The following is a 576716-nucleotide window of genomic DNA, read 5'->3' on the forward strand; positions in this document are numbered from 1 at the left end:
GTTTATAATTATTAATAGAGAATGTATTAGGACAAAATGTGTTTCCTAATTATTTTTTTAAAATTTGCATTTCCACTGTCTGGAAATATTTATGTCCAATTTCCACTTCTGGAACCAATCCTGCTGTGAAATTGCAGACTTCGGAAGCATTTGGCAACTCAGAAACCTAGCTATGAAATTTTGCTCATCATTACAATTTTCTCTTTTCCAATTTTACACTTAATTATAGACCATTAAATCAGTCCCCAGTAAATGTGTAAGATTGTCAGTCTTATGCAGAGCAGTTCTTTATTTACCATCATTGACAGAATGTTGGAACACTCAGAATGAATTCCTTTGTACATTTACTTGTCATACCACTTACTGTAGAAAATGCAGAAATCCCTAAAATAGCTTTACAGTCACAATGCTTGGCAGTAACACTTAATTCAAATTTCCCAAGTCACCCGTATTTGATGCAGGTCTTCTTCAGTCCCATATAAAGCACTTTTCTTTCCCTTTTCTTCACCCCTCTACCCCCCACCTTTTCAACATAAAAGGTCTCTGTATTCATGTTAATAAGTTTCTTTTTTCTTTTTTCCAGAAATCTCTCAAATCACTGAGCTTGGGAGCTATGGTTCACTGCTAGAACTACAACCCTTACTGTGGTTTCAGTCAAGATGAAAAAGAAATGGATGAGAAACAGAAACATAAGAACAAGATAGGAAAAAAAATCCCATTTCCTGTCCCTATTAAAGTACAGGAGAGAGACTTTAAAATTGCTGTTCTCTCTAATGTTCTAATAATTCTCAGGCAAACATTTCTTCATTGTAACCCAGAGACAATGCAGAGAGCCTTAGCCTGGCAAGCATACTGGGAGCATACTAAATCACACAAACAGCACTAAATCCATCCAGAAGCACAACACCTTGCCTTTACCATTCAGAAACAATATAGAGAGGTACCTATTTCTGTGGGTAATCCATTCACCAGCATGAGGGAATTCAAATCTATGTCCCCTATTTCCCATGGGAAAGTGGGTCTATACCAGTGAGCTAGAGAGTACTCTGAATAGAAGTGCCTTTCCTCATTCTATTTAAATGGTACCAGGATGCCAATAACACACAAACTATTGTATCAGCATAAACTTTTAAATTTAGTGATCAGGTTATTCAACAACAGACCAGGGCAACATATTTGGACAGGAGTTCCAGCTACCACATCTTTTTATGTTTTTGGAATGAGACATTGATTTGATAAAACACAGAAATAATGGTTAAGGGACTTTTTTTTTTAGAGAGACAAGCTTATCCTATTTCGGTATCTCAATCAAAATCCATTTATCTCTACAGGAATATATTAGCAAGATCAAAGATTTGAACCCAAGTTCAGGAATGTTTCTGAATACATGTTTAATTTTAAGCAAAATGGTACCCCTGAAGATTATGTTGGTTAAAGTTAATACATACTAAAATGTGGCCAACATAACATATACCTTATTTACTTTGGGAATCAGATTCCCTGATTTTAAGAGAGAAAAGCAAATCTTTACTTGATCTTATTTCTATTAACACGACCACTGTAGTACCCAACAGGCACAGTAAAGTGGACTTTCTTCCAACTTGACTTTCATCAGAGGGACAGGTGGTGTGCCTAGATCACCACTCTAGACCCAGTATCTGCAACACCACTTGTAACACAAGAGATAGGTAGTGACACAATATATGAAGATGATGGGATGGCATATGATTCACCAGAAGCATCGCTGTAGTTACAGAGATTTGTTATGTGCTAATAAGCAAAGACAAAAGACCAGCTTAAACTTCCAGCTCCAACTTCCAATCATATTAAATAGATCAGGACAGAGGGAAAAAAGACTTAATTTTTTTTGAAATGAGCATGGTGGAGGCTGTTGAGAGAATGTACGTCTAAACCTCACAGAAGACCTATTCCAAAGACTTTTACAGAGCGGTGGTTCAGTTAATGATGCAGAATATATGGAGAAAAAAATGACACATTGTAACGGAACAGTAATGCCCTCGCTGCATAATGCGAAGCTATCCCTATGATACAGAATAGGTAGAATCAGTCACCTGAATCACAGTCTCACCTCCACTGTGCTGAGAAAGCAATAACAATGGCTGAGGAGCGTGAGTATGTAGGGTAACTGTGGAAGAAAAAGAAAAAAAAAACAGGAAATACACTTTTTTGTCTTTCACCATTACCAGACCACTGGACTAGAAAGCCTATCCTTCAATAGTGATGGTTACACTTCTGTTTAGGAGATGGTGCTGCTTATAGTGACTCAAAGCCAGAATTCCCACACCCAGACAGCCAGGATTTCAATAACTCAGAGAATGGCAGTACTGGATGGTATTGGACAGTGTTGGATCACCATTTTCACTAAGTGCTGGGTGGTGCTCCAAACAATTGTTAAGGCAGCATACCTAGTTCCCTACATTCTCTAGTGGGAATGGAGATACTTTACATAACAGATGGTGCCAAAAGACAACTGGTTTTCATCCTCTTGTATTTTACATATGAATTATTTTTTGTCTTTTTCTTTTTTTAAAACTATTGTTTTGTCATCCAGGAAACAATTTGTCTCTATTTTAAATAACTTCTCAAGAGGACATTCAAGAGGAGATTGCTTAATTGGTGTTTCCTGCGGTTTCTTTTCTTCTAGTTATGGCATTATCAAACTCCTGCTTCCCACAGTTGTAGGCTGTAGCTGAATTAACCGCTCAACATTTATGATTAGTTGCTCAAAAGAATACCTATATATCACTGCTCATAAAATTCTCGGACAATTAAGATCGTTAGTCTGCTTCAGTGCTGGGATTTTTCATATTATATTTTTATGAAAAATAATCCTATCTTAAATGTTTTCAATTGGGAAAAAAATTCTCATAAAATTAAAAAATGTTTCTTCCATAGCTACAAACTCTCTTAATGTTACACAATGGAACATCAATCAATAAACATCAAGGTACAGCATTGCACATTCTAAGAAAAATACGAACCTAAAGATTTCATCTTGATAATTTTCATTCTATTGTTTTGTTTATTTGTGAGAAAATCTGACACCCGGTACTTTATTTTCCAATAAGACATTTTGATAGTCTTGTAATTATTATCAAAGAAACATACAGTACAGCCTCGAAAGTGCAGGCTTTGATAGTCTAGTAGGCAAGGAACCAGACTGAAAGATTTTGTTCTCAGATATCCAGAAAATATTTCCTGTGATACTGAGCAAACTTTTGTGCCTTTGTATTTCATCTGTAAGAAAGAAATTCCCATACTTCTTTTATTTTCACATTCCACTTTGCCTACACAGTGCTACCCAGTTTGTGTAATAAAAATAACTCCTCCATTCACTTTTTGGTGAAGTTCCTCTCAGTGGTCAGAGAGGTAACCTGGCCAATAAGGAGAAGAAATAGGTAACTCATTCAATATTTTAATCTTTTAAAGGTCCCACTAGAGCATATCCTGCAGATGTAAATTTATAAACGTGTGTGTGTGTATATATATATAAAAATAAAATAAAAACTCATTAATTTAATTCCTATAATCACCATCATCAGTGCTGATTACAACAGTAAATCTAATAACATTTTCTCAGAATACCTCATTTTCATTAAAAAGAATTTTCATCCCTCAAATGGGAGAGTTTCAGATCCAAGCAGGAATCCACTGTTACAGCTTTTGTGTAAACTGAAAAGTGACAAAAAGCTAAAAAACCCCTAATTTTCCAAGTTTAGAGAGGCTAGAGCTACAACCCCAAAAAGCGCTTGTGAAGGTCATGATAGCTTATAGTTATCAAAACTAGAGACAGTATTTTAACTTAAAGACAACCAGTTTTAAAAGTGAGGGAACATAGCTGATCTGTGAATTACATCTCACTGAATATCAGGAGCATTGATTAAAAATAATCATTAAAAGCAGAAAGATTTCTAAATGAACATGGTGTAACAGGAACAACCAGCCTGGCTTCTGAAATGAAAAATCCTGCTTCTTTGATAAATCATTATTCTTATAGGTATCAAAAAAGATACAGGGGGAATTGCTTGAACTTTCATTTATTACTTCTTTGAACTTTCAGTTAATTATTGGCAATATTCCTCACTGTTAAAGAAAATGAATAGGTTAAGAATTCTTGTGTGTAACAAATTGTTTCCAGGACTGAAAGAAAGTATCAGGAAAACCTAGTCAAATACTAACAGCAAGAGGAGGGGATAACAAGGTTCTGTATTAGCACCAATGCCATATTTAATACTTGCCTGAAAACTGTAACTTGTCCTCTGTCTTTCCTCTCAAATTTTAAGTACTGATAAAACGTTCACCTGCTGAACAATAGTAAGGTTGGTTGTTTGTCCTTTATTTGAGGAAGAGCTTTTACACATAAATGAATGGACTAATTTTAAGAAAAAAACCAGTTCTTGAATCTTTGCACTATTAATGATATCTTAGATTGTCTATACAGGATTTCCTTTATCTTCCCTAAGAAGAGCACAAGCAAATGCTACTTTTCTTCAGAGTCAGAGAAAAGATTTACAGATAAAGTCTAATCTTACTTCACAAATACTGATTGAAATAAAGATAATTTTAATTTTCTTTAGCTGCTTTTTTTTTTTTTTTCCAGGAAAGACTATGTCCCCTCCCTCATCTTCCCCTTCTCACCACCTCCCCTCAAAAGAAGACATTTAAAGTACTGAAGCACACTTCTAACATAGGAAAAGCTCATTAGCAAAGTATAGAATAAAATATCAGAGCATTTCTAAGAGAAATATACTTTCTGGTGTAAAGAAAGGCACAAGTATTTCACAAAATAAAAATCACAAGTATAATGTTCCTAGCTCTTTCTAGCCCTAGTGAGTATCTTTTTACAGAGGAACTGGATCACTCTCTATCAGCATATCGCGCTATTTCAAAGTGCTTTAAAGTTAAGTGCCACATGCACTAGTTTTCTAACTGACCAAATACAACCCATGCTATTAAATAAATGTTCTTTCTACCTTACTTCCACTCAGTGGCTCCCAATGTTTTGTTTTCTCAGAGGTCTCATGAGAAACCAAAGAGGTTTATAGATGCCTGTGCCCTGAGCTGTGATGTTAAATGATTCTTACTATTTTTTCTAATATACCCATCCCTCAATATGTCCCCAGGGAAGTTGCAGAGTAGCATTCAATCCTTGTCAGCAGTTACTTGTGATGTGACTCCTAGCAGCTGAACAGTTTTGTGATATCTTTGGAAAACAAACCAAGAACAAAACCAAAACCTTACAGCCACAAAAACTCCAGGTTAAAGAAACCCAAAACAAACTAACAAAAAAACAAAAAAAAACAAAAACAAAACAAACCTCTGGGAAGATAGACAGGATGAGAAATAAGACTAGAATTGTTCTATGGTTTTTTGAACCAGATTGACAGCAAATGCAATTACGAAGACTTGGTGTCTTCAGAAAAAATCCTTCTTAGGAGAAAAGTTCTCCAGTTTCTGCCTAGCGTGACATAACTCTAAATATTGTTTTAGCTCAGATCAGAAGTGAGCTTTTTCAATCTAATCTCCAAATTGTCCCCACTTATTGTTCAGGTAAACTTCAGTCTTCTCAGATGAAACAAAACTGGAAGGTCCATTTCAGGAATGCTGCTCTGCTCCTGTCATTAAGAGGCATACTGGCTCAGATGAGAGCTCATCAAAACCGAAATCCCCAAAGTGGGGCTTGAGTACTTAACACCTGATGTTTCATTGTCCAGTTCCTCTCCTGTACTCACCAGCCAGTCTGCTGCCCACCTTACAGTCCACACACCCAAACTATATTTCACAAATTTGGCTGTGAAGATGCCTTGGGAGACCACACCAAAAATACTTTGTCAGAAATCAATTACATTAGTCAGGCAAATTTTCTCATGGTGAAAATATGCTGGCCATTCCCAAACATCCTCTTGGGACATCAGGCACCTCTTCTGATCACTATAGCTTTAAAGTAAAAATAAATATAAAAATTAAATGTATTAAAATGGTAAAATATAGCAAATGGTTCAATTAGGGAGGTATAGAAACTGCAAATTACAATGTCTGAGCAGGTATAAATACTATGTTCAGAATACTCCGGTAGAAACAGCTGGAAACATCTGGAAGGAAACTGAAGAGATACAAAAAATTAACTGTAATCTGGAAAGAAGTATGGACTTATTCTAGCCAAAGAAAAAGTTATCCACATTTTTCAATAGAGGAAAATTGTTAGCATTTTCCTAGAAAGCCCTTAATAGGAAAATCATGAACAATAAAACTCTATAATTAATGGAGGCAAGAGCGGTGCATAATGACCCTTTTTGTAATGCTGGCATTCTGGTGACAATGAATTCTACATAAATAATCTTAGCACTGTACGAAAGAGCACCAGAAGGAAACAGCATATGTGTGACTATCATCAGATCTCTGGGACTGGGCTGCAGTAAGAACTGTAGAGACCAAATAGAAAAAACTGAGTTTCTATTCAAGGTCAGGATATATATCCAGGGGATTTACACATGGCCAAAGTATCTAAGTGCCCATTAGAGTTGAAGAATATCTAGTCAATATAGTCAGTGGTGCCTAAAGAGCACTTGGCTGATCAGCAACTGGGTATATACTGGAGGACGAGCTGGTGGCTCTCAGCCCAGGGGGTAAGTTGCCATGAGGTGGCACTGGTGAAGTACAGCTGTGCGGCATTGGCTCAGCCTTACTAAGAAAAAAATGTTGCAAACGTGTGAGAAAGTATGTGAACTGCAACTCTGCAAGACAGGATAAGTGAAAATACGGAGGGTAATTGCTGAGATGGTAAAAGCTGATTTAGAATCCAAGAGGAAAAATACTGATGTGAAGAGGGATAAATTCCTGGAGGAATAAAAAAGGCGTAAAAGAAGAAAGAAACCCAGCGGCATCAACCAGCCTGTTCCAAGGAGCAAAGCAGACCTACCTGTGCCCACATGGCTGACAACTGCCCTACCAGCAAAGACCCACTGTGTGCTTTGGGCAGCGAGCATGCTCCTGCTGAGTCTGGTACACCACAAGTCCCAGCTACATGTTGCCCATGTTAGCAAATAAATAACTGCTTTGTATTCCTGTCTATATTCTGCTTCCAAAGTGATTTGGGGTATGGTAAAAGGCACCCAAACACCAGTAACACAGTGAGGGAAGGTTACCAGCTCAATGACTATGAGAGGAACTTAAATATTCTGTGCATGTCGGCCACTGAGCAAGATCGAGTTGCCTCAGCATGTTTATCAGTTTTCATTTTAAGAGGTATATCTTACCCAGCCTGGCCTCCAGCTGCCGTTCCAGAGGCGTGACTGCGTTTGGGTTTTAGTGTGGTAGGACATACCTTTCTCTCCTGATGCCCTCAGTACAACCTCACAAACTAGCAGGTGCAGACTGGACTGCTCTGGAAGTGGGCTCTTCTCATTTGACAAATAAATAACAAAAATAGTAAAACTGTGAAAAATCTGTTTTGCATCTTCATATCTTAATTATCTTCCCTGGTTGCTCTTTCTCAACTTAAAATAAACTTTTTCTTAGCTTTGTCAGAGAAGTTGGTTACTGTGTTGTCCTTTACCCTTTTTCCAGCGGAATGGGGGCCGTATAAAGGAATGACCCTCTCTATGTGTTTGTAAACAAAAAGATCTACTCTTACTTTTCTCTCATGAAAGCTTATTTTCTCACTCCCTATGCTTGTGCATTGTAATGCAATATAGTAAAGCAGAGGACAATCCAGAAAGTTTTCTTCTCTTTAAGTAACTATTCTGTGTCTTTACTAGCACCATTCCTGGCTTCCGCTTCTTGCTATAGCTTACTAAAGATGCAAAAGTAGAAGTTCATTTTGAGAGCTATTTTTAGATTAATAACTATAGGTTTTGTGTGAGCATCCACATATTGACCAAATCTAATGCCACAGAAAGATTCATTTCCTACTGTCTGCAATAACTTGCTTTTAGGAACATCTGCCAGGGGATCCAGTCGTGCCTCCTTCATGGGCTAAGCTTGCTGCATTTGTCGTAGACATAGATTAACAGTCCTTACCACTACCACCATCCTGGTTTTTTATTCAGACACCTGCAAGTCTTTCAGGATATTACACTGTTGTTGCCTGTGAAATGCAATGACTTACTGTGATAATATCATCTTCGCATTTAGATTTTTGTAAATCATGAAAACTGAAGGTTTCCAAATGTTGAAAACGTACACGCCTACGTGGTGCATGCATTTTCTTGAAAAACAAAACAACACAGCATGTTTTCCGCATTTTTTGATCTGTTGCTCAAATTCCAGAAGTCTGTTTCAGACTGCTAAAATTGGAAACATTGTTAAATTTGGACAAAACTATCAAAGCCTCATAGTACATCTTCTGGAATTTCTGGCATTTTCTGGGAAGGGCAGACTGAGATCAGGAATTGAGAAAGCATTTCTTCGGCTAAGATCTAAGCCAAATAAGTATAGTACTTTCTTAGGTTTGATTAGGTCTCTGCTGACAGCAGAAATATTCCTGGCAGCCAAAAAAAATGATAGTTTCCTTTAAACTGGCCCAAAAATAGACCAAATTACTATAATAAAAAGAAAATTAAAGGATTGATCCATTAAATAAGTTTGGCTCATGAGCAGAGTCTTGAACTAAGTAATTCTGAATTGGCATTTATAGAAATATATTACTAAATTGATTTGCTTGAGTAGCAAGCAGGAAGATGGGTTGTGAGGATAATAGTATAACTATATATAAAATAATTGCTGGCAGCATCTAACGTGAAGAAAGGGCAGAATTAGGAGGAATAAGGTTACCTTATTCATTGCCAATATCTAAGTTCAAGATTACTGCATTTCAGATAAAGTATAGGTCAATGAAAAAGCAGTCAGAAAAAGAAGAGTTTCTGATTTGAAAGTGTTTGAAGCAACTTCATCTTAAAAAACAGATGTGAAGGAGCATATTGTTGAAGTCTGAATACTTGTATGAAGACGAATCTGAACAAGTAGTTAACAGTTATTACTGATTATAGAGCTTGCAGAAAGAAACCAGCCTACAAAAAATAAAATAAAAAAAATCTGCCCTTGAAGACTGGAAAACCAGCACACTGTGTAATGATAGATAATGTATTAAACAGGTAAAGTTAGATGAAATACGGCAAGACTCCTGAAAAAATTCTATGTCTATTCAGCTCATTTTTCTATATATGGCTAGAAAACCAGTGAGCTGAATCTCATAAGTTTCCTGACTGAGCCACTCTTCAAAACTATGTTTAAACATTTGCTTAGCTTTATACACATCTACAGATTTCATTATATTGTGTGACTTAAGCATGTGCTTAAGAGTCTGAATAGGGATTGCTTTAAATGTGTGCTGTGTCTGGCTAAATTGGACAGTAAATATATCTGGTGCTTTCCTCAGTGGGAAACAGAGAACTTGGCAAGATTGTTAATTAAGGTCTAAATTAAACTAGTCATCTATGTTTCCTTGTCAATGAGGAGATGATTGCTCTCCAGAGGTGATTTTTTTTCTCTGCACAGAACCGTTATGTCCAGGTGACAAGTTTAGACAGATACGTAACATTTAGCTGGCTCCCATGAAGATAGTGCAGAGCCAGGCCTTCTTTAAATGGGATACCTCAAGGTCCAGCAGGAGACTGGCAATATCCACGTGGTTAATGTCCCTGCTTCTCATGTCACGCTGTTTCTGCTTCTTCAGAAAGACTAGGAATGTCTTCCATCTCCTTGCATACTCTAAAATCCAAGCAGAACAATATCATCACCCCTTCCAAAAATATACGTTCTTAATTGCTTTTTTTAGCATAGACTGATTATTTGAAATATTTTTTTAAAAAGAAGACATCAGGCAGCAGTTCATGACTGGAAAGAAGCTGGAAAGAAGCAATGACCACGGCATCCGAATACAAAAAGGAGCAAGATTTGGGATTCATCTTCATCCTCAGCAGACTGCATGCTCAGTCTGCCACTTTTCACGGAACCCAGTCTGAAACATAAATTTTCTACCCATCTGTTGTTTAGGAAACCTAACAGTTCAATCCAGGTGTGGATTACAGTGCTGAGAGAAGCAACCTAAAAGTTAGCCACAGCAGCGCCTAAATGAGATGTCAGTGTTGCACTGATGAAACAGTTGTGACAGTGGCAGAACCCAGAACCAGCGAGTAGCAGACTATCTATCTCACAGAAAATACTAACTTTCTACGTTTTGGCTGAACCCTGAATTAGATAAATGTCAAAACGTACCTTATAGTTCTTCAGAATGGAGGGGCAGATAAAGATATTTCAAGATTAGAAGATTAGGATTTTGTGAGAGCATATTATGTAGAGATTGGAGCTAACAGTGAGAAAGACAACATGCTCTCCCCTCTACGCAGTGCTGGTGATGCCAGACCTGGAATATTGTGTCCAGTTATGGGCTCCCCAACACAAGAGAGACATGGACACACTGGAAAGAGTCCAGTAAAGGCATGCTGAAGTGATTAAGGGACTGGAACATCTCTCCTATAAGGAAAGGCTGACAGAGCTGCAACTGTTTCTTCAGCCTGGAAAAGAGAAGGCTCAGGGGGAGCTCATCAATGTATAAAAATACCTGAAGTAGGAGTGCAAAGAAGATGGAGCCAGGCTCTTTTCAGTGGTGCCCAGTGATAGGACCAGAGGCACAAACTGAAACTCAGGAGGGTCCATCTGAACATCAAGAAACACTTTTTCACTGTGAGGGTGACCGAGGATTGGTACAGGTTGCCCGGGAGGGTGGGGGGGTGGAGTCTCCATCCTTGGATATATTCAAAAGCCATCTAGACATGGTCCTGAGCAAATGGCTTTAGGTGGCCCTACTTGAACAGGGGGGTTGGGCAAGATGACCTTCAGAGGTCCCTTCCAACCTCACCCATTCTGTGATTTGGTGATTCTCTCTCTTACATGGTTTGTACATTAAAGAGCTTGTGGTTGTCTGGGGGTCTGAGCAGTGACTTCAACTATATCTGCACTAGCAAATAACATGTGTGATGGTCTGTTCATCCTGAGACTAAGCAGTACAGTTTAGTTAATTCTATACAGCTCAACTCCCTTCTTCCTAAAATAACGTGGCTTCATCCAAACTATCTTTTAGGAATGGTCCCTGACTTATACTAACCCCAAAAATGGCATTGTTTGGGCTAGTGCTAATCAGCAAAACCCACAAATGTGCCAAGGAGTGCACTAATGATTAAACAGTATGAGCAACCCCGTGCCAATTCTGGGCCAATGTCCTGGCCTTGTTCAGCTTAATGGTATAGATGTAGCTTTTATATTTATAACAAAATAAAAGAATGCATAAAATATAGCTTTAATTTTACTGTATTAATGTTTAGCATTAATTTCCTTAGCAACACCATATTCAGGTCTAAAGCCCCTAATGATGCCCTGGGTTTGGTACCTAACTAGTATTTCCATTTATTATGTAAGATTGTTGGCTTCTTACTCTGTCTTTGGTGTGAGAGGCCTGCAATACAATCAAGGAAAATTAGAAAAAATGTATAGTTTTTGTCATTATAGTAATCAGTTTTGCATCTCTAAATGCACATAGGACAGAAATCTCTCAAGCTTTATGTTACTTTTATGGATTTTTTTTCATACATTAAATTTAAGGATTTAATAGCTTTCTATTCTGCTTTTGAGGCCTACTATTAAAAATTGAAAGTACTATTAACAAAGATATAACTATTTTTGCTTGAATTCTATATATATTTATATCATCAAAGCCTGAAGAGTTTGTTTTACAGGAAGAAGTTTTGCATGCATTTCAATAAGGATGCCTGAAAAGCACATTTATGAACATGACAAAATAAGTTATGCATCACTGGTTAAAGGGAAATAAATGTTATAATTAGGTATGAGCAATAGCAGAAATGCTGGGCAAAGAACAAGGACAGAAAGTTTTGTATAGTTTAAGGCAGAGATTTGTAATTCTCACATTCACCAAAATAAATTAGTCATCTCAATTTTATGTTTTAGTCTGCAAACGTATTATAATTCTTTGCTTTCCTTCTGGCTGCACTGCTATGAAGTTTAAGGATCCATGTTCTTACAATATTGGTCATGGTTTTGACAAACCTAGTCTCTTATTTCTCAGTGTCAAGCAATGGTACAAGTTCTTCAAATACTCCAATAAGTGGATAATTACAATTTCTTAAAATATAATTTTATATATGCGATTCTTGTTTTGTAATATGGACAATGTAGGATACAAAATTATAATTCAAAAATATGTTGATTACACTTTCAATTCCCATAGTCTCAGAAAGACTGATGTGTCATTCTTTGAAGTGCCTCTGTTTTTCTAGGAACTAATGTATGTAAGCCTTTTCTCAGATGTAGCAAATTGTCCTTTAAGACAATAATCATGCTACTGGAAAAGGATACTTTCATTTCAGCTGTAGAGTAAGTATCATTTAATTGTTATTTCTTTTATTGCATCCTGATTAGTTTATTTAAGTTGATGTTGAGCAAATGAGTTATGGTTTGGCTTTTGCGTGAGCAGGAATTTGTATTTGAAACTATATAGGGTAGCTATAAATTGTTCTTTTTAACAACTTGCTGTTATGTTTTACAGGTTTTAGCCTTTAAGCCAGGAAAGAACCTCAAAATACAATTAATAGATTCTACCCTGCAATTCTTGTTCAACTCCAAGCCTTCACTTCTCCCTTCTTCATCTGCCTCTAGTTGTTTCAGTACAAATATTGAATTTGCAAGGAACATAAAATTTTATCCTATTTGTACAGTCTACATGTCTTTGAAAATAAGAAAGCATAGTCCAAGGTATAGATCACTGGAGTGGAAAGCTGGATTCTCATCCCAGCATTGTCTTGACAGTTTGTGAAATCTGTGTAGGATTCATTGCAGCTTATTTTCTGCAGGTATAAAAGGAAGAAAAATAACACCTATTATTTTCTCAAGTGCTTTTGGGATTTAGAAATGTGAAATGGAATGTTAGACTGTGAAATCCACAAAAATAATCTTGATGTTTTTGTAATCTCTGTAGATACACTTAATACGAAGTTACTTGTTACGAACAAGTATCAACAGACCAGAAACACCTTATATTATATGCATGTGTCTTAACAAAGCCAATAACATACCATCCTGATAAATACTGAAATAATTTAAAAATTGGAGTTATCTTTAAATTGGGACTCCTCCACTAACCAGAAAGTCTGAATTTCTTTTGTCACTAATTGAAATGAAAAAACATTTTTTTTCTAGATTTTAGCTCGCTGTGATGCTTTCATTCTGGCATAGACCTCCTGGTTACACACCAGACCACTGCAGGCTGGTAGACACCCTGTCATAAGTCACCTTGTTCATCCTAGTGTGTTGATTAAACAGATAATTATCTCAAATGTTCATGTCAAACTCCAGATCTTTTATTTTTTAAAACATTGGAAAAGAAAGGTAGTATGCCTGAAAAATTCACTCCCCAATCTGTGCTCTGTGTACCGCAAACAGTCCTTCTAATTCTCCTAAACTATGACAGCTGCCATTTAGATAGACCATCTTTCCATAAGAATATGTCAACGTTCTCTAAGTGGGAGGTGATTCTTCTCCAAACTGTGAGAAAACCCAAGAAAACTCCATCCAACACTCATTTCTGCTCTTTTCTATGTCCTCTCTTTCTCACTTGAGCACTCCATTCACTGGAAGTTCTCTACCCTGTAGCTGCCCCAGGAAGAGCCCAGTATTTACCTAGAGTCAACAGGCACTGGGCTGAGGATGTGAGTAGGGACAAAAGCAGCTCTGATTCATCGCTGGCTCCTCCACCCACCCTCTGCCATGGTGAGATGACAAGACATCAGAAAGGTTACTTTTCCTTTTCTGGTGTAAGCAGTCCAGGCACACTGGTTAGAGGAAAACAGTTTTGGGGCAAGACTCTAAGAGGCTGCAGGAATTAGGAGAATTGCTGGAAACGGGGATGCAGAGGAGGGAGGCAATGGTTGGAGCAAAGTGTCGGTCCTTTCCAAACCTGGACTGGACATGTTATGGAAGAAGCTTGTGTGGGAGAGCAGAAAGTAACGTAATCTGTGGGAAAATACAGGGAAATGTTGGAAGTTGGACTGTGATATTTGTAAGGGGAGTGTACTGCACTGAAGCCACTGCCAGCTTTGCTGAAGCTCAGGCACAGGTCAGTTCTGCGAGGGAACGGGGAGCAGTGGATTTCACTCCAGAGAAGGCTGGGTGTCAACACAGCAGCGGTGCTGGGGGCTCACAGAGCAGCAGCAGCAGCTGGGAGGATGACCCAGGTAACAACATAAAAAAGGGGCCCAACAGTAGCATTTGAGAACAATAGCTCCTAGAGATGTTAAGTTATAGCTGAAGCTACCCTGTCAGAAAGATTCATTAATATCCATTACAAATTATTCATTTAGCCCTGAATTTAATCAGTAACCTTTTACTTTGCCACAATGTGGATACAGTATTGTTTCAATTCTGCTATGAAGTCATATTCTGGTGTGGTCCTAACCAAAGTAGACTGGATATTTAGACATATCACTGAATAAATGTTCGCAGGTATTTTAAGATCTATGTCTTTAACAGCTGACACTCATTTAAAAAAAAAACCAACTATATTTCGCTTTTGAAAGAGATAAAAGCATTAAAGAAAGTGTTGATTTCATATTCATTCAAACAGTTTGTTAATAGGTTTTCTTGTACTTCTTGTCCAAAGTTTGTTAGGTACTAAGATAGCACTTTCAAGACGTCAAGCTACCTCTCTCTGCGTCATATAATCAAAACTTTACGTCCTCCTCCTCTGGCTTACAATGGGAAATCATAGGCTTCTGTTTATAACACCATAAAGGCAGTTACATGACAAAAATTGGAGCCACTAGTAATGATACTGTTTGTTATAAAATTGTAAAACATTCAAGTGTATGTGGAATTGACTTTAATTAAAGCTTGTCAAAAGAATAAATTTTCAAAGCACAAAGCCCACAGCATGCAGGACAATGCAGTTGTACTCTTCTAAACAAAGGCACTTCATGTCAAATTAATTTCCTCTTAAATAGATTAATAACTCTCCCTGCTGTACCTCATTATATTTTCCAAACCAAGCCTTGGGGGAAAAAAAAAAGGGGGGGGGGGGGGGGGGGGCGAAGAGAGCGCGAACAAGACTAACCAAATACTCTCATAAAAATTAATGATTATAAAAACTGAACGAAACTCACGTTATGCTACAAGACGGCTATAATATCAGGAGATTAATGGGACATGAACCCTTTCTCTGAAATCTCTGTTTCAGAGCTAGGCCGTCTCAAAAGCAACTAAAAATCTTTATTAAAAATATCCGATTACTTAGGCAAGTAAGGTTGAAGTCTCAGTTAATTCCCTAATGGACTTGTAACCCATGTAGAAAATATGTGTGAAAAATCAGGTGAAATTCTCTCATCCAAAAGCACATCTCATACCTCTTTAAATTTGTGCTTTTCAAAGAGATCCTCTTCTTCCATCAGCATCTTACTGTGCTCGATTTCATTCTTTCACATAGTTACAGGTGAAGTGTGTCAAACCCAAAGCTAGATTGTTTATTAGACACAGAAATATTTATCTTATGATTCACACAAGGTCCCCAATTTGCTGTTCTTTTACACTGTACAAAAGACAGAAAAAAATATTCAAGCCCCAGAGCCGTGCAACCTAAAGGCAAAGAAATACAAGGCGTAAGTAGGGTGAAGACTTTCTGTATCCCAGGTGCACTATGCGGTTTTCTTTTCTGGGAATAGGGTAAATAAGCAAAGAAGCAGGAAAGAAAAATGTGTTTCACTTTGGGGAAGACCTACACAAGTCCCAGAGAAGTCTACAACGACTGTCAAAGGTAACTCATCAATCCCTTGTACATTAATGTCCCCTGCACAGACTTCTTACTGTACACAGTTATTTTTTTTGCTTATGAGTATATGCTTGTTTACATACCTAAAATTAATGTTAATGAAAATCAATTGTTTGGGTTCTCAAGTGAGTAAAAAACAAATGTCACATTCATATTAGCCTGCACAATCTCAGTTCTTTCCCTTTGCATTTTTGTTCTTTTCATTGAGCGAGGCAGGCATTCTGTAGGGAAAAAAAACCCTCATAAGTGTGTATTTAGAGTCAATAACACACTGTATATGCACAGAGCTTCTGACTTGGGAAATGGCTAAATAGATATGTTAATTTTCTAATTTTTGACTATTTGACTTCACAGTTTACACATCTTCAATCTGTGGCAAGGAGATTATTAACCTGAAGAGAGGATGTGGTTCTGGTTCCAGATATAATTAGCAGAACCTGATCCAATTTCAAGGAGTTTCTCCTATGATGAAGAACATCGTTCCCATACACAACCTCCAGAAAAGAAGCTCGAGCTATATATGAACTTCAGGAACAGATTCATGAAGGCAGACTGGCCCACCTGGTTTTCACCTTGTCCCCTCCAAACTCAGCCCCATGCCAGCTGTTCTGACAAGTCCCAGGGCAGTAATTTTTGTTACTACTGCTTTTGCAGCGTTGTATTTCAGGCGTATAAATGTTATCTTTGCTTCACTATTGTTTCATGAGACTGCTAAATCTTTCCTAGGAAGTGCAACTGAGGATGGAAGCACCAATTTTTAAAGGTGCATAACTGAAAGCAAAGCAATGAAAATACATATGACAAAAAGTATAGAATAAAGCATGAGAGCTCTCTCCCTTACAAATGTCAAAAGTTCAAATAATTACTTAACAGATGAAAGGTTCTAGAGAGTCACCAATGTATATACAGGAAATATAAATAAAATGCACAGAAACCTAACGTAAATTGTTAAATAAAAAACAGAGGTAAGTATTAAGTTTCTTTTTTCTGCTCCAGAGATTCAAATTAGATTAAACTTCAAAACAGAGTTCAATTTCATTATGAAAATCAGGTTGTCTGCCTCACATAATGATTGATTGCATTGCCTGTGATGAGGTGCTGAGCAGCTGTATCTTCCACAGATAGCAAAAAAAAAAAAAAGAAAAATCTGATCACCATCTACAAAAGCTTTATGGACATGTTAAGGATATGTAAAGGCATAGAAGAGAACCAGGACTGAGAGTCTTCATCTTTCTTCATTATGGACCCATAAAAAAAGAAAATATACTAAAACCATTCCAGTTCTTTTTAACAAAAAAAACCCTACAACATTCTGTTGTAACCTATATTTAATTCAAATAGGCAGAAAAATAATGTCTTATTCATAGTCTCAGTTGCAATAGATAATGGAACCAAGGTCTGTAGCCATACTGAGGATCAGTACAAAGGGCTAGTAAGGGTATATCCGTGGGCAAACGAGCACATGTGAAATGTTCTACAGAATGTGCTTTGACTCTTTTAACAGATAGATCCTTCTTATCCCATCAAATGTGTGCCATGTATCGTTTATTTTTTTTAATTTTGTGCTGTATTTCGTCCATCCTGCATTCTTCATATTTCATTTACTCCCTGTGCTCCTGAAGCAGTAAAAACTTTCTGAAGTCAGAAAAATACTAAGTAACAGAAACATTTACTTTCTCTGAAGATAATATTAAGCCATAGGTTATTTCCAGCCTACAAGGAGCTGATAAAAAAAATACTGTATTAGGGAAGATAGCCGGATATAAGCAATGACCCTGGAATTTAAAGTCCAGGAATAGACTAGAAACAAGTCAACCACCTGCTGCCTTGTATGCAGCAAATGAGCATTTTCAAAACCCAGCTTGTTATTCAGCTAAAGTAAATCATTGACTTTGACCAAGAAACATATTCTAATTAGGAACTATCACGTGGGATTTTACAGCCACTTTGTAAATTTTTTTTCAATATTACTCATAAAACCAATAGATTAAAAAAAATAAAAGATTAAACATTTTTAAGGAAAGACCATACCCACAGCTATTGCTATCTTGTCTTTTCTATGGGCAAATATGGAATGAAAATTGGCCAATGCCGAAAGTCACGTTCTGCCTGTAATGAAGCCATGCAATTCATATATACTCAGCAAATATTCAAGTTATGCTTCCCACAGAAAACACAATCTATCAAATGCACAGACTTTAGTAAAAATGGTGCAAAAATGGATCTCAAAAACTATTCTAAGGTGACAGGTCTCAGATGTTTTCTCTTATTAAAGGATTCAGTAGCAGGGAATCTACAATGTTCCCAGGAGATTTATTCCAGTACTACATTATGCTTACAGTTCAAATATTTTTTCAAATGTGTAGACTGAATTTTTCTTGCTGCAACTCAAACAGATTACTTCTTGTCTTATCTGCCCTGAACCTGTAGGAAAGGTCACCTATTCTTCTTTACAACAAAATTGTCTAACTCTGGGCAGTAATCGCGTCCCTATTTAATATCTCTTAAGTTCAGTAAACATTCACAGTCTCAATCATTTTTTTATATGTCATGTTGTCTCAACCATCTCTTGTTGGTCGGTATCTTTCCTGAAGTTCATTCAGTGCCCAGAAGAGAACACAGCATTCCTGTGAAAGGCTTTCCAGTACTAGACAGTGCAGGCATATCACTTTACAGATCCATATCTGTAGAGTCGGTTGTTCCCACTAAATTACAGTACCTTGTGTTGTCTTGAAGAGCTTTGTATTATATTCATATCTCTGATCTGTTAAGACATGCTGAATTCTAATCCTTCCTCCAAAATATTTTAATTCTCTCCTGGTTTCAGATAGTCTGAAACAGCAATAATTCAAGTGGTTAATAAAATTTTTTAATAACACAAGATCCAGATGCCTTACATTTCCATTTTGAAAAAAATCAGTGAAAACTACTCTCTCTGTATACTTGTGCAACCACTTTTGCACCCATGGTATAGTACTTTTCTCAAAAACATGACTCAATAGCTTACTTACATATAAGCTGGGTGAAACAGTGCCATATACATGAAGCTAATATATATGATATGTATGACTTATTTCTGTAGCGAGCTCTCTCACCTTCCAGAATTATTGAGGAAAATTGAAGATAAATGTCTAGTTTATTATCACTATCTCCTTTTTTCTTTTCTACCTCTTCAAAGATGGGGAACGAATTTGCCTTTTTTTTTAGCCCTCTAGTATTTCTTATACTTTTTAGAAATTATCAGTGAGAACTTTTCTGAAATTGCCTCAGACAGTGCTTTACAAATCCTAAGATGAAAGAGATCTCCAAGATCCTAACTATTTTGTTATGGTCAATATGAGAAATTACACTTAAAAAAGTCTATGCCCCAGTTGTGCATCAATAAATTCCAGGACAGGTGGGGTTAATTTCTACTTTGTGACAGAGTTGGGTACTGATCACAGTAGCATCTCAGGACTACAGCAACTCATTTAGAAATGTCCACATGCAATTCGGGCTACGTAGAAAATATGATGCAAGACAGGAAAGACTCAGGGAAAAAAAATGTATTAAATGGTATGTTGCATTCATGAAATTGTATCCTGTTCTATTCCAAACCTGATAGCAGAACTGAATAAGCACATTTTTAAACCATATTGTTCCGTTTTCAATATTTCACTTTCTGTTCATTTGAATCACAGAGTTTGCTCTGTGAAAGAAATAGTTCCATGATCACAGGAGTTGATGAAATCTGTTTTGTCTGGATTCATGCCTGTTGTTGACTGATGCTGTGATTGTACCTTTTCTCAAAACTAGGAATACTTAAAAGGGCTGTCTCGCATGTGAATTCTCTACTGCCCACCATCAAAGAAGCCCTCTGCAGAGGACAGGATTCTTTGGCATTTGTCCTCCTCCTGTCCACAGTTTTCACATTATCTTTATGACTTCAAGAATTCTTTTCCTGCTAAAATTCTAAATCAGATCATCTTGCTCCAATAACGAAAAAGAGAATCCTGCAATAAAACATCTTAAGTCAGGTGAGATGATCTCACCTTTAGAATATACTTATAATGGACCTAGGTAGTTTAATATTTTTCTGAACTACCCTTAGCTTTTCTCCCTTAATCATCAAGTGCAATTTAATAGTAAAAGTCTTCCTGACACAAAACTTGAAGATGGTTAAAAAGTAAAAATATCACATCCTAGCAGAGATTTTTTTTCTTGCCCTAGCTTTCACCTTCAGTGTCAGGAAACACAAAGAGATAAAGAAAAGACATGGACACCTGAGGATTTGTCAGCTCAAAATCTTCAAACTAAATTCGATCAGTTCCTTCTGTGAGTTAATAACATGGACTGTGGGAATACCAGGAACAAAGTTTTGCAGACAGAGGTAACCCTGGGATAACACAGCAGTGAGTTAGCACAGCAAGACAGGACATTCAGCAGATTTTGTTAGTGAGTACAAGATTCAGAAATGCAAGGCAGAGGGTTAGAAAATCAGCCAGCAGCTCACAAATGTTTGCAGGATACCATGTGTGGAAGGAAAACTCAGATTTGTATTCATGGGAAATAAGATCTCTGCTTGATTATCCCAGAAACAGGAACTCAGCAGAAAAGTACATGCATAATCAAAATGAGGAACTGACATGGAATCCAATTTTTGCTGAGTTTTAAAAAAAAAAAAGAAAAGAAAAAAAGAAAATTCACAATTAAGTAGTAAAACACAGAATTTTTGCTGCCTACAAGACAAATCTACAGTGGTTATGGATTATCGCTACTGATTGGACCTTCTTATCAAAACATCCCAATTAAAAAGTAAATTTTCTTATTCTTTTTAACTGGCTAATAAAACAGCCTTTTTACATTTAGGAAAATGATTCTTGGCTTTTACCTGTTACAGGCATGTCTTAACGTAACAGTTCTTTTGCAGCAATTTGGAATGTGATTTTTAGAGCAGAGTCGCTATGCTGCACTACTTCCTCCTGCAAACACATCGGACACCTAAAAGTCTTTTTACGAAGTATATTAGTTTACTTTAAAAGTGGAGGAAGCTAGCTCACATTTAGTGCAGATTGAGAACATACATATACACAAGGAAATAAAAAAAAAAAAGCCTCCATTCTTATGCTCTGAGGATGGCAGGGTAGAGGTGAACCTGTTCCCACCCAAATGAGGGGGCCACACACAGACTGTCAATGGGAATCACCCCTCACCTCTGCAAACTGCTAAATCGTGACCACACATTGTTTGGGACATTTCTGATTGATGCTGGCCAAAAACATACTAGGGACCACACTAACAATTTACCAGTATGATCACACACCAGTGCTCAAGGTCTGTCCCCTGATAATGCTTGGTTTACTGCTACAGAGCCAGGCAGAGCCTGACGGGGAGTTAATGCAAACTAGCTGGATACTGTGATTGCATAGCCTACCTTATTGTACACTAATTTCTCTTTTAAACAAGCTTCAGCCAGGGAATGAGGACCAAAATCTGTTTTACAGGAGATAAGTAAAACCAGCAAATTTTCTGACTAAGAATCTGTGATAAAATTGACTAAAGACACAGAACAAAACCTGAGTGTTACATTCAAAACTGACAAAGCTTGAAATCAAAACCTTGCTTTGGCATGTCTTTGTTCTGACTAGGTCTGAAGGCTTTAATAATTTACTCATGTAAAATGGCTTTATTAATATTTAAGCCCAAAGATGGGTAGGCATGGAGAAAATAACATTAAAGCCATGGGTTGTTCTTTTTTTCCTTTATTTCCTCTTTAGTCATGTTTTACAGCTATAAGTATGAATGGAGACATACTACGCTTTATAGTTATATCCTGACTGGCATACTGGAGAAAACCCTAAATGACATCATCTACATGTTATATCATATAAACAACTGTTGGTTGCTCTTAAAATGCGACTGCTCAAATCTGTGTGCGTACACACATGCACAGACATAGGATTGATATTTCCTTATCACACACACATGAATTTTATCTATATGCAATATCAAGCGAAATTCTACAAATTCCTTGACATCTGAAATGAGATGTGTTTATTCTCTAGCTTAATTATAAACTAGGGAAAGATTTTTTTTTTCCTCAAGAGGTAATTTAAAACCAAAAGCATTCAAAAAAGCTAATTAGTGTCTCTCTCACTGATTTCTACCTCTTGGTTCAGACATACATGCAATTCCCAATCACAGGCACTCTCTTTGCATCAGCCTCTGCAGGACTGGCTTTCAATCACATAGACAGCTAGGCAACAGAGGTAGATTTTTTTTTCCCCAAAGTCTAATTCAGAAACACACATAGCTGTCCTTTTCCTTGAGACTATGAAGAAGGCAGTCACACTGAACTTAAATGTGCCTGTTAGCTGAAGTCACTCTGAAGTGGACTAACTGGCAAAGGCAACTGTTAAGCACTGCTACAAATCTGTTGTTTCTGCAGACTGGCTGGTAATAGGTTCTTGGGTTTTTTGTGGCAAGAGGGGAAGGGTTGGGGGCTGGGTTTTTTTAATAAAATAAAAGGGAGGAAGACAAACTATGCTGAGAAAATGTTATTACTAAAACTTTTATGTATTTGAGCCTTAATCTAGGACTGAATCAATAGAATTTTTATTACATGACATCTTAAAATGAAAACAGAGTATTTGGGGTGAGATGTGTGTGATCATCCAAATTAGCCACATCTGTTCTAGGAAATAAAAGGGTAAGGACACAGGGCCAAGCACTGGCATGCAATTATCCATATTGTTTGACATTTAGTGAACTCCATGTCACAACATTAGTGCAGGCTTCCCCCCAGTGCCTGGGCATAGTTTGGGGGTTAGCTGAACCCCAACAGACACATTTTATGCAGTCATCCCATTTCAGGGGTGTAAGAGAATCCAACTGGAGGGCTATGATCTGTGTTGTGCCAGTTGGCCTCAGGCCAGAGAAGAGCCCCTGTATCATTTCATTTATCAGTCAGGCTAGAGCTGTTAGTTTGTAGAGGAAAACACGTGAGAAAATGTGATTGATAGTGGGATTCCTTCATGTTTCTTCCCTGGGACACAGAAAAGGCTTGATTTCCTCAATAGAGGTAAACAAACCTAGAAGTAGACCTAAGAGAAGCCTCTTTGGGAAAGTCAGGACCATCGAGCCATGTGCTTTATAGGTTAGACCACAGCACACAACTAAAGTTTTCCTTTTAGATCATCACATCCCATATGCACTATCTCAAAAGCACTTCACCTTTCTGTTTACTTCACACTCAGGAAACAGGCATGAAACTGCATTTAATCTTAAATCAGTTGAGTGTTACCTTGAAAGTTTCTTTCCTGACACAGCCTGACAAATCCAAAGAAATTCAAATGTTCATACCACCGCAAAAGGCATGGAGAGGATGAAGTTTTTCATCTGAGCCACTGAACTCACAGGGGTGCAAAGGCAATTTGCTGTATTCTATAAAGATATTGCCATAGCAGTAATACTGTAGAACTCCTACCAGCCCTTAAAAAAGCAAAAGAACAGCTCATCTACCCATGAGCGAGGTACTAAACCAATGCTCCTAATTGCAGAGTAAGACAGGGATGGGCATTTGGAGGAGAAAGCGCCGCCCTCCACCAGAGCTGGGCCGGCAGGATCAGGCCCCGCGCCCGGGCGGTCAGCGGGCGCACGGAGCTGTCCGGCTGCCACCTGCAGCCGAGCAGACGGCATGACAAAGCCTGCAGCTACTGCCAGAGGTACTAAGAGCTCTGCAAAAACGTGTAGGAGCTGTATCCAGGGGACCAGAACTTACTGACATGTGAATGGCCCCAGCATTTTCTCGGCGGAGGAAAAGCGCAGGCGATGAAGAGCAGAAGGGTCAAGAATCAGTTGAATCTGGAGATTCATTTTTATATAGGCTTTTATGTCAAGGTCACCAGCTCAAATCCAGCTAACAGCAGGTCATTGGTTTACAGAAGCTCTTGTAGGTACTCGTGAGAGGTGAGGCTTCCCCAGTTCCGACTGGTGAAATACCTAATACTGATATTCCTAAAGTGAAACACACTTTGCTATCCTTTTACAGACCCCGTGGGCTTTAAGGGTGACGTCGTGAAGTACATGTTTGTGTACAAATGCATAGGAGGTTTTTTTTTAATTTTATTTTTTTACACAGCTGACATCAAAGAGCTTATATACTCAATTATATACTCAATTTGCCTTAAAAACAAAAAATAAGAAAGCTTAAGTAAAGCCCACCCTGGGCAACAGTAACTTGGAAGCTGAGCATAGGCAGTTTAAACTGCGATAGCAAAGCTTCATGATGGAAGTCCACAAGGAAATAGGAGATATGCAAACACGGTGGTGTGTGCACTGTTGCGGAAGATGAGAATTACACAGCCTTAAGCTGCACGTGAAATTTGTCCTGAACTGCAGAAGGGCCCTTTTATGAACTTGCACAGTGAAATGCTTAATAAGGTTTGTAATTTTAGACTCTTGTGGTGGGTTGACCCTGGCTGGACACCGGGTGCCCACCAGCCGCTCTATCACTCCCCTCCTCAGCTGGACAGGAGAGACAAAATATAATGAAAGGCTTGTGGGTCGAGATAAGGACAGGGAGATCACTCGGCAATTACCGTCACAGGGGAAACAGACTCAACTTTGGTAATAAATTAAACTAATTTCCCCATCAAATCAGAGCAGCATAATGAGAAATAAAACCAAATCTTAAAATCACCTCCCCCCACCCCTCCCTTCTTCCTGGGCTCAACTTCACTCCCAACTTTTTCTACCTCCTTCCCCCCAGTGCCTCAGGGGGATGCAGTCAGTTCATCACATGTTGTCTCTGCTCTGGGGCCCCCAGCATAAGAAGGACATGGACCTGTTGGAGTGAGGCCAGAGGAGGGCCACAAAGACTATCAGAGGGCTGGAGCACCTCTCCTATGAAGGCAGGCTGAGAGAGTTGGGGTTGTTCAGCCTGGAGAAGAGAAGGCTCTGGCGACACCTTATAGCAACTTTCTAGTACTTGAATGGGGCCTACAAGAAAGCTGAAGAGGGACTTCTTACAAGGGCGTGTAGCGATAGGACAAAGCGTAATGGCTTTAAAATGAAAGAGGATCAATTTAGATGAGATATTAGAAAGAAATTCTTCACCCTGAGGGTGGTGAGGCACTGGAACAGGTTGCCCAGAGAAGTTGTGGATGCCCCAACCCTGGAAGTGTTCAAGGCCAGGTTGGATGGGACTTCGAGCAACCTGGTCTAGTGGAAGGTCTCCCTGCCTATGGCAGGTGGATTGGAACTAGATGATCTTTAAGGTCCCTTCCAACCCAAACCATTCTGTGATTCTATGATTCCCCCTCACACTCTTCCCCTGCTTCAGCATGGGGTCGCACACATGGGAAACAGTCCTCCACAAACTTCTCCAAAGTGGGTCCTTCCCACAGGTTACAGGTCTTCCACATGTCCTTTCCACAGGGTGCAGTCCTTCAGGAACAGACTGCTCCAGCGTGGGTCCCCCGTGGGGTCACAAGCCCTGCCAGCAAACCTGCTCCAGCATGGGCTCCTCTCTCTACAGGTCCTGCCAGGAGCCTGCTCTAGCACAGGCTTCCCACAGGGTTATGGTCTCTTTCAGGTGCATCCACCTGCTCCGGCATGGGGTCCTCCATGGGCTGCAGGTGGATATCTGCTCCACCGTGGACCTCCATGGGCTGCAGGGGCACAGCCTGCCTCACCATGGTCTTCACCAGGGGCTGCAGGGGAACCTCTGCTCTGCCACCTGGAGCACCTCCTCCCCTCCTCCTTCACTGACCTTGGTGTCTGCAGGGTTGTTTCTGTCACGTATTCTCACTCCTCTCTTCTCCGACTGCTGTTGTGCAGTTATTTTTCCCCTTTCTTAAATACATTATTCCGGAGGTGCTACCACCGTCGCTAATGGGCTCGGCCTTGGCCAGCGGCAGGTCTGTCTTGGAGCCATCTGACATTGGCTCTATCAGACATAGGGGAAGCTTCTAGCAGCTTCTCACAGAAGCCACCCCTGTAGCCCCCCCCTCTACCAAAACCTTGCCATGTAAACCCAATGCAACTCCATATGCGAGGTTAGGTCAAATCTTATGGGTTGATAAAGTGTATGCAACTGTAACTAAATCAATGTACAGTAAGCCAGAAGGATGCAGTAAATTACAGAAGAAAACTGCCGCCAAATTTTCTTCAATCTTTAGACCTAAGACCGTTGGTGATTTTTTTTAAGTCTGATTTGTTTAATAATGTACACACAGTAATAGAAGAGATAGCTCTCTCCTTAAGAAAAGTAACTGTATTTTTGGATAGCAAATTATTATCTGGCTAAAAATTAGTAATAGAAATGCTTCAAAAAAAATTGTTTGAATGGAAAAAGGGTATAATTTATAATTGTATTTATATAATGTAATTTTTTTATAATTTAAATGAAGATCTTCTATTGAGTTTCTAGTGAAGACTACACATAAATTATTATTAGATGGAAATTTTACAAAATATGGCCAAGGAGCCAATGCCACTAAAAGTCAGACCCAAAACCCAGAGCTCCAACAATACAATTTTTTGTTAGTTCTAGTTAGCATGGTTTTCATTACGCGTAAGTGAAACATTACCTGACTATCTAAGTTTCATTCACTGCTGAATCACCTGGTGGCAAAACCAAGGCAAAGACATTCAAAAATACCAGACAGAGGTGAAGCTGCTTCTCAATCATCTCCCTCAAAGTGATAGAAATTTTTAAAAGTTGTTTCCTAAGTATCCAGCTGCCACTTAACAGATTTTACTATCAATAACCATGGGAATCTTCACCATCAATAAACATAACATGCTTCTACACGCTACAGCCATTCTTATTTCAGATATGTCTCTTCATCATCTCTCCTCTCCTGGTATACTGCTCTGGACTGAAAAAAATACATCCTAAAAACAAAGGAAAGCCTAGTGTCTGAAATTTCTTACTTTCTATGTAAGGTTTTTGTCAGGGAATAGTGAAATTAAAGGTACAAAATAATAAAAAGATTATAAAAATACTACAGTCCTCTTCAGAAGAACTGATGAGCACCTATTGTTCTGTTTAATATATTAATGTACCTGCTTTTACATTACACAAAAAAGGTAAATGAAGAGTGTATCTAATGTATCAAGCACTGATAAAAACAAAAAAAAAATTAAATGTCTTTAAATCTTGTTTACAGTCAGTAAAGATTTGGCTAGGAAGTCACTTAGCCTCCAAAGATAAATTCACTAAGTTTATGCTAGAATTGACAAGTATAATAATTTAATACCAAATTCATATTGAAAAATATATCAATTTTTAACAGCTTAGGCAGTTATTTTAACATTGTCACTTTCTATTATGTGGCAAAAAAATTAATGATCCATAATAAAGTTTAAAAAAATATTTAGATGGAGAATCAAGGTTATGGTATTTCATATGGAAAACAATACCAAAACTGCTTTCTTTTTCCTATTGTTTCCTTTAAAATTGGAATTGTTCTATTTTAAGCCAAATCTATCTCTAGTTCTTTCTGCTTCACAATTTACTCATATTCCATTTTCCATTTCTATAACTGAGAGACAAAACAAGAAATTGAGTTTATGAAAAACTCTGTCTTTTTAAGTTAGAGTATGGAAAGTCTCGTCATCTGTGTATTTTCATAAACCTCATTTTGTAACTCTATTTCCAATATTTTTCTCTATCTTACCATCACTGGCTGACTGCTAAATCCAAATTATCATGAACAGAGTCTGCCTTTTATTTCTCTTCTGAGCTGCACAGAGGTGCTTGGCTGTACAAACTCCAAGTACATTCCTTACAGGAACTACAAAGTGTGGTGCTACAGATCTAGTGAAAAACTGTAACAGAGACTGGCCAGGAAGAAAGTCAAACAGTACCATCTTATGCCTCCAGTAGCACTTTTACTTAACGCTGCAGCAGGAGCAGGGAGGCACATCTCCCATTTTAGCCAAAATGTTTGGATTATAATATGCCATGCTGCATGAACATTTATATTTCTCAGATTTGGCAGAATCACAATTTCAAAGTCACATATTTAAAGAATGTCAACGCTACACTCTTTGTACTTATATTTTAAAATTACCTGACTGTATTTTAAAGCACTTCTCATTTGTTATAGAACGTGCTACAAAAAGTGAAACCATCTGCTTATGAAATCAAGTATACATCTATTTTATGATTCATTGTGACAAGAACAAACAACTCTTATTTTTCTCCATTTAATCTTCTTTCTGGCATTGTTCCCCAGCTCGCTTTCTCCTTCTCCTCACATTCTCCCACCTTCAGCTTTTATAACTTCAGTTTTCAAGTCCACGTACTCTCTGGCTAGTTAGTCATCCACTTCTTCACTCTTTACCTCCACTTTTGATTATAAATCTGGGAACTGATCTCCCATATACCAAAACAACAGACAGCCTGAGCACTTTCTTTAGCAAGGTATCTATCTCCACTGCTTACCTCTCTGTTGTGTTCTTTCTTTGAAGGAAAAGGTACAGGACATGGCAAGATGACTTAATTCAGCAGAGAGAGCAAAAAAGGAGTCAGGAGACATCAGTGGACTGGAAATCAAGAAAGAGGCTTTGACAAATACAGTCAAAATGTGTATTAGAACAGGCCATAGTCCAGTTTTGAGGTAAATTTACAGTCCCATAACATTTAAAAACCCTAATCCTAGGCTACAGTTCCTCCTAGTCTGGATTCTGAAATTCCTGAATAACCCTAAATCAGAGATCAAAATTTATCTCAAGCCACCTCTAAAATACAGCTTAAAGTTAAGGCAACATTTTTCACAATGAGAGTGGCTGAGCACTGGGATACGATTTCTCTAAAGGCTGTGGAATCAATGTTTTTGGAAATATTCATATCTCCGCTGGAGAAGGCCCCAAACAAGCTGACCCAGTTTGAGGAATGGCTCTGCTTTGAGCAGTGGGTTGAACTAGACGACCTCTGAAGGCATCCTCAAACCTAAATTATGTTGTAATTCTTTTATACCTGAGAGATGGTTAGGGAAGTGACCGCAGGCATGTCTTTATTCTTATCTGGTTCTGCTCAAGACAAGGCAAGGAAGATTGAATGAATATTGCAAGGCTGTGGATTCTAAGTACCCAACTTCTAAAATGGATTGAGGACTACTTTTACTTCATCTGCCAAGAAGCAGGACAATACTTAACATGAGCTGTTGGAGCATGAAAGTGTCTTCATTCCTGGAGCAGCAGTAAAGTCAAACCAGAAACCCCAAACTTGATTACTTATATCACAGATGGCTTTAGCCCCTGAGGACTATAGGGACTTGGCAGCCTTTCTGTCTGAGACAGAACACACAAACTCTGAAGAGCCCAAACCAAGTTAAATGCAACACCTCTTACAAAAATATGCCGTTAATTTCATGAAGGCCTAGTTTCATAGCAGATAAAGACCAAGTCAACAACGGTGTGAACAACTGAAGCTCTCTGAACTGCAGTTGTACTAGTTTGAATATTTAGTTGTTGAAGCCAACGTATGGGGCACAGTAAGATCAGTTGTTTTATTTGCTTACTTGAAAGTGCATATAAGATGGTCAGTTATAAAAAAGTATCTTCTTTTTCCAAAGAGTTTTGGTCTTCCTCTTGTAAAGTTTCACTTGTAGAAGCCCATATTCAAATATTGCTTGAGAAAAAAAAGGTAGTGAAACAAAGTATACTAGCTCTGAAATGTCACTTTAGGAATTAGATTATCAGAGCCTGCTTACTGAGATATCTTTTGTGATTATGGTTTATGCTGACAGTTTTAAATTAGAGGGTGAAGTTGATTGAAATTAACTAATTCAATTTACAAATGCAGATTGCAGGAAAGAAATAGCTTTTTTCAGGTCCAAAATGCATTTTATTCTACCTTAATTAGGAGAATATGTAAAGCAAATGTGCCGAACATAGCTTCCAATTTACTGTAAAAAGTAAAACCAGTAGTTTATAAGATCAGTCTTTAAAACAAAAAATAGACAATATGAGAGTATTGTTCATTATTCAATACATATGTTTCTACATGTATCATGCAAATTCTCTGAAATTAGACTCAGAAGCATCTGTTTTCAACTGCTTGAGCAGCAGAAAAAAAGGCTAAATTAAGGGCACTGTACATGATGTGGGCAGGAATTAGTTCTTTACAGTTTAATATTGATCTTTCAGGCAAATATTAATCCTCTTGGCAAAAACCAGCCTGGTGGATTATTTCTCAGCAAGTAGTAAAAATCTTGCAGAGAAAAGAAATACTAGGCCCTTTTAAATATTAGTAAACGACATTGTTTATGGGATGATTGCCTGCTTCACTGACATACGAGTCTTGGAAAGCAAAGAACATGAGCAGTCCGAGCTAACAAATCAGGCTGTACATGCAGAATACGTAAAAGAGTTATATCCTCTGTGATGGGAAGAAGAAGGACATATTTCATATATACTAACTTGCGAATTACACTCAGTCCTTGCCATGACTGTTGTAATAGATTCAACCTCCATCAACATATCTGTGACCAGAAGGAGATCTATGTACACTAATAGGAATAAAGCAGATGCTAGCTTGAAACAGCAGATTATGTTCTAGAAGCAACATTAAGTTAAACTATGTCATACTTTCAATTTCTTTCCTATTTCACTACAGCCCATCTAGAGGAATACTATTAAACTGGGCTAATTCCTTAAAGTCTCATGGCAGTGGGAACTGCGCTGTACTTGAGCCAAATCCTTTGACTGTTGAAGGTTTTGTTTAGTAGCAGACATTTTATTTCATTTCAATTGAAACAACATCACAAATATAAAAAGGGAACAGCTATCCTAGTTTCATGAAGAAAATTCTTAACTGAATTTGTAAAGTAAGAGAAAGTAATACTAAATAGAGTCTTGTTCCACTGAGGGGTGGGGAGTGTGTTTTTGTTTTGGAAACCGTTCCTTTCCTTTTCTGCTGTCTGAATTTACTCCTGGATATTTTCAGCCAAGGTGTATTTATTTTTTGTTCTTTTAGTCAAATTGGTTTGCCTTAATATTCTATAGCAAAAGTGTCTTTAAAAGGTACAAAACTAATGAAGCCCACTGTTGATTGCTAAACATACAATTTAGCAGCATCTTCCATTTAAAGTTTTTAATTTCCAGGGTTTTTTTCAGAATTTGTCTGACAGAATCCATTTTATCCATTTTTAGTCAGCATCTCAGGAAGCTTAGGAAGAACAAAAGGGAAGATGATCTAACTAGCTTGTTAGCATAAGATGAAAATAGAGTTCTCATGCACATCCTGAAGAGGAAAAAAAAAAAAAAAAAAGACTGTCCCTCAGAGTTTATAGACTAAACCAACTTGGCCAACATAACCTATCGAATTAAAGTTCCCTATACGCACAAGAGAGAAAACTCTCTCAATGGCCTTGACAGACTTTCTCTGTCCTGTACCCACAGAAGACAAATCTCTACAATGCAAGCATGAGAGGACAGAGTTATGATTTGAGTATGGGTGCAGCGATATGCAAAGTAACACTCTAAACTGCTTTTTGAGGGACCTCTTCCCACCCTGATGCAGCAGCTGTTGAGACCTCAGGCTGCATCAGGAGCTGGGTAAGGCCATGCCTCCAGCCCAGGAAGGGGAGTTATTCCCTTCCATCAGCCTGGCGTAGGTGGTACATAGTATTAAATAGTAGAACAGATTTCCGAAAATAAAAATATATATGATGCGAAATTAAGTCTTTGAAGAGGATTAAGAAATGACAGTGACCCTGAATTGCCATAGTCAGGCATTTCTATTTCAAACCATGCTGCCTGGAAGCCCTTCCCTTTCTCCAGTGAGCTGAGTCACCTTTACTGGTTTGGTTCACTTTGCCCTGATGCTGCTAGAAGTGAGGAGCAGCCAAGCTGAGGTTCACAAGAAAAACTGAATAAATGCAAAAAACCATAGATTCTGAAAATATTCAGCTCTTTCTACCAGAGTTCAATGCTGAAAACCATACTTTGTGCTGGTATTACTAATGGCTTTGTGACCTCCTTGGAAGTAGTTTGTGATTTGGTTATGGCATTCTGGGGCCAGAGGCAACTGGAAGTCTATGGCCAAAGAAAGTAAAAAATATAACTGTTCTGTATCATTTCTATGTTATCTTCAGCAGATTTTTTTTCCATTGAATATTATTTTTTGTTCAAAGCAATAGCAGGGATGAATAACCTACATGTGTGCACACATCTCATTGACAAAGGAAACACCTTGCTCTTGAAGACCAAAACTTTCTCAGCACATAGAAATTAAGACAATAAAATGATTTTTAAAAATAAAATTACAAGCAACGACCATAGCTACTAAATAATTACTACAGGCAGATAGATGATAGCCATGAGAATAAGGAAGCATTCCAATTATCCTAGCTTTTCATAGGAGAAATAACAATCTCAGAAGTAATGCAGACTATGCTAGATTAAAAATTATGGTGCCTGCCTGCCATTATTATCAAGAAATGCAAAGTATATAGCATTTACCAACAGCCAGAGGTTATCAGAAGCCTGCTAAATTACAAAAACCCTCTGGAATTCACACCTTCTCCCCCTGTCTTAAAGAAAACACATATCACGACTTCCAGAACAAGAGGTAAGGCTGCTCCTCTTTCCCCAGGGATGCTGGGAAGGAAGCTGAAGAGGTCCCAGAAAGAACAGAGCAGGAGAAAGTTAATTTTGCACATTCTGGGACTTCACAATGGCAATATATGTTATTATAAATATACATTTCAAAAATGCACCTGGGTCTGCTTTATAACACAGTAAAAGCAGGACCAAAGCCAGCCAGCAGCAATGCCTGAATGAAGCAAGCACATGACATATGGAGCCCTGAGAAGGAGGTACACAGAGCTGAGACCTATCTCAGAAATTTGTGCTCGTTGTCGCGAATGGGAGTGAGAGCGCACTTCACTTGTAAGAGAGAAGCAACAATATACTTTATTGATATAAAACATTGAGTTATCAAAGTTCAATGGTAAATGCAACAGTGGTTTAACAAGATTCGATGGCAAGGTACACTTGGATTATTTACTGCATAGAGGACAGGGTCAGCCAAAACTGTCAGGGAGACCCTCCCATTGAGTCGTGAGGTTCAGAGAGGACCTCCCTTGTGTTCTAAACTCCTTCTGAGAGAGTAGTCTAGGTCTGGCTGGATCCAGACTTGGTCAACTGTTTATGTCTAAAGGATTATATATGTACAATCAAAACTTTACATCACTTAGCTAAGGTTTCAAAGTTTCAGAATGCTATTAGTCACTTACCAAGAATCCGTGGTGGCAAGGAATCTCTTAACCTCAAGGAGTAACCTTGAGAGCTGTCCTCTCTCAAGAGGAGTTCCCATCTTGCAGCCCACTGCCATGCAGGAGAGCTCAAAGGGCTCTTGGGTTGCTCACTATTTATGAGGGTAAGACGATTGACTCATAGCCATATTTGCATACAGACCACAGATTTTACATTGACCAGCACTATGGTTAGGTGGACAGATTGTTCAAATTAGCACCTGGTATTGTGTTGTTATCTGTCTTGTCCGAATCCACTTTGGGTGGGGTGCAGCTATTATGACCACCACCTGTAGTTGCTGCTTGATAAAGGTCAGGTGTGCCCAGGAAGCACATCATCACACTCATGGCTTAGGAAAGATGAGGAAGGAGTGCACCTTGCTGGGGCTCTGCAGCACCTCTCTGGAAGTATAGGGCTTGCTTGCATTTCTTTGTGCTCGCAGTTCTCAAAATTCACGTTTTTCACACACAGTGCAGTCCGTGGCTGTTACATGAGTGGATATATCTGTCATCGTGTCTGCTGAGCACAGTTAAATGTGCCATTTTCCATTATGTTGTCATCTTCAGGTAGGTTCAGGTCAACTAACACAATCGCAATCCACAGGTTTGTGTGGGAAGACAAAAGTGTACTCTGAGACCACCGAACTGCAAAAAAACAAGAATAAGGAACTGTCCTTTTCAAACACTTTTAGCAGCCATGAATCACTAGTTTTGCCCTATGATGACACTAAAAAAAAAAAAACAAACCCAAAACACATGCTTGGGAAGGTGCATGAATTGGCAGTCATAGATTTTACCCAGCTCCAAGGTCTTGGCTTCCCTGCTCCTCTTCCAGGGAAATGGGTAATGTATCGACAGACGGAGTACAGCTTCGAGCATCTGGGGAAGTTCAACAACATTGCTCTGGAGTGTGCTTTTACAGCAGTTGCAGTCTTCTCCTGTAGTAATCATCTGTCCCATTTTATTTGTTTTATATCCTTCCATTTGAGATTAAAGACAGAAATAAACCCACGAAATTTACCTCTGAAACAGGTAAGCTGAAGGCATAGCTCCATTACCCATGGTTCTTTAACTTATCCTCACATTATCAGCGAGTTTAGTTTTATTCGTTGATATTATTCTTGCTACAACAAGAACAGAACCAAAATAGAAATAAGCATTGCAAAGGATATATGAGACAAGAAGATAGCCACTATTCTGCCATCACATTGATTCCTTTGAATAAAATCTTTAATGATGTGTGTGTATAAGCTATAATAAAGAACTACTTTAATGCAAGATTACCTAGTACAACACAGGTTTCAATTTGTACAAGTCCTGCCATCACAGAATGATGCCATTATTTGCAGTATGAATTCTTTACTTCTGAAATGCTCAGCATGAAATATTTCAGATTCCTGGCTAGTTAACATTTTGGGAAAACACCTGCTAATATTTTCTATTTCCGCTGGCGATCTTCCTTTATTTTAGTAATTTATGACAATATTAGAGGTTTAAGATTTCTACCTGTTCTTCTCCAGCTGATTCAGCTATAAGGATCTGGCTCTGCTGCATTTTGCAGATGAAGTGGAACCCGTTTCATTCTAAAAAAGTACAAAACCTCCCCAAGTGTTTCCAGTGGAACACGTTCTGGAACTAAAAACCCACAACAGTATTAAGACTGTGTGCTTAACGGTTTAGGCAACCAGGTAACGGGAAACTGCACTTATAATAATCTCTTTGAGTACTGGTTCCAATTAAAAAGAAAAAAAATTATTGGCTTAATTTTTTATATCCTTGCATCATTGGTATTGATTTGATATGCTAACCTAGCTAATATCTGTAGCAAGGGCAAGTTGGTAGGAGAGAACACTTGAGAAAGCAATTTTGTTTCCAAAAAAGGGAAAATAAAATATCCAGGAAGATTCAAAATATTTATGTCATATTAAGAATAAAAAAGCTCACCACTTCCTGCAGAATCCTTAAAAACATGGGGTTTTTTTAGAAATTTGCAGATTAAGAATTATTAACAGAAATTATTGAATACTCATTTGCAAACAAATTGAAATTAACTGCAAAGTAGAATTAATTGGCTACAGTATTTAATAAGTAGTGTTTCAAGTCTATCCTAAGCAAAAGTTTAAAGATGAAACGTAAATAATTACAATAAAAATACTTAGATCTTACAGTACTTCTCATCCACAGTTCTTAAAGTATTTGAAAAGATGCTTTTTAAAAGCTTCAATTTACCAAGCAACTTGCTAGAACCTAGACCTTGAATTTAATTCACTTGAGTCTAAATAATGCCTACACACATATGCTCCCACACATTTGATATACACTATATTGTTTATTATTGATCCACAAAATTTAATATAGTCATTTTACGAGGGAGCCAATATTATTGTTATTAATTATATGGAACACAACAGCGCTAGACAAGCAAAGGGGAGGAGGACAGCAACCGCTTTTCCTTCCAAACTCTGATCTCATCTGATGCTGCATTTTAAACACCATCTCCTCTGTCATTTTTCAAATACTGCCAAAAATATTTTCTTTAACATGAAAAGACTTTGCTTGAATCCAAATAAAATCATAATAGTCACACTAACTAGCTTTACTGAAGTGCTTTTCATACAGAAAAAGGACATTCTATTTCATATTCAGGAGGATCATACGGATTTGGTCAAGTACATATGCAATGGATAATACGATTTCCTTCCAGCCACAGAATAAACTTCCAAAAGCGGAATCCTCATGTTTTTCTTTCTTATTTTTTTTTCTATAATGCTTCTTTTAAATGCTTCTTTTTAAAAATCTTCTAAGGTTTTTAAAATCATACCACTAGTTTTGAAGGTACTGTGAAGAGGTTTCTTATCTCAGAAATTAACAAATGGCACACACAGGTAGCAAAGATCCATCACACAACTGATATTACCATTAGAGGTTAAAACACAGACCAAGAAGATCAAGTGATTATCTATTCTGGTAGGTCTATATCTTCCCTCTGCCTGAGCTCCAACCATTTCCTAGACCTGCTTCAGGCAGCAGGGCATAGCACCATGATCAGGTTAAAATGCCCCGCTAAGAGACTGATACATTACCAAAGGAACTGCACCATGCAGAAATGATCAAAGTGCTTGCAAACCCAAACTGAAAGGGAGTCTGGCCAGCCTGGAGTACGAGCTGGCCAATTCAATGTCTGTCTGCACCCGGGTAAGAATGCATGTGCCTGCAGATATGATTGTGACAGTATTGCCCTTGGTAGCTATATAATAGATGAAAGATGTCAGCAAGACGACAGAAAATGATTGTATATACCTAGGTCTCATCACTGAATCACAGAATGGTTGAGGTTGGAAGGGACCTCTGGAGGTCATCTTGCCCAACCCCCTGCTCGAGGAGGATCACTTAAAGCCAGCTGTCCAGGACCATGTCCAGATGGCCTTTGAATATCTCCAAGGATGGAAACTCCACCACCTCCCTGGGCAACCTGTGCTCAGTCACCCTCACAGTGAAAAAGTGTTTCCTGATGTTCAGATGGACCCTCCTCTGTTTCAGTTTTTGCCCATCGGCTCTTGTTCTGTCACTGGGCACCACTGAAAAGAGCCTGGCTCCATCTTCTTTGAACTCTTACTTGGGGTGTTTATACACATGGAAAAGATCCCCCTGAGCCTTCTCTTTGTTGCCTTTCGTTGGACTCTCACCAGTATGTCCTTATCTCTTTTGTACTGGGGAGCCCATAACTGGACACAGTGCTTCAGGTGTGGTCTCACCAGTGCTGAGAGAGGAGAAGGGTCACCTCCCTCAGCCTACTGGCAGCACTCCTCCTAATGCAGCCCAGGATACCAGTTACCTACTTTACTGCAAGGGCTTATTGCTGGCTCGTGTTCAACCTGGTGTCCACCAGTACCCCCAGGTCCTTTTCTGCAAAGTTGCTTTCCAGATGGTCAGCCTCCATGCTGACATGCAGTGAATGGCAATTCCCAGTTCTCATTTCTAGGAGTTCCTACTTAAAAATAAATAAAACAGAAAAGGAGGAGATTATCTGTACGTGCTGTCTTCTGGATTTTGCAAAAGGGTATTTAAATACTTAGGAAAGGCAAAGGAGAGAAAATGACAACACAAACATCACAGCAAACTGGAAATCCAAAATAATTCAAGAGAAAAATTAATCATACAATATTGACCACTTCAGACCAAGTCCACCTCTTATTCCTGGTATTGTTTACTGACATAACAATATGGATTTCCTCAACACAGTTTGTTACCCTAAAGAGGACGTCCCTGTGAAATCTACCCCAGCCTAAATAATCACAATGTTGGTGCTTGGTAAGAGGGCCAAACCAGGAGAAGTGTTCGAGGATTCAGACCCTGATGCAGATGGGTCTGCTGCTGTGCTCCGTCAGCCGTCTTGGTTTCAGTCTGCTGTGCCTCCTTGCACAGAAGCCCAGCAACAGTTTTAATTCTTTTAGAAGGCATGAAATTACCTACAACATTCACACACTGAATGCCACAAAAAGCAGCTTTCTAGGTAGACTCCTCTTTCTTTTGAAACAACCTTTATCTTTCTTGACTGCAAGCTCTTCCCTCCAAGGCTCCTGCCTTACTAGGCAGGCACGTTTAAGCAAACTAGCTGGGTTTTAAAAGCTTTTCCCAACATGTTTATAACTATTACAGCTCTCTCACCTTTACAACACAGCTATCTTTAACAGAAATAGACCCAAATATTATAAACCAGACATGCAAATCAAACTGGTCATACCTTCTCACTCCCATACAGAGCAGAGGAAAGGCAGCACCCCTCCTCTGTCAGGCTTCAGAGCAGGTGAATCATTTAATCTCTCCTTGAAGTTACATCTTTCTTCTCCTTTCTCTTGTCTACTTAACCTCTGGATCAATGATTGCTTTTTGTGACTTACAGACACACGTTACACAATGTGCCTGGACCTCAAGCATGTGAAAGGAACGGAGTCAGGGCTTTCATTGTTCCTCCCTGCTCACTTTCTCAGGGATGACTTATGATGCTTACAACCCTGCTCTGCCGTTATAGTCAGAGTTTTTCCTCCAGAATTGTCTTACTGGGTGACTGCAGGGTCACAGCTGTGAAGAACAAAACAGAATTCAGCCTCAAGGGACAGAAAAGCCTTTTCTAAATAGCCGTCCAATATGGGGGGTTTCCATGGCCAGATATAACGGCATTAGTTTGACACTACAGGATTCCTGCATTATCAAAAAAAGGGCTATTTCTACTAAATATTAACAAATGCACTTCTTGAAGTTATGGTGGTAATAGTCTTTTTCTGTGGCTTAGCTCACATTCCAAAGTAAATCTTATATTCTGGACCTCTCTCACTTATAAAACTGCAATAACAGAGCCTGATTTTAGTAAGCACTGAAATCTCTAAATGGAAACAAGTATGTAAATAAATCACATGAGTACAGGTAACATAACCTGAAAGCATGATGGTTTTTATTTAAGCTGATAAAAATCATAGCAAGTAGAAAAAAAAATTCAAAAAGTAGCTTTGAAAACTGTCCATATAAATTAAGATAGGAGAGATATTGTGCTTGAACAATTAATACCTTCTACCTGGCTTTTCATGTGAGTAACAGTGCCTGGTAGTGCAGAATGAAGCCTAGTGCCTAGATCTACACCTACGCACAGAAAGGCACTGAGTCTAAGATGGCATTAAATTTGATTTAGGATCTGGAGGAAGTAATTTTGGAAATCAGCTCATCTGACAGGATGTTACTGGTTACTCCCTGCATTTACTGAAGAAACTTGTATCTGAGTTTTACTAAAGGTTTGTCTTCTGAGAGAGAGAAGACCAATAAAAGTATTAAAAGGTTGAAGAAATCATATTTTTCTAAATATTTGTTCAAGTGGTTAATTAAATCTACTGTTAAAAACAAAATCTATGTGACTAAGCCAAACCCTTTGAAGTATTGATATTTCTACCCTTCTCTACAAAAATAAAACCTCTTCAGCACTCCCTGTTCTCTACTGGGAAGAGTCGTATCCCCAACAATCAAATCATCTCATACTCTTCTTTTACAGAACCTTCAGCTGCTTAAGTCTCTCACCATATGACATTTTTATAGCTATGAATCAGTTCTATGTTCTCACAAATTTTATTGTATTATTTGTGAAGAAGTGACAAATCCATTGACTCAGCAATGCCAGACAAAAGTTACCTTCTTATCCTACTCACTACTATCCTTATCCAGCACCCAAGGATTAAGTTAGCCTTTTCCACCACAGCATATTGCACTGCAAGGTCCTGCCAATATGCTAACAAACTGCTTTCTAAGAACATAATCTTTTAGCGTGACCTTATAGGTGTGATGTAGCTCTAGGTTATGACACCCAAACATTGCTCTCTACATAGAGATTTATATACGCAAGCTAGAATCATGATTCAGTTCAAGATTAAGATATCTACGTTCAGATGCCAGCACACAGATGTGCACAAGAAAGTTTATTCAGCAAGTATCACATTTACTGAGATACATAAGTCAGATTCTCAAAAGACTTTTAAAATTCAAGACAATGTTTTCAAATACTTTTGTCTGGAAAGAGAAATGCAGCACTGGATTTACCAAAAAAAATCCCTTAAAACAAATGACTGATGATGGAGATGACTTGCATTTAAAACTTTTTAAAGATATTATTCAAAGTAGTCTGTGGTAAAACATTTTTAACAACCTAGAAATAGGAAGGCACTAATTCCACCAGCTGACTGCACCAGCCACAGGTGACAGATACTGTCACCACTTCACTGTTGGATGAAGGTTGGGGAGAATCTCTGTTTTGTGAATCAAACCCTTCATTTCAATAGAAGTGCCTGAGAAAAACTGGAAACACTTCATCTAGTGAAAAATTGGACATTTTTTGTGACAAAACATATTATTAGAAACTTGAAATATGGAAGAATTCTAAGTATATTTCAGGTTTTTTATATCCATTACAAATATATATTCTATGTAGAAGAAAACACTGCTGCCTTGCTTGACTTTATTGCATGTAATCAACTCCTTAGCCCTGGAAACAGGAACTTTCAGCCAAATGATTCTTTGTTCAACTTACTCATGGAAGACTGCGTTTGTCTAACACTTACTTTGTTTCCTTTCATGCTGCTATTTTAAGACACTTGTGGCTGTCCCAGATAGTTGCTGGCTGACAGAATTAATGCCCTCAAGGGAAGATGAACAATTCCAATTTTACAACCATTTTTGGCTGAAGCACCAGACCAGGGCACTGCTTTTTTTCAGAAACAAGACTTTTAGTTTTAAATCATTCACATAACCGCTGGCTTGGCTCCAGGGTTTTCTTTTCTTCACCTTCTTTGATTTGTGAGAAATTACGGATCACCAAGAGAATCCCCTGGATATTCCTTTTGCAAGATCCCTGAAGTCATGTAATTAGTTCCAGCGTAAGATTTTTTTTCTCGCTACAGATGGCAACTTGAGCTTACAAAGGTCCCTTGCACAATTTCATTTGCACTACACTTAAGACAAATGTGCAATACAACAGCGAATCAGATTCTTGCTACATACTTTTCCACTGGGTTCTTTTTATAGGGAATAGACTTTCTCTCCTTGCTCTTCCAAGAGAATCTTTACTTAGGTATGTCTGTGCCCGGTCCACCTTACAGAAATACCAGGGATGTTTTTTAGGCAGACTCAACAGTAGTTTGGAATGGTGTCAGAGGTTTAGGGGATTTTATTATTATGCATCTATTGCGCATTCAAAATATGAGCAGTGCGAAATTTGCTATGTCATATACCATTTGTGGTAAAGTAATGCTGACCTTCTATTGAAGAGCAATGTGTTTAGTGGCAATTAAATCCATTTTAAGTCTTGAGGCCCAGATTATGTCACTGGATCTTATTACACTTAAAATGGGCCCATTCCCACCCTGAGTGTGTTGAGGGTGTTGCCCCACCCCTCTCCTGCCAACTTCGTTTATCAGCCAAGCACATTGGGTGCTATCGCAAGTAAATACAAAAAAGGAGTAAACGGTACATGTGCAGTGCACACCTCTGATTGCATTTTTTTTTCTCCCGCAAAAGAATCCTTGGTACTGACTTCCCTTCACTGTCTCGCCTGCCTTCCTTGAATTATTTTCTCGTGGCACAGACAGCAATAGATGACATATTTGTGCATAAAGCCAGTCTAATGGACCTTCAGGCTCCGCTGGGATCTCCCACTACAGCCACAGTCATGTAATTAATAAGAAGTCCCTGCAAGCCTGTCTTACGTGGTAGAACTGAAGGGGAGTTTTTGGGCAGCACAGCTTCATTTACATGTAGTTTATGCTTCATTTTAAAAGAAGAAATCTGATTCTCTTAAACCTTTCTGAACTGGTAAATTTAAACTCCTGACAGCAAACATAATTGCTATATGTAGATTAAACCTAACTGTTTGTAAAGTTCAACTCCATTTCCCAGCTCCATTTTCCACAAAGTAAGCATTCCTGCAGATCTACATTTTGCTGCACAGATGGTATTTCCAGAGAACACAACCACAAAAACTACGCATTGTTATACGTTTCTGGTGCCAAGACATACAGAAGGTTTATATGCCACTATGGAAAGGTAAGACTCTGAAGTAAGTCTGTTTCTCAGGTAATAAAACCATCTTTTATTTCACCTTCTCTTTCACAAGGGTAGCTGTTAGCCTGAATCTCACTAGGTGTTCAATGGACAATAAAAAGAAACTTTCTTTTCAGAAGCATCAGCAGTTTTAACTAGTTTGTTAAGCTAAACACGTTTCTCACAACCATTGTGGACTTCCCTAACAACCTGTCCAAATTCGTGTAAATCACGGCCACAGCAATCTGATGAGAAAGGTAGCTGCTAGCTCTGTATTCAGAAGAGCCAAGACAGGTTATTCCTCTGCATGGGACGTAGCCCTGTGCTCGGGGACAGGCAGGCTCTAGTCTCAGATATTAAAAGCTCTGGTTTTAAAAGCGCTCCTGTCAAGACAGCACATACTTTTATAAATCTAATCCTCATCCAAGTCTGAAATCATGGTGAGTAGCTCCTGCTTAATGCAACACTCCTATCTACTGGGACAGACAAGTTGTCCCAGCAAGTCTGAAGAGTTTTTGTGATTGTTAACGGACTTGTGTTATAACCAAGACTGGGGAGATGTTTCAGAAAGTGCTTTCTGTGCGCCCATAGCTAAGTCATGCAAACCTCTTGTCTCTACCAGGACAGCCTCTGTGAGCATGGACGTTCACTACGCAGCTATCCTCTTCATTAATATTTGCACCCCTGCTGAAAGTTTTTGAAAGTGCTTACCATCGAAGGGACGCAAAGCCAAACTAGCTGTTGTGCTGAAGTGCCCAGCTGATGGGAGAGAAAAGCTGGAGGGTGCCACTTCAAGGTGACAGATAGCTATGGCCAGCTGAAGTCACTGCCTCCTTACCCTCAGCTACATACACATCGCTACCTGCCTCTCAGCGTGCTATTCAGTGTTTCCTTCCTATTTCACCAAACCAATTAACTTGTATCTGCTTTTGTTCTTCTCACATCACACGTATGGTTCTACAACTATTCCACAATGCTCAGTGTGTCCCTGGGGTTTTCTTTAGTCTGTTTGATGGTTCTGACAGGGCCTGCCTGTGACAAGACCCATCAACACATTGGCCACACAATCTCTCCATATTGCCTGAAGTGTGTGCATGGCATACAGAGCATCATTCCCCCCTTGGCAGATGAGTCCGATGCTCTGTACATGCAGCAGGTGGCACGTATGGCAGCATAAATTAAAAAAAAATAGCCACAGAAAACTTTGTAGTACAGGTGAGTTCAGAGTGCAGGCAGAGATGCGGTGGCATCAAACAGTCACAAAGATCCCCAAAGATGCCAGTGGCCTTTTTTAGCTGCTTTCTTCTCTAACAATGTCAGGACCAAAGTCCTTCTTGACACCTTTTTCTATCCTTCCACTCACACATACTTTAAAAAAAAAAAATCTGTAGAAGTATGTTCATATAAAGCAGTAGCGTGACTATTTCAGAGCCTGCTTTGTCAGCTTGAAACTATTATTTCTCTGATTTCCAGCAGAAGGCCTGAATTCTGCAAGCGCTGTCAATATCATCCCTTTCCATTTAACAATAAAAATTCACCAGTAAGAAGCCAAATGCTGAACTGCAACTTCTTTGCCACACAAATTATAATTGCTTCTGCCTGGAAGAGGTAATTCATTCACCACCAACAGCAGGCTGACATTGCAGGGGGCAGCAGGGGAGAAGGTGGTGTTTTACGGATGGTTGATCCACACCGGTCTTCTCTGTCTTCTGTCACTCTTTCCAATCTGATGGCAGACAAAAAAAAAAAAAAAAAAAAGGCATGCCCCTCCCGCAATATCTGCTAATCTATTGTTTATGGGTTTTGAGGATGCAAAAGGGGATATTCAACACACGTACTCTTTTTTTCTTGCAAGTGCTGAACTTTTGAATCCTGTATTTACCACATTGTGTGGAGTTGCTCTGATAGATAAACCATGGTGCTCCACATAGGAATATATACACAAATCACTACTCTCCACAATTAGTAAGGGGTTCAGATTGGCCTCAAAAAGGTTCACTAACATTAACTAAATGGTTTTCATTACAATCCAGCTGTACTGTTTTGTACTGGGGCAGTAATAGAGGCAATGCACTAAAACTTGCAGAGCTTTTCCTTTGTAAAGCAAGAATTAGAATTCATTTTAGAATAATTAATTAAATTACTTGTGCAGGCCTGTGTCCACTCTACTGGACAATCCTTTAAAGAAAAAAAGATGATGTTGAAGCAGAGAAAGTTCTAGTGGATGCAAGCTGACCCTGTTTAGCACTGTTGCCAGAGGGGAAGCAAATCACACACTACATCTTTCTGAAAACAAAATTAATTTCAGTGAATAAATATTGACTCAAAAAGCAGCCAGATAGATCCATCCAGTCAGGAAAACACACAGCTTCAACTTTCTACTCAAAATGGAGTTCACAGGAATAGCGAGGCAATCCTGGGAAACACAGATCCAGCAAGGTGTATCTGTGCCTTAAATATCACTCTTTCTCTCCTCCGTCCTGTGATCACTCTTTCCTGGGCAACGGACACCCATAGTTAGCTGCAGAGCTCCGTGCACCCTGTGAGCCACGCTATGCTCACATCCTCCGCCTTGGCTACAGCCGTCCAACCTGACCAACGTGTTCAGCCTTCAGGAAAAAACACACACTAAGCCTACTGAGACACTGACTTTTGCAGCAGACACCTCCCAAAAATCACAGGCAGGCTTTTGCAGTAGTCTCGGAATGCCAAGAAAACCCTGACTTGTCAAAAATTGGGTTTATGGACCTCTAATTCTATTGTAAATGTGCATATAGGTACATATACAAAACACAGAATAAAGATTTCCAATCATCCATATATCTCAGTTGCATACCCAAAACATAGAAAACTCCTATATTGGCCATATTTTGTAGACAGTTTCAGGTTTTCTTTTTTAAATTCCTCTCCACAAAAAAGTTCATAGGATATCTTTAGTAAGACTTGTTCAGAACACTTTTTTTTCTGTTGGGTTACACTGATACACAGGTATACCTGAGGAGTCATTTGAAGAGACTATGACTACAAAACCGCATCTCTGGGGCAGGAAACACACACCCGAAATGGTAAAAACACACAGTATTGTGTGCTTGCGGTGCTGAATCTTTTTACAGGTCACCAGGAAACATGAGAGGGGAATCAAGCTGGGCTTGCAGATCCCAGGTTGGTTTGTGGGTTAGAAGAGAGCAGAAACATTTTTTCTATTTGCTCAGTGAGAGCTTCTGAGTCAGAAACTGGAGAGACATTTGCCCTCGCACAACTTTACAGCATCTGTAAAAACTGAGTGGTGCTGAAGCTGTTAAGACCACCTACATTTTAGCCAGTTCGAGCCTTTTGTTTCAATGTTTGCAGAATACAGAAATATACGTTACTATAAATAGCAACTAACTACACACTGAATGTTCAGAGACACCAGAGATTATCTCTGAAGTCAGTGGATGCGAAGGATTTTTTCAACTGGAAGCCTGTAGGCATGATGAATATAAAATGAAATGCATGGGCAATATTAGAGAACAAATCTTAATGATTTTATCTGACCTAATAAAAACCACTTTACTGTGTTAAAAGCCATTAAGAATCTCACTAAAAACACGAAGGGAAAAATCCTTAATTCAAAATCATATCATCGTTCCAGCAGGTGGAGAACAGCAAACTGGAAAATACCTAATACTTTACTGGTACCTTCACATTAAGAATGACGGAAATGGATCATTCGGACTCCCCCACTTTTTTTTTTAGATTACTCAAAATATAATTTCTTTACATAAAATACAAATTAAATCCATCTATTTTACAGTTTATAAGAGAAAAAAAAAAAAATCTACAAATTCATAAACATATCCAAAAACAGGAGACTAGAGTTCTGCCCTATCACAAATAATTTTGTGGAGCTGAGCAGAAACAAATTCTAACGAAAACAAAACAGAAATTGTAATAAAGTTGTTCATATCGTTGATAATATCTCATTTGAATAATTCTTATAATTTAATGTTGACATAAAAGTAACCAAAGTAATTAATTTTGTAAAGTCATTTTGAAATAAAGCTTATATTTATTTTTACACTATTTTAAAAGATGATTTGAAAGAGTCATCCAAACAACCCTTTTCAATGAAAAGTTTCTATTTCAATGAATTAGTATTTCATGCTAAGGCAAAGATGTGGTTCAGCTAGCTAGCTTTATCTGGCATCTGTCTGGATTTCAAAAAACTTCTACCAAGCCATCTTAAAATTCCCAATTTCCCAGACCTTTCCTCTCTGTTGCTTTCTCTTATAACGTGATTCTTCAAAGTTTGACACCAGGGTTTTTATGGTGTGGGTTTTTTTAACTTTTTGTTTGACTGGCAAAATATGCCTTTTCTAGCTATAACCTACCCTTCGTGTTACTGGTACTTCAAATTGTGCGTGCATTTGTATGTTTGCTTGGCCGCATAATTTCATATACCTCATTCTATGAGATTACAAGATTAGGTACAAATAAAACAGAATAGGTTACTTACATTTTTCATTGTGTCAGCGTTTATTTTGTATTTAGTTTTGTGGTAATAATAAAACAAGTAAGCATAGCCAAATCGACACCATTGTCATTGCAATACCATAGGTTTTATCAGCAATAATACAACGGGTGTCAATCCACTGGACTTTTACCAGTAGAAACTAGGCAGAGCCTAAGTAAAAGAAGATCAATTTTCTCCTTGAATCCTCACTGATCATTACTCTTCATTAGACATTCAGATTCCACTGTGATGAGGGGCATAAAACTAAGACAGTTTTGTAGAGAGAAAGATCACTATATTATTTCAATACAATCTCTGCTCAAAACCCCATCTCGAAGCAAGATGGACTTTGCTTCCAGGGACAAGATGGAGGTATTTTCGTGAAGGTACTTAAGTGGTTTGACAGCCCAGCTTCTACTTGTCTCCAGTAAGTTGTTTAAACATTGTCTTTAAAAGAATGCAGTTATTTTTCAGGTTTCCTGAAAGACAGAGGAAGAACCAGAGAAATCTGAATATGCTTAGATCCTAAGAAATAATTGGACTGAGTATGAGCTATCAACTTCATCATGTAATTGCAAAGATAACAAGAAAGCACAACTAATGAGACGAGATTATTAAATAGTCATAGCTGACTTATGTTCTCATCCCAGGCAAAGGGACTGGACTTGAAACCAGACAAGCAGTTTCAACGTAATTAAACGCTTGTGATACCAGCTGCAAGGTTGCCTCTCCAAACCAACGGCATTTTTACTAGCATCCAGCAAACCTCAAATAAGAACCAGGAATGAAACAGCTGGGGGCTGCAGAGCCGTGTTGCCATGGAAACCATTGCAGGTGCGTGGCCCAAGGAATAATAAACCCCAGATTTTTAGAGTTTATAAAAAAAAAATAAGGAAGAAAGGAAAAGAAGACACAGAGTAAAATAAATATCACAAACCAAGGGCATTGCAAACACTTTTGCAAGGAGGATAGAATAGTACTGTTAAATGTGATCTGTCAGAAAGAACACTGCAGAGGACAAAGGGATTTAGCTGAAAGATATCTCAGTGTATAAGTATGCCAGAAAAAGGAAGAAGAAAACAGAACTAAACAAGAGAAAAATAGAAACACCAGAGGGCACTGAAACAGAAATAAAATCTGCTACAGGTCACTGAGTTCAGAAGAAACAACAGAAGAAAAAGAACAGTTCAGAAACTGATGTGGGAATCGGGACCTCTTGGATTGCCTAATACAGTTCTAGTTCTCTTGTGCCAAAAATGATTTGAACATCAAGTCTCCCACTCATATAACACACGGACTAGCCTTCCCCAGAATAAGAGCTCGTTCATCTATGTACAGCACAATGTAAGTCTGATGGATTTGATTTTCAAAGGTATTTAGAGTCCTGAAACTGTAGCTGGTGGGATTTGCTCAGCTCCCGAACAGGCTGAGCACTTAATTGATATTCACCTCAGTAGAACTGAGGTACCTCATGCTCACCTTTCCTATCTGGGGACTACTGGTACGTTAAATTTTCTCTACAGTCAAGTGAGGCGGATTTGTAGCTCTAAGACTGACTGAACCAACCGAAATTTTAATTGGTTTCTCTCTCTCAAGTGACTCGACACTATGCATTATCAATGACATTTTTATTAAGACTGTATTTATCTATGCAGCTTCCTATTTGTAGAGTTTATGAGTAAAAGGAAGAATGCTGTCTAGAGATGTTGTAGAGTGATCTCACTCCAGGCTCACAATACTCACGCAAAAGAGGAGGAGAAGTCTCAGAAGATCATGACACTTACAATCCCGTACATGGCGATGGCTTCTCCACACGATGGCCACATACTGTCCTGCAGTACATTTACCTTCACAGATCAAGGAGAGGTAGGTTATAGACGTGGAAGATTCAGTTTTCAAGAACACCGATGACAAGGTTTGTGATACTGTGAAGAGCCTTCTGGTGACTTTTCTGACTGGGGGAAGAAAAAAGCAGTTTTATAAAGCACCTTACGAGGAAATCCAGGGACAAAAAACCAGTTATGGTACACTGACATGCCCATGACCTAGAGAATGGTGAGAGAGATGTTCTGGAGGCAAAATGCAAGTTACTGCACGGGGCACTAAAGACCAGGAACTTCCTAACAGCATCCCCTGATTTTACCCCTTAGTGGAAAAGCGGACAGAAGGCTAAATCATAATGCAAAGCTGAAAAATTAGATGAAGTCATAAAACCTGTGTACCTTCAAATAAAGAACAGAACAGAGGATGGCAAAACTCAAACAGGAAAGTATTTTGGCCAGACTTGAACAAAGACAGTACCCTTTCAGAATCACAGAATCACTAAGGTTGGAAAAGACCTGTAAGATCATCAAGTCCAACCTAAAAACAAACAAACAAACAAAACCAAACAAACAAACAAAAAACAAAAAACAAACCAAACCAACCCACCCAACACCACACAGCACCATGCCCATCAAGCTACATCCCACAATGCCACATCCACACGCTCCTTGAATACCTCCAGGGAGGGTGACTCTACCACCTCCCTGGGCAGTCTATTCCAATGTTTCACTACTCTCGCAGTAAAGAACTTTTTCCTAATATCTAGCCTGAACCTCCCCTGGCGCAACTTGAGGCCATTTCCTCTAGTCCTGTCACTCGTCACTTGGGAGAAGAGACCAACACCCACCTCTCTGCAACCCCCTTTCAGGTAGTTGTAGAGAGCGATAAGGTCTCCCCTCAGTCTCCTCTTCTCCAGGCTAAACAACCCCAGTTCCCTCAGCCACTCCTCATCAGACTTGTGCTCCAGACCCCTCACCAGCTTCATCGCCCTTCTCTGGATACGCTCCAGCACCTCAATGTCCTTCTTGTAGTGAGGGGCCCAAAACTGAACACAGGATTCGAGGTGCGGCCTCACCAGAGCTGAGTACAGGGGCACGATCACCTCCCTACTCCTGCTGGCCACACTCTTTCTGATACAGGCCAGGATGGCGTTGGCCTTCTTGGCCACCTGGGCACACTGCTGGCTCATCTTCAGCCGGCTGTCAATCAACATCCCCAGGTCCTTTTCTGCGGGGCAGCTTTCCAGCCACTCGTCCCCAAGCCTGTAGCATTGCATGGGGTTGTTGTGGCAAAAGTGTAGAACCCAGCACTTGGCCTTATTGAACTTCATCCGGTTGGCCTCAGCCCATCGATCCAGCCTGTCCAGATCCCTCTGCAGAGCCTTCCTACCCTCCAGCAGATCAACACTCCCTCCCAACTTGGTGTCGTCTGCAAACTTGCTGAGGGAGCACTCTATCCCCTCATCCAGATCATCAATGAAGACATTAAACAAGACCGGTCCCAAAACTGAGCCCTGGGGGACTCCGCCTGTGACCGGCCGCCAGCTGGATTTCACCCCATTCACCACAACTCTCTGGGCTCGGCCATCCAGCCAGTTTTTTACCCAGCAAAGAGTGTACCTGTCTAAACCACGGGCTGCCAGCTTCTCCAGGAGAATATTGTGGGAGACAGTGTCAAAGGCTTTACTAAAGTCCAGACAGACAACATCCACAGCCTTTCCCTCACCCACTAGGCGGGTCACCTGGTCATAGAAGGAGATCAGGTTGGTCAAGCAGGACCTGCCTTTCATGAACCCGTGCTGGCTGGGCCTGATCTCTTGGTTGTCCTGCACGTGCCCTATGAGCGCCCTCAAGATGAACCTTTCCATAATCTTCCCCGGCACCGAGGTCAGGCTGACAGGCCTGTAGTTCCCCGGATCCTCCTTCCGACCCTTCTTGTAGATGGGCGTCACGTTGGCAAGCCTCCAGTCGTCAGCACCTGAAAATTTGGGAAATTGGGTGAAGTATACACATACAACTACAAGGAGATTCGAAAACTTAAAAAAACCCAAACCAAACCAAGAACAAACGAAACCCAAAACAACAACAACAACAACAACAAAACCACCAAAACAAAAACCACAGCTATATTAGCCAGCATGCTTAGTTTTCAGACATGCATTCACTTAATCAGCATATTAAAAAAATACAACCTCTTCTCCCCCAAATCCATTATGAACTGGTTCAGCTCAAAAGGGACACTGCATAAAAATAAGAAAGCTTGTTATTTTCAGATTACAAATGAAAGCCAGAAGATTAAAATTTTGTAGCTACAACAGATATTGTTTAAACACACCATCCTAAAGGTTGAAAAGATAATATCTGTTTGAGGAATGGTAGGTTAAGACTAGGCAGCTGTCAGGGATGAAACATAAGGTTAGGGAAGATGCTAGAAATAAGACGGTGTTTAGATACCTCTACTTCTTCCAAACAAGGAAGTAGAAAAGAACAAACCCTGGAACAAAATTTAAAGCAAACAAAAAACAGTTGAGGAAAATGTTTCTTAAGGCATAAAACCAAATAGTAACTACTCTTTCAAACAAGTAGAAAGCCAACAGAAAGCATGACAAGAGTCTCTCTAGGGCTGCTAGACAATCAAGGTGTCAAAGAAGTACTCAGAAAAGATGCAGCTGTAGCAGAAATGCTACACAAGTTCCTTGTAACTGTGCTCATCACAAAGGAAATCAGGGAGGAGACAGAAGTTTCAAGGAACAACAGACCAGTAAGGCTAGTGTTTGTATCACACAAATTGTACAATCAAAACTGTTAAAAATAATGTACATAATAGACATACAGATAAATATCAGATAAATATCAAGTATTGGTATTTATTCAGATACTGTGATCTTTCCCAGAGTTTTACTTATATTGTTAAATTGAATTACACCCCAAGATTGTTTGTTTTTCTCTGTGGAAGAACAGGATTATTTCTTTTCATGTAGATATCTGCGCAGTAGATGTCTAATCTTAGGTGCCACAAATACTCCATGAAGAGAGGCCTTGCCTCAAAAAACTGTTAAATCTCTTTGCAAGAGTCAAAAAGCATATGAACACAGAGATTTGGCTGATGAAATCAATTCAGATTCCAGAAAAAAAAAGTTATATGAATTGTCTTATCAATTAGATAGCAAGAGGGGAGGGAAATTAAAAAAAAAAAAAAAAAAGGGGGCATGAGTAAGTGGTCATTTATGTCAATATAAGGGTTGATCTTTGCAGTCTAGGAACTTACGTTAGGATCTTTATTGTACCCTGAATGATCTAGGTAAGATCATCGTAACACAGCAGACTTTTCAGAGTACTAAAATCCTGAATGTGAAAAGCTGCAGGAGAATCTTGTAATACTGAGCAACAGGTAATATAATGGCAAGAAAAACTGAGTTCTGAGAAATATGAATCAATGTATCTATTCATAGTGATGGACTGTGAATTAGATATTACTAATCAGGAAGAAGATTCCATTAGGGAAGAAAAAAAAATGGCAATTTGCTTTAACAAAGCTGGACAAAAGAAAAAAAAAAAGAAAAAGAAAAAAGAAAATCAGAGATAGCCCACATGCAGAGCTGCAGATTTCTATGCGTGACAGAGGCAAAAAGAAAATTGCTGTGGTAGGAAAGAGGAAAGAGGGGAGCAAAACCAAGCAAGAAACATAATAGACACTTAATTTTATAAGAGAAAAAACCCCAACAAATATAGCATTTATTAGCAAAGGAAAGTAAATAACAGATGATGAGAAGAACTGAAATATTCAGTGGCTTTTTGCTCCAATTTTCCTGAGAAATTTTCCTAAGTGTGACTAGATATCCAACACAATTATCATTTGTAACTGGCAATAGTAAAACAAGCCAAAACAATGGAAGACTGTGTTAAAGATAAGTGAGATACAGTCAAGGCAGCTAAGCTTCATGAAAATTTACACTATGTATTTAAAAAACAAGCTAAAGCAACATCCAAAACATTAATGATTATCTTCAAGAGCTCAAGGAAGGTAAGAGATATTCCAGAGTAAAAAAGTACCTACCTGTCATGGTTAAACTCCACCCAGCAACTAAGCACCACACAGCCGCTCGCTCACTGCCCCTCCTGCAGTGGGATGGGGGACAGAATCGGGAGAGTAAAAGTGAGAAAGCTCGTGGGTTGAGTTAAGAACACTTTAATAAATAAAATAAAATGAAACAATAATAATGATAATAATAAATTGTAATGAAAAGGAAAAAAACAAACAAAAAAAAGATAAATAAAACCCAAGAAAGACAAATGATGCAAATGGAAACAATTGCTTACCACCCTCCGACCGATGCCCAGCCTGTCCCCAAGCAGCGTTCTCCCAGGCAGCTTTCCCCCTAGTTTATATATTGAGCATGACATCGTATGGTATGGAATATCCCTTTGGTCAGTTGGGGTCAGCTGTCCCGGCTGTGTCCCCTCCCAACTTCTTGTGCACCCCCAGCCCACTCACTGGTGGGGTGGGGTGAGAAGCAGAAAAGGCCTTGACTCTGTGTGAGCCCTGCTCAGCAATAACTAAAACGTCCCTGTGCTATCAACACTGTTTCCAGCTCAAATCCAAAACACAGCCCCATACTAGCTACTATGAAGAAAATTAACTCTATCCCAGCCAAAACCAGCACACTACCTTTAAACGAAAAGAAATAAAAATAGATCAGTCACTAGGGAACTGAAGATCAAACTCTGATATCTGAAATAAAGTAGAAAAAATATGAAACAATTATTTCATAAGCTAGTAGATGATATTAACGTGAAAAGAAATATAAAAATGGATTGTCTAAAATACTAGGTGTCATTCAAAAATGAAATACACTTCCCTGACAGGGCTATCAGACTAGGGGGAAGAAGTTTAACATATGCATCTTGCCTTCATTAAAGCTTCTGTCATTTGACATTTACATAGGAAAATTAAGGATATATCAATTAGGTGATGTTAATATTAAATGCCTGCACAACCAATTGAAAATAGTAAGAAAACAACATGTTCATAGAATAGTTATTAATAGTTACTTTCAGCCTGGAAAGGTGGGAAAGGAAATGGAAGATCTGTCAGAGGTTTTGAATTATATTCTGAATTTCCAGAAGTGATATGGTTGATAGAGCAGAAACAATTTGTGGATGCTGCAAATGCCTTAAAGATGCTCAAGGACATGGTTGAAGCCTCTTATCAAAGAAATGCCATGAAATTTAACCAAAAAGATGGTACAAAAAATGATAACTGTTTACATGGTGCAACTGCAGAAACGTAGCTGGGGTTACAGTAAACCACAAACAAAATGAGTTGAGAACATGAGTACAAAGCAAAAGTAATTCTGGACTGAAGGTAGAGGAGCATTGCATGAAGGTCATGAAAAGCAGCTATTCCATCCTGCAAAGTATTGACAAGGCTATAACTATGGCACAATATTTCAAATAAAATATGACAAATCAAGGAGAAACCAAAGGAGGTGTTCTAAAAAGTAAGGGGGGCAAAAAAAAAAAGAAGATAGAAACAAAACAAAGAGCAAATTCTATTTGTTTAAACTAGAGAATATTTTTTTAAAATCCTTTCAAAATACAAAAGGTCATTATAATGAAGGAGGCAACACTGAGGTATTCTCCAGGATGCTAACAGTCAATTTGAGAAAAGGATATTTTTCTATTACACTTTTATGAAAACTAAACAAAACAAAGCTTTTCAACATGATGAGTTAAGTACTAGGACTAATTATCTGTGGAGAGGACCTAGCACAGCTTCAAATTTAGCCTCTATTATGGTCAAATCACTGCTTAAAACAGAGTGGCAGGGTGAATACCCAGTAATGGGGAGCCTAGTTTCTGTCTGTTGTCACTGGGTTGCCTTTCTCAGTGTTGAAGATGTTTGACCTGGTTTCTCTTTGGGTAACGACTGGGATGAAAAAGGACTGATCTCTACAGGGAATTTAGTTGTGCTATATATTTGCAATTGCTTGCTTAGAAGAGGCTGTGAGAGATATTTTGAAAATAATGAACTTTAAGAATTGTCTGTTTGCTAAATGCATCAGACTGAGTTCTTCCCAATGTATGGGCTCACCCGGCTAAACCGGTTTCGGGACACAAAGGCGAGATGCAGGGAGTTATGATTCGACTCAGCTTTGTCTCACCTTGACAGATCCTTATTTATGCAGAGATGACTTGGGGGGAGCTGTGAAACGGCTCAGCGCAGGGTTGCCTGAACAACCGAAACCGGAATGGAGCTGTGAGTGACCCCTTAACGAACAAATCGCCCTGAGTACCATTCCACCACTGTTCAGTAACTTTGTGTGCTAGGCATCACTAAATTAGCCCTACAGACTAAGGAGCCATCAAGGCACCAGAGATAAACATTCACGCATAATCCTGCCCCCACCCATCAAATCAGGGAATAAAAACCGTAAGGTTTGGGCAGAAAAGTGGGGAGCCTTTTTCCAAGGATACAGCTGGCCTGTACGAGATTCTTTCCCCCTTGCTCAGGACACTGTACAAGATAACTTCCCGGGGATTAAGAGGCCTTACCCGAGAGAGAGGGTAAGTGATTCAGAAACACCCACGTTAACTCTGAAAATAGCACAGCAGCAGAGTGGTAGTAGATACAGCGTGCCACTTCCTCCAGAGTTAAAAAGGGCATTGTTTTTCCAAGGTTTTGCATTCTAGAGAGCAGATTTCATAACCTCAACTAAGCATTTTGCACTCTTATGTCAAATAAGATACCAGAATACCTCTGAAAACTTGGATTTGAAGTCAGAGGAAATAATATCTCAAAGTCCAGGTATAGCTATGAGGAAAAGGCTCAATTAGCAGAGGCAGATGCATCTTAGAGTTCATGATGCATAAGGATAAAGTGATACTTGACAAAACTTAGATTGAGCTAGAATTTTTTAAAGGTATAGGAAAAGGTTTTTCTGATATTTTGACAAGCAAACGAGGGAAAACAAAGAGAACTGCTTTGCACTGGAAATTGGGCTACAGAGTTTCTAGCAAGATGATGATGATGAATATGGGGAGGGGGGAAGGTAGGATAGCTAACAGGATTACAGAAATGGGAATGTACACATCTGAAGCAGGGCAAAACCCCAGGGAACTCCCTGCCCGCAGGTCAAAGGGCTTCACATTCTGCATTGCAGCAATAGGACAGGACTACAACGCAGACTTGTATGTTCAGTATCAAGGCTTTTCAAGAAACCTCTCCCACATAAATTTATTCCCTGTTAGGGATAAGCCTTTATATTAGGTACCTACAAAAAGTGAATTTTTCTTTTTTTTTTACAAAAAAAAAAAAAACCAAACCAGGCCTGTCTATTTTGGCTTTCATAATGTGCAGGACTTTAGAATATTTTATAATGGGGCACAATCTGACACTGGGTGCCCTTCTCGCTGCATTTTGGGAAACAAAACAGGCTGGAGCTGTCTAATCATAATAGCATGGCACTAAGCTTGAAAGGACATTAACCAGTAAACCACATCAGTGGCCTGAAAGAAAAATCTAAACCTAAAGCATGGCCTGATCCTCTGTCCAAGGACCCCCGACATTGGCCCAGCTGAAAAGTCCCGGGGGAGAAATCTCACAGCAGCCAACAGGTGCTTTGAAAGCCCCCTGGAGCCCCACTACAATGGGAGCTCTAGGCTTTGTCTCTCTTCTAACCCTGCTCTTGACCACCAGTGTACCCAAGGGCCTGGCTGAGCCTCAGCCATGGATCCTCAGGTGGTCCAAATGAAAATGTTCTCCGCGAAGAACTCTGTCTGCTGCCTACCTCTTCCCTGGGCAGCCTCCCTCGGCTCCCCTCCAGCCACAGCTCCAGGCTCAAGGTGAAAGAAGGAAATCGGTATTTCAGTGCTGCACCGCTGGGCTACACACTTTGGGAGCCGAGCCTCTCTCCCTCTTGCTGAGGCTCAGCTCTCTGCTTAGGACCATTCAGACCGGTGACTTCAGTCTTACAGAAATTACCAGATCTAGGTGGGAAAGGACAAGTCAGGACAGTGTTTTGTTAATCTGTACCTATCCACAGGAACAGCAGACACTATGCGCACCCTTTAAAAGATGAGCTTTAACTCACCTTTTCATTGACAACCTACATACAGAAGGTTGGACAAGCCCTATCACTTCAAACAGGTTAAGAAAAAGCACCATATGGAGTTAGTTCCAGGCCAGACACAAATCATTGCCGAATCAAAGCACAGAGCTAATGCATCTGTGTAAAATTATCTAATTATTGGCAGATAGATTATTTCACAGTAGTCTCCCAGGCCGAGTCATAAAGGATTCACAAACATGCTTTAGGATACAAGCCGTGAATTCAAAGCATTGGTGTCTGAAGCTCTTTTCATTTTATTCTAAACACCTGTAAAGGAGATTTTTGCTGCTATACATAGGGATACCTAAGGCATTTACATATCACAGATTCTGATGCACTTCTATAACCACCTTGTCTCCCTCTTGCAAAAAATTAAAACAGCTTTAGTTGAGTAATCCAGGAGCAAAACAATAGCATGCTTTGGGCTTTTAAATCCTTTTAACTAAACGAATAGATTAATTAAAAATACTAGAAGCTCAGAAAAGTAACAGGTTTTGGTAAGCAGTCTGAGAATAAAACTTGTGTAAAAACAGCCACTGGAATATTCAAAATAAGAAAAATCAGTAGAAATCTAAGCATGTCTGGAAGTAACTCAAACAGGAAAACCAGGCTACATTTGTCCATTTAATTTTCCATCAAAAATGGCTGGAATAGCTCTAAAAAGATCTACTTACTTCCGTTCTTTCAGGCTTATAATGCCTGAAGTCCTCATATGGTTTACATTGATGCTATGGTCAAAAGGCAAATGAGAACAACTGGGATAGGCACCCATAAATGAAGTAACCACACAATCATTCAGAAATTAAAAGTAATGTTTACACAAAAATAATTTTCCTGTCTCTAATCCATCTGCTCTCCACCTTATGCTCTGACTTCTTAAAAAGAGGTAAAAAAAGATGAGCGAAAGGGCCTGTTCTTTCTTCTGGGGCATCTCTGGAGGGAGCATCCAGGATCTGGCTGCTCTAAAAGAAAGGAGCAGGCTGGCCAAGCAGCAAAGTCTCTGAACACCTCTGGACAACGCCTTCTTTTCACTCATAAACTCTAGGAAGCTACATACGTAAGTGTAGTCTTAGTAAAATGTCATCGACAAGGCATCCTATAAAGTCACTGAAAAGAGAGAACATGATTCAAATCTTGGTTGGTTCAGTCAATCTTAGAGCTACATATCCTCTTCATTAGGCTGCAGGATTAAGTCCCTCCTAAGAGGATGTTTCCAAAAGTGCCTACCAAAAATATGTTAATAAGCTTACAGTTACAGTTTTGATACAAAGAGTTTGGCTTACTTCAGATTGCTTAATTTTTGGTAATGTCAGAAGCTGTGACTGTACATCCCTGAGGCTATAGAATTAGTAACAACTGTTAAAATTCTCCAGGCCAATGAGGAAAAATCTTGGCAGATTACAAGAGAACAAGCAACCACAAAGTCCTCCTTCCTCTGCCCCACAGTTAGCTTTTTATAGCTCACCGTGCAAACCACTAACTGCAAAGAACAGGCAAGGGAAATTTCATCCTGTAAGGTCAACATCTCAAAGTTATAAATGTATTAAGCAATGCAAACTGATCTGCAGCTCTTAGGAGCTGGAAAAGCTGCCAGCTCCAAGAACTGAAAGCTAACACTCTTAACATCAAACACCCCAAAACCGTTATTTTCCACAGCAATGCTAAATACTATTCTTTAATGGAGGGGAGAGCTCTTAGGCCCAAGGTTAAGCCAATCTCATCAGTAAAGTAGGGCTTTGCGATATTGGCTGTCAACCACCACCTCCCACAGAGTTGTGCTACGCTTCTCAGTAATCTTCAGTGGCAGCTCTGTAAACACTGGAGGTTGTGTTATTCAAACTTTTCCCAGGGATGCCAGGAATTATATGACGCTTTTCCCCGCAATCACGATGCTGCTTTGCCTGTGGATATGCCCCTGGTTAAGCCCTTGTAGATTTGAAATTTGGTGGAGCATAGAGGTGTTTTGGGATTACAAAATCCAGCTTGCTGATTTCTGTTCACCTGCAGATTTAATCCTTAATTATTGAACTGTGACTAAAACCAGAAGCTGAAACCAGCAGCTGCAGTAAGTGACACAGTAATGAAAGGAGATCTTCCCAAAGAAGTTGTTGTTGGTACCAATTGGTTTTCTCTCGGGACAGATTACATCCATAGGACAGTAGATCGGACTGGTATTGCAAGCCAGGAAGAACATTTACTCCATACCATTGGAGGCCTCTCTCAACAGCATAGAACAGCATTAAACCCTTAATAAAAATCTCAAATGAGATAAAATGCCATGAAAAACAAACAAGAAAGATGCAGAACTTTGCCAGTGTCTTTGGTCACAGCAATAGCAGGGAATTTAACAGAGAGGTGATTCTGCTCCCCCTTTTGCTCCTCTGTTGATAATCCCAAGGACCTTGAGCCTTTTCCGATATATGTTGGATACATTGAAATCAGTGAGCATCTGAGCAAACAAGGAAACACTTTAGAAGGTGCTTCCTGCATTTCAGGTCTGAAGTTTAACAGACTGAGCTGCAGCTACTTGTACTTTGCTGTGTATATAAGTCTTTCAATTTTCAGGGGCATTACTCTACAATAAATCCAAAACTAAGACATTGGCATAAGCACCACCTGTGCTCTCTTTCCTTACATCTCTGACTTTTCAGCTTACAGGATGGAAAAAACAACTTTTTAAGTCAATAATAACTCACCACATTTAATGCAGGATCTTGCAGTACAGAGAAGTTATCAAAAATATCAACTATTTTTAGAGGCCTCATGTGGGCAACTGAAAAGTATTTTATTGGCATTTGTGAAATTAGATGTAAATGTGTTACAAAGCTCCTGCAGCTAGTAAAGTGCAAAGTGCAAAAGCTGTTTTTCCTTTACCCTTTCTTTTTTCAATACTGCCGATTTTATACATAAATATGATTATAGAATGATAAGAAAAAGAAGGAACTACTCTTTCTGGCTTCCAAGAGGACTGATGGCTTTACTATGATTTCTGCAAACTAATCTTACGTGTCAAAACCAAGTCTTTTCCTCTGTTTTCGCTCCTAAAATATTGCTTAATGTTTACTGAAATCTGAAGAAATACCCTATTTTCCACATCCTCTCCTGAAAGTCACTGAGAAAAGAAGTTCCAAAAGAACTTCCTGTTCATTTCTAAAAAGAGATGCTCTTAAAGCTGTCACTGATATTCCTTCATTTTCTTCGAAAGAAAGAGAGTCAGATTGCCCAGATCCAGGGTGTAACAGAGCACTGACATTTAACCAGAGGTGGTGTATCCTTCCTAGCCTGTAGTATTTTTCCCTGCTAATTGGCACATAAGATCAAACTTTTGTTTGAGATGAGAATCATTAGATAAAGGTGGTGAAAGAAATAAACTCAATTTTGTGAACAGAATGAAAAAGACATCTTCAACCTGATATGGTTTATGTTGGTAAGGCCAAGCAGATGTTGAGCAGAATCTATGCAAAGATCATGTTATCGCAATGTCTTTGCTGCTTATTTTCTCTAAACACATCATCTTTAACACATAGTGTAACTATTCTGTTGCAGGGTCATCCAGGTGCAGTGCTTTCACAGTATGAGTCTTTACTGGGGCCCCCCAGGGACTACCATCATAATAAATACTGCCCTCTAAAAGCAAAATGATCTGAAGGAATCAACAGCTAATTAAAAAACCTAGGGCTCTAATTACAAATGGTGGCTTGTAGTCCCCTTCATTCATTTACCTTTGCTCATTGCTCATCTCTATAAGCAAGATACACTACGTTCATTCCTCTCCAGACCAAGACCCTCAAACTCCTGAATTGTATGTGTTAAATAAAATATTTTAGAAAATCCCACAATTAATCTGAACTGTTTGGTGTGGTGATGGCCATTGTTTTTCCATCATTATGGACAAGAGGAAAAAAAAAAAAAACAGACCACACCACTTAAATATTTTACCTAGGAGTTTCCTTCCTCTGGAGATCTATCAAGTCATTGAAGAGATATAGATTATACCTGGATATGAAGCCATCAACAACCTGAAACTTAAATCTTTAAAAATCTTGAATCATGAAACATTTCAAACTGGACCTTACTTCATATGGGAAGCCATATCTCACAATCACTTTTAGCTTTTCATCCACTTCGTCCAGCAATTTTGAACAACTTAAGAAAGGGCCAAAGACTGAAAAAAAAAAAAAAAAAAAAAATCACATTTTAGGAATATTTTTGTTACAAACAGCTGTACCATTTATAGCTCCAAAGTCCAAAATGGCCTAAGCTAGTTTTTGCTCCACTTTTCTCTGCAATGTCTTTACCAGAAATAACATTTAAAGCAGCACTATGACAAACATTCATTAAGTGTTTAAATTAATGGAAGAGGTCACAAAAGAAAGACTTCCAGGACTGGACCTTAAATTGCATTACCACTCCCTTTTTGAGATTATATAGGTTACTGCCTATATATATTTCACATACATATTATTGAAAGTTGCATTCAGAGACTGCTGTATCTTTTTTCTTCTATAGCCAGAACCAGTGCAGATGGTCCTATCAGATTAATTAAAATCACCCCCCCCAGTTTCACTCGCAGTTTGTGTTCTGTATTGTTCTCCCATTTTGACTAAACTCCTTCTGCTTATTTGTTTTCAAGCATTACTTTATTTTTAAACAGCATACATCTGCTTTGCTCATTAGAATAAATATTTTACATGCACATTACGTAGATAATAAAGATTCTCACAGAAAAAGGCTGTCATGCACTTTTCTGTATCTGGGTTGCAAAGGACATTGGACTATAAATCAGAGCTCTGCATGAAGCTGGTTTCCCTGTTACCATGCCTTGCAAGCAAGGGAAGCCTAGGAGGGCAGACTAAGAGGGCAGTGACAGGGTGTCAGCACAGCTTGGCAGAAGATGCTGATTTCAGAGAGAGAGGAATACACGTTAAATAGACAATTCAGTTTTAATGGTAATCATATTTTTTATGTTAAGGTTTATATATACTGACTTTCACCATTAAGTCTTATTTCCCTTGGAGATTACCACTAATTGTTTCCCTCTTTTTCCTCATAAATAGTGCACCAGGTCTAGTATTTTATTACCTTTGTGCCTTGAGAAATGAGGCTGATTTGCACAAACTGCTATCAGGAAATGTTTCAGCATTTCGTATCTTCAGAAGAATGAATCCCTGTTTAATACTCAGCTTTGCTGGCATTAGGCATGCTGACCAGTGACTAAATCAGATATTTCAGCTTCTACAGCTATTTCAGTTAGAACCACATATAAATTGATTATACATAAAAAATTTCTACTAACTGTCACGTATCTGGTGTTGGTAAGCGATACAGGAAGCTGGGGTTTGGTAATGACATAGCTGTCCAACAGGGAAGCTGCTGGGGTCTCTGCCATCTGCTCCCAGGCAGCTTCAGAAAGCAAAGTCTCTATTTTTAGGTAGAAATGCTGACCAGGTTGTCAGATCTAGCTGTGACTGAGCTGGATGTAACCTCAGACTTCAACTTCTGTTTGTACAGCTTAGTGTATCCTATGAAGGTTCAGTCAACATGATAAAGTACCCCGCTTTGTTCAAATAGCATAGTCATTAGCATGAGCACCGAGCTGTCCCCTTTGTTAGCCAATCCCAAAGCAAGCGAAGAAAAATGACAGATGAAATTTATCACTATAAGAAGAAATCAAAGTAAATAAGATTTTCATGTTTCTGAGTGTCATGGTAGTCAGAGAGGTTTAGAGAAGGATTTTTTTTTTTTTCCTATAGTCTTCACTGTTGTAATTACCTACTGAAAATACTTGTTGTAGTTAAAAAACAACTCTCCTAAGCACTAAGGAAAGATGAGGCTCTGTACTTGTGTTGCTGAAGTCTTCCTGCTCTATGATGGGATGCTCATTCACTCTGGAAACTCAGTACTCCATCACCATCTAGTGCAACAGAGCATCACTGAGGACAAACAGAGGAAAGTTTAAGTCACTGAGCTCTGGTGGAGAATGGAACCATGTCAGCAGCTGACTTAACCAAGCTAAGAGAGTCTTTTTCTGACCATCTGTAGGACCTTTATCTACTCTTCTGCTTTTATGTATGTCCCGCATCTTCAGCAAAATGAGCTAGCTGTTTTCAAGTGCAGGCAGTTGATAAAGAGGCTCAAGTTTACTATTTTCTGTGTCTACAAAACGGGACCAATAGCAAAGGTGTCAAAGAGTGCTGATGAAGACAAGTTTTTGAGGAAGAATGAGGGCTGGATGAAAAACTGTTGAAAGTATCTGTGAAACATACTGTCTGGGTGATCTACTAGTAAATAAACTTCAATCTGTAACTACAATGATGTACATGAGAAAAATAATCTTAAAATAAACTGTAAAAAAACATATAAAGTAATGTAATCTCAGATGACTGCTACCAATGTGGAAAGAGCTCAGGGTCAAACCAAATAATGCAAACACTACCTCAAGTGCTCAGTAACAGTTAAACAATCAAACTGAAAAACATTTTTATGCCACCAGATGAACCTTTGGTGCGTCTGCAACATTTGATACAAGGCATGGCTCTGCTCCTCCCTTCCACGTCTCAAAAAAATATACTGAAAAAGATAGAGAGATAAATAAAGAGGATGACCAAAGGTTATAGAGAAGTAACTAAGTACGCAAGGACTCAACAGGTTGGAAAAGACACAACTGAGTATATTAGAAGTCCATAAAAACAGAGAGGTAGAACAGTGACATAGTTTTTCAGTTTTTTTTGATATAAGAAGCAGGGACATAATTTGAAACAAATGAAAAATGAAAACACATAAATAATGGAAGTGGCTCTTCTGATAGACAAGTTGGGCATACAGAACAAGTCATACAACCTTGGAAGTGAGACCAGTCTCAGGGCTTTACCGAAAAAGTGTACTCTTAAAAATTTGCAGGTTCCTAAATTCTAGTATCTTTAAGTAGGAAAAGTGGCAGACATGGTGGGCAATGCTACAGTAATAAATCCATTTTGATGGTGGAACACTTCTAGTTTTGTGTTCATTCCCTTCCTTCAGAATCTCTCAGTCTATGATCAATCAATACAATAAACCAGCAAGGTGTCAGATTTTACTTGCTGCGTGTTTTGCAGTGAAACATAACCCTAGCAAAATCCTTGCCTTGGCCCCCTTCTTCACTTACTTCAATTGCTGTGGCTGTTTTGATGTTGCCCTGCCCTTGATCTGCTCTCCAGCTAGAGCTTTCTTGTTTGATACTCACCTGCTGACAGATGAAATGTAAAATCTTCAGTTCCCATGTGGCCTGCAGACATCCCGTGCTTCTGCATAAGCAATACATTCTTTGGCAGAAGAGCTGGCTGGGTGGTAACACACCATCGTTCTCGGGAGAAAATGGCCCAAAGTTTCACCTAGCATCCCTCGATTTGTGGGTAACAGGCACAGTGACTGCGTACTGCTTCATGAAATCTGACCTTGCACAGAATACTTGCCCAGTTTGCTGGGTTTTGAAGGGAAAGTAGAAGTAAATAAAACAAACTTTAAAAATTATTGGTTTTGCAAGTGTAGGAATTCTTACCCCTATGATGAAGGCATCCATATTCTATGGCCATCCTCTCAAAGCACCTTTTCACAGTGCAGAATGTCAAAAGTAGTAAGAATCATTATACAAGGAAAAAAATCTGAATCATATGCAGCCACCCCACTCATTGAACCACACTGTTTTGTTTATAAATACAGAAGTGTCTACCCTGCATCTGTTTGCAGTGACATACTGTCTCCACGTCCAATTTCCAGCAGAGAAAGAAATTGTGAGTTATGATCTTTCTTCCCTAATCTCTGGTTCTACTAATCCAAAAGAAAGGTGATACATTTTGCTGCTTTGGTACATCCACCAGTCTGCAAAAAGCTCCTCAAAGATGTAAACACTATCAGTGTTTCTCAGGCAAAAGAGGATTAATTGCCCTAGGAAGCATTGCTCCTGGAGTCACAAATGAACTATTTATTCACCTGCTTTGGGGCGCACAAGCATCTCCAGAGCATGGACTTGTTTTGGGTAAAAAAAAGTCTGCTGATGCTGTATTCTGAACAGATCCCAACTGCAAATCAAACAAACTGACAAAACTGAACTGTCTCAAGTGCCAGTTCAGCATCTTCTTAATACCAAGGTGAGTTTCTTAACCTTAAAAAAACCCCAAACAAACAAAACCAAAAAAAAAAACCACCACCAAAAAGCAAACCCAAAACCAAATCCAAAACCAATACAACAGCGTTTGCTAGCGTCTCTTGGTCACTCCCACAGCCTCAAATGTTATTTTGCCATACAGAAGATACTGGAAGGCTGGCACTGGGATACACATATCCTTGTGATGTGCCTCTTCCTTCTTTTTTCCCTTAGATTTTATTTTATTTGGAACGTACACTAATGTAGGCTGATCATTTTGGATGTATATACTAAAACTGTTTATACAGATGAAAGTTTTGAATACAGAATAAATCAGGAGTAGTCCTGGCTGCAAGGAAAACATTTATCATGGATTTGTAATGCCAGCAAAACAGAAAATACAGAAGACCAGTAACACTCAGAGCTTTATCTACAGCTCAGCTCTAAATTGACACTAAACACAAACTTTTCATGATCCTGAATAAGAATGGTCAGACAATGTAGCACTAACTTACTAACCTGAGAACAAAACATGCAGACAGACCATAATGCTTCATTGTAAAGTACAGAAGTATCTTCTACAGAATAATCCAAGGTTTTCCAGCTGGAGGTATGCCTTGTGGTTTGCCTGCATCTACTGATTACCAGTTACATTACCTTTTTTACATTTTTCCTTCCTTCTCTCTGCAATTCCAATATACCTTGCTTTACTAGTCTGGGGCTTTTGGGACTGCTGACATAAGAAAAGAGAATTAAGGCAATATAGCTGAATGATGTATATTTGAATATGATAACAGATACATGGATGAGATAACCTTACATAAAACACTGAAGGACAGCCGGGACCAGTAAGTACAAAAAATAAGTTAACAATCTGAAGAATTAAAGCATTGTTAAAAATCTTGTTAAGAATCCTATGTAAGGTGGGAAGTAAGGCTAACATCTGAACAATTTTCACAGTCAGTAAAAGCTGATACAAAGCAGCAGATCTCAAGTCAAAGACGATGCTACTAAAGAGTCAGTTTTGGTTCCACAAATGTCATCACCCATTTCTAAACACTGAAGTCTGGGAAAGAACTCAGTAATACAAATTTGTAATGAAATAGCTACTTCAAGCTTTTAACCCACTCTTCTTCCTTCTTTATGATTTAGGCTGACATTTAGGAAGAAGGGTTTTAGAAACTACTGTCTCAATAATAGTCAGCTTCTTACTATGTTGCATAAAGAAGGGGCTGGCTATCCCAAATAGCAGAAAGCTCAGATAAGAGCGTTACTACTCACGCACAGAGCAACCACACCTGAACTGGATCCTTCTGTTGCCAAATTCTGACTGAATGTTAGCAGTGTTAATGGAATCCATTGCCAGTGTCTGTACTGTAGGCATGGTACAGACAGTTAAATCACCTGTGAACTGCAGTCACTGCACTAGAATTATTTTCGTGTTCTTCTTTTGGGTTTTGTTTGTTTTGAGGAGGGAAGGCTATGGGGGACCCAAGACCTACAAGAAGGTTATCAAGATGATGGAGCCAGGCTCTTTGCAGAGTGCAGTGTGGGAGGATGAGACCACTGGAAGAAACTGAAATGAGACAGGTTCAAACAAGAGGACATGCGTAAAAAGGTTTTCAACATGGGGACAGCCAAGCAGTGGGACATCCATCCTTGAGGTTTTCAGGACCCAACTGAATACAGCCCTGAGCAACCTGTTCCAACATTAAAGGAACTCTGCCTTGAGAGGGAGGTTGGACTACATTATTTCTACAGATCGCTTCAAACCTGTATTATCGTATGATCCTATCAAGTGTACTGTTTCTGCACATTATTTAATCAAAATTAGATCTGAACAGAAGATTAGGCCTAAGATTTACAGATTAATTTTAACAACAAATTCCTATAAACACATGGAAACACTAAAACCTTCTGGTAATGCAGTGTAATAAACAGACAGTCCCTTGTTAAAAAAAAAAACTCAGAAAACAATCAGAAATACTTTGCCTTATTAAGACAGAAAGGCATCTGGAAATAAACACACCTATTTCATTTTTCAGAACTCAGGAAAAATATAAGTAAAATACTTTGAAAGTGCATTCACAAAAGGTATCAACAAATGTTTAGGATTTCAGATGGGGCTTCCCAAATTGCAGAGAAAAATACCTCAAAGACTAGAACTGTCTGCAAGGATAGAAAAGTTCAGCTTGTCCTTATGAATAAACATCACTGAGGAAAGACAGCAATTTCAGAAAAAGTGGCTGAAGAAAGAAAATATTTTTCTTATTTGTCTGAAAGGAAGAAAAAAGAGACTACAATAAATGCAAAATATTTTACTTATTGCAAACAAAAGCTGTGGTAACAACACATAACACATAATACCAAATTTCAAGGTTTTAAAATTTTCAGAAATTACTCTTCATTGTGATTTTTTTTTCCTCCATATAACTTTATAATTGTATTTTTACATCAGTTTTACATTATGACAAGAGTAAATTACTTACAGAAATTAGGACAAATTGTATATAACCTGCCAGCTTACTACTATTTCATTTATACGTCACAGAGTGTAATCATTTAACACTTTTCTCTGATCTGAAAAGGATTATCAGATTCAATGCTTTGCTAGTCATATAACAGAATGACACGGTCCGCACCAATAATCTTTTTAAATTATTAGAAGTATATGGGAATTCACTGTAAGTGTGCTGTTTGTATTTTCAGCAAAACATAGGCAATAACTAACTTTGTTACTTCACTAGAACAACAATTTCTCCCTTTTGTGCAAGATCTCCAGCAAAAGGCAGACAAATGCATAAATCCAACATTTTTAGATCCAATGCTGAATAGCCTGGAGGGCAGTAGTGAAAGTCCTGAGTGCAGGATGAGTCCCTCGATGAGACATCAAGAGGGACCCGGCCTCTGCATTGAACCCTGCTTCTTTAAGTTGTTTTGCTGTTTCCTCTACATCCCAGCCTCCTTCTCCCTGGTTAGCCAGTAAGTGGTCAATAAGGCGAGGATAGAAGGCAGTAGGCACGCACTTCACCACTAACTTGGCATTGAGGAGCAAGGAAAGTATTTCAGCATCACAACTGGAATCATCAACCTATGACGAAAGAAAAATCCAAAATAATTAAAAATTAATTACCAGATACATCCATGAACTAGAACATGTCATGACTGTTCTAACTGCACAGCATGACCTTGAAAGCGAGATGAGTATTCTATATGGATTAACAATAGTGATACCCACTTTGCCTATGTCAGAATGTGTAACGGTATGCCTTTAGCAGTCTCTATCACATTAATATAAATATTTGAGGCAGGTTATATAAATATTTGACCTGCACAAAGTTAAGGAATAAGGATGCTTAACAACCTGGCTACGATTACATGAACAGCTTTATAGACTTTTCACAGGTTCTCAGTACAGAACAGACCACACCATTTCTCTCTGTATCAAGGATGACACCCTGAGGAAGGTCACAGCAGAGTATATTAAATTTTGGTCACTTTTATATTAATATGTTACATTCCACATATTAATATGATAGGCAACATTCACAGACTCAATCAAATTTTCCGGAGTTGCTACCCTGGATGCCTCAGAAAAATGCGGTTACTTGATAAATGAGAGCAGATATTCTCTTGAAAAACTTGTCTATAGGTTTACAAATTACACTACAGAATACTTGAAATTATTTCAGTTGATTTTGACATGTCTTTCCTGGGTTCCTTGAAATGCAGTTTTGTTTTAATCAGCTTAGGTGTCTTACTGCTTTGAGAAGTGCCATAAAACATAGAACCAAAAAAAAAAAAGGGCCAAAGAACAGGTAGACAATAGTCAGTTTGCAATGACTGCATCTTACCAAGTTACAAATAAACTATTCAAATTAGGCTACATTTACAAAACAACCTCTCAGTTTAAAAAGAAATAAATCTGTTTGGTTAGCCTCTGTTTCATTTTCTGTCAAACTGGTGTACTATCTTACATGGTTGGTACCAGGATACCAGCAAGTACCAGTAATTTGGTACCCCTGAAGACCAATTCAGCTGCTACACAGGACCACAGGACGTGACTACCGTATACTGAGAGATTTGGCACTGACACTTGACAGTTGAAATGAAGCAATTTTTAATCTAATTAGCATCATAAAACTTTTAACTCCGATTCTTTTCAGGACAGCATTTAAAGTTTCCTTGTCTCTGTTTCAGTTCAAGCTACAACACTGCAGAGCTTTGCTTCTGCATGTTCAAGTGCAAGGAATGGGCTGCATCCATCCCTGGCCCCACTGTTTGTCCCGATAAGTACACTGCAACAGGCACTTCTTGCTTATAACTCAATCCTCTGTCGCATTAAGTTTCCATAACCATTTCTTCGTAACATGTAACAGTGTCAATTTGCAGTTGCGAAGGTTTTTAATTTTTTTTTTCCCGAAAGATTGAACAGATGTATTAGTTGATTGAAATGATCTATTAGTCCAGAAAACCAAATGTACTGGTAAAAACATCTTACCTACTCAGACACACACACTGCGAGAGATCATGCGCACCATTTAACATGGACCATCTGCTGTGGGAGACTACTCTCTCCAATTTCCCTATACAGGTAGTCAAACCAGAAACAGGACCCTCAAAGCATAAATCAGAACAAGTACATAATTTTCTCTTCAATGCATGGAATTGAAAGACTCCCAAGCTTTGACATCTTATTTGGAGGAATCAATATTACACTTGCATGTAGAGAAACACAGACAGTAGCTCCTTGCATTGAAGTGGATGAGAAATCCGCAGCTAGCTTCAGAAGAAATTCCTTTGAAGCAGCAACAAATTCTTTTAGAAGAAAGTTCTTCATTGTATCTAGTTTTAGACTAATGAATGTAAGTTTCACTTCTGTGAAAGAGCTGAAAAGTCAGCATGATGACTAAAAGCATGTATGTGATAAGCAACAGAAATAGAATAATTTGTTACTCTATTTTGGAAAAGATGTGCTCTACACAACATAAAATATAATTAAAAAAGGAAAAAGACAAAACATGAAATATTGTAGCATGAAAAGCGCTTATACCTCTTTTTATGACCTTCAATTTACCGTTAATAAGACATGATCATTACTTTCAATCTACCATTTTCACTTCCTTTGGAACTTCAGAAGCTTTCAAGAAAAACAGAATGTCTTTATCATGTTAACCAGGAAGAAACTTTGCTGTTTCACCCTCATGCTACTTCTTCCATTACTTCATTTAGACACTTGTGGTTTTCTTTTCACTGAAATCTTAAAAATAAACTTGATTTCTTCCATGTTTTTCAGCATTTTTGCAATTAATTACATAAACCTCTTACAGATTACAAAGCTAACGCAATAGTGTATAGCAGTTATAGGTCCAGTTTACAAAACAGTTCTAAGAATGATAGGGATGTCCAATCTTTAAGTCTCCCACTTTAAGTCTTTAGATTATTTAATAATTCCTCAAAATTGTCATATGTTAATTACTGACATGTTTTTCTGTTGAAGACAGGCTGATCATGAAATAAAATTCCTAGTGTGGGCATCTTGTAGCATAACACGCAGCACACTAAGCCATTATCCAAACAGCTCTCATCTTTTCTGAAATGGGTTTCTGCCCCACCTCTGAGCTGTGTGCTCTATTCTTGACCTGTATGTGGGATGCAACTTTGCACAGAATGCAAACAGTAACTACAGTAATGAGATTACAGCAGATGGGAAGTCTGATTTAAACTAGTTTTTTAGGCTATTAGTCACTTAACGAAAAGTCCTGTAGATTAGTGCAATTACATACGTCAAAAACCTACAAATTGGAGAGACAAGTCTGAAAGTAGATGACCTTTTCCAGCATAGAACCATTAAACAACTGAGCTACACTATGGGGATGAAGATGCCCGCATGCAACACAGAAGCAGAGCAACTCATGCATAAATGAGATCATTGTGTCCCTACACATAACAAAAGAGCACACAAAAGGCTCTTGGGTTGTGTCTGACAGCTCATCCTTAAGCTCAAATAGTCCAGTAGGTTTAAATTTATTAACAGTTCCCGTTTTCTGACTCCAAGGCTGTCCAAAAACCTGGTCAGAAAGAGGAAAACTTTGTAATGTAATTGTTTCCAGGCAGCGGGATGGGGACACAAGATGGACACGAGACCCTGAACGCATTTCACGTGGCTAAGGCCACTGTCTATTTCTGCAAGCAGAATCTGACAGGTGTGGGATGAACACAGAAAAGCCAAGGTTTAATGAGAAATCTGTATAAAAATAGGCACCTGAGAAAACTAGGTTAACTATTTACCAGTTTTGCAACTCCAGATCATGCCAGTATTTTAGGTATCAGTTGCATATTAAGAGACAGTCAATAGTTTAAATAAAAACAAACGCACACACTGAAATTCCTTACCAACACCTATAAAAATTGTCAATAAATTAAGGTATATTTTTAAAACTTAATTAAAATAGCTTATACACTGAGCAGCAATGCTTAAATAAACTATAAGATTTTTTTTAAATTAAATCAATTTAAATGTACCTTAAGACTACATCCATTTAAAATTAATTTTAAATTAGAACAACAAGCATCAAAGCAAAAAATTACACACAGCATATAGTTAAAAGTAAAAATACACCACAGAGAGTATAATATGGTGTCTGTGCAGGAAACGACTCTGCAAAACTAGGACTCCCCAATTTAGAAAAGAGGGAGTTTAAAGGGTATAGAGCAGATAACAACATCATTAGAGTGTACAGGGATTGATTAAACACATTCCCTCATTAAAAAAAAAGAATTATGAAGCATCAAATGAATCTAGTAGGATCAGATTCACAGTAAATAAAATAGTTGGGTTTTTTACACTGTTGAACTCTTTGGCAAATGGTACTGCAGAATGTAAAAGCTCAACCAAGTTTAAAGAGAAATAGGACAAAACTGAGAAAGAAAACCACTGCCAGTTACTCAGTACACAAATACATACAGCTGAAAATACCCGGAAGTTGAGAGAGTAGTGTCTTGGGAAAAGAGTCTATACATTTTCCTTATTCTTACTCTTTGATAGACTTGTAATTCTTCCCTCTTTTGGAGCGAGGATACTGTTCCAGATGGAATTTTGATCCTCTAATTTTACTGTTTAAAAAAATACGAATTCAAAACAACCTTAAGGGTTAATTTTGTTCGTCAATGATTTCAGTCATGTTTGAAATGTTGTTTAAATTAGCACAGATTGGCTTCAAGTATATACTTCTAGCATGCATACCAAATATTAGCCTACAGTAGACATAGACTCTCTAAATGGCACTACATTTTCTTTTTTAAAATCACTCTTTTGGCAAGACTTGTAAACAAGAAAGTAAAACACAATTAAGACAATAACTGAAAAGCAACCTTACCGTCCCAGTGTTCGAAAAGCTGCTGCTTCTGGGCAGACAGCAGAGTTAGGATCTTATTAATGAGTCACTTCTGATCTGCCTACATATGCAGAGCCCTTACTATCCCAAGATCCTAAGTCTTAAAACACTGGTTCCAGCAAAGTTTATCACTGATCCCAGAAACACTGTGCCAGTGAAATGGGATGCAGCTGACTGCAGTTTAAGCAAGTCTCAGAGGTGCAGGTAGGTATCTTATGCACAAATGAATACACAACCACTTTCCATATTGTGTGAACATGTGAATACACTATAAACCACGATAATGACAAACTCAAAGTATATATGATGGAGAAAAATCATTATGCCTATATAGACTTCCATGTTGAGGGTGGTAAATTTTTCATTAGTGTAAAACCTGTTACTTCTGGAAGGCTTAAATGGGAGAATACTTCTTCCTATCTGTCTTTCCTTCAGTAGGATTGACAGTCCAGATTTAGTGTGGTGCCCACACACAACGTGCACGTATACAAGTAAAGGAACTAATGGGGATAATTATGCTAAAGAAAAGAAAACCTGACTTTTTTCCTTGACTTACATACCTATTTAGGTATTGGCTGAAATCTACTTTCAAGACGTAGGCATTCAAGTGGTATCTCTGATGACTAGCTTACTCCTTTAGACTGTGATGATCAATACCCCTCCTTGCTAGAGACATGCATATTCCTCTAAAAAGTGAGACAGAATAGAAACAGAATTGCAACAGATGCACTCATAATTTCCACTAAAGCAGTGCTACAGCACTCTGCTTCAAACAGGGCTTTTGCTTTTAACCAAATATCTCTTTAATGCAGAATTTATAAACGGATGTGCACCTACAGATGGAAACCCACATCTCAGCAAGGTTCCCCTCAACAGGTACAGAAGTGAGGACCCACTTGTACTCTGTCTCCACGAGCCCCGAATTCTTTCTGCACATCTTCAGCAGGATGGGTAGGAGCCTTATCCCAGACTACTGAGTGCTGCTCTTAGAGGACACGGGACTCAAGCTGTTTCCCTAACGCCCTTGGCAAATGACCCAAACAGGGAGCCGTAGTACAACCTGTATTCACCCCTACGCTGACTGCTGTATTTCTGAATCAGAATGGCAGTTTGTGTCTTACACTGAACTCAGTGCTGTCAGTGCATAATTAGTAAGGGTTAAGCATGCCTGCCTGAGGCTTTGCCATCAGCACACTAATGTTACAAACTGCAAATGGGCTCAGGCTTGAGGCACTCAGCTCTACCAAGGCAGTGGGTCCCCTGGGCAAGCAGAGACAGGGAGCCTGCAAGTTTTAAGAAAGCTTTTGTGTGAAATATGTGGGTGAAGATCAGCTTTGCCACAGGGGGCACCTCTTCTGATGTACTCAGAAGAGAAACTTGAGGCATCTAGAAGGCTTTACCGATAAATCACTGAGGCCTTCACAAATACATGCAACCGTAAATGCAAGAACTTTGTGGATCCGCTCTCCAAGACCAAGGACACATCTTATATCAGCATCCAGTATTTTTTCTGGTTGCTAACACAGCCTGCATGGACACTGTACCTGTACTTGCTATGATGCTATGTATCTGGAAAAAAAAAAAAACAACTCATAGTAGTAGTAATTCTCTTCTGTAGTGAGAATTTCAGATAAGCAAGAGCAGGTGGTTTCTTTTGCCTAACTAGAGGGCAAGTCACGGTCTGGGCAATTCCCTGTCAGTGTTGTTTGTGCAGGTGTCTAGAGGTTCTGATATTAGCAAAAGGCAATATTTCATCCATAACTTATGCATTATAAAATCCATGCATTATGAAATATGGATACTAATGGAAAGATAAGAGCTGCTGCTGATGTAACAGTATAAAAGAACTGAACCTGCTATTTCCCAGAGTATTAGCTCTCCACTACTACTGGAGGTAAAAATGCTTTTCATTTTATTCTTGAATGGAGTCTATAGCTATAGGACAAATAAATAAGGGGAAAAGAAGACAAAGAGATATTAAAAATCCCTAGAAAACTAAACTAGAGAGATTTTGCCATAATCACCGTTAGCTTATATACACATAATTTAATACGATTTCTTTTAAAAAGTAAGCCACACCAAGTGAGTAGCCATAAATGGCATAAGACACTGGAGACAACTGGAAATTCCATTATTTCACACATTCTTTATGATTTTTCATATTACATTTTTCAATAAATCATCTTGCAAAGGTAGTCTCAGTACTTCATCATTAAAAGTATAGTATGTAAACTGAGCTAAGGTATTATTTTAGATTAACTAAAAACAGTTTCTAGTTCTAGTTTCTATTAAAGCCTTGGTTGAAGGAGTATTTGCACCTATTATATTAACTCCCATTTGTTGACTGTTTAAACAATGTAACTACCAACAGGTAATAGAACATTTACTTGCTCTGTCAGAAGTATAAAAATCTGTCTTAATCTTTGAAAGATAACCAAGTGAACAGACAACACTGAAACCATTCTCAAAAACAGCCTGAACTCTTAAGGGCAAACTTTGAGCCCTATTGGCAGTAGTAAGCTTATTTAAGTGAACTGATTTTTAAAATTATTCACACAACACAGAGGAAGAACAGTTATTTCTGTTATCCAAAAAAAGACAAGTGGCAGTTTACAAAAAGATACACGATAAAAAGAGAGGTCTGCAATTTCAAAAAAAGCTTACACAAAATCTTGGTTGTTTTATTACAGGCAAAAGCTATACAATTCCTAGTATCAGCACTTCAGCATCTTCCTTAACTGTAAACATCCATAAAGCTGTCAGCAACATACAACAAATGGCTAACTAACACATCGTATCAGCAAGCAAGTGCTGTATTTTTCTCACAGCCATGTTTGTGAGCTGTGTTAGCACTATGTCAGCGAATCAATAGCTATGATTTCCCTTTGCCAGATGTTATTTGTCCTTTTCCTCTTTAATGTAAGCAGAAATGGGCTTCCTATGAAAAATTCATTAAGAATTCTACAAAAAGCATTAACAGTCCGAATACTGTTTTCAAAAAGCAAAAAGTACGCATACAAAACTATACTGAATAAACAACATTGACAGAGCTAAGCAATATATGCACTTTTAGTACAACACAACTAATGTAATCATAAGAGATGCATATAAAATAAGGAGTAAGAGACACTTTCTAAACAATATAAGAACAGCTTTTAAATTTAGCATGGCACTCTTCTGTACTAGTTGCTTTTCTAACACTGGTAGTGGAATGTCACATTCAAGGTACTGAATAAACTCTACGCCTGATGTAATGAAGTAAATAGTTAAATTTTCATTGACTTAAGATGAAACACTAGACCAAAGCTAAATGCTTTGAAAATTCTAGGTTATGCAGCACTTTTACAGAACTATGTGCTCAAATGAATACTGAATTTAGAAGGAAAGATTAGAAACAGCTTATCAAGCTGCCTCCTGCATAAGAAGGCCAAAAAGAGTATTATTTTAGGCATACACAGGTGTACAAAGTGCTTTGTATTAGTAAGAAGATAATATGGTTCCTGGCCCTAAAACTTCAATATCATGTAATCAACCTAGAGGTAGAAAATTGAAAGCCATAGCACACTAGAAAGAAAAGGCCAGTTAAGAGAGCAATACAATTAGCAGCCATTCAGAAAGTGCTACTGCACAACGTTGTGCTTTAAAAATACTTAAATAAAATGTACTCAGACACAAATTCCTGCTGGCAAGCTTCACTTACACAGCAGCTTTCATCTGTTAATAAAAAAGTCAATTTTAAAAGGTTAACAAGAACATATAGATGAGAAAGTGCATGCATAGATCAGATCCCCGATTGCTTTTCTATGAGATCATCATGTTCAAAAACATTTACAAAAAAGCCTTACTTTGCAGACACAAAATCTAAAATTACAGGTGATAAACGAAAACTATCAATATAGTAAAGATAATCTACTATTGTTTTAGTGGTTAATATTTAGAAAATTACGTTTTGTGGAAATTTCAGAAAATGTGTGGTTTATTTGTCTAAGGAAAAGGGAATAGGAACACCTTCAGAAAAACCTGTGCTTCTTTGCTTAGTATGCCAAACTCAACCAGGAAATACTACTCCAAATTCATACTGGATGCTAACTATGACATTGGAATTTTGATACAAGCAGGATGTGTATTACATATCATATGTCCTGCTACCTTCCATGCAAGCATCTTAAATGCTCAATAGAGAACAGGTTAAAAAAGCTGGTGCTTCGTCCATTTTGGTAACTAAGTTCTTCTGAAGGAAAATTAGCAACAGCTGAGATGGAGCCTATGCTTCCAGATCTATTGCTTCTCTGACTGGTCTTCACCGCTGTGTTCTGGAGTCCTCCTGAAGGGGAAGGAGAGGAATCCTTTCTCAAGCTATCTAATAGATGCAAAAAGAGAAAGCTTCTGGAATACAATGTGCAGCATAAGAAGGAAAGACACAGCACATGAGGAGGAGTAAGTGAGGAGGAGAGACTTAAAGGAGAAACCTGGGAAAAGCAGGATGCAGAACATCTTTCCTAGGGAACAAAGGATGGTGTGAAAGTAGGGAATAGGATTTGCACCGTTTGTTGCAACCAAGGAACCTGAAAAAATTGTTGCAATTAATATAACTAGAGCAGAGGGCCTGCCCTAGAAGGCTGCTGCAGAAATGGGGGAATGTTTGCCTACTTTGTGTGTCTCCGAAAAAAAAGTTGTAATTTCAATTTAAATACCTACAAATCACATTTTTAAAGCTTTTGTGTTTTGTGGATGCTTATTTTAAAAAGATATACACAGTTCCATTTCTGTTTCCATACGGGCAGTTTCATTTTGAAGTGGCATACGGGAAATTTACCATCAATTATTATTTTATATTGTAATACACAACCAAGAGCTCCCTAAGATACGGTGCAGAATTCGGAAATATCAGAGATGTGGTTTTCCTACCTAAATATTATCATTCTGGAAACGTTCAATGCAGTTAATTCAGCCAGACAGGAAAGCCATTCCCCTTAATATAAAGTTCTGAGACAAGACCTCCTTTCTGTTTTGTGGCAGAGTGCTAGATCGTAGACCATAGCTAACATAAAATCCAAGAAAGTCAGGTTGTACATGCACAAGTTCAATTAAGAGCTTGAAGAAGTTTTAAACCCACCTCAGTTTTCAGAAAAAAAAAGATAAAAAATAACATAATGCTTTTGTCTAGGAGACTAGCTTTCGTCTTTTTAGGTGTTCCTTCTTAACTGAAAAGCAAATACACGGGGCGGGGGGGGGGGGGGGCAGGGGCGGGGAGTAATGTAACTTTATATAACAATTGAAAAATACACCTTAATGTCTTTCAGTTCTTGCCCAAAGAAAAAAAGACAGTATTTAGATTTTTTTCTCCAGAAACTTTGCTGCAGTATCGAACAAAACCTGTTCAGAATTGCGTGAAAGTCCTCAAACATACCATCTTGCATTTTAACCTTTCTACAACAAAGCCAGTGATGTAACAGCTCTCCACGTGTACACAAACAGACTGCCAAGTTTGTCAGAAACAAGCTAACTCATTTGATGTACTATTATAACTTAAAAAAAAAACCCAAAGTGCTACAATATGAACACAGAGATAAAAATCTACTTTTTATAGCAGAACAGTTTCTGTTCCACCACACTGACTTAAAATAGCATCCTAGATAATTTAAAGAAAGTGCTACGAGTTTTAATCACCTCAAGTATATATAAAAGATCTTTCTAGCCCCGTGTTACTGCTCACTATGGACACAATAGCTGTGGAAAATCTTAATAATGATAAGCATCTCAATAGTCTCTGCTTACTATATGAAGATAAAAGAGCTAATTTATTACCTCAAACTCTGAAAGGTGGTTAATTCAACTGCTCATACCTTAGCAACAGCTGTTATCTGCTCCAGTGCCACAGCATGAAGATCTTGATCTTCGCTTTCTACCAACAGTTTCAGGGATGGCAGCAGGAGGGACTGGTTAAGCAGCAGCAAACATAATTCTTTTATACACTGAAAATAAACGTAAACTCATTTGGTGAGATCTCTGGAGATACTAACATCATCATTCACACTAAAATTTATGAAAATTCTATGTCAAATGCAAAATGAAAACAAACTTTTAAAACAAATTAACTCCCTGTTGGAAATAACTCTTCAGAAACTTGAAAGGACAAATTTTAAAAAAATGTAGAATACAGGGTTAGAAGTGTAACATTTGTTATATTAAGACAAGGCAGGTACTGAATCACCATTACAACCTGGAGTTTTACTGAAAGAACAACAGAGCAGACAGCTCTCTGTGGGAGTAATATATTTGTGCTTACTGAAATACTGCAAAGCACCGGAAGAAACTTAACAGACACCTGTGACATTTCTGTAACTCAATTATGCAATCATAATAGTGGAACAAAATAAAGAGGATATAATAGTATGTACCAGAGTCCAACATCATAAAGCTCTGTTGCAAAATCTTTTCATATTTTATACAAATTTTTATGCGCAACTAAAGCTTAGCAAATTGATTTTGCCTCATTCATCTAACTTCTCATATTTTATGATGTAGCACAAATTTAGCATCATAAATCATCTGCAAGAAGAAACTGGCCAGAGAAATATCTTTAAAACAAACAAACAACAAACCTACTGTGCATTTCCAAAGCTTTACCTTGGCCCTTTCTTAAAAATAAATAAATAAACAAATAAATAAATAATCATCTCCTACATGTAACTTGTGGTTTTGTTTTTCCTCAACATTGCAGTTATTCATTGATACATCAAAAAGTATTTCAACTAATGAAATTTGTTATAAATCAAATTATAACCCACCTTTCCCTTTTTGTCATTTCCAAGAATTTTGGTCATTTCTCACAACCACTTCCTAATGAGGCTCACCAGAGATGTCCCATATTCCAGGACAACTTACACTAAGTTCTCTGGGTATTGTATGATAGTCACCTTGAAAATGGTATCCAACTCTTAGAGGTGCTCTCTGTTTCACTCAAACATTTAGAGAGCAATTGTTGAAGGAGCTCATCAGGTAAATACTAAGTTGGGAGAAAGTATTACAGGTCTTTTCCAACCTTAGTGATTCTGTGATTTTTTTTTTTTATTTTTTATTTTTTAACATCTTTGGAAGCTTAGTGACAAGTGTAACAATTTCATGACCAAAATGCAACTATACTTTTAGCAGCAGCAAGATTTTAGTAACTGTGAACCTAAAAACCTAAAAATTATTTGAAGATGAAGAGATGTTAAGTGCTTCAACTGTAACGTACTGCAGAGACACCTGGCCTTGCCTGGCACAGGGAGCTATCTGGCTGCGTGTTGCTCAGTCTTTTCTCAATTTATACCTTCAAGAAACACTATCTAGAAGGATATATTCTATTGCACCGAGCTCTGAGTCCCTGAGGCAAAGCTTGTTCTCTTACCCGGATTTGTTCCTCTAAACTTGTATTCTGTACTGCTACTGATGATGTTTTCAGTGAAGAATATGATATAGGATCAAGGAATAAGAAGATTAAATAAATACATTAAGCTTTGTCTGATCAGTCATATGCTTATTAAACTTCCAATAATTTCGTATTCCACTGTATTTCTTTTAAGCAGTATGCCTGCCATACCAGCAAACTTAGAATGCAATGTTAGAGATCCACACTACATGTCTCATTTTCTTGAAAAGGTGTATCCACAGCAATAAATGACTTACGATCAGAGAAATAAATTCTGAGAGTCGTAAGATACATAACCTGAACTGAACAGCGATTTTACTAGGCTTGGTAACTTTTTCTGTCTGAAAGCCTCTCAAAACTAAGCGGAGAAGCAGTGCCATAAGAATAACCCATAACTATAAAAAGGCTCTCTAAAAGAACCCCAAATCATAGTTTGGGGTTCTGGGAAGAAGAAAAGGAAACTGCAAAATATACCTACGTACTGTACATTTTTAAAGCAACAGGGTAGGGAGTCAAAGATGCAGGTGTTGAATCAGAGTTTGCTGTCTCAATGAGTCACTTTAAAATAAGGAAAAATTTTATCTCTCAGCAAGCAAATGCAGTAATACAGATACTAACATTGCTATTTTCAAAGCAATAACATTTAACTCGGATGATATGCCAGCATTTTGTTTTCTTCTTAGATGCTTCATAATTATGCTCTAGTACTGGTTACACATTCTAATGGGACGTGTTCTAACACAATCTGCTTTGTTCACCACAGAGGCATAAAGGACTCCACATAACAAAACACATGCTTAGCTATCCAATTAACTTCTGTTTATCTTACACTAGCACATTTTTAAGCCAAAGGTCATTAGATTTCAGGTAGGTACCAGTCAGATGACTTGAGTAACTTTGTGCCTGATAACATGTCTAGCAGACTTATCCAGTCTCATCTACAAAATCTATCATCTCTCTTGGAGGAGAAGTACACATTCCAACAATTAATTTTACTTACTGTTAAAATAGCATGCCTTATGCTAAAATTTTAAATGTTATAAATTAATCTCAATTGGTTCTTGTTACACCTTTCTTTGTAAATCAAGAGAGTTTTATTAGCTTCTGTTCCATTTAAAAATATCTGCAGAATAAAATCAGTCACCTCTTGATCTCTGAGAAGCTAATACACTGCACTCCTTCAGTCTTCCACTTCAAGGTATTTTCATCCGTGCACTAATTTTTGCAGGTTTTCTCTTTGCCTCTCATTTTTCAGTGTCCTCTTAAAACACAGCTACACTTAGAGGGTGTTTTATTTTAATGCGAGTCTCACTAGTGGTTTATGGAGAACAGTACTTATCCACTCTTCTTCACTTGATATCTCTTATTAGGTAAGGCTGTACTGCCTCTGTTTTCCTGGTACACTTCTGATACAACATCATGATTAATGACATACTAATATGAAAAAGTCACTAACAAAAAGCCAAGAAAAGCAAAGTGTTAAGTATCTTTTTTGCTTCAATTCTTATTAAAAGATCTCAGGCAAATGAACAATTAACAGTTGACAATAATAATAGTGAGACTTCAGCATTGAAAATTCACTCTCAAATAAAAAAAAAAAAAGATGTTTCTGGGGCTGAAAAGTTCACTCCAGAACACCTAGAGAAATAATAAATCAAGTTAAGAGACATCACCCTTGAGAACACGACAGGTCACAGAAGACTGGAAAAGAGAAATAGTCTGTCTTTCAGATATGGAAGAAAGCAAGCATGCAAGGGGAAAAGTATTATGGACCTTTCAGATGTTCCCTGTCCATGAAAACCATCAAAACATACAATGAAAAAAACAAACAAAAACATTGTACGGAAATATGTTCTTAAAGGCCCCTGCAACAGGTTCTGTAGTTAAGAATAAGGCCATCACTATCGCATATTTTAAGTTTAGCAACACTTTGAAAATGTGACATGAAACACTGTCAGAGGCACCAGGGAACTAAGGTGTAGGACAGTGTGGTCCAACTTGCAAACCCTTGGAGTGGCCTCCATCCCTTTTCCCACAGGAAGGGACTAGACAACTTGCCAAGCAAACCATCCAAATAGTACAAACACCTCCTTGTATGTCTGCCACAAATGACTGCACTGCTGCTCTGAACAGCAACTGGAAATCCAACCGTAAGCAGCAAGCCACCACTCACAGCACTTCTCAGAGCAACATGTTCTTTTCTACAATAAGCACTCGAAGCATTTGAGTGTCTGCCTCCCTGCAGTGAGAGGCTGTGCTTAGAGGGGGTATGATGTTACCTGTGAGAAGGACAAGGGAAGTCCTAAATTTAGCTGAAAGTTTTGTAAGATAACTTTTGACTTCTAGTTATGCAGCTATCAATGGTTCACTGTAACACCAGTGAGGCATATAAAATGGATTTCATAGGAGTCTATTTTGGGTCCAGTATTATTCAGTATTTTCATGGATGGCTTGAAGAGCTGGATAATGAGTACAAACAGTATTGTGTCTGGAGAGGCTCAAAGCAGACCAAAGGGCAGCATTTAAATTCAAAATTATCTGAATACAACGGTCAGAGACAACTGTGAACGAAGAAAAACATACAATGTAAACTCATATGTAAAAACCAGGAACAACTAGCTACAGAAACAGAAAAAAGGAGACCAACTGGCTGCCATGTTATTCTGGGAGATAAGCACCTTATGGCCACTAGGACCGGAGGGTGATTACAGATAAGAGACTAGATGCATTCTCCCATTTAGGTGTTTATGTTAACTTACACATGACCCACAGGTTGATAGAAAAACATGAGCTATTCAGAGGAGTCACACTTTAACACTTACTGGGGGGAGAAGGATTTGTCCCTTTCTAAAGAGATTAATGAGGCAGTGCAGGAGATGTCAGACAGTCCAAACACATGTGCATTCCAAGCAAATAAAACAATGCTTATTTCAACTAAGAGGAATGGAAAAATCTATCGACTGAACAATGCAAACACCCCCTCCCCAAACACAGATACAAAGATTAAAGCTATGCAACTCCTGAAAAGACACTAAAAAAAGAACTTGGCTGTAAAAACCTAGAAAGACCAGCAGAAGCTGGAATAAAGGAAGAGAGAAACCTTTCTGATAACATCCAAAGAAACAGTTTTTTCTAACTCCTAGACCATTGTGACATGAAGTTAAATGTTTTTTCCACCACAGCCTTTGGACTTCAGAATGGCAAATGTTCATGGTGATAAATCAATCTCTCAGGTTTTAGAATTCCATCATTCTAGGTCTGTCTTCTTAATCAGTGTATGTATTGAAATGTGAAGTCATCTAAACAGGTTAATTGTCAGTAATCAGATTTTCATATTATTCAGCCACATGATCTCAGCTCTCTAATTTGTGCACTTAAGTACCGTAGCCATGCATACAAATAAGTTACTTAAATTTATCCATGTCATTCCCCCTCTTCCCAAGTACACACTTAAAGCAATATAGCCTGTGTTTGTAAGTAACTGCACAATTACACATTTTAGTGCAATTCCTGTTGCTGTACAGCACTCTAGTCATAAAAAAGGTTTTTTACATTGGTAAAGCTATTTTATGTTTGAGGACCAGAATATCTTCATACCATATCTATATATATATATATTCACACCTACACACGAGGGCTCTTCCAACATCCTGTACCATTGAAAAAGGCAGGCACCTCCAACCAAAGCTGCCAACCAATACCAAAACTGTGTATAAATAAGGACTTGTTATGAAATTAAAGAAAAAGTTCACTGAATTAAGAGAATTGAGCAAACCATGACCCATTCTTGAGCAGAACTCGGTGAAGTGACTGCTGTACGACAGTGACCCTCAGTGGGACTTTGTCCTGGTTCACTGAGGTGAGTTAGAAGACTCTACTTTGACAAAGTGTGACTACTCCTGTGAATGAGTAAGTTCATGAGTTTACAAGCTATGATGCACCATTCAACGCCTTGTAAAGAAAAGCTACATATGCTTACGCCAGTCCCAGGGATAGGGAGACCTGCCTTCCACCAAAATTTTTGGTGTAATGAATGAATTAATATACGTAATCATTTCAGCTTACTGACACCTACTGGAATCATGTTTTACATAGATTTTGAACTTGACTTAAATCAGTATGACTATTTAAAAAAAAAAAAACACACTCCCACTGCCTGTATTTTAAACTGAACGTGTTGTTTCTATTCTGCTTCTAGTCTTAACATCAGCTTTTTTCTGTAACAGACTGTGATTGCATGAAGATGATTACAAGGGATTCATCAGCCTACTGAAAATATGCACATGACTACTCTAAAGTTGTGTGAAGTTTTTTAAGCATTTCTCAAATCTGTCTTCATTCGTATGCAATGTTTACATACAAAACACTTCAATAATTTTATACTTGAGATGCTTGTATTGAAGTACACATACATAGTTAAGTAAGACAGAACACCATGATTATTACAAAGCAATTACTTGTACATTAGGTTTTTTCATCACCAACACCAACACATTTTTCATGGATTCCTCACTAAACCTTTATGCATTTATTAGTGAGAAAATTACTAATTATTTAATTAACAGCTTTTGCCACACTAACGTCAATGACAATGCACTACAGGCCCAATGACAACGCCCTTCTATAAATACTTCAAAGAATAATTTACACTGGAACAGACCTCTAAAGGTCAGCTAATCCAACTAGCCCCCACTCAAAGCAAGTCCAACAAGATCAACTTGCCCACGATGTGATCCAGTCAAGTTCTGAATACCTCCAAGGACGGAGACTCCATGTATCTTCTAGGCATCCACCTACTCTAATGTTTCACCACTTTAATGGTGAAAAACATTTTCCTTGTATGTAACGAGAGTTTTTGATGATGTAACTTGTCTCTATTGTCTCTTGTCCTATCACTAAGCATCTCTGAGAAGAGGCTGGGTCTATCTCCTCTACATGTTTCCTCATCTGCCTATTTAAAGACAGCAATATGATCTCCCTCAGCCATCTCTTCTTAAGACAGAATTAACCCAATTCTCTCAGCCTCTCTGCATTTATTGTACTCCAGACCCCTAATCACCTTGTTAGCTCTCCATCGGACTTGATCCAGTATAGCAACATCTTTCTTGTAGTTGGGACCCCAAAACAAGACTCATATCCATGATACCCAAAGTTAAAACTTACCTTGACAGGGAGCATGTGCTTTGTCTCATACAAAGAACGGCAGATTTTCAAAATTTCATTTCCTGTGTTCTCCTTTTCCTCAGGTGGGCATCTCTGTAGCATAACAGTCCCCAGTTTCACCCAGGGATTATCATCTGTGCATGATCTGCCCAGAAAAAACAGAGATGTATATAGAATATAAATATACACCCCCCACCATTTTCTGTAGGTGGTGGAGTTTTTATTTTTTGTTTTGGTTTGGGTTTTTTTTTTTTTTTGTGAAGTAAAGTACAATCTTATGAAAGAGAGAGGAAAAAGTTTTGAGACAAGTTGCTATCCTGATGCCATCATTCTTTCAATGCAACAAAGAAGCTTAAAGTATTTTGAATTATGACGTGCTATTATAATCCCGGAGGAATCATACACCAGATAAAGACTGATCAAATTCGAATAGCATAGAAACAGCTTCTCCTGGCTTTACACCAGCTAATTTGCCAAGCAGAATGATATTGAGGGAAGGGTGACAGGAATCCAGCATTCCTAATTTTGTTTGCTTTGATCACATTCTAACAGCATCTGTCTCTCGCTTCTGAGTGGAGAAAATATTTCCAAGATTCATATTTTAATTTTCAGGTCCAACAAGTACAAACAAAAATAAACTTTTTTTATAGCCCATCCAAACAGGGTAGGAGAGTGAAAGTACATGCATCTGTACTTGTCTGTTAGTAGATATGGATCCACATACAACTGTTTTACATACTTAAAATGTTCTTTTCATTCCACACAGAACTTCATGCAGTGTCACCACTACACAGTCAGACTGTTCAGACTGCAGACAGTAGATACAAGTAAATTTTATCACACATGATGGGAAAGCCAATGTTTACTACAAAGTTTTGTTGCTGGAACATTTCTTGGCCTACAGCTGCTATTTGCTAGATCATGGAGATGCTTGGCTACTTTTGTTAGTCACCGGGGTACTTTCTAGGACTGGATGTACTGACAGAAATGGGTAGCAGAACGGAGGTTTTAAATGATAGCATGAAGTGTAACACTAGAACGCATCCACACTGCCATTTTCCTAATGTGAATTAAGTTAATACATTTCAATTCCCATCTACAATGGGCTAAAATCATGCACAATCACAGCTTAGATCATGATCATATTAAGCCACGGTAATGCAACCACTATGTTCATCTGTGCATAAACTTAGGAAAGCGCAAAAGGTGGTTTAAAAATCACCCCATCAATCTCTTTGGCCATTAATCAGCATCCCAAAGATATGGGAAACTTTTCATTTTAGTCTGAAGGAAAAGAAGAAAAAAAAAAAAAAATCACAGCAAGACCAAATCTGGCAGGTTGGTCTTACAATTTAGCATAAATTAAGATACTCATCCAGCACATATGAGAAGGAGCAGTAAAGTGCTATCAAAGCGCTGCTTTTCAAATACATTATTTAGCAGCAATTGTTGAAAGTAACACATTACTATCATTGTAAATGGAGTCCGTTAAGAGAGTCTGTTGGATTGACATATACCAAGGAATAGGTCTGACAACTCTGGAGAGGACAACCACCAATATCTACTATTTCATATATAAAACCTCTCTCCTGTTCATCTTCTACTTCCAAAAGTACATACTGTAACCAAGTAAAACCAGCTCCACATGAAGCTAACATTACATCCTAACATGAAAACCAGAGATGCTAGGAATGGGTAACTTTGAATGCAAACTAAAGAGAAGTCATTATCTTCATTCCTTCTGACAACTTAACTGAGCCTTTCCATCAGTCACAGTCCCTGAGCACAGAGGTGTCACAAGTCTGGCTGGGAACAGCAGAGCTCCTCCTCTCCTCTCTTCTCCTTCCAACCTGATGGGTTGAACCCAAAGATGCCAGCTTGTTCAACGAGCAGAACATGATGCGCTTCATCTATGAACCCCCAGTAAGATTAGGAGAAAAAAAACCCTGCAACTCCATCTTTGCCACTGGTTAAACTGATAGCTCCAGCTATGTGATCCACCTCTTGCTTAGAGGCACGGAGAGTCATAATGAATTTCCTTTTTTATAGCTGCTGCCTCCAGAGTACATTAAGAAAACCTTTAAGAATTTCCTATTAGAAAAAGAAAACAAAAAATCACACTACAAAACAGAGAAGTTAGAAATAATCAGAAAGATGCAAGGCCACAAGGCTTGCCATGTGCAGGTTTATTTATTTAAGTAAAGTATCAGATATATACTTCATATATATAAAGCTTTTCTCAACACAATTCCATATAATTATGTCAAATATTTGTGGGATCTATTAAGAAATATCTATTATTTGCCATCTCTAAATAAAAACAAGATTCAGTTAACCAAAAATCTGAAACCTGCAAGCAGAATTCAGTTTTCTTCTCTCCTGAATTTTACCTTAGTTCAACGATGGTTAAAAAAAAAAAGTTATTTCTCAACATGAAAAAAGTAATTATTTCAAAAACTCAACATAAACACATTTTTTTTTGCCCAGAACCAAAAGAGGGAAATTTTGGATTAAGTTAAAAAAAGAAAGGTGAACTAAGGTATTGAGTCACTACAAGCTGGTCTTTTTGAGTTCCAAAACACCTTATCAATATTTAAAATAAATAGAAAAAATGCCTTTTGAACATAGGCAGTAAATTACAAAGGACTACAGAGCTTCAGGTACTGTCAATCATATTTTTAAAAAACATCTTTATGAAGTGCTTAAAATGACATCTGAATATGAGACACCTAGACAGAAAAGCATGCATGAATAACAAGGGTGTGAGAAAAAAATTTAAGAAATATATGGTTTTGAGTGCTGACTGAAACAACCAAGATACCTCCTTTGTTTCCTCACAGTCAACGTGGCATATTATGATATGAAGAGAATCATATTTGCAGGTGAATAATGAGCATTATTCTAGCTGGAGTCTTTTAAAATACAAGAACTCAAAAAAAATTAAAAAGCACAGACTTATCATTAACACAGAGGTCATGAAAATTCTTTTTTTAAAAAAAAAAAAGCGCTACTAAAAACCCCAAACTTTAGTTCTTTTACTTCTCCTTCCTTTTGAGCCTTTATAGAATGTAAATTGTATTTTTGAGCTTTATATTCAATTATAAGTATTAGGTGTTTACTGTTAGGCTGAAAACCCAAATTCTAAGTATTCAGATGATTCAGACTTAAATTCCCCAGATCTTGCACATATCATTACACTGGCAGTAAACAATCAGTTAGCAACAACGACCTTTTTCTGAAGCAGAGGAGGAAAAATAAGTAAATATTAAACAAAAATCTTAATACATACAGCTAAACAGTTGGCTTAACTGCTCGCAGTTTTCCTCTTTGCTCAAGAATTTCTTAATATAACTTGCTTTAAAATGAGATTGTTGCAAACCTCACTAACAAACAGTTTTTGCTTCTTACTCCAACCCAGCCATCAAGGTAGGTTTTTCAGAAACACAATTTCAGGAACATATATATAAAAAAACCCCTAGGCTGGTAAGCATAATTGAATGCTGTTAACATGGAAGTATGCAACAGAGGCACAAGAGGGAAGAATAAGCAATGCAAGAAGAGGAGAAGACCCCAGAGCAGAGCACAGCATGCTTACAGTAGCCTTCCCAAAGATGCAGAGATGGGCATATGATAGCAACTGTCAATGACAACGAGGAGAGAAAGGAGACAAGGTTCAGATAAAGAAGGCAGAAAGTACCGAAGTTGTTTTCATTGTTGCTGCGCCTCCTACTTACAGCACAGCCTCTGCCTCAGGGCTGGCATGAATAATTCCAGGATTTACAAAGTCAAATAATACAAATTAATAAAATTCAAAATAATAAAAAAGAAATGTAAACTATTCCCAGCACACTATAAGAAGAGGCAGTTGGAAAAAAAAATCATCTACCTACTTGACAAGAGTTTTTGAAATTAATCCTGTCTCGTATCAACGACTACTAAAGAGAGCTGTACCTGACTTTTTAAAACCAATCATATTTGAGGTGGTGGGATTGAGGGTGAAATGAGGACAGAACTTCAGTTCAGGAGTGCTATTAGCTGTTAAGACAGATGGTTTTAGATTACTCAAATTCATTTTAATGACAGCACACTGATTATAACAGTCAAAATTTGAGAACATTTCTGCACACCAAATATTACTTCAGTAGACAAAAGTAAGAAATACACATTTTAGTTTTATATAAAATGTGTAATTACATGGCCTAGATTTAAATTTAGGTTAAGCCCTTATAACACGTACTTAATGTTTGTCTTTTAGACTTGTTGAAAAACAGAACAAAAAACCAAAACATCGCCAAAAAAACCCCAAGAACTCCAAAACACATTTAAGTGACCCAAAACAACGAAGTGCGGGAAAAGATAATTTACAGAAAGGACTCATAACTATGATCATGCTGTCTACTATTAAAATATCATGTATGTTTTTTGATAGCACTAGAAATGAGGTACAAAGAAGGACTTTGAAGCCACCACGAGTATTCCTGCTGACACAGGATTTATAAAGTACTTAGTCTTGCAAGCATTGCTAGTAACGGAAACAAAAGTGATAATCACAGAATCATTTCGGTTGGAAAGGACCTTTAAGATCAAGTCCAACCGTAAACCTAACCCTGCTAAGTCTGCCAAGAAACCATGTCCCTAAGCGCCTCATCCACACATCCTTTAAATACCTCCAGGGATGGTGACTCAACCACCTCCCTGGGCAGCCTGTTCCAGTGTCTGACAACCCTTTCAATGAAGAAATTTTTCCTAATATCCAGCCTAAACCTCCCCTGGCACAACTTGAGGCCATTTCCTCTTGTCCTATCTCTTGTCACTTGGGAGAAGAGACCAACACCCACCTCTCTGCAACCCCCTTTCAGGTAGTTGTAGAGAGCGATAAGGTCTCCCCTCAGCCTCCTCTTCTCCAGGCTAAACAACCCCAGTTCCCTCAGCTGCTCCTCATAAGACCTGTGCTCCAGACCCCTCACCAGCTTCGTCGCCCTTCTCTGGACACGATCCAGCACCTCAATGTCCTTCTTGTAGTGAGGGGCCCAAAACTGAACACAGTATTTGAGGTGTGGCCTCACTGATGTTGAGTACAGGGGCACAATCACTTCCCTACTCCTGCTGGCCACACTGTTTCTAATACAAGCCAGGATGCCATTGGCCTGCTGGCCTACGGCATAGATAAAATAAATAAAAGGAAAGCAATGGGAATATAAATATAGAAAGACCCCAGGCAGAATAAATAATGAAAGAAACCAGGGATGCAACATTCCTACTGAGCAAAGAACCAAGAATAAAGGAGGGAAGGAGACAGAAGGAGAACTACATCTCTGTCACTTCTCTCAAGATGCAGCCTCAACTGTCTTCTCCCCAAGCAAAACACTGCTAAGGCAGGGAAGAGAACAGACTAGGTGGTTTTTCCCGCCCTTCAAGCTAGCGGAGAGAATTGAAGAATGAAACGACAGTGGCAACCATGCCCTGTGCACACCACTCTAGAAAAAAAAAAAAAGCCAAAAACTAAAACAAAATATTGTTTCCTACACTGTGAACACAATTGCTTGCTCCACTAATTAACTTTTCTTTTTTTCATTTTTTGGTTGTCTAGAGTTTCAGACAAACAAAAAAATCTGGCAATTCTGAACTACTCTATTTCCCTGGAGATAATGAATGTCAATTTAGTGCTGAGCTTCAGAAAACTAGTTGGGAGTCTGCACTGTAGATCACATTTGGGAAGCCAAAGAGTCAGAGGCTCTCCATGAAACCAGTATAAGTGGCTATTATTAGTGAAAGAGAAGGGGGCAATTTTCTCCTGAAGGCTTTCCAAAGCCTCCTGGCAAGTCAAAGCAACGAAGAGAGACACTGAAATCTTAGTACTAACAGAAATTACGAAATAAATAACTTTAGGAAAAAAGCTAATCACAGGATAAAATTTGCTGTTTATTCTTAGCATAAAGTCTCAAGACGCGGGCTGGTCAGCCTCACCTCAGTTCCTGGGAAGATGAAGCAAACCCTCCTAGAAACACTTCCAAGCAAACGAAGGACAAGTAGACTGGGAGTAGTCAGCATGGACTTAAAAAGAGGAAATTGTGCCTCACCAACCTGATACCCTTCTATGATAAAATCACTGACTTGGTGGATGATGGCTGATATTACGTACCTTGAATTCATTCAGCAAGGCTTTTGACACTGTCTCCCACAACATCCTCATTGACAAACTGATGAAGTATGGGCTAGATAAGTGGACAGTGTAGCAGGATGAAAATTGGTTGAACTGCCACACTCAAATGGTTGTGATCAGTGGCACAAAGTCCAGCTGGAGACCGGTGACCACTGGTGGACCCCAGGAGTCTATACTGAGGCCAATACTCTAACATCTTCATTGAGGACCAGGATGAACATCAGACAGAGTGCGCTTTCAGGAAGTTTGCAGATCATACAAAACTGAGAGACAGTGGCTGTTACACCAGATGGTTGTACTGCCATTCAATGGCACCTGAAGAGGCTGGAGGGATGGACAGAGATCAACCACATGACACTCAGCAAAGGGAAATCCAAAGTCCACCCTCTACCTGGGAAGGAATAACCATCAGTACAGGCTGAGAGCCCACCAGCTGGAAAGGAGCTTGGCAGAGAAGGACCTGGGGTCCTGGTAGACAACAAGGTGACCATGAGTAAGCAATGTACCCTTGTAGCAAAGAAAGGCAATAGCATCCTGTATTGCATCAGGAAGAGTGTTGCCAGCAGGGTGAGGGAGGTGATCCTTCCCCTCTACTCAGCAGTGGTGAGACACCTGGAGCGCTGAATCCAGTTCTGGGCCCCCCAGCACAAAAGTGACATGGGCATACTGAAGTGAGTCCAGGAAAGTGCCACAAAGATGAATGGAGTATCTGTCCCATGAACAGAAGCTGAGAGAGATGAGAGAGTTGGACTAGTTCAGCCTGGAAAAGAGAAGGCTTGGGGGAATTTTACCAATTGTATAAATACCTGATGGGGAAAGCAAAGAAGAGGGAGCATGACTCTTCTCAGTGATGCCCAATGATAGCACAAGAGGCAATGGGCACAAATAGAAACAGTACATTTTACTAAAATGCAAGAAAAACCTCTTTGTTGTAGTTACTGTAGAATCTCCAGTCTTGGAGATATTAAAAACTCAAGGCAATGGCCTTGAGCAGCCTGGTTGAGCTGACCCTGCTTTGAGCAGGGGGAGTGGAGTAGACATCTCCAGAGATCCTTTCTGACCTCAACTATTGCTGACTACATGAAAATCACAGAATCATATATAAGGTTGTGAATTAATTTACCCTGTTCTCTTATCTCAGCCAAACTGATTTCTTTATGTCAAAATTGTGACTATGTAAATGCCTAGGAGCTATACTAACTACTTTAGACCCTAAATGAGTTATGATACAGGTGATCTAAATATTTTGCGCAAATTTTCAGACTTTACCGATCTTGGAACTAAGAGGTATCCCACCTCTGAAATTTAATCCACTGGTAGTTGTGACTACAAATCATATTTAATCGTCGTTTTGTTTTCTCTTCTTCATTTTAGGAAGTCAGCCTGAAGGAACAGAACACCAAGTGGGAAATAAAATTAAATAATTTTTTATTTCCTCTGTTACAGAGCAGTAGACAAGAACTGTCTATATACAAGTGTTCTGCTTTCACAAAATTTTTAGTCTTTCTGTTCAACCCAAGAAAAAAGAATGTTGCTAATTGCAGCAATATTCCACTTGATCCTCTTTTCCATGAGTTTAAAACTTTTTTTTTTTTAATCTAAACACTACCTTAAACAAAGTTTGACAGTTCCCACATTGTGAGCCTCCAATTTTCAATTCCAATTAAAGCAAAACTAAAAAGGAAAGTTCAGTATGAAATTGTGACAGATCACACTGCAGTCCTTGTACTTAATGCACTGAAAACAATTTTTGGCTCATAAAACTGTCATAAAGAATTTAGGTTAATGCTCATCCAGAAATTGCAAACAAACTGCAGGCTTGAAGGTAAATAACCCTTACGGATCACCTTCTAATGGACCAGTTCTCTACAAGTACACAAAAGAGTTACTTTTCATAAAAAGATAAGCCTTAACTTTTCTGAAAAATCAATGCACATCAACACTTTGGGGACTGTAGTCCTCAAGTTAAGACAGGTTGTAATCGATACCTCAAAGTAATCCAATGGAAGCATCATTTAATGTCCCTAACCTAACTACTATCAGATAAAACATGGCACATTGTACTCGCTAGTCAAAAAATTATTAATATTATAGCTTTCCTTGAAAGATATGTGACTTTTGCCTCATAACATAAGTTTGTCTGACTCCTTATACGTTAGAAGTGATCATCAGTTATAGAACAGAACAGCTCAAATTTTTACCTTCAACTGTGTTCAGAAAGTCACAGACAAAATCCAAAGATTTGGTAAAAAATAACGTACTTAAGATGTCCCAAATTAACACTTTCAATAAATACCTATTCTGATTGGTGCAATGCTGAAGTTTTAAATAATTGTTTTCATTTTAAATTGTTGGGCTAGGATATGTCTGCCCTAGTATATATCCTTTACTTTTGGATACTTTATTCGGAGAAGGAAATAATAGGTAGTGGATCTAGTAAAGAGAAGCACCATTGATTGGTACCATTACCCTCACAGACCTCCTGCAGACTGCCTGCCACAGCCATCTGAACATTGACTTTCAAAGGTTTTTCTGCAAAGTGTGATTTTGAATGGAAAAACCAGTCAGAACTTTCTATTCTTTTTTATGGATTTTGTACAGACTACCAAAACCGAGAGCAAAATACATAACTTAAGTAGATAGAAAACCTTCCTGTGCAACAGTTCAGGCAATAAAATGGTTTTCTGCCTCCTCCATAATGCATACTACATACGTATATAAAGTTTTTACAAGAAACTGATTGATTCAATTCCGCTTTAAATAAACCATTTATTTTCCCAGTATGACCCTTTCCAAAGGTCATACTCCTCTTAGCCATGTTTGAATTCATTGACTGAAAACTACATGATATCAAGCAAGAAGACTTAGAACTCTCTTGTTACACGATTGTTTGAAGAAACGCTCACCCATTGTTGATGTCCATTGGTGGCCAAGCTTGAAGGAGTAAAACCAAGTGTTGAAACTCAGATGGACTGCAACTAGAATCCAGAAGTCCCAGGAAGAGATCATACCTTTTTTCTTCATTTTCAACATCTGTTATCTCTACCTGAGAAAAAAAAATAAAAAAAACCAACAGTTTGGCTTTTTTTTTTTTTTTAAGAAATCAATGATTTAAAAGCCATCAACAAACTATTTGTGAAGGATATCACTCTTGTAAAACAATGCAGGAACACAGTAAATATAATTTTCCCATTTTCTTACTTCTCATTTTCAATTACATGCAAATAAAACAGGAGAGCACACAGATGTTGGGGAATGACTTAGGTGTACGTTCCTAAATCAATGTAACCCCACACAAGCACATTAATTGATTAGTTAAGAGGATCTTATCTCTGTGTTCTTCAAACAATCAAAAATTCCCTAAATTTCTTTTTCTCGATATATAGACATATACACACACATATATTTTTAAAGAATGGGTATGTATAGTGCTTCCCTAATATATATTACTCTCACTCACCTACAAAAATTCAATAGTTTTATCTGAATTTACAGCATCTAATCTCTTCTCCCACAGGAAAGAACCCTGAAAGATGAATCTAAATTAATTTACCCAATGAAGAACATTTGTGCCAAGTACTGTAATACTTCTCTGTATAGGCGTTTGAACCTAAGAAAAACAAAACCCCCCACCCCATCAGCGAGCCACCAGACACCTCTATCTTGGGAAAAGTGTCCATCTAAGTTTAAAACCTGCAGCTTCTGCCAGGACTTGAATTCACTTCAGTTGATGACAAGCTCTTTTACAGATAATTACTGCTTGCAGTTTGCATGGTAAAAAAGTACAAGGTAAAAGGTCTGACTGTTGCAGGAAGGTTGCCATAAATGAGAACCAACTTGCTACTAAATGAGAAGCAGCTTCTGTTTAAAAGTTTGCTTATCACACTAGGAGGGCTTTCACAAATGGAATAGCTATTCACTGTCTACCTGACATACAAAAGTTCCTGGAGTTTAAAAATAATTTGTTACAATAACAAGGTAGCTTCCTCTGCATCATTAACATATTCTAACACTGAACCTTTCTTCCAAACTTTGAAAAGTTCCAGGATATCAAACACTTGAGTTTCATCTTATAATTCTGCTGAAGATACACAACATTAACTGTTAACTTTTCTGTTTCAGCCCAAGCAGTTCTAAGACATCAAACATGGACAAAGCTTTCCTTAGTTCTACAGCTACTCTAAAAGATTAAAGATCGCATTCCTATCTTTTCAAAGTGACTCTGATATATCAAGGGCAAATTTTTCAAAAGAGGTTGGAAAACAAAGATTACTGATGCATTTATTGAGTTGCCTACATAATTTGTGACTTTAAAATATTTAGTGTTGAAAAACCGTTCGCTTCTGTCTCCAGGGTACCTCTGAAAGCACCGTAACCTGAAAGCACCTATTTCAGACAGTGAAGATATGTTTCTGAGATCTGTCCACTTAAAATACTTTTCTGTACTGCAAATGTCACATAGCAGACATCTGTTACCCATCTGTTCCTAAATTCCTAAATTCCATCTATACTTGTTAATATAAAATACTACAATCTTCTATATTTAAATCACAAGGCTGAAAAGAGAACAAGAACAGGAAAGGGTAAAAGGGACATACGACATGCTAACAACTAAGGATCAAAAATATTTAGCAATTTAGCAAATTATGTACTATCTAGACAACAGAAGCTCTCACGTTGCTTCTTCTGTCCCCAAACTCCTTTTAAAGACAACTAGCTCTTTAAATATTTAAACCAAGTAAGTAGCATTCTGGATGGTCCATTGAGTACATTTTAGTATATTTGCACAAACGGCATGTTACTTCGAAACGCAGACTAAATGTTCAGATCTCCCTAACGACAACTGTGAAAATGACAAGATATGGCACAGATAATATTAATAGATGAGAAAAACTGTCACAGAAATTGAGCCATTAGTAGCAGAGAGTAGATGAGACATCCTATTCAACATGAACTGAATTCCAATAATTCTGCCTAATAATGCAGTTTTAGAGACTTGGGTTTACAATTTTTTATGAGGTTAATTAATCTAACATTATAATGCTGTCTTTTGGACAGCTGGATCCTTGCAACATGATTGCTCATAACAAAACACCTATTAATACGATCAAAGTAAATCAGAAGAATTAACTTTCTATTCTTAAACATGGTGTGCATTTCTGCAACATTTCTTTCTACAACGGCCTTTTTCAAGTCACATTTCCCACTAAGAGTAATAAAAATAAAGTGAACTTTCTACAGTGTTAGTTATTTATAGTTTTTAAGAAAACTATTGAAAATTCACTTTTTATATGGCATTTTAAATTCATGTCATTTCCATTTACTGTGAAACAGGTGAGATTAGAAAGTAGCAAAATAGTTTATAAGCATGCATACCTTTAAGAGTGCATGGGGTGATCTAAAATTGCAGCACTAAGGACAGAGGAAATGGAAGGTTAATGAAAGAGAAACAAATGGAAAATACCTAAGTATTGATGGGTAGATGACAAGTATGAGTACTTTCCAAAAAAAAAAAAAAAAAAAAAAATTACTAGTGTTGTCACCGCTCCATCTTTTAAGTCTTAGCTATTTTCCCCTCCTCAATGTAACTTACGCTGCTGCTGCACCCATCAGTCGCCCCTATACTCCACATACATCTGCGTTTCAAGTATGTTTTAAGCATTATTTCACAACATAGTTATTAAAATAACTTTTTTTTGAAACGGAAAAGCCGAGATTCAAATGTAAACCCATGCTTTAACACAGAGAATGCCTGACTGTGTGTGACAATGGTCACACAGTCAACTGTATCAGGTATATTTTTCAGAAGTATTCCTGAGTTGAAAGCATCATCAAATACATGATGATTCTGCAAAGACTGTGTCCACATTTCACATTACATGTTGATAAGCAGTCCCACTGGTTTAAGTAAGATTGCACAATGTCTAAAATTGTACCTTCTGAGAAGTAGCTATATTTAACTTGTGTGTATGTGTTTACACAATCCGGATGACTGAAATCTAAGCATGATTTGCCCACTAGCATCACTAGAAAAATCCTAACGAGCAGATCAACACTATGTACCAGAAACACAGCCAACAACACAACATTTAAAAATCTTCATTTCAAGGTATTATTATTCCTATTCCTATAAAAAAGACTGTTTAAAATTAAATATCAGTAAAGCATCAATGTTATCTGCTATGAAGTAAATCAAGGCACTTGCCTTAAATAGCTTCCGCACTGCTCTATAGTTTGAATGACAAGATACCTTGCCCTCTCTCTAATTTTTTCTCCAGAAATAGAAGTTACAATCAAACCACAAAATAAGTGATAGCTTCTTGCTACAAGAAAGCAATACCTTGAAGCAGCATACTGTAATGAGGGGTTTTTAGATTTATATTTACTGTAATATATATACACACACACACAGAACATAGGTTTTCTTCCGTATTGTTTCCTCTTTCCAAGGCTGAGGGAGATCATGGTGAAGAAGCAGCCACCTCACACAGCAGAAACAGAGCATGTTCTGTGTTAAAAGGTAGAAATTTCATTTTAATAGAGGTGAAAACTAGCTGCGATGAAGTTACCATGGTTAGCAAACCTGTTGTTTTGTTGTAATAACACAGCAAAAAGATTAAAAATTCCACTTTTAACTGAACACTCTCATTATAGTGACTCTGGATGATCTATTCAGATGACTCTGAATGTTGTAAAGCAACACGGCACTGCATTTTTACCAGTGTGATCATCTTTAAACTATGATAATGGGATACTATAACTTTGCTCCTCCCCCCACCCCTTTTTAAAAAAAAAAAAAACACAAAAAACAAAAAACATCCTTCTAAAATACTCAAAGGCTATGCAAAGATAACCTGCCATGAGCAGCTCAGAGCCCTGATAGCACAAATGCCTGTAAAGAAGAATCCATCACTAAACAGAATAATGAGGCCTATAGCAAAGTAGTAAGGAGTATGCTTGTACTTCAGACGATCCCAAAGGAATACGAAAAAAGAAAAAAAAACAAAAGCAAGGAAAAGGAAAGCAAGGACAGTTTTAACAACAGATTTGCTCAATTCTGTCTTGACTTTCCCTAGTTTCATGCCTTCTCTTTGGCAGTAGAACACAGCTGGCTTCATGTTTTTCATTAAAATAAAAGGCTGCACAAATATTTACCACAATGGGAAAGTCAATTAGGGGAATTAATTTTAGAAATTACACTCATGATAGATTACAAAATGAAATACAAATTAAGTAAAACCAAACCTCATGTTAAACTGTTAAAATAGACATTTCATTATCAACGAGGGACTACATATGTTTAAAATAAAGAATATGCAAACATCTGCATATGCTAATGTTCCTTAAAAGAAAAAATATAGGAAATTAATAAAGCAAAATACAGGCTGCACAAACAGCACTGAGTGTTGCTTAAAACCGCATTAGATAATACCAGCTGTCTGAACCACTGTGAACTCCTCTTAAGAGTATGTTCTCCTCCTGAGCACTCAGCTTTTAGATCTTTTCCCAGTTTGTCCTGTTATTAATGAACAGTGGTTAGGATGGTCCATAAAGGAGTTCTGACTCATCCCATATTATCGCTGCTTAATAAAGGCAAAAATCAGTCCACCTTTCTCAAATATTGACCAAAACAGAAAATGAACCACATTTCTGAACGGGAGTGCAAACTGCAACTACAGCCTGTAGCAGCTATAGTATGTGAGAAGACAAAAGTCAGATTTGCTTTTTATCTGAGAATATATTGTTTTGTGCGCCTTTGAGCATGGCCACACAATACACCTCATTGAGTTACATGATTCTAGCCATCAAAACAGCTATTTTCCCTCAAGTAGTTATGGTCTGCTTACCAGTAGCAGAGACTTGACATAGCATATATTCAATCACCCATCCTCTCACAGGGACAGTTGTGAACTTGCTGTAACTTTCAAATCTTAAGAAGACTAAAACACTGCTGAAAAATTTATTGCTGGAGTCCACTTATTTATCAAACAATTGGCCAAAATACATCAGTTCTGACATCATTTTGCTAGAGGAAGTTACACCAGACAAGATTCCTACAAGCTTTTTAAAACATTTTGTTTTATATGAAAAATGTGAACTATATGGGGATGGGTGCTTTTACTGCTGAAGTATAACCAATAACAATCTGGCAGTTGGTTGAGATACTGGTAATCTCTTCAACAGTACGTTATCTGAGCACAAACATACCCTTTATCTGACTTCAGCCATCCTGAGCAAACTTGGAAGGCATGTTCTTTATATCCAGTGCTGAAATAAAAACTTAATGCACTTACAATCCCTCCTCAAATAAAACTCCAAACTGTTCTGTCTGATGATAAAATCTTTCAAAGATTTATACAGTTCTCTTCCCTCAAAGATTAGATCCTATTAGATGCCCAAAATGTTGAAACCGCTCAACATGCTTTATCTACTTTCAATGCACAAAGCTTTGACTCATCATCCGGTTCCATAGATTTGTTATTGCTTTATAGATACTCATCACATGTGACACACATAAGGAGTCCAAATATGAAAAGTTCCCTCAAAAGTTTGTTCTATAGCTTTTAGAAACCTAGCATTTTATAAAAACTGTAAGATGATACACTTGAAGAACGGTAAGGTTAAATAAAGCTGTAGACATCATACATGACTGATAAAGAAAACCTTCGGCATGGCAGTCCACAGGATCAGTTGTTTAGTTCAGTACGTTATCTCACTCTTGAAATTGAAGTTAGTTTAAAAGCACTATTGACAGCGACAGTGGAATGCTTATGTATCTAAATTGTGTCCCTGAGGCACAGATATCCACTATATAATGTTCTCCTAATCCAAAAGGACAGAGACATCTGATAGAGTTGTAAATGCTTTATTGCTAAAGCTATATAATTTGAGAATCTGGTGCTGACCAACTCGTCTGATAACCTAGAGAGAGTTTTGTTTAAGAAATGGAAATGCCAAAAAAAGATCCAGCCAATCCAATCCTCTCCTTCCCCTGAGATAAAATACAAAACGCTGCCTATTTACATATGAGAACGGTGAGCAGGAAAAGTAATGCAGACAGACCTCTACCTCCTTCTGCCCAGTGAAATCTGTTCTGCAAATTACATTTTTATTCCCTGCGAGCATGGCAGAGCCATGGTTTTCATCAACAGATTTTGTTCAGTACCAATGGTCTAAGGAAATAATTGATAAGAGTGTTTGTAGCCAAAGAATCAAGATGTAGAAATCAGAAAAATATTTTCCTTCATTATAATCGCTTGTTTATTGAGAAAAGCTATATCCATGCTTAAAAACAACTCCCTATATTATAAGGCAGAGACATTTGTTGTTTCCAAGAGCTGCAACCAAAAACCTACTGATTTACATGATTATAAAACTAATTTTATTACGTCCACCAGATTGTAAATGTAAATATTTCAAAATATGTTCATGTTCCTCACTGCAGCATAAATTTGAATTAATATGGCATTGAAAATAGAAACACTAAGCAGGTATTTGAGTAGTCCCTTGTTCCTACGATACATTCTCAGCTCGTCAGGACTCCCTTGTAAAACACACTACGTTTTTATTTCTCTTCCCCAACCCCCCAAACCCCCCAAGCTCTAGTGGTAGAGAATTCATCTATGCTGCATTTTAAAACAATAGGCAGATCTGACATGAAAGACTTTATTCAGATTCAAGATAGGGAATGCTGATGCTAAAACTTGCTTCCACCTCATTAGACAGGGCTTAACATGGTTTATAATCAATGACTGAAAGGATTGACTACAACCTGATAGAATTTCTGTAATTGCCATCTTGGTGTGCTGTTCACAGCACCAAAATACAACAGGTTTGTCTTAAGGAGTTTACAGTCTGATCAGGTAAATCAGCAAAGAAAATACTGCCCCTCCTATACAAACAGGCCAGACAGGGTTGGTCACTGAAGAATTTAATCTTCCCACCTTCTGGGTCAACCTGTAGTCCATTGTTCCCTACTCTGCTGGTATCTGTGTGGGTGCTGAAAAGTCTGCACAAACATAAGTTACTGAAACCTACTTCCAGTACAAGGCTGCTACAACGGACATACAAAATTACAAAGTAAGTTAAATGGGTATTTAAAAGTTAATTACAATATGAACACAAATGTGAAAAATCACCAGTAAAAAGAAGCTGCAAAAGTGTACAACTGTTTCTGAAAATGTATAGCTAGTGACTCTGCAAAGGTAAGATTAGGAGCTTTTAAAGGTTCTTATGTATTTCATTCTCTTCAAACTTTTTCAAATGCTAGACATCCCATCAACCTTGATGTTAGACACATTAGATACTTCTGAAACAAAGCAAAACCACAAGCACATATTGAAGTATCTTACGGAGGAGGCCACTATTGATAAGCTACATATATCTATGCACAATTTCATGCAATAATTTTGCACTAAAATTGTAACTTCTGTTTGAGCTAGAATACTTCCCAATAGACTTAATTTTTTTACTTATGTAAACAAGTTTAAGGTGTAAACAAATAAACATATTTAAAATCTTTCTGGTAAATTAGTCCCACCTATCACTCAAAAGGTAACTCTTCTAATCTGACTTTATCAAGACTCCACTTACTAGATTTTGCCATGGTAATACTTGAATTTACAGCTTGTCTACACAGAGTTGTTGCCAGCTCCTATTCCTAATTAAACGCCTCTGACTACTCAGAGATGAGGACAATACCAGAGTAAATTTCATATATATATTTTCCTTTTCCTATTCCTCCTTCCACGTCTCTTTTTTGGTCATTGTTGGACACAGAATACTGGGCTGGATTGGTCCTTGATCTGAACCAGCATTGAGATCTTTATGTACTCACATACTAATTAAAATTTACATTATGAAAACATAGTGGGCCCACAATATTTTGTTATATGCAGTTTCCAAGTGGAATTGAGGGGACACAGGGACCCAAGAAAGCTTACCATTTTCAATATGTGAAACGTGTACTCTCACAAGGTAGCTGAACCTTGTCAATGGTCATTGACCTTGAGGTCAATGAGGTCAAGTGAAAGGTGCTTCTCAAAGATACATTTTCTTCACCTCAAACTTAGTATCTTAAAAGTTCTTTCCCCAGTATTTATTGAAATTTTGAAGTTTAAACAATAATGTGATATAGTGCCTTTCACTCTATGTCCTAGCACCTTATTGCCATGTACAGAGTAAAAGGCAATTAAGAAATAGAATTTAAAGAACACATTTATACAGCACTAGGTTTTATATACTTTAAATATTCACACTGTTTTAGAATTAAATTCAAAAGATTTCCTAGAAAAAGGAATACTGCCAAATGACTGCTGCAAGGCACTGACATATACTGCTTCAGCCTCCTCACTCAGCATTCAGTCTTAGTACTGCCCTTACTTCCTATTTTTTGGAAAGCCGATAAGAACTTTTACTTTTGAGAAAAACCATGGAAAGCTGTGGTTTAGGTTATAAAAGTATTAGCTTACTCACACTACTGTTGGAATATGAAAAATGCAATTTGAAGAGCACATACATACAACTAAACTGTAAACCTGCCAAGTTCAAAGATTTCCTGTGAACTAAGTTACATTTAAAAAATTTTGTATGCCAATGTGTGTCATTTGAGACGTCCATCTTTTCTTTAGCACAAATGAGTTTTACGTTCTCAGAAATATATTCCAAATATATTCCCCTCATGGCAGAGGAACCTGTCAGTTTTAAATGAGACTTTTTCATCTTACTTCTTCCATCTGCCCAAGTTCACATGTGGATAATCCTACTTTCAATCAATTTTGGATCTTGGTAAATGGAAATATATTACATAGTAGTAAGTCAAAGCTGAGAGATGGTAACTTTTTAAAAACTCTTCTACTGGGCTCACAAATGCCCCAGTACAATGATAGAATTTAATTTTGCTTTATGAAAAAACACTGTAGGAAAAAACACAATCTGGTTTGGAGCCTGGACTAATGTTGCAGATTAAATTCCCTTGCTTGAAAGAAGCATTTTTGAAGCTATGCCTATCGAGTTATTCTAAATAATAAAAAGGAACAACTTTATTAAGGAATATCAGTAAATCTGTATGTTATGATGCAGTTCAGCCCACGTTCTCCACTTGAAAAAAAACAGCAACAAACCAAAACCAACAAAAACAAAAAAAACCCCACCACATTCAAAATACTGTTGATTTCCATTATTACTAGGGGGAATATAACAGACGACACCAAGTTGGGTGGGAGTGTTGATCTGCTGGAGGGTCGGAAGGCTCTGCAGAGGGATCTGGACAGGCTGCATCGATGGGCCCAGGCCAATTGTATGAGGTTCAACAAGGCCAAGTGCCGGGTCCTGCCCTTGGGTACAACAACCCCATGCAACAATACAGGCTTGGGGACGAGTGGCTGGAAAACTCCCCTGCAGAAAAGGACCTGGGGGTGTTGGTCGACAGCCTGCTGAAGATGAGCCAGCAGTGTGCCCAGGTGGCCAAGAAGGCCAACGCCATCCTGGCCTGTATCAGAAATAGTGTGGCCAGGAGGAGCAGGGAGGTGATCGTGCCCCTGTACTCGGCTCTGGTGAGGCCGCACCTCGAATACTGTGTTCAGTTTTGGGCCCCTCACTACAAGAAGGACATTGAGGTGCTGGAGTGTGTCCAGAGAAGGGCAACAAAGCTGGTGAGGGGTCTGGAGCACAAGTCTGATGAGGAGTGGCTGAGGTAACTGGGGTTGTTCAGTCTGGAGAAGAGGAGGCTCAGGGGAGACCTCATCGCTCTCTACAACTACCTGAAAGGGGGTTGCAGAGAGGTGGGTGTTGGTCTCTTCTCCCAAGTGACTAGCATCAGGACAAGAGGAAATGGCCTCAAGTTGCGCCAGGGGAGGTTTAGGCTGGATGTTAGGAAAAATTTCTTTACTGAGAGAGTAGTGCGACACTGGAATAAGCTGCCCAGGGAAGCGGTGGAGTCACCCTCACTGGAGGTGTTCAAGGAACATGTGGATGTGGCATTGTGGGACATGGTTTAATGGGCATGGTGGTGTTAGTTGATGGTTGGGCTTGATGATCTTACAGGTCTTTTCCAACCTTAATGATTCTGTGATAACCTGAGACAGCAATGAAAGGCCTACCTCACATCTCCCCTCCATCTTAGTTTAAGACCAACAAGCAAACAGGAATTCTTGGTGGAGCATATTCCAAGTCCTGAACTCACAAAGAGAACGTGGGCTGCTAAGAGCTAGACTTTGGAAAAACAGCCACAGAAGTGTCTGCGATCAAAACAACAATCTTAGAGCAATCAATACAAAATTAAAACTGAAGTCAAGAGTTTTGCATGATAAACTGTGTTCACAACCAATACCTTCTACCCCAAAGGAGGGAGAACTCTGAGGTCAGGCTTTCTTGCACTTTCCCCCAAAGCTGGGCTTCATATATTAAAAATTATTACAAATATGAGTACTGACTACATATGAAAGCCTGCTGCACGCAGATACTAAAGAGATCTCACAGATCAAATCCTACTCAAACTGAAGCCAGTGAACAGGATAAGCAAGTTATGGGATTCAAGTTTTAAAACAAATCAACCAGAAGCCTACTGGTGATGAATTAAACAAAGGCTCAGCCACGTGTTGAATTGCCTGTCTTGTAGACATACTCAAGAACTTTTTTCTTCTGAACTGATTTATACATTGTTTAATTCCTTATCTGCTTGATATGCAGCTCACTAACACTAAGAAATGCTTATAGATTCAGTAAACAAAAATGCATTGCCTAATGCATAAAAATGCGTAACTCGTGCAGAAAATAAAATCCATTCATTTGTATTCTGCAGGAGACTATGTCCTAATCTGCAAATATATTTCAGCACAGAGAAAACCTCTGAAGATTGTACATAGATGTTGATAGAGAGGTACAGGCAAATAAAGAAAAAAATATGCATTTGAAAGTTTTATATATCTAGCTAGCTAAAACTGAAATTTAAATCATATACATGTAATTTAAAATGTATATTGACCAGGTGTCAGTTAATGGGTAAAAATTTGGATCTATGTAAATCATGGCTAAAACTAACACCTGTGCAACACAAGGGACTTAAAAACACGTAAGTCATTTTACTTGTATGTGCCAGCTACTAATTACTGTTTCATATTTCATAATCTATGTATAATATAGATACTCTACATTTAGAACAGAGAAGAGTGTTGGCAGATGCAGCCTGGAAATGACAAGATCTTAAATCCTTAAATATTACTTTTAACTTTAAACTGTTAAATTAGCATCAGCCATTTCCCCCCATACCTTGCGCGAGTGGCTCTTCAATTTACCTTTTCTGATCATCGCTACCATCAAGAAGCAGTGCATGCACAAGCTCCCAGTATTCAACTGTACATACAACTGGTGTCTTGATAATCAAAGTCTGCAATTCTTGCTAATAGAGGAAAAATAATTCTAAAAGCTGTTTTCATGTAAATGAAAACTTGTCAAAATTAATCTTTCCAAAATGTCATCCTGCAGATAGGCTAAACTGACAAAGTTAAAGATGCATTTTTAAAGAGAACATCCCACAACAAACTAAGATACCCTCTTTTAGGAACAACAGGTTGTTGATGTTGACTCCAGTTTTAAGTAATATTTCAGTACTACTATTTTCAGTAAAAAAAGACAGACTTAAATTTTTAATGCAAAATTCCTCTATTGTTTATCTGTATGTATGTATGACTTAGACCAGCAGCACTTAAGGTACCAAGTGGATGGATACCACAAAATTATTTAAGCTGTAAAAACTGAAATAAATGAGCAGCATTGTTGCAGCCATAAAAATAATCAGAAGGCAGGGCAGTATCATGCAACTGTCATACTAAATGGCATTACGTAAGCACTGCAATTGGTGGTTTTCTTTTTGATCTGATGTAGAGAAAGTCCTAACGATCACAGTCATCATAGCTGAGCCCCTATGTAATAATAGCAACAATATGGAAAAAAACCCCTCACTCTCTCAACCAACGCGAACTATCAGAAATTACTATGAAGTAAAAACTATTTTAAGAATACCTGAGAGGGGGTCCTCAGATGATACAGAGTTTACAGACCTCTAAATAAAAAGTGTCACCTAGCAAGATAGTTGATGGCATAAGATAAGACTGAAAAAAAGCATGGCATCAACTGAACATCACCGTTATGAATACAAAATACTAATTTAAGATATTAACAAAATAATGCCTAAAGAAAAACAGTTTTACAATTTACTTGTATCTTCCAAAGGCTTTTAACAACATCCCTGACTAGAAACCACTGAAGAACTTGATCTGCTAACAGGAACAAAAACAAAACACACAAACAAAAAAACAGTTTATGATCAAATGGTAAAACTAAAAAGTAGAATTTATTATATGATTTCATGACTGCTTCTTTGCTTATATAAATTAAATGATGCTTTTGGAGGACTGCAAGCAGTGAACAGATAATATTGCACACAAATGAGCTAGCTTATGTTCATCAAGGACACCTCCAATTGGAGGTTTCTTTCCAATTAAAAAAAACTAGGGTAAGTAAATGACCATACGATGGCAAATAAAACGCAACAATGGTAAAGCCATCACATTTTAAAATATGCTGAATTAGCCTCACCAAGTCAAAACAGGAACCTGAGCCTCACTGAATGAAATTCAGAGACCTCTGGTTAATATACAGCTGAAGTCAAGAGAGCAATCAAGGTGTTGGGATGCATAAGCACGGACTGTTAATTTCTACAAGGACATCACATTCACTTCTCCAATTAACTCCTTTCAGGAGGTATAATGCATATGACAGTAGGCTCTGAGACAGAGGGGAGAATAGTTACAGACACAGAAAACAGTGTGGATGAGGTAACATAACTGGAATTGTTTACTTAAATTGAGTAAACAACAGAGTAAGGAAAAAAGTGATGAAGTACATAAAACAGAGCAGGGACTTGATTTTCTGGATTTTGCTATCCTATAAAACATAGAACAACACCACATACCAAATCACATAGAGGTTAAAAAAAAAAATCATTCTACAAAGTTTCAGCATGTTTTGCATTCAATGCTGTATGGTGTACCAATGCCAAGCATTTAGCAACAGACACCCAAGGCTGAATCACAGTTCATCCACCGATTTCTTTGCAACATAATAATAGAACACTAAATTCATCACTAATGAGCTCTTAATTTTTCTGAAACTGAGATAAAAGCAGAATATGCAACGTTTAAACAATTCTCCACTTTTACTTTCATTACAAAAGATTTATTACAGAAAGCGAAATAACCCCCATGAATCCACTCCAGAGCACTCTTATCTTCCTCTGAAGCAACTGCTGCTAGCCACAGAATACCGTAGTACCCAGGACTCGCATCTGAAACCATCATGTTCACTCAAGCTATAATGCTTTTCTCTCCACTTTGTCTTATCCATTTTACTTGTGTAGTTAATGGAAAATATTTCATTTGCATCGTAAAGTATTTAATTAATCATACACGCTACAATTTATGTTCCCAGGAAAAATACATTGCACGTGTTCTCATATGGATAAATTGCATCTTCAAGGAACGGAAATTAGTGTTTTAAAATATTAATTAAAACTGAAATTAAATTTCTTAAACTTAATTTTTATGCATTAACATTAGAGAAACAATGTCTCTAGAATTATAAACAACATCATAAGAAATTTACTCCAAGTTGATAGGACCATAAATCTTTCTTCTAATTAAGTATTTTTCACAAATAAAAGATGGCTGAGGATTAAACAGATACAGCTCCTTCACTTGTATTTTGCCAGATCAAGCTAAATACAGGTCATTGTTACCTGATAAATGACTTCAGCGAAATGACTTCGGAATTCTTAAATCTCACTGTGTTTAAATCTCTCTGACACAAGTAGAGGCAATGGAAAAAAGCTGAAAATCACTGGACATTGACCTATTCTCATTGAGACCTTTTTTTATGAAGTCATATGAAGAAACATCATGTAAACAGACATACATTTTTCATATACTGGGGGAAGAGGGATAAAAGAGCAATGGAGGCTTGACAGCCATACCCAAGTTCTCAGAAAGTACTTATGTTAATGCAGACATTACTAAGGCTGCTGAGACACATAAAACTTGCATATGGCATACATAAATTGCCTATATGAAGGAAGGGCAAATGCACGTGGTATGTGCGCAACACAGATACAAATTAATCTGGCAATTTGTCAAAGCTAAACTTTAGGGGAAAAAAACCCAGATAAAATAAGAAAGGTACCTAAAGTTACAATCTTAAGTTCATATTGGATATCCCTTCCAATTTTCAAAAATGCTTAGCCCTCAGCAGCTCTGTATACCCCAAGATCATGAAAAAAACATGATAAAACAATGAGGGGAAAGGCTAAATGAGATTACCTTCTCTAAATGCAAATAGCTTTGTCATTTAAGTGGCATGCAAATAGTAATTACATTTTGTATTTGCATAATAATTAAACAATCCTTTTAAGACAAGGTGTGTCTTATAGAAGCTTCACAATTATTAGCTTCTTATCTTAAACTAACCTTTGGTTTACCTACAGAAGCTTTGTTAGTGCCTCTGTAACTTCCTGGGGCAAACCCCTAACTTATTACTGTAACTTATGCCTTGTAACTGGTCACTGAACTGAATGACTACATACACACACATATCCTGTTAGCTGATACCTTACATATGTTAGACAGTGCTGTGAGTCATTACAGACTGTATTTTTATATATTATATGAAAACAAATGGATTTCCATCTAAGATGGAAAAGCTAAAATTTGATATGAACATTCTAAACCATGTTTTTCGCACCCCCCAACTTTTTTTTTATATATATAAAAAAGTCAGTATTTTGACCCATATTTTTCATGCACCAGTTAACTAGAAAATTACAGAACCTGAAGGGCTCAGATAAAACTCATCAAGGGGATTAAAACAACGCATGCCTCTTCCCTCCAGTAGTGTGGGATGCTACTGGAATGTGAATTAAAGACTCTCAAGCCTTTGAAAAATGAGGACCCCTGAATTTTTAATTTTGTTAACTAATCATTAGAGAACTGGAAATTGCTGTGTTTCTGACTATTTGATAGGTAGCTTCTTACATAAAGTACATTTTTAATTTTGTAAGAGCTGGCCTGTTTCCCAGCAGCGCATTGAATTTTGGGACCACTACTTAGAGCACCTAGAGCATAATTAAATATTAAGTCCCTCCTTGATGTATGCAAAGTCTGACTAAGAGGATTAGTAGACACACTGAGGGTGGCTTTCACACATTTTCTGGTAATTGAACACTGCAATATCATTAAACTTATCTTTACTCAATAGAAATCCACATTCATCCTTTACAATACCTGCTGTCCCTTTTTGTACCAAGGAACAGTAAAGGAAAAGAGGGAACCCTTAAAAACACGTAAGAAATGTCAAGCAAGAAAGGATAAAACAATCTGGAAGTAAGATAATGAATACATTTTAAAAATATTTACAATATTAAGTTCATTAAAAAAACCCCACAAATCCAAAACAAACCTTTAAATGCATTCCTCTACAAGCTAAAAATAGCATCTGACCCACCCACACCCCTCTTTTTTTTTTTTTTTAAATATGATCAAGGGTTTTGTTACTTCACTGGATGAGAAAGGATGATCCAATTAATGAAGGTGTAGTGATGTTAGAAGAACTGATACCTAGACAAGGCAGACAGACAGACACAGCAGTCTGAGCACACATTTGAAAGATGTAATCCCTCATGTTTACTTTTTAACTCTGCTTCACCCAGGGTCTGATAAAACTTGTAAATTGTGCTTCAAGATCCCCTTCTGTAGAATGGGGTTGCTTTTGAAGGTCTTTGCACCTGAAACATTAACTTGCACGAAAAACTTGCTTAACTAATGCTTTGCTAAAAGCTCATATACAAATCTCTCCCTTTGCTTTTCAGCAGCCATGTAACTACTGAATTCTGCAGCATTCTTTTTTCACTAACATACCACGAAGGATTGTGAAATGTACAGAGTTTTCAATGTGCTATTTTATTATACTATTTTCCCTGTTTGTTAATACACAAGATAAGAAAACTTAATCATCAAATAAAGCCATCACTTGCTTTTTCTAACACTGGCTTGTAAACTAGCATTTGACATCAGCTGACTAGAAGAGAAAAAAAAAGAAAAAAATAGTCTAAGTAGTGGATCACTCATTTGTTTTCTTGGACATTTGTGAAGAACTCTGAATTTCAATGACTGGTACCTAACAGACAAACCAATACGACTCTTCTGACCAAATCATACATTAGTTACCTAGCACAAAATATGAACAACAAATAAATACAAATATTGAAAACAAAGGGTTCTCATCTATCACATTTAGCTTGAACTGAGATGAAAATTATAGTAATTTTTAAATATGTTCCAACATGACTCTTAAAATTCATATGTTTTCCTGCTAGAAACTAGGAGTATTCTAAAAATCCACCACATCAGGAAACAGAAATTATTAACAGATTATATGGAGAGAGCTAAACAGGTTGGAAAACTGGACCAACAAGAATCACACGAGGTTTAACAGCAATGCTGCACCCAGGACAGCACAGGCGGGGACAGCCAGGCTGGGGAGCAGCTCTGCTGAGAGGGCCTTGGGGGTCCTGGTGGGCAGTGATTTACACGTGAGCCAGCAGCATATGCAATGCATTCAATTAATTCCTAAAATGTCATGAGAGAAAAGCAAATGGATGCAAGTTTCATGTAGTTATATACATTTTGACTTACCAGATCTTATCTTACATATTTCTCAAACAAGTTCAATGAGTCTCACAAGGTTTCTGTCAAATACAGGTTCTTTTTCTGTCTTCTACAGACATTACTGAAAGCTATTATATACCTGTAGCTGTATTCTTAAAACATATTCTAGTTGAATCTTTCAGACTTGAAATGCTTTTGGATTGGAAAGCGGGTCACAGGCAACACAAATATTGACAAAGGACTGAGCTGAAGATGAAGAATCCAATCATAGACAGACACCTGAAGAGCAGTTAGAGTTAAGTGCTGGTATTATTGTAAAGGCAAGAGAAAAGTAATTTCCAAAGAAAGCAAGAGATAAGCATTTTCTTTTTCTTTTAAGATTTTTATTATGATTATTCCCTTGGATGATCTTAGCACAGTGAGTCAAAATGGAGATATTGCTTTTGGTTTATATGAATATAAAACGGTTTTGTGCATAGATTTTTGGAGGAACTATTAGAAATATTCTATTTTAGTACCATAAGGTCTTGGCATGGGGGGGAGGCATTTAGAAAATGGATGAAAAGTAACTCTGCTTCTGAACAATTCTGCATGCAGCAAGTGATACTCAACTGATTTTAAAACAGCACAAGCTTCAAAGACAAGACTACTTCTTCCTGTTAAGCCTTTAGAATATTTTCATTGTACTTAGAAATGTAGAACCTCTAAAAATACGTACATTGATAGTAAGCACTTCACCAAAATGAGTCATGAAATAAAGTAGTGAAAATATTAATGAATAACCAACAAGAGCCTTTTTGTATATATGGAATTTTTAATACTCTACTTGACAAACTCGAGCGTTTTCACTCCTGAGAACATTCACTAGATGATCTTTATATGTTTTAGATCAACTTTTACATATACTTAAAAAATGAAAGCTAGGCATTTTGTAACCCTTTATTTAAGAAGGAAAGTTAATCTGTTTTAGACTTGAAAACTTTAGAAGCATTCTGTCTCTTAGTTGGAAACAAATAAATACAGCTAAGAGTAACTTCTTTCAGCAACGATTTTACCTTTTTTCCTCCCCTGACTTTACACTGAAAAAGACTTAAAATTATCACTTGGGCAGTTAAAGGTATGAACATTTTTTAAGCAACTACTCTCTTTCAATTGTCAGGTGCTGCCTCTTCAGAGACAAAAGCACACTAACTATGACCAAATGCATTCCCTATCAGTTAAGTCTTTCCATTTGAAAAGAAAGAATATACAAAAACTTCAAAGTCAATGCTTGACATGGAGGAAAATCATTAGTGTTTAATCAAGTTTGGTATTATGTACTCCTGATCCCAAACAAAAGCTGAGTTGTCCATTAACTTTACATAACTTTGTTTTTCAAAGAATTATAATGTATTAGAAACCTGATTCAAAAGGAAGGTAGGATCAGTTCCCATACCAACAGGATGCATTGCAACCATATATTGCGAAACAGCATTTCATCATATAATCTGTGTATAAAACTAGTCTTATGCTATCATTTATAGCAATAAATATTAATACCTTTATATCAGGCCAGCAAGCTCTGAGAACAGCTTGTGTCCTGAAGTACACAAGTAGCTTGCTATCCTCATCACTGAGATGGAAGGCTTGCTCCAGAATTTGCAACACTCTGATGCGAGGCTTCACTGCTAAAGAGTCATCACCACAGAAAGGTCTCAACCACTCCAGAAGGTCATCTGAAGAAACTACTTTCTCCCTGTAATTAAACAATATTGTGTTAAACAGTCTTTGGTAATCCTAATGAAAGTGCTACATGTCTTCTCAAAGCTGTGAACAAGTATATTCGATACATAACAAATACATAACACAGGAAATGGAAGAGCTCACCTCTGTGAGGCTGCAGAGAAACTAGCCCTTGTAAATCAGGTGCTTAAAGCTAAGTGGTGTAAGAACTTCTTTTGAACTTCAAATAATCATGTAATACCATAGAAATCCATCTATACAGTTACATATTTTCCCACATACTACCTTGACTGCCAATTGTATTGTACTGGTGCTGGATTTTAGCACCTGAAAATCCAAGCCTTTTTATGGTGTCTGGTCCTGACTGATGCCTGTACATACACCCCATCTGACTTTAGAGAAAACCAGCTTGACTGCTTGCATTTTAAGTGTGACATTTTTATATCTGATATTTACTCATATTGTCCTATATTCTCTTTCTTTCCTTACAAATCCCTTCTTTACACTCCACATACACAAAATAGTTTCTCCTGATTGTAGCTCTAGCCATTTCTTTTTTTTTCTGTACCATCTCTAGCAAGCTTGATTATTGTACGTTCTAATATGATAATGATTACATAACGCCCATAATTCCTAGAAAGAAAAAAACATATGTTAAAAAACTGAAGTTTTGGGGTTTTCCTGACTTGGCTAATTTGAAAAACTGTTAAAGCATTGATTCAAAAAGTGTATTCTATTGAATACATTCTAACTGTGTGAAAGCATTTACAGTACACAGAATACCATGAACTCAACCAACGAGCTAGCAGTTGCAGACAGAATAAACTGTTATATCCCTTAGAGGCTATAAACTAGCATGTAACAAATCACTAAATGCTATTCTGCTATCTTTCAGCAGTATTTTAAACTAAAGCTAATTTTTTTCCCTTTTAAAAAAAAAAAAAAAAAATCAAGAAAGTGGTTCCAGGTGGAGTGTGACTTATAATTAATATTCCCTTATTTGTCTTAACAAGACAGACGGGAAAGTAATATCAGACAGAAAACACTAATTTAACCTTTCTTGCAGCTCTGAAATAATAAACATTGACAGCTTAGGTTTTCATATTACAAGGATTTCAATTTTACTTAAGCTTTATATTGTCGGAATGATGCTGTAAGCTCAGAATTTCAGCTAAATTAGACATGCCTCTGTTGAACAGGTGGCATTCAAACTGTAAATCAGAAGTTTGGGAATTAAGAGGACCTGCTGGAATATTTCAAGAGTTTTGTAGAGCTCACACCTGATGTTTATATATGTTTTGCTGAAGGAAAGATTTATATTTTGTAAATTGAATATCTGAGGTTTAAAGAGATAAATAAGAACAAGTATTTAAATGAATGTAAAGAATTTCCTGTAATCACAATGACTTTCACTCCAGCTTATTGTTTCAGCAGTTACATGTTGATGAAGTATACAAATAAAAGACTCCAGAAAGTGCATCTCAGAGTAAAATAGTACTGACTGTCCCATTCAACCTTATAATATTGCAAATGAGATTTATTGTAGATTCTGACATCAATTCAGTCTACTTCAGTATCCAGTATTTAACTAATTTAATGTCAGTGGAGAAGCCTCTGTGCAATAGTGTAATTGGTTTTGTTGGCTACCAGAGAGTATGGAGTTTTATTATTATTATCATACATGAGTTCTTGGTTTGTACATCTGGAAATAAAACTGTTTGTGGGTTGGTTTTTTTTTTTTTCCTTGTCTTTACTAGAAATGCAATGGAAAATGTCAGTGAGACATACAGACCATTATGTGACCTGAAATAACGACATCCCCAAAAGAGGAGAAAAAAATGTGGTAAAGCATTATCCAGCATTTGTGAAATTGCTTCTGCACTATACCCTACAAATATTGACAAATATAGATATCTGTATTCAGATATTTGAAAGTGAGTCATTATTATTTGTAATTTATCTACTTAACTGAAACAAAAGCAGTGAAGTACTCCTGGTAGATATACAATCTGCAGTAGTCACAGCAGAAAACCCATTTTCTCAAAGCACCATAATACATAGTTATCTAAATTTTTGGTTCAGTGACTTGCTTTCTTCCAAATGATCAAGTAAAGGCTTCTGTCAGGACTCAGATTTTGAACCTGACAAATGATAGCCTGTTCCAGGATAAAGTTTTAGAAAATTTAGTGCAAACCCATTATATATATCCATGAAGAAAAATCATCTATATTCAGTATCGTATCTTCAATGCTTTCACAAGAAGTATCTTTCAGTCTTAACCAAAGAATCCATACAGTAAGTTCTTACCCTTTCTCAACACTTGCATGCACTGCAGAAACGATGCCTTCAAGGATTCCAAGTGGATCTTCCACTGATATAGATGAGCCACCATTTCCACTGTTAAGGGAAGACATAAAATTACCATAAAACTGATCCTTAATATCATATCTAATTCTATTCACCTGTAGGATTTACATTAATTGTTCAATAATATAGCTATTTTCCACTTTCCCTGCTTAACTAGTACCTTTATTTTTTATGTCAAAAGTAATGCAAGAAGCAACAAGAAAAGAGCGGGAGAGAGAAATACTAAAATACTTAATTGAAACTTGAAAAAAAAAATTTTAGCACTTCTAACACAGATTAGGTCAGCAAAATATCCACATGTAATCTCATTACCTTAAAGATGTCATCAATATCAACTAAACAGATTAAAAGTTACACGTAAATGTCACCATCTTTTCAAATAACATCTTGCAGTGTCACTATTGGTTTAAACAAACTTGACTGTAACCTGATTCGAGTCCTATCTGCTGATTCAGCAGATTTCTTTTCCCACCCCCTCTGAGATTCCTGTTCAGTTGGATCAACCAGGTTGATGCTTACCAGAACGCAACAAAATTACAAAGGAGGGAACATGTGGTCCAGAACACTATGTGGGAAAGGGGAGGATTAAGCCACCCATCAAATGACATCCGCTATGCATGTGAAGGAATAGAAAAATATGAATCATGCTGCCCGTCAGATTTTCCACTTACACAATAACATTCTTCAGCAGGTCAAAAGGTAGTAAATAATTTAAAAAAAAAAACCAAAACCAATCACTCTGGTAGGGAAAAAAGCTTCACTCCTAATGCAATGAAGATGACATTTTCTGCTAAGATTTTCAGCAAAACAGACCTAAGATGTGACTGTGACGATGAAAAAGGGAGGGATTTTGCACTGGTACTCCAATAAAGCACACAGTGTCTCTTCATGGAAACCACTGCAGTGGCAATGATGCCCGGATGAACAAGAAAAAACAACAGTTTTGCCTATTTTAAGAGTTTGTCAATGCTGCATTAAAAGGAAGAGAAAGAAAGGCAAATAGGACCAAAGGTAGTTTAAAGATGACTCAAAAACCCAGAGATAAAGTGTATTTTCTTTATAGTTCATCAGCATATCAAAGATCATCTGCCACTAAAAACATCAGCCTCTTCCTAGATGATCTCTTAATAAAAATGAACACATGTCCAGACTACCCTGACTGTTCTAATGCCAAAATACACTGCATATCTGATTGTAATGCGTAAAAATAATAAATGCGTAAAAATGCGTAGTATTTCACAAATTTTTGTCAAGAGTTATGAGAGCGCTTATAATTTTGTCATTTATTACTTCAGTAAGATAAATATATTGCCTAAAAAATTATTATACTATACCCCATAGAGACCTGAATTTTTACAACCGTTGATGTCTTCCTGTATTCAGAACTTTCATTTTTTCTATTTTTATCTTTATAAGTGACCAGCACTTCAGTGAACAACACTATATTTAAAACCAACATGTGACTCCATTCAGAACAGATGCAAGATAATTTGTTGCGTGATGTAATCTCCCTTTACCTTAGTATACACATTTTGTATTGCTATACTGCACTCATAAGTTCGAAGTAGGAGTAGAAAGCTTGTAACACTGGTCCTTTTCTCAAAAAATACTGTTACATATGACTATGACAGAAATGCCATTGTTAATACCAATACTATTATATGGCAGCTAAATAAATTTTAGATGAGCAAAGTTTAAACCTAGATATTTTCCTAAACATCTTCAGAATATTTGGAAACAATCAAATTATAATTTATAGTACAAAAATATCCAGGACTTTAGACTCCCAAAGAGAGATAATGCCTTCCAAAAGATAAAATCTATTTTCACCAAGAAACACATCAAAAATTTCAGCCTCAGAAAAAAAAGAAAGTGTCTTTTTCACAGAAAAGGAGACACAACAGAACTAAATGGTCTGTTAAGGAAAAAAAAGAAAAAAAAAAGATTACATTTAGATTACACCACTAATGCAGAAGTGTGGAAATGGCAAAAAGAGCAGCAGTATTAAAGTAATCATTTTATGCAAGCAGCTACATGCATTAGGTGATGGTTTCAAATTTGTTTTAAAATAAAAAAACTAAGTAAATTTAAGATATGTTCCCAGAGTGAAGCCAGATATAAGCTTCTTCATTAATGTTCTGTTTACAGGCCAGATTTAAATTTTCCTGTATTATTATGCTTTTTGTGTTTTTTCAATTAAGTTTGTAATACGAAGACATCAAAGGGCATTAACATAGTATATCTAAAGAAAACTAGAAGAACACGTATAAAGCTTACAGACTAAGAAGAGAACGATGATTGTTTGAAACAGAAAAGAATAGGACATGGACTACAGGAATGGAGACTTTAGTAGCTCTACTTACCCTGAATTATCTTTAATGTACATAAGCAACTTCTATATTAGAGGAGAATGACCAGCAAACCTTAGATTTTGGGTACCCTCGATTTTGGAGATTGGTTCTGAACAGTTCTAGCACTTGCTCTTCAAAACCCCTTAATCTCCCTAATTAGAAATGAAAGTCTTTAGCTCCTATCACAACCAGGCTCTGCGCACCTCAGAAAACTCAGGTCAAAAGAAACATATACCCAAAAGTTAATAGCCATTTCCAAAAACAGAAAACCACTGTTTCAGATAATGCATCTGTGAAGCGAGTTCTCAAGTACAATAGATGTATGAACATTTACAGAAAGCTTTGAGTTCATGATACACAGACAGGTACTATTCTACTAAGCACGGTAGGAAAGGGGAAAAAAAGGTGAATCTAAGCAGTAGGTTATAGTTATCCAGAATAAGAAAATATTTTAAAAAGAAATCTAGAAAGATAGCATTTTTTTTAAGCTTAATATTGCTTCTACTGCCTAATGGTTAGAGAAACTAAAAAGAGATTACAGCTCATGAGACAAAGTAATTGTGTCAAGTTTTCACAGATTGTTGCCTTGTTCTTTTCTTAATAATTAATGATTAAAAATAAGCAGCTACTAACAGAAACAAATATAATTAATGAAGGATTAGTCTTCCACACAGATTATATGCTATTTTACGCATGTTTTAAACAACAGAACAGGATTCAATGTTCACCTCAAATCTCCTAGGCATGAGTCTGGTGTAATTACACTGATAAAGGCTTATTTTGATTTTAGTTCAGCTTCAGAAAAAGTGATGCATATTTAATCAAGTTCCTCAAACACAATAAAGTACAAAGAATGCTTGAAAGGAGAATAAATTAACTTCATTTAAATCTTTTAAACTAATTATAGTATTCATTGGAAATACTTGATATCGTCTTACTTCTCCAGCCTTATTTTCCGCTGTTTGTTGCTTCCTCTAAATATCAGGAGAATAAGAAAATAATATATTGTTGGTGTGATCAAAGCTGAGAAAAAGAATCATAATACCAAACCATTGTTTCCATCAGAAATACCATGAAATTATGATAACCAAGTTACAAAATTACTCTGTATGACCCCTGCTCAAGTGAGACGAGATAGAAGGAACAAAAAACAAACAGGTTTTTTACTAAGTTAGCTACTCAGTCTAATAAAGCTGGTGTTACCTTCCTCATGGAACACTGGCCATTAAACAAGAACTCAAAATTTCACCAAACCTTTTCTACTGGAGAGGCAACTGATTTTTATTCATACTAGCTGTTTCCATAGGCAAACAAGGAAGTGACCAATACATATGTCGTATAAAGTATGCAGGTATGCTCTGCTGGAGAGATTTTATACATACCAATGTAAGAGTTTCTACTTTGAATTTTGGATGCCAGAACTAGAGAGTCAAGGGAGATAAAAGTAGTTTACAGAACTGGACAATACTGCTCTTGAAATTACAATATAGGTACCTAATATTAAGCAAATAACTGTATGTTGTATTTAACAAGAAGTCTGTTTCTGGGAAGGTATGAGAAATTTTAAGCCTGCGATATTGTGTGCTGTTGAAAAACTAAGCCAAAAACTTAATTAAACTTTCATAAAGGCAATACTTTTTAGAAAGTTCTTCCACAATAGTCAGTAAATATACTAATAACAAAAGATACTGTGTTTGGTTTGTGTTGTTTTACTGTGTTTGAAGGGGGGTTGTAGTTATGAAACTGAAAAAAAGGAAGCCTATTTTCAATCACAGAAGTGGTGGATTGATGCTTAACTTTCAGGCAAATCACCGACACTACCATAATTTTTCACATCCATTCAGGCCTGTTTCACTTATGGTTACAATACCTTAATTATATCCCATGTCACCACAGATACAGAAAATCCAAGTTCAGTGTTATCACCTTACAAGTGCTACTTTGAAGGTTAATTGTCAAAGAAGGAATTTTCCAACATGATCTCTTCCAAAACTACTGCATAACATAACCACACTGTATAACACATCAAAGCTCCAATAAATAAACCTGAAGAGTTTTCCCTTGAAATGTTACATTTATTGACTAGTAGTTTGTCATTCCAGGTACATGGCAAGACTACCCCTTTAATTGTAGGTTTTGACGATTAACCCTGAAATGCAAGTATTACACAAAATGTGCTTAATGTTTTATTTTGTGTTATGGTCTAGCTTGAAAGCTAACATCTGAGCATAGGATAGCGACGCATCCGGTTTTATTCACAACATTAATACCAGCAGGCTTCAGAGATGCCAAGCAACAACCTTTCTTTTAATTGCTCCCTACATTTAGAGTGATGTTACTTTATAATATTATCCTCTTACTGAATTTCATAATAGGGAGGATATTATTTCAAGTATTTTCTATTTTAATTTATGCTAGATTTTCACTTCATGCTCTTAATCATTGTAGTAGACAAACTTGCCATAGGTCACTATCTGTTCATTTGTCATGAATGATATGAAATGATCTTCCCCACAGAGGGGGAAAAAAAAAACCAACCACATATATTTCTACTGATCACATAAGGTCACATCACAGACCAAATGAGTGAATTTCTGAGTTTATGTGAAGTCTCCAACTAATTCTCCCATCTTTGCCACTACAATTTTCTCTACCGGAGAGACAGGCATTCCCTTCTTTACAGTGAAGTGCTGCATAGGAATTACTGGTCATGGTCTCTGCCCCAGAACTTTAAATCAGCTTGCAGACATTCCAGCCTCGCAATGCATATAAAGAACAAATAATTCAAGTTCACAGAAAATTGTTGATAAGAAGCAGAGTAGAAAGGAGAATTTTGATAGGTTTCTCATACTCCGCATATTAACAAGACTCACTGCAGTTGAAATAACTGGACTTTGTGAGCTTTATATCCAGATGCAACACACTGCTATATTCCAGTCAGAAACAGCAGGACAGTGATTATCTAAAGCTGAATTATTCTTCATCAAATGGACAAACCCAGACCAGAAAGACAGTATTATTTATGTTGCTGTGCAAAAGCTCTACCATCATTGAGGATGCTATGAACACTCTTAAACTGAGTGACAGGAGAAATCAATTTTCTGCCAAAGAGGACTGCAGACAGGCTGCCTTCTTTTCATCTGTGGCACTTCAATCTGCTGTAATGTACACATACATGCTGAAGAAAAGGTAGGGCCATAGATTATTTTCCATGCTAGACTTGTTTCTCTATTTCTGGTATGCGCATTCAGATCATCCTGCTCACATAATTTTTCTGCATGCAGAAGAACAAGACAAATTCTCAAAGTTTCATCTAGCTGAATTGGTCTTAGAAGTGATAAACAGTGTCTAGCAGCATCTAATAGCAGAATAGCCTTTTGCACTTGTTGCATGTATCTCTTTGGAACAGAAATACTTCAGAAGAGAGTTTTGTGTGAATAGTTAAAAAAAGCCGGGGCGGGGGGTGGGGGGGTGGGAAAGAAGAAAACATTTCTTCTGAAACCACTAGGTTACACATACAGTAGTATTTTATTTGGAATATTCAGTACATCAAAGACCCAGCCATGAAGAGGCAACAGGTAGCACTCAGCAACACGAAATCCAAGAGAGCTTCCTCAAATGAAAAAAAAACCCTGATGAATTAATTTCACCTGACTGCAGAAAAAAAGCCAAAGTGAGTACTTTTATGCTGCTCTGAAGGAGAAAGAGCATCACGGACAAAAGGATTCTTAAGAGCTCATTGATATTCTGTCAACAATGATGGCAAAAAAAAAAATAAATCTCAGGCTGTCTTCATCCTGGGAACACAAATACTGACACTGATGTAGATGTAAAATCCCAGAACTTAATTCTCTGCTTGCTGTCTTGAGAATTTCACATCTCAGCTCTAATCCAACAGCAATGGGGACTGAGTGTGCTCTTTGGTTAAGTTGTTCTACAGAGAACATCAAGACAGACACACGGATTCCATCGCACTAAGGCATGGGTCACAACGCTGCTAATTCCTTGGTAGGAAAGACTACAGGTTGCACTTATCTAGCTACAAAAATTCATGGACTTCCACATATCCTAAACCTTGTTAAAGAACAACGGCACATTCACAGAATCATTCAACCCTAACTAATAATTTTCAACGTACACTTGCCTCATCGATTGTCATTTGAGCCCCCAATCCACATCCCCTATCATTTTGCCACCCTAACAAATATCTTCAGTTTCCCTGTGGCAGGAAAAAGGCTGAACCTTAAAGGACACGCTGAAGTCTCAGATTACATGGCAAATGAATTTTATAGTCACTAAGGCTACAAAAGCAGTCAAATCTCTTACCAAGTCTTAACAGAGTATGTTACGAATGGCAAGCTGAGCTAGAACTAAGCATCACACAAAATCAAGGAAAAGCACCTTATTTCACTAAAAGGCTTTTCAAACAGTGTGCTTAGCTTTCCCTCACCTCTGTCCACATCGTCACCATGTCTGTAAACATGTCCATAAGCAGGTATTTTTAACAGTCCTATATTCCCAGAGATTACTACGTTCTCCCAAATGCTAGACTAACTAAAACAGTTTCAGCCTCAAACTTGTGAAGAAAAGCCATCTCCCTTCTGGGCTATAAGACACGAAGTACAGAGGCTGCAGCTAACCAAACAGGCAGTACTTTAGTGCAGGACTCTTCTCTCCTCCTTTGCCCAAGACATGGCTAGTACTGAAGAAACGCACCATGACTACAGTGGTTTTAGACTGTTTCTCACAAGTAATTGTGAGAACTGTAATTTGGAAGCAAGACTAAAAGAATATATTCAACTAGAACATCATCATATTCAAGTTCTCTCAGATTCTTCTCAGTTCTCTCAGATAAGGTCTCTCAGGAGAGACCTTATTGCTCTCTACAACTACCTGAAAGGAGGTTGTAGGGAGGTGGTTGCGAGTCTCTCCTCCCAAGTGACAAGTGATAGAATGACGACAGGAAATGGCCTCAAGTTGCACCAGGGCAGGTTTAGATTGGATATTAGGAAAAATTTCTTCACTGAAAAGGTTATCAAGCATTGGAACAGGCTGCCCAGGGAGGTGGTGGAGTCACCATCCCTGGAGGTATTTAAAAGATGTGTAGATGTGGCATTTAGGGACATGGTTTAGTGGTGAACTTAGCAGGGTTAGGTTTACAGCTGGACTTGATGATCTTAAAGGTCTTTTCCAACCTAAATGAGTCTATGATTCTAAGTTAATGCAACTTCAAACTCACTATTAACAAGATTAAGATGGTCAGCATCAACTGTATTGCATGTTCCTTTGTACCATCCAGGTCTTGCCCAGATCTCAACGGAATTATTCAGGAATGTTTAAGTATAAACTGTGTGGAAGCTAGTTATTTTGCATTTTCTATTCTCCTAGCCTATTTCTCTATAATTTTAAAATAAGAGATGACTCAGTTTGCTGGGGTTGCATGAACAGGTTGGTTATTTGGTTTGTGTCATGCCATGGAAAAGTCAATTGCTGAGGTTTGGGGCTGTGAATCCCAGAAAAAGATGGAGGCGAAGCCTTGCTTCTGGTACAGTGTGTGGGATTGCTCATAGTATGATGGCACTAATAACAGCAAGAAGCAGCAGCAATGACAGCACTGAATGAGTTGAGCAAAACAATCCCATTCCTCACATTAGAATCCTGTTTCTCTTCAAGAAGTTAGCAGGTTGGGGTTTTGTTAGGGTATTATTGTTGCTTTTTAGTGCTGTAGGAAGCATAAAGCACTCACACTTGCTGTTTAATTTGGAGGTAGGGTGGGACACAAAGGGGGATGGAAGAAGAAGAGCAAAAACTCTAAGAAGCATTCTTTATGAGAACAAAGAAGAAAAATGTATAGCCTATTTTAATGACAAACACAGATTTCAAAACCTTGCAAATGAAAAAAAAACCAAACCAAAACCAAAAACAAACCAACCCAAAAAACAGCTCCCAGAAATACCCCAGCAAGTTATTCCAAAGACAAAAATTATATTTATTCCTGTAGGACTAGCTGTTGTGGCAACAGCCATTGCTAGGCCTCTACTGCCCAAATACCTGCATGAGCTCTTTTTGTACCCATCATTTCCCACAAACATGCCTTTTGACTCTGTTTAAGAGGGAAGAATTATGTGCAATTGTAAATTTGCCAAAAATTCACAACTGCACACACACATAACGGAACAATATTGTAAAGACAAGGTTTTTAACTGAAAAGCACCCTCCAGTGAACAGATGAGTTCTGTGGCTTGCTGTGTTCAGATTGCCCAGGCTTCCCAAACTCAGAAAAATATAACTGTCTTGAAATTATAGGTAAACAAGAGCATAAACGATCCAAGAACTCATTTCCTGCTACCGCCCAATTTTCTGCAAAATACAGACATTCAAAGCAAACAAGCACTCACTACAAAAAAACCAATCAATCATTGCACAAACAAAAAACCCAACCTAAACCAACCAACCGACTGAGAAAAAAAAAAACAAACCAAACCAACCAACCAACAAAAACCAGAAGAAAGGTTTTGGGGCTTAATTGTGGCAGTGTACTTACCTTAATGTACATACAATTTTTTTAATAGCACATTGGACAATATCCTTGGGAGAAAGACCTAGATCTCCAACAGCCACTTGTAACAACTGTTGTATCATGTCCAGAGGTTGACCGTCTATACACATAGCTACTGCTTGTTCATGGATTTTTTCTTTCTCTGACCTTGACAAATCATATAAATAGCCATACTTCTGCAGTGTATCCTGAGAACAGATAATTTTTGAACATGAATCAGTGTACTCTTTATTTACACGGATGTATCATTCAGAGTCTTTCTTTCTACCAAGATTTAACATATACTACAAAAAGATTGATGGAAGTGAATTTTCAAAAACCAGATCAACAAAGGTACAAAACATGAATAAAATATGACAGAAGATTGATGTCCATCACTGCTAGTCATGGTAACACTCAAAAGAAGCATCTGATCAGTCATCATTACCTGTTCGCTGTTTTTCAAGTAAGCGATAAAACTATGAGTGAGTGTTTCCAGATGAGCAAGAGACTGCTGCAAGTGATTCAGAGTATCTTCATAACCCACAGATGGATTTTCAGCATCTTCCATGTCACTCTCAGAAGTTTTTTTTCTTGATTTCTCAGAAAAATGTTTGACTGCCTTAATAGCGTTCTTAGTCACTTCTATTCTGGCTTCAACTGGCAGCTGAAAAAGATTACTCGATATTTAATCATTCATCATCTATACACTACTATTTGTATTACAGCAGTGGCTAGGGGTCAGGTAGCTCCACTGTTGTACAGCACAGCATAAAACTGAAGTATTTTATGAGAAATAACTTTATTTCTTACTAGTAATTTATTTAAAAAAATATCAGTATTCCATTACTTTCTTCTGTTGTCCTTTTTTTTATTGATGTTGAGTCTGGCACATTTTAAACCATATGAAACTTCTTTTCCCTAATAATATTTGTGATTTTGGTAGACTGCCACCTTATAATCTTCGTGTTTTAATTCTGCATTGAGAGATGCTTTGGGCTCATTTTACAAGATTAACTGAATATCCCAAATGCTGAAAATTAAGGTTAGTTTTGTCAGGTTTACATCACTGTTTAAAATATATCCCTAAGACCATAAATGTAAGCCAAAAAACAGTAGGATATCCACAGCTTTTAAATCAATCTATTTAAAGCATAAGTTATACAAAACAGCAAGTTACAATTTTGAAAGACCTGTACAACTAGATGTATCTAACCATTAAACTGAAACAAGAAAGTCTGGGGTTTTTTTTCCCATTACACTTCTCAGAGTTTGAATTTTTAAGTAGAGTCATAAAATCACTGAAAGAAGCTTTCCCCTACTGCTCCATCTAGCATGAAAGGGTCATTCCAGTGCGTCAGAATGGAATTTAGGACTTCAGAATGGAGCCTGGGCAACGATCACAGATTCCCAAGCTTCCAGAAACCAAGAGTATGTTGGAAAAGGATATAGATGGAAATACTCTACACATATACAGTACTTGCAGCAAACTGTTGTGCTTTTAAGTCAGGAAAGACACAGCTTCAGCTTTAAGTCCAAAACAAAGTCTGAAATATTATTTTAAAAATTCATGTATAATTTGTTAGTTTATAACTTCAAGCACAGTTTTAAGGATGCTTGCAATATACTTTCCAATGGATGGGGGGTATCCTCTGTCTAAACCCACAGCATTAGGTACTTTTAACATCAGGTGTTTTAGTTACTGGAATATTGGACAAAGACGTACAAACAATTTTAAGTTGAAATACACAAGAAATAGAAAAAAAGCTTGAATATGGAATGGAATAGGAAAGAGACTGAATTACCACAGAAAGAGGAAAATTAAACTGCTATAGCATTCTTCATAAGAAAGTCAAACTGATGTTTATATAATGAATTAAGCTATCTACTTGTAAAGACACAAAAAGCTTGATAAGGATCAGTTAGTGGGAAGTTTTACAGCTTGTATATTTAAATTATCTCCTCCCACCCCCCCGCCCCCCCCCCCCCCAAAAAAAAAAAAAAAACAACCCACAGAGTGAAAGAGGTAGGGGTTACTCCTGTTTTTAGTGCTGTTGCTGTGAACCACAGTAATGGCGTACGGGACATTTTTCATGATAAACGCAAAATGAGTGGACGTTATCGTAAGAGGTAAGAAAAATTGCCAGTATTAACAGGGTAAATACAAAGGGTATTTTACCATTCAGTTCCAAACTCAACTCAGTTCCATTCCCACCAAAAGAAATTAAGTATGATTTTGTTACTTTGAACAAGGTTTCAGTATCAGATTTTACTATAAGCAGGGAAAAGGTGATACACTTCATATCACATTAAAATTTAATGACCACAGATGGATTTCTATATCCATTTTGTAAACCTGATAAAAGATGAAAACAGCAATGTATTTCATTTTTCTCCTTCTACTGTACATTCTATGTTCAAAATGCAATTAAGAGAGACACAAAAGGCAAACAATTTAAGTATTTCATCTAACTGTTATATCCTAGAGAACAGTTGTGAATATACTGCCAGTTTAGAAGTCATGATGCCATAAGCCTATATAGAATAGAGCATTAAAATAATAAATAAATACAGATTCTTCCCAAGACTATTTTAATGCAGCACTACCAACATATAATCTCTCTGATTATTTTATCCCAACACATGAATGGCTATCTTCTGTACTTCTAGTCAGCTTCAGTAATGAGATTTGGTATCATACCCAGTGATGAAAAAAGTAGCTTAGGGACTAGTTCAATCTTTGTTTGCATGTGAAGCGAAGTTTTCTTTTTAAAAAGCTTCTACAGTTTAAAAAGATTTTTAATTCTATAGGGTATAATGTGTAATGAAAAATCCTAAAAATCTGTTTTCTTTCATTTTCAAATTAAGGAACTTCACATACAAATTCAGCTCAACAGACTTCACTCCTCAGGGTAAAAACTCATCTCAGAAGCCCATTTCCTTCAGAATATGTAAGTATTTCTTAATAAAGTGTCACACAAGTAACATTCACTTACACATGAAGACATTGACCCTGCCATTCTTATTGCCAGTGATTAGTATGCAACTTCGAGATGATGGAAAATCTCCCCTCCTTTTAATGCCACAGGAACCTGGGATCCTAGCAACATTGAAACACAAAATGGTTGCAGTTGGAAGGGACCTCTGGAGGGCATCTGGTCCAAACCTCCTGCTCAAGCAGGGCCACCTAGAGCCAGTTGCCTAGGACCATGTCCAGGTGGCTTTTGAACGTCTCCAACGTGGGAGACTCCACAACCTTCCTGGGCAATCTGTGTCAGTGATCCGTCACCCTCATAACGACAAATGTTTCCTGCTGTTCAGATGGAACAGTTTGGTCCAGTTCTTGTCTTTGCCACTGAATCCCAGCTTTGCATAGTCCACCAACCAAACGTCATGTAGCTACAAGACAACCAGATATACCAGAATGGAAAGCAAATCACGAGTTAATTCAGAAGTAGGCTAAACAGTTATGGAATAACAAAAGCTGGTTCCCCATTCCTGCAGGGGGAGAGAAAAAGAAGAGCAAAAGCAAGAGGACTTGTGGATCAAGATAAAGATAGCTTAATAAATGAAGGAGAGAGGAGAAAAAAATTAACAAACTAAAACTAAGTGATGCAAAGGCAATCACTCACCACCTCCCACAAGCAGACCGATGCCCAGTCAATCTCCACCCAACAACTGTCTCTGAAGACACCTTCCAACCCCCTGTTTGTTACTGCTGATCATGACATTATATGGCACAGAACACCCCTTTGGCCAGCCTGGGTCAGCTGTCCTGGCTGTGTCCCCTCCCCACTTTTTGCCTACCTGCAGCCTACTCAGGGCTGGGGTGTTGAGAAAAAGAGAAAGCTTTGACACTGTGAAAAGTGCTCAGCAATAGCCAAAACACTGGTGTGTTATCAACACTGTTTTAGTCACAAAGCCAAAGCACAGCCCCATAGGGGTTGCTATGAAGAAAGTTAACTCCATCCCTGCCAGACCCAGTACAGTTCATCTGGAGATCAGTGTAAAAGTTCTAATGCATGTAACAAACTAGTTAAAGAAAAGACTTTATTCAGGAAGTTTCTATTATGCAGTCTTGAGCAGATTTACTTAAAAAAAACTATACTAATGGCAAGCCCCAAGAAAGTATCTAAAAATGTACTGATATCAGAAAAAGACGTACTGTCAATACTCATGAAGAAAACAAGGTCATATAAGACAAACCGACTGAACTGGAGCACAGTCATAACAAGTGATAAAAAGAAGCCAAGTAATTCAAAAGGTAACATCAAAATGCAGTCATGCTATGTAGAACACTATTAACACATTTCTTGTACATCTTCAGGCATTGTCATGCCTTTCTTTTTCCTTCTCATTTTATACAGTGTTAAGAGTCAATCGGCAGACAAAAAGTACTGAACATTACCTGGAGCTTTATTTTTTAAAATGAGCTTTTTATACAATTATTAAAAATGGCATTTAAATCATTAACATTGAAAGCCAAAATGATTCAGGTTAATATCCAGCCGTAACAGGTTCCCGTTCCACACTCATTTGTTGTGTGGTCAAAATGTGGACATCATATCCCTGCTTAAGCAAGAAGAAAATGGTCAAAAAAGTATTACTGGCTCAGAGAAAGTAAGAGTCAACCTTTCAATTAAAAACATTAAGTTGCAAGCAAAGGTCTTCCTTTGCATCAGAAGTTGGAAAAGAAGTTATTAAGGATGGAATTGTAATCAAAAAATATCATCAGCCATAGTTTGCATTAATGTGGCCAAGCCTATGGAAGGCTGCAAGGAAGAGCCTGTGTAAAGAAAATTTCAACTTCTCTTTCTCTGTAGAAGACCCAACTGATGATACCACTGCCTTTTATTCTACTCTTGCTGTCTAAAGCTGTAGCCTTTTCTTCCTAATCTACATATTATGCCCATCCCCATTTGTAGTGTGCAATAATAATGAAAACACAGCATTTAAAAAAGTAATTATTTTCAGTTGTGGTTTTATTTTTTGGTTTTGTTGTGTTGGGCTTCTTTTTCAGTGTACTGTTAATCAACAAATATCAGGGCAATGACCTATGAGCTCCAAAACAGATGGTTCTGTAAAGACATAACCAACCATCTAGCACAATGAACAAAATGCTGGCAACAAAGGAATACAAAAAAAATCCCCAAATTACCTAAAATGTTTGACACAGATCACACAAAGGGGAATAAATGGGAAATCATCAAGCTAAAAAAGTTGATATGATCGTTACTACAATTAAGAATCTATGAAGTCAGCATTATTTAAAATCAAACAGAGCTGCTGGAAGAAAAGAGGACAGACTCAAAATGCATGCAAAAATATAAGCAGTAGTTCCACTGAATATTTGGAATATCTCCCTTTTCGGGAGAAATCTGTTCTGTGCATGCAAATAGCTTACGCTTACCACTCTGGAGGTGAACTAAATTATTATTTAGTCAGAAAAACTTGAACAGTTATTCAGAATTAAAAGCATTTCTGAGTAGAAGTGCCACAAGCAGGAACCCTCTCACTGCGTGCAGCAGTGAGCTGCTGTGGTCAAAGGATCAATACTTCAGTCCTTCAATGTGTGAGGAGGGTACTGATGAAGAGTAACGGACTTCACCTATTTCATCTACCCCAAACACAACAGGAATATTGCATCAATCTCCACCTTCTTCAATTGAAGATGGATGTTGACATACTGGATCCAAAGAAGAGTTGTGATAATAATGGTAGAGCTGAGGAAAAAAGAAAACAAAACATGCCCCCACCTAAAAAACCCCAAAAACCAACAAACATACAACACAAACTAAAAAAAAAAACCCAAACACTACACACACACACAAAAAAAAAAAAAGAGCCAAAAACTGCCTAAGGTCAGTCCATTCAGTTTATCAAAGTCAAGTTTAAGTGTCATCCATTGAATGTCTGACTGTGGAAGCAAACTTTGATGACTACCTCTTTAGTATAGCAGAAAAAAGGTCTATTTTGTCTCAAAACTAGATAAATTCAGTTTAGAAAAGAAAGCCATTTTTAAAAAATAAACAGTGCATAATTAGCCACTAGAGCAATCGAGGACTGGATTCAAAAGTCACCCTTAACCCATCAAAAATTGTAAAACATCTCCTACAGGATATGCTGCAGATCAAACAATATTAAATTTTGGGAAGCAGCCTGATCTGTCTCATACAGAATATCCAGTATATTAACCATGTTACTTTGGGCCTATGATTTATTAAATTCCCACTAGGATGCACCTCTGCTCATAAAGTTCCCACCACCCAATGTCACCACTTCTCTGAACCCTTAAGGTTGGGGAACTGAATTTCATCTTCCAGGTGGTAACTAATTTCTGCTGATTGCAGGAAACATGGGAGGAAACAACCTCTGAGCTCTTAGAGCCAAGAGCACCTAAAACCTTGTCACACCCTAAACTACATCTCAGCGTAACAATGTCAGTTGCCCTTTCACAAGTGCAAACTCCCCATCCATTTCTCCAATTCAGACATTCTCTCAACTCTTTTGCCCAGTCAAGCACTGCTCAGTCATCCACCTCTCCATTCAGTCACTGCTGGCCCAGCTCATCAGAAAGTTAATTATCCTTCAATTTTCAGTACTACCTCTTTCTTCTCAGACATCCATTTACTAGTAGCACAGAAGGAGCAACCATGCACTTAGCAGCTCCAGCATCCTCACACAATGTAAATACAAACTATTTTCCTGTGTAACCAGAAGGAAGATTCTGTAATAAATCAGACCTCCAGCTGCCATCTCTTCTTTACCCATGTATGCTCCATGCTGTAATTATTGCGACGTTACACATAAATGGAGTGTCTCATGCTAAAACATGTTTCTTAAAAAAATAAAGTAAAAAGAAGAATGAGTAGAAAGGGACAGGTGAAGAAGAGGGCCCTCTGCCAAAGCCCAGCACCTTCCTGTCTTTCTCACTAAGAATGAGAAGTTGCCAAAGTCAGCACTAAACCCCTGTGCTTTCATTCCCTTCTGTACAATTACTCATTCTGCTCCCAGGTTCTCTGTCATATCAGGGGACACACACAAGTAGAAGCAGCTTCCTATTGCTTTGCTGGCCCGTCACCTGCCTCTCCTTACTACTGTTGATATATTGAAACAGTGAGGGATATTCTGATGTCTGCTTCCTAAGTTCCCACATGGTGACAACAGCAATGGTACCCTTTCAGTTCAACTCATGTAGCCTACACTGCTATGTAGCCTACCTCCCGTCACCCCTCATCACTCAAGACTTCTCTTGATCATTTCTGACCAAGAGGGGCTTTTAGATGGAGATGCTGTTCCAAAAGAATAATGATGGAGTGCATTTCGTCACCTCCCTGGACTACTCTCTCTCTCTCTCTCCTTCCCGCCCGGCCCCTTGAAATTTTGAGGGGCTGGGACAGGGGTGGTGTGTGTGCGTGCAGCAGTTGCTTTTTTTTTTTCTTTTTATGTGCAAAGGGGGAAGGAGCCAATTCATCTCTCAACACTCCTAAATAAAAAAACTACTTACATTATCTCACTTTAAGCTTCCTCTCAAGGTCCACTTAAAAGAACCCCGAAAATCACAAATTTTCTATATGTGAGAAAACTCATCTGTCTCGGTGAGAGCACAGATTATTTAATGGTAATGACCATGGGTTTTTTCAGTCCTTTATGTATATTAAATATCAGTGCTTCCATGAAATACAGAAATGTACATTTGTTATGGGAATAGCAAACTGATACAATAAAATCCTTGGCCATAGAACTGGGCTGGGAAGAAAGTGCTGAATGAGAGATTAAAAGGGAGATCGCATGACCAGTGCAGCCTCAAAACAAGATAAAATTTTAAGTAAAAGGTGAAAGTTTTTATGTATGAAGCATTTTTCAGATCAAAGTTAGAGGCAAGAGATCTCTAAGAAATAAGTTTTGAGGTTCTACAACGATAACTTTTCATTGTACGCTTCCACTTGAAAATTGGGTGGGATCCTGAGGCAAAACTAGTTGCAAGCTGGTTAAACAGCTGTTTCATTCCCCAACCCAGTGCAGGGGACACACACTAAATCAGCTGATTTGACCATCTGTTTCAAACACTTCTTGAGTACCTTCCATGGCCAAAAAGCTAACAGATTTCTGCTACGAAGTTCTGCTTGACCATCAACCACAATAATCCTGCCATGAGTATTTCCTTCCTGCTACTCCTACTCATCTTCAGGCACTAGAGAAACTGCATTAGACTCCTGAACAGAAATCAACAAATGAAAATAAACAATATGTTTCAAAACAGATACACAGTGGAGGCTATCTGTCCTTTCCCTGCATCATTCATCTGGAATAAATGAGAAATAATCTTGAAACGCCTGGGATATATCAACAGCAAGAGTGTCCAGTAGTCACTAGCAGTGATCATATGTGAAGACAGTATTTCCTTCTCATTAGACGACAGTCATCCCCTGGCTACCTCAGTCCAGGGTCAAGTCTGGCAACTGAGATCTAAGGATGAGTTTCAGTCTTCCCTGAAAAGCATGAAACACTCAGTACGTTTATGTGATAGAAAGGATCAAAACACCTAAACAAGACAGTGGTTCTGCTAAACAGGCTTAAGAGACAGCTGATGGGACTAGTGATAACTAGTGTTGGTCTATTAGTAGCATGACAGACAGATCAAAGCATAAATTTGGTGCTGACAAAGCTTTTCATTTTCCCAGGATTTCACTGAATAGCAAATATTTTTCAACAAATTCTGGCATTAGAACCCATCTAACCTGTATCTATAAATTTATACTAATATTGTGGGAACACTAAAACAATATCCAGAGAGAGAACAAACGACACCTCATTGAACACAGTGAATAAACCCCCCTGGAAAATGAGCACAATCCAGAATAGAGAAGATAAAGACACAAAACACCTCACAAGGTATCTCCTCTTTATCATCTTTTCATTTCAGAATAAGTTAGTGAAGTGAAGACATCTCAAGATCTTTTAATACAGAAATATCTAAAGAAACCTCATCTGTTTTTGTGCTTGGCAGTAAAAATACTTAAGAAAGCATGGGTAAAACTTTATGTTAGAAATATCCTTATAAGTAGGTTTCACTGGGCAAAAAGAAATTACAAATCTGGTAATGTATGTTACGGACATGAAAGCACGTTCTTTCAATAACAGGCTTTCAGCCAGTTGGAGATTACAACACAGTTTATAATTTATATTATTACACTGCCTAGAAACCGTATACGTTGGCCCAGAACGCTTCTCTGTGGAGCATCCTATTCAGAATGCAAAAGCCTGGTACTAAACACAAGCCTGCAGCATAATGAATTTTAGGATGAGCACAAGTAAAATAAATACACAAGAAGAATATCTTATTCTCTGCTGAACCAGAATACAGGGACTTTAGGGTTCCATCAAAAACCCTCTTATCCACAGAGCTAACTCCCCTAACTGAATAAAAATGTTTTTTTATACTGGCAGTCATAAAAAGAAGAGCTAGGCAGAGGAAGGTAGGTTTATTAATTTATCTTTAAAAACTGTAAAATGAAAAATGTAAAAACTTGCTAGGACTTTCTCCTTGATACTATATTCAACTGTGCCTCACCTGAGGCCTGAAATTCTTCAAATATATCTGCTTACCTTTGTGACAGCTTTTGAAGAAAAGGTAATTTCATCAATAAAAATGACAATATCGTCTGGATCAAGTCTATCCAAGTACTTTGAACACATATGATATGCATATAGCCACTCATCCATAGTTTCTGGTATTTTTTTAATGAGATGGTGATCACCATGCCAAAAAAGTTTTTGTAACCAGACAGCATAAATAGAACTTGGTGACAGCATGCTGCCATCTTTTTTAGGAATTTTGGGAGCCAGTTTGGAAATAGATAAGATATTTTGACTTGTAAGGATGGGCTCCAGTGTTTCCAGAGGGTTTTCATTTTCATCTGTTAGCTTTTTGTAATTAAGACCTATTGACAGAAGGAGAAAAAGGCAAAGAAAATAAGTTATTCATACTTAAATCTACTCAAACTCTACATTTGTGTGCAAAACAACCAGTAATAAACCAGTATCTGCAGAACTAGAAAGACTCTACTCCATCTCCTTTTACAATCATATATACGGACAAGACTGGCAAGGAAGACAGGTTTGTAGACAGGTAACACGGGGATTTTATGATGTCCTGAGACTTCACATGCATCACAATCCCTGGAACATATTTTAACATTACATATCGATAAAATCTAAAAAAGCAGATTCTTAAAGAAGCAAGAATATATATAATCATACATAGAATCGTGCTACGATTTTTTAAAACAAATCCTAGAAAACCTCATGCACTCACCTCTTTAGTTAAGTCTTCATTGATTAAAAAAAGATGTATTCTGATCATGTAACAATTGGCACTTACTACCCATCTCCACAAAAAGGCAAGGCACTAACCACAGGTAAACTAAGTAAGGTCAACTAGAGACAGGACATGTGGACCCATTTACATATATACCTATATAACACGAGTCTTGTTACTACTTTGGCTCCTACAGGAAGAAAATTCTTGCAAATTATTCTAGCAACGACAAAATATTTCTAGAAACAGCAAAATATTTCTAGCAACAATACTACTTTATTCTCTATGCATATAATTCCAAAGACAGCTGACTTCTACTGCCATGCATTTCTTCATATACTTAGCACCTGTAACATCTACAAACACTTTGATCTTGTTCCTTGCCTACTATCTATAAATTATGCTGAACAATGAGAATTTTAATTAAGGGTGTAATACAATAGATTTTTTTACCATACAAAGTGACTAATTTATGTCTGACAAATGGTCCTAAGACTTTTTTGAGCAATATTTAAAAATAACTTTGAAGGCAAACAATAACTTCTTGACAGATTTTTCTTCGACAAGCACCGTAGAACTTGAGGGTTTAAACACATCAGTAAGAACTGAAGGTAATCTCTTCCCCCCAAAAAATTATTGCCTTTTTTTCTTCCTGCAATATATGAATTCATATGTACAATCTCTCCAAATTCTGCAGCAAATTTAGTGTCTGACACACGCGAGGTTCCAACTGAACAATTAATTCATCCCCACAGCAGGTAATTCCATACAGTGCGTGTTTTTCATTCTGAAACTGGATTTGGAGTTATTCAACTGAAATTCAAGATACTGCTAATACTTGACTAACAAGCAAACTTAAACTAGTATTCAAAATTTCAGAGTGCTTTCCAGCAGCTCACTTTTATAGGCACTGTCTGATAATGCAGGAGGTCAAATAATGTAGTTCTACAAAAGCAAAAGGTAACATCAAGGATAAAACAGAAAATAAAATTATCCTCTTTAAAACAAATGGACAAAAAATGCTTAAAGTTCCTTATATATTATGTAATTCAGACTTTTGAAAGGTAAACTGTCTTAAGTTCTTTGAGAATATTCATGCTAAACTTGCAGTGTTAAGAATTATGCTCTAGGAGGTCTGTATTTTTTCTTGAAAAATTCACTATGAACCACTGCCAATAATTTTAACTTGCATCACCAACAGAAACCTGTTTTCAAATTTTTTTTTGCTTGCTGTGATAGAGTAAACTAAACTTCCATTAATACAAAGAGAAGAAACTTACTCCTATAAGACATGACTAACCTACTAAATTACTTGCATTCATCCGATGTGCCCACTGAAAAACAATTACCTGGAGAGTATAAACTAGATAAGCATAATCATGTCAACACTCACATAACAGAATAATAAATACAGCTATGAAGAAAAGAAACAGGAACTCTCTTACCTGGTGCAACTGCTTTGAATTTTTTCAGGAGTCGGATGTGAGTTTCAGGTTTAACAGCATGCTTCACCACTTCTGAGCAACCACAATTTTCAAGGAGTGTAAAATAATAAAGCAACCGCTGGTGATCTCTACCTTCAATACTTGGGTAAACATATTTAACCATGTGTTCATGTAAGGTTTCAGGATTGGTTTTCAAAGTCTCAAAGAGACCAAGAGTTTGCGCTCTTTCTTCTATTTCCACTGTTGATAACCTGCATTTAAAAAGAATTTTGGCATTAAAGGCCTGGACGTGCCATGAGGGATAATTCAGCTGCACACCTGGGAGACAGGACAATACTTTTCTTTATTTAAGCAGTAAAGTTCAACTTTGTAAGACATTTTGAGAGAGTAAATACTCTCTCATAAATATTTAGATAGCTGTTATCCTCCATAAACATAAGCTAAGGAGCTCTTCTACTTCCTGATCTTGTTGCCTGTTGACTTGGACACGCAGATTACGTGTCATGAATCGTGAAGTGGGATTCAAAGCTGCATTTCACATCTCTAATTATAGCTATTGTAAAAGTGGACATATGTCCAAAGCTTTTTGTACAGGAGGCCTTTAAAAAAAAAAAAAAAAAAAATCAAACAAACAAAAAAACCCCCAAAAACAAACCCCACAACCTTGTGGCTGAGAGATGCTAGAAAATCCTACTCCCCAATTAGAAGCTCTCCCAGTCTATTACGTTCTGTTTTCTGTAGTAGATGAGCACCTGTGCATGCTTTGAGAGGTATTATCACCAAAAATTGGCTCTTGCACACTAGTTAATCTATTGGACACTATTATTCATGCTCAGCATATTTCATTTGACAGTTTTATCAAGTTGCCTCTCAAATTGTCATGCATGAGAATTTATGAAAATATCAGTAAGTCTTGAGTTGACCTCAGCCAGTCTCACTGCTTCATTAATTTTTTTTCTTGACCCTTTTGAAAAGAATACATTAGCTTTTTCATAGCATGAATTCAGACACCTCCAGCTGACTACATAAAAGATAGCTGAATGCAATCACTCCTTTTTTCCCCACCTGGGATAAAAATGGGTGCATATCAAGGAAGTCTCATCTTAAGTTTATACCTTTCTCAACTGAAAGTTTTACCTAAAATCTGAGAAAAAAGTCACCTATGGATGACTACCACCCTGACTCTCCCCAGAGTCCAATCACACACCATGTTAGGTAGTACGTTTCACTTGGAAATCTGACATCTTCTAATCCCATTTGAATCTCTTAAACTTTAAAATTGATTAAATTAGAATTTCAATGTGAATTTCTCCTACATATAAATGCCACACATAAGTTAGTGTTTCTCTTTGATATCTAAGTAAAATATGTCTCAGTTTCATTCCTAAAGATGATTTTCTTGCAATAAATACCACAAACACAGCCTTCTCTCAGTTTAAAATGAATCTCCGATTTCTGGGGGAGAACAAGTTATTTTGAGTTATTTTTACATCTAGAACCTACCCCAGCTGGGTTGTTAACCTTGTAAGCATTATTTTAAGTCTCTAAATTCTTGCTGTTTGTTAAGCGTTCTACTATATTAATGGAAATAAGTACGATATTAATGGAAATAAAGCATCATTCACTCTTTATATAAAACAAAACAGACACTTGGGACTGATGTATTTCAAGAGGGTGATCTGAATACATTTTTCTGTCCACACCCACAGGTCAAACTAAAGGCTAGGTGGACATTAAATTATATTGACAGAATCTACAGAGGTTTGTCGTGTGTTTTGGGGATTTGGGGGTGGAGAAGGTGGAACGGTTCATTATGCTGTTCAGAAAGATTCTGGAATAATAGATTCTGTGACAGGCAAACATAACATTTCCTGTCACTGAAGTAATAAAATATATTTTATAGATTTTTGGCAATCGAATTTGATCATATTCTTCAAAAGAAACAATTAAATTTCCAGTGAATTAAAAAAGAAATTAATTCTAAACCATTTTCATCAGACTCAATATCACAGCATAACAGAAAAACGTGATGTTTATTTGTCATGAAGTAATCAAAGAAACAGTTAATACACACTATGTAAGTGCTTCTTTTGAGCTTCTCCCTATATAAAGTGGCTTATAGAAATACTGCATATTTGGTTAAAGAGATTAAGCCTTAGAATAAACTTCTTTTCAGTTCAGAATGAATGCATAACAAGGCATGCATTATTAATGCCATAATCCCAAGACTAAAATATACTGTAATGGCCATATGCTGTCAATCAACTTTAAAATGAGATTATGATACAACAAAAACATGCTCAGTAGCATATTATGCCATTATACATGAATTTTCAAGACTTTTTTGAATTTCATTAGGAAAAAGGTTGTTACTTTGTACTTCAGTGATTTCAGAATTCTATGAATACTAACTCATGGAGGACAAGAACAAAGAAAATGATAAAAAACTGTTGCAAAATACCTTAGGTAATATTCTAGTCCCAGAGAAGTCAGCTGGCTCTTTCACATTCACCCCAGTGTTGCCATGTTTATACCCTGACTGCCTATTTTGTTTAAAGCACTAAATAATTTAGCAGCATCAAAATTTAGAGGGTACGACTTCTCTGTTTTCTGGAGCAAGCAAAAATAAAAAAAAAAAAAATCTCAGAATGTTATTTCATTTTCTCAGATCTTGCACCAACACCTATCAGGCTTTGGTTTTTTAATGCCTCATGTTCTATAAAACATTTTAATGCTTTTTAATTAATAGTTAATGTCAAGAGAGGTACAAACACTGCTGCAAGCTAAAGCTGCTTTCACAATTTAAAATTTGAAACAAACTAGACTAATTTGATCATGTCTGTCAGAACAGTAGATAAGAGTTGTTGTATCAGGGGGCTCTACATCACTGACATCCAAGTGCACTACTCAGGCAAGTAGCTTAGTCTTTCATTGAATGGGTTTATTCATCTTTCAGTGGGTAAAAAGTACTTGTCTGACTGACAAGATGTCAAAGTTTTTTTTGTTGTGTTGTTTTGGTTTTGGTTTTGGTTTTTTTTGTTTTTGTTTTTTTTTAAAAAGGCACTGGAACCAACTCTGGAATAGAAAAGAAAGGCATCCCTCCCCCCATTAGCCCCAGCCAATGCCAGGTCTGGTCAGCCATAATCTTGTAGGCTAGAACAGTTCCAAAGAAATATTATAAAGAAAAGTGGTTCTATAGAAAACTGAAACTGAGATGAACAGAAGAATGGGAAGCTCCAATATATTTATTTCCATTGCTATTATGTAGAAGAGAGATCAATAAATGGCAAAACTTTATTTTTAAATAAATAATTAAATAAAAACTATCAAGCTTCAGGACATATTCCAAGGGACTGTAAAAATAACTACAGGATAAGTTGCTATCGGAAGAGAGCACTAAGCATTCAAAGTTGTGGAAACCTAAACACTGAAACAAAAGTCCCAGGGTAGTTAGAAGAACAATAAGACACATACGGACTTTTATCCTTGCTTCTAAGACCTATTTTTGTGGCTGATTACAAAAGCATCACATGGAAAAGACAAAAATTCCCAAACTATTACAACACAAGAAATATGAAAAAACAAACCAAAGTCTGCCCCCCAATATACTTAAATTTTCTCATAGGTTAGCACATATTTTTGTGTAACAGAATCATGTGTGTATTTGCAGGGGAGACTACTTACCCACTGTCAGTGAATAAAAATTCCAGATGCGTCATATAAACTTCCCAAAGTGGAACATTGTATCGCTGAGCCAAAGAAACAGCAATCTTGTAGACATTTTCTTCAAGTGTTCTTATAGAGGAGAGACATGAAAGAAAACAAGGAAATGTTACACTAAGCCCCTAGAGCCATGATATGAAATTAAATATTTACATTAGAAAATTAATGATTTCTTTTTAAATTTTTTTCATAATCCAAGAAACTAGAATCACTGTTAAATAAAAAAATAGATGAAGTGTGTCTTCTTGCATTTGCTTACACACAGGGCTCCATTTGGGAAAAAAAAATAGAAAAAAAATAATCAAACTACAGAGATATTCCGAAGACAGGCACCTACTCCACATACACTTTGGTTCTCAATGACAGTTTCCACTTAACCTTTGTGCTAAAGCAAAAACCTCGGCTTTCATTTCAATTACAAAGTGATAAAGGATGTAATGTGTCACAGTTATCATTTATTTGATTTAGTTGCAACACCTACAATGTTTTAGCACAACTGGTATGAAGGTCCTCAAAGCTCTTCCTACAAGTCCACAGATAGAAACACTCTTAGTATTTGCAGACTAAAGGAAGGTGTAGAGATGTCCAGCTCCACTCTGTAAATGTCCTAGAAATATTAAAAACTGTTTTTCTGGTTTTGTATATCCCTTTAACAAAACAATAGATGGACAATCTGTTAAAGTGATCAAAGCCTGACATTAACTTCATATTAATTTTTACTAATCCACTGAAGTTAGTACAGTTCAAATAGACGCACATGGTTCTTGTTTTTAGGCTGGTATAGGAGCAATACTATTAAGGCTACTGTTGGGTTTTTTGGGTTTTGGTTTGGTTTTGTGGTTTGGTGGTTTTTTTTTTTTTTATTGGGATAATTCCAAGAAAAATACTATCTGTTTGTAATTACATCCTAATAGACCTGTCATGAAAAACTTTTTAAAAAATCTATTTCATGTGAATACCGCTGACCATTTGTTTTAGACTCTTTAATTAAAAAGTCATGTGGGACTAAGGACAAAAGCCTTATACAACATGAACTATTAAAAAAGACAATTGCTACTGTCAGTAAATTAGTTTAAAAAATTACATTAATATAAGACTCATGTTAACTCCATAAACTTGAGTGACCTTATCATATTATGTTTAACAGCTTCCTTAGATTCTTTACATCGTTTTCTACAGTCCTGGGGGGAGGGTAGGACGCAGACTTTGCGGAGCAACAATAACTTTTAGTACATTTTCTACACCATCATCATGATCCTTCTATGACAGCAAAAGGAAAGCAGAAAAAAACCCCTAGAGATTAGAGAGCATATCCTCCCAGTTCTTTTTTTTTTTGTTTGTTTGTCATTTACACATGTAGATCTATACCGTATCTTGATCTATGCTAAACAAGGCTTACAGCTGGAGCCTATGACTTTCTCGGCACCCTAGGTGACCAGCTGATACATCCATACACCTTAATTCTGATTTTTAGATGCTCAATCCAACATATCATTACATTCCACCGTGATAGTTGCTACAGATATTGTAGAATTAAAATAAGGTATACGATGCAGAGCAGAAAAGCAAAATGCCAAGAAAGTACATAATGCTGAAAAATCTTCACAACCAGCTATCAGAATAGCCTTTGCATTATAACTATTGCTCTGAGAGTGGGGAGAAAAAAAAAACCAAACCGCACACACACAAATAAAAAAAAAAATCCCCCAAAAAAGCAAAAAAACCATAACCCTCTTACAATGACTCTTAGTTATGACAAGCCCTGAAAAATACTAGGCACTTTACGCTGAATAACATGTATGCAAAGTAAAGGAGGCAGAACAGAAGCATTAGAAATAAAAGAAAGAAATATATTTTAAGATAAATAAAAGTATTCATTGAAGTACATTTAAGAAAAGACCAAAAAAAGAAAAAAAATATCCCCCACACTATCCTGTCTCTTCTGTTCCAATGGCCATGGCACCTTCCCTCTGATTTTCCAGCACAGCAAGGCTTCCTGTACCCAGTCTCTTGCAACTAGACTCAATACTTCAATACAAACAGAAGAACACTTTTTAACCCAGCAAGCAATGTTGTGTGTATAAGAAGATGATGATCTAAACTTTTTCAAAAATACTCAGTAAGAGTCATCTAATCTTTTAGAGGCAGATGCTCTATCCTATTTTTCGACATTAAGAAGTACCATGACAACACTACATTGTAAATTCCACATTAGTAGCCACAGTTTGTGCATGTTGTCATTCAGTACATAAAAGCAGATCTTTTTTTATCCAGGGATACACAACAGCTGTTGCCAAATCACAACACATGTAAACTTACATGCCTTTGCATTTTCCAGAAATCATGTGATGTACTGCCAACAAGAGTATTACAGGATAAAAGTGAAGGTGAAGACTGATACAAGAACTGCACAGTGAGTATGCCACTGGCTAAGGAGAAGATAACAGGATATTCGGGAAAAGGTACACTGGAGTTGATGAGGTTAACGGCAGTATTCTGCAAGCTAGTCCTCAACGCTGATCTCAATACTTTCATCAATCAAAAAAAGTGTACAATATATTACTTTCCTTGTATCATCAATTCAGATACACAGTATCTTGACAGAAGGAAAATACGATCTTTAGGAATGAGCTAATAACCCTCTGCTTAAAAAGTAAATACTACAACAACTTCTGAAATGAACTGAGCAGTTCTAAAATGAACAATGGAGCTACTGAACAGAGTCCACTGAAGGGCCACAAAGATGATAAAAGGACTGGAACATCTCTCCTATGATGAAAAGCTAAGAGAGGTGGGACTGTACAGCCTGGAGAAGAGAAAGCTCAGGGGGATCTCATCAATGTATATAAATACCTGAAGGGAGGGTGCAAGGAGGATGGGGCCAGGCTCTTTTCAGTGGTGCCCAGTGACAGATAAAGAGCCGATGGGCAAAAACTGAAACACGGGAGTTCCATCTGAACATCAGGAAATGCTTTTGCACTGTGAGGATGACTGAACACTGGAACAGGTTGCTCAGGGAGGCTATGGAGTCTCCATCCTTGGAGATATACAAAAGCTGCCTGGACATGGTCCCTGGCAACTGGCTCTAGGTGGCCCTTCTTGAGCAGGGGGGTTGGGCAAGATGACCTCCAGAAGTACCTTCCAACCTCAACCATTCTGTGATTCTCTGATTTCAGTGAAAGAGGAAGATGACACGAATGCTTTAGTTGCACAATAACTCAGTCAACCATACAAATCAGGAGTGGCTTTTAGAGCTAGTGGGATCCACTCTCCGTAGCATTTTATAAATCTTACTAAAATCCTGTCTTTCTGTCTTAAGAATGGCATGCAGTGGCAGCATAAGGCAATGGAAGTTTAAGGAAATTATATTGTACAAACGAAAAACAGTAACAAGCTACTCATTGTCAAGATAACACTGACAAGACAAGAACAAATAGTTGTTACACAATGAAAAGCTGAAAAAATGGTCATTACCTTGTAAAGGACCTTTTAACTTGCTTTTATACACCCCCAGTGCCCAGCTGTAACTGCCTGTCTCTGTGAGCTTGAGGCCTGCCAGAGAAATCCCCACTGAAGGGTCTGGTGCAGGCACAGTTTGGATGTATGGTCTGTGTGTTGTTGCATCAAGAGTGGTGCAAAAACAAAGTCAGAAGCAGTTCTAGGGGATGGTTCTTAGCCACCCTGCCTGTGTGCTAGCACACATTTCCAAAGTATCAAAAAATATGCCTGTGCAAGTATTAAAAAATATGCCTGTGCAGTAGCATTCAGCTGGGATTTTACTGACTATCTTCAAGCTCACAAACATAAACATTTGGCAGCTCAGAGCAGCATTTTGGGTTTTTTTCTATCTTGTTCTCCAAAATCTCTGTTGTATCATACATGTGCATGTGTTTGCTCACAACCACTGTCTTCAACATTTTTTGTTGGCATCAATCAGCTACAAAGCCTTAAAACCACCACTGGATTCCATCATAATAAAAGGAAATGAGATCTACTTTTCCAGTTGCCCGTCCTCAAAAAAATGTTAAAAAAAAATATCCAACTTGGAGAAATGAAATGAAGATTTAAGCCAAAAGCCTTTAGTTTCCTCTCATGTTTGAAGCAGGACAATGAGATGGAAGGCTACGGCTGCTTGTTAAGTTCTGCAGCAGCAATGCATCAGGGAGAAAAGGCTGCGTCTCCACTGACAACGGAGCAGAGCAGTAGAGCAAAAGCATACACAATGGTTTAGAAGCTAATGTCACTAGTAAGAGCTGAAGTACATTCAAAGTGGTTTTATACAGGACTTTCTGGTTTAGGCTTCTGGAAAGGGACCTAGTTCATGTGCACCAAAATCATTCCGAGAACCCAATAAGCACAACCTAAGTTATGAAATTCAGATTGCTTCATAATTGCACAATTTTTCTAAAAATCTAAAATAAGTATTCAGATCAGTGACATAAGACAAGGAAGAAATTGGTATTAGATCATTAAAATCAACTTTTGATCTCTACATTTTAAGAGAAGCAGTGAAGGACTGAAGACCTCAGAGCAGGTGAATGAAAAAAAAAAAAAAAAAGCCACCCAAAAGCTGGCCTCAAGTAAAAGACTAATTTAGAAAACTTATACACCACAGTTGGCCTGAAGCTACATGAGACTTCACCTCAAGACTTCACTCAAGAATTTCCTCAGTCTTGCTCTAGTTTCCCTAATTCCTCTCCACATACATTCTGGCTCTATTTTGCCCCAATAAATTGTTAGCTGCTTGAGAACAAACTTTGATTAGTCTGTGAGGCACCCACACCTTTAAATATTTGATAAATAATGCATTATAAGCTCTATTGACAATACACCAAATATGGAAGATAAAATTGACAACTATTTGTTAAGCAGTTTTAGCAAATGGCTCATTCTAGTACAAAGCTGTTTTGTAAATAAGATACAATCTCTTCCAGGTGTTGTTCCCACAAACAGCACTTCATAAAAGATTAAAAACATGAGGCACTTAATGATAATGCAAAAATAAGAAAAAATATGCCACACAATTATATTGAAATGGCACATTGTTTTCATTGGAAAATGTAGATTAACAGTCAACTGAGAAGAGTAAAGCAAGGAAGCTGCAAGCTAAACAAGTAATTAATTGGATCTCTGCAACTGCCTAATAATGGAACTACCATGCTCATCCACATGCTGTGAAGCCTTATTTTTACCAGCCATTTCATACTGCGTTTCAATCTCTACTTACTCTAAGGAACTTTCCCTTCATATTTACTTCATTTTTTACGGAAGAGTGTCTAAAGGACCCTTAGATGATAATAAAAGTAAACATGCTGCATCCAAAATAAATATCTGTAATAACAGAAGGATTTTTGTATTCAAGTTACTGTAGATAATCATCAAAATGTAACATTCACCTAGTGACATATTACTGATATGATATGTATTCAGTGAACAATATATACAAAACAGGTAACTCCAATGCAAACATTAAAAGATGCTTACAAGTTCTTTTTATGAATGCTGTGCCAAAATCTATGCAGGTATAGATTTTATAGATGCAAAGCAGCAGCTTAGTTAGTGTTCAAAACCTGAGATTATACTACTATTCTTATCCAGCATTTCATATCAACAGTTTTTTTTACTAACAAATTTCTATTGGAATTGCAGCTATGAGTAGCTATGAGGTGGAAGGCTGTAAACATCTAAATACGCTCTTCAAAAGCTTTATGCACAGAGTAGTTTAAAACGAGGTTAAAAATTATATTAAAAGCTTCTTACTGAACAGAACTCTTCCTTTGACAGTCTAGCAGCTATTCAACTGTGATTATCTTCAAAATATATAGAGTTCAAATATATATTCATGACTTGTTCACAGCTTAAAGTACCTGCACGCAGATGTTAATTAAAGGTATTTTTAAAATGAAAAAGACAGTATTGTCCTATATCTTTCCTTTTTTTCTATTCTGGGTAACTAAAAGGTGAGACAAAAGCATTCTAAATATCAGAACATGTGCAGTGAAGGCTTCACTACTTCCAAATGACTACAGAGGAAAAATATTGTAATATACAGTAGCTTTAACTAAATCATTAAAAATAAAAAACCGTTTATTAACTTTTTTTTAAACTATAGTTCATTACAAACTTTGATGCTTGGGCATACCCTAATAGATTTCTGGGACAGCTTTACAGGAGATGAAAGGATGAGATCAGACCTCCACCTATGCTCTGATTTCATTCATCACTGATTAATATTAGCAGTTAAAAAACAAAGAGTTACAGCTTCCATTAAAAGTTATCAATCCATTTATGTGAGCAACATTTCATTTAAATGTAGTAGCCAAACAGAAGAGGCTCCAATTGTAGCAGCATTACAGTGTAAATATCTAAAGCAACTGGTAACTTATCCCTTCCAAAGGTCAGCACTACTTTCAATTTACTTTCCTGATTTAAAGCTTAAAGTAATTCCATTTTAAAATAAAGAAAACAAACATAATAGACATTACTTACTCTGCCAATCCTAGTATTGTTTCTCGCTTATACTGTCCATCTGCTGTAAACCTCTGCACATCCACTCCTTTGCCAAGTCCTTGCAGAATCTGAGCTTGAGTGAAATCCAGTAGTCGTTCATTATAGTAATGCAGCTGATTTATCAAAGTTGCAATTTCTTCAGGCCAGTCTGTATAACCATACTGAGTAACATGCTTTGTGACCATCTGAATCAGCTCTTTTGGATCAGCCTGTAAAAATAATTGAATACAAACTAAAAAAAGGCAAGGCACTGTAAATACCTGTCAAAAATTTACCATTTTGTAATTGATCACTGTGTTCAGAACTGAAATACTGAAAATACAACAAAAACTGAAATAGTTTTAAGTACAACAGAATTCCAAATTTTCTGTAAACGCTATTCACGACGACTTCAAAATTTGTCCTTTTGGAAAGTTTTACCCTATTCCATATGCCACAAAAGTTCACACAAGCTTACCTAACCAAATTAATACTAACAAGTACTTCACTGTGACTGAATTTATTTGTTTTTTAATTAAAAACTAGTTTTCTGCATTAGAAATTATGCATCAAGTGCCTATTTCATCAACCACTAACTTCTGTAGTCAAAAACCCACATAGCAAAGCAACAATTTGGAACATGAAAAAATACAGTCTGTGTGTTTGAAATGAAAAGGGAATGCCTGTACTATAGAGAATTCCCAGTTATCTCAAAATCTGGACAGTGACTATGTCTAGGCACCTCCACTCGAACACAGCTGTGTGCAGTATGTAATCACTCAGCACACTCAATACCTTGATTTCTCTCTTGCATGAAGGAGGAGGCCACCAGCAGCACAATGCCCACAAGGAAGCACCATGACTTGTGTGTAGCACCCACCGAGGAAGGAGTGCTGCCAAAAGAGCCACCAAAAAATACCCAGGGATGCCTACTGTAACTGAAATATTTTCTAAAAGAAACAGATGATTTAACCGCTGTGATCTCAAGAATGTTGAATGTACTGGACAAATTTACTTTGTTTTTATTTCAGAATGATTCTGCTAAATTAGAAGCTAAACTTATGAACATTAACTAGAGTGCACAGCAGGGTAAAACATGCACCAAATGTCTGAACCTTGAGGCATGCTTGAATTTTTCTATGACTTGCTGGTCACTCTAAATTGATTTTTTTTTCTATTTTTTTTTTCTTGTCAAGTCTTAGCTGATAGGCTGCTCACCAAGTAGTATTAAAAGCCACAGGGCATGCTTTTTCCTCTCCACATGATATTTTTCTGAAGCCCTCTAACCATTGCAAACTCATTGATTTTATAAACAACATCAGTAGTTCTTTCAAGGTTGCTTAGGAGATTGGTAACAGAACAATAAAATCTCAGAAAAGAGATAGGCAAGCAGAGCAGTGCCTCTACAATACAATTATATCAGCTGGAAACCAATCCACTGCTTATTATGTACCCTGGTATCTCATTTTATGTGATACACTAGAATGTGAGCATGGAGACACGGAAAGTAAGAGCAAAATGAGGAAACCTGTTTAACATAATTGCTTAAATCCTCTGTTACAGTCCACTGAGAAAGGCAGGTCCCCCTGAAAACCTATGAGGCTAAGTTTGCTCTCTTTTGCTAGGTTTCCCCTCTCTCCATTAAGAAGAGTAGGACCAATGTCAGCATTCTTCTTCCAGTGCACAGCCCACCAGATTGTTCATAAAGTACGCAAAGACAGTCTTGAAAGTATTTTCAAACAAATACGCCAGAACTCTTCCTTCAGAAATGGCTTCTGAAGCTGAAAAGACAACAATTTTAATAAGTTTCCTGAATAGGACATAACTTTTCACCTTGAGGTAGAACTGAACTTGAGTATTTACAACAGTAACTTAAAATAAAACTAATTATTAAGACAGGTAGATTAAAACCATTTTATTTTTGGACAACCCTTGTCTTCAATACATTGGCCAATCATTGTCTTTAAACTTGAAATTCCTTTTTAAAAAAAAAAAAAAAAAAACAAACCTGCCACTTTACTTCCAATCATAATATTCTGACCAAGTTGTGACCCTCTCAAATGACTTCTATCACTAGTGCCAAACTTTACTCCCCGCTTGTTACATTTCCCTAAGGGCATCTGTGTGCAGTCTTCCATGCTGCCTGTTCGTGCTTCAAAAGAACACCTTAAGGCTATCTAAATCAGCTTCATCTTTTTCCTGCTAATGCTTTTGCCAAATGATATCTACAAAGATGTAGTAAGTCTGCAGTTCTGCCCGGACTGCTCTCTATCAAACTGGTCAGTACTGTTTCGCTGTTTTTCTTATCTGAACCTCTTCTACCTCTTGTTTCAATACCAGGTTGTAATAAAACTAAAATAAAAAACCTGGATCAAGGACCACTGTGTGATACAGCAGTACCACAACAAATAATGATGACAAACTGTTACAAGGAGGGAAGGAGAAGGACGTGGAAGATAATCTGATGTACACGTTGTTTAAATGATCAATGTGATTCTTGGATGTACATGAGGAACGAGAAACAAAAAAATTAGAGAAATACCACAGCCAGCTTCATGCAAGAGCCTATACTGGTATCTGACATGAGACTTTCTAGGTTTTTTTATTCTATAAAAAACCATCTTTACTGTTGTTTGCAAAACTCATTCACTGGAAACACACAGAGTTTTCCTTCTCTCAGATTTGTCATCCTTTTACAGATTTAAAATGTTTTCTTAAATAACAATGTTGTTTGCACAGTATTTACTAGGCATTCAACACAAGCTCAATGAGAAAATAAAGACCTAAACTGTTTGGTATCAAGCTGCGTAGAACTTGTATTTCATAATTTTAAGTATTTATTCTTTCACATCTTCACATTTTTAATAATACATCTTTTTGAAAAGACAAGCACATATATTTCTACATCTAGTTCAATTAGACATGATGCCTGTTCTAACAAACACTAATATGGAAAGATCATTATAGTTGTATTGCCACTATTCAAAAAAGTCTTGAAGTTTTTAACTGAAAAGACCATAATAACTAGCTAGTAATAGTAGCTGGTCATAAAGGAAATAAAAAAATTGGTAGAGGCTGACTCTTACTGCAGCATAGGGTTTACAAATTCTTTGACTTTCTTAAAATTGTAACAGGCACTTAAAAAAAAAAATCTCTACAGCAATTTGTGTAAATACAAATTAAGTTTGACAGGTAAGATAAGAAGTCATATTCTACTTGTTTTCCTTCTAACATTATCTGTCAAAAAACAAACAAGCAAAAACCAAACCTCTACTACACTGTTACCTCTGTTGGCTTTTCAGAGTCTTTCAGATACTTAGAAATTGCACCTAGGTGTCCAACTCCCCACTTTGTCAGGTGTATCTCCTTCAGTACTTCTAGACAGACATCTGAACAACACGGCTTCCCCTCCCTGATCACTCAGGAAGGGTATTTTACATACGAACACAGCAGGAAACATAGTGTGAGTTTCCAGAGAAGCCACAAGAGCTGACGCAAATGTACTACACCCTTAACTCATAAGCCTCCCTAGCACTGCCAAGGGAAATCCCTCATGAACCACCTGCCAATGCATTTTACTCATCTACTGGAGTAGCACTACATTTTGTGCTGTAACAGTATTGTCTTGGCAATAGTGAAGTGATCTGGCATAGGCTTTGCTTGGGAATTAAAAAAAAAAAAAAAAAAAGAGAGAGAGAAAAAAGCAGCCATCACTTCAGCATAAAGCTAATTTAATTTCATACTATTAGATGTGATTTACTCAGCACAGATCAGGACAAGTTACTGTCAATACTGCACCACCAGCCATTCCCAGTAAGCCTCAGCTGGGGATCAAGGTCCACCTGACCAGATGTTTTAAAGCAGTATTTCTCTTTGACCATCCTCTGGGAGGTAGACCTGTGAAGCCCTTCAGAATCTGTATGTCACTGTAATATTATAAAAGCCACAGTAGTTTTAAAAAGAGATGAGGTTTTGATTTTGGAATCTCTTCACCTTGATACCTAAAACAATCTTGAATTTGATTTTTTTTTTTCTCCTGGCAAATCGTTATTTCTTTTTTCTTTCAAATCTCCAGAATAATTTATTCAGCCATACACATCGGTCACATGAGTCAGTTTTTCTCCTGTTCCTCTCCTGCTCAGTAAGTGGCAACAATTCTACAGCTATGGTAAGAGATAAATAGTAAAAAGCTCTAATGTAAACAGGTCATTGAGATAACATTAGATCATTGTAAGGCTATTTAGCTTGTTTACTTATTTTAAGACCAAGAATATTTCAAAATGTTCTAAAAAGGAATAGTTTTCTTTTGGTTTTGTTTTTAATGTAAATGATCTTCAGACTGCAATACAGAAATTACTAGGAACACTGATGAGAAAAGCTGCTCAGATCATCGAGGCTAATCTGCTCATAATCACCCTGAATACATAAATGATGTTGTGGACCTTTCTGGATTAAAGATGCAAAATATTTCCATCACCTTTTGAACTGTAATCTTTTGGTAATGGTCAAAAACTGCAACCACAGTGAGCCACAGGAATCCGAATGGGAAGGCAAGAGGCCACGTCAGTTGTGCCCAGATCCTCATAACACCAGATTTGTTCTAAATAATTTTAAGTGATCCTAAGAAACAGATCATGCTACAGAGAAAGACACATACACCAAGCAAAAACCTAATGGTTAGCAAAACTAGGAGATGACAGCACATGAGCAAAGCAAGAGACACCAGGGAGCAGGGTGTAAAATTCCTCCTGCAGACACAGCTGCACTTTGATAACTATCCCGTCTCTAGTTGTTGTCCATCTCCAGTACTTCTAAGGGAAGCAAACTACACCTCTGGAAAGCACTTACATTTCAGGGAGAAGAGGAGAGCTCTCCCTAATCCTTGCAGCAACTGTCACAGGCCCTGTAGCAAGAGATTCAATGTGCTATAAATTTGATGAGGGGGCGGGGGGGGAAGAGAAGCACCTATAGGTGACACTTTTCCTCACAGACCGGAGCAAGAAAACACATTTACAGGAAAGAAATAGTTCACTCAAGAAGTAAAATCCTGAACGTGCCTGTTCACTCAAGTAGCAAAATCCATCCCTCTATAGGACACCTTTTGATTCATTAAATCAATGACACTTGTCCTCAACTGAGTCTGTTGTCACACTGTGAGTCAAGATTACATTAACAGTGCTGTACGAATCTGGGGTGGCCTACCTTTCAGATCACAGCTGCCTCATGTCCGATTTGCTCAAAGCCAAAGATAAAGCATATGGCTGAGATGAAAGACCAGAACATCTCGGAAATAAAACCTGTACTGTCACATCATTGAAGTGCAAGGATACCTCAGTTTCCTTTGTCCTTCCGCTGCTGCAGCTATGTATACTGTTGGGTGACAACACTGATTTGTTCAGGGTCAGCTTTCATAACCATTTTTTGAATGGATGCAGGAAGCAGCAAATCACATCACTCACCAGTGAAATCACACCAAGTCAACTTATAAGGATACCTACTAGAATACCATTTATAAGCTACAAGATGCATCAGAATAAAGTTGCACAAACTAAAAAAAAAAAAAGTAGGGATGAGCTGAGCAATAAATCCTCAGTTATCAAACCTATAGGTAGGTCTTATACATTCAGACAACATTAAAACAATCTTCTAGTTCAGATTTATAATCTTAAATGATCCATCAGAAGTTTTTGTAACATACTCTAATGTCTCAGGTATATTTAACAATTTTAAAGCCTGTTCATACTCTTAAAAAATGCTTGTCACCACCGTACTGTACATGGGTGATGCAAACAAGAAATTTCATACTGTACTCAAAAACGTAGATCTGGATTTTGTACATTGGGGAATGCAGCTGTGGACTTCAATTCCCTAGCTTTCCTTCTCACCTTCACCACAGGTTTCATCCAGATTTCTTTTTCCCAAGAGCTGAAACTGGATGTTTTAAAATTTCATTCCAGATGAGTGGCTGTATAAAACAAATGTTCCTGGATCACAATTTAAAAGCCAGTACCATTAACTCTCACTTAAAGTGTACAAGTTTAAAACACTCCCAAACTTATATGTTATATAGACACAACATACAACATGTTATACAAAATGCAGATTACACAGGTGACTGGGGGGCTTCACAGTCCTAATCTGTTTAGGGGTTTAAGGCTAGTACTAACTTAAAAGGGTTATTTGAATTTCCAGGGAAATTAGTGAAAATATGCACATTTGCAGTGAAATTAGAATAAACTCATTAATGAAAAAAAACAGCCAAAACCAAAAGATTTGGGGAATTATGAGAGGAACATGAAAACACAGGTAAACAGTTTGTAAATAAGCACTCGCAGTTTCAATGAAATTGAAACTAATTAATTTTATTTCCAAAGTCCTGCTTTCTTCCACTATCAGGCAATAAGGACTTCTGATAAAAATTCAAACTGCAAACATATGATCATAAATGACATTTCATGCAATCATGCTTTGTTGCTTTATGAGCAGAAATAGGTTGGTAATACAAAGTCTACAAAAGACTGGAAAATTATAATATTTCAAAACTGGAGTCTAAAAAGAACAAACCAGCTCTTTGTGTTGTTTTTTGTTGTTGTTTTGTTTTTTAATATAAGGAACTTTGTATGTTTTGAATAAGCAATGCTGAAATGTAATGGTTGAAAACTGAAACACTTGGACAGGAAGGCAGCAAACACCACTGTTGCTTCAAGATCATTATGCTGGAAACTAACTGAATCTCATAAGGACAAAAGGTTGCCCAAGATGCTGGTATGATTAAAGGTATGACATAAGTGGAATCCCAGGAATATTTTCTGCCAACAAAGACCCCAGAAGAGACTGATTAAGAAAGGATTGAGAGTTAAGCTGTTAGTTTTGAATTATGAATCAGATGTTGCTAGCACACAAGCTTAAAATAATATTACTTGTTGTTTTTATTTCTGCTTCAGAAATTACACTAAAGATGATATTAGAATTGGGCTAAGCAGTGTACAGCACCTATTATACAAAACCACGTTCTGCGGGATTTTTTTTTAACTCTATTTGAAGAGGTACCACAATCACTGAATTATCAGAATACTCAAAACCATGAAGAAAATACAGTTAACAAATTTGATTTAATCTATACATTTTGTTTTAAGGTCAAACACCCACCCATCACAAAATTAAATCATATAGTCAGCCATGATATCTGCAGTATTTATAGACTATTAAAGCTAATATCTGCATGTTATTCTAGAAATTGCCTTGAATTTTTACTGAAGATATTTTAAGAAAAATTCCTAAGAGATGAAACGTGGTTACGAAAGTAACACATGATCTTTTGATAGCCAGCAGCAGAAGAAACAATGACAATAAAGTGACTTTAAGCCCAAACAAAACCACCAGGTATAAGTTAAATCAACGTAGCTTCCAATACAGAAGCCAGTACTGCTGCAGGAAAAAAAAATAATGCAAGAGGCTGCTGTTAAGTAATAAAACATAAAAATAATTTGAAAAGTTGTCCAGGAAGTTGTTTCTACAGTTATGTTAAATGACTTGCGTCTGAAGAGTTGAACAAATTGCTCTAGTGCTCCGTTTTAAATGCTCTTCTGCTTTGTTTTCAATCAGCTATTCCAGCAAGAGTGAGCAATAATTTGTCCCAAGAGAAAATGTTTTCATAGTTTCTTTTCTACTTTGTGTTCTCTTACAGACTCTCTCTTCATGGGTAAGACATTGACAAGTCAGGTTTAGGTGGAAAAATCTCATCTCATCATTTCACCTGAAAGCTGGTTTAGTGGAACTAACACATGATATATAAAAGGTTAAAAAGTCAACTGAAAGAACACCTCTGAAAATAGAAAATTATTCCATAGTTTTGAGTGAAGTGCCTACTAAATTCATAGTATATAATTAATTTCCCATTTGCATTCTGTATTACTCTCAGTAAATAATATCACAGTTTAGGTAATTATCCTAACCTTCTATGTCCCTTTTCTTTAAAAAAATCATTGTGCTTTCTTTTTGAATGAATTATGTTATTGCATATTCTTTTAGAGTATGTCTTTAATCTTGATCTGTATGGCAGCAGCTGTAGTCATATACAGAATTTGGGACAAGCATACACTCCTACTGTAAAACTTCATCACAATATGATACAGTTTTAGTTTAAATACAATATGGTATCCTTTTAATTTGTACAGATACTTGACTGGATACATGCAAATATTTCTATATCTCAGTAATTTAAAACTTGAAAACTCAATATTCTATGAGCTACATGACAAAACAAAACACATAATTTTCTCTTCCCTGACAGTTATTAGTATGCCAGAATTCAATTTTTTCATCCTAATCCAGGAGCACTGCTAACACTTCTGATTAGAAGCATGAATTTCTCAGTGACCACCTATGCTTACTGTGATGTATATTTTCATGAATAGCTTCTTAGGCTAAACTTACAGAGGCCAATCTAGCATTTGTCCTCAACTTTCCAAGATTAAAAAAAAAAAAAACAAAACCAAAACCAAACAAAAAAAAGCACCACCAAACAACCAGAAAACAAAGAGATGGAGGAGCCAGCTCTCTCACTTGATGGGAATTCAGCGTTGTCTGAAAAGTTACCTATATTGCCAACCCAGATGAATAAAATTTTGCTAAAATATTTTGTGTTCTAAAATGAATAGAAAATTTCAGTCAGGCTGCTTGCAAAATTAATGATGCTCACTGACTGGAGAAAATAGTCACAGAAGCACAGAAAAGCAAAGTAGAAGAGAAGATAACGCCAATTGACTAGGGGAAGACTGCTTCAAAAAGCTGTTGGTCACCTTTATACTGTTTTCCAGAGAGGAACATAACCCCTTGCAAGAAGGAAAGCATTAATACTTATCCCAACTACCTCCCTTGCATGAAAAGCCACAAATGCGTCTCCAGAGGAACACAGGCAAGCAAGACCTCAAACCTCTGCTGAAATGAAAGGCTGGTTTGAAGATCCTCTTTTCTTAAAGACTATTTCCGAACAGCTGGGTCAAGAACAACACTCGTTCTGCTTTCAGAAGTAGGATTTAACAGAATAGCTTATATAACCCTTGAGAAATAAAGTAAGCAACACTGTAACCATCTCTTTTTCTTAAGTACAATCTATCTTGAAGAACTGAAAACGGGGGGGAGGGGAGGGGACAGGACACGGACGACCCACAAAAAACAAACAAACATTTAACAATAGCTTTTTTTCTAAGTGACCTAAATATTATTTGGTCCCCACTAAGAATAGCGATGCTCTGTAGTATTGTGTGCTTAACAAAGACATATGAGCATCTGCGAGACAGTGGCTTATCTATATCAAACACACCTCAACCAAAAGAACATAGCTGTCACAACCTGACTGCAATGTCACTAATTGCTGGATTACTATTTCAGGGATCACACTGGAAGATGTTCAAAAACGTCCACAATGACTGCTAGTTCAGGGAAGCTTATCTGAGCTTTAAGCCTTTCAACACAGTAGTGTTTAGTGAGCTCTCAATTTTTGTTAGCTTAGATATTAATTAATGTTAAAAAAAACGTGTGTTTATTTGTTGAGACATCACTGAGGGAAACTCACAACATGTGATAGGCCAAAGAGGAAATTAAAAGGGCTAAAAAAGTGCCTGGAAAGTGTCTTACAAAGAACAGTAAACCTGACAGCAAAAAGTTCTGAAAAGTCACTCAAAATCGGGAAGCCAGCTAGAGAAGTGGTAGGATCACTTGGTGAAAAGGTGTGAAAGGGGCACTCATGGGTAAGTCCATATCAGGAAATCAATGAGATCTTTGTGTCAGCCCCCACTGCTGAAGGTGTGGGGGAGAGAGCTCAGAAGAGCTAGATGAGTTAGAAGAAAACATCAGGAAGCGTCAGGCCAATTAGGTAAGTTATGTGCTTGCACACCACCATGACCAGATGACTTTCACCCCTCAGTTCCCAAGGAACACCAACGTGAAGTTACGTTAAATGGCAGGCTAAGGTGCATCAACGAACATTATAAAAAAAAAAAACAAAAAAACCACCACTGTGCCAGAGTGCAAGTCCCATCTAAAAAACGGATCTCAAGGGGATCCTCACAGGGACCACAGACCAGCAAGCCTGATTTCTATCCCTGGTAAGATAGCAGACTATGACAAAGAATAAGACCACTAAGGACATGCACTAACAGAGCTTGGTGGGAAAGAGTCAGCATGGCCTCTGTAAAGGGAAATCCACTTGTTGGCTTGCTGGAGAGCTATGAGGGTGTCAATGAGCACATGCACAAAAGGAATCCTGTGGCAAAATATATACAGATCTTCCAAAGTTCTTTGACAAGTTTCCCCACCAAAGTCCAGTCAGGAAACTTAAGTTGCCAAGGAACTGGAAGAAAAGTCTTTTTATGAACTGAAACCTGGTAAAAGGAGAGGTGAGAGCTTAGTGATCACTTCTCAGATAGGGGAGAGCCAGCAGCAAGTCCTCTAGGGGAAGATTTGGAGACAACTTTTAATTCAGAATCTCTTATCAATGACCTTATCATCTACAAGATCCGGGAGGTGGCGAACGGCCTGTGCCTGGAAGTGGAGGGGAAGATGGTCACCAGGACAGAGGGTCAAATTGATGACTCTCTAATTGGTGGCAATGCCTCTGCTGAAGGTCCTGAGGGAGATGGAACAGAAGCCACGGTCATAACTGGTGTTGATATAGTAATAAACCACCACCTTCAGGAAACCAGCTTTACAAAAGAGTCCTACAAGAAGTACATCAAGGACTACATGAAAGCAATCAAAGCCAGACTGGAGGAACACAAGCCAGAGAGAGTAAAGCGTTTCATGACAGGGGCTGCAGAACAAATCAAACACATCCTTGCTAACTTCAAAAACTACCAGTTCTTTGTAGGAGAGAACATGAATCCAGATGGTATGGTGGCTCTCCTGGATTTCCGTGAGGATGGTGTGACCCCATATATGATTTTTTTTAAGGACGGCTTAGAAATCGAGAAATGTTAACAAATCAAACAGTATGGTTTTGGATCACCTGTCTTCATAGCTGGCTGCTGTTTCTTCTTCATCGGCACACCACCAGGAATCGGCAATGTCTAACAACTGGACAGATGTCATCTTGAGCTTTATTCACTTATTTTGACCCTGATTTGGAGTGGAGGCATTGTTTTAAAAATTTTCTCTGATCTCCTTCTATGACCAGGTGACCCGCCTAGTGGATGAGGGGAAGGCTGTTGATGTTGTCTACCTGGACTTCAGCAAAGCCTTTGACACTGTTCCCCACAGTATTCTCCTGGAGAAGCTGGCGGCCCGTGGTTTAGACAGGTACACTCTTCGCTGGGTAAAAAACTGGCTGGATGGCCGAGCCCAGAGTTGTAGTGAATGGGGTGAAATCCAGCTGGTGGCCAGTCACAAGCGGAGTCCCCCAGGGCTCAGTTTTGGGACCAGTCCTGTTTAATGTCTTTATTGATGATCTGGATGAGGGGATAGAGTGCTCCCTCAGCAAGTTTCCAGATGACACCAAGTTGGGAGGGAGTGTTGGTCTGCTTGAGGGTAGGAAGGCTCTGCAGAGGGATCTAGACAGGCTGGATGGATGGGCTGAGGCCAACCGGATGAAGTTCAATAAGGCCAAGTGCCGGGTTCTACACTTTGGCCACAACAACCCCAGGCAACGCTACAGGCTTGGGGATGAGTGGCTGGAAAGCTCCCCCGCAGAAAAGGACCTGGGGATGTTGATCGACAGCCGGCTGAATATGAGCCAGCAGTGTGCCCAGGTGGCCAAGAAGGCCAACGGCATCCTGGCCTGTATCAGAAAGAGTGTGGCCAGCAGGAGCAGGGAGGTGATCATGCCTCTGTACTCGGCTCTGGTGAGGCCGCACCTCGAATACTGTGTTCAGTTTTGGGCCCCTCACTACACGAAAGACATCGAGGTGCTGGAGTGTGTCCAGAGAAGGGTGACAAAGCTGGTGAGGGGTCTGGAGCACAAGTCTTATGAGGAGCGGCTGAGGGAGCTGGGGTTGTTTAGCCTGGAGAAGAGGAGGCTGAGGGGAGACCTCATCGCTCTCTACAACTACCTGAAAGGGGGTTGCAGAGAGGTGGGTGCTGGTCTCTTCTCCCAAGTGACTAGTGACAGGACTAGAGGAAATGGCCTCAAGTTGCGCCAGGGGAGGTTCAGGCTAGATATTAGGAAAAAGTTCTTTACTGAGAGAGTAGTGAAACATTGGAATAGGCTGCCCAGGGAGGTGGTAGAGTCACCCTCCCTGGAGGTATTCAAGGAGCGTGTGGATGTGGCATTGTGGGATGTAGCTTGATGGGCATGGTGCTGTGTGGTGTTGGGTGGGTTGGTTTTTGGTGTGTTGTGGTTTGTTGTTGTTGTGTGGTGTGGTTGTTTTTTTTTTGTTGGTGGGTTTTTTTTTTTTTTGGTTGGACTTGATGATCTTACAGGTCTTTTCCAACCTTAGTGATTCTGTGATTCTGTGATTCTGTGACCTGGAGAAAGGATAAGCAATAAATATTTACATTTTCTGATGATACTAAGCTCTTGGAATTATTCAAATGTCATGCTACATATCAAGACTACAGTGTCTGGCCTACTTTAGTATTTTAAAAAAAGAAAAAAAAAATCCCAAAGAAAACCTCTTCCAAGATCAGTTTTTAGTCTGCCAGTTAATGTCTCATTCATGGCACCTTCCCCCACTGCCCTCCCTTCTCCCTGGTTCTCCTCTCAGTCACAGACTCCACACACATGCAGGAAGGTCAAAGGAAGAGAGAACAGCGCAGCACAGATTCAAGGAGTTATACTGTCATCTCTCCCAATTTTCCTTTTGGAACCATCAGATATGTACCGGACTTAGAAATATAAGCATATACCAAATGAGATAGATTCCCCTCCACCAGGTATTAATGAATAATAGTATCTGAACATGTATAAGCAAACAGCCTGGTATATAAAAATATAGTAAGCAGCATAAGCAGCAGCATGAAAAGCAAGTGGAACAACCTGAAGACCAGCAAAGAAACTTGAACTTGATGCAGAACATACAACAGAAAAGTCAAACAGTGAAGCAAAGGGGAGAAATTACACTGTCAAAGGAAATTTGCTAGTTTTCAGGATCACTAAGCAAACAGAAAGAAGGGCCAAAGAGGAGCCAATAGCTTGAATCAGGACTCAAAATAGTAATAAAAGTAAAGAAGGTCATGTTTTAAGTCCATCATAAGCCAACAATAACGAGCACTACCATTTTACCATCTACAACAGACTTAGTGCTAGCCATTGAGTTTATGGATAAAGTTGAATGTTGAGACAGAATGAAACAAGACTGACACAGTTTGTCAGTATTGCAGTCAATGTTAATAGACTCCAGTAAAACTTCACGTACACAAATCCAATTTGAGATTTAAAATGTGTGTATTATTTCTAGTGAGTTAAGTCCATAGTTTAGAAATGTGACAGGATATTATTATTAAACACAAACCAACATGCAACCATTTAAGGAGCATTTGACTTCTAATGAGAGATTACCTCATGTATATAGACCTAACTTCAAGCTGCACTACAGTGCCATGTAATAAGGTTAAAGTCATTAGACCTCATACAACATGGGTAATACATCTGGCAGCCCATAAGATCTGCCTCTCTCCCTCCTCCTGCATACAGCCTTCTTATACAGTATTTCTTTCCAGTTCAAATGAAGTCTTTATTTTCAACACCCTACATTCAGAATATTACCTAAAGCTGTAGCATAAGGACCATGGTTGAGAGTTCTGCTTCTCTGGCTTAATATAACTGTATTTATAATTAAGGTCAACCTTATACAAATAAGCAACAGAATTGCCTTGGGAGCCAGGTCAAGCCTGCAGAATGAAATCCTGTAAGATCAACACAAACTTCTACATATTCAGTCCCAAGTTCAAAGCATTCTTCTTTTGACCTTGCTTTCATTAATGCAAAAAAAGATAAACACATATCAGCATGCAACAATCTAAAAACTGTTCCATGTGCTGGTTTTCCCCTATGGGAAAGGAGATGAGAAAGAATAAGACATACATGACATATTTGTTACAGCCACTTAATGCACTTAAAGCCTACAGATGCCACTGCAGTGAGGACAGTATAGAGTCTAAATACAGTCCTGTGAAGGAAGATATGAATAGACAGAAACAATGGTCTAACAATGACACGTATAAAGAGAAACAGCACAGGAACTAAAAGACACAACAGTTGTGATACAAACAGAGAGAGAAAACAAAAACAAAACCAGAAGAAAAAAAAAAACCTACATTGTAGACAGTGAATTTATGTGAGGTGAAAGCAGACCTAGTTCTGCCTCTTACAGAGAGACTGATAGAGGCTTCCCTAAGCAGGAAGCAATAGAAAACAGAAGCAGGTTAAGTGCACAGAGCACAAGTTCACTGTATAAATGCACCCTTTCACATAGTGACTCAAAAGCCAGTTATATCAGGCTGTTTAACTCTGTGGAACTGAACTCCCAGCTTCTTCACCAACTCTAGGCTGCATCAAAAGCATGACTAAGAAGAATCTCTGAGGTTACCATTTCAACATATCGCCAGTTGCAACGCACGAAAGGACAGGAATCAAATTCATTTTCTTGAATGAAAGTAACAGGTAAGGAATAAAAACCTAAGAATTTTCTGCTAATAGCAACTTTCCTCATCTGCTATTAATTGCAAAATTCCCACTCCCCTCTGCAACTTAGTAGTATTTGTTAAAACTGTTGCTTGATGCCCCAATAAAAAGCTTGCCCCCCAGCTAAGTTCAGTAAAATACTTCTCTCCAAAACCACAGAAACACCTCAGCATTACATTATTAGCATGAGGACAGGAACATAACATATTAATTAACCTTAGGATAATTAAACTTTTCACTCCTTTCTAGAGTAAACAATCCCCCAGATATATTATTCTGGTCACTTATCATATCACCAGGATAAGACAAATAAGTAGATAAGCTGTTAACAGTAAAAATTATCCAGCAAATTTCTTGCTCAGCTGTACAGCTTTTCTTATCATTCATCAAGACTGAGAAGTAGTGAGCAGTGAATCAGAGTGACAGTGGGAAGAGCACCTTGATGGTGTGCAAGCAGGGTTCAGCAACAGCCAAAACACTGGTGTTACCAACACTTCTAGTCACAAATGCAAAGCATAGCAGCATAGGAGCTGCTATGAAGGAAGTTAACCCCATCCCTGCCAGGCCCAGTACAGACCTAAACCAAAAATAAATATAGCTTCTCCGAGGGTAACAAAGTCTCCTCACACCAATGCTTTCCACAGACAGTCCATTTCTGGAAATTTTGTTCTCTTTTTCTGCCTGGCATTATTCTTACAGACCTTTATCTGTGGTTTTATTTGGTTGTAGAGCTCCTTTAACATCTTCCTCAGGATAAGAAACTAATATAGCTCAGATGCCCTAAAGTATAACTATTATGTTTATATTATTATAACAACTAACATTCAAAATTGTCTTGGGTACAAAACTAAACCAGTACTTTACACCAAATCCCTTTATTTCTCCTTAAAGCAAAAGTAAAAACTTCATCAGAAATAGAAATTATCAAACTGATTTCCTTTTGGACATCAGCACAAAAAACATTAATAAGAATTTCTGGCAATTTATGATTCTGTTTTGATGTGCAGATATTAGCTGTCAGTATTTCATGTCACAGTAAAAAATAAAAATAAAAAAAATCAAGCCTTCATCCAACACTCAATCATTCCTTCAAAATGTCTTTCTTGACTAACTAGCAAGTCCTAAAAGTCTGTCTTAGCCAGTGGAAGAGGAACTTTCCCTCCCTACTCCCCATTATCCTTATAACATGTCTGTCATTTTCATTCTGAGAACATTTCTCCCATTATGATCAGAAGGCTGCGTGTTGAGAGTGGTAACACAGTGGAATAGACTGCCCAGGGAGGTGGTGGAGTCACCCTCACTGGAGGTATTAAGGAGCGTGTGGATGTGGCATTGTGGGACGTGGCTTGATGGGCACGGTACTGTGTGGTGTGGGTGGGTTGTTTTGGTGGGGTTTTTTTTGTTTTGTTTTGGTTTTTTTGTAATGGTTGGACTTGATGATCTTACAGGTCTTTTCCAACCTTAGTGATTCTGTGATTATGCCAGAGGTACTCATGTACTGTTTTGAAAGATTTATACAAAGTTATTTTAAAGTAGACATACGAAGTGTAGACTTCTCCATGCTTCTATACAGCTTCTTATAAATTCAGCTAGTGTCTTCAGATAGGATACTTGATTCAATGGACTAGAAAAAAAAAAAATCACACCTACTATGATTCAGATGCCATTAAACAGAAATATATGCTCTATGATCTTGAGGAGCCACCTTCTAAGCATGTGGTTGAGGCACCAGATTCAGATCTTTACTGAATGTGTAAAGGTTTAGAACAGGGGGAAAAAAAGGATTGGTTATTCACCCATAAAAACGCACTCAGTTATCTTCTAAGAATAATGCACAGCTTTGAATTATACAGTTAAAGGACCTGGGGACGCATTTCTGTTTTGAAAACCAGTCAGAAGATAAAGGTGATGCAAGACACTGGTGGCATGAGCTGGAAGACAATCTACTATAGAATGACATCTACAACTGAGTTTATCACCTTCATAAAAGTTTGTACCATAAAAGTTCAAGATCAGTTGTGTACCATCCCCCTCCCCTGCCCCGAGCTCTCAGGAAAAACAAAAATAAAAACCATGCCTATATCTATTCCCATGGAGAGCAACTGGTATGGCATTGAGGAAAGCAACTTGGAAGCAGAGCCATCCTTTATTACCAGCATCTAAGATACACATTTAAACAAATGGCTGGTTTGCAGTGGAAACTGAGCATTTAAGTCTGGGGGTTTTTTTGGTGGTTTTATGTTTTGGGTTGTTTTTTTTTTTTTTGGGGGGGGGGAGGAGGAAGGGGGAGAAGAGTACTTATTTTGCCTAAAAGCATCTGTTTCTATTCTCCTTTTCTACTTTAGTGACACTCCCTCACTGAATACCTTTGGAATTAGTAACAATTAATATATATTCTCCTATGTCATTTACTTACTGGGCATTCAGGCCTTTTTTTTTTTTTTTTTCTTTTTTTTTTTTCTTTTTCTTGGTGTGCTGTTCACTCAGGATCTTCTCATACAGTTGTTTTCAAAAACTACTGTTTCAGAGCAGCACTTAAACATAGCACATATTCTTTTTAGCAAACAACTTAAAATCCACTCCTTATTACAGTCACATACAGTATTTTACCGAGATGGAACAAAAGATTTAGCCAAAGATCATATCAGTAAGATATAAACTACATGGTGCTATTGATAAGACTTTGCTTATTAAACAGCAATTGGAGTAGAAACAGTTCCATCTTTAACATCTCTGTCCTCTTTCTTACAACTTACTCTTTCAAAAGGCTTCATAGCTCTTTCTATAAAATAAGACTGTCTAAAAAAGCTAAACTAAAAAAAAATCTTTTTTTCAAAGGTGTCTTGCAGCAGGTGGAGCTAGGCTCAAACAAAGCTATTTAACAAACATTAATTCCTCACATATTTAGCAAGCCCCACAAATTTCAGTCGCAGGCTAAGTTTTCCTTTAGCTTCTAAACAGAAGATAGCAGAATGCAAATCTCAGCAAGAACATGAAAGGCTGCCTAAATGCAGAACTGGGCAAATATCAAAACAGGCTTTCCTCTGTAAATCAGGAGTCATTCTGAACATGAAAAAAAATTTCCTCTCATGCCACAGTGGCGATTAGTGGTCTCTCTTTTCAGAAAACTTGTGACCAGAAGTGTTCTTTTAGCTATAATGCAAAGCTAGGCTGAAAACAACTGATAAAAATTCAGAAAGGCTCTGTTGGAGTGGCAAAGAAGAGTTTTTACTCAGGTATCTTAGCAGGAATGGCAATTGGTGCCTTACTAAACTTTGGTATGTCACCTCTTCAACTTAGTTCATGTAACTGGCAATGAATAAGAAGCGAAGCTGTGCCATTTCAAAAAGAAACACTTGTCAAAGGAAATAAAAAAATTCATCAATAAATGAGGATAAATTTTCGAAATGCTACAGGTAAACTAAAATAAAAAACAACATACCTCAAGAAAGGCTATGGAAACTTTTTGAATAGCACCATTCTTGTTTAAATGGAAACTTGTCTCTTCCTAGGAAGTACTATCAGTATTGCAAGATCACAGCATAGGCTATGCTCATTATTGCTCAGTGTTTATAAGCTACTTTGAAGACTGATAGTGCTATTACCTATAAATGACACTTGATATTGTGCTTCAAAAACTGTTCCACAAATTGTGAAGTACTTGTCTGTTTACAGCACTGCAGAAGAATAATTATGCGTAACTTAACAGGCTGCTCAAGTGTAAGTCAGGTCAGCTCCTTAACAGGCTTAACTCATGTACTGGCTTTTTTAGAATAGCTTTAATGCTGCACATTAATGAATATGGTTTTAAAAAGAAAAGTGTACTAACCCTGTAGAGAGGGTGGCATTTGTCCTTGAAACATGGTGCCAAACGAGCATAGATCTGCAGGCTATAGTAATAACTTGCCAGCTGGAGAGATAATGCAGAGTGCAATTGCTTTTCAAAGCATTTGTTGGCATCTACCACCTAGGAGAAAAAGAGCATTAATTTACATGAAAGAATTAGCAAGCATACAACATTAAGTGCACAAACTTTCTAAAAAGCTACTGCTGTGATTTAGAAATAGCTCTGACTATGTTTTTCAGGCACAGAAATAAATCAGTAAACTCCACACACACACACAAAGATAATTCTACATTATGATGTTTTTCCCCCCTTACACAAACACCCAACCAAAACGATTTTCCAGCTACAGTTTTGCTGCTTCTATACCACAAAGTTGTTATACATGTTTCCGAGCTATATTAGAACTGTCAGTCAGGTGGCCCAACTACTATTTTAAGTAATAAAATGTGTATTTTTGCCAGTGTCATGCTCAAAAGCCAGTCCAATGGCATTTGTTGAGAGTTTCCTTTAAATGCACCAGCCCAATCTATAAAAACATGTATTTAAATTAATTCAAAGACTTAGATTTTAAAACCCTAAGGAAATTACATTTTCTTACGGAATTTTGAAATGCTATGAATAGTGTGTCCTGGCAAAAACATACAAACAAAATCACTATCAACATACCTGCGGCAGTGCAAGTAGATAGGCAAGAGACAAGGCCGTATCATTTGGTAAAGCATCACTTGCCAGTTGTAGCAGAACTGCAACATATAGGGAGTGGAAATAAAGCTTTGATGACTGACCCATCTAGCCTTGACAGTTAGCAAATGAAATGTTTTCAGTGTAACCGTATTTTATTAGACATTAGCTTGAAGCACTCTATACATACTTAATTAAACACTTATCAGTGCAATCCAGAAACTGATAACATGTAATTAAACTGTAGCACAGCTTTACCTTGACTTCCAGGCAAAGCGTTTGATGCATTAACCAAACAAGAATGAGACTATGGAGTAACGGATGCTAAACAAAGCCACTAAAATATCACCTGTACTGATTTACGACAAGTAAATCTTTTGCTTGTAAAATCAAGGCAGCAATATAATGTTGTCTGAAGATACCAACCAGAGGAACAGTACAAAATGTCTCCTCTTCAAGCCTGAGCTCTAATTCACTTACCACTGAACCCAACAAACTATATTACAAACTTCTGTCTTAATTAAAAAAAAGAAAAAGAAAAAAAAAGCTGCATGTGTCATATGAATTTTAAATAAGATCAGTGAAACACCAAAACCAGGTCCTGCCACATACTGCAAACAGAAATATCAGCAATTGCAAACAGAAATATCAGCACGACATAGTCAAAATTAACGCATTGAAGAATAATTATTCCAATTCTAAAAAGATATGCTTCCAGTAAAACTGACAGAAAGATTACCTGCTTTTCCTACATTATAGATACCAAACTTTTTTTTTGTTTAAAAAAACCCCACTATATTTTACATTATGCAAATAGGAGAACCAATACACAGACCCAACGTGAGCACCCAAGAATTGTTAATTAGTAACAGGATCTCTCCTTCACGCAGTTATCTCCTTCTGTACTAAAGTCAAGCATCACTGTGGTTGCTACAAAAGTTCCAACAAACAATTACAGAATAACGATTCTCGTGATACACTTAATATTCTGGTTTGGGCGTAGAGAATATAAATTACTAGTTCCAGGGACAACTTAAAAAAATCTTACAAAACCTGGACCAGAAATTGCATAAGGAATTTTAAGTATACCAGGAAAATAACATTACGGTTTCCCATTATTATTATTCCAATCAGTAGAAGCCATCTTCCAGCAACTTAGCTCTCTATTTATTTTAAGGAAGTCTCAAATACCTACATTCCCACATTACACAAACTGCTCTTAAGGGCATGCTGGCAAGAAACCTGATTACTTTACACACACAGTCCCCCAGTGAATTCTTTCTTCCAAAGAATGATTTATAAAAGGCTTGAATGACCAATTACAATTTTCACATTATCATTAATTGGCCATCAGCCTGAAGTGGATTTACATGCTGGCCCTCAGCCAGATACAAAAATCAAATTTCTCTGTGACAAGTCATCACAGAGGCTGTCTACATGGCAATACGTCACAGTTACTGCAAATACAAGGCTGTCCAACAGCACCTATGCTCTATGCTTCAAGTAGCTTTTACCAACAGTTTCTTGCTGCTGACAGCTTGTTTCTGCTACATTCAAAATAACCTGTATGCTGTCCAAGCAAAGATAATAGGACTCTAGATATATCTAATATTAAAATCTTGATGAATTAGTTTGCAAAATTGGTATTTCCTACTCTGAGCACAAAGTTACTTTATATATTCTTACAAGCACCTTTAGTTGAACAGAAAAAACTGGGAGGAGGGAAAGAAGAATATGGGCTCTGCCCTCTTCTCCCTTTCTCTGGAAAATTAATGATTGCAAAGCCTCAGGAATACATAACAGATTGTGGGTTCTCTTCCAACTTAACATCCCCAACATGACAACTGCCACACTAGCAAAAAATTATCTTCACCCTTCAGATAGCAATCATGACAAAGAACACAGCATGAACACAAGGCCAGAAAACAACATGATTTTATTCATAGTCTTGCATGAAGCTCAATACAGAATATACATACAGAATGTACTTAAGAAGACCTGCCTCCATTGTCATCTGTTCTGAGAAAAAAAATCCCCTGTACTGATTCAATAAAGACAAATTTTCTGTATGCTTATGTGCAGATATGTGTTCATGTGTCCATATATAGACCCCTACTTTACATATACGCAAATACGTGTATACACAAAGACTAATTTCATACAGTTTGCCATCTCCCAGTGAAGTTCTACAGGAATCCTCTAACGTCTAACACGGCTGAGTTCAAATCGCAGGCTATGGACATTACCAGGATGCCGTTCTGTCCTCTCAAACTTCTTCCCAAAATTTATAGGAACTTAGCATCATTTCAGACCACTGCCAAACTTGAAATCTGCCAAAGGGATTAAACATTACAGGGTTGGCAAACTAGGGAGGACAAGCAGTGACAAACAAAGAGCCGATGCTGCTGTTGCACAAGCAATATTCCCTTAGGAAAACACACACAAAAAAAGTTTATTTTATGAATAATTTTTATTCCCTGTGCAGGTCTTTACTTTATGCCACAAGCCTGTTTGGAAGGCAAGATAGGGAAGAAAATAATTTATTTGTGAAAAGTGGAATTTATCAATATCTAGTAAGTTTCAACTCTTTTTCCTTTTTCTCTGAAAAAAATGCAAAAACCGCTTCAAGTCTTCAATTGTTCATTTAGCATGTGATAAAAATCTCACTAAACTTAGAAGTATATATTGCAGTTACACAGCCATATCTGCAAGCAATTACAAAATCATGGAAAACGTTAAGCTATACTTTGTTCTAAAACTCCTGAGGATTAATGGATATGACCAACTTCCTTGGGTTTACTTCAAGTTTAGTACCTAATCTGGTTACAACAAAATGCAGCCATCAATTGGAGAAACTTCCCATTCAGATCTCATCTTCCACTTCCCCATCAAATCCCTAAGGGTTATAGAGAAAGACAACTACAATTAAAGAGAGATGCGCAACACTGCCTTGGTCACGCTAAGTCTAGATGCACTATCATGGCACAACTGAGAAAAGACTGACTGGACCCAAAGTGATGGGTCTTACCACCTAACTCAAAAATGCTCGGTCTACCACCTACATCTAGATAGAAAGGACAAGAAAATTCAAAGTCCAAGGCTTGTGACCTTACCAAATCCACAAAAGAAGCAGCAAACATTATCTTGAATTTTATCATGCACACTGCATCTGGGGAAAGTGTTTAGCCATTCTCTCACACCTGGAGCATGACACCGCTATAGTAACAGAGTTTGATGCACACTTCAACTTCTCCTAAGACAATGTGCTAATGACAACTACAGTTTCTTTGCTAAACTGCATCTTCTTCCAGGTTCGTTGATTCTTCTAACGCAGCTGAAACCTGCTGCTGTAGATGTCCTAGAAGACAGCTATTAGGAAACAAATGGGATTCAAACTTGCTAGCAAAATCAAATGAAATCTGTTATGTTTGTTAGTTACTAGTATAGTGGCTAATAATTCATATTAACATTTAAGTTTCATATAGCAAAATCCTCCCAAAACCTTAGAGTAAGCCTGAAAATATGGGAGAAGCACAGAATAATAAATGGGTTCATATCTGAATGATTTTTTTAATCTTAAATTTTGGCAGTGTGCTATTAATATGCACATTTTCAAGCTCCACAATCCTGAAAGTGTTAACACATCATGAAGACTTTCATGGAAACTGATAAAGCAAAGTGGTAAGGGGAAGAGGTGGGATCCAATACCGTTAATCCAGGGCTAAATGCATTAAAATTAGAAAATTACCAATCCATTCATTTACAGAAAGCTACATTACACTTACGTGTAAGAACACTATCGACTACCAAAAGGTAGTCATACAGCAGGACTGCTGAGTACAGAATAAATATAGCTCACTTTTCCAGAGGAAAACACAGAACTCTCAGTTCCATAGCATAATTGGAGAGACTTGTAACTGAAATTCAGATTGACTATAGAGTAAGAGAGGTGGATGAGAACAGAAGTATTAAAATGGTAAAAACAGTAGTCTGCACACTGAAGAGGAGGAAGATAGAGGCTCAGAAAGTAAAGCTGGAATCTAAAATTTCTTTTCTTCAAGCATAAGTCCGCAAAACTGAAATTTCCATCTCAAAGGCAGCCACTGAATTGTAAACAACCAGTTCCAATAACTCAAGTTGGAACAGGAAGTATTACCAAAGATCTGCCAACTAACATCATATGCCCTCAGAAAGCAATGAATACTTTTTAATCCTTGCCTCCCTCTCCTTTAAGACACAGGCATCAGACCTAGAAAGCCTACGGGCTTTCAGCATAAAGAAAAGAGATCATAAGTACTGATTTAAAACTATTTTTGCATTGAGAGAGCATGGAAGAAGCAAAATGTGAATACATCCCCATTTATACAAGCTGTCGCTGACCTTCCCCTATTCACAATGTTATTATACTACAACTGTACAGGTTATCTGTAGAAGTATCACGTATCTCAAACTACTGAATCATATACTTGCAAGACACACATGCTGGTTTTCACTAAACAGTTGAAACAAAACTGTGTGGCTTATGAAGAAAGACTCACTAGAAACTTTTCTCATATTGCAAGTGATTTAATATACTCCTTTTTCATGGCAGAACTTACCACAGAGTAAAACGTAATACCGGTATCTTCCTTCAAGACACTAACAGCATGTAAATATTTAAACAGTTCATTTCTTAAACCAGCATGAGACAGCCAAAAGGAAAGACAAACAAGCATAGGTGGTTTTGTGTGGTTTGTTGTTGTGTGTGGTTTTTTTAAAGTAAAACTTTCAGTTAACAAATTATTAAGTATAAGCTAGAAAATGTAGAAATTTCAGAAGACAACAAAAAGCTCTAATGATTCCAGAAGCCGCAGTTAAGCATTCATTAGCAAATAAAATACTGTAATGACCCTGCAGTACTGAAAGCTGTATATACAATGGCACAAAATCAGAACAAGTGAATACACAGGCATACATACAAATAACTTTTAACGGAAATTTGCAACCCAGTGTTAAAGTTATCTGTACATGGTAGTAATCATGACACCTTCAACAATTTTTCCCCCCACAAAGTTCATATCTTTGTCAGCCCCTGAATACCAGTTTCTGCTTATTTAAAGCCAGCTTTCAGATTTCTAGTCTTTACTGAGCAACTACTTTTAAAAATACCACTTCTCTTGAAAACTCTGCAGCTACTTCTAATCAAGGCTACTTACCAACGTAAGATGTCGAACTGGATCACAATTCATACAAAATACCCAGACAATACTTCAAATCGTTGTGTGCAATTCTCCATATTTAAACTCATCCATAGATTCTATATATAGTAAATACAGGAGTGAATATATGCATACCCATACCTTCTGTAGTTGGAAGTAAGTCTTTTCCTTTGCTCTTTGTTTCTGTCAGTTTCTCTGTTCTTAGCAATACTTCTGCAAAGCTTTCCAAAGAATTGTTCTGGTATGTTCCATAGCTGATTTCAGACTAGAAGTAAAATAAGATAATTGACACATGCGCATTACACCCTGCAGTTGTATTTAGCGCACCTGCATCAGATGCAATTATCTACCTTTGTTCCCGCATTTACTTTCCTTTCTGTTTAATTCTAGATTTTTTCCTACTATTGCACAAAATCTCAAGTCACACGAATAATCCAAAAAACATATTATTACTTAATTGCAAGATCTCAACAAAAAACTAACACTTCAGAATTCTGTAACAGAAACTTACTTCTGCAACATATGGATCAGCAATCAGAGACTCATAAAATGGATGACAGCCTTGTTTTTCCACAGTGGCATTTTCTCCAGGCCCACTTTTTAATACATCTCCAAATTCTTGGCCCTGGGAAAAGTAAGTATAGTTGAGCCTTGTCATAAAAAAAAAAAAAACAAACCACCTCATTAAAAAGTCTGTAACTGCTGTTCAGAAGGGAAGCAACTGTAAATGAAAATGTCATTGAATTCAGTGGGGAGAAAGATAGGAGTCATTTTATATAAACCAATGCTGAATGAGGTCCAGTATTCTTCAAAAAAAGAAAGAGAATCATGCTCAAAAGTAGTATCAGAGAAACTAGTATCATAAACGTTATAGAAAATCCACTCAAGTAGAAAAGGTAGAAAAGAGAAACTGAAAAGGAACAGCTTTAAGTATAAAATGACAGTATTTAAAGAGTGGACTTCACTGTGCTTTCTTCGCCAAAGTTCTGAAGTTCTGCCAAATTTCAACCATGCTTTCTCACACTATGCTAAAAAAGCAGGAGAAAACAGACCAGAAAAAAAGAAAAGGAAACAGCTTTAGACCCCTTCTTTCATTGGGATTTGCTTGCAAACAATCCCGTGATGTCTCTAGTTCATTTATCGATTTGAGGTCTTCAGTTATCAGATACCTATAAAGAAGCCCAACTTTTATACTAATGCATCAGTAAATGTGTAAACATCTGCAGACACATCAGCAATCCCTTACATGTAATGGTCGAAGATAAGTTAATGATCTCTTCCACCACTGTCCATCACTGACAGCATGCAGCATGGCTTTTGTAGTCATAGTTGTGTTAGACAACACCTTCATGGTTTTTGATGTCGTCCAGTACAACAAATCAGCAGACTGGCTAGAGGAGGCATCGGTTTCATCCTGTGAGCATATCCAACACACAATGGCAAGTGTTAGACTCATGCTTTAATTAGGCTAATGACCTAAAGCCAAATGCATTAGAGATCAGGCACACTATGTTAATAACATTTTAATGATCATTAATTTAAGCAACAGCTGTCGTAAAAACAAACAAAAGGCAAGTTAAAAGTGATTTAGAAGTTTCAATCTGAAGTGAGTAACATGATCAGTAGAAGATTTTGCCCCTTATTCAACTATAATCTTTTGTTTCCACAGACACCAGCTGTTCTTAATTCCAAAGTTTATAATGGCAATGTTCTACATAATTGTTGAATGCTTCTGTTAAAATAATGATCTCTCTACAAATGAGGAGATTGAGCATGCTAAAATTAATCTTCAATAATTCAAGAAAGCTGATAGTAGAGACAATCTTGTATTTGTACAGAGGTAGCATTAATTAAGTTGAATTTTCAGTGGGGGAAATGGTGAAGAGATGTAAACATTCATCTCCATATCAAGTGAGAAAGTATCATCGAGATTTGAAATTCTGCAGTCGGCACTTACAAGGTACCAAATAAAACAAACCTAAAAGATTGCAAAAAAAGAATCGAGACCCCAGCCTATTCTCGATCCCAAACTGCTTCTGCAATATGTGCACGTATACCTCTACACATTATCCTGAAAAACATCTTCACTCAGTCTCAGTAAACTCACACGTAAGTTAATTCTTAAGAGTAGAAGACATGTTCCACAAACGGAGCTTTCTGTACCAGCTCTTCCTCGTCTAAAGCATTTCAGTAATACCCAGAACATCCATTTTGGCTGATCTGTGCTATTCCTGTCCTGAAAGGTTTCTGTTAATTGCATGCTTTACAAAGCTTACACATTAGACATAAATATATAATTAGCGTATGTGGTGGTGCATTCCTTCCCCCTCCTCTCCTCTGTCATCTCAGAAATTCCAGCTAGGCCTTGGCCTTTGTGTAGTGAGTTGGGCTGTTAAGTGTCCCTTGACCGTACCAGGAATTCTTGCATAGCTAAGGTAGGGAACAGCACTGACCATACCAGGCGCTCCTGTTACCTGACCAAGGCAACAAGAGCCGTAATAACAGAATAATCAGTCATTCTCTGACAGCCCTGGAACATTCCTTATCTGGATCATAGCCCAAGCGGAACAACACCACGGCTACCGAAATTCCATCATTTTGCTAATGACTAAAGCCAATCATCTTGCGAACCTATAAACAGCAGTCCCAAGTGAGGCTTTTGAGCTCTCCTGGACCACAATGGGCTGCAACCAGCATCTCCCTCTCAAGTGGGGTGCCTCTCAAGAATTCACAAACTCTCTAGTTAGCGAAATTTGGAGGACCACCGCCAAAAGCTGGCAACGGGGCCTGGGCTGAAACCCTCTCCTCCTCGAGGTTCAACCCTTGCCCGTTGAGAAATGCTGAGACATTTGAAGTGAATATTTTCACGGAACTTGAGGGGAATTTTTAACAGGTACCTTTGTACATATATCTGTATTTTTGTGTCTGTGTACATGCGTGTGTAAATCATTCTGTAATCAAGCTACTGTTGTGATTGTAGTAAATTCTATTAACTCACTTTGCAAATCTTAAACTAAACCATGATTAAGTCTTGCTAAAATCTTGCGATCTATCTTAAACTGTAAATGAACCTTAGATCGCTGCTAAATACATATAATCCTTTAGATAAAACCCATTGACCAAGTCTGAGACTAAGACTGGACCTAGCCACACCTAGACTCCTCTCGGAGAAGGAGTTTAGAAAGCAAGGGGGTCTATTCTGAACCTCATGACTCAACAGAAGGGTTTTCCCTACTCTTTGTACTTCTGCCATTAGACATAAACCATTGTTCAAGTCTGGGACTAGGCGTGGACCCAGCCAGTCTTCTCTGAACCTCAAGATTCAATGGGAGGATTTCTTTGTTCCTTATATTCCTTTCCTTTAGACATGAACCATTGACCAAATCTGAGACTAAGTCTGGATTCAGCTGCACCTGAACTCCTCTTTGAGAGGTTTAGAAGCAAGGGGGTCCATTCTGAACCTCATGACACAACAGGAGGGTCTTCCCTACTCTTTACCCCTTTGTTTCTCTGGTCTGTCTGTCTAAATCATTCCAATTAGATGCTAATTCAATTTTTTTTTTATGTTTTAGTAAGTAATAGAGTGAACCTTGCCATCAAATTCTGTTAGGTCGCATTTTATAAACTTCTATTAAAATTGCTTTTGCCAATATCCTTGACCGTGATTCTTTAAGTGGCCTAAACCACTCATTTGCAACAGCATGCTAATGTAAACACACTGTCTTCAGCAATATAAAAATATAAATATTTTCCTCCATACACCAAATTTCAACAGCTTTATATCCAATGCTTCTCCCTAACAACTCTATTATTAATTTCCCCATACGCTGAAGTGTATTGAAATAAAAAAATTCTACCTGTATAACTTAATGTGAAGTACTAGTTTACAATTTACTAACTCATGACAAAATTTCAGACATCAGAGCAAAAGGATGCCAAGTTATGCTCAAGTGAATTATGTCCCACCATAACTCCAGTGACAAAACATGTTAGCTTATAATAATGCAGAATTTCACCATAGACTAATTTATTTTCAGTACCTTTTACTGTAGTATGCAGTAAACCACTGCCTCAAGCTGACCACTGAAGTAGCAGGTCCATCTTAAGTCCTTCTTTCCATTAAGGCTCCATAATTTTTTTCAGTCTTTTCGGAAATTATAGTCTGCATTTCACAGATGCACCACTAACGAACTGACTGGCTAAACCGGAAATTTCAGCTCTCACTTCACCAAATTAAGAAAGAGCATGTCAAGTACAACATGCCAGAATTTTTACTCCTCTGAAAAGTAAAAAGCAACAAAATCCTAGGTCTGGTGGCTTAGGGGGTGGGGGGGGGGGGGAGGAGAATTTCTTTTTTGTGTGTTTTTTAAATATACCACTCTTGGTACTTAGTACAGAAGTTTTTTTAATTTATTTTAGATGTTATATACAGAATAATAGTTTCTCTCTCCACCTCCACTTTCAAGTAGATGCTGCAGGACACCTAACTGATTGTTTATGGGGAAAAATAAAACAAAAAAAAACAAACAAAAAAATTTCCCCCATCCAAGTTCTCAACTGCATTTGAGCAAAACACATTTTTTAAAATAAACCTCCTTCAGCAGTGTGAAACCTAATGGGCTAACTTGTATGCTGCTGTGTATATAGCTCTATAGCTCTACCACTATCAGATAAACTATTGATTTTTTCTAAAAAGAATTTCAACTCTTAGCAAGTAATTACAGTCTTTTCTGCACAAATAAGAATTCTGTTTTCTTAAAAGCCATTCCTCTATGTACCCGGAACAGCAACACTATCAGGCTGTAACTTTTTGCTATCCTGAATCAATCTCTCATAAAAAAATTATTTCTTAAAGATTGTTGGAGATCCCTTTTTAAGAAGACAACTTTAACTGTATCCTTTAATTGTATCTTCAGGAGGAAGTTATAGTTTGGGGGTTTTGAGGGGTGTTTGGGGGAAATTATTTTCTTACATTATTTCTTCCTGATATATTTTGAAAAAGTAGGCACTCTGATTCAAAACAAAAAAAAAAAAACAACTTATTAATTCTAAATTAGCAGCTTAAAAATCTATATAATCTAAATTGGTGTAAGAAAGGTCAGCCAACAAATTCTGAATTATCAATATACTCTAAAATAATAGCTAAAATATTTATATATATATACACACATACACACACACACATATGCCCATACATACACATATATGTAATTCCAAACAGTCTAATGCAAGGAAAACACAGCTCCAGTTAATCTCAAAATGAAAAAATAAAATTAAAAAAACCCAATCACAACTATTTGAAACAGCAGCTGGAACATTATTTTTGCCCTGAGGTTCCAAAGATTCCAGGTGGAAGAGTTCCCAGTGCATGCCACAGAAATACAACATTCCCTAATCATTTCTAACCAGCAGTGATAAAAATGCATGACATACCAATCTAATGTATGCAAATGTTTTAAAAGATCCTGTCTTTTCCCAGATCGTTTGGGAAAAATGCAAAAGCAAAGAAGATGCTAATGCTCTGCTAAATGGAAATTTTCTTTTCTTTAGGCAACATTTAAGAAAATCTTTCCTATAATTTGAAGAAACTCTCATCTAGAAATTATGTCTGGTCTCCTATCAAAAAGTTCTTTTCAAGGAAACTTGAAGCTGTAAATTTCTCTGGTGCTGATATGCCACTTTACAGTAATTAAGTTTTCACATTCATATAAATAAAATCATTATCTTTTACATATAACAGACATAATGCATGTTTTAAGTATTACGCAGATTTAATATTAAACTCAGAGCTCATTTACAAGGCAATTGGTTATTGTTTCTACTGTTTCTACACAAAGCATCTTGTGACTAAGCGTTGTATTTTAATCTAATACTGTTAGAAATAATATTCTGAAATGCTTTTCATGAATCAAGACCTTAATTTTCTCACTGAGATATTTCGTTTCAGAAGCACAAGATTAGTTGTTGAGGCATCTGTAGCATACAACAAAGAGAAAAAAGGGTGGAGATTGGGGAAACTTAACATTTGGCTTAAAAATAATCTGCTATGTTAGAATCATTGTAGCTACCAGAGGATAATTTCTCCAACGGATCGCATGAGTTCATTCAACAGTGACAAGTGGCACTAAGATAATAAAGTACATTCTTATGTGAATGTGTTAGCTCCTACAGATGCATGTAATTATTCTTTATCATAGCTATCAGGAATTTCCTTCAGAGTAGGAACCACCAAAAACTTGGAGAAAAGTTATACTGAAGTCAATATGACAGCAATGTTAAATGACACATTTCTATGCAATCTGTGAAGATATGTAGCCAGCTGCTATCAAGGTTTCTGCAAGTTTCATGGTGAAAAAAGTTTCAGAGGAAAAACTTAAAATAACAAAAATGAAATGAATTTAAGACATTTCTAGAAAGGAGTTCATCAAGAGAAGAACAACTGACAAGTATGACCAGCTGGTGATGTAGGTTGGTATAATGAAAAAAAATGGTAGTGGCAACTAATGATTCAATACTAGATAAAGGTTAGAAGAGATAGAAGGAAGTCACTAAATCTTTGAAAGGAAAAATTGGTGTACTTACAGAAGGGTCTTTTTAATGCAACAGAGAAAGGGATGCCCGAACACATGAATGCTAGAAGAAGCTTAGTCAAGTCAAGATACGGAAATTACATTTAGAGCACCAATTTGAAAAGGTATCAGTAAGTGAGAAAGAATAACATTTGTCACCTCCTTGAGAAAAGGATGCTGTAAGTTAATCAGGACTTAAGTGAAAAAGAAAGGACTAAAAAACAGGAAAAAAAAAATCTTATCGTTTGATTCTTCTTTGAAGAAACTGAAATTCTGGGCAAGACAATGAAGGTGAAGCATGAGGAATTAGCTGAAGTGGAACGATGGGGATTGCAGTTATGGGATTCAGTTAAGTCAGAGAAACTGAGTTATTGAATATATTGCTTTTCTAACATTTCAGATGTCTGTAACAAAGGAAGGGTTATACAGTGACTAAACTCTTGGCTATATTTCCTCCTGTGTCATTGCAAGAAATGAAAGAAGCTATAAATCCCTATTAAGTCAACTGGGAGAGAAGAAAAAGACAGAATTAGCAAATATACAGAACTCATTTCACAGTCTAACAGTCTGAAATACAACATGCCAAGAAGCTGTATTAAAACAGAAAGAAAAAAAACTCAATGCAGCAACATACAAACTTGCCAGGTCAACTGTCTGCCCACTTCCAATTCTAAAAAAACAATCACAACTAAGGGGAAAAAAAAATGAAAGATATATTGGAAAAAAGAAGAGTGGATAATTTTCTGAATGCAAATTCCCCAGCATAATGAAAATCGCTTCAGATATCCAAACTGAATTGATAATGAAGTTAATTAGTGAGTTTACTCAACTCTGATAAACCCTTGAATAAGTTTCTAAATAATTAATATGCACATATAATTGTTCGGTCACAACATAGTCAATAGTACTACAGCATATGAAAGAGGATCCCTGACAAATTTGTTACATACATAAAAATATTGTAAACATACGGATCCATACCCACATCAGAAGGTTCCACAATTTTATTAACATCTAGTTAATAATCTTCCTCTCAGAGAGATTCATTTACCGATTTCCAGAAAATAAAAAGCATTCATGCCAGTGAGCAGACCTGTTCTTCATATCAATGATTCTAGCAGATACATAGTGTTTAGCACTCTTCCTCTGAGTATTATTTTCAGTGCTATTTTACTTTCCTGCCCATTTGTTTTATATATATGCAAATATGTATATGTATGTTTACATATGCATATGTGTATACAAAGTATGCATGTATGCCTATGCATATATAAAAAACATACACAAAATATAGACATTATCTCTTCCCATTCTAATAACATGAAGGAGAGGTGTGGTTTAAGCCACATGGTGTTAAATATATCAAAGGCAAAGACTAGTGTGTTCCATCTACAGCTGTGATTGGTAAAAATTCCCCAAGGGTATAATAACATTAAGGAGGCTGCAACTCAGTTGCTTTTTGAGAAAAGCCAGACAATGCAACATGAACTACCTTTTTTCTTTCTTTCTCTATTCTTTCTTGCATTTCTTTAAGGTTTTTGCCCTCCCCACCCCACCACGATCTGTTTAACATCTACAGAAAAACTTAATTAAACAGAAAACAGAGAAAAAAATAAATTAAATGTAGAATTTTCCATTCTGAAGAGGAATGAAAAAGACATTCCTTTATTTCATAAACAGGTAGTTATTCTTCTTTCAAGAAAGAAATGTACTTGCAAATGTACATGTACAAACTTAAATTTGTTAAAATAATAAACATGAAAAGTAGAAACTAGACTTTTTTCTTGCTGCCCTGCCTCTATTTCCCACAAAACACTCAATGTTCCTTCTGATCCGACACATAAAAATAATTTCACATGCAATATATGAAAGTTACAAAATGGCAAAAAAGCCATAAACTTCAGGATACACAGAACAAAGGGGAAAAATAAGTTTAATTGAAGACATTTGTTGACTAAATATGTAACTTAGGTTTATTTTTTTCAAATGTTTTGCTTTGCAATTGGGACAGATCAAAAAAATCAAACCAACATTAATGTATATTATTGTGTTAAATTTTGTTGTACTTTCTTCTTCTCCTGCCTCTGGGTTTATATTTTTTCCTATGGTGCTAAGACTGTGTAGGAAGAAGCAACAACAAAAAAAAAAAAAAAATCAGAACAGACTAAATATTAGTATGTAAGCAAAACCTTGAACTTAAAACAATCCGAGAACAGAAATTAGGAGATGTCTTTAATGTTGTACATTTTCTCTAGTAAACAGGTAGACGTTGCTAAAAACTCAAATTCAGCTCTTCAGCATAATGCAGAACAAAATCAACATTACTTTAAAAGCTCTCTTTAAAGCTTACCTCTGTATCCTTAGGGATCAATGAAGAAGGTCCTGATATGTTTACATTCTCACCTCCTTCTGAAGGAAGAAACTGGTAATTCACAGCCTGATAAAGAATCTATAAACACAAAATAAACATAATCTCTTACCAGTCAAATAATCAAATATAAATATTGTGACTGATGTCATAGGAAACCTAAGAAATTCTGATGTAAAAGCTTCCATGACAGAAAAACAAGGGGGCAGGGGAAGACGAGGAGAACACCACATCGGTATCTTTGACACCCTCTCACTATTGTAGACCCTAGACAAAATGACCTTCCCTTCTCTGTGATTTTTGTGCAACATTTTTCACACAATGTAAGATTTTTATTTTTTTAAACTATATGCACCCTGCTGTACTATGTAGACTAAAGAACTTCCATGAAAAACATCCATTATCTGAACCGTGTCTCTGAGGTGCTAGGCAACTCCGAAGAGGCAAGTGTTACACAAGATAATAGCTTTGTGAGCAGAATTTCCAGAGACCATAGAACTGATGAAGGTCTGCAAAGAACACTTAGAGCTGTTTAATATCATCTGGTCAGCATGACCTTCTGATAAAGATTTTTTGCATATATCTATCTATCTACATACATAGATAGAGTGCTTGGACAGAACATGTAGGACCATTAATGAACAGAGCTGAAAAGCTTATGCTTAGTTTATGGAGAAAGTAATTGCAGAAGAAACTGATTAAACGTGCTTTGACAGAAATCATGACTTGGGTTTGGCTTTCTGGGGCAAATATCAAATTAATCATCACTGCACTTTTGCTACAAATGATATTGCACTAACAAAGAAACCTGACCAACAAATTCAGTCTCAAGTTTTTTGAATGGAGAAGACAGAGAATCATTTCCCTTTGAGAAGTGGGATGCAAGAGGGTAATAACCAGTGGCTGAGCAGCTGCACTGCACTACAACTCACACGACATGAAGCCTTTAGAAGGAAGAAGACGGTGATATAGAGGCAGTGAACAAGTCTAACAAATTCTGGCTTACGCAGTGCCAGAAGTTTGTTTGACTTCAAGTTCTAATTCCAGGTATAGGCACATACGAGGGGAAACAAGTTTGTATTTCTATACTCTACAGGTATCAATTCTGCAAAGATTCCACTTGCGTTTAAGCTTGTAACTGTACCTACCTCTCTCAAATTTGAGTGCTTTCATGACAAAAAAAAAAAAGTAAATAGCTTGCAGGAGCTAGACTGTATTTCAAACCCTTTGTAGCATTTTATTCTGATGTTATCCTATTACTGAAACAGCAGAGACAGCCTTCATATGTTGCCTGTGTTTCTCATACACATTGCTATACAAGCAATTTTGTAAAGAAAAAGGCTACGCACTTGCAGCTGCCTTAATTAGGCTGCATATGTACTGTAGCTCTTGCTCCCTTCTCCCCCATTCTTCAGACAGAATGCAAGCCCTCTAAGATGTTTTTATTACACAAAGATAAATCTATGAACATTGTGAACTCTTAGACAACTAAGACAAATATGAACTCTTAAAGGCCAAGCCACAATTAAACTGAACAGAAATTTAACACTTTGACAACCTAAGTTACTGCACTGCAGTTACAAATAAAACTTTTCAAAAGCTTTGCTATGTCGTCTTGCCATAACTTGTATTTAAATGCCACAAGTACGTCTTCTTACATATGTAATATGATCAGCTGAACACCTAAGATCTGATTCTAGTAAGAAGTCAGTCATTACAGAGTTAATAAAGACTGCACACATATAAAGCCTGTTGTAGCTGTTAAAACCATTGCATGGTTGAAACCAGTGAGATAAGAATTTCATTGCCTATTGGGCAGAGATCATAAAAATGTAAGAATAAACATTTAATAGATATTTATGTGGGCATTTAATGAAGTTGCATTACAAGGTGTAAACAGGTGTCAACCAGGAAAACATTGAAAAAAATTATTTAACTGCGTTTGCAAATAAAATGTTTAAATCAGGCAATAAATGAAGAAATTAAAAGTACCAAAGATTGAGAATACAATTGCACTTCCACTTGAGAAGTCAACTCACCATATAAAAATGCTTATAAAGAGATCTCATTTGTTGAAATATTAACAGTGAAAGTAGAAAAATGCAGTAGAACAAATAGAAACTTGTTGGGGGGTAGAACTTAAAGGAACAAACTTAAAAATGAGCACAAGTTCATTTGGTAAGCCTTGAACTTGCATGAAAGAAGATTCAGAAACACCTACCTGGGTTTGCAACAAACTGCTCACTCCCAGCAACGCCTCTATGGCACCTGGGGGACAGTGTGTCAGAGCAAAAGCCATGAGTTCCTGACGCATACCCAAATCATGGTAGCCTTCTGATTGCCCAAGCTGACTGCATACTTCCCAGCTTTTAGAATAACCTACAAGGGAACACAAAACATACTTCTGAGGTTGGTAAGCTTCACAAGTGATAGGAGGATGCTGCATAATTCTTACTGAATGAGATAAGGGAGGGCACATGGCATTCCTGCCAACACCTAACATCCCCTGAGAAAGGAACCATAAAGACTCCATAAAACAGAGATGTGACTCAACTTTAGATTGACCAAATGCATAGAAAATTCATTATTATGATATTGTAGATATCAGTAAAATAGGCATCTGTAAGCCTACACACTGTATTTTACATACTGCAATAAGAAAATCGTAATTTACTTTAGAGCATGATATTAAACACCTTACTGGGGTGGCTGCAAAAAGAAAACCCCCAAAAAAAACCCCCATCACTTTATATAGTTAAAAGAACCTCAATTCATCTCAGATTTTCCCCCTCAATCTCAAGGCAGAAAAAAGAGCCAAAGAAACAAATCCCATCTTCCTTAGTATCTTAACACATATGTGTCAACTACCTGCACTCATACCCTCACAGATACAAATTACATAAATACCACAAATATTTTGAGAGTTTTGATAGAAAGGTAGACATCTAAAAGACCTGCACATTCCTACTAGCTGCAGTCATGTATTTTTACCTGTTTGAAAGGAGTACAGTGTAGAAAGAATGAGAAATTGTGGTTCCCAGAGGCACACAGAAAAGCTCCCTAAGGTTACATGCCTAACAGTTCGATAACTATCTTTTCACATACAGCATTTGCTATGTACATCTCCATTCCACGTATTTGTGCATTACATATGGTAAAAACATTTCCATGTTTTTGTCTTGCAAAAGAAATATCACAAACAGCTAAGATCCGCTCTTCCTGCATTAGGAGGAGATTACAGGACTCTGGCTGTCACCTGGTCTCATCAGCTCCTATATATCACACGCAACTTTTGTCAGAAAGCCAAGAAATTAAGTTTGGAGATATTCAAATGGACCTGGCAAATGTCTCTCCAAAAGCATAGGTCCAGTTTAAAAATCCCTGAACTGTCTTTTATAATGTGCACACAACTAAGTAAGAAACAAAATTCAGCACTTATTACTATAGCCTATAATATTGTTTTCAGATTGTAAACTAAATACAAGACCCCTACCCAGCTGGCTAACAAAATTTTATTTCTTTTCATTATTTCCAGAGATGAACAAGTGGGATAGCAATTGCAGAGAAAAATTTTACACTATGTGAAAAAACTTTTGCAAACTGCAACACATCTTAAGAAAGATACTGAAATATGTTTCCATAAAGAATTTTACAGAGAAGAAACATGACTATGTAGAAATGATAATGAATGTGTGTGGACCAACATATATGTTTAATCTCAACAGTGCTACACATGAACATCCATTAACAAAAACATAATACCAAAATATAGTAAATGGGTTTTAAATAACACAACAAATTAAATTTTTTTCCTTTGCTTTCTTACAAGAAAAAAATGTACTGAGGACACAATTAAAAATGGAATCCCTAATGGGATATATTTTGAGCTTCTGACGCAAAAATAAAGGATTATCTGAATGACAGTACACATCAGTTTAGAGATCTCAGTGAACTAAACTGATTTAGAAAAAGACCAACATTGCTCCAGAAGTCACTGTGGCTTAAGTATTTTTAAGTTCCACGACTATGTGGAGTTCCTCCTCCATGACAACAGGATTTGTCATATTTCATACCTGCCTTCTACATTTGACATGCTGATGTCAGTTGACATCCATAAACAAAACGTAACTGACTTCTGAATGAAATGGACCAATCTGAAGTACCATACTTCACAGTAAGCCGAGAGTCGGAACTCTGATTTCCACTATCATCACCCCATGCCACCCCCATTTATTTACTTCACCTGTGGCCATGAGTTCCTGGCAATGCATACTAGCTGCTTTGTAGTCCCGGAAACTGAGAGCTTGTTCCACTAAAAGTATTAGAACTTGACCTTTTCTCTCCATCTGATCATCTCCTGTAAGAAAAATTCAACATTTTTGTTAGTTAATTGGAATTAATGGTCGGTTTAAGCTTGCTACTTTATTTCTTAATAAAACTATATGCCACAACATGAAAAGCCTGTCTTGAAATTGAAGCAGAAATAAAATTATCTGCTTTTTCCTGAAGGGAACAAATAAAAAACAGTTATGTATGTGATTCTGTGATTTTAAAAAACATTGGCATCATAGCCAGCTAAAAAAAAAAACCTAGACAGCATGTTATGTCTAGGTTAAAAAAAAAAAAGCGTTTAGATCAAAACTTATGTTTAAGGTAAGTGACATCTAAATCAAAATTCTGACATCGCAAAGAACTTATGTGAACTGTAATAGAAGAATTTTGAAATTTTTAATTGTTTTGTTACAGTATACAAAGCCCCAGTTTAAACTCCCACTTCATGGAGCCAAATAATTCATGAGATGTGGAAGACACAGGTATTTAAAAATCCTTACTCTCATAAACTGAGCAAGTAGAATGGAAACTATTTTTTCACACCATACACGAATCTTGGTCACCAGACCTTCTGGACAATGCCTCTTCCCCCAGTTATGAATCAAAAGTAACACTTGAGATACTGCTGATCTCATGAAAGTTATTTACTTTACTGACACCAGTTGGTCCAGTCTTGGGCTCAAAATAGTATGTATGTCCCTGCAATATACGAGAGGTGACTAAACATACACAGGAAAAATAATCTAAATTAAAATGAATAGTGTGAGGAAAGAAGAATGGCAAGAAAGAACAAATGAATAGGATGGCAAGAAGGTAATAAAAATTAGTGGATTTTTTTTCAGTACAAGCTTCTTGCTCATGTTTCTCCCCTATTATTAAAAGCGTTTTTATGCAGTCACTGCTGTAACAGTCATTTGAAAAGGGCACTGGTTTATGAAATTGTATTACTACAACTTGTGAAATGCAAATATTTCAGAAGGTTAAACAGATCCAGTTCCAAAAACCATTTAAAGAGTACATGTTCTTAAATTGCAAAGCTGTTATTTTTAACTCTACCTTGCAAGTCCATCAACGCAGGCAAAGCAAATTTCTTTTTAAAGCTTTGTCAAAAGAAAAAATGTAGCAGTTGCACTAGAATAACATTCAGGGAAGTGAAGTTACCCTAATTATTGAACTCAATCAAGATTCCCCTAATCCCAGCATATCATTACTAACTCAGCTGGGAGAACAGGTTGGCTTCCCATCATTTTACCTTTTGGCCTCTTGCTCTATATACTGCCAACACACGATGTTGCAAATTAATCACATCCAAGGCTCTTCTGTTGCAAAATTTTGCCCTCTGGAACCTGGGAACTTCTCATCCGGGCAAAAGCAATTACAGATGACAAAGAAGTGCTTCTATCTACACATGCTAAATGTGAACTGTCATTTCTATAAGCAAGAGATCCATACTTGCCACTCACCTTCCAATGCTCACTTCACCCTGACAGTTTTACTGCTTACAGAGAGATTTGATTAAGTAGCAGACACAAATAACAGCAAAGAGAAATAATCAAACTATTGTCCCTCAGATTTCAACTAGACAAAATAATCACTGCTATTTATTACTACTTAAAAATCAGTGTGATGGGAAGGAAGAGAGGAGGAACACTTGGAGCAAGGAACAGTTTTCTTAACTGTGCTTGAGCAGTCATATGCTGACAAGTCCCCTATCCCCAATGTTTTAGGTAATTAGTTTTGATGCAGTAGGATACATCTCTGCATGTTTTACAACAGTGCAAGCATAAAACATAAGGATCGTTTTCCTTCCAATCCATGGCTATACTTGTTCATCTTATCTCCCCTGTTCACTCATTTAAACTTCCATTATCTTGACACACGCTGTTATGCCACCGAACAACCATTGGCTCCGACATGACTAGTGAATCCCCTGCAATGCACAGTCTGAGCCCTTTTTCACGCGGCTTTCATTACCTCAACAGTGCAGTCACTTAAAATACAACCCGCTACAGATTAGCAGCACAGTCTTGTTCTTCTACTCAAACATGAAAAAAATTCACTGCTTCAGCTTTGTGACGCCTCATTTAAAGGCATTTTTAATAATAAAGTCCTATAGAAGTGGAAGTTTTGAATTCTAAATTGTTCCCCTTGCCATTCTGACAGACATCCAAGATTTAAAACCAAGAAAGGTTCAATGAGAAAAAACATTGAAATGGTGACCTTACTATGTTATATAGTAATTCTGCATTAAACCTTAATGTTAATGTCTGACATCCAGACTCAAACAAATTAAGTTGTGAAACTGGAAAGGGTATCTTAGCTTTGATTTCCCTTTTATTATTTCTGAAAGTTTGTGCGTGTTCAGCTCCTTCAGACTATTGCCTCCTTACATCATAAGAAAAATAGATTCATATTCTAAGGGTTACTCCACTCAGTAAGTTTTAAGTCTCCAAAGTTCTTTCTGTATCCTCTTGTTAGGATGTTTAGCATTCAGATAGAAGTTGATACAAGCAGATATGGCATTATACCTGAATGGAGGCTGTAGCAAGTTGCGTGTCAGTCTCTTCTCCCAAGTAGCAAGTGACAGGACAAGAGGAAACTGCCTCAAGTTGCACCAGAGGAGGTTTAGATCAGATATTAGGAAAAATTTCTTCACTGAAAGGGTTTTCAAGCACTGGAACAGGCTGCCCAGGGAAGTGGTTGAGTCACCATCCCTGAAGATATTTAAAAGACCTGTAAACCTGGGGCTTAGGGACATGGTTTAGTGGTGGACTTGGCAGTGTTAACAGCTGGACTCAATCTTAAAGGTCTTTTTCAACCTAAATGACACTATTACAAATGATGAGAGGAAAAATATGGAAGCTCAGAAATAATAGAAAATCATTTTTTTCTTGAAAAATAAAGGATGTTCAAATACTTTTTTAAGATTTGGATCCAATTTGGGTCACACAAAGAAAAAAGCAAACTTATTGAAACACTTTGAGTAAGATGCATGCTGTGTTGGTGATTGGATGAAACAACATTATCCTGTGTGAAACCCTGTCATAAACACTTAAAAGTCAAATGGTACCAACATTGTATGTATACTCCAGAAATTCCATATCACCTACATTTAGGAAATCAGAAACCATCTGTATGGTTACTTCCACACGTGTTAAGCAAGAAAGTCAGTGCTGAGAAAGGTGGATTTCAAAAATAAGCTTTGACTTAGTAATGTGAGCCAAGCTTAAAGTTACTAGAATTAGCTTATGGATATTAAAATTAACTAAATTACAACAGAAAGTTGTGAGAAAAGAGAATAACGAACAGAAAACATTTCTAGAGAGCCTGACTCAAGAAATAAAAGGCAATGCTCACTAGATCTTTTTGATACGAAGTAGCAGTAGAGACTCTTTGCTGGGTAAGAAACTGGCTGAATGGCCGGGCCCAAAGGGTTGTGGTGAATGGAGTTAAATCCAGTTGGTGGCCGGTCACAAGTGGTGTTCCCCAGGGCTCGGTACTGGGACCAGTCTTGTTTAATATCTTTATCAATGATCTGGATGAGGGGATCGAGTGCACCCTCAGTAAGTTTGTGGATGACACCAAGTTGGGCGGGTGTGTTGATCTGCTCGAGGGTCGGAAGGCTCTGCAGAGGGATCTGGACAGGCTGGATCGATGGGCCGAGGCCAATTGTATGAGGTTCAACAAGGCCAAGTGCCGGGTCCTGCACTTGGGTCACAACAACCCCAGGCAACAATACAGGCTTGGGGAAGAGTGGCTGGAAAGCTGCCCCACAGAAAAGGACCTGGGGGTGTTGGTTGACAGCCGGCTGAAGATGAGCCAGCAGTGTGCCCAGGTGGCCAAGAAGGCCAATGGCATCCTGGCCTGTATCAGAAAGAGTGTGGCCAACAGGAGTAGGGAGGTGATCGTGCCCCTGTACTCGGCACTGGTGAGGCCGCACCTCAACTACTGTGTTCAGTTTTGGGCCCCTCACTACCAGAAGGACATTGAGGTGCTGGAGCGTGTCCAGAGAAGGGCGATGAAGCTGGTGAGGGGTCTGGAGCACAAGTCTGATGATGAGCAGCTGAGGGAACTGGGGTTGTTCAGTCTGGAGAAGAGGAGGCTGAGGGGAGACCTCATCGCTCTCTACAACTACCTGAAAGGGGGTTGCAGAGAGGTGGGTGTTGGTCTCTTCTCCCAAGTGACAAATGTTAGGATGAGAGAAAATGGCCTCAAATTGCACCAGGGGAGGTTTAGACTGGGTATTAGGAAAAACTTCTCCACTGAAAGAGTTGTCTGATACTGGAACAAGCTGTCCAGGGAGGTGGTTGAGTCACCATCCCTGGAGGTATTTAGAAGACCTGTAGACCTGGGGTTTAGGGACATGGTTTAGTGGTGGACTTCGCAGGGTTAGGTTTACAGTTGGACTTGATGATCTTAAAGGTCTTTTCCAACCTAAATGATTCTATGATTCTAAGATGCTCTTATAATTTCTGATACATAACCATTTTTTACTCTTTTTTTGCTCCTCTGTTTAGTAAGCAAATAATTACATTCTTTCACACCCTTTCTTAACCGAGAGTGTGGATTAAGTGAGCTTCGTGAGATGTAGAGCAGCTCCAGCTCCCTGAGCAGGTGCAGGTTTTCTGGCTGTCATGCTGAGCCCATTCTCCTTCAGTCACTTTGTCCATCTATGAAATTAAGATAACACTTCTATGCTTCCTTTACAGAGGTAGTGATATGAGGCTTAAGTAGAGTTTACCGTCATTAATCAAATACTTTAAAGAAATTAGGAAGCTAGCTGATATGTCATTATCTAACCAATATTTTAGCTTTGATAAGTACAAATATAAATTCTATTACTCACTCTCACTGCTGCTCTCTAAATAAACTGTATTCAGAGAACACAGCTTCTGAAGCTCCTTGAGGATGACCATGTGCACTCTACCCTTGTGTGCATAGCAAATGCATTCTTTCAGTATTAAAATTAATATATGCTCATAGTATTTTATAGGCTATGTATTATATATAGTATAACATACCATATACTATATACTGTATATATACACATATGTATAAAATTAATATAAGTACGGATAGATGTAGCAAACAGGTCTTTCACAATCAGTAATCATACTGGGTGGGGTGGCAGGGGGAGCAAAGAGGGGGAAATGCTGAAACAAATTCCTCCCGTTAGCAGCTAAAGCACAAGAAAGCACTCTATTGGTAGATACACACAGCGGATTGGGAACGGAAGGGACTGAAAATTTGAGCATGCATAACCAATACCGGTAAGTATGTTCCACAAGACAAAATCAGAACTTCTTTCACAGCAAAGGTGGCTCATTAATCAGGATAATTGTATAAGTAGTGAAAACCAATTAGGGACGAAAACCAATTCTTTCTTCCAGCAGCGCTTTCTCTAATTCTTCATTAAGCAAGTCCATAAAGTTCAATCCCTAGATTCTTTTTCAATATCCAGATTCATCCCAATATATCTCCATAAAACTATCCCCTTTCATTGTAAGCCGTTAGAAATCAAGTTACCCTTTCCCAGTAGTTTTAAACCTGCTAACAAAGACTATCTGTGCTAAAACTGTAAGGAAGGTTTTCCTTTTCTAATATTCAGTTTAAAATAAAATATACTTATACACAAATCTTAAAATCTGTATACATGAGCTGCCCCTTTGGCTACAAACTAATTTGTGGAATATTAACGTTTGTTATCATTTTTATGAGTACCAACTCCTAAAAGAACTCTTCATCATGTTAATAATTAATTGTAACTCAATAACTTAAATTATGGGTCAAAAGATGTAGAAATACCATTTCTACATGTCTTGTTTTAATTTTTTTTTTTATACCTACTATTAAATTTTACAAGACTTTTCATTTACAGACTATGATTAAGGCTATGCCAGCATTCCACTTAAAATTTGTTTTTGAAGGTATTATTAACCTGGCTATTAAAACCATACGCAACTTTAAATTCAGTGTAAGGTTACCTATTCCAGCACTCACTGGAAGTACATACAGCAGTAATTGAGGACTAAAGAGTGAAGCTCTACAGACTTTCTTTAATCAGTTGGAAAAATATTGTATTTGCATGCATGACTTAAAATAGCGATGACAATCATGTTTCCTTTGTATGCTTTTGGATACTCTTCTGGATACTTTTCAATGGGATGGACTGTCAGGCACAAAAAATCTGCAGTAATAGTGCTATGCTGTTTACAGCTTTCAGGTCCAGAAAAACTAAAAATTATTAAAGAAATACTGAGTTCCTTAAAATGAAAGAAACCTGTTTTCCATAGCCCATCTCCTACAACAAACAAGTTTAGATAAAATTCACAACTACGGCATTCTCATACTTAATCCATATCTTGCTTATAAATGAATATCCTGTACAGAAAATAGTATTTCTATTTAAGTAATATGACTAGTCATCCCTCAGTGACAGTGAAATGAGTTTTAATCACAAAAGCTTAAAACTACTTATTTAAATTAAAACAAAAACACAAATAAACCCCACCACATCCACATCTGCCACCACAGGAAGTCACTACTGAAAATGTTTTCTTGCTATTCCTTCCTTTCAAATAGATGTTATTCTATCACCAAACGATAACTTTGAAAGTGACTGAGTTATTTGTTTATTTAGCATAAGAGACAAGAAAAATCAAGTGTTTAAGTAGTGTATTCTTTACCAAGATTCATTCTTGAAATATACTTTCACTACTGAAACTCCATACTTATCACAGGAACAACCATTACCGTTATTTCCAAGGTTAACCATTAAAATCAGAGAGCCCAACACTCTTAGAATAAATACATAATTTGTAGTGTAAGTACTAGCTTTTAAACCATTCAGCTGCTTCAAAATTAACCAGCTCACACATTCATCTTCTGGTTTTCTCCAGCCAAGTAGTCACATGGAAGAGAAAAATCAAGAGGCTATTTCATCATCTAGCTTTAAATACCTCTTTTAAATCTCTCTTTTCAGTGGTGTCTCAGGAAGTGCCACTGTGATTATAACACCAGCACACAGACATTACCGTATCAATGAGCTCTATATGAATTACCCAAAGTTCTCTACCTAATACACGTTGCCTCTCATCTTTCTGTCTCTGGAGATAGGAGCCAGGAGTTTGTTCCCTGTTCAAAGGTATGTACCAGGGCACTGTAAATGCTGATCCACAACTAAGGCACTAGGATAACACTATTGGACAAAATACTTGGTGTTTTTAACCTTCATATAGTCACTGTGGATTTTGCTTTTCCTTCTCTCATACTAAGAGAACCATTTAGATTCAAAAAGAAGGTAAAACAAAAATCAGCACCATTAGCCTAAAGAACCCAGAATATTAAGAAAAAATGACAAATCTTAATTTGATGTGAGAGAAAGCAGAGAGGAGAGGGAAAGAGCTGTACAGCAATCTTGTTTTATGAACAAACATGGAGATACTCTTTTCCAAAAGTCTTGCAAGCAAAGAAAAAAAAGAGTAGTTACGACTGTCATTCTAGTTTTTCTACAGAACAGGAGATTACATGTGAAATGAACAAAATATATAGACTGGATCCAGCTACCTAACATGGTGCCACCCCCTCCCCTCTGCCATTTTTCAAGTAGCAGCACTATGTAACAGGAGCACTGAGCTTACTAGAGTCACGACATTTCCAGTGATTTCTTTCTTTAGGACCTAGGCATCTAAGGAGGTTAACAACCTAACTTCTGTACCTCTGTTCATAACCTTACTCAACCCCCTCAAATACCTCCCTCCCTCCATATACTACTATGCAAAAATTGCCAATACTAGACTTCCTGAAAACATAAAAAAAAAATTTCTTACATGATTTAACAAATAGAGAGAGAAAGGAACTAGCCAGGCATGCATCAGTGACAAAGCCAGAATGCATTGATTTTATATACCATGCTGCATGAAATAGAAATTTATATTTTATTTTTCTATATTCTATTTCTACATCATAAAAATATAGCAGTACTGTATTAGCAGTTGCATCAATGAAGTATTTTTCAAAAATCAAAAGGTCTGCCAGACACTTTAGGTAGGTTACCTAAAAAAAAAAAAAGTCTAATACCCTTAGGATTCAATTACTGAAGGTGTTCAGCTCCTCAAATGAATACTCAACCTAACACATTATTTTTAGTGCACAAAGGAGATACACAAAGCATAGACAAAAGTCTAACAGCTGAAGTTTATGCATTACAGATTACTTTTTTCCCCTCTAACTTAAATGGGACTATTATTAAATCAAACTACAGACAGAGACAGTAAGATTTACTGGAATTTTAGTACTACCAATTAACTGTAAGATAAAATATTCTCAGCCACAACTCCTCCAATCTGAAATGAGCTTTTACTCAAAATCCAGATTAGACAAGGCTGTTTTTATTTTAGGTATTAGTGGAATGTCAGAGCAGCTGACAATATCAGCTGTTTTACAGATAAAATATTTCATTCATGTAAAGTATTTCATTCCTCCCCAATGACTACTCTTCCAGATGACTTTTTAGTGATATCCTTGAACACACATTCTAATGATCAACACAAATGTCCTAAAGCATAACACAAATGCATATGCATTGCAATTCAGTGTCTTATTAACACAGCTTACCTGCAACCCTTAGCAAATTTGCAAGTCCCAGGAGCTTAGCAGACTGCTTATAGTTTGTTGGCAACTGAGCAAGACAGTCCTTGATGAGACTAAGTCGATCCGAACATAAACGCACTGTTGAAAGAACTGGTATTAGAGGCTGTCCAAATGAACCTTACTGCTGTATTTCTGGTTAAACAACGTAGGTGCAGAAAGAGCACTAGGGAGTATAAGAATGCAAACGCAATCTGAAAACCAGCCCAAAGTTACTTGCATACAGAACCTCAATCATACCTATAAACAGAAAGTTAAAAATAACACAACAATATATCAGCCCAAATCACTAGCAAGTCAGGCTGGGAAGGGAGGAAGAAGAGGGAGACTGACCTGAATGAAAACTTTTTTTTGTTTCAGGTTTTCAGACTCAATGTTTTTAAATTTATATGACTAACCATATGCCTTTCTACAATTTTTTTTAAATATCATTTGTGCAACATTCTCAGAAAGACTGCCAAAACAGACATTAACTTTCATTCAGAATGTTGTAAATAACTAATATTTCATGCTACATCTTATTTTAGGGTGGACAGGATACATCACACAGACTGAAAGAACTGTCATAGGCAAAATCTTCAGGCTGTTTCAATTTAATTTACATAAATATTTTCTGAGCAAGTGGAGGGATAGCCTGCAGATCACCAGGTTATGTTAACCATACCCTGAAAAGCTTATAACTAGTACTGTGTTTCAAAAAATATTTTACTAAGAATTAAACAGTTACCTTAATAGTATAATTTAGTATCATGAACCTATTTCAGCGCTCTTTTTAGCTGAATAGTGGTTGGCTTAATAGTATATATATTGGCCTTAATAGTATATATTAGCTAACTTAAGTCTGCAGCTTTAAAAACATGTTTTCATACCATGCAAGTTCTCAGAACACAGAGGTCAAGCATGCAAATCTTCCACTTAACGCTCAGTGAGACATTAATATCTGCATGAGGGATAAACTCTGCAATAGCATATTGGGCTTAAAACATATGATACCATTAGGCTTCCCAATAAGACCAAACAAGCACATGCATAATGAAAACTCTGTTAGTAAATTCTGGAAATCAAATTAGACTAAAACAAATTAAGAATGGAGGAACAGGAAACAATTACACTTTTAGTTTCATTTTTAATATTCTATCACACGCATATATTAGTATACAGCAGTAAAACGTTTTCATTCACTGATTGTATAAGCAAGACTTCTTGTAGTATCTAACATAACTGAAAGTAACCTGAAATAATACCATGGGTCAAACACTTTAATTAAAGATGGACTTTTCGTCACCTTTTACATTAATAAGGAGTCTCCAAACCAGATTTTATTGAAATACATCGTAATAGTAGTTCGCAACCTTAACTGCTGAGTTTGCTAAAAATACAAGTCAGCGGGGAAGCTCTACAGAAAACTAAACATAAAAGTGCAAATAAAAGTCTATTGCTAATTCTTACTGTGGGAATAACCGATCTTTAATGTTATTTTAATGACATTCTATCAAAGTAACTGGCCATTTAAAGGCTTTCATTACAACTTTAAAACATAATTTTAATCTTATTAATTTGATTTACATGAAAGATAGTGAAGAAAGGATAAGCCAGGATCATTAATGAAATTACAGACATGATTTCACATATTCTAATTAATGTAGATCAGTTGTATTACACATACTGTTAATGCAGTATTATGTTGCCAATTTTTTTAAAATTATACATTCATGTCCACACCGAAAAAGATCAAGAAAATATACGTGTACTTTTCCACAGCCTGAACGAACTGACTAAAAAATAATTCCGCTCTAGAAGTCAACAGCGCAATATTGCAAGATCTAGAAACCAGACTTATTCTCAGTTCAGAAATGGTAAGATTTCTGAATATACCATATGAAGCATCAGCTCACTGTGAAGGAATACTTGGTAAAAAAAGAGTACAAAAAGAACACCAAAGTTAAGTAACAACAGCCACTAAGAATACCCGCTTCATTTTCCACAGATCCACAAGTGCTTTCCATAAATCCCAGTATTTCCCTGCAGAGTGCCAGAAGTAAAACACTACCATCAGCACATTTCATTGGTACTCAGTGCTCTTCTCAGTCAGGTCTTTTAAAGTGCTTTCAATTCCAGCGTTAATGCAGTTTTACATAGTTGCCCACATAACGTACATTCAAGTGCCACTGAAAGCCAGGTAGATGAGCTCTCTTGCATTTCTTTCACTTAACGTGGGGGGTTTGCTAATATTGGGTCTGTGAGGCAAGGGTTTGGGGGGGGGGGGGGCGGAGGCGGCTACAAGGGTGGCTTCTGTTAGAAGCTGCTAGAAGCTTCCACTGTGATAGAGCCAGTATCAGCCGGCTCCAAGACAAACCCATAGTTAGCCAAGGCCAGGCCCATCAGCAACAGTGGTAGCACCTCTCGGATAACATATTTAAAAAGGGGGGAAAAAGAAGCTGCGCTACTGCAGCCCAAGACAGGAGTGAGAATATGTAAGAGAAACAACTCTGCAGACACCCAAGTCAGTGAAGAAGGAGGGGGAGGAGAGGCTCCAGATGCCAGAGCAGAGGTTCCCCTGCAGCCCCTGGTGAAGACCATGGTGAGGCAGGCTGTGCCCCTGCAGCCCATGGAGGTCCACGGTGGAGCAGATATCCACCTGCAGCCCGTGGAGGACCCCACGCCGGAGCAGGTAGATGCACCCAAGGAAGGCTGTGACCCCATGGGAATCCCGCGCTGGAGCAGGGTCCCAGCAGGACCTGTGGACCCGTGGAGAGAGAAGCCCACACTGGAGCACGTTTTCTGGCACCTGGTGGGCACCTGGCATCCAGCCAGGGTCAACCCACCACATAAAGCAATGAATTTTGTTAGTCTGGCACAATCTATAAGCAATAAAATATACTGCAATATATTCCATCTTCCCCTTTACCTCATTGTCCATAATCATCCTTTCTTTCCCACTTCTGTCCAACAGCTTTCCATACCATTGGAGTCAGAGCTCCAAAACAGATTTTAAAAGTTTTAAAAAAGTCATCAGAAGAAATACCTTGTAGAAGTTCACTTCCTTTGTCATTGGGTTTTATATACTTCGAAATGAAACAGCCAAGTGAAGACAGAAAGTACCTCTCTCCCACCCATTATTTTAAAGCTCATCAGCACATGAGCAAGTGCAGATTATTTTCCAAATAAAAGGTGAGCTCAAACTATTTCTGCTGAAGTCACTAGGAGCTTCAGATAGTCAGTACTCTAACTATTAAAAAGTCCTGCTAAAAATAAGTTCCAAAACACAGATCCAAAACACATATGTTCCAAAACACATATGCAGACATCTTTCTTATCTCACATCAACTGAAAAATGCTTTCAAAAAAGTAATTTTTTGGTATATGCCTGTAAGCTGTTTGGAGGCAAGGAAGGGACCCTTTAGTTTACTCACGCAACACTCATGCAATAGTAAATTATTTGTCATACATATTTATGCCTGTGATTCAAGTAATCATATAAAGAATAAAAATATGCAGTACCTTGTAACGGTAATATTTTCACACCAAATTCTTCAAGGTAGCCGAGAGCACGAATGAGATCTAGCTCCTCCTGAATAGCACTCGGACAATCTACAATAAGTTGTAGACAGCACCTAAATAGGAAGGAAACAAATTTTTCCAAAAAAAGCTGAATAAATTCAAAGTTAAATTCCTGGGAAAAGTTCACCTGGGAGTAAAAAAAAAAAAAAAAAAAATCAAACAAAAAAACACCACACCAAACACCCAACGTACAAACTGGAAGGTTGCAATAAGGTCTCCCTGGAGCCCTCCCTTCTCCAGGCTGAAGAAGCCCAACTCTCTCAGCCTTTCCTCAGGCAGAATCACCTCCCTTGACCTGCTGGCCACGCTTCTTTTGATGCAGCCCAGGATATGGTTGGCCTCCTGGGCTGTGATTGCGCATCGCTGGCTCACATCCAGCTTTTCATCCACCAGTACCCCCAAGTCCTTCTACTCAGGGCTGCTCTCAATCCCTTCAGCCCTGTAGAATAATTGCTGGAGGTAATTTAGGAATTAAATTTATATTAAAGATACAGCATTGAAGAAATCTTCAGGGTGGAGTGTGGCGAATATGCAAGGAATCCATCCCACAGAAGTTCCCTAGGCAACCTTAGATGTTGGCAACACCAGGGGAGCTTGGTGTGCTGACTCTAAGAGAAACTACACGGAGGGTGGAGCGGAGTGGAGACACCGTGGCCAGGCTCTGTGATAAGACGGGAACTTGAAGGTACTATGGAACTGACAAGCTGCATATTTACTACCCTGAGCTGCATATTTACCACCCTGAGCCAACAGTCTGTCATTTTTTGACAAAATACTATCCTTTGGGTGAACTTTGCTCATTATAATCTCATTATAATACCAGAAAACACACCTCCATCCCAAGGCTCCCCACCTCCAAGGTGCGACCACCCCTCACTGAGCTTGCGCTCTGAATTTTTCTTAGTCTATACCTTTAAAAGTAAACGAGAAACTTTTACACCAATTACAATAGAGGTATGTATGACCTGTAAGGACAAATAATATAAAATGGCTTAAGAGAGGAAGGATGCCAGGGAAGATACCATCGCAGACCACCTCTGACACCTGGGATCAGTTGACGGGCTGAGCCTCTCTTCCCCCCCACAGGGATGCCTTTGGGTAAGATTCAAACACTTGGTTATACAGAGTGCTTCCCCGGGAAACTTAGAAATCTCTATAGAGTTGCTTTATAACTTAACGCGTTTGTAGCCAGGATATATTACTCGTATTCTTGGTATTTGCACATGCTTTGCAAGCAGTAATTTTATCACCGGCAATCCAAAAGAACTTGTGTATCTGTTGCTTCAATAAACTGCACTATTCACTAATCTAGGCATGAGAGTTCTCATTGAACGCCACCAAATCCCTTAAGTGTGGCCGTGCTAGTTCATGGAACGCGACTAGACTGAAAGTGTACAGCGTTACGAGTGTATCCGTAATCGTGAGAGTTCTATACATTGAAGGCGACCGGGCTTGTAACATCCTGACGGTGTTACGAGTGTATCCGTAATCGTGAGAGTTCAATACATTGAACGCGACCGGACTTGTAACACAGAAAAATTGGGCATCACTCAGAATCTAAGCCTAGCCACCCCCAGCCCCTCTGATATCTGAGGACAAGCTGGAACACAAGGGGGTTTATTTTCTGCCAAATTGCCTTGCCCTTTAACGCGACAATCCCTCAGCTTGTATTGATACTGGGGGTTGCCCTGACCCAGATGCAGGACCTTGCACTTGGCCTTGTTGAACCTCATGAGGTTCACAAGGGCCCACTTCTCAAGCTTGTCCAGGTCCCTCTGGATGGCATCCTGTCCCTCAGGCATGTCAACCACACCACTCAGCCTGGCGTCATCCGCAAACTTGCTGAGGGTGCACTCGACCCCACTGTCTATGTCACTGATGAAAATATTAAACAGTACTGGTCCCAGTACAGACCCCTGAGGGACACCACTTGTCACCGATCTCCATCTGGACATTGAGACGTTGACCACTACCCTCTGGATGCAACCATCCAACCAATTCCTCATCCACCAAACAGTCCACCCATCAAATCCATATATCTCCAATTTAGAGAGAGGGATGTTGAGGGGAACCATGTCAAAGGCCTTACAGAAGTCTAGAGAGATGACATCAGTAGCTCGTCCCTCATCCACTGATGTAGTCACTCCATCATAGAAGGCCGCTAGGTTGGTCAGGCAGGACTTGCCCTTGGTGAAGCCATGCTGGCTGTCTCCAGTCACCTCCCTGTCCTCCATGTGCCTTAGCATAGCTTCTAGGAGGATCTGTTCCATGGCCTCCCCAGGCACAGAGGTGAGGCTACATCATATTACAGTGCCACATGCAACAGCAAAGGACTGGACTGCTGAACCAAAAGGTCTGTTCCAAATAACTGTATTTTGTTCCTGCTGCTCCAAAATGAAGCCAATCACCTGTGAAAACCAAACAACCTCTCTGCCTCCTGGCTTAGCCCAGAGGAGGTCTTCGCTCCTATGCATAGAGGAAATCCCACCACTACAGTATCCTCTCCCCATACAATTAGGTAGCAAATAGAGAGATTTTTATCTGGGCCAATTATATGCATACAGATAAAATTCAATTGTAATTTGGATATTATAACCGTGTATGCACCTGCTTCATTGTGATGGCAACTTTTGCACAGTGTATCTAGTAGCACTGGTGTCCAAAATGTAAAAAGGCTCAATTGATTTAAAAAAAAACCCAATAAATTATATTCATATAAATACTCATATATTTAAAATAAAGTTATATTTAAAAAAGCCAGTGACTCTCGGGCCTTTTAGGCCTCCAAAGCAAGTATTTACCTAGAGTGCTTATAAGCAGTAATGACAAGTCAATAAACTGTGTTTTAAATAAAAAGGCAGAAATAGAGCTAGCATTATATAATTAATACTGTAAAAATGACTGTTTTCCAACTTTGACCTAAGGCAATAATGCAAAAACAAACAACAAAACCCCACAAAAATAATGAAAAAATCCCTCATCATATATATTTGTGTGCGTGTGGATTTGGGATGGGAGCGAGGAACAAGCTGTGAATGATTAGGGAGAAAAAAACCAATGCTTTTTTAGTCATTTTCTAGTTAAGTTATGGAGAATGTAACCATATCTCAAGGCAAACTGCAAAAATTTTTCCTTTAATCCCTAAAGGAAAATATATGATTTGTAAATCCATAAAACTTTATAGTAACAATATCTTATTGAGGAAAACTTCTGAACTTGAAGAATAACTAATGACTGTATTACTATAGTCAGTACTCAAAAACACCTGGTAACATGTATGTACATACCATTATGGGTCAAGATGAATTTGTATATTGAGGGGAAGAAAAATAATTTAATCTTTTTATTGTGATTAGTAGGTAAGTGTACTCATGTCCAAGTGAAAGTAGTACTTTATAAAGACATATCTTCCTTTGTAGTTGAAACAAGTTTTTTTGTTTGGTTATGGGATTTTGTTTTGGTTTTTTGTCATTTGGTTTGTGGTTTGGTTTTTGTTTTAATAAGTGCCTTAAGGAAAAAGGAAAACTCATTTAGAGTAACACATAACAACAATACCAATGAAACAGCAAATTCTTAGAATAAAAGGGAAAGGCTAGAAATAAAGACATGCCTCTATTTTAAATATTCAAGGTAAGCCAAGGCATCAAACTTCTACATAGGTAATACTCAATTGTTTTACCTATCTGCATCTAAACGGTGAAAGAAAATACTTCCATACCTAAATCTATACAAGAACGAACACCCACACTGCAACCTCCAAGGCTGCTCTATGGCTGAATTCCTTTCTGAAGAATTATTTGGCTTATTTCCTAATGTAGCAGAGAGACAGGTGGCCTCAAATGAACTCTCAGAATTGGGAACTACCAAAGTAAGAAATGAAATGAAATGAAAGAATCAGCAAAATGCTATTTTCTATTGTGATAGTAACTGGGGGCCACAATTGTGGTTCAATGCTACGACATGGAAAAGGTTCAAATGACACACACACGAAGCTTCTTATCCCCAGAGAAAGACTTGCATGTTTCTTCTTCCTCTTCAGCCTGAGTTCTGTAACAGATCATTCCCGCAACCAGGGACCGCAGCGGTGTAACCACACACAAAGCAAGGCGAGGGGGGAAAAATACAAAAAACAAACAAACAAAAAAATCTTACAGAAGCCAAAGATATTGTTTCCATTTACCACGTAATTTTACATAAAGAGAAATAAACGCACGTAAGATTTCCCCCCTCTAAAGGGAAAACAAAATTCAAGTTTCAATTAAAAGAGCAATATATATTTAATTATATGATAATTGTAAATATACCTGGCCAAATCCATACAACTATCGGTCAAACTCGTTGAAGAATTGAAATATTCTCTGCCAGCAGCCAAAACCAGTTCGATACTTTTTGCATAGCTGACTCGGTACTGTGGCTTCCCTTTTGATGAACTTGGCAGATCCACTGACCAAACACTGCAATGCATCATTTGCCCAGCCAAGTGGATATTGTCTATACTGCTTGAGCATAAAAGACTTTCTGTGAATATCTGAAAGAAAGAACAATAATTTAATAATCTGCAGCAGCAGTTTCCAGTAACCTTATCTGCACTGTATGGAACCAACCCCTTTGAATAAAAGGATCTTTGAAGTCAAAAAACTATATTCAGCAGAAAATGTAACTTCTACCAAGAAGAGTATTCCCACAATTTATTTAAGTAATAGAATTTTCAGAGTGCTTGTATTGGGTTTACATGGCAAGGTTTTGGTAGCGGGGGGGCTACAAGGCTGGCTTCTGTGAGAAGCTGCTAGAAGCTTCCCCTGTGTCCGATAGAGCCAATGCCAGCCAGCTCCAAGACAAACCCGTGGCTAGCCAAGGCTGAGCCCATCAGCAACGGTGGTAGTGCCTCTGGGATAACGTAATTAAGAAGGGATGAAAAAGGCTGCGCTACTGCAGCCGAAGACAGGAGTGAGAATACATGAGAGAAACAACTCTGCAGACAGCAAGGTCAGTGAAGAAGGAGGGGGAGGAGGCGCTCCAGGCACGGGAGCAAAGATTCCCCTGCAGCCCCTGGTGAAGAGCAGGCTGTGCCCCTGCAGCCCATGGAGGACCCCACACCGGAGCAGGTGGATGCACCCAAAGAAGGCTGTGACCCCATGGGAAGCCTGCACTGGAGCAGGCTCCTGGCAGGACCTGTGGAGAGAGGAGCCCACACTGGTGCAAGTTTGCTGGCAGGACTTGTGACCTCGCGGGGGACACACGCTGAAGCAGTCTGTTCTTTAAGAATTGCATCCCATGGAAAGGGTCCACGCTGGAGCAGTTCATGAAGAACTGCAGCCCGTGGGAAGGACCCACGTTGGAGAAGTTCATGGAGGACTGTCTCCCATGGGAGGGACCCCACGCTGGAGCAGGGGAAGAGCGTGAGGAGTACTCCCCCTGAGGAGGAAGGAGCGGCAGAAACAGCGTGTGATGAACTGACAGCAATCCCCATTCCTTGTCCCCCTGTGCCGCTCGAGGGGAAGGGGTAGAGAAAATCAGGAGTGAAGTTGAGCCCAGAAGAAGGGAGCGGTGAGGTGTTTTTAAGATTTGGTTTTATTTTCCCATTATTGTACTCTGAATTGATTGATAATAAATTAAGCTAATTTCCCTGCGTCAAGTCTGTTTTGCCCTTTACAGTAATGAGCGAGGGATCTCCCTGTCCTTATCTCAAGCTGTGAGTGTTTCATTGTATTTCCTCTCCCCTGTCCATCTGAGGAGGTGAGTGAGAGAGTGGCTTTGGTGGGCACCTGGCATCCAGCTAGGGTCAACCCACCACAGTACTCCGGTACTATAACTTTTTTAAATGTAGTTTGAAAAAAAAAAAATCCAAGTACACTAAGCCTTAGCCTATCACAAAACCATCATCATTAAATACATAGCAGTTCTTTTTGAGCTACTTCAAACTGTACAACTATAGAGAAAGAGTGACTTTTTTATGTATAAGTTGAATAGCATTGCTTTTTCCCTTCAGGTTTTTTTTTTTTTCTAACTTGCTTTCAAAACTTCTCCCAAGAGCTAATCAGATTGGTAGCCATAAGCCATTAAATCTTCAAACTGTACTAAGACACTCTTAAGCTTTTAAAAGATGTGACTATTTAAACACTAATTATAGTGGACACAGAACTGTTTCTGTAATATACTGCAGTATATTGAAGTGAAAATCTAGATAAACAATACACGTCACAGCAAATTCTACACCAGTGTAATAGCTGTCCTTGGCAAATATTAATGCCATAGATTTGGGCTTTATGCACATGCAGGGGTTTTTTATCCTTCAATGAAATCAGATTTCTCATCTCACATTATTTTACTTCAACTGCAAGCAGTAGAAAGTCCATAATCCTATAATGATCTTGGATAATATTATCAAACCAGAACTTCATATTTAAGAAATGCTTGGCTGAAGATAACATTTAGCTAAAGGATTTTTTATTGTCATTAGTTTTAAGTGTTTATTACTACACACATTTGTACACAGAATTATGAGGTCTCAAGAAGTTGACTCAATTTAAAAAAAAGTTGAATTCTAGTAAATGATATACAGGATATTTATTAGAGGGCTTTTGATGAAATTAATTAACCCAGGAAGTTTCTGGTTTGAATGATAATACCGTAAAAGAGCCAGTAGACAACCAAGTAACATAACACATGAAAATGTATTTACATTTGTGAGCAACAATACGAAATGAGAATTTGTAGCTTACTTGGCACATAAATCAGTAAGGAAACATAAAACTCACCTCATAGCAAGTATCTGAATGTAAGCATGTATATACTTTCTGCTGCATGCCTAACATATCCTGGAGCAATTCCTTCCAGCGTGTCTCACTGACTGATGGTTGCCTACAAACATTTTTAAAATTAAATATTCTCTTCCTCAACCAATTTAAAGAAAAGCAGTAGATAACACTACAGTTCCATCACCAAAAAGATGAGTTCTCTCAAACGCTATTTCAATCTTTAATTGGACTTTTAACCAGAAGTGATTTAAAAACAGAATGCTTTTAATATTAATTGACATTAAAGCAGTGTCTGTGGGATAAAAATTGTTTGACAACAATGCAGTACCCAAAGTGGTTTTCCTGTTTGTTTTCTGTGGGATAAGACAGGGATTTAAGCAATCTTTATCAAGATCCCCCAAGGAGGTTTTGATAACTTCCGATAGTACATCAGAAAGTTGGAAGTGCTATCTTCCTGCTGATCCAAGAACAGCTGGGTAAAAACAAGTTTGTAACAGCAACTGAGGATCATTAAAATGCTATTCATTGTAGGCAATCTCAAAGGACTAATCAATTGCATGGAATCACAGGCGAATAGAGCTGCAAGTTTACTCTGTTCCTTAAATTGGAATAGTATTCAGATTCTTGACCCTCTGGATCCATGGATCTCTGTTTACCCATAAAGCTTCCTATACAACTTCAGGTGCTCTATCAAGACTTTTGTTAGTAAAAACACTATGAAGGTTTTTTGACATTATATTGAGCCTTTCAGATTAAAAAAGACTTTAAGCTACACAAGCTAGTCCAGCTAATAGTGATTTTCTCATGTCGTAACATTAGCTTTCATTTTGGCAAAAGCAAAGGGTCTCTACAAAAAGTGAAAAATCAACATTTTTCCTACAGAGGCATTGACCTGATCTTTCTAAAGAAAGGTTTTTAGAAGTCAAAAAGCTTTCAGCATGTCCAAGCAAAATACTATCCTACCATCACCAATAAACTGTTGTGCATGTTTACTCTAAATAAGAAAAAAAACAACCCGCAGTGATGGCTGTTTTTCCCAGGGTTCAATCATTTATCTGCTTATGCCAAGAGCTGTGTAATAATTCATCTACAGTTGGAAGGCAAATTAAATGAAGTAGTTCTTAAATAGAAAAATCGAAAAATTATACCGGAAATATAAGAGGTAGAATCAATATGTAAAAGCAATAAATTACCCTATTACAAGAGCTCCTAAGAAAACATGCCAAAAAGAAAAGAAAGCATTATTTTACAAATCCTACACTCTCAATAAAATTAAATAGGTCTTAAAGGACCTCGTTTACAATATGTTAACTTTTACTGTTCATCATCTTGCAGTATTTTGCAGCCAGTAGGCCTTTTAGGCTTGTTTACTTGAACACAAACATACTGAAACAGGTTTGAAGCAAGACAAAGTTGTTTGAATGTGGAGAATGCAACCAAAACACTAATCATGTTAATTATCAGTTTAACAGACATGGTTTTATGTACACTGTGTTCAGTTTGAACACTACGGTTCCCTACTACAACAAAACAGGCAGGCACGCTCTCTGACAATAAGTACTATTAACTTATTGTCCTTTCCCCCTCATCTCCCATTCCCCTTTGAATACTAACTTGCGACTTGTGTGCCTCGTCAGCCTAATCATCAGTTTCCGTGCCTCCTCCGCATTGTCCTTTGTGTCTTTCACAAAGGAAACAGGTTTCTGAAGTCCATGTTTCTCCAACAGCTCTGACACACTGTAAATGAATAGTCAACATTTTTTAATTCTGCACAGTTGTACAAGTACCTCTGCTACAGCAGTCTTAAAGATGTCTCAGACAACGTACTGCAAATGCAAACAGTCTCCATAAAGTCTATAACAGTATGGATTAGCCAGAGTAACATTATTTACTCAAAAAAAAAAAATTAATACTGTAGGGTAAATGCATATCACCAATAACCTGACGACATATCTTCACAGCTTTTAGTTTTTGATCACCCAAAGCGTTACAGAGTATCAAGATCAAAACAAATTCCCTGGATATTTCAGAAGTAACCTTCTTCCCTCTCAGAAAAAAAAACCAAAACAAACAAACAAACCAAAAAACACCACCCACAAACCACCACACCACCAAAACCCACCACATACCAAAAAAAACCCCAAAAAACCAAAACACTTTCATTCCAAGGAAAATATCTTGCTGATATTTTACAGATTATCTTGGTTTTAGTGCTATTTACAAGACAAATATTCTTGCTGCTTTCTTGTCATAAAAAAGTTCTTGACTATGCCTAGTGACTTCTTTAAGAATACATTACTTATTTTAGCAAAATTAAATACCTAAGAATTTGTTCCAGTTCATCTACTTCATCATGAAGAGTGTTAGTTTTATCTGTTTCAGGCCTGCAAAGATATTATACAATTAATACTAAATATATATCTCCATACTTCTTGCAATGTCTTCATATAATTCATATTACACAAAGATAAGCAGTTTGAAAGCAGTTGGATGAAAATCAAATATATGTTGCTTGAAAAGATCAAAACTGTTCGCCTCTTACTGGAAGGATAGCTAAAATTGAGAGGGTCCCTCAGTCTCCCAAGAACAGAGCTTTTCCTTCTTCCTCACACTTTTCTCAGGCTCTCTCCTTCCGACATGTAAAAGATATTGGGAGAATAGTTTACATCTCCTCCTCATGCTTTCACTTTCGAGAATTACTTGTCCTTCATATAGGTCTTCCATATAGAGACCTTTGTGGGACATGGTTTCATAGGCATGGTGGTGTTAGTTGATGGCTGGACTTTATGATCTTACAGGTCTTTTCCAACCTTAGTGATTCTGTGATTCTGTCTCACAAGGCCATATTGCTGCTTATAAGCTAAGTGCAAGACACCAGTAACTGTAACAAGACCAACAAGACCAGTGAGATAGCACTGACACTTGGTGTCAATTCACCAGGATATATAGAACTCTAAGAAACTAATGCAGAAGCCCCGGTCTAGGCTGCTACTTTAAATCATGTTTTGTTGCATTATTTGGTAGAGTACATATACAGCACAAGCGCATATATACAGCACAAGCGTACATATGACCACAGCAACTCAGATAGGAACAGAATATTCCAGTAATATTACCTACCCTTTAGTGACTTAACAACCATTTTTAAAGCATTAATTTACAACTATATTTAACATATCTAAAATATTTACAAATAACTAGCTGAAAATGTTTACCCATATCCTCTTTGTGGAAGGCATTCCAAAATATCGTAACAGAGAGAGAGCTGGTCATCTCGTTCACAACTATAAATACATTCCAATGCCGTAATCATAAGCTGGTCTTGGTCAGGAATAATTTTTTGCTGACACTAACAAGAAAAGAAAGCACATAATTTTTAGTTTTCTGTTTCTAATTCAACAGTTAAGTTTCTTCTGAATTTTAAAAAGATGTGTACTCCAAGTAAATAAATTGTCTTTAGCTGTAATTACAAGTTCTCTTGCTAACAACTTAGTGAAGTACCTTTTGAATTTACAACCTGAAACATAACTCAGATAGTTTCCTACACCGCAGACACTGGAAAGAACAGTGCTACGCCATTATAGCCTTTCTAAGAAATTGAGAGGTGGAGAGGGTGCAGGGCAGAGGAAGGCAACTGCTGCAAACATTTGTCAGATTTATTTAATATGTACAACAGTATCAATATATATAAAGTAGCTGTGTTTTTCCTTAACTGGTTGATTTCTGTCCCTACACTTATAACATTCAATACTACGCAAAAATGTGCTTATGTGTCCTAGAATAATTATTTAAACTGTAGAAGGAGCCTGAAATACTCACATGCAAGGTAACTTCAACCCTTACTCATTGAACTTTTGGCTCCATCCCAATGGCGCCCATTTTATTCTTTACACTTGTTGTGTAAAGGGCGGGGGGGATACCCCTATCTTTTTTGAATTTTGAAATCTACTGCTAGTAAATTCCTCAGGAAACAAATATTGGTGAGATCAAACTCTTTCATATCCATTTTTTAAAAAGCAAATATGCCAGGAATTCACCTTAAACATGTCACCATAAAATTAATTCAAAGAAGAATCTTTACAATAATTTTTGTTTTACTAGGTCAAGATCATAATTACATTAGTTTGATAATCTCATCAAGGACAGTTTAGCTGCATCATAACTTATGCTATAATACCTTTTAATTAATGTTTTCTAAAATATAACAAATTCTGGGTCCAAGAAGAAGGGAAAGATCAGAGGCAATCTGATTTAGAAGATGAACTAACCCTATTTAAGATTTCACCTCTTCAAGACAAGAATTTCCAAAGAAACCAGTAGAATCATCAGGGCTTTATACTTACAGCAGGTTTTGAATTCTGAAATATCTTCAGAGGTAGAGTCAGGTCTGTCTTTGCTAATGTTACTAAATATTCTTTAAAAAGTGAATTTGCAAGACCAGGGGACTGATTTTCACAGCGGTGGAGAAATGGGATCATCCACTGATAAACATTCTTCACATATTTTTCATCAGAGGACTGGAAAGCGCCATGAGTTACAGAGAGGAAAAAAAGAACAAGTTCAGCTTCATTGTCCAAAACAAACACGAAAACCAAAAACCAAAAAGAACATATTTTGATCAATATAAAAGAAACAGTATCTTCACCTATCACAAACAACAGCTGAAGCCTGATATTCACCACTACTGCACGGATCAGTACATCAGGAAGCACTGAAACAATCCATCATCTTTCTGCTACCCAATGGCTTGGGGAAACCAGGCAGTACAACAGTAAAGCCCATTACATGAGGAAAACCTAGCTGTCTTCCTCCTGCAATTTCAGAATGTGTGAAAGATCAGCTTGCATTCATGTCCGAGTAGCATTACTTTCAGTATGCAAGAATGCAAAACAGAAAAAAAAAATGATGAGTTGTTACATAAACCCTAGCAAAATTTTTGAAAATTCTGAGGAGCTTCAAGTGCATGAGTATTCTCCTCTGGTGCTTACCTATTCTTCGACTGAGCCCTGTTCAATCTCTAGGTATTTTTCAACCTTTCCAAAACGTCTTTTTCTATTCTGAAATGCCATGCACAGGCTAAACACAGAGAAGATGAAAAACACACATATGCCAGAGGGGCTAATATTAAGATTTTTTGCCAATATTTAAAGTCACCAAAAAAAATCCAAGGAAAACATTCAATGTTGTTGTATCTCCAGCATCATCAACAGCTACACTGAAGATCCTTTAGAAAGGGTCAGTGAAAAAGCAATTTACAGCTTTCGAAAGACGGGATTTATTAAAGCTTAGTCCTGAGCCTAGGACAAAGAAACAGGTCTTTGAGAAAACTGAGCCATTTTAGCTTTTGTTAAAAACAAATAAAGAAAGAAAAAAACCCACCACAACAAAAAAGGAACAGTAAAATTGTTGAATTCTTTTTGAATTAAAGGTGGAGGTTCATCAGAAAAATGTCAGCCACTACCAGCATTTCTACATGCATAGGATCTAGGGTAACCTGAATTACTGGAAATCAAGGTATACTTACTGATTTATTCAAAATACTTACATTCTTCATCAACAGTCTCAGCTTTTCAATGTCTTTCATCTCTACAAGTTCCTTCAAAGTTAAGGTTCGATCACCATCGGTCTCATAAACTACTGTCTCAAGAGTGATCAGATTGTCACAAAGCACCTGCAGGCCAGGAATATTCCTCTCCATGCCAAGACGAACAAGGGACAGAGCACAGTCCACCTGAAAAATAATTAAAAATCCCTGCTGTACAACTGTTTGCCAAAAAACAACTTCAAGTCCAATCTGCGTCCTGTTTGTGTGTCTATTTTCTTCCCCTGTTCCTTTTGCTTAATAGGCAATTCTAAGTTCCTAGAAGTTTTTGTGGATTGTATATTCCTAAATGTATTGCTCTTCTCAACTTTATAATATAATGCTATCAAATAATGCTATAAAATGCTTAATCTTAGTGGATAATGTCATTATAGGCTTTGACCCAGATGCATCCTACTGATAGATGCAAATTAAGAGAATACTATTTCCTTCCGGAGATCACACACAGAGATGCGTCACCTCATCTCACTGCATGGAATACGAAGGATTGTTTTAAGCTAAGATAATCAGTTAACTGACTGAAGTTATGCATACCTCTGCATGTAACATGACTTTCTAGCTGACCATGAATTAATAGTTTTAATTGTTGCATTTTATTTCATGGAAGATAATGACAGTCTTTTTCCCTGGTGACTGAAAATACCTTTATATGAAAGATTCTGTTTCGATTTCAAAGTACACAATATTGGCTGTACATACTCAGTAAGCAGACATAAGTCTGGAAGAGCAGAACGCAATTTAATTTATATGCTAGTAATTTAATTGATCCTTGGAAGTTGCTTTTATTTCCATACCTACTGATAGGCTGTTAAGATCACAGGGAACTATGATTAAAGAGCCTTGGAGAACTGCAAAGTTGAAGAATAAAACAACTCGCCCATCAAAACTAACTCATAGTGATACTTCCAGCCTTTTCATGCAGCTAAATTGGCTTGAGAAGCAATAAAATACTGGAGCATGTCAGTGATGAGCTCTATTCTTACTTGCAATGCTTATCTTTACCACATAGAGCTTCAAACATTTTTAAAATATGAAGAAAAGAAACCAAAAATAAGCTGCATGGTAGTCCCACAGACACACAATAAACCTGCCAGGAAGAAACCATGACAGTACTACATATTGGTATACCAGTGACATGTGTGACTGCCACATCTCGATATATATGGCACAGTATTATATGACAGATAATAAAACATGTTTCCTGATACCCTGTGCACAACATTCCCTCCCTCAGTTACAAACATAAAACGCAATGGTAAACATTTTTCATGGACTACGAAAGTGATACTATCTGCTATGGTAAGCGAAGTAAACAGGAGTCTACTGGCTTCCTGTTCATTCTTATGGATCAATTATTTGGCTGAGTAAACTTCAGAGCAAGTGTAAGTACACTGCAAAAGAAAAAACGAGTACTTCAAAAGCCATAATGAAGATTGAGACACAGTGTATATTACTGAGGGAAAAGCGTCCCATCAATACACATTAAGACAGGATTCTGTCAAAGAAGGCTGATCAGCCCAAGACAGCCGTCATCATTTCCTCACTGCTATTCTTACCTGCATTGCATATTTTTCAATTTCCTGTGCTCTGCTCAAATACCAATCGGTAACAAGATCTACTGAAAGGTCAGTAGTCCTATACTTCAGTAACTCAGGTTGCGTTTCATACAGAAATTCGCCTTCATCTTGTAAAGCTGGTTCAACAATCATCCTTTTGAAGGAAAAAAAAAAAGTAAGTATATGTTTAAGTATACATTTGCTTACTTTTTTTCACATCAGTCTTTTTCCTAAAACTTCTGGTTGTTCTGAAAGAACATGATACAATCAACCTACCATTACACCAATAATTTGAAGAGACTCAAATGCTAATTGCAGGAAGTGTTAATTTTTGTCAGCAAAGTAACTAGTAAGAGATTCCAAACATGAGATAGATCATGAAAGAAAGAATCCTGTCTACTAAAGACACAGGTATGCTTTCCATCTGTTCCTCACACAGCGAAAGGCAGCTTTGTGATCCATTAATGCTTCTACGATAATGTCATGGTTGACAAGTAACAGAGCAGAAGGAAAAAACAAACCACAAATACATCAGGATTCCCACCAGTAACCTCCCCCCTGCTCACATGCACTTGCAAAAGTTACTCATCTCATAGTCACACTGAACATAATGCTGTAACAGGAAAGAGTGGTTTGCTCAGTCAGTCTCACTAAGAAAGCTGAAAACACAAATTAGTGTGCACAAAAATAAGAAGTGAGTCTTACTGGGTGAGAACATTTTAAGAACTAATAAGTAAATTCTTTATCTGAGATGTACATAAATATAGAAAAAACATTTTGCTTTTTCTGTGTACTTACCTGCATTCTGCTTTTTCACACCAGTCTTCTTCACGATGTTTCTGCTCATTCCAAGGAAGAATTTTCAATGTCCCCTGCTTGTAACTGGTTTAACAGAAAAGGGGAAACTTTACACAATGTTGGTTTGTTTTGTTTTTTTTAAATTGTGGTGGCATTCAATTAATGGAATACAACTTATATGCAAGCATTTCAGTGAATTCATAATAAGCACATAATTCAATTACAGTATCAATTCTTGATCACTTCCTTAATGAAGCTATACAAGTGTGATTTTGCCTGTATGATATCTGTAGAAACACAACCTATACTATTGAACATCCACTAAAAATAAAAAATTATTTTCTTACTGACCTGCCTTTAAAAAAAAAAAAGCCACAGTAAGTATTCTGACTTCATATGCCATCATGGAAGACTGAAATAAGCAAAAACCTCTGATCTTCACAGCTTAAAGAAAAAAATAATTCTTCAAATTTTAGCGCAAATCCTTGTACTGAACCGAAACAAGATATGCCCTGCTGTACTGATCTTCTCAATTAAATTTAATGTGGTTTTCTCACTACAAGCTTCCACAGTGAAACATTCTCTAAATATTGAGGGTGAAGGAAAAAAAAACAGCATCTGTTTAAAATGCAGTTTAAGAACACTACAGGTTATTACTAGAATGATTACTTATGGCTCACTGTTGTAGACTAGTTGTTTAAGCAGCATAAAACTTGAGAAAACCAGGTCAAACTATGAAGAACATAAACTAAAGGGGAAGAGAAGAGCCATATAGGTTCTAGCATTTGTAGAAATAAGAAACAAACCATGTACAAAGTAAAGACATTAAAGTTTCAGCATACTGAAGCAATAAGCTATTTTAAATCTCATTGATTTTCTCCTGAGCCTGATAATAAACAGCAACAGCAATACTACATGGACAATCCCTATCTATAAATTAACAACTGACACAATCTTCGCATCCCTTGAAGAGCAGCACCATAACTCAGTAGCTTAAAAAGAAACACAATTCCAACAAACAGGTCAATTTCACAATATAGTAAGAGTGAAAATAACAAACTAAAAATCAGTAACTCCATCTCATTTAGCAACAGCCATTAAATACACTTAACAAAGCAAGGTATGTCCATACTAACTGCCCTGCCCTGTACGCACACTCATTTCTCCCAGAAGGTCAGCCACTCTTTCTTTCCCTCCTCTATGCACTAACAATAATGCCCTGTGTTTTATCTGTAGTAATTCCAACCCTCCAAATGAAACATGCAGTAGAAATCCAGCAATAAACTGGCAGAGACAGATTTGCAGGCTATAAAAGTCATAAGAAAGGAGGGGAGAAGATGGAAAACTGATTAATTCCTGTGTCTCAGCTATAGTAACATCGGCATTCAGTTCCAGTTCAGTTGGACAAAACGCTCCACAATTATTTTTATAATTAGGCACCATGTAGCAACATCACTGAAAAATAACTAATAAAGAAAACTCCAAATTAACATTTATGGTATAAAGCACCGGGAATAAAGTCACTTTCTGATTCTGGAAAGATTCATCATCAGTCCATGTTTTTTGGGGATTGGGAGGGGCTGTTGTTTAAGTCTTAGATAACAATTTATCAAATAATTTTAAATATTCATGTTTAAAACTGGGTTCATAAACTAAATTAATAAGGTTATATTTCAAATGTCATACATGAGAATGTTCTTATGAAAGGCCCAGTTTGTAGTGAAAAAGCTCTCTTTATCAGTTGAAATGTCAAATAACAGAAAAGCCGAAGTGTGATTAAGACTCCCCTCCAAAATATACAATCAAGACAGTATAAGCAGGTCTTTATGTTACAATCAATAATGCTCTCCTTTTCTATATTTTATTAAACATAAAAGAAAACTGGACAAAATTTTATTGCTCAAGACAATTTCTTTTCATAGTAAAATTTCCCCGTTCACTTCCCAGTAGGCTTAGATGACATTTCAGGGGGGATTGGTTGGTTTGTTTGGGTTTTGTTTTGTTAAAAAGAGAAAACAAGAGCTTTTATACAGCAGAGGACAGACAAGGGTTTCATTTTAGAAGCTGTTTCAAATCATGTCTGCAAAATTGTAGCAGAACTACCACAAGAGAGTAACAGTAAGAGGATATTTTCAGGTAACAACTCCGACTTCACATTACAGACAGCTTTTTTCCCCCCAACATTAGCTACACATACCAATACCTTATCTAGTGTTCTGCCTCCGAGAATGGTAATGCTAAGATTTTGTTATTTTACTGTATTATAAAAAATAAAAAAAAATCTCAGATATAGTGTGGGCCTGTAAGACTTGACTACACCAAATCAAATCATTTTAATCTTTTATTCATAAACGTCAGGTGTAAAAAAAGATTTAGTCATTGGCAAGGACCAGTTAGCAGTGGAAGCTCTCAAAGGAGCCTGAGGACTTGGGCAGTTTCAGAAGCAGAAGAATCACAAAGCCAAGCTGAGAGGAGCTCTCACACCACATCTTGCCCTTCCCTTAGTCTCCTTCCCATAGCTCCACTAAGAATAGCATGAATAGTACTGGGCAACCTGTAAAACAAAGTCACCCCTTCTCTGTCAGTGTCTCTCTCACCCACCCCTTATTAAGACAACATATTGGTTGAGCCACCATCCCTGGAGGTATTTAAAAGTTGTGTAGACCTGGCGCTTAGGGACAAGGCTTAATGGTGGACTTGGCAGTGTTAGGTTTACAGCTGGACTCTGTGATCTTTTCCAACCTAAATGATTCTATGATTCTATTAAAGAGAACACAAACTGTGCCCCTACCCCCCTCTTCCAAATACTGGCTTTTGCATGAGTCTCTGAAACACTTAACTGATGGAGGAGCAACAGGGGGGACACATGACAAGTAAATAATTACATCAAGCTCCATTAGAGAACTGCAGCAGACACCGTTTATTGTATTTACTCTGAAAGCAAATTCCTGTTCCAGGTAGTCACTTGCAGACGGTTCACAGCTCTTTCAAGTAAGAGCATTCCATCCGCCTAAGTCTTCCCATATAATCTCAGAGCCCCAGGAGAAACTTAAGAAAGTTGCTTTGGTTTGGCTGTTGTTTCACTGGTTGCTTTTGTTGTTACTGAGATAAAGAAGTTATGCAAAATAGTAAGGAAAGAGGTGCACACATTTAATAGATATTTAAATTTCAAAATTTTCCTCTTTTGGCTAACAAGTTATTAAAAAAGAAAATCACTAGAAATAAGCAAAAGACAGAAGTTTAGAACACAAATTTAAAGCTACCCATGCATAAATACGGGATCAGACTGACAAGGAACCAAGACATTCCAAAACTCACATGCACGCTCCTAATGCTACTATCCCTCAGTACGAGGCCTGAAGGAAAAAAAAAAAAAAAAAAATTACTGATCCAAGCCTGTACTGCCAAACACTACAGTGAACACATTCTTAATTAAGCTGCCACATCCTGCATACTTGCCATAGACGTGGCAAAGTTACATTCTGGGATCACAGCTCCAGTTAAGAAATTGTAGCACAAAAGGTTTGTAAATGAAATTGGCAAAATTTGCAAATTTTCTTAACTGACCTGAATATCAGGATGAATTGTATGTTTCTTCCCTTCAATTATTCTTAACATAGTTGAGTCACTTTCCTGACCCTGATAAACAATATTAGAGACCAGACAGTTTAATTTTCATGCAAGCAAGAGTTATCCACCCAGCCTAAAATCAAAAGTTACTAGAAAACACTTCTCACAGACTGATGCAATCGCCTATCCGGCCCTTCTCCCCAACTCATTTCAGAAAATAATCTGTATTTCCCTCTCCCCATCTAAAAGTAAGTATTTTCTTCCCTATTCCTGTAACACAAAACGCACCTGGGTTCACCTTTAAATTCCAACGGATTCAAATATTTTTTAAAAATACATTTTAAAATAGAATCCTTTCCAATTAACAGAAGTAATGGGTTAAGTACAGACTCCATTCAAAATAACTTCTCCAACACTCCACTATGGCTTATAGTTTCAACTAAAGTTGAAAGCTTATTGCTTAAAAAAAATGCTTGCTGAGAAAGATCTCACTCGATTCGAGTTCTCAGACTTTGCTCTCTGTGTTTGACAATTGCTTTACTTCCCTTTCCCCTCACCTCCAAAATCCATCAAATGAGGAAGCAATGTGCAACTCTGCCTCCCTTTCCCTACCTTACTCAACAGGGTACAATAGAACAAAGTTGGAAAGTACAGAGACAAACAATGTGAATGACCAAAGGTAATAAGTGTGTGATCATCCCTTCTGTGAAAGCCAGAGCAGACTGAAGAATCCTAGAAGAAAGAAAACAACCAATATGCTAAGACTGATATAACATTGTTCATTTTTTCATCTCACTTAAACAGGAAATGATATTTTGCTGGGTTTACTTCTTACAACACTGTAAGCACTGATAAGACTAGCAGGGTCTCATTTAAAATAAACAACAGCAGATACTGTTTTACACCACATGCAGCTAAGCTGTTAACTACTCACTGCATAACACAGAAGATAAAGCACCGTGTATTTGGGTTCAAAAATAGAAAGAATTCTTATAATTAAGTATCCTGAAAGTCTACTATGTCTAGAAAATATCTAGTTCAGGAATATTTCAGCCACGTATTATAGACACTTGAGAAACATCAGCTAAATGTTGCCATGTGCTTGCCTGTACCTGTTTTTTTTCCCCTTGGCAACTGTTGTGGGTCATTTGCCTTCTGGCCAAATCTACCAAGACCAATCTCATGTTTCAGCACAAGGTTTTGCAGGAATGAAACCTACAGTTGTCCAGACACATCAATTCAAGAAGTACTATAAGCATACTTCAAGAGTTTTTTCTGAAAAGTTTATTAACAGACCTCACCATGAAATACTAAAGAGGAGAAGACTTTTCAGTTCATGGGAAAGAACTGTCATGCAGTGCAATCTTGACTGGAAAACATCTACTCCATCTTTTTTCCCTTCTCACAGCAGAGAAAGTTAGAGTTAAATACTTTAAGTTAGGTTTATGAATAAGCCATGGAAAATTCTTTTAAAAGTATTTTCTGCTCTGGGTCAATTTGCCATTTTAAAAGTATTCAGGTTTACCATCGGAATAAGTTGGAAAAGGAATTTTAGATTTTTAAAGCTCTCGGCAAGAGTCAAGCAGCACTCAGTAACTATCTCCTCTAAATGCTTAAAGAGAACAACTGCAAAATATCTCATCCTAGTAGAAATCAGCAACTATGGAAAGTCAGTTTTAACAGATACGTTTCTTGCTGAGCTAAGTTCACAAAAAAAACCACAGCAAAACCCACACCACTCAGAGCTGACTGCTAACTTCATTCACCTTCTCAACAACCCTAAAAAAAATAAAATCCGTAACTTCCTCCTGCCCCCTACATGACTACATCCAACTGTCCTTACTTTCTCTCCTCATTCTGAAGAGTTTAGAAAAACTCTTCATATTTGAATTCAAACACAAGGAATGGAATAAAACAGTCTCGGCACTAGCAAAGAATGGGAAATCCCTGTACCCGATTCCTTTATAAAGGCAAAGAAATTATTAAAACGCTGTGTTTATTTCAACATTTATCACAAGGTTTTTTCTTAACTGATAGTTATGTTTTAGCACAGATTTTTTTTCCCCTCATATTTCCATTATCAGTAACTCCAGTGACTCATGCATAAACAGAGAGCAACAAAACTCTGTTAAAATTGAAGCAAGTCAGCTGCAAAAGATTTCAGGCATCAAAACACCACTGCAGTCTGAAAACTCAAAAACATAAATGTAGATGAGACAGAGAAGAAAAAAGAGATACAGACATGAACACATATATGCAAAGAGGTAGGGCTTCCGTTCTTCTACCATGCTTTTGCTTACAACACATGTGCAGCAAATCCAGCTGAACTGGGGCACATCAGAACCACCGTGTACACCCTGTGCACATTACATACGCCTAACTGGGCTGGAAGTGGTAAATGTAGCATGCACAGGTAGCTTGCCGTATGTGCAACATACACTGTCTGCTACTGCATCCAGAATTCATTAGTGTCTCTGCTTATGCTACGCAGTTTTGCAGTTTTGTTCTAGACACTGAAATCCCAGAGGTCAGAGACATGGGCAGGTTCCTATTTGGAGGGCACTCAGCCGAAATTCCAGATATGGGGACAGATCACTGTAGTCACTAAGGCAGGTGGCCTTCTTTTCCAAATAAAAAAAAAAAACAAAACCACTATCAGCTGTGCCAGACCATAACTCTACACAAATATTAGCATGGGGTTTTTATTTTTTTTCTGAGCCACTGCTTGCCCCTCACCCTTTACCCTTCTCTCTTTTCTTTTCAACAGTAGAATAAATATGATTGGAGCCCAGTAAACTGACAGATTACAGAGGTATTCAACTCTATTTCTTCAAAAAGAGCTGACTTTACCTGTATTGCTCTTTTCACTCTATTGTTTACATTGGCTTGGCAAGTCTTCCCATTCTTCTCTTTCGCAAAAGTCCATGCTATTGTAGTTTCTGTATCCTACCAACTGCATTTATTCAAACCTGCAGATTATTTTCTCTCCAAGGACAGGCTTTCAAAAGAGGAGGGTCTAATTCAGTTTTAAGGTCAGAGTCCAATTCTTTCTATTGCCAATAGCAACTGTGCAGTTTTTTTTTTTCCCCTTCAAGCATTTCATACAGCAGGCCTGTCTCCGAGACTCATCTAGTTGAGGATTACAAGGGAAAAGATTTTAAAAAAAATTTCTCAACTTGTGCGTATCGAATCCAGATTCCAAGGCAAAAGGCAATTCACTCCAACACATTTATAAAACAATATCTTTCTGCTGAAAGACATGCACATTTTTAAGAGTAGGTTTGGGGTTTTTTCTAAAAAATATTTTGGGAGTAGATTAATCTTTGCTTTTTCTTTTCTTTGTTTTTTTTAAATCGTGTCTCATTGTCTGAAAAAATAATGTTATAAATACTAATCCTGCATTTCAAAGCCTGTATGTTACATACTGGAATAGTTCTGAACATAATGCATTTAAGTAAGAAACCCAGTATTGACCTGCTAGACGTGAGAAAGCTATATATGAAAGATACTGAACTATAAAAATAAGGCAGTGTTTCCATCAAATGATTTTGTTATCCACTCAAAACGTTTTTAAGAATTGTGCTTGATTCAGATTTTATTGTATTTATTTTTTAAATTATCTCAGATTTATGTTTTGTGATAAAAGTAATGTAAAATCCTGAAACTTCAAATACTCTTTTCCCCCTGCTGACACTTGTACACTTACCAGAATTTTTGTTTTCCATATTTTTTACTGTAGGTACACTGTAAATTATTTTAGACTTCACATTCAAATTAGCACTTCCATAATCCCCCCTACATACAGATACGGAAGCATTAGAAGGAGGCTATATATAATATAGTTGTACATAATGCAGGATCTGCAAGGGAAGTTTTATAAAATATTCTTTTTTAATTTAATTCAGAAGCTCATTTGTCTAAAGCCTGTATCTTCGCAGACAGCAATGGGGAAATCAATGACAGTTTCTGTTGCTCTGCAATTCTTATGGCTCTGAAACAGTTTTATTATGTCACAATTATTCTATAACCAAGATTGAAATATGAGAAGAAATGCATCCCAGATATATAGCCTTAAACAGCTATGATATGTATGGCATTTTTCATATTGTATGAAAACATTCTTTTCTACCATTATAGTAGTTTAGTAGTGAATTTGTAATTGCAACTATATAACTGATTACATGTATTTTTAGGTTTCCAACTATTCAACATACTATGTGATACAGAAGTGGTTGGCAGAGAGAGCAGCTCTTCATTTTCCAGGAATATCCACAGGACATGACAAATTTATCAAGACTGAAGTACAGCTGGTGCCTAAAACAGAGTGCCAGAAACACCACACATTTTGGGAAAACTAATCCACATGAACTAGTGGAAAAGGTATCCCAGCTGCTTTTGGCTGCCACAGTTAACTACCGGTCAGAATTCCTGCCGTGCACATTGCAATGATAGGTCTTTCGAAGCAACTCTGCCACCAGAGGACAGAAGTTATATCTGATTTTGTATAAACAAATCAAGCTATGTTTTAGTGATGTGGGGAGAGGGGAACTTCTTTTTTTCCCCTCCCAGAACAACCTAGACTGAATAATTTAAACATCAAAAGAGTCAACCAACACTACATAACTGCAGTTTAGAAGCTCACTGTGTTTTTTTCCTCGATGTATACAACTAAAATTGTGAGGCAATAGCTTTCACAAATATCAAGATGGGCTATTTTAAAGACACAGCTGAACTTCAAGTAAGATCAAAGCTGTCTGCCACCATATAGTGAAAATACTCCTTCAGAACTGTGCATTGATAAAGCATAGTGAATGTTCATGGAATAAATTTTGTTCTAAACCCTGTAAAAAGGTGACAAACAGGTAAGAGAATGGCAGCAATATACTTTCATCAAAAGACTGGGGAAGGCAAGCCAAGGTACAGTTCAGGACTACACACACAGAAGACACACATGGTGGATGAAAACAGGACAAGTCAGGGTTGAACAAGCCACAAATAAAAGAAAACTCTGTTAATGCTGTGTGGATAAACAGCACAGGCAGAGCCCAGCTCACAAGCTAGAGGAAGGTATGCAAAGGCTGCTACTGGCCCACCTGAAACCTTCTCCATGCTGCACACAAGGACCTCTCTCAGCCTTCAAGTGCTCCAGTCCCCAGTCACCTTGGTGGCCCTCTGCTGAGCTTGCTCCAGTTTACTGATGTCTCTCCTGTACTGGCGGCCAGTATTCTAGATGCAGTTGAACGAGCGCGGTAGTCTGATTGCTCAGTCTCCTGGCTGTGCTTCTGTTGATGCAGCACAGCATGCTGCTGGCCTGTGTCTTGCCTGTGCCATCAGGACCTCCAGGTCCTTTTCAGCAGAGCTGCTTCCCAGACAGTCAGTCTCCAGCCTTTATTGTTGCAAGAGTTTCTTCAGCTGCAGGAACGGAACTTAGCATTCATCCTTCTTGAACTCCCCAAGGCTCTTGCTGGCCCATTCCTCCAGCCTGTCTAGGTCCCTCTGAATGGCAGCTCAGCTCCAGCATAGCAGTTCCTGTGAAATTTCCCTCCTTCCTTGGTGACAGCTCATGCTCTCCACGGCTCCCTCATAGTACCTATGGTACTTTTGCCAGCTGACTTTCTGCAGCAGCCTTCTGGCTGCAGTGAGCTGCTCCTGCTGCTTTCCCAGATCCCCACATAGGCCAGTTTGCAGAAGAGCTTCTCTTCCTCCAAACCACTGCTGTAACTTTTACATGGACCACAAGAACCTTCCCCATTCCTACCAGAAGTCAATCCAGACAGGAACAGGAGTGCCATCATGACAAGTTCATCTTTCCCTCAACAGTTACTTTTTCTACTTCATAGGGGATGGTAAGATCTGAGATTTTTTTTTTTTAAAATATATTTTCTGTTCCAAACACATCCTTGAAATAGTATTAACTACATCGATCCCTCTACCTCTAAACTCTTTTTCTCCTTTCCTGTAGTGCAAAGGAAAAGAAGAGCATATAAAACTTATGCCCTTCTTATTTATTTCACTGTAGCACTATACAAATGAATTCAAACAAACAGAACTGTTCATGGGATTAATTCTTTTAACATGAACACTTCTGAACTACACTAAAAACAAAAGCAGTTCAGCTTCAGAAGAGAAGAAAAACTAACATGCAAAAACGAGGACCGTGTATTAGACAGTTCTGCAGACATTCAGTCAGTCATCAAACCTATTTACATACACATACTAAGGAGAGATGAAGCTGTAAGAGCTTTATCAAAACTGCAGTGTCGCAGGCAATAACTAAAAACCTAGTTCAGGAGAAGATATCATTATGGAAAGGCAAAGTTAACTGCTTATGAACCTCTTAGTTTAATTGTGTAGTATTTATCTATTTATAGATGAGAGTCTAGTATGTGGAAATTTTCAGATTTTAAAAGCTTCACTAAGTTTTTAGAAGATATTTCCACTCCTACCCTAGTTCATCAGGCAAATGGAGTTCATCCAGTAAAAATTCACTTTAAGCCACAACTGAAAACCAGTATTTGAGGAAGTTAAGGAGTAAAAAAAAGCAGAAACATGCAAAAAGTTGCTATCTTAGAGGGAAGATTTTTACTAGTAGTGTAATGTGCAATATAGCAGACTTATGGCTGTTGAGGGAACCATAAATTTCAATTTCCCAACTTCTGTGAGTTTAAAATGTGAGCGGTAATGTTGTAATATAGCAGTTAAATGTAGTAAAAAGCATAAGAGAATTAAAAGAAAAGGAAAAATACTGTGTTTATGTATTTATAATGGTGGTAAAGTATTATTTTCCTCTGAGATCACCTTTAAAAACCTGAGGGCAACAGTCTTAACTATAGACTAAGAATGCTAGCTGTAGCTATTAAAATAGAGATTAGAAAGAGCTATCATCTCCTTTGAATACCTAAAAACTTCTACCACCTGCACTTTAGTTGTCTTAACAGATGAAGTCTGTGCATCTGATGGATCTTTGAGAAGGAGTATGAATCCCAATGAGTAAGAGACAGCAGAGATTCAGGAGCCATCATTATAAAAGAAGCTGAGAAACAATACAAAAAGAAGTAGGAAAACATTACAATCACAATTCTGCAAAAACACATTACTGAGTAATGTCAGTCTATCACAATACCAATTTGAAGCCAACAGGCACGTAGAGCCCCCAATGTGTCTTAGTATTTCAGATTCCTTCTCAACTCCAGAAGCTGTTGAGCTTATACAACTCACAGTCCTTTTCAAGAGTCTCATGAAGACATAAATCCTCTGTTCAGACATTACAAGCCTCCTCCTGAACAGTTCTGACAGCAACCCCTAAAGATGCTAAGCTACAAAACATGTGCCAAAAACAAGAAACAAAAGGATATCTACCACTTGAGACTTTTTACAAGTAGATACAGAAAAAAACATATGCATATACTTCCTAACAACTTGGCCCAGAAGACAGAAAAAATGAAATTATTCTAACTTTTTTCCCCCCATTTGTTATGCCAACTCTTCCTGGACTGTTAAGACCTTAAAATTTTTGTGACAACAGCCTCTAAATGCCATACTAATGTAAATGACATGTGCCGGTAACAAGAAAAACAACTGCTTTATGCCTATAAAATGCACTAGCAAAACAAGCCTTTCTTTCACTAAGTACGTAGAATTTACTACTTGCAGCTGAACTGGAAGCTCCAGATGAAAGGAAATGGCAGTTATAATGCAACCTTTACAAAAATATTTCTCATAGGTAATGAAATTCTTCAGAGATAGCATTTCTATGTGCATCCAATGTTGATGGTGGTGTACAGCAAGCAATTTTGTTTCAATGCTTTTCCCTTGGCAATGGCTAGAGGTGATTATTTGTCCCACCTCACCCGTTTCATGCACAAACAAGGCAGCACCTGCTATACAATCTCAAGTTTTTCCTCAGCCACATTCTCCTATAGCTGGAGGAACAAAGGGAACACAGAGCAATATGGTGAATTTCCATAAGGATAGATACCACCTCAGAGAGCTCCAGCTGGGAACCAACCCTTTTATTGTTTAAAGTGCTCCATATACACAGACACAATATGGTTAATTCACAGCAGTACCTCATCCTACACACACAGAGGGCCATATATGAAGACCTAGAAGACAAACTACAGTATTTTTTTCTTCCACGAAGATCTTCTCTGCCTCCTGAGCTGCACACTGCAGGAGGCTGAGCAGCGAAGCCATCAGCAAGGCAAGAACAAGGCATTCTTTAAGCAAGGCCACCAGGGCAGGCTGCATTTTTAACATGGGCACTATCATGCAGTTGTTCCATGTTAGTGGTCTCATGACATGCATCACAGCAACCAATTACCCTATTGGAATCTCTTGGTACAGACAGTTATGGCCTTGACTTTTCAGAAAAACAATGAGCTAAAAGAAATCACAAGACAGATCTGTCTTTTTTGCAGCTGAAAGTAGAAAATCCTTCTGATATCCAGCATACACCCTATTTCATAACTGCAACAGAGTGAAATTTAAAGAGGAAAACCAGACTTAAGTTATTTCCTGACTCAGAATTCTTTAAAAGATTTGTTTAAAGTAGAAGTTCATGAGGACAGATTGAATCACTCTCACCCTTCATCCCAAGGCCACTGTAATTACAAGCCGCAGAAGCTGAAGAGACAGTAAGTCGTGATGCTACAGGCATTTTTTCTACCAATTAAAACATTGGGGGTTATATTTTTGCAATGTTTTCCTTTTGTTCAGAAGTTTATTAATTACAGTCAGTACTTGCAACTTTTTACTATTATGTGGCAATGAAATAGTTCCGTAAGTTGTATCATAATCTTGTTCAATCATTTAAGGCAAATTATGTCTACATGCTGTGTTCTATAGAGAAGTAAACTAGATAGCACATTCATTTAAACTGGATTTCATAACAACAGCTATGTACCTACAGAATGCCAGCAATTCTATTCATACTAATAACTCATTTAAAAAATATATGTTAGATGTGAAAGGCCCAATAAACTCACTTTAAATGACCAAGAAGTTCAATTCTCTTTGACTCACATGAAACAAGAATTGCCAGAAGCTGAAGCTATTTGGACTAGGGGGGGGGAGAGACTCATCCCATTTAAAAAAAAAAAAAAAAAACACACAACTACTTTGTACAGCTTAAGACTATTTCATTCTTATATTGTTCTCATTAATAGATATTTTCATCAACACATATTTAATTCTATTACATTAATAAAATAGAGTTCTAGGGAGTGTATTTAGCAATACTATGTGAGTAATCAATTTTGTAACAGGGAAACAGTTTTAGAAAAAGCTTAGATCAAATATACTGTATATTTTAAGTATATGGGATTTGTGTATATAGGATTTGCTCTCATCCCCATTTTGTAGTTGTCCAAAGACAAACATTCCAAAGACATACAGTATTATCTGCTTTGCAACCTGGGGAAAAAAAAAAAAGGTGTGAAACTGCACCTGCCTGATCGTAGCACTGGAAAGTTCTGTCTGCAACGGGAATAAAGATTCAAACTCTATATTTCCATTTTTCAACAGCAGACAAAACTAAGTTCTTAACCCTTAACTTCACATCTTTACTACTAGATCACTGGTGAAATGTTTTATTTTAACTGTCATTTTGCCTCTTGGCACACAAGTCAGTTTCTTAAACAAACCAACCAACCACAACAACAAAATAAAAAAACAAAACCAAGAACAAACAACCCTTCAGAAAAAAGGGGAACCTGTTTATGAACACCAACATATTATAACCACATTTAAGACGACCCTTTTTCCCTCCCTCTCACATTATAAATCTTATCAAAACAAAAGAGAAAAATTGGAATATATTTTACCAATTTTATAAACACTGCAATAATTTCTCTTCATGGTCCTAACCGTTACCTTAAAGAAAAGGATAAAAACCAAGTGTTTTCACACCATAACTAAATAACTACATGTGTTCCTAATACTACCAACACAATAAAAAAGGCACTGGGGTAAGTATCAGATATCATGAAATAAAGACTAACTTCTACTCAGAAAGGATAAAAGTGGTAAGTATTATAAGCTAGGAAAAATGTCAGGGGAATAACTCGAATTAAAAAAACCTCTTCTACGTGGAGAATTATCCAAATGGGACTGTTAAAACTTTGAAGGAAAAAACTTAACTATCATGCTGGAAGACTACAAAAAAAAGAAAAAAATTATTAGCTACTCCAAAAACTATCCCTCTGAAGTAAGGCTTCAAAGTCCTATTGTAAAATATTAAATAATGAAATCTCCCTATTTCTTTATGGGCACTGAACAATATGCTTCAAAACTAATTTCTTAACTGAAGTGTTTGAAAGAAACACTATAGAAGCAAAAAATTCTTTTAATTAATACACAGAACATTATTATGATGTTCAAGGAAGACTCTTATGAAAACGTATCTGAAATTGGCAGCAAACTAACTTTTTACACTGAAATGAAAGAGTAGGAAAGTCTGTATTTAAAGCTTTTCATAATTCTACCTTAGCAAGCTGCGTAAGACTCAGTAACAAGAGATTAATGATTTTGAAGTTACTGACTGCTAAAGTGTTAAATTACATTTCCAAACAAATCCATAAAAACATAATTGCTTCCAGGGAGCTAAACACTTGTATTATTAATTACCTAATGCTGGCTGTTATTACAAACCAATTACAGACTTGTATTTACACCTGTGAAAATCTGGGCAGTTTCAGGTCAGAAAAGGCCCTGCAAGGCCATGCTTCCTCTTACGTGTAGCAGAGGCAAGAAGATTTAAAGTCCCTACTTTCCTGATCATAACCAAAAGAGACCAAAAAGCTTCCATGAATGGCACAAAGTAAAGCAGAAAATGAAGACTGGTCAAGTACATAAAGGCAAAGCCGCTCTCTTGATTCCAGGTAATAACCAACAGCAGATTGCCATATATGGAAAAAAAATTAAGTATTAACCTAAAAATCTTTTTTTTAGTTGATATCTATTGATGCATCCTTACCAAGCTTCAGGCAACAAGAAAGCATATTCATGTGGTGAAGTAGTCTCTGGAAAATTGGAGAGAATCGCCTGTCTGTGTGGAAGTAAAGCTGATCCATGGAAAGTGAACAAAATTTCCAGGGCTCTGACATTGCTTTCCTAAAGACCAAAACATTAAGTTGCAAAACTAGCCTAAGACTGATTTAGACTGAAAATGAGCAAAGAATGTAAGCTTAGGTCATGCAACAAACATTTAATTTAAAAATCTTCTTTAGCAATAAAGAAAATCAGCTCAGGGTCACTGCATATATTTATTTACAATCAAACAAACACCCCCCCCACCTCTTAAATTCCCACTGAGACACAAGCAAGTTCAAAGGGGGGAAAAGAATGCACTTAAGAGAAAACAGCAATACCAAAACAAAATTACATTCTAGCAAAATAAATATTAATACCCGAGCATAAGTTCTTGCTGAAAGTACAATATTCTGATTTCTGAACTTCTTGAAGAATTCGCCATCGTAGTGCTGTTCAGCTGCATGAGGCCCTCCAAGGATTTCCTTTAAAAAAAAAAAAAAACACACTTATAAAAGATTGGGTTTTATGCAAGATCTACAAAAGCATCAAAAAGCCTACAAGTTTCTTTATCTTAGGATGAGTAAGTATGAGATATATGTGGAAAAGCATGCTGTTGTTTTTTATTTGTTTCCAAATGAAAAAAAAAAAGAAGCATTTTTGATTGATAAGCTAAGACAATTCTCTGTCATATTTTAATTAGGGTTTAGACAACATTAGTTACAAAGAGATGTGGTAAGTCATTACATGACTAGTGAGTGCCAACTGCAAAGATAAAAAAACTAAGCAAAATACATCCTGACATTCCAAAAACTTTCACTTCAGTAAGCTCATGGAAGAAAAAGATTCATCAGAGAATCTGACTAGAATTTGCTAATTAGACTGACAGAGGGAAATAATAGTATTCCTGCACCAACTCCACATCCCGTGTTGTTGCATAGCTTAACTCCCTGCAGACACAGTATGTTCAAAGCAGGCTTCTGCCCAACTAGAAGCCGGCCACGTGCAACAGTGAAGCAGGAGAAACACGGTAGCTTGAGCAGAAAACACCTTACTTTTCTCAAGTGAGAGACAGTAGCATTTCAAGAAGACTACAAACATAAATACTACAATATATTAACAAAAAAGATATGATGATGTGACAAATAAGTTACAGGAATACCTATGGAATGAGAACTCAAAAGAACTGTAGCCAGTTACCAAGTGTCCTCACCTCATAGGTTTCAAGGCGATCAAGATAAGTTAACAGCTTCAGCCTGCTACGGCACAGTTCTTTTTGTTCCAGTGTCAGCCTGTGTTCAAAACAGGAATTTTTATGCTTGCAATTGATATTGTACATCACGTGCATATGAAGACAACGGTTACACATTTTAATGACTTTATGCACTGGAATACATCAAGAAACTAAGTAAACCAAGAACTTTGACACAACATAATGCCAATTAAAATTTAAACCACTTTCCTATTAGGAATAACGTATATGTGAGTAATTAAGTTATTGCAACTGTGTAGTTATAACAAACCTATTACTCTGAATAAAACATGGCCTAACATTTCATTTACTTGGAGAAGTTTACTGATAAGAGCAGTTCTTGAAGCTTCTTGGCCTCTTTTTCGTTTCTAGTATCCACTTCTTCATCTGGTGACAAAAAGTCTTCATAGGGAATTTCAATGTCCACCTCCCCTGGTAAGATAAATCTGGAAGACAAAACCAACAATGTAATCAATGTTGATTAAAAAAACAACAAAAAGATATGACAAACTAATTTTTGAATAAACATACTAACACAGCTTTCTATTTATGTCTTGACTAAAATCAAAACTTTTGTAGAAAACTGTAATACTGAGTTTTGCTGTTGTAACAGCAGCAGGCACTCACCACAAGCCAACAAGAGGAATCATCTCTTGTTTCCACCCCCTCCCTAAAACAAACCGAAAAAACCAAACCACCAACCACACAGCTATGATGGTTGATAAAAGTTTCTAAATTCCATAGGTAGCACTGGGATTGGCAGCAGCTCTACAGCACACAATGGTAAGAGATGACTACACGAAGAAAGAACAGCCTTTTCTATTTCTACCACCAGGAACTAAACAGTGAAGAGAATTGTCTCTGCACATATTTCCCCACTGACCCACTGTGTTTTTCTTTGTTCCCCTCCCCACCTGAACAACAGAAGATCATTATAACAATTAAGACATACAACAAAACACATTTATACAGGTAGTGGCAGCTTCCAGAAGATGCAACAGAAACAGATTCTCATAGAAAAATAGTGACATCAGAAGTTCTCTATGATGAAGAAAATAAAAGGGCATCCAGAGAAGGTGGAAAATGCAGTACCAAATCAACAGTGATTTTACCTTTGTAAAAAGTAAAATGAGAATAGGTACCTTGTGGATATCTTTAGAATAGTTTGATTCAAAGCATTACCTTTCTTTATGTCCTGCAAAAGCATCTTAACATTTTCATTAGTGGTTGATAAAGTTGTACCAAATCATTAGAAAAGACTTCATACACCATTCTTTAAAAAGAAAACAAACAAAAAGAAACACTCTTCCCAAACCTGCCGCCATCTTCTCCTCTTCCTATGGCCACAAAAGCCTCCAAGTCTGTGCCTTTCAAGCCATACTGAAGCAGCTTCTTAGCAGCATCCACATTATCTGGAACTCTTTCCAAGCACTCGTGAAGAACCCATGCGCGCTTCTTAATTTTGCTCTGTCCAAGAACAAGAGCACAGATGCAATGTTATATGCTTCAATTCAAAGCAATGAAACTGGAGATGTTAAAATCTTCTAATGTGTTTCTTCCGCTTAAAAAAATGTTAACTTAACCTCAAGACTGACAATGTGAACGAACAAACAAGGTGAGAACGAAAAAAAATACAATTCCCTCAGAGTATATGTGGCAGAAAAGGGCACAGAAATGCCAAATGATTTAGCAGAACTTTCACAACAACTGGAACAGAAGTTATTACGTGTATTCCCTAATTAGTACCACTCCTCCTTATGCTAAAAAAAAAAAAAATATATATTTTGGGCTAAAATGTAGTTGCTATAAACCAAGTGTATTCCACAATAGCACTGGAGTCATTTTGAGTATCAACCTCTTCACATGCCAATAGGATTCTGTGACAGGAAGGACACACCAGGATCACAAAATACTATTGGCCTTATCTGCTGATCTTCAGTTGAGATTACATAGCACATGGAGAATGTCTACTTGTAAAAAATCTTATTTTGACATTCAATTAATATCTGACTTGAAAAAAACAAAAAAATTATATTTTTCTAAATCCTTTGGAAGACCATTAGATTGTGCATCTTTGACAATGTTTGTCTGCTGAGTTTGAAGTCTTTCTTCCAAGCCAAACAACCCCATGTTGGATTCTACTGAAAAGCTCCAGTTAGAGGTAGCAGAGTTCACTGTAAATTTTGTTATTCAAACTTTGCTATATAGCTACTGATACCAACTTCACCTCATTTAATTTTCTAAAATACTCGGAAGTTATTTAAATGCTTTATATTTCCAATTATTATTATTCATTTGCCAGGCAGCAATCCACTTCTGCATGTGGGGGAGAGATTATACCAGAGAAAGCAAGCTGCTATTAACAGAAATTAGAAGCACTTGAAATGAAAGATTTCCATTAACTTCCAGGGTCTCCGGATCAGGCCTTTAGTTAATTTAACAAGATCACTCTCTTCCACATGACATGAAATGGAATTTGCAGAACAGCTCTCCAAACTGCCACCAATTTATGTTGTATAAATTAGAACACAATTGAGAATTCAATTTCTATAAAGATAATGCAGGCATTCTGATAAGAAAGCCTAAAAGTCACAAAAGCCAAACCCACCAAGTAGTCTTGAATTGAAGCAACATTAACAGCTGACTTCCTCCACTGTCTTTGATACACAAGATCAGAATCAAGACCATATGCTTGAGCCAAAGACAAAGCTTCCCCATATTCTTCATTATCAATCTAAAAAGCAAACACATGAAAATGGAAGTCATCTGATTGCCATATTAAACAATGGATTATTAATTCCATGTGTCAAAACAGGTAGTGTGATAATTACTGTGGGTATGCTTAAGCAGGTAGTAAACAGAATGGCTCAAGATACAGATTAGTAAGACTCAGATCTGATGGACACCTCTAGAAAAAGGAAGAAGTTATTTAGGTAACCAATATGACATCAGCACTCCCTGGAAACTCTAACAGCTATAGAGTGGGCCGGTTTACCATCAGAACAATTGAAATGGCCTAGACAAAGTACTGCCTAGACTAGGCATGTAAAAATGAAGTATCTGTTCTTCAGCAAGAATGAGTCACAGGCCTAATTTGTATGTATGCCTAAAAAAACCATGCAAGTAAATTACATTCACATCAGAGTATAAGTTAACCCATTCCCTGGCCAATAACAAGCTCAAATTATTTCATTCAATATATTTGCCAGGTCTTTCATTATTTGTAAACACTCACATGAGTACACTTACAAGTCTGGCCAAGCTAATGATGCACAGTGTCTCCTCAGTGACCTGCAAACATAATCTCATTTCAATTATTATAATGCTAGTTTTAAACAACGATCCCTTCGATTAGGTAACACAGTACACTGTCAACTAGGAGACCCTTAGAAATATGTGCCTAAATCCTTCTGTTAACGTAGCAAGAATTAAAAGAAAAATAAAAAGTTTTTTCTAAATAAAACTGATAATGAGAGATAGGACCTTTCTTTCTATACTTACTTTTCTCTGGTACAGTTCCTCTGGAGTCGTGGATCTCAAACTGACAAGGCGGAAATTCTTTGTAATAGTACGTGGACGTTTCCGTGGAGGAGCAAATCGTTCCATTTCTGTCACAAAGTACAGGCCTTGCTTTAGGTAGCTGAAGTATCTGTCCTTAGCAGAAGTTTCATCATCTGAGTCAGAGTCATCTTCTCCCTCATCTTCATCACCAGGCCTGCTCTCCAAGCGTAATCTTTTTGGAACGAGTTTTATCTCACACTGCACAGAAAACAATTCTTAAGGGTAGAATACGAAGCATCCACCTATTACATTTCAACTAGTTTGGTGAGGATTGAGTACATGTCCACTGCAGCACTTCAAATTTCAGAACCAACATCCTTCCTCCCCTTCCCCTTTAAACCCTTTATTTCTCTGCTTGCTTAATATATTCCACGAACCCTGACTGGGTCTGTCTCCTAGATCTGAGGCTTCATCCCTTACCTACTGAAACAAGGGTGAAGGCTTCTTAATAGCAACCCACTATCACACTAAATGTCCTACACCACCCTGGACAACACAGAACTATAGAGACATCTTAGTACAATGTCATATAGCTTAGTGCAGTATACAGCAATGTTTTCAACTCCTAGCTATCCAAAGCAAGGTTTTCTGTATGCCAGCCACTAGCTAGATCTGATTTCCAGAATACAAATCACTCCAAAAAACATACATGCAAGCTTTGGTACATATTGAGATATTCTGATATTATTTTAAACTTCTGTTTAAAGTATTTAAGACCTATTTCAGTCTAAGCCTTAGGAAACAATAATTTTCTTCGTTTCAAAGAAAATTCCTGGTTAACTTCTTAACCAAAATTATGTTCTACTCCTTCCTGGAATCCTATTAAAGATGAACAAAAATAGGTCTCTTACATGGCTTGGTCTTAATTTGAATGCATTCCTCATTTTCTTAAGTATACTCCTTCTGTAAGAGGCATCTGTTTCAAAATGGGAGAAGGGATGCTTACAGTATTCTTCAAATGCACTAACCTACAAAGCAGTGAAAACTGTCGACACACACTGTTTCCTGCAGCAAGATTCCTCTCATTAAGACTCAGACTTCTAGGAGTTTTGCACCTACTCTCTAGAAGTTATTTGACAATTAAGTTTTTATTAAGACAGTTGAATTGCAGCAAGTTCAGAACTTCCCTGCCATACATACCTAGAGGTAAGGAAACAGAACCACTTTTCCTATTAGTAATAATAATTTATGGTTTTTTAAACCATACGACACACACACACACACATGTAACACCCTTAGGATTACATATAGAAAAGCCAACTGTTTCTGCAGCATTCCAGAATGATATCTGCCTGTGCACATTCCTCACCTCCAGACTTAGAAATCCTCCATCATGAGCTGAAGTGACCTGAGGAGAACTCTCAAACCATTCACATGACTTTCCCAGCAAGTTCCTTAACGTCTTGACTGATGACACAGTCAATGCACCAGAGCAGCGAGCCAGGATGACAGAATTATCTGCCCACCAATTTACATCTATCAATGGGTAATAGGATTCTTTATCTAAAATAAATACAAAAGAAAGCACCATACAAAGAAATATAACTTTAAACACCAGATAAGAACAAAAGTGACTTCAATTATTAAGAGATTTTATCTGATGGCCCAATTTAACAAACATTTATTATTGTATATGCATCTTTGGTTCACTAAGTTTGTATTTTAGATCAATTATGTTTTACTAAATCAGTTCTGCATTAACTAAAGCTGTTGAGGGGAAAAACACTTAATTTTAGACTTAATTTTTTTTTAATATTATTTGGTAAAAGAATTCGTAGTATACAAATATACTATATACAAATATACAAGTATATACAAATTTTAGGTATTTGATAAAAATCTGCTTCAATACTTCCCAGGCCATCCTTAAGCAAGTCTCCCTGGCTACCAAACATAATAGTGACAAAAATCAGAAAAGGTTACACTGCTTTTGAGGACAAGCGACAACCATGAACAAAGCTTCTGAAACAGCCTACAAGATGAGATTGTTAAGAAGATTAAACAAAAAAAAAAAAGTCACTGCAACTGAAGATGGTAGCTCTGTCATTTCTAAGATTATTTTGATTACGGTAACTGGATCTTGGGGCAAAACGTTCACCAGAGGATTAGCTCACTTTGTTCATGACACTGTCATTTACCACCTCTGTGATGAAAGCTACCTTTCCCCAAACAGCACTGAGAAACAGATCAGCTTATTACTTTTCTGCCACTTCAGTGCTTAGTCAGCACCTATGAAGGTCAGATGCGTTAACCCAAAGACAGAATCACAAGAAAAACAGTACAAAGAAACAGGGATTTTTTAACAATATAGATGTATACAAGCAGTAGTGAATGGATCATGGAACAGCTATTGATCTCTACACTGATGGAAGAGCCATGCAATAACCAGGTGACAAATGGCCAATGGCATCCTGGCTTATATCAGAAACAGTGTGGCCAGCAGGAGTAGGGAAGTGACTGTCCCCCTGTACTCAACACTAGTGAGGCCACACCTCAAATTCTGTGTTCAGTTTTGGCACCCTCACTGCAAGAAGGACATTGAGGTTCCGGAGCGTGTCCAGAGAAGGGCGACAAAGCTGGTGAGGGGTCTGGACCATAAGTCCTAGGAGGAGCGGTTGAGAGCTGGGGTTGTTTAGCCTGGAGAAGAGCTGGAGGCTCAGGGGAGACCTTATCACTCTCTACGACTACCTGAAAGGGGGTTGCAGAGAGGTGGGTCTCTCCTCCCAGGTGACAAGAGATAGGACAAGAGGAAATGACCTCAAGATGTGCCAGGGGAGGTTTAGATTGGATATTAGGAAAAATTTCTTCACTGAAAGGGTTGTCAGACACTGGAACAGGCTGCCCAGGGAGGTGGTTGAGTCACCATCCCTGGAGGTATTTAAAAGACTTGTGGATGAGGCGCTTAGGGACATGGTTTCGTGGTGGACTTGGCAGTGTTAGGTTTATCGTTGGACTTGATGATCTTAAAGGTCTTTTCCAACCTAAATGATTCTATGATTCTACTATGAAGAAAATTAACTCTATCCCAGCCAAAACCAGTACAGATGCCTTAACCCAAACACAGAATCACAAGAAAAATAGTACAACGAAACAGGGATTTTTTAACAATATAGATGTATACAAGCAGTAGCGAATGGATCGAGGAACAGCTATTGGTCTCTGCACTCTTCGAAGAGCGATGCAATAACCAGGTGATAAATGGCTGCGTGTGGTGGCCTGAATTTTGGGAAAAGAATGGAGAGACTGACATGAGGCAAAACCAGTCAGAGGAAAGAAAGCCCTTTTGTTTCAGAATTTTAACCTAATCTCTTAAAAGTACATTAGCTTTCAGTATTTACTAGACATTCACAGAAAGAAAAGTTCAGTTTTTTAGACTGTGGACTCTAATAATGTGTTACCTACAATATTATGATATAGCAGCTTCTGATACAAGCTGAGACGTCTGCTGAATATTCAACATTCCACAGAGTCATAGCCGTATGATTAATAATAAATGAAGTCCTGTACTAACTGAAATATCCTCTTATTTATGGTTATGGCTACAAAAGAATTCCTGAGAGAGGATTTAAAAAAAAAAAAAACCCAAAACCACAACACAAACCTATTGTTACACTCATTTAGCTATGCCATGCTACAAATTCAAATCATACATACAATTTTGGCAACTATTCCGAGATTTAATGAAGCCACTTCAGATCTTCGTATATTTGTGTAAATACTTTTAACTACAAAGTGATATAAAATAATGATTTAACTGAACGACATACCTTTTATTTTCTTTCTTTTTTCACTAGAGAGTCTCCAGTCTGGGTTGATCTCATCATAACCTGGCTAAAAAAAAAAAAAAAATAGCGCAAGAGGAATAAAAGGATTCTATGCAAGTAAGTCTTTGCAACACAGACAATCTGTGTATTTACTCTATTGCTGACCCACTCATTTGTCAGTGAAAATGCTCCCACACAAATTCAAACTTTTCCTGAACATAAAACATACAACTGCTGTATTAACATTGTACTCTTCTCTAAATAGTTAAATTAAAACAAAAACATAGCAAAATAAACTGCTGGATTCCTAAAACACCGTATTAGAAAACAAGAATACCATCAGACCTGGCCTAGTCAGCATTAAACAAATTCCTGAAATAAAGGCTCTCCAGCACTCAGAATCCCACCAAGTATTTGTTTTTCATGTCTATACATAGGACTGCAAACACATACAAGAAGAATCTCCAAAACAGTCCTCCTGTTTGCTCTGTGTAGTGCTCCTGAGCACCAGCCTAATACACTGCTATATGTATTTACTCTGGTTATTTTCATAAATATAAAGCCCCTTTCAAGACTAGTGCAGCAAGGGAACCAGCATCATTTAATGATGCACTGCAGCATTTAGAATTAGTAAACTGTTGCTGTGGTGTTTTTTTAAACTTTATTTGGTAACGTTAGAATACACTGGAACTACACAAACATAGATGACAGCAATTCTGCCACTAGCTGCAGGTAAGATTATACAGCTCAGACAAGCAAAGCAGTTTTGGGTCATACAAAAGGTGATTTTCAGGCTTAATTTTTTTAGTAGAAAGAGAGGAGTCTACTAATTAAAAGTAAACATGAGGCCACTTTAACTTAATAAATATGTCTGGGTGACAGTCAAGTAGGAACTGCACATGTTATTAAGATATCCATTTTACTTGAACACCAATTTCACCTATAAAAATCATTTTGAGAACAGTCAAGTACTGTAATACTCCTTTGTATCACCCTCCCTTTCAGGATAAAGTCCTGAAAACTGCTTCAGAATATATCTTCACTATCGTTAAAAACAAAGAAAAAATAAAACAATTCACCATAAACATTGAGCAAAATCTGTATTCTCACAAAAATCTGAAATGTATGTTAAAAATACAGATATATATGGAGATGGATATAGACGGATATGCATATATACACACATATACAAACATATATACACACAACACTTTTGCCAACACTGGAGCCGGATTTTTTGTTTGTTTTTTAAAACTACTTTGCTAAATAAACTTGGAACTACGTTTCTGTGATGGTTTGACCCCAGCCAACAGCTAAGCACCACACAGCCACTTGCTAATTCCCCTCCCTAGTGGGACAGGGGAGAGTGTAGGAAGAGCAAAAGCAGAACAATCATGAATCAAGATACAGATAGTTTAATAAGCAAAGGAGAGCCAAATAAAAAAACCCCACAAGTGATGCAAAGGCAATCATTCACCACCTCCCACAAGCAGATGGATGCCCACCCAGTCTCTGAGCCATGCCTACCTCCCTAAAACCTCCCCCTGCTCCATTTTTATTGCTGAGCATGGCATTACATGGCATCGAAAATCCCTTTGGTCAGCTGGGGTCAGCTGTCCAGGCTGTGTCCCCTCCCAGATTGCTGTGCACCCCCAAACTACTCATTGGGGGACGACAGTGAGAAACAGAGAAAGCTTTGAAGCTGTGGAAACACTGTCGAGCAATAGCTGAAACACTGAGGTGTCATCAACATTGTTTTCGTCACAAATCCAAAACCTAACACCATACAGGCTGCTATGAAGAAAGTGAACTCCATCCCTGCCAGACCCAGTACAATTTCAGAGTCGATACAGCCTAACCAGATCTGACTGCTTACCTGTCAGAACCAAGAACCAACCTCAAGAACCAAAACTTACACTACACAACAACACAGCCACATTTCCAAGTCTTGCAGTCAGAACAAAAAGGTAACAGCAAACCAGCGGTGTTCAGGATGGCAACATACCATTATCTCTACAAGTATTTATTGACTTGTCTTTACTATAGTAAAAGATTTTGGCCTATCTTTTTCTGTAATTTTTCCAGAAAACATTCATTTAACCTCATTGTCATTATGATACCCAAAGGAAGATGTCTGCCTTCATTTTGTCCTCTTCCTCATTATAGAAACCTGTGCCCATATGTAATGTCAGGTAGTGTTTCGTTGTGGACCTTATGCTGCCTACTGTGCAATGCATAGACCGAGGAGAAGTTTATTACAGTGTGGGGAAAAAGCTGTCTGTGTTTCATATGAATACATAAACTTGAATTTAAAACATGCTACAAAAATGGGAAGAAATATTTTTGTATTGGAATTTCTAAAGCAATCAATACACTGTACAAAGATTTACCATGCAAAAGGAAACTACAGAGAAGAATCAGAAACTGCAAGTATTTCTTGAGAACATATGAATTTATTAATCAGCACATGCACTAAAAAATTAATTGTTTAGTAGTAAACAGCAAATGTTTTATCCTACAATAATTTTCTAATAAGAAACACACTTATGTACAACAAAACCACCTGAGATCAATACTGTGTAGGAAATACTGGTGGTAAATTGTGCCATCTATGTCTAGTGACCAAAGATCCGATTTGACTGGTTATCCTGTTTGCACTTGATGTCAGTTCATGTATTCTAAGTTTACAACATAACATGGTACTTCAGGTGAAAAGCCTTTCCACGACTATTAGTCAAGAAATTCATGGGAGTAAAACCTGGATACTTCACACATTAGTGTGCATCATTTCAGATTCGTCACTTTTCAAAATGTAGATATATTTTCCTCATTAAAATGAAGTGTAATCTTTATCCAGACAGTGTATTAGTTATTTGGATTTTTTTTTTTAAACTAATTGGTTTTCAATTCCCAGTGTTTAAATTTACACTAGTCATGTAATAGTTTGCCAGTGTCTGGGCCATTCCTAACTTACATTCCCCTACTCAGTTTTGCAAACAATTCCTGTAGAAAGCATGTGACTTACTAATACCAATCTGATGAACAAACTTTTCTGGAGTGCTATCTGGCAGAAGGTAAGGTAAATTTTGAGGGAGGAACAGAAGAGCACATGAAACATCCAGCAGAATTTTGTTTCAACCATTCAAAGTAAGTTATGTGTGTTGGCCTCCACTTATATTTTAAAATAGCATTTCAGTCTACCCTCTACCAGTGTTATCCACCTGGCACCAAAATGCCTCATTTTTCAATTTTTCCATTACCACACAACTGGTTCTTTTACTTAATTTTTAAAGTTTAAGGGTTATAGTTAAAACACAGAAAGGCTATTGTAAAAGTAAATATAGGGCTCTTGAAAAATAAGGACTTGGCTTGGAAAACAGTATGTAGCTAAAGCACAGTTATCTGAACTACTCTCATCTCCTAGGAAAACATGTCTCCAGAGGATTAAAACATACACTGCAAATTTCTAAACATCTACATCCTTCTTACCTGATTAGTTTGGTCCCATTCTCCTTGTTGTCTGAGAGATGGAATAGACCAGATTGACAGTTTTCCTGAGAAATGAATAGCTGCCAGAAGAGCTCCATCAGGAGAAAGATTCATCTTGAAAACTCCATCCTGCCAAATATGTCACCAAAGTAAAAAAAAAAACCAAACAAATCTCCACACACATCAAGGCATAACAAAAAGACCTCCCAAAAAAGCCCAAACTATTTTTTATATTTTAGGAAAAAAGAAAATTGTACAATCTTCCATCCAGAAAATTTAACATGCTTTAAATTTAAAAAAAAAAACAAAACAAACACTACAAAAGAGAGAGAGAGAGAGAAAACCACTATGCTAAAAGTCAGAATAAAGGTAAAATCTCAATTGTAGCACAGAAGAATAAAAGCAACCTGTATAAAGAACACTTAGAATAACACTAAAAAAATCTTTAGGAATGTCAACTTCTGTATCACATTGTCACACAGCAAATAAAATCTAGAAGTGTGGCATTCCTAGGAGAAGGCCACAGACAGCAATACAGAGCTACTTGTATGAAAAACTGCAGGTTCTTCTCAAATCATCTGTTCCGAGAAAACATTGAGCAACCTCAGTTTTCTACTGTCATGCCTCTCAGGCCCACCCAAGGAAGACTGTTACCCAAACACAGCTCAGTATGGCTCTTCCTCCCTGGGAGCAAACTTTTGGGTGAGCATTATTACAATTAAAAAAAAAAAATTTAAAGGGGGGGGGGCAGGGATGATACAAGAGATACATAGATGAAAAGATCTTAGACAAGCACATTGTTCATTTCAGGACACTGAATCTGAATTTAAGAATCTCTCGGGTAACAATAGACTAAGCAGCAATATAGCAAACATCAGATTAAGTACATACAGATGAAATAATTCAACATCTGTAAGTGAACTTCATCAAGGCTACAAAAATTCTCCTGAATTAAGTTTTCCTTCAGCTCTGGATATCTTAAGAGGCAAAATATACTTCAAACAAAATATCTCCTTAAGGATTCAGAAAATCCCACGCAATTACAACCAGATCTATACACTATTTCCATGAGACAAGAGCCTCTAAATATACACTTAAAAATTTAAGTCAAACTTAGTGCCACTAGCAATGCATAACAATTTCTGAAAATCCAATTTACATTTATTCCCCCTGCCCCCAACACAACTACCATGTTCGCAGAAAGATCATTAGTTTCTCAGAAAGTCTAGTCTTCACTGAAAGACAGCAGAATGTAGATTCCCAATATTTATACTGTTTGTAAAATCCCATTTTGTTAGTGCAGTTCACTTTTTAAAAACTTCCTAATAAAGATTCATACTACAGTAATGTTAGAACTGTCCAAGTGTGCAGCTAATCAATTTTTAAGCCAGCGCCCCCCCTCTTGGCAAACACCCCAACATAAATGAAGTACAGACAAGTTATTAGACATCCATACGACTAAGAAGTTTTAACGGCGTTTCTACAGCACATTAGTGGTAAGTATCATTTGAAGATAAGAATATTCTTTTAGGGTTGGTTTGTTTGTTTGGGTTTATTGTGTTTATTTTATTTCTTCTGTTTTAAGTTCCAGCTACACCACAGAAACAACGATGATCAAGTAATCTGCTCACTGTTGCAGAGTGTTTTGCAGCTGTTGAAAGCACTGCTTAAATCCAAGCTTAAAATGTGTTTTTAATTAAAAAGGAGAGCATTATTAACGTTTTTTTAAATGATGATTTTTTTCTAATATAAATAATTCTTAAGTATTCTCTGATTATATTCATAAGCAGCTAGAGTACTGCAACTTCTACTATAGTTTGCCAAGGAATTCTACATACCTACTAATGGCAATTCTCACTTTACAAATCAAGTTGCATGCACAGAGGACAAAGAACAAAAGACTCTTAAAGGACTTAGAAACGTATAGCTAAAACATATAGCCCATTAAGATAAATGGTCTGTGGTATACATCACAGATCTTAACAAGGGTTAAACATTTACTCAGTAGTCAGTAATAATTCTGTTGCTGTTAAATTTAGATGTTGGGTGGCCATTAACACATTCAAGTTTACCAACTGAGCGCTGTTATATCTAGAGATTAATCAGTCCTTTGGCAAAGCAAGCAATGCTGCCTCAGTAAACAGCTTGTCAACTTAAGGGAACTGCAGAAGAAGATACTGAAAACCTCAACAGGTTGGCACTTCACATTTTATAAGTAACATCTAAGTTAGCAACAGTAAGAATCAAATCCCAACATAGCTAGTTCTAATACAGAAGTCCTCTAGCTGCTGTGTCTGTCATACCTTAACACTGTTGCCAATTCCCCACTAAGAATCTAAACTATACTTAATCTATACCTTACATATTTAAACCATAATCTCTGAAATTGGATTAAAACATTCAAGGATGAATAACAATCTCTGCTTTTCTTTGTGAATTTAGTACTGGCAAGTGCAATGAAATTGAAGTTTACTACAGGTACACTCAGTACTAGCCTTCCAGTTAAAAATGTCTACTTCAGCCTTCTCTTATGTTTTCAGTGAAGGAAATAAAAACTCTCCATTCCACCCTTGAGAGAGTTTCAGAAAGATTTATTTTCCCCTTCCAATTAAGCATGGAATTTCTTCTTTTAACCAGTATCCTAAACATCCCAAAAATCTATTAAGGTAATTTCAAAGGCCCATATAACTTCAGACCAGCCTTTCTTCCTCTCAGGAGGACACAGTGAGGTTGGTAGACACATTCTTTACCGTTCTTTCCTTGTAAAGCAAAAAAAAGGGAAAACAAATTTTTCACAAGGAGAGGAAGAAGGATAAAAAAAGGACTCAAAGGCTACACACAACTAGTAGACAAGAGACAGTGGTGCAGTACTGCATGGGTAGCTCTTAAGACATGTAGAAGAAAGCCACGAGCACTGGGTGCAAAGCCTTATAAATATAGAAAGCACACACCTACACCTCAGCATGTCAGAATGGAGTTAAACCCAGTTGGCGGCCGGTCACAAGTGGTGTTCCCCAGGGCTCGGTACCAGGACCAGTCTTGTTTAATATCTTTACCGCTGATCTGGATGAGGGGATTGAGTGCACCCTCAGTAAGTTTGCAGATGACACCAAGTTGGGTGGAGTGTTGATCTGCTCGAGGGTAGGAAGGCTCTGCAGAGGGATCTGGACAGGCCGAGGCCAACTGCATGAGGTTCAACAAGGCCAAGTGCCGGGTCCTGCACTTGGGTCACAACAAACCCATGCAACAACACAGGCTTGGGGACAAGTGGCTGGAAAGCTGCCCTGCAGAAAAGGACCTGGGGGTGTTGATCGACACCCGGCTGAATATGAGCCAGCAGTGTGCCCAGGTGGCCAAGGCCAACGACATCCTGATTTGCATCAGAAACAGTGTGGCCAGCAGGAGTAGGGAAGTGACTGTCCCCCTGTACTCAACACTAGTGAGGCCACACCTCAAATACTGTGTTCAGTTTTGGGCCCCTCACTGGAAGAAGGACATTGAGGTGCTGGAGCATGTCCAGAGAAGGACAACGAAGCTGGTGAGGGGTCTGGAGCACAAGTCCTAGGAGGAGTGGCTGAGGGATCTGGGGTTGTTTAGCCTGGAGAACAGGAGGCCCAGGGGAGACCTTATCACTCTCTATGACTACCGGAAAGGAGGTTGCAGAGAGGTGGGTGCTGGTCTCTTCTCCCAAGTGACAAGTGATAGGACAAGAGGAAATGACCACAAGCTGCACCACGGGAGGTTTAGACTGGATATTAGGAAAAATTTCTTCACTGAAAGGGTTGTCAGACACTGGAACAGGCTGCCCAGGGAGGTGGTTGAGTCACCATCCCTGGAGAGGTATTTAGAAGACATGTGGATGAGGTGCTTAGGGATATGGTTTAGTGGTGGGCTGAGCAGGGTTAGGTTTACGGTTGGACTTTGTGATCTTAAAGGTCTTTTCCAACCTAAATGATTCTATGACACTCAAAATTTAACACTCACTCATTCATAGGAGAGGCGAGTACAAGACCCATACCCAGTATTTTTTAAGAACAAGTTGATTCTGATCAGCAGTTTCATTAGGTTTACATGTGTCCTGGTAGTAGAAGTTTGACCCATAATAAAGCTTTGAAGACTATAAAGTCTTTATGTCTACCCTATTTAAGCCATGACTGATTAGTTTGAATCCACTCATTTTCTTTCTTCTCTGCATTGTATGAAAATTTCAGGCTATATGGTGATGGGTTTTTTGTTTGTTTTCTAGTGTGAGTGGGGTAGTGCAGAAGGCTGTGTTTTGGAGTTCCTCTTTTGTCTCTCTCCAGCGTATACTTGACAAATATTGTCACAATCTACTCTCTTCTTGTAGAATATATAACAAACCTAACATGCTATGATCATTACACTCATTAACAAATAACTAGGTGGCTTTTTACTCGTTCCTTTTTGAATATGAGTTCACATTTAATATTGAACTCTACACCTCCAGACCTGTTCCTATCAGTATGCTGAAAACCCAAGATTCAAGCTTCAGCAGATGAACTAATTGGATTTTTAAAAAAGCCAAATAAATGGCAAGCTACTCCATTTAACGCTAAAAGCTTATTACTTTTGATAAGAATTAACTTTTATAGAAAACTTAAGTTGCAGAAATTAAAAACTACTTTCCATCAGTCTCTCAGACAGTCATTAATGGACAATTATGTCAGTAAAATACACTTCCGAGGTAGACCTAGACCTTAATACCTGTTCTGTTCCCCGCCTGCTGTAAAATCTTATATTCATAATCCTTAATAATCCTCTTCTCTGTGCCTGTAAGAACAGAAACATATCATACAATGAAAGACAATCTCATACATTGTTTTATGCACCAAAAACTGTCAGATCTAAAGTACTAAAACAACTCTGCGGGATTCTTTAAACTTCCCTAGGACTGCCTATTTTAAGATAACGCAAGGATAATACAAAGCAATTTGTGTAACTTGGCCCATTTCATTAGTTATATATCATGCCACAGAAAAGCAGTACTCATTTGCAATGAAATTAACAGCTTGCTTTTAATATGAAGCAATACCTATGTAAGAGTAAATACTGGAATTTATCCTAGTATACTGTAAATTGATTTCAGTATATCCACACAGTAGTTGTTACCAAATCAAACATTTATTTCTACTAGAAGCAAAAGAAATCAAGAGTCAGACTTAGTCTGAAACATTTGTTTCTGGTATCCTGCCTTTTGTTATGAAGTAATAAAAAGACAAAAATAACTGGAATTTTTCCAGCAAAGACAGGTAACATATCCCAGTACACAACTAAGGAGTTTGTATATGTTCATGCTACATTTTTTTGTCGTTGTTGTTTCTCATTGTTTTGGGGTTGTTTTGTGTGTTTTTTTTAAACCACAAGTGATAATCAAGAACTTAAAAGTTCAAATCATACTACAGAAAAAGCAAAAATAGACAGACCCTGGGGGGAAGAGATAACTTATTAGAAGTTCACATCACAGCTTACAAAATAGAAAAACACTGCATTAAATTCTTCTTTCAAAAAGTGATTCATATTGAACTTCCAGCTAGATAATTCTGCCGGTGACAATATTCATCCAATAAAATGAGGAAACATACTTACTGTTCTAATGTCATCTTCGTAACTAGTGACCTGTTTATAATGGGGAGAGCCTGACAGGACTCTCCAAGCAGATATCCCACAACCAGTTGCTTTAGATACTCCATCTTCATCTGTTTCACAGCCTCCTACAAGGAGAAGCCTGTAAAATATATAAAGGCTTATTATGGTTTCACATACTGCCACATAAATGGTTTCTTTAGTTGTCTTAAGTCAAAACTATAGCAGTTCGCTTGCAGTAACAAAAAGATTAAGTGTATTAAGACACCTAACAGCCCAAATAAACTTTAAATTTCAGTGTTTATTCACAGAAAAGGACTTAAATATTACTTGAATAACATCTGTTATTTGTGGCATTTATCCCTATCCATTGTCATCTGTAGCTTTCCAAATAAGGCGTAATTCCCAACATTTAAAAGAAAACATGTCTGGCTACAATTGAATTTCTCCCCTACCCTCAAAGAATTATAATAATTTCATAAGCTTAAGCCTATGAAAAGTTCTGGTCATTCTGTTTAAGTATTAGGTTTCCATTTATTCAGATGTGGTACAAAAGCCACTTCACTTTTATTGAGGAACTGAATGCGTCAAGGTTTTTCAATTTTGTCTTCTAAAGCCACTCTACCAATTATAAACAGGCATGCAATAATTTCATTACACAGTGGATGATATTTTTAAAACTTTGAGGGAATTCTTACAGTTATTGCTGATTACCACTAAAACGTATCAAAATATTTTCCCTTGAAGCCCTTTCACCTTATTAACAAGCAGTTTTATATTTAACTGATGATTACTTTGATAAAAACTTTGAGAACAAATGTCTAAACTTGTTTGGAAGCATCATTTTAGTGAACAACCCATCAAAAAGTAAAGTATCGGCAAAAAAGGCACAGATTGGAAAAGTCAGTTCAGCCCTGAGAACACTCCTTTACCAATTTTCAAAGTCTGCATTACACTTGAAATGCTCTACCACCTAGTGGCTGACGCTCATGTAACACTCAAATCACAGCTGAGAGCATTTCAAAACATGTCTTGCAAGAGTCAACCAAAAGAAAAAAGAAGGGGAGGAAAAAAAAATTTCCTTCCCTGTTTAATCCTCTTTAAGAGGTCAGTAAAATTTACTTAACATTCCCAGGTCCCATGCTATTCACAAACATACAGCAAGCTGACTTCTACCATGGATGCTTACAGTCTGTTAAGGTTCTTAAGAGTTTTAGTTATTTTGTGGTATAAAGAGTTGCTTAAGACAGCAAAACAGAAATCACTTCCACCATTTTCCACAAAAACAGCAATAAAAGACTTCCAGTCTACCATCATAATTAAGAGGAAAACGGGTAATTTTGCACTGTTCTTATGATCAGAAAGTAAAGCACAGTACAGCTAAAAGGAATTACTTCTCCCTTAAGGAGGTGCTGTTTAACTTTAGAATATGTAAAGTTTCTGACTGAGCATCCACGATGCAGTGGTTTCTTGCTGCAGTATACCAAGAAGAAACCATGTTATCATTTAAGGAACAAACAGATTCCTATCAGAGCCAAGAAAGTCTAGCATGAGTAGCAAAGATCATATTTCAGACTCCTTAAAACTAGTAACCTGAATAGCATGTGGAAACAAACATACTTCTTGAGTAACTAGCATACATTTTTTGTAGCAATAACATAGGAAAAAAGCAGACATAAAATTCACTTATCATAGCTTTCCTGTAGATACTTAGCAAAGCAATTGGGTTATGAAGATGACAACAATTAGCAAAGCATGGTATCAGACAACCCGTGAGAGAACCCCAACACAGACAGCAGCAAGGGAGGACTGTACTTCAGCATTATGTAGATCACAGAAGAAACTTCACCATAAATACTACTTGTTAAACAGAGAATATGACTGTTGCTCAGTGAACACAGCAATCCCAGTGTTGAAATACCGAAGAACTCCTACAGTGCATTCCTCTTTTCTGAACAAGCTAGTAATGTAAGACTGCATTAGGCCTTTTGTGCAACAAACTACATCTTAAATGAACCCAAGTTGCTTTACGTTTTAACAGTTTCAAATCAACACCAACTGTTTGGTTTTGATACTGGTTGTTCATTCTGGTCAATTGGTTAGAGTGTTTTCAAGTAAATACTTGGACAGGAACTCAAGAGGAACTTACCAAGACACCACTTTAACCCAAAACACTAGTAAGAGTACTTTGTTCTGTAAGTCATGCTAAGCACGAGCTCTATCTGAGGACGTCTCTGATACCAGGACTCTCAAAGACGATACGGGTTGGTTAAAAATAACAATAATGAAAGGCAGACATTGAAAACCAGAATATTTAAGCAATTACATACTAAAGCAACTGAGGAAATCAGAAGCAATGAGCAGGGCAACACAGCAAGTTTAATTTCATTTGACTTTGGGACATCAAATACTAGAAACTACTTGAACAGTTTGTTATTCTGTCATGAAGAAAGTGACTTAAACTGAGGAAGGCTTGGAGAGAAGAACATCAGTCCTTCAGGAACATGGAAAACAATAACACATGAGGTACAGCCACCGATACACAACACAGTTCTCAAAACTACACAAAATATTTTAATATTAAACTTTCTACTGATTACTGAGGAAAAGTGCACTTCGGAAGAGAAAAATTTCACAGATTAAATGTCATACACTTAATAATCCATTTGTTTGTTTCCTTTCTGCATATTTTTTCATCTCCTTCTCCTGGATGTTTCCATTCTGCAACTTTCCTCTGCCTACGATTGCTCTATCGGAGAAGCTTGAGATGCTGCCACTGATCAAAGAACATACCTAAGAGCTGCCCCCAATTCATACAAAAGCCATCTTTCAGACACGTTACATAGTTCTTCTGAGGAACTTCATTTAAAAACAAGGATGTAACAAGTTTTCAAATATCTTGCAGCACATACCTCTACCAAACAAATGAGCTTTCAGCAGAGACATAGCACACCACATCAAATTCCTTGTAACAGCTCAAGTAGGTTTAGAGCAAAATACTTACCTATCCTGTTGCACATGATGCAGTTTATGTCCATTTTAGCTAGTCAAGAACAAACATGTTAGGGTACTCACATCTGAGCACACAGCCTTATATCAGTGAACATGAAATCGCATCTTAAAATTCTGAAAGATGTCAGCAAGGTTAACCATTATGCTGAATTTCCTAACTTTTTTCCATTATGATGAATTTCCTAACCTTTTTTTAGCACAGAAAGCAAGTTTCACATGTGTCTCTTTCACAGCCTGACCACAAGGAAAGCTTTAAAAATATAAAATTAAAAACCAGTAAACAAGAACTTCATTAAATCGGTACAACGCAGCTGTCAGTTCCTAATAATCAAGAGACAGCAGGCATAATCTTCCAGAAGATTAATTCATCTATAGTCTGTTCCCTCCATAGGCACCTAAATTCTTCCATAAGCTCCAGCTTCCATTGCAACATGCCACTGAGTTAAAAATTTCAACAGCAGCAGTGACTAGAACTCTATTACAATTGACTGCACTGTGCCAGGGGTGACAAAGAGACAAATAGAAATCATAGAGTATCTCAAGTTGGAAGGGACCCATAAGGAACATCGAGTCCAACTCCCTGCTCCACACAAAGACCAAGAAAAGAATCGTCAATAACAGTGACAGCAGTAGCTTCAAAACTGCCTAAATGAGTGCTCAAAAACTCCATCAAGATAAATATTTTCAAAGAAATTTTGGAAAACTGTCACATACAGTGCAACATATTTGTAATTCAGAAGTATCTTTTAGGATAAATGAAATTCAATGACAGCTGGAATGAAGACATCATTTCAGTTTAGACACACACAAAACACACAACCTCAAGACAAAAAGCCTTCTCCGAGGACTGCAGAGAAATTCATCATGGCAGCATGTACTTAAAATTTTAAAAAGCTTTTCAGAGACCAAAATGCAACAGCAAGAACAGAAACTATTAAAATAAATAACACAACCGGCATCAAAAGAAAATGAAAGGTACTCCTGAGAGCCTCAGCAAAGATCTGGCCTTGTTTACCAATTATTTTTTCAGGACTAGACAGGAGATGACTCCAAAATAGCAAGCTGACAGGTAGACTGGGAACAGCAACAGGAGAGACTTTTTTCCTGTTTACTATTTTTTTTAAGTTAGTCTCAGTCTGAAGAAGAAGATACCATGCCAACAACTTTTTTTGTCCCAGTAATGTTAAAAACTACTTTTCCTGGTCAAATACTTGGGTTCTTAAACGACATCATATAAGCTGTAGTTTTATGCCACACCGGATGGGTCACAAAGCAATGTTAACTTAATGTATGACACTTAATAGTAACTGCCTAAAAGGGAAAGTTTTGTCTATCATGCTGTTATGGACATCAAGATCAATGCAACATCCTTTAGTACTTAAAATGTTAAAGTCTTAAAAAATGTTTATTTTTGCATGTGTTTTCTACACAGAGCACAGCTAGCACGCAGCAGTTTGTGCAGCAGTTTCTGGCCTCCATGTCTAGTTCTTCTTAATCAACTACATACTTCTGGGATCATCAAAGGACTCCTGGGAAGCCTTGGAGGAACTTCACAATGCTTGCCATCACAAGGAAGAGCTAGCTAGCAAGCTCTAGAAGCTTTTAACAAGGACTGCCAGCTGTTCCTCATCAAAGGGTGCCTTGAGCTTTTGTTCCAGCTGACTCCTCATTACTGAAAGGGTTCCTGACCCCTACTAAGTCCTAGAAAAAGACCTATGTAAGTGCCAGGCCTAGAGCATAGCCAACAGATGCAGCATTTTGTGCAGCAGTTTGCACAAAATGATGGCCAGAAACGCTCTTTGTACATGTTCTCAGCAATTGTGGTGATGCACCGCCAGGCTCGATCCCCAGCACCCACTGGAGCCTTGGCATCGGAGGCCTTGACTCAGATCACGCTCCTAAGGGAGGAGGTCTTGGACTGCAGGGACATGGCTCCAAGCAACCTGCTCCAGTTGACCCTGCAGTGAAGGAGAATGGATTAGATGATCTCCAGAGGTTCATCCAGTCTCAAGAAAGTGGCTGCCGTTGCAGTTCCTCAACTGTACTCTATTTCAAAGGTTTCTACAAAGTTGGGCTGAAGATAGCTAGTATAATACCAGTCTCAAGAACAGGAACTTCAATTGAGGCATCCAAGAAGAACCTTGAGACTTTTCTGCAATTCTTCACTCATCAATTTTGGTATACAACAAGCAAATTCCAACTGAATCTAAAACGCTTCATCTCCTATAGCCATCACAGATTTCGACTACAGTCAACTAAAGTGCACCGTAAATTCTGTCATAGATGAAGACTGGATCACATGAGAACACCAACATTAGGCATCTAAAATAAAGGCATACAACACTTTTCAACAGCAGTGAAACTCATTATTAGACTTTCCCAAAGCTATTGTTTCAAGTTTTCCTAGAGATTCACATAGATTCCCTACTGAAATATTCTCTTTGCAATTATCATACATCTAGTTGGAAAAATTGAGCATATTAAGTTCTTAAGCACTATTTAATTGCACTGTAATAGGTAACGAGCAAATACACAGCAATACTGAGTGTAGTAAGTCAAGGCTTAAGCGTGGAAATAGACTAGTATTCACCATCTGAAACTAAATGAAATGCAAGAAAGCACAAAGAGACAAAGTTGAACTTATGTTAAGTGATCAAAGTTCACATTATATAGTCTACCTAAACTTTAGCAAAGCCTTTGACACCGTTTCCCACAGCATTCTGCTGGAGAAACTGGCAGCTCATGGCTTGGATGGGCACATTCTTGGCTCGGTAAAAAAGTGGCTAGATGGCCGGGCCCAAAGGTTTGTGGTAAATGGAGTTAAACCCAGTTGGCGGCCGGTCACAAGTGGTGTTCCCCAGGGCTCGGTACCAGGACCAGTCTTGTTTAATATCTTTATCGCTGATCTGGATGAGGGGATAGAGTGCTCCCTCAGTAAGTTTGCAGACAACACCAAGTTGGGAGGGAGTGTTGATCTGCTCGAGGGTCGGAAGGCTCTGCAGAGGGATCTGGACAGGCTGGATCGATGGGCTGAGGCCAACCGGATGAAGTTCAATAAGGCCAAGTGCCGGGTCCTGCACTTTGGCCACAACAAACCCATGCAACAACACAGGCTTGGGGATGAGTGACCGGAAAGCTCCCCTGCAGAAAAGGACCTGGGGTTGTTGATTGACAGCTGGCTGAATATGTGCCAGCAGTGTGCCCAGGTGGCCAAGAAGGCCAACGGCATCCTGGCTTGCATCAGAAATAGTGTGGCCAGCAGGAGTAGGGAAGTGACTGTCCCCCTGTACTCAACATCAGTGAGGCCACACCTCAAATTCTGTGTTCAGTTTTGGCACCCTCACTGCAAGAAGGACATTGAGGTGCCGGAGCGTGTCCAGAGAAGGGCGACAAAGCTGGTGAGGCATCTGGACCATAAGTCCTAGGAGGAGCGGTTGAGAGAGCTGGGGTTGTTTAGCCTGGAGAAGAGCTGGAGGCTCAGGGGAGACCTTATCACTCTCTACGACTACCTGAAAGGGGGTTGCAGAGAGGTGGGTGCTGATCTCTTCTCCCAAGTGACAAGTGATAGGACAAGAGGAAATGACCACAAGCTGCGCCACGGGAGGTTTAGACTGGATATTAGGAAAAATTTCTTCACTGAAAGGGTTGTCAGACACTGGAACAGGCTGCCCAGGGAGGTGGTTGAGTCACCATCCCTGGAGGTATTTAGAAGACATGTGGATGAGGTGCTTAGGGATATGGTTTAGTGGTGGGCTTAGCAGGGTTAGGTTTACAGTTGGACTTTGTGATCTTAAAGGTCTTTTCCAACCTAAATGATTCTATGATTCTATGAATTTTGAAAGTGAAAACTTTGAAGTGTTCATATGTATCTACACTTTTTTTTAAATGAATAATTTAAGAAAATTACCTCATTTCAACTCCTTCTGGATTTTTTTTGGATAACAAGACAATTTCCGCAGGAGACTCTGGTTATGGATTTAGAGTTCTTTGATGTCAAATTTAGTAGTTTTCTACCACAGAGTAAATTCAAAACAGAAGAGAAAAGACTTGCCTACATGAAAGGCAAAACATCCTTTTTTTTTTTTTGCTTTCCACTCATTCCATCCAGTATCAATTTTTCAACTTTACTAAGCAAGCCAACAGACTGCACATAGCAGGAGACACTACAATCACAGGAGAGTCCACCTGACTATTTTTATTTTCGTGGAAGGAATCAAAATACTTCATGGTAAAAACAAGTGATTCCTGAATGTGTATGCCACACGCATTACACAAACTTATTACTTCAGCAGCACATCTTTTCATGTAAGTAAAGGATATTTCTCTTCCTAGAAAGTATGTAATACAGACAACAACAGCAAAAAAAAAAGAAAAAATATGCCAGCCATAAGCTTCCATAAAAAATAACTTTAATTACTAATATTCTGAATAAACTGTTCTAAGCACAAAACCAGCATTGTCTCCTGCTCTTTTACTTCACACTAATATCAAGTTTTAAAAACATTAACCTAAGACCTTATAAGAATAGCAGGAACGTCAAAGCTATTACTTCTCTTAGAGGTAGAAGGAAAGAAGGAAAACAAAACTTGAAATTTTTGCCTTCTTTTTCCCCCCCTTCTCTTTTAAACCTCCATGGCAATAAGTTGCCATTAACACATATAAAGCAACACCCATACTATTTGGTTGACAACTACTCTAGCTTATTTCCTATGTATTTTCTTACTAATGGGTTCATCCACTGTAAGAGTTTAACAGCTCTGACATCATTTGCTCAGAAGACACCAAAAATTAAAAGCAAGCACATCCGTCTATTATAATTGTCAGAATAATTATTTGACCATACTTTGACTATTAGCCGATATTCTTTGCAACACTCACTATTATAAACAATCTACTTCCTAATATTAGAAGAAAAGGTAACTTTGGAAACAAGTGTCAAGAACCATTAGCCCTGGTCTGATCAAAGAAAGATTGAGTAGGTTCTGTTGTGTGGTAAGATAGCACTACCAAAGCTCCATAACCCACACTTATTACCTCAAAACTCAAAATTTAGTATGCCGAGTATTAATTATGTGGAATTACTAGATATGAACTAGGTAGAAAGAAGAAACCATACTCAAAATTAATCTCTCAAAGTAATAAGCTAGAAGAACATTACTTCTCATTAATAACCTTTTTTTTTCCTAAGATAGATAGGAGACAGCTCACTTAACATTGAAGAATGAGAACAAGTTTTTAAACAGTGAGTTTCTTCTGGTATTCTATAGCCAAGCCTAATTGTCATTTAAAACAATACAGTGATACAATGTATTGCACTGACAAATTCAATGGAAGAAAAATATCTAGAAGGAAGTTTAGTTCCTACAACTGAAGAGAAATAGAAAAATAAGTCGCCGAGTTTACCTTGCTATATAACAATTAGATATTAAAAAGGCAGACACATTTTTAACATAAGTCATTGCTAACCAGCACCTATTCCAGCTACATCTAGTTCAAGAACAGGTAGTCAGTTAGTCCTTCTTTCAAGTCTGGTACCTATACCCAACACGTTACCAATAGAGAAAACGTATCACAAGACAACTCCAAATACCAAAGCCTGGCAGTTCCAGTCAGAACACTAAGGAAAATGGGCTGGCCAATGAGTCCAGCAATCAAATCCAGGCAGAAAAAAAAAAAAAAAAAAACAAAAAAAACAAACTATACCCCAGCTCTTACCCCCATCAAATTCAGAAACGACCTTTAAAACTATTCCTAACATTCTAAAAAAATGTTGCTTATGCAAGGTACTCAAACAGGAAAGGACATTACTGATCAGTTAATCAAAATCAGGTTGAGATCACCAACTAGGGCTTCTTTCATCGGTACAATGATATATGACTTGTTATTACCAATTCACTAAATACCAGTATTAAAATAGATTTTTTTTTTTTCTCCCTCTCTGGGTGCAATACACGTCAATGTTTATTTTGCCACTTTTGTTCATCACTTCCATATTATTGGCAGGTAGCAAACAGAACACTTACCTGTGACCAGGATGATAAATGGCAGTAGTTATTCCATGGGGATAATGGCTGCTAAAACTGAAACTATGACTTTCTTGAAAGCTTTGATTTGTTCCAACACTAAGTATAGGGGGAAAAAAATACATATATTATTTCAGATTTCTTTTTTTTTTTTGAAGAGTAGAAAGAATTCCTTTAAAGTTCACGGTGCCTTCTCAAAGCAAGTCAAAATTTATGCTTACCTTACAAGGTAACTTCTCAGTTCTCCACGATAATTAACAACAAGCAGTTCAGCTGACCATTGAGCACTTGCTTTGTATTCTAGAAAGATCAATCCAGCAATAGCATAACTCAGATCTCCTGGAAAACTTGCTGTCTTTACCCAAAAATGCAGACGGACATTGAGAGAGAAATGGGATTAAAAATAAAAAAATTAAAATAAAGGGAGAGAGTGTCTTGGTTACTGAAAGAACTAGAAAATTAAATTTACTTTATTGTATAAAAATGTATTCAAACAATAAAGTTTCATAGTTTGTATTATAACAAAATACACTTCCTTTTATCTTGATTTTAAAGAAATCTTACTAAAGTCTAAAAAGACAGTATGCTAAGGAAACACACTTGAGCCACCTCCCCAAATTAGTTTCATACAACCTTTGAATATGCAAAATATAAAATACATTGTGTGGGGTAAGCCAACAGCAATTATCTGTTCTCATACCAAAAACCAAAAAATCCTCATATTGCTCTTTCAGCAATATTTCTTGATTTGTAAGTGACTCTGCATATAAACTGCAGATTTGTAATCTACTACTACAAATTTTAACTATTTGCACACAAACTAAGTAGGTGATTCTTTACTTTCACAAGCTGATGTACCTGCAGATCTACGACAGTTTTAAGAAAAAGAAAAGAAAGATGAAGTTTCTGACTGGATACAACAGCAAAAAAAAAAAATTCTTTGCATGTGCTATACATGACTTAAGTTTAACTATAATATACCTATCATATGATAAACAATTCATGGTACATTTGTGCATGGTATTCATACTGTAAGCCTTTATACCAAAGTAAGCCGTGATTAGAAAAAGGCCAAAGAGTGGAAATTACTGTTTATCCTTACAAAAGGTTCTACTACATTCATATTTAATCTAAGAGAGCACTTACCGGTGAAATGACCAAAAGCTCGCTACCCATTAGGTCAAACACTCTCACTGTTCCAGCGCTTTCAGCGTAAGCAAGTAACGTACAATCATGACTCCATGCCACTCGCCTCCACTGGGGGTTAGGATCCTTTGGCACTATGAAAAAGGAATAAAGTACTTAATAAGTGAGATATAAATATAAACCCTTAAACAAAACACAAAGTCATCTGCATCAAAAAATATGCAGGGTGCCTACTATCATTACAAGCTTATCTCGGAGGAGAAAAAAAACCCCACCACTTCCAACACCTGCTATGTCTCCTAAACCCATTAACTTTAACTATCGTGTCATTTCACATTCAGGATTCATATGTTAATCATCATGAAAAGAAGAGGGGGGAGGGAGGGTAATGAAGCTATTCACAAAGCAAAATTATGAAGGGATTCTTCCCAATGCTTTTAAGAAGTTACAACATCATCTTTAAAGTAAACCAACACCAGCACTTAGCAATGCATGAATAATAAACAATGATGACACTAAGTAATGATGTAGAGTTGCCATATTGTATACCTTGACATTTTCCAACTATGGATCCAAAGTCATCTTTTGCAGACCTGCAGAAAAAGACTCATATGGATTTAAATAAGAAAAAAAACACTATTCAATTTTCCAGAATAAACAGAACACTATAAAAATACTCTAAATGCACAATTCAAAGACCTGCATGTATTTAACTACTTGTTCAAGAAGACAGATAGTAGCCTTCACCCTTAGGCAGCTACAGTAACTAACTAATTATTTTAGAAACCCTCTTCCCAACACATAAATACTAATATCCCTTATTTAGTAGTAATGCTGTTCAAAATAGGATAGCAGCATTTCAGAACTTCAGCACGTAACTTTAGAAAAAAAAACTAGTCAGTATTCTCTAGGTTACAATTTTAGAAACAATGCAAGAATATAGTTACATTAATACAGTCAAAACACAAGATTTATTTTATAGTCTATAAGCTGACATTTATGGTGTTCACACCACTTCTGATTGAACAATTTTCATACACTAGCTTCTTTTACATATAAATAGAAGGTCTGACCTTCTGGTAAATGGATTTTTGTGAAGCAAGTAAACATACTCAATCAAGATCCGTTCTACAGCTAAATGTGTTCTTGAACTGGCAAAGTAGAGCTTATTGTTAGAGAGCAGAAGAAAAAGGGAAAGCATCAGTCTTTACGGCAATCTACATTACTTGTAAAATAAGGTGAAGTATCATACACACCAACTACTCTACAGAGAAGCAGAATACTAGCTCCTTGTCCCATTTATTAGGAGAGAATTTCTATTCTCTCATGATGACTTCCAAGGAGAACAGAAAGGCAAAGGTTAGAAAGACCATGATTTGGGTTTAGTATTTTGAAGCATCTTGATTTTTTTCTTTCACATCTTGAAACAAGAGAGAGATACAGATAGATATTTATATAGATTTATTGATAACATTAATAAATGGGGGGGGGGGGGTGGGTGTTATGTGGGGAATGGCCAAGAAATAAGAAGAAACAGAAGGCTTCTGCTTCATAGTGATAATATATTTTAAGATTATTCCATAGATTACTTTCACAATATTTAACATTCCCCCAAAAAAAAAAAAACAGGAAAAACTTTAAAAGAAAGGTTAGTAACTGACTAGAAACACTTTCTCAGAACTCCACAAATGTGGTCATGAAGCAATAGATAATATTAAGTTACCTGATTTCTACACATTGGTCTTGAACAATTGCCAACAATTTACCATTGCTGAAAGAGAAAAACAAAAGGTGTGAAAGTTCATTTAAAGTCCAGTCCTTATGGAATGTGCGTCAGAGCTCTAGGTGCTTTTCTGCAAGGGTAGCTACAAATTTCCTCTTTCATAAATCAAAACAAATAGGGAAATATCAATTTTTATACAAAAAAAAAAAATCAGTGCTATAATAAGATTCCCTTCACGTTGCTGAAATGTATCTGTCATTCTTTTCTAGTAGCACTAAGAAAACAGAAACAATGTCTAAAATCTTGCTGCAGGGAAGGTCAGAATCAGATGTTGCTTATGGATAATTTTATAACAGCAATATCTAAAACTATGTATTGCTTTAGCTGGAATAAACAACTATCATACTTAAGCAAGTTAAGTCATCTCCTTAGGAGCAGGTCTCCTGTCTTTGTACCTAACATAGAACATTGTAACTGGCATGTTATGCATCAAAAGGGATCATCACTTCCCTCAAAGAATCACCATCTCTCTCAACAGACAGAGCTCTTGCTGAACCACTGATCATATTCAGCGATAATACATAATGAACTAAACCATTCCATACTACCTTCATGTCATTGAACCATTTTTCTGTACATATTTATTTTTAAAAACCAGTGATCTCACTGATGCTGTTAAAATTACTGCAGAACAGCTGGTTCTAGCCTTGGAACTCTCACTTCTCCTCTATACATACAATAGCAGGCAAGTCTTCAGGGTTGCATTCACTTTCCGCTAATTTTAAAATAAGCAATTTATATTACATATCCTGCCAAGTTATAGGTCTTTAACTGATCAAACTCAAGTCCTGAATATGATCGCAATAGAAAGACTGCACTGTAAGCCACTTTGCCTCAAAAGCTAGGATGTTCAGACCTGAGTGAGAGATGCATTACATGAAGGGAAGCAGTGTGGAAGCCCCTAGGTACCAGACTGACCTTTCTTTCCCAAGACTACCTGTGAAAGCCTCCAGTATTTCTCTTGACCAAAAAGAGTAACATGACTTTAGGACAATATTAACTCAGCATTGTTACCAATGGGGACGGTGGGGGGAGGAGAGGAAGCATTAATACATTCACTGCTGCCAAAAATGGAAAAGCATGTAAGCTGGTTACCTTGCCAGTACTAGGTGCCAGTTGATCTGCTTACTAACTAGACGAACCAGTCCAGTGGGCAGAGAAAACTTTGCAGGGCTGCAATAACAAAAACATTTGGCTGAATCAGAACATACATCTAACAAAAGGAACACCTGAGATACACATGCCAGACAACTTAGCTTTAAGGCAACCATCAATCACCTGGGAGGTTTTAGCAACTAAACATGAATCAACACTGCACCCTGCCAATGATGAAGGCTAACAACATCCTTGTTTGTATTAAAAGAATCATATCCACATATTAAGGGAACTGATTATTTACTCATCACTCTCTATACTCAGGTCTGCAGTCAGTTTTGAGCCCCACTATTACAAAAACAACACCAATAAACCACAGGGCCACCAAGATGGTCAGGGGACTGGACTGCTTGCCCTACAGGGAGGCAAGGCTTCAGGAGGACCAAACAGTAGTTCACTGACACCTAGGCTGTTACCAAGAAGATGGGAGACACTGAGGTGCATGGCAGGAGCACAAGAAACTGTGATCAATCTAAAAAAGAGGAGGTTCCAAGCTGACATAAGGAAGAGAATTCTTCACCGTGAAGACAGTCAGGCACTGAAACAGGCTGCCCAGAGAGGCTTTCGGATCTGCATCCTTGAAGGTTTTCAAGACCCAGCTGGACAGAGCCCTGAGGAACCTAGTCCAAATTCAATGTTCTCCCTGCTTGTAGCAGGACTTTAAACTAGAGGCCTCTGAGCTCACTCCCAACCACTTTTATTAAATAGGTTAAAATAGCAACTAGAATCAATTATAAAAGCTAGAAATCAGACTTTAAATATGACTACTGGGTGGCGGAATAAGTTAATTCTGTCTGCAACTGAATCCTTACAACCAGACTTATATGACAGTATGAAGCCCACAAACGCCACTCAAAAAAAAAAAAAAAAAAAGGAGGGGAGCAAAATAAAGTAGAACACCAGCAACAGGGAAAACAGCATTGCTTGAATTCAAGTACAGTATTGTTTCACAGCGAGCCACATTAATGTGCCTTTCCATATATCTCAGGAACAACAGAATACCCCTAAAAAGGGAGAACCGGTATCTTCAAATCTGTCAAGGGCATCAACAGAGTAGTATAACCATAGAGCTGAAATTCTCCAGGAATACTGTCCCCAATACGTATCTGGGACCATTTAAGTGCCTTTTGAATCAGAAGTTATAAATTTATAAGTGGCATGAGTGTTGCTCAAGTAGTTATCAAGCTTTTTGTATGACCGTTTGAATACTCAAAAAAAAAAAAATTCGAAATTATTACTCCAAAGGAATCAAATCCTGACATGCCATCATACTTGTCACTGAGGCTTAAATTAAAACCAGCTTCACTTGCAATATCTCAGCTGGGAGTGGGGAGGACAAATATGTGTTTTGAGAAAGATGATGTTCCAACTGCAAGTTTACTTAAGATTCTGATAAAAGTGAAAAGACAAACTAGTATATACCAGCTCATTCTAGATAAATTTCAGCTGCAACTCAAGTGGTTACAACTTAAACTTATGAAAAGAGAATATTCTAAGCATTGCTTGGACAATATTCTAAACAAGTGTTCAATTTTACTGTCATTAAAAAATAACTTTCCATCAAATCAAAAAGGTATAAAAATATTACCACGTAAAAAGATTAAGCACTATTTTCATCAAACCTACCTGTACCAGATGTACCGAAGCAAAAACAATGCAGGACCTACAACAGAAAAAGAGGAAAAAACACATCTCTAGCAGTTCTAAAACATACTCCAGCTTGCTGCACACAGAATCTCAGAAATTCTCACAAAAGAAAAAGGTATTAAGGGAAAAACTCTCTATCCTTGGCCAATGAATTCTTACATTAGAGTAAATGCAAATAGCAGATCAAAAAAAAAAAATCACTACACATCTCTGGAAATTCTAAGAGAAATTCCTACTGGATGAAAATGCAATTCAGTTATTGTGTAAACCAAGTGCTGAATGGCAATGTAATATGACCACAATGTAAAGCTTCCTTGTAGAACTCTCTAACTAGCAAAGAGACCAATGCAAGAGCTGCTAGAGAAAAAGAAAACCTCAACATTTCCCAAAATACAACAGGGCTTCTAAACTTCTTAGATGTATGGTTTATTAGTTTGTCCCAATAAGCTAGTAGAGGCAAGAAAGCTCATAAAAATGACATAAAAATAACACAGTGATATTGATAATCAGAAAACATCTTCCTGAAAACACATCCTGCACTCTATTTCCATTACACTAGCCACCCTAAAAAGCAGAAATTGTAAATTTTACAAGCAATCCACACATCATTATTCTGAGTCATGAACATCATAAGAACAAGTCATATTTACCTGTAATTGCTCTAGTGATGATAAATGATGCACCATGTTTTCTGTTGCCTCTTGGCTGCAATTACAATAATGGTCAAACACTATGTTATACATTTTAACTTAAATTTAACATTCATATATATACTCACTGATTAAACTTAAGTTGCCGTCTAGCCTATGAGTTCTTTATGTATTTTCTATTACTTGCAACTTCTTATAGCAAGTAATTTAACTGCATAAGCTAAAACAGGCTATACCAAGCTGTAATAAACAAAACATACTACAGATTGTCTATTGATTCACCTTTGCCTTGATCTTTGGGTAGTAACAAAAGACATTGGCTTCTGACTGTGTTCTCCTGTAAGGTATTATAAATCATTCTTTCCATGCCAAATGAATGCCAGATTGAACTGCAATGCCCAGAAGTGGAAGCAATTAGTGTTCAACATATTACACTAATATATAACTGCTAAGCTACATAAAGACTGCTCATGAAAGTTTCAGAAATATTAAAAATAAACAAAAAATTTCTGAAGTAAAATTCTTTTTATGTCAATTTGTACTAGGTAACACAGCCATTCAGATCACCCAACCTCTACTCTTACAGCCTTTCCAGCAGTCCTGCTCTACTTAAGGGTGGGGCGGGGGGAGGGTGAAATACTACACTCACTATATAAATGAAAGCACTCTCCAAACACAGAAAAAAGAAATACAAAACAACATAGGATGTATATTGTTAGCTATAAGAAGAGGTAAAATTATTTGCCAATTTGCCAACAAGGAAGTAGGAAAAAGGGATTAAATTGAGAAGACAAGAAAGATAACTAATAAGGAAGGCATCACAAATCTTCAAAATAAACAGTCATGCTTATACTTTTCTAGTGACAATGTTAGAGCACCACAAACTGAGAGCATTAGAGTAGGTAGGGAATTTCCTCTTCTCTTCACATAGAGCAGATAATTACTTGTTAACTGAAATATTCAGACGTCTCACTCCAAGTTATAGAGCAGCAAATACTGAAAGATACGCAAATGGATCAAAATTCCAGAGTATGTCCATGTTTAAAAAAAAAACCCCCACACTATTTGGGCTCCCAAATTTAAGTTATTGAAGTAAAGATTAGCAGCTTTCTATGCAGAGTTTGCAATCCAGAAACAGTCTTTCGAATAATCAGGCTGTCTTCTCACAGCATGTAAGAAGCCAACACAGCGGTACTAACAGATAACATTCCAAATTCAGGTTGATCAATCAGGAAATAACAAGGCATTACAGTAATATAAGTGAGAGGATAAATTATTTCTTACAGCTATCACCGTACCTCGGGGAGAGCTGCAACTTCCTAGAAAGGTTAAAAGCAGAGCCTGATAAAGTTTTTGGATTAAGAGAAGTTACCAATAAAATAATTTCCAAAAATTGGTTATACCTCTTTAGAATATTCTTAGTGTCCACTCCTGAGCCTAAACTACAGGCTCCTATTCCACACATCTTAAACCCTTCACAAAGCTGATTTACTATTATACTCTGAAGACCTGAATTTTACTTTTTATGATAATATATTCCTATCACCTCAGCAACAGCAATGGCTACAAGATCTGCTATATTTCTTTTTTGATTCATTCGCATTTGGAAAAACAAGTTCTCCCTCACTGGAGCATTCCAGAAATAAAACCTAAGCAACTTCCACACTGGTAAGACATCCACTTAAGTTTTGGATTTTGTTGCACACCCAGCAAGCTTACGGGGGGAGGGGCGGGGGAAGATGTTAGGAAAACCTCAGAACATTAAATGGCAATGAAAAAAAAACCCCACAGAATCAAGAGATACATTAGATACAGTTCAGAAGACAGACAGCACTTGTTTACTGGAGAAAAGGAAAAGTTCAGTCTACCTGTATTTCCACAAATAATTCCAGAAGTCCTCCCCTGCAACCTCCTCCACAACCACTACCTCGTTCACTATTTTCACTGATCAGCTACTCAGTAATTCCTTTTATTCTCATTGTATACTCCGGGCTTCCCAAACAGTGCAATATATATAATCACATCACTACACTGAATACCAACTGCTCAACTTCCACACCACTGTCTTCTCTGGCATTGTCAGTTCCTTGCATGTATCCTTTACAAAAAAATCTGTTCTTTCCCCCCCAAAAAAATTATTCTTGGGAAATTCAATACAGGTGAATGAGAATACTAACAAGAAAAAAAATTAAAGCTAATTTGGGGTTCTAACTCAAGAAATCCATGCCAGTTTTTTCAGGACTTTACGTGTTCTTCACAGGATTCATCTTCCAACAGTCATAATTACAGTTGTAAGTGCTCAGCACCCTGCAATGAAAAATGAATCATCCCAAACGAGGTAACAGAAAAATAAAACAACAACAGTAGAGACCTGTGGAAAGTTTGCTTTAAGGCCTTGCTTTGTATCCTAGATGACTGCATAGGAAGACATTTAATTTGATTTCCCAGTGCAGCATTCAACTATCTTCCCCTTTCTCCTGTCCCTCACCTCACTCATTCCAAACCATTCAGGTCTACAAGAAGTCAGGCAGGGAGCGTTTTGTGACCTTTTTCTGAAAAGTGTGAATAAACCAGGACTAAAAAAGACAGATATTCCAAAGGAAAAGTCGTAACCACCTAAATGATATCACTGTTAGGGTAACTTAAGGGAAAAACTGAATCATGCTGACAAAATAATTTGTTTGCCTATGTATGTCAGTGTAAAACCAATTTCCCACTAAAACTGCAGAAAGAATACCAGAAGTGTCCTTGGCTACTGACAGTCTTCAAGAAGGATATAAATCCAAACAAACTACATAGCATAATATTTTCAAGCCCTTCTATTTCTGCCTTTCAAAAAGGGAATTATCTTGAAAATGAAGTATATAGGCAAGAAATACCAAGTTTAAAATAGCCTGCACCATTTGCTGAAGTTGACAAGCAGAATTCTACAATGCTTAGAAATTGTGACAATCAGAGTGGATGAGGCCCCTCAGAGTGTGGTTCCACGATCACTTTAAATTGGCATACCCACACACTGCCATTAAAGGGAGGTCTCATACTTCACTCAGCCTTGGTACCTACAAGAGTACTGGGGTGACCACCCAACAAAAAAAGATGAAACAACACAATTGTTTCTCAGACTAATCAGTTCTTTAATCAATCAAGAGTACTGGGGTAACCACCCAAAAAAAAAAGATGAAACAACACGATTGTTTCTCAGACTAATCAGTTCTTTAATCAATTTACCGTACCACTTCAAGAATACTAACAGCAGCAGAAGAGAAGGGATACTTGTCAGAAGCATGCCCCCTTAAGACAATTGTAGAACCACAGTCTCACATGCCACCACACCTAAGTCCTCCTGACGGTTTGCAGGCGTGTAAATCACTTTCATGTGTCACTAGAAACAAACACTATTTACCATCTCTTAAAACACAAACAAAAATGGGTGCAACTGTCTACTCACCTATACGAACAATCCATAAAGTTATCAATTGGTAACACTGCAATCATATTTTTCAAACACCCATACCTGTTGCTGCAACTGAGGATTTACAGGTCAAGAGAAACAAATAAAAATGTCTTTCTGGCAAACAAAAATCTATTTTTATGAGAATGGCTTTAGTAATTATGAATAGATACACTCTTCCACTTGTGATGTTTTTACATCTTCTCTGTTCAGAGGTTCCCATTAGGAATAAAACCTTGTTCAAATACCTGCATAAACTAATTCTAGTGAGAAATGCATTAACAACTGCAGTGGACTTAAAAGCCTAATACAAGAAACAAACAGAAGCACATTGCTTGCATCTTCTCTGTCTAAATCAGACAATAGCAGAGACAGAGGCAACTAGCTCAGCACATTGCAGGGGAAAAGATGAAAAAAGCAAAGGTGAAAGAGCATCTCAGCTTTTCTACTGACCCATGGAGAAGAACAGACAGAATGCAAGCAAAAACTTGTATTACAAGAACAATGTTTTCCCATCTTTTAAGCTTTGACATCTATTTGTGTGCCTTGCAGACACAAAGTGACATAATTCTCCCTTTTCACCCACTCCTGAAAATGCAGATGCAACCATTCTGATATAGAAGTCTAGGGAGGGAGCCAGCTTGCCTCAGGCAAGGTAAGCTCAATAAAGGCCTCCTTTTCACCAGGACAGCTTCCATTGCTCTCCTCACAGCTGTTTCTGGAGATGAGACCTGAAGTTCACCACAGCTTCCCTCAAATCTGCTCAACAGTAAAACCTGGTAGACATTCTTCACAGGTAAAGAGCAAGAAAGACTTCAAGGCATCCCAGGCAGCACACGCAAGAGTAACAACGCCGAAATTAAGTGACCATGACAGGGGCAGGATGACCGCAGGGACACGTTTTGTGCTTGTCCCTGCTGACCTCCCCGCTCTTGTTTCCGTCAGGAACGCGGCGGGCAGCCCGGTGAGCCTCCCTGGAAGCAACAGCCCGTCCCCACGGCCCTCAGGGCCGGCGGCCTCCCCCCGCCCCGGGCCGCCCAGCCCCCGGGGCAGCGCGGCGCATCCCCGCTCGCGCCTACGTGGCCGGTCCCCTCCCCCGCGCCCGCACCCCGGCCATGCCGCGGCCACACGCACCTGCACCTCCGTCTCCGGAGGCCACTCGGTGTTAACCAGCAGGTCGTACAGGATATTCTCCTCCCCATCCCCCTCCTCGCCGGCACCGGCCATCCCCTCCTCTCTCAGCGGCGGTTCGCCGCCCTCCCCGCCGACAGCGGCCATGCTCGCCCCGCCCACCTACCCACCGCCACAGCAGCGACGACGGTGCCCGGCACAGGCCAAAGCAGTAACGCCCGGCAGCTGCGCGGAGCGGGCGGCCTTCAATTCCTTCAGCGCTACCGCCGGCCGAGCCCGCCGGGCGCCGCGCCCCGCTCCTCGCCTCGCCGCGGGGCAAAGAGGCCGTTGCCTTCCCTGCCCGAGGGGCTTTGGAGCCCTGAAAGGGCATCTGCTCCGGGGGAAGCTCGAAGCTGAGGGCAAAGGAGCGAGACCCCCTCACTGCCTCAGCGGCTCCTTTAAAAGGCGGCAGCTGCAGCTTCGGAAGATCGCAACCTTCGTACCTCTAAGCCATGAGGCGTGGGATGCACTTTTGGGGCAAGAAACGAGGAGACAGCTACCCAATATATCATACGATGTCCACCTATAGAGAGTATATATAAGTGAGCCTGCCTGTCTGCTGCTCCAGGGATCCCTGGAGGCCTTTGATCCAGCACCACCACCACCAAGGTGACACCGTCAGGGCTGCCCCACTAGCAAGACATTCCCAACGGGACTGTCCAGGGAAATACGTGCAGCTACAGCCTGGTGTTGGCTGTCCAGAAAGCTGATAGTGAGAACATTTAGGGTAAGGAACACCTAATGTAGGCAAAGCCTGAGTGTATTAATTAAACTCTTACTGAATAGGAAAAAAAACAGAAAAAAGCAAAAGTCATCTATTGCTCACAAATTATTCTTCCAACTTTAATGATGCTATGTAGAACTTCTAAATATTTCATTACTACAAACATTTTCACTCATAGGGTTCAGCTCTCTCAAGCACATAAAAATGAGCCTGCTTATAAATTCTGAAAGGACAGGTTTCAGCCTCTTTTCCTGTGACTTCGTAAAGCATTCGTAAAATTGAAAGAAAACTACCTCACACTCTGCCACTTCTGCTCCTATACTCTAATTTTAGCTTGTATTTAGTAGCCTCTTAGTCTTGTAGGCAAATGTGCAGCATAGAATTAGGTTAAACTAAGAAGTAAATTCTGAAACTAGGGATTCAGGGCAATATAAAAGCTGTGTTGGATACTTGGGAAACACTTCAGGAAGAAGCAACTACGGAGAAAAAAATGCTTTCTGTCTGTCTCTTTACTTAATAACATTTCTTTAGCTGTAGTTGACAAGGTAGCTTGTAAAGCAATAACAAATAGTATAACATTATTTTCAAAGAATTGTGGGAGATTTATAGTAAATTACACTCTGGGTTCCACGCCAACAAGCAGCACTACGTATTGATATCGAGGTTGGCCTACATACACGTTTTCTCAGAATCATGATTGAATCAACAGATTATTCAAATCATAGAATCATAGAATCATAGAATAGTTTGGGTCGGAAGGGAGCTCCAAAGGGCATCTAGTCCAACCCCCCTGCAATGAGCAGGGACATCTTCAACTAGATCAGGTTGCTCAGAGCCCCGTCCAACCTGACCTTGAATGTTTCCAGGGATGGGGCATCTACCACCTCTCTGGGCAACCTGCTCCAGTGTTACCTCATTGTAAAACATTTCTTCCTTATACCCAGTTTAAATCTACCCTCTTTTAGTTTAAAACCATTACCCCTTGTCTTATTGCAACAGGCCCTAGAAAAAAGTTTTACTCCATCTTTCTTATAAGCCCCCTTTAAGTACTGAAAGGCCACAATAAGGTCTTCCCAGAGCCTTCTCTTCTCCAGGCTGAACAACCCCAACTCTCTCAGCCTTTCTTCCCAGAAGAGGTGTTCAGCCCTCTGATCATTTTTGTGGCCCTCCTTTGGACCCACTCCAACAGGTCCATGTCTTTCCTGTGCCGCTGACCCCAGAGCTGGACGCAGTACTGCAGGTGGGGTCTCACCAGAGCAGAGCAGAGGGGCAGAATCACCTCCCTGGACCTGCTGGCCACACTTCTTTTGATGCAGCCCAGGATATGGTTGGCCTTCTGGGCTCTGACTGCACATTGCTGGCTCATGTCCAGCTTTTCATCCACCAGTACCCCCAAGTCCTTCTGCTCAGGGCTGCTCTCAATCACTTCATCCCTCAGCTTGTATTGATACTGGGGGTTGCCCTGACCCAGATGCAGGACCTTGCACTTGGCCTTGTTGAACCTCATGAGGTTCACAAGGGCCCACTTCTCAAGCTTGTCCAGGTCCCTCTGGATGGCATCTTGTCCCTCAGGCGTGTCAACCACACCGCTCAGCCTGGTGTCGTCCGCAAACTTGCTGAGGGTGCACTCGACCCCACTGTCTATGTCACTGATGAAAATATTAAACAGTACTGGTCCCAGTACAGACCCCTGAGGGACACCACTTGTCACCGATCTCCATCTGGACATTGAGACGTTGACCACTACCCTCTGGATGCAACCATCCAACCAATTCCTCATCCACCAAACAGTCCACCCATCAAATCCATATATCTCCAATTTAGAGAGAGGGATGTTGAGGGGAACCATGTCAAAGGCCTTACAGAAGTCTAGAGAGATGACATCAGTAGCTCGTCCCTCATCCACTGATGTAGTCACTCCATCATAGAAGGCCGCTAGGTTGGTCAGGCAGGACTTGCCCTTGGTGAAGCCATGCTGGCTGTCTTGAATCACCTCCTGTCCTCCATGTGCCTTAGCATAGCTTCTAGGAGGATCTGTTCCATGATCTTGCCAAGTACAGACAGGTCGGTAGTTCCCAGAGTCCTCCTTTCTACCCTTTTGAAAAATGGGTGCAATGTTTCCCTTTTTCCAGTCACCAGGGCCTTCACCTGACTGCCATGACTTTTCAAATTTCATGGAGAGTGGCTTGGCAACTCCATCAGTCAATTCCCTCAGGACTCAGGGATGCATCTCATCAGGTCCCGTAGACTTATGTATGTTCAGGTTCCTCAGGTTGTCACAAACCTCATCTTCTCTTACAGTGGGAGGGACTTTGCTCCCCCCATCCCTGTCTTGGAGTCCATTCACTTGAGAGGTGTGGGAAGAGAGTTTGCCAGTGAAGACCAAGGCAAAAAAGTTGTTGAGTACCTCAGCCTTCTCCTCATCTGTTGTTACCAGTTTGACAGTCATGTTCATCAGGCAGGTGCGCTTTCTTTGACTTTCCTTTTCGGGCTGACATACTTACAGAAGCCCTTTTCATTATTTTTTGCGTCCCTTACCAAGTTAAGCTCCAGCCGCGCCTTGGCCTTCCTGACCCCATCCCTACACAACTGTGCAACGTCCCTATTCTCTTCCCAGGATACCTGTCCCTGCTTCCACTGCCTGTCCATTTCCTTCTTACCCTTTAGTTTGACCAGCAGGTCTCGACTCAGCCATGCCAGTCTCTTGCCGTCCTCTCCTGATTTCTTACACCTGGGGATCAAGAGCTCTTGCAGTCTATGGAAAGTGTTCTTAAAGATCTATGCCAGCTCTATATCTATGTCTTTAAAAATAATTGGATTAATCATTTATCCAAAAGCAATCAAAATGATGATTGACAGATACAGTGAATCATAGTGAAAGAAAGGAAGCATATCAAATGAAGATACTCCCAAAGGAATTATTAATATATGAGAAGCCATCATGATGCAAACAGTCTGGTACTAAAGATATAAAATACCTGCTGTATTTTTCTCTACACGACACCTGGTTTCTACAGCATAAGTTAACAGTCGGTAGGGCTCAGTGACTGTTTTAAAAAAGGTCCTCAAATAGACCTCCAGGACAAAACAGGTACTCCAGTTGCAACACAGTAGTCAAGAGAACTACATTGTCAGAGACGCTGCCCTTTATTTGGCTTTTGAACCAGATGTGCCTATATCTGAGGTCTGCCTTGGAAAAAATTGAAGTGTTTCACGATTGAAAATGGTAGGTAGTATTTTATGCTCTGCATCCACTTAGTGGACAAATGCCCCAGTGATTTGTGGTGTAACTGTAGAAGCTGCGTTTTTTCATTTGCAATCTAATTTTTTTTTTATAATAACACCCCAGAGATTCTTGCCTTTATCTTCACTAGAAGTTATCCTGGAAAGAGATTGTGCAGAATTTGGGGAAACTTCTGTAAAAACTGGAAAAGAATGTATCCCCATTAACGTACGTCAAAAAATAAATTTGTGTGAAGGTACTTTTGTTCAAATAAAACCCAGATTACTTTCTGCCAAGCAGGTTTCTTGTAGAAAACTATGCAAACATGAATTACACCAACGAAATGAAAAGATTACCGTGCTGTATGCAATGTGAAGCAGATTCTCATTGTAAACACACACTTTATGTTTAAAACGTAAGTTACTCCGGGTGTAAACCAGACTGTCAGTTCTTGAGACTTTACCATCCCCGTGAAGCTGCAGCTATGACGCCCGGCACCCGAGCTTTGATTTGCAGGGGAACAAAACACACCGGGCTTCCAGGAAAGTGGGAAAATCGTGAGCAGGTGACCTGAGTGTACCCTAAAAATCCGCAAGCAAAACAAAAACAATTCCCCCTCCGACTTTGCCCTTGGTGCGTTACCCCTAGGTCCCCGTCTGAACCCGCCTCCCTGGGCCCGAAGGGGGCACGAGCGGGCCGAGGCCGGGGCCGGAACGTGCGGCGCGGCGCCTCCCGCCTCCCACCCGGCGCCGTAAAGCCGCGGACGGGCTGAGCGCCTGCGCCCTGTGGCTGGCGGCGGTTGGCCGTGTTTGTGGTGCGAAGATGGCGGCCTTTTCGGGTACGTGGTGCTGGGGCGGGTGGGGGTGTCGGCTGTGCCGCTGGCAGCAAGGCACTGGGAGAGCCTCTCGCCTCCGGACCTGCCGGCGCCTTGTGAGGCTGGCGGCTGCCGCTCTCGCCGCGGCGGACGGGCCCTGTCGGCGCCGGGCCTGCCCTGGGTGCGGGCCGCCTGCAGCGTGTGACTTGCCGCGTAGCAGGCTTAAGGTTGAGAGGCCTGTGGGGATGTAGGTGCCCTTCCCGGCTCGTGGGGCTTTTGCAGGCCTTAAGAAGTAGTTATCAAAATGGGTTTGTTGCTTTTGGTGCATATGTGGTATGCATGCATCCGACAGCTGGGGGTGCATAGAAGTCAGACGCGTTCCTCAGGCTGACTGGTTTTTATAACAGGAGGCTTGTCATAACTGTTCAGTGTATTGCAGTGGATAATAACTGTTTTTTATACGAGTAGCTCTCTTCTGTGACATGGATTAACATGTGTCTGTAAACTGTAATCTAAAAACTTACTGTTGAAAGGCATCATTGTTGTCGTGGATGTTCCCCCCCCCCATACATATACACACATGGGCAACCAGTCAACATTAGGGTACTGTAAAATTTTAATGTATTTGAGATTTTTAATTGTTTTCTTTTAACTGTCTTTGTATCTCATCACGAGGGAGAATGCTGAAGCTTTTTCAGTAGATCTAGAGACGAGTTTAGATGCTAGACAGCAGGATTATTTTGGTGGTATAGTTGAGGAGAATTTCATAGTGTCATTGTTAGTTCTTTTAATGTAGTATACAGTACATGAGCTGAAAGTATATTAAAAATAGGGAAAATAATTTAGGGATTTATGTATAATTTGTAATCAATAGCTAGGAAAAAGCTCTTTGCTTATGTGGATTGTCTAAGTTTGTAGGAGTGCAGGCTAATACTTGCAAACATTAAATCTTTCTGAAATCATGTTACAAATAAAACATGTTTCTTATAGTGTATTTATTATAACAAATGGAAGAATAATTTTTGGCTGCATACATCCATGTATGTCAACTCTTTCAGCACTCTCTATGTGTGTACATGTGTGGTATATGTGAAACCCAGCATGTGACAGAGTAAAGGCTATCATGTAAAAGCTTCCTTTAGAAAGGTGCGTATTTATACTTAAATTGATTTAGAGTGACCCTATACACCTGAAAAGATAACCAGCAGTTAAATTGTTATTTTGATGGTGTAATACCATCGTACGGGTTAGTTAAGATCTGCTTTCCTCGTGGCCTTATTGAATAGCTGCAGGTCTCATTTTTTTGTCTTTTTCAAATAGAGAGATTTTGTTTGTCAACATACAAATGTTATTATATGGTTTCGTATTTAACTTGTCTGACGTATGACCATCAGATCTTGATATGAGTTTGCCAGAAGGGATATCTAAGTAAAAAAAAAAAACTTTCAAAGCTGGCTGTGATTAGTAACTGTATGAAAATCAAAGTATTGTCTAGTTAATATACTTGCTGTAAGTGTGTATGGCAAGATCTGGCAAAAAGAAACTTCAGCATCTCAAATTTGAGTCCTTACGTGATACAGGTTTTTTCTTTTTTTGAAAACTTTGCCTCTCAGTTGTAGAGAGAGTCACAATATTAGTGATTGACAAAAGTCTTCCCTGTTTTTTGCGTAGGCAGTTTTCCTAAATATGCAAAGATAAGTACCTTGCCCTTGAAGTGGTACTCAGTTCCCAGTGTGTTTGCTTTGCTGCTGTATCAGCACCTGCCCCTGTGCCTAGTATATACCTGACTTACTCCAATAAAAGTGGGGACAACTGTCAAAACTGTATGTGGGGAAGGGAGGATATTTCTCATTTATCACTTGAGTTCTATACAGAAGGCTGCACGTGCTGTTGCCAAAAAGAATGCTTTTTTATTTTTGTCTGCAGTTGGAAGTGTTGACACTTGGAAGTCTTTTGAGCTATGTTGACGTAAATAACACTGCTTGTTCCTTTTTTCTTGTCTAACAGAAATGGGTGTTATGCCTGAGATAGCTCAAGCAGTGGAGGAGATGGACTGGCTGTAAGTAGGAATGTGCTTAGGCCTGGCAAAATCTAATTTGCCTTTCAGTGACATGTGATATACTTCCTAAAATACCTCTGCTGTCACATTAAAACAAAGAAGTTACGTGTTTTGCTTTAACTGTCATTGCATCTCATGTACTTTTTAGTATGAATGACTGAAGAACACAAATCGTGACTGCAGTTGGTAAATTTAAAACTTGAACAAGCGAAGCATGACAGCTTATACTTCAGTGTCATTTGTTTGATAAAAGCCTCTGTGCTCCTGGTTTGTTTGTTACGTCTTGTGGGATTATTAGATGAAATACTGTCACATAATTGATGCTAGTTTAGTAAATGTTTTCCAGGCTGTGGTCTGAATTTGTGTCCTTCATAGTTGACGCTTGTGTGTCAGTCTTCTATGAAAGTTATTCTTCCCGGTTTTGGTTACTTGTTTGGGTAAAATATTTTACTTCAGAGCTTGTTTTGAATTGTCATTCAGAGTATTATCAGTCTGGACAAACACTGTATGTAATTCTTCTTTTCTTATATGCATGGTATTAATTAGCTGTGATTGTCTGAAAATGCTGGTTACATTTAGTTATCTTTACTTTCTTTTCCAGTTTTGAGTAGGAATCTTGTAAACGAGGGCTATGTAGGTGGCTTTAAAAGTGAACCTCACTTGAAGAAGGGAAAACAGGGAATGTATAATTAACCTGTTTCTTTTGTAGTTTAGCATAGTGATGTGAGATGAAGCCCTCTTGTCCGGGTGCAGCTGAATCCACTGCATCCACTAGTCACTTCCTGTCAAGGTACATCTTCTCTTGCAAGCTCTCCTTGTAAATGGAAGCTTTTTTACTTCCTTAGCTGCAAGCCAGGAAGAATAACATTTACCTGCTATTTCCCATCTTGCAGATGACTGTGGTTTCTGTGAGTTCCTGTATAAGCAAAAATCCTTTTTTATTCTCATAATGTCAATTTGTGTTCATGTGTTCTTTCCTGTAGTCTTCCTACAGATATCCAAGCAGAATCCATCCCACTGATCCTGGGAGGTGGTGATGTACTTATGGTATGTATGCAGAATAGCCCTATTCCAAGAAAGCCTATGTTTTTTAATTGTTGTTTGTGCAGTAAATTCCCTTCGTTCCAGAAGTGTCCATAGGTTTCCTGTCCTTCTTCAACAAAAAGTATATTCTTCAGCTAAAAACCTCGTTGAGTTCCTGCTGTGTTTCCAACTGTTCTTGCAGATGGGATTAATTCTTTTTATGCTTTATTTTTTGACTACTTGAGAGATGCTGCCACATGAATGAGAGCTACCAGATTTCATCTACTCTTTTTGTTATAAATACCTGACACAGATCTGCATGGAACATGACTGATACTGCCTTAACAAATGCTTCAGTATCGATAATCTTGAAGATACCAGATTAGCATGTCTTGTTCATCATGCCTTTTGTGGATCTCTGTGTTCTTGATTCCATAATCAAAGTAATGGCTTTCTATAATCTGTAGCGCCTCCCAAAATCGGACATACATAGATAGTTTTTCTGGTGGACTCTGGGCGCTTTTGTTCTTTTTGTTTTAAGTCTATTGTAAAGGTTTGCCATTTTTGTATTCTCATCTAATTTGTGTGCAGCAGTGGCATTACTCTCTACGATTTTCTGAATTATTGCAGAAGTAAAAGTAAACTTAGTTTATAGTTTATTAAAATAGAACTGTAAAACAATCCTTACAGTGTAAGTTGCAATTCTGGTTAAACTCTTAAATTTTTCTTCTTATAGGCCGCTGAAACGGGGAGTGGAAAAACTGGTGTAAGTAATCGGATTTAAATTAGCAGAAAGTAAAAGTCTTTAAGTGGTGAGAGGTGGTCTGTGTGTGTTTCTGTGTATGGTTATATACAAAGAGAACGTGTATATGTTTGTGTATGTATTTAAGCAGTATTATTAATAGTCTTTAAAAACATATGTGTAGGCATGTTTTAAAGTGTTTCTAGCCCTGGGCATTGCACCTGAAAACTAGGCTGACTGTATATCTGGAAATATCTGTATAAATTGTGGAATGAAAACAACTTTCCGTTTTAGGCTTTTAGTATTCCAGTTATCCAGATTGTTTATGAAACGCTGAAGGACCAGATGGAAGGCAAGAAAGGGAAAGCAACTATTAAAACCGGTGGGGCAGGTAAGTTTTTATGTCACACTCTTCAAGTTTGGAACACTGTTAATTCATGTTGATTCCATCACCTCCCAAAGTAAAGTTAACCTAACTTGCCATTAGGTAAGTATTTTTTCCTTAATTTGGGATAACGTGAATAGAATATCATCAGCCCAGATTTTATAAAACAGTGAATATAAATTTACTGGTGGACGTATGGAGAGAACTGAAGTGTGTTTGACTGCAGTCTTTTGGTAATGCTCATTGTCTTCAGCTTAAGGCTGGCTGATCCATACCATGCTCTTCAGTGTTCTTCTGAAAGCCATACTAGTTTAGTGCCTTGCAAGATGTGAAGTGGTAGTAGTGTCCAGCTTAAAGAAGTTTAAAAAAAATCTTCAAATTGCAGGGATAGATGAGACATCAGCAGTGATACCACACAGTTGATTTGGGCCTCTTAAGTGAGCTTGAGCAGAAAGCTCTTTTAGGCTCAGACTGATTTTTTGTGTGTCTGGGGTAGCACTGTAGTGTGTCATTCAGTTCTGCTGTGCTGCATAAAGCTGTTGCATTCCTTTTGGCACCTAGTTAGATGTGAAAGCTGAGTAATAACACCTTGAGTTGCTGCAGGTTTGAACTAGTAAATGTTGAACTGAGTAGAAAATGCACAGAGCCAGAACCCACTGATATAGAATGGATTGTAACCATGAGAATATCCTCACAGTGTTTGAGGGTCTATTATACATCCATTTAAATAAGCTTGCAACTTGAAAGCTGGTAACCATGTCCAGTCTGTGGTGTTTATAGGTGCAGATTTATGTAAGAGACAGTAGCTGTAGAGGCAACACCCTGAAGATATTAAAGGACTGCTCATCTATCAGCTTCATGGTAACTGCTGCTACAGTGGTGACAGTACAGTCAACTTTTTTTTAAAAAAAAAACCTACTTGAAGAATGTAACGTGAATACACCCAGTAATCCTAATTGAAATGGCATCTAGTTTTACAAAAAAAATGCTTATATTGTGGAACTTCTAGACTTTATTGCAACATGTTATTTGGCGTATGAAAAATGAAGTTGGAAATTTTATGTGCTTATGTGCATGTATGTGCTCTTCAGTAATGGCATTTTAACTGATACCCTGAAAAATACCTTTATGTAACCTTGGAACAGAAATAGCAAATACATTTCAAATTTATTGCTCTTAATGTAGTTTTGGATATTTTCTATATTAATTTAATTGTGATTATGTGGACTTCTGGTTTATTTTATAAATGTCTTCATTGCTTTCAGTTGTATTTTTAAGTAGCTTAATCTGTGCTCTCCTTAATGGAATAATCTAAACTTTCATAGAATACCTTTGCATTATGCATCTGTGCCCCTCCTTCAAGTTGCAGGCCTTCATTTTGACCTCGCACTATGAATTACATTGAAACAAATCTGTCTCCACAGAAAATTAAGCCAGACACTGTAGAACCAATGTGAACTTTTAATTTGAGTTTTCCAGGCTTAACTTATGGTTTAATGCTTTTTCTGTTGCTGTCTTTCAAACCTAGTGCTCAATAAATGGCAGATGAACCCGTATGATAGAGGATCAGCTTTTGGTGAGTTGTCATAATGCTGCTTTAAATGTTCACTCAGTGAAAAAAAGAATTAACTAGGAGAAAGCATACACGAAAATGTCTTTTAAAAGCAGTTAGAGAGGCAATTTTTTTAACTAAAATTGTCTTGTAATTTTCAGCAATTGGATCAGACGGTTTGTGTTGTCAAAGCAGAGAGGTAAAAGAATGGCATGGATGCAGAGCAACTAGAGGCGTGACTAAAGGTAGATATAAAATTATGTATTTTGGAGACTCTTCTAAAAGTTTCAACTGAAATGCCTGCTTGTCACCTGTTGTTAATGTCAATGGTTGCATTTGAAACTTATCCATCTGAGCAAATGTGCTGTTACTCAGTTTACTGCTAGCTGGAATGAGAAATACCTCTGTTTTGCTCTCCTTGTGTTGTAAATTACTTTTTCCCTGATTGGGGATTGAGTCGGAGGAGACAGAGTCATAACTAATATTCATTAGAACACATTTTATTAAGATGTTATTAATAGGAAATAGCTACTCACACAGCACTTTCAGTTGTTTCCTCACACACTTCAAACATACATGCATGCACAAATTTCATGGTTGTGTGGTTGGAGCAACAGTTGATAGGCCAACCCCAACTCTTTACTCAGAAGCAGAGTCACACTGATACTTCAGTGGTTCTCGGTGGGTGTACCGAAAGACCCTCAATCTGATTTCATCAGGTGTGCAGGTAATCCTGTAGTCTGTCTGTACATAGCAGCCAGTTGGATGTGGTTCAAGTTACACAAGTTGTTGATGCTAGTGCATGCTGGTGGTCTTGTACTGATTGGGCAGACCCCTGGTGTTTTTTGTTCATCAGTTTTTGTGGATTCAATAGAACCACTGGTCTTTCTAGCTTACCACTCCTTTGGAGCCTTTCACACAATACCTCTCAGCAAGTACTTTTTCTCTCTTTTGCCTGCTGTTTCTGATAGTCTTTCTTCATTACATACATGGGTACCTACAGAACCTTTTCACACTAACACAGTAGGGGATTTTGTGATGCTTTCAGCAGCGGTGGAAATGTTAGACTTGGAAGCAGCCAAACTGAACCACCTTGATGAAATTTAAATTTAGGTGTTGTTTTCAATCCTTTCTTTCTCTTTTAAAGGGAAATACTACTACGAAGTTTCCTGTCATGACCAAGGCTTGTGCAGAGTTGGTTGGTCAACTATGCAGGCTTCGCTAGATTTGGGTGAGTTTCCTTGAAAAAGAATCCCGTAGACAGTTGTCACATTCACATGGAATGGGCTCCTTGGGAAAGCTAGCAGTATTGGGGAGTTTAAAACTTTTTGTACAAATGTTGCTCTTCCTGTAAGAGGAAATCTGCTTACCTGGTGGGAACGTTTCTTGTCTCTGGTGACTTTTTGCCTTCTATTTCAATTTTTTAATGAGGATGACTGGAGACTAGTAAAATCAATAAATGTACTGGTACAAAAGTACTAGTTCAGCATATATCAAACCTAGAAGCCTTTAATTAGCACTGTGTATTATTTCTTTACATGTGTCATGGTTTAAGCCCAGCCGGACTAATCACCACACAGCCGCTCACTCACTCCCCTTCCTCAGCTGGACAGGAGAGAGAAAATATGAGGAAAAGGCTCGTAGGTCAAGATAAGGACATAGGGAGATCACTCACCAACTGCCATCATGGGCAAAACAGACTTGACTTGGGGAAATTAGTTTAATTTATTACCAATCAAAATCAGAGTAGGATAATGAGAAGTAAAACCAAATCTTAAAAACACAACACCTTCCCCCCACCCCTCCCTTCTTCCCGGGCTCAACTTCACTCCCGATTTTTCTACCTCTTCCCCCTGAGCGGCGCAGGGGGACGGGGAATGGGGGTTGCGGTCAGTTCATTACACGTTGTTTCTGCCGTTCCTTCCTCCTCACACTCTTCCCCTGCTCCAGCATGGGGTCCCTCCCACAGGAAAACAGTTCTCCACGAACTTCTCCAACGTGGGTCCTTCCCATGGGCTGCAGTTCTTCACGAACTGCTCCAGCATGGGTCCTTTCCACAGGGTGCAGTCCTTCAGGAACAGACTGCTCCAGTGTGGGTCCCCCGTGGGATCGCAAGTCCTGCCAGCAAACTTGCTCCAGCGTGGGCTCCTCTCTCCACGGGTCCTCAGGTCCTGCCAGGAGCCTGCTCCAGCGTGGGCTTCCCACAGGATCACAGCCTCCTTTGGGCATCTACCTGCTCCAGCGTGGGGTCCTCCATGGGCTGCAGGTGGATATCTGCTCCACCGTGGGCCTCCATGGCTGCAAGGGGACAGCCTGCCTCACCATGGTCTTCACCAGGGGCTGCAGGGGAACCTCTGCTCTGGCACCTGGAGCACTTCCTCCCCCCTCCTTCACTGACCTTGGTGTCTGCAGGGTTGTTTCTCTCACATATTCTCACTCCTCTCTTCTCCGGCTGCCGTTTCCCAGTTTTTCCCCCCCTTCTTAAATATGTTATCACAGAGGCGCTACCGCTGTTGCTGATTAGCTCGGCCTTAGCCAGTGGCAGGTCTGTCTTCGAGCTGGCTGGCATTGGCTCTATCAGACATAGGGGAAGCTTCTAGCAGCTTCTCACAGAAGCCACCCCTGTAGCCCCCCCTGCTACCAAAGCGCTGCCACGCAAACCCAATACAACATGGTAGTGTTAGAGGTTTCAGTTGCTGATACAAAGGAAAAACCATAACCTGTCAACCAAAAGATAAAAAGCTATACTTTGTCTTGTCTTCAGGCACTGATAAATTTGGGTTTGGCTTTGGTGGCACTGGTAAGAAATCTCACAACAAGCAATTTGACAGCTATGGTGAGGTAAGCTTGAATTGCTTATTGGTAGAAACATTATCAAGAAGTTTTGCATGTTGGTTCTGTGCTGTAACAATCAATTTACTTTTGTAATAGTTCTGACTTCCTAAGGGAAAGTCAGTGGGCAAAAGTACCATGAAACATTGAAGCATTTTTGGATAAAAGCATATTAACAGATTTAACAAAAGCAGTTATCAGCTTGAGGCTTATGATTGTGGCTAGACTGCAAATATATTGACTCTTATTTAGAAGATAAACCTCTCCTGTGTGTTACACGTTAGAAGTTAGCTCATGTCTTGCATTTATTTCTTGACTTATTTCAGTCTTAGCATGAATAACACCAACCTGTCTGTATACCTTGGTGAATGTCTAAGTGAGGGCATCGTATCCTCTTCACTAGTAGTTAAAGTAGAAGTAATCACACAAGTCTAATATGTCACAACACATACTTAAATGCTAATAAGATGTAGTTAGTCATGCTCTATTTCTGGCTATTGAGTTGGGTTTGCCATTAGAACTGTTACCTTAATGTACACTTCTGAAAGTGTTTACCAGGAATATCTGTGGTGGTTTTTGTGTAGTGTGCCAGTCAAGGGTTCAGCTGTTCAAGCATTATTTACATAAGTATGAATGATACAGCAGAAACTTACGTCTTTTTGTGGTATTGGTGAACTCTAAATGCCGTAAAACTTGCAACTTTTATAACTATTGTATTGTAGCTTTTTTTATAGTAGTGACTTCTGAGCTGTTGAATTAGGAGCACTTTATAATATACAGATTTTATTGAATACCTTTACAATGAACAGATTTCAAGATATTTAAAGGAAATAGTTAAGTATACATAACATGCGTATAGTACCTCCTGCAAGAGTTAGTCTTTTTATATAGTTAAAATACAGGTTTCTGTTATCTGGTGCTCTAAGCTTAGATTTACATTGGCTAATAAATGCATGATTAATGCATTATTCTGTAACGCAGAATACTTCCAGGTAAATTACTTAAATTTATCATTGTCAAAGTGTTCAGTTTTAAAGTAAATTTAAAACAGCAATAAATGTTTAAACATCTAAGATAAATTGGGCAGTTCACTGAAGATTTGTAATCAAATAAAAATATGCCTGCTATTTACAGTGGTATTATTGGAATAAAAATTGAACTTGTCTCTCTCAAAAATGAGCATTTAGTAGGGAGAAGAGGGAAAACTGTGAAAGTTGACAGAATGTAAGCACTATGTTTTCTTAATGCACTGAACGCTAAAATCTCTTAGCTTCGCAAACTTCTTTTTGTTACAGGAATTCACTATGCATGATACAATTGGGTGTTATCTAGACATAGATAAAGGACAAATAAAATTTTCCAAAAATGGTAAGTTTTATTCACTTTCTTCTTTGGAATTTTATTGGGATGCTTGTATTGGGGGAGGGGCAGGGAAAGAAACGCACACACATTTGCGAGTCTGACTGAACAAACCCTGCTTTCAGGGAAGGACCTTGGCCTTGCGTTTGAAATCCCACCACACATAAGGAACCAAGCACTTTTTGCAGCTTGTGTACTGAAGGTAACTTAGGAATATCACAGATGTGTAAGATCATTAAAATTGTTCTAGTTTTGGTAACTACGTATGTATAAAATTTGTGTAGCCACCTACAATTACTGTAGTTGTGCACTCTCAGTTTCCTTTAGTCTACTAGTATTTCACTAATGGAATGGTCACCACAGTGTGTTAGCTTTGACAAGTACCATTCAAGTTAAAATATCGAATGTTTAAATTTGAATTTAAATACTTAAACTTGAATATAAGGGAAGAACAGCATGGATAACTAGTTTCTAATACCAGTGCTATCTTGCTTGTATTAAACTTCAATATATTATGATTCGACAGATACAAGCAAGTAACTTGAAAGTGCCAGAATTCCTGTTTTGTTTATTCCCAACTCTTAACATTACAGTAGTGTAGTAGTATGTCTTTCTGAAGTTAGTCTGTCTGGGATGGTCTCTTACCGAGTAAAGGTTTTAGCAAAATGTTTTGGTGGTCAGAGAAATGTACAAGTCCAAAAAAATGTGGTTTGGTTTTGTTTTTTTAAAATTGTGGTTTGTCATTGCAAATGAATGCAACATAAAAGTTCAAAAAAGGTTTCTGTGCATCTGTAAATGTGTCAATATTTTGATGCAGAAGAAAAGCCTTTCAAGAGCTAGAACCATGCACAAAATGTCTGGCCTTGGGGAAGGGGAACATGTAGATGGGAGAAAACCACCTTCCCCTCATCATCTAGCTGGTTTCTCATGGGGAAATTAATTATGGAATTGTTTCTCATTTTACGTGGTCTCTTGAATCTTGTTTGTATGACGCATTTTGAAATCTAGAATGCTGAATTGAAATTCAATTTTGGTGAAGATGACTTCAAGTTTCCACCAAAAGATGGCTATATTGGTCTTTGCAAGGCTCCTGATGGTAATGTTGTAAAATCACAACACTCAGGTAGGTTAGATTTTTAAACATCTCTCAGTTCTATATTCAGATTGTGTGACAGAGCATCCTTTTATCACTAATTGCTTCATTAATGCTGTATTCAAGGTTGTACAGTGATCTTACTGGTAGCGATATTAGTGGGTTTTTTAAAGTATTCTAAATTTTCTTCATCTTAAACCATGAGTAGTCTAACATTTTGAATTTAGAAATGCATCAGATAAAAAGAGAAGTTCAGTAAGTTGCTCAACAGTGTCATCTTAAAAATAAGTGTGTGTGTTTAAGCTCTGCAATAAAATTAATTATGCTGCATGCCCAGTATACCCAGTATCATGGCAAGATTAACTTGTAATCTCTATTCATAATTAAGTGAGCAATAACCTCACCCTTTAATGGAGCATTTAGAATCATGAGGTTTTAGATTATTAGTAGAAAATCCAAGTTTGTTTCCAGTAAAAAATTCCAGGATAGGAATGTAGTTTGTCTTAATGGCGTATTTTTTTTTCATTTAGGAAATGCACAAGTGGTTCAAACACAGAACCTTCCGAATGCTCCAAAAGCATTGATTGTAGAACCATCAAGAGAGCTTGCAGAACAAACTTTGAACAATGTGAAGCAGTTCAAAAAATATGTTGATAATCCCAAATTAAGGTAACAGTGCATCTATTATAATTGCATTTGTGGTATTGTCTGTGGATGTTACTTCGTGGGGGAGATGAGGGGTATTCCACTTCATAGCTAAGTGGAGCTTAATCTGCAGTGCTACTGATAAGAGCCTCAGTACTACCTGTTGCCAACCAACATTGTGACTTTTCAGCTACAGTCAGAGCACTTAAGTGTTTTTTGATGTGTTTTATCTATGTACTACTTCCTCCTGGTATGACAAATCTATTTTTTTTTTCTTCAGATTACCAAAGTTGTATGGTACTTAATATTTTTAATGAAGAAAAGCACATCTGCTTACTGCCCTTCTTTTTTGAGCACTTTCCTGTGTCCCCCCATCCCCCCCCATTTTGTTTGTTTTTCCTGTCCAACAAATAGTTACATACAAGGTCTGCTCTGTTTACATTAGTGTGCTCGCAGGACAAATGTTGCAGTAATTAGCACGGGGATGCAATTCTGAAAAATGAATCATCTACAAGCTGCTTTGGTCTGAAGTTTACTGTGCTTATAAAACTTGAACAAGTGTCTCCATATTCTAAACTGCAGTCAATTTACAAGAGTGCTTTTACTAGAATTGTAGGGGAGTAGCAATGGGGAGAGGCAAGCTATGATGTAAAATTCATCTAGTTTAATGTTATTTGCATTTCTAGCTTTCAAGAACCCAGGAAACTTACTAAATTAACTTATACTTGAGATTTTTAAGGAACAGATTCTTTTTTAAGATTAAATTGTTTAAGGTGTTAATGTGTTTAATACAACAGCGGTAAGTAATCAAATACAACTCAGTAACAAAACTTTCACTTCTCAAATTAAAATACAGTACGCTACATATGAAGGGACGAATTTTAAAATTAATTTTTTTCCTGTTCTTAAAATTACTGTTCAGAGCTGTTAATCGTCAACTACTAATAAAAAAAATCAATCTTTAGCCAGGTGTTTAACGTATCTTCTGAATATAATAAATTAGCAAATGTCAAAATACGTTGATGTAATTTTAGGGAACTGTTGATTATTGGTGGTGTTGCTGCAAGAGATCAACTCTCTGTACTGGAACAAGGAGTAAGTTGTATTTTTGTTCATATGATTTAATAGTTTGCGTTCTGAATAACTCATGATGTTGCTGGAGAATAGTAATGGTGCTTCTTGTAACTCCTGTAAACCTGATTACAAGAAATTGTGCAGTTGATAGCAAGTTCATGTTGCACTGGTCTAGCATTTGTTGCTTTACTTCCATGGCAGTTTTCGATACAAATAGTACTTGGTCAAATTCTGTTGAAGCCTGATTAAAATAAAGGTGTATTTTTTGCCATTTGTGCTTAACTAACAAGACAGACAGTTTTCCTATTAAGTTCTGTTTCACATTTGTGTGAATAAAACTGGTCTGCAATTATCAGGGTCAATCTACACCACAAACCAGTCCTATGTAGAAGGAACTGGTCTAGCTTTAGCAGCAAGGGATGTACAATCAATTCATTCATGCTGTAGGGATAGCATAGCCTTTTTTTTTTATTTAAGACCATGTCACTATTGATGAGTTTTTCAGTGATTCTAGCTGCCAAAATACAAATTTTCTCCTAAGCAGGCTTGAACTGGAAGATTGCTAGACTTTCATGTGAATGCAAAACTCGTGACAGTGAACCCTTCATTCTAGCAAAATCTTAAGTGTTTTTTTTTTATAGTTGATAGACTTCATATGTGTACTTTCACCGTGAGAAAAGTTGAAGTTTTTTTATCGCCATTGACAAAAAAAACCCTGTTTGTTGGCTTCAGATAACAAAGTTACACAGCTCGGGGGGTGGGGCAGGTGGTGTAGGGGAGAAGGGAGCAGAGGCACAACACTTCCCAAAATAAGGGAAGGCTTCCTGCATAAGGCAGATTCTGCTAATGAAATGGCTGTATAACCCAAATGCAGGTTGCCCAGAGAGGTTGTGGGATCTGTCCGCTTGAAGTTACTGAAATTTTATTGGGCAACTACCTAAAGCAACTTGGAAATTGTCCTTGATTTGCATGTGATGGTGGGTGTGGAGACCAGATGACCTCAAGAGGTCCGTCCAACCCAAATTACTCTAGGATTCTATGAAGTTATAATTAATAGAAAATAGGGCATCATACTGATGATTGTCTCCAGTCTTAAATTTAGACAAAGTTGGTAACATCTCTAGTTATGGGATCAATTCATACTCTTGTGTATTTCATAGGTGGATATTGTCGTTGGAACTCCTGGAAGACTGGATGACCTGGTCTCAACGGGAAAGCTTAATTTATCTCAAGTTAGATTCCTGGTTCTGGATGAAGCTGTATGTAGAGAACTAAGTGATACTTAAGTTCTGTTCTTAAATGCAATATGACATTTCCTAAAAGAGTCAGTGAAACATCATTGTTCTATAGCATTTGGTACTTCAGTGGAACAACAATTAGCTACCTATAGGCTATTCCAGGTTAATATTGTTGTTTGCAACGATAGTAACCTACATATGTTTTTCCCCGTGTAGCCTCACTGGTAAAGCTGTTTGAATTTTTTCTGGCAGAAAAATGTATTTCAGGGTGTAATCACAAGGTAGTGAAGTCTGTTGCTGTCACTGTATAGGGAACTTGAAAGGACAAAGATGAAATAAGCATTTTTGACTACCTAGCAGGTCTTGAAGCCAATGAATGTTGTAGTTAATATGCTGTGAAATGAGTGTTTGTCTCTCTGATCTGTTATAGTACAACTGAATATTCACAAAGATGGAATGCCTTGGGGTATTAGCTAGGAGAAGCTGCTGAGGCAGATGTTCAATTTCTTGTGAAGCACAGCACCTCTCCTTGTAAATAATCCAAAATTTACTTTTTTTTCCTCTTTAGTAATAATATCCCAGCCAAGCATTGACCTATCCAGCTAATTAAAAGGGAGAACTTCTGAGACTGCAAGTGTGTTGCTTATTTAACTCAAGTGTGTAGGCTGAGAAATGAGAAATAAGAACTGCAGCTTTATTTCTTTTATTTTATTCCCATATAGGATGGCCTCCTTCTCCAAGGTTATTCAGATTTCATAAACAGGATCCACAGTCAAATCCCTCAGATAACTTCAGATGGAAAGAGACTTCAGGTATAAAATTTGTTCGTGGTTTTGGGGTTTTTTGTGGTGGTTTTGGCTTTGTTTTTTGTTTGTTTGGGGTTTCTTTTGTGATGTGCGCTGCTTTCAGTTGTTGACTATTACGTGGCATGGACCATGCTTCTTTGAAGGTAGAGTTTGTTATACCTCTTGTCCAAAACTAACACTTGTTCATTGGGTTCAGTAATTGCCTGTGAATATGTGTCTTTAGGATCCTAGATCTTGAATCCCAGTGTTTAGCAGTATTTGAGTTATTTTATATATAAACGTATCTGAAAAATAGTGGCTACATGCATTATGGTTTCTAATGCTCTAATAATCTTGATCGATTGGCTCTCAGTAATTCTGCTTTCTTCTCTTAAATGGTTGGGGGGGTTGTAAAAAAAAAAAAAGTTAAGTAACTTATTTTGTGTCTTGATTCTCATCAGCTGGGTGATTCCTGTGATGACAAGAGTCAGTCAGGGATTCTCTGTTGTGCTACATTATGCTGTTCGACTACATAACATTCTTCCAGTTCTACTCTGACCTTTTTTTGCTGGGGGAGTCTGAACTTGTGGTATCTATATGACTTTTTTCTTCTCAGGTGATTGTGTGCTCTGCAACACTGCATTCTTTTGATGTGAAAAAACTATCTGAAAAGATCATGCATTTTCCCACCTGGGTTGATTTGAAAGGAGAAGATTCTGTCCCTGAAACTGTACACCATGTAGTTGTGCCTGTAAATCCAAAAGCTGACAAACTCTGGGAAAGGCTTGGCAAGAATCATATCAGAGTAAGTGATCTATAAGTGAAAATTAAAATTATTTGCCCATGTTTGTTTGTTTAACCTTCAGAATTGGGGCCTAATGTTGTAGGATCTTTGCCAGCTGTTGAAACAGCTTAGTGTATCTGAAATGGTTTGTTCCATGGTAGTCAGCATCATGATATTCGTGATGTCGTAACACTGTTTCTGAACAGCTCAGTCTTACAAACATGACTGAGGAAGATATTGATTGAGTAACATTCTGATTTGTACTTGTGAAAAAGCAGTGCAGTGCCATTGTTCTCTTATTTCACAGCTAATGATCTGTGGCCTAACTGTTAGTACCTGTCTTTTCTGATTGATCAGGAGGAAGTAAACCTTCCAACATCATTCTGTAAAGTAGTTTTGTCTCTAACCTATGTGAGACGAGCAATTTCTAGAGGAATGGATTTCATCTCAGGCTACATTTGAGACTAGTTTAAATTCTATGTTAACCTGACACCTGTTCATCTGAGAAGGTGGTGGTTGTTGTTGTTCAATTCTTTAGTACTTGAGTTCTGAATAACTTGAGACTGTATTTCATTCTCAGCAACTCTTACGCAGTTACAATCAATAGTTTTTCTTAATCCCTTGTTACCTCTGGAACCTCCCTTTATTAGGTCTGTTTAGAGCCTTTTCATTAGGTTTTGGCATGAATTTATTTCTCTTGGGTTTTAGGTTTATATCTGATTCAGCCTAGCATAGGGAAAAAAGAAGCAACAACTATGTTTGTATGATTTAGCTATGTTTATACTACATTGTTTTCAGGTTTGGTGGTTGGTTTTTTTTTTAATTCATCACTTTGTTCAAAGGTGGTTTCTATCCAGTGTCTACATAAATAATTTATTGTCCTTTTTTTATGAACAAGTTTTGTGTGCTTACTCGCAAGACTTTTCTTCAGCTAAAGGTAGATTATCTTGTCTGGTGGGAGAACAGAATGCTAAGATTACTTTTAAACTTTATTTAACTTCCTGCTGATTGTAAGTTAATGGAGTTAAATATTTCCTCTTTGAACTATGGACTAATGGCTTGAGGAATTTATTTGTTTTTTTTCTAGACTGATGAAGTACATGCAAAAGACAATACGCGACCTGGTGCTAACACTCCAGGTAATTGGCAACACTAGTTAAGTCTTAGCTTGTGAAATAATCCTTTGTAAATGTTATGAAGTTAAGCTAAATTGTAGTAGATACCGGCCTTGAGTCATGTTCCACCAAGTTTTTATTTCTACATTTTTGTAGTTGTGAAGAGAAATGTGTTTCTGTAATTAGGGGGGAGAGAAAAAGATTTGAATATGTATTTTGCAGGTATGCTGACAACAAGTGTTTGGTGTGTATAAGTAACCTGAAACTCCTGAGTAGTTTTGTTCTTTCTGTATTATATTACCATAGAGCAGGGGAGCGTGGGGAGAGAAGAAAAAACTGAAGGTCTAGCTCACTTGCTCTGCTAATAAAAATGTAACTGTCTGCTGAAAGCCTCGGAAAAAACTTTATGCTGTTCAAAGGCTTTTCATATTTTTAAACAATTTGAGTGAAATAACTTCTTTACTTCTACTTAGAAATGTGGTCTGAAGCTATTAAAATTCTAAAAGGAGAATACACCGTTCGGGCAATCAAAGAGCACAAGATGGACCAAGCCATTATTTTCTGCAGGACTAAAATAGATTGTGATAATATGGAGCAGTACTTCATCCAACAGGGCGGAGGTAATATTTTTCATGAAAACCTTATTCTGCTCACTTTCCTGTTTATTTCAAAGCCAAAATTGCATGATAGAGGTCACCAATATTCGGACACCACACAAATAAAATTGTGCTTAAGTTTTTTGACACACTGACAGGGCATGAAAGTCAGGGTTTGGTAGCAGGGAGCTGCAGGGCTGCCCTTTGTGGGAGGAGGCAGTGAACTGCCCTGTACCTGTTCCAGACAGCTCTGAAATGGCTGGAAACAACCCATCGTGCACCAAAATTTGAACCAATGAGAAGAGTGTATGGCGCCTCTGAAAAGTATGTAAGAAAAAGTGATAGTTGCTAGGGGCAGGAGCCATGAGAAGAAACGTGTGTGTACAGAAGTACACGCATAGGGAGACATAGAAGGAGAAATGTGAGAGAAAACATAGGGACACTGAAAGGGGACATGTGAGGAGAAAGGTCAAGACACACATTTGAAGAAACAAGGGAAGTTTAGCCTAGGAAGGAGTCAGGAGACATGCCTGCACAGGCCTCCTCTGGAGATGGGGGAGGAAGGGTGTTTGTTTAATTGTCTTGTTTTTCCCTAATGCCTGTATCAGTAATTAGAAGTTCGTGTTAATTGGTAATAAATTAAGTGACATTCCCCTGAGTCGAGACTTTTGCCCACAAAATCTACTCTCTTTCCAGTTCTGTATGGTGTTGTGTCATAACTTTTACATATGATGTTATTAATGCACAGCAACTCTTTCAGGCCCTGATAGGAAAGGACATCAGTTCTCATGTGTCTGTCTGCATGGTGACAGAAAACCTCAAGAAAGAAAGCAAAACCTGGAAAGATTTAAGGTGATGCTGCAGATTCTTGAAGGCTTTTTCCCTCACTTCCCGATACCTGAAATCACGTTAATTTGTGTTGCTAGTTCTCCATTTAAATTAAATTGTGTTCAAATGTTCTACGGCCCACTTTCTAAAATTCTGTGAGGCAACAATTTCTGTAGGTGGAAATCTATATTGTCAGTCAATAATGACCTTTGTGAGTTCTCATTGAGAGGATAGGTGGGCTTTTAAATAAAACCTAAATTTAAGCTCTGTAATGGATTACATTGTTTTTTAAAGTCTTTGGTTCTTAAATATTTAAAAAAAAGTTTATTTAAGTATTAGACAGTTTGATTTTAAGCCATTCATCGATATAAACTTGCCTTACGCTGTTGTCGAAAGAAATAAGGATGTAAATTGACCAAGCTATTCATGTTCAAAAAGCACTGTTACACTGTGGAAGAGCTTTATTTGATGTGTTCCTAAATGTACAGAGACACTTCAGGGTGAGGTAAATGCAAATGACTACTGTTTCACTGCCTGGAATTTTGTTTGCACAACACTTCTTTACAACTATGTTTTCATAGAGAGGAGATGTCCGTTTCTTGATCTGCACAGATGTTGCTGCTAGAGGAATTGATATTCATGGTGTTCCATATGGTAAGACATAACTTTTAAACTAAGCTATTGAATTGCATACAGCTTCAGTATATTTGCAGTCCTGTCAACTAGTTAAGACAGGTATATGACTTACAGCTTCATTTTAAAACATTGTAGATGTTAAAGGCTTGAACTAGGCAACTTTTAATTTGATTCACTGTACTTGCTCAAATACCTGATGATGTTCTGCATTGCTGGGGATTCTTCGTTTGTTTTTCCACTCTTGTCAAAAAGTAATCATGGAGAAGGTTTTATAGTGGAAGCCTTAAGTGTAGGTATTGCAGGTAATGACACCCGTAACTGCTGTAATAGAACAAGTATGTATGTGGGCTAAGGAGAGGGATTGCAGCAATCAAATCTGTATTTATTTTAGGTGTCTGGTCTGTGACTTTAGCTCATATATTTAAAAAAAAATCTTGTATTCTCTGTGGATTGTGTGTATCTTATACAGTTATCAACGTCACACTCCCTGATGAAAAACAGAACTATGTTCATCGAATTGGGAGAGTAGGCAGAGCTGAGAGGTATGTATGTGTCCAGAGTAGTTGCTATGTTTTCTTGATGGTTTTTTGTTGTTGTTTCCTAAGTTGACAATAGTTATTGAAATACCTTTTTCTCTCTCCCTTCTCCCCTACTATTTCAGGATGGGTTTGGCAATCTCCCTTGTGGCAAAAGAGAAAGAAAAGGTAATTACACTCCAAAGCAAAATTGAACAGACATTATTTACTAAAGTTCTAGCCACAGCTGATGTCTGACTTTAATATGCTGCATTGGAAAGCTGCTTGTTTGTTCTTGCTTAATTGAAAGGGAATTTAAATAGATATCTGAATTGTTTTTCATGCTGTAATTAATCAAAATTAATGTACTAAACTATTTCACAAAGTTTAGAAGTTGTTTTCCTGTATTTCTAGGTTTGGTATCATGTATGCAGTAGTCGTGGAAAAGGGTGTTACAATACTAGACTGAAGGAAGAAGGAGGTTGTACCATATGGTACAATGAGATGCAGGTAAACATTTTGCTTAACCAGAATGTTTTAATGCCTCTGAAAGACTGTGGGATATAGTTCTTGTTTTAGCTGCGTAGTTGAAGTACAAAGCTAGTTTTGGGGTGCTTATAACCTTTGATTCCATTTGAAGAAGAAATTGGAAAACTTTGCAAGTTGTATTTTCTATAAGTTATTTCTTTAATTGTAAAAGCTTATTTTAATATTCCCAGTCAATTCTGTTGGAGTCTTATTTTCAGCTTCTCTATAGTCTTCCTAATCAAATGCTGTTAAGAGTTACAGGATGTTAGTTACACATTTTTGTTTACATCGTTTGTTGCAAAACGGTACGTAACTTAAAACTTCCTTTAACCTGGAAATAGTGTGTCACAAGTACATTTTCATTGGGATTGGTATATGAAGTGTGAATGCTTGTTAAATTCACAGTGCTTCCCTTCTTTGTACATTAAAGAAGGGTGAATGATCTATCATCTGTGGTAAAATAAGCTCAGACTGTGAGCTCTTTATTGTAAAGTAGTTCCACGCACATAAGCAGTGTAGTATGTAAAATAAAGGTTTCTAGGTAGGATAAAAACATACTGAGATTGGAAATAAGCTTGCATAGTCCATTTGAGCAAAAAATGTGTTAGTCTTTGGTGTCTGTGACCAAATTGTTTTCTGCATACAGTTCCTGTTCTGAACAGTCACATTCAAGTAGTTTCAACACTAGTTTGACTGAAGTCTTGGACCATAAGAGTACTTCAAGACCTTTTTTTTCAGTTGCTGGGGGAGATTGAAGAACACTTAAACTGCACTATTGCCCAAGTTGAACCAGACATAAAAGTACCAGTAGATGACTTTGATGGGAAAGTTACATATGGACAGAAAAGAGCTCTGGGTGGTAAGCAATGAACTACTCTTGAGTTTCTTGGTTGTCTGCTGTGTAACTACAGAATGATAGATTAAAAACACCTGCTAGTTCTTTGCTGTCTTCCGCATTTGTTACATGCGGTCTATGGATTACAGGTGACCAAAGTGTGTGTATGCCTGTATTTTTTTTGTTCGTGCTTTTTTTTTTTTTGACAAGTTAACAAAGTTACTTTAACTTTCTGAATGACTGTGGTTAAGCATTATTAGTTCTGCTGAAAAATGGCTTTGAACACATCATTTAGATTGGGTCTCTTTTGGCAGGTGGGCTGTATAAAGGCCATGTGGATATTCTGGCACCTACAGTCCAAGAGTTGGCTGCCCTTGAAAAGGAGGCTCAGACGTCTTTCTTGCATCTTGGCTATCTTCCTAACCAGCTGTTCAGAACATTCTGATTGTGCCACACTTGAGACAAGGCTTGAGTTAATAAATGCTCTACCCTGAAAACACAAAAATCCTGTACTGTCTCTGAGTAGCAGTAGTTAGAAAAGGATTAAAATTAAATATACTTCTTGCATGATGAACAGCGTGTTCAGTGTTGTTAACTCTGTTAGCTGTTGTCTTGATAAAATAAAACAAGTCAAAGATGAAATGGTCTCTTTTGCTCTTCTTTTGCCTTGCCTTGAGGATTAATTTGCAGAATCATTCTCTGCATAGCTTTTTGATTTATTGAAAATACAAGTATAGTTAAACAAGTCTGGAAGAAGGGGAGTTTAATTCTTTTCTTTGCAGACTGTATGTTAAAATTATTTAACTAGCTGTGTACTGTGATTAATTAATGCTGGGCTTTTTAAAGATGCATCCGTATTCAGACAGGTGCTTATATTTAAGAAAATGAAGAAGAAAAAATAACCTTCCTGAAGTATGTATTTGAAGCTCTTGGTTTTCCTGAAATCCTAAATCTAGGCTGATAACTGTTTTGATTCTGTAATACTAGACTTCTCAAAGTTAATGTGTCTGAAATTTCTAAAATTTATCTTATACAAAGAATTCTACAATACTCTGAGTTCATGGGAAATTAACATGCTAATACCAATGCAGTTCATAAATCTTCAGTAAAAGCTTTTTCATGCACCATTATAGGTTGAAGTACTTTATGCTTCTTGTGCTGCTTTCAGGCAGGTTGAATTCGTTCAGATGAAGTTACTGTAGTCGGATTTGGATTTTTTAGCTTCCTTTTTTCTTTAGCAACTCCTCTAATGATGCTTAAAAATTTCAGTGACTTTGCCTGCAAATTGTCAACTAGATATCACAGGTCATTGTGAATGCATAACAACCCAGAATGAAAGTAACCTTTTGCCTTTCTTACGAAGACTTCTAGTCACAAAATACTCAGTCGCCTTTCAGAAAACCGTGAAAACCAGATTAAACTCAGGTTGAGCGGAGAAATTTTTTTGTGTAGTGTTACCTGGAGAGGGCAGTCTGAGAGTCCTAGCTATTATAATAAAATACATAAATTTCTCATTAAGTTAAACAAATCTTAAGTATCAAACTTACTGTGGCTATGTGGTGTTACCTGATTCTAAGCTGGTCATCGTGGAATCCTTCCTTTAATACCTTTTATATACTTTAAAACAGGGGGGAGGAAGGGGAGGACACATGGGATGCTTACCATTAGAACTTGGGAAGAAAAGTTCTACCATTTGTTCTATTGGTCTTCTCTTGTCAGACGAATTACGAAATCTACTGACCATAAGTCAATCAAAATTAATTTATTGTAGTGCCTAAAATAACTTCAGATTGAAACTGAGAGTGAAAACAATTTCATCTAATTTAAAGTAGGCATGTTATGTATTTCATCGGGGATCACTTTTAAATGGGGGAAAATGGTGGGTACATGGAATCAAAATCTTACCAACACTGATCTTTTTGTTAGAGCGTAGCATTATTCTAAATCTGCTACAAGTTCAAAGTGCTGATATCTTTCAAGACTAGCTATCAGGTATCCAAACTGCAGTGAATGATTACAAATTACGACTATATAGAATGGCTTTTTTCAGTCTTAAAAGTGAAAATTGCTTTAGGTATGTAACCTTAGGCCAATACTTACTTAAAATTTGTATCTCTTTGGTGTAGGAGCTGAAATGACTAAAATGGCCTCATGTATACTTGTTTTCAGGAGGGTTTTGCTAATGTGCCTTCAAATGCTGCAGCATGAGGGAGGTACAGGGGGAAAGAGTTTCTGGTTGAAAAGCTTTAAAGGTTGACTGAGATGTCAGGGACTTAACTGTATCTTGTGCTAAACAACAGAAAATCCCCACTGCCCTAATGAGTAATCTCTAGGAGAAGTATGTAAATGAGATGGCACATAAACTATTTTCAATTGTTTTGAGGGGTTTTTATATTACTTCTGGGTTTTTTATATTACTTCCAGTTACTGCTGTCACTAAAAAGATGAACTTTCTGGAAAGCATCGCATGTCTTCGCAAAGCAAGTAAGGTTATTTAAAAAAAAATCCTAAAAAAAAATATGCTAAATGGAATTATACCAAATTAAGTTCAGACAGTTGTCCATGACATGAAGTCCCTGGATGTTCGCTTTTACTATTTTTTATTTCAGAATGCACATGCCTTTACACTTAAGTGATAAGCCGTATGTAGCTAGAGAGGCATGATTCCAGTTAAAAGCATTAACTACCCTTCTTGAACCAAGCGCTGGCTTGCTTTCACATCCACAGTCAAGATATGAAGATGTTTTCACATTGAAAGTTAGTCAACAGATGTGTAAGAACAGAATTTCTTAGGATCAGGTGATGTTGTACATCTTGTCATTGGGAATATTCTAAGTGATACACAAAAAAAAATCATTTTCCCGTTGAAATTAAGTACCTAACTATATGTCTTTTATACATACAAGTGTAGGCTGTTCTGCCTATGTATGCTACATGTGTATGATTGGGGGGTGGATGTTCCCAAATGTGCTTTTTGCTACATTTTATTAGATGACTAACCATTGACTGCCTCTTGGTGGTGCTGATGTTTCATGTATGGCTAGAGAGGCTGTTAGCATACCAGCCTGCTGCTTCCAACTGGGTCAATTATATTCTCCCTATTCGTTTTTTCTCCTTAGAAACAAACAAACTCCTAAACAAAAAAGAACTTAAAGCTGTTTGAACTGTTTGTGTGGAGCACAAACTCACAATGAAGGGCCCTTGCTTCACTGGCTGACTTCTTGTTGCAGCTTGAATAAACATGCAGTTTAAGTGGTTAGGATGGTTAATCCACTAACTTATGTTTTAAATGGCTTGTTCCTTGTCTGGATACAATGCTAATTCTTGCTACTGTACACATCAAAACTGTGTTTATTTTTCTTCTCAGTGTTGATTTCTAGGGCTGGCTAACTGAAAACAGCACGAAAAAAATAGGCTTTCATAAGTGCCCCTGGCAGTATTTGTTGTGATTTACTGGCTTTAGAACTCTGTAAGCAAATCGCACAGCAAGCATGCCTACATGGTTCAGCTTTTCTAGCCAAAAGGGGAAAATATGGGAAATTCAAGATTAGCCTAAGTAAAATGAGCAAAATAAAAATTCTAGTTTTAAGCTGCTATTCTAGTTATATTTTAATAATAGCTGTAAAGTTAGAGTAGGGAGAGATTTCTGTTTGGCTTTTTGAGTTTATCGCTTGCTTATTGGAGCACCCTTGTTCAATAGCTTTGTATTTTTGACTAATTTGCTTTAGTACAATGTCTTGAGAGAATTCACATTCTTATTGGATGATTAACTATTCATTTGAGTATTTTTAACTACTGGTAGTAATCTTTCTTTGTTTTCCTTTACACTCCTATAAAGGTTCCTTTTATGGAAGGGAAAAGGATACAGATGGTGTTTGCCACTCAGCGTCCAAACTGCTGAGCTGGGGCCCCCTTTAGTATACTCCAAAGGCATGAGTTCTCTGGTCTCTTGTGCTTTAAGTATGGTTCTGTTTTGCTACTGTGAAAGCAGACAAAATTGCTGCTGGCAACACAAACTTATACTCCAGTCTTCTCATGTTTATGGAATCACATATACAAATAAATGCGCCTAGTCTATTTGAAGAGGTAATTGGCCTGTGGTCACTTCCATATGTGAATATCTGTATAATGCAATACGCTGGGCTTCTACTTAAGCCAGTTAGCAAAATAACTGCATCTCAAGTAGATTAGATATATGTAAGAAAGGGGAAAAACAGGGTGGTGAGTTCAAAGGGTGAACTTTACTGAGGAGTGTGTATCCTTCTGCCTTGCACCTCTGTTTATAGGTAGGGAAAAGTGTAAAAGCTAGAGACGCTTAAAGAAACCCTTTATAATTGCAATTACACCAACACTTGCCAATAGACAAAATGAAGATATGCAAGGGGTGAGGGAGAGAGGAACCTATGGCTTGTGTAAGGAAACCTCTTAACAATAATAATTCTTTGACAAGTTGCTCGGAAGCCAAGTTACTACTTCGCAGAGTTGCTACTAGTTGCAGGCATAAACACATTCTGGGAATGATGAGCGAGCTCTTAATCACTTCTTAGCATCTTGCAGTGCTTTTTGTCTATAGTTCCTGGTTTCTTACAAATGTGGCTGGATCCACGGATGGAGAAACTGAGGTAAAGAGATGCAGTAATCTGCTGAATGTCAGCCAAGACTGGCAAGAACTTTCATAATTTCTTTGCAGCAATATTAAGGGCTGTTTCATGATACTCAGCACGTGAACGAAATAGTCTTTCATAATGGTCGTTATTATTGGAGGACATAAAAGGTACATTCATAAAGCATATCCTACGTCTGCTGAGCACTGCTGCTTACTGGAGTGCCTGAGGCGTATAGCAGAATATTTCTCTTGTCCTGAAGGGGTTTGCTTGATCTAGTATTTGGCAGAAAAATCAAAAGGACAAACAGCTAACTGATATATGGAGAACACATTCCTGGAATTCAGTTGATTCTAGTTAATATTGAGCTAATACCATTGCAGGTGACAGGATACGCTGCCACTCCAAAAAGACACAGGTCTCCCTCCTGTAGGTGCTATGTTGTACCTGCCAGTACTGTACAGAAAATTCAGGTAGCCTGAAGCATCTAAACAGCATCAAGAGTTTATGTTTAGGCAACGTGAACCCTCCAATGTACGTAAGTTTAATTCAAAAATTCTAACATGTATGGAAATGTCGTATTACCCTTATTTCATAAACTGTGTTGCCCCTGCAGCCTCACTTTGATTGCTATCTTCTGACCCAGTAAAAGCACTGAAGTGTTGCAGAATTGTCCAGTGGGGACTTTCTTCTGTTAGCTGCTGATTGTTGCATCACACACAACTCAAAATGGGTGATTTGGACAGTGTCAGTTAAAGCCATCCTCTACAGAGCTGTGTTTGAGAACCAGCATCCTTTTAACTGCAGCTTTGATTGTGTTAAAATTAGTTCAAATTATTGTATGAGTTATGAAGTATAAGATGAAGGATAATAAAAAACAATAGAAATTATATCCAAATTGCTTTTGTTGGCATTTGTGACTATCTGGTATATTATCAGTATTATGTATGGCTATCTGTTATTTAGGTTTCAAGCAACATGTTCTATTGTAATAGTTTTTGTGAGTTTTTTGGTTATAACATTTAGTTTCTCTGAATAATGTATTTTTTAAATTAAGTGCTTTAAAATAGGAAGTAGGGAATTTGTTAGCATGCAGTAATATACAATTATGCTTTAAGCAGCCCTGTACCAAATGCAATAAGAGGTTTGGGATTTTTTAATTGAGTTTTAACCTTTTTTGAAAAAACATGTAAATTGCTCTTCACTCCCTTATAACAAGAGTTTAAGCAGTGTTTGGCTGAAAAGAGTAAAAACAGGAAGTTTTACAAAAAGAAAGTCTATTCACCTGGAAGCAGTGATCTTTGGTGATATTTCTAATGTCCTAAAACAATGAGAAGATAATTTAAATTTAGTAAAAAAGTTTGTAAAATTATCTTCAGTCATCTGAAGTTTTCTGTCAGCAGCCCAAACTCTGGTTAGGAGTTTTGCCAACAGCTATTGTTGCTAGGTGGTGCTTTTACACTAGTGTCTTCATTTAGTCTGAGTTTCTAAAACACAGTAATTCTTAGTATATGGTAAATACACCTAATTGTTCTGTAGTTTCTTACTAAGCTTTAACTTTTCTGGTATTTATGTACAAACAACTTTTCCTGGTGGCTTAAAAATAGTCTTTATAGCTAAAGAAGGAAGAAGTTTGTTAATCTTTCCCTATTAAAATACTCTTTTTTTCAGTATAATGCCTATGGTATCAGAGGCTTCCTCCATGTATTTTACTTACCTCACTTAATCGCGTAGGTAACTTATGTAAACGCTGTGCTCCAGGATGCGGTCTCCTTAATAAAGCAGGAAATCCCTGGGAAACTGTCCAAATAAACACTGCACAGGCTACCGAAACAATCAGAAATAACAGGTTTGTGTATGAAATGTTTTCATCAAGCCTATATAATACCCCCTTAAAAGCCACCTTTTTTTCTGATAAGGCACCCAATAAAGTGACCTTTCTACTTGTCAGACCATGTGTATATCTAGTTGCCTATCCTGTTACCCTACTGATGAAAAGTGAGTTAACTTTTACTCCTGTATCAACAGAATTGTTTGCATGGTGGCTTTCAGTTTACAGCTCTTGAAAATCAACCAGAGGCAGGGGGAAATGTGTCAGGGTAAGACTTGGAAGAAATGTAAGCTCCCTAAAATTAAAGAAGGAATGCAAATCAAATCCTGAGACCTTAATTGCCAATTTGAAAATAATCTTCTAAATAAGTGTTTCTGTAAGTGACATGATTTGGGGTAATTAAGTTTGTGATGCCCGAATAACCTGTGGTTTTAAGGTTGCGAGCTTCAGAGATTGGTGTCTTAAAATCTTAAACGTATGTCATAATCTTGACTATGCAAATCGATATGCAACAAATATAAATTCTCTTTACTTTCTTGCATACTACTATTGTCTAGAGCAAATGAAAATAATGTAGTTTGATATGCCATGATGACAAATACTCTCACTGATGCATCTGTATATCAGCAAGATGTCAATCACTGCAGCTCATTCAGAAATCCCAACCTCAGCTATGCTCTGGTTCAGCTTAGACTTGTACTGAACAAAATGAAGTGTAACAAAAGTAAGCAGGAAGCGATTCTGCCCCCCCCCCCCCCCCCCCCCCCCCGAAGCTGTTCCAGTTTTTCTAAGTGTTTAGTAAGAATCTTAACACACTGCAAACTCAGGTAGACCTTGTGGTATGTTATCATTGCTTCTTTAATATAGTGATGCTCTGTTGTGCAAAGTGTTAAATCCAACAGCCATGCTTTCTCAGGTACTATTTACCAAATTCAAGTATCCAACTCATTTATTTGAAGAAGAAATCCCCAACTCCACTAGACTATTTCCTGCATTAAACTAATTAACCTTCACAGAGAAATTAGGTCTTGCAAAGGTGGTTATGCTTCCTAAGAGAGCAGCCGCAGCACTCCCAACAAGTGTTTGATGTGGAGAAAGAAGGTTTTTAAGATGAATGAGTTAATTTCCAAAGCTGCTGTTGCTATGAGGAACAATTTCCAGTATTACATGCGTTCCTTGCTTCACTATAGTGAGATGCTTTTTGTTGTATCAGCAGCATGCACTCATGTTACATTTGCCAGAAAGACTTTAAAAGGTTTTATTCTGCAAAGGTTTTATAGCAAAAGATATTATGTGTCAGGTAACCCCCAGATTCAGTACAGACTGGGGGATGAAGGGATTGAGAGCTTGGGGGTACTGGTGGATGAAAAACTGGACGTGAGCCAGCAATGTGCAATCATAGCCCAGGAGGCCAACCGCATCCTGGGCTACACCAAAAGAAGCGTGGCCAGCAGGTTGAGGGAGGTGATTCTGCCCCTCTGCTCTGCTCTGGTGAGACCCCACCTGCAGTACTGCGTCCAGCTCTGGGGTCCCCAGCACAAGAAAGACATGGACCTGTTGGAGTGGGTCCAAAGGAGGGCCACAAAAATCATCAGAGGGCTGAACACCTCTTCTGTGAAGAAAGGCTGAGAGAGTTGGGGTTGTTCAGCCTGGAGAAGAGACGGCTCTGGGAAGACCTTATTGCTGCCTTCCAGTACTTAAAGGGGGCTTATAAGAAAGATGGAGTAAAACTTTTTACTAGGGCCTGTTGCAATAAGACAAGGGGTAATGGTTTTAAACTAAAAGAGGGTAGATTTAAACTGGGTATAAGGAAGAAATGTTTTACAATGAGGTAACACTGGAGCAGGTTGCCCAGAGAGGTGGTAGATGCCCCATCCCTGGAAACATTCAGGGTCAGGTTGGACGGGGCTCTGAGCAACCTGATCTAGTTGAAGATGTCCCTGCTCATTGCAGGGGGGTTGGACCAGATGCCCTTTGGAGCTCCCTTCCGACCCAAACTATTCTATGATTATTCATGTATCATTTTATGGAACTAATATCAGGAATTGGCTTTAGTTTTAATAATTTAATCAGTTCCCTTAAGAAAAAAAAAATAAAGGGGGAGATGGGGCACAGCAGTGGGCAAGGGTAGCCCAGCTAGGGCTTACTCTAAGGCAGTGATGTGAAATAGTTTTCACCTGGAGTGCTGTTTGCACAGTCTGTGTGGTATGTGTAAGCAGTCCCTTTGCCTCCAATGTTAGCCTATGGAGTTACCCTATTTCATCCTCCCCTTTGGATAACAGCTTGTATTTCCTCGCTGTTGGTTCATCTGCACGTGCCAGGTGCTGTGCTGTTGCTCTCCCTTTCCTGTGGCATAGCGGATGTGTGCCAGGGAGGAGGGAAGGTGTCCGGGAGCTGGTGCAGCGGGGTACGGCAGGACAGCATTCCTCTGAGGACACTTGCTAACGTGAGACCTAATAAAGGGGCAAAATTAAGAGCAGCAGCAGGCTACTGTAAATCACTCTGGATTTGATGAGGGCAGAAAAACTGGGGAATCACGTGGCACAGTCTGCTTTCTTCTTTTAAATTCTTGTATTGCCACTGTGGTGGGTGAGCGCTTTCCTGAAGCGAAGTGATGCCTTCTGATACCAGTCAAGAGTGGCTCCTTTTCCTCTCTGCCTCTCCAAGGGGAGAATTATATGAGCTCTTAGGCTCAAAAATGTTCTTTTAAGTGAACAACCAGGAAGGTTGAGGTAGGCGATTAGTGAGCTTAATGAAAAAAGAAATGAACTTAAGATTTCTCTAAGCAGCCACTCTATCCACCACAAAACCTGTTTCCAATGCCAGTGGAAATTACTCTTTTGTGTGAGAAAGTTCTGCTGTGTCAAAAGGAGAGATATTTTTTTTCTTTCTGTGCCAAACAAACTGTCCTTTAGGTACACTGGTATTTTTGAGAAACCGCGGAGTGGATCAAGACAGTTTTTCATGGAGTGCTTCATGTAACGAACGAGATCATTATGGCTGAATGAACCCACGTAGCTGAGCAAACACGCTGAACTCTGAATTTGTTGGAAGTGAGTTTAAACAGATTTCATGCCCTGAGAGGTAATTCCTGAATGGTGGCAAAGATGTGTAATTATTGCTAAATTTACCAGCATAATTGAAGTCCTGTAGGCAATTATAGGTGACAACACTAGTTGTGCACACTGACAAGAACTTACGGGAATACCTGAATTGTGGGTTAGTTGGCTGGCTGTGCGTGTGGCTGCAGCTGATGGAGGTTACACTGTGTTTGGGAGACTCACTAAATTCCCTCTTGTGCTAAGGAGTGGTCTGCCACACAGCCAAGGACTAATGCAAGGACTGTATTTTGTTTTATGCTTTCTCTCACAGCAAAGGTCAGATTTGCACAGTTTGGGTCTCGAACAAAGTTGCAAGGTTGATCTACTTATTTATTTTTTTATTTCCTTCTCCAAATAACTTGTGTTCCGAGGTGCATAAGTTTGAGAGTTAACACACAACTGGTAAGGGATGTTATTTTGAAATGTGTTCACACTTGAATTTTTTTGAGACCTTATGACTTTTTTTTTTTTTAATGGATGATCATGGTGTTGGTAGAAATCTTTTTCTTTTCCTGTTCCTTTCCTCTTTGACGAAGGCTTAATTATAATGTGCAGGTGTCATGAAAGAAGTGCACATATAAGTACCAAGGAAAATAATATTTTCAAGGTCAAACTCCAAATAAAATTTTCAAGAACAACTTTGATTCATGAGATGCTTTAGCCATGAACTGAAGCTCGTTACAGTTCAAGTGCTGAAGCAGAGATCAAAACAAGAAGCTGCAGGCAACTGCATTCAGAACCTGATTGCTTTGACTCATGTTCTTGAAGGTATTACCATTCTAGTAAATATTATCTCTGACACTGTTTTCCACACTTTCCCTTGGTCTCTGTTTCAAAAGGAACAGCTGAGGACAGAGTGAGCAAGGGGTGTTTTATTGCGTATCCAGACTGATCAGGAACAAGAGATCAGCCTGGATGGGTCCGAACCCTATCGATCATGCTTCATGCCAAATAAAAAATCTCCCGGACAGGTGGGGTAAAATTGAAGGAATGCTGATTTTTATTAACTAAATGCATATTGATATGTCCTTAAAGAAGAGTGGGAGGATGTAGCTTGTTTGTATTGCCACTAAGACTCCCAGACAGATTACATGCTTGACTGCTACCATATGTTAGCTGGGAATGACATTGCAGCCTGTCTGGGAGAGGGACCCTCATGAAGAATTATAGCCACTGCTCTTCTTTAGGCACCATTTTCTGCTGTTGTACTGGATTTGACTTTTAATTATAGCCATATATATTTGCAAGTTTTCAAAATGGCAAATTTCAAAAATTGCCTTTGGACAGTTTAGTTGACCTCAACATTACCTTGCTGTCACTTTATTTGAGTGAAATTATTCCTTAGTTAAGGACTTGCAGCCAAACAAAACCCTTCTCTTGCTGATGTGCTGAGGGAAAGCAGTAAAGCAACACAAATTCAGTTGCATTTTACATAAGCACTGGAGACAAACATAGGAATAACTCTTCAAAGATTTACTTCAAATGGTAAGACCCAACCTGCATGATCACTTTTTTAAAAAGTCATTGCATGCTACTGTACTTCATACATGGGTGGCATTTGGATCATGGAGGTACCCCAAAAGGGCTGTGTAATACTGGTGATTTGTATTGTTCTTCTACAAATACAGGAGAATTTTTTTAATGATGCTAATGACAATCAACTTTCAATGCTTGTGTCTTTAGCAGTGTATTTTTTAGTGCAAGGTTTAAGTCACAGAAGACTAGAAGATACTAATATGCTGATGACCAAAAGTGGTCATTCTTTAACTCAGATTGCTTGCTGTGTTGCTAAACAGCTATCTAAAAAGCTTTATTCCTTAACATGCACTACAACTTTCTGAAACAGCACAGAAAAATATGAACTCTCAGGTTTAAAAATTAAATTATAACAATTAAAAAAAACCCCCAAACTCCCGGAAGCAATACTCTCTAATGCTCTCCATCTTGAAATTTAATTTGCAAAGGTGATACTAGGACGACACATACCTCGTGTTTCTATGTGAAGCTCCTATGAATTTGTAACTGGATAAGGGATTTTCCCTATCTATAAATTTGGTCTCTCCGTGAAATGTGAGTTCATAGAATACAGAAAAATTCAATTCATACATATGAACCCTCCTGTATGTCAAAGAAGCTATTACTTTCATATGCTTTTATGCTTCTCACAGTGTAGGATAATGATGCTCTATATATTAAAACTTGAATATTTTATAGATGCAATCAAAAAAAAATTTAAATAAAGTTAAGGGTCTGACTAAAATGTAAAAGCAAAGAAATTTACAGCTCAGATAGGAAATTCTGGTCTATATTGTATTCTTCAGGATATTCAAGACCACTATTGAGCACTACTGAGTAGGCTGCTTTGTCTGATCTTGCAATGGCCTAGAAATAACCATATGTAAGTTCCATTTGTGCAGTTCAATTTTTTTTTAAGAGACAAGTGGAAATTAAGATTTAAAATTTGCATTTTGAAATTTACAGGAAGCTGCCTATCAGATATAAGTGTATTTATGTAATGAGGCAAAATTATAGATCATTGTATTAATGTGCATTTATTTTATTATATGGTGTTTTTTTGAAAATCATATGCCTATCAGAGAAGACAATGTTCAAATCTGTATGAAAAAAACATGGTTTTATTTTATTGAATTTCTTTGCTTCCAAGTATACTTCTGAATTGATTACAAGGTAAGAATTGCACCTATGACAGAGCATAAGGGATTCTGGACTAGATCTAGAACAGCAGTGAAGTGCAGGTTAAAATTTAAATTAAGTTCCTGATGTCCTGAAAAATATTTTTCAGTTGATGACTAAGTCCAAGGTCGCCTCAGTTCTGCAAATAATTTCCATACTGAACTGCAAGGTTTCCAGGAGCCTGAAGTCTTCCTTCAGTGAGTAACCAAAAGCGGATCAACAGGAGAAGCTGGAGACTGTTCAGTGCATATTCAAGATCTATAAACTAAATATTTCTTCTTTCTCCATCTAAATTACCTGCAGATGCTCTTAGAAAATAGCCGATAGCGATATTCTTGGAGAACTGTATTCCACATCGAATATAGCAGCACGCTTTGCTTTCTTTTCAAAAAGTGGCATCACCAATGATAGCTTTTGCCCTATAGCTGTGAGTGGTTAGAGCATTAGCCAAGGTATAGGAGAATGAAAGGCACACCCTTCCTTCTGAGTAGAGGCTCAAAATCCTTATCTCATATGTCCCAAGAGACTACACCACCTGATCAGCTTTAGGCTAGTGAGAACATATTCACCTCCCTGTGCAGTTGTGCAGAATAGAGTTCAAGATTCCTTGATCTGAGGGAGATGCCAGAGAGAAAAGGAAGGTCTCTATCAACAATAAGTTACTTGAAGTTATTTTTTCAGTTTTAGCTTATTGCTAGTCTAACGTTTCCAACTTAAGCTCATAGAAATGGGAGCCTGTTAAATCTTCATCTGGACTGAAAAGCCCTCTATTATTCAATTTTGTTCCTTAAATAAATACCTAAAGAATATGGTATGGTTATGTCTTCGCTTTCTTTGCCATAAATCATTTAACTAAGCTCTCAACCACCTCAAAAAGAAGTAAGTTTTCTAATCCTCGCATCATTCTCGTGACTTCTATTCAAACTCTTAATTCCTGAGGATGGTTCTTTACCTCTGGGTACCAGCACTGGGCAGTGCTCTGAATTCAGTAGCACAATTTCCAAGCACAGAGTTAATGCAACCTCCTTTTCTATTTGAACATACTCTTTCTGTACCTAGTGATTGTATCTGCCCTTTCGAGTAGAGAATCGTACCGGAAGCTTCAGCTCAGCTGATAATTCACTGGTACTTCTCTCTCTCTTTCTCTTTCTCTCTCCCCTCTGTTTCTTTTTTCTTTCAGAGACTGTTTGAGGTTGTAACCTATAAGTAGTGATTATTCTCAGAGGTACTACTATACATGTGGCCATATTTAGGATCAAAGTGCTTGTTTATGGTTAGGTCATGAGGTGGCTTGTACCACTTTGACATTCTCTTCATTAGTTACTAACCCTGATGGGTTCATATACTCATGTGAGTACAGGTATACGTTTATAGAAAAAGGGTTTTTTCCAGGTTTTTGACACAAATAACTTGTGGGGATCCAAAAAAACCCCTACGTTCTCCATTTGCAGTTATGTTTGGAGACCTGTCAGTCACATAGTTTACTGATATGTGCTATGCTGTATTTGTGTCACCATAGTTTCTTAGCTAATAAGTAAATAAATCAGGGAGTGCCTAATCAATGCCATAAAGAGGTCTAAATATATGAATTCTCCATTATTCCCTTTTTAACTAAACTTGTAATTTCATCATAAAAGATACCAGTTTAGCTTTGACGCAAACCCATGTTGATTGGCATTAATTATATTACCCTCCTTTAATTTATTAATCAAGTCCTGTATCAGCCAGCTATTTTGCTTAGGATCAATGTCAGTGTGACAGGCCTATAATTACCTGGGTCATCTTATTTGCCCTTTTAAAATATTGGCACAACGTTCAGCTCTCTGCCACATCTCTAGTGTTCCACGCTGTATTGAAAATCAACAGTAATGGTCCAGAGAGTTCCTTCACAAGCTGTCTCTAAAATCATTAAATATAAGTTATTTGGACACACTGTTGCCTGCTTTTAGGAGTTACTTTTTAATATCTTCCTGAGCTACTATTAAAATGGAAACTATTTTGTCATCATCAGCAGCTGCATATACTGGGAGGCTTTTTTCATTAATGTATTTTGGAAACATTTGGGAAACACTTCTGCCTTTTCACTGCTGTTACTGATCTTTTTTTCTGTTACAGATCTTTATCTTAGTCTTTTGATAAAGGTTTTCTGATTCCCAGTCTCGCTTGCTCGCAGGATGAAGCAAAACCTTGTTCCTGTGTTTGACATCCATTTGCCATGGAAATCACTGTAACATCCCAGGCTTAGCACTAGAGCTGCAGTGTCAGAGGACAAGAGTGAAAGAGGATGAAGTTTTGAGGTAAATATTATATTTATGGTGCTATAGGCTCACCTGGAGGCCACAAACAAGACTTAAGTCTCTGTATGGTTTCAGCACTGGGTAACATGCAGTCAAAGTATAAGATAAGGGACACCTAACAGAGCTGAAAAGGGGACACGAAGAGCCCAGTGACACAACAGTTTTAGTTAGTGTAATGGGAAGGACAAATGTGTTTGACAGCCTGCACTGAAGCATTGGATAAGCCTTGTAGCATAGTTTTAAGACAAATGCAACCCGTGAACTCTTGGACCCACTGATGTCTGTCAAACCTTATGGTCATTTGCTGAATAAGAAAAATATCAGAAAAGCAAATATTTCAGCTAAATTCTCTGGGAGAAAAAAGCCTCTTTAAAACTGAGTAATGAGCAATAAACATGATAGAGGGGATGCTTGATGGGCTCGCAGCCTTAGTGCCGTGAACAGCTCCATTGTCAATTGTACCCATTTCTCTTAACACCACTTCTGGTGCTCCGGAGCTGCGGGTCTCCTCTCCGGTGGGCTCCTGCAATGCATAAACACCATCAAGCTGCCGCTCAGTAGTGGTACAATCAGGGAAGGCTTCCCGCGCTGCTGCTGCGGCTGATGGCCTGGAAAAGGAATGCTTTTGAAATGGGCTGCGGCATTCGCTGCTTCACTTGATTGTTTCCATCTCTGCATCAATCCCCATTTCAACAGCGTGAGCTGGCTGTGGGTGAAGGTGGGCGTCCGTCTGAAAAACAGTGAAAGCAAAATCTTATACCATCCTTTATACAAAATGGATGCTGTCTTTATTTTAATTTCCAAAGCAAAAGCCCAGGCTGAGTGCACCTAGCTTTACACAGAAGGTTACGTCCGTCCTTTATCTCTTTGTGGCATTAACTTTCTCTCTCTGTTGGCTACGCCTGCCCAGCTGGACTAACAGCTTTTTTTTTTTTTTTTCAGTCTTTTCCCCGGTCCCTTTTTGTTAAGACTGTGGAGTCACATTCAGTTAAAGGTAAACCTTGGAAGCCAATGCATCCTATTGCTCATCTTCCAAAAGTAATCCTTGTATAAACCACTATAAAATGTTCGGTTAAAACAAGGTAACAAAAGGTTCAGATTTTGCCAGAAATATATACCATTCAGTATCTGACTTTGGTAACTTCATAATGAAAATAATCCCCATTATTTCATGACAATGTACTTTCTGTTTCCTAAGGGGCTAGATCCAAAGCCTGCTACAGCTGGGAGAGGTCAAAGGATGCATTCCTTATTCTGGCCATAAAGTCTCCAAAGACATGATAGTTACATAGCTTCTGTTCACTTTTATCATCACAGAAAGCTCAATTTCAGTACAGGAAACCAACAGACAAACAAATACTGTTTATACAGTGCTTTTCATGAAGTCAGAGCACATTATAAAGCATAGAGAAATGAACATGATCAGGGAAAGACCCTATGAGGGAAAATACACTCCTTTTACAAAACTGTTAAAATAACTTTTTAAGACTTTAAGCTCCCAGTGCTTGCATGCCTTTCAATCTCACACAAATCTGTAAAAGAGGTATAAATTAAATACAGAAATTATATATCACAACCTTTTTCTTTCCGTGTCTTCTAACACAGGAATAAAATTACTTTCACCGAAAATGAAGTGAACTTACATCCTGTCATTCTGTCCTACTAAAGGTTAAAGCCTCTGGTCCCAGGCAGTGTGCTGGTCCAGAACAGAGAGTCAGCCCCAGGTACACAGAGTTTTGATGTAACTATGATATAAGATGACAGATAATATGTAAGACAGATAAAAGTCAGAGGAACAGTGGCAGCACGTTAGCAGTTTTAATTGTGCAGGGGCATTCTAGCTGTTGCTGCTGACATTGTGGAACTCATCACCACAGGAAATAGAGGAAAATTCAAGATATCATAAAGAGTATATGGATATATAGGATATCTGTATATGGATAATAAACATACATCCAGAGATTTATTGTTAACAGTATTGAAAACAGTGATTGTTAACAGTAATGAAAACATTACAATGGATACAAAATTTTCTGTATTTTATTGGATTAGGAGCATCTCTAACTTGATCATATAAGGCAGTAGCTGTGCTCATATCCTTGCCATCATGGAATAGAGACTGCTCATTTTGTGAAACTGATGATAGGACTGTTGTATGCTTCTTGCAAAAGCTGAAAAGATAAAGGTAATGAAAGGTAAAGGAAATAAAGAAACAATTCAGCAGGAAAAGCATCTTACTACCAATAAAATTCTGTATACAGTTAAGGTTGCTGCTTTTTATCCATGAAACCCTAAATCTAGTCTTTCCCTCCAGCAGTCTCTCTCTCTTGTGTGTTATCACCACATTTGCAAATGCCAGCGAGGCTTGAATTGTAACCTTAATATGAAAGAGAGTAAATTTCCAAAACTTTGTACTAAATAGTCTGTTAACGTTTAAATAGCAGGGCATGTTTCAGAGCACATCTGTTTTTCTGGACATCTGGGAGGTGGGGGGTGAGAGAGTATCGGGTGGGCAGAGTCTGAGATACGGTGAGCTATTGGTATTCATTAATAGCAGGTAAATATTTAAACATTCAAAGATTATGACAGCTTGTATAGAAGGTAGCATGAGACCTTTGTGTTTTGTTATTGAAATAAATATTAATAACCGTTGCCAAATTTTTCCATCTTGTTGTCGTAGTTACAACTAATAAGCCCACACCGTTCCTCTGTTAACTTTCTCCACATATTTACCCAAAATTACTCATACTTGTCTATTTTCTTCCAAGTTCTTGAGTCCAATAAGAAACTAGCAATTTTCACATGCTTTCATCAGTTTATAAACTGTAAAACTACAGTGAGCACTTCACTGGTTTGCAATCAGTAATTTGGTTTCTAAGGATATCGTGAAGTACTACCAGTATACCCCTGTTCTGTAAACTGCGGAGACACAGTGCGCTGTGCTGTCATGGGGAGTCATTGCTTCAACTCTGGTTATTCTGTTCCAGAACCATATGCCACTAGTATCTCAAAATTTCCTGTTGATAACAATAATAGTCATATTGTTATAGGATTCTGACTTTGTTCTTTAACTTTGTTTTATAACATTAGCAACCATTTGACTTGATCAGATTCCTCCCTCCCCCTCCAAACAGACAAACAGGTGATAGTAAGCAGAGACCCATTAATCTGTTATATTTAAAAAGTGCAACTGCTTGGCCTGTATTCCCTATCTCAGTAAACTGGATTGTAATAGCCAAGTTTTCGTGGCTCATGGTTGGATGTTTGATGTGTTCTTTGATTACCAATGTACTTCATGCTGCCAGAATTCACATATTGTGATCAGTGTTTTTGAATGGCTTAAATTATAACCCTGAATTCTGTTTTCTACACTGGCTAAAAAAAAAAAAATAAAATCAAGGAAATAGGAAGTAAATTCTCTCTAACAGCATGATTGGTGTTTCCTGAACTGGGAAATAATGATACCAATTAACGGAATCTTTTTTTTTTTTTTTTTCCCCTTTTTTCCCCCTCTTTAAAGTATCCAAATGCATGAACAGGAGTCATGCCAGGTTAACTGATTGGCTGTTAATGAAACCTCCCGTGTGAAGACCCTCCCTAATCTACTCAACCCTCCAGAGATCAAACAGAGAATTAACAGAGCAGAGCAGGTTATATGTGATGGATGTGTGTGTATAAATCACTTCCTCAAAGCTAAAGTGTTCCAATTCACTCAGTGGCAACAAACTGCAAAGGTTCTCACAGACATGTAACACTCCCTCCTCCTCCTCGGTAAGGATTATTGGCTGAGAGTTAGAAAACTCCTGGGAATCCAGGTAATAGAGTAACAGGGTGGAAAGCAGCAAGACAAGTAGGGAATAAAGGCAAGCATGTAAAAGAAATAATCGTGATTTTTGTTGTCTGATAAGCATTTTGTTGGCCCTGAGGAAATCCTTCCTGTTGCTCCAACCTGTGGTGTTGCGCAGATAGTTTTGCTTAGATGTTCTTAAAGAAGGTGACATTAAAAGAGACATAATGACAAAAGGAGTGAAAGGCTCAGACTCTTACCCTTGTTCTGTATTTTAAGTTTATTACTCACACTAAAGCCAATGAAGCTGAATATGCACATTTCAAGACCACAGTCATAGATCCAAAGGTGGTAAGTTCTGTCTTTGTCCAGAGACAGAATATTTGGAGATGAGATAAAAGAAGAATAAGTTCCTTGACTATTAAAAGAAAAGTCATTAACAATGGAAAAAAAATCCTAAACAGGTCATTACTTGGATAAAAAAAGTACCTTCAGAGCATTAGACTTCAAGTGATTCCAGTCGACCATACTGATGGGAGTGAAATTAATCTCACCTCACTTTAGATGACTACAACTTGATCACCTTTAATTCCCTTCTTGCAGGTACTCTGCTAAATCATGCCACAGGCACCTATCTCACTCTATAGTTGATGGTTTTGGGTTAAAATGAATCACATCTCTTTTCTTGTTTGGTTATGTAGGGCACGTGATTAATTGAAATACTGACATCTACATATGGACATCTACATAAACCTACAATAGAGACATCTACATACATCTATATTGATGTATAGACATATATATTTGGTCAGATAAATCCTGCTCAAAGCAATATGTTCAGCAGCCCCACTTTTTTCCCTAAAGCCCCCTACATGTGCGTTTCTAAAGACATTCAAAGTATAAGGTTTCAATTTCTGAGTGGCATGTACAAGCAGACAAGCTTTGAGACTTCAGTCAAATATCATTTGTAACAGCTGAGCTTAGCAACAAAAAAGCCCCAGTCCTGTTTTTATAATGGACATACTGACAAATCCTCTGTGTTATAATAAGCGTGTGGATGAATACAATAAATTACAACTGAAAGCCAACCGATATCACTTCCTTCCCTACATTGTGGAAAATATAAGTGTGCCTTTGTACGAGACAAGAGTTGGTTTGGCTCAATTAATGTGCGGGTAAATCCAAATCTTTAATCAAATTCCTGCTTAGTCTTAATGCCAACTTTTGCTCCTAACTTTGAAGATTTCATTCCAGGGGTTCAGACAAGTCAGTCCAGAGAGCTACGCACTTCTCACACTTGATCAGCTGGGTCATCTATATCTAGGGGGAAGGGGGGTGGGGGTGGTGGGAAGTCAAACAACAGTGCAAAATAATTGCTCTTTCTCTTTTTATATAGAAAAAAGGAATTTTGTTGAAATGGCTAAGTCTTCAAAAGGCCATTTTGCAAAACAGAAATACACTTAAAAGCATATAATCTTTAGCTGGAGGCCAGACTGAGTATGTTTCTGATTATGCTGGTGACCCTCACCCTAAAATCCCTTTGTAGAAATGCCTTTATTCTAGACAACATACTGACTAGCAAATGATCTAACAGATTTCACAGCACATAAATTAAGACCTAATAAATTATTTCAAATTCAGACTCCCTAATTACAGAATCAGTGAAGCATTCCATTTACGATTGCAATTATCTAAACAATTAATAAATACAACTAAAACAAGGCATCACAGAAAAATATTTGATAGCGATTTACTATGGAAAAGACAACCTAAATTTTTAAGCACTGGCTAAAATTGTTGAGGGAGGACTGGTTAAAACCTGTTATTCATGGTCAGTCTAGATACCAGAATAGGAACTTTTCATTATGTTAGCTTAGCTGAGTGTAAATGCTCAGATATTAACCTCTGTTACTGATTAATTTTTATACTTACTTAGAAATGTTCAGTTCTTCTGCTACTTTTACAGCATAGTAGTGTACTCACTTTAGCAGGAAAGGTTTTGAAATACAGAATATATATTCTATATATTAAATATATAATTCCAAGATATTTCTTGGCATTTATAGCTATGGAAAGAACAATTGTACACTTAGGAAATATACTTTGTTTATAGGTATGGCTATGGCTGTATGTGGATGGCTCCAACACGTATCAATGTAAAGGATATACATTTATATTCTCTCCTCTCCTATATAAACCTAATAGTGGGAAGGCATATCACCTGTAAAATGTAGAACAGCTGTCCCTTTGCACATAATGGTGTTTCCAAAATACTCTCCTTTTGTCTGTTTTTTTTCCCCATGCCCAGTAGCAAAGATCAAATGGAGCAAAAAATGAAGGAAAATGTCAGTTGCTGCTATCAATTAATTTATTTTGGATATTGGGATATCTGTAATGAGAAAATTAAGACAGACTATCAACAAATGACAAAGGAATCTATATTGCATGTAGGTATAAGGTGCTTCTGTCCCAGTACTTTGTATTGTAATAGCACTGCTGCGCCAGAAATCTGTGTCTCTGTGATTTCTTAGGTTTTCATTGCATCCAGTGCAGTGGGACTTCATTTCTGCACTGCCATCAGAACAAAACACGTGAAGGTGTTGAATTGTGGTACTGAGCTTGTAGGAGAGGTCTCTGCTGCTCACCTGTGACCCCAAGCAGCAGAAAGTTGTTCTTCAGAGATGGAACTCAAATGCTGCCATCTTCTGAATGGCCATGTCAAAAAAAAAGGGAAAGCGGAAACAAGAATATAACTGCTGTTGTTTATTGGCTGCCACATGTCTTCCAAGACAGATGATGCATCAATTTGAGATGTTGGGACCTAGAAACTGTGGGGCTAGTTGTTTTGCTATCAGATATGGTGAGGACTCATTTCAGAGTGCTTAGGAGCTTTCAAGAGTTCAGTGGCTTCTGCTTAAATAATGGACTCAAGCTCTGTCAGGGAACTAACCCATCTAGACCACTGAAATCATCATCTAATGGCTCTGAATTATTTCTTAAGAGAAAGTTTTTCAATTCTGTTAATTTTTTTGGCTGAGGGGAAAAGTCGGAAGCTATGGCTTAACATGAGATAACATGAGATAACATGTTGGCACTGTGAGTCAGTTATGAGCTTGCTACAGAGTTTCAGGGTCCAGTTAAGGAACTGGGACTGGTGAGGAAGGTTCTGGTTTCCTTTGCAACTGCTGCATGTTGGGCTAAAGGAGCTCTTGCCATTGTTCTTTCCCAGACTCTTGGGATTTTTCTGAGATCATGGACTTCTGGTAGAAAAGTGATAAAATAATCCATTCAGCTGAACAAAATAGTGAAAATTAATCTCTCTCTTAAGTTGGTGGTGGTCCAGCAGAGTATTCTTCCATATCTGAAATATGGCATTCTTGTTCATGCAAAGTCTGTACGATTTTGTAGGCACAGATCGCTCCATACAAAACCTGAAATAACAAATTGTCTTTTTACCATAAATAACTTATTAAACTTTGCACATTCATCCTTGACATGGTCCCTAACTATGTTAAGCCTTTTTGTTATGAACCAGTCACATCTGAAATATTCCATAGGAATATAAGAAATCTCATGCTGTTCAGACTAATGACCAACATGACTTCGTACTCTGCCTCTGACAGTGGCAATAGGACACTGAACATCAGCTGTGCCCACCCATCTTCTCTTCATCAGCCACCCCAGATTCCCTCCCTCCCTCCCACTTTTCTTTTGTAACAGTAGGTGGTAGGTTTTTCTTGGGGGTGAGTTTAGCACTGCTTGTGACAAGGGCAGGAAAAGTTCTACAAAGCATTTATTGGAAAAGGACTTAGAAATGTGAATTTTGCAGCACAACACCCTTCTGATGGAAAAAACCTTCCACTGAATTAACATCAGTGCTTCCTTGAAGACCATATTGACTTCAAAGTTCACTTAATTCAACGCATTTAAGTAGTGCTTTCCCTCATGTAGCTGTATATGTTTTTCATTCCACATAATAGCAAATCCTAACCATATCATCTCTTTCTAGAGTCAAATCCTGTGATCCTTACTCAGTCAAAGCTTCATCCTGAAGTGGATGGAAGTTTAGCCTCAGTAATAACAGAGTAGTTCTGAGGTTTGTCCCTTTGTAAAGTGATTTGTAGCTTTTCACATATTGCTGTAATACACATTCATTTCTCTTTTACCCTTAGCCTACACTGGAAGCCGTTTATGTATTTTATGGAATGCCAAGAAAACAATCACAAATCATCTATTAGCAATTGGATTACACAGTCTTCTGAAGCTGGTTACATTTTCTTTGCCAAATATATTCTACTCCTTTTATCCAGCTTGCTAGGAAAAAACCCCATCAAGCTGCTATACATATTTCCTTTTCATTTTAATTGCTGGCATTTTATAAGGAATGTACACAGGTCCTAATTTGCACAAAGAACTTACTGTACATTCATTTGCAATATCAAATTCCATGTCTTGGTGGAAATTATATTTGCAATAATGCTTTATGTCATAAAACTGCAGCATATTATTTATGATACAGTCTTAATCTTATTACATTCAGTTGTTGAACTCGGTTTTAGCAGACTGAAACAGCAAGAGAAGCATTCATGTTAAAAGTCAAGGAGAATCAGGGTTGTTAGGCAGGGATAATTCACTGCTTATTTAAGTCATAAGTGGAAGGTGGACACCCTCCTGAGCTGCACGTGAGGAAAGGGAACAAAAAGCCTCATCTTTGATTGAATCCAAAAAGACTTTCTTGAATAAACTAATATCAGTAGGGACAGCAACTCTTCAGCACCTCTGAAAATGGGTTCTTCCAAGCCTCCAGTTGTGAATGCAATATGGAGGCACAAAAAAATCGGTTGCCAGATCTGGCAGTCTAGGCCTTTGGGAGTAATTTGTGCTGTGTGGATACTTCTGTCAATGGATAGCTGAAACAGGTAGAGTTGCAAGAGAAACTTCTCATTTGGGAGTCAGCAATTTCTCTGGAAGACTGATCATCGCTATTTTAATTGATGATCATTTGTAAAAGGGTAACAAAGATGCTATGGCTTTCATTCTTCTTGTTAGAAAACTGTTGAGTAGTACAAGTTATTAGTGGCTCTTTTATACCAATTAAAAGCTTAAGAGTTGTTCCTGCTACAGCACCTGCTCATTTCCTCCTAGGAGCATAATTTGGTTTTCAGCAAACACCCAGAAACGCTGTTAAAAAAGAGGAAATCAAAATCAATCTCAAGAGACTCTTCTGCCTGAATTACTAAGTAGTCTAGTACACTGTTTGAGTAAGAAAATGGAACAATGAACCTAAAAGCCAAACTCCTGACCTCAGCTCCTCTGAATTTTCTGTGTTACAGAATCTTTGCTTGAATTTTGCGTCTCAGTTTTGTTCCAGTAGCCTGCACTATGAACCAGATACTCTCTCTGAACCCAAAGCATTTGTAGGGAAGATGATGGGAGCTATTTATAAACAAGTTTAACCAAGCACACGAACAGACTAACGTGTAAAATGCGGAGCTATATTTGTTTTGAAAAAGTAACAGATAAATCGGCTTTGCCACTCTCATATAAAAATGTAGTTGAGCAGTAAAGTTTGCCCATTAAAAAACAACACCTCCACTGGAAAAATTGTATGTCCTTAGATTGACTATGCCTCTAACTGCCTATGACTGATGGAGTGTGTTTCCTTGTTTTAAAATGGCATTCACAGACGTGTTTATAATTTTGATTTTAAGGATCCGATTGTACATTCCTCACATGTCTGAAATGCCCAACGAAAACAGCAAGAGCTTTGTATTTGCAAGGAAGGCAGGAAACAAGACTTTGTAGTTATTGCTCTTCCTTTTCTTTTTTTTAAATATTTAAAATGTGTACTAATAGGGTTGCTTTACCATCAGCTGACTTTATGATTTATACGTATTCTTTTTCATTGAAAGCATCTGTACCAGAATAATAAGAATGCTCACATAAATACATTCTCTGCATTAACTTCACTATCCCTAACAGAGTTAAACAAGGAAGAAAACTGCATATAGATTTTCTCTATAATCAGACTTTAGACTGGTGTAACTGTAGAAAACAAAAGCAATCCTAAACTCCTAAAAACTGCCAGAAATATCTAACACACAATTTGATCTTCTGCTTATGCCATTTTGCTTCAATTCACAATAAAGTAACATTTCTGCTTCATTAGCACCTGCTGTGTATCACTGCAAATGATTACATATAGCAGCAGAGGTGCCTTGAGAAAAGGAGAATATACTGTTCGGAATATACAAACAACTATATTTGAATTTATTACTATCGTAATTCCTTCTGAAAAATGTGAACTGTTTAAACAAATAATCCTTTTGTGCTTATTCTAGAAAACCATATTTTCTTTCCCAGAAAATCACATGCAGCAATGGCTGACGACACAGGTGATTTGTCAGCCATGGCATTCAAAGAGATGAGAGCTTTGGGTTTTTGTATAGAAACTGGAAATAAAGAGGCTCTGGTACCTAACTAGAGAGTGCTTGTGAAAACAATCTGAAAAGAAAATAAACAAATACCTACTGCAGTGCATAGTTTAAGGTTAACCTGATACTCACTTAAACTGTTGCACGTGATGTTTGTCTCCAGTCACTCTTTTGTCAAGACACCAGGAACAGACAGTTTCATATCTACATTTGGACACTTGAGTAGCTCAGTACCCCAGAAGCGCTGTGCATAAAATCTATGAAGAAAGAGGTTCTCCTGCAGCCCGCTGTGCTGCTGGGAGCCCCCATCCCTGTGGTGTGAGTGTGAGAACCTGCTGCAGACTGGAGTGATGGCTGGGACACATCACAGCCAGGCTCTATGCAAAGAAAAGGAATTTGCTGAAGCCACAGGTTCTCCAAAGTCCTGTCCGTACAGCCATTATTGTTTATTGCTTATTACCCAGTTTGCCTTACAGATGTCTTGTGAAGGAAAATAACCTTTGCCTTTGAGAAAGAAAAGAGATAGCGAGTGTTCAACCGAAGAATATCCTCCCAAAACCCCCACAGGCATGCCATTGCCTATTGCTGCCACTCCTGACGTCTTGGTGCTTGCTCCCAGAGTACAATTCAGCAACCTCACTTAGACATCATAGTCCAAAGTGTGGTGAACAGGAGGAGATAGATAGGTTTCAACACCCAGCACATCCAACTGGACAGTGTCCCATGAAATAGCTGTTCTGCTGGCAGTGGAATTATTGACAACTTAAAGTGTCTAAGAAATGTGAAAAAGGGAGATGCCTATGAAGTTTGGTGTTTCATCTTGGGCTTAGATGCCTACCTGCAGCCTTGACTTAGATGCCTCTGAAGGCTAAATTCAAAAAACCAACCTAAGTCTTACAATAAGACATCTCTTAGAGTACAGGCAGCTATTTCGTATGTATTTTAAGGCACAGCCAGAGGAAGCAAAGCTGCGTGCCTTTCACACAAGAGCTTAATGGCTACAGAGCTTGCTGAGGATCTGAGATGGCTGGCTTTTATATCTTATGGAACTAGGGAGAGGAAGCAAGAGCTGGGTTAGCTTTGCAGACGAATTATTAGGTTGCTTTGCTGAGGGAAGAAAGTTTTTGGGTTCCAGTCATTCCCTTAGTATTTCTGGTTTTATCCAAAGCTTGCTTAATCTGGAATATATAAACAGCTAAGGTACCCTGCAAGTTCCTATGTGATTAAGTGGTTATGTGGGGGTTTTGTGGATCACTCACCTAAACTGCTGTTTTCAGGTTTCACACTTTGTGCCTGAAAGAAATCTCTTGTAGTGTACATCTGGCTCCAACTTACTGCACATAATTACAATAAGACCTTCATAGCACTTCTCTATGGGATATTTAGCTCATAGAAGTACTACCAGTAATTTTAGGTGTGATTGCAATAATCTACAAACAACCCCAAAACTAAATGCACTATTATGACCATTTTTTTCCCTGCTGTCTGTCCTAGCAGGGCTTTCCTGGGCTGTTAGCACTAGCCCGGTGTAAAGACAGAAGGGCTACTTACACTGTTACCATGACTTGAGATAAGCAGGGGATTCTGTTGCATCAGCCTGCCATAGGCGTTGCCTGTGGGCGACCATCTCTTGAGAGGGAGGAGATTCATTTCTCTTACTCCCTAGGCTCTCATGAGATTTCATGGAAACACGGTCTGTTGTTCCACGCTCCAAGCAAGATTCATGACACCTTTAGAAGTCCATGATACAGATGGTTACCTCTGGGCTACCCACTCTGGCTCTTTTTATAGTCCACAGAGACAGGCATTCCCAGCAAGCAATTCATTGCTTTCTAATCTTTGAGTGAATCACACCCTGTTTTATTACCTGACTAGCTCAGGTGCAAATGTCTGTGTTTGGCCAGAGGGTTCCCACCCTTTTGTGCCTACGCTGAAGTGACAACTTCAAATGACTGCCGAGCAAGAGCAAACGACTGCTATCACCCCGTGCACATTTAAAGGGAGAGGTGGTAAAAACAAGGGGTTGTGCACCCTTTCCTCTCCATCAACACCCTCAGATGCTACATGTATGCTCAGGATCATTTGAAAACAGTAAAGGCTGTGCTGCCCTCCCAGACAGATACCAGCAAGATCCACATCGTTACATTTGCAACTATTATGTCATGTGAAAAATATGCAGAATACTTTTTTTTTTTAGATGCTTTGATGCCATCTGCATCATTATAACTCTGATGCTCACTGATCACCTTTCACAGCTCTAGCTTATTCTGTATCCAGTTCCAGGAGTTTTTTGTGTGTATCAAGAATCTGTGATGGCTAAAAAGGTGGCAAATTTTGCCAAAAAAGAAAATTGAAGAGAAAATCAAAGAAGACCTTTCCGAGACACCTTCTCCCAATGGTTCCAAAGTTTTCTCTAAATGTGTTATTCTGTTCTGCAGTATTGAAATAACTTTAAAATGCAAAGAAATATCTTGTCCAATACCAGCTGGTGTCTGTAGTGCTTCTGGTATACTCATACGTGTAAAATATTGAAATGGTTCTGGAATGGCATCAGTTAAAATGTTCACCTGGTTTCTCTATTTACCTGTTTCTTTTTGAGTGCAGTGCAATATTGATGCTGTCAGTTAATACAGAAACTCACATCAGTAGCTGGATAAGAGTTGATCACAAATAATGGCACTGTTTAAAAGAGGGACCCTTAAAATCTACATAGATTGTTTTCTGCTGTGATATATTTTTATTGCAAAACCAAATAATTTTCCCTCAGCATTTGTTAAACAATAGATTACTCCTAATGTAAAATTACCACAAGGCAACTATTTATGTATTGCCACTCTTTAAAATCACATAACTAATGGTTACAACTGCAACTTTATACTGACCTTTTTCTTTTTTCCAAGTAAAACCATCATAATTACATAATTTGAAGCACTTTCTTTAAATTGCAGCTTGTTACCTATCTTCTGCAATAACATGTTTTTAAATTATAATAATTCAGTGCTTTTAAATCTGATAGTTTCCACCCTGCTAGCACAAGGGCTCCATGCTAGATGTCAGTGGCATTCCACATAGGCACAGGAACCTCCACTAATGAACCTGAAGCAGATGAGGGTCATCGTTAATGTTTGACTGTGTATTTACAGAGGGTGGTTTGATGGGGAGTATGGGCAAAAGTAATAGATCTCCCACCTTGCTTCCTTAGCCATAAATACTGCTTGAGAACAAGTGGCTTGTGTTTAGGTATACACTTAGACGGATTTCAGTCAAACCAATGACCAAATAACACTGAATTTCCACAGGCACATGAAATTTAATTATTTTTTTTTCTTTTTTTTCCTGAATAGTGTTTTGTTTGAACCTGATGCAACACAAAGTGGATCACAAGCATGTCCTTCACTGGCAGCAGGAAAGGAGTACTTTTCACAGGCTGGTAAATTAGAGGGCAAATTGACATGAGTTCTGCAGGAGAGAGGGTGAGCACTGAGCAGCCACCCCAGTGAGGAGACACCTGATTGTAAAACTACCACACCACCATCTCAAATATGTACCCGCACCACCTAGTTTCAAAGGGCAGGGAATTAAGCAGGGAACCAGCCCATTGACTTCAGCTGGCTTTAGATCAATGCCACCTCTCTGCTACAAATCCATGAAACCACTGTGAGAGGCTTTAAAATGTATTGCTGGATATCCCATTCCCACATCTTGCAGAAGGGCAATTATTTGGCAAAGCAATTGTCAGTTTAGTATTGCTTCTGTAAAACACAGTTCTCCTTAGCTTTGGTGCCCTTTATTATCTGCCTTATAACATTTCTGTAATAAGGGTGGTGCAAAAATATTCACTGGAACTGCTGCTGAAGCTACTGGCAGTATGCCACTTCTAAAGACACTAGAAGATTTGTATTTTTTTCCTGCTAAATATTATTGCTTCTGAAATTAGACCTTTTTTATGCTGGATAAAATCAAACATGCCATGGAGCACAGGGATGGACAACAAGGTGTGGTAAATATGCTTGAATCCCACCTATGTTTTATTTTTCATCATGAGTGCCAGCAGTCAAGTCGGGTGATGGAGAACTGCATCAGCGCAGACAGTGGCACAGGCAGTTCACAAATAAATGCTGTTGGTTTCACGTGGCGGTGGTGAGCACTGAGCTGGGGGCGAGGGGGGAGAACATGACTGTGTGTGTTCATGGGGTTGGAAGGGCCATCATGTTTCACAGATTCCCAACAACAAATTCTGACAAGTGAAAAATGTTTGATTTTGAAAAGACACACAGCTCGCCTTTTTTAAACACTTTCAGTATTTATTTAACCTAGTAAATAGGTTTATTAGCAAGGTTCCATTCTTTGTAGTTTAGGTAATGGATTTACCATATGTTTATGCTTTAAGGACTTGTGTAAGACTGCTAACACCTATTTCTCCACCTCCTGTCTCAGGGGTTAAGACCTTGGTATGTTGCCAGTTTACTGCTGTGGTCCCTTCCCCTTGTATAATTACAGTCATTCCCAGAGTGAAGGAAATTCCCTGAGCTTTTGCTCTAACTAGCCACAATGTTTCACTACAAAAAGGCACTTCTTTAAAAGAAGAAAAGTAATAAAACTTTCACATTATTAACTTTTTCCCTTTTAAAAGAGGCTGAAAAATGCCATTGTACCACATTAAAGACCTTTACGTAAGACTCACCATTGGCTAATGAGCCTTGTTGTACAATCTACCACATGCAACTGCCTTCAAGTGCTGCTTTTAACTTAACCTTGATGTAGTGCCAGGAATGTGCAAAGGATATACTTTGATGGTGGGGGCAGTCTGCTTCCCCCCCACCTCCTTTTCCATACTGATGCACTTCAAAATATCTGTAAGATTTAAATTTTATGGTTGTTTAACAGAGCAACTAGTTTATACCCCATAAAGAAGGAATGAGTAATTATCTGTCCTATAGAAATAAGCAAGTAGATCGGTTATTTATAATAGAAACGATAAGAAGTTGTTGATACTTTGTACTGGCGCAGTGACTTTCTTCCTGCAGATAAAAAGCACTTCATAAGCATTTTCACAACTGCCCTGCGAAGAAAGTATCATAATCTCTGCTTTATCATTAATAAAACTAGTTCAGTGGCTTTCCAGAAGATGACACAGAGTATCAGTATCAGACACAGGATCTGAAGAATTTTTACTTGCAGTTGCCTCTTTGATTATGAGTCATTTCCTCCCATCACTGGAGTGAATTATTGTGGTAGCAGTGCTACTGGAATTTGTTTAAATTTCATGTTATGGCCAGATGTGTTCTCCATAGAAACACATATTTGATTTATATAATATTTATAACACAGGTAATATTCTGAAAATATTTTGGAGGCACTTTTCTGACATTACTCTGTCCTTGAATAAAATGTCTATGAATTATATTGAAATTGAATCCTAAACTTTCCATGAAGATTATTTATAGAAATGTTAATTTCCTTGAGATTTATAAAGTTGATTGACTTAATTTTTCTATGTTTTTTTCCTTGATTGCATACTTAAAACATGTAGGAGCTATTATCTAAATGTTTTAATTTTTCATCATCTGAGAATTTTGTGAATGAAAAGAGTTGAATAAAACAGGACATGAAAGGTCATTCATAAAGGGCATATTCAAGGGTGAAATGGATGACAGGGCATGGGAAAATGAATAGCACAGGGCCAACAATAAGTTTTGCTAAATGCATCCCAAAAGTCAAGACGAAAAATATTCTCTTGACTCAGATATGAAAAGCTTGGAAAGTCTCCATGAGACAATTCAGAGTCTGGTGGAAGTGGAAACTGAAATTCCTTTTATTTTCTGCCGTGCTTCCTGCATCCATTGTGCGTGCCAGGCAATTTACCATTTTTTTTAGATTTGAACACAAAAAACCCAGGGTAATATTTTGAGTAGGTGAGGTCTTAACAAAGGCAAAATTGGGACCATGTTGTAGCTTCTGAAAATACCACCCTCAATGTACAAAAGTGATCAAGAATATCTGGGAAGCTGTGGGGTTGTCCAGAAAATTTAATCAGTATCTTCTATGAATTTTCAAGTTAAAAGGACAGGATGACTAATAAAATTATTAAAACTGAGTATGAATTGCCTCCTTTAAGTAAAGACTGAACTAAATCTTTCAAAAAATGTAAAGGTGATTAAAAATGAGGCTTCCTTCCATTCCATCCTCTTCAAAGTCAGGAAGGAAAGTATTTTCCACATGCCAGTTTCTGACATAGTGGGAGGAGAACTGGTGCTCAATTTTGCAAATTACCAGGTGGTATGAGTGCAATAACACAGCTGAAGCAAAGTGAAAACCAAAAGATTGCAAAAGGACATTTGTATCTTTTTTTTCCTTTTTATTACTGCATATTAACCACTCACTGTCATTGTCTTCAGCTTTTGTTAATCCAGTTCTCTCTCTGTCTTTCTAGAACAGCCTTCTAAAGGAGCAAATTTCATTTTCCAAATGTAATTTTAATTTCTTCTTTAAAATATTGCCAGTAATTATGAGCAATTTTGACCACTTCAGTATATGGAGGACTGACTAGAACTGGTTGAGATAGGTTAAGATTTTTTTTCAACAAATATGTTTGAGTAGTTTTCATTTCTTAATTTGAAAAGAAGTATTATTTCAAGTTTTGAAGGTATTTATGAAATGTTTTCTGAAAGATTTAAGGTATGCCTTTTTAATGAAAATCATGTGGTTACGGTTTTATTCCCTGGTCAATCAAACCTTTTGCTCCCTTTTAAAAAGAAAAAATGATGAAAAAAAGACACACATTTAAGAAAAAGGGTCAGTTTTTGCAAAAATGCTGTGGTTTGTTTCACTGAAGGAAAAAAACCCCTATCAGCTTTAAAATATCAAAAAGCCCTGCTATGTGATAACTTCAGACTTAAAATGGGGATTCTCTGAACAATGGATAATGATAGTGTATGTAAGGTGAAAGTTAAGATGGTGGTAGAGGCATGAGAGAAGCACTTACAGGTTGAAGGGAGAGCTGGAGGAGTAAAGGTAAAAAACCAAGAAGCTTGAGACAGATGGGGCAGCACTTAAAAAGTGTAAAATGAACAGTTTCCCTGACCAATTTGTCTTCACCCTACATCAAACTTCTTATAGTTATTATAAACATCAGGACAGTTTGGATAATTACAGAGAAGAGTTATGCTGAAACCAAACAACTTGATGTTATTAGAAGCAGAAACCCTTAAAAGAAATATATAAATATGTCAGAGAACACAGCATTGTTATTTCCTGAAAAATTACCTGTATGTGTGTGAAATGTGATTTTTGATGGGGGTTTGAATAAGAATCCTTATGAGCTCTGCCTGTATTGCATACAGTCTGCTTACACAGGCAGAATTGTTTTATTTTCTCTGTTAGTCCCCAAGTGTTAGAAAATCCCTGTTACCATTCTTCCCTGCACCGTGTGTGCTAATTAACTCTTCAAGCACTGGCATGTGTTAGAGATCAGCCAAACATGATTTGTTCTGTTAATATCTTTATGGAGAAGGGATAAGGTATTTCCATGTAATCAAGTTATCTTTTTGAGACAGAATTTCATGTCATTCACTTTATGATATACTTAAAATAAAGATATTTTCTTACTGGCTGAGGAATTCTGGGATTTCCCAGAATCCTGTGATTTCCATGGCCTTCATTTAAATAACAGATTTGTTGACCTTGCTTTGCAAGGCACAACTTTGCACTCAGAAATTGATGGTCTTGCTTTGCAAGGAAAAAAGACGTACAAATGACTGCTGTTCTTCCCTCCACCTAGAGGAACAGAAACCTCCACTGAAGTGTGACCAGACACTTTATTTGACACATAGATATAAGTGGTTGGATGTGCACGAGGAGAATCCTATACAGTTGTCAGCCAGTTACTATTTCTGTGAGAAAAAAAAAAATGTATTTAGTTACTATCTAATAGCTGATGTGGGTATCATCCTCCAGCCAACCAGGCTTGTGAATTTATGAGTTAAGTGCACTTTAAAAAAATCTAGATTGTCCAATGTTTTGGCTTACTGGGGTTTGTAGGAGTGGCCGTAACTCCACAGGTTGCTGCAGCTCTCAGTTCGGTATTAAGGCCTTGAAGCTATGTTGTTCTGAACTTGTTGAAGTTGCTTCAGTGAAGAACTATGATGTAGTAAATAATTTGCCTGGAAAGCATGTTGCTGCTAAATGGATGGAAACTCTGGAGACTGGTGAATAATTAATAGCAACATTTTTTCTTTTTTTAGAGGATGCTGTCCTTGTATAAAGACTGTCAGGCTGAAAAGATGGAGAAAAGTAAGAAGGAACTTGGATATTACAGATTTTTCTGGATTTCAACTTCCAAAACTAGTTGGTTGCTTCACTAAAAATATTTTCTTTTATCCGTAAATTTCTTACTTATAAACCCCTCCTTCCATAATTCTATTAAAACAAGACATGAAAAATGACACAACTTTATGTTCTGCACTGGTGTCTGGTGTCCTGCTACCACTGTAGTGCATCGCTTTGTAAGTATAATCCTGAACAGACTGTCTCACTTTTGCACTGTACTATAAAGTATCTTCATAGTGCACTGAATGGTAACTGTGACCGTAAATGGTAAAGTGAAAAACTGGAAATTAGCTGAAGCCTCTGATATGCAGTTTAAACATCATGATGGGTAGTGTAGGAGGGACCTAAAAAGAATTGAAGTTAGAACGGACTTCTCGAGATCATCATGTCCAAGCTCCTCACTCAAAACAGAGTCAGCTAGAGCAGTTTGCTGAGAGCCATGTCCAGTTCGCTTCTGCATATGTCCAAGAATTGAGACTTTACAACCTCTCTCAGCAACCTGTTCCAGTGTTTGACCGCTCACATCGTAAAAATGTTTTTTCTCATGTTTAAACATAGGTAACAGTTTGTGCCCATTGTTGCTTGTCCTTTCACTGGGCACCACTGAGAAGAGTCTGGCTCTTTCTTCTTACTCCCCCCATCAGGTATTCATACACTTCAATGAGATGCCCCCCTGAGCCTTCTCTTCTCCCGGCTGAACAGTCCCATCTCTCTCAGCCTTTCCTCACAGGATAGATGCTCCAGTCCCTTAATCATCTTAGTGGCCTTCTAGTGGATTCTCTTCAGTATGTCCATGTCTCTCTTGCACTGTGGAGCCCTGAACTGGACCCAGCACTCTAGGTAGGTCTCACCAGGAGAAGGATCGCCTCCCTTAACCTGCTGGCAATGCTTTTCCTCATGCAGCCCAGGATGCTGTTGGCCGCCTTTGCTGCAAGGGCACATTGCTGGATCGTGTTCAACTTGCTGTCTGCCAGGACCCCCAGGTCCTTCTCTGCAAATCTACCTTCCATCCAGTCAGCCCCACCTTGGTGAATGTGGTTATTCCTCCACAGGTGGAGAACTCGGCACTTCCCTGTGTTGAACTCCATGATATTCCTGTTTGCCTGTTTCTCCAGCCTGCCAAGATGGACACGGTGTATCAGCCACTCATCCCAGTTCTGTATCATCTGCAAACTCTGTCCCACCCTCCAGGTCATTAATGAGGATATTAAGCAATATTGGGCCCCGTATTGTCCCCTGGGGTACACCACTGGTGACTGGTCCCCAGCTCGACATTGCGCTACTGACCACCTTAAACAGTATTGGAAACATGCACTGTAAATACCAAATTTGAAAGAAAGGATCCTTGTACAATGGGCACAGAGAAAAAAAGGGAGAGAGATGACCTTGAAATGCCAGCCATCCTACCTGCAATGACAGTCTGATGCTGAAATATTTGACAGCCTCCTGAAAGTATCTTCACAATCTACAGGCAATCACAGAAATCTTTGGAGTTAATGGGTGTGCTTACCACACTAGGTGGGAATAAATCATAGAACAATTAAATATGCTTTGGATGTTAAGGGAACTAGTGATTGGGGAAAAACTAAGAGAGGACAGAAGGGATGTCCTTGATTGCTTCACTGACCTGGACATGTATTGGTGGAGTGGTGTATAATCACATGTGACAGAAGGATGTGACCAGAGCCATGGGTCACAGGAGAAGGTGGACAGTCACAGCATAACAGGACAGTGTACCTGGAACTACAAGGAATCCAAGAATGAAAGAGGCATTTTCCTGGGGAGAAGCAGGTAGGCGGGAGCATGATTATCAGGAAAGCAAGTGTGGGTTTTTGAATGAGGAAATTGGATAATGCTAATTGCTTCTGTTGTATTCAGGGATTCAAGAATGGTCTATTTTTCCCTAAATAAGTTTGCCACCAATATTATGATCCGGTCTTAGACAGAAATGGCAACTCTATTCTTACTTGCAGTGCACTGTTCACTGTCACTCTGTTGTACAGACTGACTGACAGAATGCAGTCCTTGCCAAATGAAGTGTAAACCCACACACTCCCTTTTACCAAGAAGTTCCTTGGTCTCACCAGTTGGTTGCAGTTATATCTCTAGTATTGGTTCATCTGGAAAAAATATTCGAAAATCAGTGCAACAATGAACGTCTGGTGTCTTCTAAAACCTATCTTTACTCATGTCTTTGTATTACCTCATAGAGAAACCCAGTAGAGGTGGAGCAAATACCGTGCAGAAAAGGGGTCATGAACTGGAATTTTACTCAGTGTCTTTGGCAATTTCACCAATTGCTTGCACTGTCAAGGGCCACCTCTGGCCAGAACAGAGGGATGGCATCATCTTTGCAGTCATACAGATACACTGTACATAATCTCACTGGATTTTGCCTCCTCCTGTCTTGGCAATCTTCAGGTTTTAGCACAAGCAAGGATCATTCACTGCTGGCAGAAAGTCACCAGCTCTCAGAGGAAAATGAGGTTCAGCCTATGGACTCAAAACTGGAACAGAGCACAAAGGCAGGCAGGATCTGTCTTTCATAGTGTGTTTTACGACTAAGGAAAAACTACTGAGAGCTACTGAACATCCACCAATCCTTACAGCCCTTGGAGATGAGAATCCACATTAAAAACTGTATCACTGCAGTGTCTGCTATGTCAGGATTACTTCAATACTTCATGTCTTTACACTCTGTATCATGTTATAAAAAATTTAAAAAAGCTATTTAATCCCATGTTTACCTTTTGCTTTAGCTTTTTCCTTTTGTCATCATTCTGTGGATTAATGCTCACACAGTTGTGTGCACAAGCTCCCCAGATTTTCTATTATACACAAGGATAACATGTTTACACAGAGTTTTCCAATTCACTTTTACACCATGTCAACAGATTGAGTTGTGATCTCTTGGCTCATGCCAGCAGAATGGGAATTTAATTATCAGACGAAAGGTAAAGGTGCAGTGATTTTGTATCTCTTTGCTTTTGGGGCCACCAAGGAGGATGAAAAAGATTCCACACACCTTTTCAGTTCCCCAGACTGTCTGCTCAAATGTGATTTTACAGATAATGACAGTAATAGCTCACACAGCACATTTGTATCCATGTTTAAGAGCTATGTAAAGCAGTTTGAGCTGTTACGCAACGCCAAATGCTCTCCTTAACCCAGAGTTTCTCCCATCATAATCTAAGCTCTTCAGGTTCTTGCAGTAACAGGGTAAAAAAGACTGTGACTAGGGAGGGATCGGTGCAGCAGGGATTGCTCTCTTACATTGTGAAGATGAATTAGGCAGAGAAATTCTATTCTCTTGGGTTTTATTGTTGTCTAAATCTCAGACTTTGCAACTGTTGTCAGCCAGGTAACCTTGGGATTTGTGTATCACTTTGCAAATCACTGGAGAACGATGTTCAGTATAAGGCATTCAGCCCTGCTCCTGCCTTTCCCCATAGCTCTCCCTTGCACAGAGCACTTTGCACTCTGTGTGATATAGATGTAATTTCTGTCTTGGTACTTTAGTTTATAATGTCAGATAGCAGCAGACCTTTTAAGATTCATGACGATAAGACAGTCTCTGAAATCTTGAACACCGTGATTCCTGGTAGCTCACTGAAGAGCAAAGCATGCTTGAGAAATTTTGAAATTCTCTTCAAAAATGGATTTTTGTGGGAAAACTGCTTTGCAAGATCTACTCCTGCCTTACATAATGGGTACATAATGGGTCTTGTAGCTGAGTCCTATTTCTTCTTTGTAATCTACAAGACTCAAACTCCATTTTATATGAAAGTGCAGTCCTATAAAGCAGATGGTGGGAGACAGAATTAGTGCATGGGAATTTTGAAAGGGATTGTACTTCAGGGGGTCATACCTCTCTCTCAGCTCACTGAGGGATTTGAAATCATCCTGTAGGTATAATATTAATAGTAGGCATTGTTCATATGGATTTTGATGTTCTACTTCATGCTTTCTAGCTATTGTGCTACTTAAGGCATTATGGGTGAACAGCAGTTTGAAATACTTCAAATAACAGCTATTTCATACCATTTTCAACTGACAGTCAAAGAAAAACATCTTGCAAAAGTATCCTGGCAACAGGGCTTATAGCATCAACGTAATTCTTGTACATGTATTAGCATGCTATGGAACATCACTGTGTTCAGAGAGGAGAGCTGCAAATACATTTTTTGTCCTAAAGTGGAGGTTTTCCTGAACTATAGCAGTAATGGTTAATTAACCATCCAAACCAGGGTATTTGTGTGGAAAAGACAATAAAAGTCAAATAAAATCAGGTTGCATAAGCCCTTTGTAGGACTTTACCATTATTTGCATTAAAAAGCTCTCCCCTATTTTAGAATCAGCAATCCTCAGCCACGGGGCTGTTAATCTGAACCCTTCATATGATGCTACAGATCTTTAAAATGCTTATGAGTGATTTAGAAGTACTTATAGGAAACGTTCAGAGGTGAAACCTGCAACTTTGTGAAGGAGGTGGTAATTTTCACAAAGCCCTTCCATTGGGAAAGAACAATAGTTTGAGCCCAACCCACGGTGCTTATTTAGTCACAGGCAAAGTAAAGAGTAGCCTACAATGACAGACTGCCTGAGATGGCAGATGAGGACATGCAGTGCATTGCTTGAATAGCCAGTCTCTGCCTCCTACCTGCACAACCTTCTGCTCTTTTGGTGCTGTCACTGAGCAAGGGATCGTGTTTTTGCAGCAACAAGAGAGAAGTAGGGGGAGTAGGAAGCTTAAATTGCCTGGCTTCTTCCCAGCTTTCTGGCCTGGCCCTGCTCCTTCCCCTCCAAAGCGCCTTGTCCTCATTTCTGCAGTCAAAATGCCAGTTTTGTGTACACTGTCAGGAAGCCTTGAAACCAAGGAAGAAAGTGCCCCAAGTGACTCCAAGTGTGTAATCAGTTCCAAAAAGCAGAGTGCCAGCGAATGCCACGGGGTCTGCTGAGGACTCTACTGCTTTTTAAGTAAAAGAGGTTCAACTGCAATGGCAATAGGCAGTGATATGAAGCATAAAAAGACATTGGATATATTCAAGCGTCTCTTAAATGTTCCTGTAGGCAGTCAAACTTCAATGACAAATTTATGACATAATTCAGAACAGAAGGGGGTGAAAAAAGCAAAAAAAGGATGTGATATGCAACTGCTGTAACTATGTGAAATATTTGAAATAGAAGCTCTAGAAGTGTTGAACAAAACAAACAATTTATTTTGTGTGTGTGTGTGTGGATACTGTTCCAGCAGAATTAATCCCAGGTCAAGTACATTCTACATGTGCTCCTTATTTCAGCCATGACAGGTATCACCTGTTTTCACATACCCAACATAAAACCAATATAAACATTATGTCATATATATTGAATAATTCAGCAGGGGTGTGATTCTGTGATGATGTATGATTCAAGCTGAATTTGTGCTGCAGGTGATTTGGTAATGCTTGGACCCAGTATTAAGAGATGTAGGACCACACAGACCACACAGTCAGAAAACTTGAGCTGTATGGGCTACTTGATTAAAACCGGAGATTCCTGGGGCAGGGTGAGTGAACTTGCACAGAGTGAATCTTCCATGAAGTGCTTCATTGGTTTAACTAATCACTCAAAAACTCACTTCCTACCTGCACAGAAGTATCTGTTGATAGAAACTTCTTTGTGCCTTTGTATCTGTAGCTACAACAGATGTTATGCTAAGGAAGATTATGGACTGTGCAAAAGCTCAGAAACTTTAGTTAAGCTTTTAGTTTTTGACTGATGTTTTGTGTGGCTTGAGCATATCTCTGAATATCCCTTCTCCCTCAGTAAAATAGGGATAATCATATGTCATGTATGAAGCATTTGAACATGATGGCATCCAGGAATGTATAGGTACGCAGAGAGCATCTGAACTGGATACGTTCTTTGCATCTTCACCCAATGTAAGAATAACAGAATTTACTGAGCAAAAAATAATTTATATAGGGCTAATTGACTGCTGTTGGTGCAACCAACAAGATGAAAACTCTGAGCTCTCATCGTTAATTAGCCCTGAGCATTTTATTGGTAATAAACTTGGAAAGTTTCAGATGGGGTAAATACGTCCTAGCTCTTTAAAATCCCTCTAAGTACGGTTGGTTAAAAAGTTCTTCTTCCCACTCTGCCCTATAATAATATGTAATTTTGAGTAGCTGCAGCACAGTGTACTGCAGGTGGTGACAGTATTTCAATGGCAGATAAACTTCTTCCTACCGAACTGGATTCTCAGGTGAAAAAGAGCTTTTGATGACTTGAGGCTTTTGGAGCTTTGAGTCCCACTGCATTTTGGCAGGATCCTTGTATGTGACAAGTACTTGAAGAAGAAACAGACAGCAAAAAGTAGACTATGCGGCTTTTTGCATTAATTCATGAGGCATTTCTATACTGCAGCTGCAAATGAGAAATGGAAATAATACTGTAGGTTTGAGGATCTAGTGTCAATGATCTTTAACATGTCTCCTGATGTAGAGCAGTAGCATTAATTTCATATACCATAGTGGCTTGGTTTAGTCACATGTTTACTTGTTCTAATTTAAAAAAAAAAAGCTACAAGTTGCCTTTTATATAAAAATTAAGATGATTAAAACCAGTTCTGTCTTGTTCAATCTAATGTTAAAAGCAGAAAGTAAAGACATCTGGGGCAAAAATGATAGGCAACGGGATTTAGGTGTACGAGTACACATCTGTATTTTTGAACATATTTGTTTTTCTGTTTTCTTTATCAGTAAAGAACTAATCTAGATAATAGTCTTAATAACATAAGGAAAACAGTGCTTAGCAAGCTGAGCAATTCTACTGCCACCCCACGTCCGCCTGCCGTGTTACTGTGATGACACAGTGAAAAGGGACAAAAGAAGCTGTCAACAGAGAGAAGTATTCCCACTAAACACCTGAAACACTTTTTATGGAAGACAAAGACAGATGAAAGATTGAGACAGGTAAGGAAGAAGGCTAGGAAGAGAGCTTTGCTGAAACCCTGCTTAAAATAGGATGAAGTGTGTGAGAAAGAAGGATCAGAGGGCAAGATGGAAAATGAGAACTGTCATCAGCAGGTCGACTTGCTGCAAGACCTTTCGTATTCCAAAGTCAACCACAGGAAATTTCTTGAGGGCAGAGGTAGCAAAATATTGAAAGGCAATTATAGCTGTTTTAAGTGGACAGAGCTCCTCCAGCCCTACACAAATCACATCCTTGAGTCTGAAGAGGAAGCAGTGAGGGAAGAAATAGGAAAAACCTTGGCAAGAGTTTTGAAATCTTGCCAAGGATGGCAGTGACCCCAGAGAAAGGGACAGATGGCTAACTCAATTCCTGACACTAAGAAATTACTAGAAGCAACATGCCCATAAAGTTGACTTCTGCTATGAGGAAGATTTTGGTATAATCAGCAAGGTTTTTCAATCATTTTCATCACTGTTGTGTACATATTCTTCTGCTTCCTAGAAAACAGGATGGACTAGGCGATCTCTTGGCATCTTCTGAAGTCTTGAATTTTTAATTTCTCTGATTTAAAATAGCTTGGCAATGTCAGCTGTACTGTGAGAAGAAAATTAATACGAAAATAAAGAGAATTTTCCTTCATCCTGCTATAGATACAGACCTATATAACAACTCCTTTAGGGGGAAAAAAATCTGACAAAGACAATATGAAATATGTGAGTTATTATGCTGTATATAGCAAAGACAAGATAATAGTATATTTGAAGTCATTCAGATGGACTCTGAAGCATGGTGGGAGGGTGGAAGGCAGAGAGGATGAGTAGTCTAACATTTTCTACACATTCCCCTCTTAACTGTTGCTTCCTTTATGTTTCTGTTTTGAAACACATCTAACAAGGTACTTAACTCCTACAGAAATCATTACTTCCTCAGACCCAGCTGAAAATACAGCTTAGTTTATATTCTGGTATTTAGCATCACTAAACTGAATAATATTCAGAATAGGGTAGGAGAACTTTGCAAAAACCTCTTCTTGTCAAAGGAATTGCTCTCAACTATCAATTAAGATTCCTTTCATTTAATTGAATGGAATATTCCATTCATTGTGCCTGACAAATCATCCTGCAAAAGCTGCTTCTGAAGATTGTGTTTGATCACTTTATCTCATGTTTCCTCTCTGATGAAAGAGGAAATGGACTTAAAAAAGAAAGACTAGCGGGTAAAGATGTACTACAGAAAACCCCAGCTTTTATTGACTGGACAAGCATAAATGCTACAACTCACAAATGCTTACATTTCTCAAAATACCTTTACATGTACAGTCTCTCAGTTCAGTTATGGACTATTGATTTTCAGTAAATATTTTTGAAAGGCTTAGTAGTAATGTTCTCACAAAGATGAGGAAGCAGGAAAACATACTGAACTTTATCCTCCTGCATCAATATACAGGGCAGGTTATTTACTGCTAGAAGACAATAAAAGTTCTTTGCAGGAGAGAAAGTGATACCTCACAACTGGGATTTTTTTTTTACATATTTTCTTTTTTTTATGACATCATGTCATAGCAATGTTGTTGCATCAATGCTAAATACGTTTATTTCCAGATTTTTTCTTCATTTTCTAAGGGAAAAAAGCCTGCTAAACTTACCTTCTTTCCTGGACAAAGGCCTATCTTCACCAAGAGAGTTGCAGAATATTGTTTCTACCCAGTAAATTGTTAGAATAACTGTTCCTTTCTAGGAGGAAACTGCCTACTGAGGTGGAAACTATAAATTTAAAACTTCTCAGACTGAGAAGAACAGAATCTGCCTCTTGCACTTCCTCTTGTCTGAATACTGTAATCACCTTTTTGTTACAGAAAAACTAGGTAGCAACACCTCTTCTGGTCATGTTTTAAAGGGCAAGCTATAGCTGTGATCAGTTACTTTAGATGGTACCTGGAATTTCTCTGGAGATAATCCTTGTCTTTGGTTTCAGATACGTGGAGAGGTCTCTTGGAGTGCGCCTAAAGAGCTCAAAGCAGGCTGGAATTTCAGAAACTGGGATTTCTAAGTAGCTTCTTGCTCAGTGTGTGAGGTTTCTCACTGCCTTTCTGAGGTGTGTGACTCTTCTCAGTCATCATATAAAGAAGCGAAGGAATCTAATCCCGTGTCCTTAATTCAACAAATTAGATGGTGCAATACCTATTTTGTATCATTCTAAGTTTCTTTTATTCCAATTACTCTTTAGCTGTGGAAAGAAGTACATGAAATCATCTGTGAATAAAAACTTTATGAAGCTGATTATCTCATATTAATGAGATAATCAGTACTCTGTGCTTTGCAATACTCCAGGCTTTGTAATTCTGACAGCAGTCTGTCTATGTCCATCAGTCTTCCTTGTAACTGTTCTCTAAGTATAGAACTAGCAGGGACTTTGCTTTTCTTTGCCTTCTCATGCTTCCATCTTTGTAAGATTTTTGTTTGCTTCATTGCATATATTTATGCATAAAGTCTGACTGATAGGCAATAAAATTACCCACTGGAAATAAATATAAAACCCAGATCCCAGAAAAAAAGCTGTTGAAATCTTAGTGGAATCACTGGTGCAAAGTTAGTACATTAACATCATCTCTCCCTTGAAAATAAGCGAAGGTTGAACGCATTCATCATTCAGATTCTTTATCTGGCACTTGCAACCTTGAGATCATTTGCCTGTTCCTGACTAGACAGAATTCAAATCCAATTTGTAACAATAAACTATGACTTTAAATGGATCAATCACAGTTGGTTCTCTTTGTTGCTTTAATTGAACCACCTTGTAATTACTGAAGTATTTATTTTTAATTATCAGTTCTCATTTGTACTGAATGACTGTATTCTGCTTCATTCCTCCAAGAACAATTTAGAAATATAATATGGAAACCTCAATAGGTTCCATTGTGGAAAAATAATAATGAATTTAAGACGTGAATAAAGGATAATGATCATCCCAGAGATGTAGCTGTTAAAATATCAGGGAAAATTATATTTCCAAAGTAAAGCACTACTTTTCACCCTTTAGTAAAAGAAGTGTCACTATCACATCATGAATATCCCTAATGGTATTAATCCGCCAAGGCTCTCCCTCAGCTTTGTCTGTCCTTCTGAGCTTAGACAGTCAAATGCACCGCTCTATTCCTAACCTGACATCAAACCTCTCTTATTCCTCTGAGTATATAGGTCAGCAACTATTCCAGAAATGAGTTAGTTACCTATTTAGTTTAAGTTCCCCTGACATTTTTACTGTTAGTTTAATGAAAAGAGAGAAATAGACTGGTTGGGCACTGCAGTAAAATTCCAAGTATGAGCTTAGCTAAATTTACAGTATGGAAAACTTGTCTTGGCTTTTACCACAACTCAGAATATGTTCCTGACTAACCACGTTTGAAGCAAAGAAAGAAGTCTGTCTAGAAGAAGCAACCTTTCCCAAAGGTGAATGTAGGGATATACGCACCTCCTCTACTTCCACTTTTGTAGAAATGCCTGTCACCAGACGGAATACTTCATTCATCTGAAAGGTGTTCACAATGAATAGATGAACATAAATATTTTCAGATGTTCTGTGCTGAGCAGTGCCTTTTCCATGATCATCGGAGAGGCTATCGTCTGCGTCAGAGCATCCGGTTTCCCAAAGGTGTATGCTGATGTCCATTAGCTGCTTGGTTACACTGATAACATGGGTAATGCAGTACTGGGGGAGGCATGGGCACCAGCAGTTGCAGTGCTCTGGCTGTTCAAGTGTGTCTACTTGTCACTGGTTTACATGAGACATCACAAGTCACCATATGAAATGTTAGAAGGACCAGTATGGGAGGGAAAAATGCTGCTGTGTTGTTCTGTCATCCAATTTTCTACCTGTGGAAATGGCCAGAACACCTCTCTGAAGTTTTGATATCTCACACTTAACTGTTCCACTGCTTTCATCAAAACGATAGAACAGTAAACTTGTGACTGGTGGGTGTTGGTCTCTTCTCCCAAGTGACTAGTGACAGGACAAGAGGAAATGGCCTCAAGTTGCGCCAGGGGAGGTTCAGGCTGGATATTAGGAAAAAGCTCTTTACTGAGAGAGTAGTGAAACATTGGAATAGGCTGCCCAGGGAGGTGGTAGAGTCACCCTCCCTGGAGGTATTGAAGGAGCGTGTGGATGTGGCATTGTGGGATGTGGCTTGATGGGCATGGTGCTGTGTGGTGTGGGTGGGTTGTTTTTGGTGTGGGTTGTGGTGTGTTTTTGTGGTTTGTGGGTGGTTTTGGTTTTTTGTGGGTGTGTGGTTTTTGGGTTTTTTTGGGGTTTTTTTGTTTTGTTTTTGTTTTTTTTTACAGTTGGACTTGATGATCTTACAGGTCTTTTCCAACCTTAGTGATTCTGTGATTCTGTGATTCTGTGACTCAGTACTCATCCATGGTATTTTTTTGCTTATTTGGGATTTTTGGAGACAACGCACTTTACAACATACATTCTTGCATTACAAGACTGTCTTCTTTATTTTTGATTTGTTTTCACAGGGACATAAATTAAAGAAAAGCTGTGGTTTTTGTAATGCTCCAAAGTTCCTCATTGTGGCCACTCCGAAATAGGCTGACCTGTAGGGAGGTAATTCTCATTCTGGGAGAATCTTGATGATCCCTATGGGTCCCTTCCAACTCAAGATATTCTATGAGTCTCTGTTCACTTAGTACTACCTCTTTGATTTCTTGATGTCACAGTTAAGTGCACAAATAACTCTCCATGTATTTGCTGAGCTGAGGAAGCACTTCTCTTTCTGGTAAAGTTGCACATCAGGAAAATATTTCTTGACAGTCATGGTAATTAGTTGCCAATGATAAGGCTCTGAAGACATTCGATTTGCTGTCACTAAAGGTCTCCAAGAGTAGATTATGTACAAAGAATGAGATACAATCCCTTTCCTGCAGAGGGCAGAGAGAGATGATCCAAGTCCATCAGGTCTTTCCCATTGCTATTATGTACAATTAATTCAGGAAAATAATTTTCCTCCCCTCTACAGCTAACTTGTTTTCTGGGGGCCTTGTGTTTCCCTTTCTCTTGCTTAGATCATTAACTGTTTGTTTTCCTTTCCCTATGTACACGTTTAAATTCCATTGATGCTAATGGAAAATACATGTGCAGGGGATAATAAACATCTAAATATTTGGATTCTGTTAACAGTCCTCCCTAGGGCATAACAGTAAAAATGTTATAGGAAAATACATTTGTGCAGAAGCACGAGAAGCACAGAAGGAACAAATTTGACATGTCTCCTTTTTCCCACTACAGTGAGATAAAGAAGCAGTAGAAAGTGTCTTTTGGTTCTCTTTAGATAAATCTGTTCACATAAAAAGAAACAGAAATTTTAGTATTACTCCAACTACTGTGTTTGAGGAACATGGCTTAGTTCTGCCTAGCAGGGCTAGATGTGACATTGGTGTATTTGCTAGCTTCTTGGAAGGAGGGAAAGGCTCTTCATGAGAAGCCTGGCAGAACTAGCATGCAGAAAGATGTGAATGCAAGCACCTTACTGAGACAACTAGATTAAGAGCATGGCCACTTTTTGCTTCATCTGCAATCAGTGATGAACTTCAGGGCCACTGAGGTCACAGGTGAGATGAATCCTGTTTGGGGGGGCGGGTGTCTTAAAAGCTATTAACAAACGTATGGCTTGCTGTTTCTCTATATAGCATAATTCTGCTACTGTACCACAACACTTAAATGGTATCACTAATATTTCAAATGTTGGCCCTGTTTTTCTACTTTTATTGCACTAGGACTGGAAGGGGCCATCTATGTCAGCAAGTCCAGACCTTAACAACTATAGGAAACCATGCATGAGATGGCTTAGTTAGGAAGATCTTATTCTGTATGTCTCTGCAAACCCCTCTCCAGCACCCTATGGCAGATGCTGAAGATCTGTAGTATGAAAGCAAAAGCTGCAATGACAACGTGGCACAGAAAGTGGAGACTGGGTGGAGACTGCCACTGCCTGAGAAGGTGCTGGGACTCATTAAACCCTGTAGATGATCCTAGACAGGAAACCATGACCCATGCTGCAGAGAGGTAAAAACCAAGCACAAAACCATCCTTGCTAATATGACCCAGGGAATCAAATACCCAGCTAAATCTGGTGATCTGAGTGTAAGAAAGCTACACAAATTTTGCTGTACACCTTAACCACTGGAGAGATTGCAATGTTCCAGGGACACCAGAGCAACCTGCCTAGCCCTGGCCAATTTTCTGCATCTTGGGAGAAGTTGAGTATGTCCTCACACCCCTCACCACTATCTCTGAAGCCAAATCAGGGGATCAGCAGAGCCCAGAAGTATGGGAATAGGAGAGTATAAATAAAGTGACAGCAAGCCAATCTGTTTTCAGACTCCTGTGTATACAGCAAAACACCAGATAGATAACCCAGGTTTCATTAGGGGAGCCAACCCAAAGGCAGATGCTTTCCTGCCCTGTGTGCTGCTTGGGAAAAGGGTCTGTATATGTGTGTCAGGGGAGTGAAGGGGGTTTGTCAGGACGGGGAGGCATACGGCGACGTTCTGCCACACTAATCTCCCGATGGGGTGGTGGCCATTAAGGAGCCTACACCGCTCAGATCCATCTGGCAGCTGCTCCTGGGTGCCCTCGGGCCCTCCCGTCCACACCAGCCGACAGAGCCCTGCGGAGCGAGCGTTCGGCACTGCCATCCCACTGCCTGCACCGGGCCATGCTCGGGAAGGAAGAGGAGGGGAGCCCAGCCCTCCATCCCTTGCCGTGTACAGCGGAAGAGCAATCATTATTTTTTTTAGAAATCTTGTAGGACTGCATTTTTTTGCTGGGGAAATTCAAGCTAGCATGAATGTAAAGATTTGTAGCAGCATGTAACACATTTGTTTTGTATCCACTGAAGCCTCTGGGGTACCTGGCTGAGTGAGGAACAAGCACTTTTCTTTAAATCCAGGGATCTCTTACATGGCCAAAGCTCTAACTACCAATACGCCTGTCTCCCCTAGGGCTAGCTACTGGCAGCGAAGCTATAAAAACAGGGTAACTTTTCACTCCCTTTTATCATTTCCCTAACCCCACCCTCCTGCAAGCCAGCCAGTGGGGAAAGTCCTGACACTCCTTTTCCTGAAGGGACAAAAACAGTAGGAAATAGCTGAGCAACTTTGTGCCCCTTTGGCGACTGTAATTCCCCAGAATACAGACAGTTGTTATAGTGATGATTAGCAAGCTACAAATGTTCACGTTTCATATTTTTATTTTTTATTAAATTTGTAGATATTTTCTTCCCCCTTGGAAAGTGAGAGGTGTGAAATTCGGAACAAACTGACTGAAAACTGTAGAACACTTTTATCGGCAAGGACATTCAGGCAGCTACAGAAATGATAAATAGCTTTCTGGACAACATTATTTAAATCCCTTTGGCAGCGTACCATCGCTCTTGAAGAAGGGTCACAGGACTCCTTGAGTGCGCTGAAGTACTATTGCAACTATCATTACTGTGATGAACTTGCATGCTTTCAAAACATTCTCAGTGGCATTTAAAGTGTATCCCACGTAATCTAAGACATAGTCAACCTTAAGGAAATGATAAATAGTAGTGAATGCAATTCCAAAGCAAGAAAAAAGTCAGGGGAAAAAGAGCATATTTGAATATTCATGGTCAGACTCCTAATGATTAAAAAGGGGTCATTTCCCATTTTCTCTCCAGCGGTCTCTTCAGTCTGTGTTTTAAAGAACAATATACTTTTAAAAATGAAACAACAGCTTGACAGAAGCTGTGCCTTGTTTTCTTGAAATAAAAGCTCAGTATTTTACGGGGTAAGAACTAGAGGCAAACAGGAAGCCTGTATACAATCTACTTGACCCAGTACGTCCATAAAGACTGAAGATATAGCCGGTTATTTATTTCTCCTGAAAAAGTTCACTGCTAAAGCAAGCAAATTAGAAACACTATGTGTCAGTATTTTCTAGTAAAAAAAACAATACCTGTTCCACATCCTTCCACAAAACCTTTACTTTTTTTTGACAAAGTCACTTCTTAGTTGTGGGAGAGGCAATTAAGAAGGTAGGAAAAGATTGGCAAAAGGTAAATAAAAATCAGATAAATTGGGTATTTTTTACATAGAAACCAAGATTTTGTTGAAATATTTCCCTTCTTCCCCAAATCACTTCTATGACAAGTTTGGAGCCTTCCCAGTTATAATACATACACAATGACAAACTGCTTGTGCATATGGATCCCTCTTCCAAGTTGCTCTTGTTGGTTAGTGTAATTCTTTCTGGCTTTTAGCAAGCATAATCTCCTTTAATTGTGAGCCTTCCTTGATGAAAACTATTCTCAAAACTGTCATTTAAAATAAGTCATTAATTGTTTTCCACCCCCCATTAAATATAATAGGAAGCTATACCATTATTTTTATCACTGCTAAATCCCCACATTGCCAGATGCTGAAGCAGAATGGGACTATGGATTACAAAACATATGGATTTATTTACACTAGGTAACTTCTTTATTAAAATATCTTAACACAGTCATTACAGAGACTTCTTTCCCAAGCCCCTGCTGTCACACTCTGCTCTGCTCAGGAACACACACTACATCTGCTTTTCACATATGCTTTCCAGCCCCAGTCCGCCCACATGGGCCCCATTTGCAGCAGTGTGTGCTCCTCCTCCTGAGCCTCAGATGCAGAGACACAATGGGGCTGTAGCACTAACAGAAGTACAGTGGGTTCAAATCGGCCTTGGCTGGCTTGGAGAATATTCCTAGACTGTCCCTGTTCCGGCTTAGCTGGTCTTCAGCGATAAACTCTCCAGCTCACGCCAACTATGCAGGGCCTTCCGTGATAGCAGCGCTCCCCAGAAGCAATGCAGCTTATCCAGCATAAAACCACTGAAGCAGATTTTTCACTGGTGATCCCATGACTAGGGGTTTCTAACCCATTAAAAAAAATTAAAAAAACAATCCCACACCTTCCTCTCTCCTTTCCTTTAAGCCAAAAGTGCCCGAACTCTAGACTGAAGCTAAAGACAGCCCCTTGCTACTGGGGAGTAAGAAAAGAGAAAGACCTTGGGATGAACTGCCTGTTTCTCTTTCCTTGAAAAGTGCTCAGGCACTTTTCTGAGCAGTGTAAGGAAGATGCCTGCTGGAACAAACAGGTGAATTATTCTGAACCTTTCAGTTTGTGTTTGTTTTGCATAGGTCTGATTTTCCAGCTGCAAGAGCAGGTGTGCCCTTCCCCTCCCTATGTAGTTTGTTCTAATTCTGCAAATAGATAACCAATAAAAAGTGGAAATTATTCTAAAAATGTAGACTCTTTTTTTCCTACCTGTGTCTTCTTTCCTTAGTTACAGACTGTCTTTTCCCTATGGGCAGTATGCTTTTGCCTGACTTCCTAATTCTCCACCCCTTCAGTGATTCTTTTTTTTTTCTTTCTGGGTTATCATCTTTGAGCCAAAAATGTGTGACCTTTTTTTTTATTAGCAGAAAACACATATTCTAACAAAGGACTTTTGAAACTGCCTCCATAGCAACCAAGGATTCTTTATAAAAGAGGATGTTTAAGATCTCATCGCTTAACAATGTGTTGCAAACCACAGCCCCCAGTTACATTTACAGTGCACACCTCACTCCCATCACCCCCACATTAAAATGCTAAAGATGTAAAGTAATGCACTCTAAAATTAGGAAAGAGAAACTCAGACTTTTTACTAAGGCCATTCTATTTTGTCTCCCCACCTTAACCCTCTTCTCAGTGGCACCATGTTCCTAGTACCAGCCCCATCTTCATATCTGAGCTGTCTGTATGAATTGCTTCTCCCTAGTGCACCTCTTTTGAATCCCTTTAGTCCAGCCATTTCCGCAGGTTCAGCATACATCCATTCTCAATTTCTGTTCAGGTACTCTCCGCTTAACTTCACCCCAGTCCCCAAGTCTTCTCTCACCTGGTGCCCAGCCCTGCCTAGGATTCAAGCCAGGTTCTATTCCTTCCTCCACTCCCAGTCTAGTCTCTTACCTTGCCCCTCATCTAACTCCTTTTTTAACTCCTTGTTCAGTCTTAATTTCCTTAATTTTTTTCCTTTCTTAATTTACCACATCTTGGCAGAGTTGAGCACCGAACATACATGTAAACAGTGATGGTGTGCTTCAAATGGGAACATTTAAGAGAATCAAAGGGGGCTTAAACAAGAAAGTAGGTATTAATGATGTGGGTCTTTACAAACCCTACCAACATGACAAAATAAGTGGAAGTAATACTAATGAATTATTACAAAATAAATGTGCTTTGCATACATCAAAACAAAGCTTTGCAGAACACACAGGTAATATCAATAAATTGCCAACAGTAGCAGTGTCCAAAAATATTGACTGAGAATTAGAATTAACATCTAACACAGACCAGATGTTAGCCCACAAGAGCATTGGACATATTAACTTCAATAGGCTTCCGCATGGAACAGTAACCATTTTTCATTAACAACAAAGTAAGTTGTCACTGAGCTGTGCTTATGGTGCTAACTGATACTTCCACGTTGGGCCTTCTTCATAGGGGGTTAAAGCAGGATACAGGATACAACAGATTTCCAGAGGAAATTAATTAATTCAAACCATTTACAGCATGTTGACGAGGTTAGGTTTACAATGTGGTCACTCAGCTTAGATAAAAGCACACACAGGTTTGGCTGATCCCAGGATTTAGGAAGGGAGGGAGGAAAAATAGTAATTAAAGACCTTCTAATGCCAAGAGTTTTCCTTTTTTTTTTTTTTTCATAGCAAATAAACACATTGTTCTTCTCCATGCACACATAGAGCACAAGTCTGATGAGGAGCAGCTGAGGGAGCTGGGGTTGTTCATTCTGGAGAAGAGGAGGCTGAGGGGAGACCTTATCACTCTCTTACAACTACCTGAAAGGAGGTTGCAGAGAGGTGGGTGTTGGTCTCTTCTCCCAAGTGACAAGTGATAGAACAAGAGGAAATGGCCCCAAGTTGCAGCAGGGGAGGTTTAGGATGGATATTAGGAAAAAATCCTTCACTGAGAGAGTAGTGAAGCATTGGAACAGGCTGCCCAGGGAGGTGGTGGAGTCAGCATCGCTGGAGGTTTTCAAGGAACGTGGGGACGTGGAGTTGCAGGACATGGTTTAGTGGGCATGGTGGTGTTGGGTTAATGCTTGAACTTGATGATCTTACGGGTCTTTTCCAGTCTTAATGATTCTGTGATAGTGGAATATTACCAAGTTTTAGAGTAGCTTTTGCAAATCTTCTTGAGAACACTAGGCTCAAAATGTCCCAAATTACACTGTGAGGAAACAACAGGTACTTATATAATTCCAAAAAGATTTAAATCCTCAAATTTTGAAGATGATTATCTTTGAATCCTGCTTCCTGCAATTTGATTTCTTAAGCAAACTTCAATGAAAACAATCTCATGTCATATGTAAAGTCATTTCAGCTGATGGAAAGAAGATAGCACTAGCTGTACCAGCATGTGATCTTTTCCAGATTAAGATAGCTAATGAGAGTGCTGTAAGGATGGAAGTGGATTTTTCGTTTCAGTATCTTAGAGATTTTTCAAAGGGATGTTTTGGCATTTTTTGATGGCGGAAACAGAAATTAACAACATTCTCTGAATGCTACATGCTGCCTGAACAGCCATCAGTCCCTCTAAAAAGAAACCACATGTACAGGTAGGTGCCCATTCAGGCATTTTGATTCTGTGAAAGACGTCTTTGGTATGTCTTCTTTCAGTCCAGTATCACACATATCTAGGACATCACCTGAGCAGAGGCTACAAAGTCACACTGGCACAGTTAAAAACTATCGTTTCTTCTCTCATTTTGTCGGTGAGAGCTTTGGACTAGATTTACTCAGATTTACTCACGGTAACAAAGCTTTTAACTTCTTTTCCTCTCCACTCTTTTTTGTCACATCATACTCTTTATTTCTGTCTTTGTGTCTGTCTAAACAACCAACTATAAATCTATGCATCCATATAGCTGAGTTGTTTTCATTACATTGGCACTTAAACAATTATCAATAGTGGAATAATTACTGAAGTTTTTAGAGACCATGTTCAAACTGGAGAAACGGACTTTTGGGTGAGGGAAAACTCATGAATGAGGAATTTTTCTGAGTGTCAAGTAAAAGCTGTTAAGAAGCGAAGTTTTGTGACATATTCTGAGCTCGTAATCTCCCAGCCAAAACAGAGGTGTGTTTATTCACAGAAATCACTTCCTTCTTCCTAGAATTCTGCTGCTGGGGTACGTGGAGCAAAGAACTGATCCACTCTGAGGCCCAAGGCCATCATTTTGCTGTGAAACCTGGGAACTGGTGAGCTTGAATGAATTTGTAGCAGCTGAGTCATGAAAAAAAACAGACCGCTGTTTAAAGCTGCAAGACTCGATTCATTGTTTCTGCAATGAGATTTAGAGACCAGGAGGTGCAGTACACCAGTCTGGATGGATATAATGCAATCACTGACTGTCAGATCTAATTAGAAGAAACATGGTTCCCTAGGAAGCTATAGGGGATGGAAAAGAAAAGAGGAAAGGATTTTTTGAAGCTGACTACAGCTGGTTGCTCTTTAGAGTCTGACGGTCTTTAAGGCAGAGGGTCTACCTCCATGCAGTGTCCTGCTGCAATCTGGTACTAGCATGCTGTCCTGAGAGTGAGTGAAGAATAATTCCAGTAGTGAAGGAGCAAGAGGTCATGAGATGCAGTGCAGAACTCCAAAGAGGAAATGAAAGACAGAATTATTTAGTAGTTGGGTCCTGAGAGAATTGAAATGATCCGTGTGGTTACTGGACTTGACATCCCATGAGATATATACTCTGCCAGCACTCGAAATCCAAGGTGGTATGGAAAGCTTGCTGAGGCTCGTCTGTCTCACTGGCTACTACTTCATGCTACTGCTCATCCATGTAGGAACTCATGATAGTGCCAGGAATAATGCTGAGTAGATGAGAAGTCATCATCTACCTCTGGGAAGAGGAAAGGGGAAAGAGCTGCTGGACTCAGATGGTATTTCGGTTAGATCTTCTGGGAGAGGGTAAAAGTCTAGGGAGAGCACAGATGTATCCTGAAGATGAAGCCACTGCTGAACATATGGTGTCATTGGGAGGGTTTCAGACTTCTTACAGTTATGTCTAACTCGTGATGAATGGGGAAAGTGGTGAAGCTACTATTACATGGCAATCACTACACCTGATGAGTATTTTAGCAATGGTTCATAGTCAATCTGGAAGAATATATTCAGTTTTGGACCAAAAGGTCTGTTCTGGATTAGAAACCATGCAAAGTTTTTGTGATAATTGGAAGGAAATAATACAGCAATTTTATTAAAGTTGCAAATGTCACAAGCTGAGAAAGCTTTAAATACAATGTAGAAGATAATTCAAATTTAAAATTACCTCAGAAAATAAGAGATTCATAGAATTATTCAAACTGAAAGGGGTTTAAGGAGGTCACCTGTCCAGCCTCTGGCTCATTGGGGGGTTAACTATAACATTAGATAAAGCTGATCAGGGCTTTTCAAAATCTACATAGAGAAAAAAGATGCAGTTCTACAAGGACACACACAAAATTATTCTCTGCAAGTACAAACTGAAAAATGCCTGGCTAAACAAAAAGATCTGAGAGTTACTGTGGCTCACAAGCTGGACAAGAGTCAAGAATGTTATGCTTTTCTGAAAAAAGTAAATAGGAGTGTTATCTCTAATTCAGCTGAAATATTTGCTGTATTTGGCACTAGTAAGGTGTCAGCTGGAGTGCTAATGTCTGATTTTGTGTTCAGTTCGAGAGGGATGTGGACCAATTGAATAATGTATTGTGATTTTCTAATTAGCACAAGGGAGATTAGATCAGATGACAGGAAAAACCTCCTAACAGAAAGGTTACTGCGGCACTGGAATGCATTGCCTGGGCAGGTTGTGAAGTTTCTGTCACTGGAGGTTATTGAAAAACAAGTTGGACAAGAACCTGTCAGGAATGACATAGAAATATCTGATCTTCTCTTTGGGCATAGGAAGGGAAGAGATGAACTGTTCAGGTCTCCTCCAGGCCTCCTCCAATCTGTAATTTCTAAATTTGTCATTCAGATTTAGTAAAGAATTAAGCTCGGTGACACAGCATTGTTTAGCTGTACCCCTTGGAGACAACAACCAGGTTATTTATTTCTGATCTGGATAGAGTTGCTGCTCATATGTGGGTGGTGCCTGCCCTGCTTAAGTCCTAATGAGCTGGATGTGCCAAGGTCCATTACCCAAAATACTTCAGCTCACTGCCCCTTACTTTAGAAGATACAAAGTGCTCATGTGAGCACCTCTGCAAGCAAATTAAAGTGGGGGTAATAATGTCTGTAAAAGGGGCAGTAATGACCAGCTGGATGTGGGCTAGTATGTGGCAACCTTTTTTATGGGCATACCTGTCTGAGTAATGCACATCTGTACACACTCTTAGTGATTGCTTGCAGCTTTTATGTACACTTCAGCACACTGGTACAAAGTAACCTGGTATCCTGTAATGAAAAAAGTACTCATCCTCCTCCAACAGTGGCCACTTTTTGCTTTGGTAAAAATTAAAACATCAGTAACATTCAGTGCATAAAAACTAGATTTAGACCTGAAATACACAAACAATGAAGCACACACTTTCTCAGGTTTACAAGACAAAGTAAAGTTTTTCTTTCTGGAATTTGGAATCTCGGGTTCCTTTTCTTGCTTACTTTCCTTTAAATAAACTTTGTATGATGAAACAATGCTTCCCAGTAGCTGGCATGGTCCTTTGAGAGCTGGGAATTCAGGGTTCTCTTCTAAGGGCAGTAGTTGACTTAATCTGGGATTTGGGCCAAGTGACCTAATATCTTTTTGCCTTTTCTACAGCTTTTAAATCTTCAATACACTTTATTCTTTCAGAGAAAGGATGATGGGAGTTATCTGAGAAAGCAGATGTCGCTTGTGCTGTTTTCCAGTTCAAATGTAGCAGCAAGCACCACTGCTTACTAAAATCTTAATTGTAGTTAGTGCCATCCACCATCTCCAGCCATACTGCTAGCCCCATCTCCTAGATCACTGCTAAAGCAATTTTGTTATTTGTTTAGGACCTTGTCCTCAATGAGGTGAATATAAATGAAATTCATATTCATTCCACTGATTTCAGCTTTTTCACCGTTCAGTTTCTGTGACCTCAAGCCACCTGTATGTATAGACTGAATTTGGAATATACTTGGAGAAACAAAGGATAACTGGAAAAAAAAAAAACAACAGAAAATCAGTGTAGGAGGCAGTGATAGAAATGAGACTGTGCTAATTACTATTTTTTTTTGTTTTATTATATTATCTTCATTGATATCGAAATTATTAATAACACTTCATGGTTATTACTCTTAACACCTGTAACCAGACCTGCAAAACATACTGTCTGACAGTAGCAATGAAAGAACCTTTACTTCTGTTTTATTGAAGTGACTCTTTGTTAAAAGTTAGTCTTAAAAAAGTTTCTACAGTAATAAATAACCGACATGAGTTTCCTGAGTTTATTCATTTTTATAAAAAGTAACTTTAATCCTCATTAAACATAAATAAGCAAAACAATGTTGACAAAAATTATCTTAAACAAAACTCATAGAATCAATTACATGACATACTGCAGACGTTTAAAACTTACAACATAATCTATTAAACTTTAAAGAGGTTGAGTACTACTTTTCTCAGAAACAGAGATGGAACATCATCATCCAGTGAATAGAACTGTGTTTCAACAAACAGAAATATGGGACAAGTCAAAAAGCAAACAGACAAAACCAACCTAAGCACCTCTTCCTTCTCTGTTGTAATATAGTGGTATGTAAATACGAAGAAGCTGCACCCGACATCCAAGTCCACTACAGTCCAACCATAAATGAAAAACAGTACTTTTACTGTTACAATGAAAAGTAATGCTAAAGTATATTAACAGATTTTCAGAATAACAGTGACCAATGAATGCACGCATTTAATATAATGGAAGTAAACATACTACCAGTGCTCATACTCACGAAAGTTTCCTGAAAACTTCCCACTTACATGAACAAGAAGAATTTCTTTTGCCAATGCCTTCTGTGTCTTTGGGCATAAGGCTGAAAAACTTGCTGGGTTATAAAGCCCTGTTCCGTGTTGTTATGGGCAACTGAATCTTGTTTATAAATGTTGCAAGACTCATTATAAAATGGGCTGAGATTTCTCACCCCCCTGTTTCTGCTTGAAAGCTGTTCCTGATATTAGAAATCTCCTAACTTCCAGTTTAAAAGTATTCATGACCAATCTGCACCTTTTTATTACTATGCCAACAGTATCTTTTAGCTTAATAGCTCTTTTTACTCCCTGATGGCTTTCACCATATTCTTACAGATATTTATGATTTTTCATATATATTATCTCCACTTTTATTTTACAGATCTGGATAGAGGTTATTCTCCAAGTTTGTTCTAGTTTAAATTCGCAGTTCTTGAACATGGACTGGATCCAGTATTTCAGAGGAGAATTTTCTAGCACCTTATATAATGGCATCAACACGTCTCTATTTCTATCACTTTGCCTGAAGTGTGCTAGGATTATTTTTGCCTGCTTATAGTCACATGACACTACTTGATTGAATAAGGGTATTCAGGTTGTTTTTACCTTCTATTTCAAGTTGATGAAAACTTATTTTATAGAAGAATTCTTTTTAGATCCTAACTTTTGATGATAAAATTATGTCCCATCTCTTGTTCTGCTCTGGGCCTGTTGAGGTGCCTGACAAAAATGACAGAGGTGATGGATGGACATTAAGTGATGGCCCTTACTCATATGCCTGAAGTAATCCAGGTAACCAATGTGCCCTAAGTGATGGTGGTGCCTTAGATAACTGAGCTGACCCACGTGACACAGATTTCCTCCTTGCTGTGTCATGAAGAGCCATCTAGTACAAAAATCTGTGGTTTACATAGGTAGGCGCAGTTAGTGTATTAGTCATGTATACAAGCTATTTTCATATGCAATAAATAAAATTAGGCCCAGAATGGGACCGTGAGAAATTGTGTTACAAATCTCATTTCATCCGAAAAGTTTTAACGAGTAGTACTTCTTTCTCTCTCAGCCAGTCCAGCTTTGTTCACCTTCAATTCTTCTAATAACGTCCGTGTTCTGTTCTCCCGCGATAACTTCATGTATTACGCCATACAGAAGGCTTGTTTCCTCATCTTAGATGTATCCTGAAAACTGGGTTCTTTTATTTGCTTGACTACAAGGGTAATTGTTTGAGATCTCTGGTGTGGGAGACACAGCAGCTAGTTTTAGTTATAGGATGTAGACATTTATGTCTTACGTCTCAGCTAGTCATCTTTACTCCCTTTATAGTCACTGGGAAGAAATTGACACACTTGCTGTGTTTAATCTCAGTGTAAACTAGACTTTAAAATAAACCAGATGACTCATACCCTTACATCTCTCCAATGACTAGCTCAAAAAAAAATTACTAGCTCAGGTGTAGGTGTCTCCATTTTATGTTTAAAGCTAGTGGAGATAACTCTTACTCTACACATTTAGGATTTCTCAGTCATGTAAACAGGCAGAGTTTTCCCAAACTGCTTGTCTGAACAGTTTCCTAAATTCCTACAAAACAATAACTTAAAGATAGTTTTATAATACTGGGTAATGGTGCTATTGGAAACAATGATTAAGAGGAAAATCTTGGAGAAATTCAAGGTGATCATGGATTACAAAATTATTTCCACAGTTAATTCAATCCTTGGTTTAAGGGTAGAATAGACTGCCCTTGCACGCAACTCTGACTTTATACTCAGCTGACATATTAATAATATATAGGTTTATATGTGCAAGTATATAAAACAAGAGAGTATTTGTTGATATCTCCCAATCAATGAAGATGAAATAGATGAAGATAGAGCCTCAATCTTATATGAATTTCATAACTCTCCTGAAATCGACAGATTTCCATTAACATAAAATGGGGGTAGTAGATCAGATTAGCTCTTCTGTCAATAATAGCATGTTACGTGATGATTATCAAATAATTTATCATCAGGTTGTACTCTGTAGCTGCAAGTAAATAAAAGGAAGTTCAGGAATTATGAAGAACAATTAAGGATTTGTATACAAAAATGCTGTGGTTTTTCAAAGGTTGTAGAATGAATTCAATAATAAATAATTATAAATTGAATTTTGCAAATATATCAAATTAAGCTAAGACCTTCTTAGATACTGATCTCACAGCTTTTAGAACTTATTCTGGCTGATATTCGGAGATGTATTTTTGCATGTTCTTATAGAATGACAAGACAATACAGAAAATGGACTGAAAGAGATATACACAAGAATGCACATACAGCTGTGAGTACAGAGCATGGGAATATTGTAAGATATGTTCCATTACGTTTGTAGGTACTAGTTGGTAACTGATCCGTTTTTCAGTCATTATTGAAATGGCTGATACTGTATTCACTAGAGCTCCATCTGTTCTACATTTCTGTGTTCTAAGAAAATTACCTTTTCCACTTCCCATAACAAGTTTCAGCTTTGTGAGCTAACCATACCATATCTTTTGGTGCTGAAGCGATGAATAAATTTTTAAATTATTATTTTCATTGATCTTACCTTGAATTTGCCAATAAACTGGGTGAAGTTCTTAAAGTATTCTTTGCATGGGAACATTTTCATGGCAGAAATATTTTATTTCTTTGACACAGTGCATCTCTTATGCAACATGGTATTAATATTCTTAATTCTGCCTGATTTTTTGTTAAAGAGGAACTGCTTTTTGGAACAGTATAACTACTGTTGCATTCTTTTACACCAGTGTAGAAAAATGCCATGTACATGATGCCATAGATTAAATGAGTGTTATCCATCCCCAGCCACAGAATAGAGAGATGATAACTTTTACTGACTTTAGAAGTTTGCATCTGAGACCTGGCTTTTCTTTGAAGCAGGAAAAAACCCCTAAGAAACAGTTAAAAAACTATATAACACTCAGTTTCCAGCCCTTGCTTGCTACTAAGTACATGAAGTTACAGGAAGCAGATAAAACCCCTTCTTCAAACAGACTTTTAAAAGCAAATTTTAAATTCTAAATTATCTTATAATTTGGGAATCGGTGCTGACCTAGCAGGTAGGAAGGATTTAGGCATCACTGGAATGCTGAAGATGAAACTTTCCAGACATGCTACTGTCAGGTAGATTAGTATTTGACCCAAACCCTTCACAGAGCTCATTTCACTTCCTGCAAACCCCGTAGTATCAGTGATTATGCTGAGATAGCTTAACCTGAGAAGTCAGTGGCTGATCTGTTGAAGTGAAAGCTCCCTGGGAAAAAAAACCCGACGACTCCCTTTTCAAAGCACCTAGTGTGTCTGGCCTGGAAAACAGATTTAGGGAAGGAAATGAAATAATTTATCTTGAAAATAGGTCTTGATAGCTACCTTAGAGTGAGCATGGAAAACTTAGACATCATCAGAGATATAATGAACTCTGGCCTTCCATAGTGTTTACTGCTTCACAAGAGTTTGCTCAGGAAACATAGCAGAAACACTAAAATTTGTTCAATACATAGGAAACTCAGGCTCTGTTGAACTTACTTAGAAAGGGGAAAAAGCCTGCATATGCCCTGTTTCTTCTTCTGTGGAGTAGAACTAAACTATATTGAGAGGTTTGCTCTTTTTTCTTTCTATCTATCTTAAGCATTTATCACATTCTCAAGGGGTATTCTTGTTTCATAAAGCCAAAATTCAACACTGTATGTGGGAATACCTTGTATTTCATTTCACATAATGAAGTATGTAAAATCTATAAAGGATGTCACATTAAGAGCCTATTATACTATGGTTGTACTTACTAACGACACTTCTGTTCAGCCTTCTTGGACTGAGGAAGTTATGCCTTTACATGTGATAAAGCATTTTGTATAATCACAGTGGGGTCACAACGAATGTAGGGACTAAATGAATATAACAACAGTCTAATCTCTTCCTGCATTATGTTACTGTCATTTAATGGAGACAGTGGAATGGTCTTTTTCTCCAGGAAGATGTATTTGACCTTTCTGTCAAGAATGAAAGCAACTCTACTTTAACAAAGATGTTATATTGAAGCAAATTCAGTTTGCCAGCAAAGCGGTCATTCCGGATTAAATTTTCTTTTTTTTTTGTCATTTTTTACTTGGGATATTCAATTAAACAAAACAGAAAGCTGCAATGCAAAATAGGACGTGTTGATAACTGAAAGCTAGTCCAAAATATACTTTTGGTATCCTGCATTAAGTACTTAATTTTGATGCTTTATCACTTTCTTAATAGAAAAGTCGCAGTCTATTCAACTGGTCGTCCAGCCATTTTACAAGAATGGCCATATATTTGAGTTATATATGTATATCTCTCCATATATATGGACCCAGAAACTACATCTACTGAAAGTAGTCAAATAAACAGCTCTAGGGCCCATTCTCTGGACTGAGGCCAGCTGGCATAGTCTGGTCATGTCCATGCTGTTGAACTCTTTTTGCTTTTAGAGCAGGGTAGCTTCATCCAAAGTGCTTATCAGGAGTGATCCTTATCATGTGGCAACCCCAAACTGTGCCTGGGAATCATTTGGAAGAGTTTCAGCTGACCAAAACCATGCAAGGGTCTATTCTAGCAATAAAGAAAATACAGATGACTGAGTCTCAGTGTCTGTGCCTGTGCTCTGACACTGCTTAGCGGGGAAATGTAGCTAAAAGGAAAGATATTTGTGAGAACAGCTTTCGAATGTAACAGAGATTTCATTTAGAGATTTTCAGACTTTCAACAAGGATGAGAAAGGGACTCTCCCTGCGGTGAGAGCTGTGACTCTCCAGAATTAGTTTCACCAAGTCAGGAACAAAATAATATCTGCTATTGTATAAAGATTTTTAAAATTGTAGCTGATATGTCAGCACACATTACAGCTGCCCCTAAGAATTGCTGCATGACATTCCAAGTAGTGGAGCAGATTTACTTGAGGAGTCAGATTTTAAATATTTTCTTGTTAGCATGAAACTATTCCTTTTCAGCGGGCCATGCAATTTATATCCTCCAAACAGGATATAATTATGATGTAAATAGTAGATAGGCTTTATTCCAGCCTTTTGAGCAAGGACAAGAGTTACCTGCATTAAAAAAAAAAAAAAAAAGAAAAAAGGAACAGAATTTCCTGTATGCAAAGCAGTGATCCCTCATTTCTTCTGATAAAAGTCCAAAAGAGTAGAGTCGACTGACTACAATTAAAACTGGTTAGCTGCAGGGGCAAAGTCAACAGCTACCAACTGCTAGAACACATCTAACTCTTAAAACCTGTCAGATGAGGAAAAAGGGGTCTAGTTATCTTGAACTGAATAAAGAGTGAGGTGATGGGGAACCCCAGAGCTTGTAGCACCGCCTCCTAGACCAGTCTGGTTTGTTGTTTGTCCTCAGGTTCAAGCGACATGGTAGCGACCATTGCAGATGGGCAGTCTCTCCCTCTTCTCTCTCCACCACTTCACCCCTTTCTACATTTGTGCCTACCTCCTTTTTTGCTTAAAATGAATGCCACCACCTTTTATTCAAACTAAATAAAATGATTCAGGCCCACGCATTTTCCTTCATTGAGTGACAGAGAATTAAATATTCGCTGGTGGGAACAGTCCTGTTCTTAAATGTACAACAAAGGAGGTCTGACTATCTAGTGTGCGACTTACAGAAGAGGAATATGGAATAACAGCATCCAGCAAGTGGTAAAATATATTATTTTGGATACAGAACGTACTGTATAAGACTGAAGAAAAATATCATAGTAAATAATCCTGATTTGGCAAGGGGACAAACACAGAAGTCCAGTAGCAGGCTTTCTCTTTACCAGCCATCATTTCATTTAAATTGTTTTCTGAATTTTTCAACATTGGGTCCCTAAATACAAATAGCACACCCACTTAGAAAGAAAAGGCAGTCTTAAAATTTATCTCCCATAGCAATATTAAAAATAACTGTGTTTAATCTCTCCTGGAAATACTATGCTGACTTTTACCTTTCTTTATGTCACAGTTCTTCCTTGCTCCACTGAATTGGTAATGGGGAGAAAAAGCTGAAATTTTCTTACACAGTTGATCTATAAAAATCTCTTGGGATGAGAGCTCTTTGCTACACAATGTTCAGGGAAAGAATTCAATTTCTGGTTTGTTGGGTTTTTTTTTAATAATAAAAATAATAAATCATTGTACTGCATGCACAGACAAATAACTACACACAGATCTTTTGGCAACATCCAGAAGAAATTTCTGATGACATCAAATATTTCTCATTTTTGCCTCAGTGGAAGAAAAACAATCTTATTGGCTGTAGCATATATAGGGTAGGAAATAGTATATCTGAAAATCAGGCAATGACTTTGGGTTAAATTTGAGGGTTTAAATTTTGGCTACTGAGATTTGACAATAGGGGATCTGTAAGTCTCTTTTTATCAGTTCCTCCTAGAAAGCCAGGACCAAATGTGCAGGTTGCCCATGTGCATAAGCAATAGAAAGGAAAGAAAATAACCACATGCAAAGAATGACAAATCTCACAAGTGGTAAAACTGTAATCTGTATTCAATTTTATTCATGATTCAGCTAAGTGACTTAGTGTGGCATGTACTACAGGTTAGAACCATCTGCCTGCACCAGCCTGTCTAATAAACGATAGGACACAAAGAGCTGAAGACCAAAATAAAACAATTCATAAGCTTCATGGGACTCTGTTACTTAATTAACCATGCACATACTTTTGACTACCTCTCCTTTTATGCAATATAAGATTACATATTTGTTCTTCTCTCTCTCCCTCTCATTTTACACACACAAACATGAATACAGTGTGAGCCAAGGCACATGAAAGTTGTCTAGGCAATTGCAAAGGCTTTTTCAGATTAAATTACTTTATTCCTAGTTCAATGTGATTTTGCTTATGGATCCCTTTTACATTGACTTTTTAATATTCTTTTATTAATTGAATGATGGCACAGGCCAATGGAGCGACCTTTGTGTGTGAAATTGCTCAAGTGAAGCAATGCAAAGAAGAAAAATAGTAACTAAGGAGGAACCAAAGTTCCTAATCATGAACTAGCACTCTGATGTACAGCTTTGGGGACTGAATGGAACTCACGTTGGAAAACAATTGTGGTTATAAACTGAGAAAAGGATTTTTAAATCAAATTGTAAGTGGATAAAACTCTGTAAAAAGGTATTCGTGCAGTCCCTATGAATAATTTTGCCTAATCCAAGAATGACCCTAAACAGAAATTCCAGTGAAAATTCGTGATACTCAAGAAAGGAATTACTGGGAAAGAAGTCTTTCCACGCAAAATGGACATTTATTATTCTGTCATTGGAAGTCTGTGATCCTAGCAGCAGTATATCAAGGCTCAGGCAGATTGTCCCAATGTGGAGAAGCAGAGGACCTCTAATCACCCAGCCTTCAATCCCCCTGCCCCGCCTCCTTCCGACTGCAGTTTAATGAACTTAATGCCACCTGTGAGGGGCTGTTAGCAACAAGCATTCAATGTGCAGTGGCAGCAAGTTGCGATCTAGGCTCATCCCACTGCTGCGCTACCGCTCCCTGGCACCCATAGGGATCTTTTTGGCCATGATAAAGGATCTGACCCCCTCGAACAGTATTCTGTGGTATTCATCCAGTTAAAGATACTAAAATAATAATATATACAGGTTCAGTTCCTGAGCTCAGGTGAGACTACAGGGTGGGGTTTTTTATTCACTGTGAGTTTTGAGATTCAAGGGAAAGTGCAAAGTTTTGTTCAAGTTTGTTCACCTTTGTTCAAGTGCAAAGTTCAAGTAGAGGATTGGCTTTTGATTCTATGTCAGCCTCGGAAAATTTTTACCTTTCTGCTTTGTCCCCCAAAAGAGAGGATAAAAACATTTGAATCCTTCACATGTATAATAATCATCCATAGTTTTTAAGCTTCTTTGGATTTATGTTTGTTAAGTATGCCAGCCTTCTGCAGAGACATAAAATTTAAATGAAGTAAAAAAATACTGGAAAGAATTTAACATTTTTATCTGCAGAATGGTAGTGCAGATGAAATCAATGCAGTCAAAGAGAATTGTTAATGTCACTCTTTTGCTTTGCATATGTTGCAAGCACATAGGAATGACTATGCTGGGACATGGGAAATACCACTGCCAGGCAAGTTATGTACCTAGTTCAACAATATGTCTCCCAAATAGCTAGTGCTAAAAAACCTCAGCTCATCAAGGAAACTACTAAGTAGTTCAGTGTAAGATAATCTGTCTCCTTATATCAGTCCCATAGTTCTCAATGGGTTTAAATGGGGAAGCAAAAGATTTCAAATCATACCTGCACACTGCCATCTTCTCATTTATGCTTTAGTCTACTACATCAAATAAAATGAGATGTTATTACCATGATATAAAGCACTGTTTGGTATCCACATAAAATTAAAATTATCGTCAGCCCTGTCCCTAATAAGCGGAAGTCTGTATTACATATCTTACCCTAGAATTAGATTCGTTGCTGGACAAAGGCTTTTAGATATGGAAACTGCAATATACTCAATCTCCTAAATGTGGCTAGGACACAAAAAATGTGCAGAGGATTATCATGAGAGGCACTAGCTTTAGATGCACAGTGAACTCCTCTTACAAGGTTGTTGTTTGGCACCTTTCATGAAAAACAGATTTATACAAAGCTACATTAAAAGGATCAGGCACATAAAAAATATCTGAGGCCTTATAATGAAAATTCCCAATAGCCTCAGCAATCACCCTTCAAATTCTGTAATAAAATTTTCTAATTATTCACTTTAAAAAGTGGCTGGAACTTATCCATTCTAAGATTCATATTTCAAAAGAAAAAGTAATTAAATTTTAAAATAAAGTATAATAGATGTAGCATAACATAGGCAAGGGAAGACAAAAAGCCTGGATTTTAAAGTCATACATTGGCCAAAAATGATATCAGAAATCTCCATAATAGTTTATTTTTGCAGAGAAAATTATTTTCAGACTTTGTTTATTGATTTCCACAGACAAAAGGTGTCAAAAATCTTAGATGGAAAGATACCAGATTGGTGTCTGGGGTGGGGGAATAATCAGAGTCTTCTGAATTGCTGCCCAAAAAAATTGCTAAAAGATGTCAAAATGGTCCCAAAACTAAAAACACAGCCTTTCAGCTGCTGCTCCACAAGTTTTACACGTGCCATATTGGCTAGGAAACAAAACACAGTTTCTCAGCTGTTGTTCCAATTTTCCATACTGAGCACATACAAATGAAGTGTAAATAATATTTTTATTTTTTCAGAATCAGCAGAGCTGAATCGGTGCAAATGAGGAAAAACCACTTGGGACCAAAAGTGCAAAGACCTGGAAGAAAGTGGGCACAATGGTAAGAGGAGCCCTATGGAAGCGTATGTTCCATTGTAGACTGGGTATGGCAAAGATTATTTACAAACTTTGAGCAGTGGCTGTTTCTGTTGTACTTAGGAACTAACACAGTTGATAGAACTAGAGGGATCAGAAAGATTCAGAAGAGAAGAGTGAAGACACTCAGTGCTCCAGATTGAAATGAGCTGTGCCACTGTGAGAATAGGGGAGATGAGGAGGACGTGCTCTGGTTCCTGCCACAATCACTCCCCACCTCGTCTCCTGGGCTCAGCATTTTCAGAAGAGATGTAAATTTAGAAGAAAACATAAATAAAACATAAGGACACTGGACTTTAGAGAATGGCCTAATAGAACCTCTGGGAAGAACCACTGTTCCCTGTGCAACCTCAGTCTGTGTTTTCATGAACACTTGTGTGGCCCTAATGGAGTGTACTTCCCAAAAGGGTAGGGCTGTCATTCACTTCTCCCTCTCAGATGTTTCCCCCCCTTCTTCCCAGCTCCAGGAATCAAAACCCCATGCTCTTCCTTGTGTTGGTCAAGACACTTTTTGAACTCTTCTGTAAACAGTTCGATTTCATAGTCCAATAGAAAATTATCCACCTTTTTTCTGGTTTGGGTTTTTTTTGGTAGGTTGTTTGGGGCTTTTTTGTGGGTTGGTGAGTTATTTTAGCTCAGAACTGGCACCAAATGGGACTGTGTGGCCAGGACCTGGCAGAAGAGGAGAAAGGAAGACAAAAGCTTGAACTCATTTCAGAGAACATGAGCTGTTAGATCAGATCACTGCAACTGTTGAAAGCCACAGCCTCAGTACTTCGCAGCGACACTGACATAACAGGGTTCAGTTCAAGTAAATCCTTACATTTCCAGACAGAGGAAACACTGACAGCAGGTCTGTGTACCGGCTTGGAGTCCGTTTCGTGTACTTACCACCTAAAGCATGGGCTATGATAGTTTGTCTTTCCGGTGATTACAGATAGCTTTGAGCTATTGCCTTCTGCTTACTTTACTTATAGGCTGGTCTCCAAAAGCATCAAATAGGAAGTTTAGTAACAAATAGTTGGAATGTGAATTTAAAGTCTAATCTGTACTATATGTCTATAAGAACGCTGTATTTTACAGAAAAAATATCAGTACGAATAGGTTATATTATGTATGTTAACCTGTATGTTATTCAAGGGCATTAGCATATAAAATAAAAGTCTTCTTGCAGGATACTGATACTGATAGCTGTTCAATAACAATAAATCTGTTTTGAATACCGTGGTCAAAGTGAAATGAAGAGAAATTGTCAAAAGATTTAACATGCTTTGCTAGAGAATAAGAAAACATTTCATGCATGTAGGTATTGGTATGAAAAGTCCAAAGTTTGACTATTTTCCAAATGTATCGGGTGATATTATCTCTCCTGACAAACCTTGCCTAAGTATTCTGGCCCTCCAGAAACCTTGCCTAAATATTCTTCCTCATTTTGAGGCAATCCTCAATAACGTTATGAAGAACAGAACTATGCTCTGTGCATCAACAAATAATTAAACTTAGAGGCAGCAAGTTGGGACAGCACATTAAAAATTATGCATTGTATTACCTCAGCATCTCTTTGACCTGATGGACCGTAAGAGGTGAGCTTCCCTCTGTGTTTTAGTTGGGACATCACTTGTTTTAAGGAAAAGATGATGGAGACATTCCAGTGAACTAGCAATCTTGGAAATACCTTTGCTTGGCAATGAAAGACTGGAATGAAAGACATTTTATCAGATTAGGAGGAATTTAAATGTATTACTCTGCTGTGTTTGAGACTCAATGTGTTCTCCCCAACCTCCATTTTAAACACAGCATAAAGTAAAGGAGTATCGTCTAAGGCCCCGGGGAATAGTAAGTTGTAGAGGAGAGATTAATTGGTGTCAGGTAGGGACTAGTAAAGGATCAGCTGATGCTAGAAGAATTAGGCTGCAGGAAACATTTTATAGTTGTCCCTCCCACTGAAAGCATGGTATTGTTGTTCAACAGTCTCGTGCCTTTCCTTCTGTCAGCCTCTGTGAAGCTTTTAGCTGGGGAAGAAAGTGGATAATTAGCATTCCATTTGGACGCCTGCAGACCAGCAGTCTAGAATATTAAATAGCTTTGCAAAACAGGGATCGTTTGAAGTGATTCACATTTCTTTATCTAAGGTGTCTGAAATGCAGGTTTATATATTTCTTTTTAAAGGAAAAAAAAAAAAGTTTTGCTCATAACCCCACATCTGCTTTTGACGTTTGAAACTAATCCCCTTGATATTTGACAAGAAATTCCTAAACTGGAGGTGTGGAGGGAGGAGATGATAAAAGTGCTTCTGCACATGTTATAACAAGTATTCCATGTCACTTGGGATCTCTGAGCACTGTGCTGAAGGTATGGAAATACAGGATATTAGTAATTGTGGTGATTTAACCCTGGTAGGCAGCTCAGCCCCACACAGCCGCTTGCTCACTCCTGCCACCAGTGGGAATGGGGGAGAGAATTGGAAGGGTAAAAGTGAGAAAACTCATGGGTTGAGATAAACATGGTTTAATAGGTAAAGCAAAAGCCGTGCAGGCAAGCAAAGCAAAACAAGGAATTCATTCACTACTTCCCATCAGCAGGCAGGTGTTCAGCCATCTCCAGGAAAGCAGGGCTCCATCACGCCTAACGGTTACTTGGGAAGACAAACGCCATCACTCTGCATGTCCCCCCTTCCTTCTTCTTCCCCCTAGTTTATTTGCTGAGCATGACATCATATGGTGTGGAATATCCCTTTGGTCAGTTGGGGTCAGCTGTCCCGGCTGTGTCCCCTCCCAACTTCTTGTGCACCCCCAGACTACTCGCTGGTGGGGTGGTGTGAGAAGCAGAAAAGGCCTTGACTCTGTGTAAGCACTGCTCAGCAGTAACTAAAACATCCCTGTATTATCAAGACTGTTTTCAGCACAAATCCAAAACATAGCACCATACAAGCTACTATGCAGAAATTTAACTCTATCTGAGCCAAAACCAGTATAGTTATGCCAAGAATCAAAGTTATGTTGACAATAGCAGATTTCCTTTTCTGATTCTATGTTTTATGGCTGGGCACAATGCTCCCTTTAGAGAATTCATCATTCTATTTAAAGATCTTTTTTTCTAACTATTTTTCTTGCCTCATCCTGAAGGCATGGAAGGCATAGGCATTTGCTTACTTATTCTTGTGGTTTTCTGGTATCTCCTGCATCAAAAACGTTATTTCTATATCAAGCAGTGAATTCTACCGGCCATGCAAAAATATACAGCCTGTCTTGGAAGCATTGCTCTCTGAAAGCAGAAAGGTCAGGAAATGGATCTAAAGGACAAATTAAGCAAACAGCTGCCTAGAGTGCTTAGTTCAAGGTGCTTGTGAGAAAAACGTTGTGGAAACTGTTAACAGAGGCTTCTTTATACCTGCTTTGCAGAACTGCATCACAAGTGGCGAATAAAAAAAAAAGATGTGGAAACTAGAATGACCATTTTCTTTGCTTTTCTTCCTGACGTGCATGCATGCATCAAAAGCATGGTGATCTGGTTGGCTGTTTGGGGGGCAGCTGGGAAGCACACAGCTCGCTCTGTGACTCTCCTCGCTGTCCACCCAGGTTGTGGAGGGATCCATTGCAGCAGGACCAGGTGAGGGGCCAAAACCTCCACGGCAGGGTGGCTTAGCAGATACAAATGAGCGTCACAGGCAGAAGAGGATCATGCCTTCCATGGTTTTCTAAACCTCAGTTCCAGTACAGAAATTACTTTGATCTGCAAAATATACCCAACCTTCTCTCCTAGACAGCACTCAAAAAGTTGATTCTCATTCTCTCCCTTTCTGTTACCTTATATAGCTGGGATTTCCTCTTCTGGTCATGACTTTACCTCCAAATCTTGGAGCCTGTGCAGATACCTCTCATCCTTCCTTTTGTCAGGGTCCTGAGGGCACCACCAGCCTCCCCAGGGCTCCCCGCATCTGCCCATGACCCAGGACCCCATGTCAGCCCCCGGGGCCATCAACCCATGCCCCAGTGATGCTGCAGCAGGGCTGGTCTCCAGCTCTCCACAGCCCAGCCCTGCCCAGCTGTGGGCCCTGCGAAGCCAGGCCCACCCATGGGCCCATGTCCCAGTCCATCCCCATCCCCAGGGAGGTGCCCAATGCCCTGGGCTGGAGCTGGGCAAGAGACATGATGAAACTGGATGAAACATATCCTCCTGGGAGCCATGTCCAGGACAAGAAAACTGGGAACAGCCAGCATGGATTTACAAATCATGCCTGACCAGTCTAATTGGCTTCTCTAATGAGACAGATGGCTCTGTAGATGAGGTGAGAACAACAGGTATTTTCTGTGGCTGAGGGTAAGATACAGTCGGGGTATTTGAACTTGTGAGTGCATGGAAAATTACCTGGACGACCAGTCTCAAAGAATTTTGATCAATGCTATGAATTCCAAGCAGCAACCAGTTTCCTCAGGGGTCAATACTGACTCCGGTACTTTTGAACATCTTCATTAGTGACCTGGGCAATGGGATGGAGCACACCCTCAGCAAGATCAGTGATGTGGGAGGAACAGTCAATATTCTGGAGAGTAGAGCTGCGATTCAGAGAAACCCTAGAAGCTGGAGAAATGGGATGATGTGAACCTCATGAAGTTCAAGCAAGATAACTGCAAAGTCCTGCATCTGGGATAGAGTAATCCCATGCAACAGTAGAGGCTGGAAACCAGCTGACTAGAAAGTAACTTTGAAGAAAAGGACTGAATGAGCACTTTGCCCTATTCACTACTTGTGAAAGGGTGTCTGGAGTACTGTGACAAGTGTTTGCCATTAAACTAGTCAAAAACTTCAGAAGTCCTCAGTGTGTTTATGTCTAAGCCAGTCAACCTGTGCCCCCTGTATAGGAAAAAAACTAAAAAAAAGAAGAAAAAAAGTATTTTTAAAGCATGATTCAGCTGACCTGTTAGGGACATCTAATTGAAGAGGAACTAAACTGTGCTATAAGAAATGCCTATTTTTCTCCACTGATAATGAAGAAGTCTAGACAACTGTAGACATCTAGGACCCAGAAGCTGGTATTTGATCAAGTGCCTCATGTGACGGAAAACAGCTTCTCTGTGCATATGATACTGGCATGGCTGTGGTTTGAATAGCCTGAGCCACAGCCCTGCAATACTTGCGAAATGGCTGGTATCTGCTTTGTCCATCCCATCAGTAGCCATAGTCTTCCCTAGGCTTCCCCAATTCAACTCTGCTGCCTCTGCTCTCAGACTCACTGAGACTACCAGCTTTGGATGACTCAAAATCTCCCTCTATGGTCTCTGGATGTTAGAACTTATCACAAATATCCTGCACCTGTTTTTTAAGACAAACAGTGAAATCCATCTACTTTCTCTGGCTCTTAGAGGAGGACAGAAACTAGAGCAAGAGGGAAGGGGTGGGGGTTTTTTATTGTTTAGCTTCTGTCTGGAAATTGTTAGCATTTTAGATGAACCGAAAGGAATTGTGTATTATAATAATTGGTTACAAAAATACTGTCACATGTGCCTACAGCCATGGACCTGCCTTTTCCAGTCGTCTTTTGTATATAAATGAAAATAAATGAAGATGAATAAGTTTTAAAGAGGGAAGTGAGATGCTAGAGGGCCTGTCTCATTCAAGGATTGTAAACAGACTTTATGCTGCCTAGACAAGTAGAAAATGTATATTCACCTTTCCTTTTTCCTGCTCTAACATCCATGTTTGGAGAGGGACATCCTGACTTTTTTTTTCCTAAGTGAAACATGAAAACACTACACAGATCTTTTTGAAAGAGGCTAGAAACAGGCTTTTTATCATTCAGAGCTCCCGAAAGGACCATTTGAACACAGTCTTCCTGTCCAGAAAGGAAATAGCCATGTCTGTGACTCAAATGGACTCTGATTTCCAATAATTTTCCAGTGGTAAACTATGATTCAGTTTCCATTTATAAAGTGAAATGAGTGCTTAAATAATCAACAGCAAAGAGCCAGAAGTAGGAAATGAGCCATCCTTCAAAACAATTCTGCTCTGTTTAGTTTGGACTTCATTCCATTGTTAAAGGATTTCCTTATGTGCAAGGTGTTAGAGACTGGCAAGCTGAAGCCATTCTAGGCACAATTGTTTCATTTTATACTGTGTGTGGATATACGATAACTATTGGTATAACCTTAAAAGCTATCTGCCACAGATACTTGCTCTTCCAGTGCTTTAGAGGAGGACTAATTTCAGGGCCAGTGGAAGGCCTTTACTAATCAACATGAATAGAGCATCTCTTAAATTGCTCTAGTTTTCATGAAGTGCAAAAGCAGCCTGGCTTATACAGCTTTCTTTAGATGAGGGTAAATTTGAAACTTATTGCTTACTGGATGATATAACCTCAGCAAATACTATTATCTACTTATTCGTCAATTGCAAGGGTAGGTGAGGCTCAAGAAGGTGGTATGAATGCTGGAAGCTCTGTCTCTAAAGGATATTCTGCACTTTACATGGGTCAGGTAGAACAGAAACACATCCTTTGGGGTTAAAGTTAGAAATCCAGTCACAAGAAAGGGGGGAGTGGGGAGCAAAAAAAGTACACTTAGACACATTGCCTAAAAGCTGGCTCATCATGTTTCCAGAGGAATAGCTTTGATACCTCTTGTCGTGGTTTAGTCCCAGCCGGCAACTAAAGCACCACACAGCCGCTCGCTCACTCCCCCCAGGTGGGATGGGAGAGAGAATTGGAAGAGTAAAAGTGAGAAAACTCGTGGGTTGAGATAAACATGGTTTAATAGGTAAAGCAAAAGCCATGCAGGCAAGCAAAGCAAAACAAGGAATTCATTCACCACTTCCCATCGGCAGGCAGGTGTTCAGCCATCTCCAGGAAAGCAGGGCTCCATCACGCATAACGGTTACTTGGGAAGACAAACGCCATCACTCCGAATGTTCCCCCCCTTCCTCCTTCTTCCCCCAGCTTTATATGCTGAGCATGACGTCATATGGTATGGAATGTTGGTCAGTTGGGGTCAGCTGTCCCAGCTGTGTCCCCTCCCAACTTCTTGTGCACCCCCAGTCTACTCACTGGTGGGGTGGTGTGAGAAGCAGAAAAGGCCTTGACTCTGTGTAAGCACTGCTCAGCAGTAACTAAAACATCCCTGCTTTATCAACACTGTTTCCAGCACAAATCCAAAACACAGCCCCATACAAGCTGCTATAAAGAAAGTTAACTCTATCCCAGCCAAAACCAGCACATCTCTTCTCAGCAATCTCTATGTACAACAGATTGTTGTCGGCTGCTGAAGAAAATGGCTGATAGAAAACTTTTCAGTGTATATGCGGTGAAAGCATTGAGTTTGCTTCCTTGTCCCCCCACTCTCCCACTCGGTCTTATTTGTACATCAACACAAATTAATGGTTAGTGCAGAGAAAATCTTGGATCTGGAAACCTTCAAATCTAGAATCTGAACCAGGACACAAATTCAAATTTATGAGCTAGCTCATATTTCTTTAAAATTCAATACAATAACTTCCACCTGATCTCCCCCAGGTTACTGAAGTGTCCCGGATGTGAAGTCACACACAGAATCACGCAGAATCATGAAGGTTGGAAAAAACCTGTAAGATCATCAAGCCCAACCATCAACCCAACACCACCATGCTCACCAAACCATGTCCCACAATGCCACATCTATATGTTTTTTGAACACCTCCAGTGATGGTGACTCCACCACCTCCCTGGGCAGCCTGTTCCAATGCTTCACCACTCTCTCAGTGAAGAAATTTTTCCTAATATCCATCCTAAACCTCCCCTGCTGCAACTTGAGGCCATTTCCTCTTGTCCTATCACTTGTCACTGGGGAGAAGAGACCAACACCCACCTCTCTGCAACCCCCTTTCAGGTAGTTGTAGAGAGCGATGAGGTCTCCCCTCAGCCTCCTCTTCTCCAGACTGAACAACCCCAGTTCCCTCAGCCGTTCCTCATCAGACTTGTGCTCCAGACACCTCACCAGCTTCGTCGCCCTTCTCTGGACACGATCCAGCACCTCAATGTCCTTCTTGTAGTGAGGGGCCCAAAACTGAACACAGCATTCGAGGTGCGGCCTCACCAGCGCCGAGTACAGGGGCATGATCACCTCCCTACTACTGCTGGCCACACTCTTTCTGATCCAGGCCAGGATGCTGTTGGCCTTCTTGGCCACCTGGGCACACTGCTGGCTCATATTCAGCCAGCTGTCAACCAGCACCCCCAGATCCTTTTCCACCAGGCAGCTTTCCAGCCACTCATCCCCAAGCCTGTAGCATTGCATGGGGTTGTTGTGACCCAAGTGCAGGACCCGGCACTTGGCCTTGTTGAACCTCATACAATTGGCCTGGGCCCATCGATCCAGCCTGTCCAGATCCCTCTGCAGAGCCTTCCTACCCTTGAGCAGACCAAGACTCCCACCCAACCCAGTGTCGTCTGCAAACTTACTGAGGGAGCACTCAATCCCTCATCCAGATCATCGATAAGTATATTAAACAAGACCAGCTCCAAAACTGAGCCCTGGGGGGACTCCACTTGTGACCAGCCACCAACTGGATTTAACTCCATTCACCACAACTCTCTGGGCTTGGCTGTCCAGCCAGTTTTTTACCCAGCGAAGAGTGCACCTGTCTAAGCCACGAGTCGACACCTTCTCCAGGAGAATACTGTGGGAGACAGTGTCGAAGGCTTTACTAAAGTCCAGACAGACAACATCCACAGCCTTTCCCTCATAGAAGGAGATCAGGTTGGTCAAGCAGGACCTGCCTTTCATGAACCCGTGCTGGCTTGGCCTGATCCCTTGGTTGTCCTGCACGTGCCCTGTGAGCGCCCTCAAGATGAACCTCTCCATAACCTTCCCCAGCACTGAGGTCAGGCTGACAGGCTTGTAGTTCCCCTGATCCTCCTTCCGGCCCTTCTTGGAGATGGGCATCACGTTGGAAGCCTCCAGTCGTCCAGGACCTCCCCTGTTAACCAGGACTGTTGATAAATGATGGAGAGTGCCTTGGCAAGCTCCTCCACCAGCTCCCTCAGCACCCTTGGGTGGATGCCATCAGGCCCCATAGACTTGTGGGTGTCCAGGTGGCATAGCAGGTTGTTAACTGCTTCCTCCTGGATCATGGGGAGTTTATTTTGCTCTCCATCCTTGTCTTCCAGCTCAGGGAGCTGGATTCCCTGAAGATACCTGGTCTGGCTATTAAAGACTGAGGCAAAGAAGGCATTAAGTGCCTCATCCTTTTCCTCATCCTTCATGACAATGTTCCCCGATGCATCCAGTAAAGGATGGAGATTCTCCTTGGCTCTCTTTTTGTTGTTAATCTATTTGAAAAAACATTTTTTGTTATCCCTTACGACCATGGCCAGATTGAGCTCTAGCTGGGCTTTTGCCTTTCTAATTCCCTCTCTGCATGACCTAAGGAGGTGCTTGTACTCTTCTTCAGTTGCCTGCCCCTTCTTCCAAAGGTGATAAACTCTCCTCTCTTTTCCTGAGTCCCAGCAAAAGCTCCCCGTTCAGCCAGGCCAGTTGTCTTCCCCGACGGCTCTTCTTATCGCACATGGGGACTGCCTGTTCCTGCTCCTTTAAGATTTCCTTCTTGAAGAATGTCCAGCCTTGCTGGACCCCTTTGCCCTTCAGGACCATCTACGAAGGGACCCTCTCAACCAGTGTCCTGAACAGGCTGAAGTCTGCCCTCTGGAACACCATGGTAGTGGTTTTGCTGACCCCCCTCCTTACTTGACCAAGAATTGAGAATTCTATCATTTCATGGCCGCTAAGCCCGAGATGGCCTCTGAACGTCACTTCTCCCACCAGTCCTTCTCTGTTCGTAAATAGTAGGTCAAGCAGGGCACCTCCTCTGGTAGGCTCACTTACATTGTCAAATTGATAAGCAAGGTTCAGAAAATGATGAATTTGTCCTAAAAATCATTCAAGGTTGGTTTTGTTTGGGTTGGGGGGGGTGGGGGGTGGGTTTTGTTTTGTTTTGTTTTTTAACAGAGGTTGCATTTTTTTCTCTTTCCTTCCTGGTTTCTGAGTAATTTGCATTGCTTATTTCACAATTTCAGGCTATTCACCCTCTAAGGTGTCTCAAACATCTCTTTAAACAAAAGTTTAAATTATTCTACTTTCTCTTGATTTTAGCAGCTGGGGTTTTAAGAAAAATAACAAATATTCTGACAGTTTGGCAAGTCTAAATTGGAAATGGAATTTTGACATTCAGCCTCATTTTTCTGTGAGTATTTGTTCCACAAACTTATTTGCAAAGCCAATATTATTTTACATCATACCCTGAAACCTGGATGAAAGACAAGCTGAGTGTTTTATAAGGCAGACCATATATAAAAGATGGATATGAACTGACAGTTCTTTCCAGTCACACTGAAAATTAACTTCTAGAATATCCCATCTTTTTAAATATCTATCCAATGTGTCACTTTATTTAAAGAATATTAGCCAATTATGATATATTCAGGAGCATTAGCAGAAAGACTGTGTCCTTCACAGATGTGAATGAACTATGCTGTGTCAAACGAATTTCTGTCCAGGTGGACAGAATATTTCAGATAATTTCTGAACTTCTTTCCAATCTAGTTGGCTATGGATTCAGTGATAATGATTCTTACAGTAAACAGTGATGTTCAGAGTGTTCATTAAGTTCCATTTTCTGTTTCTTCTCTAGGCAGTTATTTACCTTCATTCACAATAAGCAATTTTCCATCAAGATGAGCTCTCTTAATTTGATTGGCTGTGTCAGGCTACTTTTCTGTGATTTTTCTTTTTTGGCAAAAGTTTTTCCAGCTTGTTCTTTAACTGTCATTTGCCTTCTCCTGTATTTTAAATCTATCATGCTTCATGACAGACAGACTTGTAATTTGGACTCTAATCATTTCTGATTCTCATGTTTTGACAGACACAGACTTGTCTTTCTGCACCTCCTTCCACACTTTCCCCCTTTATTCTGCATTTGCTTGTGGCACACAATACTCTCTACTTAACCCTTTCCTTTTCATCTTCTACTTTTATACAACACATATACTGTAAGTAGATACGTTTTAAATTATGAACGCGTTGCAGAGACTTCCAGAAATTACTCTATAGAACTGAAAATGATGGTGTTGAAACTATGTACAAGCATATATATTTCATGCTCTAAGGTTCCAGCTGACTCAGTTTGGAAGGGCTTTAAGTAGAGATGGTTTAGTTATCTAAAGCCCTTCCTTCTTTCTCTCTTTTTACCTTGATTTTTTTGATATTAAATTCCATTTTTCAGAAAGTCTCTTCTGCTTTTGTAAATCTCCTTAAGACCACAATGCCATTACCTTGGTAACAGAGGGCTTTGAGTTAGAATCCAGTTGTTTAGTTCCACCTACAAATAACAAGACCAAGCTAGCTGCACTGAGCTATAAGGCTGTCTGCTGCTGGGAAAGTGAGGTTCCCTTCCAGGGGAGAAACCACGCAAGGACTGTTGTCTCTGTTTCCAGGGGAAAGCCCATGCTATAACATCAGCTGTGCTTCTTTGAAGAGGTGAAAAGATGTTTTTTCTTGGATTCAAAGACATTTTGTTCTGTGCCAGTGCTCAAAACCATGATCATATTTTTACCACATCATAGCTGTGACTTTGTGGAAATCTTCCCATTGGCAGCTTGTGCTTGGAATGGTACCTGCCTATCACATCTAGCCTGGGCAGAGGTGAAGATTTCCTGAGTATCCTGTCCTCATCCTTCCTATCAAGACAGTCCACATAAAGTGATTTTTCAAATGCGATACATATTTTTAACTTGAGTTTTTAGTATTTACTGCACCTTTGTACATCTCAATATATCACAGGATTGCAGAATGATAGGGGTTGGAAGGGACCTCTGGAGATCATCTAGCCCTACCCCCCCACCAGAGCAGGTTCACCTAGAGCAGGTTGCACAGGAATGCATCCAGGCAAGTTTTGAATATCACCAGAGAAGGAGACTCCACAACCTCTCTGGGCAGCTTGTTCCAGGACTCTGCCACCCTCAAAGTAAAGAAGTTCCTCCTCATGTTTAGATGGAACTTCCTATCACCATGTTTGTGCCCATTACCTCTCATCCTGTCACTGGGCACCACTGAAAAAAGACTGGCCCCATCCTCCTGGCACCCACCCCTTAAGGATTTATAAGCATTAACAAGATCCCCCCTCAGTCTTCTCTTCTCCAGACTAAAAAGACCCAAGTCCCTCAGCCTTTCCTCATAAGAAAGATGTTCCAGTCCCCTCATCATCTTTGTAGCCCTTTGCTATACCCTCTCCAGCAGTTCCCTGTCCTTTTTGAATCGGGGAGCCCAGAACTGGACCCAGTACTCCAGATGCGGCCTCAGCAGGGCAGAGTAGAAGGGGAGGATAACCTGCCTCGACCTGCTAGCCACACTCTTCTTGATGCACCCCAGGATGCCATTGGCCTTCTTGGCCCCAAGGGCACATTGCTGGCTCATGGTCATCCTGTTGTCCCCCAGGACCCCCAGGTCCCTTTCCACAGAGCTGCTCTCCAGCCAGTCAGCCCCTAACCTGTACTGATGCATGGGGTTATTCTGCCCCAGGTGCAGTACCCTACACTTGCCTTTGCTCAATTTCATCAGGTTCCTCTCTGCCCAACTCTCCAGCCTGTCCAGGTCACGCCGAATGGCAGCGCAGCCTTCCAGTGTGTCCGCCACTCCTTCCAGTTTTGTGTCATCAGCAAACTTGCTGAGGGTACATGCTATCCCTTCATCCAGGTCATCGATGAATAGATCAAACAGGACTGGACCCAGTACTGACCACTGGGGAACTCCACTTGTTACAGACCTCCAACTAGACTCTGTGCCACCAATCACAACCCTCTGAGCTCTATCATTCAGCCAGTTTTCAATCCACCCTGCTGCCCATTCATCTAACCCACAATTCCTAAGCTTGTCTATGAGGATGGTGCGGGAGACGGTGTCGAAAGCCTTGCTGAAGTCAAGGTAGACAACATCTACTGCCCTCCCCTCATCTATCCATCCAGTCATGCCATCGTAGAAGGCTATCAGATTGGTCAGACATGACTTCCCCTTGGTGAATCCATGTTGACTACTTCTAATAACCTTGTTTTCCTCCAGATGCTTTGAGATGATGCCCAGAACGAGCTGTTCCATCATCTTTCCAGGGATGGAGGTGAGGGTGACTGGCTTGTAGTTTCCTGGGTCTTCCTTGCTCTTTTTGAAGACTGGAGTGACAGTGGCTTTACTCCAGTCCTCAGGCACCTATCCTGTTCTCCAGAACCTTTCAAATATGATGGAGACTGGCCCAGGAATGACTTCTGCCAGCTCCCTCAGCACTCGCAGGTGCATCCCATCAGGACCCATGGACTTGTGGATGTCCAGTTTACTTAATATATTTTAAATATGCACATATATACACACACACACAAATAAGTGCATGATCTCTTAACTAACTTTTCATATCTAACTAATCCAATAGCTTTGTACAATGAGATAACTGGCTTGGAGAATGAGAGAAGAGCAGTGGATGTTGCTCGTCTTAACTTTAGTAAGACTTTTTACACTGTCTTCGAGAAGATCCTCATAAACAAACTGATGAAGCAGGACTAGACAGGAGGACAGTGAGGTACAGTGAAAGCTATGGGCCTGATGTGCTAGGCTCAAAGGTTATGATCAATGGCACAACATCCAGCTGGGGGCCAGTTACCAGTGGCGTGCCCTGGGGGCTGATACTGGGACCAATATTGTTTAACCTCTTCATTAATGACCTGGATGATGGGACAGAATGCACTATCAGCAGGTTTGCAGATGATGTAAAACTGGGAGGAGTGCTTGATATACCCAGGTGGGTGTGCTGCCATTCAGACAGCATTGACAGGCTTGCGAAACATGCTGACAGGAATCTCATGAAGTTCAACAAAGGGAAATGCAAAGTCCTGTATCAGGAGAGGAGTAACTCCATGCACCCGGATAGGCTGGAAGCTGTTTAGCTGGAAAGCAAGTTTGCAGAGAAGGACCTTGAGGTGCTGGTGGACAAGAAGATGAGTGTAAGCCAACAACGTGCGCTTGCAGCATCCTGGCCTGACAACAGCACCCTGGGTTGCATGAGAAAAACAGGTCAAGGCAGGTAATCTTTCCCTTCTCTTCCACACAGACACATCTGGAGTGCTGGCTGCAGTTCTGGGCTCCCCAGGACAAGATGGACATGGACTTGCTGGAGCAAGTTCTGTGCAGGACCACAAAGATGATGAAGGGTCTGAAGCATTTTTCATATGAGGAGAGGCTGAGAGAGCTGGGACTGTTCAGCCTGGAGAAGACTCAGGGGGATCTTATCAAAGTGTATAAATAGCTGATGGAAAGGTGTAAAAAAGATGAGGCCAGCCTTTGAGGCAATTGAAATACACTAAATTCTATTTAAATACAACAAACCCCCTTCTTTTTCCTATGAGGGTGGTCAGACACTGGAACAGATTGCTCAGAGAGGTAGTGAAGTCTCCATCTGTGGAGATACTAAAAACCTGACTATACACAGTCCTGGGTAACTTGCTGTAGGTGACTGTGCTTTGAGCATGGGGATTGGAGTAGACAATATCCAGAAGTCCCTTCTGACCTCAACTATTCTGTGATTCTGACTCCTACTTCTGTTTCATTTTACCACATCTTTTTTTAAGGACTGATTCTACAAACACAGTTAGGCAATCTCTGCAAGGCCTCTTTACATGTGCACGGTTTAGCAATGTGCAAAATGTTCTTGCAGCATGGGGGCTTGACACTGGACTTACATAAACTTTTCTCTGTTTTTTATCTATATAACTGAAGTGGTGTGAAGACCTTTTCCTGTCGTGGCAAGCTTGAAAGAAAGTATTCTGTAGACATACTGGCTAAGCTATAGAGGCTGACTGAAACTGTTCCCTATTGTCCCAGGCTGATCATCATCTTTTTGCGTTATAATTTCCCAGGTTGAGTTTAGAAATCAGCATTGCAGAGTACACTGTGTGCAAGGAAGACAAGGTTGAGCAGAGACAATATTAGAGTGAAAAAAGAACAAAATTATTGAGCTGATGATACACTCTTCGCAGAAGAAGAGTGAACAGGAAGAAAAAATTTCATTACTGCTTCATGAGGCACATCATCAACTCAACCCTACAGAAGAGTATAGTACATCAGAACTACAATGGCCTGTTTGGCATGTAAGTTCAAGGGAAAAGAGATGACAGCAGAAGCTACAGCAGGGAATGTGCAATTTGCCAAAACATTGTGAAGAAGGAGGAGAAGAAGGAAAAAGACTGAGATGTCTCTGCCTTCAATGGAGACAAATACTTATCCTTAACCACCTTCAGGGTCTGTAGATAATGCTGTCCATTTAAAGGTTCTCTTCCTACATTGTTCATTGTTAGCAGCACAACAAATGTTAGCAAGTGTACATATGGGAAGAAAAGCCTTTTTTTCTTTCTATTCCAATAAATGTTTTTATGGCTGTATAAACCCAATATGGCATACCTGTCTCTGATAACAATGGATGTGCATATCATCTCTAGACACTTAGCAGATAAAATCTAAAGCAATAAAAGAATATTTAGTAGATTCCCAATACTATGTCTGAACTGTGGGACATGGGAATAATGCCCAACACCCAGGTCTGCATGGACATCTGATCTGTCTCCTGGCCCTGTTGAATCCAAAGCAATTCTGTTGAAGGAGAGACATGGAGTGTCTTGGCCTGAGCCACCAAACCCCAGGAGGTATCATGACATATACCTGTAGTGCAGCCTAGGTGTCACTAGAGAGTCTCCAGTATTTTTCTTTTCTGTGGGAACAAGATTTTCCTTGAGAAAGAAGGCTTTTGTTTTTCATTTTAGCAATTTCCTTTTTTTTATTAGCTGTTAGAGATTTAGGGATAGGTGGGGGTTGGGGTATGATTCAGTAGTACTGTGTTTCCCTGCTCATAACCTGCAGGTTATCTGTAAAAAGATCTGCAGGTTATCAGCAGGGCAGGTTATTTACATGAGAAAGTATTATGAGGGGAAGCTTGCTGCAAAATTCCTTCTCTTTCTCTAGCTGACTTGCTTTTTGCAGTAACTTCAGGTCTGGATGGAGGCTGTGGGCAGTGAGTTTCTTTTTCTTAGTAACCCATGGTTCTGCAGACCAGAAGTTGAAAAATCACTCAACCTCAGTACTTACTGTCCCTGTTTCCCCACTGATTTTGCCTGTTTTATCTGAAGGGATGGGGGCACTCATTTCCAAGGCACAATTTGAAATGGAAGCAGGTTGTTTGGGTTATAGCCAAATTGTTAGATACATAAAAAGTATGCTGACCATGTTTAGCCAGGCACAATTCTGCTGAAAATAGAGCATTTATTTTCTCACGCTTTGCCTTTGCTTTATAGGATACTAGGTTTGCATGTGAATTATGTATACATATGTTTACATCACAAAAATGATATACAAGTACTTTGAGTTTAATTGTCCCTGTCAGTCTAACATAATGCCTCTAGAATAACTCCAACAATTAAATTTCCGTCTGTGAAAAGTTGGGCAAATCTTTGATTCCTAGATCTGAGTACAAACTATTGAAACTTGGAGGACATAATCCTCACAGTGCTGTCTCCAGATACGATAACCTTCTTAAAGCTTGGGGTAAAGAGCATTGGCTGCAGGAAGGAAGATTTTGGAGAAACATCCTTAAGGCAAGTGTGACACTGTACAAATGCCTCACTTGAAGAAGGAGCAGCTATGTGTATTTTTCATTTTTGTAAAAAGCTAGTTTAATAAGAAATGAATTATTTCCTGCTTTCATCCAGCCCATGGTACATTAAACACTTCAAGTCTTTAGTTTTGTTCTTCCCTGTTTTGTGATTTTCTCAGTTTAAAATAAATTTTAGTTAAAGACTTTCTGTTCTATTTCTGCCTGTTAGGAAATGTAACAATAGATGCCATAAAATTACTATAATTAAATAATGAGCAATTGGAAAAGTATGGGACAGTAAGAAGAATAGTTCCTGATATTTTCTTGAGGAAATGCACTTTTCCATCTTGTCCTTTAGGAGGTTCAGTTTCTTTTTAAACTTTTAAACTGTTCCTTTTTTTCTTTTCCCCCTTTTTTTTTTTCTCTTTTCTCACTTAGTGCCACACTCAGAGACCAGCTGCCAAACATACATGATGGATAAAATCTATTCTGGGGAATGTGCTGTTGTAGTTACTTGCTTTACTGGTCATTCTTATTTTAGTGTTTTGCATGCAGTATTTTAAACAACATCTGCCTTACCCGAGAACATAATTCGGAAACCATGTAACAACCTTTGTAGCAGTTGGCCACATTCCCGGTTTGAGTTCCTCAAAAGCCTTGGCTATGGGCCGCAGATGAAAGGAAAGCAAAAGCAACAAGATGGTTTAAAAAGTGGTCTACTCTCAAATGCGGCAAAGTAACAAAGGCACTTATTCCTCCAGATCTGCTCCCTGTGTGCGTTCCTTTTGACACCTGGTTGCTTATGTGACTAAACAATTTTTTACTCCATAATTCTCCCGTTAGCTTGGTGGAGCCAGTGCCGATACTAGAGCTAGGTTATGTTTTGCTTTGTGTTGCATTTGCAGCTTTATGTTCGAAGCGGTAAGTGGTAGCACCAAGGCAAGCCCTTTGAAAGAGTTGGACATATGTTCACGGTTTAGGTGGCATACCTGACCTCTTCAACACTTTTTCTCCCAGTGTCTCATTGTTGTAATGGCTATGGCTGCTTCCTAGTTGATAGTGGCAAAGAACAAACCAAGGAGGAAATGCAGGTTTTTTGCACAGTATTATTATCCCAGTGGAAAGGACTATGAGAATTTGAGCAAGCAGGAGTGACACTTTAATCCATTGGCTCTCTCATATAATGAGTGGTGTTTTTTTTACTTAGGACAGATTATCTGGCTCAGAAATACATGAGCAGTGACAATGTCCTCTTCATTTGAGAAAGATTCAAAATGTGTTATACAACATAGAATATTTTCCTTGAAACAGCAGAAATTATTGCAGAGATCGCACTGGGTGTCTTCTTTCAGTGAAAGTTAAAGTAATAGAGAAGATAGATAGAAATAGCTCTTTAAGGACTTTCTGTAGGTATCAGTGGTGATCAGCATGTGACAATACTTACAGAAAGAGAATCCAGGCTTGGAAGAATTTCATTGGTATGGCCCTCTGCTTTAGTGATACTAGAGACTAAGAGCAATCATTTGTGTAGAACATCTGGCCTTGGACAAACACTTTTGTTGATTTAGGAGAGGAAACCAAAACAATTCCTTTATGTTTCATGCAATGTTATGTATGCTTATAATGAATGAAGAGCTGATTAAGAAGTAGATTGATAATGCGGAACATGCTGGAAACAGAGAAGATACAGAAAGTCAGTTAATTGAGAATACTTTTTGGCTGGTAATTAGACTAAAAAAGGTTAGGACTATGCTAAGTGTTTTAGAGGTCTAAGTATTACATGTGTGTTATGCTTGAATGTGGCTCAGTTCAGCTTTGATAAACAAAGCATGTGGATATGTGCTTAACTTTAAGCACACAAATAATCTCAAAATGGGACACACATATTTAAAGCTAAACATATGCTTAAGTGTTTAACTAGGTCAGGATCTGAGTACTTAGTTTGAGGCTATGGTATTGGTTACCTCTTCTTTCCATCTGGTTTAAAGGTTTTTATTGATGATCCAAAGGAAAATATGGAATGAATCAAACACAATCTTTCATCAAACATTTTCTCCAAAAATATCTTAAAAGAACCTAGAGAATAATGCAAATGTGTACTCTGAACACAATTGATACAAAAGAATACCCTGTCCACTCATTGCATTTGCTATTGAATAATGCTGTACTTACACTGCATTTTTCCCCATTTCCCTTCAACCCTTCCTGTTGTATTAAGTAATATTCTTGGCACTAACAGCCTAGATAAAGGATGTTGTTTCTGATGTGTAATCGGAGTGGTGTAATTCATCATTTAGCACTTCATTTACATTCACATTCACACTGCATGGCTTATTATCAGCTGCAACAGAATACGTCTGTAAACCAAAATTATGTAATGCTGTATAACAAAGGCTGGCTGTTTATTTTGATTTTACATTTTTATGATATAGAGTCTTCCTTTCAACTTATTTAAGTAATTTCTAAAGATACTTCCAGGTACATGAAATGTTTGACAATTTTAATGTGGTTATTTTATTTTCTGTGGAATTTATCAGCTGATGTTCTCAGAGCACTTTAAAAATGCTAATTGATTTGATTTCAGATCCAGGTGAGTCAGATAGAAATTCTCTCTAGTTCTAATGAGACACAGAGAATGAGAAACTGCAAATTGTGCTGAGCTCAGTCCCAGGTGTTTAGGCATTGCTGATCCACCATTGCACAGCTTAAAGCTTCAAGATCCTTGAAGGCAGTCAGTCAGCATTGTAGATACCTCTAAGTGACTCTTCAAAGTTACCCTTGTCTATCAGTTAAAATGTGAAGGGTTTCCTTAAGAAGGTATGATATTCAGGTCCCCTAATCACAAAAAAAAAAAAAAAAAGAAAAACAAAAAACCCAAACCCAAAAGGGGGGGGGGGTTACACTAAAAAAAGGCTTTTTTTTTAGACACACTGTTCTATTTCAGTGTTGGCTAGGAACTTTTCGGCTGAAAATGCCCTCCCCTCCTACTCTTTGTAATAGGGATTCCTGATACAGGGTATCAAAGTATCAAAGAATTGACCAGAATGTAGCACTTCTGGGTATTTTTGATTGGGTTTTTGTTTTGCTTTGCTTTGCTTTGGGTTTTGTGTTTGGTTTTTTTTTTTTTTTTTGGTACAAGTTTGTTTTAGTCTTTAAAAAAGCAAAAAACATTAAATCAATTAAAATTTCTGAACAACACCCACCTTTTTGGGTGGTGTCAACATTTGATTTCAATTTCATTATATAAGTTGTTCTTTTTTATACTTCCTTTAATTTTTTTACTTTTTTTTTTTCTGACCAGGCCTCTAATCCTAAATATAAAAGCAGAAAAAATATTATTTCTTGGACAGTAAGAACTGATGCAATTTAGGTCCAGAAAAGAGGGATAAAGAATTTCAACTTAACTGCAATAGAAAAGATTAGTTTACTCCATTTCAGGATCCTAACTGAATTTTTGAAACATTTGTGTTGCTTATAAAACAATGAATTATGTTTGTAGATCGATAAATAGATGATACATTTTCATGAAAAGTATTATTTCATTCATTCAACCTTGTTTAACTTCCTGTAAATGAAAGACTGCTAATGAGTTCTTGTTGGCAATGACTATAAAGTGTTAAATGAAGTCACAATGTACTTGCTTACCTAAGACTGAGAGCAAAGCTGTTTAATATCTATTAAAACTTCATCTTTTGGTATTTTAGTATTAGGAACATCTTCTTTACATTCTCCTTCATGTTATTTTAAAATCATATTTGATAAATGGTGGTAACTTCTTTCAAAATTGACAATTGATGAAAGGTGTTTTTATTTGAGATCTTAGGGAAAAAATTGAAACCCTAAATAGCAGACGAGTGTGATCTATGGATTACATCAGAAAGAAGATACATGGAAATATTGCATTTTGTAGCTACTGTAAATAAACATTTCATGCTGGATTGAGGTGGACGATTGTGTGGATATCATATTAGAAACACAATATACGCCAATTTCAACTCTCCTTTGCAGTAACCATTAATTTCTTTGCAAATTCTCAAAATCATCTTGCTTCAGGACACTGAGTAATTCAAGCAGCCAGCCTCATTTTTTTTGGTTGTAACTTACATTAACTTGTTGTAGACTACTGATAGAACAAAAAAGCCTGCACACTGGATTTTATCCCAGGGTTAAACTTCTTGGATATTCTCTGAATTTGACAAGAGAGCAGAGCATATATAGGAAAGACTACATGTAAGAATGATTTAGCATGAAATCTTTAAGTGAGAGCTTTCCCTTTCACTGAGCTTTTTTCTAACTACAGAGAGTCCTGTTGCCTATTTGAAGTTAGCTTAGCTATTTCTATGGCTACTTTGTAGACCTCTAGATCTGTAAGTTGGTAAATGAAATTGGGATATTTATGTTAACACACCTCACAGCAAAATAACTCAGCATGACTTAAATAATGGGTAATAGACATTGGAGATAATTTTTTTCTCTAGAGCAGTAAGGAGTGTATGATATGGGCTCTAAAATATGAGAAAGCTGTAAACAAACAAAGGAAGATCAAAGAGGAAAAGTATAAACAGCTGTGCAGATGAAAGTGTTATTTCAGATGGAAGGCTCTTACAAGTGGAATATAGCTGCTTGGTTACAGAAAACTAAAATGGTATTTGCTAGCTCTACATAAATATTTGAGGAGTAGATACTGAAGAGAACACTAAATAGTAAGAATATCCAAAGAGAATAACACAATGGAAATGGAAAAAGGCAAATCTTGGATGAATTTGGAAAAAGGCTATTCTAATAGCAAAGATTAATTGGCTATACAATGATGAGGTAACCCTGCAGTGCTGCACCTTAGGATAGGTTCTTACAGAGTAATTCAAGCACATGACACTGCCTACCTCTCATCATGTGATAGAAATATCACTTTATTTAACAATATGTAATAAATTGAAGAAATTTGAGTCCTGTGAGACACATGGTCAATCATATGTTGTGGTGTGCAGATAATATCTAGGTCAGATATACTAATGATATACTAATGACCAGATTTCCATCTATGTTTTGATATGGAAAACCTACATTTTGTCATAAAATAAAAACACTTCCATGACAGGGGAGACTAGAGTGATTCACTGGGAATCAAGGAATGGCCATTGGCTGTATGAATTGTTGGAAGCATGCTGCGTGTCTCTAAGGTATGTGGAGGACAATCTGGCTTCACGTGGTTCATTTAAATCCAGATTTGAAAATAATTGTTGGAATAATCTTACCAGCCAAGTTAACCTAATAGATCATATTTATCCTAATTCGAATGATTTTGTGGAAAACAAAAGCAATTTGCATTTCTTATTTCTTTCCTAAAAGGTATTGAACTATTTTACCAGTTTGACTACAGAACACATGTTCAATTAACTTTTTGCATTCTCATTCCTAAATTTTACACAGTAGCTCTCACAACAAGTTATTTCAAATGATAGTATCCATTTAAAGATGAAGGCAGTAACTTTCAATAATTATCTACTATAACAGATGAAGAATAGACAAAATTTACCTTGTAAATTTCAGGTTTCAGGAAGCTTGATTTTTTTCTCTTGACTTACCTATTAATTATTCCATCAATAATGAGTGATTAATTAGATATTGCATTTGTTTTTCTGTTACAGTGCCTTAGAGTGGCCACTAAAAACTTTCAAATGACTATACGTATATGCTAGAATGTTATTCCAGCAATTGTAATACATCAGGTATTTTCCATAGCGAATACAGAAGAATATAAAGAAATTCTGCAGATTAAATGCATGCATTTCAAAGCATGAACAATGTGTTATTAGAAAACAAGAACTCTTCTTGAATCTGAACAACATGCATCTCAGACTAATATTTTAGGCAGATCTGAGCTGAGATGTCAAAACTATAGAAGTTTCATTATTGAGCTAGAGCTTAAAAGTTATGACCCACAAAAGCTGAAGCCCAGGAAAACCTTTAAGATCTTCTCCTGATCACTTTTGTCTCTAGCTCTTCCTTAACAGCCCACTACTTGGACTCAGAATTAACAACTCTGAGTTGTTAGAAATCAGAATTCCAACCTAGATTGGAAGTGTAAAAACTTTGGAAAAGATGGGATACCCTGCATTATCAAGACAAATTCCCTGCCACTGACAAAATTACTACATAATCCTGTTTATTAACGTTATTTAGTTCACAGTTTCTGCTTAACAGCATCTGTAACACTGCTAAAGATGATGTCCTTGTTTTTGCCAATTATAAGAATATATCCCTCATACACTTAGTAGTTTAACATGCCCAAATTAACGCACATTACTGTAATAGTTGCATTGAATTTTAATTACTGTATTCAAGGCTCTGTTCCTCAGAAAGCTATGATTGCCGGCCAAGAGTTAAGAGCAAAGATTCCACTTCCTCTCATGCCAAAAGCTATAATAAAAGGAAATGGAACAACATCAATCTACTTTTCCTGACAGAGATTGTTAAGAGACTGGGAAATGCAGCACCATAGTCTTGCTTCAGTTTCAAGATTATAATCTCAAAGAAATGAATTGCTGGGAAGAGCTTTTTACCTGTAGACTGGTGACTCAAACACAACCAAGATCAGCAGAGATAGAAGTCATGGCTGATCAAGTAAGCGTTCCTCTGACAAAAGCCTCAGCTGATACAGCTTTTGTGGAGAAAGCTATCTGTGGAAAATTACTTGCACTTTCCACCCCCCGACCTTACCATCATTGGAAAAGGCAGTGGAAGAACCGTCTGAGAACATGGACAGCCCTTCTCTTAATGGATAATATCTAATGTCTTTGATGATGTCTTTATGAGACAAACTAATACAATGATCCGCAGGAAATTATACCTCTGCTGCTTATGATATACTCCTTTATGTTCTAATCTAGTACATTTTGTCAATAAAACATTCACAAGACAATTTCAGATCTTTTAGTCAAATTACTAGTGCAGTCTGCACATTCCTTTGAGGTGCATAAAAAAGGAACCACACTTACAGAGATGTTTTTCACACACTGGCATCAATGGAAAAGTCATTCCTACACTCCCTGCCCCAGCACGTTTGCAAAAACACTTCAACATCTTCCTTCAAGCCCTTCCCTCATTTCTGCAGCAACAGTCTTGACTGTGTAAAAGCTGCTGGTGATCTGTAATGGTTCTACGTGGCTCATAGTGACCAGATCTAACTGGGAATTCCTTTATTATTATTAATTATTAATTATTTATTATTTATTATTATTTAACTCTCAGTTATGCGTTGTAGTGTCCATTAACTTATTATAAGATTGTAAAGACTCTACTTGTACACATGTAGGATAAGTAGGATGACACAATGTACATGGTACAAGAATGTAAATAATAATACCGTGGCACAGTTCAGAGTCAGACTGAAGTTAACAAACCATTTCCAGTCATTTGAGTGAAATTCATCTGACCTCTGCTAGTCATCTACATAAAGATGAGATGCACCCCAGACAAGTACCTTTGGTCAGATAAATCCTTGATGACCTGCTTTTCTGTTTACTTAAACAATTTTAATAGAGGCAAGATACTGTAAGTCCTTTCAAATTTCTGAAATCCTGGTATGCAAGACTCATGCATCAGGTCTCACAAAGATGATGAGCCTCCAGCCGTACGATGAACTGTTTTGTGTGATAGGCATAAACAGATATGCCATAGCATGTGCTCCAAGGCAGGGTATTCTGGCTACATGATGGGGGAAAGTGCTTGATGCAAGGCTGCTTATGGGAAATATGCTCATTGACTGTCACTTCCTTCTGGATACTTTGCTGCTGCTTTCCTCCTGCTCCAGAAGCTCATGTGACCAAGCTGTGGTGGTCATGTCAAGTCCTGGAGCAGGAGAGAAGCACTATTACTGCACTGTACAGCTGTTTCAGGCTAGAAGAAACCACTCACCCAGGTTGAAAAAGCAGATTTCATACCCAATACCAGTCATGCCATGGTTTTCTGCATGTGGCTTATGTGCAGAGCTTGGCATCTTCCCCTTAATTGATAGCTTCTTATCTCAAAAACAAAATGAGCTTTAATCAAATAGTGGGTAGGTAAAAATGTCCAAAGATTGCCTCAAAATTGAAGAATATTTCTTTCCCCACATGAGATTTCTATAGTTACTCCCCTTTATAACCTGAGTAGCTGTTTCTAGTTTATATTGTAAAGATAATATAAATACTCTGACTAATACTTCCTATTCCATGTTTGCTATTTCTCCTGAATACTCCTAAGGAAAGCAAGTATCACTTTTTCTTCCTCTATCAAAAGGTTGTATCTTCCTGTCTGTTTTTTTTTCTTGTACTGCTAACATGCATCTAATTGGTGATTTTTTTTCCAAGTGTTCCATACAGTTTCTCTTTATAATAAAAAGGAACAGCTTCAAGTTTCCAAAAGTGTTCATAACATTGGTAACCCTATCATGAACCCACTTGGGCAAAAAGCAGTCAAGCCATTTTTCCTCCTCAAAACACCAACATGTCCTAATTGTTAAAAACTATGATAAAATTAGTAACATTGATATTTTCTTTCCAGTACTTGCATTCTAGTATTTGAATTTTTAGCATTCCTTTTCAGTAACTCTTATCCATAGCCAAAAAAGACAGAACATTTTTTTTTTGTTTCATAAATAATGAAAAATGAAGTTCCTTAATATTCATTTTGCTTTGTGGGCAGGAACAATAAGTAAACCACACATTATTTCAAGGCTGAGGTTAGAATCCTGAGGATACAGAGTACTGTTGTCACTTTACTATTTGTAGTTTGTATTTTTTTACCATAAACAGTATATCTCTGATCTCTCAGTTTTATAGCTCCATCCATAACCTCAGAATAATATTTTCCAGACACACAGAATAGCTGTATACAATATGGTTATCATCAATTTTATTTTAGATTGAGGAAAACCAAACCAAAACAAATATGCATTTTATAAAATGTTACAAATAGTATCTCTCCTGCCTATGATGAAAGAAAGTAAAGGTGCAGAACACAGAAGAGAAAGACATAACATTGACAAAGACAATTCTTCCCACATACTGTAATCCAACATATTTGTTCCTATATTATTTATTCTTACTCCTGTGTAGACTTTAGCACTCTCTTCATCTATTATCTTAAATCTCACACCATTTTTGTAGAACAGCATAACTTTATAGCTGATTTCAAATTTTGTATTAAATTCACCATTGAGAAGTAAAAACCAGCCCTTTAGAAACAATGCATTTTAAGCATTGCTGTCCCTATCTCAGGGACTAATATGGAAGTAAAGAAAATTAACTTCAAAAATTGAATGCTATATATAGGATTCGTTTTTATTCCTGCCTTTCTGTTGGCAAGTTGTGGTCACAACAGGCTTAAGAACTCCAGCAGGATATATTTTTTTCCTTCCTAAGCCTTTGGAGCACTATCTATTTGTAGGTATCATATATTACCTCTGTGTGGGGCCTGCAGATGAAATCTATTCCAGGAGTAGTCCTTGTTGGTAGATTTCCAGAAAGCCATCTGTTCCCAATGGGGCATCTTGTCTGCCTTCCCTAGCAATTAGAAAACAGCAGATGAAGATGCAAGGCATAAAAAGGGAGAAGGACATGAAAGAAGAGAAAATTATATAAGAAAATCTTGTTTGTTTGAAGAAATGGGGTAATAAACTGTTAAAAACATAGAGGCTGTAACTACCTGAACAAAAGGATTTTTTTTGCAAACTCTCTGGAATAAAACACAGTTCCTGTAACACACACTCCCCACCAGTCATCACTGTTTGGTTAAAAGTTGCTCACTGCCATAAGTTTCTGATGAATCAAAATGAAAAAAATAGACACGCGTATTGTACTTTATGGAGAAAACAATGGCTGTCACACAAGTGTTTCCTCATGAAAGAAAGACATCTGGATTTATCACCAGAAAAATATATTTCATTTTGGAGTTTTAGTCCTTTTGACTCTCTGATTCTGACACAATTATGCTTTATCTGAAAAATGGGGGAATTAATTGTAATACTAACATACATATGATTCCAATCAGTAACCTGTGATAGGTCACTGTGGATTACAGTCTTAAAACATAATTTATGATACAAACCCACCATTTTTTTTGTGAATATATGAGAACACAAAGGAAGAAATTGTTGAAATATTTTTCACTCTAAAAGACATGGTTGTGATCTAATCCTGATCACTTGGGCTCCCTCTACACTTAGCAGACAGAAATCAACATCTCCAGAAAGTTTCAACCTTATTATGTTTGATGTTTTTCTTAGGAGGAATACTTTCTAGAATTGTCTACAGCTCAAGGAGCAAAGATAACTATCTGAGACTATCCAACTTGCATTTAGACTGTTATTGTCAGATAAGTTGAATATTACCCCAACTGATTTAAAAATTAATTTTAACATTTAATAATTATTTCTTTTATCTTTCTGAAAATTAAATTTAAAATGTAAAGGGAAGTCTTAAAAAAAAATCTGGCATTTTAACTTTACACATAATCTTATCTCAAGTCTGTGATGCAGAAGGGAATGACATTCAATCACCTCTGTGTAGAGTTTGTTCATTCCTTATTGTTTTACCCAGGGAACCTGACGATGTCAGTGTTTTTAATATGATGGATTTTCTGGTATTATTAAATGGCAAAGTTAGGCAGACCTGTAGAGGAGATGAAAGCCCTTTATTTATCCTTCTGAATACATTTGCCATAACTAGTCATAGGAATTACCATCACCATTGTTCAGTTAAAACTAGTAAATTTGAAAGTAAGACATGCAACACAAAGGACATGGTGACTTAAATCTATATTAATTCTGCTAAACTCTGGTGGAAGTGTATGCTGCATCTGCATTAAATGATGAATTAATTATTATCACTATTACAGTGACTACTGTAAAGTGATGTGGTTTTTTTTTCTTCTGAAGTCAAAAAAGTTTGGTTTATTTATCAGAGAAATAAGCTGGAATTGTACCCAGCACCAGAAAATGAACACATATATGCACCTTTATCTGTACATATGTTTAAGAGAGAGAAACTGAAAGTGAGAGAAAAAGCTCTCACTGTAGGACTGCACAGAATCTACATAGAATATTGGCAATCTTTCAGTCCTTAGAAACATGGTATGCAATTGTATGATTTAAAGCTTTAGCAGTATGCAGAGTTTGCATATGTGGATGGTAGATCTTTACTTGATAAATGTTTGTCTTAATGCTTTGTTAATGTCATGAGTTTCAGTGTAAAGCTTCCCAAATTCTTAACTTCCCAAAATAATAATAATAATAAAAATAATAATAATAATAATAATAAATATTCTATCAAGAGATTTAAACTGGATGTCACATGGTTCATCAGCTGGCAGGTTGTCATCCTGCATGTGGGCCAGCCAGTGGAGAGCACTCCTCTTCAGTGAGTTTGAAAGATATTTGCTCACAACAGAGGAACACAGAAGCACAGGAATCCAAGGTTTCTGTTTAGTCCCATCACCCCAGTGCCTCTTCATTTCCTTCAAACTATATTTACACCAGTCCCAAGCTACGTATCTTCTCTCCTTCTCATAATTCCAGTCACATCTTCCTAGCACATCTTTTAAGTCCTGTTTTTTCCTCTCTGATCAGTCTGTTTATCTCTTAGTGCCACAATCCTCTCTCACCTTCAGATTCATGGTCCATTTTGCCCATCCCACTCCATTTCCATACCACCAAGGCTGTTCCAGTGCTTTCCTTCTCCTCCAAATGCCTTTCATGTCCTCCCCTTTGCAGCCAGCCTGCCTCTCCCCTCAACAGCCCAAGCTGCTCTGAATTTCCAAAGATAAATTTATTTGTTGGCCTGTCTGTATTGTGTGTTAGGGACACAGGAGGACAGTCTTGGAGATGGGCAACAGGCATCATCCCATTGACCAAGCCATGACAAAAATTTTCATGATGAGCAAAAGCATGCTAGATGATTACCAGAATATTGATTGGAAGAGAAAAGAAAGTGTTGATACTTCTAGGAACTGCAGTCTGATAGTCAACAGTCAGTTTAAAGACTCACTAAGGAGAATGAAATATAAAAGAAATGGAAATATTCCCCTATTAAAGCAAGGAGTCTGGGCAATAAGATGGTGGTGTCTAGATAATAAAATTATTATTACAAGGATTTCAAAAACATTGTGAAATATCTTCCTTAATTAAATATACTCAAGGGCACTGAAAAGTGTAATTTCTTCAGGTAGGACAGAAATAAAGTTAAAAGTAGTGGATTGGCATTCTATCTCAATGAAGCAATATAGCTAAAAAAGGACTCACAGGCATTTAATTTGGATTAAAATTGCTTTAAATGTTCTCTAAAACAGGTTCTCTAGAGGTGGTACTAAGAACCTGCTATAGATTCCAGGATCAAAATTGGATATGGATGTAGAAATGTCTTGAAATTGTTACAGTGATTAATACTACTGGGAATTGTGTCATTGTGGGAAAACTTCCCAGTTATAAAACGAGTAACAAATGAGTAATTTCTCAGCAACTCAACTAACTCAAAAACTTGAGTAACTAATCTTGGTAGAACTCAGTTATTCCTGGATGTATTAGTAGATAGTTTTACATTTTACTGGTTTCATGACTGTATAGGGAATAAATCTATTTCTGAATCTGCTTTGGTAAACCAAGGATGTTATAGAAGACGTGGCCATAGAAAAAAACTTGAATTAAGTTACATCAAGATTATTCCAATTAAATTACATTACGGAATGTATAGAAAACAGATCAAGGTTCCTATCTGAGAGGACAAATATGAGAAATTAAGAGACCTAACTAGTGAAGCCAACAGATATGCAGAGATTAGGAACTTAAATGTGAAGCTGACTGAAATTTCTTTCAATCAGTCTAAACTATCAGGAATTTTTAAGGATAAGAGGAATTTTAAATAAGATTAGAAAGGCTCCATTTATAATTGAATGAATAATCACATAAGAAGTATTTAGGAATAATAAGACTCTATAAGGAGTGGAAAAATCATGAAAGCTACATCTTGGAGAACAGGAGATTTAAGAATAAAGTCCAAAACTCTTGCCAGAGGTCTAATTCAGCTTGTCATTGCAAAGGAAGTTAAAACAAATACTACAAAGCTTCTCAGCCATATGAATAGAAAAAAGAAGTAAACTTTCTATGAAGTGGGGAAAGAAACGAGGTTCAAATGAAAATACAGATTTTTGTTCTCGTTTTTTAGACCAAGATGATTGATTGATATAAAGGTATGGACATGCATGTGATCAGACTACATGGATTGTCTTGCTTGTAGCAGGGTGGATATTCCCAGTACAGATAAGGAAGCTATAATACCCTTGCATAAGGCACTGGTATGATTTCATACAGAAAGCACCAATCATCTCTCATGTTTGATAGGGAGCAAGAGCAGAAGATGATGACTGAGGAGGCAGAAAACCTGTTTTAAAGAAGACAGTAAAGACCTTGAATTTATCTTCAAAAATAAGGGAAGACTGAGAAAGTCAAAGGGACACTGGGAATCCCAAGTCTTCTCCTATCTTTACTTAGCACTAGCACTAGTTATTTTCCTTCTTTCTTGCTCTCTTCAACCCAAGATTCTTGAATACATGTCTATACAAAGGGAGTTTAAGAAGGAGGATGAGAGAGGGCTGGTGTGTGTTTGTGCCCAGGATATGGCATCATCTAGTGGCTGATGCATGAACCTGGAGCATAGGCTCTGTCCTTCTCAAGACTGCAGGATGCCCTATACTCAGTTTGTCTGCACTCTGGGTGAGTAATTTGTCAACTAGTCTATGTGAAAGGTAGCATTAGACTGGATTTTGACAGGTCTGTAGGTGTGGCGTAGGTATACCCAACTGGGACGTGCCCTTCTGGCCATGCAGATGTGACTAAAGTTAAGCACCCAAGGAACTTTCCTGATAAATCAAAATAATTTTTAGCATTAGGTGGAAAGTTAAAAACTTAATTGCTGTTTGAGACTTATGTTTTAAACATAGGATTTAAGCAGGCTGGATCTCACTCCTGTATAGTTGGAAAGCTTCAGAAAGATTTTTGTAGAGGAAAGTCAATGAACATATGAAGAAGCTGACACAGTATGCTTGAAATTCCTAAAAGATTTTGACAGGGACCATCACTGAAGACTCTCAAGGAAATTTAAGCTGTCATGGGATCAGAGGAAAGGTCTTCTTGCAGAATTATTAACTGGTTAACAATTAGGAAACAAAAGGTAGGAATAAATCGAGGGAGATTATCAAGTGAGTCTCCCAGCATCTCTGCTATGATATGTACTGTTCAACATATTCATAAATGATCTGAAAATTATGTTGAATAATGAAGTGATAAAGTTTCCTTATGAAACAAAATTATTCAGGGTACTCAAAGCTAAACCTGACTGTGAAGGGTTGCAGAAGGATCTCATGATGCTGAGTGATTGAACAACAAAAAAGCATATGAAATTAATTGTCGATAAAGACAAAGTAAGGCACACAGCCCCTCTCCCCCGACAGTTATATATACAGAATATCAGAATCTAAGGTAGCCATTGCTATGCAGGAAAGAGATCTTAATAACAGTGTATGTAGATGGTTCCCTGATAACTTCTGCTCAGTAGCTTGTGACCCAGAAAAAATGTTAGGATTATTAAGAAAAGACAAGACCGAAACTGGATAAATACCCATTTCACAGAGATGGGGGTTATAGTAATCTGTTTTCAGTCCTGTGTGTAGTTACAGCAATCCCACCTGTAAGTGGGTTAAACTTACTTTGCCATCTATATAAGGGAAAACTAGAACCAATCAGCTTTGAAAAGAAACGCTTGAAAATGGGGTCTATCCCACTGTCTATCTGTCTATACATTGGCGTCTATCTACTGACTATAGACTAGGGTCTATCTATTTGATTGGCATCTATCAAATTGGAAAAGATATGGAAAATGTTTCTAGGGAATGACTGTCCACTGTTACTTTATGAGAAGAGCTAGGGGTGACCAGGACCTTAAAAACAAACAAAAGAAGTACTTTTCTTTACAGTGCATAATTACTTTGTGGAATTCATTGCCACAGGATGTTGTGGAAGCTAAAATTATCACTGGATTCACAAAGGATTCAACAGATTCATAGCAGAGGGGCTATTAATCACAGTGGTCTGTATGCTGCTTCCAACTCAAACTTAAAATGCTGGTTGCCAGAAACTGAGAAATATTTGATAAGCAGGATCAGTCTGTACTTGTCCCTCATATTCTCTCTCCACACACCCTCTCTCTGTGTGTCTTTTGTTCATCTTGTCACAAAGGAGATATTTTCTGTATCTCTTTCTTTAGACCAGTGTGAACGTTTCCAGGTTTTTATACTTCGGTAGGTTAAACAGTGTGAAGAAAGAAGAGGTACAAAGCCAAGGGTTAGCTGATTCTGCAAGAAGTGAGCAGGACTGGTCATAAAGTACGTTTAAGCAGGATAACAGGAGAAAACTGAAGAATGAGCAGAGAAATGCGGTTCTAGGGTGCCTTTCAGAGTGGAATAGTGGGAGACAATTTCTAAACTTCGTTTGAAATGAAGAAGTAAAGTATTTATGAATAGTCTGTAAGCAACATGTTTGCCTGTGATGGTGGAGATTCACTGCAAGGTTTCTTCTAGTCCTGTGTCCTAAACAGAAACCTGAACCTTTTGAGGCAGCCCATCACTAATTGAAATATGGAGCTATATGCACGAAGCTGAGTTCAGCTGCTCTGAGTTCCACCTTTGAAGTTGCATTAACATTTAATGGTTAAAAGAAAGCTAATAAAACTGGAGGGAAGCTGAGATGGCTAAGTCATAACTATTTTTATGATGCATTATTACCACAAAACAGAGGAAGGGTATTTATGGTGCATAAAGGTTTCTCTCATCCTTTGCATGTGTTCTGGGGCTATCAAAAACAGTTCACACTATGGGGAAAAATTTGGTCCTTGGCCATGTCTTAGCAACAATAGGGTGATACTAGTACCACTGAGAGCAAATTTGTCCCATCTTGTGTTTCATCGTCACATTTATTCTTAGATTTTTTATGGGTAAATATGTGTAGTAAGCTCCTAACCCATAATATAAGACTAAAGACTAAAGTTTTTAAGCCTGAAGTATATATGAAGTCAGCATGACTCCATTTTCTTAATTCATAGCTTATAAGAATACCAAGTTAAGTTATCCTAAATGATCAGAAAAATAAAAAGTCAGGAAATAGCCTCATAACCCTCTTCCAGTCTCTGCTGCGATGGTTAGGGAGTTCATAGCGAAATGTCAGTGCTGCAGAAGCAGCAGATTGCTGTGTCCTGGTGTACATTCAGCTGAGTTTACAATGTGTCAGGATGTTCAACTGTGTGAGAAAAGAGCAGGAGTGATTCAATATGATCGTATGATATTTTGTCCTGGTGTATTTTTCATATACACATACACACACCCTGGAGGAGGCAAAGGAACTGTGAAGTAGACACAACATCTCAGACATTGTATTTTAGCTGGAGGACCACATGCTCTGTGAGTCACTCTGCACAGCACTGATGGGCTGGATATTGCGCCCAGGATAGGTGAGTGGTGTCAGAAATGTTACTCTTTCCATTTTTAAAGAAAGGAGTAGGCTAACATCACTGCTCTGTGTATGTATGCCATAGACATAACATCTTACCTTAGATCCCTCTAAAAAAGTTATTGATTAGGGTTTTGACATTTTAAACTGCTGCCAGTTAAACACAGTGAATTATTTTGGTTATGGTCTAATTTTTTAAAGAAGTCTCTGGTGACAAATCCTGTTTAAAAAAAATAAACCAAAACTTTCATCCTATCTATTCATCTGGAATATCTGACATCATAAAGCTATGGGTCTCTATGGGTAGAGTAACAGTAATTGCAAGGAAATAATGCATTGGTATGAAACACAAGTATAAGCCTACCTTATTTATCTGAAATGACTTCAGAAACCCTCAGAATATTGAGTACAAGAGTTTCACAATGGTTTCTCGAATTCAATTAATTAGTACAGAGACTGTCTTGGGAAACTCCCATTTTTGCATTCCTGTGGTAACTTTAGCAGTGACTTAAATGGAACTGTAAGAACAAGAAAAAAACCCCACTTTTCTTTTTAGCTGCCAAAACCCCAGATCTCATAATAGTTAATAAGGCCATTTCCTAATTTCATTTCTTCCCCCATATGCTTTCTTCCTCTCTTCCCCTTCTCTTGTTTCTCTGCCTCTCAGTTTCCTTCCTCTGTTTCCCTCAAAACATCCTATTTCCTGCTCCTCTTTTGCATGTACACATTTCCCTGTTACATGGTTCCCAATGCTGAGACCCCTCATCCTCTAGAAACGTCCTGCCTGCCTGCCTCATCACTGACACACAGAAACTTTGGGCATTTCCCTTCAACAGCTATGCAGGAGGTTTCAGTTTAGCTGCTGTGCCCATTTCATCAGGGTGACTTCAGTTTCTGCCCCTTTCTCCTCTGTAGAGTTGTACTTCCTCACTGCCAAACTCCTCCTGGGAAACACAGCTTACTTCTTCCTCTCTAAGAAATTAAATGTACTGTGTCACTTGCCTCAGTTTACATTATGATATACAATACTTAAGTTGCTATTAGTCCAGCTTAAAGTGTCATACTTCTGTGTAGCTGCTGCAAGCAACGAAAACTAGGAGTCATTTCATGATGGAGAGGCACCGCATTATGAAAAACTCATTCATAGCCATATCACTGATCCTTGCAAGATAATATTTTTCTGTGGTTGCTTCTTCATTGTTGCCATAGGCAAAACCATCCAATTATTTCTTCCCAAAACCTGTATTCTCAGGTTTATTCAAAAGTATATTGCCCAGGTTGACATGATGCTACCAAACACAGGAAACAATTATTCCTCCAGCTCACTGCTGTCTGCCTAAATAGGTTAACTTCTTGTGTCTTACTTTCTTGTGGATTGGGCCTTCTTTTCTGACAACCCTGAAAATGAGAGGTCTTTTTTTCTTCTTTTGGCCCTCTGAAGTGAAAGTCAATCTTAGATAAGATAGTAATTTGTATATTTTTTAAATATTTCCATCAAGTCTTCATTGTGAGTAACAACTCAGTCTTGAAGAAAATGGAAATTGTTAAAGACTGAAAACCTATTTTTCCAGTTAAAACAATCAAGGTTTTTTGAAATTCTTTAAAATTATAGCATAAAACCACAGCACGACAGGTTTTTTCACAAGAATGTCAAAGCCATTACTTTTTCATTGAAGTTAATTATGGCTAGTATTCTACACATAACTCTGTGTGGTTTTCATTGTTTTCATTTTTTAACCACAGCCATTTCTTTACACACTGTTCATCTGTTTCACCTTGTTTTCAGAACACCTTAAATGCAGCTACATAAATCATCCTTCTTTCAGGTAAGTTTCTCAACTTAATGCCAAAAGACTAATAGAATAGAAAAAATGAGGAACTAGTAGAGCAACTAAGAAATAGAGACCTCTCAAGCAGCTTGCAGTCTAACCCTGCATCGCTTCATCCTTTTACTCTGGTCCCTAAATACATGTGGTCACAAGTGCCTCCAGCAGCTCAAGTTTCCATGAACTTCTCGCAGGGAACGTCGCTGGCTTCAGAGGGCCAGCCTTGTACTTATTCTCCAATGTTCCTGCAATGCATGAACTTGTTTCTGCCACTGTTATTACCTTCCAGTTCTTTTCTGAAAGTATCAGATGTCACCTGAAATGAGGGCTAGCAGTATCAGAGGATATGTCAGCTAATATCAGATTTTGAACCGTACTGACTTTACAGGTGGATTCATACAGTCTAGTTACGGTCTAGCTACAGTCTAACAGGGAAAAATATGCCACTGCGAAATTCAGTCCAAATGCCTGATAGATTGAGATGCCTATTTCTTGCTATTGACTAAGAAAGGAGCATAAACCTACTCAAGTTAGGTAGGAGAAGTCCAGGTCTTGGATCACAAGTGATGTTTTTGGAACCCATGCCATGCATCTTATACTCAGTAAATATACTTTGGAGCCTTGTGAAGAAGACATCTCTTCTTTGCTTCTTTTTACTGTGATTTATTTCTGATGGTTTTGTTGTTCTTTCTGGTGGACAGTGCTGACAGATCAAATGTGATTTCTGCTGGTTATGCTCTCCTTTCTCTAGTGAATGACTAAGCACCATACGTCAACACCAACTACAGGCTCCTTTAGTCTTCCACCACTGATTAAATGTGAACTTTGAACTAAAATCTACGAGGATGGCACACTAACAGGATCCTGCCTAAAATTACTGCTCTGCTAATTGACAGAAGAATTTTTTTCATTATTACATTTGACTCTCTTAAGTAAAATCAGGCTGGTATTATCCTTGTTTCACAGACATTGAATTATTTTGGTTTAAATGGTATTACCTACTACACAGTTATGTGGTCAGGCAGAACTATGAGTGAGAGCCCTCCCTCCCTGATTTTTAGCTTTATGATAATTACATTAAAAGTAACATTGTGTGTGTGTATGTTGGGGGGAGGGGGGAGGATTTCACAGGTCTGTGAGCATCGTTTGGTGGCTCTGAGGTTCTTATTTTCACATTTGACCTACAACTGGAAGAGCTAGACATATCTGTATTAAAAAGTCTACATTCTTAGGTTTTTAGAATTCTTACAATCAGAAAAACTCCAAAGTCATGGTCATGCATTTAGAACCAGAGAAGACTTTCACAGTCATCTTCTCTGAGCTTCTGCATAAGACAAACCAAAAATCTCCATTCAATCATTTCTGCATCAAGCCCTTGTCTTCTGTTTGAGGAGCAGCATAGCTTCCACAGAAGTATTAAAATATTTCTTAGCCATTGTGGGACACAATAAAATTGTAGGTATTGACAATGCTGAATCCAGTATTCATCAACTATTCCATAGTGTTCGCGGGAGTTATGGGGTTGGCAAATCAGATGCAGTATCTCTGGAGCTCCAGAATGTGAACCTCATAACAAACCATCTGCTCACTGTATGACAAACTGCGATGCAGCACATTGTTGGTATTTACAATTGATAAATAATAATAATAATAGACCTGTTTCTATAGTGCTTCCAGCGGATAGCAGCTGATCATGCTTACTGAATCCAGGGAAGGAATGCCAAAAGGAAAACAAATGAATCTAACCAGCTGTGGAGCTATTTTTGAAAAGCTGAGGAATTCAGCTGGTTGCTTTCTATTGCCTTTAAAGGTGGTATAGCAATATCTCAAAGTTATTGATACAGCCTTCATACGAAAAGGGATTTTGATTCGCTTTTTAAATGTTCGAGGGAACTGTGGGACCCCAGTGGCTCACAGAATACTTGTGCATGTGAACAATGTACATGAACACTGCTCCGTGTCTACTGTCTGAAATCCAAGGCCCTTCTGTCCATCACTTCTTGCGCTGAAGTAAGTACAGTGTTAAAGCGCCTGCCCGAATGTCACAGCTCCAAGGCCCACTGATGCCTGCACACACACCCCGCGAGGAATGCGGCATCATAGCTCCAAGGCTGTTTTGTGCCTCAGCTCTTATATGGATGTGAATGCAGCATCACAAGTCCAAGGCCTCTTTCTGCCAAAACTCTTACACTGCAGTTCAAAAGCAGTTACAAGGTCCTTGCTTCTGCCAGGGTGATTTAAATGAGGATGACTGAAACTTAGGATGGGTGCAATTTTGAGTGTCTTGCTGAAACATGCTGTAAAACCAGTCTACAGAAAAAGTAGAAATGCCATAAAAACTGTTTTGCTGTATAAGTGAGACTTGGCAGGTCTTCCTCAGCTCCCCCAGCAGCCTTTTTTTCCCCTTTTTTTCCTCTGGCAATGAGCCTTAAAAAGACCTCAAAGACGTTTATATGCTGACCAAAGAAACTCTTTCTATAAACAAGCAAAGAAGGGTTTATATTAAATGTATGTTGTTTATCATTGCCATTGTTGCAGTATATTAAGATAACAAGCGAGACAGAACATTGACAGCTCCTAAAGCCACTGAATAAACCTAAGCCTGCACGTAGCTTGCTGCCTGGGGCTCCTTAAAGCTACTGCCTTGGTTTTCCTCCTGCCTATGCTTGTTGATTTCTATCAAAATGAGTTAGAAAGCAACTCATCATGCCTATATAATTCCATGCACACTTCCTCTCACCTCCAAACGGGAAGGTCAGCTTCTGGACAAACTTTGTTTCTACAGTTTTGAAAGAGTCTGTTGTGTTTCATTTTGTTTTGAGTGGTGTAATTATCAGTAATTATTGGGAAATGAGCAGGAGTCAGAGGCAATTCCAAAGCCACCCAGAATAAACTGTGCATTGTTGCAGGGTTGTAGCATGGCTCTTTTACAGAATTAACATTCTGAAATAGTTGGAAGTGACAGTTTCCTTTTCAGGGAGGGAAGCGGGCAAAGAGCTGCTGCTGCTTTAATGTTAATCTTTACATTCAGGAAGAAGTTTGAGCTGGAGAACACAGTAGCCCGTTTTTCCTTTTAAGTGAGTCTTCTTGGGTAGGTACTGTGTCCAGAGAAAGACTTCAAATGTCAGAACAGGTGAAAAATGTCTTATAAGGCATGTGTAAGGCAATCAATGAGATTTCCATTAGACAACACAGAATTACAAGGAAAATTGCAAATAATTATATTATTTGGTTTTAAATGACAGACTTAGAAAAATGAGGTTCTTAGAATAACTGAGTTAGTCCCTTTTTTAAATAGTCCTAATGTCCTTTTTTTCCCAAGTAAATTAATAAATAAATGTCATGTTGCATGAGTTCAATCAACTGTGAGATAATGAGGACTGTAAAGCAAAGAACTTGATGGGTCACTGATTGCTAATGGACTACAGATTCTTGTAGGTCATGGGTTCATTGCCAGGCTGTGTTTAAAGGTTTCTCTTTTTTTTTTTTTTTCTTGTTTTACCCCTAAAACACTGCTCAATTGCAAAACAAAAGTGGCTTCATGATCTGAGTGCAGACACTAGTGTCCACATCCAGACTGACGGATAATGGTTGTGGGCCTCAAAGCAGAGTCACACTTCTCAGAAGCTTTGGCAAAACTGAATTCTTCTGCCACAAGGACCCATCCCAGGTCAGCAGTATTCCTCTGATGGCAGTGGCTGAACAGCTCTGTAGATGCTGTATGCACAAAGTGACTCCTGGAAGAGGATGTCTGTGGAAGGTTGCATGGGTCTCTTCCTTCAATACTCTTTTTTCACTGTTTCCCCAAGACTGACTCTGGGTTCTGAGACCTGACTGAATAATTTAATTCCATGATGGCAGATGCAAATGAGGCAGGACAGATATTTGGACCCAATATTGGAGTGTGACCATGGAGAAGATGGCTACATTACTATTAGTGGAGTGACAGAATGAACTGATTTCCAAATGTGAGGCTTGTACCTCCCATCTACCCATACAAAAGCACACAGATGACAGAGAACAGAAAGATGCAAACTTGTAAAATACAGTAATATACACCCAGATGTGCATAAGACTCCATGAATGCCACAGGCTGCAGGAAGCAGCTACAGAACAGCACAACATTGGCTTGTGGACCAGCTGCCCCGACTGGGATGAAGAGAGAGCAGAAGAGCAGAGGTGAGAAACAAATGAAAAAGAAGAAGCTGTTCTGCATTAATCTATAGCAGTATCAACCATACAGACTGCTCACGACTGCCTAAAGCAGGCTCTTACACACAGCAGTGCTCCTGGGGTTTCGTGCACAAGTAAAGATACAGAAAGGTTTAAGATCCCACTGAGTCTGGAGCTGATTTTGCTGTTCTCACACTGTTAGGTATGCATCAAACCAGCTGCCTGGCCTACACTAATCCCAGTTGTAGTCAAGTCTGTTTCCTGATATAAATGCATATATCTGAATTAAAGTCTATTTCCCTTATGAGGCTCATGCATTTAAATTCAAAGCCTATTTGGTCATACTCATGGCTGCTGCAGTGTTCTGTGGATAAACAGAAGATCCATAATTGAAAAAGAATCCATTAAAAGTGCAGAGAGGAAACGAAGGGCGTGAATTTAGTGATTATGAAGGTGAATGATTAATAGCATGTATTAGTGCCAGACATAACACAGACAGACACTGCCCCAACCATGCAGGGCTGTTAGTATTTAATAATGATATCTTCCACCCTTTCTACTCCAGTCTTGAGCCATTCTAGCTCTGGAAACAGTCACCAGTGCTAAATTGTTAGTGGTTTTGTAATGAAAACAAGAAGGGAGAAGAATACCTTAATGAACGTTTGTCCTTGGGATTACAGAGGCAAAAGCCTGTAGAAATCAGACTCCACTTCCATTTGCAGCATTTATTTTTCTCCTTTGAATGGACAGTAGATAGAGGTGCATGACAGTACATCCTACTGACCTTGTAAATAGCCAGAAGGCAAAAGAACATGTATAAATACCAGTTTTGCTTCTCATGTGTGCCAGCTTCCTTTTGCCAACACAATTTTGTAACTGAAACTTTAAAATGTATTTATGACTTGAAGTACAGAAAGGCTTCTTTGATGTTTTTTCTACTTCACTGTAAAATACATTTTTTATTTCTCAGCTACTCTGCCCTGCTTCCTCCATTCAAAATGCAATAACAGTTGCTGAAAGCAGCCAAATCTTCCACTAAAGTTTGAAATTTGCTTCCATAATGTCTTCTGCCCTGCTAAGTGACTGGCTGTGATGCCTTTACTTCATACTTTACTGGGAATATTCTGTAGAAGGATACTTGGCTTTGGCCAAAGATATCATTCCACTTCAGCAATGTTGATTTATTTGGCAACTTTTCCGTAAAATGAGCTCATAAAGCAGGAGTTACCTGGTGTGAGCATATGTAAGTTAATTGTATCAATATACTGACAGCACTGGTCATACAGTTTGTCCTAAATGACTGTTCAGCTCAAGAGAAACACAGCTATTTCTTTCAGCTGAAAATACGCCAAGATGCTATTTTTGAAAGAAACTCCTGACGTTCAGCTTTACTGTTTGTGACATTAGTGTCAATGTTCTTGTCAGAAGTCCCCCTATAAATCTGAGCTGTGAGACCTTGAGCAACTTGTGAATAGGATAAAATGCAATGTAGAACAAATTGATAATAGTGCAGTCATATCTATTTTTAAGCAGCATTTTAATGCAGATATCCTTCCAGATTTACAAGTACGGGGGATGGAGAAACCCAGGACTTTGTGTGAAGAGACCTCTTCGTGCTCTGTTCCAGAAGTGGTTACTCATTTCCTGTTTGACTCTGGGAGGTCACATATGCTTTGTTTCCTCATTAAAAAAAAAAAAGATAATACCAAAAGAAGATAATGTTTTCAAAGGGTTACTGTGAATTTATTAATTGTGGTCTCTAGTCTATTAAAATGTCTGGACATTTAATACACTTATAGTTGCAACTAGATGATCACAAAACTTTTTTTTTTAAATAGTATTTGTCTTCCAGAAAGATTTTAAAATGAGAAAAATTAGACGATCACGAACCAAATTGAGATATTTCTGACTGTGGGATATTATAGTGTGAATAATCTGTTTTCTCTCTGAGTTTCTCTGAGCTACAATTAGAAACGTGACTATGTTACCCCTCTCAGTGGCCAAGTATACTTTCATCTACAGTTTTTAGAACTGTATCTATCTAGAACCAGTGGTAGAATTTGTCTGTGATATTTCCTAAATCTCCATGAGTAATGAGAAATATAAATGAAGGAAAGTTTTGTTAGTTACAAGACCTTTCCTGAAGCTATTGTCTTCCAGAGTGGTATTATGTGAACAAATTTTTAAGTATCCGGCTAGACAGATAGGCAGGTATTAGACTTTAAGTACAAAAGCTTACCATTCATGGGCCAGAACAATTTTCTCCTGTGTGAATAAGAAAGTAGTGCTTTCCCCTTTTGGCAGCAAGATCAGAGGAATGGTGGTCTTCTGTCAAAAGCCTTTCCCTCAGGGCACACTCCTAAGATTGTGATGTGGCAATAATTTTCTAATTGCTACTAACTGCTCCTTAAGGGCTGGATTGTAATGGAAGCCTTTGTTTTTTCTTTAACGTGAATCAGCTGAATCAGAACTTTTATTCCTGGTGGGGTGTTTAAGAGCAAGATTTCAGGTTTAAAGACTTTTTTCCTGGAAACCCATGGACTGGAATGCTCATGTGTTTAAAATGTAAGGAAGCTGCTGAAAACGTTTTCAAGATCTTAACATTCCTGTTACAAACTACATTTACAATAAATTCTTAGAAAACCATTATGCTTACAATAAACTTTTAGCTTGAAGCAAATTGTTCCATAATTATCTGTATCAGGGTTTTCTATGTTGTCCTCCAAAGCATCTGCTACTGGGTACTGCCCAAGGAGATAGCATTAAGGACTGCAGGTCTGACCCTGTATACAATTCACAGAATTGCCAACAAGTTGGTTAGGAGTGGCAGCTGGAGGTCTGCTCCAACCTCCCTCCCTCTCTCTCACAGCAGAATTAGTCACCATGCTGGGTCAGGTTAGACCTGGATTTGTCCAGCTGTGTCTTGGAAACCTCTAAAGACAGAGAAGCTACCTCTCCGAGAAACTTGTTTCCTTGCTGTCATACTCTCCAAGTGAAGAATTTTTTTCTAATACACAGCCTGACCCTCCCAAACTGTAACATGTAGTTCTTGTGCCTTGTTTTACCATTTGCTACCACCAAGAAAAGTTTGGCTCCATCATATTTGCAGCTCCAGATTGTAGGCTTGGGTTAGATTGCCTCGGCTTCCACTTTTGCCAGACTTAAGGAGACAAACTTCTTCAAGTTTTGCTCACAGGCCCTCAATCATATTGATAGCTATCTGCTGGGTGATGTAATTTCTGAACAACGTTTTGGAACTAGGTGCCCCAAAACCCAACACAGCATTGCAAGTGTAGCCTCACCACTGCCAAGGTAACTATCCCCTCTGGGGGTTACTAACTTTCCTCAAATGAATAGCCACACTCCTCCAGTTGTAGCCAAATAAGCAGTTTGCCTTATGATGACATCACATTGTTGGTTATATTCAGCATGCCACTTGCCATAACCCCCGGGTCATATTCAGCAGGGCCAATATTCCTGCCCTGTGATGATGCATGTGGTTATCCTGCCCCAGGTACAGAACGCTACTTCTCCTTGCTGACTATTGTGATGCATTCCTATGATCTCAACAAGGTTTATTTCCTTAATCTCCTTCAGTCTTCTGCACAAACATGTGTATTTGTTACTGTGGGACTGTTTGTGTATACTTTTTTAAATTTTTTGACACTGTTAAATTTCTCATGGAGAATTTGGTACAAAGAAAGTAAGCGTGGTGTTTCAGTCACGTTAGAATTAAAATTATATATCAGATCTATATTGTTAAAGTTTTCAGAGAAAGAAAGGCAGAGTCTACCAATTGGTTTATTAAAAGGCTCCCATCTTCCCAAGAAAGAGTTACCTGATTATGCTCAGGAACTGAGCTTGACTAAATTTTAGGGGGGCAGCAGAGGGAGAGGTGCTGATCTCTTCTCTCTAGTGATAGGACACGAGGAAATGGAATGAAGCTGTGTCAGGGGAAGTTCAGATTGGACATTAGGAAAAGGTTTTTCACTGACAGGGTGGTCGGTCACTGGAACAGGCTCCCCAGGGAATGGCAGGGATGACTACCTTGTCCCCAAAAGCAGATACCAGGTGAGGACAGCCATTGCAGGAGGCACACCAGGACCATGCAAGCAGTCACAGGTCCTGTGGGCACCCTGCCAGCAGCTCTAGTGGGCAGTGGGCCCTGCCAGAAGGATGGGACAGCACCTGCTTGGCAAGGGTGACAGAAGGCCAAGTAGCCATGGAGAGGGGAGGAGGTGGTGAAGTTCAAAACACAAACACGTGCCTCTCAGATCTTTAACCTTGCCAGTACTGTGGAGGTGGAGAGAGGTGTCAATGGACCTTTCCTCTAGTCAACAGAAATTAAGACGAGATGAGAGCAGTGCGGTGCAGCCTGGCCCACCAGGCATGAGGGTACCTGGTTGCATTTGGAAAGCCACGATGGGAGAGGCAGAGGCAGCTGCATTGACTCTGCTCACGGGGGGATCCCCCTATGGCCCTTCTCCTCCCGCTTGGCAACCCCAAAAAGACCCTGTTCCAGGAAGAAAGTGCCCTGTAGGAATTGATCCCAGAACGACTGCAGCTCCTGAGCAAGATGGCCTGTCTTCAGGCCCATTCGTTAGAAAGGGTGCAGATAAAATTACCTTTCAGAGGTAATCGATTTTAAATCTATTTCCATTTACAGTGATACAGTGAGTAATTTTGACTCAAAAGTTTAGTTTTGATGGGACCAGTAAGAACATTGCTAGAAACTCTTATGACCAAAGTAAGAATATTTCGGGGCTTCCACCTCCACTTTGTTCTCCTGGGCAACTGATGGTTATAATTGGCTAAAAGCAATTTATAATTAATCAACACAATTATAATTAATAACAAAATTAACAATTGTGTTGATTTCCAGAATTCATATATCATGTTAAGAGGAAGCTAGCATGCTTTTCATGATCACAAAATGTGAATATTCATGTTTCATTTTGTAATCTAATGATTACATCCTCCCTGAAATAAAATGATTGCAATATTAAATAAAATGCTCACTTTTTTCAACATTGGGTTGCATGCTCAGTAACAGTATAAAATAAAACAAAACAAGACCTTTCAAATGTAGAGTTTTCTTTGATAAAACCAGGAACATTAAAATAACCACTTAGCATGTATTGTTGACTTCATTCTACAGTATTTGAGACACAAATGTAATAACAGTACAATCATCAAGGCTGAGTTACTCTTTCCATAAACTATGTATTTTAGCAGCTCTGTACTTTTATCATTGCATGGATGTGTTGCTAACAGCCTTATTTTGAAATGTTTTCTCATCAGGAAGTTTTGGTAGTATTAGAAGAGCTTTTACAGAGGAAAGCATAAAGGACTTGCAATAGCTAGCAAGCATGACATCATTAAAAAGCAATGAATGTTAGGAATATTCCTGTTCTAATCCAGGCCACACATCCTGCTGCCCTGGAAGACAGCCAAGCCCAACATCCTTTTAGGGTTACAGGGCAGGCTGTGGCCTTTCACAGTTTGCTTTAGTAATCTCTGCATGTGGAATATTCACTGGCAGGCATTACAATAAAATCTAAAATTACTCCATCAGAGAGCTGGTGTTCCACCCTTCCTGCATTCTTCCCTGACAGTGAAATTGCCCAAAAAGAGCTCTATTACATTTCATAGATTTCTGTGAAGGACTGTGTACAGACATGATGGGGGGTTTTCACACATAGGTTCAACAGCATGTTCTACTCGAGAAAAAAATATTATTTACACTGCTTAAAAATACATTGTGCTAATATTTTTATTAGTTTCATTTCATGAACCATTTGGGTTTAATTCTGCAAGCTTTTTTCTGTATTTTCAGTGAATGTTTCAGATGACCAGAGGAAAAATGATCAGGCCTTTCCTTTACACAGCATGGCTGTCACATCAACTGTACAGAGTATAGCTCTCTGGGCCCAGGCACTCTGCCACGCTAAATCCCTTTACACTATCCCTCTGGGGAAAAAGGGAACTGAAAATGCAGCAAAATGAACAGCTAAAGACTCCCAGAGCAGTGATGTTACTTAGCTGACAAAAAATGAGGAGCATAACTGATTTCAGGATGCTGCTTTTTTATTCTCAGTTAATGTCCTCAGCAGCATTCACAGGAGATACTCATACTGCCAGCACCTAATTTAGCTGATGAACTAAGATTGTAGTGGGGACACATAGTCTGTAATTCATAAGAGAATTTTAGGTGCCTAAATAATAACTTAGGGAAAATATTATTTCTCTGACCAACTATTGGAGAGAGATGCATGTCTCTGCAGCCCTCACAATGAGATCTTGTCTCCCTAAATATAGATAGAAGTTATTGTTTGGCTTTCTCTATTGAATGCATAAGGAACGTATGCATCTACTTTAAAAGTATTCACTAGGGGCCTAAAATCCAGGTGTATTATAGACGCTTCAGCCAAGTGACTTGATAGTACCCCTTTCTTCCTCGGCTTCCTAAAACACCAGTGAACTGAAACAGCTTCCTTCAGAAAGTAGCCAAATTTGACTTGTGTTCTGAATCCTCCTATAATATTTATCATGGTCCACCAAAAAATGTGGGAATTCAAGAGAATGAGGCTCCAGTCATCTGGAGTACTTTACAAGACACATGTTTTGGGGAAAGCCTGGATTAAGACGTTCCTAACCTTCATGCCATACTCCTGCACCAGCTGAACCAACATTTACTACTTCAATTTACAAGGTTATGCAGCAATTGAACAGGTGAAATTATCCAGGTTAAATATAACTACTCGCCCTTTTTTAACAGATTGCCCTGTGATCTGTTTTACACCATGGCTTCACAAAGCGTTGGGTCACCACAGCTCAGGAGGTGACGAAGTGCAGCACAGCTTTTTAAGCTGTCTTTGCCTCCAAAACTAGAATCTCCTGAAATTACACCCAGAGGCACATAAATTAGAAGTCTAAAATAAGACAGCCGAATTAAATCCCTTAGTTGCTACACTTTCGCTTGGTTCTGCAGAGAGCAATTAGTAATTGCACTTAGACCAAAAATACATTACAGGATGTCAGACAGAAAAGCAACATTTCACGCTCAGAATTCTTTAGTAAGTGTTCAGTTGCAAAGCCCAATATGAAAAAGTATGTTTGGAAAAACTGTACAGCTTTTTTACATCAAAATCAGTCCCCATAAACTGAACGATTTTCTGGAAAAAAAGAAGTTATTCATAGGTAGTCATACTGAGAAAGACAGCAGGAACTGAAATCTCCCTAGGTGACTTATAATAAATAGCAGCGCTTACCACTCAAGACAATCCCAGAGAGACAAGGTGAGGGAAATGCAGACACTCTGAAATGTATTGTTACACTGGTAATCGCATCAATTCTTTGTCTTGCTGGTTTGTAACTGTTATTCTGTATAACAGGAAAGGAAGTATAGTACAAAAGCAGTCTCGGATTTTGTCTATGGCTACCATTTTAGTGCCAAATCTATCCCTTTGTTTGGCTGCAGAATATACATGACATAAAAAACCTATGGCAAAAAAGTTTATGGGAGTCTGTACTTTCTTTACATCATGATATTCACTGTCAGAAACCTTGAGAAGTGTAGAGTTGTCTAGAGATGAAGTGTGACACACTGCTCTCTCTTCTGGTTCCTTTATATCTGATAGGACCAGTGTTAGTACTTCTGGAACATTCACATCTTCCTTGACAAGGAGTTTCTTCCTGCAGAAGCTGTCCCTTGTCCCTGAAGATCCCCTCGCAATGCTGATCAAAGTAACATGAGCTTGGGAATGGTGCAAGGAAATCCAGACAGTGTTACATGTAGGAGCAACTGTGAGACTAGACTAATCATCTATCACCATTGCTAACTGTACTCTTGAGGCCAAAATTAGGGCTTCGTGGTTCTAGGTACCATGAAGTTAGGTGAAAAACCCTGACTATGTGATTTGACTTTGTGCATCCAAGTGTCCAAGTCCAGCCTGCATACCCACATCTTCATACCAAACTCCAGAACTGGGAACATTGCCATACCTATTGCTTCTTCACAAATTCAGCTCTTTCTCACCATGGCTACAGCCTCAGGGTCTTGTAAGGCATGTAAGTATGAGAGAAATGCTGTACTTTCTTTCCTTTCTGGAGACCTTCTCATGTACCCACAGATGTTGTAGTCTACCTCATTGCCCTAGTTAAGAGTCCCTGTGGAGGCCCCCCACAGCCACAAGTGACACAGGAGCAGAGCTCAGTGAGCATTTTGGCTAAGTGCCCCTGCCTGGAACACACTGTTGCAGGAAATCATATGTAAAAACAGTGAGGTATGCAAGCAGGGGAAAGTCTGGTAGCAGGGTTTAAGTACAAACATTCCTCAGGCTGTGTGACCATAAACCATTCCCTGCACTACATTACGACTCCACTGTTCTCTATGCCTCTTACGCTCTTCATTTCCCTCCTTCCTTGTCCCTCTCAACCCCGACTTCAAATGACAGCATTTTGTAGGAAGGGAAAACATATGGTTTTCCACACTCCACAGTGCTGCATGACTCCAGAGACAGTTGGACTACATTCATGCTAATAAATATTCATTACCAGGCCCATTCTCTGGACCTGTGGCCAATAGCTACAGTCTGGCAACATCCATATAACTTAGCTCTCTTGGCTTTTGAAACCAGGTGGCCATATCCAGACTGTCTGTTGGGAGTGATCCCTCACCTATGCTAACTCATATGCACTAACTCATATGTACTATGTGTGAGTGCTGATTTGGGCCAAAACCTTGCAAGGGATCACTCAAACATTTTAATAGTTTAGATGATCAAGATTCAGCACTTGTACCCATCCCCAAGAAGTCCTTGATTTACCAGTATGTGTGCAGTATAAAGCATATACCAATAACCATATTTATAGGACCAAGGTATGCTTGAGGTTATAGGCTGGCAGGCCAGGGCACTTGGGCCTTGCTTTTAGTCCAGGTGACTTAGGTTTACCATAATCCAGCCTGTCTCCTGCTGTATTGGTCTCAGTCATTGAAAAGACAACTCCCAAATACAAATTGAACTGCTGGATCGGATCTCTATGTAACTGAGACGTAATCCCCTGACTTCAGATGTGTGTGTTTTCGGTGTGACCGTGTATGTTAGGAGATTGACCTGTTTGAAGACAAATCCATAAGGGTAGTTAAGCACAGATAATGACAGTCATTTTTCCTGAAGAAGGCTTGTGATTATGAAGCCCTTTGAAAGCTAGCTGGAGGGTCATGAATTGGTATGAGCTAAGGTTGCTAAACATCCCAATGGATATTTGCAGCTCCTGGAGAACTATGATACTGACTTAAAGGAGACTGTTAATTCTTTTACAGAGAGGTTCAAGTCATTACACAATACTCACTTTGTGCATGAAAAGGTGAGCCAGCCATTGGGAGTCAAAACATACCCTGTGGACCATAATCAGCATTAGATTACAGCCTTTGCTTTCTCAGCTGCTATGGGCTGAGCCATTTCTCAAGGTACTGCAAGCAGTTACGTCATGGTAGCTAATGAGTTAACATGAATAATTCCTAAGGATTTAGCCATGGTGTAGGTGCTGTAGTGGTACTGGATACTGAGTGTACATGCTTCTCTTGTTGATGGTTCATGAAACCACAGCTAAGTCTCTTTCTCCAGTTCTTCTCCACCAGGTAGTACCAGCATTTTGGGGCATACCTAGCCCACAGGATCAGAGTGAATACCGAGGGAATTTCAGCAAGTGGAGGTTGCTGAAATAAGTGTTTGGGAGCCCATAATGTTGATATGGTGTAGGTGAGTCAGCTGTGAGTGTCAGAAGAACCAAGCTAGATATGGGTTTGCAGGAGGACTGGCTTCCCCTAAGCGACCTGATGTGCAACGTGAGTAGAACAAGGCCACCCTGTTCCCCATGTGAAACAAACTGGGAGCTCTGATCCAAAGTGTCATGAAGCAACACATAGAATTGTTTTAATATGACTTAGAGCTACAATAAAAAGATAGTGGACGTATCCATAGTTCAGTTGTCTCAGTTGTCTGAAAGTTTCATATCCCACTATGGGCATGGGACAGAGTCCCAACAAAAAGGCTATGTTTTAGGAATGTAAAGAAGAGTTTTCCCTGAAATACTGCGCTTCAGAGGAAGTCTGCTCCTCCTTTCTCTGTGTGATATTTCCTGGAGAAGGCCTGTCTGCTCTGCTTGGTATGGCACTTAGTGCTTTATCGACATGGAAGCCGAAACCTGACCTTTATTTAACTGAGAATAGTGGCAGTTAATCCTTGTATACCTTGCAAATGTGCAGGACAGAAACCGTATATGTAAAGTTTAGAGATTTGGCATTATTTCTGAATTTTTCAAGTATTTGATCTCTTCAGTTAAAGAAGAAAAAATATTACCATTTAAACCTCCGATAATGTATGACATTTTTATTAAAACAATTTCCCTCCTTGCCAGTATCCCATCAGGAATTTTGAATGAGAACCTTTGTAAAGTTCTGATGTTTGGTAATACTTTATTTCCTCCTCTGTATTTAGACCTCACTGGTGCTTAGACAAATTAATAGGTGTTTATAACTCTGGCTCTTTTGTCATTATTATTGCTTTCTTGAGCTCTTGGAAAATTTGTTAAATGGTCTCTTGTTCTGTTTCTCTAATAGTTTCATGGAGGACTTCAACAAATTAGAGCAAGGATTCATGCCTTCTCTCCTATGGCAGCTTTGGCAGGCTCCATGCAGTGTCACACACCAAAATACTCCTGCAGAGATTTGTATCTTAAATATCTTTGGAAAAAGAGAGGAAAGGTCTTGGATTGCTGCTGCATGTGGCACAGAAATGGGAAATAAAAAAAACAAGTGGTCTTGGCATAAGCAGCCGACCTAACCAGCTACAGTAAGTTACAGAACAAAGAAGCAGCATACATTTTCAATATTTTTTTGTGTGTGTTGGTATTTTTGAGCAACTCCTTTTTGTAAGGTGAGACAGAAGATACTATCTTTGTCATGATACGTGACTGAACAGAGGAATTATGTGTTGTCAGCAACGTCAGCTGCGTCAGGAGCTTCCATAAATTTTCTGTAGAAATAATTAATCTACAGTTTAGTGTAGATTGCGAATAGTCACTCATTTCTTCTCTGTTTTTACTTAATGATTAGACTTTCTCCTCTGAGATACACAGTGCTGCATGGTTGGTGTGCTAGTTGGTGGGTATTTCAGGGATTGTACTAGAATGCAACTGTGATTGATATAAAATCAGAAATCCAAGAACTTCACGTGGAGGTGAGGGAGAGCTTATTGGAATTAGGGCTTGGAGAAATTTGAAATGTTTTGTTCCTGTGCTGATGGGATTGCTTGGTTTTAGAACAAACCACTATCCTCCAGCTTCTATAGATGTCAGGAATACGGGTGGGATTTTCTCAGACCTGTGCTCTAGGTCCATTGAACAAAAGATGTCTGAACAAAATAGTAATTTTCAATAAATCTGCTTTACTTGAAGAAGGTCTACCAATTTTTATCCCTGCTACAGAGTTTAGCTAGCAAGTTACCTAAACTGAACTTTTCCTTTTTGCTCATTTATTGCACAGCCCTCACTTTTAGAATGTAAATTTTTAGAATTTTATGCCTTGTTTGCAGAACTGCTGAGTGCTCACAGCTGCTGCTCAAGCCATTGTGTTCTGAGCATATAAAATGACTGTTGATGCAAAATAATACAAGACAGCCTAAACTGAAGCTACTGGCAAAAAGTTGCAAAGGTAACACAGAATGACAAAGCAACAAAACCACAGGTGAAATTCTATGCCAATGGATGTGAAGTGATGCAAATAGAAAAAAACCCCAAACAGATATTCTAATTACACACATAAAATAAAGGATTCTAAGTTAATCATCACTATGGAGAATGGACTGAGAGTAGCCCTGAGGAGAAGGACTTGGGAATGTTGGTTGATGAGAAGCTCAACATCCATTTGCAGCCTGGAAAGCCAATCATATCCTGGGCTGCATCAAAAGAAGCGTAGCCAGCAGGTTGAGGGACGTGATTCTGCCCCTCTACTCCCCTCTGGTGAGACCCCACCTGGAGAACTGCGTCCAGCTCTGGGGTCCCCAGCACAGGAAAGACATGGATCTGGTGGAGCAGGTCCAGAGGAGGGCCACAAAAATGATCAGAGGGCTGGAACATCTCTCCTAGGAAGAAAGACAGAGAGTTGGGGTTGTTCAGCCTGGAGAAGAGAAGACTCTGGGGAGACCTTGTAGCAACCTTCCAGTACTTGAAGAGGGCCTACAAGAAAGCTGGAGAGGGACTTTTTTACAAGGGCATGTAGTGATAGGACAAGGGGTAATGGCTTTAAACTGAAAAAGGATATATTAAGATTAGATATAAGGAAGAAATTCTTCACTATGAGAGTGGTGAGGCACTGGAACAGGTTGCCCAGAGAAGTTGTGGATGTCCCATCCCTGGAAGTGTTCAAGGCCAGGTTGGATGGGGCTTTGAGCAACCTGGTCTAGTGGAAGGTGTCCCTGACCTTGAAGGTCCCTTCCAACCCAAACCATTCTATGATTCTATGATTCTATGATACTTAGGAAAGAAATCTGGAAGATGTCATCAGATTAATTGTCTATGATGGCCAAAAGACAGAATAGGAAATGGGAGAAGAATAATAAAAAAATAATACTGCTGTATCACAAACTGAATCTGAGAGTACACCTATATTTTGAATATTGTTTTCCCCATTGGAGGATTTGCTCTATATTTACCTTCTTTTTTATACTCTTTCTCCAAATGACCATATTGACCATTGTGCAAATTATCACATCGAACAAGCTATGACACCAAAGGGATTTTTGGTCTGACACAATATAACCATTGCTTAAGCATTTTTGAAAAATCTCTGAAAATTCTGATACTTGATGTATCAGACTGGGAATTCAAAATTACTGGAAAATGTGGACATTAACATTTCTGTGTCTAATGCTCACATCAGTAAAATCAGCATGAGCCCTCCCTCAGCTCACTGGGAACTGGGAACACAATCCAGAGTCTGTGCAGTAACTGTCTCCATTTATACAAGCAAATTAAGCAAGACCAAAACACAGACTTGCATGTTAGCACACCAGCAATCCTCTCATTTCATTGTCAGCATTCTCCTTTTCATACTTTTGGCTGAGACACATAGATCTCTTGTCTCAAGAGCCCAGGAGATGCTTGCAGGACAGTGAAGGTTGCATGTGGTTGAAAGACAGTGCAGGCGAGGGTCTGTTCCCAAGACAGGATGGATGAGGTGATCCTGTTCCACAGAAAAGGAAGTTTAGCTGCCTGGATGCAAGTTGTCCCATTCTGCTTGCTCTCAGTGTCAGAAAACAGGCCCTGGCCCATTTTATTTACTGAGATAGATATGACCTATGGAGATGAGTGCTGTAAGAAAGTCTAATAGATAATGTATCTGTCTTCAGAGCGGGATTTGAATAACGTACAGTAAATAAATGTGCATACATACACTGAAGATAGAGAATAAAATTAAATACTGAGTAGATCTCCTCTGCATGCAGTCATCATCTATCATGTGTAATGAGGTAGGAGTCCCATGGAGAAAGAATGTAAACATATAATTCAAGGCTATATCATAATCATCATCCCCAAAGTACAGGGATTGAGATGTCCTAGGCAAATAATTCCACACTTTGCTATAGTTTATTTTCCGTCTGAATACTGAGACTTAAAATAATTTTGTGTGTGTTTTTCGTGCGTGTTTCACTCTGTAAATATGTGCATGCATATAGTCCTATGCTTACAGGCTACATCTACCCTATCAAATGTTTTAGACCTATAGGAGAAAGCTTTTATAGCAAAACAGTTGATGCCAAGGTCCCAGTGTATGCATTACAAATCAGAGTAGATTGGATTAGTCTGGTCCTGCGGACCTAACGTTCATTATTAAGTGGAACTGCACTTCTGTAGTGCATCTTCTGGTTTAGTTTCAACTGAAATGATCCCTGTTCAGGTGCTCTGAAACTGCTCTATGAAGTGGACTAAAGTAATGTACAAGAGGACAACCAAGGGATTTCTGTCAAATGTATACTCTGTATTCAAACAAAAATGTTAGTACAGGTTCATCTGGAAGCAGACATTTGTTTATATGAGTAAGTTTACACAAATCAGAAGAAAATTATGTGTACAGAGAACGTCTGTATCTGTCATTTCCTGACTCAGCACAAGGAATATTATGGTGTAGAAAATGACATTTTCAAAAGATGATGCTTCACTGTCGCAAAAGCAGTGATAGTGAAATACTCGTTGCTCTCTGTGAACTGACTTCACCAAAGGACCATGGAAAATGCAAACTGTGTTCAGTATGTAAAATCTGTGGTTGTTTTGGTGTTTTCTGAGATTCTCAGAGGATAAAGTTTTGGACTGCTATCAAAATCTGTCTGTTATAGACCACCCAACCAGGATGAGGAGACAGATGAAATATTCTATAAGCAGCTGGGAGAAATCTCATGATAGCTAGCCTTTGTTCTCGTGGGGGACTTCAACTTAGCAGATGTCTGCTGGAAATACAATACGGCAGAGACAAAAGAGTCCAGGAGGTTCCTGGAGTGTGTGGAAGATAACTTCCTGACACAACTGGTGAGAGAGACAACTAGGGAAGGCGCCCTGCCGGACCTGTTGTTTGTGGACAGAGAAGGACTGGTGGGGGATGCGACGGTGGGACGCCGTCTTGGTCACAGCGATCATGAAATGATAGAGTTCTTGATTGTCAGAGAAGTAAGGAGGGGGGTCAGCAGAACTGCTACCTTGGACTTCCCAAGGGCTGACTTCAGCCTGTTTAGGAGCCTGGTGGATGGAGTCCCTTGGGAGGCAGTCCTGAAGGGCAAAGGAGTCCAGGAAGGCTGGACACTCTTCAAGAAGGAAGTCTCAAAGGCACAGGAGCAGGCTGTCCCCATGTGCAGGAAGACGAGCCAGTGGGGAAGAAGACTGGCCTGACTGAAGAGAGAGCTTTGGATGGAACTCAGGAAAAAGAAGAGAGTTTCTGACCTCTGGAAGAAGGGGCAGGCAACTCAGGGAGACTACAAGGATGTTGTGAGGTTTTGCAGGGAGAAAATTAGAAGGGTCAAAGCCCAACTAAAACTTAACCTGGCGACAGCTGTAAAAGACAATTAAAAATGTTTCTATAAATACATTAGCAACAAAAGGAGGGCTAAGGAGAATCTTCAACCTTTACTGGACGTGGGGGGAACATAGTGGCAAAGGATGAGGAAAAGGCTGAGGTACTTAATGTCTCCTTTGCCTCAGTCTTTAATAGTAAGACCAGTTGTTCTTCAACTACCCAGCCCCCTGAGATGGAAGGCAGGGACAGGGAGCAGAATGAAGCCCCCACAATCCAAGGGGAAATGGTTAGCGACCTGCTACACCACTTAGACACACACAAGTCTATGGGACCAGATGGGATCCACCCAAGGGTACTAAAAGAGCTGGCAGAAGTGCTCACCAAAACACTTTCCATCATCTTCCAGCAGTTCTGGCTTACAGGGGAGGTCCCAGTTCACTGGAGGTTAGCAAATGTGATGCTCATCTACAAGAAAGGCCGGAAGGAGAATCCGGGAAACTACAGGCCTCTCAGCCTGACCTCGGTGCCGGGGAAGATTATGGAGCATGAAACCCTAAGTGTGCCATCTGACTGACTCTACTGTGACATGCTGGACCTGTAATTAAAATAACCTTGTGAGCGCTATGTCACAGTCAATGTCTACATTCCAAATACATAAATAAATGCTTTGACATAAATTCTGTGTAATTTTTTCTGTGTTTTGTGAATCACTGTGTTTTGAGTTTACTAAGGATTACAGTAGAATATTTCAATGGATAACAAAGCTATCTTTTTCTGAACATTTGTCTTCATTCTGATGAAATGCATCATGATGCTGTAATTTCTGTGGTGGAGTGTTTATGTGCATGTGGGCATTCATGTCTATGTTTAATGTGGAGGGGAATATAAAAATCTTGATTCTTTATTAAATGTAGACTTTTTAGTATATTTAGTTAAATACTGTTTTATTGCCTAGGTAATAGACTAGAACATATATCATTGCATAACAAGATACTTATAAATGGAATGTTAATAGCACCTATTACTTTAAGATCTGTGTCTTGTTAGTAAATAGTGCAGAAAATCAGTTTCATGTTAAAGGGTTTTCCTTGGCATAAAATTTCATCAAGAAGTGTCTAAAAATGCTTTTGTGGATCGGAGTGGACCATAATTCTTTAATAATATAGCTGTATTGCTACAAGAGAGAAGGATACTGACTGCTTTTATTAGTTGCTGTTCTATATTTTAAGACAAGAGATTAACAGAATCCAAAAATAGAATGTTTGCTGCAGTCATGGTAACACACATTTCAAAATTTGCAAATGTTAACACACAATATTTCAACTAGGAAAAGATGATATCATATCAGATAAGTTCAGCACAAATTGAAAGTTAAGCCTTTTTCATTTAGGCATTGTCTGCCTGTGAGCAAGTTCACAACTTCTTTGTAAATTCTGGAAAAGTAAAATTATAGCCCAGATCCAAACCAGACATGACTACTTACAACATTGCTATTTCCAGAGCAGATAGTATAGTGTTTCTTTGTTAACTTGAAGGATTTTGATTTCCATTTATTGCTATTTATTTATCCATACAGGATAAATAAATCCATATACAGCAGCCACTCTCGTTGCTCAGCTTAGGGCACTTGGATTAATAGTATTTTGTATTAATTTCTTAGCTGCTAACTGTGGTGAGCTATAGATTTGGCTTTGGAGCTTTAGTCCTCTGCTGGTTAGCTACACTGACTGCCAGGCTTGCTTCTGCTTCCTTTGTATATATAATGGCACTTTGGAGTAATCCAGCTGGCATGTTGAAAGGGAAGTAAACTGATGGCAGCAAGTGGAGTCATGCTTATTTTGTCTTCAAACAGATTTCCTTCTGATGGACTGGGAAACTTAACATTATGGCCACGAAGAGGAGACTCTGATTGGTACTTATATTTATTGGGGAAAAAAAGAGAAGACTTGATTTTATCTTTCAGTCAGAAAGACATAAAATAGAAGGTGGGTAATCTAGGTTTAAATTCTTGTGCCAAAGTCTGTCACAAGTGACCAAGTAGAAGAACTTGAGTAAGGCAAACTGAGAGCTTGGGCATGGCAACACTACACAAGCAAACACAGAACAGAGCTCGAAGTGCCTGCAAGAGACCCAGGACTGGTGCTGCAATAGTGTCAGAGCAGTGCCAGACCAAGCTACAAACCCTTCAGAGAGGAATCCTGCTTGTAGCGTTGCTCTGGTGTAATTGTTCATCCTGGATGGCCAAGCCCTGTCCTCCTAAGCCTATGCCACAGGGCTGGCACACTGACAGGCATTAGTTGAGAGATCCTTGTGCATTGTAGATACTGTCCTAAATTTCCTCGGCCTGGTGACTAGGACACCGTCCTCCTAAAATCTTCATTCAGATCAGGCAGAGTGGTGATTTGAAACTTGGTCTTTAGCATCCTACCAGAGAGCATAGGCTAGGATGATTTAGGTAAAATGAGGATGCAGACTCAGACAGTTCTTCACAAATCAAGGCTGGTTTTGGAGATACAGGTTCAGGTGACAAGTTGATGATTAAGTTTAGGATCTTGGTGGCTATGTGCATGTCTCAGCACATGTGTTCAGACTTTATAATCAGTTCTGGCGTGAGCTGAAGAAGATTGTGATAGTCTCAGTGACGCACAACACACTCAACTCCTGTTGTGAATCAGACTTGAATATCCTCTAATGCCAAGTGCAAAAGAACTTAAATATAATTTGAGCTGACTCGGTACAGTCTACCACTCTTCACTATTCATTACACATATTTGTTTTTTGTATTAGATAACATTAATTACCTATATTTTCAGGCACATGGTCTGCTCTAGGCAGATGTAACTAGATACTCTGGAGATCAGTGATGGACCAATATCAGGGCAGTACAATCCCAAACATATGTGATACCAGACTCATTATGAGCTAGTATCCTGGTAGTATCAGTATGTCTGCTATATCAGCCTTGTGCACTTCTCTGAACTGACCAAGCGTTCTGTACCTCTGACTCCTTCTTTGCTCCCCATAAATTTCTGTCTCCTCCATCCTCACTGCTATGCAGTATCCTGCTACTAGGAAAATATATAGTTCTGGAGCCATATATTATCACCTTATCTACCTGGTCCTAGCACTGCAAGGATGATCCACCCTCCCTCACTACCTTTATCCCACAGGTATTTTTTAAGTTTTTTATTATGTCAGCATCCAGAGATGGTTTTTCAAACCTAGGTTGTGAAAATCTGTGCTCCTGTGCAGGTATTTTTTCTGAAGCATTGTCTTTACGATAGACAGGAATTCATATTTATTATGAATATTGCAAGACCATTGGAAATTCGGTTCATTTACGGTTATAGAAATCTCTGCAATACATGGACAGAAAGTGGTCAATTGTTCAACTGACAATTCTGATTAACTAATAATTTTAAGATTGTTTTGCAGATTTTAGTGCCTCCATTTCTGGGAGCCCTAAATGGTGTATCTCCCTCCCATAAAACTAGGATCCTTTACAATGTGTAAGTGCAGGCACAGAGAATTTCTATTTTTTTCTTTGCTGGGAGCATCTTCTGTCTGTCCATCTCCAGCCTTTCTGATGACAAGTGAATGAATCCCTCAAATATGCTCCTGAACATTTCAGTGTTTTGAACAATGGGTCATCAATTCCTACCTAGGAATCATGAAACTCTGAAGGCTCCTGTGATGCCATTCTTCTGAAGACACCTTGTCATCTGTGTTTCTGAGGAGGAGAGTTTCTGAAATTACATCAATATGTAGATGAATGTACTGACAGGAGGTTGGCACAAATGTAGACAAATAATGAATTTTTTAAGGGATTATCAGTATTTTACACCCCATGCTGTAATATAAACTTGAAATGTGATAGACTCTACAGAAAGCTTTTTGCTGAAGAAATGAGAATCAGGCTGGGGAATAAACCCATTGCTAATATTTTGGAGTTGTTTATTGACTTTCACTGTCTCCCACAGTATTCTCACTGTCTCCCACAGTATTCTCCTGGAGAAGCTGTCGACTCGTGGCTTAGACAGGTGTACTCTTCGCTGGGTAAAAAACTGGCTGGATGGCCGAGCCCAGAGAGTTGTGGTGAATGGAGGGAAATCCAGCTGGTGGCCGGTCACAAGTGGAGTCCCCCAGGGCTCAGTTTTGGGACCGGTCTTTTTAATATATTTATCGATGATCTGGATGAGGGGACTGACTGGTCCCTCAGTAAGTTTGCAGATGACACCAAGTTGGGTGGGAGTGTTGATCTGCTGGAGGGTAGGAAGGCTCTGCAGAGAGATCTGGACAGGCTGGATTGATGGGCCCAGGCCAATTGTATGAGGTTCAACAAGGCCAAGTGCCGGGTCCTGCACTTGGCCACAACAACCCCAGGCAACGCTACAGGCTTGGGGAAGAGTGGCTGGAAAGCTGCCCTGCAGAAAAGGACCTGGGGGTGCTTGTCGACAGCCAGCTGAATATGAGCCAGCAGTGTGCCCAGGTGGCCAAGAAGGCCAATAGCATCCTGGCCTGTATCAGAAAGAGCGTGGCCAGCAGGAGCAGGGAGGTGATCGTGCCCCTGTACTTGGCACTGGTGAGGCCGCACCTCGAATCCTGTGTTCAGTTTTGGGCCCCTCACTACAAGAAGGACAGTGAGGTGCTCGAGCGTGTCCAGAGAAGGACAACGAAGCTGGTGAGGGGTCTGGAGCACAAGTCTGATGAGGAGCGGCTGAGGGAACTGGGGTTGTTCAGTCTGGAGAAGAGGAGGCTGAGGGGAGACCTTATCGCTGTCTACAACTACCTGAAAGGGGGTTGCAGAGAGGTGGGTGTTGGTCTCTTCTCTCAAGTGACAAGTGATAGGACAAGAGGAAATGGCCTCAAGTTGTGCCAGGGGAGGTTTAGACTGCGCATTAGGAAAAATATCTTTACTGAGAGAATGATGAAGCACTGGAACAGGCTGCCCAAGCAGGTGGTGGAGTCACCATCACTGGAGGTGTTCAAAAAATGTGTAGATGTGGCATTGTGGGACATGGTTTGGTAGGCATGGTGGTGGGTTGATGGTTGGACTTAATGATCTCACAGGTCTTTTCCAACCTTAGTGATTCTGTGATTCTGTGATTCAGTGACTTGTTTGCTAAGGCCAGAAAAGAAAATCAAAATAAAATATAATGTGATTAGCTAATTAGACATGTACATAGCAAAAAAATTGCACCGACTTTCTTCTAGTTCTTTTGGTCCCATGGGAGCAAAGCTTTAGCATGACAGAAAATAGAGGAAAACTGGTAGCACAATAAGATATTTAAATAAATACTTGCTTCCAAATGATTTGCAGGTGTCAACCAAACTAACATCTGCAAGGAGGTTTGTACTGTGACCTTGCTGTTTATGCCTCCCTTCCAGAGCAGCTAATATTTTGTAATTGGATCAGCTGCTAATGCTCTAGAGTTTCATGTTTCATTAATTAGAAAACTGTTGTACACTCTTATTTTGTCTCAATTACATTGTTAATATATTTCATTTACCTTGTTTGTAGAAGACAGAAATGTTTCAACAAAGTGTTTTGTAGATGGGAATACATGCAAAGTGGTCGCTTTCCTGTCCTTCTGTTTAAATTGAAAATCAACACTAAAAAAGGGGTGATATGCTTCAGGTTTTCTTCTTTGTCTTTTTTTGAAATACATTGTTTAAATGCCCTATTCAGCAAAGCAGTATCAAGTTGCGTATCTGTTTTATCTCTCTTACCTGTTTATACATTTTGGTGCTGAAAAGAGTGCTTAGAAAATGAGGGGAAAGACTTTACGGGGATATAAGGAAGCTGTTAAAAGCTTAGCCTATGATATTAATGTTTTGATCATATCTTGAGGTCCCAGATGAGCTGGGAGATGCAAAAAAAATTTCCTCCTTTGAAGATTTGTATGTAGATAGAAGATAGGGATAGTATTAGCTTTATTTTTGACAGGGAACGAAAGAACAGAGAGATTGAAAATTGAATTCAGGAGGATGATTTGAGATACTTCTAAATTTAAGCAAGGCTGACATACTAAACTCCTTTTGTTTCCAATGCATAGCAAACAGACAGCTTTGGAGACGTGGGATCTTATATCTAAAAGTCCCACATGGTAGAGAACCTTGGAATAAACTATGTCTATCACATTTTTGAAAACTGATCTGTAGGTATGTACTAAGTACCTAGTCTATTAGGTATCTAATAGGTATGGAATTTGCCTAAAGAAACAAAATTTACTTCTTTTTTTTTTCTATTTACAATGCTTAAATATTCTTGTGTTGTACTTCAAATTTAATTAATCTACTTTTGTTTTCATTGAAATTATCCATGACCAGGAAGATCTTTAAAGAATGGATTTTATTAAAGATATCTTCTCCTTTAAGCCTTTATCTTCCCTGATCTATGATGAGATTCTGGTCTGTCTCCACTTTAGGAATGTAATACGAAGATGGATGATCACCTTGGAAATTTTAGTATAGTAGCACATGGTAAGACATTATGAAAAACATTTGGTGGATGCTAGACTGAAATATGTGCAAGAACTGGTTTGGTTCTGTTGTCTGTTCTGTCTGTCTCACTGATTTTCCAAGCAGTTTCTATAAGCCCGTGCTCTGCACATTGTGAGGCAAACAAATAATCCCTTAAGAAAAGAACATATTTACATCTTCATTACCCATTACAAAGAAAGCAGAAAGACACCCACGTCTACTGTCGATAATGTTTTTAATTCTTCCTTTCTAGACAATAATATTGTCAGTCTTCTTACCAAGCTCTGGGGTTTATTTTACAGATCCTATTTACAAGATGTCAGTAAAAGTTCTTAGAGGAATTAGGATTCCTCACCTAAACAAGGGAGATGATAGGATCAGCCTGCAGCTTTAATAAGTATTGAATAGCTGGATGTAGAATCAGATTTAGTCAATAATACTTGTAAAATCTATCATTATCTGAGAAACTGATAGAAGTCAGCAGGACTTGGCTTCTTCCATTCAGAAATCTTTGAACTGCCACAGGTAGCTGTGACATTTCATACCTAAGAAGCACAAGTGTACACCGTATTTACAAAGTCTGTCTTCATTTCTTTGAACTACCTGCAGCTTTGTTGCAAAAAATCCCAGATATATGTTAGTTTATTTTCATGTAGACCCTGCAACATTGGTCATTCCGTAGCTGAAAAGTATTCAGAATTACTAGAAAGAAACAATCTTACCAGAAATATCTCAAAGTTCCTCCAATTAATTTATTAATTTGTAAGGCTTTTGAGTTATATTTGCTTTTTGCTTTTTGTTCATTTGTTTTGTCTTTACTGAGCATATGGTCAATATTTGCTTTCTCTTCTGCAGCCATACCAACACCCTGATACTATTTCATTACCTTTTAGCCCAGATGAGGAGCATTTTTTTTTTCTACCTCACCAAACTATCAACAGATTTCAATTCCCAACTTGGCTTAATTTGTAGTATTCTTCAGTAGGCCTTCATGCAGGAATTGGTGAAAAAACTAAAGAGAAGAGAAAAATAATATATTCCTTAAAGCTGGTGAAGTCTGTGATCTCATCTTTCATAGGCAGAAAGTCTACTGAAGTCCTCAGCCCTTCTGTGGATGTTCTCCATAGATGTTCACTCTGTCAGTGACATTGATGTATCAAACATACCATGAAGATCAACTTTGCAGAGAGGGAAGACATCTCTTTGGTTTTATGGACACTGAATGTCAGAGTAAAAGCTGCTCAGAAAATAAGCTTTTCATAACCGAAAACTTTCTGAGGTATTGGCAGTGGCAATAAGCCATAGTCTGGATAAAATAATAACAATAAATACACTAGGTGTCCCACCAAACCTCGTTGAACTGATGATGATAAAGACTTTGCTTTGAATCTGCCCCTCATTTTGGAGATCAAGAGAATAAGAAGTTCAATTTACAATTCTCAACAAATAGCAAAGTAGCTTTTCCAAGCATATGCCTATAGATATACCTATTTATTTTCAGTTTTTTATGAAATTTTAAATTTCCAGGTTTTTTAAAATCTTACTCCACTGGAACAGGATACGGTAGCAGTCTTGCTACAGCCTTGTTCTGCCAAAATAGTACATATCTATCTGTGGTAACAAAACGTTGGTAATGGTTGGACAGAGCAGCTGGTGAGGAAACTTGACACAGTGGCAACCACTGGGCTGTGGCTCAGCCAAGGGGTGGAAAGGCTTTATGCAGGGAATAGAGAAAGTGCTATCCTGTGATGTTAGATCACGAAAATCAAGCGTAGCTGAACACAATGGGGAAAATTGTCTGCGTAGATTTCATAAGTATTTTTACTACTGGTTGGTAGGTACATAAAGGATCCATGTCCTGTTCCATGAATACCATGGTGCAGTGTTTGCACTCTCCAGATCACACGCCATAGATGAGACTACCCAGCTGCTCACTTCTTCCTACCCTACCAGTCCACTTTACATCAGTGTCCAACTTCGTCTTAATATTTAACATTCCAATCTTTCTTGTTGTTAATAATAAACTTGCTCTATTTTTGTCATTGCTTAGTATTGCAATAGATGTTGAGACATCAAGCAAGACAAGGGACTTACTATGTTAGGCAATGAAAAAGTCAACTAGTTTACCCATGATTTTGATTGATAGGTAACAGATTTCATCAGGTGTACCACCAGACCATTCACAGTATAAAACTCTTGGACATACGACACAGCCTGCATTGTTCTATTCTCCACAGTAAAATGTAATACAGTTTTCTATTGTTCATGGTGTTTTGAAGTACCCTTTTTATGTCAGCTTTTGATGTGTCTTTCTCTTAGAAGTACACTTTGTGCTTACAAAGATCAGTGAGACTGAGGAGAAAAGGTGACAGTGTCTAGGTACGCTCTGTCTTTATGAGATTAACTGACAATTCAGAGCAGAAAAATTATACGAGCAATTGTTGATATGATGTTCTCATCCAGTGCTATAAGGCAAGAAAACAGAACACAAGATTAAAAAGATGAAAGATTCATCTTGTATCTTTGTCACCCTGCATGAATATTGGCTGCTGGTGGCAGAAAAGAGAGAACAAACCTAGTAGCCCACAAGCTGCAGCATACCTCAAGGCATACCTGAAATGAGTAGTCTTGAAGTGGCTCTGAGCTGGGTTGGTGAGGAAGAAAATTACCTCTAGCTTGACTCAGAGCTGGAAAGTCATAAAAATTGTATAATTACATCACAGTTTCAGAACTAGCTTTTCATTTTCATAATCTTCTTTAATATATCTCACATGACATTATCTGAATGATACAATAACAATAGTAGTAACAATAAAATGCTTCCTAGCAGCAACAAGAATATATTAGATGTGTTGCATGAAGTCTTATTGTCAGATAAGTAAAAGAAAAGATATGCTACTGCAGAGGAGATTTGCAGTGAATTCGGTTTATTCTCTGCAATATATGAAATGATGTGGAATTAGAGTATGTCAGAAGGCTGACATAAGGACAAATTAACCTCAACTCCAATTAGTTGTTTGGTTTTTTTAAAAAGGAAATTATCAGAATGTATTTTTTAAATATAATAATGCAATTTGGAAACTGTATATAATAAAATAATAATAAAATACATATTTGCCTGTATACCAGATTTTTAGCATGAAAACAAGATCATTTTACTTAACACTTTGCTTTTTCATCTCTCACATGTCTACTTTCCGCACACAGAACATTTCAAAACCATTGGACTGAAAGGAGATCCGTATGTTGTAAATCTATATAGTCTAGAAACCTCCAGAGGGGAATTTCATCCTTTCATACCAAACTGTTAATTATCTGCAAACCTGAGTGCGAAGCAAGCAAGTGATCCATGTCTTGTATTTGCTATCACGGGTGTCCTGATTTCACACTTCCCCATCCCAGGCTGACATGCATTTCCCAAATAACTGAGCTGGGACCTATGGATTTAGTGTGTGTGTATATGTTTGAGAAAGTATCCATTATAAATAAATATTCTAAATATTCTTTGGATAAATGCTTCATTTTCTAAAGCATAATAGTATATTTTTCTCCTTTAAATGTAAATTTTTACAAGGTTTTGAAAAGAAAGACATAGAAACATTCTTCCTTTTTTTTTTTTAGCACAACACAGAATTTCTATATTTCAGAGCCATTCCTGAAATTTACATTGTGTCACTGATGCAGAAAAGCCTTGTGTTCATAAACCAAATGCTCTTTCTTTGCAAGAGCTGGAAACATTCGTGTATAGTACATGTTGGGAGTCCTTGGTCACCATATGCTATAGTGGGCTTTAAACACTGTCACAGAAACTTGTTTTAAAATTACTCTAATCAGCATGGTATTAAAAATCTTTGTGGGCAGTTCCTTTAGAGCTTTTGGTGGATATAGATAGACTATGGGTTCAGGGATTATCAGAAAAGTCTCCACACAGACAACCCCCAAATTGTGATTTATAGGTGACAAAGCACAGAGCCATCCATTCTCTTATGAAACATCTCATATGTGGAAGCAGTGTTCCTTTTGTTTATATTAAAAGACAAATAAGGCTAGGAGCTGTTGCAGGTACATGGCTACGCTGCTTTTAAATTTGAGCTGGTGACTATACCTGATACTTGCCTTCCCAATGTGCATTGATGCTAGCTTGGGAATCTCCGCAATTGCATTCAATGGTTCAGTTAGTTTTTTCTAAAATGGTTACAGCATGAGAGAGAAAGCTGTGGTGTAGATTTGCAGGCTTAAATATATTAATACAGAAATCTGAATGTGAAGGGTTGAAAATGTTAGCATATTTAAAGTGTAAGTAAGATACTATTTGTCCTCTACAGAGGAAGCAAATTTCTTTGCCCCTCCATCATTTTTATGTTTTCTGTTAGATGACAGCCATCATAGCAAACCCCACGATGTTTATCATTGGAAATCCTGACTTTCTTCTCCCTACACCAACGAGTGCACTTCGATATTCTACTCTTCACTTTTCTCTGCAGAATAGGTACCCTGCAGAATATTCAGGCTTTAACAGAAGTGAAACAAAACCCCTCCACATTATTCTGCCCTTTCCTTTCTCTAGTTCTCCCATGTACCCTCCAATGTTTGTTCTGCAGTGGGTTTAAGTAAACCGCAGCCTTAACCCACTTGCACGGTCCATTGGTGATGAATGCCCAGAAGTCACACAGGATGACATAAGGCCCAACTGCTTCTTCATTTGCCTTTCAGGAAGTCCCCTAGGGCTCCAGATAATTTATAGGTGACCAATCTCCTATTTAACACCAGCTCTTCTTAGAGAGATGTTGACACAGTTGATCACCAACCTAAAGAAGAAAAGCCAAACCTGACAGAGCTTACCAGAAATAAAGCTTTCTCTGTTTCTTGGAACCTCAGACATATGGAAAACATGGTCACTTGATTTCTACAAGAAAGTGTACACAAGCAGGTTTCATGGGCTACTCAACCGATATAAAGTGCTGTCTGCAGTCGGAAAAATTTTGAAGGTTTCTAAAGGAATGTGTAGTGAAGTTTTCATAGGACGTTATTTTCTTTCATAAAATAAATGGTAATTAATATTCTCCAAGAAGGACTTATTTCTAATCTGTCACTTCTGATTGGTCAACTTTAGATTTTGAGTCAGCGTCAGATACTAAAACCCCACAAAATACAAAAGGAAATAGATCTAATTCTGTCTTTGAAAGGCTGGATGAAGAACAGGAATCAAAGAATTATGAACAAAGCATACTTTGACAAACAAATTTTGCCGTATTAACATAGTAATTGTATGGTATTGGATAATTTCCTCACTTGAATCTCAATGCCCATATCTTTCTATCCTCTGGTCCTGATCTTGCTTCCATCAAGTTCCCTGGCAAAACTCCATTGGGGCTGCCAGTATCGAAGCAGTTCTGTGCATGCAAGAAAGCCGAGTATGGCATAAGGAGAACAAGTGGGCAGCAAATGACAAAATACCAGTGGTTCATCATCTTGTACCTGCATCTTCCTTTCTAAGTGCCCTCAGTGACTTGGGATTTCCTATAGCAAATTGAGGATTTCCCATTTACGCATAGAGGCAAGTACTGAGGGAGGAAAAGACAGGGCAGATGAACAAGTCTGTGGGTTAGGAATTATATTTGTCTCTCCCCTCTTTTTGCCTCTGTCAGAAGGGTAATACAGACTGGGCTACAGCATTCAGTGAATTCAAGTGTTTTCCTACATTTAGGCTGCATGGCTTGATCAGTATGGTGAGAAGCAACAGGTGGACATTCAAGCCCCTACTACAGTAAATGTTTGAATATCTGTAGTGAGAGTATTCACCTTCAAATACATGTTTCTTAATACTGCATGACGTGATTCGAATACTGTGAGCTCGGACTCAGCTTGTCTGGGATATGTACTTTTCTGTGATACTACTGTTGTTCTCGCCATGTGCAAATCAAGCAGCTGCCTTTGAAGGCAGGTTCATGGGCCAGGTTCCAATGGCCTCCAACATCTCCTTAGAGACGGTGGCCTGTATCCGATCAGGTAGGTTTTCTTAGACACCAGAGTGCACAACCTTTTCTTTGCATTTCACAGCTTCACAATACAGGACAATATCTCCCTTAATTCCTCAACTGTCTTGGCATTAGTATCAGAATTCATATACATACTTCTCTGCCTCAGGGTTGAGACTTCTACCACATGATAGCATAGAGGAGGCATTAAAATACTGAAGTACTTTTAAAGCTGGAGGTAGAGGGGTTTGATCAAGGTTACTTGCAAGCTACATGGCACAGCAGTGCCTGGAAGACCTATGAAGTCCTAGGCTTGTGCGTTAAGTACTCATCCAACCTTTCTCTAGATAGGCAGTTTGGTGAAAGAACCTCTACAGAAATGTTTTTCTGCTGATCTTTCTCATGATCAACAGGAAAACTTGACAAAAGCTTCTTCACAGGTAAAGAAAAGCTCAAATAGGCAACATAGTTGGGTAGCAAAGCAGCATAGGGCATCAGTAGAAAAATTTAGCAGATGTCAGAGATGCTCCTGCATCAGTTACTCTATAGGTAAAATATTTTTGATGTCTCAGGAACTCCCTCCCCAGGTGAGTATTACTCACATACCAAACTAGTCACAAGAGAAGAAAAAGAGCTTGGGCTTCATGAAGGTGTCTTGAATCTTCAGAGTATGTTCGCTATATTTGTGGAGGGTAACTTTATGAGAATGTTCTTATGCCTTTGCTTTTTACATGTGCTTGTACCTAATAAATCAGAACAGTTATATTGAGTCAGGAGAGCAACAGCTTTTCCTTTTAACTGTTTGGTTTTGGCTGAAACTGCATCTCAATTTCAATATTCTTGACTTTTCTAGTAATTATTGTTGTTGTTTCAGCTTGGGTTGATTCTAATATTTTCACAAGGAAAAGCCCAAACCAGCAACATAGCACATGCAGCTCATGGTAACCCTCACAGAGAGCTGACTGAGAGTTTTTTGGAGGTTGTAACCCATCTTTACCCCTGCCTTTCAAATTCACAATTTGCTGGTTATTCACAGCTTATTTTACTACTGGATTCAACCACCAGACAGTTGGGGCAAGTGTGCCAGATTGCAGTGCTTGTTAGAGAGTGCCTTTACTTCAACATCCTACTCCTGCAAAGGTCAGGGGCCACATTCTCCTGGTAGGAGACCTGCCAGGAGAGCTTGCTCTGTGGTCAACAACAGGTGGAAAACATTAACCCTTTGAGAGTCATGCCCCTTAGCCCAGCAGGGGTCATGACATCGAAGGCACGGTCTGTTGTCATCAGTGAACAGTCAAGCTCCAGTATTGGATTTATTAGGTACATCACAAGGCACTCTGTGAAATAACGTTTTCCTCTCTCTGTCTTTGTTTGATAATTCCCTAGAGCTGATCTGGCCAAATGAATTAGAAAAGTGCAGTTAAACTGATTAGTGACTGAAAGCTCAGTAATTTGTTTATTTACCAGGGCTAAATTTAGATGCCTTTTTTCTTGAATTGTCTTTGCTATCCCGATGGTAAATTGTCTTTACGTTTTTAAAACTCCAGTACTCAAGTGGAATATACTAGCTTGAATTAAAGCAACTGAGAATATTCACTGAGAATATTTTAAAGTGTTATAAATTCATTCAGATATTAGTCCAGATGATGATCTTTGGAACATCAGACACAATTCTGCTTCCTTTCTGATTTTTAAAGATTGGCAGGGAGCAATGGAGTTTGGCTCCATTTTTGGTGGCTCAGCTTTGCAGCGTGACCTTGTAATTGAGGTCCTTCCCATTGGGAGCTCCAGCACAGCTCATCTGAAATATCATGAAATTCAGTCCAGGGCTACATTACAGAATCACAGAATCACAGAATGATAGGGGTTGGAAGGGACCTCTGGAGATCATCTAGTGCAACCCCCCCAAGTCCTACTCCCCCACCCCCCCCCAAGAATTACCATCCTTATGGGAGCTCTTACAAAATCACACTGGAACCTTCCACACTGGCTTTGTTCACTACCCCGCAGTAACCCTCTCCTGTGTCGGGAGAGAATTTCTCATGCCTTGCTAAGAAAGCTGATATTCTCTCCCTCATCAACATTTTATTTTACATCTTTTTTACAGGGAGTGAAGAAGGGTGATTCAAGCCCAAGCTCTGTTGAAAACAAGGACAAAATTCTTGACTAACAGCTGAGTTCAGAAATGCTAGGATTTCACCCAGGAAGCATAGGGATGAAGCTTGTGCTGCTCAGACGGGCTCAATTCAGGCTATACTCAAGTTGAACATCTCTTATTTGATAATACTTTTCTAACATGTTAGAACATTACAGATGTGAAAACACCACAAAGTCAGCATGTCTATGGGCCTTAAGCATTTCTCTCTGAAATGTCAGTACAGCACTTTTTGAATCTCAAGTCTTCAAGGACTAAATGGTGTGTCCATGCTGAGGCTTTTAACACTATAGGAATACTTCACTATCTCTGTAAACATTTGCAATTAAATGTTTTATGAAAACATACCTAAAGCATAGAATATATGGTAGTGTTTGAGAAAATCTTTCATTAAAACAAAAAAATAATAATATTTATACTTTAAACCACTGGTTAGAAAGGAGACATCCCTGACAATAGCTGTCTGTGCCAGATTTCTATGCTTCTTTTTAAAGAGCAGAAGTGCCATGTTACTAGAAATGAAAAACAAAACGATGGGAAAGCATTTTTCCAGCTGTCATCACTTTGTTCATATTACAGTACTATGTACATAGATAGTTACAACTATTGCTTAGTTTCCTTATTGTTTGTTTAGATCTTTCATATAGCAACAATGTAGAGAAAAATATGAGAAATAAGGAAAAGGGTTTTGATACAAATCCAGATATGAACAGGGTAACTTCAGATTATGACTGTATTCATATGACTTCCTTCTTTCAAGCAGAAAAATTCAGATTCATTAACCATATAATGAAATTATTTAGGCTTGGCCTTTAGCACTTTCTAGTAGAATACAGGTATAAGACATGATAGTGCAATGACATTTGAAACATTCCCTTTTAATTTTTAACTGTTAACATCTTTTCTTCTTCCCTTCTGCTGATATAATGAATGGGGTCTTTTTAGTTAGTTCAAACCCAAATGGCAAGACATGTCATGGATAGAAATTGTAAGTGCAAAATTTGGGCATGGCTGTCTCTGGGTTTTTTTGAGGACACAAGACTGGAGACAGCCAAGAAGATGAGGCTAAAGTACAGAGTTTATAAACCTATGCCTAAGTCATCAGCTCCAGGAGGCATGTGATTACACCGAACTATTCTTTCTTTAAAAACCAACCAACCAACCAAACCCTTTACAAATTTCAAGTAGGCTTGAAAATATGACACAGAGATTTCTGTGCTGTCTAGGAAATCCTGGAAATAGCTCCATGCATTTCTGGGATCACAGAATCACAGAATCACAGAATCACTAAGGTTGGAAAAGACCTGTAAGGTCATCAAGTCCAACCTAAAAAAAAAAAAAAAAAACCACACACACAAACCAACCCACCCAACACCACACAGCACCATGCCCATCAAGCCACATCCCACAATGCCACATCTACACGCTCCTTGAATACCTCCAGGGAGGGTGACTCTACCACCTCCCTGGGCAGCCTGTTCCAATGTTTCACTACTCTTTCAGTAAAGAACTTTTTCCTAATATCTAGCCTGAACCTCCCCTGGCACAACTTGAGGCCATTTCCTCTTGTCCTGTCACTTGTCACTTGAGAGAAGAGACCAACACCCACCTCTCTGCAACCCCCTTTCAGGTAGTTGTAGAGAGCGATAAGGTCTCCCCTCAGCCGCCTCTTCTCCAGACTGAACAACCCCAGTTCCCTCAGCCGCTCCTCATCAGACTTGTGCTCCAGACCCCTCACCAGCTTCGTCGCCCTTCTCTGGACACGATCCAGCACCTCGATGTCCTTCTTGTAGTGAGGGGCCCAAAAGTGAACACAGGATTCGAGGTGCGGCCTCACCAGCGCCGAGTACAGAGGCACGATCACCTCCCTACTCCTGCTGGCCACACCATTTCTGATACAAGCCAGGATGGCGTTGGCCTTCTTGGCCACCTGGGCACACTGCTGGCTCATATTCAGCTGGCTGTCGACAAGCACCCCCAGGTCCTTTTCTGCGGGGCAGCTTTCCAGCCACTCGTCCCCAAGCCTGTAGCGTTGCATGGGGTTGTTGTGGCCGAAGTGTAGAACCCGGCACTTGGCCTTATTGAACTTCATCCGGTTGGCCTCAGCCCATCGATCCAGCCTGTCCAGATCCCTCTGCAGAGCCTTCCTACCCTCAAGCAGATCAACACACCCGCCCAACTTGGTGTTGTCTGCAAACTTGCTGAGGGTGCACTCTATCCCCTCATCCAGATCATCAATAAAGACATTAAACAAGACCGGTCCCAAAACTGAGCCCTGGGGGACTCCGCTTGTGACCGGCCGCCAGCTGGATTTCACCCCATTCACCACAACTCTCTGGGCTCGGCCATCCAGCCAGTTTTTTACCCAGCGAAGAGTGTACCTGTCTAAACCATGGGCCGCCAGCTTCTCCAGGAGAATACTGTGGGGAACAGTGTCAAAGGCTTTGCTGAAGTCCAGGTAGACATGTGCTTACTGGTTGCATCTACACCTAAATTAAAGGTAGATGTGTTTATCCTCCGACTCTGAAGCCAGCTGTCAAGGAATTGTACTTGCCTATGCCATTATCATCTTCTGCAAATGTCTTCAGGCTAAGGCCTTAACCATGCCCAGGAGTTTTTTGAGAGATTTCTAATTGACCTGGATGAAAATTGTGATTGTCCTAACAATGATTGAATGTTAATGCCTGGGAATGTTACCTGCCATAATTTAATTTACTAGTAGAACACTAGTCTCTAAAATCTTTGGTGTCCAACACCACTACACAGAAAATTTTCTGTCTGGAAATTTTATGGGTCTATGGCAGATCCAGCACATTGCTCCATTATTGAATATATTTTTCTGGGAAAGTGGTAGAGAGTTCATCTGTGGCCATAGTAGCTCCTGAAGGAAGGAAGGAGAGTTTTAATTCTGACTGCAAACTGTGGATCCAAATCACATGTCTTTTGAGTGTTGTTCGAACACTATTTCCTCTGTTATAATACATAAAATGCAAAGTTTCATCAGTTGTTGGAGGATATTCTTTAAGGAATAGATGCACTATTCAGAAGAATTGTGCAGGGACATGAACAGAAATAGTAGGGCAGTTGTGAATCATGATACCATCGCAAATAGATCTGTCTTGCCTTGAAGGTGACACCTTCCAAGTGAGGTAACTGTGAGGTTCTGACTTTCACATGGTCATTATTAGGAAAACCATAATACTCAGATGGAAAAGAAGGTATCAAGCTCACAAAGAAAATCTTAAGTGATTTCTCAAATTGCTTCTGTTTTGCACCAGAAGGAAAAAAAAAAAAAAAGGAAAGAAAAGAGGGTTTGGTTATTTTTCATGAAAGAAGAAAACAACCAAGTGGCAGAAGAACTGCTGAAGAATGGCACAGGTTTTGAAGCACCTCCTCAAGAGGAGGCTGTGAAACTTGACTTAGATGAGGGTCAGTTCCTGATGTGAAGCAGACAAAGGAGGAAACTATCCTTGAATTTTACACATTCCTGGAAATTTCTTTTGGAAAACTTATTATCAGCTCTTTAGTAGCTTCTATCAAGTGGTGTAAGCTAGTGTCCTATTTTTAAAATATTTTTCTTCATCCATGTTATCAGCAAGTTTCACAGGAAAGAGACTAAAAGAGTTTCTAAGAGCAAAATGAGAGAATTAACTAGACTTAGACTTCTGTGACTTCTTCTCTAGAAGCAGCTGTATAACATCTCTAAAATGTGTCCTCTCTTATCCAGCAACATGGCTAAAAGCTATTTCCAGACTCCATTTGTACTGTCTTGATTGCTACTGTGTCCTTTCTTTTTATTTCATCAACACAGTTGTCTCTCTCATCTATTCATTTAGAAGGTTGTTAGAAAGGTATTTTACGCAGGCTGTTGCCTTGGCCATATCAGACCTCTAGTGATTCTCCCTTTTCTGTTGGCTATCTTCCTTTCATGGCTATCCTATTTTCCTCTTATCTATAAAAATGTGTGTGATTCTTCTTCAGATCAGATGATGATCTCAATCATCACTTGCCAGTCTTTCAAACAAGAACTTTGCAAGCATTTCACTCCAAGATGGATATTTCTATGACGCTACCTATATCGGGAGACAGAGGGATGTGATAGCTCTTGGGACATGGACTGCCCCAGACATTTCCAAAGATCTGTTTATGTGTTAATACTGTGTGGCAAAGTAAAGAATTAATTTTGCATTTCTGTGCTTGATTCAGAGCTAGACCACTCTGCTAGAGAATTTGCTGGCTTCACTAATTGGATCAAATTGTACAGACCCATGAACTGGCGAAGATCTAGGCTGACTTTAGTGCCACTCCAAAAAGATAGAGGTTGCTTCCATCTGTGATCCTACTGCAAGATCTGAGTCCATATTAGAATTAATCATTCAGAGTGATACAAGAAACATCAGCAAATATGCTGAATGGCTCTGCTTTCTACCTATAGTAGCAAAACATTTCAGAAAAAAATCATTCTGATTGAAATTTATCTTATGATGATAACAATAATAAACTTAATAAAGGAAGGATAAAGGAAGGAAGAGACAAAGAAATAATGATAGAAAGGAAAAGACAAGTGTTTCAAAAAATCTATCTAAAGGTGTCTATATGTCTTCTGAAAACTGATATTTTCTCTGTTATTATTTTGCTGTTATTATATTTGATTAATTATTTACACTGCACTATACTATACGTGTGCATACATTTTTCAGAAGTGAGGTATTATTTACCCAGTCAGTACTATGTAAATCAACTTGCAAGAACTGTTAAATATTTATAGTCTGCCTGGAAGGTTAGAAAAAGTGCAAGTTGTAGGGATTGTAACTGCATACTGATAACAACAGTATAACCAAAACCATAAACATCGCAGAGGTCAAAACCATTTAGTTTTCAAAAATTTTTGCCTTGTCCCAAATCCCAAGATTTGAAAAAATACGTTCTTTAAAAATATATCTGTTACATTCCCCTGGACTGGTAAATTGCAGCTTGCCTCTTACAAAGCTTTCATGGTTGAGATTTGGTCTGAATTCTTTAGCACTTCAAAGCATGATTGAAGAGGAGTGTGTCAGTAATTTACTGTCTCTTTGCATCTGTCATCTTGATTTTCCTCACCATAAAGCTTTAAATCTTGGACCTGGAAAAGGTGGAAGCAAAATGCTTGTGCAGCTCTCTCCTCTTCCCTCTATCATTGCAGAAAAGAGGGGAGAATATAAAAGTCTGAGCATACAACCCTCCTGAATAAGGACTGTTTTTTGTTTCAGCATAACTCTTTCAAGAGTTAGCAGATGTTTCAAATTGGATCTTCTAAAATGCTGATAACTGTGCATATCTCAGTCTCCAATCCCTTCCAGAAGTCACTTTACTTCCGAAATATTTATAAAAAGACCATATGGTGAATCTGTTCTTTGAGTTGGGGGGGGGGGGGGGGGCGCGGCGAATGACACGGCAATGCTTCAATTTATGGCTGATTTTCATTTGCTTTTGTTATTGTTCATCCATTATTAACTTTCCACTAAAACTGCAGCATTCTTCACTTCCCAGGCTAAAGTGATATTCTTGCATTATTACTTCGAGCAGTTACTGAATTTGTTCCCATTGGAAGTCCCAAAAATAAAAACCAATAAGTAAACATGCATGTGAGCATGTGTAAAATACATTGATTTTTACATATTTATCCTTCACTTCTCTAATTTACAGCTGTTTGCCTCCCTGCTGCTAAACTGTACCCATGTTTTATGCCTAAACTGAGAAACTGAAGAATAGCCGTCACTTCATCAGATCAGAGGCAATCCTTGCTTAATTACTTGAGAGGTGTTGCCATCTTTCTTGAGTCCCCTTTTATGTCAGGAAGCCAAGAAAAATGATAATAAACTAATATTCCCAAAGGGGGAATTAGGAAGATTCTGCCTAGCTAGGCTTACACTGCTTTATGTATATCAAGGCAGCACATATATGATGTGATCTCCTAATGCAAGCTTCGCAGGACAGGGACCTCTGTGTTTGTGGTGAGCTTCGCACAACGAGCCGTCTACTGAGACCTGGCCAGTGTGACACATTATAATACACAGAGAGAGGCCAATTAGGTCCGTATGTCTGGGATTCCTTTCATCTAACTTCTGTCAGATAAAAGAGCTGCTTCGTCAAAGCAAAGCTCCTTTTCTAGTCAGTGGGAAGAGATAAGCATCTCCAAAGGCAAACTCTTCCACATATTTTACACACCTAATGTGGTGACCTGAGATGAGCCGTCCTCCAGACGTGCTCATCTCTCCCCATTGCCTGAAGAAGTAACTTCAATGGTTGGCTTGGGCACACTCTCAGGCGGTTGAAGGAAGAAGAAATTAATCGCAGCCAGTCAGAAACAAGGAACAAAGCTGGAGGTATCAGTCTGGCAGGTATACTGAGAGAATACATATGGCTTAAATAGTCTGCTACGTAGGACACCATGCACCAAAAGATGCTAGGTAAAGATGAGACTGCACGGCAAACCTGGTTTCTGTTTGTTGCTGACAATGTAGCACTGTCTGGCCTCGACCGTTATGTACATAAGACTTCAAAAATAATAGACTAATAGCTGACTCCTTTATCTTGTATATAAAAAGGCTTCAGGATCCTTTTATGAAAAATGCATCATTACAGTCATTCTTTATAACAGATCTTTCATATATTGGTTAATATAAGATAGTGGTATCATCAGGAAGTATTTCTCATCTCTCAGCAGGTTTCGTCTTGATACGGTGATACATGCAGAACACCAATTCACACAGCAGATGAATTTTGATAACGTACGTGCTTCTTAGGAAAAAGTTTATGTTCAGAGTCAAGATGAAGTCAAAGTGATATCATACTATATTTCATGTTATCAGCTACAAAAGAAAGGATTTCAACACTGGATCTGTTTTTCAGGCATTCAATTTGAGTAAAAGAATTAGCATTGCGGAGAGAAAAGGGAGAATAGTGACTTTTTTCTTGTACATTCATTGTCTTGAATCAGCCTATTGTCTGGGGCTGTACGTGTGTGGGAGTGCAATTCACTGGTGGTTGAATTCAACTCTCAGTTCTTTCAGCTGTGTTTTGAGGCTCCAATTTCCTATATTTTTCTCTGTAGTTTTAATAATGAGGGAGATTTTAGGACAATATGTTCTACATTTTCTACATTCTTGAGCTTTCTTCATGTCCTCTCCAGAAAAACAAACCAACTAGAGCTCCACCAGTGTGAAACCAATGCATATAGGTAAGTGTCAGCACTAAACAAACCAAGAGACTCCTGGGAATACACCATATTCCATATCTATATAGTGAAAAGATGTCACACACTTTGCAATCATAAAGGTACTTGTTTTAATAATATCTCCACCTAGTACATTTTTAGTCGTGGAGGCCACATGCATTGGTCTGGTGTCTCTTTCTCTAACCACTGGATCTGCTAGCATTGCCATAAGGTCGGTCTCTCTCCTTCAGTGACACTTCTGCAGTTTTCCCTGTGTACGTGTATGTATTTGTGTGCACAAATTCATGCATACATACAGAAATCTACAGTTAGTATGTCACAGACTGACACTTCTTATGGCCACCAGCTTTATTCAGTAGTTACCTGTGTTACATGACTGAAAGTGGGGGAAATGGCAGCTAGGGGTAGTGGTGACAAGAACACTGTACAGAACTAGGAGAATCTGATAAAACCTGACAAGATCCAGACAAAAGCAACACAAAGCAGATTCAAACTAGAAACAAGCAACTAGTTTTTTTAACCATGAGAATAATTAATGATTAAGATATTTACTGAGAAGTGTGTTAAATTTCTCACTTGACTAGAGCACCCTATTAGTAAAGGTACCAATGATTGCTAATCTTGAAGTCTATTAATTTAAACAACAGACTTCAAATTAAAACATTTAGGGAAATAAAGAACATTTCTTTAAAATTAAATGCAAGTCAACAAAGGAAGTGGTGAAGCCTGATAACTGAGCAACTGTCAGTAAAAATGAGCTAGAAGGACAACAGGTAAATACAACAGTAGAAAGTGATCTGAGTGACGGATCTGAGGATTTTGCTCCTCCATTGAGAGTAAAGGTAATGCTAATGCTGTGTTCCCTAGTTTTGCACTGACTTGCCTTCATCCTCATGGATTGTGTAGTACGAAATGAGAATTTCCTGAGGCAAATAACTTAATAATATAAATGGCAGAAAGCTCGCCTGCAGAAGGGAAGAGTAAGGACTTTTCCCACAAGCACTGAATTTATAAAACATGAATTTATAAGGTAAATAGTCCGTAAGAGCTCAATTGTTATCACAATTAGGGAGTCTAGGTGTGCTTTCTGCTTCTGATAAGCACTGAAAAGAGAATGAGCCTTAGTCTTTGCATAAAACACATAAAATATGCGTCGTCGTCTTTCCCACGCTCTTGCTTCCAGACAGGTATGTTTAATGTCTTATTAGATGATTCTGAAAAAGAGAGGTAATTTAACATGGCATAATACTCTGCAGAGTCTGTTTCAAAGGGGTCAGTGATAAATAATGCATAGTATCAATAACTGTTACTTAAAAAATTTTTCACTGATTTTAACTGGAATATGCGTCTAACCTAAAGGTATTGTCTTGGCTACCCAGTTCCTCTTTCCATCTCATTCATAGTTTCACCCATTCTGGGAACTAGAATATAGCATATTAAGGTTATGTAGTTCTGTTTATGAAAAACCTTCAAACTTTTTATAAATAAAATCCCAAGCCCCATATGTAAGTCAGCAAACATCTTCTGATATTCAAGAACTGAAATGATTTTCTAAATATGTCATAAATTCACTTATCCCTGCAGTTTTCTGGGATGTACATCAGTGTGATATGTGCCTTGGGAAAGGCCACTCACGTGGCTGTAATAATAGATATAATCTTGCCCTACCTTGACGTGTCCAGAAAGGAGGTTTACCAGGATTGTTCTGCATTAATCACACTTTAGACAGCTCTACTTTGTAATAAACCAATGATCAGTGAAGAGGTAAATCATATGTTGGGAATCCTCAGGCCACAGAAATTTACTTAAACAAAAATGTGTGTGAGATGTATGTACACAAATCACATTATTTCCAAGGAAACAGTGCTTTCAAGTATTGACAAGTAAGTGATTTGTTAGTTGGTGTAGTGTAAAGATTGTTTAGGAAAGGGGATTATTCCTAGTAACAGTGGCTCAATAATGCCAAACTGAAATCAGGCCTAGCAAGTCTGTTTTCTGTTAGTAAAGTCATTATTCATCCACTGTTACAACTTTTTATTTGCTCTTCTCAAGCATTCAATCCCAATGTGTGACTTTGTTCCAAGTTTATTTTAGCTTCACATGGGTTCTGTTCTATCTGATGGTCTTTTCACTATGGTTTTCAGAAGTCAACATGACCAACCACCTTACTACCACCAGTTTGTGACACAGCTTTGAAATTAGGATCTCCCGAGAAAAGAAAAGCACAAACAGAAGTGCCTTTTATTACAAGAAGGCTGATACTGCACAGGACTCGAAAGATATCTGTGGTCATGGTTGGACTTGGAAAAAAATTACTCTTGGATCATGCAAAAGGCATACATGTAGAAAGGGCTGTATAGGTGCGGGAGATGGTCCTGTTGCTGGGGGACCACAACAGTTATCACACAAGAGAGGAGTCACCACTGCAACAAATCTATATACTATATACTTCATGAAGACTGTGTAAAATTACACAGTGGAGCTCAGCAAACATTTTTGCATGCCAGCAAAATTTTGAAGAATAAAGAATATGAAGGCTAAGGACTTGGGAGTAGCTTTGGTCTTGTGGAGTGAACGGAACTGGGATTCAAGAAACTTATCTTCAGTTCCTGCTCTATTTGTGGGCATCATTATGTAGCTGAAAGTAAGCTCTTAAACTTACATTATGCTTGTGTTCTCCAGCTGTCAAACAGAGATGTGACATCTTAATGTTATGAGATTTTCTAGAAATAAATTTATTACCAATTTATTACCATTTTCAGATGTGGCAGCTATAGAATCATCTAAGTATCTTTTAGTACAGGGGAAAGGACATAAGAATAAACTATGGATAATTTATCAGGGTTTTAGTTCCCTGCTTCTCAAAGCATGAGTGGTGACACTATCAAATGAACAAATGCCTATTTCACTTGTCTTCTTTTTAAAGTGGAAAATTAAATCACAGTCACAAAATATTCTGAAAGCACTATTTTTTTTCTGATTGATTTAAAACACTCGCTTTCTAAATCTGAAAAGTTGCAAACAACATCCTCACTCTGATTTTCTTAAAAGAATTCTGCACCATATGTAAGCTGTTAGGCATCTGTTTTGTCCTTGTGTACATGTCAAATCATACTCCAGTTCAGTCTTGATTGTCCTATTGTGGATCGAAGCCATGTTTTGCAAAAATGCATGATGCTGAAGCTATGCTCACTTACAGCCTTGCTGTTAATGCCACCAAAATAATTTTTATCAACTTCCTTGCTTCAGCAAACAGCTGACATTTCTTTTGGCAAAATGAACCACAATACTCCTCATCTGACGTCAACGAGCTGACAACAACTATATAACAGATGAAGCTGTTCATGGCTGAAAGGGGTACTGTGCACCCAAACCACATGTAGCATTTCTGCTTTGAATCGTAACAGAAGTTTTCACAATGTGAATAATTTTCTAGCTTTCCTATTCACATAACAATTTGGAGCTGGGCGCTTAAAATCAATTCTTTTGATTTTTAAATAAATGGATTTTTAAATAAATGGATTTTTAAAATATTGGTGTTGAATATGTTGCATATCTGGCGTACTGGTCCCAGGTAGGATTTTTCTTGGAAATTAAGATATTCTGATTAAATTTGGTATTACACTTCTCTGGTAAATTTATTCACCAAGAGCTTTCTTAGCTTTCTATAATTGAATAGATAGAAGTGAACTATTTAATTTTCTTTTTCTTCCCTTAGTGAAATATCTATTGTGATTTTTGCCATGTTTGGACTACTTCACTACCATGGAAGCAGCAGAATATTTCTGTTCTCCTGCTAGGCCACCAAACAGGCTTTTATTTAAGGAAAGTTCATTTTATTATTTGCAGTCCTTCAGGTAACAAAAATTGGAAGGGTTTTCTTAGTAATGAAAGTACATGCTTCTGCCTGGGAAGTATGTCCTAAAACATTTTAAAAAAAAAAATCTTTAAATAAATTTGTAACTTTTATTAATTTATTTATTTCATTCTTAAACAGGTCTAAGGGATTCTAGTAGAAAAAAATATTATTTTAACTATAGTCTGGACAGTTAAATTCTAAGTATGCTTGAAAGAGAGACAAATGCACCTCACAGTTACTCAGGTTATTGTACCTGACTTAAGGTCCATCTTACTCGTGATTCCATCAGAGCTGTGCAAGCCTTGCTGATCACCAGATTTTGATGTACCAGTCTAACTTTAATTTCCCCTACCAGTGTTCAGGTTACACTGCTCAGTGAGCTCTTCATGAGGCTGCACACCATAATTTCCATGTCATGGAACCCAGCACTCACTTATATTTTATTGATCTTGCTGTTTCATCTATTGCAACTACACAGCATTTCCCACAAATTTCCTCAGGCATAGTCTTCATAAATTACTTAGTCATGATTGTCTTCATCTTACTTGTATAATGGACCTTGTTCTAACTCTTTTCAAGGAATCTTGAACTACCAGGAATATATGTTGCCCATCAGGAAACTTCCTAAATAATGTTGCAACCAGCTTCCCCATAGCAAATTGTTTTTTCTTAATAAGCAACAGGAGTAACAGCTTAGGAGTAATAGCTCCACAGTGCAAGTTCTGCGTGTCAAGGTGATGTATACATCTGATGTATACCTTCCTTTTTTCTGAAAACTTAGGAAGTCATCAACAGTCTTTTTAAAAAATATTAACTGTCATACATAAGCGTGGCATAACTCAGATTCTCTAACATCTTTTTCTGGTCTGGGGATCTAGAACTATTTGAAAGCTGCATTTGTGCATTTGGCCAAAAATAATCTGCAGCTTAACATTGCAGAACAATAAGAAAAAAGTGTGCGGCCATCACTAGCCTTAGGATGCTGAAAATCATAAAACCAGGGTGACCCAAAATGTCATAAATGTATTTCTCAGAGGGGCAATAAGTGGGAGTTGGTCTTTGGTTTTGTTACAAGCAATAAGGATATAATATCCAGAAAGGGACCAAAGTGTTTCTGAAATGGTAATTGTCTGGTTTTTAATGATGCATGTGATTTACTACCTTGAAAAACTATATTTTCTTTCAAAATTATCATTGGCACTGCTCACTTGGTAGAAATAGAGAACAGAAAATGCACATACAAACATAAACATTTAGCTGGCCTCTAAGCTGCATTGCATGGGACCCTGAATCACATATGATTTCATACCCTGGGTTACTCTCAAATTCGGAGCCTCTGAGGGGTTAAGGACTGCAGTTCAAAAGGCAACTGAGGGGCCTTTGTATGGAGCATTATAGGCCTGTCTAGATACAGAATGTTGGGTTTAATGATTCTGCCTCCCACTTGATGGAAAATTCTCCTATTATTTTTTAATTATTATTTCTGACAGTATTCAAGTAAAAATAACCTCAGTTTTTCAGAAAACCAAGCACATAACCAAGCACACCATATGTGTGCTTGGCCACCAATTAATGACATAGTTGCATAATGGCATAGCTGCATAAACAGGGCAGAGGGAGGAGGTCAGTTTTAGAACAAAAAAATTATCTAAAGGCTATGATCTTGTTTATGAACAGATTGATTCATGTAAATTCACTCAAAGTTGAGAATTCTTTAACGATCCTGTTATGCAAACAAATCTGCTATACACATTGTTTGCAAGCTATCAGTGTAAGTACTGAATCTTCGTCCTACATGGCCGACTATGTAAAGCACATGGCATGGCTTTGTTCCTTGGTTAGTAGATTTAGGCTGTTGAAAGTGGTTCTGCTAGAATATCAAGTGACTTTTTATGATTTCAGTGCCAAACAAAGTTCTTGATATAAACAAATCACTGCAACAAGCTCTAAATATTCATTAATATGGATATTAAACATAGACATCCTGCTATAAGATTGTATTCTAAGTGTAATTGAAATACAGTTTTATGGGATATTGATGACATTTTATTCTTTTTGAATGAGGATTCCATGTATTTGCTGTCAGTGTAATATTAACCTGCCTCACCAGATAGATTTTACCTGCTCTCAGAGTTTCCAATGTAATACACTCCATGCCTGCTTTTGGTCCTGTCTTTGTTTACATCTCATCTACATTGTATATTGCTATTGACTGCAACAAGTAATGACCAGATTCATAGTTGCACCAGTACAAAATTCCCCAGTTGAAATCTTGATCTGGGGGACAAAGGAAATATAAACATAGGTTTCAATAAGGACAAGATTTATAGGTTTAGGACAGGTAATGAATGTTAAAATTTAAACCTGGATTGCTCATTCAGGTGGGAAGGAGGAGCCAGCACAGATAAGTAAAATATTGCCTGTGTCTATATGAAATACTAATGACACCGCTTGAGTAGCTGCTTAGCATTTGCTGTTTAAATCAAGACCAATACAGCAGTGTCAAACCATTGGGTTTACTCTGTATAGGAATTTACAGTGCTTAATTAGGTGCCCAGAAGTCCTTATATGTACATAGCTATCCCCTAGTCCCATTGGCAAAATAACCCTGTTGATTCATTGAAAATGTCATGCAAGTATGAGTGTATAAATGCAATGAAAGATGAAGGGCATCACAGACTAAATTATTATAATACCTACCGCTGTCTCTTACAGATAAACTGTACTGCACCAGTCTGACTGGCAATGCTTTTATTTTGTAGTATTTGTATTTAATTTTATGTAATAAAAGACAGCAGTAACAGAAAGATTTTCATAGAGGGAATGACTGGGCAGATAATGAAGGCTATAGAGCATTCACAGCGCTAAGAAGTCTCAAACACTCCTTAGAGGAATAGGAGTTTCATAACAGAGTCTGAATGTGTCTCAAATATCATGCTGACGTTTGTCACCAATGAATTTCCCACACTGTGGGAGTTTTAAAGAATGACTTATTGGCCTTCTCAACCCATGCATGCAAATCCGAAGAGATGGATTCACTACATTTTTGCATATCCTTAATATTCCAAAGCCTTAGAATTCAAATATTGCTGTTCACAGGTTGGTAAGCATACAAATGGGAGAATGAGGGGAAGGACTGGCAACACAATCAAAACAGAAAGTACAAGACAGGTCATTGTAGTCCAGCGTGTTATGAGGAAGCATAGAATAAATAAGTCATTCAGCACCAAATGCCTTATTCTGGAAATGAAGACATTTTGAAGGATCAAGTATGATTTTATAGTTGTGAGTTACTTGAGTGGGATTTTCATCTTGTAATTTTTAAGCAGTAGAGAGACCTGTCAGAAAGAATACCTAAAGCTGCTTTCTTTGCCATTTTTAATCTTGGATTGTCAAGAAATTTTAGTGTTGGAAAGCTCTTCTTCAAATGTTTCTCTTTCCTTTATGAAAAATACTATTCCCTGTTCATGGTGAATTGTCATGGCCTAGTGACCAATCCTCTGGGACACCACCGTAGGATGTGCACATGGAGAGCCTTCAGCTCCCAGCAGCACCACAGCTGGGCAGAGTTATCCACCAAGTTCACGTACTGTCAGTTATCCAAAGATCATTGATTTCAGAGAACACTTCAAAGCTGCTAGTCAGCTGTCAGCTGGTTGGCTTCTGTTCAGCCCACTGATCCTTTCTCTCCTCTTGTTATTCAGCAACAGCCTGAGACCAGTTCTCTAGGCTTCTGGTTAAACATGCGTGTGGGAGAGACGAGCCTTGGTCAATAGTGGATATTAAAACTATTTCTCAGGACAGTTGAATGGAGCCTGGATATTTTGACCTGGACTGTTTTAAATGTTTCTATCAGAATGTACTCTTCATTGAAAATGCCTGGCTCTTTTTGTTTTCTGTGATCTATTTTCTGATACTATTTTTTAATGTACTAATTGAGGATTTTAAAACATTTCATTATTTAGATGAATATGCAGTAATTTTTGCTTTATTTTCCACTCTTTTCCTTTTGTCTCTCCCTTCCCAAGTTTTTCCAGTTCAAAAGACAGATGATGGGAAAGGCAGGAGTGAAAACAAAAAAACTGAAAGATATGTACTAGTTAGATTAAAAACTTCAAAATTTTTTTAGTGATCAGAATGAGAGGAAAAGATGCTCTGGATAACATAGTATCTACACTTCCACAGAAATTATTTTACATTTGAAATAACTTTTTCAGCATAACAACATCTGTTTGGAGGAGCCATGAAACTTTGGAATAGAAATGGCACAAATACCTGAAAATTAAATCCCTGGTGAAGTTATTGTCTTCAATGCAGCCAAGTATTTGCCATCTCTATGTAGGTCTATTACACAAAAATAAGAGTATTCGCTAAGGGATATCAGGTGTATTTAAAAAAGTAAAAAGTATTTATACTTTTTCATGTAAGTTTGTTGCTGCTTGGCTGTTAAGTATTGCTAGGGTTCTGTGAACTTGCAAATGAGTGTAGGAAACATACGCTGAAGGGCTTAGAGGGCAGAGAGATAGCGTCACGGAAAGATGAACTGGTCACAGACAGCTCGGAAGATGAAAGAAAGATAGCAACATGTGGATGGGTCTCCCGGATACTTATAAACAGATAAAGAACAAAGCAAAATATAAAGCAGTGGCAATCAGGAACACAAGTTTCATTGTCCCCTCCTAGAACTGGGAGTCTCAAAGACAGTCATGTCTCAACACTGCATTGCCAGTGTGCTACAGCAAAAACCGCCTGCTGTATGGTAATGCTATTTTACTAGTGATGCCAGTACCATTTTTCTTCATTTGATGTATTGGGGGTTAATACTAGGTGAGATTTTTCAACCTATTTAACCATGAGTTGTGAAGTTGGTTGACCTTTGACTGCTAAGTGCTGACAGGGTCCTGTGAACCCTGGAAATGATAGCACGATGTTATTTTACTGGCGAGGTGCAAACAGATAAAGAACAAAGTAGCACATAAATCAGCAGAACCAAATCAGTGCATTCCCACTCCAAAAACTTGCAGGAGGAGAGGAAAAGAGGTGAGCCATGATTATTGTGCACTTTGGGAACCTGTCACAGTCATAAATTTGAAATAAAAAACCTATTGCTTCAGGAATTGGGCAGGTTGTCAGTAAATACTCCAGAAAATAGGAACAGGCAAAATTGTACATCAGAATGAATGTTTTGCAAGGGTAAATGCATCCAAGAAAGACCTGTTCTTGCCATATCTGAATGATATTTTGACATCCCATTTCTGATGCAAGAAAGTTTCTGCAGGTTTTTTTACAAGATATAGTATTGGGGAGAACTCACAATAAATAGCACTGAAAAATCAGAGAAGTCTTGGCCTGGTACATCTCTTTTTTAATTTGGTTGGTGTTTCTATAATAGTAACAAGAATTTAGAAAGTCTGAGAGGCAGCCTTGAGCCTGAGAAATGGCTGCATGCTCCTTGAGCTGCTACAAAAATCTGTATGCGGAATTAATGCTTAAGGAAAAATCTGCTTCAGTTTCAGGTGCCTAGCCACCTTGTGGTTTCATAAATTTAAGCAAACAGAAACCAGCTACTATTAAATAGCTGTTTCTTGATAGCCCATGCTAGAGATAAAAATGATTATGTAGAAAAATAAGTATTATTTCTCTCATTTTACAGGTGGTGAAACCGAATATGGGAATGCTTCAATGGATTGATAAGAGTCACAAAGAGTATAACCTAAAGGCACTGAGGAAAATACCAACACACTGCTAAAAGTCAGTGCAATCCTGAAGAATGGGCATGAAGAAATTTTATGTTAAAAACTGGCCTCGTTGTCCTTAGCACAGGGAAGCATTTCATTCCTGCTAAAGCACTGACAGGATCACGATGACTGACTCAGTACCTTAAGATACAATTTTCAAAGCATCTGAGTGACATCTAGGAGCATATTGCCATCAATATTCAAAGGAACACAGTTATTCTATTATCTCATTACTGTAGAAAATGCTATTTTCTCTCAAGGCTATTCTAGCCCTTAGTACATAGCCATGCCTATGTTCTAACTTGTTGGGTGATCCACTTGTCTGATCTCCAGGAAAGAAATATAAAAATGTTCAGACAAGTCAGGGTCACTGTTTACAAAGCAAATTGTTTGTTCTTGCCTGAAGCTGTTTTCTGTTTTGGACTTGGCCTGGAATAAACACTTCTTGCTTAGGATTTGCAAATACAGCTATTTGGTTTATCAGTTCCAAGAACTCCAAATATAAAATATACAATCCTTGTGCATAAGGGAGGTGGTATTTTTTCCTTGACAGAACAAATATAAAGGTAATGGACATGTAGGAACACCACTTATTGTGGGAAGCTGAATGACACATTTTTTTTTTTTTTTAACCTTTTCTTAATATATTCTTCAGCTGTGCTCTATATGACACTTCTCCAAAAGGCTTAGTCTCAAGACAAATGACCAATTAGGTAGCCAAATTTTGAAAGTAGAGGGGCTATCCCCATAACTTCAGGAACTATGTATAATTAATACAAGCAATAGCTTTTGTGAATATATTTAGCTTTTATCAATGCATTTTTGTTACATTTTTATTACTAGTTTTGAAGCAGCTGGGCAAATATATGGGACATATATACATTTTTCCATATGTGGTTTTGCTATTGGGTGTGTTTTTGTTCCACAGATTAAGACAAGAAACCTGAGAGAAGCTGAGGAAATATTCATTTCCAAGAAGCCCCAGACAACATACAATTGTGCAGAAGGGAGAGTAAATAAATCAGACAATCACTTTCTGGTATTTCATTCTATGTAGAAAGATTATTACTAGCAGAACAGGGAAGTTAGACAGGGTGTGTAAGATGCAGAGCTAATACCAACATTCTGATTATTTTCCTGTCTTTCAGTCCTATAACTTTTCTGCACCTGTTGAACTATGGTGTGTTATATTTCCCACCACCTGTCAACAGCTACTGAATATGCCACCTCAGTGTTGATTCATCAATGCTTTCAGTAATACTGCTGCTGTAAGAGATAGAAGAAAAGGTTGTCGGTCCACATGGAAATAAAAATAGACTAGTTGAATGAAACTTTTTCATCTTAATTATACTGCAGTACTTCCTTTCCTTCACTGAGAGAAATCAGGCTGCTTCTGGCTGAAGTTGTGAACAGAGGCATGGAATTAAAATTTTTAGATGAAAATTAACAATGAAATATTATATGACACAAAGTTTCAACTTTCTTAATTAGGATCATTCATATTGATGTCTTTTTAGCAGGGAAATGTTTTGTGATGGGAAGCTAGTAACACATTTAATGTGTTAATTATCTTCTATCGCAACAGCTACTAGGAGCTTCACTTATGGGTTGGAAGGCACTGGTTACAAGCTCGGTACTCTGCGCTGAACACAAGAAAAAACTTGTGGGTAAAGATGGATGACGGGAGGCACACCAAGTTTAAAAATTATAGAATGCAGCATAAAAGCAGCCAGAGGAAATCAGTTGTGCCCTATAAAGACACAAAGCTACATGTGGCTTTGAGTATTCCTCTCTGATAGACAGTTTTGAAAAGCCTCTCTAGGACAAAACACCTCTCAGTGTTTTCCATGCACTGGTATAGTCTCTTGTCTCACCTTTGCCTTTGTCACCAAAGGTAAAGACATGCCTTTCCACACACCAGGGATCAGTCTCCAAAGTGAGGTTCTGGGCCATGTGGGTACTGTCTTATTTAAACATAAACCACAAATGTATCATCATTGCACAGGATGCCACCCTTGTTGCCCAAGCTTACTCCACCCTATGAGTTGTGACTCCTCTGCAACACTTGGAGCAGAAGGGGAATACCATCCACCTCCTTTCATTTCCTTGCACTCCCATATCTACACTTCCTCTGATCTTTTTCACGGTTAATTCTGTTTATTGTGCGCAGCTCGAAATGCCAGTTTGTCACTGAAGCTCCTCCATTGTCTGTGGGGTGTCGCTCAGGCTGTGTCTAAATGCTTCAGATTTGGCATTAAAGAGAGAAATCCTGTCTGGCTCTTTCTGGTCAACAACAGTGCTCCCAGCCAGCAGCTGACTCAGTACCTCCACTTCCAGGCTGTGAAGATGAGTCACCTACCCTGATTCCAAGAACACTTTTTGACAGTTCAGGTACTGAGTCCAGATCTTATCAAAACCTCTCCTCAAAATTTCTACTCTTTAAAGCACTATACTTTTCTCAGAAAGACTGAAAAATTGGGTATTGTTTTAACAGATACCCATAAAATGAAGGTTTCCTTCAGTAATGAAGAAAGATTTCCAATTTTAGGCTAACAAATATGATTCCCATGGGGACATCTGACAATAGTTACAAAAATCCTTTACTCAAATGTGATATTGTTCGGAGCTAAGAAGTTAAATAGTTTATGAAAAGGGAAAAAAGGATACATGATTGTAAAAATTCTAGTTTGCAGATGCACTTGAGTTGGATCACACAGATAAATTTTTAATATTGTCATTTCTTACTCATGCAAAAGAAATAGGTAAAACAACCCCTTGGAAATACATGCATTCATCTTGGAAACTTAGCTACTGTGTGCTGTGAAACTAGCTCTCTACATTCAAAGTATATTTCTCTACAGTGTTTGAGGAGTTAGTTAGTGGGGTATCTGATGCAGAACCCTATGTGTTGTCAGATAAATGAATGGTGAACTGTTTTTCAAATCTCCTTAAATATAGTTTTATTTATTTTGTTAGTGATGTGAACTTCAAATGATCTGTTCTAGCTCACATCAGTTGTGAAACATATTTAGTCGAAAACAAGCTGACATACTTCTGGATAAAACATCTAAAGGGATTTTCCTGGTTTACCAAGATACTTTAGATTTCTTAATAGGTAAGAAGAGATCACAGAATCACAGAATCACAGAATCACTAAGGTTGGAAAAGACCTGTAAGATCATCAAGTCCAACCTAAAAAAAAACCAGAAAAAACCAAAAAACACCAACAACACACACCAAGATATACAAGAGAGATATACAAGTCTGTGGCTGATATAAATGTTATCATAATGCTTTCATTCCAGTGTAAGGACAACTCAGCAAGGTTACCTGTAGAGTAATAAACCATTCTTAAAATTTATCAATGGAAAAAATATAATCTGCTTGGATTGATCTTCAATAATCAAATACAAACCCAATAAGTTTCAGGTTTAAAGTAGTTTTGAAATTTGGCATATTTTCATTGTGATTCTCATGATAATATGTGATTCTCTATGATAATAATGTTAAAGGTCCTTGCTGAAAAACGTATTTCACTAGTGAGTAGTCAGTGACTGAGCTATTGTGCGTGCAGACATAACCACAGAAAAGTGGCATGTGCTCCCTACACAGAAATGGGAGGGGATAGGAAAGTCCATTCATAAAGTTATATACATTTATACAGGGTATTATGGTCACTTCACTTGGCACAGAGATGTACCAGTAAATCAAAACAACTGTTTTAAGAAATATCACTGAGAATTTTTGATTCCACTTCATTGAGTAAGTCTCTAGGAAGGTCCTGGAGGATAAGGAAACTTCTTTTAGTTTCCTTAAATTTCTTCTAATCCTAACTGTTCCCTTGGATTACCCCTATAATTTATTTAATATAATTTGTACTGCAGTAATTACTAGATCCTTTCCTTGAGATATGTAAATAGATGTGAGGTATGTCTGGAGGATTATCAAGAGGACTGAGGTCTAATTTTCATTAAAAGGAAGTTTATAGTGACCCAATGTGGTTTTCAGCCTACTGCTCCAGCTATATGATTATCCACCACCAAGGGTCAATACCTGCAAGTCTTTATGCCTTTTATGCCTTTAATTTTGTATTGTGAAAGACATACTGTAGGGTCCAGGACAGCCTGCATTTGGAATCAGTTAGTCAACAAACCTTGCTGTTTCCTGCTTCATAGAGTCCCATACTTCGGAACAGTGAAGAATAAATGTGAATACACGAAACTCAAGACTAAAAAAGCATAAAAGTAACATAGAAACCTAAAACCAATAGAAAAATTACCGACCCTAGTATGTTTTGATAATGAGTTATGCCAAGCTCCATTTCAGACAGAACTGTGTCTATGGGTACATTAGTCTGAGTTGTGTCATGAGAGCAGTATGTGATGAGAAAGGATTCCTGGAAGGGTGGGTTACAGCTCTCCCCACAGCTCAGTGCTCACACCCCCCTTGCACTGCCAGTGCTTAACGAGAGTACAAAGAGCCTGGGTTTCCATCTGGGCTGTGAAAGTTATCAGAACTTCCTTCTCCCCTAGTGTTTATTTTCTTCTGTCATGATATATTCACTGGTATACAATACCTCAGGCTGACCTGTAAGTGAGAGACAGTGCCTCACATTGGGCGGGTCAATAAAAACAAATTCGACAAAGAAACCACCAAGCAATCTCATTACGGACAAACAATTGCTGGCAGTTTCAACGATGGCGGTAAAGCCAGAGAGGCGACAGATTTAGACAACAGGGTCAGGCTTTCATCAGCAAACTCTGATCAAGTGTCTGAAGGTCCCAGATAACCTCTTTGACATCTGAGCAAAAGGAACAATATGTAAATGAAGCTTTCATCATGCGGTGAAATTAGAATAAGAAATAATTAAAACAACTATTAGTGAACACAACGCATCAAAAGCTTTCCTACAGATACCTTTGCATGTAACAGAGAGCATCTTTCTGTCTGTGTAAAGATTTCTGGACCTGATTTACATTTATACCACAACTACTTTATACTGCTTTGTCAGGGAAAACCAGCCTGTTCATATACATAGAAAGGGGAGTAAGAAGGCCTTAGTAAAAATGAGATTTGGAACTCTGATGCTTGTTTCTAGAAAAAACCCTATATATTACAGTTGCACTAAAAAGTATGTTTCTGAGACCTCTTCAGTGAGCCTGAGCTCAGTAAACAGCTCAGGTTGGACCCATCTGGAACCTTCCCTGTTGCCTGGGTTCCTAGCTGCCCTTCGAGCATCTCAACAGCTTCTCAGTCTGTCCTGCTGCTCTCTTCCAAATCTACTAAAAGCTCCTCAAACATTATTTTAGACAATGAATAATCAAAAATAACTTGCAATATCTAAAATCATCCGAGGATAGGACAACATGTAATTGTCTTTGTTTGCAGTTCATACTTACCGTCTCTCTACCTCAGAGATTTTCAGTCAAGCTAGAAAGCTTCAAAACTAGTTTCAGAATGAGTGAGACAGTAATGGCAAGAGCACAGGTTTCTCTGAGAGAAAACAGACAATCCTCACTGCTTGCAAACCCCTGTCCAAAGATCACCTACACCAAAGCAAGCAAACAACACCTTCAAGATCTAACCCCTTATACGTGTATTTAAACTTGAACTGTAGGGTTACATGTAGCTCGGCTAGGTTATCCGTTAATATCAGATGCTTTTCACAACAGCCAAACTAGCAGCAATCTTTGGGTGGTGAGGTGCTGAGGAATAGAATTGTTTTTCACTTTAGTGAGAAAAAAAGCTGTAGGCAATCAGGTGTGCCACCACACATAAAGGAAGGTGGTGAAAGGTTGATGTTTATTACATGTGGAGTGCCTTCAGAAGCACACAATTTGTCCCCTTGGTTCATTTTGACAGCATTCTCATGATAGCAATCCACAGTTTATTTTATATGCTATACAACTTTATTCCTCTCAGATCATGCACTCTGAAAGTTCTCTCCCTTCTGTTATCAGGTAAAAGATATTTGTCTTACCCCAGCCCTTTGGCCTAATGAAGACCCTTTTCTTTCCAGCAGGAAGTTTAAGAGCTGAATTCATATAAGGTATTTCAAGAACATCTCTCAAAAAGATGAAACCCACTCAGGGTACATTGTAGGAAATAATTCATCATTCCACCTCTTGTATACAATCAATAACACTAAAAGACTGTCTTGTCATCTTATCAGGCTACATAGGTTTTAGCAGTTCCTTTATTAAGCCTGGAAAAGAAAGCAAGGAGAGAGGGATTCTTTGAACATCCAAACACAGTGTCACACTGAGTGTGATCCTGACACTGCCCAGGGAACCTGCTATCCTTTGTTTACAGATGGATCTGTGATAACCCAACAGCTCAGATGGAAGGTCATCCCAGAGGACAAGCAGGGTGTTCTTTTCCATCATCCCTGAATCCTGGAAGTGGCGGGTTTGACCACCCTCGGTATCCGGGCTCTCTGTTAAATTCTACCTTTCCTGCTGACAGAAGTATGTGGAATGTGATCAGGAGATATTTGGGCAATTTGTCTTCTATTACAAGTGGGAGGGAGAGGAAAGGGTGAATAAACCCCTATGAGCTATCTGGAGAGAATTTTATCTCTGTAGAGGAAATAATAGAGCCATGAAACTTTACAGGTTTTTGACTGTCGAGCTAGTTATTGTGCAAGACTGTTTTGAATATCCATGTGTATCCGCATAGCAGGTGTAAACAATCCATAATACCACACGTGATATCAGAACTGCACTAGAATGAATGTTATCCCATTGACTTCAGCACGTCCATACCAACATTTCACCCTCAGTTCCCAAGTCCATGGGTGTAATCGCAAACCAGAACGGGTTTGCTGTTCCCTATTCATGAAAGCACAACTTGAGCAACAGGCTAGAAATTGCACCGCAGCCTTGCCAGCTTTGGTAAAACCTTACTGTCCTCTATGGAAAGGTCACCAGAGAATCACTCATTTCTGGTAGAACAATAGTTCATCTTGGTTATCCTGATTCATCCTTCACATGAGAGTGACACAACCAGTTGCCTCAGAAGAAGGTACAAAAACTTCTCCAACGGCAATTATTGAATAATTTGCCTACAGAATTTTCTTCTTTTAGTTTCTTGTATAATCTTTAGGGGTTGCAACCTTGCCAGAATCCTAGGTCCACTAATAATCCTTAGCTATTATTGAATTTTATGAAGAATTTATCCCTTTCTTCAGTCTGGACTCCAAATATATTTTATGTCTATAAGCTGCCCAGACTGCTTACATGTTGCATAAATGGTTGATTGCCTTTTATTGCTTCTAAGTTGTTTGCTAATCAATGCTTGAAGTGGCATAGGAAAAAAATAAAATGTAGTCAGTCTGTTTGGGGTCTCCTACTTTATTAACTTCCGACTTATACACTCTTTGACATCTACCTGAAAATGTTTTTACGGTTGTCTTTGGCACACATCTAAAGCATACGATCTATGATCACACTGTCTTGTCCAACTGGAAACAAATGGTCCCTTGACATAGTTTTATCACGTCACCGTTGGTTTAAGGTTTGTTTTTGTTTTTTTTCCTTTATCACATTTAATCTGTCCTAGAGGCAACTTTTCCTTCAGGCTTGTTCTTTCTTTCTGTACCCAGAGAAGTAGCTGCTAAAACAATTAATATAGCAAGGGGAAGAATTACAGCTTGAAAATTAATGCGGATAATAAAGCCATAGGTTAATGAATTAGAACAGGTTTGTTAACACCAACACAGAGATTTCATTACTAGCATGTTACTGTCAAAATTTTTATGCATGTAGTAGTTCACAGAGAAATGCTGATGAAAAACGAGTCTCTTACTAAACTTGCAGACAAAATCTAGACAGGGAATCTATCACATATCTGTGTGAGGGTTGGAATTCAGCTAAGGGCAATATATTTTATTGGTTAGAATCATATAGTTAAGTTTATGTATGACATAAGGAAAGAGCAACAGATTTATTAATTCTTTCGTGTTCAGATGATTTTAAATTAAAGAAACAACAACACTCCACAAACTTTCCTCCTCAAACAAATTAGAAACAAGAATTAAGAAAGAAGATTTATTTTACTACATTTAGAGCTATGGGATTTATCTTTAGAGAAAAGTTTCAAGTTTATTTTTAGCAAGGACGAAAGTTTAGAGATTATATGAATGTCTTTGATAAGAAAAAGGAAAACATGAGTTGTAGCTGGGGAGCTGGGCGTTCCACCTCTGCAGTGATTTGTTTCTCTTTTGCTTTAGATAATTTTTTTCTGTGTTTGTACATAGTGACATGTAATAGCAGATCTAGTATGATTGACCAAGGTATATACAATGAGGATAAAATAGTGTGAAAGTAATGTTATGTTGATATTCATGTGCTTGGCAAACATTCTACTTGGCATTGTGCAAGACCCTGTCCTTATTTAGTTTTTACTTAGGTGGCTTACTTGATATACTTTTGTTTTATGTTATGCAACTTGCTGTAGTTATGCAAAAAAATGTTTATCATTAAAGGATAATTTAAGAAAAAAATTGTGAAAGCTACATTACTGAGTGTAAGTGACACATGATATGAAAGGGTGAAGTTTTATCTGTGCCAATTTTAATTGAAATTTATGAAATAACATTTCAAACATTAAAAATAGAGAAGTTGGTGAGCAAGGGCGAGATTCATCTTTCTTAACTTTTGGCATGTAAAGGAAAGTACAGATTATTGAAATGTATTCTGCGCAGGCATGAGAAAGAGAAAGTGACCTCTAAATGCCAATTTAAGCTTTGTCTTTTAGGTGGCTATCTTAGAATAGGGTGGAGCTTCCACTGGAGGTATCTGTCTTTCTCTACTGAAAACTTCCAAATGACCTCTTAAACCAAGTGTCTATCTTTTAGATGGCAAAGATAAATGAGATTAACATTATTCCCAGTGTCTCAACAAGAGCATGGTGGTCTCCAGCAAGCTCAAGGACAGTACAGCTACGCACCTTTCTCCCAGGCAGACATCTGAAGCGTGCGGAGTTTCCAAATTCAGACAGCCATTAGTTAGCTACACAGCCCACTAAGAGACACCAAAGGGGCTCTTGTGAACAAAGTCTTTGAAGCTCATTTCTTTATTCCAAGACGCTCATTTTAAAGGTGATGTAGAGGGGAAAAAAATTGTTTGAAATGTCAGCCATTTGTTTATCTTGTTTACTTACTGCCTATGTTTCTCAGTATTTTGATCATCTCTGTGTGTTAGGGCACAGCACGTAATAAAGAACAACAATAACACAATGGGCATAACTCTAGGACACAAACATAAACTCAAAACACCCAAGGGTAGGCGGTTAGTTTTCAAGAGGATTGCTCATTGTCCTGGTCAATGCTACCACACTGTCCTTCACTTCTGCAGCCTATCTGGAGCTCTTCCAGAGTCTTCTACTGACAGAGGGATGTGAAGTGCCTTGCACAGTGAGTCTCTGGTGATGGATTAAGGCCTCTGTACAAAACAACGATAAATGTACTGTTATCCATCATCTTAGTAATACTCCATTCAACTCCAGTAACCACTGTTTCCCTACCAAGACGTATGTGGCACAGACAGCACTTTGAAAGGCGAAGTGATATACTCAAACAGTTGCTGTCCACCCAACATATCTCTACATTTTCATAAAATGTGAATTGATTGTGAACTCATTTTAATCTGCGGACCCTAGATCTAATGCTAAAGTATCCTAGGTAAGCTTAATCCGTTTCTTTCTAAACAGTTCTTCAAAACAATAGCTGAGGGTTTGATTTGGGTAGAATTTCCCCATGCTTGAAGGAGGTTCATTGGGTTCAGCATAAAAACACACTAGTTCATAAAAAAAAAAAGCAGGCAGCTAGAATGGAGTGCCAGACATACAAAAGATAATTATGTATGGCACATAAGAACATTTTTTCTGATCATTGCTTGCATTTTGTCTTAACTCTGACTGACAAACATTTAATGCCTTGAGTTTGTGATTACTACTCTAGTCATAAGAAAGTATTTTATTGTGAGAAATCTTGGGAACCTACAAAAAGTTTTTCAGGCACTAGATTTGATAGTGTTTCCTCTGATAAAATGTCATTGGCTTAACCTGTCTTTCTCCTATTTAATCACTTTCAGAGGCTCATTAGACGAAAAGGAAATAAGCTTTAAAACTCAAACCACATGCCACATTCAAAGAACACAACAACAAAAAAATTACAGACTGTGTCCTTAGTTTCAACATTGTATGGTATCTCAGTAATAAAGGAGTTAAAAAGGTGTTAGAAATACCCTTTTCAAATGGGAAAATGCCTATGATTCCAAGGCTATGTTTCGTATTAACCCATACATAATGAGAGTTTTTAAGGATACTGCACAAGTGAATTCTTGTCTTACAAGGACTTCCACTCCACTTCATCAATAATAAGCCTCTCTTGTAATCTTTTGAAGTTAATATAAATCCTACAATTACTTTCCACAATAAACAAAATCATATAACATGCAACCTAAACAGGTAAAGAGGTGGGTAGACAGGCATAAAACTAATTTTAAAATTTGAGATATCTGAGTAAAACTTATATTATGGGGACATGCAACACGCACCAATATAGTGCATGAATAACCTTCCTTTTTGCAGAACTACACTCGTAGAAAGAGTAGAAGAAACTCATAGAAACTCATAGAACTCATAGAAACTCATTGTCGTGGTTTAAGCCCAGTTGGCAACTAAGCACCACACAGCCACTCGCTCACTCCCCCCAGGTGGGATGGAGGAGAGAATCAGAAAAGTAAAAGTGAGAAAGCTCGTGGGTTGAGATAAAGACAGTTTAATAGGTAAAGCAAAAGCCACGCAGGCAAGCAAAGCAAAACAAGGAATTCATTCACCACTTCCCATCGGCAGGCAGGTGTTCAGCCATCTCCAGGAAAGCAGGGCTCCATCACGCCTAATGGTTACTTGGGAAGACAAACGCCATCACTCCGAATGTCCCCTCCTTCCTTCTTCTTCCCCCAGCTTTATATGCTGAGCATGACATCGTATGGTATGGAATATCCCTTTGGTCAGTTGGGGTCAGCTGTCCTGGCTGTGTCCCCTCCCAACTTCTTGTGCACCCCCAGCCTACTCGCTGGTGGGGGGGGGTGAGAAGCAGAAAAGGCCTTGACTCTGTGTAAGTACTGCTCAGCAATAACTAAAACTTTCCTGAATTATCAACAGTGTTTCCAGCACAAATCCAAAACACAGCCCCGTACTAGCTACTATGAAGAAAATTAACTCTACCCCAGCCAAAACCAGCACACTCATAGAAGAACACTGGTAACATCTTAAAACACATACCCAGGTAAAAATGTACAAAAGCCAGAGGAACATTTAAATGAGTGCCCAGATTTGAGCTCATGTCTAAGCCATGAAATTTTACAGAGGTCTCTCCACTGTTTTGCAGTTCCTTTAATGTGTTTTTCCCTGGTTGTCCTGCATTTTTCACATCTGTTGTTTATGAAATGGCAATGAACAACCATAAGGCACCTTGAGGCTACTTGATTATTAGAAAAAAGATCCTTAATACTTACCTGACTGCCAGAGAGCAGTGTACTCAGTGTACTCAGGCACCACTATATATAGATCCATGTTCTATTTCCTTACATAGTGAGAAGACACCACAGTAGTAGAAGACACTAGAATTGCCTCATTTCCAAGTCTTTTTCTGGTCTTCACTGTTCTGTTCTTTTTTCCCCTTTTTTCCCTCTCCCATTGAGATCAACCATCCTCTCAAATTTTATCCTCACTTAATTTCTGGAGGAGGTGGAATTTTCTTTTAGATCTCCATTAACTATTAGACAAGGTCCCTTTGGATATGCCCAACTTGTAAAGTCATTTCTCATCCACGAAAAGACCTGGAAAATCAGAGTCCAAAGTGACGTCTAAGATCAATGACACATTAATCCTGCCAGTTTCTAGGTTTTTTAAATTCAGACACTGTGAGGTGTTACACTAGCCCTAAATGAGTTCATGCTTAGACTACTGGGGGTGAGGGAGAATCACACTGAGTTTTGATATATTGATTTTTACCATTAAGGCCTAGATTACTGCTCTTCCTAAATCCTTTTAACAGTAACAACGAAAATGTTGTTAATTTCTTTGGTCTGAGCAGTTAGGAAAAAAAAGTCACAGGTCTGATAGCTGCTGCAATTATGAAAAGAAGTTAAAGCTTTAAGTCAACTATTTCTTTTCTTTTCAGGTATAAAAAGAAAATCAACCCCCAGCAGACCATATCTTCAGTCACTGTTCCCCACTCCTCGGAAAGAGTTAGTACTCTTTTCCAAGTGTCTCTCAGCCAGCTTTCCTCAGCGCCTACTCACGCAGTCTGACTTTACACCCTTTCTCTGCATTGGCTTCTTTTGCTCTTCTCTGTCAGACTTACAGCTCTATTCTAAACAATATATTCTTGCAGAGCTCGTTCACCCACGGTGCGTTCACTAGACAGTGACTGCTCTCTGCATTTTAGGTCGAAGATGCTATTGTTTCATGAGAGACCTTCTGTAGGATCTTTCAGCTGATTTAAGTGGAAAAGACTGACCAGCTTGTGTAACTTTTCCCTTGTTGGGCAATCTTCTGAACCCTGAAGATTTTACAGTTAAGACAACAGAAAAGGCTTTATGAAAAATAAAAAACAAAACATAGGAGATATGGGCAGATAGAGCAATGTCAATAACAGATTTACTGTGGTAGATTTTTTTAATTAAAAAAAAGACAAAAATCTCTACACACGGGTATATGCTTATGTCTGTGACTACATTTGTAAAGGAGACAAGTATTAACTTTCTCAAATAGGTGTTCGTGTAACCATTTTTGGTTAGCAATTTCAGCAGTATGGCATTTTGCAGCATGATTTAACCCATGAGAAGAATGCTCAGAATATTTCTCAACAATTACTTTGCTTTAAAAGACCATTAGCTGAAAACAAAAAAATATGCACTCAGCTATTGTCCTAGTGTGCTTTACTGAAAATATTACTTCTTCAGTAAAGCTTCAAGACAGGATTTAGGAAGGTGAAAGAGGAGGCAGGCTAGCGGGATACATCACTGCTGCATTCTCTAGGGCAGGCATCGTTTCATGTACAAGGCAAAATGTCAATAGAAACATGTTACTATGCCACATTACAGAGGAGATCTAAGAGGTTTAGTGCCCCAGAATGTTTGGTATTCCTTTTAAGCCTGCAGCTCCAAAAAATGTTCTAAATCCCTCATGTTTATTTGAATAGATGTTGGCAGGATAATTAAATGCTCCCTTCAAACATCCTGTTGGAAATATTAAACAGTAATTACCTTACTCAACTTGTTGCTTTTGTGAGAAGGGGAGCCACCTGACTGCCAGCTTTCGTTTGCCCTGACACAGATGCAAAGGCTCTGCTGCCTTTCTGATCTGTTCACACACTTTCTTCCCATGAGAAAGTAAGCATTGAGTGAAACACAGTATTTTCTCCCAACTTGCACACACAACTGCTGCTTGTTTCAGAAAGATGTCAACTAATTTGAGCAACCTCTCCAAAGGACTCTCCAAACAGAAATGTCTTTCATAAGTTTCCGGGTCAGCAGCCCTTCGTAACCCAGGATGACTATTCCAGTCCTGGAGGCACTGAAATAGTTCCATATAAATAGAAACAGCTTCTGTATCACATTGTTGCCTCAAGCACAGCATTCAACACCTCCTTGCACATTAAAATATCTCTCCATGACACAACTTTACACAAAAGAGTGTCTTTGCCCATATGGTGTCTCTTTGATTTGTTGATTTTCTTCACTCTGATCCTCTCATTTACTGAAACATTTATATCTTCTTGTGGGTTGAAGCTTTAAGTGGTCAGCACAAATAATGCATGCAGGAGCCTTCTTCTCTTCTACTCTATTTGAATATCAGCAGATGCTGAAGTTCCCTAGTGCTTCATGAAGTATTTCTATGGAGTGCAGCTATTTGTAAAAGAAAAAAAGCATCAACAACTTCTGTACAACAATCACCTTTTTTCCATGCCTTGCCTTGCCTTGCCTTGCCTTCCCTTCCCTTCCCTTCCCTTCCCTTTTTCTTCTCCTCTCCTCTCCTCTCCTCTCCTCTCCTCTCCTCTCCTCTCCTCTCCTCTCCTCTCCTCTCCTCTCCTCTCCTCTCCTCTCCTCTCCTCTCCTCTCCTCTCCTCTCCTCTCCTCTCCTCTCCTCTCCTCTCCTCTCCTCTCCTTTCTCCTCTCCTTTCCCCCTTCCCCCATGAAAACAAATATATAATGATTCTACTTCATTAATAATACCTTTCCTTAAGGATTTTGGGTTTAGTTCAGTGTTCTTGGAAGTCAGCATAATTACTCTCAGTGACTTCTATGGACTTTTGACATACCGCATGCATTATTTGCTGTTCCAAAAGTATTTAATAAGTATACATGGCTGCTGTGGTTAGAAAGAATGGCAGACAAGATGGGTTGGAAAGAGGCTCTGCATTTTCAAATTAAGATAACTGTAACTGTTACAGAACATCACTAGGAGGAAAAATCCCCCATGCACCCAGCGCTGCCATAAACCAGTGTCGGCTTTCTAAACAATCGTTTGGTTTGGAGAGTTTTCTTGGTTACGATTTTCAGTAACATAACTAATCAACCAAGTCTCCTTTCCTCTCTCCTTTTCCTTTACACCTAACTCGCTAGACAGAGCAGGACCCAATTGAAATCAAAGGGAGTTTTGCCATTTTCTTCAATACGAAATCTGATCTTCATTCAGCATCTAAACATAAGGGTTGTAAACAGTTTATAAACCAATATGTAAATTGCTCATTGCTCATGAAAAATGTTATTAATATTCTTCAGTTTCCTATGTATATTGTTTTTTGAGAGCTCCTATTCGAAGCCTGTACTTGTTAATAATGAAGCAAGTCAGGTAGGCTGCTCAAACCAGGTGGTGTGAGTGCAACCTGGAACAGATCCTTCAGAGTGAAAGTGGTTTATCACAACATATTTCCAACATAGTTTCTGAAAAAAAGGATTTTCCAAAGCACCTAAGGAAAACAAGCAGATAATTTGATAATTTCTGTAATGGGCATTTGGAAAATTGTTTTCTCTTAGAGGGTAGTAGTGATAATGCTTTCTCTTTTGTATATTAACCAAGCATAATCCCTGTTCTGAACCTTCATAGCTAAGAATAACTGAGCCAAAAGAACTCATACTGTGCCTTACCCAGCTAGCTGAAGGGTATTTCTCAGTTCTCTTCTGAAGCAACAAAATTCACGTGATCAAATACAGAGCGTTGTTATTGGTTTGTTATCATCATCATTGTGTTGGAAATATAAGAGTTACACTGTTGTGATAAACTTGTATGGATAGGCTCTGTCTCTGGATGTTTTCAAAACCAGTAATTTTCTCCTTGATCACACTGAACACTCAGGAAACAGTAAGAGGAATTTAGGCTGAAGTTGTAAGCCTTTTAGTTGTGCCTAGCTGTTTGGATCCTACCCATATTTTTTATTTTATAATCTTGATCCGGAATGCTGTGAACTGATTAGCCTTTATCATGTGAAATCCACCACTTAGCTGATGGTGTTATGGAAATCAAAGGAATACTTCCCTTGCTTGTGTAAGGATGTCTTCTTGCTCCCCTGAAAAGATTCTCCAAGAGAGTGTGCTCATGTGAATGATTGCGGATCAGTGGAATGAATGAAGTGGATCAGTTTCCACAGACAAGCTGCATCAAAATTGTGCTTGAAGAAATTGAACAGTGGTTGTTTTCAGGAGAAAAAAAACCAAAAATCCCACAACTTCGAAATTTCAGAGAGCAAGCTTTTTGTTTAATTTGTATGTCAGATCTATGAAAGAGGAATTGGGCAGCTAAATGGTCAAGTCTCTCAGCAGTATATTTTAAGGTGAATTTGCCTGGGAAAAAAAACCCCAACTTTTATATGTTTTCAGGTAATCTGAACAAAACCCAAACAATTCAGATTAAACCAAAGAGACTTTTAAATTTCTTGTTACAAAAAGGAAACACTAAACCCACATTCTTTCACGTCAAATAGAATGTTTCATTCACATCTAGTGAAATGCATGTGGAAAAAAAATCAAGGAAAGGGACTGGATTTCTGAAAGAGTCTGCTGATCTTACCTCAGCGGTCAGCAGTTAGAGCATTCACTGGGGTGTGTGACATACTTCCATCCTGCAAACTACAAGCCTTACAGCTTCAATTCCTTTTGTTGGACATGCTACATTTTGCATGGAACAGCAAAATGTTATTGTGCCAGGCATCAAAGAGGTAATAATGACTCCATAGCCTGACTGGCTTCCTACAAAACAGGTCGGTGCCTGTACGAATTCCTGCCAAGAATCAGTGCCTGTCTTGTCCAAAAAATATTCAGTTATGCCATATGAACAAGAATTCTAACCAAGACTGAATGAGGGACACTTACCCGAGTAACCACCAGCCTGTGTGGCTGAACCAGCCTTTAAGAGGACAGAAGATAAGGGGTCAAATTCTTTCCTAAAAGGACAAAGCTGAATCTAATTCCCCTGTTTCCTAGGAAAATGCTCTTTCTCCGGATGTTTCCCCAGAAGGGCAATATCAACAAAAATGAATTCGTTAAATTTAGACAAATTTTGCAAATAGTTTCAGGTTCATCGTAATCATATTTCAGGTTAATTTAATGTTGGTAAAAACTAGTTTTTCCAGCTGGGAGATATTTCTGTTGGTTAAGAAGCTAAGAGGTTTAGCTACTTGCCAGTACATAATATCTAAACAGAAGAGCTTATAATAGATCTTACAGAAAAATATAACTGATGTAACAACCAAGAAATAATTAGTCATCTGTTGTTAATGATTTATCTGTTGCAATCTGAAGTAACTATAACAACTAAACCAACATAATTTCCTCTATTCTGACAAGCATTTAAAAGCCTTGTGGCTTTTGAGTTAGGATGCAGATACGTATGTGTCTAGCATCACAAAAATGTCTCTTTCAAAATACAGAAATACACAGAAAGTATAAGCGGGACTTCTGAAATGGTTTCAGATACTTTTGTGAACTCCAATTAGGTCTTGTTAGAAAGGAAAAAGTCATGGATTATAAAGAGTAATAGAAGAACAAGAAAGATCTAGAAATGGGATGGTATTCAAGAAATAGATGACAATGATTGGGATTGTATTACTGGGACTATGTAAAAGGGTTTTATTTTATGACAAAAGCTCTGAATAACAGGTAGACTTTCTAATGTGTAAAAACTTGAAAACATAACCTGTGTAATGAAATTTGAAAAAATGCCAAGTAGCATCAAAAAGAATAGAAACTATTTTTTTTTTAATATAACATTTAGCCAAGTAGTGAATTGTTTGCCCTAGGAGATCATCAAAGCAAATACTACTGCTGATTTTAAGAAATATCTTGATAATTTTATTATCCATAGTTTTATTTGTATTTTAATATACACTTTAAGATAATAATGAAGATAAAGCAATATTGTGCTTGTGGCTTAAACTGATTGTTAGCAGATTCAAGAAGGAACATTTTGTTTGTGGTAATGTATTATATAATTACTTAATTATATTTCTTTTATTCTTATACTACTAGTTTAAGGCAAAAATGTTACTTGCTTCCTCACACATATAGTTCTCTTGACTTCAGTGAGAGTATTTATATGATTTGTTTAAATACAGCCTTAGATCCCAAACTATTTCCTAAGGATTTCCTTTGCTCTTATTGTGACTTTGGAGGGACTGACAGCATTTGGCAGAATTAGGCTGTCTGCACTTAGAGCCATTATTCCCACTGCAAGATTTGTCTCACCTGGCATTAGAAATCTAGGCAGCTATTCATAGTTAGTTGTTTAAGCTCCTCCTACAATCAATGGTGAAGAACAACCACTTTCAGAGGATGATGCCCCTCATCTTAAGATAGGTATGTAAGATATATGTGATGCATTGCCCTCTGGGCGAGCCTCACTGTTTTCCAGATGCCTCACTTACCAGCACATAGAAACTCACTAATGGCTTAACATCAGCATGTCTCCTTAACTGAGAGCTGTGCCGTGCATTTGGTGGGCCAACAAAGGCAATTCCTACCATGCATTCAATAGTGTGATATATACGTAAAGGCCTGGAATATGGTTAAAAGAGCATTATTGAAGTATTACTGTAGTAATTAATATAGATGGTCCTTATCTCCCCTTTACTGAATCATAGACGTAAATATCAAAAGCGACCTTTATCTCTCCTGGTTTAATCTCCCTACAGAGCCTAGAACTGAGGAACAGAAGACAGGAATGACCATTTACTTCTTTCCATAGATGCAGGAACAACAAGGAACCTTGTCTGAACCAGAAGAGTCCACAGACCTTCTATTTCATCCTCCCCATAAACCACAAAATACCTCATCATCACGTAGTAAGTCTAAGACCACTTTAACCACAAGTTTGGCCACAAGTTAGCTATCCTGGCTAAATCACAGCATTGAGAAGACTATCCAAGCTCAAGCTAAAATCCTCAAAAGTTAGAGAATATAATTCTTCCCCTGGAAGTCTGTCCCGGCTTCTAACCATCCTCGCTGCTAGGAAAGTGGTCTTCAACTGAATTTAGCAACATTCAACTTCCAGCTGTTAACTTCTAGAAAGGCCATTGTGGTTTCTCCCCTAGAAACAGAGCGCCTTTCAAGCTTAGCTTTTTTGTCTCTCAGTTGTAATCAAACCATCACTTAGTCTTCTTTTTCATAATGAGTGTGTCAATATTGACTTCAATGGAAACAGGATTGAGTTGTTAATTTCAAACTAGTCACTGAAAATATTTTTCTTATCAGCAGTTTTACTCCATCACATGCACAATTTAGCTTATTATTGTTGGGCTGCTCACATGCTGGGCTGTGGGTTGACACTGTCTGTTTTTGTTTTGTAGAAGAAGGAAGCTCTGAAGCATTTGTCTTTGGGAAAAAACATGCAAAGAATAACACAAATTTCTTAAGCAGAGAGGAAGAGAAACTCAACAGAAATTAAATCTTGGATCTGTGTACAGCACAAGCATCCTTTTTAATGTCTACGTCTGCCTTCATCTGAGCCAAGCCTTTCAGAATGGTGGAGCAGTATTTATCTTTGGAAATCACAAATTAAATAATGTATTTAAAAATGTCTGTTTCACTGTTTCTAAGTTTGTAAACACTGACTCACATAGTGCCTAAATGTGCCTAGATGGCACATTAGAGATAACCAGAAATGGTAGATCATCATATACCAAATATAACTGAGACCTGAAAGAAGATCTTTTTATACCTTTTGTTGCAATAGTGATGGATGCCTCTTAGCAGAAAGGAGACTGCAGAGTGAACCAAGGAAACACAAGCTGGCATATATTGATGGTAGAAATACAAGTCACATGGGCAAGAGGGAAAGTTGAGTTACTCTCTTGTTTAAAACAGAACCAGGAGAACTGAGGATGAGAGAAAATTATTCCAAGAGCAAGCTCTGGAGACCTCACCATGGAGAAAAGATGCTGGAAGACAATTTTTATCTTGTGATCTTGCTTTCTTCCTAATAGATTGTAGATAATAGATTGTAGCAAGAAAACTATGTCCTTCAAAGAGGTCCCAGAACATGGCTAAGTCTTTAGACAGCCAGCAGGAAGACTTGTGCACCATCACTACCTCTAACTCCAGTTACCAGATAAATAGCAGAATTTAAAATATGTTCATTACTAAAAAGGAGTTAATGCCTCCTGGGAAAGGAACTAGACACACACTTAGAGCTCAGGAGTTCCATTCTTTTATGCTTTACACCAGACTAGCAATTAATAAAATGCTATCTTTTCACATATTATTCAAATCACTTTCTTCCAAGCTAAATTAAAGGTAATATTTCTATTAATGAAATTTTAGAGGTGCCTAATTTAACCAGTGTGAGAATGATGACCTTAAAGCACTCATGCTGAGATTTAAACTGGAGAAAATAAGACTGCTGCAATACTTCATTTCATTCCAGTCTATTCTGCTGCTACACATGGTCCAAATACACTCAAATATTTTCTAACTGTATGAGTGCTATGTTTTGGGGGGGGTTGTGGTTTTCTTTTTTTTTTTTTTCCTGGGAGAGGAAATACATCTTTTTCTTTTTGCTTTTCTTACAGAACTTACTCCATATTTATTTTCTTGGGTAGGATGAGCACCTATTCCTACAGAATGAGAGAACAAGGTGAGGGAGCTGGACATCCTGTTGATTCAGCTCTAAGTTAACATACTGCAATCTACAGAAACCATCTGGATAAGTTGGCAAAACAAAGTGTTACCTTACAAGACATATCTTCCTGTCAATTCTATAGTCTAACTTCTTTAAAGTGAATCGTACAGACTGACGAAACTCACCAGCAGTATTAGTGGTAGCTGTGTTGACAGCATTGTCTAAGACAGCTGTCCATCAAGGTTTGGATGGAATAAACATAAGGGAACAAAAACGGATGAAACTTTTGGCAATTCCATGAAACAACATTGTGCTCAAGAGCATGCATAGGAGAAGTGCAGCATGAGGTCAGTGCATTAATCAGTATGATTAAAGAGTTACTTTCTGGAGCAGTTCAATGACAATTATTTTGATGGGATAAAGCACCAGATTTTGATTTTATTTTCCTGTTTTATATTTAAAATTGCTATCTAATTCCAAAGTATTTTTATTTACTTACAATGCCATTATAATAAATCCAGGCTTGACTATAAAATCTAAAGAAGCATGAACATCTCCCTTCATTTAACTTAATTGGGAGGACATGATCAGGTGAGAAAAGATAAACAAAGGGAATACTGGAGCACACAGGAGAAATGAGACATTTACAAAAAGATCCTCTTGGCCAGCTGGAAGGAAAGGGAAGTAGTTTATTCTGTTCCTTTTATATCCTCACTGGACATAAACTTTTATCCAAATATTTGTTATGCTTTTTCCTCTCCAAGAATACCTGTTCAGTGTTCCCTTCCTATGTTTGCATTACAGTAACTGGGTTTTTAGGATTCTATGGATCTAATTGATTATTATTTCCATGGCTGAAAGTCAATGTGGGCAGAAAAAGATTACCAGACTCTAACTGGGCAATATAGCATTTAGTGAATATATATGTCAAATCTACTCAGTTCTGCATTTTTCCTTCTATGAATTGTTTTGAAATTTGGGAAACATTTTTTTTAACCTTCCTTTCAGTGCCAACGGCCACAACAACAGTCCAACAGTCCAACAAACTGGTGCAGGATTCTGGAGTGTAATATAAAGGAAAATTAAAGGGAAACTCCTTAATTTAGTTGAGGATTGGAGATTTCACTGGGCACCTGTTTCTAGAAGAAAGCAATATTCATTACAGTTTTGAAAGTTTGTTTGACTTCCTTTCCTTACTTTTTGTAGGGGGAAGTATGAAAGCAGAAAAAGAAGGAAAATGGGAAAACATGCCCACCCAGTTCTAGAACAGACTGGAATGCCTCAGGCTTGTTCACAAGGACTTCTGTGACAACTTGCAGCTAGCAAAGGCCTTCTATGCAACGGCATATACCCCACAAATAGGGCAAACAGAGCAGTCTGTTTTTGATGTAATCTTGTAAGACATCCCATAGCTACAAAACTTTGATAAGAGAGTAGTTGCAGATAGAAACCTGCCCTAAGATCTTGAACATTTCTATACTGGATTTTGAATTGATCTGTCCTCGGCATAGGGAACCAATGGCAAAGTCCGGAACATGGACCTGCTCTTACAGAAAAACCAAGAAGTTTTGTAGAATTTATTCTACAATGCTAAAAAAGCCACCCTAGGTATAGTCTATTTTTTTACTTCAGATTTCTGAGACATGTAAAATAAATATTTTTCTTATATTCATTAGACAAACTTAGTCAGTTCTACAGATTTTTCCCCCTTTCAGTTCAGGAGTTTGAAACCTGTTTATGTGTGGAAACAAGGTCTAAATAATGCCATGGGCTGTGTATGCATGTTTGTCTATTGTTCTCTTTATCTCCCATTATTCCCCCAAACATTTAAATTTTGGTGTGAATTTGAACCAACCTACCAGCAAATAATGAAAGTATGTAGCTGGATAGACATCTTATTAATTCCACCCCAAGGGACAGACTTGGTGTGATGGTGAAAGATTTAACTCTAAGAAAAGTTCCATTTTGAGCCTGTCCCTTATCACACATCAAAATTGTCATTCTTCAGTCAAGATTTCTTTCCTCAGGCACATAACAATGTGTGAGATCCAAATGATGCTTTTCCTGCAGCTGGGAAAGACATTCTCTCCTCTTTTTCACTCCTCCTTTCTTGCCTATCCTTGAGCTAATTTCACTTCTCCAATGTCTACTCAAGGGTAAGATCATGCTAAAAGCTTTAATGCAGCTCTTTCAAAGTGACATGAAATCATGGAAATAACTAGGAACCAAGCTTCATTATTGTCAGTATTCAGGAAACAGTTTGGTTTGGTTTGGAACCATTTCTCAGAATAAACTGCATGAAACCATGTGATCAATTATATTTTCAATATCCCAAGTTGTGTAAAAACTGCATACTAGCACTGCTTCAAGAGTTCTTTGAGGGGAAAAAAAAAATCCCCAATTTTTGGCTTGATCATGATTCTGCAATCCGTATTCAAATGGTGGGATTCATCTCACCTATTGTAAGGTTGGCACTTTGACACTTTTCAAGAAAAAGAAGTGTGGGGTATGATTCCAGTTTCTCATTTAGAAATCAAAGAGGTCTTTGTTAAAATGTATTGTCCCCTACAAATGTCTGTGTCTCACCAACAACTGAGAAGGAAGGCCAGATTGTCTTCTCAGATGTGAATGTCTTACACTAGACAATTCTACATTTAACCAAAGAAGTGTCATCTCAAGGCTCTCATCTTCATGGGGTTAGGGCTCTGCCTTACAAATAAAAAAGTGAGGACTAACTTCTTTACAGAATTGCTGGTTCACCCCTCTTTTTCCTGGCATCTGTGGAAGTTCTCTGTGGACATAGGGATTTATGTGGACGAAGGAAGAAGGCATGAGCTCCTGTTTAATGTGGCTTAAAATGGGGCTAGGCAGGACGCTATTGTTCCCTCCTTTCCACAAAGATTTTGATGGAAACGTGATGTCTCCTGACTGAAAATATGCTGTCTCCTGCTGATACATTAATTTCCATCAGACTTAGGGTGTAGTCAGAAAGGGTGAGGCTGTATCAGTCATGGCTTTCAGAGGCACTGCCTGAGTAACTTTAAAAGCTATACTGCCCAGAGTGTGAGGGTCTAGGGAGACCCTAGGAGACATATTACTGATAACACAGAGTGTTATCACTCACCTCGGAAAAGACCTGGTTCATTTTCTTAAATTCATTCACTCTCCCCCTTTGAACAGGGAAACCTGAGAATCTGCTTTTTCTGCCTACAAGATCCTCGTTCCTCATTAGATCAACCCATGTATTGCAAAAAGCATCTGAGGAAACAACCTGCCCTCTAATATATTTACTAGACTTTATTTTCCTCCCCAAAAGTATATATTAAACTGCCATCAGAATAGCAGCTATTCCAGCTTATGAACATATGAAATTAAAGAAAAGCTCTGGTGGTTAGCTTTGGAATCTTTGCGTACACAAACTAGATGCTTTGCTAATTCACAGAGAAGCATTTTTGTAACTAAATACTATTGTAATAAGTCATCTGGTTCAGGTCTAGAAAGTGTAGTTGGAACTGTCAGCTAATGCTACTTAAGAGCACTTGAAGGTTCAATGGATTATTCAAAAAGGCACTGAGCAGTCTTTTCTCTAAGTGCATAGCTGACACTGTAAAAGTTAGAAATGTAATTTGAGAGGTTTTTTGCTAAAAGGATACTGAAATGTGTACTTAGGTTGTGTCACTGGGCCCAAAACACAGACAGTCTCAGATGTTCAAATGCATTCCTGACATAACATTGGCAATTGCGAACATTTAGCAATTGCTAAGGAGTAGTTATTCACTTGAGTAGGTCTATGAATTTCAGAATCTGCTAAAACAATACAAATGTTCAGCCTTCAAAGGGGCTGAAAGTACATCTAGTGAGTTGAGTGCCTGGTACCATTCTCTGGTCCTGAGACCAAATGATGAAGAATGGTCTATGTCCATATGATTAAAACCTCTTACCCTTTTAAATACTGTTGTCACATCTATCATACTTACTGGATATGGTCTTTGGGCCTATTCTAACTCCCAGGAGATGGCTAGTTTGCCCAGGCAAAATCTCTGATTGCTCTTAGACTCTAACAGGTTACGACACATTTCAGTGTCCAGAAACCCACCCGTCAATGTTTAACTTACTCCTGCAGACATAGCCAGAGATCCTTCTTGGGAAGAGCCGGGGCAATATGGGCTTACTTGCTAACTGCATGTTTTCGTATTTCAGGGGTGGTTTGCATTCTTCTTTATTAGTATGGATAACATCTGTGAATTTGACAAGAAAACAGTCTATGAATACAGTGAATAAATTAAGACCCAACATGTTCACAGTGTATCAGTAATGAATAATGTCTTCCAGCGGAAAAGGCGGCTATGGAGACTTAATAAAAAGGAGTCTTTGTACAACTAAATACGATGAAATAGGTTACAAGCATTTCGGTAAAAACTTCTGAAAGGAATTAAATTACCAATGGAAAAAATGTTCCACTTTTCCCTTCATTCCCTTTCTTTGTGTCTTTCTATCTCAATATCAATATCAGCTCATTTTCATTTTCTAATGTAAATTTACTTCATACATTTCCTGATGACATACAATACCTTCCTTATTGCTGCATTTTTATTGCACAAGTTCAGGTGCTGACTTTGAACTATTCTCACACATATTGACCTGTTGGCTTCCACATTACAGATTCCAGTGGAAGGGTGAGACAGTCTCACATGACCAATGGTTTTCATGAAGATTTCATTAACCCTCAGGAAGCCAGGTCTCTTGAACACACTAGGCAATGACTGGCTCTATAGACTTTTCCTCGTCTCGACTTCTGACTGCTTTTGCCTCAAATTTGTTTTGTTAATACTTTTAAGAACTATAAAAGCAGTGGGGTTGGATGATCATGGTGGCCTTTTCTAGATTCAGAATGAATGAGTCTTTGAGATAGAGAACTAAGAGAATGTGGAGGAAAAATTATGCTGCCCTCCAGCAGAGGTAAATCTATATTACAGCCAATGGTGTGATCACAGCAGAGGAAGGCAAATACCTGCTTTGAATAGTGTCAGTAAAGGCATACATAACATAGCAAAGTCTTGTTACCACATCGATGGTGGTTTCTTCAGGGATGGGAGATGGAAACTTAGAAAAATCTACCTTTGCAAAGAGAACTTAGTACTATACTGGTTAAAAAAAATTCTCAGAAAAGGGGTTGGTTTCCTTAATTTACTATATTATTTTCATAAAAGAAAGAATTCTTCCATACTGTGACAGATGAAAGCAAAAAGTAATGCCAAATGGGCAAAAGTGATCCCTAGATCTATAGTCACAGGAACACAGAGGTTCTGCTCTGTCTGTCTAGTACCTGTGCAAAGCTGCTTGACTGCTCTTTCCAGTTGTCTTGAACTTACAGTTCAAAATGGATGTTGATGAACTGTGCAGAATTCAAAGAAAACCTGAGACTGAAAGCTATGTATTATTGTAAAAAAGCTTCAGAGAACTTCATATATTCCAAAGGGTAAGTGATGCCTTGCTTGGACACTCCAAGTCATGGGAAGCACCAAGTTGATAATGAGAGCTATAAAACAAAGTCTAAAAACAACACAAAGGTTTGAAGATGATGCAGGGTACATTCAAAATAGAAATAAGATATTTTTTAACAATAAAGAAGACCACTATAACTAAATGGAATAATTCACCAATGGTAGCAGTGGAGTGCCCATCACTAGAATTTCTTCACTAAGTATTGATCTCTTTTTTCTAAAGTTTCTCACAGAATCTAATCTAAGGATGGCTAACATTGGTTCTTTCTGATTTCATAATTCATAACTTTATGAAGAACCACTCAACAGCCAAACAAAACTCAATTATTCATTTAATTTTTTAAAAAAAGTTCTTAAAGTCCATTCAGTGATGCAGTATCTGCATCTTTTGCTGAGAATGTATCTTTAAGTCTTTTCTTGCCAATTGCAATATAGCAAAAACGTATGTTAAAGGGCTGGAATTTGTGTTTGATCTGAAAAGGGGCCAAAAATTCTCCTAACAATGAAAATGACATTCATTAATATTTGCCAAAATTGTTGAACCACACTTGCTACTGTTTGACTCAATTTATTAATAGCTGACAAGCACTCTAGCAAGGTTTTCTGGCAAGAATGAAACAAAGGAAATGAGCCAGAACAAGTGTAATCAAGAAATGTAAATAAACTTTAGGATAAAAACATGGTATGTTTGAACTTAGTCTGAAATATTGACAGTTTCCTCCAGGAACTCTGCAGGTGAAGGAAGAAACTCAGAGGTCTTCGGTGGACAGGCAGGAAAAAGACAGACAAGTCTTCACAGGGAAACAATGGGATCGTCTCACCCACTCTATCACGCTCATGTCATTGCAAATGGCTCAGCACTGTGTTCTAGCGTTTAGGAGTTACAGACTCTCATCTGTGCTTTTGATTAAAAGGATTTTAAAGGATTTTAGACAGTACATGTTGTTCTACAGACACCGTTTTGCAGTTATTTCATTTAAACGTCCCTGTGATGAGATAGGGACTCAGTCATTAGTGGCTGCATTTTAAAGCAAAGACTTTTCAAGAGGGCTGGATCCTTAGCCCAAGGCATGAACTATCGCTATTCAGCTATTCACCACAATTTGGTCCAGATTTACCAGGTTTTACAAACTCTCCCTGACAACTTGCTGTTGTCATACTCACCCTCACCTATCTGAATTTCTGTAAGAAACTGTAAGTTCTGAAAGTGGAAAAGTTCTGAATTTTCGGAAGCTTGCCTGAATGCACAATGAGTTTTGTAGCTGGTAGCTAGCTGTAGTTAAGTTTTTTGGGTGTAGCAGTCTGCAATTCGCTTTACTTTGTAACTTCTCCCTAGGACTGGATGATACCACTCCAGAGTCCTCCTCTGTCTGTGGCTCTCATTCCCTTTGTGATCTGGCGGGCTGGCTTGTGATACACAACCTGGTAACAGCTAGCCCAAAAACGTAACTGTGAAGCAGAGGTACCAGCCCATCTGGGGTTTTGTGCTTGTGATCAACTTATTAATGCAAGGCCTGTTTGTAAACTCACAGTTCTGGGTGCTTGGGCCAGCAACAGCACTGACTTCAGTGGCACTCTCTTTAGGTACTCAACAAGGACATTTTATGACCAAAGAGATTTTATGGTACATGTGTCACAGGGCAACACATTAAGAAAGCAGCCTGATGTTCTTTAACCTCTTCTATGCTCAGGCTAAGATTATAGTGCTAACTGAAATGTGCAAGGGCCCACTCTCTGTTCCTGAAAGCTGACATGGCATAACTCAAATTCTTATTCTCTCATCCTCCCCCCAACTAGGAGGCCACATCCAAAGTGGCTGTTGGGACAGGCAAACCCCAAAGCAAGGCACAATCTGGAGGAATGCTTGCTGGTCTACTCCAAACTCTGCCAGAAGCTCTCTTTGTTTGGTGTGCATGGCTCAAACATGGCCAAGCTTAAGTCACCTTCAGCCCTAATAGGCAGTAGATAGAGCTAATGCAGCTCTTGTAAGCGTGCAAGGATTACTCTAAGCCTGCCCGTCAGCCTGCAACATGGACAGAAATTCCGTGGGTCAGAGGGACTGGTGTGAATCAGTCCACTCTCAAGGCTACTCTTCCTCTAGAAATACCTCCGTTGGCCTCAGTGGAGTCACAGCAAGGGTGGGTTTCACCAAACAAATTCACATCCATTCACACTCTTGCATAAAAAGTTGTTTGCTGGTATCCCAGCTCTGTCTTTATGCTGAAGCATTTCGAATGTACAGGCAATTTATCAAGTTCGTTTTGGTTATTGGAGGGATATAGAGAGGTGGCACTGAATGTGGACACCAGTTCAAAACTATTCCAGGCAGACCGTCAAATAGCAACAACGTGATTCCTAATTCCTGTATCTTTTGGAGCTCCTCCACCATAAGTATTTCACGTGGTGCAATAAGAAGCAATTTTTAAAAACCCACTGAAGTTGAAACATATGCTCTAAAACAGATTAATATTAAGATTAGAATTAAGGAAAGTTGGAAACTATAATCATTTAAGCACAATTTATAAGCCTAATTTCCTGCATGTCACTCCCAGATAATAAATACTTTTCTTTTGGCTTGGAAAAGCTGTGGAAGAAAAAAAAGTTAATTTAAGGCTCATTAGTTTATTTTTAGTAGCTTGAGATCTGAGGGATTTGAAAACATTTCCCTTTTCTAATAGAACATGCCTTCCTGTATACCAAGGATGTCCACTGACCTCACTCCCTCGTGGAAGGTGCCACTGATCCATGACAGAAATCCTGTGAGGGCTTTGAAAGCTAAATAGGAACCAGAAAAAAAGCATTATCATGCTTAGCTGATTATAACATTGGAAAAGTTCAACTGTGAGTTTGTGGGGAGCAGGGGTAGTGCCTGAAACAAACAAGCACTTCCCGTGTTTGCCTGGAAGAAGCCAATCTTCCCTCTGCTTATATAATAAGAACATTACTCGCTAATTTGCCAGTAGCTGAAAGGGATTTCTGTTTTTAGCTCTGGGTCTGTGGCAACTGTTTTGTTTTAAATGAAAATTAAATGGGAACATACAGCTAAAAAACCGTTGAGCCATAATTGAAGTGCATTAATGGTAATTACTTCTTTCTTTCACTCATCATTTTGACAGAGAAATCCATTACTCCTCCATCTCCATGTTTCCACAAATTACTCTTCCCTGTGGATGTGCAGTGACTGAAGGAAATCATGGCTTTGTTCTATATGTTTTTCTTCAGTGCAGCCCTGTTCTCCCTGTGCTTCTTTCCCTGGGGATACAACCGAAAATATCAATAAAATGTATAAACATACTTTGATAAGGATAAGAGGAAAAAAAAGGCGTCAAGTATTGAAGTGAAACTGTGAATGCCAGTTATTGGGGGACGTAACGTTTGGTATTGCTTATGGCCATAAATTAATTGTGCTGATTTATTTCAAGCTGCTTGTTTTGCCAGTGAGAGACACTTTCCTGAGACAGTAATTTCACTAGGTAAGATCCTTTTAAGGGTTCTATGACTCTGAGCATGTTTTCATCTCTGAGCTCAAGATCGTCTTTTCAAATGTTCTCTGGCAGTCAAGGAAACTGAATTATCCTCATAGGTCCAAGGCCCAGTCCCTTCACTTCTTGGTTGATGAACTTTTGTGGACTAGTATAAGGAAATATTTATAAAATATGTAGAAAAGGTCTTTATTGCTCTTCAGAAATAGCTATTTTACAGATAGAAGGAATCTGTAACCAAAGTAATTTTCTTTGCACTGTCGATGAGATTATATGAGATTAATTTTATGTGGGAACTAACTGAAACTTCTGCTTTGAGGTGGATCTCAGGATATGAGCACTTGTCATGGAGATAATTCCACTCTTGTGGAGAGACTGAATATGGCAGAAGTCAACAGCTACTTCTTCATTTGCATTTGAGGTTGCTGCAAAAAGTTTTGTATTGAAATAACAATAAAATACCAACTATTTCTGAAGTCATCACATAAAGAAGCAGATTAACCATAAAAGATAATTTCTGGGTATTCATTTAATTAAAATTAAACACGCATTTAAATGTTTTATTCAATTTAGTCACTTATTTAAAAATACTGATAAAACTTTAAAATTAACAGGTTTTCTACAATAATATCACTTCAGACCCTGAGAGTCCATTCCTTTAGTTTTTTCCAGGCCTATAATGAAGTGCTCTAGAAAGAAGAGGTCTTCCCTTTACCACAGATCTCCCCTTATTCTTACAACTTTCAGCAATTACAATTCTACAATGATAAATAGGAGGTGTTCAGATGTCACCATAGGTATACTTTATTTGTTTCTATATCTACATTTTCTTCATATAGTTCCACAATTTCTCACATGGATATTAGCTTTATATATGAATTGGGAAACAGATATGTAGACAGAAACAAATAGAATGAGGCATTTTGAATTAAAAAGTGGAGATGGGGCTTTTGGATACCTAATTGACTAATTTTATTTAATTTCAATAGAAAATACATGTTTAAGTCTGGTACAAAATTTGTTGCTTAATTACTAAGATATAGTATACATGCCTTGCAATCAGTCTTACTTGTGTATGAGACAAGTCTTTGACTTCCTTGCTGTCAGAAACTGAAGATTTTGCAGAATCTATTTTGTTAAGTATTTTCCTGTGAGATTCTAAGAAGATTGGCATTATATGTTACTGATGAAGTAATACTGACATATTTCTTAGATGTTCTAGAATGGCATCATTTTACAGGATGAAATTACTTAGCAGAATTAATTCTTTTCTAAAAGTTGTACTTCCTGTTCCATGGACATAGACCTCTACCGGTACAAAGAAACAGGAACAGTGACCTGAGATTTATCCTGGGATTCAAATAATATCAAGGAAAAGAAAGCATATTGCAATACTAGATCATCAGAATAATGACATGGGTTAATGACTTAGGTTCTTTGGGCTATAAACAGTCTCCACTGCATCAAAAATGCTCTGCTTTCAAAAAATATCTGATCTTATGGTAGTTTCTTTGGACTTCCAATCAACTACATCCATGTTTAAAAAAAAAAATAAATTGTAAACCGATATATAACTTAAAAAAGACACTCTTAATCCAACCCTGAAAAGATTGGCCTGAAATATCCCAGCAAAACAATGATTTTACAACAATATTAGATGGAAAATAGATGGAAAAAGGAAAGAAGAAAGAAGTGAAGAAAATGTTATCCAGCTGAAATTGCAAGCAAGAAAATTATCAAAGCATAGGTATAGCAGGGACCTTAGGAAAGTGTCAGTTAAAACTGTGCTAATCCTGACAAATGCTCCTGCATTCACAGATCTCTATTGCTCACCTGGGGAAACTGTGGAGCCACAATGCAGGCTGTTCCTTCAACGTTCTTCCTATTGTAAAAATGTTTCCTAATGCCCATCTTCACTTCCCTTGTCACAGGATCCATCCATGACCTGGGCATGGAGGGCTGATTGTTCTCTTCTTGCTTTTACGGGTATGTTCTTCTCAGTCTTCTTTTCTTTAGAATAAACAACCTTAGTACACTTACATATTTTTTTAAATCTTTCATTTTTTGTTTCTAGGCTTCCTATGTTAGCACCAACAATTTAGGCAAGAAGATGCTCTCAGTACATTATGTCCCCTCTAAACGAGAGAATTAGAATTCAACTCATTAATTGCATCAATGTTGTCTCAGAGAACAGACACACAAGCATCACTTCCCTTTCCTCTCGCCTCTTTTTCTTTTTAAAATAGGGGTCCAATATGGTGGGATGCTCTTTCTCTTGATATGCTTCTTTCTTTCCACAGGTAGCCTATGCACCTAGTTCATAAGCTCTGAATTTTTCAGTTAGACCAGACACCTACTTTTAGTTGGTTTGACCAGAGGTGGAAACAACTCTGAACCAAAAGGTGGACCGTGTGGCTGCCTGGTACATGGCTACAGCACTTCATACAGGTGAATGTAGAAGACCAGACTCTGCCAGTAAATATCTGCTTTCAGTGCAGGTATGGTTGAGTGTATAAAGGTGTAACTAGATGGATGTTTTATTGGACCTGTGGGTCCATGATGAAGTTTAAGCATGTGGTTTACATTTATCACTGTGCTCACATATACATGCACATTGTCATTGTATCTACAGTAAAAGAGCAAACTGTAAAAGATGGTTGTGTTCATTTGTCTTCAACTGCTCTCTTAAAGCTTGAACTCTTGTAAAGAGGGAGCTGGCTAACCTAAGTGAGTTGTCAGACTAACACAGTTATATTGCTCTGGGGCACTTTATGGAGTGGAATACCAGTTTGCTGAGAGCCTTCGTGGGTGAACCAGGAAGGTGCTCTTGGGCGTAAGCACAGTGCAGGTGGCACTGCAGCACTTGAGTCCTGCTGTGAATTTAGCCCCTCTAAAACTTTGGAACATGTTTTAGCAGGTTAGGTGCTTGATTTCCACCTGAGGTTATTTATTTCCAAAAGTTACATGGGTATTTGCAAATTCTTGATTAAATCAAGGGAAATCAGAGGCCTTAAATTTGAATCTTAGGGTTTGGGTGTTTTGGAAATCCTCAAAATGCCTTTCAAAATCTTTTGGTATCAAAATATTTCTGTTCATCTGACCCCAAGTTTTTGAAGACTGTTCTCCTAGTGAGAATGGCAAAACTAGGGATTCATGAGAGATGGACTAAACCATCATACAGTAACTGGCCCATTTCCCAAACACTAGGCAACACATATTTCTTTCTGGTGACTTATAAGTTGATTTTGTCGCTTTAAGAGAGACACATTTTTAATATTTCTCTGTATATAGGCTGATATAAATAGAGATGTGATTCTATCATAAACTTCATCTTTTACGTTGTGCCTGCTTGTCTTACACATCTTTTTCCTCACCTACTGCTGTTCCTACAGGAAACAAATTTCCTCCCACAGTCGCCCACAATCCTTCTGTCCCACCAAACAATACAAGCTCAATTACATGAATTAAATAGGAAAATAAATAAAAAAATAAGAATTGCAACCTTTTGGTTTCAGTATATTCAGAACAGACTCCTGACACCTTGTTTAGCAGGATCCATTTCCACAGTATTTCATCATTCCAATGTTTTGGTCTCTTCCTCAGCACAGATATGTCCTGTGCAACCTACTGACAAGAACACTGGAAGACTGTGAGCAAATAAGGACTGGAACTGAGCTCCCAAATTCCAGTTAGTTTTCAAATCAGCAGAGAATCTTTTGCTGTTAGTTCAAGTGCTTGTATTGCACCTTTCTGTATTGAAGTGAATTACAGATAAAGAGCCTGTTTGTTTTGCAGTAGAGAGCAAGTCTAAAGACTTTCTGTGGTATCTTCTATGGATTGCTACAGAAAAAGGAAAATCATCCTCTTGGAAGGTAAGCTGAGGCCAGACGCTGGCTTATAGTATTATCCAATATTTTGGGGAATAATGAAGACAGATCCTAGACCGGATTCATATCACCTAGCTTCAACTACCTAAACCCTACATGCTTAGTCTAAGCTTGTCATCTAGGCTCCTCCTTATAATTGATAGGTCCTCTGAGGGTGTGAAGTGAGATTAATGTAGCTCTTACGGACTTCAGTAGGTTCGCAATTGCTGTTGAGTAATTATGTCTGCTAATTACTAAGAAAGGCCAGAAAAAATCATATCCCTCTACACCCACCAGGGTTTTACAAGGCCACCACACAGATACTCTTTGATATTCGTCTGTCTGACACAGTTTCAGAGGACCTGTCTGTCCAAGGTAAAAGTCACCTGAGACAGGTGAACATCTGAGACCTAAAGTTGCTGCTTTGTTATTTCAGTGCCCAGTCCCGATGCAATAATTTGGGGGATTTTTTTTTAGCCCAATCATATAATGTGACTACTCTTAGAACACACCTTGTTCTAGGTTGTATATCCTACAGTGCATGAAGTCCAAGTCCTTGACTGGAGGTACTTGTATGTCTTTGGTATACAACCCAGCAAAATAACTATATGATTATCACAGATTTGGTAGATGGAAAGAGATGAGGTCTGTTTTAAAACTCCTTCTAAAACTGCAATGGTTAGAAATTTTGTAAGGGGACCTAAACATTTAGTGGTCTTTGCTCTATGTGCAACATTCAAAGTATAACACTGGGAGGCTAGTTAAACTGACAGTGAGTACTAAGGAATACTTTCAAATCTGTGGAAGATTTTTAAAGTATGAGATTAGGTCCTAAGCAGGAGGTAAACCTATGGTAGACTGTGAATACCATAAAACTATCTGCTTGCGCAACACAAATGTCATATTGGCGCATTTTTGACTATTCAGATAAAAGAGAAAAAATATCCCCTTCGTCACTCTCTCTATATTAAGAACTGAAAAAAACTAATATCCCTGGTCCACAGGAAAAATAAAATCTTGGTTCTGGCACCAAAACTGTCTTAATTATACTTTACACTTGACAACTATTTCCTTATAATCTAAACCTCTGCTCCAAATCCCATAAGCATTCAAGCACAAAAATGAAGCTGATTTAATGCACCAAGAGTGTTTTGTTCCCCAGCACAAGATGAATAAAATTTAGTGTTCCTGGAGGTCAAAACCCACACATTGTAGCAGCCTTCTTGTAAATCTTTTAGATAAGTTTAGGATGGCTGCTGTTATTTTTGTAACCTTCCTTTGAACCATAACTTCCTCATCAGGTACTTCATATTCTACCTCAGAGACATAAAACTCCCAAAAGCCAAGCTATTTCTTTCAGCTCTTTTACAGTACAAAGCAGCCATCCAACCATCCCTAGGGTCATGCAGTATTGCTACCTTTTGCATCGGTACTTCAGAAGACAGAGCTTGTCCCTTATAATTTTTCATACTTAAATTGACAGAACCTACCTGGAGGAGCCACAGGCTGCACTTATTTCAAATGAAGGCACAGGGGCACACACTGATTGGCTGCCAGCTCAGTTGTGAGCCTTGAAATAAAGCCATGGTATCATAGCATCCATTAAACAGCTAATACAATGTTCAGGGCAGAAAGCTAAGCGTTGAGGACTGAAGAACAGACTTCAACAAGAAGCTGAAAACCAGAGAGTCAAAAAGGGACCTATTAAAGCTTCATTGTAATTTTGTACATGTAATTTTGTGACTAATATTTTTATGGTCTATGTGAATGTGTATGTGTTTTGGGTCTTTAAAAGGCTGAATAATAACTAAGTAAACATTTTACAACTGGGAGCTATAAATTATCCATTTTCCTACTTTCTAGGGGTTTAGTGAACGTAAATGTATTAAAAATCATGAAATGTTTAGATACTGTAGTGCTGGAGGCCACAGGATTGTCTCATTATAATTTCATATTGTGCAGAAATCATCATTGCATTATTCACTCATAAACTAATGCTACATTCTGGACAGGTCTTGCTTTATTTCTATCTTTAAAAAAAAAAAAATAGCATTTTTGGCTAGTCTTAACCACTCCCCTCACAAAAACAGTTCCAGGAACATTAACCAGAACAAGTTAAACAGGTCCATTACGCTGGTCCAGAAGAAAATGCCCCTTCCAGCCCCTCTAAACTCAAGTGGTTGCACTCTCTCTCCCTCTCTTTCTCTCTGAACCCTGAACCCTATCCTCTTGGCTTCTTGGTATTGCTTCGATAGTCTAGAAGGGGCGTGAACTCCCTAGACTGTGCATGCCATGTCTTCTGTCCTAGCTTGTCTTCTTGGAAGCTGGGAGGTAGATTTGAGCCTCCCCAGGTTGAGGCAGGTGAGACTTCCACCCCTGTTTCTGGATGAATAATCCAACGCGAGGCTAATAAGCAAAAGATGCATTTTCTTTTCTTCCTGTAGTAATGTTTTGGGCAGAAGCGGCCATTATTGCCTTCTTTACCTTTTGGTGAGCCCCAGGTCTTACTAGGCGCTCTCAGAGAACGTGTACCAGACTGGATTCCCTGGGAGACTTGGATGTCCTCATTTGTGTATCCCAAATGGCTTTAGGTAACAACCAGGTAACTAAATACTCATCAAATATTGGTGTCCCTGTCATATTAAAAGGTAGTACTAGCTTTTAATTGTCTAATTAGGTTTCGAAGTAAACATCTCGGTGTTTGCACCATCTGGTCCATCATTTGAAAATTCAGCCTTTTTCTGGAAAAGCTGCACAGTAGGCAAGTGACTGCTATTGGGATCTCACCCCAGCCTTTTAAACAAATTTAGAAACACTGCTGTGGTTGCTACCTGAGCCCAGTGCATAGAAATTCTATGAATACTTACTCAGCAATGGGGTTTTTTTTTTGTTTAAGGTATTAACTGAAATCCAGAGCTTCTCCAGAGTTCCTACAAGAAACGTAATGGTATTTTTCGGCAGAAATGACAAATGACAAGTCACCTTTTTCATTTCAAAAAGCAGGAATGTGACTGTGATATTTTTAACATGCTGGGGTAGTAGAATGGGGGCAGATTTGTCAAAGCTACTTATTTTACAGGGTGACATTTAGCATGAACAGGTTAGCAAATGGCTTGAATTTGTCTAAAAAGAGAAAACTTGAACCGTGACAATAAACATCCCAGCAGAGATAAAAGGAATGTTTAAAATTGGTTTCATTAAACTGCAATTATGACTTCTACTTTTGGTTCTCAGTAGCTTCAGGGAGACCTTTGTAGTGCCTACCCTCCCCCCCAAAAAAAAGGGGATTTAAAGAACTAGTACTCTAAACTGGGAAAAGGTAAAATCTTACAGTTATGCAGCCCTGAATTTGCATCAGGTCTTGTAGTTTTTAATTTGTCCTTATAAATCAGTCCATGACAAGAATCTCAGACTGCAGGAATCTGTGGAAAATGCATAGAGGTAACTGTGCCTGTGTGTACAAAAGTGGTTTAAGTCATACGTGTAACTCACAGCCCTTTCACGGACTGCCTTGGACCATATCCCCTGGTATAATAGTTTCTACCTCCAGATTGCACTGCTTACCAAGAATAATTAAAGCAGCTATGTCCTCTGTTTCACAACTATATCCACTTCCTCCCCCCCCCAAGCTGGCAATGCCCATTCCAAGTCTCACATCAGTTCAGCGAGAAGGGGGAAACCTATGACCAGCTTCATGTTCAGTTTCTTGAATACTTTCTACTGTGATATTCATCCAGAGAAGTCTATATACACAGCAAAAGTAACATTTAAATGTCAAACATGTCTGGGATATACAACTGAAAACAAACCATTAAGTTGCCAGAAAACTATGTGTGTTGATTGCTTAAATGCAACACACAGAGTCCACATAGCTGCCTTCACGTTAAGCCTGCTGGATCATAGCCAATGCTCAGTACCTTCACAAACCTTCTGCACTTCGGCAAGTTTTACCTCAAATGAACTCAGCTACAGCACAAAGAAAAGTCATCATAAACTCACACTGTACTGCCTGCTGAAGAATGAATCAAAGAACAGCTCAATCTGTTCTTAGCTGGAACAAATTGTTCAAAGAACCAGACTGGTTAAAAATTATATGCACCATTAATGCAGAGTGCACAAATCCCCAATAAAGTGCTTGTTTCTGTCATTCACTACACCTATTTTACTTCTGCATAAATGCTAAACTCTTTATTAGGCATCTAACCACCAAAGTTATGCCTCTCAAGGAACAAGTTAAAGATTGCACAATCTTTCTGTTAAAGATTGAACCTTTTCTGTGGAAAGGGACCTGGGAGTCCTGGGGGACAACAGGATGACCATGAGCCAGCAATGTGCCCTTGGGGCCAAGAAGGCCAATGGCATCCTGGGGTGCATCAAGAAGAGTGTGGCTAGCAGGTCGAGGCAGGTTATCCTCCCCCTCTACTCTGCCCTGGTGAGGACACATCTGGAGTACTGGGTCCAGTTCTGGGCTCCCCGGTTCAAGAAGGACAGGGAACTGCTGGAGAGGGTACAGCAAAGGGCTACGAAGACGACTAGGGGAGTGGAACATCTTTCTTATGAGGAAAGGCTGAGGGACTTGGGTCTTTTTTAGTTTGGAGAAAAGACTGAGGGGGGATCTTATCAATGCTTATAAATCCTTAAGGGGTGGGTGCCAGGAGGATGGGGCCAGTCTTTTTTCAGTGGTGCCCAGTGGCAGGACAAGAGGTAACGGGCACAAACATGGTGATAGGAAGTTCCATCTAAACATGAGGAGAAACTTCTTTCCTTTGAGGGTGGCAGAGCCCTGGAACAAGCTGCCCAGAGAGGTTGTGGAGTCTCCTCTGGAGATATTCAAAACTTGCCTGGATGCATTCCTGTGCAACCTGCTGTAGGTGAACCTGCTCTGGTGGGGGGGTAGGGCTAGATGATCTCCGGATGTCCCTTCCAACCCCTATCATTCTGCTATCCTGTGATTCTGTGATATGTTTTCTCAGTTGTTGTCTCATCCAAGCTCTTCTCAGATGCCGAGGCTGCAGGTAACTAAAGAAAGGAAGACAATGCACTATTCTGCCTACAGGACTCCCTAAACATATGCACACAGATTTGTGTCAAAGGGTATTTCTTTGTGTTTCAGATTATTCCATTTCCATTTGCAGTTTGCAATTAGAGAAGAGGGAGTTTAAAATGGGAACATCTTGTGACTGAATAGCGGTGGCAATGGAAGTCTAGAGATTTCTTTGGATCGTTACACCACTTATCAAGCTATATCAAGACCTTACTATACGCACTGTTCAAGACAGAACTGGAATCAGCAAAGCAGAGATTAGAATGGAATGGCTCAACTGATGGAGGTTGATGAACAAATTAAAAAAAAGCTTTAGGAGCAAAATAAAGTCTGAGCAGGAAAGCAGCATACAGTAAGATCCCTTGGGAAGAAAGAAAGAACAACTCAGTTTAGCAACGAGGCATGGCCAGAGCTCAGTCAATATTAATTCAAAAATAATTTGTTTGACTTTTTTTCTCCTTTATTCTGTAAATCACCTAGTTTTCTGAATGCGTTTTCCACTCGAAAGTACATGATGAACTGCTAGTGGATAGTGAATAATTTTTCTGCACATTTCTGGAGTTATACTACATTTATAGGCACTGTAAAGGCAATGTATTATCTGAAAATTCTATAATAATGAGTTAAATTGAGGAATATGCAGGTAGAAATTAATTTGCAAAAACTTTCTTTTGTCAAGATGATCTGGCAGACCTATACAAATGGGTGAGAATCCCTGAAAAAAATACAGTACTGCCAACTTACTCTAGAATTATTTTCTTTAATTTCAAGTGACATCATGGCTTCTCACCCATGTTCATAAAAATATCAAATGATTAACATATGGATAGAATAGAGCTCAAACAACAGTCTTTAGGAATGTTTTCCTCAGGATAAAACAGTCCAATTGTCAGTTATTTTAGCAAGATTCCATTTTGTTTGATATGTGTTAACATAGACTATGACTTCTTTTTTTTTTAACTGTAGCTTTTACACACTGTAAGTAAACCTTACATATTGCGTTGCTTGGAAACTGATAAAAATGCAAGTCAAACAGAATTAGAAAGAACTGCCCAGTTATACACAAAAAATACTGATAAAATCGTGTGAATTGAATACAAATCTAGCTCAGCTTTGTTTACAAATTATAGTGTGTCATTTTAACTTGCAGCTGGTTTAATAGAATTAGTGTCAATTAAGATAAAATGATAACAACTTTGTTTACTTAAGACACTGAAATATAGTCTGCAGTTTATTGTGGTTTTAAAAGGCAAATTGGTGAACCTTTTGGTCTCTAGGTAAATTTCTCTGTTTATTTGTTTATTTTTCCTCCTTGGTTTGAGAAAAGAAGAAAAAAGTCAACAGCATACAAGTGTCCAAGGAAGGCCTTATGGAAGACCTAGAGGAAAACTCAATTAAGAGAAACATATTGTCTGTGGTCTCACCTTTCTTTTGGACATGTAAACTCAAGTAACTGCAAGGAACAGAATATCCAATATAATTTCATCTCTTAATTCTAATGAAAATCGAACCAACAATTAGATAGGCAATTGAAATTCCATCAGAAATTGTCTTTTCATAGAAATTACAAAAACCCAAACACTTAGAAAAGGAAGGTGCTGATTTTGCCTTTTTTCACAAAACAAGTTCTCTAAGGACAAAGTGTACTGATGTTGAAATGTTATGTTTCCACTTTCTAACATTTGGAACATTGTTTTGTTGAGAGATTTATTAAACTTTATGTAAGATACAGAAATATTGCAAATAAAGATAAAAACACACCTAAATGCTGAACTGACCAAAATAAAAATATTTTAAAGATTTTTCTTTGTGTAAAATCTTGGAATTTATTCTAAGTCAGAATCAAAACAAATTCCTGAGTTACCACATTCGCTATTAAAAAAAAAAATCTCATCAAATCTATCTCTGAAGACAGATATCTGCTGAAAACTCAGCAGCTACTTAAGTTTCTAAAACTGTGATAACAGTGGTGTATTAGTTTACATAAACTATTTTTGGCAGCAATTATCACACAATCGATTGAAGATATTTTTGGAAAGCTTTTGCTCTAATACTAAATTCTAAATTTTAAATTGGTCAATTCTTGCTTAAAATGAATGGAGAGAAAAACAGGGGCTCACAACTGTGAAATCCAAGTCAAGGAAAGCATTTTTGTCAGGTCTAAGGAGAAATATACTCATCAGATAACTAGGCAACAACAGTTTTATGCCACCTTGTTCTATGGCTCTGGTCAAGGTCACCACTATAGATGGCAACACTTTCTAAAAGAAGGATTTATATTTAACTCTGATCTGCACAAATATTTGCATGCCCTGGTAGTGATGTGTATATATACGCATGTGTGTCAAAAATGTGTTTGATCTACTATCTCTACATCAACCGCGGGTTTTGATGAATGCCATACTGTGCCATAATGACTATTCTGCCTCTATCTGGGATGTCAAATAACCATTATACCCAAGCCAAACTCAAAGATTAAATGAGGCAATTTCATGGCCTAATTACTGTATTAATGCTACAGTCTTCTCAGGACAACTAGAAGCCTATTCATACTTAAAGATGTAAGTAATAAAGCTATTTGAACATCACTATTGCCAGTAGTGTGAGAGCAATTGAATGCTGAACACAAGAACGTAATGGCTCTGGGTAAGAGGAAGGCTTGTGACCTCTCTGCTTTCACAGTGTGCCACCACGTGCATAGGAAAACCTACTCAAAGGGCTTCTGATGCAAAACCATAATTTGAATGTATCTCTGTGAAGGTCAATGACATTTTGCTAACTTTCAATGAGGGTGAACTCCAGTGTGACTGTTTCAGCAATTTCAGTGGAATCTTCAGTGTAGAGGACTCATCTGATGGAGAAAAATAAAGGAGTTGTTTTTATTTTCTGTGCCTAAGGATAGGAAACAGGTTGTGATCCTACTAGTGTGACCATAAACATTCTCTCTAGTTTCAATTATAGTGGCATTTGTCCTGTTGGTATGAAAATCCTCATTGTAATCACATTCTAACTAATAGATGTTCAGATTTCCTGCTTGGTCCTCATCTTACATGGCACTGTGGTCTCTTTTCCTCTTCAGGCTCCTTGTTGCCCAGGGCCATCAGGTTCCCAAGAAGAGACGATGGCACACAGTGACGGCATCGCACTTACAAATCATGTGTCTCTGCACATGCCTCCACTGCTGTCTTCAGCGGAGATTTTACACTAGTTCTTACTTCTAGAAATATTAGGCAGGATTTTATTTTTGTCTTGAAAAGCACTCTTTATAAAGGGCATCAACCTCTTGGATTTAACTTCAGTATAAAATTCCACTGTTTCCTCATGTGGGAAAATTTACATTTTTTTTCCTACCAGCTATATATTTAGGACAACATTTTCTTAGCATATCTGTGGAAATGACTCAGAGGTCAATGGGAGCCATGTGCAATCAAGGATGGTATTAGTTTCCTAATGCAAAATGATAATGGGTTATTTTATTTTTCTTCCTTTAACGTTGAACATTATCAGGTTAAAAAAGAGATCTCCTTTACCTTTTAAGTTCTCAGGACAAACATCTCACATTTCCTTAATGAGTTCTTAGCTTTATTGGCATAACACCATTGCATGGAATAACCATTCAGAAAGAAATCTTCAATTAAGAGATCCACTTTAATATGTTTCTGCTTGAGCCAGTGTTACATTTCCCTTCTACTGTTCACTTCTACTGTATGTTTGTCTAGACCTACCCAGAACATGCTCGCTTGTTTGTACAGTAACAGAATTCCATTTTTCCAATAAAGATAAAAGACAGGTAGAGGATAGAAGAAACCAGTGATAGAAGAAACTAACCGTGTATGCAGGTTGCTCAAAGGAGATTTCCTCAAAGTAGACCAAAGCTCTCAGTTTAATTGTGCAGGTGCATTCCTTGCACAGTACTTAAAAAAGAAATGCAGCGTGTTGCAAGACATCAACAGATAAAACAAATGAGAATTTACAACATCGGCCCTGTACAGGGACACGTTCCAACACAGACTTGCTTTGCTTTGACATTTAAAGCTACAGCTAACACTAGAAAGCAGCAAAAAAAGTATGGAATAATGTAGGAAAGCCAAGTCCAGACTCAAGGAATAAAGATCTCCATGTGAAGACTGAAAAGAAAGAAAAGACATGCTATCACCTGGGCTGAACTTTCATCCTACAAGACTTGAAAACTGAATTCTACCAATTAACTGGGCTCGGACCCCCAGGCTGTTTTGCTTTCAGGATGATTTTCTATTTTTATGTAACATAAAATGCATAAGCAGTCCACAGTACAGTATCCAGTGCTAGGTTTTGCTTCTTGGGTGACAATAAGACTGTCACACAGTCAGACTGAGCCTATTCTCTTGTCTTTGCAGGTTTTATTTTTGAAGAAAAGTTGCCCAGTCTCAACAATGCATAGGATGATGTTCCACCGGGACTGGTTTATAATTTTCATAAATGGAGAATTTTTCTGTAAAGTGAAAAAGGTGAATTTGAATCCATTCAGACAGAGGAAGAAGCAGAATCTGGGTCTTCTATTCTGAGGTCAGCATGCTGTCAGTATTTTGTAACTATCAGTTATTCTGTGAGGAAAGAAGTCAGAGTTTTGCCTATATAAACGTCCAGATGAGGTGCATAATGACCAGTAGTTTCACTCGCCAAATCTCAACTTGATAGGGAACTCAGCTCAGGGATGCATTTACAAACCCAGACTTACAAATGAGGCAAAATTTTAGATATGTCGATTTGATGATGTTTCTGGCTGTTTGTTGTATGTCCTTTTTTTAGGCTTTTAACTTGTTCCTCTCAGACCTATTTGGTCCTCAACTAGGTCAAGATACTGAAAGATAATTAGTGGTGTAATTGAAAGCACAGCACTGCTGAGATACAGTGCTGGTGGGGAACACAGGTATGCCTATGACAGAAAGGCATCCTGCTATACTAAATGCTTCTAGGCCTCCTTGGTCCATAATATATTGTGTCCTACTTCATCACTGGACTGCTTTATGGTGACAGAGGGGCATGAAGCCATAGCCTGGAAGGCAGGGCTAAATGCTTTATTAGCAGCAAGTAGGTTTACTCAGACCTATAACAATCCAGACCTTTGCCTGTCTGCTTGAAGATTCATTGCTATAAAATAGCGCACATTTATGAACATCACTGTTTGGGACCATAAATAGAATAAAGAGATTATTTCCCAGTATTCTTTAACATTTCCTCTTTAGAATTTATTAGATTAAGTTCTTTATATTTAGTAGTGTAAGAAGTTTACATCTAGCTATTCAGTATTCTTCAGATTTCATTGATTTTTTTTTTATTTCTTAGTAACATTTATATGATGGGTTTTGTTAAGAAAAGGAATTTTCTGATCAGCTTCATTTGATGCCGGCTAGCTTCATGTTCAGTTTTACAAAGCTTTATTTTAACATTTACTGACCGAGCACATTTTGGAGGAATTCTGCTGCTTTAACCTACTATTTCCTTCATGGGTCCCAGATGATATAAAAGATCTGTACTCTGACTGCTGTTTAGTCCATTGAGGAATCTGTCCTGGTGTGGTGCACATCTACCTGGAGGGTATAAAACCTATGTTCCTTTTCTGAGCTGCGGTGGCATGGGTCTTGGTTTGATATCCTTTGCATTTCCAGAGACGGCGTGTCTCTCCCAGCTTGCTTTCCATGCTGTGCTGGCTGGTGAAGCTGTGCTCCGATCTCTGACAGCTCTGCTGGTAGAGTCACCCTCCCTGGAGGTATTCAAGGAGCGTGTGGATGTGGCATTGTGGGATGTAGCTTGATGGACATGGTGCTGTGTGGTGTTGGGTGGGTTGTGGCTTGTTATTGTTGTTGTGTGGCGTGGGTTTTGTGGTTTGTTGTTTTTTTTTTTTTTGTTGGTTTTTTTTTTTTTTTTTTTTTTTTTTCTTCCCCAGGTTGGACTCGATGATCTTACAGGTCTTTTCCAACCGTACTGATTCTGTGATTCTGTGATTCTGTGCTCGATCTCTGACAGCTCTCCTCAGGTGAGCGTCAGGAAGTGGGATGCTGGTGCTGATGGGCATCACTCTCACCTCCACCCTGTTATTCGTCTCCCAGCTTATATGTTTGATGGTGGCTGGGACAGAGGGAAGGAATTAGATCTTCCATCTGTGTAAATATGGGATTTCTAAATGAAATTTCTGTCTCTTCTGTTCCCGTGTTGAACTCAGATGGCTTATACAAATTCATTATACTTTTTGCAGCATCAATAGTAAGTAATGGAAATTAAAACACTTTTCAAGAAGTAATGTTTTTTCCCTCATCACCACACACATATCAGAAGGAGGGCTGAAGGGTGGCATCTCCACAGAGTAACTCATCGCACAGGAAAAGACTTCAAGACATGTCAGATGAACGTCACTCCCTTCTACTGATTATAAAAGAAGCCTAGAGTGATCAGTCCAAACCTAGAGACATTACTTTTAATTACTTCAGTTAGGGCAGATGATTCTCATAATTCTATAAAGCAAATAGATCACAGATGATTAACTACTTCACTGGGCTGAAAAGCAGCCTTGCAGCAACTTACAGCAACTTACATTGCCAGTAAAATAACATGTTTATTTTTTTAATTGTGATCTACCTACCTATTGTAATCTACGAGAACGTGTTTTCAGATGGAATTGGTATGATGCTATCATGACAATTAATTTGATACAACTCATAGCTGCCAAAGGTCTGAACTAACCAGGTTTCAGAAGGCTAAAACAGAGGCTAACTCCTGGGCATGTTAGTGAAACGCACTGCCTGCTATACGCCTGGGAAAAGGCAGTGCTATCACTGTTTTTGTGCATGCACCAAACCGCAAACATCATTGTTCTTAAAAGGCAAAGGCCTTCAACAACTTGTGGATTCTGACACAGCCATGGGAACATTAAGGCCAGGCTGTCAAGCTTCGGCACTCCAGATGTGCTAGAACAAATACACGGACAACAGGGAAAGGGCACACACGCGCCAGGTAACTCTACGGCACAGTGCTCCTTTGTCAGCACAGCTGCTCAGTTTGCATTCACACTGAAGGGCTGTGCACATGCAACTCAGTTCTGGAAAGAAATTAATGTTTCTTAGAGCTATGGAAGCATCAGACCTTTCCCTAATAGTCACACTCAGATTAGTTTACCCCCACATCAAACAAAATGTTGTTCTGTTAATTAGGAAGTAAAGCAGGATTAGTGGGCGTGCCTGCAAAATGAAGAAGAACAGTATCAAAATAGGACTTTCAAATGTTAAATAAAATTAACAGTCTGTTCTGGACATGGCTTTTCACTGTAAGGATTTTTAAGATTATGTTTCGTGAGATAATAAAGTGGCTTGAAGAAAAACAAGCTAGTGGCTTTGTAATACCTTAATCTTTGCGTTTATGTTTTCCTAGCGGGTAAGTTAGGACTGGAAAGTCAGCTCCCTAGTTTCACATGTCAGTTTTTAGAACTTGTTACAACTCTAGCAATAATTGCTCATAATTTTTGGTTGTAAAAATACGTGCTTCTAATGTTTCTAAGCTGTGAGCATCAGCTCACATTTACTGGGAGTAATGGTGATTTTGCCATGTCAGGACACTGAGATTAATGACAGCTGATATTTAATCTTCCCCATTTATGTCTGTGAAAATAACTTGAAGCTGGAACACACATTTCAGCTTTTAACTCACAGGAACTAGCAAAAAGCCCTGCTAGGATTATGATCTGCAACTGGTGCCTTTTTCTGTCTTCTCCTAGTACTTACCTCTGCTTTGAATAGTAACTTCACACGATTGGATCCTTTATATAGCAAATATTTTGTAAGACATGTATAATGTCTTTATATATGTTCCACATATGTATCTCATTAGAATTTATAAGACCTACTGGTCTTAACAAGATTTCATAAAAGAGCTGAAACAAGCACCTCTGAACATGGAGCAAGCACAGTGCTTGCTTTTTCAAGTGTTCCTGGTTCATTTTATTTGTATGGAGGGAAAAAATGGTGTTGAGCAAATCACATCTTTGAGATCTAACTTTCCGTGGAAAGCAACGGCATGGCATCTAATTTATTATTTTTCAGCAAAGGCACTAAACATACCAATATTAACCCCAAATGTTCCAAAATCAGACATTGGGCCTCACATCCTGAGCAACCTAAAAATGATGCAATAATATGCAGTTTGTGCTCTTTGTCTCCTATCTGAGCTTCCAAGGTCCCCATTGGTCATATTTTCATGACCATACTGACCAGGAGAGAAGATAGTTTCTTAGGCATATGATACGTGTGCTCAGAGTCATGTGGTGGGGGATCAGTTGCGCCTTCCCCTTGATTCACACCCCCCCACACCCCCCATACATTGCCATTGAAGCTAGCTCTGGCTAAAAATATACTTTATTTTAACGAATGAAAGCTCTGATTGTCCTAAAATAACACGAATTCCCATCAGGATCAGGGCACCATTGTGCTAAGTGCTGTACAAACACAAGGAGATAATGGACCTGATTCATCCCTGAATTACTCTGGTTTCCATGGATTTACAGCTGTGCAAGTCAAAGGCAAATGTGATAATGAGCATGCTGCAAGAATGCACAGCTTAGGGCAAGTTTCCTTCTGGCCAAATCCTTTGAAATCTGTGGAATTAAGGCAACAGATGACTTGATGTATACTTTAAGGCTGCATCTACCCTACTGAACTAAATAGGACCAGACCACGGGCCCTGGTTCAGCATTGCCGGTGGCCGCCCAGCACTCTCTCAAAGCACTTCAAGAGAAAGTTGAGGCTGGGAACCTGCCCGGTAGCCGGTCTGGGTGAAACCAGACTGCTTTGGAGACTAGGATAGTTTAACAGGATGAATATGGGCAGACCATGCCAACTGGCCTCAAGGGCAGAGTATCAGGTCCTGGTACTGATTGCTTTACTGGTAGACCTACAGTCTGAAAGTCTTGTTTCTACTTGTAAGAGCTTCTGTTCACATTTAACATCAGTCTATTATACAGGTTTTGCCAAAGGATAGTATTTAAAAAAAAAAGCCAACCTACAACTCATGCCCATTTCTCTTACATTTCTCCTTAAATCACTGCTTGTCTCCCTTGTTCCTTCCGAAGATGCGCTTTGCGCAGGACCAGGGCAGCTGCAGCCTGGCAAAGGCAAGGAGCTGCGTGGCTGCACAGCTGCGCTGCTCCTGCCGGACATGACCCAGAGCATGCAGGCAGGTTTCTTTAATAGCTTCACACAGGCGGTCTTGTACTTTTCTCCATCACATGAACAGTGAATGGGAAGACACTCCCCATGCACCAGAAAAAGTGCCCAACAGGTCCATGGCACTGTTCATTTTAAAGCATGAGAAGAGAAAAGGAAAGTCCTAAATCTGATTTGATTTTGACAATTCAAACTTTAATATTACATTTCACGGTTAGGATATCTGTAAGCATTTAGAATGCATTTTTAGAAAGGATTACTAGTAAAAGCACAAGCTTTTTGACAATTAATACTATTTGAATGCTTTGAAACAATTTTATACTTGTAAAAATACCCTAAGTTCATTCCTATTGGTCTTAAGGACTATGCCATAAATAAAAGGACCAAGGGACTAATTTCTGATAGAGGCAAATTGATATAACACAGTGCATATCCGCATAGCTAAATGCCCCCAAAAGAGGCTGGCTGAATTCAAACTGCCTGATGTGAATGTCTTGTGCCTCTGTGCCCTGTCTGGGCGCTCTCTGGGAAAGCACAAGGACAAAATTGCTTCAGGGAATGAGCCAACTATTTAACAGCATGGATAATAACATGCCAGTGCTGTTCTGTTTAATTTACTTATATAGATACAGCCAGGGAAAGCAGAACTGAGGCAACACAGGCCTTTGGGAAAACCCCTGATAGATTGGAGAGAGGCTTCCAAGTGCGAACGAGCTGGTCAGACACTGCTCACGCTGCTCTCCCTCAGGCTGGAAAGTAGATCCTTATAGGCATCTGAGACTTTTTCTGTAGTTTTGCTGCAGGAATTTTGTGCTGTTTCAGAAATTTGTCATCTAGTTTTGCTTTACCCCTGCTGCGGAGAGCAAAGTGGCATGGATCCGGGCAGCAGGTTTATGCAGTGTATGAGTAAATTCTTCCCACCAAAAAGGGTACTTGGAAGATGTAGACTAACAAATAAAGAAAGGAGATGCAAATCTGTGCCATTATTTCTTTCAAAGCTCTTTGATACCATATCTCTACCCCTACCAACCCCCTCCCCCAGAATCAACATTCACCTCCTGTCTGCCCTCCTAATGGCTTTGCTGTCACTGTAAGTTGGTTCTCGGCGGTCATAAAAAAATTCTGACATACAGGTGGAGTTGTGCAAATTAAGGGTTGGTTTGGTTCATTTTCTGACATAAGAAATAGAAGGGATGACGAGGAAAAGGTAGTTCAGACTGAAACAGGGCACTTTTTTTCTATTGGCAAAATAAAAAAGATGTTACTACAGTCAATTCGAAGTATTCTGTTTGGTCCAAACTGTTTTGTTTGCTGTATTATTAATTTCAAAATATGTTTCTAACAGTACTTTGAAATAAAGATTCAATGTTTGAACTCTTTTAGTTCCTCTCTCATTTTTTGAAAAAAACATTAGATAATTGAAATTGAGTATGTAAATACAAAATACAACATTCAACAAACTGATTGTTGCTGAGAAACTCTGGGTCTGACTACATACTTGTCAGACACCTGGTCTGTTTTACAAGCTTATAATTGTATTGTAAGAATAGTAGCAAAGAGTATGCCCCTCTTAGCATAGCTTTCTGCTTAGTCCAAAGTCCAAGTACCAGGTCATGGTTTTGAATGCAATTTTCACAGTCTGTGCTTTACAACAGATTCAGCTGCTGATAATTCAGGACCTCTTCATGGCACTTGTATTTAATGGCCCCATACTGAAACAGTATACTCTCTTTAACTTCTTATTTGTTCAAGGTGTTCATAAAAACTGTGTGTAATATGGACTAATGAAAGAAACCCTTGCTCCTCCTAACTCTCTGGTCTAGCATTTTCCCGTTCCTCAGCTCCATTGAATCCAGGTAAGTATGCTATCAGGTATCAGGCTAAAGACATGCATGCTTCTGACATGTTAGATAACTTTTACAAATTCCTGCAGTTCTACTAAAGTTAACTATTGCCTATTTATATAATCAGTTCAACTAAAACGGTGTAAACTCCTGTGTGGATGCTCTCATTTTGGTAACCTCAAGCTTGTTCCTAATTCACAGAATCACAGAATCACTAAGGTTGGAAAAGACCTTTAAGATCATCAAGTCCAACCATCAACCCAACACCACCATGCCCACTAAACCATGTCCCACAGTGCCACATCTACACGTTTTTTGAACACCTCCAGTGATGGTGACTCCACCACCTCGCTTGGCAGCCTGCTCTAAACCAAAGAGATGTGGTTTAGAGGAAAATAAGAGTTCATTCAGCTAAATTAGCCTTCAGGTCATAGTTTTCATTAAATTGATCCACCCCCAGATTAAACAAGCTCCCTTATTTTCAAATAGTTATGGATAGATTAAAATGATCTGCATTTACATCACAGCAAAATTCCTTTGAAATGAGCTGACTACCAACACACCTCATCAGAACAAAACAGAGTTTGAAATGGGCCGTATCTACATCATTCTATGACTATTCCTTCTCTAGACAAGACTGTGTGAAATCAAAGAAATCAAATAATTCTGAGAAGGCAGGAAGCATTAACACTGAATTTCCACGGATCTCAGGCTGAGGTAGCAGAATGGGGCTTTTCCATGTACCCCCTGTCAATTTTGCATTTTTTTTCCAGCCATAAGCACAGAACTAGAGAAGCTATGTAGACAAGATCCACCTTGTCTATCAGCCCTTACATTGGGTGGGCCTTTTCCTAAGCACTTTCCTCGTTCATTTTGCACAATCAATAAAAAGCAGTATCTGAACTTGATTTTCTTTGTGTGCTTAGGATCAGCTTTATACCTGGTGTAAAACTACTGCAGTCAAGGGAGTAACTCCCTTGTCATTCACTTAAATTGTCTAAAATAAATAAAACCATCCTTCTTAGGAGAGAAGAGGAAGGTGTCTAGATGACAGGCAAAATAAAGGAACAAAACCCCACCTGTTCTTAATTGAAAACAAACCCCAGCTAAATTAGAGCAGCACCTTGGTGGTTTGCTATCTGTGCTACCGATTTCAGTGCTTCCTGGCTACTCCCCATGGACAAATGATGCATGTGAAGATGAATCCACCAGCAGAGAAATCCTTCCCCAGAAAAACATTTGTGAAGAGCAAAAATTCACCACTGAAATTGTGTGGGAAATTTTTTAAGAGATGAACTTGGCCCATAGGTCCAAAGCTATCAGAGTAAAAATTGGTTTCCTTTATTTTCCTGGCTTTATTTTTCTCAGACACTCTACATGCACAATAGCAGGACCAGATACTACTTATTCCAGTTAGTTATCTATGGGCTACTGGCACTCGCTACCCACAGGGTCGAGTTCTCCAGCATTGAAACAGAAATGCTGGTATGAAAACTTGCTTGTGTCAGTAACTTTGTGTACCAGACCACTCCCATTAAGTACAAAATAAGATCACTTAAATGCAGCAAATGTAAGATCTGTAGCTGCTTAACAGTATTGTATGTTCTTTTACAAATCAGACATGTAAGGATAAAAGCCAACAGTTCTTCCATGATCTGTAACAAATCGTGCAATACATATTTTACACTTCCTCATGTATTTCTGACTTGGTCAAAATTAGCTGCAAGAGATGGCTATTTGCTAATGTAGGACAGGTGCTGTGAAATGAATTATCCTTTCATGAGAGCAATGTAGATTAGGTCTATAGTTAGGTGTTTGTATAAGAGAATAATAGGCCTTTCTTAAAGGATGTGTCCATCCTAACAAAAATAACCATGTTCATTTTTCCGGCAGGTACCAAATTAACACAAACCAGATCCTCTATTGAAGTCAGTGTATACTGCTGAGGTCCAACCTTCCTATTTTTACGTTATAAATAACATAACATTGTAAACAATAAAAAGTAGGTGTTGAACGCTATGCCAATAAACCAAATATCTCAGTAGTTTGTATCTATCTAGTCTCTTCTCCAGGCTGTACAATTTCACTGCATGTTGTATGCATGGATGAAAACCATTAGCCCTTTCAGCAAATGCAGAAGGAGAGGTTCTGTTTTTCCTTACGTAACATAAATCAGGAGTAAACCCAGAGAGTCCCAACAGGCCCAGACAGGAGGAACCAAGAAGACAGATCATCATTCAGTAACTGAAAAGGACCAAAGGATTACTTTGACATAAGCAGAAATGATTGAATTCATTCTGCCATTTACAAGTTAATCAAAGTAATTCAGCTATCCTGATCTTCCTGTAGAGTCAGTGGAGAGAAACAGACACCTCCTGAAGGCACCTCATCTTACTATCTCCCTCCATTGACTCTTTAGGAATGAGGATGACTAATTTAATCTAGATAACTAAATTGCGTGCAGCTAAATTTAGATGAGATCAGTTGCACATTTTGTTCCTTCCCTGTAAGATGCTGACTGCACGATTTCAAACAATGATTTGAATGACCTGCTCTGGCCTCTTGTATGACTCACTGCACGCATCTTCAACCAGCGGTACCTTTATTACAACCACAATTTCAGTCTGTTTCACACTATCTTTTTGGAACGCCTGAAGCACTGCAAGACTAAGAATCTGCCACATCCTCAGGCCTCCAATGGTTAAACTGTTCTCACTGTTACATCCCCCTCAAAGCAAACCCCAAACCCTCTCTAATTTGAACTTCTTTTTAATTCACTAAGAGTATTGAGTGCATTCAGCCTTACAGAAATTGCTCCCTTGAGATTTGATGATGATTTCTCTCTTTCAGAAGATTTCATTATGAATTTAGTGTTCTTTAGAGCTGGCAGCTTTCTGTATCCCACCATGCGTGCTTAAGTACATACTTCAATATCTCCAAATTCCACAAGTGTCCTCATCCTGCAGTCTGATTCAGGCCTTTTCAGTTGAAGTGAAGGCAGTAATAAAACTTACTGCTGACGGAGTGAAATCCTAGCCCCACCAAAATTAAGGAGGGTTGCTATTGTTCTTAAAGTTCTTCATTTCATCCATCATTTCTTTAATTTTTAATTTATTTCTTTTGGATTACTGTCCTATCCAGTATCTTCCTCTGTAATTCTTATTTACTTCACAGAAATAAACAGCCTATCAAAATAATGGCTAGGGAGGGATCTTACTGAAGTCTAGAAATATATTATGTACAGATAAAGACAAATTAAGTGAAATATGAGTAAGTAAGTTAACACAGACAATTTGACACCTTGTTCTCACGTCCTGAAATTGCATGCTCAAGCATGGCCATTCCCTTCCTGCGGAGAGGAAGTTAACAGTGCATCTCCTTGAATGAGAAAGACCAGTTAATTGCTTAGCAAGTGGAGATAAGGTCCAAAGCATTTTATTATCTTCCTTCTTTTTAGATTAATCAGTTAAAAAACTGAGCTCAGTTTTTTAGGTAAGTCTGTATAACCTATGTCTCTAGACAGTATCAAAATGCTCTTCCATTTTTCTATAGCTACATATTATAACCTAATGTATACAGCACCGATCATCCTGGAATACAAAATTCAATTACGTCAGAAATGAAACACAGACTGTCACAACCCAAAGGGCAAAACCAAAAATGTAATGCAAACCCAAGAAAAGCCCTTAAAAACAACAAAAGCAAATAGAATAAAAATAAAACTAGTAATGCTGAAGCAGTTCTCCACTTGTTATAAAAGATGCACTTTGCATCTTCCATTTGGCAATTTGCTAACTCATTTTGCAAATGAAAATTAGAACAAAGATTAGTCTTGATGTTAGTGCTAAAGCTTTCCCCAAGCTGGGTTTTCAGCTAATTGTGCTAAGTGTTGTAGGAACACGTTACAGTGTACAGTCTAGCCATGCAAAGTTGTGGAGCAGTATTTCAACCTCTGAGAGACCAAGGGTGCCTGTAGACTTCAGGTACAACTCCTAACCGGGCTGCCCCAAGTAATAGCAAAAGTTTTCGCAGCTCAGTTTACACAGTTGCTCAAACTGGAGTGTGAGGATTTCAATATTTTTCACGGGAAAAAAGATAAGGCCCATAGCTCTGATTTTGATTTGACATTTAGTGTAAATGCACCTGAAACTACTCACCCAAAGCCAAAAAAGAAGCTGGTGTCAGAGGAGAAAACATGCCTCAAATCTTATCAGTCCCACTGCACCAGTGAAAGACTATTTTTTTCAAACATGACAAGAAGACTACTTTGTCACTTCCTCAGAAGAGAGACTAAACCTTTTTTATTGTTTGAAGCTAGGAGTTTTCACATTGTGTTTTGCAGCGGATTGCTTCTGCCATGAAGGAGAGGTCATACTCACCAGTGAAGAGAGAGCAAACTGTGCGGTTATGAAACACCTCTGATTCGTTTCACAGCTAAAACAACCTACAATGACACTTACTGCGATGTAGCACAGTCATCATGAGCATTGCACTTAAAGTAAGTAAGTGACTCGTGTTATTTGTAAAGGAGTTTCAAACCTCTTGTCCTGCTCCTGACCCTCCTTCCAATGTTAACGCTTCCATGATTTTATGAATTTTTCTCTCCTACCAGCAAAGATGAGAAGTGTCCTTTTCTACTGCTTCTCATCTGAAAGAAATGGAATTAAAACTGAACCTTTAAAGACTCATACTCTGAATAGCATCTAAATAAATTAAAGGAGTGTCAGAAATGCTACATTTAAGGAATGTGATGTTGTCTTTATTTTTTATTCAATTAAACCTATTAATTTTTTTTAACTAAAGGAAGGTGGGTGCAGTCATATGCTTATAGTAGAGCAATCCCACAATGGCAGAGGAGAGATTAGCAGTATTACTGAAGGGTCTTTCATGTCCTTTATCCTTGCCTCATATCACTATCTTCAAAAGAAATCCCCCCCTACCTTTCAAATCCTTCTGCTGAAGATTTGTTCCCCTGAGCTAAATAGAGCGACATTTATTTACCCCACTTGATGATTTGTTGCAAATGATAGTAACAAACCAATCAGACCATCAGTCTTTTCTTTAGCTTTTGAAGCCATTACTGTGCTTGTGGCACAGGGAGTAATACCTAAAATGCATTAGCGTAGCTACCGTGGGTATAGCAGGCAATGTAGCTGCAGGAGCACGCCGTTCAGTTGGGCTACAAAAATCGTTCTGTAAATGCTAATGTCATGCACCCAGACAACACTCTGTGTTTCTGTAGCTGCTCAGTGATGATTAGGTAGGTGGCTTAAAACTTGCTAACATATATCATTACAAGTGTCTGCATGACTCTTGTGGCAGAGAACCCAAGATCTGTTGAAACACTCATGAACTTTCTTTAAAGTACGAAATCTTGGAATGTATCATAAATCCAATGTTTATTACTGAAGAAGCAGTAAGGTTCCTAGGCAATCTGTCTCCATAAAACAATTAAAGTCAGACAGAGGAAGTCACTTTCATGTAAGCTGCAGTTCTTATTACCCACATGTAATTTACATCTGCGTCAAGTCTAAGAGCCACAATTGCATCCTTGGCTTCACCGTGCCCCGCAAGGTATTGTTATAGGTCTTCTGGGTGTTCCTCAAAAGCACTGTTTAGGGTGACTGAGCATTAGAGACCATGATTTATGATTAGATTCATGAATAGAGCTCAGACCTGCAGGGTTCCAGTTCCTGCTCTCTGCTGGAATTTATAACTCTGAATTAGCAGGGCTACCTAACCTAATACATAAGGCGATATGGATGTGTGAAGGATGGAGCTCATAGTCTGTGCAGTCTAGAGGATGGCAGGCCAGAGACTGGGTTAAAGCAACTGTTCCACCTTCCCAGTATGACACAAATCCAGCAAGAGGATGCCTTTAACTCATCTGTCTATGCAGCTTGTAGTGACTTGCTATACAAGAAATCAGGACTTTCTATGATGGAGCCTGGTAGATTTGTCTGTGTGCATATGTGCTGGGACATTCCTGGTTACGATGTCAAAAGAGTCAGGGGCAGGCTTGGTTCCAGCGTTAAGGTTTTTACCTTCTTGTTTTCTGGAGCTTGTCTTGAATCCATGCCTTCAAACATCTTGAAGTGAAGTGAATCTGGGCACCCAGGGGGACGCTTGAGGTGCAGTGTATATTCAGTTCTCAGAAGGTAGCATGCTGAGCAGGGGCCCGGTGGGAAACACTATAAAGAGAGTCTGAGTCTCAGCACAAGAAAATTCAGCACTTCGTTCAGTGGGGGAGGGATGGAGGAAGACAACTCTGTCCACACGAGATGTCCAGATGGCCGTCAGCTTCTGAAGCTAGCGCTTTGGCTGATTCCACCACCACCACCACCCCCCCCCTTTATAAAGTATTTAAGCATCCATTTAGAACAGAATGTAATACTTTGGCTTATCTCAGCTGAATGTGTTAAGAGTAATTTTTCATTCTTCCATTAAAGAAATGTGATTGCTGTGATCTTTAAAAAGGGGTACATAGAGTATGTAGGTAATATTTTGTATTTGGCACTGATATGATGGCTGCTGAAATACTGTGTTCAGTTCTACTTCATGAATAATAGAGAAATTCAGGATTTTCCCTGTTGAATAGCTTAAGGGAGCATTTGAAGAATAATGAAAGGATTAGAAAAAAATGCCACATAGTAAGGAGCTTTACCTGATTTGCACATCTGATAGAAGATGGAGGGGACCTGAAGTACCTGCTTGAAGGGTAAAAATTTGTCCATAGAGTTCTCCAGTCTAGCAAATCTAAGGGCTGGAGGCCAAAGCTTGAAAAAATCTGACTAAAATTAAATGTTCACTTTTCACTTTGAGGGTCATTAACTACAGAAGAAGAATTGCAGGGAGAAATAATGGATTCTAAGCCATTAGAAATTTTAAAATGATGATTATGCCTAAGACAATGCTCTTTTGGGTTTGAACTAGAAATTAGATAAGGGGTCCCATGGCTTCTAGTATGCAGGGAGGCAGACCAGGTGATGTGTAGGGCCTCTTTTGAACCTTGTAACTCTTTCTATGAAATGGTATCCTTGGTAGCACCATTTAATTTGACAGAGTTACAGCAAGGAATATTTTGGCTCAAGAAATAGGAAACAGTGATTAGTTAAGCCGAGTCAGAACTAGAGAAGAGAATAATGAAAACATGCTTTTTCTTCTGCGTTGTTTGAACTCCTGCTTATCAAGTAACAATTGAGATTTACTGTAGATCTGGTGGAGGTTCAGTGGCTATGAAAAGTGACTTAAGTCAATTTGATCTGGTCCCTTACGGAAAGATAGAAGTCATCCCTGAAAAGCTCCCCAGCAAGACACAGAACTAACTAGACTCGAAGTCCAAATTCTTCTTTCATCTCGGCCCCTGTAGCACATCAACATGGCCCCATGGGACCAGAAAAGAGGTGTACAGGAACTGTTGTATGTGTCCTGCTTTGAGGGAAAATCCAGCCCTTCTCTACATCTCAGATTTGGGCTTTTCATTTTTAGCCACTGCTTACTTGCTCTAGTGTGTAATCATTATTACATAGTATTAAATATTCTACCTTATATTTAAGCATAATGGTATTTCAATACACTGGGTTTTCAACTGAGAAGTAGCCCTCTTTTTGTGAACTATAAAGGCCCAATTTCGCCCTGAGCAAACGGAGTAAAATGTATCTCGGCAAGAAAGTTAGTCTGGCCTTCTTTGCATAAGGGAGCTGTGATTGCTCATCTGATTTTGTGATTTACTGTTAGACTCATAGAATTATAGAATAATGTGTTAGAAGGGTCTTCTAAAGGTCATCAAGTCCAATGCCCTGATCAAAGCAGGACCACCACCAGCAGGTTGCTCAGGACCTCGTTCAGTCAAGTTTTGAGTATCTCCAAGGATGGAGCCTCCGCTACCCTTAAGGAAAAAAAAAAAGCAAACAAACCCACAAAAACCCCCAAACCCTTCCCTGGTGATTTACTATATTTGTTCACAAAACCAAACAAAACCAAATAGAGGTGGGGAGGGAGCATTCATCTTTGTATCAAGATGGAGATAGATGATGTTCCATAGCATCAGAATAATAGTAATTTGATCTTGAAACCACACTTCATGTTTTAAAGAACATTAGAGACTAGCTTTGGGTCACTTGGTGCCAATGTGATGAGAAAAGTGCCTGCAAGACTTGATATATTTTTAGCAAAAAGCTGACATATTGATTCTATAAGATGGACTTCTATATTACTGGGGATTTGCTTTCACCCTGAAAAACCAGCTTTTTCTGCAAATGCCATAGTTGTTTGTTTGTTTGTTTGTTTTTATTAATAATAAAGATTGCAGTTCAGATGTGCAAAGTCCAGTACAAAAACTCAGCTAGAAATTCTACCCTGATACTATCCTATACCCAAATAGCCAAACTAAAGCACAAGCAAGTGGAGATACAAGAAATAATGTAATTTGTTCATAATAGGTTAATACCTGAGACTGAGACAAATGCAAGTCACCATCTTGTTCTAGCCCAACCCTGTGTCCATGCAGGACTCTTAGCAGTGTGCCATGGACATCACCTCTGAAATTCAGTCCTCTGCTCCTGAACTGACATCATTTCTGCTAGTAAAAAAGGATAGAGGAATGAAGCAATGCAATTAGGTCTGAGACAGACTAGGACATTGATTTGCTTTTCATATCTCATGCTTATAATAGGAATTTTATCAAGGTTTGATAATGACCAGAGTGCTTTACTGTAATGTCTATTCAGTGAGTGGTTATAAGTGCTGGCACAGTATCTCAACACACATTTTTGCTTTATAAAAATGCAAATAAATAAATAGGCTGTCTCTTGAGAGCTGCTTTATGTTCCTTAAAAGCTCTGGCTTAGAAAGGGGGATCATAAGGAGGTGTGAAAATTTAGCACTAAGGTCTTAATTCTGCCATCATTCCCATGGCCACACCAGCTGTTCCAGGCAGCGAGAACTGCACCCTGGAGAACGGGAGCAGGATGGGAATTAATGGAGCGCTGCCACTTTGCACCAACCAAGGAGCACATCCGATGTGCCCAGCACACTAATGGCACCACATAAATAAATAACAATGATAGCTTCTCCTGAGAGGAGAGGGGTGGTGTGATTAAGGGTGAAATCCTGGCCTTTTACAGTAAATGGCAGACTTCTCCTTCACATCAGCCAGGACTGAATTTCACCATAGCGGGATTTATTTTAGTGTTGACTTTCTCCTCAGTAACTGTGTGCTATTCTGAGAAAGCATCCTTGATAGTCAGAATAGTGAATGTTTACTCACTTGAATAGACCCATTGATTTAATGCCCCAGTTTGCTACAGGGAATGTAACTTTAAAGGCAGCTCTGTGGCTTTAAATTCCAGGAGCATATTTCAACAGGTTTCAAGGGGCTGAAAGCAAAATTTCCAAGGAGAAACAACACCTTTTGTGAAGACAAAATTCCACCGTGGGAGTCTCCAGGTTAAACATACCGTCAGTGTGAAAAAGAGGGAATCTTAGGTGTAGTTTTGAATACAGTTGGACCTGGCTATGGAAGCTGTTCCCTCATTATAAAGAAATGGTTTGGGTTTTGAATACCTTCCTGTATACATCCAGAGCAAAAATGATCCATCAAAATTATCATGCTTGAGGAAAACTTAATTCCTGTAACCAGGAGCAGTTAAAAGAAAGTGATGGCTAATCTCATACCCATCTGTCTTTCATTTCCTTACCAAATGACCTAGCTTCTGCTAAACTAACATAACTTGGAGTTTTCTGGATCTATAATCAGATGCTTTAACCACCCTGCTGCCATAATGGGGGGAGCTGACTGTGAGAAAATATTACCAGTATTATAAATTTGAAGAAGACATAATGCATAATACTAATGACTATAATATACTTATGATTCTCTTGCTTGAAATTATTGCAATATAAATTAAACTCATGTCCTGAAGTTCCAGAGAAGTAGAAAGTTCTCTAGTACTGAAAAAACCCTCAATATTTCTATAGCAAGCTTCATTTGTGCAATCTATCCATCCCAGCAGCTGCAGGTATAATCTGAAGCAACTGCCTGGGGTCCAAAACCAGATCCAGTTTTGGATTTTGGGAGGATCTGGTCCTACAAGAGATTTTGAAAAGGCATAGATTAGTCTGTGGTAAGGACTGGTTTCCAGCCCTACCGGAGGGTCCCCATCAGCCCCAGCTTGCTCCTGTGGCAATGACCCGGTGTGCTGAGGCTGTGGCAGAAGGCACCAGTGGGGCTTACAGGGCTGTAAGGGCAGGACCGGAGCTGGGAACTCCAAAGCATCTGTAGGACAAACTGGGAATGAAGGCAGACGTCCACATCAGCATGGACAAAACAATACAGCTCACAGTAAGGAGGATCAGCATTAAATGAACTATTATTGTGTCACTGAATGGGAGGCTCTATTTGATTCTTTACATCGTATACGTTGTACCGGTCTGCTTTCCCGGGTTCACGACTCCTCCTTCTCCTGAAGAAAGATTTCCTTGTTCATGTTACAGTCTCAGAGAGCTGGTGACTGGAGGAAGTTCAGCTTTTTAAGGGAACCTAGAGACTTTCTGTTTTAGTTTTCCCAGTTTCTAGCTGGGAGCTAAGACCAATAAAATTATTTCTCAGGGGAGACTGTATATAGGTTGAATACTGCCCCTTTAGTTGCTGTTAACTACCTGACAATAGGGTTACATATATGCTACCATAAGTAAGAATTACTATTTGTAACTAACCTGTAAACCATCACATATATTTCTACTGAACAATAAAAAATATTTTAGAGTCTTGGTTTCAATAGAAGTTTAATTTATATGTGAAAATTTTATTATACAGTGGTACTATCTAAAGAGCAAGAAATCAATGTCACAAATTTTAATGTAATTTAATATTCATAAAGAAAATCAGAAAAAAATCCTATGATAATGATCAAAAAATTCTGGTAAGAATTTCTTTTATGTTGAAAGTCAAGGTTCTGCTGAAGCTCTCTGCCTGTGCAATACCAAATTATAGATATACACAAAACTTCTAAGAAAGAGCTTTAATATTTTCTGTGGTGTCCATATTGCATATAATATGCAGTAGGTTACAGTGTAAAAATAGGAATATTCACAATATATAATTGACTTTTTCAAGTCAGGAGTAAGAATTAAAGCAAAGTACTTCAAAGCTAATTTAGGAATAATATGTGAAGACATGACTCAGATTCTTAAAATTTTTTTCTGTAACAGAATATCGCATTCCCCAGAATACATCTTTTTCTTAAAATCCATCTTTTTCATAGATTTCACAGCTCCACTTCTTGAATTACTTTGTTGAAAGAATGATATGTTTTAAAATACTATATTTCTGAGTACATCATAAAAACATTTCTCCCCTTCCTAATGAAGTAACTTTACTCAAAGCATGGAAAGCAAGCAGTAAATTTTCATGTATTAGAGTATAAGCTAAGCATGGTCCTGTTTTTTTGGTTCAAAAGTCTATTAGGTCAATATTCTGCCTCCAACAGCAACCGCCTTAGGCATGCACTGCTATTTGAGTGAGAATCCAATAAAATATCTGGCCAGATGGTTATTGCTGTGAAATAAATTTCATCTACGAATAATATCTATTTGGTCTTATTTGTACTTATAACAGTACAAAATGATGTTTGCATGAATATGAAAAGTCAAAAATGCATTTTATGCAACTTTTATTTATTCTAAAATACTGCACTATGCCCTTTGAAGTGACTAAAACTGGGAGATCCCCAGGAGACTCTGTGGGTCAGGCTTGCATGCAGCTGGAGTGGAGAATTCAATGCAGCTCCTTCTTATAGTTCCCCAGACAGGTCTAATTCTCTTCAATTGTTTAAGATTCACACCTACATCACTGATGACTAAAACTACATGGTAGTTTAACAAAGTTTTGTCAGACTTAGGTGGTATGCTTTATAGATGTGCATGATATTTCTTATTTCCTTTTCCTCAAGAAGTATGCACTTTTAAATTATTTTTTATACAAAAACCCCAATTTGCGTCTTTATCCTTCCTTAAAATTAATTTCTGAGAAAGTTTTCAACATCAACCACAAAAATTATCGTTAAGTTCAAGTGTTAACACCCACTGAAATGAACAGGGGTAGACTTTGTCTCTTCAAATATAACATAGCTTGTTTTCTCCAGCTTAAAAAAGACAGCTATGCATGAGCTTCCACCAGCTTCTACTCAGTGCATATTCAGAAGCTCTTTTTCAGAAGCATAAAAACTTGAAACATGTATTTTAAAAAATGAAAGCACGTGTGGTGCAAAATCTGAATCTGTCACAGGAACTAGATAAATAGCTCAAATGGGCCAGATCTAGCCAATGAACAGAGTGTTTGACATCAGTGATTTATACTATTTCCCTTTCATGTTATAATAATTGTCACGAATTGAATTTATGTTGTGCCATTTCCTGTTCTAGCTGCGATCTTTGCTTCAAGAAAAAAGGTTTCAGAACTTTAATGCCTTTACTGTTCTTGGAAAGATAACAGTAAACGGGACTATTTTATGATTTCATTGCTTGGTTATTCATGTTCTTTCTTTCTATAGCCTTCAGGGAGAACTAGAAGGAAAGGGCGAGACAAAGAATTGGCTTCCCATCGAAAACACAAAGAATTGGATTGTTGCCGCTGAAGGCAAAAAGTGAGTAGGGGAAAATGATGCTCCCAAAATTACTTCATAACAGGAAACCCTATAAATGTCTCCTATCCTTCTGCTAGATCTACATCAATTTGCAGTGTGAGCAGCAGAAAGGGCAGATGTTGGATCAAAGAGGAAACATTTACCTAAACAATGAAAAAGCACTCTCTCAGCTTCTTTATCCCCAACGCTTGCCAGATTGCACATAGCCATTACTTACTAATAGAAAAGCAGAAGATTTCTATTAAGCATGGTGTTGCCTGATAGCAGCAGCAGCAAATAGACAGTGAGCATGAGGAGAGAAATGAATGCCTGATAGGAATTCAGCCCGGAAGCCAGCAAGAAATCATTAAGAATATGTATGTTTCATTGCGATATCTAATGTGATAATATTGTCTTTATTGACATGATGTGTGCCTTTCAGCTCTAAAGTGGAGTTCTTCCTACTGAAGTGCACATTTCTGGAAATGAAATGTATTGACTCATAACATTTAGCAATACACTGAAACAAGCAGTAAACAAACTGTCCTAGATGTTCTCTTGTCACCATGGCAAGAAAGAAAGATCGAAGAGTGAATTTAGTGTGTATTCTGTAGATTTGAATTAGAACAGAGGCCTACCCTAGCCAAAATAATATTCTAATGCTCAATTAATAAAACCATAATATCCCAGAAAGAAATGCAATTAATACTCATCCAAACAGGAATCGGGCTACTGGGCGACCTGTTGCATCCAATTCTCCCCCTTCCTGGGAAGCATGCATTTCTTCTCCTGCAAAAATGAGTCACAAAGACATCTTCAGCACCGTATTTAGCCAGACGGACTATTCCAGGCTAGGAAAGGCAGAAAGTTTCCCAGAGCCTTTAAGCAGCACATTCGGCTGTATCTCTCTCTTTTCCCTAGTGTAAGCAGGAATTGGGCATTGAATGACTGTGGTGGCGGTGTGCTCCCAGGTTGTTGCTGGTGGGGCAGAGCCCGTGGCCAGGAGGAACCCATGCAGAAGAGCTGGAACCACGTGCCTGCAGGGCCACCCCGGCACAGCCTCTCCCCACACAGAGCACTGGAGGACAGGGAAATTTTGGGGGACACACAGGTGGGAGGGCAAGGGAGCCGGGTGAGCACCTGGTCTGCTCCCATGTGCAGAGCCAAGATGAAGCCAGAAACAACGCCAGCAGTATTACCACCTCCAGCTCTGTTTTGACTGCTCTCCTTGTCTGCCTCCGCAGGATAAAGATCTTTCTAACAGACCTCTGTCTAGCCTCCATTACCTGAATAAAAGGAGAAGGGAGACCACCGGATTTTTGTCAGGGATTTCCCAAGCAGCAGCATGTGCTGCAGCTGTTTGGAGAGCCCTCACAAGCAGTGATCATCCCAGGAAGCACTCACTGCCCTCATCAGCTGTGCTCTGCAGAGCTGCTCTGCATATGGGTAGTAAATCTGGTGCATTAGGAGGACTTCAGATTTACCGTGCAGTGAAGGCCATCTGCTCGGGCCATACGTGGTATGTGTGATGCATTCCAGATACACATGCATAGCTGATCTGCCTGGAGTCACCATTTCTCTGGAATTTGGGGGATGCTCAGAAAGGAACCTGGTTACATTTGCTGCTCCAGGGGAACCACTGAACATCTGGAAATTTGGAAGGGATGGACAAAGTTAAATACCACCAACAGAAAACTTCCAGAGAGAATATACTTAACATTCTGATACATTGTAATCTCTTTACCCATAAAACCTTCTTTCTTTCCTCTTGACTTCTTTCAGTTTATCTAGGAAATAGGGATCAGTGAATCACAATCCTCGCCCTCCTCTACCTGAGAAAATGACAAGGATGCTGAAAAGACTGAAGGAAATTTAGGTAGCTTGGACCTTCTACCCCACCCAGCTTCAAAAAGACCACACTGTGCCTCTGGTGTTGGATGTTGTATCAAAGGTCTGTAACGATGGAGCTTAGCCCTGAAGCCACGGTGCTGTATTTATGTGAATGCTTTCATATACCTTATTATTTTGATCCCAATACTGTTTATAAGGTTTCCTTAGCCTGCTTTGGGAGATGCTCACAGCTCCTGTTCTGACCATTCTCCTGACCTTTTTTTGATCTCAGCTGCACTGAGAATAAGAGCAGAAGTAGAGGAATCGGTCCTAGCCAGATTCTGACTACACATCCCAGTTTCACACGCTGATAAATCTAGTCACTCTGCTGGAATTACTTCAGAATTACACTGGAACAGAATCTGGATACGAAGGCCAGAGGTTTAGAGTTCAGCTCCCACTTCGGCAGCTAAGCCAATGTCCCCTTTCTAGTGAGAGGATGTGGAAGGTGACTGCTGGGGATTGCTTTTGTCAGGCTCCTACAGCACAACTTGCGCGCTCCTAATGCTGCTCTGGTGGAGTATCACTGCACAGAAAGAGGCCCTTGCTCTTGCCCAGAGTTAAAAACCTCTCTCGATTTCGAATGCACAGCTAAATAAAATGCCTAGGTTTTCGGACATGTTTTGTATTAACAGCTTGCATTAAGGGAAAAGAAATCTTCTAGTTGCTGAATCCTTTTCCAGGCATAGTTCATTTTTATAGCTGCTTAAGACATCCACGCAGGGCAGAGTTGTAAGTGATCTGTTTTGCTCTGTTCTTCCTTCAAACCTAAATTGGCCAAACCTAAATTGGTAGTGCTTTTCTCTTAGGATGCAAAGCAGAGTTAAGAAAAGAAAGGGTATTTGGGATTATGCTCACTTGGACTACGGTGACTGACGCAACCTTTTACCTGCTTTCTGTTTCCTAGTGTGGACAAATAACTCGATTTTTTTTTTTTAAAGCTTGCAGCATAGCCTCCTCATTATCACATTTGTTGAAACAGATGGGAAAGCAGTTGGAAGGGCTGCTTAGAAAGCGGTGCTTTCCACAAAAAGAAAGTTGTATTTAAACACTGTTATTCAAGTTGTTGGGGAGGCAACAATCTCAGCTTCCCAAATCTGATACATTTGCATAATTTGTCTTTTGTTCTTCGGTTTTCTGCTTGGTGTTCACATTCCCTCCCAGCCCTCTACAACTCTGCTGTGCAGGATATATTTGAGATAATAGGACTCACTTATTTAAGTTCATGTATTTCACAACCCAGTCTTAATTCCCAAAACCCATTTTACAAGCCGTAGTTTACACATTTTTTTGTGGCTTCATTTGGGCTGGATTTCCATTTTCTGAAAGATAACTGTTCAGTTGAATACCCTCTTGAGTTTTACAATTATCCCATACTGTTCTATGTTTCTTTTGCTTTCCTGCTTCTTTTCTTTTTTTACTTTATTCTTTTTACATGCCTTCTGTGGCTGTTAAGAGATACTCTGAGACTTTTAATTTTGCTTCTTTTTATTTTAAAGCTTTTTTTTTTAATGGATAGGCAGCTGGTGTTCTGTGACAAGAGCAGTAATTTTCTTTCTGATGAATAGTTTATTTGAGGAAAAATGCAATTCTGGTTGTCCCAAAACTATTAACAAATTTAGGTCAAATTCATGAAATAGTTTTGGCTGGAAAAACAACTATGATATGTTACATTAGCAAAACTGCTGGATAAGGAATCAGCTACCTTTCATCTGTTCGTTTTGAAGCTCTCTCAACTTCAATTCTCTGAATTTCAGAAGGCTTTAGTGTGCATCATCTTGCACTCTGGGGCAGTGTCTTAGTGTCTTAGGCGAGTCCCCAGACCCATTCTTGTATGCAACGCATCCTTGTTGGCCCAGAGCATATTTGAATACTTAATAGAAAATGAATCTGCTCCAACAGGTGGGACTGAGGAAAACCCAGACCAAAATTAAGTACAGCCATCAGGCAGAGCGCTCCATATTAGAGGGGGAAATGTAAGGTCAAGATTCCTTGGTGAGGGAAGGACTGCATCCTGTTTAGTCACCATTCTATAAAAACTCCTCCTGTGACAGTTTTGAGACTTTAATTTTTGGCTTTTGCTTGCCTTTTTGGACTAATTAATTGATAAAAACAAGTTCAATAATTCTGTTAAATGTCAGATTATTCCAAGGCTGTTTATTGTTTATGGCCCTAGTTTGAGCACACTTCCTGCAGCGTATAGGAATAGTTATGACTTAGCCCCTATATGATAAATGTTTTTACTGATTAGTCAGCAGTCCCTGTCTACCACAGGATCAGACTGAAAAATACCCATAAAGTCTTGGACCTGAGATTCATACAGTATAGTGGGTTAACATGACATAATTCAGCCCCCAACTGACAAATGATAACCTGTTTAGACTGCTTTGGCTCATACCTTGTGTTTTCTTGGGATTTTCCATTTCCTCAATTAGATTTTTAAAAAATTTCTGTTGCATCTGAAAAAGTCCAGCAACACCATCAGACAGGGTAGCATTTTTCTTTGCTCCTTGCTTGTTAATATCCAGACAAGAGCATCAATGTTCTTGCTGTTTCTAAAGTGTAAAGGCAAACAAACAGCTTCTTCAGTACAGGACTTTAAAGATCCGTGTTTTACTAATTAACACATTGGGTAAGTTGTAAGTTTGTTCTCATTCTTGGTTAACATATATTACACTAGTCTGGCAGGAGCTTGGCATCTTCTTCTCCTCCCTAGTTCTGTGACTACTTTTTTCTTTATATATCAGTACTAAAATTTTACTACAGTTAACTTCAGAATTATAATTATTTTCTTGCAAAATGATAATAATAGTCTTTCATTTCTTGAAAATGCCTGAATTTTTTTTTTTAATTCCAGGTCTAGTGGTGTAAACCAAAATATCAAATGCCTGAGACAAACTGTCCATCAGTTCTCCTGACTATCCATCCACACCACGTTCTGGAAAATGGCATGCTCTGGTTGTGTTCACAGTGTGCAGACCTTGGCCCTGAGTCTCCTCTGAGTCCTGTGAAGTGATCTTATGGCTAGTGTGCATCTCTTTCCATTCAAAGTACCTGAAATAATGTGTAGCTGTGCTGTGTAAGTGTGCTCGCTTTGTACCATGAAACCAGCATTTGTATTGCACACCCTCGGATGTGGCATGACAGCATGTAGGGGTGTTTAAGGATACAAAGTCTGCCTGGGTAGTAGTGCATAACACTGTAAGGTGGAAGGAGAAAAACCTGAGGTGTATAGCCTACAGAGGATGGTCCTTGAAGTGCTTGATGACTAAGACTTGAAGGATTCTCTTGAAGAGGGCTTTTGGCACAGGTCAGGCTATGCCAGCAGGTGTGCTGGCAGTGAAATGGCAGGGAAGATGACTTCTCCAGTGCTGGAACTTGCTCCTTGTCCATGTTTTATATAGCAATAAGATGCAGCACTAGGTGCTTACATAATAATAATTACTACTATTAATTTTACATTTTATAATTTCTAGTCTCCCTCTCCCATTGCTATGTTCTTCAAGAAGGTTGAAATTAGTCATGTTCTGGTACTGATTCTACTTGTTTCTTGAAACAACTTGAGCGTGTTGCTTTGCTTTAGGGTGAAAATAACCTCAGCTGTGTTTCCAAGCATTGTTAGTTTGAGACATCAAAGAATTATTTGTATGATGTGATAACTAAGCACTATATGTAGATACCCAAAATTGTCCTTTGTCATTATTTTAATAGACTTTTTGTTGACTCCTTGATTTCCTTCAGGCCTTGACTCAACAGAGGTACGTGCCTGGAATTAAAGACATGGATTAGACCCATTCACCTTGACGGAGCTACTGGAGGTTTAAAGGTAAGTATGAACCTTATTAAACCAAAGCCTTAACATACTCCTCCTGGTCAGTGAAGAGCACTATAAACATGCAAAGTAGCCCTGTTCTGACTTACAGATAGTTGTCTCTAACTCTCTCCAACCTCACAATATCCGTATAAATTTGGTTTTATGTCTACAATGTAAGTGCCAGTTTACCTCAGGATAATTTAGAGTGCTGTGCTCCCTGTCTAGTCAGTAAGGAGTTTAAATGTATGTCTTCACTTTGGGTGCAGACATGCACTGCTGTCTCCGCAGGAGTCAACCATGGAGCTGGATGAGAGGTGAAATGGCTTCGGAAGAGATCTGTAGCTGTGTCTGTGCAGAACTGCACAATGGTTGTTCAGTTTGGTAAGTTTGTACAGCACTTTGCTGAGAGCTATGGACCTATTGATTTAGGTCAGCACCAGTTTAGGGATTGCGGCGCCCACCACAATTGTTGCGTGGCGTAGACATAGTCATTGGCACTTTTGGAAGTCTGTTGTGTCGCGTACTTTTCTCTGTAGGCACCATGCTCCTGCATGGTGAACCTCTGCTCACATGCCCAGAGCAAACTTGAAGCCCCAGGACGGGAACGTCTCCATAGCCTCACTCCTTACTAGAAGAGAGGTACCTGACTGGCATGGTACTTGGTGTCTCCATTTGTGTGAATTCTCCATTCTTGCAGCAAAGACTCAGTGAGCAAGGTCAACGTGTTGTGGCAGCCAATAACTCCTGTCCCCCATTAACATCAAAGCCCAAGTGCCTGGAGCATTCGGCCAAGAAGTGAAGACCCGGTTTCAGTGCTCTCCTCATCCTGAGGACATTTTGGCCCACAGACGTGGGAATTTTGAGAATGATGTAACTGAGCAGGTATGTGTAAGTCTGGAAAGCTTTTTGAATACTTAAGTTTTCAATCAAAAACTGACAGACTGAGCTGTTTCGTCTTTTTCATAAATTTTCTCACTTGATTTTGTATAAATTTTGTATTACAAGTTTTTAATACTTATTTAGTAGTTTATAGCATTGGTTTGTCTCCAGGAAAAGACATATTTGCCATTTGGAGCAAAATATTTCGGCATATTTTCAGTGCCAAATAGGAGTGAAGATAATCTGCTCAGAAATGTTCTCTTTCAATTACTTTTATTGGAATTTCCATTCTGCAAACAAGTAGAAATCAGAGATATTATTCTGATTTAAAAAGATTTTTTTTTTTTTCCAAAGGAGTTTGGAATTTCCATGGGGTGGAAATTCTCCTTTTTTAAGAAGCAACCCAAGTTGGCCTGAACAAACCACTCTCCTTAGCGCTGAACCCAAACGGGCTCAGATCCCCGTGGCGCAACATGCCATGCTGTGCTGTCTGCATGCAGGGCAGCCATGGCAGCTGATCGCTCCTTCAGTGATTTGTGGAGAGGCACCCTTTAGGATGAGAGGATAAGTTTTACATGTGTCCTATGTACAAATCATTTTAACAACAACTTTTTCCTGTGCTTTTTTTTTCTTTACATCAAAGAGAATGATCAGACCCTGGGAAGCACAATATTAACTTCTGCTTTTAATAAAAGGTAAATACAGAGACAAAATGCAAATGAAAAAAAATAGTCAAATCTGCCACAAATGTTCTGAGATCTGGTAAACATTTCATTTCTGGATTGTATAAAAATACAACAGCTGACAAAGATGTTCATTATGGGAAAGACTGATTGAGGAGGGCTGAGCAAAAACCTGAGTGAAATTTTTTTATAAAGACTCACAGTTTGAAAGCCTGTTCAATAAAACAAAATAGCATTGATGCCTCCGCTTCGAAGTGAGCTAAATAGTGTAAGTGTATTCTTGTCCAGGTATCTGGATTGTTTCCTAATTGTTAAACAGTTGGGTTTTTTCCTGTCAAGTTTGGAAATAACCCTTGCCTTAAGAATTTTTAAGTCTAAAGGGAAGAATTCCCTTTTTTGCTTGTCTCACAGTCCTGAGTGGCAGTGTCATTCAGCATCCTCTGAAGACAAGCACAGGCGCACTGGCCCTTGTGGGAGAGGGAGGGCTGCATCATTTAATGCCTCCCTCTGGGGCTGCTGTTTATATTCTACTACGCTGAAGCAGTTCAGCTAAGTTGTGTCCATGAGAAAGGCCAAACGTGCTGCTATGGAGCTAGGAACGCACGCTAGCTTGGTACCCTGCGATGCGATGCGCATTACAACTGGCCCAGCAAAGCGAATAAACAAGCGTGCAGATACCCTCATCTGGGCATCAGGCAGGAGAGCAGACCCGCTGCAGCTTATGGGGCAACTTGTGTGCTTAAAACACACACGGAGTGTATGTTTAGTGAACCGTGTCACATTCTTGTTACAGGCTAAAAATTCCAAAGTAAAATGTGTAGACAAGCCTGGTGTGAGAGCCTATTTAAGGAAATTTTCTCCGAGTCCTGGAGCCATCTGTGATATAAAAGTATACTGCACGGACTCCTTGAATAAAAGGATTCACTGGCAGGGCTTGCTGGAAATCTCAGTCAGAGATGCCTTTCATACAGCAGGCATATAGATCTTCCACATGATGAATCAGATTTACTAAGAACGTCTGCTCTTTGGAAGTGATTTCAGGCTTGAAGAATGTCTTACTGGAGGCCTGATTTGATCCGGGGAAGGGAGCGGGGGTCGGTCACATGCTGCTGGAGTAGACTTGATGTTCTTTTGGGCTGACCTCTAGAAATAATAATCATAAGGAAGAACCAGTTTAAGGGCTGTAGGCTAGTACCACTTGGAAACTAATTACAGCTCTGGCTGTGCACAGCGCTGAAGTTTCCCTCGTAGGCTGCAGCACTGATTTAGTTGGTATGTTAATACGGAAGTCTAAATTAAATCAGGCTTGTGTCAGTGCTATCGAAGAGGCACATTCACTTAGCCCTGCAGTTTTATAAAATGCAAAGAAAGAAAACCATATGGCAGATTAGGGCAAATTGCTTTAAAATTGTGGCTGAGAGCCAAGGGAGAGAGAGTGAGCTTGAGAGAGCATTCATGTCTGTTTGAAATATGCCCACTTTCACTCTGCTGCTTTACACACTTGGAAGTGGAAGGCTCATTTCCCTGTAAGCTGAAATGTATTAAATACTCCATGTCTTAAAGAAAGTAGTGTGTCCAGTATTTGTGTAACTTACAATAAAAATATTTTTTTTTTCAATTGGGATTGGATTTACTGCTGAAGACTGAATAAAAGAGCTTAGTGCAAGCCCAGGAGCATCAAGGGGGGAATGAACACATGTAATAAGCAACATTTAGTCTCCAGCCCTGGCTGTTATTACTGCATGTATAGCACAACAGTGACTACAAGATTTATGCAGGAACTGAGATCATGCAGCACTGGAAATAAATATAATAATGATCCCTGCCCCAAAGAGCTTTCAGTGTAGTTTTATTTTCTGAGCCATAAGAAGCTGCAATAAGAAAATGAAACAGAAAGGACAATAAATAAATAAATGGTGCTTTGAAAACCTCTTTAATAACCTAGAAAGGTGTCCTAGCACTTTGTCATTCAGAATGAGGAAAAATGAAAGATTGTATTTTCTTTGTAGCAATTTGGCTTTGCTCCACAGTTCCTCTGAGTCACTGCACCAGCTTTCTGTGGGCACTCCATGAATGACTGGGACCAGGACGAGGTGGGCTCCTGCAGATCCAATAATCTGCAATACCTACCAGTGAATGAGTACTGAAACGCACGGTGATCACAGACAGCACCTGGGTCCTCAGCAGTGATCTCTGCAGTGATCAGAGGTACCCTCCGAGTTGCCAGAACACCTTTCCTCGCATCACCAGGATCCTCTGAATGAGGAGACCTCCTCTCTTCCTGCAGGTCCTAAACCCTTCTTCTTAGAGGAGCGTCAAGCTAGAAGGCTCAGAAGCTGCAGCTTCAGGGGGTTGCAAGTCCAGATCTGTGTAAGGCCTCTGAATTTTTTTTTTCTGAAGCCTCATCTCCTCTAAGTGCAGTTGGGACTGTCCAGCCAGTGCCCAAAAGGACTATTGCACCTGCCCCTGAACAGTGAGGGTCCTCCTGTGCCAGCTCGCTGGGTGACTCCACCAGCTGCCACTCTACCTGCTCGTGACACTGTGGCCAGCCTACAAGCTGGCCAAAGCAGCATCCAGCTCTCTGCTCCGAGCTTCAAAAACTCCTGGTCTAACTGCTGAAAATGCTTTTGGAGGCCTCCGCCTTGTGCGCAGGGCTGTGCTGCACCGTGCTACCAGTGTGGGCTACCCAGCAGATACTGCTCTGGTTTCCATGGTAACTCTCTCTGCGCATTTATAGTCTCTTACTTAACAGCCTTCATTAGATTTAACATTCAAAGAGACATTGATTAAAACATGACATTCCTAACACACCGAAAAATCCATTTTATACAAAACCCTATTATGTTGCATAGACGATTGGTTGATGGCCAAATTAGTTAACAGAAATTTCAGATGACATTGGAACAGACCACAAAAGGATGAATTCATATAAAAGTTAAATGTCTAAGTGAGCGTCTCACAAAGTTAGCAATGCAGACTACAGAAATGTGGTACATGCGTGTATCAGGGATGCCTCATGTAAAATGTCTGCTGAATCCAAATTTAACCTGAAGTGACCTCATTTAAACCTCTCCCAGTAGTGATCTTAAAAAGTATTGTGGTACTATTGAACCAATATGTTTTTCTAGCGAGGGAGGCAGCAGTAGTATCTTGGAGGACAATAGGTGTCTCCTTCCCCTCACTGATTCCCATACCTCAGCCTGCTGGATCTTGCTGGGGACTAGGACTTGTGTATGGTGGACCATAGTCTGTGATGGAAACAGCAGTGCAAAAATGCTGAGTTTCCAGCTATGATCCCCCCCTTCACAATCTCTTTGTCCACCAGCTGCTATCTCAGCACTTTCTGCTCTTCACTTACCATCCTATAATACGAGAACTGTATTCCTTTCTCACTCCTACCTTTGGGCTGAAGTTCTCCACTAATAATCTCCCTGATCCCAGACTTTGCTCCACAGCAGAACTTGGCTGGGGAAGGGGAGAAGGGCAGCAGAGACCTTACAGAGGCAACAGTGCCCTAGTGTGGGAGGGGGACAAAGGTGTGGGTCAGAAACTCAGGGCAATCAGGTAGCACAGAATGAGGAACACGACTAGCATCAAGAGCACCACAGCTGAAATATTAACTAATAAAATGTGGTGTTTTGATACAATACATACTTAGAACAGCAAAACCATGGTACCAGTACACTGCTCATTCCCAGTTCAACCCCCTAATGATATTCATTTCCATCTACCTCCTGCTTCTGCCTCACTCTACACCTAAGTACAGGGGAGAAATACCTGGATTTCATGGAATCCTAAAACCAGTTCCCACCCAAGGTGATGCATCTGCACAGCCTTTCAAGCAGAACAGAGTCATGGGTCTGGCTGGACACCGAGAGGTCATCTAGCCTGCTGTTCCTCAATTCTTTTTAACCCTACTTCCAGATAACCTTTTTGAAATTATGCCAAGGATCATCTAGTACAGCGTTGCCATGATGGTTTTCATTTATATCTGAATAAAATTCAGCTACCCTGGGAAAAGTCTACAGCGACTTTTATTTTTCCCTATTTTGTTTTCTTGCTTGCATGCCTGGAAATATATGTGTGTGCATTTATATTTAAAAGCTTTTGAAGTTGTTTCAAAACAATTGTGAAATCACCTTGTGATGTCTTACAGATCACCAAATGGTCCACAGATCACAGCTTGAGAAACATTCATCTACATTTGATGTCTATATTGGGAGGAGAGTAATTGTACCTTAAGGCTATCTCTACACTAACAAAATAAACATGGCCAGGAAACAGTGCTGGGCACTGGAGTTCAATCATCCCTACCAAAAAATTGCTAGAGCAGTTTCTGGTGCAGCTTTGGCCTGCACTAGCTAACGCTTTACCAAATAATTGCTGGGCACAGCTCAGAGGCCAGCATGGGTGAGGAACCGTTCCCAAAATGAATTTTCTGTGTGGCCACTCTGTTTTGGAGGGAAAGAGAAACTGCAAGCATGGACCTAGTCAGAATAACCCAGTTTGGCCTCACTGCGAGGGAATAAGCCTGGTGTCATTTGTTTTGCTCATATATATTTTAGTTGATGCGGTAGACGCTTAAATGTGGTCAGATGAAATACTGTCTGTCTGTCTGTCCTCCATCTCAGAAGGTGTCATCACATTTTACCCTGTCACCTGTTGTTACAGAATCAGAATATTTCCTAATTGCTCAATAGGAGTGATAGAGTATCCACCAGATTTCATGGTTTCTAGGATCAAACTGTTTGGCATAGTGTTTTCATTAGGCATTGCCTTCCCTGTAATAGGTTTAATTAAGTACTTCTTTCATGAGATTTATGAGTTGAAAGGTGTACCAGAAAAGCTAGTATCACCTCTATGGAAATTCATTTACTTTCACTTTAGGTCTCTAGAAATAAGCGTTACTGTCTAGGCTAGTATTATAGGCTTTCACTGTACTTGTGGACTGTGATAATCTCCTCCAGAGGGTGATTCCTCTCAGACAAAGTAGACATTTGGGAGATGTAGAATTACTCTAGGGAGGATTTACAGACACTTCCCGTGGTCATAAAAAGACATGAGACCACATCTTAAGGTGAAATAAATTTCAGTCATGTATTATACATTTCAAACCAAAATAGTGAAAAAGAGTTTCAGAAAGGAAGTGAATAACTGAAACAGAACAGCCTGTTTAGGAAGGCAATGCTATCAAGGCTAGACTGATTTCCCCCATATTTTGCTTTGAATTAAGCTAAAAGCTGTATGAGTGTATCTCCATAGCAATGAAAGTTAACCTTATCTAAATGATTGAGAAACAGTGGGTTTGAATCTTGACTGCGCTTCAGCATTCTACATAAAAAATGTACATTTACAACCTTCTATACTTTGTGTGATTCATTCTTTCAAGCATTAGATTTTTACAGCAAGGAATCTGTCTACGTATTTGTTCAGTGAACAGTGCAATAGTGTCTCCATGGTCAGTTGTTCCTCAAGGTGCTACCATAAATAGCTAGAAGTAAATAATAAACTGTGTCTTTTCTCTCTCTGTTTTACCCAGCTAACAATGCAGTTGCTCCTTAACTTGGATAGTCCCTCAGAAGGATTTTCTACGATCATATGAAGCACACAGGGGAAAAAAAAAAGGGAAAGCCTGTAACTCAATACTTGCTCAAATTTCCATCTGCTCCCAAATCACTGTTTTGTGTCTCGAATACATCTCCTGTGTTGCCTTTATTTTGTAATTGAGCAGAAAACAAGATTTATCCAATTGCCAGATTAGTCCTGTGTGTAGCACGAACATAGTTCAAGAGCCCTTATCAAGTTTTGGAGCAGTTTATCTCAGAGAGTTCAGACGGTTACCATTCATTATGCTGCAGCTGTATTCTCCCAGAATACAAAGGACTGATGAGTTTTGGTACAAACCAACACATGATCTTTCTTGGTAAAGAAAACCCCACTTTCCGTTGATGTTTTCCAATGGAACTGAGTGAGGAAAAGAAAACAGGGCTTGGGCAGATGGTGGGGACAGGCTGAATGCTGCTTATTCTGCTTCAGAACATCCATGAGACTCACTGACAGGAGCAGTCCTCACTGAAAAAATGGTGTTTCTGTGCTATTTTTCAAACATAGTTTTTAAAACTTTAGAATTCTTGATCTAGCCTGCGAAAATGCCAAAACCCAAGCTACACCTCGAGCCATTGTAAGCCTTCTCACCCACAGCTATGCTCAGCGGCTGGAGGCTGGGCTGCCTCGCCGTGGAGAAGGGGAGCAGAGCCGCTCCCATTAAGAGGGGACAGGTCCAAAGAGATGCTGAATGTCCCGTTGAGTTCAGCAGGAGCCAAGATCATTCAGCATCTCAGCTGATCAAGACCTAGGAACTCGACACTTGCAGCCTTTATTTTGCACAGCACCCAAAAGCAGTTAGTCTTGTTCCTTTCAGCAGGACTGCATGCATGAGTGAGCTCTGCTCAGGACAGGAGGGTTGTGAAAATGGACTCAGCTGTGCAGTACTGACTCTCTGTTATTGCGATGAATGTCACCGGTGGGAAATCATTGTCATAGGAGTCTGTAAGCCATGTCCCTCCATTATATCTGGTTTGAATATATTTGAATAAATTTAGGAAGCAATTCATTTCAGCAGTAGACAGTACAACATAGACAATAAACAATAACACTATGCTTTTTAGACATATTAATTGTATTCAAAGACTGAAGTGAAACATGAGGATTTCCAGTCCTAGCAGCGCTGAGTTGTTTCCATTTTCACAGGGCCAGCCCATGGGATGGACACGCTGTGTTGAACCCAGCACACAGCTCCTTTTCCCCAGTTTTTCTCTGTGAGCAATCGCTTGCTTTTTCTTTTTGCGTTCCCACTCTTTCTTTCATGCCTGTTGTAGGCTGTCAATGAGGTACTTGACCTCCCTTTGAGGGTGCAGGTATACTCGTTTTCCTGTGCAGCTGGTGCCAATGCTGCTTCACAGATCACTTGACCAGGGAAATCCCGACAGCCCGCCAGCTGGCACTGTCTTTGCCAAAACCTAAAACTGTTGTTGTCTCAAACTTTTAAGCCCCTAACTGGAGATTCATAAATCCTATGCTCTTGTCCAGGCTAAGATAGCATGTGTAACAACATGCAGCATGCTTGATTTTGCTGGCGAGTGAAGGGGCGAATGCTTTCCAGGGAAGTGTGCCACAGATGTAAAAGGTTGCGCACAATGTATTTTCATTGAAGCAACCTGGACTTACCAGTAACACTTCAGTCTGAACTATTTTTGCGTATGGTTATTATGAGAGAAGATTTACTTTAAGAGATTTGGGAAAAGAAAATGTTTTTCTGTTTATTTCAGCCTATTTATTTCCTGAATTTGGCAGCATTTTCTATATAGTCAGCAGCGTCGTTTCCTATGCCCTGGCAGAATTATTTTACCCTATTGTCTGTTTGAGTCTCTCACACAGAAACAGGAAAGAGAAAAAAATATTTTTTTTAAAGTTTTTCAAAGCTTGTGAAATACAAACAACAAATTATTGTTGTTATTCTTGTCCTTCTTCCTCTCCATCCTATAGCTTATTACATTTTTATCACAGTACATCTGCAGACTTTGTCTACATTTTATCCGCCATGCTGATATAGCTGTCTAGGTAAAGCTATGCTGGTATAATCCCCAATGTAAACAGCTTTGCTCTGCTCTAAGCATAGCTTTTCAATTTAACTTAAACCTCTTCTTGAGAGGCATAAACAGACCAAAAAAGCCACTCTGATATTGGATTAAGACTGATCAGTTTGAGGTTTATTTGTATCCTACCCTCAAAACCTTTTGCATATAGACCAGACCATATCTGAAGCTCTTTTGAGAGAAACTGTGTAAGCTTATACCACATTCTTTGGGCAAGTATAAGCTTGCCTTTGTCCACTTCCAGACTGAGAAGAAACTATCTGACCATAGTATGTGATGTTTAGCCCAAGCTAATAAACGTTGAGGCCCAGCGCTTAATTGTTTATAAGTGCGAAAGCAGATACATGTCTTTTTGCTATTCCACTTGGAGTAGACACAATGAATTAATGTTGTTCACAGTATAAAATGTCGACATATCTGAAATATCTTTAATTGTATCATAGGCTGCTATAACATTCCTTTACATGTTCTTTAAAGGAACATCATCAAACCAGACAACTCTATCAGTTACGGCAGAAGATCCTTATGTTTAGCAGTAATTTATAGCTACAGCTCTTCGGACGTTGACCTACTAGAAATCATGGACAAAAAGCCACTGCATACAAGTACAGGACTCTATACTGTACCTGATTTGAGCTCAGTGCACATGGGATGCTTCTCACTTCTTGGATTTGCTATGCTCAAGTGCGCCTAGTAAGTCCGGCATCAAATAACAACAGATCTGATGCTTTGAAGTAGCTAATGTTGTAATTTATGCTGCACAGAGTTGCTTCTGGGATGCTGGCAACTTTGGGTAACTGAGTGAGAAGTGCCAGCTCTGACTTCTGCCCACTCTTCACTCTTACTTTGCTCAAGTGTAAATGACTATATAAACATATAAACAGTTCTGCCAGCCAGATTCATCAGCAAACTGTGCCTACTTTGTGCTGTTCTGGAATAAAACTATATAGCACACGCACCCATGAAAACTGAGGTACAGCTCTGCTTAATGGTGAAAAAGGATCCAGAAAACAAAGGAGAACTTTATTTATATATATACATATATATATATATATATAAACTGTATCTTTTGTATCCTAGTAAAATTAATTCCCCATTTCTTTTTCTTCAATAGCTTCTTAAGCTACCACATATTTTTCCTTTTTTTTCTGAAAGTGGCAGGACATTGTTTCAGTGACTAGGTAGCAGCTAACAGCAGGTCTCCTTGACGGACCTGCAAGGAACAGCTACTGACTGTTTTCTGCCTCCTGCAAACCTACTTAATTACAAGTGGCTTACCTCTGGCTTTCCTTTGACATCCCTGTTAGAGTGGTACAACAATTCTTGCACGAGAAGTGGACCACTGAAAATATTCTGAACATTAAAGACTGAAGAATTTTTGTATTTCTCTTCACTCAAGCCTAGCAGAGTTTTGAACACGTAAGTTACAATGTGTTCAAGATCACAGCTTCTCTGCATGTGACAAAGATTGAAAATTGAAATGCAAACAATGCCTAGCTATAAATATATACATTCATATAAATACTGTACTTGAAAATCTTTATATATGTATGTCTGTATAAATGTGTGTGTGTATAATCTTGACTATGGGTTGCAGTTAGAGATGAAACTGGCTTTCGTAGTTGGACTTGGATCTGGCTAGTTAATTCAATGTGTTATGATAATATGCTTCTATGAAAGATCTTTTCTCTAACAGTGCTATCCTTCTAGTGTGCATACTGTTTAGCCTTGGTGCCTCAGAAGAAATATGTCCTTGAGTGGATCCCTTGTCCTGTGCGCAGCAGAGGAAGCATTTTTCAGTTCTATCAAGGCTGATTGCTCAGCTGGGATTTAACAAACAGGCACATTCACCCCAAGCCTGGGTGACTAACCTGATTTTCAACCTATACATTGCATTGTATGTCAGGAGAATTCTCCTTCAGAGATCTGTTCCTGCCTTCATTGATAAGAAACTTCCATTAGTTTCAGCAAGACTGGGTTCTGGTTTCAGCCCTGTGAGATAACTAAAATGAGAATAAAGTAGCTTACTGCTGAAGTGTAATTATCATATCTATGACAAACTTTTTTTAGCATATGACCTGGCATACCATATTTTGGCCCTTGAAACAAAAACAGTGATCAGTTCTTTATAATGCATTATCTAACAGGGAATAGAGATATGATGGATTTTAGGCACCAGTTATGTGGAGAAGTAACAACCTTTAATTAGGTTTCCCTTTGTTCGCCTCATGTCTAATGAAGCAGCAAATTCACAGTTCAGTGGCAAATGAGAGGTAATCAAAAGAAAAATACTCATTTGTTTAACTGTGCTCATGTCTTTTTCAGATGAAAATCTTTCATTATTGTTTGCTTTTCACTTCTTTCACAGGAAGAAGAATAGATCTTGTAGATAAAAAAGCCCCAAAACAAGTATTCAGAACTGGCACCCTGTCAAAACTTTCAGATTGAGAAAATCTCATATAAAATGTTGGAACCTCTTTGGTCTTCAGTTTCTGTAAGAAAAACAAAGGGTCATTACCTTCTCCTATTTTAAATCAACTGTTTCATTCCCATAAGACAACTGGTTTGTATGTCATCTGCCATGCAAGGTGACATAAAGAGGGAACACCTTTTCATATGGCCAAGTCTAATCTCTGCATGTGAGGGACCCAGCTGATAGAAAGTGTACGTGGCACTGTTAGGAAAAAGGAAGTCATTACCTTCTCCCTCAGGAAAGACAACTTTCCCGCATCCTGGAAGTATTCAGATGCTTTGAAGGCCCTCTCAGGATGATAACAGCCAGCCTACAAGAGCACTGCATATGGCATTCAAACCATTCTGGAGATTTCTTGGCATTCAAGTGGTACTAAACTGAGCTGCAGTCCGACTTTTTCCCTATTCTAAGGCTGCCCCTTACTATAGATGTAGTTTTGGATGAAGGCTTTTCACAACTTTTCACATATTTCAGCAACCTGTTCTTTCAGTTACTGATTCTTACTAAATATGCCCATTCCACTTCTCTGTAAGAAATAAAAAGAGTGTTATTTAGAATATTCTCATGTATAGAGCATCTAGTTACCTCAACAGCTAAAACTCACATTAATTTTCAACTTTGGTATGCTGTACTTAACCCTCTTGATGTTTGGTAAATAACCTGCCAAACTATGTCTTCATGTATGCAAAACCATGGTAAATCACGTTAAATCTCTGGAGTGTTTATGATGGCATAACTGAAAGCAGAATCTATTCCTTTATATATAAATAGTATTACTAAAATATTATTAAAAGAAAAATAAAGAAATTGCTTTCTAGCTCAAAATATGTATTGCAGAGTTGCTTCTTGTTCAGCAATGTAAAGTTCAGAGTGTAATGGAAATGAATGAGAAGAAAAACAGAATAGAAGAGTGGTAGTTGTTTTACAGGAGCTGCTTTCAAAGTCGTTCTTACTATGTGCATCACCAGTTCAAATTGTTGTTTTGAGCCAGCTCTGCAGACCTTTAAGTGGTGATTGTATAGCTTTCTGAGTTCCATAGGTCTCTTTGAGCATAAATATTCTTTCTTAGGGACTAAACATGTGCCTGTGCTCTTCTTGGCTCATTAGGCTTAGCTCTTGACTGGGAAAAAATATTCAATGATGATGGCATCATTTAAATACCGTAGGCTGCAGAGCTTCAAAAAGAGAATTCATTCACAGTAGATGACACAGATTTGTAACCTTTCTTATGCCCTTTTCATGGAAATGAAATGCAAGACTGACTTAAAATAATTAACACTAGAAAGTGAGGTTTGATTTCCAGTTAAGAGGAATGTGTTGTTTCAGCCCTGCCTTTTTTTTTTCTCTTTCAGAACCTCTTAAATTCACATTTATATTGTTTTAAGTGTTATACTTAAGCTGTACTGTCTGTGGCTTTGTTTCCTAAAGCTGGACATTTTATTTAAAGAAGATAATAAATAGAGCTGAGATTGCTAAGGATTGCAGCTTGAGAGACATGTTCCCCCCCCAGTGTTAACTGAATTTAAGCTCTGAGTATAAAAGTGTGTAACTGAATTTGGGGAAATTGCATATATATTATCCCCCTCAGTCTTTCCCCTATGACCCTTAAAATATTCCCTCAAGACTTAATTCTCTCTGCCATGAGGGACAAGGGCTTGCAGTGTCAGTGCTATCACGGAAATGGAGTTATGAGAGACGTTTAAGCTCATCAAGTGGGCAGGTGAGAACTGAAAGACCTCAGAGAGCATCTGCTATATGGCATCGGTGCATTTGAAAAGAAGCCACTGCATTACTGACCATTGAGTGACCCCCTTGCTGCCCAGGCCAATGGGCATAAACTCTTCATTAGAGTGGTGGTACCCATGGACCATGAGCAGCATTAATTTCGTGACATTGTGAAAGGGTATCACCAACATCAGTTTGAGCAGGCTGTACTATCTTCAAATATTAGTTAATCTAAGTCCTGAGGAAAAAAAAAGTTTAAGATAATACATATACCACAAAGAAAGTTCCCTCTTCAACAACAGTAGTTGGTTTAGTTGTTTTCATACCACAATCTAAAAGGAAATACTCACCACCCCCACCCCCCGCCAAACACAAACTGGGCTTGATTTTCTGTTGTATTTTATGTCCTTTGTGCTGCTTCGGGGCAGGTTTTTATTGTAAGAAACTAGTGAAACAATATGTTTGTAGATAGTAACTCCCCATTGCTACAACCTGCCTGACCCATTAACCTGGGTGTAAGGAGTGGGATGGGCAAGGTAGGTTATGACAGCTCCTGCTGTTTTTCAAAGACACAGAAAAGACACTTGAACACTGTAATACAAAATGGAGAGTCCACAGCTAACGTTCTCACGTCCTTTTTGCACCCCAGGTAGAATGGAGCCACAGTTCACCCTGCGGTGAACATAAAAACTGGAATAAACAAGGTCCATCTTATTTATAAAATGTTTGAGGATACTCTAAGTTGTAAGTGTGATGTGAGGGTAAAGAGCAGAATCTGCCTCATCCTGTACATATGCCTAAACGTAAAGATAAATTGGAGGACAGACAGTGTTGGTCTTTACCAACATTAGATTAGACTAGCGTATAAAGACTTAATTCTTTCTTCTGGCCAGCAGAAGAAGATCCAGTGGAGACAGGAAAAGCCAGTGACAGAGGGCTGCATAAGCCACTGATGAGTGCTCTTCCTGCACCCAGGTGCTTCTGTGGAATGCTTTTTCCTCATCCACAAAGCCATCTTCAGTAATCCCTCTTCGCATCAGCCCTCCACAAGGGTAGCAGTATAGACATGCAACCTAGCCCCAAATAACACTGCTAGCACAGCTTACTGTAGATGATATCAAAATCATCTAGCCCTAGACAAAGAATTACGCTGGACTGATTTTCCTAGCTCGTACACCCAAACTACACCCTTTTCCCCTAGAATCCAGACAAAATTGCTTTGAAACAGCAGTACAGCCTGGAAGGGTCAGCTGTTTTATGAACTGCAACTTTGTCATACCTCCGGCTCTGCAACAGAGTCATCATACCAGGCACTGTCATAACAAGTAGAGTTTGAATTGGGAGGTTTCTTCTAGGCCAGGTGTGTAGCTAAAGAGATGTTTGCCCTGGAGACAAATCTGAAGAGGGAAAGAGAAAAAGTCAATGAAGCAGATCAATTTTCTTATGAATAAGCAATTTTAAAAGTCATTTATTAATTAATGCCATGAAAAAATTCATTTTTAAATCTGGTTGTTTCTTATTTCAACCTCTTCCACAATTAAAAAGGTAAAAATAGTAATTATATGGATATTTCATTTCTTAACTAAAAATATGCAGCTCATGCTAATCATCCATCTCTTAACTCTTGATAGTGCAAGCCATGTCTGACAGCTGTTTGTAACCGAGCTGTCTTTATTTGCAGTTCCACATGCACTGTCATGGAATTAGCCAAGCTGCAGAATTTCCAGACTTAAATCCCAGCAATTAAAGACCCAGGCTTTACCTGAATTTGCTTAACTTCTGAATTTAAAAGGTATTGACTTTTATTGGAGAAATCATAAATGTTTGGTTCCATCAATACAATTTTTTGCTTAGAAACCTCATCTTAATACTGACCTGGTGTGACCCCAGCTGGCTTGCACATTTTCATAATGTCATAAACAGAGTTTAGCACATCTACTGGCACAGAGGGTCACAGTAAAAGTGCTGTCAGACCCTTTTAGAGAGCTATCCACACAACATGGTGTCACGTTAGCATGTGTCCATAAGCAGTATGTGGTGGCAGTAACTACACAAATACCTTTTTTACTGAAGCAAAACCTGAAAAAACTGATACCAGTTTCTACGAATTGAGCTTGCAAGGAAAACCTCTTGACAGGTTCATTTCACGAAACCTGCTTACAGCGAAAGGACATCGATCATATCTCCCCAAACCAAGAGTGCGTGTTTCCATGCAAATTCTTTCCATATCAAAAGTACGTCATGCTACATAAACACGGGGTCATGTGGTCAGCCATTAACTTAAATGAAAGGAGTTAGGGAGAGGTGTGACTCTGAGTTCACAAGCGAAATGCCTTCCCTTTCATCATCACTAATGTAATAATATGACTATCCACTTTTTTAAAAATACAGAAAAGAAAAAAAACCCCACACATTTGAGGCATCAGGAAGTGATTCATCTCATAAAATATTTAATCTCCACACATCAAAGTATTACATGCATGCATTGCACTCCTTGTCTTCTCCAGTCATTTACACTCTGCTAAAACTGACATTTAGAAAATAACTAACCTCTGTTATCCAGCTACAGGCACTTCACTAATCATGAAAGAAGGAAGTTCGCTAGATTGAAATTATTGAGACCAGGAGTGATACATGTGACAGGAAGTTTATTAAAGACCAAGAACAAAGTTTCCTTCACTTGGCTGCAATGCAGATCTCTTATCTGTGGTACAAATCTCATCAGCGGGAATCCCATGAACACAACATAAGCATGACATGAGTTTCAAATTTGAAACAATTCATAGTTCTTCCTTTGAGTGAGTCTTATATGAGCAAGAAAATCAATAAAATGCATGCTATCCTTTCGCAACTTTACCTTTTTTAAAGTGGTAAGTTTTATGTCATGAATAACATCTCAGCCTTTCCACTGAACGCTTTTGTATTACATTATGTTTACTTGGGTAATGCAAATAAATCCCATCTCTAGCATTATTCACACTTGGTTTCTTGCTCTATGGCTTGGCATTTATTTTGAAGTGGATGCATTTCAGTTCCTCTGCTGCTTGTTAACATCTTCATTTGGGGAAAACTGTTTTCACTAGAGTTGTCCTTTGCAGAGGCAGGTCTATCTGTCACAATAAGCCTGCTTTGGCTTCATTTAGCATGAAGGGTTTCATCTTTAACTATGGAGCTGCCAGTGCTTTAGTTCTCATGATCCAGCTTCATTACTTCTTTTCCTAATAGGAGTTGTAGTCATCTGCAAGCTAACTGCTATGAAAATTTTTTTACTCAGAAGCATTTTTAATAGATCAGAATATTTTTTCGTATACTTGGTTTATCTTTCTACTCTTACTCTCCCTAGAATGGACTATGTACCTCAGGGTCTGCCATAAGAAATCCAGTAATGCTTCATTGTGTCACTGCTTGATTACAAAAGACTTGGAAAGCACTCTAATAATATAGAAAGTAAATTTAGGAACCCAAATAAATTGAAGGTAATAAGGAGCAAAAAGAATAAAAGATTATTTGACACGTTCAAAGTCAGCTGACATTCTATAAAGCAATGTTGCTGTTCTGATCAGGGCTATACACTTTTTTAAAAAATACATAATTGTCTTCATTCTCCTGTTATTTGTGGGTAAGACATATGGTAAGAAGTCTGCTAGGGATCATATGTCTAATCTTCAGTATTTTATTCTCATAGATTGAAGGATAAGAATTTGCAGATTGAGCTACTTGACTTAAATAACGTCCCTAGTTACAGGTTATCTAGTGTGACGATAGCGTCAGCCTACGTGCTGCCTGCCTGAATCCATTCCTGACTAGCTGCAGATTATTCTATGCTCTGCGTTATGCTAAAGCAGAAAAGCTACCTAATTTTCCCCTCCTTCTTTCCCTCCACAGCTGTCCTATCTATATAAAAATGATGGGAAAATAATGACCCAGTTGCAGTCTTCACATGTTGTGACCGGCAATCCTAGTAGAAAGAAAATCCAGAGTATGGAACCTATTGACAGAGGGTACAATTTGTTTTGTAATATGGCCAATTGCTGTCAGCCTTTGCATTAGGAATCTGTTTATGAATATCTTGGTATAGTTGCCTGCTCGTCAGAAACTAAAAATAATTGCTTTAAGAGAGGGAACAGAATTTGCAAATATTTCTCTTTGACATCTGTGGTCTCAGATGCTACTCTAGCCAAATAGGGACTGTCAATCACTGTTTGAAAAGATCCAGAAAATAGCAGAGTTAAAACAACTCCTTTTCCTTCTGAAAAGCAGTATCATAGCTGGCTAAATAAGGTCTATACTGGAGGAGAGGGGAGGGAAAGAGGGAGCATGTGCTTGTGTTGTAATATGACTCCTTACTCATCAGATGGCACCCATCATCATCACAACCACAGCCTTTCAGTGTGCTGGAATAAACTAATTATCTCACTGACAGCTCAGGTTTTAATCCCCATTTGTAAGCATTTGTCATGAGCCTTGGTCAGCCAGTTTTTAAAGATTGCCATGAATTATATATTGCTCCCTTTTTAAGACTGCCTAAATAAGGACAATTACAATGCCCTGGAATGGGTTTCAATAAACACATTTGTGCTTGCTGCTGCCAGACAGTGTGAATAGGACAAAGCTTTTTACAGTGCTGATTGTAAATTAGAGTTCTAATATTCAGTTCCTCTAGAGCTGAAGACTATTCAATGTCCATGATAATATGCAGGGAGAGATCCTCGTCGTGATGCGAATCAATGGAGCCACACTTTTAAAAGGGTAAGACACTGGCCCCACAGAATTTATTGACTTCAGTAGAGTGCATCCAAGTTCACATCTCCCTTCATTCTCCCAGTCTGAATGTGCATTACATACATTTATTGGAGAGCAAATGAAAGCCAGGCTTCAACCCCCTTATCTCTAGCCGCTTAACTGGCATGTTTTTAGGACGCTGCCTACCCTTCATCTATCCTCAGCAAGGAAGTAGGGGATATTTGTCCCTCAAAGACCTGGGCAGGTGGTACAAAGGGCAGAACCAAGGGATAAAATTAAGGCAGAATTAAGATTTTTTTTAAAAGAGGGAAAAACAGCCTTGCAGTGAAATTTATTGTAGAATAGATATACCTGATGGTGTGGTGACTATGTGATATTATCCAGTAGTTGTTAATATTGCAGTCATTATCACGATGCTGGGACTTTCTCAAAGGAAAAAATCTCATACTGAAGGAACTTAATAAAACAGCCCCAAATCCCTCATTTTTGTAGTATCTGCTCACAGTGCATTGTTCTATAAGGTCTTAATGAATCGGTGAGGCAGTTTTCTTTATGGTATGCATTGATATTTAATATATAGCTTCCGGAAATAACTTCAGAAAAAGAGCTATTTTCTCCCTTCTCCATGTTGTTTAGCAAATTAACAGCTTGAACCAGATTCATCACCAGTGAAATTTTGTTCACCTCAGTTGCATTAAATGGAGTTACAGCACAAAGGAATTGGCTTAGGGGCTTTGCATTCTAGATCTTCAGCTATCTTTCCACGTAGCACATGCTTTCCATGTGTTTTACACACATTTTTGGACACCTGGAAGGATAAACAAGTAGTAGACAAGCTGCAGGTAGAGGTAACGTAGCACATTAAAGTTATATTAGTTATTTAGGCACTACTTCCAAGAAATCATCAATACTCAGAAACAAAGGCTATTCTGTATTTATGCACTAATTTCACAGGACTGTTTCAGTGATAAAAGCACCATTGCTTTTCCGGTTGCCTACCCAAGCAACCTATATGACACTAAGTTCTTTGAGTGAAGAAATGTTCTAGTGTATAAAAGCAGTAACAGTTAAATACAAAAGAAGCAAATATCTTAACATTCCTTTCCATTCTAACATTTTTTCAGGTTGGAACAGGTTCTTCCTATTCACCTCTTAGCTGTTGTCAAGGGTAAGTGTACTTTTCATTCAGTATAAGGTAACATGAAGGTATTTACATGTTTTTATCCAGTCAGCTTTGATAAACAGACTCTTTTATGGTATTCTCTTCAGTCCTTGAATATTATTATGATTCTTTTCTATACTACCTCCAATTGTTTACCATGTCTTTTGAAAATGTGAACATCAAAAGTATACATAAGTTTTTTTTTTTCTCGAGGGAACAGAAATGCGTAGGTAGTCACATCTAATGAGCAGGGCCATTTGCAGAGATAAAATCAATTCCCTGCCTGTATTCCCTGGCTATCTATCCACATATCTTTCTGAAAGTTCATGTTTAACTGTGTGTTAGTTATGGTTCATAAATCCATATCATGCTTTCTGTTATATGGCTCTCCCTATGCTCCAAATCCCTTCCCCATTCCAAGGTACACTTCAAATTCCCTGCTCCCAGACAATTTTATCCTTATTATTTGTTATTATTTTGTTACTTTATTTTTTTAATTTTTGTACTATGAGTGTAAGCTACATAGGGCTATCGATGGACCAAGGCAGGATACAAGGCTTGAGAAAGAGTCTAAGGTTGAAGACAATGTTCAGATTATCATTCTACCTGACAGGCAAAGATGGCAGAGAGCAGGAAAAGCAGTAGCTATGAAGATGTATTTGTTAGAAGCGGTGATGGCAGGCAGGGAAATACATGTTTTATTTAATCCGTGCTGAACTTGATTTGTCAGATGAGTATACAATAAAAGATGTCAGAGAGAGAAGGCAGGACTTTAGTTTGCACAGAAAGGTTGTATCCGCACTAATATATAGTGCAGACACAGGCACAGGTTCAGTCCCTGGAACTCATCCACCCACACTGTCAAACCACTCAGCAGTCCCTGCCAGCATTTTGACCTTGCCACTACTCCAGAAAACAGCTTGGGAACTAGCAAAGGTCAGGGACCACTCCTGGGCAATTCAGATAAGAGCGTCCTGATGTGAAAGGAAAGAAACTGTAACACTATGGAAGTGGCCAGACCGTGATAGTTGCCCTCAAAAAGAGAGAGTGTCTATATTTTTTGTATGGATGTAGCCAGGTAATAATGTCTGGAGTAGACTGGTGTATTTGTGAATACAGAGAACTCATAAGACATCTAGCAACTGAACTGCTCTATGTCAATGAGAGTACCCAAAGATAAGATGCAGAGGCACCAGACAAACTGAAGAAGAAAGATGAGAAAATCTTCAGAGACCTTCAACCTGAGTACTTGGCATTAGAAACATTTTGGCACGGGCCAGCCTCCTAAGCAGTTTTAATTACTTTGACTGTACTGTTCACCTCACTATTTTCCAGAGCACCCTTTATTATATTAGATGGAAATCTCATCAGTAGTGATTTTAGCAACTTCCAAGACATTGATGAAAATGTTGAAAAAGATGATAACTGATGCAGAAATACAGACACCTGTATGGTGATTCTCTGTTGACAGCTATTTTTGTGATCTGACAGTTAGCCATCTCTTAATCTGGTATTATGCTTTATTGTTAGTCTATTGTGCTGTATTTTGAATAATAGTGTCAGGCAATATGAAGTCCTTCACCCTACAGGAGTCCAAATATAGCTACACAACTGTTTTCTCAAACAATCATAATCTTGTCAAAGTATCACATCAAACTCTTTGAGAAAAACTAATTTTCAGAAAATTATCTTGATCAGTTTTAGCTGCATCCCATGTCAGCCCTCTCGCTCCCTCCCTCCTAGGTTTTGTATCACACTATCCAGCCTATAGTTACTCCAGTCTTCCTATTTGCCTTTAATGAATAATGGTACTATACTAACACTTCAGTAGTTTCATGAAGTTGTCACATTTATTCTGGAAGTTACAAGTAAATATCATCAGGTGAGGTATATAAGGAACCAATTCTTTAAGGACTTTCATATAAAAAGAGATTTTAAAAAGGCTATCACTAGAAGATGTTTTTTCAAATCCTTTTTGTTTCCAGTTGGCTGGTGAATGGATGAAGGACTTAATCTTTCTCAAATGATACAAACTCATAGATAATCTTTCCAAATGCAGAAAAAAATCATATACTGAGCAACTCTGCATTTTCCTTATCATTAATACTTTGATCATGTCCAAGCGTTTCACCATTAGCAATTCCAATTCTATTGCTTTTTATCCGGGTTCCTAGCATTAGTATGCAACTCTGACTCCTCATTTTCCTTATCAAATCAATGTAGTTTGTTCACATCTTCTTCAGTTTGACTGTACATTGTATTTGCATTCTAGTGAGATTTGATCCCCTAGTTGTGACTCACAGAGCATCCTATTTTTACAGCTCTCTCCCCCTGGAAAATAGCCCAATGCTCTGCTAAAATAAAACTTCTACTGCACAAACAAAGTTTTCTGCCTCCTCCCCGTACTTGCTCACTTTCCAAAGTCCCAGCAGTCTTCCATTGTACTTTCTATAGATTAAAAAGCTTGAGACAATCCATTGTCAAAAACACATGGAAAGTGTAGAAGTATTAGAAAGGCAAGTAAGAGACATTTTGAAGCAAAAGACAAGACTAGCTGATTTACAGAGGTAAAGACCTTCAAATGTAAATACTAGACACTTAAATAGGAGCCCTGAGACATGTTCATTACACAATTAGATTGCATGAAGAGTAGCTGAATAGCAATATGTGCAATTTAATGGGGACAAACCAGAATTACATTGCTCTTTCAGGCTTAAGAAACATGCCAGGTAAGCAGAAAACACTGGCTCCTTTTTGCCTTTATTTTGGTTAGTAGAAATTTTGACATTGTCCTAAATGGGAAATGGAGCAGGGTTATATCCTAATAAATGGTTCCCCTCCTTGGTTCAGAGTGTTATTGCCGTGAACAAGCTCATTCACCTTCTTGCAGCTGTGAGAAAAGTGTAAAGAAGCATTTCTCCTACAGAAAAAAAGGAGGAGGTGGCTGCTGAACAGCAAGTAAGGAGGTCCATCTACATGCTATGCTAATGTTGTGACTTCCCTGGTATCTGAAATAGTTCTGAAATGTTTTCAGGAATCTAATATGAGGTGCCAGCAAAACCGGCTCTGTCGGCAGTTAAGTGTTTATAATTGACAAAGGTCAGCTAGATTGCATGAGTTTCAGTGATGGAAGAATAAAACTCAACGTATATATTAAGAGTGTTCAAAAGCTATAGAACATTTAAAATCCATTAGCTAAAATTATCTTTCCAGATAATTTCAACAGGCATAAACAGTAAGGACATATTTCTAAGAGAATTTGTGCTTTTGGACTGTCTTAGTGTTGCAAAATTTAAAAAACTGTAATTGTTGGGGGGGTGCTGATACATTCCAGACTGTGAACTGTCGGTGCCCCTGAAAGCAAAGTTGTTTCATAAACTTCAGCATCTTTAGGACTTTTTTCCCACACACAAAAATGCCAGAGACCTCAAAGCAAGATATTGTAAAGGTGACAAATTTTACGTTATCTGAATTGCTAGGAAACTGTGTTAAGTATGTACAAATCTTTACAAGGTATAGCTGTCTCAGCTTTACATTGCTATACTTGTTGCATGAATTGTTAGGATATAAGATGAAAATAAGCACTTACGAATCTAAAAGCTTATCCAAACACAATATCTTGATCCTGAAAGCTAGGTGGGTGTCTCATCAAATTTCCTCTGCTTTTTGTTCCAAAATTATTAAATTGAGAACAGTATATTGTGATGTGTTGAACATCTGATCACAGCAAATTAACTAATGTTAAGAGAAGCACATAACAGATTTTTTTCTGTTTCGGGGACTTTTTAAACACTTATATTGTACTTAGGATCAAGACTCAATCAGATCTGGAAAAAAGCACTGATATTTTCCTTTAATTATGCCCATGCTACCCACCTCCATTTTTCCCCCTATGTTAGGAATACCTATGATGAACTGATTAGTCATTTTGCAGAACAAAAATGTCTGCAAAGGACCGGAATCACTCACAGCCACACAACTCTATTTCCAACACCGGACAGCAGGGTGAGTGCAAGCATTTGGCATGTAAACAAGACCTCTCTGTTTATACACATATTGTAAGTATTAGGTGTTAGTGAGTTGTTCCTAGCAGATGTAGAACATCCGGATGCTATTATATGTGGGAGAAAAGGGGTTGACGGCTTACTTGGAATTAATGTTCACCCTTTTTTCTCATCTATACAGGAGAATGCACATCTTTTGTAGCCTGGTACAGGTTGCTAAGACTATTTAAAAGACAGAAGAAAGATCGTACAACTTAACAAATGCAAGAGTAGACGGCCAAGAAGGTCCATTGACCGAATACACCTCAGTTAGGCTTCATATTGTGTAGCACAGCCATACATTCCTACACGTGGGCAGAATACAGATGTTGCCTTTGAATTGTGAGGACAAATTTGGGCACCCACCTGAACTTTGGAAGTGTCACCCATGTCTTAAAAATGGCAGTTGAGTGAGATCATAAAATAAATCTTCACAATCTTTGGACATGAAATTAACTTCAACATCCAGCACTTGCACTCTCAGTCTTACCTGATTTGGCTTGTACTGGCCACTGTGGAAGAAAAGACATTGACTAATCTGGAAACACACTGTTTTGAGCACCTTCTCTAAAAAACAGAGAAAATAGTCATTATTAGTAAATGAATTCAGCACAGAAGATTTATCAATTGGCATATCTCTAGAGCCGGACAGAAAACAAAGGCCAAGAAAGAAATTATGAAGAGACATATTTACAAAGTTCTTAGAAGTGAAACTTCTATCTACTAGCTTCTGTTGGTCTATAATACAGTAAGTGTAAAAATATGTTTCTAATATAACTTATTATCTACATCCATCTACATAGCTGTTATAATTAAAAAAGCTATAAAAAGAAACAGATTGCATGTCTTTTCACCATCATTTTATTTAGATGAAGCTAACCTGGGTTTACTACATTTTGTTTTGAGTGGCCTGTTTTTTTTGTCAGGGTGATCACTACCATTGAAGCTTCAGAATAATCACCTCTGTGACTTCAGTGGCACTTTGTTGTTAAAACACAGGTAAAATGCAGTCATCTTTGACACAGAAAAGGCTAGCCACCTTCGAAAAAAATATCTGCTGAGAATGTCCAGACCAATCTGTACAGTAGCTCCAACAGCAGCCAGCCAGTTCAGAATAAAACCAGGCAAGACAGCTGGAAACCAGCCAGGTGGCAGTCCTAATTTACACATAAGCAGCAGCTCTTACAGTTAATAAACCTGCAGAGCTTCATGGCACTGTGCCAACATACATTAGCTGAAAGACCACATATCCATTTTTTTTCGGCGCTCTCTTTTTCATGTCTGCTGGCTTCCAAAGAGCATATGTGGTGTCCACTGGCTTGACAGAAGTACACCTTTTCCATAAGCAGTGCTGCCGTACTAGTTTGCAGAGCAATGCACACCATTCCCAATGGGATCACCTGGTTTCTCCACACTGTAATGGCAGCTTTCATAGTGGTACTGCAGTGCTCCATTGCTCTTTGAGGAAACATCCGCTTAGGAGCTAACTGTTCTAATCCCAAACTCACCCACAGATTAGGCAACTAAACTTTTTTCCAGATTGGCCTCAGACTTCTTACAATTTTATGCTCAAAAAAGGTGAAGTGCTGTAGTGGATATAGATATTACTGCTCAAGGTCATCACAGACTAAATAAGCCATAGATAGTGGCACAAATAATACAGTAAAATCGCATGCAAAGCTGTGATTTGGACATTTCCTGGAGTAAGTAAACAAGACTTTAATACGATTTCTATTGCCTTCCAGAATGCTGCCAAGGTGCTGCTCAGATGCATCTTATACCTTCGTCTGCTGTTTTTTCCTATTGCTGATCCCAAAAAACCCACAGCAATGGAGAAAAAAGCAAGCAAAATATTTTATGAACAACTAAGACACTGAATAATCACTTTTTAAACTATTTTCTTGGTATTAGCAAAAATCTGTCTGAAAGACTCAGAAGCATAACAGTATAACAGTGCAGCAGACTGTAGTTCACATTTTGTAAAGGTATCTTTGTGGTCACACCACATTTATTTAGCTAGATAAGGAGAAATTGAGGTTAGAAGAATAATGACCATTTGTTCTATTTGGGGCAGGAAATACTAATAAAACAATTTGCCAAAAGACAATTACAGGGGTGATGCTAAGTGTCCTCTTGTTGTGAGAGAAGAGATAAGAAAACAAGAGATACATTTTATGGATTTTTTCTAAGCATTCTTCACATTCCTCTATCTGCCACTGACAGTGACTTTAGTAGGCTGACCAGCATTCCTTTAAGGAGCAAACAGATGGCTGGCATTTAAAAATCTCCACCCTTCTGTGCTTGGATCAGGACCAGATGCAGTGCTGACACAGCGAGTTATATACATCGAGGGGAAAGAATACAATGGTCAACAGGATGATGGAAACAGAAAGAACGTTTTCCAATAATACCATTTCTTCTCTGAAAGGCTGTTCTTCTTTAAGTAGTCACAATGTTTGACATCAGAAGTTGTTATGTGATGACAGTGAGCTTAGATTTAATTATCATTAAAATGGTATGGCTCTGGGAAATGTCCCTTGCATCGGTCTGCTTTCTTGGAAGGCCAAAGAATTGTATGAGTCTGTGCCATGCCTCACTCACAAATAGTAGGATTGTACCTTGTGACTAATCCAATAATTGTATTTACTCACAGGGTAAAACACTACCATTCATTTATCATACCTGTGCAGATGAGTTACTGGCACCAAGAAACAACGGTAGTATGTAGTAAAAATATGTGTATTTTTAAGCAGTGACATTTTATGGTGTGGGGACATGCTCTTCAAACTTGGATGGCTAAAATTACACATTTAAATGCTGCTTCAAGACATGACTACTGTCCCCACCTCCCCTTTTTAATCTAGCTGAGCTGAAGTCCACACTCACAGGGGAGTTCTGTTGCATAGGTCTCTTGGATCAAAATGCTCCATTCACTCCTCAGTCTGTCCTTTTAGGAATGCTGTAACAAATCAGGAGAAATACATTTATTCTAAAGTAAGCAACTACTTCTGCAATCTCTTTGGACAGTAATGATTGGCTAATATCAAAGACCTTGGGTCTATTCCTTTCTCTAGCAGTTATTAAGTGTACTGAGCAGCCATGGAGATCAGACCAGACACTTTCCCTCATTCCCTTTGCAGAGGTACTGGACTGAAGGACCCCTAACATAGTTCGTGTTCTCTACACCAGCTGCTTATTACTCTATTGAGAGCAAAAAGACATTTCTTTGTTTGTTCCTTTTTTTTGCTCCTGTTTTTGTTCCTTGTGTCTCAACCTGCTTGGACACCCAATTCTTTCATTCTGTGCTGAACTGAGCTCTATATGAACTGTGTTGAGAGTTCAGGCTTCTTTAGATACTTAACCTAAAGCTAAGTTCTAAGGCTGTAGCACATTTCAAATGAAACAAGGAGTTTACATAAATGCAGACCAACTCAACCTACCTACAGCCTTGGTTCTAGCAGAAGACATTTATTCCACTGGTACAAGCCAGCTTGTGTGTCCAGAGGATGTTACATTTGCTGATCTTGTGACTATGCGCAAAGTAAAAAAAAAAAAAAAAAAGGTGATAGATTTGTGCTTGTAAGGTCAATAACATCATCTTTAATATTTCTTTAGGTTAAGACTGAAGATGGAACGGATGAAGAATACACTATTTTGGTAGCTGGACTCACTGAGGGATGTTTTCAGGTATCTCACTGATGACCTTTATGAACCAAAGCCATACCTACATACAGATGAGTGTAAAGTTAAATAGCTTATTCTCAATTATTGACTTTAATATTGTTAATTTTTAAAATACATGCATCTGTCCATCTAGCTATGTGACAGTCATAGTTAGGAAATCACTGGCTCTTCTGGCTTTGGCATGACACTTACTTTTTACATATCAAAGTTCAGATGAATATGTAAACAAAATGTCATAAAATTCTTTATGCTCTATTGAAGACTATGCACTAATACGACATGTATGAGGACCTAACACTCATACTAGTATGTTTTTTGTTTGCAAGTAAAATAATTTTTTTTAATGTTGTATTGGTTCACATCAATCTGAAATAGAAAAGATTGTTGTTAAAAGACTCAAACGATTTTAGCGTCATGTAATATGAAGTTTTACAATATACCCTTGGGCTCAGTCCTCTTGTCCTTATTCAGACAAAATGGCAACTATAATCAAAATAAGTTAAATAAAGGATTATGAAATCAGACCCCAAATGTTTGTTCATTTTATGAGAAAAATTGAATAAAAAGTCCTGGAACACTATAAAATATGGATCAGGTTTGCAAGTAGTACTAATGAATTTGAAGAAAGCCTTTTAGTCTCCCAAGTAAATATATAATTAGGCAGTTTTTATTTACCCAGGAGATAAGAACAGGTTGAATAAACTATTAAGGCTCTTCGGTAGCTTAGACAAACTTTTCTGTCTACTGTCTGTCTACTTTGGAAATAGCTCTTTGTGTAGTGCAGGTAAAGGCTCTACATAACAGCAACTGCAGCTACAGCGGTATGTGGATCAAAAGGTAACCTGAAAAGCTTTTTCATCTGCCAAAATCTCACTTAAATTTGATATGCCCTGATTTAGCAATCTATTATACATGTGGTCTTACAGTTCTTTTTGTTGTTCACAACCTACTATTTTCCAAGACACATAGATAATATGGACTAACATGGCTGTAAAGACTGAGGCAGTTCTTTTGTAACTCTGGTTCAATTTCACAATAAATTCTGCAAATTCACTTTGAGCAGCACTGTGAATTGCACAGGGGCCCTTAACTAAGTGGAGTGATACTCTGCAACACCACACCTCTCTAACAAATCAATGCTTCTCCGGGGTGTGCAGCACCTCCCAAATGTCATATCGCAATTAAGATGTTCTTTGAGTCATAAGTCCATTGATCACTTGCAATTTGGTCTTTCCTGTCTTTTGTTTATATTTATAGTTCAAGTTGGCTAGAATAGAGTTTGTCTTTTCATTCTGTCATACAGAACCTATTTTGGTCAGGCTGTGGGCTACATCTGGGGCTTCCAGAATCTTTGACAACAGAAATAGTGAATATTAACATCAATTAATTCAGCCTTTAGTACCTGTGATGTATCTACCTGCTAGTTGTTTCAAACTATAAAACAAATGTTATTAAAAATAAACCAGATGATGGATTCTACTGGACATAGCCTGTCAGGTAGCAGGAAGAGGAGGGCTGGTCCACAGGAGAGATAAGCCAGGAGCTGAGGGTGATCACAGCACAGGCAGGGCAGTGATCACCCTGACCAGGGCATAGTCCTGCAAGGTCTGAGCAGGACCAGGTTGGTTGCAGTAACAGGTCTCATCGGCAGTCCTAGACATGGTGAGGAAATGAGTCGTGTCTGGGGTCCATCCAGTCAGGAACAGCAGGAGGCAGGGCCAGAGACAGGACTGGAGACAGGGCAAACAACAGTGCAGGTCCAGGGTCCATCCAGTAACTTGGTCAGTAAGTCAGGAACAGGACTGGGCTGGGCACAGACTGTTTTGAACGTCCACTGTTCCTAAGAAAAACCAGCCATTTATGCCCTTGTGGGATGATCTTGCTGATGTCTTTCAACATACAAACTGCCCTTAGAACATCTCTGACTCTGTTAGCGTGAGTACTAATAGCTGTACCTATTCATGTGCATTATTAATCAGTCCTATGAATGACCAAAAGACATAATCACTGCTTTTTTAAGACTTCTTGTACCGAGAACTTGTTCAGCACTTACTCTGATACATACAGCTTTCAAATCAGTTCAGAATAAATCAGTACATTCAGATGTCAGATTGTGATGAGCATCTTTTTTAACCATTTACCACCAGCACAGATGTAAAACAATCCCTTTCTTTTACCTGTCACGAACTTTCAGTCTTGGATTCACTGTTCTTTGCAGATTAACTTCCCCTGAGATTCTGAACCATCAGCTAGTTGCAGAATTATTATAATATCCTAGGCCAACTTAACTTCCTTTAATCTCAGCATCTGAGATTGCTGACATCCTGACGGAAAAACGATAGAACGATTTTTGACCCCAGGTGTGATGTCTTCAAAGAGTATGACCGTTTCCCGCTTTCTGGCTGGCTTTCAGTAGTATATTCAGGCAATTCATTATGTAACTATGTTCCAAATCCAATTTGTTCTTTAATAAAGTGTTCTACTGTTACCAATCAATATTGTACCTGCTGATTTTCCAGGGAAAATAAAAACCTATAGCAAGGTCCCTGGTAGGTATCAGGAGATACCTAACAGCTCTGAAGTGTTTTTACAAGTGAAACAGGAGAGCACAGTCTTTAGAAACCGAAATAGAGAGATGTACATCAAAGTACAAAACACAGTGAAGAATTAAAATGCTTAAGCATGTTGTCTATTAGTAGATATTTCCCATGTTTAAAACAAAGATGGGAATTAAAAATAACAATATATTTCAGTAAGAGAAGGAGAGGATGGTAGAATGAGGAGAAGGGGGTTTTTCTCATTACTTCTAAATGTTTCTAAAGATAATTTATGTTTCTAGCTCACAAATTATACTTGGAAAGCTGCACTTATTTGATTCAGTAGACTGTAACTGCAAATGCAGCTGTTGAAAACTGAATTGTTTATTCTATTGCTGTGCCTTCCTGGCTGTGACCAGATGCAACCAGCTGTTAACCAGTTGCTTCTCTCTGCTCATCTCCTGGCAACGTGATGATCAACAAGCCCTACAAAATGGTTATAACTAACCAGAAATAGGAAACAGTTTAGACATTTACCTCCAATCCAATGATATAGTGATGCAGTATTTATTTTTTTAAGATTATGAGTCTGTTCATAGATTGATTTTAGTATGACTAAATCAATATTTAAAGTTATACTATGCTTAAAAATGAGCTTAAACACGTGCTCAACTAAGCAGCTGTAAAAGCAAAACACAGGCAAAAGATACAGACAGCATCTTTTGGTGTATAGTCTTGTCATAAATGCTTTAGGATATGACCAAAAACATTCAAGGCATTGATTGTGTTCCCATAGGTAATGCAATATTTGTTCCTCTATTCTCTATCATATGGCACACAATTCAGCTTCCTTAGCCTGTATTTAATATGTACACCACTTAAACACTCGATTATTATGGGTTCTTCCTAAGCTTTTCAATACTATGATAGCACCTCAGAACTTTACAAAAAGTAATGAATTTATCTCACACCCCTTCTGTGAGTAAGAATTATCGTTCCCTCTTTTTATGGAAGAATGCCAAAACAATCTAAGTATCATTAATTCTGGATGTCCATTTTGTTACATATGCACCCTAATTTTTATATTTTACATGGTACAAATACAGACTCCAGTTGTAGCTGTAGTGCTTAGTATTTTTTTTAAGTCTAGGCCCAAAAATGTCGTGGCACATTGAAAATAAAGAACATGTAATTCCCCCCCTAACTTTGAAAACCTGATTAAAAGTGACTTGCCAAGCAGAAGTAAGACTAGCATAAAATTAATTTTTTGCATTAATTTTCTTACTTACTTGATCTTGAGATCTTTCTTTCTCTTGCAGCAATATTCTGCCTCTTCCAACTTCTGCAATCATTCTGAGCAACATTTTACACTTTGTAACACTGATACTGGTTCTGGAGGAGGACATCCTTTGCACTATGTAAGCCTGGAACTCTACAGTAAAAATAGGATGTGTTGCCATCAAGAGACACCATGACATAAACAGACAACAGCTGAACTAGGAATGCACAGTTATTTTTAAATGTGACGTTTTCTTGTAAATTTAATGTTCCTTTAGGATGCATTTTTGGACGTAACGAGAGATCAAATCCTCGATTATCATTCAAAACTGACACTGACACAGTTTATCGCTTGGAGGAACTGCATTTACCACAAACAGAAGATGTGAATGCAAGCAGAATAATGCGTTCTGGATGAACTGAGGAATTCCAAAGATCATAGAATTGTTTAGGTTGGCAAAGACCTTTAAGATCATCAAGTCCAACCCTTAACCTAATCCTGCTAAATCCACCACGAAACCATGTCCCTAAGCGCCTCATCCAAACGTCTTTTAAATACCTCCAGGGATGGTGACTCAACCACCTCCCTGGGCAGCCTGTTCCAATGCCTGACAACACTTCCAGTGAAGAAATTTTTCCTAATATCCAATCTAAACCTCCCCCGATGCAACTTGTGGCCATTTCCTCTTGTCCTATCACTTGTCACTTGGGAGAAGAGACCAACACCCACCTCTCTGCAACCTCCTTTCAGGTAGTTGCAGAGAGCGATGAGGTCTCCCCTCAGCCTCCTCTCCTCCAGGCTGAACAACCCCAGTTACCTCAGCCGCTCCTCATCAGACTTGTGCTCCAGACCCCTCACCAGCTTCGTCGCCCTTCTCTGGACACGCTCCAGCACCTCAATGTCCTTCTTGTAGTGAGGGGCCCAAAACTGAACACAGTATTCGAGGTGCGGCCTCACCAGCGCCGAGTACAGGGGCACGATCCCCTCCCTACTCCTGCTGGCCACACTCTTTCTGATCCAGGCCAGGATGCCATTGGCCTTCTTGGCCACCTGGGCACACTGCTGGCTCATATTCAGCCGGCTGTCGACCAACACCCCCAGATCCTTTTCTCCGGGGCAGCTTTCCAGCCACTCATCCCCAAGCCTGTATTGTTGCATGGGGTTGTTGTGACCCAAGTGCAGGACCCGGCACTTGGCCTTGTTGAACCTCATCCAATTGGCCTGGGCCCATCAATCCAGCCTGTCCAGGTCCCTCTGCAGAGCCTTCTGACCCTCAAGCAGATTAACGCTCCCGCCCAACTTGGTGTTGTCTGCAAACTTACTGAGGGTGCACTCGATCCCCTCGTCCAGATCATTGATAAAGATATTAAACAAAACTGGCCCCAGTACTGAGCCCTGGGGAACACCACTTGTGACCGGCCGCCAGCTGGATTTAACTCCATTCACCACAGCTCTCTGGGCTCGGCCATTCCAGCCAGTTTTTTACCCAGTGAAGAGTGCACCCATCCAAGCCATGAGCAGTCAGTTTCTCCAGCAGAATGCTGTGGGAAATGGTGTCAAAGGCTTTATTAAAGTCTAGGTAGACTATATCCGCAGCCTTTCCCTCATCCACTAAGTGGGTCACTTTGTCATAGAAGGAGATCAGGTTAGTCAGGCAGGACCTGTCTTTCATAAACCCATGCTGACTGGGCCTGATCACCTGGTTGTCCTGTACGTGCCACGTGACGGTACTCAGGATGATCTGCTCCATAATGTTCCCCAGCACCGAGGTCAGGCTGACAGGCCTGTAGTTCACCAGATCCTCCTTCCAACCCTTCTTGTAGATGGGTGTCACATTTGCTAACCTCCAGTCAACTGGGACCTCCCCAGTCAGCCAGGACTGCTGGAAGATGATGGAAAGTGTTTTGGTGAGCACTTCTGCCAGCTCCCTCAGTACCCTTGGGAAGATCCCATCCGGTCCCATAGACGCGTCTGTCTAAGTGGTGTAGCAAGTCGCTAACCATTTTCCCTTGGGCTGGGGGGGCTTCTTTCTGCTCCCCATCCCTTTCTTTCAGCTCATGGGGCTGGGTACCCAGAGAACAACTGGTCTGTCTATTAAAGACTGAGGCAAAGAAGGCATTAAGTACCTCATAGACACCTCACAGTACCTTAAGATAATTCCATATAACCCCTCTTCAGTTTATACTTCATGGTGAGGTAATTTGCTTGTGCAAATTAAACTTAGATATCACCGATCTAAAACATCTTCTGTACTTATTCATGTTTTTACTGATTCATGAAAAAGTTATGAACAGAAGGCCTTTTCTACAGAAATAACAAATATGGCTTTCAAAGAAAGAAACTTTTTTTACCTTTCAAGCCCAAACTAGTTCGACTAGCAATGAAGAAGGTTGACTCTTTGCAATCCTTAATGATTTCAAACCAACCAAAAAGCATATCAGATCTCTCCTTCCTGAACAAGCTCATTCAGAAGCCAGCCAAAAGCCACAAATGTTCATCTAAATGAAGCTAAGAACGCAGACCTGGGATTTGCTGGATTCATACCAAGATCCAGAACTGAACATACCCTAGTGGTGCTGGAAATGGTCTAATACAAATGCACAGGAAGCAGATACTCAGTTCTCCTTTTGGATCTCTTTCCAGCTTAACTGTGGCAACCATAAAATCTTCTTGCCTTATTGAGAAGAAATGGCATGATACCACCACCATGTGTAAGACTCCTGGTCTCCTCTGGAATGACATATCCAACCATAGCGGTAGGCAAATCTTTCTCATATTGCTAGAATCACATCTTTCTCTGCTTGTTCCAGCATTTTACATGCAACATCAATTAAACAAATTCAATGTCAGCAACAAGTGGATAAAAAGCAGCTGCAACTTTTCCTCTATAACATTTGACTACCTCATTATTATCAACACAGCCCAGCACTTAAATAAAATTTGTTGCAGCAGACTGAAACCAAACCTCAGGAAGACAAGAGGTATAATGACAAAAAACATTTCATTTCACTGGAAAACATTTCAAAAGTTTATAGCTAAGTTAGAGGGGGTTTAATGATAATATACGTGCCCAAATAACCAATTAAATCTGGAGCATGAGCAATGCTTGCTATCATCTCAGACTGGACAGGATAATCTTTTTTCAGATGATTATAAGCTATCTCAGTCATTTCACTACCCATCACAAAATCCAGGCATCTCATTGAGTGTTTTTTTTGTCTTTTTTTTTTTCCCTGACCACAAGAAGCATGAGTATGGGCATCTAAGTTTACTATGCTCTGAACCATTATGAATTTACCTGTATGTCATTTCCAGTTTCTTAAGGTTTGGAAGCTCTGACCTAGTCCTAATGATACCAAAAAAGGCATCAGCACTCAGTGAACTCCAGTGAGAGAAGATCTTGTATGTTTTCAGAAGCAAGACCAGCAAGCTCACGTATATATTAACATTTTAAAAACTAATTTCAGTAATCTAAAGCTGACTCATGATACTTAAATGTTTATAAGCAGCAATTGTGATGTGGTAATTCTTGTGCCACATTTGTATCATCAGTAGCTGCTTTCATTTAGATTCCATTTTCATAACTCATTTGAAATGAGCAAGGGGTCTACATGGCTCTCCAGACTGGTTCCTACAGAATACTCTTCTGATTCCTACAGAATACTCTTCTGATTCCTACAGAATACTGTGTAAAGTCAAGGTCTCTTTTTTTAACCCAAGGCAATCTACATTGAAGGCATTCCATTTCCTGGATGTATTAAATATTTTGGATTAAGAATGTGACTACCAAATATACTCTTACACAGTGAATTGTAACAACAGGGACAACACTTATTTCTATAGAAAATTCTGTTCTGTTAGAATTTCCATGGAAGATGGACTGAACATGGTCAAGCTCCTTTAAGAAGTCATTTCTCAGTATTCTTATACAGTATTTTTTGAGCTGTCTTCTATAGTATAAACTAAAATATATATGAAAAAATAAATATATCCTTAAGCCTTACCAAAACAGGACATTTCACTGTGTGTGAATTTTCTCAGTGTAGAATTTCAGTTTCCAAAACCAGTCAAAAGCCATTTCAAAGACTCTAAAAATTGCATCCCACAACAGCGCTTATCAGAGTCTTACGAACTCTCACAGGTCTATGGAATTTCATGACACTTTGTAATCTGCTCAAAATTCATGCTTCTGACAACTTGTGACTATTTGAAAAATCTCTGCATCAGTTTCTCAATCTCATAATTATGACAGAATACTCAGAAAGCACACCTCAAAGAACAAAATCAGTGGGCAAATAAAAACCAACCTGAAGTATATTTTAACAATTTTAGGATATCTCAGGTCTATGTTGGGGCTTGATTCATATTTAAATGTCTGGCATTACCAACAGTGATATTCCTCTAAATGGCAGTTAAGCTAACTGCTTTCATCTCCATTCTACTTTCATAATCCAATGCCAAAGCACAATGTTATTCTTCTACATTTGGTATTTGTAAGCCTCATTGTTGGGACATACACTGCTGAAACAATTCATCATTTTCTAAAGCAAGTGCTTTTTCTAAAGATTCAGAAGCCACATTATTAATTTCCTAATTTCTTTTTAGTATGCTCATAAAGAAAGACTTCTATATGTCTGCAAATACTGATACAAGAGGCCCTGAAACATGATGATGATAGCTAATAAAATATAAAAGCAAAGCTTTGCTTTCCTGTTGCTTTGCATACACAGTAATAAAACTACTTCCTCGGTAGGATATAAAGTTAACATCTCTTTCTAAATTGCATCAGCACTTGTACTCACAAATGGTATGGTATTAAGCCTAAAGGAACATAAACATTATTTTATGGCATAGTATACCCTTAGTATAGAAATACTGTGTGCTATTCAAGAAAGAGGCTCTCTAAAACACTTTCGAAGACTATGGTTCCCACTTGATTGATGAGTTAGGAGATCACAGTGAGTGTTGTCACATACAAAAAGTCAGGGCTGATAAGTCTACAGGACACACATTTAATCCTCAGGAGGAAGAAAGAAAAACTAACAGAGCAATACTGAAATGCAAAAGGCAAGAAGCAGCTGGCTTTAAATTAATACCTATTTAAATGGTGTAGATGGAAATAGGCCAACTTTTAAAGTAATTTAGAGGAATCCTATTTTTACTATATCACTAATTACTGAACTTCAGGAATTAGTTCTGTACTTTTAAAAACTCTATTAGTCATACCTACTTAGAGTGGTAGAAAAAAGTGATCATACATTAGTTCTTCAACACAGCAAATCATACTACAGTTGTATTTCAGGGTGGGATGTCACCATTATGAAGTTTATAAGCTATAAAACTCTACAAGGTACTTGTGAAAAAAAGCAAGCACTCGAATAGAGGAGGAATTTCAATTTGAATGTACCAAGAGTGCTGTTGTTAATTATTACAGAATCCCCACATAGCAAGGGAACAGTATTCCCTCCTGAAGTGCCTTTCTTACCTGTCCTCTGTAGGGAAGGAGGAGGCAGGGTACGAGTTGCATAGGATGCATAAGAATGGCTGCACTAAAGCAGTTCTAAATAGATTTCTAACTTCAGCTTCAGACTATGCAAGGGGTAGCTGATGTTGCGTAATTCACAAATCCTGCATGGTCATCTAGGAAATGAAACAACCACAGTTACTATTCAGATGAATCTCCCTGATATACTTTCACATTTGCACTCCTTTGCTTGAGAACAATCAGAATCTGAATCACGCTCCTTGATTATGATTGCTTACCTAAAATATACTGTCCTGCCAAAAAACATGCTGGCTGGCCAATGGTTTGCATGCACATTCTTCCAATACTTGAAGTAATGGTTCTTCACCAGAAAAGTTGTTGGATAACACAGTTTAGCCAAACCCCAAATAATTACTAGTTCTTTGAACTGCGGTAGTTCTTAGAAATTCCATCTGATTCCACCAGTATCACATTGTGGTATGCGCTTTACAGACACACTAAAGTTTAGGACAGCGCTGGAGAGTCTATTACCTGAATACAGTGAATGTGAGAGATAGAAGGAGCGAGTAATTTGATCAAGGCTGCACAACAAAGCTCTGGCAAAATTTACAGGAGAAGCTAGATATCCTAATATAAGGTTTTAAACATTACAGCATAAACTATAATAAACACTCATGCAAATGCAAAAAAATACCCAAAAACTTTCAGACACAATAATTAAAGGAAAAAATATTCCTTTTAGAATAAAAGATTAAGTGTTTTCTTTTCCAGTGACAGAACCCAGAATCCTTTTAACTAATTTGTTGAGGAAATATGCCACAGTGGAATTTAGTATGACTGATTAAACTCTGTTAATACATTTTCCAGCTTTGGGTCCCGAGTCCCATTGCCCTATCTATGACCTTTCTAACTCAGGAACTATGTTACTTGTTCTACTAACAAGCATCCATCCATGCCACAGGATATCATGGTTGAACAGAAATTATTTGAAATGCAAGCACAAAACAAAGAGTACACGACATGAAGCAAACGTGTATATGTGTGTGTGTATTTGCTGAATATACTATCTCTGATGATATTACTGCCACTATAGGAAATCACTATCTAAAGTGATTTTTAAAAGATTGATCCCTCTCATTTTGACATAACCTGTTAATTAACCCAGTACACATCAAAATCCCAGTATCTTTCCTGATAAGGTGTTCCCATGTAAAGGTGCCATGTAGGGGAAAACAGCAGCTGGGAAAATCATTTACCTTTATGAATTACTTGCATGGAAGACTCAGTATGATACTTGTCACCTTTGTTTCTTCACTACCACAAAACTACATATACATGACAAATGTAATGTTTACATGCCCTGCTTGGTGTTTTTGTGACTTTCCTTGAACTGTTACTAATGGTCCAACCAATTCATGCCCAAGATCTGTTTGCTGGAGGACAGTGAGCTGAACAGCTGCTCCTGAAAGTATCAGCAATCCTCCACGCCTTTCTTCTTCAGGCTGCCACTCAATCGTAAGCTCCTATTTAGAGTCTACAGTACAGAAATAGTAGCAAGAGACTGGAAAATTAGTCTATGCAGCTGCATCATGAATCTCTTTACCAGATATAAGCCTCAGGTACCAATCCAACAAAACATGTAGGCGCATAAGATAGCTAAACCTGCAAGTGAGAGGACGACAAAGCAATCTCAATGCAGATCAGCATGTGGCAATACAGTTTTTCTTAAAAAAAAAAATATAATCTAATTCCAATTGAAGCCTGCCCATTCGTGCTGAACTATATATGGCTTTCCTAAAAACATACACCAATGAAGATGTTATTTCTCTTCTCAGTGTCCTGTTATCTCACCCCTTTGTCATCCCTTGCTCACTTAGTCCTGCCTTTCCTTCATAAAACCTTGTAATACCATACCACCTCAGCAAGAAGACTGCAAGCTGCCTTTGGTATCCACCAAAACTCAGAAAATGGAGTTGTCTTACCACCATCTCTTGATCCCCCGTGGGACTAGTTGTGCTAATTACCAAAACTTAGAGGAAATTATTCCCATTCTCACTTGTTTTAAGGCCCCTTTAAAGCTAAAGCAGTGTGAGCTGACTTAGTGTAAATAAGGCTCATTAAGTTTAATGCTGATGATGTCTGGCCAGTGTTTGTGCAAGGAAAAATTATGCTTGCCCTTTCACTACTATTTCTACTGCAGCACCTTCCGTTTCCTTCCTGAGACTAAGGCAATTTTTAGCTATTTATGGACAAATAATGCAATCTTAACCTGGACTGGGAAGCAAGGGGCATGAAAGAGCTGCTGCCCCATCTTTTCTCATTCTTATTGCTAAGGGCAAATTATTCTGAAGGGGCAAAAAAATCTTTTTTTTCCCATCACATTTTTTTTGCATTACATCAGACAAACTGTTCTGAAAAAAAGGTAGAATTTCTACTGTAAAGTGTCTGCAGTAACAAGAGGTTTTTTCATTCAAAATGTAAATGCTGGTAGTATCAACATCTGGAGGACTGTAGCCTTAGGCACCATTACAAGAAGCAAGAGATTTGGACAGGATACATTCAATCTTGCTTTAATGGTATGATGTTCTGCCAAGATAAACTTCTAAGCCTTGACATATTTTATTTTGAAAAATGTTATCGTCAGGTGTAAAGGAAATTCCTCTTCACTGAGGAGAGTTTTGTAGCAGTGTATGTGATGACATAATTACTATGTGACTACATATTTCATGAACATCTTTCCTAACCTGAATAAACAAGAAGCAACAAACATTCTTTCTGATGACATCCCCATACACGAGTAGATTTAAATAACAACAAAAGGAAAGGACTCAGATTCTCACTAAGGGCTCTGTAAGGGAATTATTTTCCATCAGCGTGCTGAACTTTAAATCCATTGCTCCTACTTAAAGCAAGTCAGCCACTCAAAAGCTTCTTACGCCAAGTCTCTCTGTCTTCAGCCTTACTCAAAATCTCTTCTCATCAAGCCCTCACACCATTCCAAAGCCTTCACTTTTGCCATGCCTTGCTTCCCACTTTGATTAAAAAACAGTTGCCTCCTCCTGCTGTGACTGCTCTGATGTTATGGGTGTCACCTTTCTCTCCAAAACTGTCATAATGCACACTCTTATGGACTACTCAAAACCATTGCTGGCACTGCTTAGGCTTCTCTGTCCATTTCTGTCCACTTGGTTCAGTTCCAGCTTCAATGGGACTTCAGAAAATCTACATCGAGGATGCCTGGGGCTCTAATGTACCTGCATGGGGCTCTAATGGCAGAATAAAAAGGTCATGTCTGGGAACAGCGAACATACAACATAGCCTTACATGTTTACCTTATGAGCCTTTAACCACTGATTAGACATTTCTGTGAAGGAGTGGTAAAAAAGGAGGACAAGAGATTCAGGTAGAATTGTAGGAAGCATACAGCTCACCCAATGCCAAAATTTCCAAAGGCAACGCAGAATCACAAGGGTGGCCTAGGTACTGCTAAATTCAGTTCTGCAATGCCTAACTACCAGGCATCCTCAAATTAGGATGTATGCTGCTGAATACTGCTACTTAGGGGCAAACATCTGCTTCCAAAGAGACCTGAAACCACTTTTCTTAGGACTTTGGAGTCTTCTGCCCCGAAGAGCTTATAGTACAGGAGCATACTTCCAGTGAGCAATACCATGATGATTGAGGAAAAGATTCTCAGCTGGTTTAAATCAGTAGAAGTTTACTGAAATCAACCAGCTAAAAGTCAGCTATGAGTATGTGAATTAAAATCTTAGAATCATGTTCAAGTAGCAATGTTTTGTAGCAAATCCATCAGAAACACTAGTAAATCCCCCTTTTTCTTGGACTAGAGAAACGTTTTCATGAAGAAAAATTGGACATTTCACTGAAAATCACACTGCACCCCTCACAATCCTGTGTAGTCAGCAGCAGCTGTTCCTGGGATGTCATTCCAAAACCTGGATTTCAACAACTCAGACACATAGCTTCCACTTTCTTGGGTCATCTTTGCCTCCATAATCCACATGCATCACAGATGTAAAAAGTCATATCCTTTATGTATAATTCAGTTTGTACTTTGTCACTGTAGCATTAACGTAACACAACATAAGCATTTCCCAGAAGAAGTATTTGTCATTATAACACAGGGCTCAATTCATTCACTAAAGGAAAAGTTTGCAGAGCTCCTGGAAGTGGCCAGCTTCAGATAACGAGACCATTGGATTAAATATAGGTTTAGACCTCTTTTTTTAATCTTTCCCTTTATCTCCATCCAAATCCCCACTCCCTTTTGGCTGCTGTCACTACAGCACTTCAGATTCTGGCACAGAACCAGTAAAGGAGGTATTTCAAGAGATGGTAAATCAACTTATTCAGTGCTCTCCCTGGCTTCCTTTCTCAGAGGTCAAATATGTTTTCAAACCAGTAAAAGAAGTGAAAGTTCTTTCAAGTCTCGCTTCTCACAAGGCAGGACAAGCAGAGGAGGGTTTTCCAATATTCACCGCTAACGACATGCCAGTCTCAGAAGAGCCTCTTTTCTTCTCTGAGCCATGGGATATGCACAAAAGCTTACTCATTATCTTTTCATATTTTCTCCAAAATGCCAGATACAGGGCTATCAGCATAATGGGACAAGGAATGTACACATACATCACGTTTCATTATCCACCTTTATTTTTAACTCAAATTCCCAAGCCAGCTCCAAGAAAAAATGCCAGCATTTATATGTATATGGGAACTCTCTCAATGATAATTTCATGAGAACAAGCTTGCACAAATAACACAGTCTTAACACGCAGTTACTTTCTGTATATAATAATATCCCAGTTCCAAAGAGGTCGAAACATATATTTTTGTAAATATATTGAAAAACCTTGTATTCACATTACAACTAATAAGTAAATTACTGCAGTGGCACAATTCACAGACCAGGTAGAAATACCATTGCTCAGAAGGAGGTGCAGAAACAGAGCACACATGTTTATAGCGTTGTTAAACAGTGACACATCTTTCTATGTAACTACCCTGACTTCAGTTCAAATGCAAAAGTAACGCAATCAGAATAACATAGCAAAATGTGCGTACAACTGGCCTGACAGCTGGCCAAGCCAGACTCATCTATTTGTCAAAAAGACTAATCACCACTTCAGCATTTCACTGCTGCATGCCAAATTTACCTTTCATTTTTTACAGCAGTTGCTGACCGACACTCAGCACTTATTTTCAAACACTAAGATATTCTATAAGAAGCGGTTTCAACTGCTATTTATATGCTTCATTAACTGTTTTTGAAGGTTAACATAAGATATGGGTGGGAAGGAAAGGAAAAAAAATAGTATCACCACTGAAAGTATTGGCTTGCTTGTCCAAATTAGTCTTAAAAAAGGACTTTATGAAAGCGGTGTTTTAGTCAAACAAAAGCAACCACAACCAATACAGAGCAGCTGGAGGTACCTCTATGGCAGGAGGTATGATTAAATTATACAATGAGCATTATTCATAAGGCATTATTCATCTCACCTTAAAGCAGACATCTAAAGAAAGTCAAATGGATTGTGGCAAGCATTCTCCACTGTCTAGAAAGGCAGCCTATAATGACTACCTCAGATGTACATGTCTGCACTATAGCCATCCCTTAAGGTGAAATGAATTCCTCTGTTTCATTGCAGCATTTAGCCTTACTTTCTACATAGTAGAGCAATTCTACCTTCATTGCAGAGTATTGTTACCCCATCACACTAATAGAAACATACTACAAAACAAAAAGCTAGTAGGTTTTTACTAGCTTAAGTAGCAACATTCAATTTTCCTGATGTTCTCAAAACACTTCACAGAGGTGCTAACCATCATTACTCCTGTTTTACAAGTGAGGAAAACTGAAAGTTAACATGAAAGTTAACAGGACCTTGCCCATGATCTGCTACAGGTCAAACGGTGAAACTAAAACTAGAATCAAAACCCTAGGACACACTATTCCATACTACATTTCATCCTACCTTAGAATTCTCACCATCTACCATCAGTCCAACTCTGCTGCACAGTATTTGACAAATTCATAGGTCTGAAAGGTGAGTATGAAGATTAATAAGAAAACTAAAATATACAGTGAGCAAGATGAAATATTTATTTTCTTTTAACAGCTAAAGACAAACACTATCCCTGTTTATCACACAGTGCATCCACACAGCACACTGGAGCATGATGCAGTTGCCTGGCTGGCATTGGTTAAGCTAGCGCCAGATTGAAACACACTACAGCAGTTTCAAAATGATGCTGAGCCTGTTATTAGCCTTGTGAAGGGATAAAACTTACTGTCCTGAGCAGTGGGCCAGGCAGATACAGTTTAGATATCTTTTAGTACTTGAGCTATCAACAGTGCAATGTGCTTCGTAGATTTATCAGCCCAGCCTAGGTGAGCTGGGGACAGTCTTCATGCTCTACTGCCCCATGAAGACTTACTCTAAATTCTCTGTAAGGGCAGCTAACTAAAATAATACTGCAGATTGTCCTATAAAAAAGAAGAGTAGGCAGAAAACTAGTCCTCAACACCATGATGCACTGGAAGGAGGACGCCTTCCAACATCATATCTATACTGCTATCCTGCCAAGAAGAAGTCTTTACCAGCAGTCTGAAACCCTGGCACACGAAAGTGATTTTCTGCACTGATTAATGTTGATCTAGCTGCCTGCATCTAGAATACAAGTCAAAGGAGCAGGAATGCCAGCACAGTACTAGTATGTTTGAGGCAATGGTCTTGCCAAAACACTACATATTTAGCATTCTGGAACTGATGCAATGAAAATTGTTGTTAGAAGACTTGGGTAATGTCAGGATGGAAACAAAACATAATAAATTTTCACCATTACTTTCTTCCTTTAACATAGATTTCAGCTCTGTACATTTCTGTATTCCTTTGCTAACGTGGCCCATCTATTGTAAACCTCGATATTACACAGAATTACATTTGCGGATATCAAGATCATTTCAGTTCTGTTAAACAGAAATTGTTCTTAGAATAAAATTATGTCACTGGAAAACAAATATATGCATTATCCATACCGAAAACCTCTAGCTAAGCCTCAATACTGTAATAGCTCATAAATATTAGATTACTGATGAAAATACATTTAACATGTAAAGTCTGATCACATGAACATAGCTGTGCACTACGAAACCAGGATTACAGTTTTGGATATTTCTGTTAACAATAAGATGAGGAAGTCCCTCCCATACAATGATCAAAAGATAAATTAAGAGTCAAAAATCAAGGCTATACTTGTATAATAGTGGATATGTTTTTCATTTTCCTCAGCTCAAAGTTAAATAGCAACATCTTTTAATTAAGGGTTGCAATGACATTCTGTGTTTAACTGCTGCTTTTGCCATGACATTTCAAGTTACCCAAATCACAAGTCATTACAGACCACCAAATAATTCATTTTGGTAAAAGCAAAAACAAAACCAGTGAGCAGTTTTAAAGGAAAATTTTTTTGTTATGATGCTTTATAATATCATTCAGCCAAAACCGCATGCAACTTTTTCTTCTCTCATTGATACCCTGGGTAGCTACAAGACTAACGTGCTGTCCTGTCTCCTGCCTTGTACTGTCCTTTGTCTGACTGTACCTTGGTTTGCCACATACTGGATGCTTCTTGTTCAGGTTTTCTCTCTTTTTTCCCTGCAACTTTAGGTATTGAGGAGTTAGGCAGCAGAACTGGCTTTATAATGACAAGAGAGACAGGTTTAGAGGAAAGTTGTCAGGTCTAGATCTTATAGTATGTGTTCAGATACTTCAGCAATATGCGGCAACATGAAATCTTTAAGACATATGGACAGCCAAGGCCAAAGTTACAATGCTGATGAGCCTTAAAACATTCAAAAAAGAACACTGCAAGCAACAGGAATCCAATGTCAAATATGATCAGTACAAAAATGGTTTATTATTCACTGAAGAGAAAAAAAATCAAATTCATAAACCACATTTGTTGTGGCACTTGCTTCTAAAACTCTATACTGCTGAAAGTCTGTAATCTGTCAAACAATTTTACAATAATTATGTACAATGATCAGAACTAGACATTTCTTTCAGCCTCCTATTGATCATGGCTCACTTCAAAGCAGTTTTGTGACTTACAGACTGTGGTTCGTACAAAACCCTGTTCCATTTGCCTGGAAAAACATGACTATGTTAAACATATGAATATATTGAAGGATTTTCCAAAACAGATGCAAACCTGGATCTGTTGAGTCTGGTTTCTCATCTCTAGCAATCATTTATTTGTTTTACCGGGAAGCAAACACCTTTTTCAAGGCTCAGTGTCCATGATTTGGCAAGGGAGCTGAAAGCTTCACAGAAGCCCATGAGAATTAGCCCCAGTGACATTAAGGACACAGCCAGCTCTCTCTGGGAGACTAGGTAAAGGCATGCAGAAGGAGGAAAAGGTAAGACATCCGAAGATTGTGGCATAGTTCTTCATACATTTCTGCTTACAGCCAGATACATCAATAATTTCTGTGACACATAAATAAACAAAACTTTGACACTCTGATTTACTAAAGCAGGAATGGCAATAATAAAACAATCAAAACTCCATAAAGGCCTTTAATGTGTCTGAAGATATTTTCATTACTGCAATAAGTGTTAAGTGTTTCCTTTGCTGTTAACAGTTTTTATGGCAAAGCTTTGAAGAATGTCCCACAGGTTATCAGTAAAGGCTCTATATGTTGCATATAAAATAAGAACAAACTAAACAATCCAGAAAACTACTTTCAAGCTGTGGTCCAGGACTAAAGTTGGAATCATGACAGGACAGATCTGTTACTGGTCTCATCTGGCACAGTCCCAATGGAAAGAAGCCATATCAATTGACACCAGCTGAGAATATAGTTTGATGCATCCCCTTATTCACTCACTTAAGTCTATATTTTTCTTCTTTTTTCCCTTTTATGTTCTAGTCACCAACACCATTCTGGCCAGTCACTAACAGTCCTTAAAGGCTAATCTTCCTGTTAGCTTGCATTTAAAAATGAATCTCAGATGCAGGAAATGAAAGCCTTCCTCTCAAACATAAAGCAGATTCCAACTGAAAACTAAAGAATTCACGCTTCAAACCACTCTCCAAGGATGTCTTTCTCTATTGGTAACATTTGGAGATGTTTGAAAGGGAGCTAATGAAGACAGGTTTATGTGACTGGTTATAATTTTACCTTCCCAACTGCACATTTCACATTTGTCTCAGTGAATTATCTGGTAAAATATTTCATAGCAATGAAATCTTTAAAAGGGTTTGCAATACTGAAATATTTTGAGCTAAAGTTTCAAAACAAGTCAGCAACGTGAGCTTGCATAAAAATGCACAAATGGCTAATAGCTAAAAAAAAGTTAAAACATTTAAGTACTTATAAACATAAAAAGTTGTAATGCTTCAAACCACTAAATGATTGAAAATATGGTGGCAAAAGAGAGAGGGGCAGGTAGAAAAGGAACTGGGTAAAATTCAGGGACAAACTACATAAGCAGCCCATTTTACAAGCTGTGTGAACAACCCCAAAGATCTTCCAGTGTTCACTACCCAATCTTTCTTACTGTGGCATTAAGATTTTAACTAAACTAAGCTTTTCAGAGAATTAAACTACTTGAGACCAATAGGTCTTCCTGATGATGTGGCATTGCAACATTACCATGGACCACTGTGAGGAGAAAAACTTACTCGATGAACCTGTCAAACCTCACCAGTCCTCTTCCCACCTGCCTATTACCTGCAGTGGGTCAGGAGAAATGGTAAGCTGCCCTTCAGTGTCATTCTCCTCTCTCCATCCTTACGAACTGCAAAATATAAGGGAGACTCTCCTGGGCTCGCCTAAATTAATTTTCCAAAGAGTTTCTCCCTAATTTTAACAGGCAGTGGAATGGGTATTGAGTGAATAGGCTCAGTCCCTTGACTTTCAGAGAAAAACTGAAGACCTGTGATGAGATTATTTTATAAAGTTGGCCATCCCTGCAAGAGGTCTACCGTATTTGCTGTGGCTGAAGGACACAGTATAAATTTGCATGGCTGATATCTTCAAAATTACTGGTAGATGACAGTTACTGTTTATTTGTAGCATGGTAATACAGATTAGTGTCTCAGTATGCTGGACATGAATTACATTCACCGTAATTTTAATTTTTGCAAAAGTTAACAAATGATTCTTAACAAAAAGTAAGGTTATCATTGCTCTCATTATGTACCATCAAGCCATTTTTAACTGGCTAATCACCTGTTAGAGAAAAAATATTTTGCCACAGCTGTTTTCCTGAAATGCATGTGCATATCAAATGTATTCATTGTGTCACATATATTTATAAAAACAGGAATATAACAAAGAACAACCCGACTCTACTGTTATGTCACTGATGCTGTACTAAGCAACAATTAAATTTAGGAAAGTTATACTTCCTACTTATAAAGGAATACTTGCAAGAATGATAAATGCTTGTAAGTGATTTTACAATCAGGATATATTTTCATGCACTATGTATATATTTAGGAGGAAGTAATTACTGTAATAATGTGTGGGGATTACAATATTGTAAAAGGGAATTTATCCACAGATTTTGTATTAATAATGTTTCTTGCGGCAGCCTGACTAAGAGGAGCAGTGAGGTATTTTTCTTTGTATTCATTCTTTGTGCACAAAGTAAATATTTGAACATTGAAATTTAATCTATTTGTGATTTTTAAATTCAGGTACTTGATTTCCTCTTGGCTGAGCTTCCTAAGGAAATAAAGCACATCCAACAGAGTTATCTGCCTGTCATTCTCTGACATGAACTTTGAACTCAGTAGGCAGTTTCAACCAAACTTTACTGAGGAGGAAAGGTCTAAAAAATCTTAAAACTCTTACAGTTTTCTTTCAAATTGCAAACTGGAGAGAGAAAAGAGATGCTATTAATATTTCAACCAAGAAAAGCTAATAAGCTCATTCTTAACTAGACATCAAGGATTCTCATAGAAGAGAGACATTAGAAACAAGGCTCCCAAAATTCCTCGTTTCTATTACATTTCACTTAGTGGTCTTATCTGTAACTTTTTGAAGTTCTTTTTGGTTTGTTTTGTTTTGCTTTAGAATACAACTGTAAGATACCAAATGCTTAGATGTTTATCTAGCCATATATAGGGTTTGAAAAATCTGGTGCAAGTAGGATGTTTTCCTGAGCAACTGCTATCAGCTTCTGCCAAATCTAAAAAATACATTTCTAGTCCTTCTGGTTTTAATGAAAATCTTCCAATGCTCTCTGAGCAGCTAGAAAGCAAGCTGAGGGAGAAGACGAGTACACAAATGCCAGTTCGACCAACCACTTTTGAAGAGGCCGAATGTACACAGAAAGCACAGAAAGAAGAAAGCTCTTTTTCTTCTCACTAACTATTGAAAGATGGTTTCTGATGTGCCTAGGAACACTGAATGGTGGAGCATTCAGCCACAGTTACCTGGTTAAATCTAGTATCTCCTCTGTTCTTAGCAGCCAGAGCAATATTCTATTATCAAAGTTTTTCTTATGAATAATATAACCTCAAAATTAGTTTTAATTAAATAGAATTAGTTCTCTGTTTACTAGGTACGCCTCAGAATGCTTCTGAATGCACAGGTGAGATTGGCTACTGACCTCTGCGGTGACTGTAAGTGAAATAACTCAAGTTTTTCAATGTCTGTGTTTGTACGATGTCTTGGTCATGTGAAACATTATACAAGCACCAGGTATTATGGCTGGTATTTGAGTTTTCATGTCACAAGAACATCTGTGAAAGTAGCATCGATGACGGCATTCTTTGCAGAGGTGACATCCAATGGCTTTGAGAGGCTGCGCTATTCTTTCATCTTAATGGATGACGATGACGCACGCTGCAAGAACTTGTGGGAAAGCAATTGCTACCTCAGACTGTTACAATCAGCATACTGGGGAAATCTGCTTCAATTTCCGTATGTGACACTGGGCAAGTCCCTTACCCTGTCTCACCTGAATAAGGGTAAAAGTAATACCAGACTCTACCTTCAGGGACAGTGTCAAGAGAAATATTTTAGATTACACACACTCAGCAGCTACACAGCAGGGATCGGTACAACTATCCAGCAAGTTTACTGAAGGTATGCAGGAATAAATCTGCTGCTCTAAATCTGGCAGCTTTTGTAATGGTTAACTTTAACAGCTACCTCCAAATACTTAATCCGCCTGAAAATGTTACTACTGCTATCTAATAGGTAGTGTATTAGGTCCTTGTTTAAGAAAAGAAAATAAAAATCCCAGGTCTATGAGTATTCATACTTAATATCCTTTCTAGTCCTACACAGAAAGCTTCACATGCCATTTCTGCTGGTTGAGACAGAACAGGGATAAATCATTCCAATTCTGTCATGCTTTTGCCAAGTACACTCAGAACACACACCTCCTCTCTTCCTCCTGCCCTCCCCCCCCCCCCCCCCCCGATTAAGGAAACTCTTTGTAAACCCTTTTTATGATTTTAACATGGAGTCATGAGAGTATATACATTACTTCTGACTAGCAAAGAAATGTACCAAATTTTGGGTGCCTCTGAGGAAGATAACTGCACACATACCAATTAATACTGTCCTGTTTCTCTTGATCTTCTTGGTAGTTGCAGCTGTAAGGGTGAAAGAGAGGTATGTGTGGCCAGAGAAATTTGCCTTACACAGCATTCCTTAATGAATCAATAATGACAATGAAAGGGAAAATGTTCAGTAGCCCTGAACACCAATAACTTACCCATGTATTACGCCCAGGTGTGTATGTCCAAGCTCTCAGCACAGTGCTTTGTCAGGCTCGTTGTTAGGCCAAATTGAAGACCAGAGGATCTACTTAGATTCTTACCACTGTGCAAGCAAAAGTATCTTTTAGCCTTTTATACACTTTTTTATACACCTTTTTCTACTTTTCCAGATAGTGAATTCTTACAATGCCTTAAAATATTCGCTACATAACCAGTCTATATTGGGACCCAGTTCTAGTATCCACACATCTTAATTCCCAAGTTTTTTCAGTGAAATGACATAATAATAAATTCATAGTAACTACAAGTAATTTCAGGTTTCCATTTACCTTGAGGCTTCTTGATATATGCCATTTCAGGGCCAGAAGGGCTCAGAGGAAAAAAAAGTAAACACTGATAAAATAGCCCAAAGTAAGCGTCTGCCAAAACATCACAAAGATCTGTGCAGTCCTTCCAAAGCTTTGCACAATGTTTTCCATGTCTTTCTCAACTCTACATGACAAAGCAATAGATCTGGGCTTTTAACAAATCTTTTTACCTAAACAGAGTTAGTGCTCATAAACAGCAATGTTTCTCAGCATACTGCTTTCCATTTCCTGTTTGGTGGGGTTTGGGTTTTTTTTTTCACAATGAAAGTTACTAAAAGATTTGTCTTGAGTGTTACCCCTCATTAACGTTCTCATCCAGAGTACTACAAAAGATATCACACACCGCAGTAGAACTTTCCTAGAAGTTGATAGCTTTATTCCCACACACATACATATGAAAAAAAAAAGGAAAATTTAAAAAGGCTGCTGAGAAAATCTAGGCGAGAATTTATAACAAATTAACAATAAATCAGATAGCAGTCCATGTCAATCTCTAAGGTATAGACATATCAATACTTGCGCATATAAAAACATTAAAGAAAAAGTGGAAGACGAAAAGAATTACTTTAAACAAGCAAATCATACATAATTGCTTAAATTGAGGAAGATCCTCAATTGATGAGTATAAATAAATTGTTCACACATTCAGTGAAACACATACTAACTGTTCATGTCTCCTCACAAGCTGCAACCTGTTCAAGGCTACTGAAATGTGAGGGGAAAAAAACCCCAACCACCCACACCTTTTTTGTCCAGCCAAATCATCCAAACACAAATTAATAAAGCTCAGTGCGTTCATAAGACTTCACATCTTCAAAGTACCAAGCACACATTAGCTAATCAATGAATTCCCCTGTCTTGAATCCAAAATGCATTAGAGGAATGGAGGCCAAATCACAGAAGTTCAGGCAAGCCTGACCTCAAACACCTCACCAGCTTATTGCCACGGGGGCTGGCCGAAACCCCGGCAGGAGTCTGTCCAGCACTCCTCTGCTTTATGGTGTGCTGCCCCTTCCACAGCTGACTCCAGCCAGCTGTACCTCCCAGCCAAGTTATAACTCACAGCAGGATACCTAAAAGTCACCTTCAGTACCCCCTCCTTGAATTGCACTCGCTCGGAAGCTCTGGTACAGAGGATTCGCCTTCCAGGTCCCCCCTCTGCTCTCAGCCAGAGCCAACTGAAGGCTCCTCAGCAAAACTTCACCCAGCCACCTCCATGCTGAGGGGAAAAGGTGGACGGGAGAGAGCTGGGGAAGCAAAGAGTCTAGCAGAGGCTCACTGTCCTGGCTGGGGCCATTTCAAAGCAGTTGTTGCCGTTGGTCAGCCAACCCAACCAGCCTGGCCTCCACAAGCAGGGCAGCCAGGCCGGCTGCCGCCATCTTGCCACCTCCAGCAACCCTGTGCTGCAGCCAGGCCTGCCCGGGGGGCCCGGCCAGCCCTGCTGCTGCCCTGGACACCCGCTGGCTTCAGCACCACAGCAGGCACCCCAGCCAATTTTCCAGGCCACCTCAGGACACTTGAAGGGTGATGGAGCCTCTTCGCCTTGGCCACTGAAATGCGACATGGAGCTGAGACGGGGGGGGGGGGGGATCACCACAGGGAGAGGCAAGACCTCCCAGCAGAGCCGGCCCAAAATCCCCCGGAGGGGACGAGGTGAAGGCGCGCACGGACTATCCCTCCCTCCCTCCCTCCGGGTTTACTCTCCACTCCGAGGAGGAGCCTCCCCCTCCTCAGGCGCCTTCATCGATGCCGAGGCCGAGCTCGCGCCCTCCCCGCCATGCCCCCGGGAGCCGGCGGTTTTGAAGACCCCGGGCTCGCCCCCACCGCCGGCCGAGGCGGGTCGGGGAGGGGGCGCCCCGCCCGCAGCGCCCCGACGGCCCCGCCGCCGCACACAAAGCGGCCGCCCGCCGCCACCAGCCTTCCTGCGAGCGACGCCCAAGTCCCCGCCTCAACCTGCAGCCTATGAGCGAGGAGGCACCGCCCCGAGCGGCGGCTGGATCGGGATCGGGATCGCACCCGCCGCCGCGCACCGCCGAGGAGAGCGCCGCGCTCCCGTCCTGTCCCGTCCCGTCCCGCGGCCGGCCCCGCCGCGGCCCCCGCGCCCGCGGGGAAAGGAGGCGAGAGAGCGGTGGGTGCCCCGCCGCTGGGGATATGCGTGGAGGCGCCGGGCGAGCGCCGCGCCGCGCCGCCGCTCCTGCCGGCCCTCCGCAAGGTGTCGCCGTCGGCAGCGGGACGGCGGGCCGCGGCGGCTCCCGCCGAGTGTCCATGTCCAGTTCCGCGGGGCCGGGCCGCGCCGCGGCGCGCCGCGGCGGAGAGGTGTGCGCGGGGGGGCGCGGGGCTGGCCGGCGGCCCGCCCGCGGGCCCACCCCGGCAGCCGCGCCCGGGGCAGCCGGAGGAGCGGCGCCGGCGTGCCAGCCCCGCTCGCCTGAGGGGAGGCGGTCACTGCAGGACGATTATTACTAATGATTTGCAAAGCCCAGAGTCGGAGCGACTCCCTCCTCCCGCCACTTCCTTTACGCCTTTTTTTTTTAATTGCCCCGGGCGCTTCCGCGGGAGATCTCGCGGCCGCGGGTGGGGAGAGCGGCGGCCCGGAGGCGACGTTTGCCCCAAGCTCGGGGGCCGGGGTGGCGCGGGCAGGGCGCGACACAAAGGGACAGCGGCCGCGGCGGGCTCCGCGGGCCGGCGCGGAGCGGGGGGCAGCCCCGCGCTCGCCCGGCCCCGGCCCGGGCCCCCCGCGGCGGCCGGGCGCCCTCCCCGGTCCGCCCCCGGCGCTTTTGCACCAGGAGTGGGACCTCATTCTGCTCGCAGAGAATAAAGAGCGAATGGGGCTTTTGGCGCCAAATGGCAGGCACCTCCCTGCTTGTATGGAAATCAGGGAGGTGGGGTTAGGCTGCTCTCGCTTTCCTCTTTTTTTTTTTTTTTTGTTATGCTCCCCTCCCCGGGTGTGTCAGCTTTTTTTTTTTTTTTTCCCCCCCCTGCTTTTTTTTTTAATGCCTTTTCGGGGGGTTAATAATACCCAGCAGCTTCAAAGCCAGCCAGTGACAGTCATCTGTCTGCAAGCAAAGGGTGAATGCGGAGGCTTGGGCCAGCCGCGGGGGCCGGGCGGGCTGGCGCTCAGTAAAGTGCAACATACAAGATCATCTGCTTTTTTTTTTTTCTTTCCCCTTCCCCCCCCGCCACTCCTCCCCCTTGCAACACCCACCACCATCACCAAGGAGGTAAGAAGAGGAAGCTGCAGGGTCTGGGCTGTAATAAGCAGGAGGACAAAAACCCAATCAAATAAATACAATTCCACATCGCATTTGAGTTGCTAAACTAGGGAGGATGGGAAGGGAAAGGAAGCGCAGGGGCATCGCAGTGGGTGAATGGGTTTTTCATTGAGCAGAAGAAAATCCTGGAGGATATTTTGGTTTTGTTTTGGAGCTGTCGCATTGAGATCGCCTGTGTTTTGTAGGTGCCTCTTTACTGCTTTGCATTTTTAACGGTTTAATGTCTTTCATGAGTAGAAAAATGTACAATACTGGAAGTGATCAGGGGGCGGGGCAGGGGGAGAGCAGCTGAGCCGGGCTCGTTTCTTTGCATTTCATCATAAGGCTTTTAATGGATTTTTTTTCCCCCCCTTTCGGTCTGCGTTTCAGCGTCAGCTGTTCTGAACCCAGCAGAACGATTTCCCTTCGCGTTACCTTCACCGAGCAGAAGGGAGACGCTGAATGTCTCCTTTGGATTTAAAGTCATTTTTTATTTTTTTTTAATGTCTGATGCAACGGAGGTCTCGCAAGAGGAATGGGGCTGTGGTTGACTGGTCGTGGCTAGTGAGTGGGGGGTCCGGCGGAGGTAAGGGCAGCAGCATTTTCCGGAGGTGAGAGGGCTGGAAAGCTGGTGTGTTTGCAGGAGGTTTGATTGCATGAAGTGGCAAAACGCGCAAAGTTGTTGTCCTTGCAACCTCTCCGTTGCTCTTGTCTTAAACTGGAAAAAGGGGGAGAAAAAACTTCCCCTACCTTCTTGGCAAATCAGGAGGCTTTGTTGGTGGCGCCGGTGTGGTTTTAATGCATTTTTGTGCGTGAGATTATTACATAAGGTTGATAATTTCTGTTGCTGCTGAATTTCCCCTCCTCCCCCGCCCCCCCCCCCCCCCCCCCCCCGTGTTTTGTGCGGATTTCTCTGGCTCGCTTTGAGTGAATGAACTGGCGATTTGCGAAGTTGCAAAGAGCCCCTCCGCCCCCTTTTTTGCATCCTTCTCTCTCCCCTTTGCACTGCTCCGCAGATGACAAAAGGAGTAAACTTCCTCGAGTTTTGCTGGCATATTAAGAGGGCTTTCTGGAGAGATTACGGTATCAAAGTCTTGCATCTGTCTACAGTTACGCTGCTGTTTTGAGCGCTTGAAGCAGTTTGGGGAGAGCAGGCGAGTGCTATGTGCAAAAGCACAGAGGTTCTTTGCATCCTTGCTGGACCTTGCGGGCTGGTTTTGTGTCCTCACGGAGCGCTGGGGAAGGCGGAAAGCTTTGCATGTGGGAGCACTACCTGATCGCTTTTCTCTGAGTATCTTGAGTCGGGAGGAAAGGTGTGTGAGATGCGTTTTTTCTCAACTTGCAAAAGGCTCCCTCTTTCTTGCTACTGATGATGGGATTATTTCTTCTTTTCTTCGGTTAAGAGGAAGGGAGTCACATTCGCGTCTGTTTCTTCGTGTTCTAACTGTGGTTGGTTTTTTTTTCTATTTTTTTTGGTTTAGTTTCAGGTCTTGGGAGAACCTCTCTTCTTCCCCTTGGTGGAAATACCCATAAAACCTGTCTCTAAAACCATTGCCCGACCCAGGGATCAGCAAGAAGAGACCCGTAATGCCAGGAATGGTCAGTAAAAACCCAGACCTCGAGTTCGACTCTTTGCAGCCCTGTTTCTACCCAGACGAAGATGATTTTTATTTGTGCGGGCCGGACTCCGCTCCCCCCGGGGAGGACATCTGGAAAAAGTTTGAGCTGCTGCCCACCCCTCCCCTGTCTCCCAGCCGGGCCGGGCTCCAGGAGCACCCCCCGGGGGGGGCCCCGGTGCCGTGGGGAGGGGCGGCCCTGGGGGGCTGCCGCCCCGCCGACCCCCTGGACTGGGCGTCCGAGCTGCTCCTGCTGCCCCCCGAGGCCGACCTGTGGGGCGGCTCGGACGGAGGGGACTTCTTCGAGACGGGCCTCGGCGTGACCAACAACCTCAACTCCATCATCATCCAGGACTGCATGTGGAGCGGCTTCTCCGCACGCGAGAAGTTGGAGCGGGCGGTCAGCGAGAAGCTGCAGGGCAAGGCGCCCGCCGCCGCCCCGCCGCCGCCCCCGGGGGCCGCCGCCGCGGGCAGCCCCGCCGCCGCCAGCGGCCGCGCGGAGCTGGGCGGCGCCGTGCCCGAGTGCGTGGACCCGGCCGTGGTCTTCCCCTTCCCCGTCAACAAGCGGGAGGCGGCGGCGAGCCGCGCCGGGGCGGTGGCGGTGGCAGCGGCGAGCGGCGGGGCTCCGCGGGGCGGCCGTCCGCCGCGCCCCGCGGGGGACAGCCGGGCCAGCAGCAGCTCCGGGGACGACACCCTCAGCGACTCGGGTAAGCGCTCGCGGTGCGCGGCCGCCCCCTCCCCGGGGTGGGGTGGGGGGGTGGCGGCGCTCCCTCCGGGCGCCGACGACGCCGCGCCCCTCGCGGGCTGCCCGGGGACCAGGCGGGGGCGGCTGCGCCCCGATTCGGTCCCCGTCGGCGGCATCGACGTGCAGGACCGGGCGGGGCGGGGCGCGGGCCGGCCGGCAGGCGGCAGCAGGCGCGGCGGCAGCGCCGGGGCCCCCGCGCCGGGGCCCCGCGGGGGACAGCAGGGCGGGGGGCAGCCGGCTCCCGGCCTCCTGTCCTGGCAGCAGCAGGCCCGGGGGAGCGGCGGGGCAGGAGCCTCACCGGGCAGCAGGCCCGGCCCGTGGGGCTGCGGGGTGCCGGCCCCCCGCCCCCCGCGGCTTCCTTCCTTTCTCCTGCCCCCTGTGGCTGGCGTGCCCGTCCCAGCGGCCGTGCTGGGGGGGCTGGTGGGCTGCCACTGTCACCCTGGGGACGGCCTTCGTGGGGCATGACCGTGTGTGCCCGTAGGCGTGTTTTGGGGAGACTGGAGCAGGGTAGTGACCCCTCAGAGGAGCTCTTGCGCTTGCACTGACAGAACCTAAAAATGCCCAGAAACATCTCCTGTCCATGCCTGCCGAGAAGTCCACTCGGGCTGAAACGTGGTTTAGTGTGTGGAGATGAGCTGGTCCGTCTGACCATCGCCATATACTTGGTGATCCGTCCCGGGTTTCAAAGCCTGCTGTCCCTTTAATGTCTGGTTTGACAGCTTTGGGTGAGGAAGCACTTCCAACAGCTGTCTTCTTGGCAGCGCACCAAGCGCCGGCTTAAAGGGTCCCCGGCTGGAGCAGCTTCACCTTCTGCCTCAGAACAAACCCAGCGATTGTTTCGTTTTCCGGCTGCTTGCCTACCAAGCAGGGGCTGTGTTATGGCACTGTGCATGCCTTTTGTACCGCAGCTCTAGGATTCCATTCAAAACACATACATTCTGTCGAAAAACTCTTCTGTCATTGCAATTAGGTGGGTGGTAGCCCCGCTTTGATTAAAAATTAGAAGTGTTTTTTAAAAAAACTCATTACACTTATTAAACTTCCAGAAATCGCTGTTCTTCAGTCATTTCATGTATATTACATACTTTTCCAGATCTATATCTGACTACGGACAGTGGGCACACCCTGTTTTTGTCATCAGTTATTTCATTGCTGCTTTTACTGTACATCTTTTGTCAGTAAATACATCTGGGTTGATACTTGTTCGGAGTATTTTCTGTGAGAATAACATCTATTTTATTTTCCATTTTCTATTACCAAAAGATGATGAAGATGAGGAGGAAGAGGATGAAGAAGAAGAAATAGATGTTGTGACAGTGGAGAAAAGACGCTCCTCCTCCAACAAGGCTGTTACCACCCTTACTATTACAGTGCGTCCTAAAAATACCACTTTTCCTTCAGTCAGGACACAGCCGAATGAACTGATTTTAAAGCGTTGCGCACCAATTCACCAGCAGCATAATTATGCCGCTCCTTCTCCATACATGGAGAGTGAAGATGCTCCACCGCAGAAAAAGTTAAAAACCGAGGTGCCCCGTCCAGTAAAACCCACAATCCAACCAAAGTCTAAGAGTTCAAGTCCTCGAAACTCGGATTCAGAGGATAGTGAACGTCGACGCAACCATAATATCCTGGAGCGTCAGCGGCGTAATGATCTACGGTCAAGTTTCCTCACATTAAGGGACCATGTTCCAGAACTGGTTAAAAATGAGAAAGCTGCAAAAGTTGTGATCTTGAAAAAAGCCACTGAATATGTTCATTCCCTTCAGGCAGAGGAGCAGAAGTTATTGCTAGAAAAGGAAAAATTGCAAGCCAGGCAACAACAATTGCTAAAGAAAATAGAATACAAGCGGACTTGCTAAACTTTGTTTTGGGTTTTTTTTTTTTTTTGGCTGACCAGGACAGTCATTGCCACTTTGCACATTTTTGATTCTTTAAAAAAATTGTGTTTTTTGACGTTAAGAATGTTGGTTTTACTTTCAATCCAGTCCCTGAAGTAATCGACAAACTCTATTATCCGGGTACGGAGCAAATGGATGTTCTTGCAAGGAGTTTTTTGCAAGACTACCAAACAACAATGGACTGCCTTTGTTTTTCTTCTTAAGAACTGTAGATGGTGGGGATTTTTTTTTTTTTAAATTGTTGTGAGCATTTGGAGCTGCTGATGACATCTAGTTGAGTTTTAAAACGTTCATTCCTAAGTTTTATGGTGCTTATGTTCTAACAGATGTTACTTTAGGGGTTGGCATTTTGTACCCCTGTGGGAATTTTCTGTAAATACCATCTACACACTTGCCTTTTGTACATGTCTTGGGTTATGAGAGGTGGCATTTGCTACCAGTATTAGACTGGAAGTTCATACCTAAGTACTGTAATACCTCAATGTTTGAGGAGCATGTTTTTGTATACAAATATATTGTTAATCTCTGTTATGTACTGTACTAATTCTTACATTGCCTGTATACTTTAGTATGATGCTGATACATAACTAAATTTGATACTTATATTTTCGTATGAAAATGAGTTGTGAAAGTTTTGAGTAGATATTACTTTATCACTTTTTTGAACTAAGAAACTTTTGTAAAGAAATTTACTATATATGCCTTTTCCTAGCCTGTTTCTTCCAGTTAATGTATTTGTTAATGTTTGGTGCATAGAACTGGGTAACTGCAAAGTTCTGTGTTTAATTTCTTCCAACGATGTACATTTAGTGCTGCGTCTTATAGCACTTTGAAATACCTCATGTTTATGAAAATAAATAGCAATTACATGATGTGCCATTTACTATTTTTCTTTTAAATGAAGTTATTTTAAATAAAATCTTTAACTTTTCAATGTTCATGAAATACAAAAACATGGTCCCATATCCTGAGCACTTAAACTCTCATACTATAGGTGATGCTCTACGAAAAGTCAGCTAGGCAGGACATTTCCGTTTCTGGTTAAAAAATAATTGTAGTAAGAATTCTTTCATACTTCAGATAGCTCTTGTGATGTCAGCATCATCCCAGGGGACTAAACATCACAGTTTATGGAAAGACTCTGGTGTCTTGTGAAGACTTCTGGAATATCCATTGTATGCAGAGAATTGTGAGGGATCAGAAACACGGCTAGCATGCTTCTGCTAAGGGACTGGCCTCAGTGTGGTAGACAAGTGGAGAAGTGAATGATGGAGGTACGCTTGCTACAGCACAGAAAATGAAATACTTGTAGTAAACAAAGATCTTACTTTACTTCTGTTCTTATTTGCATTACAAAAGGCTTACCCTTAAAGCCGTCCATCATTGCATAGGAGAATTAATGTTCCTGTTTGTAGCTGAAGATGCTGTGTGTTACTTCCTACTTGTGCTAAGTTAGTGAGATTAAAAGTCCTAGGGAAGATAGAGCCATGAAGCATGCGTCAAACAATGAAACTTGGCAGGTGGCTGTCTCAGGAGGTGTGATGGCATTTGGTGTGACAGGAGCAAGACGTGTAAGTCTGTGAAATATGTTTGGTCATTTTGGTAAGTTTCTTGAGAGTTGCTTTATTTTCTAGTCTGTACTGATATTTCTGACATTGTCTTCCCCCACACTGAACCTGAAAAGTACGGTATGGATTAATGACCAAATGGCCAGTAAGTAGTTGAAGGATCAACTTGCAAGGAGCTAGTCTGGGACACCTGCCCCTACTTTAGCCACAAAGGAAGTAGCTTGCTCAGTGATGGAGCTACAGAACATCACATCCAATTTGTGCCTGTTGAGGACAACAAGCTTGTTGGTATACCCATAACCTCTGCATTCTTGGGCCCCAGCCAGCTGCTGTGCCAACAACATCAGGAACTGTACTTACTAATATTTCAGTGCAGTAATCCAGATCCTCAACAGGCACAAATTGGAACACCATTTGGATTCAGCTAGGCCTGCCTACATGAGTTTATGCTATTTGAAGATTTGGCCTGAATGGACTTGATACCTTCTAAATCCATACTTGAGCACCACAATCATTCCTTAAATAGAATCCTTGTTTTCATTCCCTTGATGTGGACTTGATCATGCTTCTTCCGCTTTCCCAGTACAGTGAAAAAACAGTAAAAGACAACGCCTAAGCAGAGACAAATGTTGTGGACAATCACAGGGTACATTTAATTTTACTAGCTACAATAAACAAACCAACCCCATTTTATTAGCAATTTTTGTGGAACTGCTGTTGTACTGTTTTCAAACAAGGTACAGGTCACTTGAGTCTTCTTGAAGGAGAAGGAAAGCTTTTCAAACATCCATTGTATTGTCTTTCTAACCTGTGCCTGCTTGACTTCCAACAAGGGCTTCTTAACATGAGTTTACAGTTAGATTTAGTATAACGTTAAAAAAAAAGTTACAGCTGTATACTGGCCAAATACTTTCCTAGCAGATACAAGTCATATTCTGAACAAATAAATCACAGAATTATCTGTCACTGCCTCTCTACAGGCTAGGAATGTACTGTCTAAGGATTGAACATGACAAATTGAACAGATTCCCTTCCCTTCGGGCCAAATTCTAGGTCAGATCAGGTTGCTCAGGGTCATACGCAGCTAAGGTTTGAATGTCTTCAAGGATGGAGATTCCACAGCCTCTCCGGACAACACATTTCAGTTTTTGACTACCATGACTGATACAAATTTTCCTACTATCTATTGGTATTTTCCTTGTTGCAACCCCTTTCCATTGCCTCCTGTCTTTTTGTGTTTAATCTCCCAGAAGAGTCTGGCTCCACCTACTCTGTAACCTCCCATTAGGTAGTTGAAGACAGCAATTACTTCTCCTTTCTCTTCTTGAGACAACCCAGTTCTGTCTTGTATTGTTGTGGTATCCAAGCATTTGGAGTATAATAAAGGTGTCAAATACTCAGATTTGTTTGGATATTCAACGCAAATCCAATTTGAAAGCCTCTTTCAGTGTGGGAGTCTTGGCCTGATCCTTTTGAATTCAGTGGTAAACGCCCAACTGATGTCAATGGAGATAGAATCTGGCCCTACACGGTTCAGAAATGCTCCCATATACTGTACTGTTTGCTGCTATATGCTGTACTACCAGTACTTTGGGTTTGTCTTTTCTTTCTTCTTTTAAATAACTTTCAGGAGTTAATAGGCTTGTTTTCATGTTCTTGCTGTAGGGAGCAACTTGTCAAGGTCAAATGCTTTTGTAAACAAAAATCTCAGTTGTAGGATGTTATTAAGTTACAATTGTTAAATAGAAGCTAGTGGTTTTCTATTCTTTTGTATTTACACGACAAAAAGAACTGAGAGGTGTAGGAAAGATAGCTTTTGAAAAGAAGAGGTAAACAATTCATTTAATAGTATTTTCTGAAGAATCAGTACCCAGAAGGGTACATAGAGAAGGACATAGAGACATAGCAACAACAGTAACAAAAGATCCTTTTCCCTACGTATCCAGAGTGAAAAGTCCATAAGGACTCAGTCAAATAATGAATTGAGGCACTATTCATTTTTTTTAATATACATACCTACATTTGCATAACAAATGCAAACATATCTGTCTGGAGAATCTGTTAGAAAATGTGGCAAGTACCTAATAACTGCTTATTAAAAAGCGGGTATTGGCGATTCCTGAAGGGAAAACTGAATTAAAACTCAATTGCAATCTTATCAGATCTGCTATAAAAACTCCAAAGTTCTTTTTCATGCAAGACACAATCTGCTGATGGAATCAGATAGTTTTCTCCCAAATCACATATCCCAGAGCATGGTCTCCTTCCACTTTTCTGCTTATTTTCTTAAGAATACCACTAAGAACACAAGGGACTTGAAACACCAAAATGAAATGATTCCTCCATAAACCAGTATAAGTAAAACACCAGTGGGACAGCTTAAAAAGGTGAAATGTGTTAATGATGTCATTACCACTAGGTCACCTGTTGCTATGAGTGTGAAGGAAAGTGCATTTCTCAAACCCCAAGCTGCTGTTATAGCAACTTACCACCAGGTCTTGGCAGGACTGCTTGAGATTTCATGATGTGTGTAATTTGCAGAGGGCACATTTGGTCCTGGTAAGTATACTGATAAACCAAGCCAGAATAAATGATTTTAAAAGGATCCCATTCTTAAGCCTGAATTTCCTGGCTGGTTTAAATCAGAAGATTCAATTTTGTTTTGAAGTTTTAAGTTCGAGATCATGAATTTAATGACTTTTTATGTACCATGTCGTTTATCACACTCTTGGCAAATGCTTCATGATTTATACCTGGGTCCCTATCTTTTCTTTGTCTCCATTTCTCCTTTCCATTTCCCCCTTCCCTTTTCTCTTCCCCTTTGTACTTAAACTACCTGTGATGTCTCTTCTCTCAGGAGCCCAAAGCCATCAAACTTAAAGCGATTTGAGGTGTCACAATGACCCCCTCAAGCAGAGTTTACATTAGAAACACAAGATACACAGCACTTCCAGAAATCTCACAGGAAAGTAATGGTGCAAAATGTGGAAGAGAAGCTGACTGTAGGGTCAGCACGGCAGGTTTTGCCCCAGCACTTCTGGCTACTACTGGAGCATTGATAAGCAGAGCACCAGCTTGCCTCAGCAGTTGCCTGAATTCAGAGCTCTTGGTCTGTGCCCAGACAAGTTTTCGCTTCTGCTGGGCTACCTTTTCCAATCTGCTACCATATGCTGTTTTTTGCTACCTATCTGCTTGTGTTGACCCTGCAAGGAGGCTTGCTTGGCCAGAGTAAAACAGGCATTTTGCTGCTAGGCTGCATGAGGTGGTAATTTTCTGTGCCTGCAGATCTGGGATTCTCATCCAGCTCTGTGCCCCTACTGGCCAGATCCTTCTTTCAATGAGATTAGTTACATATATATTTGAGCAACAGTCGACTCAGAGAAGATAAAATTAATTCTTGATCTCTGAGCTGTGAAGATTCCTTGTATGTATGCTGTATGTATAGATTAACATACATGCTGCGTGCACACAAGGGATTCCGTATGTGTTGATTCATGAACACTGCTAAATAAGGCCAAGTGTGTATTTTAACACAGTAAGTAACAAGACTGTCCACTTGGTCCTTTGAAGAAAAAGCAAACAAAGGTATTTTGTTTCCTGTATTTACAATCACAGTATGACACACCTAAATAATGCAGAAATGAAAAAAAATGTACCTACAAAATAAGTACAACTAATGGCAAGTATTTTTTAACTCCATCATTAAATGGATGTGTGTGTAGACTTATCAGACTTAAAGTTTATCAGACTTACAACCAAATTATGATCTATTTGTTACTGATCTCTGAACCATTGGGTTACAGTTCATATGCGTAATCATTGTTACGCTCCATATATACTATTATAGCTGCTCTATTTGTGAGCTGTATCATTTGCCATGATATAGTTCTGCCATCTGAGATTGTTTAGATAAGTGGAGAAGTTTTCATTTTACAGTAAAATAAGATTATTTCTTTTTTCTTATTCTGTGCTCCCCATTTCCCAGCCTCTGTCTTGCTTTAAGTATCTACTGCTTTCTCCTGTCTGCTTTAAGTATTTACTGCTTTCTATCTTCTATACTGCACGCATTTTGGGAGAGGAACTGTCTTCTATGTTATCTGCCTGAAGCTGAGGTTAGATTGTGTTCCTGTGAGTTGCTATATCAATCATTACAAAATTATGACAAGAGTCCTGTTGTCTGAAAGACCAGTGTCTAACAGCTGAATATAGTGTAGTTTTATATTAGAGGTAGGATGAATCATGCTTTCTACATCTGTTTAGTTACACCTTCTAATCTGCAAGCATTACAAGCAATACACAGTTTGAAGCACCTAGCTGCTTAGCTATCTAATTCTCCTTATGTAGTCACCAGAGAGACACAGGCTCTTCCCACAGGACAGATCAGAGCATCTACATTGGGCTCTTACTGGAAGGGGTCCAAACACTGCTCAGTACCGTGGAGAAAGAGTGATTACCTTGTGAAAGGGGTGATTACATAAACTATGTTAAGGGCTGCTTTATTGCTGCTGGGTACCACCACCAAGTTGCTTGATCCATAGCTGATCTTAACTTACCAGATGAAATTTAAAACAATGACTTAGAGAAAACTGTAGGTTAATAGATTTATTACTTACTTACAAGAAAACATTGGATGAATGTAGGCTATACAGTTAATTTAATTCACATAGTGATTTTTTAGTTGTGGTTAAATAAAAAATTTCAATGGCACTTTTCTCCATTTTGCTTCCTAAGACCATCAAAAATAAGTACGTAGTTTTAGCATTCAAAGATTTCACTTCCTCATAGAACAAAGCAGTGTACATGTGCAACAAATTAGAATATTATTTGGATTGATATTTTTAGTATCTATATAGAAATAGCTTTTTTCTTGTGCAATACACGGCAATTACATTTAGGCATAACCTTGTTTCTTCAGTATGACATAGACTTCATAGTAACTACATTGTCATTAATATTGTAATTGATTTAATTTTTAATATGTAATTAATATTGCAATTTATGATGTAGGAAATGAAGGAACTATCCAATATCATATACTGAGTTCAGTGCTGGCTAGTAGCTGGGAACCCTCATAAAACATTTTTAAAACCACTTAGATAATTTCTTTCTTTTTAATTCCTAAGAATATCTTTGAAAAATTGTTATGAATTTGCTTTTTAGTCTAGAAATTATCTTTGTTTTCTAAAATTGTCATTAGATTGGTCAATTTATTAATATTCTTTTTGGAGCAAATGTTTGGAAAGGAACAATGTCAAAGAAAGGAAATCACACTGTCTTTGATATTCACATCCTTGGAGTTACACGCCAGTGTCTTTAAGGTAGAAATTAATCTGTAGACTGTTTGTGGGGTTGTGAGAGATAAATGTTGATTCAGTATGAGGAATGTGAATGAAAAAAAAAAAGTGCAAATGAGCAAGACTTCATTATTTTCCCCACAAATATGAAGTAACCAGTCATGCAAACGAGGGGACAAAACCAGACCTAATAGCCAGTGGTGACGCTGGAGTGTATTCTTGCAGGTGTTCCACAGCAGGGATTAAAACTGGATATTTTATCTCCAAAATTACTGTCCTAGCAAGCAGCACATGCAGTTTCCGTATTTTTTGTGGGGGGTATCATACAGTCTTTCTGCCCATCAGCTATTTCCAGCTGCAATGTGGAAAGACCCATAAGGTATTAATGCCTTAGACGCGATCAGAGCATGTCTGCAAGATTTTGTACTACTGGTGAAATGGGAGCTCTCTATCTCAGCTCAAGAACATCATGAAGCTTTGGCTTCCACTAAGTAAGTCTCTGAGCAGTTCATTATGTTTAGAGCTTCAGCAGTTATTTTGGCCACTTCACAAATGTGGTCAGTGAAAAGTCAGGAGACTCTGGAGTTAGTAGCAGTTGAAGATAGGATCGAGAAAGTCACAATTATTTAAACATAAACATAGACGTGACAGCATGTAATACTCAAATCTACAAAATTTCCTAACACCAAATGGTTTGGATAAATGTTTGTCCTGTGAACTAAAGGGAGTTTAGGCACCTGTACAGCATCTGTGAATTTGGTCCTAAAGAGCTAGAAAATACTTAGATTCCTGAATCACGTGCTAAAATGAGAATGCTGATATGTAACAGCCCTTAAGAAAGGAGCCTCTCCCTGAAAGTGGCAATGCTTTCTTATTTTTTATTTTTAAAGAGATGTTTAGAGGTTCACGCTTGATATTTCTCCACTCTATGTAACTGGGAACGTTTGGTTGATCCCTCTAAAATTGCATGTACTCTTAAGTAAGAGTTAGAAGATTCTTAGTGTAAATCAAAACCTAACAGGGATGCAACCATATTAAGTTTTATTTAGAAACCTGGTCATCAAAAATGTACTGTAAACTGTGTTTCTGAGGGCTTTTTGTTTCTCATTTTTTCCTACAATCACTAGTTTTTGTTGGGGTTCCCAGTCACAATTCCTGAGTCACATCCTCAATAATTATGATTAGAAACATTTCTCTAAAAGCTCTACTTCAGGCCAAACAAGCCTGGGTAAACCACAATGTGTTTCAACTCCAATGTATTATTTCTTGCATAAGTGGAATAGGAACAGGGGTGTACAAGGTAACATTGGACATATCATAGTGTTGAGAACCCATATATTTATGACCACTTCTTTGAAACATACATTAACGCTGCTAATGAAGCTATGTAATGAAGCTATGTAATGATGTAATGTACTTTAATAATTTCTATTATCTTCAGCGTTTAAACATTTTTATGCTGATCTGATTTATTACTTCTTGTCTTTCCTTTTGCCTCCCTCACCTAAGTAGCCATGCAGGAGGCAAGGGGGATTCATCTAACCAGATACCAACTCTTTTTAGTCAGTAAAGAAAACAGGTATTTTTAGTGCACAATTAGTTTCATCCTTAAATAAGTATTTAAAATAACACAAATTAATCTCACCCTAGAAGTACTAATTTTTCTGTGTTGATTGCAGAGAAGCCTTGGGTGACCAGATACATGTACCAACACTGTAGATGTCTACTGTGGGGTTCAACTTAAGAGACAAATGTTTGTAGATACCTAACTGAAAGCTTGATATCTAGGTGCTGTTATAGTCAGGGGAGTCTGGAGAGTGATTCAGTGTAGGTGTCTATTTTAGGATGAACTGAATTAGTTCTCTAGGTTCAGTTCACTGTATTGATTAGCTCTCAATTGGCTGTAAAAGGAACTCCAGGTATGTAGTGAACATGTAAACACCTATGCATTAACACCTAATTCCAGTACCATAAATTACAAGTTAAGTCTGACCACCCCTGTCTTCCCCTCATTTTATTTCATTTATACATCTTAAAGGTTTTTCCTGAACTAGTCAAGTAATCTTAAACCCAGTTCTGTCTAGTTCATCTTTTCTGCAACACTCATATTCTTTTTTGCTTTGGTCGTCTATAATAGCATCTCCGTAACTTTAGCATCTTTGGACTTCCTTTATTCTCTCCCATGTCCTGCTTATCGCCAATGTATAGCAATACTCATTATTGCCAGAAAATTGCTTGCATTACTGATAAAAATTCCTAAAACACCTCTCATGTTACTATATTGCATGGTGGGCACGACCTTATTTTCTCCTTCTCACACCTACACAAACTCATTTGCGGGGCATGTTGATACATTTCAGATGTTGATATGCTGACAACATTTTAAATTAAATTAAAATAAATGATAGCACATATCACATTCTTTTCAATGGAAAAAAAAAAAACACAGAAGAAAACCAGAAAGTAGATGAACATTTAGAAAAATCACTATTAACTTTTACAGCTAGATCTGTTATTGGACCTCTTATAGTTCTAACTATTTCGGTGGTTCCCTTCACTTGTTTCTATAACCTTACTCCAGTAGTCCTTATAACTTTATTCCTCTGTTCCTTTAAAAAAAGTATTTCTTTTCACAGCTCCTGTGGTCTTCAATAACTGTTCCGTATCACCCTATGTCAATTCCTGTTTTCATTCAAACACTTAAATGAGTCACATCTTCTCTTTTGCTTTGCAGTCTCACCTTTCCTACTAGTTATATTATGTCTCAATGTAATTTTTTTTAAGTCTAAAATACAGGGTCCCATTCTGTGAGCTGCTGAGTGGCTATAGGTCTGTTGACTTCAGTAGGAGTGTATAAAGTAAGAACTCAAGACCTTCCAAGACTTCTAAATGACAATTGTAGGTATGCCAAGTTAAATTGCACTGTATTTTACATTCTTTCCCATTTTTTGAGTTCTTAATTTCTTACTGACATTTGTTTGTGAAAGACTACTTTATGAAAACACAAGCATGCATTTAGAATAAAATAGATAGAATAGTGCATATTAATTAATATTGTTTCACTTTTGTCAGTAGTATGTTTTAAAGACTGAATGTTATTTTCTGGAATAATTTAAGCATACGCATTCACTATTAACCTTGGAGCAGTTAAGTTATCATTAACTCCTTTGGTAAAGAAAATTACACCTTTCTTTTCTGCTGCTGGTGTTGACAATATGCAGTACTTGGATGCTTTAGTTATGTAAGCACCAGTGAAAATAAATAGCAATTAGAAGTGGTCAAGAGTAAGGCATTTGGCCATCTATCCTACTGAAAATTTTTTAAATTAATGTTTTTCCTCACTGTTAATAAAGAATGGCAATAAAACAAAACAAATATTGGATGCCTAGTTCATTTCTTATCAGAACTCTAATTTTGAAATTTCAAGAATCAGTCTAGCAGCAAGTGTCAGAGTAAATAAATACTTTCTATACTGATCCGTGTCACTCTACAACTTTATAAGAGTACCTTCAGCCTATAATGTGTGTAGTATCACTTATGTGTTTCCCTCAAAGAAGACTCAGCTTTTGAGCACTTGAGAGCTTGGTATTAGAAGCGTCAACTGAAATTCAAGCTGTATATTAACAGGCATAAAGAAACAGAAGGAACACAGAGATTTAATGACTTACCAATAGTTAAAGAAAAAATTAGTAACTGTGGAGGGCTGACTTCATATCACTTGGTCCTATTTGATGACCTATGCACATGGCAATACTTTTTGTGAGTGAGAAGTTCTAACTAATAATGTCCTAATTAAACCACAAACCTTGATGATAAAAGTTCAGTGCATATTTGTGTTTTACGCTGGTACAGGGCTTCCTAAACCTACATACTTTGTGCACAACCATACTGCAACAACATCCAACCATGTGTATTTTCAAGGGGATGCATACACCTTACTATTGCCACTGACGGGATGAGTGCACAGTTTGTGAGTCCCAGGCAGGAGATCCAAGCTCACTCCAGAAGAAAAGTACTTGATTTTTCTTTCATTGGCTGGGTAAAAATGACCCAAGAAGGGATTTTACTTGTGCATTTGTTCTGGTTGCCCAGAAAACTGAGCTGGTATAAAGTAGTGTAACACCTTGGGAGTCAATGGCATTAGGGCAGATTATGCCAGCTGAGGAGCTGGAGTTGAAATAAATTGAGAAACCTGATTATAACTGTGCTATTGTATATGTGGAAAAGTATTTGAAGTCCTTCAATGTTTCATTGTGGCCACATGTAGATATGATTTTTAATGCCCTAAACCTCCTTAATCAAGATCTTAAGTTTTAAAAATTGTTATTAAACATCTTTGCCCAAGTATTTTTATATTTGATATACCACAAATGTCGCCTACATCTCAGCAAATATGCACTGTGATTAAAGGGTATAATCTCTCAAGAGAGGTTTATAATCATTTTAATTACCCTGGACTTAATAAAAGGAGTTAAGGGATTTAATAAAAGGGCATTAAGAGATTGCCAAAGGGTTAAATATATATATTTTTATAAGAAAAATTGTAAAGCTTCTGTGGCTTTGAGGTGGGAAGGTGGGACAGCTTAGTGGGAAAAGAGGAGGAGGTGAGCAAAAGTCAAGATGAGGATTAGTGTCAATTAAACTCCCCTTTGAACCTCCTAACTTACATATGCAGAACCTGACACAGCTGAAAATATTTGCAATTTCCTGGGCCACTCTGGACCAGAGAGGTTGGTGTACAGCTCACTGACTTACACGAAACTGCAAGGGAGTGAAAGAAATACATAAACCCAGCCAATTTCTTCTAGCTCAGTGCTAAGACATTTTAGCACTAGTTCAGAAAAGAAGATCTGGAGTCCATGAGGGAATTCTGAGTGTCAGCAGATTAACTTCTCAGGCCCCAAAGATTTTGTTTGGTTTTGATCTACCTTAGATCAAAACTAAACAAATTCTCTGCTCTAATCCTCATCCTCTGCTCCTAAGTTTCAGGTTAGCACAGAATTTCGTTTATTTCTAGTCTTCTGGAATACAGTAAGTGTAATTAGATATGAGAAGATGAAAGTTAACCAACAATCTTCAGACAGGAAGTTCTATAGCTCTTACAAAACAAGGCAAAATCCAACAAACACCTAGAATGTTGCCTCACTTCACCCTTGCGCTGAATCAAACCTGAAGCCTTATCCAGAGAGATAAGGTGGAGATCCAAATGTAGATACCTGAACATAAATCAGCATGGGTTCTCTTGAAGGTTTTGTTGGCTGGAAGTGAAATGAGTTGCTTAAGTTTTTCAGCTGGGGTTAACACACATTTCTAATGTGTTTTCTATTTCCTAACACTACGGTCTTTCAATGCTGGGCTAAATCCTCTCTCCTGGTTGTGGGCATTCCTGTAAGCCTCAGGGATAGACATTCTGCACAAGGAGGCACAGAGGAGTTGCCTTGGGGGTTATAATGCCTGTTTTCTTCTGTACAGCAACCTGGATAGGAACGGACTCCTTGGACAATTTTATATGACCGTGTCTAAGATCCACATATTATAACCCTTTCCCCTTCCCTCTGTCCCCAGAGACCACACCTTTGGTGTGCAGAGAAACCTGGTGCTGAAGTCAGCATTCAGAAATGAAATTTAAACATGAGACAAGGCAAGAGAAGCAAATCGGTACCCACCTTTGTCATTCAAAATACCAAGAAACCTTCAGGTAAGTGGGGCAACGTAACTATTTTAAAAATCAAAGCCAACATCTGTTCATATGTACCTGTGCATGTTTTTCTCTGCTTTCTTTCTTTCCACCTCTTTATTTATGAGTGAAAGCTACAGAAACTGGGCCAAAGGCACTCAGCTCCTTCTATATTGTGTAAGTTGCATGGGGATGTTCTTTAATTCTGTACTAAGTAAGTGATAACTTTAAGAAAGACATTTTCTCTAGCATGAAGGCATGAGGATAGTTGAGAGAATATGTATGATTAGCTCATGCTCTGTTCTTTGATCAAAAGCATAATTGTTTCCTCAATTTTGAGATGTGCTAGAAATGCAAAACAATAACCATTTAAAAATTATTTTTGGCAAGCAGTGACTGGAGATGGCAAGAAAAATGGAGCAGCCGAAAAACTAGTACATTTTAGATAACTTGTATGCTTAATCAGGTCTTGTAGCAGAAACAATCTAAGATGGAATTTTGAGAATTTTGAGCAGGTCCATGCAGCCACAATAGCTTTGTTCTGAATTCCATGCAGTTTTAATTCAAACAAACACTACCAAGCAAAATATATGTATTATTCTGTTAATGAATGAAACATAGAGGTCTTTAATGCTTCTGTTGAAGAGACATTGATTCATTGCAGTGTAATTCAAGAAGGTTGTTTCTGCTCTTGGCAGAAACAAACAAACTTACAAACAAATAAATCCCTAGGCATCTAACCTGCAAAACAAAACAGCTGCTTTTTTTTTTTTTTACACTGGGAGCTTCTCATACATAGTAAAGCTAGCTTTTGCCCTTTCTTTTTTTCCCCTTTGGCTAAGGGCTTAGGGCCTTTAGAGTGGAACTATAACATGGATTGTAAACCTTCTGAGGAAGGAACCGTGTTTTCCTTTTACTGTGGACAGCAGTCAGCTCTACTGAGTTTCTCTGTCTCTGAAAAGGTTCTCCAGGTCTGTCTACATTGCAAAAATTCAGCAATAACTTTACACGGACATGTTAAAGCAGTGGGGGCTTTAAGCACTGTTAGCATTTCATGTTCCATATTAGCCAACTCCAGTCACCTTGTCTATCTTGGTTGCTGGTTGATACTGGGGCTGCGGCACAGCAGTGGCTGATGCACATCTAACTGTTGGCTGACATGGTTCCACCCTCCCTGCCAGCCAGTAGTTAGATTGGTTTATATTGCTGTGCAGCCACAGCTTAAATTATCTAACCTGGGTTAGGTAACCCGAGTTAAGAACACACCTTTCTTTGTGGTGTGTTTCAGCATGACTTTCATGTTGGTTTTATGTTTCCCACTAAAACAGAGATTGGTATGGAAAGTGAATGTGCTCAGAGGAACACTACTTTAGGGAGATTT

At 38.6% G+C, this 576716-nt stretch overlaps 4 protein-coding genes across 4 annotated transcripts; 3 read left to right on the plus strand and 1 right to left on the minus strand.

The window, feature by feature from the left end:
- Positions 1 to 66580: 66580 nt before the first annotated feature.
- Positions 66581 to 261990, minus strand: NBAS (NBAS subunit of NRZ tethering complex). Its single transcript, XM_059835890.1, has 52 exons — positions 261847 to 261990; positions 257262 to 257316; positions 256591 to 256627; positions 254905 to 254982; positions 253750 to 253797; positions 252576 to 252619; positions 252027 to 252160; positions 251102 to 251235; positions 250881 to 250979; positions 241849 to 241987; positions 240967 to 241032; positions 236242 to 236370; positions 232756 to 232819; positions 230298 to 230491; positions 228929 to 229186; positions 228036 to 228161; positions 226743 to 226894; positions 225739 to 225873; positions 225389 to 225467; positions 224556 to 224660; positions 224123 to 224259; positions 209578 to 209661; positions 208780 to 208933; positions 207167 to 207352; positions 205965 to 206138; positions 204837 to 204970; positions 203943 to 204005; positions 203236 to 203358; positions 201622 to 201724; positions 199168 to 199391; positions 194804 to 194916; positions 191270 to 191383; positions 182565 to 182678; positions 180543 to 180700; positions 178304 to 178402; positions 170631 to 170798; positions 169896 to 170009; positions 169526 to 169649; positions 164172 to 164248; positions 163488 to 163625; positions 145039 to 145268; positions 138511 to 138621; positions 134827 to 135077; positions 132670 to 133004; positions 123509 to 123727; positions 123067 to 123269; positions 114112 to 114201; positions 111622 to 111817; positions 93274 to 93413; positions 84205 to 84349; positions 77474 to 77602; positions 66581 to 67321 (listed from the first exon to the last, which is right to left on the minus strand). Exons 1-52 carry the CDS (start codon positions 261988 to 261990, stop codon positions 67046 to 67048), a joined length of 7146 nt encoding a protein of 2381 aa, XP_059691873.1. The 3' UTR covers positions 66581 to 67045.
- Positions 155553 to 156187, plus strand: LOC104255164 (translationally-controlled tumor protein homolog). The gene has a single exon (XM_059835695.1). The coding sequence runs from the start codon at positions 155602 to 155604 to the stop codon at positions 156016 to 156018; it is 417 nt and encodes a 138-aa protein (XP_059691678.1). The 5' UTR covers positions 155553 to 155601; the 3' UTR covers positions 156019 to 156187.
- A 4647-nt stretch (positions 261991 to 266637) lies between the features above and the next one.
- On the plus strand, positions 266638 to 287903 carry DDX1 (DEAD-box helicase 1). The gene is made up of 26 exons (XM_059835942.1): positions 266638 to 266667; positions 268651 to 268702; positions 269686 to 269749; positions 270462 to 270491; positions 270762 to 270858; positions 272381 to 272428; positions 272566 to 272649; positions 273552 to 273635; positions 275169 to 275245; positions 276532 to 276604; positions 276721 to 276797; positions 277604 to 277718; positions 278219 to 278357; positions 279368 to 279428; positions 280568 to 280666; positions 281368 to 281457; positions 282047 to 282235; positions 283302 to 283353; positions 283803 to 283949; positions 284686 to 284777; positions 285335 to 285407; positions 285859 to 285931; positions 286051 to 286093; positions 286319 to 286414; positions 287171 to 287291; positions 287582 to 287903. Exons 1-26 carry the CDS (start codon positions 266652 to 266654, stop codon positions 287710 to 287712), a joined length of 2223 nt encoding a protein of 740 aa, XP_059691925.1. The 5' UTR covers positions 266638 to 266651; the 3' UTR covers positions 287713 to 287903.
- A 272218-nt stretch (positions 287904 to 560121) lies between these two features.
- On the plus strand, positions 560122 to 562757 carry MYCN (MYCN proto-oncogene, bHLH transcription factor). Its single transcript, XM_059835625.1, has 2 exons — positions 560122 to 560857; positions 562159 to 562757. The coding sequence occupies exons 1-2, from the start codon at positions 560122 to 560124 to the stop codon at positions 562755 to 562757; spliced, it is 1335 nt and encodes a 444-aa protein (XP_059691608.1).
- Positions 562758 to 576716: the final 13959 nt, after the last annotated feature.

This window comes from Gavia stellata, chromosome 2 (assembly GCF_030936135.1).
Source record: "Gavia stellata isolate bGavSte3 chromosome 2, bGavSte3.hap2, whole genome shotgun sequence".
NCBI classification, from domain to species: Eukaryota; Metazoa; Chordata; class Aves; order Gaviiformes; family Gaviidae; genus Gavia; species Gavia stellata.

What these genes read in the sequence shown, in the direction of transcription:
- LOC104255164 (XM_059835695.1), top strand. Translation starts at nt 155,602, where the DNA reads ATGGTCACCAGGACAGAGGGTCAAATTGATGACTCTCTAATTGGTGGC.
- NBAS (XM_059835890.1), bottom strand. Translation starts at nt 261,990, where the DNA reads ATGGCCGCTGTCGGCGGGGAGGGCGGCGAACCGCCGCTGAGAGAGGAG. An exon ending in AGCTTTTGGTCATTTCACCG is followed by an intron (nt 251,236 to 252,026) that starts GTAAGTGCTCTC and finishes TTTTGGGTAAAG; the next exon opens with ACAGCAAGTTTTCCAGGAGA. An exon ending in ATCGCCTTGAAACCTATGAG is followed by an intron (nt 224,661 to 225,388) that starts GTGAGGACACTT and finishes TTTTTTTTAAAG; the next exon opens with GAAATCCTTGGAGGGCCTCA.
- MYCN (XM_059835625.1), top strand. Translation starts at nt 560,122, where the DNA reads ATGCCAGGAATGGTCAGTAAAAACCCAGACCTCGAGTTCGACTCTTTG. An exon ending in CGACACCCTCAGCGACTCGG is followed by an intron (nt 560,858 to 562,158) that starts GTAAGCGCTCGC and finishes TATTACCAAAAG; the next exon opens with ATGATGAAGATGAGGAGGAA.
- DDX1 (XM_059835942.1), top strand. An exon ending in GCAGGCTTCGCTAGATTTGG is followed by an intron (nt 273,636 to 275,168) that starts GTGAGTTTCCTT and finishes TCTTGTCTTCAG; the next exon opens with GCACTGATAAATTTGGGTTT. An exon ending in AATAAAATTTTCCAAAAATG is followed by an intron (nt 276,605 to 276,720) that starts GTAAGTTTTATT and finishes CCCTGCTTTCAG; the next exon opens with GGAAGGACCTTGGCCTTGCG.